The 576716-nt window shown below is 36.8% G+C and overlaps 6 protein-coding genes across 7 annotated transcripts; 4 read left to right on the top strand and 2 right to left on the bottom strand.

Moving 5' to 3' along the window:
- Positions 1–124737: 124737 nt before the first annotated feature.
- Positions 124738–130969, top strand: KATNBL1 (katanin regulatory subunit B1 like 1; the record flags this gene model as incomplete). Its single annotated transcript, XM_084262789.1, has 9 exons — positions 124738–124851; positions 126342–126382; positions 126718–126997; positions 128349–128467; positions 128629–128679; positions 128762–128851; positions 129428–129517; positions 129917–130010; positions 130937–130969. The coding sequence occupies 9 exons, from the start codon at positions 124738–124740 to the stop codon at positions 130967–130969; spliced, it is 912 nt and encodes a 303-aa protein (XP_084118915.1).
- Positions 130970–147863: 16894 nt separating this feature from the next.
- Positions 147864–156887, top strand: EMC7 (ER membrane protein complex subunit 7). Its single transcript, XM_084262857.1, has 5 exons — positions 147864–148113; positions 150288–150407; positions 152175–152313; positions 152793–152873; positions 154967–156887. Exons 1-5 carry the CDS (start codon positions 147878–147880, stop codon positions 155117–155119), a joined length of 729 nt encoding a protein of 242 aa, XP_084118983.1. The 5' UTR covers positions 147864–147877; the 3' UTR covers positions 155120–156887.
- Positions 156888–171107: 14220 nt separating this feature from the next.
- On the top strand, positions 171108–175388 carry LOC311191622 (fibrinogen-like protein 1-like protein; the record flags this gene model as incomplete). The annotated part of the gene is made up of 2 exons (XM_084263847.1): positions 171108–171255; positions 174691–175388. The coding sequence occupies 2 exons, from the start codon at positions 171108–171110 to the stop codon at positions 175386–175388; spliced, it is 846 nt and encodes a 281-aa protein (XP_084119973.1).
- Positions 175389–186681: 11293 nt separating this feature from the next.
- Positions 186682–188268, bottom strand: CHRM5 (cholinergic receptor muscarinic 5; the record flags this gene model as incomplete). The annotated part of the gene is made up of 1 exon (XM_084263424.1): positions 186682–188268. One exon carries the CDS (start codon positions 188266–188268, stop codon positions 186682–186684), a length of 1587 nt encoding a protein of 528 aa, XP_084119550.1.
- Positions 188269–192995: 4727 nt separating this feature from the next.
- AVEN (apoptosis and caspase activation inhibitor) lies at positions 192996–285246 on the top strand. 2 transcript variants are annotated; one of them, XM_084263536.1, is made up of 6 exons: positions 192996–193344; positions 216208–216388; positions 280246–280316; positions 282490–282585; positions 283911–284271; positions 284805–285246. In XM_084263536.1, exons 1-6 carry the CDS (start codon positions 193105–193107, stop codon positions 284921–284923), a joined length of 1068 nt encoding a protein of 355 aa, XP_084119662.1. In that variant the 5' UTR covers positions 192996–193104; the 3' UTR covers positions 284924–285246. The 2 variants fall into 2 exon arrangements, with proteins under 2 accessions (XP_084119662.1, XP_084119663.1); XM_084263537.1 differs by lacking the exon at positions 192996–193344 and adding an exon at positions 196489–196520.
- Positions 285247–285341: 95 nt separating this feature from the next.
- Positions 285342–504986, bottom strand: RYR3 (ryanodine receptor 3; the record flags this gene model as incomplete). Its single annotated transcript, XM_084263759.1, has 104 exons — positions 285342–286285; positions 287079–287130; positions 287779–287879; positions 287981–288045; positions 289118–289274; positions 290878–291012; positions 293280–293426; positions 294278–294338; positions 295278–295405; positions 295985–296027; positions 298939–299069; positions 299564–299761; positions 302053–302139; positions 302772–302940; positions 304916–304974; positions 308197–309521; positions 309867–309948; positions 310833–310937; positions 311223–311351; positions 311735–311823; positions 312235–312315; positions 312784–312801; positions 313033–313106; positions 313600–313676; positions 313898–313977; positions 314214–314313; positions 314582–314638; positions 316032–316083; positions 316911–317020; positions 318579–318675; positions 322468–322580; positions 323389–323520; positions 324598–324657; positions 325118–325288; positions 328503–328517; positions 332619–332711; positions 332818–332905; positions 334382–334622; positions 335999–336319; positions 337293–337423; positions 340461–340542; positions 341411–341649; positions 341941–342001; positions 342699–342748; positions 344967–345088; positions 345895–345962; positions 346248–346363; positions 349636–349759; positions 349924–349999; positions 350423–350485; positions 352001–352150; positions 353473–353562; positions 354332–354410; positions 355325–355488; positions 357211–357351; positions 358705–358795; positions 359961–360181; positions 360783–360952; positions 362910–363030; positions 364238–364343; positions 364807–364987; positions 368741–368876; positions 370098–370201; positions 371213–371342; positions 375948–376062; positions 377897–378170; positions 387294–387431; positions 392504–392606; positions 393145–393345; positions 393829–394630; positions 395860–396086; positions 396482–396568; positions 398710–398875; positions 399392–399552; positions 399910–399946; positions 400665–400849; positions 403164–403372; positions 405229–405403; positions 406142–406347; positions 406616–406763; positions 407127–407286; positions 408589–408672; positions 409098–409201; positions 410311–410415; positions 410621–410837; positions 412846–413038; positions 416532–416773; positions 417399–417532; positions 419997–420115; positions 420763–420858; positions 421604–421739; positions 422759–422927; positions 424641–424762; positions 427430–427603; positions 433211–433367; positions 434416–434490; positions 438166–438259; positions 441288–441387; positions 441844–441956; positions 444330–444408; positions 445041–445115; positions 451607–451714; positions 455489–455608; positions 504936–504986. The coding sequence occupies 104 exons, from the start codon at positions 504984–504986 to the stop codon at positions 286190–286192; spliced, it is 14616 nt and encodes a 4871-aa protein (XP_084119885.1). The 3' UTR covers positions 285342–286189.
- Between the last annotated feature and the right edge of the window lie 71730 nt (positions 504987–576716).

Raw genomic sequence — 576716 nt, 5'->3', positions numbered from 1 at the left:
GACTAAACTCACCACATAGACACTTGATGTTTTTCATTCACTTTTATAAATGTACCTGAACCAATGTGAAGATGTTCAGAACACCGAGAATAATATCAGGACCAACTACACTTTTATGGTAGAACTTCCCCTGACTTCAGTGGGATGAAAATTTTCCCCTATCTCTAAACATAATGGACAGGTAGCATCCTGACACCTGCTCCAGAATAAAACTGACAAGGCAAAAATGGTGACCTCAACCATGGGTAAAATGAGGCATGAAGAATATTGCATTTATTCCACTGCAGTTTATTAAACCTGGAGAGGCAGTTTATGAACACAGAATTACTTTTCCTAGATTAGCTTTCAGACAGTTTATTGAGGTTAGGACTCAATTATTTTCAAAAAAACTAACCACCAGATATTTGCTTTTTCCTACTGATAACAATATTCACTGATAGCTCTATCTAAAAAGCAGTCCTGCCTGTAGATCCTTCTCCTGGTATGCTTTGCTGGGATATTGGCTTATACCTATTTAGAAGAAAGAGTCCTTGATGCAAATCACCCAAACTCTTAGGACCTTAGTGTTCAATGGAGGTCCTTCATCTACCTCTTGTTATATCTCCAGAGATTATAAAACCACATCTCTCAACTTCACCATTTCACAAAGACCACAAGGAATGGAGTGAAACATTGCTGGTGCAGACACTGTTGATCTTCAGAGGTGCAAAGCACCTGCGTAGAAAACACAACTTTACTTTCGATTAACTTCTCTTGGGGAAGAAGATACATGAAACATTTGGGACATGCTAGGACCAAGACCTAAATTCTCCTGAACCTTTCACTTCTCTCCTAACAACCTTTCAGGGGATGATAAAAACAAGCTGAGAGACAGAGTCTAATAATCACATAAAGTTACATGGAATTTCCTCTTGGACAACCACAAGGTTATACTAGCCAGTGACCTAGCTGTATTTATGGAATACAGGAAACCTTTACCTCCTTTCCTTTAGGCTTTAAAAATAAACAGTCTTACATAAAAATACACAACTGCTACACTGTGTCTCACACCCTTTTAAGGCATCTTACCAAGCAGTGTCTGCAGCAAAACATGTTAGAGATGAGGAAGGGAGCCTTCTGTTTCCCTCACTGTACCTCCTCAGGCACTGTCACCTCTGTATGAAAGGCTCTGTATGAATAAAGCGTTGTTTGAGTGCTGAATTGTGAGACTTTTGGCAGTGTACAGTGGCTGATTGATCACCTCACAGATTTGTATAAAAAAAGAAATTTGCAAACCACACACAACTTTTCAATAACAAGTTTGTGCTTTTCTTTCTAACAGAAATGAAAGGTGTAGGAGCTAATCTTGATACAGGTGACAGGCAGGCAAGACACATGAAATATCCAATTTCTGTAAAGAAAAAAAGGATCCTAGAAGTCTTACTTTTCTAGGGGAAAATGTTCCAAAGTAACTGCTTACTCCAATTGTTTAAATCCTATTGGGATTATCCAGGAGATAAGAGGTTAAGAGAGAAGCATAGCAGGACTGTGTTGCTAACACCTGTGGATGGGAAATAGATGATGCCTAACTTTATGTGTATGCCACCAAAACAGTCTGAATTTTTAATGCAAACCCCAATTAATTAATGCATTATTCCAACATCATGTTTGATTACTTTCTTCATGAAAATTGCAAACGGATCACACGCAATGTAAAAATGGCAAGTGTGAAAGCACAGCTACAAGCTATTTAATCACGGGATGAAATAATTTGAAAAAACACACCATAATTCCAGATTTCAAATAGTCATGATCTAAGGTGGGATCTAAACAGATGTTTCTAAAAATAATGCTAATAATAAGGAAGAATGTGTCCGTTAGGAAACAGGCTACAATTGCCCTGCAGTTTAATGGGCTGCTAAACAACCGAAGCGACAATAATGCTAAATGTTTTGCCCCCAACGAGACTTCTACCCACAGTGTTCAGGAAGCAGTACAACATCTCCTAACAGTATAACTGCAGCAATGAACTTTTTTTTTCCTTTCCTGATGTTTAAAGAAAACAATGTCCTCATAGTTCAGGGACACAAATGAAAACCACAGCCTAAATTCAGGCTGCATTTTTAGCACCACCCTGACCAGTATGTGGTTCTTTCAAATCCTTTAACTCACAGAAGACCACATGATCCCGGGTAGGATTTAGCTTCCAAGAGGTAGTAGTTGGTTTTAATAATGGGAGCAATTTTAGAAAGCAAAAATTATTGACATTCATTGAAAACTATGCTGACTTTTCCAAAAACAAACACCATTGCTTGGCATTCTTAAGCCAAAATAGTAAACCTGAAACATCATGACAAACCTGAGAATGATGGATAGTGTACTTTCAACCACGATGGCAATAGAGAGGCCACATCTTCATTACCTTCTCCTTTCCATAACAAGGCAGGAAGGTGTCGGCAACAGGATTACTTTACTAGTTTTCCTAGGAGGATTCTCTCTGTGACATTACACTGTCTTTTAGACTGCTGATGGCCACCAGCTGACCCATGGACCAAGCTGTGAATCACAGAATTTAGAAGCAGATCTGAAAGACCTGCCCAGAGCCTGAATAAAGATAGGGTCACTGTTTCACTCCATCTCTTCTTATATAGCTAAATGATTTTCTCTGTCAGCATAACTTATTTCCTTTTTTTTTAAACTGAGCTCACACAAAGATACGTTCCATATCCTAAACAGTTTACAGCAAACTTCTACCTCGGATGCAACAAGCCCACATAACAAGAAACATAAAGGAAAGGAGTATAGGAATATACACAGAGCATAAAACATCCCTCCACTGCTCAGAACAGTCCTTGGCTTCCTTTGAGTTCCTAGATGATCATGTTTCAGTAGCATTCTGCAGAGCTATGTTGCTGTCCCTCTGTTCTCCATTCCTTTTTTCCTAGGATTTTGTGCAAAACAAAGTTCACAGTAGTATCGAAACGTTGGTGATAGATTAACCAAACATTATCACTTGACAGAATCAATAAGAAAAAATCACAGAATCATAGACTGTACTGAGTTGGAAGGGACCCATAAGGGCCGTCAAGTCAAACTCCTGAAACAAATTATCATTTTATGACTCAGCACTCTAAAGACATTCCAAAATACTGTTTAGTGTTAGTATGTAAAGACAGTAACAGACCATGCAGGAAAAGTCAGTATCAAACTCAGTATTGCATGTACACAGTGTCAAATGTAGCAGGGACAGTGTACTATCTTGGAAAAGGAACACCAGGGCAGGGAAATGAATAGTCAGTCCAAATTCCAGGTGTGCTATGGTGAACAAGCATGTTCTGACTATTCTGCCTGGCTCACTCTGTATTTTGTCATGCCTTGATATTTCTACACTTACAGTCTCCAAATCCCAGAGCTGACTGTTGGCCTGTAAAAGAAGTTTTTTGTTTTCTGTTTGTAAAAATGAATGAAATGCACTGAAACATATGGCTAAGCTGTTCAGTATGTTTTTGAAATGTGTTCTGGTTTTTCTTCCCTCAGTCATGGTTAGAGAGGTGTCCTTTCAGCCTAATCCCTCTCCTCCAACCAGATGTGCAAACATGCCTCTCAGAAAGCAAAACCGCTGGAATGGAAGGGAATGGGAGAAGGTTAAAAACACACATCAGTTTTCAGTATCTCATCATTCTCCCCTCAATGGCATACATTTGTGGATGTATTTGGGCATACAGTCTGTGTATTTATTAAACTCCAATCCTTCCACTTTCTGAAATTCCCTTTTCACGTTAGTCCCCAGAAGAAATCACTTCCTCAGTTGTTCAGCATTTGACCCAACTTACAAATTGCAGTTCCCGCAATATTTTAGGGTTTTATGGTCATTCTTGAGCACATGCACAATGTAGTAATGAATATACAGGTAATCAGACCGGTTTCTTTCCTCATTGTTTTCAAGGGAAGAGACAATTTAGTATTTTCTTTTCAAGCTGCACAAACAATGTTTGGCAGCACATTGATTTTTCTTACTATTATGTTTTCAGTTTTAATATCTCATTTAATATTTATTTTCTTCATCAAAATCAAAGTGAAATGGAAGACTAAAACTGTCACTGCTCAAAATATTTAAAACATTAGTCCAGTAAACCTGGCATGCTGAGAGCCATACCTACTGCTGACGTCTAGGTGCATCTGCATCAAAAGTTACATGCATCAATGGCTGCAGTCTGTAATATTTGCAATGCTTTTATCCATCCATTTTCCCAGTGGAAGCTCCTGAGAACCTAAGACTCTGCAGTGCTGGAATCAACCTGCTAGTCATTGGGACATTTTTCAGTTGAACTTGGATATCTTACTGTTCATGAAGTAAAAAATTTCTCCTCCTTTTCACCTGTGCAACCCCAGCAAAGTCATTTCTACTAGTTGAAATAGTTATCAAGAATGCAACGAAGGGCAAGTCCTTGGTTCACAACACACCAACATAAACTTGTCAAGGTTTAAAATGGAAAACAGAGCACTAACTATTTGAAGTCAGTTTAGGCATTTATTAGATTTATACTTTCAAATGCCTCTTTGGCCAGTATTTTATACCACTTCCTCACAATTACCAGAGATATTGGGTTAGCATCAACCTCTAGAAAAATGGGAGGAATATGTAGTAGGTGTAACATTTTATATCCATGCAATAATTTTTCTGGTTTATGATAAATATAACAATTATTTTGATTCATCTAAGCATTAAGAACTGTGTTTTACCTTTCAGAATATTACATTATCTGTAACTTGGATATATAAACTGTAGTTAGTAAGAAAAAATGTTTCCCTATTTCGTAATAGCCCAAGACTGTTTGTAGCATATCTAGAAACTGACTCTGAACTCAAAAAGGTGCTTTGCTTGTCTGTTCTTTTTTTTTCCAGCATTGCTTTTAAGTTGTTTAAATTAATATAGAAATTAAATAAACACTGTATGAAGGAGGACTTTGTTGTAAAAGGAAAAAAAACTTTGAACAAAGGCAGTAAGAATTAGAAATCTTATTCCAAGGCTCCAAATCAGTGGGAATGTTGCCACTGGAATGGATGGAGCCCCTACACTCTTGAATGGCAAAGGGTATTTTACAGATTTAAATTAATTCGTATGAAAGTAATTATATTTTGCAAATAATCTACATGTTTTACATTTATTATGAAGTCCCTTTTATCAGGGTTCCAACATGAGAGAAGCGGAGGCAAATGCTGAAGCAGATTTAACAATATTAAAGGTTGTTTGCTGAAACTTTAATCTTTTCCCCCTGCTTCTATTTGAGCAATATCAACAATGAGCAAGTTCATTATAGATAATTTCTGGCTGCAGATCCCACCTCCCCAGATCTAGAAGTCAGTAACTACCCATGGATCATATTCGGCCTGCATTTGGCCTCTCCTGAGACAAGAAACAAGGATGCCAGTTCTGCAACTGGTGATTGTCCTTTCTGCATTACAGTCATCTGAACTTGAGTTCATGTATCATTACATTTTTTATTGCTTCCATGCTGTGCTAACTTTGGACTGTGACATGGAGGGTAGAGGCTTCACATTCCCCTAAGAAACACCAACCACTGACCCTTTGGAACCTAAAACCCTCAGAATTAATAGTGCTGTCTCCACTCAAGAAAAATGTCAAATGAAAACTCAAGTCCTTCTGAGGACCACTCAGCAGCTTTGTCACTGAATAAGACTGTCACTGGAATGGATTAAAAATATAATTTAACATGCAAAAGATAATTTTTTTAAAAAATGAAGGAACAGAATTATTCCATTGAATTGGCTAGGCAATGGTCATGTGCTTTTTTCATCCTTTGCAACTTAACTGAGTCTATCAAGAATGTGAATTTATTGAACTTCACTGCAGGTCAGATGTGGGTACTAAATTAGTAAAAATCATCACAACAGTGGTACAGCCAGGATGAAACATGCTACAGTGCTTGGTTTTCCAGATAACCCAATGTTTCATGCCGGCCAAATCTTCATGTACACTTTTCTGATACAAACAAAACACACAAGTTGCCTTCCTTTGCTAGTTCTAACAATCTTCACGTCAAAAATGACTGCTGCAGATCACAGAACATGAGGAAAAAATCTTGGAGTTTATATCTGGATTTGATTTTCTGTCAACTAGAAGGACTGGAAAAATGTACTAAGACTGACCTGACATAAAAAGAGCTTTTTGAGTGTGAAACACATACATGAAAACTTAATTTCATTCACTGTTATGAAGACAGATAATTTGGCTGAAAGTAACTGGACATAATCATCTTGATTTTTAACAGAAACAAAAATATGAAGCAAAGGGAAGACTGAATTTAAAGTACTCAATATCTCTTTCTGTCTTCCATGATCTGTGCTGTGAATTCTGGCAATCTGCCTTTAGTTACTGCTTTTTGATGTGATGCAGAGTGCCATTTTTAATACATTGTACATGCCATATGGTTTGAAACAGCAGTGAATAAAATTGCTTCCTGGATTCTATTTCCATGTGCTGAAGGCTATTAGTTGTTTAACGTAAATAAGTAGGTCTTAATTAGAACAAATTATTTGGGATCATAATAAGGTGTGATTTGTGGTGCTTGCTTAGCTTTACTTACCATGAGTGGCTAGATTTGCTAAAGCCTGTGAGGCCACAATGGAGGTATTTTTCTCAGTAAACTTCCTAATAGTTTTTCTAATAGCTTGTACAGTGCTGTGTTTAGTCTTTTCGTATGGGAAAGGATTTGGATTTCACACTAATGTCTTGGTACTGTTTATCCAAGTCTGGGACTCTTCAGTTCTCCATCTACCCCCAGCAAGGGCAGGTGTTCAAGGAGTGTAAATCAGAAGATAAAGAAGCTCTAACCTTTGGTGAAAAATTTGCAGAAATTTCAAGTCAACAAGACAGCAAGCTGCCTGCCTGGACACAGAAGAAGAATCCAATTAGATGGTAGAAGACCCCAGACCAAAAATCACAATTGGACTAAAGGGAGTGTGGACAGCCATCTGAAGGGCACATGACGAGCTGGGTGTATGGGTCCCATAAGTATAATTGCCTTGGGATATCTTTGTTGTGGGTCCTCTCTTTGGAGGCACCCAGCCTGGGCTGATCCTGCTGTCGCACCTTTTACTTAAATTCATTATAAAATGGATGCCTGAGACACTGCTGCAGGAAACCTAGGGTCAAACCTGAAGAAGGAGGAAGCACAGTGCCTAAAAATATGTGTGCATGTGTGCGCGACACTGTACAGTGTGTGAATCCTCAGGCAGCTTCTTTACCACCATAATTAGGTGAAGTTGCCTGTATACACATAGCCAGCATGTATAGTCTTAGTATCATACCTTGTTTAAATACTCTGCCTGTTCAGAATGTAAGTGTAGATAGTATAAGCAACAATGTTGGACCCTCTTCCCAGAGAGCCAACTGAAGGTCTCAATCTTAGCCTGAAATACCAAATTAAATCTCTAAGACTCATACCAGCAAGCCATCCAAAAAGGTATAAGTCTTTAGTCTAGTTTCTGAAATTAAGAGTTCCTTTCAAATATGAAAGGAACGAGCAAAAAATTAAATAGGTTATAGTTAAATGCTCACTTCAGAGCAAAGTTGTGTTTCTTCCAGATTCACATTGTGTTGTTTTAAGAATGCAAAAGAGGTTAAATCCAAGGACTTTAGTTTGCAAGACTTTGAATTGGTACTTTGTGGGAACTGGCTAGGCACCATGAACTTGCACCTTGAAAAACTAGGAAATCCACCTACAGAACTCGTGCCCTCACACCCTGTAGATCTTGTGATATCAAACTGGTTCAAGTTTAAGGCAGTGCTCACAAGGGACTGCTCACAGGAGATGTTGTCTCTGTGCTGTGCACTCCCCCTGGTTTCCATGAGACAATCTCTTATTTCACAGAATTCTCTTAATGATTTATGCAGTTCATGTAATTTGTAACTTCTATGTAATTTCTAACACTTTAAATGTTGTAAATGCATTCATTTATTTGCCGTAGCAGGAGTTTCACTGAAGCAGTACAGACATGCATATATTAAATGTTATAAACCGAGGTTTATATAAAAGGAAAAAGCAGTTACCTAGGGAGTTCAAACTACGTCTGTACAGTCCAGCAACCCTGCTTGTCTGATATGAAAGTGCAAATTATAAATGAGAAAACATAAAATGTGTTACCACTAACGTGATATATAAAAAACCAGTGATATTCTGTTCAGTGATGAACTCAAAATGTTCCAGTGAGGCAAATGGTGGGATCACTTACTTATTGGCTGGGAACAGGTAAATCATTTTGGACAGTATTTCCAAGCATGTAAATTGGAATCCATTTTTAGCTGGTATTTTGACGTACCTAGAAGCATTGTTATGCCCTCTCTTCTTGTCAGCTAGCACTAAAATACACATTCATTATCTGCTATGCAGCAATAATCCTTCTTGTTTCATTCTTTATACTCTGGTGGGTCTTCAGGAAAGCGTACAGGTAAACTCCATCATTATTTGAAAAAAAAAAAGTAATTTAATAAAATACAAATTTTTCTTTTATATTTTAAAATATTTTGTATCTTCCATCTGTATTTTCGATATTTTCTATATTTACCTTATTATCATTGGTAAGATAATATGATGCTTTCTTTTATTTCAGAGATACTGGCATGGCTGGAAAAGCATACAAGATAAATATTTTTGCTTTATTACCTAGTCTAACAAAAGCTATGACCTCTCCCTACAGATCTAGATTTATTTGTATAAATGGACCCTCACAGTTAGAGCAACAGTTTGATTTTAAAATAAGTGCATATGATTTATTTAAAAGAAATTAAAATCTAATTAAACAAGTGAATTTATTTCTGTAGTTCATCGTGGAACATCCTTTCTAATGTTTGCCTGATGATTAGGCCATCCTTTTTGAAAAGGATCAAGGTTTCTGCACGCAGAAAAAATTTTCTGAGATGAAACAAGTATAAATAGGAGGATTCTGCAATAAATGCCTGTTATGCTGATATAAACATTAATATTCATGCAAATCAGCTGTACATGCAACAGTAGACCAGGAAAACACAGACAAATTCAGGGGAAGCTTCCTTGTCTCAGACTGCACATCATTAAAGATGCAGAACTGAGAGATGCCAGCCTAAGATATCTCAGGCATTTATCTTTAACCGCTGAGATGCAAAACCTTTTCCAAGACATAACCACAAGACTCAATACTCATAACATGACATAGGGAAAACACTAACTACAGCATTTCCTGTTGGTTATAAGTCCACTTTCAGACCTTCTATGCTATATAGACCACTCAAAATACTCAGCAGGTCAAGCAGAAGCATCATCAACTGGTTCAAGAGTGACATGATTTGCCTGTGATGATAGCATCACTGACACCTCACAGCCCCAGCCAAAGGCACAGGCAATCCACCTGCTCAGAGTCCTCAACATTTTTAACAGGAGGAACCCACAGCTCAAGAATTCATGAAACCAAGTAAAATATTTGTACAAAATGTTCTTACACATAAAATGGGCAGATCTGGGTCACCGTTGAAATTAGTGACTCATCTGGGTTTCTAATTTGCTGTGAAATATTCTTGGATAATATCACATACTCAGAAAAGAGATGATAGATTGGAGCATGTGTACTTTTCTGTAAATATGAATCAGGAAACCAGGACATAGTTGAGGAATTTGCTGGCTAGTAACTCCAAATTGAAAGAGAAGGAAAGACAGAGGTCACGCTTTTTGCCTCGTTAAAAAAAAATTAGTAAATGTTTGCCTAGTACTAGGAAGAAGCAATTTAGTGATTATGGTCGTACAGCAGTTGTATTATTCTCACAGACTCCAAAAAATATCAGACTTCATTTGTGTCCTCAGAGAGGGACAGAAGAGTCATAAAGACTCATCCTTCTTTCTTGAGTACTTCAGATTTCATTGCATGGATTGATGCTGGCTGAGAGGTGAACAGTGTAGCACTGCGAAAGGTTTCCACTCATTGTTTGGTAATATCACAACATATGAAATACTTTTCACTCACCCATGCTTGTCTTTCCACTTGGCAGAGTTTATATACCCAAGCAGGATGCCTGCATGGAGCTGTGGGAGAAAAGGGTGCCTAGGGCTGGCGCACGGGAAGGCAGAATGCTGGGAAGACCTCACTGGGAGATAAACAGTCTTACTCTGCAGAGGGGCTGAAGTCCCTGATGCAGCTACATGGCATATACGCCAGTGCTGCCAGGGCTTATGTGCTTCTGCAGTGGATGTAGCCACAGGAAATACTTTATTGGTGAAATGTATGTGTTGGAGAAATTTATGCTCTTAGAGTTTTAAGCAGCAGCTGCATGGTATTTTTCTGACTAATCGAGGTTCCTTACAATTTACACTCATAATTGCACTTGGGAGTCCAGCTCCTGCTGGTTAAACTTCAGGCATTTTGGCCTTGAAATAATTTATTAATATCAGCGTTGCCAACACAATCCTTCTGGAACCACTGAATTTTACCTTATAAGTAAATTCAATTAAACTAAAGACCCTTTATTCTTGAACAACTGACCGAAGCAGATACCAAAAATAATCATTCTCCCAGTCAGGAGGATCATGAGTATATTCCACTTCACACAATCCACTTTGTCTTCCAAGAAAAGAAAAACTTTACATGGTAAGAAATCCCTTAATTAGGTTAGTGATAGAGAAAGCAACCCCAGTGCATTGCTGTAAGCAGCAATGTGTGAATTTTCTATTCAACACAGTAACAGTGGTCTATTTCTTCAGCTTACATGCATAATTAGTTGTAAAATTACACAGCTTTTTCTTTAACATACAGTAGTTATTCTTTATGTGTCTGGATTCTGAACAAAAATATTTCCTTTTGACTTTATTTGAGTAATGCTTTCTTCAGGTGAGCTCTGGCAAATGCCATAAAAAATTATAAATCTGGAAACCTGGGAAGCATAGAAAGGGGAAGGAAATGACCTCAGTTTGGCATGAGGTACAATGTGACTTTCTTTAAATAAAATGTATCCTCTGTCCTTAGGAACCCCTTACAGGCTAATTTAACTTTTCATTGTACTCTGTCACTTACCCTTGGTGTTGTCAGACACACCAGGGCAGCTGATGCTATGGTATCTGGAGTTACAAGGGGCCTATGTTTACATATGCTATTTATCACTTCTTCCAGAATACATGGTAGACCAGCACCTTTTCCATTTATTTGTAAGTACTTTCTTACTTAGAAAAGCAATCCAGCACATAATGGAACATACATCGGTAACAAGACTGCAGGTAAATACAGAGGATATCATACGCTTGTCACAACAACAGCAATTTAACTGGTTGCATTGCCACATTACTTTTCCTCCCTCAGCTATTCTTACCTAAGCATGCAGAAACCCCAGTTTTAGAAAAAAACCTGCTTGTGAACTGAAGCCCTGGGAGGAAAAGTATGTGTGATACAGGTGTTATTCCTAATAGTGTATTTAATATTTGATAGAAACCATATAAGTAAAAAGTGCAAGAGGTACGAATGCCAGTTACTGTAACTACATAAAGCAGAACATGCAATCTCATCTGAGATTACAAACATAGTGTTAGAGACCAACTAGTCTGAACTTTAAGATTTCTAAGAGGAATTAAGATTCCGCAAAGTATTTGTAAAAGTTAGTTAAAAATTGATAGACCACAAATTGTACTCAACCTCCAGTGTAGATATTTCTAAGAAGGTTTTGAATGGGGATAGATCATTGCCAAATACTGTTCAATATCTTTCATAAATTATCTGAACAAAAGACAAAATTATATCTAGTGAAGTTCAGGAAAGAAAGATACAAAGCCCAAAGAAGTGGTATGTGCAGAAGATAACAAGACACTTGCATGGGGTAATCTACGGCTTTCTCAACCTGCTTTATGGGAACTGTGTGTTTAAAAACACAGCCAAAGGGAAATGTGTTGCAATAGTAAAAAGGGAAGGTACTGTCACCTGAAATGTACACTGAAATAGTCATGGTAGATAGCTAAAGGTCCATGGACTTCCACTTGTGCTTTTCACATTTAAAAATTTACGATGGAAGAAGACAAGCTCTTTCAGAAGACTACGTGTAAGACCTCAATATCATATCTTTTAACAAAAGACTTTAGAAGTTACATCTTTAAATTACACAAAGGAAGATTAAAGACAATTCTGGTATTTATGCTAACAGGAAGGGAAGAATTAGAGTCCTTTAAATAAATACAGAGGAAGAAATTATCCAGTAGCTGAAAGATTAAAAATGCATTCAAATGAAAAACAAAGCAAGAATTTCAATTTCTTTGTGTTTAGTTTCAACAGACTCTTACATTTGTATCCTCTTGAGGCCAATAACGACCTTTCAATGTTTGGAGTAAAGACAAGGTGATGCTGCCCCAGATCATGTCAGACAAACCTAGAGAGACTGCTTATCTATCCTTTTTCCATTAAACCGTCACAGGCTACAATGTACAGACAGCACAGGGAATGCAGTGTATACTCAGGAATACTGAGATGTATATTCTCAGAAGTTCGAGATGGGGTCCTGAATTATTGTGGAGCTTGAATTAATTTCTGTAGACTACTTTTATATAAGGACCCAACATTGCTTCACCTGCTTAAGTGACTATGGAGTGTTTGAAATACTGAGTGTAAATGCTTTGTTTACCAGGATTTTATTAAAAAGTCTCTTCCTTAAATCTTTGCCTTCTTATTTGTGAAATCTCAGAGTCCACCATGCATTTCCAAAGAACAGTAGAGTCAAGAAGAAGGATTTGGGCTGCGAACACCAGGTTCAGGAGACACCTAACACAGGACCAAATGTATAGAAAAAAGTTTCTTCTTTATTTCGCACTGATTGATTAAAACTGCCATCAAATGCACACGTGTGACAAATTTGCTCAACCCTGTCCTCTCTGATTCAGGCACTTCCACAGCTTGACCTAGTGTCTCTATAGCCCTCAGTAGCTTTTCATTGACCAAGATTTGCCCAAAGTATCTGATGGTAGGATCACTGCAGAATTCCTGCATTAGCAATTCTGAATAAATCTTCCCCAAAGACCTTGATCCAGACAGCTTTCTTCTGAAGCAGTCTGAAAGAAAAGGCAGGCAAGTAAGGGAGGCAGGAATTCCAATGCTGCCCAGAATTCCGACTCTAGAGATACTGTAGGGCACCACTTTTAATGTCATCCCTCTGCCCAGATTGAAAAGGGGCATGAACTTAGCACATTTAGCCATTCAGACAGGACCCTTAGCTACAAAATATTCCAGGGATATAGCTGTTAGAAGCCCTCAAGTCAAAGCTGTCATATTTTTGCATAAATAATGAAATATATATAGTGATTGAAGAATGACTTTAAAGTTTGTTAACTAGGACTCTCCTGGCTTTTCCAAGCAGATAATTGAGCTGACTCCCCATGCCTATGCACCTAAAACCTCACACACTGTGAAATGCCCTGGACATCTAAGACTTTTTTTATGGACCTCTCCTTTACTGGCAATATGCAACACATTGATCTGATATTAAGTATATTGGATCTAGAACTCTACGAGAAGATCCAGAAGTTAACTTTCAATTAGGGTTGAGGCAAATTAACAAATCCCATTCTTCAATTTACAATCTTTCTCCCTACTAATACTTCTTATGCTTAACTTTCCTGAGAAGAAAAAGTCACCTTTCTCTGAACTCCACTTGTCTATGCGGGTAATTAATCAGTCAAAAACACTCAAGTGTAAAGTTGATCTGACAAACTCCGTTGAGAACATGAGTGCTGTAATTTCACTGAATCCCTAGTGCTGGTCAGAGTCCTGGCTAAACCCAAAGGTTTATCAAAACACAGTGATAAATCCCAGATGTGATCTCAGCTTTTCATGCTTTCTATTTTTTTGTTAATGTCTCCAAAACCACTCATGGGACTTTTGTTGGGTGTTTTCTTTCTTCCTCCCCCTTCCACAAATTCAAAGTAAATTGGTCTGGCTTCTGGTACCTGGCGCAGTGGCACGCTTCCTCTCAACAACTGTAAGCCTGTCTGAAAAACAGAACAACATCTTTGAGATGGGGTGTTTATATGGGCAACATTCAGCCACTGTAGTGAACGTGGCCCCACCTTCAAAGAGACTCCAGAGCACTGCTGACTTGATGAAAGCTTTAACTGTTTTTGGTTGACTTGATTTACATGGAAGCAGCCAGCTCATTAGCTGAGCTGAACCCAAAGAAGTATATGTAATGCACATGCAGATGTTTTCCTAGCTACTTGATGTCAATGTTGCTGCAGCTTTCCTCAGGGTTGAGAGTACAAAGACAGCAGTGATAAGGCTTTGCAGAATCCCCAAGAAGCTAAAGGAGAGCAAGCTGTTGAAAAGATTTACATCACGGCTACTTAGGTCAAAGAAGTTGAATTAATGTAACCAAATCTTAGTGGTTATTATATAGGATTGCAACATGCACTGTATATAGGACTGCACTATATCTATATTTCACAGAAGTAATAATTTAACATGACCAAGGAGTAAATGGAAGGCTTGGCATTCACATACTGTTCCCTAAGAAATCCATACTTTTTTTAAAGTTCTTTAAATCTCTAAGCTTTAAGTGAAGTTATACCTAATTATTTGTATAAATAACTAAGGCATCTTATCTTGGATTAGTCTTTCAAATGTTAACCTCAGATAATGTTAGATTGTTCTGGTCACTGGAAAAAAAAGTTCTTCCTTCTCAGTTCCTTTTCAGACACTGCTCTTTCAGTAATAAGATTTAAAATAATAGTCTAATGAATATTTTAAAACTGTGCAAAGAAATTAACACAGCAACAAAATTAAAATGGACAAACTTTAATGAATGTAACATTAGATGCTGTTCCTAACTAATACGGAAAATGTTTCATACTTGTCACTTAAATGTGAAAGCTACTTTCTGCTGTCTTTCACTCACAGTCCTAATTATAATTGCACCTCAACACCATCCTCAGCTAGAAAGCTCCCTATTATTGTTGTTTTTCTTGGCTTATCAAATCCTCACCACAGTCATAATAGGTAAAGATTAATCAACCTGCTTTTCCTCAGTTCATCAATTTAGCTACTTGGCTCCTATAATCTGTCTGTGTAATCTGAGGGTCTTTTATTTCTATTGTGAAAGATCATATAATTTGATCTTTAGCTAAGCATATGTTAAGAGTATAACATCTTCATTAGTCTATAACAGAATGCCTCACTACTCTCTTGCTTCTTATATTCTTTTTGAGATTTTACCACTTTTCTAATCCTTGTCTCATGCATTTGGACACTGGAAACACCCATCTTTCCTATCTTTTTGTCATCTATTTGTACATCTTTGTATCTTCCAGTCTCCTACATTACTATTATGTTTATCTTAGATTTGTAAAACAATTTTTCCCACTATTGTCTTTTTATTGATTTAGAAGACAATATAGTGAACAAGAAACAACATGAAAAGGGCAATATGAATGGTGTTTGTGCATTCATATATTTAAGTATATTTAGTTATAGCTATGCACTAAAAGCAATGGCTTCTGCTTCTGTCTTGAGATACTTATGAGCTTGTTTTCTTAAGAAGTTGGACAATGAATGAGAATTTGATTTGCAAAATTCATCATTTGCAGACAAATTTCTATCCATCATTAATAAAAGAGAAATCAGAATGGGTAGATGGTCAAAGGAGGAGATGGCAAGCTTGAGAAAATAAAGAACAGAGCACACCTATGACTTGCGGTAAGCACTGAATATCCAAAGGTCTTGTTTTCCCACTTTAGAGACAAGCAGTTTTTAAAAAGTCAATGACAGTTATTCATTTCCAGTGTCAGGAGAATATGGTGTCCAGATAAAAAACATTTTAGAACCTAAATTTCAATCCCCAAATTGGCTGTTCAACTGTAGTCTTATACTACCTTTTAACATTCACTGCCTTTAGTCAGTGGTCTGATGGTCATAACAGGCTACTGTGCAGTCTTGTGTGAGAAACCTTATGTTTTTCCCTGACAAATTCTCTTCCAGTCCTGAATGCTCGATGTAAGAATTTCATATTATCAAATTCCAAGAAAGGAAATGTAATTTTCCAGTTCTGATACACAATAACTGTGGTATGTCTCTTATCACAGTGCAGACTTTTTCATTTTTGGAAGACAGTTTATTCAGGATCTAACCCCATGTAGATATATTCCTTGATTTTAGAAAAATAAGTATATATAATAAGGTGGTTAATTTTGCCACTAGGTGCTTACACCAGGCAGTAGTAAGAAATAACCCATGTCTTCACCTTCACGCTGCAGCTTCAGATTTTAAGTACATGATTTGCCAGCCTGTTTCAGTGTGTCAAGGAATCTTCACAAGTCATTTTTATCCTTAAGGTAAAGCCAAAAATAAACTCTTCACTCAGCTTACAGTGATTATTATGCCAGTAGTAAGTGTAATAGCAGAGAGCCCTGAGCACACTTCATAGCATATAAACTGAGCAGAGGGCATGGACAACACTCTAGAAACAATATCAGGTCAGTCATGGTGCAGATTCCTCTGAAAACTTAAAGTTCATTTTTCTACCTAGATTTTACTGTCTATGATAGCTTTAATTTAAAGTTCCTTTTACCAGCTAATAAAGAAAAGAAAATGTGCACTGAATTTTCTGGTAATTTTATAGAAATAGTTGTCAGTGCTATAGGTCTGATACCAGAAGGATCAGAGCTACTGTCTGTGCACAGCAGACACGCCTTGCAGGTGTGTAGAGGATGCCTATATTGCATGTACATTTGCTGCAGAGACACTCTAAGCTGCCTCCCATGGCATTGCACAAGCCATCAGTTACTATCTTACATTTTTTGGCAAGGCCAATACAAAGTCTTTGTGGATGAGTACTGACCAAAAAAGCCTTCTGTTTCTCAGCATCTGCTTTCCTTCTTACCCATTTTACTGTGATGTAACAGTACCACTGACCTCTCCTGATTTAAAATTCTCTGCCTTGTAGGAATATGAGGGTTGAGAAAAAGAGGCACTGAGTAAAGGTGAGATGGCTTTCAAAGTTCAAAAGAAAAAGGAAAGGAAAATCTTCATGTCTAATGTAAAGGAAAAGTACATTTAAATATGATCAGCAATGAAGCAGCAGGAGGAGTGCCAGACTATCCTTCTGCCCACCCCTTAGCCAACTACCTAGACTTCTTCAGCTCTCACCCATGCTGCCTCTCTGTCCAATTGCCTTTTGACTACACGTTAGTTATGGTTGTCTTGCTGTTGGATAACTTTCAGAAGACGTCAAGCCTGTGTGGAGACTCTGTGACTACAGTTTGTCAGAGAACCTACCTTTTGCCACAAAGTCCAGCTCCAAAAAGTAAGTTCTTACATATGTGCCACACGCATGTTCATAGTCTTTCTCTCTTCTTCTCCGACTAATCCTTCTTTCCCATATAGCTGTGGAGAAAAAAATATTAAAAAAAATGAAAAAAGTATCCTGATAAAATAGTATGTTCAAATATTTAAAATGCTATCTGAAAAATCTATTTTTAAAAAATCATGATGGAAAATATTTTTCATGGGAAAGAAAATCAGATTAACAACTGTGCTAATATTGAAACACCAAAACTGTTCTAATTCTGCTTCCCTGTATATTTCCATTTATGTTATCCATTCACAGGGTTGGGCTAGCATTCATTCATTATGCCTCACAACAAGGAAAACCCTTGCATTAGTTAGAAACCTCCATATGCACCTAACTGATGAATGTATTTCTTATCTCTCTATAACAACTCTGAGGTGGCCATGCTGGTGAGATTATAAATTTTCATATTTAAATGAACAAATAAACTTTTTTTTTTTCTCATTTGAAAGATGACAAAATGTCCTGGCTACTAAATGCCACAGAAAATTAATATACAACTTAACATAGAGCCCATAGTCACTCCTACCCTTGCCCCTGACTTCATTTCACCCTTGTTAAGTCCTTTCTCCTTCATTTCTTGTCACCGTACTCTAACGGTTTTCTTGTCTTTAACCTTTCACCCTCACCTTTTATTCCTCCTTGAATTTGGACTGGGATCTTGGTTAAAACATGTAAGTAGTTTGTAATTTCCTTTTTTTTTGTTTAAATTTTCAACATCATGTTCCACCTTTAGAAGCACTACTCTCAATGAAGTTATTCATAAAGCATTCTGTGTTTAGATTTGCAGTCACAGAGCTGGCTGCCTCTCTGTCTCAGAAACAGTGTGAAGAAGTTGATCTTAATAAAATTTCCAACCGTAGATTGTAAAGTCTTTGATGGAAGAGCTGTCTCTTACCATGTGTTTGTACACACCTAACAAAATTGTACTTAAACTCAAGTTAGAACCTTCTTGCTGCTTCAATAGTTAGTATTATCAATAGTAACATAAAACCCAATTTCAGGAGGTATCCTTTATTTTTTCTAAGTGTATGAGCTGTGGAATAGATTGTGTATTTCATTTACCTGCTTCCAGTACAGAAGGTCAGCTTCATGTCTTAGAGCATCCAGTGGAAAAGCCAATATACAGAATTTATGGTCGTTGATATCACCGTTATCAAAAATTAATTTTATTTCTTTGCATACTTAATGTAGATAAAAGATGCTGTAGTGATAACGTAAAGAACAGAATGTCTTCTAGTTGTAAAATGCAGAATGAGGTTCCTACTGTATTTAAGTCCGTAAAGGTTAGCCAGACTTAGGGTTTAGTTTAATTATGATACATGCACTACATATATTGGGACTGCACCTATGTATAACAACTCTCAATACATTTAAATCCACAGGTTTCAGAGCAGTGTCAGTGGGATAATGAAAGGCGTGAAGGGCCATTCTGCACCTCTGGTGTAGGCAGACCTGAGCTCGCTCAGTGTGCACTGAGCCCAGGAGTGGAAGTCAGAGGATCACAGTGACAAGACACCTGCTCCTGCAGGACAAGAACCACCACAAGCCAGACCCTCGAGCCAGGCTGCCCCTGATCTGCACCCATTTTAATAACCCTACCTGAGATCTGAGTCATGTGAGCATGGGCCCAACAGCAGACTAACTCAGGAAGACAATGCCCAGACTCCTGCAACTCTGTGTTCTTAGCATGCTGGATTTCTGGTATCTTGAGCCCATTATAGCTATGTCTGTCCCATGGTAGCCATGCAACGCTCTGTGGCAGAGCTGAGATTAGAATCCAACAGTCCTGGGTTGGTTGTCTCCATAGGTTATTTCTAAAACTTCCCTTAATATCCAGTCTTCCAAAGCCAATAAAACAAACTCTGACGTCTTAATTCTCCGCAAGGTGTACCAACATTATCACTGCAACATGAAAGACATTCTTAAGCAAAGAAAATTACTTGACCTCTAAACTATGCTTTCAGATAGTAGGAGCTACTGTTGTTATCCTTGGCCTGGGCATTCGGTTTTCACATCTTGCAGCAGACACTTAATGAGAGTCATCATCTCTTGCTCCCATACTGTAGCAGCAGGCCCAGGGTAAAAACAACATTACACTTCACTGATCAGAATTTCAGAAAAAAAATACAAATTTACATGCATGGAAAAATATTTTTTTCAATGTTATATGGCATTTCCTGGTATCACACTCTTGTTCTAGAGATGCTCTCTGAAATTATGGCATCTTGATCATCTTAAGGGTCTTTTCCAACCTAGTAATTCTGTGATTCTCTAATATACTTTATCCACAGCAAGATACCCCTCTATTACCATTTTACTACATCAGTAAAAGAATACAAAGCAAATAAACAAACTTTTTCCAAATCTGTTTCCTCTATTTTTTCTTTAGATTTCTCAAATTTCTTTATTTATCATTGTCACCTGTATTGACTCATCAGTTCTTTCCAGGCTGAAAAAGCAGAACTGTGATTATAGCTTTAAAACAAAACTCTTTTATACGGGCATTTCAGCCTATGAAATATTGCTTTAATTTGTGCACCAAATGGAACTAAAATGCATTAACCAAGCTGTGATTGTTTCCTCCATGTGTTAACTTCCTGTCATATTTCCATTCCAATTATCTGCAGCAGACTTTCAGAATTTGATAGATAATATAATTACCACAGGAGCCTGCACCTCCGTGAATACAAAGGAGTAGAAAGACACAACAGTAGATGGGCAAACTCCAATAACCTACTCAGAGATGAATGCTGTCACAGGGCAGCCTCAGCCAGAAGTGAGCCCCATCCATCAGTCTATGGAAGAAGTTATCCATGGGATGAAGGACATGAAAATCATGGGATTATACAGGATTTATGAGAACTTTAGGGTAAATACCAAAGATAGCCAGAGGAAGAGTTCCAGGAGGAACAAGTCCAGGAAACTAGAGGAAAACAGGGATAAAAACCGTCTATAAACTAGCATTTGGTCAGTACATTAGGCTGTGCATGGCTAGGCAATCTCAACTTCTTATTAAACTCAATTTCCAACTTCTTTTTGTGGGCAAGAGGCTCTCTACTCCATGGACTTTGCATGTTCAGATGTCTAGGTGCAGTAACTGGATTCAGACTGCGTGCATCAAAGCCCATGCGTGAGGGGTGGCAATGACAGGAGAGACCAGAGAGCGTACATTTGTGTTGGTTTGTATGCCTGTGTGCAACCACCACTGAGCAAGCCAGTTCAGCCAGCCAGTAGGATAAAATGCTTAGAAGGCAAGTAATGGTGCAGCTGTAAGTCTGGGCCAGATACCAAGGGAGATGAGAGGGCTCTGATGGTTGGATACTGGTTGACCAGGAGGTCCAGCTACTGGAGAGACCTTGGGGTGTGGGTGTCAGCTGCTGGTAAGGTCATAGTTCTGGGTGTGGTAGCTCAGCCCCAAGCAGTGGCTGAGCACTGCATACTACTGACTTACTCTCAGGGGAGAAACAGACAGAGCCTCTGTGGGTTGGGATAAGGGGCATTTACTGACAAAATCACCCACTGTGGAAGAGGAACAATAACAGCCCATGCAAATCACACTCACCCCTAGTGATAACACAGAGTACAGCATGATACAAGGACCAACCTGATACTCCAGCTGCATTCAGACTGCTCTGGAGGTATCCAGGACTACTTCTCCCCACCAGCCCCTTTTATGGGGAAGGGATATCAGGTGGTGTGGGAAACAGGCTGGGCTAACTCAGGTCACCTGGGCTAGCTGCTGGAGAAGTTAGCTTTGGCCTGGCTGGAACCAGGACACTGGAGAGATGTGTTTGCATATGTGTGGGACATCTTGGAAACCAGGGCATTCTGGGTCATTTACTAGGTAGACTAACTGTCTAAGACTAGCTACTATGGAGGGATCAAAATTAGCTTGTAAATTGATATACTTATATATTTTATACTAATGGGTTTTCATCCTGAGGAGGAAGAGGCCATTGGTGCTGCTTGTGTGAGTGCTGTGTTTTCTGTCTCTGTTGATCTGTGTGACCAACTGTGTGCACCTGTGTATTTGTATATGTGTTTGTGTTTCTAGTGTCAGTACACGTTCAGTATTGCTACTGGCTGGACCTGGGAACACAGAGCTGTGGCAGACGCCTCTGTTGGGAGATTTGCAATCTCCTAAAGTATTTGACATGATACCTCTAGGAAACCTCAGAAGTTGCAGAATTACAGGACAATAATTCTCAATATTGGCAGCTTCTACCAAAACATTTAGGAGGCTGTGAAAATGCAGGTGGGGATTCTAAAAGTGCTTTTGTAATTCTTATAACCTTCAGCTGGAAGCTAGTGTCCTTCCTGGAAGGTAAAGCAAAAATAGGCTCACTAGAGCAACTTAACTATGGAATTACTCGTCTGTCAATATGTTTGTGATAGACACTGAAATGCTCAGATAACTAAAACTGAAATGCTTCCGTCCACGCCCAGAAGCAAAATTTTAGTTACCTGGGATTTAGAAAATTTCATGGGTAGCTTAAGAATCATACAAGCAGCGACTAAGTGGAGACTTGGAAACCGCTGTTTTGATTCTTGAATTCTTCTTAAATTCCAATTCCAGTGCCTAAGCTTTGGTATTTACTAAAATGTACTGAGATTAAGCACACCATTAAGAATGACAGATTAAACATAACAAAGTATCTTAAGGAGAAAAAAAACCCAAACAACATGATTTGACCATTCTTAAAGCAGAAATTGGTCAAAATAAGTTCTCAATTGGCTACATAGTTAGGGTACTTGATTCTGAATCTTCTTTTGAAACTGGGTGGCCTATGCTTAACACTATCTTTTGTGTTTTGGCCTGGCATTTCAATGATTTTTATATACACAATATATTATTGCAAGTTAGAAAGTTAGCAAGTTAGCAACTTATTCAAAAGGAGAAATACATCCCAATTCCTTCTTTTCTTAGCCTATAGTCTCCTACTGTGCCACTTGTTTTTGCTCATAAGAAACCAAAATATGCCTGGAATTGCAATTCGGAAAAATTTTGTAGACTTGTGGTAGTAGTGGCATGACTACATGCCATAAAGCTCTTTAATGAGCTTCACCATCTCCATATCAAGTTCTGCAATGAATGCAATTTGATCCCAAAAGAGCCCTTTTCAAAACCCATGTAGCCTTTAAAGAACCACATATAATATATTAACTCTATTTTTATGAAAAACAAATCTGCTAGATACTTAACAGACTTCACCCTGATGTAAAAGCTGGTATACAGTGTTGTTCTTGGCAAAAATAGCCACAAGTTGTGATTTTGGATTGCCACCCCTTTTCATTAATAATGAACATAGGGTAATCAAAAATGTTATATGCAGGAAAATATAGTATATGCAGGAGATATGTTATTCTTCTCATGCAAAGCAATTGGGACCAGGTCTCTATTGCTGTAAATCAAAGCAGCACCACTTAAATTCATGGAACTATCACAAGTTACATCAAATCAGGTCTAGAAACTTCAGTTTACTTACTAGAGCTAGAGGCTATTGTGACTGGTAACAGCACATGTTGTACCTGCCATATGAACTTCTATTTTTTGAAGAAGACTTTTGTTCAAATTTGCTTCCATAATGACCTATGTTTTTAGAAAAGGATAAGCTGTCATTAACAATGTTGAAAGTAACATAAATTGAAGGCTCTTCTACATTTCAAAGATGGTGTAAGAGTCAGGACCGAAGAGTAACGGGAAAAAATCCCTGCCACAAAAGCAGAAGGCAGTTCTAGATTTCCAGTACTAACATTTAAAAGTTCAGACGCATTCAGTTCTTGTTTCAGGGAAAGGTCATTTGCAAAATGTGGCTGTGGATCTAGTTTTAGTTCATGATCTCCACCCAGTTCATTTCCCCATTGAGGGTGGGATAGTCAGGTTGAGACTCAGGGCCATCTTTAGTAGAAACCATCCTCTTCTGTATTCCTGCAGAAACTACTACACACACTGCACTAAGAATGATTCAGATAGAAGTTAGTAATGACAATAAAAATCCTATTTTTCAGATTCATTGTTTGGGCCATAGGAAAGAGCTTTGTGAGCACTATTGATCCTTTATATAACACATTTGTTTCTCTCTCTGCCATTTCTTAATGAAAGACCAGATTGGTATTGCATGGGATAAATAGTGTTATTAAAGAGAGGCAACTTGCCATCCCCATTTTTCAAGTGGGTGTGCTGTGTGTATGTATGATCACATGCACTATAGTTATTTAGTTGTCCATTGTGTGCAGGAAGAGGCTCAGGCAGAGCCACTTTGACAGTTGTTCCATGAAGAGATTTTGTGCCCTGGTACTGCTCTGGTGGCAGATGATATAGCAGCATGTGTCACTCCAAAGAAAGTATAGTAATCCAAGATCCTCTTTCTGTACCAGAGCAAGTGCTTGAAGATGACTGATTCTGGATCCTGATTCCATAGTGCACCGGGAGGTGCTGGGACACAGTATCAGTGCCCACATTGTCAGTGGCCTTGTGTTCCTTACGATTCTACTCAACATATGTTACAGTGACAGAAACTTTTCTAGCCTTGAGACAGTCAACAGAATGAGTCTTAGAGAGAAGTAGTGCAAAGTCCTCACAGCAGCTGAGGCAGCAGGAATGCCCATCAGATGAAGGGAAGTAATTGTTGAAATCGCTATGTCTCTTGAAGTCAGACAGAAAAAACTTGACTGTTCTACCAAAATATTTATAGACTTGCTAAGGGAAATGCAATATGTCCCCTCCTGAAGCTAAGAACATGATAAGAAAAAAAAAAAAACCAACAGAAAAAGGGTGGCAGAAGAGACTCCACATTTAGGTAAATTTGTCAACACAAGGTAGTCTAGTGTCCATACAAAAAAATCTGTGTTGCTTGGTCTGTCAGAAACCAGGGAAATTTACAAATCAACACAACTTGCCTTTAGCATAAATCTAAAGGCATGACTGTTACTATACTGCAAAAGCATTTTTCTAGGGCTTTCAGGAAAAGAAAATATTGGCTCATAATCTGTATCTGTGGGAACTGAATCAAATGCCACATCCCCATGAAATACATTTGTAGCCTATTGTATTTGGAAGCTGATAATTCATTTCCTACATCCCTTTCTAAGAATAAAGCAATGGTAGGCATTCTCTAAAAATTCTCATACAACAAAAACCCTAAAGAAGAACAGGTTCTACAAACTATGTATTTTACTAATTTTGCACATTCATCAATGTAGTTGTATGCTCTCAACATGTGCCTACATAAATATATCGTTTCAATGGTGTCTAGTGAACCCAGCTTAAGAAGAAATTCTGAGCAGTATCTTTGGTCTCAGAGACGAGAGAGAAAAGGGAGGAGACAGGAAATTCATTATGTTTCCCACAGGAACATCTGCACTTTTACAATAAGGTTCTGCCTCTCAGTGAGATTGCTTCTGCTCCATTGAAGGGTGAATTCCAGAAACAGTCTATGCAGTTTTTCTGTCCATCAAACTCAGTGACATTTAATAAAACTGTTTGGAATATAATTTCCTGTAAAAAAATTTTCAGTTGCCATACCACAGATCGAAGTCAGCATTCACATGCAATCTACTCAAAATATTGTGTGCCTGAGAAACTGGTAACATGCTTCTGAAAGTAAATAACCTCTGGTCTGAATACGTAGGCCAGCAGCTGCAGTAAAAGAAAGGCAATTTTTTCCCATTAACAAAGGAAGAAAGACTCTCCCTAAGGTACATCCATATTCTCTTGTCCCTAGCTCTAGGTTTATCTCCTCTTAATATAGAAGAGCTTTCATGGCATTACTGCTGTTACAGAAATGGAAAAGTAAAAAGAAAAATAATATTTTCTTTTGTACAACTACACGGACTGAGCAGGATCCAAAATCCCAGGACTGGATTGTTAAATTCACAGTGATTTAATGTAAACATTTTGCCTTTAGAACTCATGAGAGACTTCATAGTATCAGATACAGTTCAGATGTTTTGGAATAATTTTTTACCCTCTCTGCTGTTAGTTTCCCCTCTCAGACAAGTCTTAAGCTTGATGCCAAGAAGACACAAACTGCCCTGGGTAATCCCTTCCTCTTTTAGATCAGCAGCAGTTCCCATATCCCTCTCAGATTTGGAGCAATTTTTTGATCCTTCTATGTTAATTTTGTCCCTCAAGCTTCTAGGAATCTGTCTTCTCATCTGGAAGACATGACTACTACTGCCTCCGGAATCTCATTGCTATTCCTGTAGCAAAGGCAGGCCTGGCTGAGGGACTTTTTTGAAGTTTTTAGTGGTTTTTCTCCTTTACACCACTTCTATCTCTACCCCTGTCAAGTAGTTTGCTGCCTTGCTTTTCGTAAGTAGAAATCCTACTGCAGATTCTGCCATGAATTTTACACACACCTCCTTTTCTCCTTTCCCTGGCATCTTTCATTCTTGGACTGTGTTGCGCCCAGCTCCCCTTCTGGGCTTTTCCTCTCCCCCTCTCTTCACACTGTCCCTCCTGTCTTTCATCTGACACATTCCTTTTCCCATCAGTTTTCTAGATGACTCAAGCTCTCTCTCTGTTCATGCGACCAAAACCTTTTGCACATTTTTGTTGACTTACAGGGGCCACCTCAGGTCACTACCTCTTATGCCCATGAAAACATTTCTCTTTCTTGCACCCCTGGTTTGAGTGTAGATCTCAACACATCCCCTGAGGGCCACCTGAGCATCTGCAAAGGACCAAACTGCTAGAAGGGATCCCAGAAAAACTCTCTCTCCTGGGTTCATGTCTCTGGCAAATACCTCACTGTATTTCTAAAGTTTAGTTTTTATATGGAATTTATAATAACAGGAAAGAGAAATATACAGTCTTTCAGTACTTGGAATGGCAACATGTCATGTGGCTAGGAAAGGTATGTCTGGGAGTATCATATAGCTGTTACTCAACCTAGAGACAGAGGATCTTTGTGCGGTGTGCTGAGGCTTCTAGAGCAAGTCAGACCAAAATACAGACGCACTAGACTGACACAGACAAGTTTCACACCCAAGAATAAGTAGCTATTTTTTTCTTATGACAACAAAATTCTGTGAAGGTATAAAATTAATTCCCACTATTAGACCCATCTGACTCCATGTTCAGTGCAGGGAAGGCTTTCTCCACAATCCTCATTCAGGCAAAGACCAGGATTGTTTTGTAACACAGCAAACTACAGAGGAGTTGTAAAAATCACACTCTGGCTATCGAAGTCAGTTGCAATCTCTCTGGAGACCTGACAAAAGAGATGCTTGCTTCTTTATCCTAAAATTTGCCACTCTTAATGACTCAGGATAATTCCAACTTTTATTAGCTTTCTAGTCACAAATAATTAGATTTAAAAAGATACAACTGCTCATGTTTCCAGCAGTAACACCGGAATAAAAATATTGTGAATAAGCAAAGCTTGTTTCCTAAAGCTTTCTGAGGCTTCAGCTTTCAATTTTCTAAAAGCTAAAAAAGGAAAATGTTTTTTTCTCTTAAGTTACAAGTAGCAATGGGACACTATAAGTTACAGAGGTCTATTTGGAGTAGGATACTCAAAGGTTTGTCCATGCTTAAAGAAATAAAAAGAATCGAGAGGGTTGAGGGAGGGGGATTTTGTACCTGCATGTTGAATAAAATGCATTCAGTAATGTTAGATTGAGGAATCTCAATCATAAAGACTAACATAGGACTTCCTGTAAGTTGTCTTCGTAGAAGTTAGACATTGTCAAAGCCAACTCGTCAATAGTGTGCTTATTTGGTGGAAGTATGGTAAGAAAACAGCACGCTGAAGGAAGGAAGTTGGCCAGTTTCTTCTCTCCATGCAGTACACGGAAGTCCCATGAGTCATGCATGAGTGGCATAGGTCCCTTCAATGTATATTTAGGGAAAAACAACATTTGCAATTGGATATGCAAGTAGCATATACAACATATTTCTAGCAGGAGAAAAGAGTGTCTTAGAGAAACTGCGTGCAAGTCAAAGAGTTTGAGAGAGAGATTTTTACAAAAATGAAAATGTATCCCACACAATAACCAGTAACAGTCTCTTCATGTTGCACATGTGAAGTTAAAGCAAAAAAATGTACCATGGCCATTGAAATTGCACACTAGAGAATCTAGATGTCATTGGAGGAGTTGCAAATAGTATCTATGCTGCACAAAATTACAGGGAACAGTACAGAACAAGCAAAGATATGTAAATAAAAGAAAAATCCACTAAGACTTGGTTGCCATGAAATATTAGCAGGACCAGATTTTCTATTTCTCCTTGCCCAGTTATCCTCTATTTTATCCAAGTTTTGTACTGTTACACATTCTTTCCAAATTAACCTTCTGCTGTCATTGCTATACAACAACCAAATTGATTCAAATACAATAACAACTTTCTAAGAACAGACATTGAAAGGCAATTGAACCGCAATCATCCACTAATTTTACAGTGGCCAACCAGCAATATTGCATGTAACAATTTTGTAAGAGAAGATAAAGACCTGGAAAGTCCGTATCCTAATACCTTGTGCATAAGCATTATGTGTTCTTTAGCTGGACATGGTGTACAAATTGTTTTGTCTAAGCTATCCTCCACTTTTGTTATTATTGTATCCATATTTTCCTCTATTAGCATGGTACTAATAAATTATCCTCTGCTCTGTTTTTCCTAGAATAAATTCAGCAACAAATTACAGAAACACACATTCAAAGAGGAATGTAATCCAAGTGCATCTAAATATTTTCAGGAAAAAATCAGTTTGATCTGGAGTAAATAAGTCATAACTCATTAAAAAGCCTGTAAACATCTTTAGTCTAATTCCTGTGAGAAAATTGTTCTCATAACTTGCAGTTTCCTGCAGACTCAGAGCTCCATCAAGAGAGTTTTCTGTTTATGTAAAATCATAACTATCTCTGTACTGACTTCCTCTTAGCTAGCACAATAATTCAGACTATGGTGATGTAACATTTTTAAATGCTGGTACATGGAGTGGATCTGAATCCCATTGTCAATAGCAATTCCCGTGTCCCATGTTTAGAGCAGCAGCCAATTAAAGTTTTTTAGAAAAACTAAAAAGTTCCCACTGGGAGATGAAACTGAGTCCTTTTGAGCCAAAGATACAAATCTGCTGGCTCCCTAACACGTGAAACTTTGCTCAGTTTTTACCGCTTCTTTTTAAATTATGTGTACATATGTACCCACCCACCTTTAAAAGCAACACTTACTCTTACTCACTAGGCACCCCTGATATAAACAACCAACCAACAAACAAACAAGAACCACATGGACTACAGAAACCTTTTTAATCTACTGATTAAAGCTGACACATCTTAAATACTCTGCAAACTTTAAGAAATACATGCTTAGGGAACCTGAAGCACAGGTGACAGAGCTGTCTGCAGGGCATGTACTTTGTTTTCACAGCAATTTTCAGGCTTTCAACTTCTTTTTTTTTTTTTTTTTTTCCCTGGAAATATTGCCAGAAAGGAATTGGGTGTCAAGAGCCAAACTTCCCCATTCAAAAAGCATCCTGGTGACTGGGTGATGAAACTATGGGCCTGGGAGTCAGAATACAATTTGTCGTCCCAGAGTATTCTGAAACAGGTTTAAGACAACCTGAATAGGATCTGTCATCATTCCAGCCCCATTCCCTACTTATCGCTCTGCTGAAAGAGATGTCATGTGTAACCGCAAACTTTTCCCAAAGAAAGGCTTATTTACACTAAAGGAAACAGCCAAAAGTATCCTGAACAATGGCAAAAGGAAGTACTTAGGAAGATAAGGGCAATAACTAGCCATTTTGTGTGAGATCAAAAGTCTATCTAGTCATGCCTCTTCCAAAGGTCTGTAGCAGAAAGTAAAGGAAGTGGGTAATAATAACAGAGAATGTATAGAATCATGTACCCACTCCTTTATATGTCTCCCAACTTTCATTATAAAAAAAAATAAATAAATTTTTAAGGTCTTTTTGCAGAAAGGTCTACTGATAAATACTGCAGACTTCTGCAACAGTTAGAAAAGTAAATTTATTTATGCTTCCAGGAAAAATACCAGCCAGTTTCAAAGAAAGGGACAACAGCATGGTTTGGACTTCTTTTCAGCAGGACATGGTACAGATTTTCCAAGGTCTGGATCAGAGTTCTCACTTCCAAATACTAAATTCATGGTGTTAATTTTTGTCCCAATTACTTCACTGTAACTCTGCTGCAACTACTATGAGAGCACAGCAAGATGCTATCGTTATTTATCCCTAGCTAGTCTCATTTATGCAGAAGAGTGATTATAGTGAATTTTTAAATCCTGCAGCACTCAGCTCTGCTGTGAACTGCTCAGCTACAGTCAGTGTCTGGCTTCGTTACTGCTGCATTTCCTGGCTCCTGCTCCCCACAGCTCCAACTGCAGGTCAGTGGGTGTAGAGTGAAATGCTGCTATTTTGTCATAATTCCAAAACAGTGTTTTCCCAGCTCACCTATCCTTAATACTTTGGTCAAGGTTCTCATTGGAACTTCTCTGGCCTTATGAAAATGACAGAAGATATATAAATAAATAGCTCTTCGACATTAATATTTTTCTTCTTGAGACTTACATTTTGCAATTTTAACTGATTATGATGAGTCTTACTTAGGCCTGTAGTTGAATTTGGCACATGACCTGAAAAGACCACAAGAAGAATTAAATTTCAAGGCTGCTGTTTTTCATCAGCTCCTTTTTCTTAACTAGCAAAACCTTCAGAGAATCTGATCCATAACCACATTTTTCAAAGACAGGTCCCTGCAACTAGTCATTCAGAGGTTCATTGTGTAGGCATCAATGTCTTCCAACTGCAGCATACCTCATTCAAACTTCACCTGTGACAATATGCAGCAACTGGAGGAAATGCACTTAAGCACCTTAAAAAACTAGATAGTAACTTCAAAGACAGCAAAAGAATTATTAACAGATTTCTCTGGAGGAGCACAAAAATAATATGATTTTAGCAGAGAGCTTGATCCCAAGTACCTTCGGTCAGTGAAGTGAATAACACTGGCTATAAACTAGACACCTAAAAGTGCAGACAAAATTACTGGAATTGTGTATGGAAACCAATATTCTTCACATTTAACATACATTATTTGACAATCAGGTGAAGTATTATGGCATCTGTCATGCAGGAGGCCTAAATACCAGCTTATCTCATTGCAAATATATTTATTTATTTTAAAATATATTTAACACTGACAAATGAATATGCAGATGAAGTATATAAAGCAGGCAGTTAACATTCGTATTTACAAGTCTTGTTGCTTTGCACTGTTGATACCTTCATTCATTTACTTTAATTGCTTGCTGGCACATCACTTACGTAGTCTCCAGGGAACATAATTGACCTCAAGTCATTACCATTCAAATACAGATTTGACAAAAACAATCCACTAGACCAGCAGGCACTAGTTACTTATGAAGGAGTCTATCAAAGTCAAAACAAAAATACTTTTGTCATATTTGATTCCATGATCTCAAATGACAGGAAAGTCCCTGGCTTGGGTTTCTATTTAATTCCTCCAGATAGAAGACAAAACCAATAAAATTAAAATTCAAATCTAAATGCCTCCATAGCTTGGTGAATATCTTCTCAGAACCCCATCATATTTATTACATCCTTATCATCTAAGAGTGAAACAAGCTCTGAGAAGCTTCTCTATGACAATTCTGCAAAATGTCAGTAGCTTCACGTTTCCATTGACAAAGGAACAATAAGTGTTCACTTCCCCCTTCCAAATAAAAGCTTCATGATTTTACTTGCAGTTATGTTTACTTTTCTAGTGATCAAAACTGTCATTCTTTGTCTGCCTTTCCCAGCTGGCTTCAGTTTGGAAATTTTTAAAAGAAAATGTCAGCATAATTTATTGGCCAAAATCCAATAAATCTTAGTAAAAATAAAATTTCCCACTTTTCCCAAATATATTCCAAGAAAATAACGAATAAGAAGAGTGGTAGGCATGGCTGAGGGAATAAGTGATCTGCCTGAACAATGCTTAACCCTTGCAGCAAAGAAAGAATGGTTCTGAATGATGAGAAATGTTTCTGGACATAATTATGTAGGCAGTTTTTATCAGTTACTCTATGCGAGAAATAATTTCGTAGTATTTTCACTCCTATTTTACTCTTCACTTATCCTCATGTCTTCAAGTACTCTAAATAATATTGCTTGCAAAGCCAGCTCAAAAAGTGGCTCTTAGCTCCAAAGAACTCTGAAGAATTTATAAGCTGTTTTTTCTTCTGTCCTTGGAGCTATTGCCAGTAGAAGCCAGATCCAGACATTTGCAACTCAACACCACGTATGACAAGCTAATCTCATCAGTTTTGTCAAGGCCTAAGCCAATGACCTCAGGCATAGGACATCTGACAGATGCTGAGCCACAATAGCTAGTTTTATTTTATTTTATATGAAAGCCCTTTTAGATTATTATTTTCTTATGTATTTCTGTACTGAGAAGCAGCTCAAAAAACACAGTGAGTATTTTCGGTCCTGACTAAAATTTCAGTCCCTGCAGAGCCCCTGAGAAGCATCATAGCTTAAACTAAAATGTAGTAGGCAAGTCTATAGAGATGCATAAATTTTCCTCAGATAATCAGATTCCAAAAGTTGAGAAGCTGATGCAATCTGCAAATGCACTCTCTAAATTTCCCAATTTCAGACACCACTACACAGTATCACACGTTTTCAGAAATTTGTTCTTCTGAGGCTAAGAACTACAAAGGATCAGTGTCTCATGTAATGCATCAGTGCCTCTGCTTCTGGGCAGAAACAGGAAATACCACAGCAAAATGAAATATAAAAGTCAGAAAGCAAACCTCCATACACTTGCAAACCTTGCTGGAGGTTCAAGTCACTTGCAATGCAATTGCCCAATCTTGATTAAAAGGGTTCATGTATTTCTGCCTAAAATACAGAAGGCAAATAGGTTCTCAGTAGCATTAAGAAGATGAATGTTTGGTCTCCGGTACATGTGTTCTCAGATATCTTGTTTCCTAGATCGTGTGAAGTAGAAGGAAAAGCTCAAGCTCAGATCAACCACCGTGGAAGCAAAACAAGACTTTCTTTTTGCAGTGGTGCTGTCTGGAAGAGATTTCTACTATAAAATGAGTTTCAGATTTATGAGCTGATCTGCTCAAATTAAATGTGTAACATCTACTGAATTTAATAAAGCCAACATTTTATCTGTGGAGAGCTGAGAAAGCTGGTGGACCTGGTAGGAGGAACTGACCAGGCTCTCAGCCCACCCAGCAGGTATCTGTCCCACATCCAAAATATGTCTGTGGATCCTTGCTTCTTATAAAAGAAAGGTGGCAATGGCCTTCTTGCCCCTAAAGGAATTTAATTTGCTGTTTTGAAAATTGTATCTATACAGAGAATCATGATCCTTATTGGTTTGGGTTTGCATGGAAATGTCTTTGTCATAAAGACAATAGAAACAGCAGAGAATCAACTGTAGCTGATGAACAGAATTCAGAACTCAACTTTCTTTTTATTTAAACCCACCTGTTTATCCGATAAGCCCACATTCAAAATTGGTTTTAACTTTTAATTGCTGTTTTCGCTTTCAGTTTTAAAGGCAACAATAATTTTCAATTACACTAACTTTAGTTTCTAGATACACTGAATCAAAAGATTCCAACAAACAATGTCACTTTCCCAGAAAATATACAAAATAACTTGGAAAAATAAAGTTTCGTGTCTTTATATCTGATTTGTAGTGTAATGCTATATAGAGAGCTACTTCTGTAGCTCTTAAAGGAGGATAAATATGTGCATTTGGTGTAATACTTAAGAAGTATAAGAAATACTTATTTTGATATAATAAACAGTTACAATTCTAGATTTCATAGTGATAGAAAGTGTGGCACAGACCATTCTATATTCCAGATATGCAGACACTGTTGAAGACTCATGCAGGATTGTTTCAGTCTTCAAATCTAAACGTGATACGTATGGGAGAACACGTTTTAAGCGTGTAATCTAGGTATCTGAATTATAGATTCCTGGGAAGGACAATAGGGAATATATATGAAGAAGGGGAAAATTCTGAGATTTCCACTGAATACAGAAATTTACAAAAAGGTCAGTATAATTTTGATCTCATATACAAATATCCATATAAAACTTCCATCATAAAACTAATCAAAGTAGCAATCATCATAGCTGCAAAATTAAAAATCCTTTTGCTTAATTTAGACAAATGTTTTTAGTTTTTATCCAAGCAATAAATCCTAACAGCTTATCTCTCCAAGCCACCATCTTGACAGAGGCTTGTTTCAATCACTCAAGAATAATTCCTTTAAAGCACAAGCTTGTCATACTATAGACATACACAGAGCATGGAACTATCTCTATTTGAGTTTTGTATATATGAATGCATTGCAAGCGAGCATTGTTAAAGAAAGACTTCATTTTGTACATATTAAATTACAATTGCTTTGAATTCTGTAAGTGGTTAACATTGGGCAGTGTTTCAGGTAACATTTTGTAACAAAGAATATCTAATGGTTATACTTACTTGGGAAATTAAAATTCATATCCTTTGATGCAAATATTCAGCTTACATAAAAATTTTTGCATGATTCCTTTTTTAGAAAAGTAAATTCTCAGGTTTATATATCAAAGAATTAATTATTTGTATCCCTAGGACAACCAAGATATACAAGAATTACATTGTGCACGAGTCCTGGAATTTAAGTCATGTTGGGAATTAGTGTAAACAAAAGGCAATCTTGGAGACAGCCAAGATGAGTGATGAAGCTAAAAAATATGGAGAAATGCTTATTTTGTAATTGTTCACACTGTTGATTTCTCTCTGTTTTGTTAGTTGCTTGAGAAACATCAGAAATGAGTAAGGTAAGGAGGATTTTTTTGCCTTGCATCAGTATTTGCTGGACATATTTCATAAACAAGTCAACAAAGCCAATTTCAATGAGAAATGTTTGGTGTGTATGGTAAGAATTGACTCCTGCTAAGCGACCTCCAAGGCAATTGTGCTAGATGGGCTGGCTTCTGGTGATAAAATTTATATGCACTATAGCTACTTACAGCGTCTGTTTTTCTGTTATTCTGTTATAGCAGTTTCTAAACCAACATAATTTGGTATCTACTTTATGCAATCCCTCCAGCTAAACTACAGAAACAAAATGGAGGCTTCCTTTAGTTTGGGGGGTGGGGATGAGGAGTGGGAGGTGAAATTTCATCTGTAATTAAAGCATGACTTGGGGTGATAAAACACCTGCCAGATACTGAAATTGCCTACCTATACATAGGTCACATTTTGTGCTAGGACCTGCAGAGTAAATTCTCTCTCACCAGTATGGCAATGACTGCAGCCTCTTTCACCAAAAACAGTATTCCTCTTAGTAACAACATCAAGTGCGGGACAGAATTCAGGGACAGACCTGCAAGAAAACTTCAGAAACAGTCTTCAGACAATGAGAACACTGAATTTGCTAGCAGGTCCATGCACCATAGATTACTAAAATGTTATAATTATATAAGAATTTCTAATGCAGATTAAGGTAGTTAAGTGTTACAGAGGTTTACAGCATGTAAAATTGTGACGTTTTCTTTGTGTATTTTCCAAAGGCTGCCATGTTTATTAAAAAAATAAAAGTAATAAAACAAGTAAGAACTCAACATGTAGCTCAGTGAAACAGGTTTCTAGGGTAACAACTGCATTGCACATAGCCCCAGAAGCATTTTTGTGACCCTAATCTTCTTTGGGTAACACTAGGCAGTAAAAGTAAGCAGCTACAGACAGCAGTCAACTTCTTATCAAACTTTTCAATTGTTTTTGATTCAAGAAGAATATATATGCATATCCACTGTTTGGATCCTAGTGGAATAGAGTTTCAAATATACTAAAATGCCATTGAAGTTGGTTCCCAATGTGGGATTTCAACACACAGTTTGAGGGCCACACACTGCTCTCAAGAAGTAAAACAAATATTCAAACATGTCTAACACTGAAAACTCAGCTGAGCAATGTAACTGAATGTAAATATTCAGAAAGGAGAACAAAACCATGATTCAGCCCTCTAAAACAGGTGTTGCTTACACAATGCCCTCACAGTGTGTATCAAATGGAAAAACTGAACCTAAATCCTCTCCTGAAGAAAGATTTAGAACAAAGTGATTGAAAAGCTGCTTCTTGACCAAAACATAAGTGATGTGTTTTGTGTTCCCACAAGTAGTGAATTTTATCAAACATAATTTCCTCAGAACACTTTAAAAGCACCTACAGTGCTTTAAATATGCATATGAAGTCAAAAGGACTATTAATTTATATTTACCTAAGACCTGTTAAATTTTAGCGTGTCTTTATTTATAAAAGTTTTAAGAAGGTATGAGTAACTTTGATGTATTACACAAGACATCTCACAGCATGAACAATAGATTTACAAATGTATCTGTTGATCCTATTCTGGTCTCATTGACTGGACTAGAAAGGTTTGAAGAACCTTGAGGTCCTAATTCATTTACCTTGACATGGGAACTTGCCTAGAGTGCATTTAAGAAACCACTGAGGAACTGAGGAGAGAAGATTGTTTCTTCCCACCAGAGAGCATTAGCGACTGTGCTGCCTTCAAAGTGAAGTAATTTACATTGGGTTTTCCAGAAGAAACACGAAAATGACATCTAAATGATTCTTTCCTCTCACCTCAGCTCCTTATTCCTAACTATATGAGAAATGCTGTGGAAGAAAAAAACATTAAGGTAGTATTTGCACTTGTCAATCCCTTTGTGGAAACCAGAACCTAAGGTGTCAGTTTAATGCAGTATTCTATTTCAATACAAAATTGTATCTCAGGTACAAGAAAAAAAAAATCAGGAAAAAAGCAATGCTTTTTAATTGGAGAATGCAAGGGAAAGGTTGAACAATGGTGGATCAACTTCCTCTGAGTGGAGAGACAGGCTAAATGCTCAGTAAAACGAGAGCAATATGTTCAGCAGAAGCAGTGGGATGTGGAACAGAACTGAAAGAAAATGGAAAAATGTTTTTTAAAAGTCTTGCTGCATTTGCACACCACAGTCTGTCCTGTCTGACAATTCCTGCATTATCAGTGTGCGTCAGAATACACTTTCTGGGTGAGGGTGCTGTGGTGTTATGTTTATCCAGTGGAAAGCTGAACTTCTGAAGTTATCCTGCAAGCCAGCCAAAAAAGTTACCATTGCACTTATTTTTAGCATTTTTGGTTTTCCATATGACAGGGAAAAAAATGTCCATGGTGGATAAACAACTCTTTATCAGTCATCTGCATTGGTGAAAAAATCCACGACCCAGGCAGCCAGAAACTTTCAATGTCAATTCCAGCTCATGTGCTGTTGTTCTACCTAAATTTTCTTCCTTCATACTACCACAGTGTACATGGTACAACAGAAAGACTATACCTTATCTCCTGCTCCAATAGTAAGGAGTCACCAAAAAAAATCACTTTTGTTTAATGCTAAGCAAGAACTTTGGTATCAGGTTCAGAAAAATAATTTTATCCCTAAATTTAGGCCATATCTTTCTCTGTTTCCTCCAGCACTTCCAGTTTCTCCAGCTGTAGCCAATAGCCATCTCCAGTTTTGAATAAGTAGATAAACAGCTGTCACACACCCTTCTGCCATTCACAAAAAAACAGGTGCATCCAGAACTGAACCAGAATCTAAGTGTCAAGTTTTATCTTCCCCTTTGGGTACATATTCATTGTAAAAATGCCACATGCCACTACTGACTGAGTTTATTTCAGTAACATGTCTTGACCCACCAAGAGAAGCCTCATTGTGCTAAGCCAGGAGTCTGCCGATCCAACTTTCCACTTGCTACACGTGAGAATTTTATCAACCTTTTACTGTGATCCCTTGATTCTATGTTATTAACAGGAATCAACAAGTAATGGAAAACTATTATGATCATTAAAGTATGCAGAGAAAAAGTAGCCAACTTATGCATGTGCCAGAAACCAGAATACACATTTTTTCCAGTTCACAAACACTTGGGGAAGGAATTTTGGTCCTGGCATTCTTGGGAAAAATCAAATGCGTAAAGGACATTTAGTTCCAGCAATGGTGAGGTTTTTTCTTGGTTTGGGGAGTGTTGACAAAGTTCTTGAATTATGTCCTTTTAAAAGTAAATAAAATCAACACATTTTATTAATGTTTTTTAAAAGACAGACACTTCAGGTAGCTTATTTCCAGCCAAATATTGAAGCCATTTTCCAAAACTTACTCAGGAAAGCTTATTGAAGTCAACAGGAGTTTTGCTGAGTGAGGATTGCAGGATTTGTTTCTAGGAGTCATCAAAATAGTGTGTTTATTACTGAAGCAGTAGCAAAAAAAAGCAACCACTGTGAATCATCCAAAATAATGGAGCCTTCCTTTAAAGGCTGACATTTGGATAATTCTGTCAGATCTTTGTGGACTGAGATGGACCGGTATTCAGCAGACATTTGGATCACATGCAAGAAGTATATGGGCCCACCAGAGTAAGACCACAGGTCTTGCGTCAAACTTGATAATTATTCTTTACTTTGTCTTTTTATAAGTTTAAAGGGGATATTATTGACAGCGGGAAATTTCTGCCAGGATGAAGGCAGAGTGGATTTCTGGAAGGAAACATGTTTTCACCAAACAAGGTGGAAAAAGAACTCAACACTTTCCACTGAAAGAAAGAAAAAGCTATTAAAGGGAAAGAAGACCTATAAGTAAGAATAGCTCCTTTGCAGACTTGTCACTTCCTATTGCTCTTTTTGTTTGATAGAGTTGAAATAATAAATTTATTATTATAAATCTGTATTTATAATACCGTATCACTTTGCTCTTCTTTTATTCATGTTTGCCTTTAAAGTCTGCTTGCTTTCATGTTTCCATTGCCTCTCCTCCTATAAAAAAAAGCAGTTATGAATATGTATTTCCTACTGAAGTGATGTTAATGCCGTTCTCTTACTCTACAGCCTTCTCAAGAGACTGGGGATAAGGGTGAGTTTTAGAAACAAACTGTATTTCAGCAGTCTACATTGTCTGATACCTGCTGTTTGATATCAGGCAGTTTCAAGGTGCATTTGAGGAAAGCACTGAATCTCCCATTCCTTGACAACCTGCCCAGAGGGAAATACATTTTCTAATATTTGTTTATTTACTGAAGTTGTTCTTTCCTCCAATTCAATGCTTACATGGGCATGTGTTAACTTTTCCTCTTTATATGCTGAGTACCTGATTTATGATTGGGCCTCCTAGGCTTCATCACAATACAGTACTGGTAATCTGGTAACAATTTTCCCTGTTTTTCGAGTCTCCCACATCCCTTGTTTATGTAAGCATCAAAACAGAAGCCCATATGTGTCCTTTTGTAAATGGATAATATTCAAAGACATTCCTTTTCAAACTTCATTTAAAAAATAAAATATAACGATTGCAAAAATCACCCAATTTCTAGGACCCAAAATGGCTACTACTAATAATCTTTTTTTTTCATATTTTGGCATTTTGAGCTATTATTAATTTTTAAATCTTAAGATCACCACATATGGTTCCTTCAAAACCTGTCATGTGATCTTTAAGATAAATCACTCTAAATCCTAAATTCAGCAAAATTAAAACTCTCCACTGCTTTCCCATGAAGAAAGACTCATCAAGTTTCATATGCAGAGTATATCAACCTATTTTCAGTCACTGACATCCAAATGATAGGTCTGACACATTTAGAGGAGATTTCATCTAATGAAGTATTTCTAGAGCTGAGTCAAATGAAGAACCAAGAACGCTTAAGTCAAATCCCCTCTGTTTGAGGACCCATCTATTCTTTAAAAGATTTATTAGCAGGGTGCATGATCATTGAAGCAACGCCTAGATAGAAGATCTCAAAATATGGAATATTAGACTTCAGGCTCTCTTGGCAGCATGATGGTAGTCAGCTTCAGTTACGTAGTCCTTCACTGATAAATTACTGCAATTATTTTGGTTTGTTTTTAAGAGGTGCACAGTGTGTTCCCTTGGAAGCACCACTCTCAGAAATAGGTTGTTTTTGGAACTTTTCCTACCTGAGGTGCAATTATCAGTCACAGATAGCAAGTTCTTGCACTTAGGCACTTAGCTAAACTCAAGTATCTATGGAGCTACTTAAGATTTGTGACAACTGTGCTTATTATGTGGATTAATATGGGCATATTCTTGACCAAATGGAATCTGTGGAAATTCAGTGGTGCCGGGAAATGTTTCTTTGATGCAGGATGTAAATCAGACAGAGTCCTCATGCTAAAAGTCCAGTTGTTCTTTGGCTGAAGCATTCATCTAACACTAGAGTGTTCTGTCCTTGCATCAAAACAGGCAAACAAGGACTCCACTTGTATTTCCCACTTCCTAGTATTGTCTGTTGAGTTATTGACTAATGCAGATAAGTTATGTCTCTCCTTGGAGCAGTTATACTCCTTCACGGAATTTCCTTCTCTCAAAACACATAAAAATATGTCTAAATAAGAGAAAAACTTAAAAATATTTGTCCCAGAAAGACTAGAAAGATTTGGAAAAGCTTGGTAGTTTCCATTACAGACATTTCCTGGTCAGCTCTTTTCAGAGCACAATACCCACCTTCAATAAGACATAGCTTAAGGCAAAGTAAGTAAGAATTGTTAGTCTGTTCTACTAGCTTCTCTACAGTGCCACCATCATATCTTCAATATAAAATAAATGCAAGTGGATCCAGAAGGGATGTCAGACCTGCTGTAAAACAGAGGACGCGGAGTCAAGCGGCATCCATCCCATAGCTATAGCTTGGGGGATTGAGCACAAAAGTCCAAAGAGATACCAAACTGTTCCAAGTCCAAAGAACAAAAATAGGAGTCCTCCCCTGGCCTTGGCACTACAAACTTGCTTTGAAGAGCTGAGAAGATGGAGGAGATTCTCACCTGGTACTTTTCTGATTATATGTTTCCAACATCTTTGTTACAGTTGTAAATTTTGTCATCTGGTAAAATTGCAACTGCAGAAAAGCTGCTGGGCAGGAAAACGTAAGGCAAATGTTTCACAGCTTTATTCCTGATGTGAATTGTCATAACCATACTCTCAAATAATAGTTTCAAATTATTCACAAATTTATTTCTTATATAATCATGAAAATACTGATTCCTTTTGAGCCAGTCCCGGGGAATCATAACCAATTGTTATTAAAGGCAAGCTATATTCCTTGGACACCACTGGAAGCGTACATCACAGGATTCTTTGACTGAAAGACTGCAGACTGATAATAAGTATACTAAAAATTCATCATTCCAAATTAGTTATTTGCTTTAAATTTACTTAACTTGCAAATATTACTGTGATGTTTCAATTAGCAGACATTTCAGTGCAAAGGGAACACAAAACATTGATTTAAAATGTAAGTTAACTATGACAGCACTAAGTTACTTCTACAATCGGAGCTGAGCTACCACTTCCATACTCAGATGAGAATTTGTAACATTCCAGCATCTAGGATTTTTGTAGCAAGGATTTTGGAGATGGTATGTTTTAAAGATTTGGTTCAGTCACTACATAACAATCTGAATGAGGTTTTTTAAACTCTTTCACCAAAAATGCAAATCAACCAAATAAAATCTTGGAGGTCTAGGTATTTTGGTTTCACCTGCATTTCAAATTAAAGCAGTACTTTTTACAGAAAATCTTATGTATGCTCCCTTTGGCATCACAATGTGACATCCATTAGCAGCACTATATCAATAAAAATCTTTCCTTACACCACACAGTCCCACTGAAATGATAAGCAGTGGCCTGGACACCACTTCCCCAAGGAATGTGAAAAAATTTCCTATCATGAAATCCTGTGACAGCTTTTCAATACATTTTCAAAATAAATAAATAAAACCCAATTGATGATCACTTCAATTCTGCACCATTAATGTGCTTTGTTGCATTTCTGACCTGCAAACAGAGAAACAATTCTGGAATCCATTAAGAGAATAACTGCATAACATCAAATGCACGGAGTATTACTCCGTGCTTCTTCAATATGAGTGTGGTGGATCACTGGAACAGGTTGCCCAGAGTGGTAGTGGAGGCCCCATCCCTGGAGGTATTCAAGGTCAACCTTGATGGGACTCAGAGCAACCTGATCTGGTGAAGATGTCCCTGCTTACTGCAGGGGGGGTTGGACTAGACAACCTCTACAGGTCCCTTCCAACCTTACACATTCTGTGATTCTATGATTTCAGGGCAAAGGCTGTTTGCTGCTTAGATGTTTCTCTGGAGAGGTAATGGCCAATAGGAAGAACGTTCAGCATCGTTACTGTCTATTTTGATTTGAGCACATAAAAGCTGTACAATGAGACACCCTCTCCTAACCACTGTTGGGATATATGTATTTACAGCTGGAATGATAATAACATGGATGGTTCTTTTAAGCTGAAGTATGGTTTCTCCTTTTTGCTTTAAAGTAAGGGTGATCATACTAAATCTGTTATTACAAGTGGTGTTTTCTTTTTCCTGATACTATATAAGACTGCCAGCTTGCCAGCTCAGCAAAGATATCAACAAGCACTTGTTTTGTTGAGCAGATGAAAACAAGTGTATTTCAGTTTAAAAACTTCAGCATTTGAAAAAACATCATTTTCAAGAAAAAAAATATATAATCTTCAAGAAAAAAATAATGCATCGGTATCCAGCAATTCCTAAAACCAAACAGTTCTCTGGTGTGATGACAACGGCTTGCAACAAAGTTTCCAAGGCTTACTGCAACAGTATATTAAGGAGGGATGTATAAATCCGTCCCTGTGGTTGGTATCCAAAGAGAGTGCTCCACAATTCCTGGCTCGCCTTTCGCAACTTTCTCTCTCCAAACACAGTTAAATTCTGCCATAGTTCATTTCCACCTACAGACTTGATTTGAATATTGATTTCTTCCGAGAACTCAAACAAGAAGAGCAGAAAAAGAATACAGCAGGCAGCTCATGTTACTCAAAGTAGATGAAAGGTGTCTTACTCCCACGCTGTTCCAGAGGCACAAGCAGGACAGGGCATCGCCCTCTCTCAGGGAAGGAAACCTGCTCAACTGAGTTCTCTGGTACCTTCCTCAGCTCCAGAGGATGATGGACCTATCTCAGAGGAACGGCCCATTGTGGCAGTATCCTGTTCATTGTGTCCACGTACTGCAGTGAAGGGGCAGGTGACTCTAAACAAAACAGAAGTGTTTTCTACAGCTGAATGTGTCACACTCATTTTTAATTACGACTATAAGGTTTTAGACATCAGTACACACAAATGCTTGCTGGATGCAAGCTTTCAAAGTCTCAGCATATGCTCAGATTGTGACATTTGTTACCTTGTAAAGTAGCTTTAAAACCTATTCTATAATTTACTACATACTGTTGGTGCTATAGACCTATATGCATTCTATACATAGATTGGTCTGAGTAGAAAAGGTATTTCAGCAGTTTTGCCACATCTATAAGAAAAAAATAACAATATCTAAATAAGAAGAATTATATTATCTGATCTTCGGTACTAGCCTGGCTGAAAGACCTATCTTCACTATCTGGCTTTCCATCAATTATAGCATTACATATTTTCATACATTAAAACCAGATCCATTAATACAAACCAGAAATTACTTCCATGTGTTTCCATATAAAATACTCCCTCTCCTCATGTTCAATAAATTTCCTGTTTGAAGTGATGTAAAGTGATATCCTCATCCAGCAAAGCACTTAAGTACATGTTTAAACTCATGTACATTAGTAGTCTTCTCAAACAAGGTCTAAATGAGGCTGCCATCATTCCTCTCTGCTGGATGGTTTCCACTACACTGAAGTGATGTAAAGCTCTGTTGAACGAAGACAAAGGAAGTGTATTGCCACCATTTCATGTGGCAGCTTGAAGACATTACCATGCCACAAGAATGGTTCCATCTTGGGCCCTGGATACCCAGAGATAAAATATGAAAAAGGAGGTCATCCAGGATGGGCTATCATATCAGCCTTCCAATTTCAGTTTCACCAGAGATCGCAAATACTGAGATTTCATGCAGGGGAAGTTGGTTATGCCTTTTACAGTAATTAATCTCATACGTGTCTTGGCTTTTTTGCCAAAACCTTGTTCTGAAAAAACAATTTGATTTACATTAATCATTAAGTTCATATTCATAATTTTAATATTTAATTTTTCCAGGAGAATTGATTGAATATATGCATCTTCTTTTATTAATTTTTTATCATCTAACACATTATTTTATAAATAATAAGTTCTTTTTCAATATTCTTCTGTTTTTTTCTTTCCTTGACTTCTTTCTTCCTTCCTCCTTTTTCTTTTTTCATTTCTTTCTTTCCTTTCACTTCCTCTTCCTTTCTTCTTTTTATAATTTCCCCTTTCCCTTTTTTCCTTTTTTCTTTTTTCTTTTACTTTTCCTTTTTTTCTTTTCTACTTTTACCATCCACATCTCATTTTGTTCATTTTACTCTCTTTACAATAATAACACACAAGAGCACAGGTACATGTATAAATTAAAAATAAATCATTAACTGAGATAATTTCTAAGGGGTTCATCCTTTTAGAATTTCTTCTTTTAGAAAATGACTGTCACTGTTCACAATGATTTAAGAAAGCTGAGAAGCAAAGATAGAAAGACTATATTAGAAAAATATGTGGACATGAAGGCTTAAGTTAACATCCAAACACACACACTCCCCAAATAAAACCTGGTCTACATAACTGTAAGTGCAATATAAATGTTTGTACACTCTTTCTGGAGAGTAAAGAAAACAAAAGTTGACATTCAGCAGTGCTGAATCCCCATGCTTTTTTAAATTTGGGCCTTGAAGATACTGTTATGTAAGAGTCAGCTTGTAAAATATTCTTTATGTCTTGCACATGTCACAATAGCATGGGGAAACGTGGAAGTCAGTTGCTAGAGCATACACAGCAAAGCTAAAAGCTTGGCTACTGAAAAAGTACTTCAGTCCTTATGGTTTTGATATAGAAAAATGACAAAAAAGAAGACGAAACTCCTTGTAATAAATGTTTTGTGTAAGTGTATAAAATAATCCTCATGCAGAATTGACTTAAATCTCAGGACACCTGATGTTGATTCTGGTGAATTAGACAGTGGGACACTAGATTTTGCAGATCCCCAGTCATACTTGTTTTAGTTTCAGATACAATATCCATACAAGCAATCCTCCAGGTTCTCAGTCCATCTTGAAGAAAAACACATCATGCAGTTGTATTTTTAAGTAAACAAGGCATTTTGGTTTCTTTGTATGACTGAAAATTCTGAAACTTGAGGAGAAAATAAACCAGCATTTAGTTTTCGTGTTATGGAGCCACTGTTATTTAGATGCTTAAATAGCATCCTGTGGTGGTGCTGGTCAGTGGCAGCCTGCTGAAACCCTGCGTTGAACCAAGGTGCCCTCCAAAAGGGAAGCATTGTAAGGAGGCACCACCTGTAAAGAAAAATGGTACACAAAGACATAAAATTCAGCCTAATTTTCCCAGTAAAAAAGGGTTCTGTCTGTACAAGAGCACTGCTCACTTGTAAACTTCTATAAACCTTATGGTGAATATCGTCACATTTAACTCGGTGCCCTAAGAAATGCAGGAGCAAGCTAACTTAGCTACTCAGTTAAAACAAAAATAACATAATACTCAATGTGAGGTTGAGACACTGCATGAGATGGCTTCATATTCCAGGACCCTTTAAAGTATATTATACATATTGCTATTGTTCAACATAACCCATCTGTCACTTTATTCAAGCATGTTTTTCTACAAACTATCTATAATTATATGTCTATAATTAATGAAAACAAAATCCCATCCAATAGCTAGATAATATCCCAAGAGCAAATTTTTCAGTACAAATTTTAACATCCTAAAGGCTGCTCTAATTTGTACAGTTGGCAAGGTTCCACAGGAGCTGTCTTTGTGGCTGTAGCTGACAGGGGCTCAGGAAGGCATCAGTCATGACTCCATGCTGACACTGGCACAGAGACAGAATACAGCTTTTTCTGGCATTCCACCCACCATCAGAGTGGTGCAAAGTATTCTTGATGGCATTATTTCTGGAATTTGCTATTTTAACTTGTTTACAAACCTATACAAGTGACTACAGCTAGCATTTACTCTGCATTACATTAATATGCAGATAGCTAAAATCTACATTGTTAGAAAGGGAAGGGCTGGATCCTGAGGCAGGAGACACGTAGGGAGAGTTTAATTTCTTTTTATTTTTCTTTCACAATGTGCAATATCGAAACATCAGCTTCCTATTTATTTTATATTTATTTATTTCTCTTCATATTTCTTTGTTTTATGAAAGCAATGTCTGTGTATCATTAAACTGATCTTCCTTTTTTCTATAGACATGTAAATATAAGATATAATTATAGGGCTGCTTCTGTTGAAAACAGCCATATTTTACACCTTTCTTCTTCCTACCCACTAGGTAGTGATTTTCTTTCTTAGGTACCGATTACTCTCTTTCAAATCCATCATTCCAAACCACTCATTTGGTGGAGCACAGCAAGCTTTTTCAATCACGCCTTCTTGCTGACCATGCATGTGCATAACTCAGTCTTGTCCTCACAATAGAACTGGTCTGGTACAGTTTTGTTGTAAAGTTGAAGTAATATAGTCACAATCTTACATGAAGTTGTTTAAATTCCAATACCACAAAACTTTTTAAAGTTTGTTTGCATCACATGGAAAGAGTTCTAAGCTAAAGTAAGCAAGCACTTCTCCTCTAATAGAAGTGTTCATGTAGGAGATTATACCCATGTAACTGTTCAAATGATTTGTCTCCTGTCGAGACAAAGTCCTAGACAATGACGTACTCCATTCAGACACAGAAGCAGCATCCAGATGATAGGTCTCCTTTCTGTCTTAAGTGGTTCAGATAACATGGTTTTCTTTTATAATAGCATGTCTCTAATTTTTGTCAAATTTTAAAAGGAGGAATATCCTTTTGGATGAAATCTTGCTATAAGTCATTAAGTTTCTAAGACTTTCAAAATCTTGTTACAAGAGCCTGGTAAGCCCCAGCCTCTCATAAAATTTCTGTAGTAAATAAATTCTTATATCATATTTTCCATAAAAAATACATATTATTTGTATTTTTAGCCATCTAAGGTACAATAACATTACATGCCCTGACAGTCAGATGAGGCAACAGCCCAGGCAACAGCCAAAACAACAGCCCAAAAAGCTACTCCTGCATAGGCTGTTGCTGCATAAATAGGTTCTTTGAGAGGAGATTTACATGATAGAAAATTTAATAAATACAATTTTCCTATGGGATAATTCAGGTTAGAAAAATATGGTTTTTTCCCATCCAACGGGGAAAAGAACCCATTATCAGGAAAGGCTGCAAATGAAATTTTTTATCTGAAAGAATGAGTTTTCTTAGTAATTCAGCAACAGAATTAGAATTTGGTGACATATTCCTATAATGATTTCCCCAAGGGTAGATTATTTTCATGTACATTGAGGCAGTTTTGATTAAAAAAACCCTTAAAATAACAAATTAGATCTGCCAAAATGTATACTACATTTGCCAGGTTCATCTAATCTTTTGTACCATCTTCTTGCAAGTTTAGTCTGTCCTGACTGTAATATGCGGGGAGTAGAATAGTATTTCTATAAACTGCCTTGATTGCTGAGAACTTCCACCTATACCTGGAATTTCATTCAAGTTTAGGATAAATATCAGATGTTTTTGCCAGCATTAGCAAATGGATAACTTGTTCACAGCTGGTGTGACCAATGCTTCTAACTGAAGAAACACTGAATTTCCACCTTTTCCCCAAAGAAGGAAAAAAGTATGCTCCTGGAAATAGGTCTGTTTTTCAACATTGCACCTTCTCCTTCTCAAAACAATAAAGAAAAAGCCAGTCTTCTCTGTTTGCATAAGCAGAATATCTCTTTTAGCAGCTGCTCTTTCCTTGCATGGGGTGCCTTCAAGCAAAAATGATAACTAAATAAACTGTGCCTCTCTCCCTTCATCTGCCTCTTGCTCCTAAAATGTCAGGGGTTTGGGTTGTTTTTTTTTTTTTACATAATTGATCAGCGTTATTTGGATGAATGTGTTTGCACAGCTTTGGCAAGCAAATGTGTGTTTTTTCCTTCTCATGCTGGAAGGAACAGTTTATTTCAAAGAGTTAAACAGCCGCAGGGACCCTTGAGATGTTCTACATCCTCTAGCTGTGGTATGCACTCTGCTAAGCTTTGAACGATACACTATGCAGCAGCCCCTTTGAGGATATGGCTATGTAAACCATCTTACAGACTCTTTTCCTACCTATACTAAAGGCCTACTGTCTCCAGGAAAAAAAAACCTAACGATTCCTGTAATTGGAAAAAATTACTGCTAGAAAGAATCAACAACAGGAAAGGATTGAAATGAATAGGTAATCCAAACACGTGCCTGAAATTCCATCATTAAAAATGTAATTGGCACAAACGTTCTCAACAATGCTCCACTGTTACTTACACATACCATTGTTTACATTGATGTGATGCTTAGATAAATACAGATATAACTGTACGTTAAGTCTGGGACTTTTGTGGCATGACATAAGTCAACCTCCTGTCACACATCCGTTTATTTTGATGTTCTTCTAAAACAGAAGAGGGAGTCAGCAACAAAGATGCAGATCCCATATGTGCTGAAGTCCCAGAGCCACATGGGTTTCTTTTAGAAACTGGGATGGTAAAGTGAAAAAAGCTATAAAATAAGCTATGAAATGGCCAAATTCTTTTCTCAGTCACTAAGCATAGCTCAGGAATTTTGATTCTTTTTTTTCAGATGCCAAATGAAGTCACAGTAGGAGTACCTGGTTGGTCTTAAGAAAATACAAACACATCTGTACTGATGCAAGTCTTGAATTCACTGGGGAAAAAATATTTAGTGAAATATTTCCTTTCTCTTAAAGAAATTACTAATATCCCCTGTATCACCATGTGTGATGGCCTTGTGTAACTTAATCCTGTGCTCTCTCCCATTCAGTTTATACATGTGGCCACTTAGAAATAGCAGCAAAGATCTAATCTAGACAAGGTCTATTAAGCCCCACATTTCCATAATTAATTTACATAGGATTTCACTTCTGAACGTTAACATTTCACAACCACACTTCACTAGCTACAACATATCAGGAACACTTTTTCACACTTCTAAAAGGCTGCAGAAGTTGTAAGCTTTATCTTGAGAGACAAAGGGTAATTTTACATCTGCCAGTCCAGACCCCTCTCTTCACAGTTAGTTGGTTCTCTGTTATTATAAATTTTGGTATCCTTTTTTTGTTGTTCACATTAGTATTATATCACTGTAACAGAGGGGAAACACACAAAAAAAATTGAGACAAAAATGGAAAATTAATCAAGGGTGAAGGTAAACAGCATGGGGAAAAAAAAGATTCCTAAAAGGTTATTCCCTGACGGGGAAGACAGGCATACATTGTACGAAGGGTATGGGAGATCAAGGAATTAAAGGGTCTACCTGCATCAACTGAAGAAAGGATTTCTGGATATAAGTTGTTTGATATTATTGGAAGACGAACAGAAGGGACAGAATACAGAACCACTGTAAAATGAATAGACCCAAAGGAAACTGAAATGCAGCATTCCAAATAATTTAGGAAAAACAACACTGAGGGCAAACATTTCCTTTATATAACTTGGCAGACCAGTGCTAAAAAATGAAATGCAGATCTCTAGCACTCGGTAACAGCAGATGACCAGAAAAGGTCTTGTGTGAATAAACATGCAAAGCAACTATGAGTTTTAATTCAATTTATCACAAAAAATTAGGAAAATATTTTCTATTTTTCCAGATTTAAAACTATTTTTCCCACCTACTTTTTTGTTGTTGTTGTTGTTGTTACTGAAGTCAAGTCCTTTTAACTGTAATAAATATTGCATACCAAGCACTAACAATTATTTTTTTATTTCAAAATGTCTTTCAAGCAACATAGAATTGATAACACAATGCTGAGAATGTTCCCAAATGCCTCTTATCTATTCTGTTAGAAATATGTTATTGACTGCAGGACAGCCCAAGAACAGGAGGACTAGGACAAAGTAGCCTATCCATCCATAATCAATAGATGACCATTCCTTGTCACACAGGCAACGTTCAGTCAAATGGTCTTACTATTTACCAGTCCAATTAATTCATCACACCCTTTTTTTCTAATCTAGAAATCCGGTCAGAGTGCATTAGCTCACCCCCAGCTCTGGAGTAACAACTGAATAAAACACTGGATCAGATAAACAGGAACTGGCCTAATTCACCTGAAAAAGCAAAACAAAACCATGTCTAGAAATTGTAGAGGAGAAGTCTAGGTGGAGCAGACTAAGTCTGTGACACAGATCCTGTTAACAACTAGACAACGCTACCTATCTGGAGACTTTAGTCCAGGCCTGGACCTTAGAAATGTTTCATTTCCTAACTTGTGAGGTATCAGTAATGATCTACATATGACCTTCAAACAACCTCTTGGACATGAACATTCATGGCAAGATTATGGGGTTTTGTGGAGAGAGTACATTGTTCTTTTCCTTGAAGCACATCATGTAATGCACTAAAAAAAACATGGGGAAAAAACAAACAAACAAAACCCATAGCAAATGCAAAAGGTTAGTATTAAGTTTTAATAAAGAAACTTAAAAGCATATCTTTAAGGAAATACTTCAGTGTCCAGCAGACTTCAGTGTCCACCAAAGAGCAACCTCTTATTCTTTTTGGGACTCCCTCTTTCACATGTGCTCATTAGAAAAAGTCCGAAACATTGCTAAGCTCTTTTGCCTAAACTAAAAACTGATTGAAATGTGTATTTCTGCTTCTGTTTGTTTTGAATGGCCATTTCTTTAAAATACTGATTTTCAGCTGCAAGAATTATTCAATTATAAAAGCAAAAAGCAAAAAGCCCACACAGATTTCAATAGAGGAAGAAGCTGGCAGTGTGCTATGATCTCAAACATGAAATTTTCTGAATAAGAATCAATTTTCATTACAAGATCTAGAAACCTGTCAAGTCCTACTTGGCATAATTGCTTGGCATCATCCAATGAAAAAAACATTTGTTTATTTCCTTTGTCTTCCATTTGCCATTTCATAGGCCCTGATTGTTGCAGTGAAGCTCTTACAATTTATCAGTTACAGCTTGCAAACCCTAGTTATAGCTAGTTAACCCTACAGAAGATGTGACAGGAAATGATATTTTTTCCACTCAAAGAAAAGAAACTCAAATAACAGAGACTGAAACAAACTGAAAGTCTGCCAAGCCACCAAAATAAAGCCATTTGAGGACTTATTGATCAGGAAATTATATAGTTTCTTCTTTATTTTCTTTTTTTTTTTAATTTTCTTATTTCTGAAGCTTTGCATTGGTTGTGGGGAAAGCCTTGGAAATGTTTGTTAAAGAGCAAATGGAAGAACAGTCAGTAAACCACATCTTGAATCAAGGATAGCCAACATAGTCTCAGGAAGGGAAGGGCATGCCTCGCTTACTTGCTGGAATTGTTTGAGCCTCTGGCTGCCAATACAAACAAGGGGAATGCTGTGGGTACTGTGAACTTGGATTTTCAGAAAACACTTGCCAGAGTTCCTAACTGAGATTACTGTCTAATGTGCAAAGCCAAAGCCTAATTCAAAAAGGGCAAAAGAGCCCTCACAGAAGCAAAATGCTACCCCTTTGGGCAGGAAACAAGGCAAGCCCCTTTAAGTTGCCGGGAGGTTTCTGGGGTTAAGAATTGGCCTTACTCTTACTAATAAGATTATAAATGCTCTGTGAGATGGAATTGATTGATATGTACTTACACTTGGAGAGAATGAGTTATGATACATCCAGTAGAACAAATAGAACACTGTGTTATTTAACATGAAGGGTAATTAATATCAAATGGTAGTCTTGCTAGTTCTATAATAATAAAAGTAAATTTCAAGATTAAAGAAAATCAAAGCAAGGGGCACAGCTGTAAGCTCACTCACCAAGCCCCTACAAAGCATATTAGAAATACAGGCTTGAAACACAGCAACACCTCTGAGAAAAAACAAGGAGTAACTGTGAAAACTGTAAATAACTAAATTGTCAATTTAGCTACAGAGCTGAACTGAAAAATCAAAACTTTGATCAGAAATGAAAGTTTAAAAAAGCAACAAATTAAGGTGAAAAAAATATTGAGTACAAAGAAAACCAAACTGATTCAACCCTTCCATAATGCTGTGCTTCCAAATACTAGTGAAAAAAGCAAGACAACATATGTATGCAATAAGAAACAGGTAAGAATTCTTTTACCCACTGTGCAACTGGAACACTCATTGAGAATTAAGAAAACACATACCCTCTGCCATTTTCCTAGTCCCCAGGAGCCTGACTTTAATAAATGCAGTATAAGAGGGGTTTTTTATCCCATTGGATTTATTTGTTCTTCTGTTGATACTGTTCTTACTAAAAAAAGTATTTACATATTCATTTAATTGGAGGAGAAAAAGAAGTACTTAATAACCAGCAAGGAAACAGCCCAGTCCCTGATTTAATTATTATTTTACACAAAGCAAATTTAGATAATTTAATGCTGCTGCCTCCAAATGGGACTAGATGTCTTCCTTCCAACCAGAAATATGTGAGGGTTCTCTGCAAACCTCCTCAACAGAGAGGACACTGTGATCTGGTGAACAAGAAGCTTGGAAGCCCACAGCATTTTAAGTATCATAACCACCACTGAATTAAGACCGCTGTCCACTTCATCTCCAGGCAAACTTGGTGAATCATTTCAAAAATTTCATCTGTAAATTTCATGTATCTGTTTAGCATAAAAATCTATTTTTGTTCTACAGCAGAGAATATGAAATACAATGTGTAAAGTTGTTTGGTCTATGTGTAAAGATTTGTCTATAGGTATGCATTTTAAAGATTAATCATAGAAGTCAGAGCTTGTGCTTAATTTCTGTGAAATCACCTAAACTTTCACTTTCTTAACCTCTAAAATGAAAAAAGGCTAGTCATGATAATTGCCAGGGATACTTGTAATGATGAATGAAAAAAAAATTCATTCTGCAATACTTTAAATCAATACCATTAATTGAATTGCCTTATACTCATTTTTGCAGGTTAAAACATGTTAAAAACAAACAAACAAACAAACAAACAAATGTAAGGCTTGATCCTTATTTATAAAATAAGAGGTAACACAGAGGAAGACACCGCCCCCCACTGGTTTAGGAGTATTATACTGCTGTCCATTGTGACTTCTCTACAAGGTGGGAACACCTCCACTTCAGCTGGCATTACTACTAAGAGCAGAAAGTATCCAGTTTTCACAAAATCTGCAGTTTGATAGTAAATGACTGCAAAATAACAGACAGAGGAAGGACCTCTGGGGCAGCTGATTCCGTGTGTTGAGAGTGCCATTCAGGAGCAACTCAGTTCTTCCTATTTACATAACAGGACTAAAATAAACAGGAGTTACATCAGATATTAATTTGCACCTTGAAGATTTCCTTGAAACCCTCATCTCTCCTGGTCACACCCAGCCCTCCTATTTCTATGACCCTATGAAGAAACAAGGCTACTGCCACAAGAGTTTGGCTCATTTCTCAATGCATCTTGTGCCAATTCAGTACAACTTTTATCATGCCAAAACCACAAAACTAGGTTTGGGGTAAATGAGCAATAGGTATTAAGGAACCAAAAGCAAACATCATGTCTTGCATGTTTATTCTACTGCTTTTTCTCACATGCAATCAACTCCATGGGAATGAAACCTCACAGTAAGACAACTTTTTGCAACACCAATTTTGTTTTTAGATTGGGACTTCTGCCTCAAATTACAGTGAAGGGATTAGCTGAAGGACAAGTTCACTTTCTCTGCACTGTAGAAAATACCAGTAACAAAAGAACAGTATTTTGCAGAACTGAAATGTGCAGTTACACATGCATCATAAAATGATTTTGTGTTTACTATTTGTTCACTGAAAGTTTGTCAGAGGTCATGGATGAATGTAATTGCAGTACTGTAATTACAGTACTGCACTTTAGAAAGTCATGGTGCTGTCATAGTTTAGAGATTACCATGGCAAGCTATATCATAGTAGAACATCAGGTCATCAAATGCAAAAATGGCAAAAAATTATTTTAAGATTTCTAAAACCTCAGTGGGACAGCTGTGAATCAAGATTTTATTTAGCAGAAACCACTAAAGCCTGGGAAGAGAAGGGAGTTCCTCAGGACGACCCTGGGTTTGGCGCGGTGCTTGCCGTTTGAACAAGACACAAGGAATATGTTTTCCTACAACAAAAACTAAGTTGGCAAATATTTTTTTTTTTTTCCAAAAACAGGAGAGAAAAAGATACGACATTCAGGGCCTCTATCTCAACAGCTGGGATAATGGAATCAGAGAGCTGAACATCGAATCAATCTTTACAGCACACTGCAAACAGTAAGACCCACACAAATGGCAAGGTAGGGGCAAATCACCAGATGACCCCTCCATTCAGGAGAATTAGCTTAGTGTATTGCATGGTTCTTCTCATTTCTACACAGACACAGAGACAGCCTAACCTATATGTTAAGTGTCACATACACATTACAGCCATGGGTATTACAATTTAAAACATAAGGCTGTAATTGGATATGCTACACTATCTCATGCAAGATAAAACTAATATTCAAAACTGGCTCCTACATTGTTTTCTTAGCCCTGTTAAATTGTTACACAGAATGATGGTAAGTACCCTCAAAGAAAAGGGTTACTATTTAATTGTAATTAAACAAGCACGATTAACAGCCTTTTCTGACCTTCACTAAATTGTAGCCAGATTCTCATAGTGCAGCATCTCTACAGGACTTGCAGATGTTAGTTCTTGCCACCCATGACAGCTCAGCACGCCTGCACAGAAACCAATGCTGGCACAGCTCCATCAGTGTCTCAGTCATGGCTGCGCACCATGCCACAGGTAGGGCCTTACAGAACGAAGCCATCACCATGCTTCTTGCAATTGCTTCATACTCCACCCCTCCTTCCCACTGGAAGCACCGATAATACAGCCACACCCATCTTCAGAGGGATAGGTTGAATGTACCCATAAAAAATAATTTGGTCTAGACCTGTTTGTTTGATATGAATTGTTGGAATTTGGGGCTTGTTTCAATCAGTCCAGCTTCTCTCCTTATGGGACTAGGATGCCTCCACCTGTTGGTATAAGCTCTCTTTGAAGGCAAACCTTCCACTTCTCATGTTGTTTTAGACATGATAACCAGGACCTGAAGGGTAGGTTCGAGTGTTAATACAAAGAAACTGCAAGTTCGAAACCCTACGAAATTGTTTCCAATGCACCCTGCGTTTCATTAGTGTTTGCTGTAATGATGACCAGATCACGCCACTTCTCTATTCCTGGCTGCTGAGAATCCAGGCTGGCCAAGCAACTGCCTCCGGCATGAAGCCCTGCAGGGCTCCAGGGGTCCTCTGAGCCTTGTGACAGTGACAGCTAAGCTGTTCCTTGGCAGGGAAGGTCCAAGTGCTCTCACCGCCTATTACACACTGGGAAGCCTCCATCTGTTTTGACAGGGCCACTCGCAGCTTTGTTCGGTGGGATGATTTTCTTTCCATCCCCCTTTTCACATGAATCACAATACAGATGACAAAGGATGTGTGGTGATAATTAGTTAGACTGACGGGTAGTTTTGTGTGCCTGTGTGTGAGTAAATGAAGCAGGGCTAATACAAAAACTCCACTCGCTAAAATCTTGGGATTTTTGTTCTTACTTTTAGATGTATTTACCATTCAAAATGTTTCTTTTTGTGTTCCTGATGTAGATATAGATGGAGGAGGAAAACAAAGATGCTTAAATTTATTGAGGTAAAACAACTCTAAGAGTGTGTCTGCTTAAAATGTTAATGTCTCTGTAAGATCAGTAATTATGTAGATGTACCTTGGATTTAAATGAGGAATACAGCACTGAAATCAGTAGTATTTCCAAAAGTACATACTTACTTTTAGATATGCTGCAGGCAAGTCCAGTTCAAAAAAGTACTGGATTACAAACCGTAATTTTTCACTATTTGGGGGGGATTTAAGTGCTCTAAATGCAAGTTTCTTGAGAAGATATGGTGTTATGATTGCTCACAGATAGTGTTGCTGAGAGCTTTTAAAAACTTTGTAATGACTCAATAATACCACTGCAGAAAGTTCAGCATGTATCTAGTAGTTTGACATGATAAAAATTGGGAAAAAAAATTTGTACAAAGTTCTCTCTAAAATGAGTAACTTCAGTTGGAAGCACAGATCAAAGGGCTCATTTATAAGGCGGCACAAAACAGCTAAAAGTCATCACAAGTGCAGATGTTTAGATGTGCTTCTTAAAGTCCAGATGCAGGGAGCCAGCAAGAGAAGTGCTCCAAGAGGTCTTTCCTAACTCTTCCACCTCAGCACATCCACCATCACGGCTATGTCCCATCCCTCTTTCCCATTTTATGCAGCAAAGGTACCTAGGTCTTACTGTGTGGAAGGCAGGGAGTGTACCACGCCCTGAAATCCCTTCCAAACACAGCCATTGCTTTGCAAAGAGAACCATTCAACTTCTGAGACAACTAAAACACCCTAAATTGCCTTCCCTACCCACCCTTGACTTCTGTGTAAGAAGGAGAGGTGGGTTTGGCAAAAAAAACTCTGCTGAGCATTAATCCCCTGTTGACAGAATTGTCACATTCAGTCAAGTACGTTTATGCTGATAACGACTTAGGCTCTGTAAAATACCAGTGTTGATAGTTACGAGTTTTAGCTGTCAGATTACACTCCTCTACCAGCGACCTCTTTTCTACTAAAAACGCTAATGGGTTCTCTGAATTATAAAGGGGAAAAAGTGAAACGGAAAGATACCCTGGGCAAACCTGCAATTACAGAAGGTTCTGGTGACAGCAGGAAGCTCTGGAGTTTTGCTCAATTATGATGTCACCATCCCTCCTCAATGCACAATGTTTATAGATAGACTTTACTTCAGGACCTGTAGAATATATTTATTCTGCACACTAACATCTAGAACTATAGTCATGATACAGCCTAGTCACCTGGAAGGCCACAAGCCCTGCTATGGAATGTCTTGATGCCAGTGCTGCTGTTTTATTGAGACAGAACCACAGAAAGCACGTGGCTTTTACAACTGGCTGCTGAGGGGAGTCCAAAGAGCACCGCTAATTGGAGGTGCATTTGGAACTGATAGCTCTCTACTTTCTGGCCCTATGCATTTTAAAAGCACCAGCAAAGGATGTTAATTAATTAACATGTATCACCTCCAAAGTGAAGTCATATGTCCCACTGGACATATGTCTCTGTTAAGGTATTAGAACGTATGGACTGAAGCTTAGATGCTAGGTTTCAGTTCCAAGCTATTTTTCCCATGTGGAAAACCAGAAACAGATGTGGAGTATCTGTTTCTGATTTCTACTGCAGCATATAGATCAGGATGAACTCCACTGAGTAAAGCCAGATTACATCTAAGCGAATTGCCTTATAAATATTGCGGAGGATGTGGAATTAGAGCCCTGAAACTTGTTTCAGACCACAACATCTCCCTCTCTCTCTCTCTAATGTCTCAATAACAAACCTCTCGTATCAGTATTTCCAAGACAGAAGATGGCATTCCCAGTCAGAACTCACTCTTGCCCAGAAGCAAACCATTTTTTAAGGATTAAAATAAAAAGGGAATTTTTCTCCAAAGCCTCCCATGTCTGTGCATCAATTATCTGGCATATTGCTAAAGAAAACGACATTTTAAAAAAAAGCATTGGAAAGTCAAGCTTCTGCATTTGACAGTGGATTTGCTATTGCCCTTGAGATTCTTACACTTTAGATTCAAGGTACTGGAAATGCCGTATTGTGACTCGCTCCACATTAAAATCTAGCAGCACTTCTAAATAAAACGACATTTAAAACTCTGCAGCACTAGAAAATGCATAGGAAAACCTCTCCACAACAACAGAAACGGTGTTCCCACAGAGGCTTGAATGAATACCATATTTAACGGTCTGGATTGACACTTAAAATGACTACATCCCAGCGCTGGGACCTGCCTGTGCCGAGGCAGAGCTCTGCGGCCTTTCTCCTAACTTCTGAAATCTAAACTTGAAGGATTTAAAAACTCTTGTCCCGGGAGCCCAGGCCCGGTAAGTTTCCTCCGGGCGAGCTGCCCGCGCCGCGTCAGACGCGGGTCCCGGGCTGCCCAGGGGACGCAGGAGCAGCAGCAGCCCTGGCTGAGCGGGGCGGCGGTGAGGGCTGTGACCGGGGAGCGCGGGGCTCTGCTGGCAGGGGGAGCGCGGGCCGCTGCCTCAGCCGCTTTGCCTTCAGGTGACGGCGAAGCGAAAGGCAAGGCGCTCACAGCAACTGCGCTACCCAGCTCGTCTTCATGCTGTGGACGCTGGCGACTACCTCCTGTGACTCCCGCGGGCAGGGGGGCTGTAGGCAGATTCGGGCCTCGGTGCGGCCGGTACCCGCCGCCCGCGGGGTCTTTCGGAGGCGGCGGCTCCCGCAGCACGCGGGATGGGATGGGAAACGGCGCGCGGCCTCCACGCGTGCCCCGTGGTGCGGCGGTGCGCGGGCGCCCCCTGCTGTCCGCCTCTGGCGACGCCCGCTCCGTGCCCACGCGCGTGGGTGGCTGCCGGCGCGGGAGGATGCGCGGGGAGGGGGACGAGGGGGGGAGATATGCACGGCATGGGCGAGCCGGGGGCTGGCAGCTGTTTGGGGCCACCGGGTAGGCGGGAGTCGGTAGAGAAAGGCAGCCCGGAGTCACCGGTGGGGTAAAAGACAAGCGCGCACAGTTTCCCCTCTAAATCACGCGTGAATCAGTTGGAAATGAGAGGCGAGCGTGCCCCTGCGTCAGGCGGTGCAGCGACGCGCAGCGCCTCCGTCCCGACACCTCATCGGTGCCGACTGGGCAGGCACCGCGGGGAAATGGGGCAGAGAAACGTTCCTCCCGCTTCAGCAACGGGGGCTGCAAAAGGAGTCAGAGCGGTCGGGCTGACGTCACTCCAGCCCAGGGACAAAGGCCAGATTTGGTCTCTGGTCTCTTAACTTGCAGGTGAGTGCATCAGCCACAAAAAAAAAAAAACCAAAACCCCAGAAAATCCCACCCAAAAGGCCCCCAAAATGAAGAAACAAACCAAAACGTCAAGTTGTAAAAATATTGAAGCCATCACGTGGTCTAGATCTGCTTTCTCCACAGGGGAGACCTGCCCTGGCGGCACAGGAGCTATGACGTTTCATACTCGTCAGATCGAACCCCATCAGGACTAAGCAACCCAGCTCAGCCCACCAGGGCCTTGTCAAGGAAACGCTGTTTCTCGCCGCCATAGGTTCAGCAAAACATCCAGGGCAACTGACAGCATGCCACCGCGCATAGGGTTTTTGTAGCTGTTGTCTTAATCTTGATAAAGGGACCGGGGAAGGGGAATGGCGATGGGAAATAAAGTCTCTGTCTGCTTCAGTGAGGCAGAGATAGTGGGCGGGCGGCATCCTACACTAAATGAGTGTGGAATGAGAACAAACAGGCAGTGTCAGCCCACAGCGTTTAACCCAGTCTCATGAACAAGTCTTCAAGCAAATTTTTGAAAGGATTTATGACGTTAACCAAAATAGACTAACGGGTCACTTTAGGCAGGCTATATCTGGACGGTGAAAATACTGGAGCCTTTGAAAAAGAGACCCAAATTCTTTCATTCACATCAATTGTCTTAAATAAACAGTGTGCTGAGATGAGGCTTCATATTAAATATCAGCATTTTAATGGTTTTCAACAGAGGGAAATGGAAAACATTGGTGAAATTAACCTGACAAATGAGGTAGCAGAGCTGCAATTTTAAAAGTAATATCCTTCCACGGGATCCAAGAAAAACGGAATAGTCTTGTGTTTTTCTGTAGGCTCCTTATTTTATTTTCTGTTGCTTTGACTGGCAAGCCCAAATATTTTAGCATGAATTTTATTGCTGGGGAAAAAAACATGATTATTTCATGAAGATTACATTGGAGGTGCATCTCATACCTCTAATAGCAGATTATTAACTTCAGAAAAAAATGTTTATCCAGCTGTTCTTCTTACTAAAATCTCAGTAGATCAACATGACAATTACAGCCAGGCTTTTTTTCTTCCCAGTGTTTTTTGAAATGAACATTCAGAGAAATTAGCATTTCTGCAAAATATTTGCTAAATCTACAATTTCTGATAAAGATTCCGGTGAAAAAAATGTGGAGTGGACGTCAGAAAGACATTCTAGTTCTGCTATATCTTTATGACTATTTTATCATTTCCACCTTGATGTTACTGTGACCTGAAATGGGATTGGACCCCATGAACTAAACACTAGGGAGAAAAGAAAATTATGGAAATGGGTATTTCTGGTTTACTTGGGGTTTTGAAAATATCTTCTTCGCAAATTTATAGTATGAATTCACATGCAGGTATTTACACCCCAAGACTTACATTTCAGTCTACCAGAAGGACTGAATTGCAAAGCTAGTTGCAACCTTTCCATGACCCATTTTAAGATATTAATCATATTTGCTAAACAGACTTGCCTGGAGGTTGCCACCAAAGATAGCAAATCTCTTGACAAGCCTGAAACTCAGGACACTCGCCAAAATAAATACTATTTAAAGATCCTTCTGATTTGTGTAAATGTACTGATCATTAGAGCAGTTTCAGAGGTAGCTATTCAAGAGGAAAGAGTGAACATTACGTGGACCCTGCTCAATCCCTGATAGCATTACCCGGAGTTCCCTAAATGCCAGAGTATGGCTGCATCAATTACTTGATTGTTATGGGGGGTGGGGAGGAGTTTGTTTTTCTTTCCTATATAGTTATAGCATAGAAAGGAATGTAATTATTTCTCTGTAGCTGATGCAATCCTTTTCCCTGGCTACAACCAGCAATGTGTGCTGTAGTAGGAAACATGTTTACACGTTTACTCAACAATAGTTTTCCACTTCTAACTGCACTGAAATAGATTTATTATAATCCACGTAAACAGCCTTTCTGTGGTATTCTTGTTACGTCTGACTAGTACAGAATTTGTTCTGTTAACTAGAACAGTTAGATGTTAACTAGTATAATTGTCCCAAGAATAACCAATAAGGATTTATGATGGAAAAAAAAAAGGGGTGGATGTCTTCTGCCTGGGAAAGACAACTGAGAGAAGGTAAGAGGAACATGAAACACCTGAAATACAGGTCCCTTGTAACAAAAGGGCAACCAAATGTTTTTCTTGGCCTTCACTAAACAGATGATGTTCCTTAATTAAAAGGAAAAGAAAATAAATTGCCAGTGTTCCCCTGATTAAAAAAACGAAACCAATTTTCATAACCAATACACTGAAGACCATTTGTTTTCAGGTTTGAATTATCTATTTCTCACACGCAAACAATGGCATCCTCTTACTGGTTACTGTAAAGCTCCTTAGCACAGGAGAGAATGGCATCAAAAAGCAACTTCAGCAACTTCGGGCTTTTTGGTCCAAGATTCTGATTGAGGCTGAAGCTGTTTAGTGAAGACTGAAATTTTGTGGGCTCTGCACAAAGGGAACATACATTTTGCATCCCACACACAAGGATTCCTGTAAAAATAGTTACGGTTACTTCAGACAGCAAAAGGTACAAATGCTTAAAGTCTGAGCATTAGAGAACAGAATGAAATACTTGTGCTCACACTGAGCTTATCCTTTCAACAGGAAAAGAAGTAGTAATCACAGTTTTGAGGAGGGCTCCTCTCTGCACCTGTAGTTTAGTTGCTGCGGTCCATCTCCATTACCTCTGGAAGTAGGCTATTTAAAAACGTTGAGCCACGCTTATGAAGAACTCTGGATGCTTCCTGTGCCGTCTCCTTGCCTCAGTCTCAGTCAAGGCTGGTATCTAATAACTCGGAACTAGTGATTTCCTGGCAGAATATTATGTTTCTGCTTATAATCATACTTTCTGGGAATTGAGGTAGTGGTGTGGAGAGTGCTGAATCCCTAACTGTGCAGACTGGATTAGATTTACTCTAATCCAATGTTTTAAAACAATATTTACCTTGCTTTAGGGAAGTTTTGACCATTTCCTTTATTACTTTGATAATACTTCAGAGATAGTTCTAAACCCGGACAGGAAGAAATTAAAAAATGGTCCAGGGAAAATTGCAAAAGTCTACATAAACATGACCTTTTCCCAGCATTTTGAGATATGCATGTGCATACCTATATACACTTTATACATGCATATAATGTAAAATCTATTATGAAGAAATCTTTTTTAAATACAACATGTTGGAACCAGGCATTGAACATTATTTGGCATATTCTGTTCTCATCAAATGAATATCGAGGCTTTTCTAATGTACTGATGTAACTAAGGCAACCGCAGGGTTAATCTTCCAGGTTTCTAACACTCCAAATCTCTTTAACAAGAAACAACACAATTTGCATTGAATTTTTTATATTCTTATTATAGATCTATGTTGGTCTAAAAAGGAACAGCTTATTTTAACCAGTCCTGAAATTATTTGACTGGTATCAACCCAGATGCAACTTCTAGATTTATAAATACCGCTGTAAGGAGCAAAGTTCCTTGTCACCATGTCTGGCTAACACAGGCAATTACCAAAATGAAGGAGAAAGCTATTTGTGCCAGAACTTGCACCCCTTAATAATTCAAAATTCTATGTTTAGAACAGAACAAGGAGTTACAATAAACAATGTTTTGAGGCTTTATTTCCATTGACTTTATTCCATTCAGGATTTCAAATAGAAATCCTAAGCTGCCACAGGTTTTGTTTTTGTGTGCACAGTTCTTCCACAAACAGGGCAGAAATTACTTTCAGACAGGAGTCATTATTTAAATAACACATGATTCCACCCAGTTACAAATATACTGGCTGAGCAAGAAAATTGAATTAAGGGGGAAAAAATTGGCACATTTCAGCAGTTTAAAGGATTATGAAATGCAGAAAAAGTTTTAGAGGATCTGCAAACCCAAAACACCACAGAGGTCTCTTATCCATAGCTATTTATGCTGCTATGTTTAATGACAAGTTTTGCAAGCAAACCATTTGCTAAGTTTCACCCTGAAGAAATGAAAATAGTAACAGTAAAACACAGTAGTTTTATAAAATCATATATGTTTGAAGAGACATAAAAATGAAGTGATGAGGTTTTTTTCTCAAAAAATTCTTTCTAATTGATACCAAGTGGAAATGAGAGGCCGCTCAAAGGGCTGGGTGAATCAAGTTCCCACCTTTCTCAGAGGGAACAAAGAGTTCACAGTCATTCCTTGAAATCCAGAGGATCATAGAATCAGTCTTGGGTCTTTGTCCAACCTGGGATTCATTTGTTCTTGGCTCCTTGTCTTCAGGAAGATCACTTCTCTTCTGCAGAAACAGGGAAAATTAGATCCACCTTCATCCCTGTAATGCTTGCTGGCCTGAATCCCCACCTTGTCCTTTGATCTCACATGTAAAGACTCTTTGAGGCAGTTCCCAGCCTGTCCGTGTGTTTCCATGTGTAGTATTCTCTCATAAGCACCTGTTTTTAGCAATCTCCTTGAGTAAAGCTGAGGACATAACTAGGTCCTCCATGGACCCTGATATGCAGGAGATCTGCAAGTCCCCTTACCAGGATGGAAGAGTAAACTAAAATATTCTCAGTCTCTGGGATGTTGTAAAATGTGGGTTTTTTTCCCTAAATTTTCCATTTGGTCACAATCTTCAAAAGAGATTAAACAGCAATGGGTCTATTAAAAGCATATTTATGCCATCTATGTAAAGAAGTGAAGACCTTCAGAAGACCTCTGAAGTGAAAGTAGGAAGACGTAACTCATCAAAATTCTTTCCAGTTCGTTGGGAAGTTTATTTTTTTGCACAGACTTTAGCATTACCAACACTAGAGAGCTCCAGAAGATACAGGAATTAAGGAATACCATCAAAGGAGTAAAGGCATATTTCTCAGCTCTTGCTGATTTGTAATAAATCTTACCAGTAATAAAGCTTGGGGAAATTATATTTCATTTCCTTTTGTTCACTATCTTAATTTTAAAATCTCATAGAAAGTTATGAGAGATTCATTCTGCCTTTTGGAGACCCAGTCTATCATAAATCCTTAAACAGACACTTTGGTCTATTAACAGACTCCACTGCTTTCATTTTTCTTGTGCTTCTGCATTTCCTGATATCATCTGGGACCACAGGTGGAGTGTTGAAATAAAGCAAGAAAGAGTTTTCTGCTGATGAGATGGCCAGACAGATATGGTCAGGGAGAGGTGCCAGCTGCCCATTTCCTAGCTCTGAGGTTCCACTGTTATATTACCCAGAACTGGAGGTTCCATCCAGTTTGTTTAATTCATTTTAATACTTACATTCCATGCTGATTATATTTCTCCACCTCAATGTATTGCACCCTGGGGACTTTTGTCTTTTAAGAGACAAAAAATCCTTAGAGTGCTCTCATATTCTGTAAAGAAATTTAAAACCCCACCAAAAACAAACCAAAAGAATTGTTTCACAATACCTCAACAACATTCCTTTTTTTCTTTAACCTTTTGGACATGAAGCACTGTGTTTGTTTTAAATTAGTTCCTTTTAACTAAGCAGCTAACAGTAGTTGTAGCTACATTGTGATCTTCTGTAGTAATTGCCCATAAGACAGTGGAACAACAGGGTGAAGGAATAGGTCACCTAGCCTTCTTTGATCAAAAGATGTATCCAAATATTAAAACTAGCCCTAGTCACAAGTCATTTCATGAAAGACGAAGGAACTTGTAACACTTCTGGCAAATATTAAGATACCCTTAGGGAGATTTAAAGCATTTCTTTCATTTTTCAATTTTAATTTGCTTACAAAAATGGACCTGTCCAGAAAAGAAATAGATAGATAGATAGATAGATAGATAGATAGATAGATAGATAGATAGACAGATAGATAGACAGACAGACAAAAATCTCTAAGCACAACTGCTTCATAACAACATCATCAGCTACAGAAAATCTTACCATGTACTTTTTTTTGTCTTGCTCACAGGTTAATTCATTTTCTGAAAATGAACAGGGCAAATAAAAGCAGATCCTAAACTGGAGTCTATCACAGCAAGACCAAATGAATTAACAATTGAGAATCCACAGAATATAACAATCAAGATCCGCATGAGGGGACCAGAGTTAACGTGTCCCTTATGACAGGGAAGACACAGGAGAATCCCAGAATAAAATTTCTCTATTAATATACTTTGGGATGTTTACTCTTGAAGTTCAGGAAGAGAAAACTGATCGGTTAGGAGAGACTTCAATCTTGATCACAGATTTTCATAAAGACATATTTTAATATCTAAAATGCAAGCGTATTTTTTCCATCTCACAGGTTTTTCTCTCTAAGTTCCAGTACAAATTATCTGGAAAGCTAAGGAACAGCAGTAACTTTTCTTTCGTGTATATATAAAGCATTTTTAAAAACCTCATTTAGCCTCCATTTTCTTTCTTCACAAAAAGTGAAGGCAGATAACCAGCCTCCAGGTACAATTTGGGTCATTGAAAAATTCCAGCTGTGTTAGTTTGAAGGTCATCCTTTGAAAACTATGCATAGTATGTGTCTTGTATGCTTCTATACACAATTATTACTTTCCTTGGATTTGTTAGCATGTCCTAACTATCAACCGCAACTCCTGTTTTGCTTGGCAAGCATCCCAACAGTCAACAGATGTTTTCTCCCTCCTATCTCTTCAGCAAGCAAATTACTTCCAAATGATATCCATCTCTCCTTGAACATAGTATGACTCCTTTTGTCCTGGGGTTCTCTTCTTAGCCCTAGTGTTTGGAAACTTGTAAACAAAAAGGATCCCTTTCAGATACCATGCACACTCTAATTTTGTGTTTACAAACTTACATTCTGGACCACCAAGGCTAATAGATGGTATCACCGACCAACCTTACCTCTAAAATGTTGGAAGACAAGTGTTTTAGAGATGAAAATCTGTAAATCAAAACAGGTTTGTGTGGCATGGTTCTCTATCCGATAAAAGCTATTCAGTTTACCTGCTTGAAAGCTTTCCATTTGGTAAGTGATTTGGTGCTTGCTCGATACTGTCTGATGACTGCCAACACAACTGCTAAGATTCAAGGAGCGCCCATAGATTGTCTGATGCTGCTTCCTTTTGTGCTTTCATAACTGGAGGCAACACAGGAGATGAGAAGAAAATCAAAACTTCGCAACTTTGTGCTGAGTTGAAATATTACAGTTAAATTAAGTCATCTAGCTTTCTCATGCTAAAAGTCTAAAAATAAACCAGACATTTTTCAGAGTGAACACTTTAGACCAGACACAACAGTCCCCAGAAGTAAAACCAAAAGAGTATTTTTCAATTAGCGCTTGTTACAGTTGAGGATCCCTGACATCTTTTAAGATTCAGCTGAGCTCTCTTTATTCATACAGAAATCTCAATTAGCTGAAAATATGATTTTTCAATGTCTACTTTTAAAATTTGTGTTCAATAAAGTACAGTAGGTTTGCTTTCAGAAAAGGATGTATTTGTTAGCACTTGAAAACATATTTCAATGCCTATTTGAAAGAAAAGTTCTCCCAAGTACTTCTCTCTCCAAGCAATTTGCAATTCTGAAAATGTTATCTGCAAAGTAAGCACACACGATGAAGGAATTTGTGAAGAAAGAAGGATACTCTGTATCTTACTGCCTTAGTTTTCAGGACAGAGAGTTAGAACTGTTCAAAGCACAATACTCCATTCTCTGACATAGTCAATTACTCTTCCAGTCACTCTGGTGTTAGCAGGACTTTTTACAACCCTTCTCAGAATAGGCTTTACCAGTGTGTTATCCAAAACACTAGACCCACAAACCCTAATAACTGCAAAGTGCAGTTGCAGTAAATTAAATACCATTAGGCACACACACAGAGCATAGAATATAGTGTAGGAAAAACACAGGCAGCTTGCTTGTCCTGGCTGAATGTTGAGCATTTGCCTTGGAGATGCCTTCTCTGTCAACCCAATGGTTGTCCATGGCCTCTCCCCATACAGCATACATCTGGCCTGGAGGTCCCAGTGTTCAAAAAAAAAGCTTTGTACACCGTAGACCTTGGTGAAAAATCCTCCTTCAAGGATTCTGCTTTGCCTAACACTCTCTACAACGGTTACAATATTATCATTTCAACTGAGCTGGTGGGCTATTTCTGTCTCAGAAGTGTTGCTGTTCAGAGAATATTCTCCAAAAATAATGGTGTCATGAGAGAAGAAAAGAGATAATCACCATGATAATCACATGAACAACGCCATTCAGCACAAAACACAACCCCATTTCCAACTAGTACACCCTGTGACTAAAATTTAACAATGATATTAGCCTTTGGAACTACATGATATTTAAGGTTCCTTCCAGCCCAAAGCAGTCTATGATAACATTGGCAGATCCTAGCCACAGCCTTGTGAGTGATTGACATATTGTGAAACTAGAAAAAGGTGGAGAAAAATTAAAAACCTACTTATCCAGACCACAGAGACAGACAGTGTTTCCAGCTCAAAATAAGCAACAGCAGAAATTTCTGGATCTCAACTGCAAAATCGACCACAGATTCTCCTTGCACACATACAACCAAAATACACAGGCAAATGTAAACTTTACAAAACATGTGGTGTTATTATTAATGTTCCCAATGTATTGGTCATGCATATGTTTCAATTTTTTTACTGGGTGATTTTTGGTGTTGGTAAAAATTCAGACCACTGTTGATACAGATGAAATCCTGTATATGCAGGAGCAAGTTTAAAAATATATGTCACCTGTCAGAGAATCATTTGCTCTTTGATTATTTTTGACCTGCAGAAACGTAGTCATTTCTGAAAACAGGTAAGTATGTCCAATGAGAATCTGGTATGAAAGTAAGCTTCTTATAGGAAATAATCTATCATCAGCAAGTGGAGGGCTGAGAAGCTATTAAAGAAATAATAACTGACCATATCAGGCCAAAACAGGTTTGCTGTAAGCTCAGGCAAAGTTAAAGGTTTTCTAAGGGAGCACACTCTGGATTGTTAGCAATAATCTTGGCTTAGTTGCATCCTTTGCCCACACCTGAGGCCTGGAAAGCCAGTCTGGCTGCTTCCGAACTGGTGTGGGTTTGGCATAACCTCATTCTGTGGTGTGGAGAGGTCCCTTCAAAGAGCAGCTGTCAGACCATCCTTCCCATGGCAGTGGGAGCAGCAATCCTTACCCTCCAAGGTCCTTCCCTATACCCGGCTCCCTGGTTGTAGGGTAGGAACAGGGTCTTCCCCGTGCCTTTGCCTGTGGTAGGATCCTCTGGGACAGCAAAATTCATGTTTTTCTACATTGCTGAGAAGCACTGGGCCAGCTCTGGTTCAGTATCACTTTTTTTAACGACCAGTAAGTGGTTAGTTATAAAATCATTACTCTTACAAAAGGCCTATGTTTTTAATCCTAAAGATGGACTGGCACCAATGCAAGGAAAACCACCAGGTGCCAAGGCTCAGTAGCTCATAAGCTGATCTGCTTCACTGCCTGCCTCCTCCTTCCACTAAGTTGGCTGCAATCTTAGACTCTGGCTTTACTGCTATTCAGGGATGTCTGACACATCTTTGACACCTACATCAAAATTAAAACAATTTATGAGCATGGACCACCTACACAGAGTTAAACCATTTGAAACTCTGTACTGCTCTTATGATGCAGTGTTAAAATACTTACTGTTAGTACCTTAAGCTTTTTCCAGATTACAAATTCACAATTTTACTTTGCATGTAAAGCCTGGAATCAGGGAAGCCATTTTTTCACCAGAAGCAATATTTCTTTCATTTGATATATACTAGGAATCACCACTGAGCAAGATTTTCCCCCATCATTACTTTTTTTCTCATAACAGAGCTGTTGGATTTGAAACAAAAATGTGGTTCTCTAACCACAAAAATCCAACAAGGAGCACAAAGCAACAGAATCCTTAAAAGGCTCCTGTTTTTGGTTTTGATTTTAAATATGGTATTAGTAAAACACTTTTAAAATTATATATGGCAGAAAACTACAAGCAGAGTGCCTAATGTAAACTGAATGGAACCTGAAGTCACAAGTCTTCATATGCCAGCTCCATATGCAGCTACTTTAAAAGTATCATTTTGAACACCAGAAGTACAGGCATGAAGAAAAAGATGTAATGTGTTCCCTTTCCATCCCATCCCATCTCCTCTCTGCAGAAAGTACTGGCATAACTCTTCGAAGCTTTGGTGTATTCTGAAGAATTTATTACCTTCATATCCATTAAATGAGCTGTAAATTTTACTATGGTTTTGAGCTAATGCCTTTAATAAAGTCATGGTTTTCAATAAAATTAAATTACTATCCTTCTCAGCATATATTATATATTTTATTGACATTGAGACATAATTAAAATATAAAAGCCTTACACAGTAGTTTTTAAATACGAGTTTAATGCTCATGAAGTGCTTCCTTAACTGTTTGTTTTGGACATGAAAGGCAACATTTTTCTGAATCATAGTGTCACATTTAAATTGTTCTTGATCTATTCACATGTGTTTCATTATAATATAATTTAGAAGAAAATATATTACTGAGAAAGACAATGTTTTCTAAAAATCTATGTTTGTTGAATGTTATTTTGAAAAAAAAACCAAAATCCAGGAATTTTGTTGACTCTTTTTCACACAATGATGTTCAAAGATTGTTTTCCAATAATCTAACACATTTCAAAAAGTTCATTGTCACAGAAGTCCATAATTCTGAGTTCACTGACTTTAACAGAACTACACAAAAGAAACATTTGTCCTAATTTGCTAATAAAATGCTAGCAGAGAAAAGAAGGGGTCATGTCTATCATGTTCTGTGATTCTGTATGAAGACAAAAAGAATCACCAATTCAAACTGTACCCCACAATCTGAGTTTGTCTTCTGTATTAATGATGATTTGCTGAACTGCTAAAGCATGAAATAGTGAAAGACCCATGGGACAATCATGGCTACATCTCAACAGCCTCATCCAGCCAGAAAACGCATCTCAGTCGTATAAATGCAGAATTTGCTTTGTATAATATTCACAAATGGTCCTGACTCAAAGGCTTGATAATTGTGACCAAAAAATGAATATATCATTGATGTTGTGTCAGATACATGCCCCATTTATTTTTTTCTTAGACAGAGGTCTTCTCAGTTGCAAGACTTCATTGCCTAGATAAGTGCTTTATTCCAATTTCTGCCTCTCATATCTAAAATGCAGAGCAATAGCACTCATCTCAGAACTTCCCCAGCTGTCAAAATCAGGTACCTGTCCAGACTGAAACAATGCTTTTCTCTGTTGCACATCTAGATTTAATTCTGAAGGAAATCCATGGCTGTGAATGATGGGATGTGCACCTGCATCTGGCCCCAACACAGAATCAAAATGCTGGGTGGGCACATGTCCATCACCAGCTCCATACGCAGGAAGCCCTGGATCTCTTTCATAGTGCCTCTGTGGCTGCTGTCTCTTACAGATGCCTCTTACAGAGGTCAATCAGATTTTATGTTGGCAAACATCTCCACGTTCCTCTAAAGTCTCATCAGCAATACAAATTTAATTACCACTCCTGGTGCCCTTATCGGTTCTGTTTTATGAAAACTAAGCATTAAGCATTCCCTCTAGTAGGTAGTCTTAGGTAGTCTTGGCCACTGGATCAATTTCACCATGAGTAAATCAGTTCTGAGTATTCTTCTACCGTGTTCTCACTGCAGACAAATTCTATTCCACGTCTGATTAAGATGCCTAAATAGAACGTTGCCTTTGCTAACTTGACTAGAATTTTTGTAGTGTTTAGTATCAGCTATTAGAAATGAATAGCTGGATCTAGAATAGTTCTGCCTACAAAGTATTAATAAATTCCATAATTTAATTATTATCTGAAAAAAATATTTTTTGCTTGATCACAAAGGTACTGACAATTTCATTGTGTGCCCTAACTAGTTCTCATATTGCGATATTTTATTAAGTATCATTCAACCAAACAGCAGCACTCCTGGAATGTCCTAGCATTCTTTAATGAGAAATTATGTTTTTGTCAATGATAGTTCATTTTTGTGTCCAGTCGCTTCTTGAATCTTGCATTGGTTACATATGGACTTTGAAATCTCACAAAAGGTATTTTGTTTCTGATGTCATGCTCAATCTTTTTCATAATAATTTTCCATTTGATGTCACCAATTATGCTGGAGAAACAATTAAGCAAATTTAGAAGACATGTACACAAACAGTCCAACACTTTAACTAGCCACTCTACCCCAGGTAAGGAAGCAACAGTGGAAAATTATGCCTATACAGCTCAGCAAAATTAGGAACGCCAAAGGATGTCAATGACAGTTAGACTTATGCACAACTTTCTGTGTCTTCTCTTGTGGTGAGTGCACATTCATGAGCACTGACAAAACTGCCAGAAACTGCAGATTTTAAAATATCCAATGATACCCTGCAACCAACTCACATGTGTAAAGTTCAGGATCAAACAGCTCAGTGCATAGTCAGTCCAAAATTAAATTGGCCTCTATGGAATACACAACAGCAAGATAATGAACTTACCATAAATACATTCTTTTTTTAGGCATCTTTGGCCCTGTCCACACAAATATACAACTATTCAGCTCTTCAGATCACTATCTAGTCTCTGTACCTTTCTATATTTTACAGTACTATAACACATTAGAATTCTTGGCAAGCATCTCACTAAATCATAAACAATCTTGAAGAAAATGTAAGGCTTAATTTTATTATTAGGGATAGCCAATAGAAAGCATCCAAATATGCTTCCTTCCATAGTTAGACTCATGTCTAAATTCATGGAATAAAAAGTTTGAGACATTTTCCTGATGGACCAAAACACCCTACTACATGCTTAGAGTCCAACAACACACTGAAGGCTGAATAGCTGCCAGGATGTGCATGTGGAGAGGGACACGCATATGTGTGTGTGTGTATCTCTTTTGCTCTCTTATTTTCTATTTTCATAGAATCCTTGCTCTGGCTTTCTTTTTCAGCAGTTTTTGCCAATCCAAAATATGTAGACACTAAGTTAAATCACTCATTTTGTTTATGTGGCAACAAGTTCATACTTCTTTCCGAAAAAATGTTCTTGGCTTTGGACAAAGCAGGCTTTGAGAGGCTTCCATCTGTTTTAAATACACCACAAATCGTAGTATGGAAACCATTGCCCTCAACTGGTAGCCAATTTGCTGAATAAACCTATATCAAAACAAAAAAAAAATTCAATTGCAGACTGTTTTCATATTTTTATATCATTTAATTTCAAAGGAATTCAATCCTTGTATGGAAGAACTTTAAATACTTGTGAATTTGTCTTACTGGGTACAGGGTCAAGTAAGTAAATTAACAAAACCCAGTTCTTTTAAATACATTAATTGCTATTATCAGTGTGAGAAAAAAGTTTAAACCCTTTATATTCTTATATAGTACCTTCATAATGGGCCTTGAGCACTGTTGTAAAGGTAATATTTTGATCTATCAGGATCTTCTTTTTAAGTGCTACTTCTGCTTGAAAGAAGGCATTTGAAAGAATTTGTGAGTTAACAATAACGAGAGACTTGGAAAAAGCAAGGTATTCTCTGCCAAAGAGCAGAGCACCTTCAACTTTTATGTCTACATGAATATATATATGTGTATATATATGTATTGCTTATCCCATTATATTAGGCCTAAAAAACCCAAGGCAAACAAATGGTATTCACAATTGTTTTCAAACATAGCTCCTTTGGACTCCAGAAAATTAGAATCATAGAGTTATAGAATATCACAAGTTGGAAGGGACCCATAAGGATTATCAAGTCCAACTCCCTGCTCCACAGAGGGAGTTTCATCTTTCAAGATGAGTAAAATGTGTTATGTATAGAGTTGCGTATAATTTACATGAAAACTAATTACAGGCTTCACTGAAAAGATCATAGCAGATGCTGGAGTAAAACCTTCAACAACCTATTCAAATATATCTTGCAGCCCACACAGTACAGGTGTCTACATTATGTTTCTGAGATCAAGCATACTCCCATTCATCCTACATTATGCAAAACTAAATCTTTCTGTGATACGTTTCTGTCTTGTTTTTTCTTCCAGACACGGCCTGTTTTCAGACATACAGCAACCTAAAAATGTACAAGGTCCAGAAGCCAAGAGTCAGAAGCAAGGGGCTCCATTACTGTTGTGGTAAATTGCCTGGGATCAAATCTGGTGGCTCATGGCTAAGCTCTAAACTTGTTTAGAAGAACTTGGCCAACGATGGCAGGAGGCACCTCACACTGCAGCATCCAGCCACATTCCCTAGTTCTAAACCAAGACAGATGTGATATGAATGATTTAGCTGAGCTTGAGAATGACCTGAAATACTGGAAGAAGGAACTTCACTGTAGGCTGGTAGTCAGTATCCTTGCACTGTCAGATTTAATGCCATACTATTCTTTTACACATAGCCAAAATTTAGAATAATATCAGGGCTGTGTGACTCAGTAAACAGAAAATAAAATCTGAAATGTCCTAACTCACATAAAGATTCTCTCTTACTCTATCCGCATACTTGTTATGGTTGCAGATGTTGTGGAGTAAAATTTACAGGTAATCCAGAAGTAGTATCTAAACGTATGCAAAATCAAATCAAAACTATGGCATACTAATGCCAATGGTTGACCTGTGATGCTAGTTTTCCACCCCTTTCTACATTATTATTCTACTTTATCAAGTCTCCTACTGCTGCCTGCATGAAAAGGATGAGAAGCAAGAGGCAGCTTCTGCACTGAGTAGAGGTGCTCCTCCCTTCATCAGAGTGCAAGGGAGGATGATTTTGTGCACGTGTGGAACTACCAGCAATCTGTGGGTGCTGTGAGGAGCACAGGATAGGTGGGATGAAGATACAATGGTATATTTCCTCTACCATGTGGGTGCCAAGATACCCCTGAAAGCACAGACCCATGAAAGCTTGAATAAAGAATTAATTTCCATTCACAGGCCTCCATCACATATCTAACCCTTTGGCCAAAATATTTATTAGTATTGCAATGCTACTTATCTGCCAGTGCTATTACTTATTATTATTTGCTACCTGGGTTGGTTCTTAACCCTGCTTTTCCCTTCCCCCCCCCCCCCCCCCCCCCCCCCCAGTTTATTATATTTTCTTTATCTGTTCCTAGTAAATATTTACTGGAATTTCTTCTGATGACAACACTTCATACCTTAATAGCACCAAAAACATGAAGAAAGGCATTAGTAGTTAAGCCATGTCTCTACTCTCACCTCTCTAAATTTGTGTAAATGGGTTAAGGACAACTGGAAAGTATTGCTGTACAACAATTAATTGATTCATTTACTCGTTTCGGACCCTGAACACCATATATATAAACTTTGTACCAATTTAAGCATAGCTTAAACCCTTTTTCCCAACTTACAAAATAACCTCACATCAGTGACTTCTCAGCATAGTAAAATCTCGCATACCATGAAGAGAGACCTTCGAATGACTTCTGCGCTGCAATTTTCACTTCATCACCTCTGACTAGTTCTCAGCAGATATCACTGCTTCAATCTCCAATTAGATATATCAAAGAAGCCATCTTTCTGCTATATTCCTAACTTTTTATTAGCTTGATGAAATCCGTGGAATTTGTGGCTTTACTGAGTCATTGCTGCAGTTTGGCAGAGGGATCTAGACAGAGGGATCTAGTACTCTGGCCTGGGAGTGGGCTGAGGCTCTGGTGCTCACAATTATGTCCTTATAAGGCACCTCAGTTCATTTCTAGAAAGCTTTCATACTGCAGTGAACTATTTATGCTGATAGTATTACAATGTTGTTAAGTAAGAATACCTGAGATCCTGATTTCTATATGTCTCCACAGACAACGTGAGAAATGATGAAGCTCTCAGTCCTGTTAGCATACAGCTGGAATACTAATGACACTATAAACCAAGCACAAATACAAGGAAAACCCAGCCCCTGGGATTTCAGCAAATTGTCACCTTATGTTCATTCATGCAGCACTCCTCTACAGACCTGTTAGATACCACATACCTTTCACCCCAATCCTGCCGAACATCTGAAAGCAACAGGTTTTCTCCTTCAAATTTCCGAACTATAATTTAAGTGATGGAGGGGAAAAAAAATTGAAAGAAAAAGCCCATATTAAAAGAGGGGCTGTCCTTCCACCATAAACACTGGCTGGAGTGGATCCTGCTCTTACCCCAGATGACATCTGGCACCAGCATGGCTGTACCTTCTGTCCATACTTTCTCCAAGCAAGCTGCTTCCACCAGCCTCCTAGCAAACTTTCCAGCCACTTGCTCCCAGATCCCAAATTTAACAGACTTACTTCTTCTTCTTCTGTGCTGTGCTGCTCCTCTGGCACTGCAGTGTTTATCTCAACACCTCAATATTAACAGGGAGGCTTACAGGACAGACGTCACCTTTTGCTGTGCATACAGCATCTGCACACTGAGTTCTCTCTGATCAGGGTCCGGCATTGGGGCAACACCAATGAAAAAATGATACCAGCATCCTGGAAAATGCTGGCATCGTCCAGCCATATCCAACTACTAATCCAGCATGCCAAACGGGTACCTAAAGGCACTTTCTGAGCTTTGCCAGCAGTATCTACTAGCTAGACAGAAGGGTAAGCAGTGCACCATAAATGTTTAATATAAATCCTGTCCTTTGATCTGCCTACATCATCAGGTCAAAATACCAGCCAGTGCAGCAGGAGAAGTGCATATGTCTGTGATTCAGTTTTCATGCAGACAGAGTCTTAATGTAAATTATAGTGAGAGGAAGGTTTAATTCTTACTGGTAATTCTATAATCAGACCAAAAAAAATCGAAATGCAAAATTTTTTCAGTATTTATAACAAGCAATTAGTCAGAACTAACTGGAAAAGGGGCATAATCTCAGTTTTTAGGTCAGGAAAAGTGTAATCAGTCCTTTTTAAAGTCGTTCTAAGTAAAGCATTCTGGCTGCCCTTTCACTTCACTAATCTGCTGTTCCCGTGAATTCAGTTTGCTTTGTGTACTGTGTTCTCTTTTCCTGCAGCAACCCCTACTGTTAAAAATAAAACTGGAATTTTCAATTCCAAGCCCACAAGGTTATTTTTAAGTAACTACTAACTAATAGTTCAAACTTTCAAAGTGATCCTAATCCTGTTATACAACGTGTTTTGTTTCCCCAACAACATTTTAGGGAGCAATCTCCTATCTAAATTGATCTCTGGAAGCAAAAGACATGAATTAGAGATTGTAAGATAACTCCCTGAATTTAACTAGGGGAACCTGATTGAAGTATCTGAACTGACATTCCACCCTGTGCTAGGTCAGTGACAAAACTCAGATGTGGACCAAAACTTTTTAAATCCAGCACCCAACCTCCTTTCTGACTCAAAATAAAAATAATTGAGTAAAAAAAAAAGATATTCAAAACAAATTTAAGGAAAAAGAAAGTCATCTTAGAAAATTGGATTTCAGTTTCAGGGGACCATAAGCCCAGGTTTTAGGTTCAGTTCTATCTTGAATTATATCTAAGCTGTGGGATAGAAGCTTAGATTTATAATTGTCTTCATGCTTTGAGGAAAAGTGATATAGAACAGAAAATAAAGGCCTACAGAAAGTCAAAGTACACAAAGTACTGTGTCAAGTTTGGTAGGCTAAAAAGTTAAGTGAATATTTAAAATGGAAAAACAAATACCATGCACTTTGCAGCTTATTAGGAGATTGTTTTGACAGAAGGTTGGTTCACAGCTTCTGTTCCTAGATTTATAGAACCTGACAGCAGAGCTACCACTATTTCTTGTTTTGAAAAAACGTATTCTATGTTTTTCCGTGACTAAGGTCACTGCGTGTCATCATGTTCCCTAGAGCATGCTGCGAGCAGAGCTCAATCCCAAGTCGCCTGTTAGCAGACTGTTTCTGAAGTCATGTTCTATGTCTGTCTTTTACACCTACAAGGACTCAGAACACTTTTATAGATAGAAACACTGTGTGGCTATGTTATACGTTGGCTGAATTCAAATTAGTCATATATTCAAAAGATAAGCTGTTTAAATGGAACACCTTCTTTCACTTGAGCCAGCTATGAAATGATGTGATTTTTTTTTATTTTCAAAAGTTCTCCCAATGGACTTTTCTAACCTTGAAGGATGAAAAAATATCTTTTAAAATCTCAAAAATTCTTAGGAAAAGTAAAGCCTTTTCCATTGCCCTACTCAGTCTTCCCTGATTCAGTCCTTTGGATATGAACCCTTTTTTTTATGTGATGCCCTGACATGTTATTTCACACATGCATGAATGTGAGAATTTCCTACAGAGAGACACAGTCAGAAAGTTTGAATAACAGTGTCAGTGAAGCCCAGGAACACCACTAACTGCATGGGTCAGCCAGCAGCTCTCTGCAGTTTCTGTTGATTTCCCCTGAAGTCTGCACTGCCACAGATTAACTAATTTTGGTATCCAAGCAATCTCTGTTTACCATTCAGTCATCAGAGAGAAGGATAAGTATTACATACACTGGCACAGGCTGCCCAGAGAAGCTGTGGCTGCCCCTTTATCCCTGGCTGTGTTCAAGGCCAGGTTGGATGGGGCTTTGGGCAAACTGGGCTAGTGGAAGCTGTCTTGCTCATGGCAGGGGGGTTGGAACTGGATGGTTTGTCAGGTCCATTCCAGCCCAAAGCATTCTATGAGTCTATGATTTGTTGACTTACAATGTCAGTTTTAGGTAATCCCATCTACCAATAAAGTACTCACTACCGGAACTTGTTTTTTGTCATTTTCATGTAGTAAAATACTTATGGCTCAAACTGAAAAATAAAGCTTCCAAGATCACTACACCAAAAGGCAAGAAATACATGTCACAGAAACTCAACATAGGACTGTACAGAGACTGTTTTTCACTATAAGTTGAAGTAATTTTCTTGTTCAAATTGTCAACCCAAACCAGACCCCCAAAAAAATATACAGAGGATGCCATACCCAACCCATTTACATTTCTCTCCCTCCTATAGTAGAGCTCCAAAAATATCTTTATGAAATAAATTGGCACAGTCCTGGTTATTAATTTTTATGTCATTTGAGGCCAAATCAAACCATCCTTTCTAAACAGGGCAGTTCATACATATTGAGAGGACCCTTCATTTCTATGGAGTAGTGTATATATGCATCATCATCTTCTACAGTGAATGTAGTCATAAGACTTTATCAGCAGAAAATATGTAATATTCACCATTGTTCTACTGCAGCATGATAATGGATAATTATGTCCTGAGGCTGAGTCTGGCACTGATGGCAATCTGCTTATAGCCTACAGAGTGACTTCTTTAACTTTACTGGTAAAGGTGAAGCTAGAACTTCCATGTAAAGAAAGTCTGCTGCAATCCATGTGAAAATTTCCACTGACTTCAATATGTTTTAGTTCAAGCCTTTTCAGCTGAGTGTCTTCAGTGGAGTTCAGCTGATGAAAGCAGCTTTTATATGTGGACGTGATTTGCTATGTAAACTTTTGATGGAATATGCTTTCTATGGATTATTTGGCTGATAAAGAATCTGGTAAACATTCACCCCCTTCAGACTCAGTTTCAGCGGCTGGAAGTTTTGTTTTTTCTGAGAACTGTGTGAACAGAAGCTACATTTCATAATAGCTTTCTAAACGCTGCTGTCTGGTTTCTGTTAACATTTCCATTGCCACAGCTTCTCGGATGGATTCACAACAATGCCAAATTCTCAAGGTTGCAGTAGGGAAATAAATAATTTCCTGGTGCATGTTTTTTGCTACACAGCTCAAGTGTTGCAGTGGAGATTGATTTTTACAAAGATACTCACCTAGGGAGAGCTGAATCACCCAGGGACAGAAGTCTGGCCAATAATAAGCATGTGATAAACTTGAAAGCAGAATGAAAGCTGAATGCCTATTTATTGTTGTAAAGAAATGGTCTAGAGAGGGTGTTGCATGGCTTACCAGAAATGAATGTTATGAGAACTGGTTGTAGTCTTGCCTACTTGATTTGTACAGATAAATCTTTGTACCTTGTAAGACTTTACCTTGGTAGACACCAGTAAACTGTCTAGTGTCTTATCTTTTTTATTTTATACATATAGAATATTTTTAATGCTTCTAATTAGAAAAAACTCACCACACCATTATTTTCAGCCAATCACTTCAGCAAGCTATTACATCTGGTGTGTTCTGTAAAAGAATTTCTCATACATTTTGGCCAAGATCATCTGGTAAAGCCTGTTTACACTCAGGGAAGACATAACACAAAGGGCTGGGGTAGCATTAAGCTTTATCTCAATGACAACTTGAAACTGACCTATTTTTTCTCTTTTGCTAGTAGCCAGAGTAAAGAGGCATTTCTAACAATAATAATTTCACTTATTTTGTGGATGCATTGCCCTTGTACAAGTGAATTGACTTGGATAAAAATTATCTTGTTCATAATTCAGGCTGCAAGATGCAACCTGGAGAAGGTCTCTTTTGTTTACACCTGGATAAAGCCAATTAAACAGAGAAAACTGTTCTCCTTCACTTCACTGACAAATTCTTCAGCTGAGGCAAAATTCTCCTTTCAGGGCCAGCAACAGATTACAGTTTCAGTATTTTGCCTCTCCAGTACGCACAGACTTGATCTCACCACCTGACAGAAGCACTAAAATCAATCTCTGAAGGAATCAAAAAAGCAGAATCTTACAAGTAAATGTACCTGAACTAGAGATCATAAATAACATTGTCCTAAAGAAAAGAAGAATCTTCAAGAACTTCGAGACATACCTGCTCCACGGATGTAAAACTGCCAAATGATTTGCACTGCGGTGAGATGTGAAGTGCATATGCATTCAGGTACTGTATAAAAGCTACGTGCTATGCCAATGCACGGTCTTGTGGTATTCTCAAGCCTGTCTGCTCTGCCTTATTCCTATAAATACTGTTAAATGTTTTAGCAATTAAATATTTTAGTGAGACAGTGATTTCAGCAGAAAAGGAGGGGATCTATGGTTTGTAATGCACTTTGAGATCTACCATAAGGAGAGAAGGCAAATATATCAGTATTACTTATACAGATACAAAGATAAAAGCACACATGTATGTGCACACACATACATATGCACACATGTATATTAAAAATACACTATATATAAAACTGACAAACAGGCAATAATAAATTATCTGTATCAATGATGACTGAATAATTTGAATATGACGGTAACATGCTATGTAAAAAAATAAAGTAGCACCATAAATGCTATGCAGTGATTTGCTGTCAGCAACCACTATGATATGCTAGACTCTTTCCAGAAATTCACAAATGGCCAGTCCCTGTCCTTAGGTGACCACGTGGCAAACTGACAAGTACACAAAGGTTAGGAAAAGTATATAAGTATTTTTTCCTATAGTCTGTCAGAGAGAAATATTTTTGCATATTTGAAACATTTCCTATAAAGATAGGAGTATTAAGATATTTAATATTAATCAAAAATTCATAAATTAATCCTTGTGATCTCACTGCCAGGGACACCTGAGTGAAGCTTTGAAGGCAGTTTCAAGCTCTAGGAAGTGAAAAATTCTGCTGCCCAAAAGACACATAAAAATGCCAGTTTTCACAAAATGAACTCTGCTAAAGTGATCAGACTGCAGACTGAAAAATCTAGTTCAGAAGTCAAAAATGTAACACCAAACCGGGGCAGTGCAGACTGGATATAAAAACATTTTCAGCACCAGACAAAAAGGACAAATTAGCTCAGCGGCTGGCTTGAAGGAAATTCTTGACTGCTCTGGATATCTCTGAGCAAAAGGACAAATGCTGGAAAGTGACAAGAGCTTCAGCTGCCTTCCAAAGGTGTGTTCAGAAGGCCTTACGCCCGGTGAAATCTGCACACAGAGTGCTGCCAGGGCTATTCTGAGCTTTGCCTTCTTTTCAAATCTCTCTACTTTTTGTTTCTTCCAAACCTATGGTTAAGTTCTCTTCCAGTTGAGGATACGCCGGAAGTCCAGTTTTAAGATATTATGCTTTTAAAATTTCAGTATTTAAGAAATATAATAAAGTTATATGCTTCCTCTAGTTTCTTCTAAAATAAGCATAATTTCTCACATATTTCCTTTAAAACATTCTATGCCAAAATAGTGACCTTGAGGGCATGAGTCTCATCTATTCATGGAAATTTTTTCTTAACAGAAAACAAGGGTCCTATTTCATCCTGTATTGCAACCTTCCAGTCTAAGGCCATCTAGGAGAAAGCAAAAGAAAGCCTCATTCACCTAGGGCAGCAACTGCTTGTAGGTGAAAAATGAAGGTGATATCTCCACTCCATTACAGTGGCATGTCTTGTCACATATTGGACAAAATATTAAAAAAAAAAAAATGCACAGTTACTTTTGTTTGTAAAGACAAGCAAAAAATGCCAAAAGCATAGTGTCCTCAGTTGGCACTACTTGTAGACTAGCTGGCAGCCTCTGCAGAGAGAACAAGGAATACTAGCATACACTCAAAGGAGCTATTTCCTAGTCACCACATAGACATGCTGTCCATGCAGTGTGCGGAATGGGCCTTCCACTTGTCTGTGACACCACTATCAGATTGTTGTGGCTTAACCCCAGCTGGCAACTTAAGGACCACTCAGCCACTTGCTCACTTCTCCCCTGCTAAGGGCATGGGGAGGAGAATGAAACAGAAAAACCGTCCTGGGTTGAGACCATTTAATAAGGTAACAAAGGAAGATAACAACAACCACCAAATGTAGAAATAAATAAACAAACGAACAGCAAGTGATGCACAACTGCAATTGCTCACCACCTGCAAAAAAAGTCTGTTTCTGAGCAGCAATCCCACCCACCTGACATCTTGCTTCCCCAGTTACATACAGGAAATGACGTTCTGTGGTAGGGAACATCCCTTTGGCCAGACTGGTCATCTGTTCTGGCTCTGCTCTCCCAGTTTCTTGTGCACCTGGAAGGAGGTGGAAAGCTGAAAAGTCCTTGACTTTGTGTAGGGACTACAACAACTCTGAGAGGAAATGAATCAACATTGTGACCGGTGACTATTTACCTAATATAATGAATGCTTCTAACAGATTTGTTCTAATGTACTCTGGTCAGATTTGTTGTTATCTCAAGCCATTGGGCCCATTGTTGGGTAACAAAAAGGACTGTTGTGGTTTAACCCCAGCGTCCAACTAAGCTCCATGCAGCCACTTGCTCACTCCTCCCCACTGGTGGGATGGAAAAGAAAAATTGAAGAGCAAAAGTATCTTAACCCACAAGTTTTCTCAGAGACGTTTATAGGTAAAGCAAAAGCAAACCAAGGAATTCATTCACCACTTCCCATGGGCAGGTGGGTGTTCAGCCATCCCCAGGACAGCAGAGCTCCATGATGCATAACCTCTACTTGGGACGACAGACACCATCACTGTGAACATTTCCCCCTTCCTTCTTCATCCCCATGCATGCCATTGCTACTGCCAGTAGAACTGCACTGGAGACATCAAAGGCTCTGAATTTAGTCAGCCTTGATGCTATCATAGAAGCTACGGTCTTGCAATTCATCTTTAATGAGTTGTTTACATGGAAATCAAACAGCCATGGAATTTCTTGAAAATAGCTGAGGATCATTCCTAGCTCCTGTCCAGCATTCTCTTAAAAACAACTTCTGTGGCCATACATCAACTATCAGTGAGTGACACTCAGAGATGTAATAAAGTTGTTTACTGTTTAACTCTGGACACACTTTTCTTCTTACTATTCATTTGCCCTAGCCCATAACTGCTAAAATATATACTATCACTTTTGGCTGTGGCATGGAACTTAATAACAGTATGCAAGAATAATTTACAAGGAACTCCTCTCACTTTTATTCCTCTCACAGGAATAGGCTGGGAACCTTGATACACAGCTGTCTGAACTTGAATCATTTTCAGCTAAAAATATTATTTATGCTCTAAAGTGTCCTAGAAGCCTCCTAGACAGAGTTGTGCACAGATAGGAACTGCCCAATTTCACATGTGGGGAAACCAGGCAAGATTCAATGGAAAATTTCAGCCCAGATCTTCATTTGGGTGAATCTGGACCATGCAGATGTACACACTAAGTTTCGCTAACATCCTGGATGGTCATTGGACTTTCAGCATGCTCACTTCAAGAAAATCCTGAACTTTCCTATTGGTTTTGCAAAATCTGTTTATTCCTGTCTTCCAGTTTGTTCCTTTTTCAAACATCCCTTCTTACTCTTTTTTTTTTTTCCCCAAAACTGTGTATCCTTGATTTGTACTTTGGTCATCAAGAGGTTTAGCTCAGTTATAAGATACACCATTTCAAGTAATTGCACAGTGGACACAATCCAGGATGGAATATATGAAACCCGAGCAGACACATCAAAGGATACTCAGTAAATTCAGTGCTTTAACCTTATGGCTTTCAGCATGTTTAATTATATATTAGATATTAGGATCTTTGTGCATTCAGTCTGTAAAGTGATGCTGTATTTGGTGTAAGAGCTAATCCTAGTCCTTTAACAGCACTCACACGCCACTACCAAAGCTCTCAGCAGCAGCTGCTAAATTCAAGAGCTTGCTGTGTGTATTCATCCAGTTCTTTCAAGGTCTCTCTGATGAGAGACACTCCAGACATGCAAAACCCTATCACTATTTATTTATTACCAAGACAGAAAGGCTAGCAGGACTCACATAAGGTTTAAATTTAACAATGATACTATTTTGTCCTGCTTAGGTTTGAACTAATGTGTCTGCAGAACTTAAGAAATTACCTTTAAATTGCCAATTTATGTGTAAAAAGACCCAACTAGATAAAAATTTCTTCTTAATTTTTTTTAAGTTTTTCTAAATTTTCTCTAGCTCTTTAAAACAAAGAAATACCACAAAATCTAAAACTTAAGACTTTTTTCTGTGCTGTAGGAGAAAGTAGAGACATGCAATTGGAACAAGATTGAATGGTATTGAATTACAGTCATACTATGTGGTAATGTAGTCAGAATAAACATGAAGCTTCTATCACAGGCAGACTGGTGTTTTACTGGCACTTAAATGCAAACCTTGTATGGCAATAAAAAAAGATAAGTTTGGAATGTAGGTTGTAAGTAGTCAGGTAACAGCAAGAGACCCATATAGAAAGAGGTGGATTATTTCTTAGAGCAGAAAGGTAACTGGAAGATGAGCTCCATGTGAGATCTTGTACCATATTCCCGTTATGTTTTTTAAATGTCTCATTTTGAAAAACTCTAAGGCTCAGGTGAGAAATATCAAGTGATACCTACTGATTGTTCACCAGTGAAATGAAGCTATCATGGAAGAAAACACGCCATTCTATGGCCTTGGTGATAAGTTAATTTAATGAATGTGAATGGTCAGGGTGACATTTTTAGATACAGAGTTGCCAAACTAAAATTAAATCTTTTTCTAGGATAATGGACAGATTGGATTTGAAATGTCATATAGCTAAATGAAGCTATTTCACTCTGACAGATAAACAATTCAGAGAATAAAGAGGCAGAAGCCAGGCAGACCTTTTTTTTTTTTTTTTTTCTGGGAAAACTACCAGAAGACGACAAAGCTGTTATGAGTTACTCTGTTTACTTTCAGTAGTAGGAGTTGACAAGACTCAGCTACAAAGCAAAAAAGGATAGATCTGCTTCATGAATCAGAAGATTCCTTTGAAACATTTTCTATTTTTCTAAAGAAAGGTTGTCAAAACATAATGGTTTTAATTACTTTGAGATATTTTTTTGTGTTTCCCTTAAGTGTCTACAGCTGTCCCTTGCTCAATCATTTAAAAAAAAACCCACAAAACATATGAACTCTCCTAAAAATCATTCTGCTCAGAGACAGTTTCTATTTTTCACATATTCTCCATATTTTTACTCCTTGACAGTTTCAGTCCTTTGGAATGAAAATACGATGACTGCTTCATAAAGCAGGTTTGTGTTTCTGCCACTTACTTTCCCATTTGCATAATAATTCCTTAGATTTGGGAACATGATAAAGCTTCAGATACCACTTAAATATACTTAATAAAGCACTAACATGCCAAAAACATACAACATTTTCAACTGTAAGTGTTTCATTCCCAAAACAGGCAGCATGGGGTAAACTGAACCAAAGGAAGAGCTCTCTTGTGCTCTTTGTACCGATATGTATCAACATAACATACCATCACAGAAGACAGAATATAAAACCTTCTACCAGCTTCTAACAGGAGCTTGAAGAATCAGTATCAAGTATCTCATATTCTTTAAAAAACCTTCTTTGTGCATTCTTCAAGAATCATGCCAGAGAGCATCCTACGGGCAAAAGAGCTAAAAGTACTCAAGAAGCTACACTGTTCCTCAGGTGCTGTAAGACATGTAGCACAGCCACCTGTACTGCAACATTGTCCTGGGTTCAAACAGGCACTCAGCTGCCAGATGGGGCTAAACCACAGCAAATATATACATAGAACCATCAGTAGTTCAGTAGCGTGTAATGGGAGCTGAAGTATTAATATTTGCACCATCTCAGTTGAAGTGTTTAGCTGAAGTACTTCCTGGCTTCTGACTGTAAGTAGAAAATGGGTATCAGGGATATATATTATTAGCTCTAATCCTAAATATGTGTTTACAGATGTGGTGGTTCAGCCCCAGACAGTGGCTGAGCACCACATGCCGCTCACTCACTCCCACAGGGGAAACAGACAAAGCCTCCATGGGCTGGGATAAGGACAGTGTACTGACAAAAATCACCACGAAAGTAAAACAATAACAGCCAGTTACACTCACACCCAGTGCTAACACAGAGTACCTTATTAACCCAGTGATTAGAGTGCTGCCCAACAGCAAGAACTAGCTGGCCCAACAGCAAGAACTAGCTGGCCCAACAGCCCAGCCACAATCAAGACTATCCCAGAGGCAACAAGCACCTGCCCTTCCCCAGCCAGCTGCTTTTATGGGGAAGTGATGTCAGGTGGTTTGGAAAACAGCCCAGGCTAAACTCAGCTCACCTGGGCTTGCTGTTTGGGGAGGTTAACTCTGGCCTGGCAGGAACCAGGACAACAGAAGAGTGAAAAAGACAGCAGGTTATATAGTCTGCAAATACTACTTTCAGCTGGCAGAACCCTCTGTTTCTAATATTCACATTAATAGAATGCAATACAATCCCAACATGAACCAAGCACACATCATGCAAGGCCTTGAAAAGTAAATAAATAGGTACATAAATAAATAAAAATGGACAATTCTTTATAAATGGATATGAGAAAATTTAGTGGTGTTTAAGAGGTGTCACAGTACAATAATAAGTGCATGGACCATCCATGTGTACAGTGATACCTAGAAATTACAGCTGCTTAATCAAGCCTTAAAAGGTATGTAAAAGCCATGCCTGTAAAGGTCAATATGGCATTCCATGACTTTCTTCTTCACTTCTGCAGACGTTACACCAGGCTTTATCTCTAGTTATATTGCCCACTTTTAGGCAGAACTCTATCTGGTCAATAAACAGGAGTAGGACTGTACATAGAATGAACAAAGACTTTGCTTGTTCCTCTCCTTGGTGCATAGACTACCAGAGCAATGCCAGAAATCACAGTCTGCAACAGATAGGGCCAGTACAGTTCCGAAGGAAACCAAAAGAAAAGTCACAGTCTTGTTGCTGTCTGGTCCTAGAGGAAATGTGTTTGTGGAGTTGAAAATAACACAGTGATAGCTGAACAACCACTTATCTTCCTATATAAAAATTGTAATGCATTGGTCATCTGTTTTTAAACTAATTTTATTTAGTTCAAATGCCCAGAGTAGATATTCTAGAAGTACAATTTCACATAATTTTGGATCAGTTTTACATGCTTCTTAGAAACTGTCATGTAAAAGTACCAACTATTTGGAAATTATATTATCCAGAATTTTTGTCAAGAAAATAAGATCATGTCTAATTATCAAAAAGCTTGTTTTCTGTCTAATAATTCTCAAGAGGCTTTTTGCTGATCTCTAGAGATTCCTCCCCATTACTCTGCAGGCCAGCATAAAAATGAGGTTTTAATCTATTGATTCTAATTAATAGAGACAACAATAGCATTTTACAATACAGACTTTGTTTCTGTCATTCCCTCATAATATAAGTTGTGCCTCAAATTGAGCTATGGAACCTGGGGCCACATTCTGCAGGAGCCTTATTCATCCTTGGAGCATATTTCAAGTCACAGAGATGGATTACTGAGAAAAAAAACCCAAAAAGCCACTGAAATGTGAGATCAGTAGCAGAAAAGAACCAGAACACTGCACATAAGTCTGTAATTAGGGGCCAAGTCTGTAATTAGGAGCCTGATGCTGCAATAGTCTGAGTATTTCCTGGACAGTTGAGATGAGTACCTTTAACTCATCAAGTGGTGTCATCAGCTTATTCAATAACACAGCACTACAGTAAAAGGAATGAACAGAAGGTTACTTAATAGATGCAGTTCAAATGGTATTGAAAGGCAAAAAATCAAATGTGAGATACCTGGAATATTTCAGTTGGAACTGCACACACCCTATGCCAACCAAGGCATTACAGCTCCTCACCTGAAGCAGAGGGAAGGACACTTCATGAAATAAGTGGCTGCACAGAAGCCCAGCAGCAATAGACTGACTTTCACACTGAAACCACCCTCACAGCATTAAAATACATTGCTGTCCAGTCCACTGTGCCACTTTTTAAATAATTATTTTTGATAATTTGCAACTACGTTGGTTAGGCTTGAAAAGTTTCCAGACGGGCTCAGAGTTTGTTTTTCTTCAGCTATCTAATATGAAAAAAATTCTTCCCTCATAAATCCACATCTTCAAGTGTGCTGCCTTATCAAGTATTACGTGTTTACCCTGGAGGATGAATAAGATTATGTTATGTCCTAGAAAGTCCAGATTAACAAATTCATATGAACATTGGAACACGTTGGTGTGATCATCTAGTTGTACATGAAGGAGAACAAAACCTAAGAAATTGTAGGGTACAAATTACATTTTTTTATTATTTAAATAGGATTAGTATGGAAAAAAGAGCTTCTACTTTTAAACTAAACCTGTGAATTCTATTAAGAAATTTCCAACTTTCACACCATCTCCTTGTGTCAGGATAGGATTTTGGATTCAGTGGATCTTTGTTAAAAATACCAAAATAGAAGGTAATAAATGCTTCTTTGTTTTGGAAAGGTCCAAGGTTTTAACTAGAAAGGAGGACAGAATTAGTTTTGAAGTCTAAAAGCTCTGAGTATTAGGCTTATTTTATGATATCTAATTATAATAGGAAATAATTTCCTAGTATTAAAAGCTACTCATAATCCCATAATGACAAATACAGAGTAGTAAACAAATAATGGTCATATGATTAATAATAACAACAACATTGATAAATCAAATGTTGTTATATGAAGAAAAATAAAAAATATAATATGAGTCTCCATTACTTTTCACCCATCATTTTTATTTTGAATGAATAGTGGGGTTGAGCATGTGCCTCTTTTATGAGGTTGTCTACTTGGCACATTTTCTAAGTAAATACAAATACTACTCACAGACCAGGCAAAAAAATCTGTCTAGCCTCGATTTTTTACTTTCTTTGTTACAAGCCTGAGAATACTGGAAATTACTTTTGTGAGGCTGTGTGAAAAATCCTCATAACCTCATATGAAATTCTCTTTGGTCCTTTAATTCCAAAGTTTTTATTGCTCTGTGTTAGAAGGTTATAAAAAATTGTGGATGAAGTACTGTTGACTTCTTTAAGAATGATATGCCCCCCCCCTATAATTTATTATTAAGAAGAAAAAAATTATATTTATCTTCTGGCTTAGAAGGTTGATGCTCATTCAAATTCTTATGGAATAAGCCCCAAGGCTAACTAGTTTTGATAGGATAAAACTACAGGTTTTTTTTTAATTAAACCTGACACTTGATTGTGTGGCTGAGTTAGAATCCCAACATTTTGTCCATTCCTTTTGCTGAAGTGTGAATTATAATTACACTCAGTTCATATTATCTATGAAGGCTTTTATACCCAAACAAATTGAATCCAAAAAACCCTTTCTCTTCACTAACGAGTGACATTTTATACTTCCTTGCTCCATATGAATTACTTTCATAGGAAATAATATATTTCTGCACTTTCATACAAAAAATATAAAAATATAAATCATTAAAAACTACCGATCTGGGAATCAATTATGTTTTCTTGGTTGTATGTTGAATGATTTGATGACTGGTAGACTCAGAACACAAATGATTGTAATATAAAGGGCACAGCACACATCCAAAAGGCAAATAAATTATACTGAGGCATTTAATGGCATTCTAATTGTTGTCATGTTCAATATATATCAAATGCTGTGAGAGAGTTCTCACAATTAAAAGACTCTAGGTAAATCTTGAGGTTTATTAAATAATATAGGAACAGAATGCTACACATTCCTTACTTGGAACCAAATTTTCTGTATACTACTTTATTTTGTGTGACTCAATTTTTTTTAACACTTTCTTAAAATGTTAAGTCAAGTCATGTCATGTCATGTTACATAACATTATGTTATAGCAAAATATTTGTTTATGTGACCTATGAATGCTGATTTCATCTTATTTTCACATTTTTACCACAACTATTTGGTGAATGGAAACATTAAAAGTTATAAAAACTCCACTAAAGAAGAGGAAAAATGGGTAAAAGATGGAGTTTTTACTCTAAGGCTGGTTTGTTTGGATATGTAATATTCCACTATCCTAAGAATAGGTCTGCAATTTTCAGACAAATCAAGCACAGAGATTTGACCAAACCAGAAACACAGATGTATATACCAGAAGTTTACAACTTTCCTAACAATTAAGAAATGTTATAACAGCTGGGCCTGGATGTTTGCACTTTTCTAACATTTTAGTTCAGAAATATACTTGTCAGTCTGAAATAGACTTTCCTTGCACATGCCAGGATACCAATGATTCCAGTCCTGATGAATGTTCACTGACAAGATCTAAGGATTTTAGTTGAAGTTACTCCGAGTATACAAAAGAAGACAAGTGGCCGTATCCAACTTTGTTAACACTGTCCACATGTATGTGAACAAGTGTAAACATTTATGAATCCACACTAAGCCTTATTAAAAGACAACATGTAAAACCAGGATGCAGTCTCCCAATACACTCTTCTAACCACTGCATTGGCTTCAAGCAATATAAGTTGTGGAGTCAAAGTCTATCCTTTGTCTATGTCGTACCCTTGAGACATAAAGGAATCTTGCCATAAGGGAATACTCCAGAAGACCTTGGTTTCCTTGCAGTCAATTACATGGAGAAGTTACTTGCAAAAGTACTGAATTGCTTGTTATTTCTCAAATACCTATTTCAAGTGAAGCTGCCAAGCCCTTAACACTTCAAACATTAAATGTACGTTATAGCCATGACTATGGATGAGACTAATGTTTACTCAAAAGAATGCCATGGCAATACACTGTTATGGACCTAAATCAAATAGTTGAACCAATAGTTTAAAAAGGAGTTAAATCCAATTGTTTGCTTGGATTTGATACATATTCTTGCCGCTATTATGCTATCACTGTAATATTTCAGTTATCACAGGTTTGTTCCACATTCAATCTATACCACTTGAGTAATCTAATCTTTTCAAATCCAATGTTTTCAAATTACAACAAACAGAAGAGAAACTTCGTTTCATCTCACAAACCTTCTCTACTTCAGATTATACCACCTTCACAAGCTTAAAAATGAAAGCAGAAACAAATTGTAAACACAATTTGAAGCCATCCTGTAACACAAATTCTTAAGATATGTAGACAATTTAGTACAATGCACATGTATCAATACATGATATGCCACATAGTGTCAGACAAATAATGTATGTGGCTTCTCTTTAATGATGTCTAGGAAGGGACAAACCTCTACATTTTCTAATAAATGCATTAAATATTATCATAAAATAAATAGCAAATATTTAGCATGGCCAAAAAGGAACTTCCTTCTAGATCTCTACATTAAATTGTTTTATAAACACCAGTATTTATTTCCTTGTATTTTCCCTTATTTTCTGTCAAGCTCCATATTCTTGTTGGTTTTTCAGCCTTCTATCAATTTATGAGTGTCCATGACAAACCCTGGCAGTCAGTTTTAGATGCTACATCTGCCTTTACTTTTTCATTTTCTAATGATCTAATTTGTGAGTTGGACTCGATCTCTGGAGGTCCCTACAATTTTGTAATTTTTGGTTTAAACAAATGTGGGTTCTTGCTGTTACTAAAAAAAGAGTACAATTGGGATAGCTCAATGGATTTTTCCATATTTCTCATTTCAGATTTTTACAACACCCCTTATTCATCTGTTTTTAAACATGAATCTTTTACATATCTCTCTATGTTATAAGTCTGCATGTTATGGTTATTTACTGTCTTTTGGCCTTTTCTTTCTCATCATAAGTAAAAACCTATGCTCTGAAAATGTTTGGTCATTTTCACTGCCTGCTTCCTCACAGAACTCTTCTTGTACCCTGTGTAAGGCTTACACTGCACTTTGAGCCACCTCACATTTGTATGTACTTCTGCATTAGCAAGTTACATGATACATCTGATCTATGTATTGGTGTGAGGAGGAAGGACAAAGGAAGCCATACACTGAGCTACAACGAGGTTGATAAAATTGTTAATGTATTAGACAAGGTACAAGTCTTTTTGATTTGCTCAAAGTTCCAAGACCCCTCATTTTGCCTAAAGTTAAATTCTATTTAGTCTTAATCCATCACAGCTATGCTAATTGACACAAATAGATCACTACTGCACTTTTAGGGAAACCCAGTTCCAAAGTCAACAATTAGAAGAATTGGCATAAGAAGTCATTAGGGAGGAAAGAAAACACTGTATTCAGCTCATGTCTGTGATTAAGGCTAGTTTATTCCTACCTAGCTGGTATTTGGATACATGCAAATGAATTTGAAGATGATAAATAGGAATTCATTAGTAACAGATGCTACAGTCAAGAAAGAAACAAAAAGTTGGTGAAAGCATTCAGACACAATTTTTTTCATTAAATTTAAATTAAATTGCTGTAGTGGAAAACTATATATTTCTGTAAATTGCTAGAGTAATAGTTTTATACAGAGCAAAATATGTCATTCATAGTGCATCCAAACTAAGTCTTACTCAAATGTTCCTGATATTTTCCCATTTGAGACGTACTCAGAAAAGGGCAAAAAGTTTTCATAAGTTTAGCTATCACCAGGAGGATCAGAATTTGGCAAGGATCACAGTGGGAAGAAAACACAACAGTCAGACACCTCACATATCTTTCTTTTGAACCTGAGCCCTTTCCTGTGGTAAATAACATTTCTTTGAGTAACCAGATGTCCAGGAACACTAACTGTGATGTTGGTCAGGATGCCTCAATGGAGGAAGACCATCTGATGTAATAAGGAGGAGATAGTTGACAAGAAAAAAGTAGAAGCTAGAAAGCTCTTTGTTAGGCTATGATCTACAAGGCAATAATTGATGATATTTCGATTGATGAAGACAATAGGTATGCTCCTTCCAAGGAAGTAGAAAAAAGCTCAAGAAATGATCAGCAGAAAAAAGATTTTTGCAGGAGTTAGAAGTGATAATTTTGTTAGCAAGTGTTCTGCAAAAAGAAACAGAATGTGTATAAATATATAATTCACCAGGAGTTAAAGTGAATAGATGTGGAGAGACGCCTGTATTCTCAGGGTCTCAGCACTCATGGGGTGTTGCTTGAAAGGGACTTCTGCTAATGTTTACTGCTTTCATGCAAGGGATAACACACTCTCCTACCTGCCCTAACTGGACACAGTAAACATTCTGTGACTGTTTTTCAAAATGTTAGTGCAAGTGACATCCAGCATCAGTTTCTTTCTACTTCTGTGTGTATTGAATAAATACAAACAGCCTAAGCTTGGCTCCATACAGAAGCAGGGGAGTTCTATAACTAGACATGCAATTCAAGTGACTTGTCAACTTCAAGTATGTCTAAAGCTTCCACATAGTAAGTCAGACATTGCATTTAGAAATTAAACTCAGGTGTCTGATATTTAAAGGATAAAAAATACTAGCTTGAATTCCTACCTGAACTGTTTCCCCTTACACTAATGGAACCAAATAGTTATTGAAAAGTTCATTATCCAGATATCTATGGACTTAATTTCAGGAAAAGCTAACTTTTAAATGTGAGTAGTTTGACTCCACCACCCTCTTACTCTTCACACACAAATCTAAAGGCAAACACAGACTATTCAGAGACTGAACTTTAGCTGACTCTTTTTTTCTGTCATCATCCTCCAACCGCTTTGATGTTACTGGAGCTTACATTGAGGTATGATTAGAAGGGATGCTGGAAGTGTGCCCACCTCTCCTCCCAGGATCTTTAAAAGAGATGTGAGTAGAAGTTTCAGATTTTGGCTACAGATGAAAGACACTAAAAATACAAATTGTGGAAATGTGAAGGGCTCACCACACTCTCTGTAATAAGTAGAGCCCTCACAATTTTCTTCATCGGAATACCTCACATGAGAATCTCCTCAAAGTAAACACAATAATTAAAAAATACACGTTTAGTATCAGCTATCTAGATCAATTTTGCAAAGAATCCTGATAGTGAATGTTTTTACCCACTTCCTCAATTGGGGTTAAAAAACAAAAATAAAGGCAAGAACATGTTATTGTAAGGGGGAAATACCTTGAAAAGATATGTAAGGAAAACTTTCTAATAGAAAAACAGACCCTTCCTTGTAAAGATTAGTAGGATGCATATATTCATAAAGGAAACTACTTGCATTTTTCTTAATCTCCATTGCTTCACATGGCAAATGAAGTCTCTTTTGGGATGACTTTTAACAGTCTCCATCTGAACATCTTACATGTTACACCAAACTCAGTACACATTTAATTATATGAGCAGATTGACTTCCTCTTCCTACTCCATCAAAGACTACCTGCATTATCACTAGAACACAAACAAAAAATTAATTCCACTTACCTTTTTCAAGTCATTCAAAACTTCATACTTCACCAGCTCCTCTCTTTCCTACCTTTGTGAACTGGGAAATTTAACTGAAACTAAGGATAGGGTTGTGTTTGGCACACATCCTATGAAACAAGCATAGAGAAAGCAAAACCCCGCTACGGAAGGAGCAAGATAGCCAAAAGAAGTAAAGCCTCCAATTCAAACACAACAGCATTTCAACAGATGGTAACTATACTGTGAAGGCTTAAGGATCTAGCGAAGCAAAGCAGACAGCCTTGAAAGCAGAAATAGCAAGGCAGCCCAAGAGCAAGCACTTTTAGTAAGGTGTCAAGAAAAAAGATGGAAAGTTTGTTACATCTCAGGATGTTTGAAAAGGTTATAGAGCTTTTGGTAACTTACTCATTATCTTTCTCTTATCTATTACTGCCTACATAAGTGAAATAAAAGTTTTTACTGTTTTCCAACCTTCTTTCAATTGTTGACTACACCACTAGTTTCTCCTCCTGGAATAGCGTCATACCAGTTTTCAGCCATTACTGGGATGCCATTCACATCAAAAGGTGACAGAAATCAAAAGTTGCAATGCTACCTCCTTTTATCCCGAATCCTACTACTGTGTACCCCACAATCAGGTGAGGAACACATTTAAAACAGCCTTTTCTTTCATGGAACATGTATTGTCATCCCTGTTTATAAACACTGTAAAATTTTGTGCTGCATAAAGTTTACATAAAAACAGTAATTTGCACAGTAGAATAGTAGCTTGGCTTTTGCTAGCAAACATCCTCTCACAATAAGGACAAAGTGCTGTCAGAAAGGACAGAACCACAAATGCAGTACCTTCAGTGTGATGGTATGCATTATTCCTGAGGACTAAATAAACCACACTGGTTGACAGCTCCTCCAGTGCAACGCAGGAACTGGAACAGAACCTTTGTAAGCTGCAGGTACCACAACCCCATCAAAAGTCTTTGCAGAAAGCTGCTGCTCACTTTTATCCATGCCCATATCTCATCTCTTACGTTCTACAGAGTCAACAGGAAAAAAAACCCACCACATCTGAATGGACTTTCTTTAGGAGATGCATTGTGACCTAACATTACAATAAAACTGCTGAACTAACCACTTGCTAAAAACCTATTAAGTGCAGCAGTTCAGATTTATTTTTTTATATAATGAAAGTGCTAAAAGTGACCTTTCCTCAGTCTATCAGAAAACAATATTTTATCCAATTACCACATGATAAAACTAATTCTAACTAAAACCTGTTGGGTGAGCAGTGTTAATCCCCCATTTTGACCATCTGCCAATGTAAAACTTTTCTCAGATTAACATTTATTAATACTGTGGGCCCTGTGTTGGGAACAAAATCAAAAAAGAGTATCTGAATGTGATTGCCTATTTTTTCTTTGACTTCATTTTTTCCAGATCACTGACAATGGCAGGATGACAATAGAAAATAGCTCTTCTTCACATTTTATGAATGCTACAGGTAAGTGAAGAGCTGAACATATTGATGAGTATGGTGCAGCACCATCATGCAGCAATTACTTACATGATATGCAGTTTTTCTGGTTCAATGCTTCAGCATAAATCTCAGACACAAATACATATGGATCTTCTCAGATAAGGATTTCAAAGCAGTACAGAGAGAGTAAGGTTTGAATGAAGGAATTACAGTCAGCTTTCTGAATCTTATATGAAGCTTAACTGGTTGATTTCTGCATGATTTTGATCAAGATCACAGGTACGCATCAGGTTACTCACCAGAGCTTCAAAGGACCATGCAAACTAGAGAAGCAAAAGCTAATTAAAGAACAAATGTGCTCTTCTTATTCCCAAGACAGTGGTGTCCTCACTGTGGCTCACAAGTAACACTTTACACACAAAAACCTCCACCACTTCTCATACCACAAACAATAAGAGAGGTAAAGCCAAGGACATTAGAGAGGCTTTGAGCAGGAGACTAGACAAGATGACCTCCAGAAGTCTTTTCCAACTCACATGATAGTATAAAAAAACGTCGTGTTCCAACTGAGTGATACTTGTTTAGTATTGCTACTTATAATCCAGAATTAATCATAACAATAGTTAAAAAAACTGATACAACTACTTAATCTTCACAATGTCTGTGAGTTGTATACAACATGTGATAAAACATTTGTGAGCCTGAGACAGACATTGTAAAGCAAAATACTCGAAAAGATCTAAGTTTTTGCGTTTCATTATTACAGTGAGAAATGTCAAAACAAAAGCATTTTGAAGAAAGAACTACATTGGCTTCCTCAGATATCTTGACAGAGTCACGTGCGTATGAATTTTGGTGCCTTCAACTGTAAATTAAATAATCTAACATTTATTTCAGAAGCACATAGGAAGGTATGGAAAATCAAGTATTTTGCTCTTGACTTCAAGTAAAGAATGACAGAACTTGATTTACCTGAAGTATGAAAACAACCTCAGGTTTATCACAAATCAAAGGGTTGGCTAACATTGTATTGTTATTCTCACAACTCTTGACCTTACTCACTAAGTCACTAGCCCAAAATTTGTTCTTTGTAACAGCAGTGAAAATCCAGCCTTCCCTGAATCCATGGAATCAAAGTAGATCTGCACCTGTGAAATTTCCAGGAGGATCTAGCAAAAAACATCCATAGATCACTCCTTCACATCTGCATCTGAGCAGAGACTGAATCATCACAATAGGTCTGGCTCCTGACAGCAAGCACTGACTTTGCAGATGGACAACACTTTTCTAAGTTCCCAGAATTAGGTTTTCTGAGAAAGACTGTGTCAGTTGGAATCACAAAGTATTGTTGGAGAATCTTTAATGGGGAGTAAGAAAAATATACCTTCACACTCCATATGTCTTTGACCTATTATGGCTCTACCTCTTCTGCCAAAATGGTACCTGAACCACAGAAAATCTTAAAACCTAATGCGCTTAATCCTTCAAAGTGACAGTGTTGCATGACCAGTGTTGCGTATCCAGATAGAAATAAATTACTATAAGTACTTTAGTGATTCTCTCAGTCTTGTCTGTTTCTATATTCTCTGTCACGCTACAACAGAAAGCATGCTTTCAAACAGAAACTCAGCAATCACTCATCTCTCACCTGGGTGGCACTGACTAACCTCAGATCATATTTTTCACAGATTCTTCAGGAAAGGCGGCAAGTGCCCAAGCAGAAATCTCTAGCCTACTGATCAGGATATTCTGTTGGATGTAAGTGTGAACACCTTCCAGAAAAGTTGAGTATTGAATTCAAAATATGTTCCTGCTACCATTCTCTATTCACAAAAACAAAAATATGCCTAACTTCATTTTGAGCAAAATAAGAACATCAGTTACTACCTCCAGGAGGTGATTTAGTGCTGGAGATCCTGGGTAAGTGTAGACTGGAGAAAATAGTCTGAGGGATTTCAGATTGCCCTCACCACAGTTTAGGTACATAGATTCCTTCTTAGCAGTTATCTTACAAATCTTTTACTTCAAACCCACAGTTGAGAATGCATAATAATAAAAACAGTTCTGAAGTGTAATCCAACAGCCAAGTGTTAAAAAACCTAAAAAACCTGAGTGTTATGGTGTCAAACCTTACTGAATCTGGCCTTTAAGTTCTTTTTTGTTCTCATTACCAAATAAAAACATCAAATGCCAGCATAGAAATAAAGCTGTATTAATTATTAATAAATAATTGCTTAAATCAGCTAGGGCAAATTCAGGTATACTTTCCTTCCTAAGGTCAGTCTTGATTTCTTTAAATAAAAGAAAGACATGAGATGAACGGAATATTTGGAACAAATTTTTTTTATAATATTGTTTTAAAGCTTTGTTTATTTTACAGGTGTAAATTTTGGATTAAAAACATGTAAAATGACATAGAAGTCCAGCAATAGAAAAGATTTGACAGCGAAAATTCTGTGGCTGCTCCACCCTGTCCTACATAAATGTTAAAATTAAGAGTAGCAGGAAGGCATGTGTGTTCTTAGAACAATTTCTTCTTGTTTACAATTGCAGTAGGCTAAAATGACTCATCGTTCTGTACAAAATGAGAACTGTGTGCTCACAAAAGATGTTTTGGTACTATCTGAAAAGTGTCAGTAAAGTAGAACATCAAAATGATATATGCAATTTCTTTGAATATAAATTTGAAAATCATGGTGCCTACGAGAATGTGAAAAGTTATACAGTTTGTTAGAATTCTCATTCATGCTGATAAGCTAGGGGACAACATCTGTTTTACTTCATAACTGTTCAAAGGGCAGGTGTTATAAAACAAAATTAAGACCATTGCAATACTTGTCTCTCAGGAATTTCTAAAACAGAACATTTTCCAGACTTATAAAAACTATATGTAGCATTTTGGAAAATGTTAAGAACTCTTTACACCACAAGTTTCTCCTCATACACGTAATAAATATAGTTTTTATGAAAGGCTCCTATATTGAAACATAAACTGTAAAGATGTCATTTTCATAAGGTTTCTGTACTAGCTGTGTATGTGACAGTTTTACTGATAATTTCAAAGGCAGTAGAATAAGACAAGCACTTTGTGCCTGAAAATTATGCCAAAAACGAATTCTAAAGTGTAATTCTGCTCAAATTACTTTTTGGCAACTATTGTAATGTCTATATTAAGTTTATTATAATGTCTACCTCGGTTTAAAAAAAATTTTGCTTTTCTAGTGTAGAATAATGCATACAAAACACAAATACTAATTCCAATATGTATTGCAAAATATGTACATACACCCTGAAGGATTTAATCTGTTCTTCAGCCTCAGTGCTGAAACACAAGGTGACTTCACTTGAAAAAAAACAAGGTTAAAGGGTCGTAGACAAAGAATGAACCATTCTGCTTGTCTGAAAATGCAGTGAAGTAGATAAAGAGGCTAAAATCTTTGCTTCAGGAATGGAAAGAAGACATGTTCCTTCCTGTAAGTATTCTCCATAAAACAAACTACTAGAAAGGAAAGTCTAGCCCTCTCAGCTACTTAGAAGGAAACAGTCCAGGAAAGATTATTTGTGTTTTGTGGTTGAGGAGGATACCAGCATAGAAGAGGGCTCTTGACTTTCTTTGAAAGTCACAAATGGGTCAGAGCAACAAGGATTTTTAAAGGACAATATCCTTTCATACTAAAATCGAGTATCAAAACACACCACAAAATATACAGACAAAAGCATTCACAACTTTACCAGTGGTTTCTGCATAGACCCAAAATTTCCACATAAATGAAGACCTAACTGAATGACCTTATCAGACCCATCATGAGAGGCATTTAGAATGAATGAAAAATCTAAGCTATATCTGTATGCAAGCACTGTGGTGATGTTAAAGCAGCTCTTGTTTTGCTGTGTTTCACACAAGAGGAAAATACACAGGGAAGGAAACAGTCTTCACCATTGTAAAAATCAAAAGTCAATGTATCCAGTAGTTGTGAGATAGTCCCTTTATTCCTCACTGTATATGGACCTACACACAGGTATAATATAGAGAAATTAACATTATAGTGAAAAGCCTGAATAGACAGTTATCACAGCTTCGTATTTTCACTAAGATTTATTTAATGAGTAGAAATACAAATAAGCCCATAAAACTTGTGTGGAATATCAATTTTAAGAAATTGAATGGGGTCAGAAGTATTCGCTCTTTCCCTGTGTTTGCTGTCTTTTCTCTATGGACTTGGCAAAGAAGTTCATTAAGTTCATAATAGAAATTTTTGCTACTTCACAACACACCTCATTATGAAAGGGATTTATAAATCCCATGCTGATTATAGCCATGGGGGCTTTCTTACAGAAAAAGCAGTAGCTGGACAGGTAAGATTCCTAGAATTTCAGGCAGAGTGTAAATGAGAGCAGAATGGGAAAAGACTCGTTAACTTCTCAGAAGAAAGCCCCCTTTTGTCACTTAGACCTGTCACTGCTTGAAAAATCACTTACATCAAAGAATATTTCAAGGGAGTTGCTACAACTTTAACCTTAAAAGAGGTGTTCAATCTTTTTAATGGAAGTCACTAGAGTTTATTTGAACTACAAAACATCACTGAAAATAGCCAGCTACTTGACAGACAAAACAAACTTATAATCAACTTGCATTTTTATTAAAACAAAGCTATTTTGGCCACATGGAATCCAAATGAAATCCCATGTGAATTAATGTCTTAAAGCAGCCAAGCTTAACAACAGTGTTTATGACTTCATTTCCAAAGTAAATATCATCAAAAAAGGCATTATCTTTGCTTTGATTTCTGTTCAGCACAGAAAAAATCCATACGAACTTTGCAGACTTAACAATGAGAAAAGATGCAGAATTTATACAAATTTTAAAATGCCAACTAAAGTCCAAATTAATTTCTCACAATACAGAGAAATACTGTTATTCAAAGAGGTATCCATCATATGGGTTGGTCAGGTAACCTATAAAACACAAAATTATAAGGAAATGCCAAAGTGACTACAAGCATTTCATGACTCCTTGGAATTTTCCAACCAAAAAGAAAAGGAAAAAGCAGCAGACCTAAGAGACTGTTGCCCTGTGGTGTTTTATATCATTTGAACAATCGTTCGTCTCTAATAATCATTAGGAATGCTAATTCCTCCTATCGCTCAAAAGTGAGACCTTCTCCAAGATGTTGTGCTTACTTAAAGCCAGCAGGAATCTAAACTAATGGGGGACAGAGATAATGTAACTGCAATGACCAGTCTCATGTTTCTAATGCTATTGGACATGCCACTGAGCATAAGAAATTCCATTGTGTGCTTTATGCTGGCATTGTGGTGGATCTATGCTGGCATTCTAAGAAAACCACATTATATATATATTATGTATATACACATATATATATATGTGTGATTTGTAAAAGTCACAAAGGCAGAAATGTTAGTGTCTGTAAAGAATGGATAAGATTGGGTTAGTAAAAATAAAGATGGGATTACATATAAGATTCAAGCAGTAAAAAAAAAAATTGGATTAGCAAATCTGATTGCATAGTTAGAGGAACTGTTAAAAACAACAATTTACCAGCAATTGTTTGGATTTATTTTTATTACCTGGCAGATAGATTTCATTCTGATAAGCATGTGGGGAACAGGGCAAGCCAAGAGTTTCTGATCTACCATATTTCTGTAGTAGCACTGATGTGGGTCATTTTTCTCTGTTTTGCTGCAAATTTTCACAATATTTGAAAAATACAGTATCTTTAAGACTTCTACACCTGTGGGAAATGTCCCTGAAATTTACCAAGGAATTCAAGTATTACCTGGAGAGAAACAGAAAAAGGGACTTACAGATGAAAAAGATACTTTACCTAGTCCTGCAAATTGAACATAGACAGACTGTATTTTCTATAAAATAAATTCTGCTAATTCCGAAGAATTAGAGATGTAAGCTCTTTTTAAAAATCTACATTTCTGTATTTTAATTTACGTATGACAATGTGCTACTATTAAGATTAATAAATACTCCTGATCTTTAGAAACATGTTTACTTTAAGTTCTGCCCAATTTTGGACAATTAAGCTCAAATTTTCCATGTTGACTCTTTTTGTATTTCAACCACTGTATTTCCTCAATTCTCAGAAAAAGCTAAGCAGAAAGGCATGACTTTCAGTTTTAAATGCTCATCACCTTTATTCTCCCATGCTTTATAAAAAGGAAAGAAGCAAAACACTGGTCTTTCTCTCAGTAAGACAACTTCAGTGTTCTGGGAAAATTTGCTCAAATTTAGCCACTCTGTTAAAACAGTTTAAAAAAAAATCAAACAAAATTGTGTATGTTGACAAAATAAATGCTCCCCAGAACTTGGAATTAAGTAGAAGTGCCCAAATTTGTCTATGCATGTGCTGCCAATACATATCTGTGAAATATGGCTGCATATCTCATTCTCTCCTAGATTTTCTATTGTTTATTTGCAGGGTTTCTATTCCTTGATCTGTGCTTCTCTGTGATGCTGCACTAGTGAGTTTCTGGGGTCTTTGAATTCTCTTTTTTAAGCCAAGAAATTATCCAAACAAAAGCACCTTAAGAAAATATTATGAGTTGGGAATTGCTTAAATTATCATTCTTTCTGACTTCATTCTGATACAGATTTTAATTAGTCTTTTTTCCACAGCTCCTCCTTGTTCAGCATCACACTTAATATGAATTCTTGTGCAATGTTGACAAATCATTTAAACTGAACGTTTTACAGACTGCCAGTAGAGCATGCTTATGGATGACAAACTTATTAACTTCAGCCTGGTGTGCAAAAATGCCAATCAGTCACAGATGTACCTAAAATGTTTTGAAATCATGTCTAAGCATAGGAAGTTTAAGGCAAAGTTCAGTGAAGAAATCAAACCATGAATGTCCCAAACTAGACAGTCGAAATATATGTTTATTTTTACCTGATTTTTCTGAACAGCACTCCAACTTCTTAATACAGAGTAAATTCCCCAGATTGCTAAGCAATTCATAATACCAAATAGAGAGTTTTAGCTTCCCTTTGATAACAAAATTGGCAGCCAGGGTCTAGCAGGCCTGAAGAGTGATTGACTTAAACCACTAGCTGTTATCTTGAGCTGAGATCACAGTAGATAATGTGAATACAGCCCTTTAAATCTTTGTTTCCCCTTTGTTAAAGGTTAATAAGGTCTCCTCCTTTTGCAGAGTTGTGAGGAAAATGAGTAATGACTGTACACTTTTGAGATATGATTGAAGGATACAATAGAAAGGTGAATAGGGAATTAATGACTTTCTCTGAAAAGTAAAATTTGAATAATGTGCTGGACTTTTTTATTCTCACTGAATTATGATTTTTTTTTATCAAGGACTACAGTGAAATGGGCATTATTTTACACTATGTTTAACAAGAAATTGTCTTTAGTGAAAATTCTCTTAAAGACTGACCAACATTTGTGATTTACTAAAATGTAAATTGACTACTATAGGAATTATATCCCTTACTCATTCCTCATTTACTTTCTTTACTTACTCTTTTAACAGAGTATGAGATTTAGCTTCTTTTTCTGATAATGTTGAAGTGGAGCTTTTGAAGAATAAACTTGTTTTGGTGACTGAGATCTCACCACAAAAAGGGTGGCTCTAGGAGTATCTGAAAACTTGTTTTCTTAAACATAATGGCTATCAAGCAGTGGCACCAAGCTCGTGTCTTTTACACCTTATTGCTATATTACCAAGGCTGACCTGGGAATTCTCAAAACCATGGGAAAAAAGGGAGTCTCAACTCCAAATCTTCCTTCACTCAAATGATACTATAGATCCTCAAGCACTTTAATTGAAGCGGAACAAAAGTCTGCTCATGTGATAAAGAAATAATAAGAGGAAAAAAATATATAAATTGCCAAGTAATATTTTAGAGGTTTACACATTGACATAGAACATCTAAATTTATGAAGCAAAAGGAACGAGAGATGTCTGTACACAGACTTTTGTACCAGCTGATGAACAAGCTTCAAAAACATAATATGAAAGATGCCAAGCATGAAATCCTACTAACCTACTATTGAACAATAACAACAAAAGGTTTTTGATTTATTTCAGTGTGGACAGTGTTTCATTCAAACTTCTAGTGGGATTTAAGATCTTGATGGACAAAATTACTGTTTCATTTGCTGTGAGTTTATCACACAAGTACCTGGAGAGGAGGAAGTGTGGGTAAGAGTCTTGAATGACTGTTGGTTTCTTTTCCTAAAGAAACTGTAAGATTGTCATTATAAGCAGCAGGATCTAGTTTTGCATCCCGACAGAGACCTCAAGAGAGAAATCTCTCCTTCTCTAAATGTTGCTGTCTCACATGTAAGGTAATTTATACTTTATTATACTAAAACTATTTACAAGCCTAATGAGAATATTTACAAGCTTTGACTCAGAGTTCTGCCTCCTCTATTAGACACTACCACGTCCTCCCTTCCTGCTGGAGCTGTGGCATGATTCCATGCAGGAAGGAATGTAAGACTTGTAGCGTGGGAGTTCAGCTGGGGGGGGGGGGAAATTCTATGCTTTCGTCCCTAATCTTTTTATTTGCATTTTAAATGTCAATGTATGCTTAATAGAAAAAGCAGAAACATTGATGTAAACAGGGACCAACACCTTGCTAGTGCCAGAATACTCCCTAAATAATCTTATTTCCTTCTGAGCTTTCTCATTCTATAACAGACCCTGAAATTTCTCTTTTTTCTTTACAGTCTGAGTTTCAGAGGAGCAAGAAAGAGCCCTCCAACCAGCATAGAAAATAATTTGATTACTAAAGAAATTTTCCAGGAAAGAAGTAAAGTGGGTTTCAATGCCATTCAGTTAAGAAGTGCATCAAATCTATGTCTACCACTTTCTGGGTTGAAAAAATGGTCTGAACTATAGTAGCTACTATAGGCGCTACTTGAAATAGGGTTTTGAAATAAAACAGTGCAGGCTGTCTTCTTATTTAATATCTACATGCAGGTAGGGCAAACACTGGGGGAATGTGGAGACAGCTAACAGAGCTTTAATCCCTAACCAGCCTACCTACTGGGACCTGCAGCCCAATCACAGCAGGGAAGCCTCTGTAGTACCAATCTACTATCACCATTACACTCACAGTACTCATAGCAACAGACACAAACTGGAGATAAACATACGAAGAACCTGCCTGCCACGTATGTGAAGTATTCTTCCTTCACTAAGGCACGGCACATTCATCCATTTAGTTTCAGTTGGTTTCCTATGCAGAGTGAAAAATGTTCAAATAATCTTTTAAAGGTTCTGATGTTCCCATATATCAGAGGTATGTAAGACACAGTTCTGGATCTGGAACCAGACACAGCATAAAAGGCATTGTGACACCTGCTTTTTGTGGCTTCCAAGTCTTTCATTGTCCTTTGTAATTTGCTGTGATGTACTTTCCTAAGTCTATCCATTTCCCTTTAACTTACAATTTTGTGCTTTATGCTTCATGCATGTAGAGACTTTTCTACACCAAATAAAGACTGTTGGCATTTCTCTTTACTTACCATTAATGAATATTAATTCAGTAAAACCTTTCATTTACATTCACCTTGATCTTTTAAAATACTGTCATTATATCCTGATTTTTTGGCGACTCCCAGTTTTTCTTCTACTGGTTTATTAATTTCCATGTACACAAAGAATAGAATATACTAGCTGTCATTCTTGGAGCTACCTATTTTTAAAATGTTCTCTCTTGTTTGTGTTTTATTTTGTTTTGTTTCCATCCTTAAGCTCTTTGGTGGAATTAAAAAAAAATATTAAAAAACCCAACCACAAAACTATCAAAATAATTTTTACCTTGCATAATAACTGACCAGGTCTCCAGCAGTTCTTATTTCTGAAAATCAAACTTTTATTTTTGATAAAGCAAATGCAAAATATCTCACTGCTTTACAAACAGTAAATATTTGAATTATAAGATTTGGTGGGAAGACACAGCTTTCTCAGTAGAATAGATGACCCATGCACTCTGACACTTTCTCCAATACCAGTAGCTAGTCTGGCTTTCTGAAGGCCTGGAAGTGTCTAAGGAGCTTATTTCCATCCTACCACAGTCTCAGTAATTAAGACATTCACTGCAATTGATTCTGTTCCAAAAAGAGAGAAGGAGCCTATGAAGGATTGTGCCTTACCAGATGACTTTTAACATGTCATTTTCTTTTTGTATGTCTTACATCGTATTGTATATCCTCCTGTATGTCTCTTTCTTTCTATATATTGTATACTACTCTGCTTTAGATCCTCACCACAGTAACTCACCAGGACACTAAAAGTAATATGTGATTTTTCTCCCAAAAGACACAGTATTTCAGACCTTTGAATTTACAGGTTACATAACAAGAACTATGCAACCATAAGAGAGTACAGGCTCTCGAGCTGATCTGGTCTAAACTTCTCCAGAAAGCAGGGATTTAGATTAGGTTATCCAGGACTCTACCAAGTCAAGTCCTGAGTAATTCCTGTGAGTGACATTCCACCGCTTCTCTGAGCTACCTGTTCCAGTGTTTAGTTGCCTCTTGTCCTGTCACTGTGCATGCCTGATAAGAAAGCACCACATTCTCCACCATAGGAACACTTTCAGAATTCCCCCCAAGCTTTGTTATCTCAAAGCTGAACAAACTCCATTCCTCTGACCTTTCTTCTAGGGAAATTCTTTACCTGCTGCCTTTTACTACCTTACTCAGGAAGCTCACCTACAGTAACATATTGAACAGAAACATACTGCTTCTGAAAGTATATATTTGGAAAGTAAAGAAGAATCCCTTCAAAGCCTTCAAAAATAAAATCACTTCTCCTAACAGTCTTGATTCCTTAAAGCAATTTCAAATTACTCATTTACTAGGTCATCTTCCTTCAGAAAAAAACCTAAAACCCTAACCTTGAAAGTAAACAGCTTTAAATCTTGTAAAGTGCACAAGTGGGTCAGACATGAGCCGTGTGTTGATATGAACAGTCACGGGAGAGAAGGAAAGAAGAATGAAAGGCTGGATTTGAAGAGAGCTGGCTTCTGAATTGTTTTTAAGGATTTACAGTCCATGAAGACACCATGTGGAGTGATGAAGAATAACAGGCTTAGAAGTAAAACTATCTTCTTTTTGGTATGTCTGAGAGCATTTGGGCCCAGAATTAAACTTTCTATACTTTGAAGGAAGAGAGAAACAGACAGTACAGGCACAGGAGAACAGACAGATATAAAATGATATTATTAGGATATGGTACTGCAATACTGCAGTTTAAATGACTTTTCCTCACCTTGTTCCTTGCAGGCCTGGATACACATTTATGGCCTGACAGCTGCGTACTATTTTTACACACTGCTGGATGGGGACTGTGTCAAACACAGCGTTTTAGGTTGTATTTCATATTTTAATTCCAAGTCAGCCTGAAAACAGCTTATGTAGTCTATTCAAATCTGATTTATAGGGAAGTTACAACAAATTGTTTTGTATGGACACCAGGGCATCAAGTAGATAACTCTGAATGGAATATATATGTGTATGTATATATATATATATACATATACCTTTATTGGCAGAAACTACATGCTTTGAATCCTTATTTTTTTTAATAAACCAGCAAATAACAGAAAAAGTTCTAGAAGTCTCCCCAAAGCTTCCCTTCAATCAATAGCAACAGAATTTATGCTTGAAAAACTCTGTAACAATGACAGCATTGCAAAATAAAATAAAAAACGGAGGTATTGTCTGAGATCCAGCAATGTGACACTGTAAGAATGTCCTTGTCATTAAATACACCATAAAAAATATTATTAAAATGTGAATGAGGAGGAGGCATCTCACCATATTACATGTAGAGAGGTGCAAAGAACCCCACAGTAGCAGACCAAAATAGACAGATCCTACCAGAAGCAGACAATGTCTGGAAGTTTCCACACAGCCCCTTAGTAGCTCTCCCTCCCCTTTTAAGGGGACAACCTGGACAGCAGATACACTGGAGCAGGTACACAGAAAAAAATATATATAAAAGAGACAGGAGAAAAAATAATTTATGGACCTTCCAAATCTATATCTCATGGAAGTGAATCATGTAAAGAAGAGAGTACGTAGCCTGCAATGCAGAAATACTAAATAAGATTGCTTAAAGACTTATTTCCGATACTTAAACGAAATATCTCCACCTGCAAGTTATCTATAATATTTCTTAAACCCACATTAGAAAACCTTTAGCCAAGAAAGGAAATATTGCAAAATATAGATACAGAAGACTAAACTGGTACAAAAAGGATAAAAGTGGAGCCAGACTTAAAAGAATAAAAATATAATCTAATAATTTGTTACCATTTAGGAAAGTGGCAAGCCAACTGTTAAACATACCATAGTCAACTCCTGGAGAAACCAAGTAAAAGTTCAAAAACTAGTCAAATCAAAATTCCCTTAAGTTTTTGTTGTTGTTGTTGTTGTTGGGTTTTTTTCTTGATAGGCTTTCAAAAAGTTTATAAGAAGATGTTAACTAACCAAGAAAAAGGTGTGAGGACAGGGCTAGGATCTGTACAAGATTAAGCTGTATATCACATCATATTGTGCTGTTTTTCCAAGCAACATCCTGCAGAGGTGAACTCAACTGCATGGTTAATCTGTGCTGGTAGAGGTATTTGTTTGGTTCACATGCATATATGCTTCATGTGTCCCAAAAGGTCTCCGTTTTTTCAACAGTATCATATTGGTCTAAAAAACTCTATTGTCTCTACTTACACATTTCTTTAATCTTCTCATTGTGTTTATGAATACAAAAAATGTATGCTGGACATTGTATCTTTCTCAATGTTCTTCATTAATTAGTAAGATTTTTGTGAGATAGCTCTGCTCTCATTGACTTCACTGGGAGGAAATCTGAGCTCCTATGTCTCTGCAAATTGTATCGTGCAGGTGTTTCTAATGTCTCTTCCCTGGAAATGCCCTTCTCCTATCTCTTATCATGTTTGTTCCCCCTTCTGGTACCTACATTTATGTCCTTTTCAGGACAGGATAGGAAAATTAATTTAGGAGTCTATTTGGTTATTCTAAATACAAACCAAACCAAAAAAAAAAAAAAAAAGATAAAAAAGGAACAGCTGGTTTGCATACCTTTCATTTTCAATAGCTTAGGTTGAGTTACTCAAGTACAGAAAAATATTCTCCCAAGAAATCAGATTGAGAAAATAGTTCCAGGCATTCTGTTGTTTCCAGCTGGGCTTAGTGTGCCTTATAAAGAGAACTCGTGGCTTTTTAGGCAGAACCTCTCTCAAAGACATATTGGAAAAGGTAAGGCCATCAATCTCTGTCAGGTCCAGATGTGCAAGTCTCTGGACCCAACTTATTTTTATAAATGCTTCCATAGTATGTTTAGGCAGTTTAAAGTAATGTGTGTACATTAGAAAAAAATAATTCAATGTACATCTGATAAATATATGATGTATAAACTGTATATAAAAGGCACAGAGTTAAGGACCAGAAGCTGTGGCTCAAACATTTGTTAGAGAATTTTGCTCACAGGTCATAAAAAAAGTAACAAGCAGGATGTCTTGGTATTTGAGCTTGTAGGATTCAAGCTATCTATGTACACCTCTATATAAACATGTGTACTCAGGAGAGTTTCTGAACAACTGAACACTGAATACATATTTGTTCAGCTTTCTGTTTATTGTTACCCCAAAGAAACAGATCCTTACCACTACACAAGCTATTCAGAGCAGTTTAGATTTTTAGATGCTTAATGTTGATGATATTACTTATTTATTTATAATAATGAAATTTAACAGAGGATTTTCAACTACATACAAAATTTACAGACACACACATATATATATACATATTCTTTATTCCTTCTGGTCAATTTCTTTCTATTACTCATATTCCAGGTATTTGTTTTCCTGTACTTTCACATGTTTAATTTGATAGCCCTCTTCTTGGTATTTCTGATATCTGTACAGTCTCTTTCTGTCTCTACATTCTTTTCTACTCTGCACCTTTTACACATTACTGTCAACCAATCCCTTAAAATATTAACATTTTCTTTCACTACCAGCAACAAGTCATTTTCTTTCAGTACCATATATTATTAAAGTTTGTAATCTTTTTTCTAAAATTCCTGCTATACTATTATTTCCTTTTCCCTCTTGATAGCAATATATCAAATTGTTCTTCATCATCTTTTAAAATCGCACTCCTTTTAACAAAAACACTGATTCATTTTAGTCCAAGCCTGGCCTTACTCATTACTCTTTCAAAAATAAGATAATACAGATAAGACTTTCGACTACTTCTTTAAAAGCACAACTTGCATGACAAATTGTAACTACCATAAATCAGCGTCCCCACCTTAGTGTTCAGAATTTCCGAGAGGGAAATTAATACAATGTGTTTATGAAATGTTTGGAAAAATATTGAGGCAACAGGTATCATGAAGAGCTGTCATTCTTAGATGCCTGAATTAAACTGGCTATACACCTTTGTGTGTAAAAAAGTACTTGTTGAAGAAACACAAGGAACTTAGGAATAGTTACTTGAAATTGAAGTCTAACCTTTGGACTTCTATTATTCAAGATTACATCAAGGTCAACTAGAAGTTCTGACTAAAAGGAGCAGTTGTACAAATAGCAGAAAGTGGAAACTACAATTTTTACAACACTCGTAGTAACATTGCGACACTGAGCCCTGCTATAAATGGGAGCTATGTGGCATGAAATTTTCCATGAGTATCCTAGGAAGGAAAACGCAGCAGTAAACATCATTAGTCAAGCAAGACCTACATGTCATAAGCAATAGGCAAAAGTCCAGGAAGGCCACAAGGTTAAAATGCTTTGTTTGAGTAATTATAGGATTTGAAGGATTAGGTTGAACCAAAAGATTTAAGGACATGGAAAGATTAAGGGGAGAAATAAATAAATTTAATAGAATGAAGGTATAGAAGGCAGCACTATAAATATATTACATTTAGTAAAGGTTTTTGAAAAAAGAATTTTTCAATTAATGGAAGGCAACATAATTTTATTCTATTTGTTTGCTATTCAGTAATTGAACATGCAGGGACAATTAAAAAAAATAAAATAAAACTGTATGTTTCTGAGATTTAAGACCTTAAAAAAGCACATAATAGAGGTTAAAAGTCTTAGCCAATTTCTTTGTATCCCAGAACGTAAATTCACTGTGTACTCTGTGGCTGCTATGAAAGTGAAATCCCAGTATACAGACCACAGGTGAAATTTCACCCCACCACATCCTGTTACTGAAATCTTACACACAGAAAATTAATTCCAATCTTTACCTTTATGTCACCCTGGATTACATTTTACAAAGGTTGATAAACTTGTTTATTTTAAAAGCCTACTACCCTTGTAAGCTGTAAATAGTGAGAATTAAATCACCACATTTGTTCTAAAGAAAATCTACAGGTTCTGTCTCTCAAATATAGTACATGAGAGTAATTAAAGGGTTATGATGCCTGGGTGATCCATAGCTCATCACATAAGCAGTTGCCAGAAGGTATTATGAAGCTATTAGATAATACTAAGCTATAAGATAATATAAAGCTATAGGATAATATTAAGCTATTAGAAGATAGTATTAACCTATAAGATAATGTTAAGCTATCAGAAGATAGCATTAAGCTTTTATCAGTTGAAAATTAATTAAGTGCATTTTTTCCACAGAAAATCTAAAGGCTCTGTTTCTTAAATATTGTGGATGAGAAAGATTATTCAAGGGTTAGAGTCACTTGGGTGATTAATAGCTCCTCCAGTAAGAAGTTGCCAAAAGATAAAACACCCACAAGATAACCATAAGTGTACAGCTAAACATGAATTAAAAGTGGAGGTTTTTAATGAAATAGTCACAATTGTCAGCGAATATCAATTTCAGCAAAGCTATGCAAAGAGGATAAGGTTTGGAAGATAGATACCAGATTTTTTTTAGTTACTTCAGCATATTTTTATGACACCTCTCTTCTTTTTTTTTTTTAATTTTTTTACTTATCTTTAAAAAGAAACAACATCTGGGCAATTGTGTCTGAGAAGTTCAAGAGACAATAAAAATGATGAAACGGTAAAGGGGGAGCAGGCAGAAGAGAACACAATGGAAGAAAGTATTAAGAATTAAATGCATGAAGAAACCAGACAAAGTACTCCAAACACAAAGCTAAGACCAGAGAGAACACATGGGCAAATTTTTTTCTGTAGGTATATCTCTTCCTATACCATCTTTATTTAAAGACATACACCACACCAGCTAACCCAGTCCTATTGAACTGCGCGGCTTGGCCTGAAGAAAGCCTTGGGAGCCGGTGTGCTTGCACCACCGCCTGGTCAGCGGCGACAAAGCAGGAAAAAATAACTATAAACCTCATTTTTAATTTATTTTTACTGGGCATTGAATTTAACAGCCTTCAAACAAAAATTGTTAGCAACCCAGATATTCAGATGTGAAATTGTTCATCTGTTTACTTTAATCTCTCTATTGAGGCCTGTCTGTAGAGTTTCTTTGAAAATTATTGCCTGACAAGCAAAATTTTGCTTCAGGAAAAGTAAGAAAAGCCCTAAAGACATTAGTATAGGTTTATGATTTCCATATTGCAATAAAAGTTTATAGGTTAAAATAATATTGTCCAATATAATCTTTTTTAAATACTACAGTACTTTCTCTCTTAAGTGGTGATTTAACTTGACGTTTTTTTCAAATAGCAAATTTCTTCAGAGGATTACAGAATTTCAGACACTGGCCCAATTCACAGATTCTGTTACTACATCTGGCTGTTGATACAGTGGTCAGCTGTGCTGTCACAAAGAATTCCAGCATGGTGTAGTGATTCCTAACTTACTATTCGTTAAGTCAGCCTGAGATAACCTGTCTCGGATTGCAATAAGGCAAAAGCTCAATACATTCAAATAGGGAATCTCTTTCAGCTGAACTGAAAATGTGTCCTATTTGAGTGTTGCTAGAGAGCTGGGCAGACAGGAACCTAATGAAATTTGACAAGGACAAGCGTAGGGTCCTGCACCTATGGAGGAATAACCCCAGGCACCAGTACAGGTTAGGAGTTGACCTGATGGTGGACAACAAGCTCTCCATGAGCCAGCAGTATGCCCCCCTTGGGGCCAAGGAGGCCAATGTATCCTGGGGTGCATTGAGAAGAATGCGGCCAGCAGGCCAAGGGACGTTCTCCTCCCCCTCTTCTCTGCCCTGGTGAGGCCACATGTGGAATACTGTGTCCAGTTCTGGGCTCCCCAGTTCAAGACAGGGAGCTACTGGAGAGAGTCCAGCAGAGGCCTACAAGGATGATGAAGGGGATGGCGCATCTCTCATATGAGGAGAGGCTGAGAAAGCTGTGGCTGTTTAGCCTGGAGAAGACAAGACTCAGAGGGGATCTCATACATACCTAAAAGGGTGGATGTCAGGAAGATGGGGTCAGACTCTTCTCAGTGGTGCACAGTGACAGGGCAAGGGGCAACGGGCACAAACTGAAACACGGGTAGTTCCATGTCAGTATGAGGAAAAACTTCTTCAATGCAAGAGTGACAGAGCACTGGGACAGACTGCCAAGAGTGGTTGTGAAATCTCCTCTGAAGATACTCCAAACCTGCTTGGATACTGTCCTGTGCAACCTGCTCTAGATGATCCTGCTTTAGCAGGATCACTGTTCTGTGATTGCCACCATATTGAAGACTAGTAAGACTGGCTTTTCCACATCACAGAAAAATTATCACTTTTCTCACAAGCTGCTGTCATTTTCATCCAAGAGTTATCAGATGTTTGCTTTTTAAAAAGACTTGCTTTCTATAAACTGAACATGCCCAGTAAAACATCATCTCCTGACAGCCCACACTGACAAACTTTCCTATGCCCTTCAGCGTGCTGCGGCCTGACCATAATGTTTCTAGTGAGATTTTCAGTCCTCATGTTCATTTTGAGTTATCTGTGGTGTAATTATTCTCACAGTGGGTTTGCTGGTTATTTTTTCTGAAATTATAAACCTGCTGACCAATAGCAGGGATGAATACTGATTTTTCTCATATGGGTCACTGACCAGACACCAGATGGTGGCAATATTCTGTTCCACTAATCTGGCCCAGAGTTGGCATTTCAGAGGTGAATAGCTTTATCCCATTAGCAACTGCCTGAGTCATCCTGTCTCCAACCCAATGCCTAAAGATTAAACTCCTAATAGTCTTGAAATAACTACCACCCCCTCAAATATCCCATCTACTACACTTCCCAAACAATCTACTGGGTAGATCGAAAAGGAGATCCATAAATGTCACATTATTGAATTTCAATTCTACCTAAGGAGTGATAAAAACCAATCCAGGCTGGTAAAGTAACAGCATTAATTGGGATTGTACTGCTTACACAACAGCTGGAAGGAAGTGTTTACTGCAGATAAGATGTCAGGAAAAATAGACAAGTTTGTGAGAAATGTAATCTAAAAAAAAGGGGGGGGAAGGGCATCAAAACAAGGTAACGCGAACACAAATGAAAGGCAGAAAATATTAAGATACAACTCCCCTTTGCAGGTTTCAGGGAAAAAAAAATCACTATGTATAGCACTACACAGCCTTAACATCTTCATCAGTTCTGAACAGCAGAACTAGTTTTTTTCGGTGAACTTACCTATCCTGCCCTTATAATTTATTTTGCCTCTGCACAAGTACTTTGCTTGGCTGCACTTCCAAGCTTTTAATTTTTATACACTAGATTTCTGTGTTGCATCCAAGATCACTACGAAAATTTCTCTTTTCCACCATAAATCACCAGAGGAAACAGTGTTACATTGGTGGACACGACACCAAATGTACAATTTGGAGGTCAAGATAACTGTAACGGAAACAAATCAAAGAATTCCTGAGCTTGTCTATATCACTGAACTACTTTAAAAATGCAAATGTGCTTAACATCAATATAAATTTTGGAAACATGAGAACAGAAGAGGAAGGAGTTAGGAGGTTATTTTCATGTTCAGGTATGTTTACATGTTTGTATGTTAGGTCTGCATATATTTGGGTATAGATTCTTTCATTCCTACAGAAAAACACGATTCAGATTACATATCATGAGCTTATAAAATCCTCTTACACCATAATTACCTTATCTAGTTAGACTCCTTTACAACCTTCTGGCAGATTTGACTATCCAAACCTGTTAAGCAGTGCTCTGAGAACTCATTTACAAGGGAACCATGAAATAACTGTACAAGATCTGCCGTTGAGAGAGGGGAAAGGGTAGGCATAGCTCCTTGGTGCTATCTTAGATGTCTTAGTGTTCATTCCTTACTCATGTTTCCCATGGCTTCACTTATGGCAGGCACAAAAAGTTGTGCAGTCTATATGTAAATGTCCAGTTGGTTTTATTTATGATAACCTGCTTAATTAATTTACAACTATGATGTTTCTAAGGTCAAAAAATAACCTATGTTTTGTCCATTAAGCTGTCCTATCATATCATGCCATATTTCATAGTAATAGTAGTAAAACCCAGCATTCTAAGGTATATTACATAAACTGGAGTCTCTCATATTTAATTCTTTTCCTTGAAAAATACATAATTAGGCATTGCAAAAAAAAATTAAAAATTCCTCAAGTATACATTTGTCTCTATTAGAACTGCAGCTAAAATTTTTTGAGGTTTGAATTCGTTACAAATAATTTAAAAAGCATTAAATTATCTTTCTGCAGCTTCAATAAGATTGAAGTAGCTCTTCTGCCAAGATCCTATTTGTAGCACTGTAGCAAACTTAGTCCAAGAGGATTAAAATAACCAGAGTTAAAGAAGAAACATTCTCTTAATGGAAATTTAAAACACATAACAGGTGTCCTACAAGGGTGGTATACTGGTGCTCCTCTATTAGCACTTTTCAGAAGTGGTACAAAAACTAAAAAAAAACCCCAAAATACCAACCAAACACCAACACCATCCCCACCCCTACCCCCCATAAAAAGGAATCTGGATCTAGAAAAGAGAGTTTTTAAAAAGAGTATGAATTTTCAGTACCTTGCAATTAATACAAGAAACTCTGATTTATTTTGTTTTCATTAATTTAAAGAAGATGGGAGCAAAAAATAGTTAAAAGAAGTTGGGCTAAAGAAGATGTTTAGAATGCTTAGCTAAGAGGAGTGTTTTTCTAGGCCGGGATAGCAAAGTAAAACAGGGAAATATGCATATCAAAAACAGAATCAAAGAATGATATATAAAAGTGGGAATTCTTAACAGAAAGTACTGCAGCTGAGCTTTGGGATGGTTAACCAGTCAATATCAGCACCTAAGTGGTCCATGCACATTGTCAGTATTCAGAGTATGGCTTATGTGCTTCTGAAAACAGAACCGGGCCCTTGACAGAAATTACATTACTATTACAAAATTTGACCCCTGTGTGGACTTGCAAAACACCTTCTTTTCAGAAGAAGTATTTAATAACCAGGCCCAGTAACAAAAATACTAGTCTGTTTGGCAACCTTGACTGAACAAACCAGTTGCTCTACCCTTTAAAAGCTAAACATGTGATCACATCATGTAAGAAGGCACTTCTGCCATTTCTGCCACTGTCTAGCATCACATTTAGCTTGCAATCTTCTAAAATCCACTTGGTATCTAACTATGTGCTCCTGTCAGACTTCACAAGAAAGGGCTGTTTTGGAAAGCCCATACATTTTTGTGTGGGCATCACCTGGCAATTGTCATGTTCTGGTATCATCAGTTTCCTTTGGTAAATTTGTCAGTACACACAGCTGTTTAAAAACCCTTAGTGACCGTATGTACCTGGATATCCACGGCTGAAGCGCTCAGTTGAGTAGAAGAACCGTGTATATTTTAAACACTGTGCACACAGGACAGATTGAATTGAAACTGCGACATCTGCAAAATGAAGGTAAAAGTGACATTAGGTTGATAAAGCAAACTATCAGCCTATGCTGCAATGGGAGACTGACACTGTTAGGCTAGCAAAATGAAATTGTTGAGGATAAATTTATTCTTGTATAACAAACAGGATAGAAGATGAGAGTTGTTTAAACTGTAGAGTAATATTGGCACTAGAAGGATAAACAGGACATAAATAAATTTAGACTGGAAATTACAATGGATTCCTAAGCACACAGTATTTTGGGTCAAAAGGAGAATGATGATGATGAAAGGCTGTAACAACTTTTAATATCAATACAGTTATGAAACTTTTAAGTTGAAACATTGCCTTGACTTGGTTATACATTTGCAGCTCCTTTTTACTGCTATCAAATGCCTTCTTTGTATAGCAATTTTGTGTCATAATCTGGTATTTTATGGATCACCTTGTTCTAAAGTCTCATGAAAATATAACATAAAAAACAGTTAACAAAAAGTAATAGCGTAGTCTGTGATTAAATCCAGATAGTCTTGGAGTTGTTCAGAAACTGAGGAAAGGCTTTAATAACCAAAGTACAATTTAAATTGTCATCACCGGTTAATTTACTGTAATTGTCAAAGCCTGCCTTCTTCTCCCCCCCCAAACTAAGGCTAGCATACACTAGGTGAAAGAGTTTCAGCTGAGCCAAAACTTACATGCCTGTAACAGGGACAGATTAAGTCTCTATTTTACAGGGATGCTATGAGGTTGCACGAGAAAATACACTTCAGGTCAGAATTTATGATGGGAAGGAGGAACAAAGCAAGAGAAGATGTAGAGTAAATCTCACCTTTCCCTATATTTATGACTATAAAAAGCCATTTTTCTCACTGGCCTTAGGTATATTCCAAGATGTTCAGATCAAAGAAAGAATCTTAATGATATCCAAGCCTCAGAAATACTAAAATTACTCATACTCTGCCATAATACAGAGCTAGCACAAATTTCTCACCCAGTTTAGGAATTGCACACTCACACCCACGCTTTGCTACTAGCAGCTTGGAGCTGTAGGAAGCGAGGGCTGCAGGGTTCCTGATACAATACGAATATTCAGGGGTAATTAAACATCAGCAAGGTTTCTTTACACTGTGGAGCACTGAGCCGCAATGCAACGCGGCGGTAGGAACAGCTACAGTTCTGGGTGACGCCTGTTGAGCCGGCTGAAGAGGTGGCCTGCCTTTGCTCCTCCATGGCCTGGGAGACCGGGCACAGCCCGGGAAGGGAGGAAGCCGCCTGAACCCAGCCGAGGAAGCTCCACTCTGGGCAGGGAGGTGGTGGCGAACGAGGAGCTTTTTCCAACAAGAAGTCGGACCCGACCGGCACAGGTGAGGCACAGTCTGACCGAGGGGGCTGGCACTCGGCCCAGCAAACGGCCGCAGCACACCGCCGGGCGGGAAGCAGGGGGGAAAACCTGAGGCACAGCGGCTGCGGCAGCCCGGGCGCCAGTGCGGCGGCAGACGCGCTCGGACGAGCTCCCTCGCTTCTCAGGCAGCCAACAGCCGCCTCGCCGCAGGAGGCGGGCGGGGCGGGGCGGGGCGGAGCGAGAGGCAGAAGCAGCCACCGCCGCAGAGGACTCTCCCTCAGTGGTGCTGCCCGCCTTCCCTCCCTCCTCCCGCAGCCACCAGAGGGCGCTGCGTGTCCGCACCACGCGGCGCGGCCCGTGGGGCGTGGCGCGGCCCAGCATGCCGCGCGGCGCCGTTTGAATGGCGCAGGCTCCGGGCGCTGAGCCCCGTCGGTAGGTCTCTGGCTTCTCGTGCTCCCCTCGCCGTGGCTGAGCCCGGTACCATGAGCAGCGGGTGAGTGAGCGAGGGAGGGAGAGAGGCGGGGGAAAGGGCTCCCTGGGCAGCGGCCGAGAAGTTGGTATTCCAGGCCGGCTGCGGGCGAGGTCCGCGCTTATCTGGGGAGTGGGGAGGGAGGCCCTCGTGGTTCGGGGCGCGTCCTCGGTCCCTGATAAACCGGGGGCGGGACGGGTCTTCGGTGAGGCCTTCCACCTTGCTGCCGGCCCTGAGGAGCGCAGCGGGCGGCGCCGTCCGGGCCGCGTCCTTCCTTGCCAGGGCCAGGTGCAGCTCCGGGGCGCCCCGCCCGGCGCGCTGGCTAGGGCCGTGTGCTGGGAGCGCGGGGACTGTGGGCGGGCTGCCGCCGCCGGTGGGGGAGCGAGGCTGCCTCCTTCCCGCTCGCCGGCGGCCCCCGCCAAGCCTCTCCCGCCCGGCACCCTCGCCTGCGCCTCCCGGCGCTGCGGGGACTTCGGTGGCGCCGGTGCGGGGGCACCCATCTGCCGGCCTGTGGCGCGGCAGCCTTCGGCGCTGGCGGCCTGCAGCGAGGGAGTTCCGGCAGGTCTGTGTTTTCGTGGAGCGGTGACATCAGCCACAGCTCAAAGCGAGCGAGTGCAGTGGTAGGTAAGCGCTAGGAGGGTAGGGAAGGCTTTAGTGCTACCGAAAGGGAGGATAATAAGCAGGGTGTGAGGCCTGCTGATGGATTTTATTTCCTGGGTGTGACGGATTCCAGCGGGGGGGAAGAAGGGGGGTGGGAAATCTTCAGATGCTTGAAGATCAGATCCTGCATTAATTACTTTGTTAACAAGCCTCAAAATTCCCCCCACACACACACACATGCACCCATTGTTGTGCTGGAATAATTTTGCATGTTGAATTTAAAATAAAGAAATTCTGGGTAGTGAGGTCTGCTAAGGAGTGGTTAGAAGGTGGTTTTAGAAACTTGCTGTTTCTGTGACATGCTGTGCTTTGGAGCAAGGTAAAGTCCTTTTCTTAAAACTAGCTTTCTTTATCTCTTCTTGGAACGAAGCCTGCTTCTCTCCCTCCCCTAGTTTTTTGTTCGTTTTGCTCACTGACTGTAATGAGGGAGGGAAAAATAAGGATAGCTGCCTATGTTTAGCAGAATTAAAGCACAACAGAAGGTAGACTGGTGCCTCTTTGGCCTTGGTGATTGGAAAGAATGTCTTGTTCTAGTCAAAAACTGTTTCCTTAATTACTCCTTAGTACGTAAAACTGCAATTAAAAAGTCTAATATTTCATTGAATTCAAACTACGATGGGTTTGCACTGATAAATTGTATAACTCAGAACTTCATTATAGTACCTTACCTATAAAGCATGTTAATGCTATTTCTGAGATACAGAAAAAGTTGTTTCTGCAACTATTGTTGCAGTAGTGTGTATATATTTGCTCTTTCTTACCCAGTTTTGAAGCTTCTCTTTTCAATATAGTTCCACTGAAATCATTTTACTACCTTTTTTTTTATTAAAAAAAGCTTTGTATGCTTGTCCCAGGGTAAGGAGCCAGAGTATGAATTATGTTTACAGTATTTTAAAAGTCTTCTTATCACATTCAGTAATAGAAGTGTGCTTAAGGGTAAAACAAGTCATGGGATCCCAAGCGATGTGAAATGTAGTCATAGGCTATGCTCAGCCAAGTGGGGATGAGGGGATGTCTCCACTGCATCTTGAGCTTGAGGGGTTTTTCCAATATGTCTTTCTCTTGGTTTAAATTTTAAATTCTTGTTGAAGGTTTTTTGAAGCTCTTTGGTTTGAACGATGAGTAGAAAAAAATTATGGTAATTTTATGAGTAGCTTCTTAACACCTGTTTAAAATAATGTGTGAGCTTCAGTGTATTGGAACTTTATGGACTATATAAGAACTCCAAAATGTGAACACTCCAGGAATAACAAGATTGTAGAAGTTCTAAGTAAAAATCAACAGGTACAAGAGTGTTTTGATTAGTGGTGGATGACTATAGAAAGGACTAAAACATTGAGAAATTATATTACTTGGACAGCTTAATGTACCTGTAAATGGTACCTCCAGATGAAAAAAAAAATCCACAACTTGAGTACTTCTTTATTTTAACTTTTCATGAATTTTTTTTAGAATGTGACTAATGCTCAGCTATTAAACTCTTAGACAAGCTCCACAAAGAAAGGTAATTCACACCTGGTTTCATCCTCAGTAAACTTAGCCAAACAACCAAACTCTGACCTGCGGTCATTTCTTGAGGCTTGTAGTGACTGTTTGTTCCAGTGGGACAAATAAATTCCATATATAGAAGTAATAGAAAAATGAGCTGAAGTTACAGGAATAAATTAGCTATTCAAAAATATTTGCTTTTACTGCAAAATTTAATCTAATTCCTATAACTTTTGTCTGTACATGAAACTTCGAACCGGAACAAATGTCCAGACAGATACAGCAGGTTAAAAAACTGTGTCTTGCTGGCATGTAAGGCATACTTTTTATAGTGTTACAGGAAAAAGTTAATTAATGCACTCATTAAAACCTTGAACTCTACTTTTTTTACTAAGGTGTATAACACCTGGTGAACTGTCAGGGCATAAATTACTAAAAAAAGAGGGGTTTTTTACAAGTGTTTCATATTCAAAGGATGTGGAAGTCTTCTAAAACTGAGAAACAGATGGGTTCTATAAAATTTGTCAGTTGAAAGGAAAGTATGCCAAGCTTACAGAATCACTTCTACATCATATAATGCAAACTTATTTTTGTAGGCAAAACGCCCTTTTGGAAACCAATTTGGAATAGCCATTTGTGGAAGTGTCTCATAAGCATTTAAAATGTATTAATAATTAGTGAAATCCGTTGACTGTTGCTAGCTTCCTGATGTATATCAATTTTGAATGTTTTCAAGGCATGAATTCCCCTCCTTGGGGAGTAGCAATCAATTAACTCTTTCAACTGAGTTTAGTATTTTTTCATGTTTTAACGTGAAGTTGGGGAGAGTCACAAAAATATCTGTGATGGATGGGATGCCTGGAATATGACAGGATAAAACAGCTGATAAGAATTGGCAAAGAGTAGAAGAGGGAGAATGTTTTAAAGGGTATTTACTGATGACTGGAGAATCTAGCTATTTTACGGTTGGTGTGCTATCATGCAAAGTACTGAAGTCTGTGTTCTGTATGAAATTAATGTTATGTTAATACATTTATAGGTTACATAACGTGAAAAAAAGAGTTTGTCCCTCTCAAGGGGCCGTGCCCAGAATACAGGATGATGGGAGGGAGTGGTAGAGTTTGTTACTACTTGCCTTTGGTAGGTACAGAGTTGAAAGTTTAGAGTTGTCTTTGCTTGATTCTGATGACTTGGAGCTGTATTGCATCCAGGAGAAATCAGAGAAAATAGCAGTTGAGCCATCAAGAAGACTTCACACAGGTACTGTCGATTGACTGTGGGGACAAATGCACTGACTTACCAGGGCAAATAGCTGCTACTCTAGTCTTTCTGTTCCCTAAAAATTGGGGGGAGTGCAATCTGGATTGAATTTCTGTATTTAATCCCATTCATTGTATTTTTTCTGAATTGGCCCAGTCTGTGCTGCAACCCATGTCAATGTTTGGGTCAACAACATCCTGTGACAAGTTCAGCTTGATTAAAACTTGCACAAAGAGCCACCCCATTTTGTCAGTTTTGAGCCTGCCTTCAGCTAGTGTCTTTTGCCCCTTCCTGCTTATATGGGGCAAGGCAGTGAACAATCTCTATGCAATTGCTCTAAGCCATTCATTTTATCAACCTATGTTTAATTTCCCCTCTCTGCTGTAAATAGCCTCTTTTTCAGACTGAAAAAGCCTGATCTGTTCAGTAGTTGACTGTAGGGAGGGTATTCCATACTGAAGTAAAAGCTCAAAAGCAAATTTAGGAGTCTTTTGAAGTTGTTTTTTGTGTGTTTTGAGTTCTGGTTTGGCTTTTGAAAGGAACTATACCTGCACTCATTGTGTGGCACAGATTAGCCCTAGATTCTGCCCACAGCTATATTCTGTTTATTTTTCTTACTATTTCTTGATCCATATGGAGCACTGAGCAATCCAAATTATCTTAAGTAAATTGTCATACATTCAGATCTTGTTGTGGGTGGCAATTATTAGCTCCGAGCCTGTGATTCTGTATGGGAACCCAAAATTTCTTCGTGCCTGCAGACACACAGGCTTTGTGTTAATCTGTAATTATTGTTTCTGCTTATTGCAGATCACAGTCCTTCTCTAATTAGTCCTCATCTTCGGTCTCTGGCATAACTTTGTGTTGTCAACAGTCTTCGTTGTTTCACTACTCTATCTTTGAGGTAATTCAGGAATATATCGAATAGCATAAACCAATGCAGATTGTCTGTGGGATTCCTGTGGTTGGTGGCCACCTTCAGCGTGGGAACTGCTTAGACAGTTTATCACTGTTTCTTTGCTATTTCTCTATGCAAAAACTTTCCCTCATCTTTTGGTTGCTTAGTTTTCTTGGCTTTTTCGAGTCTCAGGTAGACCCTATCATTTAGCTGTACTTTATTAATGTTATACTATTTCATGCTCTCAAAAAATTCCATTTGTTTTGCAGGGCAGGACTTGCCTTCACAAGAGCCAGGTTGAATCTTTCCTGACATATGATTAGTTTGTGTTCACTAATTCTATTCTTGACTGCATTGTTTACTAATTTGCACAACAGAGATGCCTGTCTGGATTTTCCTTGAGGCTATCTTTAAATACTGACTGTATTTTCCACAGGTGATTTTTTTTGTTTAGGTGCTTTGTCAGCTCTAAGGGGGAGGCACTGCACCTTGGTTAACACCACAGCTATTTTATTTCTGCTTATGTGTTTGCTGCTGCTTGTACATCATCAGTGACCCCCATAAAGCAGGTTAAACTATGGAAAGATCTCTATAAACTGTTATAGACAGAAGGATTTTACTTCGCTTCATCAGATGTTCCTTTATATCTGATCAGCTGTTGGCCTTCTGGGTTTCTGTTTGCAGTTTAAAGACAGAATTGATAGTTTGGTTGCCTTCTCCTGCTCGAGCTGGGTGGCTAGGGGACATTATGTGGCTATACTGAATTTATCAAAGTGTGTAATTCACTTCATTTTTCTCTTGAACATGTTCAACATTTTGTAGGGAATGTCTTTCCCTCTGAGATAATCTCTCTCTAGTACAGATATCTTCAGGTATTTTGAGATGTTGTATTAAGCACTTTAGAGTGCAGTATTAAAGCACTGCTGTACTAATTGAGTTTCCTTGATAAGTCATTGCTTTCTAGCCTGGAATTTTACACTTCTAATAAGTAAAAAAACATTCTAGTTTAACAGTGCTGTCTTAGACGTTGGAGATCAGATGTTCCTTTATGTAGTGTGGAAGAGGAGGGTAGGTTGAAATTATTTTTTAAGCAACTATGGAACCATCACTCTTCTGCATGTAGAGTTAGAAGGTGTCAGTGTGTCGTGGGAGGAACCTCCAAAATGATTCTTCAGGAAGAGATTGTGGATTTTTTTAGCATCTGTCAGGATGATTCTGTGGGGTTTAGTTCTGGTGGTTGCAGGTTGGCTTCTCTATTTTGGAGTCTTCGCCTTAGCAGTGTTCTTAAATGGGACTTGCAAAAAAATGAAGGCATTTCCAAGTCTTCCTAGCTTTCTGCCTTCATCATTAGCCTGCATATAAGTCTGGGTTTGTTTGTATTTTAGGATTGTTGGTTTGGGCTTTTCACAAGTTGAGTTGTTTGCCTTTGTATTGTGCTCCAAATTCAGATTTTGATATGCTTTGAGTCCAAATAGTGGTTTCAACCACGCCGATAAGCAGAGAAGTTGGTTGTTGCTCTTGCAGCTGCTTCTAAACTTCCAACTTATAAACTATTTGTTTATAAGCCTGGTGGCTGGAAGCCTTGTAAGGTTAGAGAGGTTATAGTGTGGTGATTATTCTGTCACCATTCCATAGTATGCAGAAGAGAGTCAAGTTAACGAACCCAAGTCTTAAGGCAGCCTTGTATCTGGAAACATATGGGCCACCAACTGTTGAAGAACTTGACCTAAACAATGCTGTGGTTTGTGGTCATTGATCTGAGGGCTCTGTGTTCCAGTCCTACAGGTTGAGGGTTTCTGCGAGTAAATACTCTTTTGGAGGGGCAGGGGGGAAGATGCCTCAATTGAGATTCTTTAGTACTGATCCTGTTCTGAAGAAAACTGAAGCATTTTATTTGCTTTCACTGTATCTTACCATGTGGAATTTTAATACATGTTATGTGGAGAATATACCTTCTACTGTTTTGAGCCTGCCACCTGTTTGGCCTTTAGCTACTGCATTGAAAGATCTTCTGTGGCTGATAAGCTGTTTGCCATCTGGCTCTGAGTGCTCAGTGTCTTAGTGCGTTGTCTGCTACATAGAGGAAAAAGGATAGAACCCTTGGTACTAAAGAGGGAAGGAAGAGATTGGGGCATTCATGTTGGGACCAGAGTTTTGCTGTTTAGAGGAAAAAAATAAAATAGGAGCAAATGGTTGATTTTGGAAAGTGAGGTAGGATGTCTTGCTCAAACATTTAAGCGTTCCATAATGATGTAGTTTGTGAATCCAGTCTCAAGCAATGGATTTCCTGAATCACACAGAATGCAAAGATGTGTACAGCTATCTCTATCTTGGACTAGATTCTTGTGGAAATACTTGCATACTTCAAGACAAAATACTTCAGATATCATTTTCCTGGTTAACTGTGGAATAAAGATTTGTCTTTTTAAATAGGTAAATCAGCCAGAAGTAAATGCTGAGAAAAAAGGATTGAGTGTAGATTTGCCAGTAAATTAAGGGGAGAGATTTCACTTCTGATTCTTTACCTGTGGTGCTGTGATGAAGCTTGCTGCCTTACTGAAAAACAGGGATTATTTTTATTTATCTACTTTTACTCACTTGAAAACAGTGATGGGCCCAATTATTTTTCCTTAGGTGGTAGATGAAATTCATAGGGAGATGTACAGTCTCATAAGTTGCCTTACTCTTGTCTGTATGACACTGCTCAGTGCAAGTGTACTAAGCTGTTCTGAAAGCAAGATCTATGCCTCTGTTGGAGGGGATTGGTTTTCCCTTTTTTTTTTTTGAAGAAAACTAATTGGGAATTTTGAAGTGCTCATCAGCATGTTACTAAGGATAAGGCCTCACTTGCTACAGGATTATATATGTGATGGAAGATCTTACAAATGGTTAAACTGTTTTTTGTTTTAACTGTTTTTCCAGCTACATTTGAAGAAAGTTGACTTCATGTTTTAGAAAATATAACTAAATGTCTTCCCCTTATAAAACAGGGATTTGAGAGATTATGGCCTCTGAAGCCCACAATGTTAGAAAACAGAAAGTATTGCATATTGAAGGTTGTTCTATTGATCTCCCCAGAAAAAGAATCTCTTCTTCCACTAAAAAGATCATGAAGGAGGTAAGTTGTTTGGTGTGTGTTTGTCTGCTGATCAAACTGAAGTAAAAACTGAAACAAGTTCATAGTTCTGAGCAGTCTAAATCCAGAAGCACAGCACTGTTGGGTGCTTCATGTTTAGATATGCAGTAGGACTTTAGCTTGAACAGTGATTATATTGAAGTTATGCCTTCTGATAGGCACAGGCAGTGACTACACAGATATGTGCATCTTACTGTCCACGTGAGTAGTAGGTACTGATAAGGTTTTACTCACACCTACTTTTCTGCAGTTGAGCCAAGACCTGTTTTCAGTAGAATTCTATAATCAAAAATGCTCTTTCTTGCCAAGAGAGCTGCACAGTGCAAGCGAGGGGTGGGGTAGGTGAAATGTCTGCATTGAAATGGGTCTGTTGTCATCACACAGCTTGATCTACCACACTGTCTGTTAGCCTGTGCTTTCACTGGATTCTTGCAGTCAGACATTCTTGTAACCTCTTACCTGTGTAAGAGTAAATAAGGCAGTGGAGTACAGAAGAAGTGCTAGGGAGGTAAACTTACTGTAAGATCACTTCAAACAGTGGTGAAGATGTCACTATCTTCTTTGTTGGTTTATTGATGCTGTGTGTTAAAATCCAGATGATTTTATGACTTTGCATAAAAACAACCAGCATTCTTTTGTGTGCACAATGTAAGTCTAGTATGAACTTTCAAGTGAAATGCCTGCGATATAAGTATAATACCTGTTCAGGTACTATAGGTATTTCTAACTTCACCATCTTGGTGCTCTTATTTTTAATAACTTATTTTCTAATTTAAAGGTTGGTGTAAAACATTGATGATAACTGTATAAAAGTCTTTGGAAAATAATCTTCAAATTGTGTTGCTTAATTTTTAATAGCTCTTCTAATCTGTATGGCACAACCCTGAATTAATTTTGTGATTCTGCTGGGATATCACTATTCTATATAGCCTAATAGGTGTAAGGGTGCTAATCTGTTTCATATAAGTAATTTCAGGATAATCAAATTGCTATTGTCTCCAGTAGTCTTGATCAGTTTGTTGTTGTTGTTGTCCTTTGGTAGGAAAATGTTCTGCTGGCATCCTTCCCAATAGTAGCATTTGCTGTATTATGGGCACTTAAATGTATGTGTGAGAGAAGTAATTCAATTTTGCCATCAGATGCTACTTGGCTTTTTATATTAGCCACAGTTTTTAGTTTGGTACACAATCTGTCTCTGAGGTCACAGTTCTGTCTGTTGCCAAGGATACCCTGAACTTATTACTGACTGGAGTGTTCAAGGACAGCTGTGGCAGAGCTAGTCCATCTATAGGTCACTGAAATACTTTATAGGAATGTTAGTGTAGCTGTGCTTTAGTTGCAAAATAGGAAGAGTGGGTGGAAGGTAGGGAATTTGGTAAATTTAGACCACAGTGAAGTGGGGCTTTTTTGTCGAACTGAAGGAGTGTCTTAGTCTTTGTAGTAACACAGCTTTTCTATTCCCTTTATCCCAGGGTAAGAAATCTCCAAAACAGCTGGCTTCATACACAAACAGGTAGGAGGGCTGTATTGTATAGAATCTGAGTTTCAAGTGAAAGGGAGATGGGGAGGAAGGAACAGATTATATTCAGTACAACACCCAAGTAGGTGTGTCTTAATTTTACTGATGGTACTTGGTTCTCTTGTCTAATTCAATAATAATGTCTTCATTAATAAAAGCAGAAGAAAAATATTGGTAGTAGATTTTACACCTTTGTGGTTATCTGAGGTATCTTAGGGATAGAAGGTTTTAAGTAACGTGCAAGCTGACCACACAATTCATAGTATTTTAAGATAAGTTTTGCTTAGGTTCAGAGCAACACTCACTAAAATCTTGCTTTATTGTTGCAGAATAACAGTTGGAAAAACAGTGACCAGTTCCCTTTCTCTCTTCAAAGTAGTATATTGTAAAAGAAAAGTTCATTGTTATACTCCAAAGCCTTGTTACAGAAAGAAACAGTTCCCTAAATCTAGGGGCTGTGACATGGCAAATAAAGAAAATGAACTGGCATGTGCAGGGAATCTGCCAGCAAAACTGCATGACAGTCGTACACACTTGCTGAATTCTAGTGACTCTGGCTCATCTCAAACAGAAGGCCCTTCATCCAAGTATAGTGGATTTTTTTCAGAGGTAAGTAGAGTTTAAAGTTTACTGGTAGTCTCTTTGGTAGTCTCTTTATGTGGTTAGCTTAAAATTTTCAGAGACAAATATTCTGAACACACAGATTGACTTGGTTCTTGTGATTTACAATCATTAACTGTCAGTTTACAGGGATCCAGTTGCCAGCAGTAGTAGTCCTGCTAGTTTTGCTCTGTCTGTATTATCACAGAAGCGCGGATCTTCCAGGCTCCTCTGGGCTAGAATTGTAGCAGCACCAAAGGAAAATGTTGGTTTCACCTGGCTAGGTTTTATGATCTGGCATGATGCATGGCCACTTGTGTTTGTGTTAGTGTATGGATGGGAAGAAGCTGCTAGGGCAGAATAGGACTGTTTACAATAGCAGTATCAGTGTGCATGAAATTTGTATGAAAAGAAGTGTTTGCATAAGACTGTATTTCTTGTTAATATTGATTGGTCAAACCCAGTGAATGCTTGCAGGCTAAAAGGTCAGATATTTAAATGAAACAACTAATGTGACAGTGAAGGACCTTTAAGTCCCTTAATGTTAAAGTTTCTGTGACCATAGATATATGTTGCCCTTTGAGGCTTGTGGGTGTTTAAAGTGAGGCATAGTGGGGAAGGCAAGATTGAAAACTGTCACCATGCTCTTTTCATGGCACTTTAAGTGTGAGCTGCCATGAAGAGAGCCCTCAGAGTCCAGTCAGCTGGAAGTACAAATCTGTGGCACTCTTGCACTCCATTGAATTTGATGGTTTCAAGGAATGAGCCGCAGAAGAGCTAGAGTAACATGCTTATGGAAAGAAGGGTAAAGAAATGAAGACTGGGGAAGATTCACCCTCTGAGAAATTGAACACCAGGTGACTGTTCAACTGGTTTGAGAGATGTGGGTGATTCTGCAGTGTTTGTTCCAATACAAAATTTTAATAAAGTACCTGAACTTCATTCTAAGAACAAGTTTTTTTTCAGAAACCACCATTTTCTTTATAGAATAAGACACGTAATTACTTGTCTAAATTGTTAAAATTCTCAAAATTAACAAGCATCTAAAATTCTCAGAGTTGGTAAGTAGTGTAGGTTGATGCTCAGGAACACTTTCTTTAATTGTTAGAAGGAATGCTCTTTTTTAATTATTTGATACCTGTCTTTAGGTGTCTAAAGACAGACACCTTATTCTTGTAACTTTGGGGCAAAGTAATCTATTTGTGCTCCCTTCTCTAAGGGAAGCTTTATGGTTTTAAGGCCATTGTTAGCTGAATTTCTAAAGCAAAAGTATGTTTTCATATTCTAAACTATTAGAGCAGTCTATTGTGTTGTTGCTGGCTATTTAACTTGTAAACTTCTTTTACATTTTCAAATACAGGTTTCTCAGGATCATGAAACTATGGCTCAAGTTCTTTTCAGCAGGAATCTGAGGCTGAATGTAGCTTTAACCTTTTGGAGAAGGAGAAGTATAAGTGAACTGGTAGCCTACTTAGTGAGGTAAACAAAGTGTCTCCCTTGTATTCTTAAAATGATAGCAATCAAATATTCTCCAGCATTTTTAGGGGTTTCTTAAATGTTTGCTATTCTTTAAGTCATAGTGGAAGCATATACTTCAGCTTATGTTCCACTAGTTACATTTCTGTTTTTAATGTTTCTAGGATACAGGATCTTGGAGTAGTAGTAGACTGCCTTCCTGTGCTTACAAACAGGTACAGACAAAAAAAAGGGGGGGTATAACCTGCTATAACTGTGCTGAAGTTCAATCACTTCTGAAACATCTTGGGTTTTAAGTTTACAGGAAGAAAAACCATATATTTCAGTTGGCTGCTGCGTAGATCTTTTGCCTTTAGTGAAATTGCTGCTTAAAAGCAAATATGAAGAGTAAGTATCAGTTTTGGATGTGCTCAACACTACTATTTCCTGGCTATGCAGTTCCCTATAAATTAATGGTGTTTGGTCTTCTGACTTGTTCCCTCTGCCCCTTCTCCCAACCCTGTCTCTCTTGGGGAATGCTTACCTGAAGGGGAGTTTTCCTGTAAGCATTTCTCCTTTAACAAACTAGTGGTGCAAAAACTCTTCTCTGCAAGGTTTGGGGGGAGAGGGGAAGGAGGCTGGCTTTGCCATTATTATTAATAAATAATGCAGATATTTATTATTCTTTTAATCCTGATCAGTAAACCAGAGTAACACAAAGGCTTTAGTATGCTTTTTAACATAAAGTGATGCTTTCAGGCAAAATACCTGAAGAATATCTACTTTTTTCACTTGAGTTTACCACTTTAAATATTTACCTGTTTTAATTTTCTAACTTGCCAATCTGTCTAGGTCTTTTTTCCTCTCAGAATAGAAAATGTTTTGCTCAAAGTTGCTTACAAATTTGTTTTGATACTTTAGCTAACCTGTAGATACTGGAAAGGGGGACAAAAAAAGCATAATTTGTGAAATGTGTTGTTACAGATATGTGATAGTTGGTTTAAACTGGCTTCAGGCAGTCCTTAAAAGATGGTGGTCAGAACTATCTGCACATACAGAAAAAGCAGAGGATGGGTAAGTATAGTATTGGGAAGTATTTAAATGTTTCTATAGCTTATTCCATCTCAGTCTGTCTTGTCTTTGATCAGTAGGAGCATACCTTATCTACAAGAGGGGTGGAAAAACCTCATTTGAAAGTAAAAGCTCAAAAGTATTTAAAAGAAGTTTTTCTGTTAAAGACAAATGGTGTTTGGAAACCTACACTATGGATTGTCATGTTTTGGGGTGTTTTGTTGGAGTTTTACACGTGTAGAATGCTGCCTTACCAGGGCTTATACAAATGCTGTAGCTATTGAATCAAAATTCTTCTGATACTGTGGCAATATCTATCATAGACTAAGTCTATATGCAGTATTACCAAGTGTTTCAATCAATGTCTACTGAAATGTAGTGTTCATGTTCATTCTCTTTCAGAAATATTAATATTTTAAAACAACAATTAAGTGGATTATGGGAACAGGAGAATCATCTTACTCTCGTTCCAGGATATACTGGTAATATAGCTAAGGTAATACAGTTCCATTTGTGTTTAGTAATGAACATAGCTGTATCACAGCATTCCTCTCATTTGGTATTATTTATGCTTAACTATTGATGGATAGAAACACCTTTATCTTCCCCTAATGCTCCCCTGCTTGATGTTAGTACATTGTATGGTGGGGCCTGATGAGGGTAGACAGATTACATGCAGGATTTGAGAGGACTTGAAAAGAACTTGGAGATTGCATGCTTTACTTCTATCTGAAGGATCTTTGTGGAACCTGAAATTCTGTGGTGACAGAATTTGTTACTCTTGTATCAAACAAGTTATTTCTTGATCTGAGATTGCTGTGTGTCTCTGACTTCAAGTTTGACAGACGTCTTGCAGCAGGGATGCAAAACTGAGTTTTAATTCCCGACTGGTAGAGCAATGGGAGCTTGTAATACAGACTACCTAGTTCTGGCAGAGCAGCATAGCAGCTATATCCAGTGTCAGTCTGTTTCTCCAGGATTCAAGTTCCATTCCTGTTCATTTTCCCATTACTTAATGTTATATCAGGATAGACTCTGACCAAGGCCACTTGAGCAAAAGCAGTAGTACAAGAACATTGAAGGGATAGGGTGAAGGAATGTCCCTCTTAGCAAAAATGTCTCAAATACATGATCTCATGATGATGACTTGCTTTCCTGTGTATGCAGGGAACAGAGGAAAACCAGGCTAAATTGATGGCTTTGGAAACCAATTCCACTGTCTTGCAGGCTTTTAGAGCATTAAAAATGCCATTGAAATAATTAACTGGAAGTAGTCTTGGAGTTGAAGATAACTTGTTGTGAAACTTGGTTTAAACATTCTTGTATTGTGGTCCTGATTGGTTACCCTGCCTCACATGTGGTCAGTGTTTCAGCTGTAAGTAATGTGACAAATGCTTTCTCTCTTTTTTTTTTCCCTTCTAGGATGTAAATGCTTATTTATTACAGCTACACTGACATGATTGGGAAACAATCCCCTAAAGTATCCCTGAAATACATACTATTTCTGAAAGCCTTTTGAGAAATACTGGCAGAAGAAAACTGAACTGTCAAGCTGTTTAATGCAACCACTAACAAAATCCTAACAATCTACTTCACATTGAAGTGGAAAAGTGTCTAGTAGGAGCAACTTTTACTTCAGTGATGTGAAAGTGCACTATGAAAACTGTATGCCTTTGCTGCATTTGGGATTCACTCAGTTACTAGGTATTCATTTAAATGCTACTGTGTTTTACTACAACATTGCATAAAAATGAATTATACTGTCATGAAGACAAGACAGCAGAACCAGTTATAAGGAACCAACAGAAGCAATCAGAGTTAAGAGCTTTGTAACTGATTCTTTCAGAAAAGGACTCCAAAATGCACGACTATCTTCCAGTTACACTAAAACACATTTGAAATACTCAGTTCCTTCTGTTTTAATCAAATTAAAGACAGTTTTTGTTTGCACTATTGAGAGACTATACAGCAAAGATGCCTTAATTACTAGTCTTTCTGAAAGCCAATGTGATAAAATGCAAATAGCTATTATATTCAGATTGATGAAAAACTACAAAAATCAGGGTTTCACGTTGTGTAGTTGATGAAACATTGCACATATACAGAAACTTGTGTGTGAAAAACATAAATACCCGATGTTAAGTGTGGATAAACAGCTATTGCAAATGTCAGCAGAATGGTGAATTTATGTCTAACAAATGTTTTTATATTGTATGTGGATTTCTAACACAGTAATCTTCTGTATCATTTAAACTATATGCAAATAAGTAAATATATTAAATGTATCTACTGTTTTCTTTTCACGTTCATAAAAACAATTTATAGAGTGATTTGTTCAACAGGACTTTTTATCCTAGATATTTGTCTAAAATGTTTACAGCCAGATGAGGCCATGTTACTCAACTCCCTTTTTATACTACCTCCTTTAAGAAACTGACAAAGAGCTTTTGCAAAACCAGTTCTAGCCTGATCAATGGCAGCAAATTCACACCAACAATAGCATTGAAAATACAGCTAGAGAAACTCTTTTACTGTCCTATTGCTAACCTGTACTTGCTTAATTTAAAAGCTATAGCTTAATAGGTCTGAGGGAATTTTGATTTTTTTAGGCTTGCTATTTTCTCTTTTTATTTTGTGTTCAGGAAGTGTGCTTTTCAAATTAAAATTTATGAAGTGCCAGCTGTTCACTTAAAACACAAATATACATGCACAGCATGTATCACTAAATAGATTAATTTCCTTTAAAAGCTGAGTATGTACAAGGGTTTTTATACTTAGCATTAAGCATATGCACTTTTATTGTTGTATAGGAAAAAAGTCTTTTGGTAGTCCCACGTGGTTTTTGCTTTACAGATGAAATTAATTTTATACTTTTGCAGTGGTCAACAGCTTTAGGCCTCCTGTTGCTTCATTTTGTATTTATATATCATTATTGCTGACTTCTGAAGGCCAACTAGAAATCTGTCATTGGAACTTGGTGCTTTCAGTTATTTGAATGTTCTTTAAGCCACCAAAGGTTTTGTGCTTCCCAAGGTGGTCAGCTACAGGGAACAACCTGAGAGCTGTGGGACAATCTTGACACATGGGCAAAGCCAATTTCTTTTTGATAGAACTGTTATGTACCATCATTGGAGGTATTTCTCACTCGAAAGAGTTTGAGAGAACACAACTTCTCAAATGTTTTTGTTGTCAAGTAAAACTTATAAGGAACTACAGTATGATGATGATCTTTTATTACTTTATTCTGTAGAGCACTTAAAGGAACATAAAGATTAGCCTCATAATTTGGATAGCAGTTGCTGAAACTTCAATTATTCCTCAAGGACAATACTGTAAAGATGATGGAACCTCTGATCTTGTTTCCTCCTGGTTTTTGAGTAGACAAAATGAAGTAACTTATGGCCATTTATTTCTGATAATGCAAAAAGTAATAATGGAAACTGATTATGCGAAATACTCTAGTATTAAAAAATCCTGATTGACTGTAGATGTAACTACATGGGCTTATAATGAATTCTGCACGTGGCCATGGTTCTACCAGATCATAACTGTGGATGGTGCTTTTGTTCTAGTGGCAAGGTAAGATTGACTTGAGAGCTGTTATTAAGAAATATCTAATAAAACAATGTTAACTTTTAATTGCCAAATGTTGTATTTTGACAGTATTAAACGTTAAGTGATTAGTACCAGTGCCTTACTTCAAATTACTTTTCTTCTACTGTTTCCAGGAAGCTACTAGACTGTAAGAACAGGATTCTGGACACCATTATGAAATTATTTTTGTGTCATAATCTTGGGCTCATTTAAACTAGTCATGCTGACATTCAGGCTCAGCTTGTTGTGTGCTCTTTAGTTCTCAAATGGCTTGGAATCACTTTTTTGTAATAGAATGTGTATGTGTAATATTTGCTCAAAGATGGCATGAGTAAAATGTCTTAATAGCTGTGGAACTCCTTGAAATCGATGTAGTTGTCCTGGTGAATCTTACTAAGCTTGTGAACAATCACGTACATAAATGCTAATCTTCATGTGATTCTTTCCAGAAATCCTGTTTCTAAGATGTGTCAGGATCCAGGCAGAATTAATCCTTTGGCTTCTACATTCTTGTGATGCAGAAGTGTGTATATACTTGAAGATGAAGGATGCCTCTGCAGAGCTGTTCTTCACGTTATACCACTTGATATGAAATTAATGTCTTTGAAAAACAGTATGTCTTTTGCTTCAGTGTTCCCTGGAAGTACTAGAGGCTGTCTTGCTGAAAGTGTGAACTAGGATTTACCCATCCCCTCAACTGAAGTTATAGAAGCCCCCTGGCAAACTGCCTCTTTCTGGAGAGCTAACCCCCCCCAACATTATGTTAATCTAAGAATCAAAGTGTAATGATTGCTGAAAGCTTGCTGAAGAGTGAAGGTGGAAAAAGGTACCCCATTAATTTGCTGGGGACAAAGAAGCTAGCATGATTATGTATAGCTCCATTTGGGAGGAGTTCCACCTGTTTCTTGGTAAAGAGTACTCTGCAGTAGAAAACCCTTGCATTGCACAGTTCTACTGATCCAGGCTACTTAATAGCACTTAACAAATTGCTAACAAAAATTAGCATCAGACCTCTGGGAGCTTATCTGTAGTGAGTTATAATTACCTTTCCTATTCTGTAGGCTGCCTTACTGCCATCAGAGGCTGTGGTTTGTACACTTGGAGTTCAGGAGTGGAGGGAGAATAGAAAGGCCAAGAGAAGTACAGTGTCCTGTGTGGAGTGGTGTCAACCCCTCTGCATTACATGTGTGTCTGTTAAAGCAGGTTGTATTTTCACATTCTGGTATCTGAAGTAGGCACACTTGGAGTCATGGGTCCTTATGCATTTTGCATGGAAGAGATAAAAGGTTTGAAGACAGGTGCTACAGTGCTGATTTGTGGTGTGTGTGTTGTGGGTTTTTTCTGGAAGGGGTGGACACTTGTGTGTAAGATACTTTCCAGTTTCTATGCAAGCTTACATTTTGAAACTACCAAGTAGTTGGATTTACCAGTTCATCTTGCCAAATCATCCAGTTCTACAGAAGACTGAATGTCTCCCTTAATGTGGAGATTTGCAGCTATATTTTGTGCCCAGCTTTCTGGTACAAAGGGAAACAAGGCAATTCAGTCAACTATTTCAGAATACGAAACCATGCAAATCATGCCACTGGTGTGAAGTTATTCCAACTTTGTACAATGCAAATTCTTTATGAAAGCAGTTGGCTCTTGGGTGAGGGAACTGATGCTTCATTAGAGAAGGAAAAAAGTTAATCTCTAATAGCCTTGGTGTAAGCCAGACAGGGCTTAATCTTTCTTCAGTCTACCTTCCTACACACAGATAAAGATTCACTGAGATGAACTAAGCATGCTTGTATTGTTAGTGCTTAAATTAGACCTTGTTAAGCAATTTATTCTTATTCTGTATTGAAGTGTCTTGATTCCTGTTTCAGAATGTGACTAAATGCAAGTCTTCTCTTACCCCTCCTGCTGCCACATTCATTTTTCAGCGCTTAATTTTGCTACTCCTTCCTCTTCTAGTTTAAATATATTGTGAATGTGTTAGAAGTGGGGAGGAGAGGATAAAAACTCTAGACAAAAACACAGACACAGTTGTGAAAATTTCCCCTTTTAAAACTTTTTGCACAATTTTTTTTATCTGTTAATTGAAGTGGGTACTCAAAGTTTCAAGTTTAACTTTGTTGGAAAAATGAAGTGTGTACAGGCTAAATAACTACAACTGCAGTACTAAGCTGGACTCTGAAACTGACCTGCTCTGTGGGAGCAGGAGGCGTGGCACTGGCCCTTAATGGATTGGGATAGAAATACTCACACAGACTTCAGCTGTTGCTGCTAAAATACTTGTTTCCATGCTGACTGGACTTTATTAGTATATATCTTTATACTTTGTAGCTGCTGATCATATTGCTGTAAAGTGAAATCTGCTGCTTTTGCATTGGATATGGTATGTAGTTTTCTATATGTACAGATCACTGCTTCAGTAGGGTGTTACTTGAGCACTAGAATATAGATGAACAGCTATTGAGGTCTCAAACATCTGCACTTTGCTGTAAGAAAATAGAAAGATGGTATATTTGTGTGTTCTACTTTTTTTCCTTATTCCTTAATATCAGTAAAGCCATTTCAGTTCCCTTTGGGAAGTGATAGCTGCTAAAACATGCTAAAAATGCTTTTACAGATATGCTTGTGATCTGCCTTAGTACACTTCTGTAAATAGTAGTGTTTGAATTTGGGAAGGAGGCTCTCTTCTATTTGCATAGGCCTGAAAGAAACAGAACTACTGAGACTGCAACCATTTTTTTAGGTAAGCGCTTTGTACTGTGAAACTAAATGAAATTTAAATATCAAGATAATGTTACATTACAAGGCTGCATGCCCTTGTGGGTTTCAGGATTGGAATACATACACACCACTAGCATCATACTTTAAAGTGACCTGCAGTTTCAAATAGCTCTGGTACTTTAGGTTGATGGCTCTTTATCAAGGTATATTAAATCACCTGAGCTGCACTTGCAAAGAGCCTGATTTATGTGGCAACTGCAAGATTTTCAGATGCTCCATGGATTGAAAGAAAATACAGCTTCAGAAGAAGTCTTTTTGTCTGTTGTGACAGTGGACTTTCATTACACTCTCTGCTTTGTGTAAGACAAGCTTGCTGTCTGCAAGAGCTAAACGGCTTTTAGAGACACTATTTCAGAGGATTGCCACATCCAACAAGCCTGTGGCATGTTTGGTTCTAAATGGAGAAGTTGCACAAATCGTTAGGCAAATGCATATTTCATTAGTGTTGAGCTGTCTTATCACATGTGAATCAGCTGTGCAATTATCTACTTAGTCTAGATAAAAGTGGAATGATGGATTATTGGGGGGTTGAAGTCTTAACAACTTCTGGCAGTAAGAAACCAAAAATGCTGTTTCCATGCTGCTGATGCTGCTCCAAGTGAATGCATAAAGGAACTGTGTGTTGTGTGCTGGGTTTGGAGAGCAGACATCTCTTGCTTCTTTCTGCATCTGCTACTTTGTCTTGAAGCTAAAAGGCATAGGTTTTTGTGTGCTTGGTTATAGCAGCATTGTAGTTTCTGACTGAAATGGGAAAAAAAACCTGGCTGCATTAGTTTATTTCTAGATGACTCTGGCACCCAATCTTCCAGATGCAGAAAAAAGTGAATGAAATAATAAAGATATAATTGCCCATTATTATACAAGTAGTAGTAAAATTTCAACATCCTAAGGTTCTGGCTGCTATTAGTGAAGTAGTAAAGTAAGGCAGGACTAAAGTGTATTTGGCAGGTTCTGTTCTCCCATTTGTGTTCTGGTAAGCAGAAGTTTGACCTTTTCTAATCAACCAAAATGGGTGATTGTCAACAGAAGAGCTAATTTTGGAGTAATTCTTCCCTAAGAGCACATATTAGTATAAGATTAAGCTGTGTTGCTGGTGGTGAAGTGAAACCTGCTTCCCAGAGAGAACGTCTTCTGTAATTTTCTTAGGAAGAACTTTTTGCTATGTAAGTGAAACTGAATTTGCTTTTTTTTTTGCAAGATGGTACTGTTGATGTGTTTCTGCTAGAGGGGAGGTTCTGAAGATTTAAATCTTGCAGTGCTACCCCATCATCCAAATAGGGGTTCTTCAGAGTATTTACTGCCCTCTGAGGGGTGGAAATCTTTGAAGGGGGTTGAGGGCTTGAACACAGGGAAACTCATCAGGACTGTAGGTGATGTGTGCCTCCTAGTTCTCTGTTGGTGTAGGGAGTTGGCTTGTATAGAATTAAAACTAGGGAAGGGGGCGTGTTTTTCAGATACAGTACAAAAATTGCTACAGAGGGTGCCTGTGATAGGAGATTCAGGTTTGATGCAGGGAGCCTTTCCAGTCCTGTGCACCTAATTCCACAACAGTGAGGTTGGTAGGTTGGAGACTCAGTGCTTGCAGAGCAGTCACGTTTCTTCCCAGTTGCTGCTTCTCCACCCCTCTGACATGTTGGAGCACATCTGCTTGGCTGGGTTCCTAGCTTCACATCAACCTTCCCACTCAGCCAAGTGAGAATGAAATGCCTTCATATTTGGCACACCTAGTCTCCCAGGCAATGTCTTGTATCTCAAGTCTTCCAGCTTCTCTCTACAAACAAAATTTATAGCTTACTGTCACCGAACTGTGAAAAATGAAAGGCTTATCCTCTGAATAATGCAGCTGTGGGTGCCACCACTTCTTTTACCCCTTCTATGGGAAGGAGAATGAGGCACATTAACGTTATGGCTACTTCAGTTACCATGTTAAGATGAAGCTATTAGGTATATATGTAGATAAATGGCTCTTAGATATTCTACCATTAATAAGTGCCCACAGTTCTGAACATTTTTAAATGGTGGGCTGGTGATGAGTTAGGGAGAAATTGCGCTGCTTAGAGCTGGGTGGTTTCTTGGTTTGAGATCTACTTGGATTTGTTTAGTCTTTACCCACCTGGCCTATCTCACAGTACAGGTCTTTAAACTTGGTGCATCCTTGAATTCTTGTTTTTGCAAGTTTAGCTTTTTAGGGTGCTTTTCTGACCCCCAAAAAAATGATCAGGGAGTGGGGTAGTGAGGACATGTTCACCCAAGGCCATGCAAGCATACATATACACTCATTGCTGTGCAGAAGTAGCACTTTCACGTTTCCTTTTGCACCCCAGGGTACTTACACTTCTGTTGGTGGCAAGTCTCTTTAACACCTGTAGAGGTATTTGCATCTTGTAACTGTTGATTCAAAAAGCAGTATTAGCTGCTTCCCAGCTTTAAAAAAAAAAAAAAGCCAAAAAGGAAACAAATAAAACCCCAGAAACCCACAGATCTTTAAACAAAAAAAAAAAAACCAAACTCCCCCATCCAAACAAAAAATAGAATTTGCTTGTGACCAGCTTAAAGTGGTGCTGTGGCAAGACATTTTTTCCACTAAAAAGAGTATGTAAGAATGCTTCTCTGAATGAGAAGTCCCCATTACAGATTTTTAGGATTAGCACATTGTGTTTTAGCAGTTTATTTTCCAGACTGAATATTTGGTACGTGACCTCAGTCACCTCACTCTGAAGGGCTGTAAATAGGAGAACGCCCTTGGAGCTGTTGTCTGAGCTGGCAGCTTGCTAACATCAGCTTTTACCATGGGGACTCGGGAGGCGTTTTTCAGCACTTCTGTATGCAGGCTGTGGTGTACATACTTGTGATACGTGCTTCCTCATTTAATAGCTCTCTGAGCTCTGGAAAATGGGAATTTAGCCTCTCGTGACTCTTGAGTCTGGTTTGGATGAAAGTTTTTGTACCAAGAGTTCTGCTTATGTGAAAGGAACTGCAAGACCTTCTCTCTTCTTCAGTAACCTTAACAAATCTAAACCTGATCGCAGTAGACTTCTGTATTGAGAAACCTGTTTATCCACGGTTCTTGATGTTCTCATAAACACTTTTTCTGACAAAATGGGATTGGTCTCTGGTTCCTTTGTAGTATTTGATTATCATTAATCTTATGCTATTTCTCATACCTTAGAACAGGTGCTCTCTGTTACCTTTGAGGTTTCTCTCAGACACTGCTGCCTGCATGTTTCTGGTGTTCAGCATAACTGTCAGATTTTTTCAGGCACTTACTTGAAGTCCTTGGGCTGGGAAACTGTCCTGATTTCAGTCAGGATGGAGTTAACTTCTTTTGTAGCAGCGGATGGAATGCTGTGTTTGGGAGTTAAAATGAAAGCAGTGCTGATAACACCCTGATGTTTTTAGTTGCTGTCAGACAGTCAAGGACTTTCTCAGCTCTTCATATTTCTCTATTAATGAGAAAGGAGGGGACGAAGCCAGGACAGGTGACCCAAACTGGCCAAAGAGAGTATTCCATGCCAATTACGTCCTGCTCAGTATAAAGGGGGGCTGATGGGAGGAGGAGCAGGGGTAGCTCCAGGATGCACGGTTTTGGGGGATGGTTGGGTTCCTGGACGGCTCTGGGTGGCACGGCCTGAGCTGTGGGTTCGGTGAGAAACTGCATTGTGTATCAACAGCTTCATAGATTTTTTGCTCTAAAGTCCTGTTAGCATTGTTATATTTTATCTTTCTGCTATTTTAGTAAACTATCCTTATCCCAACCCACGGGCTTTTGGTTTCTTGGTTTTGGGGTTATTTGCCCCTTTTTTCCCTTCCCTTCCCTCACACCCTGCCTCTCGGCTCTCAGCTGTGGTAAAACCATGACAGAAACATATTCAGAACTTGAACTGTATGTTCACAGGTGTTTAGGAACATTGTGCTTTTTGATGTCAGTATCATTTGTGGTGGCTTTGCAGCAGTGCAATTGAATTTTACCACCACAACAATGAGAGACTTGAGTGGAACTAATTTGAGGCAGATGGCTCCAGCAAGCCCTGTCTCTTGCTCCTACATCCAGTGGTGAGATAAAAGGACTATAAGCAGTAATTACTACTTTTGGGAGTATCTCAACCCACCCTTAACTGCAGCTACTTTCTCATAAGTATCGCTTTTTCTCCTCATAGCACCACTAGCAGCGTGGAGCAGCTGCAGCACTGATCCCTTGTCTGCTGCTTTATGAGACACAGTATCACCTCTGCTGAGATAGTAGGAGACCCTTTTGCTGAACTCAGTAATGTTCCTTCCTAGCAGAACTTCCCTCAGAAGATGTTCCAAACATCTAAAGTTACATCCACGATTCAATTATAAATGTATCTGGTTTTCCTTTCTGTTTGTGCGTCTTCTAGGTCAAGATGCTACTGCTCACAGGAGAATCTTAAGTACACAATTTAATCTCCCTGTGTTTTGTCTGCCACGGAGACTGTCCAGCCAGATAATCAGCTGTGTAAAATCCTGAAATGGGACTTGCTGGTAGTCTGCTTGAGCTCTCTGGCCTTGCTAAAGAATGCTTCTAGTCCAGATATCTATGTTGTGGCCATTAAAAGGTCTGGTCACTTTTTCACTGAGCATCACACTATTTTATGGAGAAAGGGATGTAATTGCATAATGAGATTATCGGTTTTGGATGTGAGCAGGTTCTATTTATTTTGTGCAGTTTGATTTCTTGATGCTTTCCTTCTCTACACGGTATTACCCTGGGCTCTCTGATGTATATTTTGGTTATGAGCTGATGTGCTATATTTCTCCCTGTCCCCCAACTCCTGCAGGATTGCATGTTAGCCCTGGCAGTTACTTGACTTGGCTTCCTCTTTCCAGTGCTTCCTATTTTGACATGTTAGTGTCTCAAGCACATTCTTACCCTTGCACAAAGTAATTCTAAACTAGACAGTAGAGTCTGTCAGCTGGATTGAATACTACTTTGAAGATGCTTTGCTGACTTGCTTAGGCTTGCAGGAGACTAAGAGCTTATGAATCAAATCCTGCAGTAATTTTTCTGTGGAGTGTTGTTTTCTATTTGCCTGAAACAAGTTCCGAAAGCAAATTATAAAATGAGATTCAGGACCCCTGCTGTCCATGGCAAAGCTACTCCTTCCAGTGGGCCCTCGGTTTCACCAGGTATTAGATGCAACTTCCCAGAGGCGCCTGCTATCAAATATATTTATAGGTAATGAAAGCAAGTAGCTAGAGGAGGAGCCTTTGAAGCTGACTTCGGCTACTACTCTTTTTTTCATAAACTTGGCAAACTGTTATATTAGAAAAATAAACATTACCTGTTCTTGCATAAATAAATGAGGGAAAAGATATAGTCTTCCAAACCAATTTAGTATACAGCAAGTACAAGACTTAATGCTGCAACTGGGAAGACTTTGTATGATAATGCTTGTATTGTGAATCTAAGAATTACTTAACCCCACAGTGCTGATCTGAGAAAAGGCAATTCCTGCTTCAGGCTGAAGTATTAAAGTAAAAGAAGTATGGATGCAATATCAGAAGGATCACTGTACTCCCACAGGACTAATTTACCTCTAGTCTAATGTTGACAGATACATTTGAGTCAAACAGGAAATACTACTACTTATTGCAAAGCTGCTAATCATGTTGCTATAATTAAGCTGTTTAACACACTGAATAGCAATGTAACAGCACATAGGAAACTAGCTTGTTTGCCATTGATTAATGATAGGTAATGTGTGCAATTCACCACGGTGGTTCATTTGAGTGGTTCTCTGATGTACTAATTCAGGCTCATCAAGGGAATTTGGTCTTTACTTGCACAGCCTGATTCAGCATAAAAGCCCACACACATAGGAATGTACATTAAACAAAAATAGGATTCATATTTATCTTTCTTACAGTGTAATCGAGGTGTTTGGCACCTTCAAATAATTTAGATAAGGCAAAGGTCTAAGGGTAGAAGAACAAATGTTGTTTATTTCGATAATAGCTTGAAAAGTGACAGAAGGATCACAAACCAATACAGTGAAACAATAGGAAAAAAGCTATCAGCAGTCACTCTTCTAAATACTGAATTTCAACAGCAGCAGCTGGTAAACTCCCTCAGGTATCCGCTGTATATAAGAAAGGTACATATATAGGAACATAAAGCAAGTGAGAAATAAGTTGCCAGCTTCTCAAGACAAACCAGAGTCTGTTCATTTAAAAAAAGCAAGTTTCTGCAGCAACTGTTGCTGCTGACAAGCAGTAGGAGTACCTAAAACTGCAGAGAAAACAAGCACTGCAGAGAAAATAAGAGCGCTGCAGAAACACTTTGTTTCAAAGATCAAGAAATGCCATAGTGAGTCTCTATAAGAGAATGAATTGAAGACCCAGCTTTGTTTCTCTTCCTTTGTCAAATAATACAAGTATATACTTTCAAAGTTAGTTTGAATCCAGATTTGCTATCAGTATGCACTGTAATTTTGTAACAACATATTTAATACACCAAAAAGAATGCTTATCATACAGAAAATACTTCTCTTATTACAATTGTGGTGTTATAATTCTAAGTACCACTATAAACTGTGTAAAATAGAGACCAAAAAAATCAAGGAAAGGTGGGAAGTCTTTAATGGCCTTTGGACCAAAGTTTCATGATAGGCCAAAAATGCCTAAAATTCCAGCCAGGAGATGGCTTTTTGCCACTTTTGGCCTTCCTTTAGTTCCTCCTAATGCAGAAGCAACTGTAGCATAATTTAAGCAACTGCTTCAGGCTGTCTGAATTACAACAGCCCTTTGTGGGTCAGACCCAAGCTTTCCCAGGCTCCAACTGGCAGACCTGCTCTGACTCTGAACATGTCACTGTTCCTGAACAGGTTTGTCTCTGGTAGAATATCCTAGCAAAGCTCTTGTAGCTGCTTTGTGTTGCTCTGACCTCCTGTCTGATGTGAACCGATTCTATTCAGGATGTGAACTCTCTGAGCTTGGAATACAAAGAAAGGAAGGTTATGTTGTTGTGGTCTATTGCCAATACTGCAGTAAAGCAAAAAACATTAGTCATATGTACTTCTGTAAAGGATGCAGTAATGCTGTATTATGTGGAGGCCACCTTGTGGCACTATGGAAGTAGAATCTGGATGTGAAAAACCACAGCATTTAGACTGCCTACTAAGAAATAAGGATTTTTAAGCTGATTATATTTTTGGAAATCAACTGTTAGTGATGAGTCATTCTAGCCTTATGTGAATGGTTACCAGTGGTGTTTGTGCAGGCAACAGCAGAGGAATCTGAGTGCCATTGTGTGGTATTGCTGCTTAGCTTAATGGATGCTGTAGTTCTTAAACATGCTGCTTGCACGGTTTATATGTAATTGCTGCTTAATAGAGATGTAGGGAGAAGTTTTATGGTGAACAGGAGCCGATGAGGGCTGCAGTCAAAGTCCAGTAAAAGGAGCTTCAGTGTTACCTCTGTGTTACATTCATATTTGGTCTGCTTGCAAGAGGTGGGTCTAGAAACTTCTACAGCAGGAAAATTATTCTCATTTTCCCTGCACTGAAACAAATAGTTAAATTTCTTCCACCAAAGAATAAATTGTGAGTTCAGTAAAGATCAATTAATTTAGTTGCAACCAGACATAACTGGCTGTTGCTTGGCAATCTCGGTACCAGCAGTTGCTGACTCCTATGGAGAATACACCAAAGGAATGTATCCTTTTTATAATTTGGGACATGGATTATCAGAAAGGTGGAAACAATTCATTCCTAACAAAAAACAAAAAAAAACCAAAACCCACAAACCTCAAAATCTTGAACTTGAAGGTGAAAAGTAGAGGTGAGGTAGGCCTGAAATAGGAGTATCAAGAATGTTTGCTATTGGAAAAGGAAGGTAGGACAATCCTGAGTACTGTAAGACCAGGTTTTCCAGTGCCTGTGTGGCTGGTAGCATCCTGAAGGAAAAAGCAAAGAGGGTTTTTTCTTTTTTTGCAAAACTCTACAGAGTATGAATTCGTAATGCAGGCTGTCAAGGTACAAGAAACCTGTTTCACAACTTGGCTTTTGCTGGATGCTCTTCAGCATGCAGCAAAACCGTGGGGAAAGCTTTAATTTTAATGGCATAAAACTACACCAGGGGCGATTTAGGTTGGATATCGGGAAGAATTTCTTTACTGAAAGGGTTGTCAGTCATTGTAAAAGGCTGAACAGGTAAGTGGTGGAGTCACCATCCCTGGAGGTATTTAAAAGGCATGTAGATGAATACCTTAATGACATGATCCAGAGGTGGACTAGTCAGGGTTAGGCTGTGGTTGGACTTGATCTGAAGGGTCTCTTCCAACCCAGGTGATTCTTTGATTCTGTGAAAGCATCTGAATCTCAACAATTCCCAGTGAAGTTTGTCCATTCAATTTGAGGTGAAAGCAAACAAGGGGGTAGATGAGGGTTAGCTCTGAGCTAGAGAAATCTTCAATTATTGATGCTGAATCCACACTGTGGGGATGGATGTGTTTGGGAGGCAGAGACTATTCTGACACCTACTGAATTTACAGGAGACCAGGAGATTTTATGTCTGAACATGCAACAGTCTGCCAGAGATGGAGTGTAGGACAGTATTGAGAGCACTGATATGCAATCTTTGAAGCAGACTAGTATTCTGGAGCAAGTAAATATGGTGGCCTGTGTACCTTTCTGCCCCAAGTCAGAAGTAGAACCCTCTCAGGGCATCTTGTATTCAGGACAGCACAAGGACTGTCACTGGATCCAGGATGCAATCCTGACTACTTGTGTCTGTGTTCTTATGTTAAACCGTGAATGTTTCTGGTGGCGCACTGTAAATTGCCAGTAGATGGCACAACGATTCCACACTGCAATACATTTATGGAAAAAAGGTATTGAAGGACTTGAGCTTCACTATGATTAAATATAGAATTTTTATTTAAAAGTGTGCAGCAGCCTGTAGAGCTGAATGAGTTAAGTGTGTGTGGCCTTTCACAGTACCTTCCCTCTACCTTCAGTTTCTGTATTCTCATAGACCTCCTTGCTTAGGTGGTATTTTAAATCTTTTCACTTCTAATTACTTAAGATTAGGTATGAGTATTCTGATCCACATCTAATTCTTAATTATTCTAAATATCATCTGTGTCTGGGTCTCTGCATTTACTGAACACTTGTGACCCAGCATTGCTCAGCTGGTGCACTGGGAGTTACATGTGTACCTATCGTGGGGGTCTGACTCAAAGACTTCAGTAAGATTAGATGCTGCTTTTTGCTTCTCTGTTGAGAGTCAACAGCTCTATCCCTGCCTGAGCTGCACACAAAATAGACTTGGTGCTACTGCTGCTTGTGGCCCAGAGTATTACAGTAAGCTGGTATTGATGACAGGATCACGTACGTTTTCAGAAGCCAGGTATTGAATACTGGCTGGAGTGCTGTCAGCTCTATGGGGCGAGAAGGTTTCAGAGCAAAGCTCAAAGGTGAATTCAAGTTCATGAAAATGCGTTGCTAGTGGTGAACTATAAGCCAAAGCTGTATGTAGCAAGTTTGGCTAGTGTTCAGACTGTGGAAAGGATTCAGCACAAAAATAAGTTGCTCTACATTTCTGTAAATCCTTTTACCCCTTGGGGAAGAAAAAAATCCCTCTTACTACTTAAAGAGTGTTCACCAGTATCCCAGATTACATGAGTCTCTGTAAACGCCTGTGGTGCTTATGGATTTTTTTTTATGGTGCCCTCAGAGGGGTTTAATGGGTCTCCTCTGCTTTCCCAGCTTGTATGTGAAACCAGAAGTGACAAGAATCTAGTGATAGGGATTTCTGTGCTACCAGTGTGATGGCATTGCATTAGTCTAGACCTCCTCTTTGTTCAACCCGTTAGGGACTGTCAGCTCTCATCCATCTGGCTGACAGTTCTGCAGCATTAGTGACAGTCAGTTGAAGTAACTCAGACAAACCTGAGAATTTGCTTGTGAGCAGGGGAGAACTTTTCAGAAGCTCCCTGGTTTCTCCATAGCTGTTCCTTGGGGAGTGAATCCATCAATGGAGAGACAGATAAAAACCGTACAGGTCATCCTTGGTTGAACTTTCAGGAGGTTGATGGAATTGTTTGGTTGTTTCAATTGAACTAAAACCGTTGCTTGGAAGTTTTATCTGTCTCTCCTGATCAGGGATTCGCTTGACATCAAGCTGCAGACAGCAGACACAACTTTGCTTATAGTGAAATTACTTCTAGAAGAAAGCAGGTACTACCTCTCCTAGATGATACACTAGTTGGTTATATTTGGTTATTTGGATAAATTTATACCTGGACACTTTTATTTCTTTATTTCTATTTGTCGTCTACTGTTCCCTTCACCTAGAAAGCAATTGGGCACTGCATGGTATCAAAACTTGCAAATAGCATTCTGCAATCCATTCAAATGACACTGTTATAGCTAGTCTTAATTGAAAAGGCAGTAATCAACCAAAGCTTCTGTTGTGTACCACTTAATGTGGTAACCCATTTATCTGTTTGCATGAAATAGAGCTATTATCTCAGTGTACTTTTTTTAACATGATGAGAAGGAACTGTTTACCTGGCATGGCAGTGGTTGCATGCCAGTACAGGTATTGGAACCTCTGCATATAGAAGAACAAAGATCTGCTGCTGCAATGACAGCTGCACCCACAGCCAGGGTTTCTAGGTGAGGATGGGATTCCAGCCAAGAGGCTGCGTAAGTAACTTGTCAGTCTGTTAGAAGGATGATAGAAGCTCTTTTGAATTAGAGGATGAAAGAACCAACAAGGTTTTCTTTTGAGATCACAAAATCTTAGATCATGTCACTATGTCATCTAGGTTACAAAAATAAAACCATTGGCTGATGTAATCCTTAAAACTGGCGGGCATGACCTATGCTGTGTGTCATCTAACAGCATCCTAATGTAGTTCCTTCAGGATACTTTGTTTTCCTATATACTCTTTTAATGTGAGCTGTCACTATGAAGACTCTATTTCTCTGGTGTTATACTGGAATATACTGGAACCAGCATTGTCTCTGGCTATAACATCAATCATACTATTTAGTTATCTTGTTGCTAAATACTTGTTGACAAGAACTGAGAAGAAGTGATGCTCAGAATTATTTAGCTTAGAGAAACTATTGCCTACTGCTTTTCTGCTGCTCCCTGCTGCCCTCCACACACCCACACACACACCCCCAAAGCTGCTGGGGCTTCTTGCTTTTCAGAGTTTGTGGTAGAGACATCTCAGGAGCAGCGCTCGTGTGATCCAGCTGCCCGGGCGTGACACGCGCTTTCAGAAGCGTGCCTCCTGTAACAGGGCTGTATTACCAGCTGATGACCCCGAACGCAATCATGCATAGTCATTAAATGCCTTCGAGGCATTCAGTGATTAACTGACACGGGTGGTGGAGAAGACGCAAATGCAGCTCCAACGTGACAGTGACTCGGTGTGACGTAAGAGGAGGCGCTTCGCCGGTACCTCAGTGGCAGCTGTCACCCCCTTCTAGTTACTCGTCAGCAGCGCCGGGCTGCGCTCTGCATCCGTGCGCGGGAGGCGACGCTTTAGGCCCCGATTTAATCGCCGCTTTTAGCTTTTCTCTCCTGTGTCCCTGTTCCCCGCAAAGCGCTGTTGCACTCTGCGCGGCGGCTGCCTGTGGAATCAGGGCCCCGCCGGCTCAGGACAGACCCCGGCCAGCCGCTCCCCTCCGCCTCCTCCACCCGCGCGGCCCCCGCCGCCCCCCGGCGCTCGCGCCCTGCGCTGCCTCCTCCCCCGAGCGGAACCGCCCCGCCACTTCCGCCCCACCTTACGTCACGGCCGAACGCCCCCTTCGCGCCCATTCGCCGTTGCTCCTAACGTCACTTCCAGGCGCGGCGCGCCCTTCCGTCAGCATGCGCACCGCACCGATGCGCGCACGCGCAGCGAGCCTGTGACGCCTCTCTCCGCGCGGGCGGTGTTTCGGGCCGCGGCGGCTCGCGGCCCGCGCGTGCGCGGCAGCAGCAGCTGCCCCGTCCCGCGGAGGAGGCGGGTGCGCGATGGCGGCGCGGAGCGGGGCGGCGGGCCTGCTGCTGCTCTGCCTTCTCGCGTCGCCGCTGCCCCGGGGCGCCTGCGGCTCGGAGGCAGCTGGGCCGGGGGAGTCGCCTGGCGCCGCGGGCTCCGGAGAGCGGTTTAAGATCGAGGGCCGGGCCGTGGTGCCCGGGGTGAAGCCGCAGGACTGGATCGCGGGGGCCCGGGTGCTGGTGGACGGGGAGGAGCACGTCGGCTTCCTGAAGTGAGCGGCTGGCGGGGCGGGGGGCTTGGTCCCGGCGGGGAAGTGAGCGTCCCTCGCCGGGCTGGGGCCGGCGTTGCCCTGCGCCGCGGGTGCCGCTCGGAGATCGGCGGCACCTCCGCGGCCGTAAGATGGCGGCCAGCTGCGGCGGAGCGGAGCTGCTCCCCGGCAGTTAGCGGCCTTGTCCCAGTTCGGAGCCGCCGCTGCGGACCGGAACGTCTCGCGTCCCGCTTGGGCTTTCCTGCCGCTCTGGGACCTGGTACCGCGTTGCAAAAGGCCTGGCCCGCAGTGGGAGCCTGGTGTGCTGTACGTGCTGCTGTGCTCAGCCTCCTGCAGATATAACCACATCGGCGACTGAGGTTACTGCCCTTTGAGCCGCCCTGAGCTTTGATTTTAAAAAAACCCAAACAACAGAAGCACCTTTGTATTAAATTCTGACGTACAGTGTTTATTCTTCACTTCTGAGGGTGTCACTTCTCTTTTAAGATCCTCTTCTCAGCTAATCATTTAGTCCTTCTGGAGAAATGTTTGATGGTGGCAGAGCTGCAGTTGCCAGTAACAGTACCTGCGGAAAAACCTCTTTTTGCTGTATCAGCAAAAGCTGTTTGAAGGGACGTGGCTTTATTTCTCCACACAAAATCATGCCGGTGTATTTGGGGGCTGTCAAGAATTACATTAGCTTACTTTGTCCCAGATGGTGGGTATATTCATATATTCAGATCTAGATTTTAGTACCTAGAGATACTAAGAAGATGCCCTCAGAATTAAAAGTCTTAGCTAATCTCATAGCTTCAGGACTGGACTAGAAGCTAATTCTAAAATACCTTTTATTATTTTAACACTGGATAATGCATTACTTTCATGTATTAAAATTAGGAGGCTTATATAGAGTTTTGGAGTATTTCAAGAATCATTCCCTAGTACAAGCATTTTTACAAATCTGATTAGTTTCCCCACTCTCAAAAAAACCCCTTTTCTTTTCTTTTAAAGAGGCAATATTGGATACCAGTACATGAAGCAAGAGTCTGTTTTGTCGTATGTATAATTTGTGCTGTCATAGAAACAAATCTTCAGTTTAAAAAAACATAATTGAGTTTTAATAAAACAGTACTGTAGAGAATGAAAAATTAAAGGGAGAATCCTGATCGCAGTTTCAGTATAAGATAGTGTAAGTACTCTTAGGGAGTATTAGTGAAACCTATGTACACAGCCCTGTGCAATATATATATACGCTTCTGTCTTTGTAGTAGGAAGGTCCTTAAGTCATGTCTTTGAGAGAGCTTGTGTGAAGGACATAAGGACAAAATTCTTTCTCCAGGGTTCACTTGTAAGATGGTTCACTTATTTGTTTGTTTTCTGGTGCAAGTTTCTTATGTATTGGATTTTATTACACACACACACACACAAACCTCCCTCCACCCAAACCCCTTTTTCGGTCTTAACTTTGAGAACACCAGTTTCCTGGAAACTTCTGGAAGCATGTAAAAGTTTTACAAGCTGAAAAAGCTTTAACTGGTGCTGAAGCTTTCAAGTGTACTTTTACTAACATTTTCACCAAATATTAAAATGTCATACTTTAAAATGAAAGCAGTCTCTCTAAAAATCACTTCTGTGTATGTAGTCAGAGCTCTTAGTTTCTTTACTGTTGCGATAGAGCCTTTCAGCTGGTCTAGTACTAAATTAAAAGTAAAAATCTATTTTGGGATAAAAGCACAAACTACAATTATTGTGCATTGCTGGTCATCTAATACCTACCCATGCTACATAGGGTATCAATTTTGGGGCTTTTTGCTTCCAGCACAAGTACTAAAGCAAAGTAAAGTTCATTGTATGTATTTCAGAAGGAGAAAGGAAGGTGTAAGTTGATTCTGTCATCATCTGAACACATGAAATCTAATGGTTTCAAATCTTACTTAGGCTGTTAGATTTTTCTTCCATCAGGACAATAGCGCGAGGACATGAGAAAATCTTCAATGCAACTGGTAATTTCTGCTACTAATTGTGGCACACCTTGGTGACCTTAAGGGGCTTACTATGAGTACTGAGGGGTTTAAGTTTTGCTTTTGGTCATTGTTATATTAAAACTTGTAATGTAGAACAATACTGTTACAGTTTCTTCACTTAAAAAAATTAAGTATCCTGGAGCATATTGAAATGTAGTGGAACTTTCTTTTCAGGACAGATGGAAGTTTTGTGGTTCATGATGTACCTTCAGGATCTTACGTAGTGGAAGTTATATCTCCTGCTCATAAATTTGAGCCCGTGCGAGTTGACATAACTTCAAAAGGCAAAATGAGGTGAGCCTTTCCTGGTGTACTTCCATACTGACCTGTCAAGCATGCCTGACAGTACAGTATAAAAAGTGATGTTAACATCATTTGTAGGAGCGCGTTCCTTAAAATCCAAAGTCTGATTTCTGTCTTCCTTTCATATTTGTGGGCTTAAATAAGAGGAAATGGATTATTTGTTCACTTCTATTATTTCCTTCTGCAGCTTTCCTGAAATAAGATCTAGGTATATATTAGTTAAGTGCTTTATGTTTTGCCAATACATTTTTTTTTCCTTCCCTTTTTCTTTTCTTTTTTGATAAATGTTCTGTCAAGACTTGGCACAATGAAATGAATAGTGAAATCTGAAGTATTTCTATTAGACCTCTGTAAGATCCTCTGTACAGTTACTGACAAGTGCTAGTAGTTGCCAGCCTGCAATATTTCTGTAGCATCGTTAGCTTATTTTTTATATACAGCTGTAACTGCACATTATTCAGTAAGTAATATAGAAAAATGGCTGTCCTATCTAATGAGATTATTTTTGTTTAAATGAACATTTGTAGTTCGTTTTTATTTGTGCAGGCACCTGTGTGGTATCTTAAATTCCAAGTTGTCTTTTACAGTGTCTAATTAAAGATGCTGTTATGTTTTAGGAGTGCAAACACAAGCATTGCAGCAGTATTTTTAGGGGAGGTTCAAAAATTGCAATCTCTAAAGCTAAAGGTGGGAGGGTTTAATTAGGTATTAGGGGGAAGCTTTTTACAGAGAGAGTGGTGAGGGGCTGGAACAGGCTGCCCAGAGAGGTGGTGGATGCCCTGTCCCTGTTCAAGGCCAGGTTGGATGGTGCCCTGGGCAACCTTGTGTAGATCCAGGCCTGGAGGTTGGTGGCGAAGAACACTAGTGAAGATCTATGGAAAGACCTTGTGAAGTAATGACGACTGAGATTTGGTATTGATGAATGCAAAGTAATGCACTTTGGGAAAAGGGTATTGTTAACCTCATACATCAATTATTGTTGCACTGAGCAAACTGTTTAAGCTGCAGCTGCACTGTGCTGTTCAAAGCTGTAGGTTCTCTTTAAACATTGTGGCTTTTCTTGCTCATTGCTAAGGTGAGTGTCATGGTTTAACCCCAGCTGGCACCTGAGCACCACGCAGCCCCTCCCTACCCCCCAGCCCAGTGGGATGGGGAAGAGAATTGGAAGAAAAAGGTAAAACCCATGGGTTGGGATAAGGACAGTTTACTAGGACAGCAAGGAAAGCGGAAAATAACAATAGAATATACAAAATAGGTGATACACAATGCAATTCAGTCTTTACCTAAACCCAATGACCAGCCCATCTCCAGGCAGTGATGACTCCTCCCTGGAGAGCAGCCACACGCTCCCTGCTGTGTATATGCTGTCCGTGACATTTATATGGTGTGGAATACCTTTTTGGCTAGTTTGTGTCAGCTGTCCTGGCTGTGTCCTCTCCCAGCTTCTGACAATAATTATTGCAGCTGAAAACCAGGACAATGAGAAAAAATATTTTGCAGAAGTCATATTTGAACAAGTAGTTCTGGTGCTTCTCATGTGTAGGTCTATTTTCCATATCAAGCTTTTAAGCTTGTTTAGATAGGTAGCATGGAAAAAAAGGGTAAGGTATCATTTGATTTCATAAGTTACACTGCTGAGAGAAATTAGTTTCTGAAAAGTGAAGCCTAGTTGATACTGCCTAGCAGATAGCTTTGTTTTGTAGTCTGTTATTAAAACTTTGGAGTATTATTGAATAATTTTTACCTTTTGTTCGTTAGAGCAAGATATGTAAATTACATCAAGACCTCTGAAGTTGTCCGTCTGCCATACCCGCTCCAGATGAAGTCTTCTGGACCTCCTTCATACTTCATAAAGAGAGAATCTTGGGGATGGACCGATTTCCTCATGAACCCCATGGTAGGTACCAGCAACTCCCAAAGGTTAAAAGTATGCTAAGGATCTGAATATAGCTGTTCTTCAGAATACTGAGAATAAAATGCTTGAATGATGATGTGCACACTCTGCCATGCTGAGAGGATTGTTCTGTTTCTTTGGTTTTACTTGTTTTCAAATAGAAAGTTTTTCTGTGACATTTCCTGCCACATATACCCTCTCTGTTCATGTACCTCCTCTGAAAATAGCCCATAGTCTGGTTTCTTTGTCAACATGATGTGGTTCTAGCAATGTGGAGATCAACACGTTCCAAGATTGTAGTTACAGCATTTGAAAGAGATAACGAGGATTTACTTTAATGGTCCAACAGACCACTGTTATTTAAAATACAGTACTTCCTTATGAGGTTTCTTCCCTGTCAAGTGGATTACTGACTGAGAATGCAGTAGTTGTAAAATTCAGCAACATACAATCTGAAGAAACATTTGCTCTTTTCTGTGTAGGTGATGATGATGGTTCTTCCATTGCTGATATTTGTGCTTTTGCCTAAAGTTGTCAACACCAGTGATCCTGACATGAGGCGGGTAAGTATGCTCAATTGATGCAGATGTAGAGAGCAAAGATAATGAGAATTTAATGTATAGAAAAGCAATAAAACCAAACCCAGACTTTTAAAGAAGACTTAGCAGGCATCAGCGTTACTGTTCTAACAATGAGTTCTAACATTTCCAGCTCATGAATTTGTTGTTAAACAGTACAACACAGAATTGAATTGTTTGGCAGAACTTTGAAAGCATTATAGTATGTAAGAATGTTTTTTTCTAGAACTTGTTTTGACTGATAAATATAATTTCTCAAAGGCTATTTTTTCCTCTAAATTTCCAGTGTATTTCTGTGTCTTGCCTAAGTCTGGCACTACATTTTTGGACATTATTTAATAAATGTCAAGTGTGTTGAGTATGACGTGGGGTTGTCTTACCCCCACAGTCGAGACCACATAGTTTACAAAACTGTTAAATCCACGTGTTACAGTAGTATGAATGATATGGAGTCTTAATGTAGTTGTTAAATGATCTGATTTATTGTCCTTTCATCATGCGAAATGCCGACTAGCAGAAGGCTAGGACAAAATGGAGACTCAAGGTGTTTGCTAATTTTTTTCTTATTTTTAGAAGTATTCCTTGTCTGTCTTGGGTGGCTGCTTTTTGAGACTTTGGTTAATTTAAACTCCTTTTCCTCTATATGACCACTGTCTTCAGTAGTACTTTATAGGTGTCTGAGCCTTTTAAACTTAATACCTATAAAAAACATATCAGAGCTGTGCAATGCTCTTTTGGCTTTAATTCGGATTAAAAACAGGGTACAAAGATATGCTAGATATCTCTATCATGTTCTTCAAATGAAGCTGAACTTTGGAAGTGGATTTTAAAAGTATTTTCTTATTCCTTTTTTCACCCGTCTGACACTGCTTACAGAGAGGCTGTTTGGATGGTAAACCATTAGAACTGCTGATTCAGTTCATATTAGCTGATACAACTTGTTGAGGGGAACTTTTAAGTGGAAGGAATCTTGCTTGTCACTTAAATTATCTGTAAATAAAAGGAAAAGGTAGTGTTTAAAAGCTCAATTGGAATGTCATTCTCTAGATGACCATGTATTAAATTCTAAGTGTATATTCAGTTTGATTGTGAGGGTGTGAAGCTTGTAGTACGTTTTTCAAGTTAGCTTGTTTTTTCTATATGGAATCAGCACAGTACTAGTTTATATAGAAAGCAAACGATTTTGTAACTGTTCTTGTTGTAGAAGCATTAAGTACAGATAGATGCAATAGTTAACCAAGGCTACCCTAACAGCTTTTGCTTCCTTTGTACCGTGAAAACAGTGAAAGCTGTGTCATTCTAAGTGGTAACTAGAAGAGCAAGGTGACAATGCCACATTAAATTGGCAATTACTCCTAAGCATTATCACACTGTGGATGTGCAGTCCAGCTGTTGTATACATTAGAAGTACTTTGTTTGGTTTTGTTTGTTAAAACAAAAGCAATTGTTTGTTTTAAACCATACTAATTAATCACATACAGCCACTATGATGAACTCTAAAGTTCCATTAAGCTTAGCTAGATACATAGTTTCATATTATAGTTCTCCTTTTCTTGAAACAAAGAATACTTAGCTGATCTGACTTAATAGCGTGATATTAAAAAGTAGGGCAATAAAAATACCACATCCCTTCAAACACCATCAAAAATTTGTTAGATTTAGCATAAACAATACTAATTTGAAAACAAACGTATGTGCAATCTATGAGAATACAGATCTGAAAGTCTAAACAGAAGCTTAAATTTTAAAGTGGAGGAGAGTAATGCTGAAAATAAGAAATGGCATTTTTTTCTTTTAGATTTTTTTTTAATCAGGTGTTTGCCCTGTAAGACTGCTTAAGACATGGTTATCTTTTTCCATACACCAGTGCTTTTAGTTTTGGGGTTTTATGTTTCTGTGTGTAGCTGGGCGTTTGGCTGTGGTTGCATAAAAATATGTAGCAATATGTACCCTGGAGGACTACAAATAGTAAAACTGTATCTGGGAAAATTTGACATCTTCCTGATACGATCTTTCAACTGATGGCTTAGAAACAATGTTGCTACTAGCTACTAAGGTTATCTCATCTCTACATGCAGGAAATGGAGCAGTCAATGAACATGCTGAATTCCAACCATGAGCTGCCAGATGTCTCTGAATTCATGACAAGACTTTTCTCTTCAAAATCTTCCAGCAAGTCTGGTAGTAGCAGCAGTAAAGCAGGGAAGAGTAGTTCTGGAAAAAGGAGGTAGTTAAGTCTTCCTCCTAGGTCTGAGTTTGCACAACTGTTTGTTATGTGGTATCATGTTTATTTGTCTTGAAAGATTTAAAAAGCCACTACTGTAAACTTTAATCAGGCACAAAATATGATATGCTACAACTGTGGTGTGTAGCTTTTTTTTTTTAGTCTATATAAGCTGTTTTGTACTTGACAGTAAGCAAAAGAGGACATGGCTTCAATACTGTATCTGTATAAAGTTATTGATGATACTGAATTAACTATTGTTCTATAGAGAATTGTTATAAATTATATGATGTGCTAAACAGTAATGTCTTAACCATAAGACATAACCATTAAAACAAAAATCAAAGCTAATAGAAGTGGAATTCAGTCTTAAGATGGCTATAATGTTTTATACTTGCTGTTGAGTTCTGAAATGAACAAATCCTCCTTTCAAAATTGAGTTGTGGGTTTACTAAGTAATTTACTGTATCAGCTTGTCATATGTGCTGCATATAAAATAATTTTATTTTACATTGTTTGCTTCCTGTACACTTTAGTTCAAGGATTTCACACTTTTTATTGCCCAGTTTTATTCTGATCTAGTTTTGGCTAAAAACTTGAGGGCGGGGGCGAGGGGAGAGCAAAGCATCCTGCATCAGAAAGTCTTGTAAGCTCTGTCAAGTGAATTATGAATCCCAGTTATTTATGTAACATGAGGAATGTTTATCTTGGATCTTTCCTTTCTAAATCACATGTATCACTTCTGCAGCACTTTTGGTTCTCACTGTTTTCTGTGTTGTGTGCACTTAGCAGTAGTATGGTTTGAAGCCAAATACAGAACAACATTTTTAAATGGAAGAAAAAAGCCTAGAAGTGGAGTAGGAATGTAAATCCCACTCATCTTTTAAATTATGTTCCAAAATATGTGTCTTTCTCTAGGTATGCTAAGTCACTGGCAAAGCTTTGTTCTCTGGGCATGCCTGAGTGTTTGTACTGCAGTATCTTTTCAAGATACCCAGTTACTTCAGAGAAGAGTTGAAAAAATTGGTTGTTTTCCACCAAGTGAACGTTCTCAAAATGACAGCAATACTTCCCAAAGCCCATTAACAACTGCCTGTAAATACATTTTTTTTTCTTGCAGAAATGCTTTTCTTATTTTAACAATTGCTAATCTCTTAGGTAACAGTATCCATATAGTGTGGCTAATGTGTACCTATCTGATTCCAAAAATTGTATTTAACATTCACCAAAGGTGTATACCTGAAGCAAAATAATTTCTAATGCAGTTATTTGTTCTGGGAGAGGCTTAGGTGGCCTATAAATCATCTTTGAATACATAAACACAGGTATGTTGGGAAGCATAAAAGCTGCAAAAGAATAAGTAATTGTCCATAGGATTAAGTCAACTTCTAAGATGTTAGAGAAAAAAATAAACCAGTGTGTTCTGGACAATGGAAGATTTCAGTCTTTGAAATGTAAGCTGCACGTTTTTGGTCTTGTCTTTGTTTTGCTTCAGTGGTCTTTGTTTTGTATACTGAGTAGGCTATAGCCAATAGAGACAACGGAATATTTGGATATTCCTGCTGGAAGGACTCACTGAAGTGAGTGTCATTTTGCCTTTGTAAAAAATCCCCCAAAAATTCTTTTTCAGCAGTATCTTCACTGAAAAATTCGTAGAAAAAAACAGGTAGCAGTTCTGTGAAGATGGAGCAGTTAGTTTTGTTACTGTGCTCTCCTGGAGTTACTTTAACAGTAAATGGAATGACAATTAAATGGCATTAACTGTTATAATCACAGTTTGTTCAGAAATTAATTGTACTGTATTTTTCCTTGTTACAAAGTTAAGAACAGCAGTATTTCTGCTTCTTGCATTGTGTCTGTTCGCAGTCTTGATCTGTCTTTAAGAGGGAATAGAGAATTCAAACTATGAAGAGGTGAAAGTCTTTGTTAAGAGTTCAGGGTAAGAAAAACAACAGGAGTTCCAAGGATCTTAATACCACTTTGGAAGGAGTGTATGGAATATTCAACACTTCTCTATTTCTTAGAACTGATATATCAAGGTCCAAGCAATTTCTTTGCTTGCAATCCACACCCAAAAGTCTTGATACCTAATGTTATTCCCTCAGTTATGTGCATTATTCCTCTCTGATTTGCAGAATTGTACTGGTCTGCTGCTGATTGAATGTCAGTTACAGTGGTACCAAGTTGGGTTTTGAGGGGCGAGGAGGTTATTTGTTTCAGTGGGGTTTTTTGTTTGGTTGGGGTTTTTGGGGCGTGGGTTTGTTTTTTTTTTTTTGGGGGGGGGGGTTGTTGGGGTTTTTTTAATTAAATTTGGAATTGAAATGTGAGTGTCAAGTGAGGAAAGAGGTTCTAGCCAGAGTGCCTCAGTCACAAAATCACCTGGTCACCTAAAGCTGTAACATGGTCTTGGGTTGTCATAAACAGTACTAGGCAAAGCTTATTTGATAGCTTTCCTGTTGCAGTTAACTAGTATAATGAGGGTTGTCTTTCTGCAGCAGGTCAATGTTTGCTATGGTTAAGTTTTAATTCCTTGTCCTTATTTATGGATTTTTAGAAGTCTTTCTCCTGAGTTAAGTCTGACATCTCTCTCTTTCAAAAAACCAACAACCATAGCTGTCTTAGAGAGGCTACTTGAGATAACATAAAGCAGATGGCAAGCTAAAGCAGCTGATACCTCAGAACAGAAATTAATGATGTACAGAATCTGCTGGAACTATAAACAAGCTGATTTCCTCATTGCCAAAAGGAAGACTGGCTCTCTTGGCTTTGACTGGGTCATCCTCCTGCCTTCTGCCTACAAGTTCTGGTACTTCTTAGGCTTTGTCATTCATTGACTTAACAAGAGAAATTGGTCCATCTGTCTGCTGGATTTCAGTTTTCTTTTAGAGAGTTAGATTGCAAAGGGATCAAAGAAAGCAGAAAGGAAGCACCAAGGGCATGCAGTCAGAAGCAGGCACTGTTCCTGGCAGTGAGTACGAGTAATACAGTTGGCTCACTGGGTTTTAAGGATTTGTAGGCTAGGAGCTCATTTAGCTGTGGTCTGAATGAGTGGGCAGCTCAGCTTATGACAGGCTGTGGAGAAGGGAGAGGAGACTTACTCAACTGAGTCTGTTTCAGCCATTAGTCATGTAAGATGGCCTTGAAGGTGTTATAGAATAGTTTGAAGTAAGTTCTATCAACTACCTCATTAAATATGTTTCCCCTCTTCACAATGTAAGGAAGATAATTAATGTGTAGATTTCTTGCCTCACTGTTATAAAGAAAGAAAATACTTGTTGGTGCTTTTTGTGCTTCTGGTGAAGGAGGGTGATAAATAGCTCTCTGTAAATGAGGTACAGATTGCTCCAAAGAGAAAGGCTGGCTTGTGGTTTAGATTTATATTTGTCAAGAGAGCTTATTAACACCAGGAATCAAGTGCTTTGGGTTCTGATGCAACTGTCAGCTTGCCTGTGACAGCTTCTGCATGCTGTACTCTCCAGAACTAACTGCAGAGAGACTGCGTCTCAGGAGTTGTTTCCTACCCCTGCTAACTTCCCTACCATGTCCAGGAGTTGTTGGGAGTGCAGGGAGCCTGAGGTTATTTGCCATATCCAAAAGCCTATCAGCAGCTATTGCACAGGCTTCGTGCTGCGGATCCACCGATTCTTGTGTCGAGGGAAGTTCTCTGACAGGGTTTCCTTTAGTAAGGTACTTGCAGCTGGACAGGACTGAAAGGAGACAAACTGGGAGAAAGCCCCCGAAGGTAAAGCAAAGGCATGACAGAGACTGACAAAACTGCTGTCATGGTGGGTTTGACCCAAGTACTAAAATTTGTAAAAAGCAACTAGTAGGTGAAAAATGCTTTCATGAGGTCCTGTTGACTTTCCTCTAGGTGACTGTAGTATTGGCGGTAGTGCAGGCATGTGTGGACAAGTGTTTGTAAGGGTAATGAAGACGTCTGTCCATTCCATGAACCCTGTTTATCTGTATCTCATAGCTGCGGTCACAGCTTTTAGGAGCACACAGACTTCTGTATTTGCCTACTACTCATGTGAATGAAGAAGCAGCAGCCATCCCATGTTTCTTTCCAACTGAGTAAGACTGCTGTACCATTCAAGCAGTGGAGAAGCTCACAAGTCTTTTCCTTGATCACTGCATAAAAAGCGGACACCCGTTTTTTAAGGCTCCTCCCTGAGTGGAGTGATCTTGGTGTGATGCAGCCACCAAGCAATCTGCCTTTCCCCTGCTACTGGTGTCGGCTTCATTCTGTGTGACAGTCTGCCAGCAAACTGACTAAACACAAAACACATGACACTTTAGAGTGCCAAAAAGGCAGCAGTATCAGTTGTGGGGGAAAAATACAGGATTTCAAAACTTTGAACTGCTCTCGTCATTTCAGTGTCTATGAAGGCAGGACCTTAGATCTTAATGACTGTTTTGAACTTGACACTGCATGTAAAGTCTGGTGATTCAGACATAAACTAACACAACATTCAGGGAGCTTTTAGTCACAAAATTGTCTGTAGGAACAGTACTGAGTTTTTGTCTATTTTCAGGTTAAGCTACTGAAAGCTGCTTGAGGTCACAAATACTTTGTGTGGGGTTTCTTTTTTTATTTCGGTTGTTTCAAAATCCATAAAGGATTATGAATCCTCTGTCATAATAAATATTGATTCTTCAGGAAAACCTGTCTACTGTTGAAATTACAAGGATATTCCTTCAAATTATCCTGGCAGTGATCCTTGTGTAATACTTTGTTTCCAGGAAGGTTATGAAGATTTAACGACAATGTAATTTTCTGTGCAAGTGGAACTTAGCTAGTTAGCTCTTTTATTGATGAGGCACAAAACCAGATTACAGATGAGCTCATTTTTATTATGTGTTTGGTTCTGCATGGCTGGTAGGAATAAAAATTAATTAGAGACTGTCATTCAGTCAAGGGCAAATGGTAGTGAATATAGAACAGGAAGAAAACCTTTCATGGCATTTTTCAACCAGAACTGGATTTTGAACTAATTCTTTAAAGCTGAATTCTAATATAAAAAAGTAATATAAAAGGTGGTAAAACTCATTTGAAAACAGAACAACTAAAAAAGTTAAAACTTTTAATGGAGTATTTTGAGTTTGAAATTAGAGTGTTCTTCTCAGAAGCTCTCTAGATCCTGTAATGATCTTCTCGCTGTCTAGTACCCACAGCTATACCATTTCCCTTTGTGTTTTGGAACAGAAAACAGGACACACAAGCTCATAGTCTGGTCTGCAGGGCACAGCATGGCTGTTTATCATGCAGATGCAAGGAGGATCCTGTTTAATACTTGGAGTAATACTTTCCATTCCTGGGATCAGAACAGAGTAAGTCTTTTATTTTGGAGAATGGGGAGGAGTGTTCCTTTTCCTGCCAGTTCATTTTCTCAGCCATCCATAGATGTAGTTGGAAGGTGGGAAATATATGAGCTGTATTAATGAAGATTTAATTTCTCAACTGTGGTAGTGGCACACCCTGAGGGGAAAGAGTATTTAAAGACAGTTGAGATCAAGATTAGGCTTCCCAATGAGGTTGTATTTTTGCAATGCTAGACATGATCTATTAGAACATGGAGGAGCTCAGATGAGAGGTGGAGTGGTTACTACAGTTACTGAAAGACAGGCTTATAATGGAGTAAGTGTAGCACACATCATCATATTTACCTGAAGTGATGATAATTGAACCGTGGTGGTGTTACTGAGAATGTGATTGAAGGATCCGGGTAGTCCTTTCAGAAAAATAGTATTTCCACTTGTAGCTTTGTAAGGGTCCCCCACACTTTGGTAGAGATTCTTTAGCACCTTTACCTTGCAATCCTCTCATTTTTGGATTTGAATTAGTGTTGATACTCCCTTTCTTGTTTTGCTTTGTTTTCCTGCTAATTTTATTCACATGTTGTTTACACAGAGGTTTTTTCACTTCTATTTGCCCTTAGTTTTTATGAAGAGTACAAGGGTATTGTTGAAATTGCTGTAGAAAAATCTATTCAGCTTGTACTGGCAGTGATAATTGTATATATCACTTGTGCTTTCAAGTGTTTCAGTGGTAACAACCAATTATTTTTGTTGCTGGGTAGCTAGCTAATGGTGAAGAGGTCATTTGTCCTGGAAAGATCTGATCGAATTGCTGTGCTCTCTTTGTGGTATGCTCAAGCCTTAATTTATTGTAGAATTTTTTTCAAACAAAAGAGAGTATCAGAAAGATGTTAGAGAGTCAGACAGAGTTTGCTGAAAATACAAGAGTTTAACAAAATAACATTGTTGAAAGTTTTTCCTTTTTGAGGTGAAGATGATGTCCAGATGGGCTGGGTAGCTCCTCATGACAAATGTCACTGTAAATCCCCTTACCTAACACAGTCACCTGCTGCTTTCATCCCACTTCACGAGTATCACATAGGAAACAAAAAGACTTGAAGACTTCTGCCTCTTTCAATCTTAAACCTGTATTCCAAAAAAGCTGCAGGCTGGCCTTCCTACACTGTAGCTGTTTTTGCACCTTTTACATGTGATGGACTAAACTTGCCCTCTGCGGCTCCTCACGTGCCTTCATAGCTTTCCACTGTCTTGTTAGTATTTTTAGATCTTTTGTACATTGTTCAAATTTAACTAGATAAACTTCCACCTTCTCAGGTGTGCTTCTTTGTAAAAGTGATCACAGCTCTAAAGACTTAAATTTCTAACTTTGGCACTGCTTCTGTTTTTCTTTAGATGGTGCTCACGTTGTCTACTGTTTCGTCATGTATTTTTAATACTTTACAAATTATTTGTGCTTGTGTATTTTTACTACCTAATAATACTTCTGGCTTTCAAATTAAATGAGTGAGAATTTGTGCAATAATAACATGTGTTACTGAGAAAATTAATACAATTTATCAACAGAAGTTCAAACTGTGAGACGGGCTCTGCTGTGTTTGCTATTTTTAGCACCACTTATTTGCTTCATTTAGCTCCTTTGTGAGCAAAATAGGGACCAAAATTACCAGTGCAGCCAAATTATATAAATACCTGTGGGAAAATCTGTAAACACATCTGAAGATGTTGTTCTGCTACACAGTGCTCCTTTCGAAGGGGAGTTTAGTGTTGTTCCTCCAGTCAGTGCAAGGGGTATTGGTGTCAGCTGTTGAACACAGCATGACAGCCATTCCACATGATGGCTGAAGATAGAGGATGATGGAAAAACTCCTGGCCTACACCATAGGAATGTACTTACCGCATTTGTGTGGCCTTGTACTGCTGTAGCACTGCCAGATAGTCTCCTGGAGGGACCATCCTCTGCAGCCCAAGAATGCCACAGCCAGGAATGCTTAAAATGTGGTAGCCAGGATGAGTCATTAAGCCAACCAAACTGAAGCAAGGGCAAACGAGAATTTAAACCAGAACCCTGAGACCTGCATGCCAGCATCCCTTATCTAAATTCTCTAGGTTTAAGAATTGGTGTGTTAACAAGGTATTGCAGTTTTTATAGTCTGGATAGCTTCTTAGACTATAGGTTCTTAACACAACAGTTCCTTAAAATGTTAATTTCCTTTGGTCGGTAGTCATTGAGCAATCTGACTAATTCTTATCATGTGATCTCAGCCTCTCCTGGGGAGCACTGTGGGCAGTGAAATGTATTGTTTTTGGTAGAAATTTTTCTGCTTGCACCTTCTCCACCCCTGTGCATTATTTATAATGCTATCCATTTTCCTTAAACAGCAGCAGGATCAAGAAAGTAAGTCATGGAGTTAGTGTGAGACAGTGAGACCTGTGATAACCAGCATTTCCAGGAGAGATTGATTCATACCAGCTGTACAGACAAGTTTGTGTGGCAAGATACATATGTGACTTTGGTGGTTGCTTTGAGGGAAGAGGGGGACTTTTTGGGGGGATTTTTTGGTGTTGATTGGTTGGGGTTCTTTTTTCCCCTGGGCTGACCTTCAAACTGAGAATTAACTTGTTTATTTAAAGCCTGCCTTATGTTCTGAAGCATCTCTTGTGATGGTATATTGCTCTGCATGAAAGTCCCTCTGTTTTTCTTAGTTTTCTTAGCAATGCTACTTCAGCTGTGAGGTTGCTAGAGAGCAAGGGAAGTGACAGAATCTCTCTTTGGAAATGAGGTGGTTGCCATGACAATGCTCCCAGCTGCTTCTTGTCCCAGATGAGAAAATCATTTTTAGATTCCTATATTACAAGGTTAGGCTACAATGTTTTAAGCTAAACCGTGTAGCAAATTTGATTTAAATTGAAGATCCAACATGTTGCTTGTTAAAAATCTTTGGGCTGATAATCAGCTAAATTGTTTAATCAAATATTTGTGCAGGTACTTACCAAATATTTGCTATTTGTTTTTGATCAGATACTTGAGGTAAAACTGGTGTATTGAGGTAGAAAATATTTTACTCTTGCTGATTTTATGAGATGTCTTTTCTAGTACAAATTATCCTGAAAGATGACTGAATCCCAGGTAAGTAGTGCTTGTAAGTTTGAATCATATTTTGCAATATGCCAAATCTGGATCAAACCTGAAATGCTAGATATTTTAATTATCTTTGAAGACCAGACAATTGATGACAAAAGTGCTGGTTGTTTTGTTGGTCTCTAGTCAACCTCGCTTTGAGTGGGATTAGCACCAGCACTAATTCAGTTCAGTTCACCATGCTGTGTCTAACCAGTACTAAAATCCTCCAAGCACGGAGGTTTCACAGCCCAGCTGACAAAGCTGTTCCCGTGCCGCACTGCTCCCGGTGAACAAGCTTTCCCAAATGTCCAGTTTAACCTCCCAAGTCACAGGCTGTGGTCACTGCACCATGTTACTGTTTTGTTATGTGATTAATCATGGTAAACACAAAAGCCGGGTGAGGCTCAGATGAATAGTGACCATCAGAGGAATCCTAGTTAACCTAGGAATAATGTCTTGACTGCTCCTAAAACTACCAAAGGAAAATTGTGATTCTGTGGAGAATGATTAGACCATTGTCTCTGCCCGTGAAACCCTAAGAAACAATCCCAGAACTCCTTGCAGAGTGAAGTATTGCCTACAGGGAGCATGCTGTAGGAATACTTTGGAATTCTTTAAAGCTTATTATATGATGCTTTTAATGGGACTGTAGGAACATGTGGGACTTTCTATGGGATGTTTAGATGAAGGACCAAAGGTTGAGGAAGGGAGATATCAGTGTGGTAGGGAGGAACAAGCATGGTTTGGTTTCTTTCTTGACCAGTTTACGCTGGCTGCTTTTCATCACTTTATCATCCCCTGTTCTTTTCAGTTATCTTTTTTTCTGAGTTTTGAAATATAGCTCAGTGTTCTTTATTTCTTTTAGGTTTTCCCCTTTTTAAAAGATAGGCCTCTACTATGCTCACTGAGGTCCTCTGGGACCTCCATGTCTTCTAAAAAGTAATTGTGAATTCAAAGACATCTGCTGGCTCGTAAGCTGCCTGTAGAATTTCCTCTGTCTTGCCACTTTGAAAGCACCTAGCTGCTTCAGTGTCTTTGAGATGGTTTTCACCTACTCACCTCCAATCCAACTCCTTCGTTAAAATGGATTTTATTAAGTATCTGATCACTGATTAAGAAGTTTGCAGCAGGAAAAGAAGTATCAATTCTTTGCCATTTGCCCTTCTGTCTCATTAAGTAATGGATCTTCAGTTTTGACTTCTTTTTATTTCCAATGCATTTACAGAATGCTCCTGCTAACTGTAACCTTTTTAATCTTCACCTTGAATTTTATCCTTGCCTCTTAGTGTGTTATCCTATATAGTCACACTTAGGATTTTGTCTTTTTATTCCACTCATTTGCACAACTTCATTCTGATTTTCAAATCTTTAAAGAACTCTTGAACCACACCTTTTGAGCTCTTGGTGTGGTTCCTTCATGAGAGGGATGTTTTTCTTCATGAGAAATAGTTTGTCATTTCTCCTCCATTATGGTACCATTTATTAAAAACCACCCCCCCTCAAAGAGCCTTTCTCTCTCAGGTTCTTAGCAGGAGAGGATAGAAAACGGTTACCTAAGTTTCTTGTTCTGCTTTTTTTCTTTTTTTTTTTTCTTTTTTTTTTTTAAAAAAAAGTCTTTACAATGCTGGATATACTTTTCCTTTTCTCAGAATCACTAATTATACCATATCAAGATAGATGTCATCTAAATTGCATTCCACACGAGTACTCGACCAACAGTTTTCACCTTCAATGATTGTATCTGTCAATTTATGCCAGCTTTACAACAAAAGTTATTTACAAGATATGTCTTATTGTCATACTCTTTTCCAAAGCTGCCTATAAGTTTTTTCATTACCAGTGGTAATGTCAGCTAAGGAAACAGTTCAGTTGTATTGTCTTCCATGATAACGGATTCAAATGTATTTTTCAAGTTAGGTCCTACTTGAGTCTTTTTGTTGGAAGTGAACCCTTCTCAATTGAGGTAAGTTTCTACCCCTTTAGATTGTAGTCTATGGTTTGACATAGACTGAAGAACAGGGTTTTAGTGTTTACTTCAGACCTAGGAATATTTTCATAAAGACATCTGGAAAAAAAATGTTGCTGAACAATTTTGCTGAACAAAAGGCAAATGTTTTAAGAGGGGAAACATTTATTTCGTTTTACATCCAGTCAAAAATACACACCTGAGTTCATTCCCCAAATAATAGTTCATCTTGCAAATAATGAATGTGAAAAAAGGTATTTAGAAGCTGCATTGAAAGTAGTCTAACGTGCAATGTGTTTCAGCAGTTACTAACTGCTGTCTGCCTTGTCAGACAAAACACACACTTAATGTACCATTGGCAGCTCAGAAGTTCAAGAACAAGTGAAAACTATTACAAACATTTTTTTGTCACTGATCCAGTACAAAAGATACAAAAGTGCATTTAGCCAAGGCTGCAAAGCAATCCAAAGGCACTCGAAGTTGCAGAAGTATTTCTGTGGCCTGGTTTGGTTTTGTTGGTTTGGGTATTTTGTTTGTTTTGGGGTTTATTGTGGGTTTTTTGGTTCTTTCCCCTGCAAAGCAATCACTTGGGTTGTGCACCTGTAAAACTTGTCAGGAAAGATACTCAGTGAGCTGAAATATGTTCTATGTGTTTTGCCTTGTTAGAATTTTGTCTCTTGAGTTCCTGCATATGCTGAACAAGATTATTGCACAAAAGTTAGCATTTTTACATGTTTTGGCAAAAATACAAAGCCATAAATCCCATAGACGAGGTGCTGAGGGATATGGTTTAGTAGAGGACAGGTACAGTTGTGCACCCATACTTGTGATCCTGTGGTAAATCATCCATCTCAAGCATGCAAGTTGCTAGCCTGTATCAAAGCCTTTCCCTGGCACTCACTGACCAAAAGTCATCATAAGAATGCATTATTTTGAAATCTGTGTGTGACCAAACCAGACCAATGTTAAGTGGTCCTACCATAAGATTGTTATGTAATTTTCAGTGTGGAAAAGTCGTTCTCAAAATACTTGATCAAGAGCAGAGAGGTATGTAATGATTTTTGTTGTTTTTCAAAGTTATGATCTACAGAAATAGACGCCTTTCGGAGCATGAGTGAAAAAATTGTTGTTGCCCTTTCTTCTTTCTTCTAATTAAATGCTTCCCACTTCACTGCTGCTCTGCCAGCTCAGATGAAACTTTAGAAATCAACAGAGAAAAGCAAACAGCAAGAAAGTAAAGGAAAATGGAACGAGAGGAGAGGAGATAAACAGTGTTCGAAAATGAAGGAACCAAAGGTGGGAAACAAATGTACCCCACTTTCTATTAGGGTGACATGAGGCCTATCAATACATACCACTAAAGTCAGTGGTGGTTTATAGATTTTATCAGCAGGGGGGAGTGGAAAGGCCTTCTCCTGCCCTTTCTTGGCGCACTATTTCACAGAGTGGCTGGGTTTGGAAGTAACCTCTGAAGATTATCTAGTGCAGCTGCCCTGCCAGAGACGGATTACCTAGAGCAGGCTGCACAGGACAGTGTCCAGACCGGTCTTGGATACCTCTGGAGGAGGCTACACAACCTATTTGGGCAGCCTGTCCCAGTGCTCTGCCACCCTCAGAGTGAAAAAGCTTTTCCTCATATTGAGATGGAACTCCATGTGTTCCAGTTGGTGCCTGCTGTTCCTGGTCCTGTCACTGGGCACCACTGAGAAGAGTCTGACCCCATCCTCTTGACATCCACCCTTTAGGTATTTATAAGTATCGATGGGATCCCCTCTGAGTCTTGTCTTCTCCAGGCTAAACAGCCACAGCAATCTCAGCCAGAACTGGTCACAGTCCTGCAGATGTGTCCTCACCAGGGCAGAACAAAGAGGGGGGATAACCTCCCTCAACCTGCAGGCCACACTCTTCTGAATGCACCCCAGGATACACTGGCCAATTTCAGCATGATCTCTGTCTGTTCAAAGCACTTTTATTGTTTCATAAGCTACAGTACAGCATTTTCACACCTTAGCCAAGGTTTATAAAGCTTGGTACTAAAAAGAAATTAGATATGTCAAACATATGGACATCAGAAATTCCCTGAGCTGCGTAGTGTTAGAAATAGAGAGGATGTGTTCTTAAACTTATCCATGTAGCTCCGACACAGCAGTGATGAGGATACTGTTCTGACTCCCTCTGGCCATCGTTGTGTACAACAAAGCATTGCTTGTACTTTAAAAATGAAGAGAAATATCACTGATTTTTAAATGTTATGAACAAATGTTCCCCAAAACATTCATTATGTGTATTCATTTAGTTGTGCATGAAATATAAATCCTCACATTTTGTGCTTTCACTGAGGATGAGTTACTGAAGACAGAAATTATGCATAGTACAAATCCTCAAGTAGAGCTTGCACAGGACTTAAATGCTCCAATAGTTGTAAGTGTGGCTTGTTTCAGGGATGGGACCTGGTCAAAGTGGGTTGCAGGCTCGATCGTCTTGGCTCATCTTGAAAAGGGTAAATGCCTCATAAGACATTATCTAAAGGCCATGCAGATAGAAAGTAGGACTTTCAGATACATAGCAACAATTAATTAATTCATTACAGTTTTGACCTGAAATAATGTTAATTTTCTCTTGTTAATCCAAATAAACTGAAACTGAAACCTATTGATCAGCCTGTTTTGGTTTTGGTTGGGGTTTTTTTCCATTTTTATTACTTGAGATACTGCTTTTGGTTCATTAACATTAAAACACAAAGTAACAACAAGGTTTATGGTTGGTTTCTTCCTAATACTTAAATTTCAGGTTGTCTCTATGCAGTTTTCAATGTGACTGGCGGTACAGCATCTGGGTAATCCACCTACGCAAAATTACGTAGTAAATTTGGGCATGTGCCTGTGTGCATTTAAGCAACGTAAGTAATTTCTTGAACTATAGCCTCTTCATGGTTCTTCAATCTCTGTGTCTATGAAGGAAATTTAATTTAGTTAGGCTGTTGCTTTAACCCTCATGGAAGAACTTTGTACTTCATAATTCATACATATTTACCTGCAAGTGTAATATGTCAGAGCAAAGTCTACCACAGTAAGCACACGGTGTGAAATAATGAAGATGCAATTTTGCTGCGTTTGAGATAGTGTGTTGGACCTGATTTATTCACCTGGACTTAAGTAGCAGCCAAAGTACAACTGTAGAGAATGAGCTCATTCATTTGCATGCCTTTTTCTTCTCCAAGCTTCACTTGAAAGAGGTAAGTTGCCTGCCTGATGCTGTTTTCCTCACTTGCTTTTTTTAATAATTTATAATAGCAAGCTCTGTTCCAGAACTAAATGGATCTGTAAATCATTTCAATGCTTAAATATGGGGGTAGAAAAAAGATTGACTCACTCAAAAATACTAAAAGAAAACCAAAAAGCTAAATAATAAATAAATAACTCCAGATCCAAGTACAGATTTCCTGGAGGTTGGTGATACTGGTTGGTTAGGTTTTGATTTTAAGCCATTTATAATATAATAATCAACAATAGCAACAATAACAGAAGCTTTCAAGGAAAAGACAGTGGGTAATGCAGGCAAATCAGAAATTAACTGTTTTAAGGGAACCCCTGTGCCAAATTTCATGGAAGGTAATTTTCCAGTTTATCACAATCCCAATCTCAGATAACCACCTTTGGATATAATAACAAATTTTATGTTAGTAGTAAATCAGAATTATTACTGAATAGTTTTAGGTAGGGTAGAAAATTCTGGTTTGTTAAGTTTTCTGTATAGTAGGTATAGAAATTAATTCTCAAACCTGAACTTTACTACAGTGATTTGTATTGGAGGTTTTTTTTAAAAAAATGTGCTGAATACCTTTTCTCTCTGGAAAACTGTTTGCTGAATCTGCTGCTAAGTCATTATATTTATAAGGAATGTAGCTCTGTTGCAACATAGTCCACTGTGGAGAAGGGTACTTGCCTCTCTAGAGTCTGTGCTGACGCTGGCAGGAAATAAACTCTGACTCAAGAGCTGCTTGCTAGATCTGTTTTCTGCCTTTGTCAAAGCCACTGTGGGGAGCTCAGGCCTTAAAAAAAAAAAAGAAAAGAATTTTGCTGGTGTCTCGGTAAATGAGTCCACTGATAATATGGGAAACATCTGTAATCCTGATTCAGTCTAAACTGTCATAGATACAGAAATCCCTCTTCAGTCAAGCTGGGATTTGCCTAAGTGAAGACACCAGGATTCAATCCAGCAATAGCCTCAGCCTTCTGCCTACGTTGGATGGAGGGTATTACTCACGTAATCCCAAAAAGAATGCAAAATTAGGCTCAAAACTGGTTTGATTTGATATATTGAATGCTTGTGAGTTTTGGAGAGGTTGGGGGAAAGTCCTTTTTGCTTTGTTCATTGAGCTTTTTTTATTATTATTTTATTTTTTTAATCTAATTTAAACCCATGACTTATTTAAAGCTGGAGATAGAAATTCCTGTAAAACGTAGTCCAAATGTGCTGAAGTGAGTTCTCCAGCACACACAAATATTCCCAGCACTGAGAAAGCTCCTGTTTGAGCTACAGACAGTCAGCAGAGCCAGTGTTACTGTTTCTGCCAGTTTGACCATTGGTGTCTCTATTTCATTGTGGTCTGGGAATAAGCACAATCCAATTTGGCTAAATACGTGTTTACTTTTGTAATTACATGATTTCACAGAATCACAAGGTTGGAAAAGACCTTTAAGATCAAGTCCAACCACTCCCGTCCTATGCTAAACCATATCCCTAAGTACCTCATCTACCCTTTTTTTGAACACATCCAGGGAAGGTGACTCAACCCCCTCCCTGGGCAGCCTGTTCCAGGCCCTGACAACTCTTTCAGTGAAAATATTTTTCCTAACATCTACTCTGAACCTGCCCTGATGCAGCTTTGTGCCATTTCCCCCTGTCCTATCTCCTGTCACCTGGATGAAGACACCCTTGCCCACCTCTCCACAACTGCCTTTCAGGTAGTTGTAGGTGGTGATAAGGTCTCCCCTCAGCCTCCTCTTCTCCAGACTAAACATCCCCAGCTCCCTCAGCAACTCCTCATAGGATTTGCCCTCTATCCCCATCACCAGCCTGGTTGCCCTTCTCTGCACTCACTCCAGGACCTCAATGTCCTTCTTATGGTGAGGAGCCCAGAACTGGACACAGTACTCAAGATGCGGCCTCACCAAGGCTGAGTACAGGGGCACAATCACCTCCCCAGACCTACTGGCCACACTGTTTTTGATAAAAGCCAGGATGCCATTGGCTTTCCTGGCCACCAATGTCTTTCCTGTTACTGTTTGTCACATGTGAAATTACATTTCATTGCCCAGCATGGCACAAGGTGACAGAGGTGAGACGCAGGCTAAGTGTAACAGCAGTGCTCTGTGTCAGAGGAAGGACCAGTCAGAAATAGAATGTGAGGCATCAGGAAAAGGCAATGTTCTTGAAAGATGGGAAAAATCAATTTTGGTAGGGGCCCGCTATATTGAAGCTTTCTGCTTTAGGCCTTTCATACTGAAGGTCATAAATCTTTCCATTTTCAATTCCAGCCTGTGTTACAGCTCCATATTGCTGCAGGGAAACCAGCTTGGAAGGAAGATGCTGTTGACGAGTTCAGCGGGATTTATTCTGTTCTTGCTGTCTCATTGCTCTGTGTCAATGAGCACCAGAGAGGCAGTGGTCTTGGCTAATGCCCACCTTCTCCCCCAAAGAGCCTATGAGAGACTGGGTAACATCAATGAAAAAGGTACTCATGAAGTGAGTGAGTGATCTGGATGTATGCTGTCACTTGCTTTGCTATAACATATTCATGCAACATATTTGAAAGCCCTGCAAAAATAATCATAGAATCGCTTAGGTTGGAAGAGACCTTTAAGATCATCAAGTCCAACCGCATTGTCGAGTCCAACCACAAATAATTTGCAACATGAACATGTCCTCCCCTGAAATCCAAACTCTTTGAAACCCTTGCTCAGCTGCCACCTAATTTAAGATAAATTAACACTTTTAAAAAATATATTTTTGTCAAAAATCACCCAAATAAACAAACAAAAAGTTTTGTGGCCTTTGAAGACTTACTCTTAGGACAATCCTACCTAGATTGCATCTGACACCTCAGCACCTCTGAATCTTATTGATATCTATAGCTGAGCAATTCCTCTGCCTATCTAGATGGCAAGGTCTGACTTGGTAGGTTTTCTAACATGCACCACATCAGACCCCACATAAAATGTACGCAAGAAGAGTAGTGGAATTGATTAGTTTCCTTCTTCTGACTGATGACACTTGAGGCTTCATAAAACTCACTTTCCAAGTGAATCCTGTAATAACCAGCCTAAATGATTTTCTCATTATCTGTCTATAGAAATTGTTGTATTTTGCATGAATAGTATTCAGAGAAAAGCAAATACAAGGGTCACTGTATGTATCGTTGGCTTTGACATCACCATATACTTAAACAATCATTCTATAAGATCACAGGATCTGGTATGCAGTCAGGCTGTGTGTACCAGGTGAATGTTCTAGCAGCAAGGGTACAGTATCATGTATGCTCTTCCAGGGTATTTAATAATGTTCTGCCCACAGTATTGCAATTTGAAGTATTCTGTTCATGGCTTTAGATTCTCTTAGGCAATGAAATGCCTAAAAATAAATCTTGGAAAACCTATATACTTCCATAATCTGTCCTGAGTGGCTTGGAAGTACTAATAAACTTCTGAATATCAAATATAAAAGACTATATTTAACACAATACTGATACTGTGAAAAATGCTATTTAACAGGTTTAGTCCAGCTGCACTTGTACAAAGCCTGTGATACAATACTTCATGCAGTATTAAATCAATTACATTGCCATTTCAGCAGAGACTGAAAAGAAAGTCACCGTGACTTGAATAGAAAAGTGAACCATAAAGTCAAGGGGAGACTGGAAATATCTTCTTTAAAAGTGATCTTTACAGTATTCTTATTAAGTATACTGATGCAAAGGCAGGAATGTGCTGATAAAATTCAATGATACCATAAAGTAGGAAATGTGAATATAAAGAATCAGAATATTAAACAGAAAAAAGCAAAAATAATATCATTGGGATTCAAAAAGTACAAAATTCTAGGATTTACTGCAAGTTGAGGGCCTTACCAGTTACAAAGACCCAAAGACCAAATTCTAGATTAAAGGAAACTAGGCAACACAAATGCAATCCTAGAATATATCAACAGATACCTTCCTAACAAGATTTGGGAAGAATCAGTGTCACTATATAAGGCCATCTGCAATACTGTATGCGAATTTTAACCACATTCTAGGATATTAATGTGCAGTGAAGATGTGCAGAAAAGCTACTAAGATAATTAAGTCTTAGACTACTTTAAAAAAATAACTTGTTTACCCTAACAAAATGAAGGCTGATTAAAAATATACTCGTCCTCATGGTAAGTTGGGGCTCATTGCCAAAGAAGCACTATTTAACTAAAAGACAGCATGACACAAGAAAGAAAAAGATGGAAAGTGGACACTAATAAATTAGATGGGAACCAGATTAGTATTTCTACTGAAGTCCACAATGCTTTCCAGTCAGAAAAGAAACTGAATATTCCTGTGAAGAATACTGCATGATGTAGGTCCCTACAGGACCACTAGTAGATAAAATAGTTATACATGGTCCTGCCCTCTTCCCAGAAAGTTAAGGGTGCTTTTGTTGTTGTTATTGTTAGTGTATCTCTTGGTCATCAGACCATGCAATGAGATTGACTCTTTTTACACTTTTTTCTTCTGTTCAGCAAAAGAAAAAAATGTGTTTGGTAAAAGGATCAGCAGGTACTCTCTTGTCAATGATTTGGGCAGAGCAGAGTATTTTTCTGAGCAGTTATTTTAAATTTCTATCTTTGGAAATATTTCTTCTTAGCTGTTTCTTAGACAAAATTTTTAAAAAAAAAAAGAAAAAAAAAGACACCTTACCATACTTTCCTTGAATTACTTGAATTGAAGAAAAATAAAAGTTCTAAATACAGTACCTAAATTTCTATCAGTCATTGTTGGAACAGAACACAGAATTTCATAGGCCTGAAGAACTGTCATTTTATAGCACAGGTTGTGTGCAGGATTTTTTCTCACAGAGGTATTAAAATTGTCAAGTTTTTATCAAATATAAATTACAAATATTCCGTAGTATAATGAGATAATGACATGCCTTTCAACTCCATGGAGAAGCGAGTGATTTCAATTCATAAACATGTTTCTGAGTAATCGAACAGACATTGAATAACATCCTTCTCTAGAAAAGGAACTCCTAATATATGAATTTATACATATATAAATATGTATTTAAATAAATCCTCTTCTGGCACTTAGAAATCTCACAGCCAATTGTAAGAAGTGGAGCATAGTGCCTTAGTCTCGAAGCTGTTTGACACTATGGTATAGCAAGAAGTTACCTTATAAGCAAGTTACATTTAAAAACCACGGTGTATATATTTCAGCCCAACAGGATGGTCATCCCAAGCCTGTTATGCCACTTTTATTACCCCTAATATTGGTGTTCAGCACTGCACAGCATTGTAGTTCTATCTGCAAATCAGTGGCAAGATTTAGCCTGGGGTTTGCAGGCAACTAGAACTTTTCCTAAGAAAATCCTCCGACATTTATTAAGTTTTGTATTAGAAGAAGTAGGCTTTAATATCTCTTTTTTATCAAGGAACATGACAGACTTACTGGAATTTAATGCAAAGATGTTACAGATGCCTGAAGTATAAACTGGTTGAAGAAATTAGATTTATTTGTTAGGTATAAGGCTAGCTCTAGTAATGGTCCAACACACGGCACAGGGAACTGCAACCGTATGACTACTCAAACTAGAAGAACACAGGAGAAGAAGGAATCATTTGTACATAAATTTTGGCTTTTCAACCATATTTCTAAGTGCAACATAATGCACATTTCTGTTGCATGACAGAGTAACAACCCCTTTTTTTAAATTTATTAACATCTCCTGCATGTTCTGCCCTGCTATCTTCCTCCTGTTGGTGGGCTGAGTAGGTCCCCACCAGCTGGGGTGAAGTCAGACAAATCTTCCAGTCAGAAAGCAATAGTTCACTTACTGTAAAGGACAGAGTTCAATATCTAAAATTTACTATTTAAACAGAAGTTTACTTTAAAACTTTTTTTTTCTTTTTTCCTACTCAGACTATCCAAGGGATTGTTTTGAGATTTTTCAGCGCTCCAAAGGGAATTCCAGAGATGGTCTTTACATCATCCAACCAAAGGAAGAGCCAATTGTTGTCTCTTGTAACATGCAGGATGGTGGCTGGACAGTAATCCAGCACATTACAGCCAATAGTACTGTTGACTTTGATAGGACCTGGCAGGATTATAAATATGGATTTGGCTCTGTTCATGACAACCATTGGTTAGGAAATGAATACATGCACCAGTTAACTAGCAGCTCGGTGCGATACATACTTGGAGTTAAGCTTGTAAACCTAAATGCTGAAATCAAATGGGGACAGTACGAACCGTTCCTAATTGAAGGTGAAGATTCCCAATACCGAATCAGGGTAGGTCTATACAAAGGCAACGCCACTGATGCACTGACCCTGGACACAGAAGCTTATCTCCATGACAACCAGAAGTTCACCACCAAGGACAGAGACAATGACAATTACTTTCAGAATTGTGCGAAATTGGAACACAACGGCGTTCCCGGGGGAGGCTGGTGGTACGATGCGTGTGCTGGAGCAAATTTAAACCGTAGGAATGTGATATACTGGCAAAAGGACTGCAACAAGCAACGTGTGTGCAAGTTTGCATGGATGATGATCAAACCCGTTGACCACTTGTCATATCCAACCAAATCCTGTCCATGTCAGAAAGTAGAGCTGTAGATAAGCCGTGTGTACTTTGAAAGGGACACGGATTCTTTGTCCAATGATTGAAATGAACTCACACTGACTGAATAATCACTCTAAGTAATCATGACCAACAATTTAATTTGGGCCTCTGCAAGTGCTTTATGACAGCATATTGTCCAGGACTGACCTAGGACATAGACATCTGCCAACCACACAAGTGAGAAGTCACTGTCAGAAACTGAGACTTCTACTAGAACATTTAAATTATTAACTTCATAGTCTTCTAACCTAAAAGGAGCCAGGTACAAAATCCAGGATATGAAGTCTTATACCAGCTATAGATGAATATACACGCATTTCAGTAGGTTTTGTTCCAGTATGAATATTCACAGTTGATCTCCTATAATTGCACATATTCACATATGCAGGGAGGAAATTTCCAGTGAAGTACTTACATTTACAAAATACATATTGGAGAGTATTGTGTATCATAGGGCAGCATCAAGCCTTTCCATTCTTATCTTTAGTGCAAGGTACTTTAATATATAAAATTGGAATTATCCTCATTTCCCATGGTTTCTTTTCCCCTTCACTGACTCTTCTTTTTATCTCTACTTTTTAATGATCCCATACACAGTGTGAAGTATTCAGTGCAGGCTTTTCTTCCTTCTTTTTAGAGCACCCAGAGTTAATGGGATCATCGGCTTTGCCAGTAAAAGCTACTGCTCCAATGCTTACAACTTCTCTGAATTTTTCCCCAAGAAGCTGAGTGAACAGATTTTTTAAAAGATCAAATTGATTTTGCAGTTGTTTACTGATTGCTCTATTTGTTTCAGAATATTACTCCACTTTGTTTACCATGTTTTGATTTTTGCTTCTCCCTGTTCCATGAAAAAGAGAGGGTTGGCTTTATTTCACATTTTCTAGCTTCAGTTGTTTTGGCACTCAACCTTGACATTATTTAAATAGTGCCTTTTTTTTCCTGATTATAAAATAAAGAAACTTTGAATTTAATGATAAATAAATCTGTTTTAATTAAATATATAAAAGAGTTTCAGTTTTTATAACCTTGAAGACTTTGTTTTCTTTTACAGCTGTTTGGGTTACCTCACACATTTCTGTGTCATTGGAATAGCTGAATGACAACTGAAGAGTTTTCACTGTTGCATTAGGCAAAGTGTTGGGATAGTAATTGCAGTACCTTGTATGTTCAGGATAGTAATTACAGTATCTTGTATGTTTTCTTAGAGGTTTTGATTACATAAACTCACTGTCCTGGATTTTGAGTTAATTTTCACAAGAAACTGGGAGAGAACACAGTCAGAACAGCTGAGCTGAACTGGCCAAAGGGGTATTTCACACCATTCCAAGTCATGCTCAGAGTACAAGGGGAGGGGCTGGCTGGGGAGGAGGAGTCACTGCTGGGTGTGGGAGAGTGAGTAAGCAGCTGCATGGCGCCCAGCTTCCAGCTGGGGCTAAACTGACATCTTGGTAATGAATAAAAAAAAGCTGCAATACTTGAAGAGAAGGTACAGCTTCAAACTGTGGTGGGTGCCTTTCTTATATTAGGTAAATCCTCACTGGTCACAACGGTGCTTTGCTTTCGTGGCTGTGGTAAGTAAATCCTTACTTGCAGTGTGCATTCACTGCAGTGCTGTTTGTCACCTTCTGGGAGAGAGGTCAGGATCTTCGTTTTGCTGTACGGTGTGATGTGGACATAACATTGCTGGTCGTGAGGTTAAGCTGGGACTTCATGGAATATCAGGAGTTGGAAGGGACCCATAAGGATCATCGAATCCAACTTCTGGGTCCACCCAGGGCCAGACAAGTCAGAGCATGTGACTGAGCACATTGTCCAGATGCTTCTTGAATTCAGTCAAGCTGAGTGCTGTGGCCTTGCTGTCATGCCCATCCTCAGAATTGTTGTGTAATCACACCCAGTCTATGGGGAGGACATGGAGGGATCCTTTCTCCTGCTTTTTCACCTCAGGTGAGTCACAATGACTTTTGAGAATTTTGAATGCCCTTGGGATGTTTAAGCCATCTTGCTCCTATTGCTGAGTGTTTCAGGTCTTGTTTAGGGTTATAAAAAGTGTTTTAAGAATCTGCCCACAGGCTGGATGGTCATGGGTGCCATGGTGTGTGGGAGACTATGGGCAGGTTTCCAGGGAGCGTCTCACCTCAGTGGTTTGGGACTTCACTCCTGAACAAGCACAGAACCCTGATAAAGTGACAGAACATTTGAAAGGCAGATTCTGTGGCTATTCCAAGGAAGTACAACTTACTGTGCTGGTATCTACCAAACACTGCTTTATAGCAGGCAGTGCTGTCAGTGGAAAGAGAGGTAAAGCAGCCCCACAGGCACTGTGACTATCCTACCTTTGGTTACAGTCACTACAGCTGAACCAAGAAAACAACCTGTGCTGTATCAGACACCTCCAGACAGAAGGAATACAGACAAAAAAATCAGTTCATTTAGTAAGGGATGACAATGAACCAGGACTGTCACAAGAACAGAAGGAAAAGGCAGACCCAGAGATAATCACCAGATCCCTGTCCCTCAGTGAGCTGCCAGATATTCAAAAATATTTCAGCTGCCATCCAGGCAGGCACATTGTTACCTGGCTGCTGTGATGCTGGGATAACCTTGGAATTGAAGGGTAGGGCAGCCAAGCAGCTGGGATCTCTGTCTAAGGAAGTGGGCATCAACAAGGTGATTGAGAAAAAGAAGTTGCTGCTGGAGGCTACTTCTGTCAGGCATGAGGAAAAAGTATCCCTTCGATGAAGATGATGCCTGTCATCCAGGCAAGTGGAGCACCATGAAGAGAGGTATCTAGTACCTGAGGGAATTAGCTGTGTGGGAGATGGTTTATTGTGACCCAGACAACATGCAGTTACCCACAGATCCTAATGAAATCCAACCATGTGGCAGAAGTTTGTACAGAGTGCATCACCGTCATATACCAACTCACTGGCAGTAATGGACTGGAAGGTGGAAAGACGAAGTGGCACCAATGATGTTTGAAGTAGCTGGCTGGCTCTGGCAATATGAAGAAAGTGTCTCTTCCTCCCTCATCTCAGCTGTGGATAAACTGTCCTGGAAGGTCCAGCAACACAAAGAGAACATGTCCTACCTGAATGACCATAGAGAGAAAAAGCGGGATGAAAAATCTACCTGAACCCTAGGGGCACAAATATGCGAGCTGGAAGGAAAAGAGTCACAAAAGGAGATTCTTCCAGGAAAAACATTGCTCCAATTTCCAGTAGGCAGTCCCCCAGAGGAAGCAGAAGGCCTGATTGTACTTAGGATTCTCTGAAAGGGGCTTCTAAGTAATTTTTGCAAGTGAGTAACAAATACAATGACCAGGATTAGAGGGGCCCTGCCTCCAGCCAGGTGGAGAAGGACAACTGGCTTTATTGGACTGTGTGGATCTGACAGCCTGGCATGTCAGACCCACAACAGTACAAGGCTCTAGTGGACAGTGGTGCACAGTGTACCCTAATGCCATCAAGCCATGAAGCTGCAGAACCCATCTGTATTTCTGGAGTGACAGAGGATCCCAACAGGTGACTGTATTGGAAGCTGAAGTGAGCCTAATTTGGAATGAATGAGAAAAGCACCCTTTTGCAACTGGCCCAGAGGCTCTGTGCATCCTTGGTATAGACTACCTCAGGAGAGGGTATTTCAAAGACCTGAAAGGGTACTGGTGGGCTTTTGGCATAGCTCTCTTGGAGATGGAGGAAACTGAACAGCTGTCTACCTTGCCCAGTCTCTCAGAAGACCCTTTTGTTTTGGGGTTGCTGAGGGCTGAAGAGCAACGAAGGCCAATTGCTCTTCACTATGACTGCACCAGTGACAATACTACACCAGGACTCCCTGACTCCCATCCATAGGCTGATTAATTGACTGGAAAGCCAAGGAGTGATTAGCAGAACCTGCTCACCCTTCAACAGTCTCTATATGACCACTGCAAAAGTCTAATGGAGAGTAGAGACTGACAGTGGCAGAGTGCAGGCCACAGTTCGCTTTCCCGTGGAGAGATGTCCAGTACACCTGCCCCAGGGGTGGAAACAGCCCCACCATTTGCCGTGGACTGATCCCGGCTGTACTGGACCATGGGGACCATGGGAAAGCTCCAGAGAAACTGCAATACATTAACAGCATCATCATATGGGGCAACACAGCAGAAGTTTCTAAAAAAAGGAAGAAAACAGTCCATAGTATGGCATAGTATAATGAATAATTACATGATTTTCAGCTGGGTTAGTTAATTGTCACAAGAAGCTGTGAGGGGACACAGCCAGGACAGCTGACCCAAACATGCCAAAGGGATATTCCATACTCTATGACCTCTGTATACAAGCAGGAGGAGTTGGCCAGGGAGGAGGACTTGCTGCTTGGGGATGGACTGGGCATGGGTTACAGACAGTGAGCAAATTGCATTGTATATCACCTGCTATCTATATTCTGTTATAAATGTTATTGTTATTTTCCTCTTTGTTTGCTGTTCTATTAAACTATCCTTTTCCTAATCCATGAGTTACCTTTTTTTCTTCCATTTCTCTTCTCAAACCCACAGGGGAGGGAGGGGTAAGCAAGTGGCCAAGCAGTGCTTAGCTGCTGGCTAGAGTTACACCGTAACAGTCAACCAACAATTACCGGTAACCTTCTGCTTTTTAATTTATAAATGGACTCACAATTGCCATGAAAATTATATCATAGAAAATAAATTATACTGTGCTTTGAGAAGACCAAGACTACCAGGATTACTCTAAGAAGAGAAATTAATTGGTAAGTAGAAAAGCCAAGAAAGCAACTTGTATTTTTTACAGTGCACTGCAACATTTTCAGAAAGAGATACAGATCTATTACATGGGTGAGGCCCATGTCAGCATACATGTCTATTTTGCAGCATCTGATTTTTTTCCCCCTGAAATTGAGTTTAAAGACAGAAGTATGATAAGGGAAGAAATCGAGAGCAGCTGAGCTGAGTTTATTTGAGTGAATTTAATGTGGGTTCTGCTGTAACTCCATCAACCCCTCCAAAGTTGTAATAATAACAAAAAAATCATCTTGGTGCTGCCAGTCTCCCATAACTTTTATTGAAATTCCTCCCATATAGTCAGATCTTCACACATCTTCCAAAAATGTGTTTTGAATAATCCTGACACACAATTGAAAGACAGCAGAGTGTACGTGATCCTCAAAGGCAAGTTACCCACTCTTCAGCCCACCCTTGGCCTGTTTGGGAGAGTTTTGGAGGAAAGGAGAGTGCAAATAATCTGTATGAATGGCTTGGGTACCAGCAGCATAAATCCAGTTGCTCAGTTTTGGAGGCACTCTCTTAACATTAACTGGAGCCCTACAAACCTATGCTGACACTTAATTCCTGTATGGGAACTTAATTTAAATGTAATAATAACTAGTGACAAAAAGTCTCCAAGCAAAAACAGGACAAAAAGATTGATCCAGTTCAAACAACGACATTTAATGGAACTCAGGGACTGAGGTATCATCCATGCTTTTAAACTAAATATGCATGGATATGACTACTGGGGCTGGATTTGGGACTGAGCAGTGGATGAAACTGCAGAAAAGGCAAGGCTGTTCTTACATACAGTACCACCTTAATCAACTCAGAATTTAGCAGAAGGAAAAATTAATTCTAAAAAAAGTATCAACTGACAAAATAAGAGAGACTGGTGACCCATTTGTAGCAAAAAACACTGATTTATTACTATTTGTCTTAAAAATCATTCAACTTTAACATGAGAAAGTGCTTGGTTTTGGGTTTTTTTTCTGATTTTCATACGTGTAACCAAAACAGCACATTTTGAGACTTCCACGTGGCCTTTTCTTACATGTTAAGCATAGATTTAAAAGTACGATGTGGTTTTAGGACTAAGCATCGAATACTGTGCATCAGTAAGTTAGCAACATTAACTGCCTGGTCTCATTTTTACCTCCTATAACTGAAAAAAACCACAGAGTCCATCCTTCAGTCACTCTCACATCTTCTGCATTTCAGAAGGCATCAGGACCCAGGCAGAGTGGTGGGGCACAGAGCTGAATCCAGTCACACTCCGCAGCTGGTATCCTCCACCATACTCTCTCTCCACTCTTCCTCCTGCATGAATTGCACATCTAAGGAGAACCTACGTATGGCACATAGTAAAAACAACTGTCTGACCTCCACTGTGTGAGGAATAAAAGATATTCCACCTTATATATTGGCATTTTAATCCAGGTATTCTGTAAAAATCACCAAACTTCAGAGGTCCACCAAAAAAGGAGTCATTGGTGACCAGAGTTTAAAGAAGTACTTGTTGAGAAGAACATTTTTGAAGGATTTTAAATGTCAAGTTGTTTGAGGAAGACTGACTTGTTTGATATATCAGCAGATACATGAAAAGACTAATGGCATTTAATAGCTAATGGCGTAAGTATTGAGTAAAAGGCAGCAATTTTACTGACTGTAATGGACACTGAAGTTCCTTATCAGATACAAAGCCCAGCCATACCTATTAAACGTGAAGAAATACTTTTACCATGATGGGAAAAACAGCTGCAACACCATCCCTTCCTGAAACCACCAATAGTCATCTCTTGTTTTACAGTATAGTGCTTTCAATTTTATTTTATTTTTAACTAGATATAAACATGGGTAACTATTAATAAAATCATACACAAGAAGTTTATTTAACTGATCAAGTTTATTACCCTTTTAATGTTTTATGAAACCCACCTGTCAACTGCAAATGGAGTAAAACTCCTTAGTGGGTACAAAAGACAGCAATGGACATTTGGGATGACCACATAAGAAATAAATGGCTTCTCTCTGATTTGGTAGAAGGAAAGCCAAGTATTTAAGTGAAAAGACATAGTATCTATGTTTGGAGTTCAATTTTGGAAAGGCATTTCAAGATGGAAAAGCCGCTGACTACCCACTGACTGGTGGAGCATTTCAGGAGGTGCCCTTCGAGTCCCCACAGGAAAATACTTTGGGGACCCTCAGAAGGAAGTTCTGACCTGTAATGGCCTGTAGCTCATAAAAGTAATGAATGTGCCGTGTTGTTAGTTTGGGCTTGGGTTTGTTTGGTTTTGGTTTTGTTTCTTTTCAAACAAACCCTTCTGCATTATCAAAAAGGAGGAAACAGTATAGAGTTTTCTGGGGAGAGTCCATTCCAGCAGAGATGCACCTAAATGTACAGGTCACAGCAAAGAGTAACTCCAGTTTGATAGTTAAGTACAAAGGAGGAAAAAGGTATTTGATCCTCCCTATGTCCAAGTGATTCCTTTGTATTTTTTCTGCCTCTATAGAAAGCAAAGAAAACTAAATTCAGAGGAAAGTTACGCCCTTCCATTTGTTTTCTGAGATCAAACAATCCAGAGAAGGGAAATGTATACCCCCTAAAAATTGCAGAGGAACTGTAAAAAAAAGCAGTCAAAAATTCTCCTTTGGTATGAAGATTTTGGGAACCCCAGGCTATGAAGAGGTGAGTTGGAAGCTGCTTCATATCATGAGTAAAGATGCATCTTAGAGAATTCTATTTAAAATCTTGAATCTGAAAAAAAGTCCACAGATATTAAATTCAGTTTCAAACTGGATAATCTGTTTCATAACAACTGTGTTCTAAGAGAAAGCAGCATCTTCCAGATTGATACAGTTGTTGAAATGACTTATTTAAATTTAACATACTTACCACATCCCGATGACTTTTTTATTCCTTCAGGTATGTGACTATCCTTGGTACATTTGCATTAATTTTTTTATCTTTTTAAATCAGTTAGACCTGTTCAGGTCATTTATCAAATATAATGAGGAGGCAATGTCACAGGTTTCTGAGAAAAGTAATATCTGGGAGATAAAATGGTCAGAATTAAGTTAGAGATGGGGAATTTTCATGAGTCTCAGCCCTAAAACTGGAATGATAACTGAATGGTGACAAGGAAGTACAACAAAAGATTTTTCCTTGAGGTGCATCACTGTCTTTGGATCTAGATTCCTCAAGTCCATATATCCAAGTGCCAGTTTCATTGCGACTATAACAGAGATGAGGCGTGAAAGTCAACATGTAAAAATAACTTTGAACATATAACAGCAGTTACCTATTGACATGCATAGTTAAGTAGGATAAACATGATTAGCAATTAAATTATATTATTAATGGCAAAATATGCTCTGTCCTATTTTACAGGTTCCTATAATATTTTCTCTGTAACTCCTTTGATTTCATGCTTTCTCAATTTAACAGTACTTTTCTATGAAGGAAACCCCTGCATTTATGTTCTACCTTGACTTTCCATCCTTTGCAAAGCTCTTCACTCTGTGCTACTGGAAGTGCACAACTGTAACTAGGTGTTCTATACCCATATGAGAATTCTGGGAACTCTTCCAAGTATTTATCTACAAACAGAAATTATATTTGCATAAAATGAATGCTACTGAAAAGGGAAAGGCTAAAATGATACAAATGATACACCCCAGTTTGTTGAAAATTCAATATTAAAAAATATTAAAGTTGTGCTGGGTCTCTGAAAAACTTAGGTAGATGTAGATTTATGAATCTATATTGATAACACATACATATTCATACATGTAATTATGTATGAATATAATGCAGTCTCACTAAAAAAGATCATTTCATCAGTTCATGACCATAACCATAATCAACATTAGGACCAGTAAAAGGTTCATTAAAAGGACAGAAGTACAGATAACAAGATTGTTTTACACTGCAGAAGTCTCACAACACTTTTTAAATCTACAAAATATAAGTTGAAATCAAAATATAATTAAGTACTAACTGATACTCTGATCAAGTTTTTCTTTTTGTGGTTTTGATTTTTTTAAAGAATAAACAACAGAGCAACACACACCTCTGTATATAATTCTAGGTATTTACAATGTACCCATGTTTGGCCATGTAACATCTCACATTGTGAAGTGCTAGCAGCATAGTTTGAGCACATATTTCACAATTACACTGAACCGACATTGTTGCATCCATCACTGTGTATTCGAATACATTTACTGAGCACAGAGTCCATAAACATTTATAGAACAGTCTAGTTCAACAGAAGCCAAACCCAACAAAAAATATCTCATTTATTTTCCATAGAAGCCAAGGCTTTGCTTTAGCAACAACACCGTAGCTGGCAGCAACTGTTACTACCTCATAAATTTTGCCTTTAACTACAGCTTGTACCGCAGAGGGACATACTTGTTTGCTAAAAATCAAACACAGTTCACTCAATGTTTGATCCAATGCAATATAAAATAAACCCACTATAATAACCAACTTGTACACAATTACTGTACACAGGAAAGGCTTTGGATAGTGGCAGAGAAAAGCTGGGGAAAGGGTTTTATAAAAACCCATACTTTCCTTTAATAAACAATTATATTCTAATGTACAAAAAAGCTTCGTAACTGTGTTACAAAATCAATCATGTGAATTTAGAAAACAGTTTTACATTACTACACTGCTAATCTTTCACTGCCACAATTTTCCCCTCCAGAGATCTGGGATAAAAAAAAATTAATTACTTTTATTCTGGCTGCTGACATGGAGGAATTATATATCTAAAGGGACCCATTTTGATGGTATAATTATTTAATAAATTATATGAACAATACAAATCCGACTGCAATGGTACATTCAAGATGACACATCCCTGAAATGTGCAACTGGGTCATGTCACCACTGCAACGTCCAACTAGTGCATATCAGTAGATATAGTATAAAAATTGTCCCAAACTAATATTCCAAAGCACCTCACCCTGATTTTTATACAAAAGCTAGAGCTGAATCTGAACTTTGCTCACATGGAGTTCTGTCTCATTTACTTATAAACATTTGTTTACTTTAGGACTTGAATCATCAGTCCTGTCGCCATTAACTTTGTTTTCTTGTGGCCTTTTTCTGTGGCTTCACATTTGTTCCCACCACAAGAGAACTCCCACAGAGTCCTCACCAGCGCTGTGTCAGTGAACACAGTTCAGCCCTCACCATGCACCCAAACCCCCAACAAACCTCAGCTTGTCTCCGGAGCCTCACTCGGCTCATTGTAATTAGGTCAGTACACACCAGTCCCAGAAGCCACAGCTGTCACAGGGGTTGACTCTGGCCCCCAGTCCTGTGGCAGACATGGTTCTTTTGGACCAGAAGATATAGACCAGAGATAGCCTGTATTTCCAAACTTAATGTTAATTAGCATTTGTAAAGTTATTTAAAGATAAATGCTATGGAAGTGCAAAGTACTCTTAATAATTTTATAGAAATATTGACAAAAAAATTACTTTAAAAATCTTTCTTCTTTATGAGAAGCCAATTCTGTCACTTTTTTAATAATTTCATAACATATAGGTAAAGGCACAGGGCATCAATATGTATTTTTCTCTTGTGCTGCATCATTCTGTAATCAATGAAAGGTTTGGGGGCAAGGGGAAGTGCAACAAAGGAGATTGCAAAAAATACTTTCCTTGTGTTATAAAGAAGATAGACTATGTCCACTATGCTTTGCAGACAGTTCTGATTTGTACCATTGTCGCCATTGCATCAAATTTTAAAATTTCCTTCACAGGCTTCGGGAAATGGAGCAATTCAGAGGTATTTGGTAACTATTGCCATTTTTTTACAGATTGTAGTGATTTGCATGATGGAACTGAGATAAGGACTGGCAGCTTCACACACAAAAATACATTACCTACTTCGTCCACTATGAGCCCTTCCTATGCCTCCACAAAAGTAATCCTTAAAGTAGAAATTTTCTCACTATTACGTTCTCCTGTATGTGTTCATTTGCAACATTACTATTAACTGTTTAGTACTGGTGATGACAGCATTTCCCCCTTTAAATAGTCTTTGTTTCATTCCAACAGCAGGTGGAGAAGTCTCAAAACAGAAGTAGTACAAGCTCCATTGCTTAGCACACTATAAATAAACAGAATATACTCTAGCGAGGAAGAAAAGAATTATAGGAAGAAACAGTTCTGTACTACAGGGAGATAGACTGGATAATATGACCTGATGATTGGATGACTATCCCACTCTAATTTCTAGTAGTTTATAATGCTGAAAGATAGGACAGAAGACCCCAAACAGAATAACTGTAATTCAGATCTACTGCACAATCACAAGCACCCTGTGCCACTGACTTCTTTATCCCAAGCACACGACTTTCATGCAAGATTTTACTTCTCTGCAGATTTTTTTAAAACAGTAGACATATAAAGCAACAGCTTTGAAAAGACAGAATTGCAGTCAATTTACTAGTTTACATCAATGTCTATTTTCCCCCTCATCCCTCACATCAGAACAATTATGGCAGTCTAGTATTTCCCTGCCAGTATAGTTTTTCTTCCACTTTTTTCTTTTTCCACTGGCAGAAAAGCAGCATCTTAAAAGTCTTCCTGAAAGTTTTGTTACAGAGGGCGTAACAAATAGGGTTAACAGTGCTGTTCACATAGCATAGCCAATAACCAAGGTGCCACAGTGTCAGGGGAATGCAGTCAGAGCAGAATGTGGAGATCAAAACCATGATATTGTAGGGAGTCCATGTGATGATAAAAGCCAAAAGGATGGCACTTAAAGTCTGTGCTGCTTTGCGCTCCTTTATAAGAACCATCCGTTTCCTTTTGGTGATTTGGTTATTTATGTTTGGATCCATGCTTTTGATGGAAGGATCCTTTGGCAGAGCAGCAGAACAAGGAGTTATTTTTACTTTTCGGCAGCCATTGTTGGCTTCCTGGGTGCCATCAGCCTTCACCACCAGCCGGAATTTATAGGCCACGCATTTTTTACTTCTTTGTCCATGGCCTTTGGCAGGTGACAAAAAGTATTTCTGGTTCTCAAAATCATTTTCTTCAGGTTGGTCTTTGATAACAACATCCATACCCTCATTAAATTCTTCTGCCTTACCTTTAGATGGACTGTTGTAAGTTACTTGGAAAACTGAATCAGTGGCGAGTTTATCATCCTCTTCTGAAGATGCGTAGCTGCTGCAGGTGGTTAACTGGTCAGCCTTTGCCCAGTCATTACAAGTACTCGCTACCTGAGAGGCTTTCACTGTAGCTGACGTGCTTCGACTAGATGAAGACCAGGAAGCCTGACATCTCTCTCTTTTGACTAAGTTCTGTTGCTTGCAACTGAAGCAGGACTTCAGAAGAGCTTTCTGAGGCTTTATCATCTCGAATTCTGCCACAGACTCCGAACCCTGCAGTTCAGCAAGGTCCTTGGTACGTTTCTCTGTCTCTTTATAAATGCGGCAATACAGAATGGTCATCACTGACACTGGAATGTAAAAAGCAGCAATTGCAGTACCAAAGGTGATAATTGGCTCATATAAAAATTGTATCTGGCACTCTTCGGGAGGTACTGTTCGTTCACCCACAAAATACTGCCAGCACAAGATTACGGGTGCCCACAACACAAAGGAAATGAGCCAAGCCAGACCAATCATGATACCAGCTCTTTTGGGCGTGCGTTTGGCCCTATAAGTTAAAGGCCTTGTGATGGAAAAATATCTGTCAAAACTGATGACTAGGAGGTTCATTACTGAGGCATTGCTAGCTACATAGTCCAGTGCTAGCCACAGGTCACAGGCAAGGCTTCCAAGAGACCAGTGGCCTATGAGTATGTAGGATGTATAAAGGTTCATAGAAAATATTCCAATGATGAGATCTGCACAGGCGAGGCTGAGCAAGTAATAATTGTTGACAGTTTTGAGCTGACTGTTAACCTTGAAGGATATCATTACAAGAATATTTCCCACTATGGTTATTAAGCTTACAATTGCTGTTACAGTAGCAATAGTAATGACTTCCCAGAGGCTATGCCCTTCTAGCTGCTTATGGTTGATGGATGAACTGTTTACAACAGTAGAATTGCTGAATAAATTTACTTCCATTCTTGTTCTTGTGGTATTGTCATCAGGATCTTAGCACTGTTGCATATTGCTTTTTGTATTCAAAAATACTCTTTTAGAGACAGCTGTAAAGATCAAGGAGAAAAAAAACACAGAAAAAGAAAGCATCTGATTAAATATCACAGTCTTCCATTAGAGTTATCCTAAAACACTTGCCAAACAATCTATCAAATCAGTTGTCCTCCCTTTTTGCATTTTGATTATTGTTTCTACCAGTGTGAATGTAACACAGAAATGAACGTTCTAGGACAACATACTCCAGCATCTTCTGACATCTCTAAATGCAATCAAAACAACTACCATTTCTTAAGAATCACACCAGTTCTTATATTTTGAGTATCTTAGGAGACACTCTATATATTCTTAAAGACAGACATTTAAAGTTTTGCAGTGCAGTAAGGCAATGAGTCACTGTATTGTTTCCTTTGTTACTACATAGAAGACATGTCAAGATTTCAGAAATTGTCTTTGGAAAATCTGGGGAAGTAACCATCAGCAGAAATAGAGGAAAGTGAGGTTGCATGAGGAGACAGGAACTGTGCTGGCATGGTGGCAGCAGGAAACAACTAGGTGTTAGAAGTGCTTGGGGGAATTGGGGAGGAATGTTTGAGTAAGTAAGCCTATGAAGACATTTTTGAAAAAATGTTAGGCAGGAAAGACTTTTTCTCTATTGAGAGATCTAGGGACAAAGGAGTCTTACAGGGCAAGGCATGCAAGTAAACTTCGGGTAGACCAGGTGAGAGAATGGTAGGGTTGAGGATAGAAAGGTGTAAACTGAAGAGGAATCATCAATGGATTACCACAGTGACAAACAATGCCAAAAAAAAATACTTAATACTGTAGATAAGCAGCAAAAGGTGGAAATGGTACAATTGTCACTCTGCTAATTTTTATGTCTCTGACATCCATCCCTTTCTACATTCTCTCTAATGTGGTGTAACACTTTGCTGTTTTCTTGTCCCAGTGAATGCATGCCTGAATTTGGCAACTTGGCTTTTTCACAGATCTATGTTGGCTTTTGAATCATTCTATCATGTCAATGATGCTAATCACTTGACTGATGCTTAATCCTACTATACTGTGTAAGTTTGGAATAATCAAATAGAAGTAAGTCTTTAAAATGAAAATAAAAGAGAAATTATTAAGTTTGTTTGTTGGGTATCTAGCCAATACAAAACAGGTAAGACAATCTTTTTTCACAGAGACATCTATATATGCACAGAATTCTACCATTCTTCAAACCCTCCCTAGTAACTATCTCTTGGGGTGAAATTTGAGAAGGGTGAATTTGCTGTTGTACTGAGACTACTGTCTATCTTACTAACCAAACTGTTTCTTCTCCGTCTGTCTGCACCTGTCATGTCCTGTCTTTTATTTTGATGCCTGTACATCTGCATTCTGTTTATACACAATGTATATTGAACCTAACTCAACAGGATTCTAGCTTGTGCATAGGCCTTGCAGCTTAGTAATAATCATAATATATGCATGCTGACCATCTGCACACTTGGCTCTCTACACCATCCAGAGCCAGTCTAGCAGCCAAGAATAGCTGAAATGCCACAGCAGTCCTAATGAGTCCCATGCGAGGAAAGAAATCTCCTCCTGCTTCTGCCTTCTGCAGAGACTTCCCCCAAGTCAGAGCTGCCCTCATGGCTGGGTGTGCTGGCTTTACAAATCTTCACACACCCTTCAAGTGTAGGAATTCATTTAATGTGAAACAAAGGTGTGCAGCGCAGCTGCGTGGCTGTCATAAGTAGCAGAGTTGTGAGAGATCAGTCTCTGTGTCTCTGCTACCTCATGTGGCTTGTACTTCTTTTTCTGTGGACACCCAGCACAGTTGCTCTGTGTGTCAACAACCCTGTGTACCACCAGCTGTATAGCCTTAGCTTAAAAGCAGTTCCCAAGGGAAAGGAGTAGGAGAACCTCACTGCTAACTTTCTTCACAATAACTTTTATCAGCAGAGGAGGTAAACTTTGACTCAGGATAAATTCCTAACATAGCCAGCAGAGCTCCTACAAGGGGTTGCAAAGATAATGTACCTGAAACTGCCAAGGCTCATGACTTTTCTGCAAGATTTCAAGACTACAGAGATAGTCTTAAAAAGGCATCACCAGTGAATGCCAGGCACATGGATAAACCTGTACTAATTGGCTGAATTCTACATTTGCCTAACACCTGGGTTTGAGCAGTTTCTCTGGATGATTATGGGAGTTTGTCTGAACTTTTTGCCCTTTTTTTGCTGGAGATGACACTTCTCTTAGAGGAGGGGAGTCTAGAAATTGCCTAAATGCTGTGGCTTGTAATGATTCATCTTTTATCACAGGTAGCATGTGTCTCCCCCTCTTAGCTCACTTACCCTCCCTCATATTAAGATATAGGAGGAAAGACTGCTGAAGCTACCCAATGTAGGTTGCAGGCTTCAGGGCAACAGGAGAAGCAGAATTTGTTGTCCTGTCACAATTGTTCTTGGTTTGAACTGATGTAGGTGGGAGGAACACTGGTAATATGGTATAGAAAATAAAATTAATTTCTAAATAAAAAGGACTCTCATTATCATCATGCGAAGCCTTACCCCCCCCCCCCAACAGAATGTTTTACTGTAATTCCTATAAAAATTGACAGTAGCTAAGCTGCTAGAATGCAAAGGTCTCTTTTTGACATGGTGACCATTCTTGGCATCTCTTTATACTCATCATCATCTTTTCTCTGATAGGTCTGTTAATACTTTGTAGTTACCTTTTGTTCTCTTTTTGTGTATCACTCAAGGCAATACTGCCTGTGAGTGGGACTCTTGTGTGCTATGGTAACAAAATTTATGTTAATTGTCTATCATAACAGATGATAATAATAGGGAGATCAAAATTAAATTACAAAATCAAAATGCACATGTACAGTATCATGACTTTGCTATCTGTCTCATAATTATTGATGCATGAACTCCACACTTGTGAGTTGTAATGATATGTGCTATTTGTTGCCAAATATTAGTGATTTTTTTTTCAATCTAACTGTAAGTATTAATTAATGTGAGTTGCTAAATTTGTACATATAGTCAGCTTACAGTTATCTGCAGGCAGATTGTTCATGTCACAGATTAATTGCACCACAGATGCAGGCACAGCTTGGGTTTGCCAGGTTTTATTAGCTCTATCTCAGCACTGGGTCTGCCAGACCTGTGCTGGCTGCACAAGGAATCGTTTAGATATCTTCACAGTGTGCTTGCCAGTGCTGCTCCCTGTTACTTGATTTATCTGCTTGTGTTGCACTCGAGTCATGCTAAGTTAGTGCACTGATTTGCTGCAGCCTTTAACTACAGGTAGTATGACAGATACGACAGCCCATGATTTCACAGAACACTTTTGGTCACATCTTGCTGTAAGGACTACTATGTTTAAAACCCCTTCAAAACCAGATTGTTGTTTGAATGTGTGTTGTCACATGACAGCCTGTGTGCTCAAGACCGATTGGGCAAGCCTACTGTTGGGCAACTGGTGAACTTTCCTGAGGACAACATGGGTGCCCACCTGGTTTGAGCAAAGCAGGACAAACCAGCCTAGCTTTATGGCATAAAGCTGTTCCCATCACCCTGCCGTGTGTTCTCAGAGCAAGATGCTCCTCAAGAGGCTGCAGAGTCACTTCATGTGCTCCATGTAGCACAGACTGGTGTGCAACACCCCATCAGCTGGGGTCTGTTGTTTTCCCCCCTCATTTGCTACAGAAAGCTAATTTTTGGTCCTGCACTTGGGTCACAACAACCCCATGCAGTGCTACAGGCTTTGGGAAGGGTGGCTGGAAAGTAGCCCAGTGGAAAAGCACCTAGGGGTTTTGGTTAACAGCCATCTGAGTATGAGCCAGCAGTGTGCCCAGGTGGCCAAGAAGGCCAACAGCAACCTGGCTTTTATTAGAAATAGTATGTCCAGCAGGACTGGGGAAGTGATAGTGCCCCTGCGGCACTGGTGAGGCTGCATCTTGAGTCTTGTGTTCAGTTTTGGGCCCCTCGCTACCAGAAAGACATTGAGGTGTTGGAGCATGTCCAAAGAAGTCTCAGGAGCAGCTGAGGGAGCTGGGGTTGTTTAGCCTGGAGAAATTGAGGCTTTTTACAGCTACCTGAAAAGTGGTTGCGGTGAGGAGGGGGTTGGTCTCTTCTCCCAAATAACAAGCAATAGGGTAAGAGGAAATGGCTCCAGTTGCACCAGGGGAGATTTAAATTGGGTATTAGGAAAAATTTCTTCACTGCAAGGGCTGTCAAACACTGGCTGCCCAGGGAAATGGTTGGGCCATGTAGATGTGGTACTTAGGGACACAGGTGTGGTTGGGCTTGGCAGTGCTAGGTTTATGGCTTGCCTCAACATTAAGTATCTTTTCAACCTAAATGATTCTGATTCATGGCTTCAGTTTCAGCCTAATTGATTCTATGATTCATGGCTTTAGCTGAGAGTGCTGTTTTCTGAACATTATATGCATTTGTGTATAAAATACTTATAGAAAGCTGCTTGTTTTTCACTCCTTCCCCGTTTAGCTTTGCAGAGGGTACACATACGAATGATCCCGCGGAACCTGCCAAGAGCTCGCCTCAGGAAGCGCGAGAGGCCGAGCCCGGTGCTGAGGCCCGTAGTTGTGCCTGGTGCCCGCGCTGCGCGGTCGTGCAGTAGCCGCGGACAGCAATGCCAGGGGGAGCTGGTGAGGGATCGGGCGCCGCCGCCATTTCCCTCTCTCGCCCTCCACGGGCGGCCTCTTTCCGGGAGTAGGCGGGGACCGGCGCGGCACAGGCCGGCCTGGCCACAGGCGGCGCAGCGGAAGGGTGCAGCCCGGCCATGCAGCCTGAGCGGGGCGGCAGCCGGCCGCGCAGGGAAGGCGGCCGGCATGGCCGCCGGCGGCCCGGCGGCGCGGAGAGCGCGGCCGCGGCGGCCCCCGAAGGAAGCAGCAGGGACGGCCACGGCGGTGGCCGGGGACGAGGCGGCGCTCACGGGTACCGAGGAGGCGGGGGCCGGGGCAGGAGAGAACATCGGGGTCGCGGGGCAGCGCCACCGCCCGCCGCCCACCGCCACCGGCGGGTAAGGAGGAGCAGAGCCCGCCCTACGCGGGAGCGGGGGGAGGCGGGGCTGAGCGCAGCGGGGACCCGGTACGGCCGCCGGGGTAGAGTTGCAACCCTTCCCTCTCCTCCCCTTACCGAGGTGGAGCTGGGTTGGCAGTTGGATCCCCGCCGCCTCTCCCGGGGGTTTGAGGTGGTGGGGGAGGAGAGTGGGACCGTGGTGTGCAAACGTGACGGTGCCGGTTCTGCTGGCGGTGCCTCCCTGGTCAGCTCGGCACCTGCACCCGCCCTCTGCCCACTTTTTCCTCCCCTGAAATAGCAGCAGCCAGCACCTGCGTGCTACAGTGAAACAGAGATGGGGGTTTCCTGACTGACATGTGTTTATATTTGCGCTGAAAAATACAAATCTCCTTTGAAAAATGGACATGAAAGCTCTCTGTTTGCAAATAGAACTGAAGAATTGCTGAATATTTTTTTGCACCCTTGATCAGAAGTTGAAATGAGCGTGTCTTGCCCGGTCTCTGGTACTAGCAATGAAGGCACGGTAATATAGTCCGTCTTACAGAATCGGTATCTGTGATTCACTGGAACACATTTTTTTAATTAATCCAAGCTGATGTTTTTGCTTTGGCCAATTATAAAGTGTTCTAGCAGAACAAAAGTAGCACAGACATGCCTAAATGTGCCATAACTACACCTTCAGTTTCCTGTGGCGATGTTAAAATGCTTTCCACAACCCACTGTGGTATGAGATCCAACGCTGTGCCTTTAAGAAAAGTTTCCATTTATAAATTCTTTGACAATACTATGTTCAGGTTATCTTGCTTTTTTTTTTTTTTAGTGCTGTTGCCACATAGGAATTATGTTTGGCCCTGCATTGGCAAAAAGATTTAAATGATGACCTAATACTGATTAGTGTTAGCAGCACTGGGAGTCGTAATGTAGATGGACCAGCTGCTACCTCATTCTCAGCATCATATGGGTTAGATTCCCTTTGACTTTTATAATGCTGTGAGTTCAATCGAACCCAGTCAGGGTTTTATCTGTATTAGAGCTCTCATGGTAACTGTTGGTTTTAAAAAATGTAAAATAGTAGTCTCTCTTGTCATTGTATTGAGATACATTTTAGCAGCGTGATTCTGTAATAACTTGTGTTATGGGAGATAAATGTTGCAGCTGGATTGGTACTCTAACCTAGAGCGCTGTTTGGTAATTTCACTTGTAAATGATATAAATTGCTGAGTTCATACTGCAGCGTGCAGGCAGTTTTGGAGTCTGGATGTGAAACAGTAGTTCTCCCTATGAGCCCCAAAGGCATGGGGGGAAATTCAGCACCTGTATGAGCTGAGGAACCTTCTACCCTGGACTAGTTTTTTTCCCAGATAATTCAACCATTTCTTACTAAGTTGAAATAGATTTATACCTCTGTTCTCTCTGTTACTGTTGACCCAGCAGGACTCATTTCATAATTAAAAGGTGCAGTCAGAAAGGGAATCATGTAAGATATATGTGGTTTTGACTGGATAGTTGTTTGAAGTATTTCAGGAAGCAATTAAAAAATTTTCTATGGGGACAGTTTCTGATATATTTTACCCGATCACTGTGTTATTTTGACTTGGACATGCTTTTCATCTGAGTTTAGCATAGTGACTTTATTTTTAGCCAGGGTTGGATCTTTAAAAGTGAAGCAATAGCGAAGATTTTCCCAGAACTTTGTATTTAAGAGTAACACCCTTCCTGCAGTGGAGGCTTTTGATATTAAGCACTATATGGTCTGTTAGCATGCCTGCCACAAATCTTGTGTTCAGCAGCTTGGCCAGGACTGGCTTCCAGCAATCCTGCCATAGTGTCAGCAGCTTTGCCAGCCCTCAGCTGCTGAAGTCTAGTGTTGCCTCTGAGCCAATCTCATCATTTACCACTTCTGAAGCAAGGAGGACCTTCTTCCATCTGCGTGGTCAGGCAAGCTCCCTGTGCTGCCTTTGATGTGTGCGAGTCCATGTTTGCTGAACAGATTCAAGTTTCACCTGGAGGAAATCGGCTCTGTTATTCCCAGTCCCTTAGTGTTCTCTTTGAGCAAAGTGGCTTGTTTTACACAAATGCACCAGCTCTGTGAGAGAGTGGTTGGCCTGGAGTAAGCAGTTGGTGTGAGGGGAGGCCCTGCTATCTTTCAGCAGCAAGGGTCAGATCTTCTCAACTGATGGTAATGTGTAAACTGCAAACCTGGAGAGCCAGGTCATAATAAGGAGGATGTAAGTGGTCTTATCACAGCACATTTCTTACTGTGCTGAGAAACTGGAATCTCTGACAATCACTTCTTTTTTTCAAATGGGCCTTAAAATTCCCTAGAGAAGGAGGCTAAGAACACAGTAATTTTGTAATATATTGGATTTCCAAGGGCTTTCTAGGGTAAAAATTATGAAGGATTACATTCTGCTTTTCCACGCTGCTGGTGTCAACTTGGCATTCTGGAGGCATTTTCAGTTTGGGATTATTCTATCGTTGTGTAATCAGGATTTAGATGGCCTGGTAGTATTTCTGGAAATATTTTTAAATTTAGGTGGTTCTTTAGTTTTCAAGATATGCTAAATTTATAATTTGATTTGTTTATATCCCATTAGTTTATAAAACTATTGCTGCTAAGATCAATGCTGAAGTAATTTTTTATTGCTGGGGCTTTAGCTGTTGCCTGAGAAGTTCCTTTATTGTTTCTTTGGTTATGAAGAGCTTTATGACAAAGTCTAGATCAAATTGTATTAAAGTAACTGGATTTGGATTTGTTGAGCCTGTTATGGATAAAGCAGTAAAATGCAAGTAAAATTATAGGTGAATGGATTGAGTAAAATGTAATAGGAGTGTTAATAAAACCAAACTTAATTAAAAACGCTTCAAAATGCTTAACAATTTTTACAGTGAAATAGAAATTGACATTAAATTGCATAATGTTTTGCCAGCAATATTTCTTAGTCACTTGCATTCATTTAAAATGACTACTCATCTTCAAATTTTGTGTTTCGGATGGTTTAATTTAATGGTTCTTAAGTTTCTAAGTTTGTGTTTGAAGGTACAGAAGGACATAATTTCTGATCTGTACAACAGGGAGAAGAAAGTCTAGTGGTGGTGGCAGCACATCTTGTTCTCTTTTTTTTCGTTTTGTGGACCAGTGAAGGCTGGGCACCGCTTCCCATGTTTTACACTACTGTGAGTGTCATGTAATTCTGTTTTAAGGAATGGGTGATGAGCTTTACTACTTGCAGAGCCTGTTCCCAGTACTTGCTGAGTCAGTTCTCTCCTCCTCTGCTGGTTGCTTATGTGGAAGGAGATCAGGGTGTTATTTGTCTATAAATAAATGACTTACTCGTCTGGATCAACCCTGCATGGTAAGATCCAGCTGTGGATCAGAGTCTTCAGGATGAAAGCTTTTATGATTTCTGTCAGCTCTTGAGGAGACATCTCTCTGAGGAACTCCCATCTTAAAACAAGATGCTGCCTCTCTCAAACAAATTGGTTTAGAAACCATGAGGGAAGCATTCTTCCTTGTGAAGAGGAAAAAGGATCTTACGCTTGTCCTGTCTTTTTGCAACCAGTGTGCATGTTGATTTAACAGGCTTGATTATTGAAGATTTTGTGTGTCATCCCTTCAAAAATGTATCCAAGTCTAATTATAACCAGCTGGTTTACCAAATGGCAGGTTTCTTTGCAGATCTCTCATCTCAAATGATTTTTCACTGTTTCTGTCTGCTTTAACTCAACTATTCTGTGTTAAATAAATAGAACGCATTTGCAAGTATTCATTTTTAGTAAAATAATGTGAAATTGTAATGCCTATAGGAAAAGGTCTGATTGACATTGGTCCAATATTATCTCCCACTTTTATTCTAACTCTTCTGACTTGGTTGGAATTCACATATTATATATTGTCAGAATTTGAAAATTGTTCTCTCCGTGAAATATAACCTATTCAACAAAAAACAAGTTTCTATATGACAGTGGGTTTTATTTGGATAGTCCACGAGCACATCCTGTTGCAGGGTGGTTCAAGAAGGCTTTTTCTCCTTTATGTTCGTCACATTTGCAATTTACAAAGTATACTTTTAACTTTACAAAGATTCCCTAAGCATGTGATGCACGCTGTTACTTCAGTGCAGTTGGAACTGGCAGGTCTGTTTCAGTGTTCCTTTTCTGGCTTTGGGCATTCATTGCAGTAAACCCTTTCCTGTTGAAGAACGGAGGTTAACAGGCTTATTTTAGTGCAGTCTTTCTGAGGGGGAGTTTAAAGATGACATCAGATGACATCTCATTTAGTCTTTATTATCCGTTCTTGTGGTGCATGCACATGTAGAACTGATTCAAGAGAACATCTAATGCTGTCAGCATCAAATATTTTTTTCGTAGTTAGCATGAGGGAAATCTTTACGGTCTAAGGAATTGCAAATAGCAATCTGTTCACAAGCACAGGAACAAAAGCTGGGGTTTTTCACATACCGATAAATTTGATTGCCTCTGGAGCACTGTAACAGAGCTTGTGCAGACTGGAGAATTGATATCTGCATCTTGAACACAATAAGTCTTTTGACGTTTTACGTTAATGTTCTCAAAGGCAACTAGGAAGAAAGATTAATGTACATCAGTTTGTGAGCTCTACTTAATTACTAATGAGGTGCGAAGAGCTTCCATTCTCTGGAGTTTCTCTACTGTGATGAGGTGTGAAGAGGCACTAACTGATTGTGAATGAAGTGTGGATTTTCTTTTGAGTGTATTGATTTAGATTAAGTCTCTTAAAGTGTGAGAACAAATCCTTGAAAACTTCAGAGTTGTTTCAGCGTTAAACTGGTGTGTGTTAAATTGGATTCTGCAAGGCTTCGTTCTGTGTCCATGTTCAGTGTTTCTATTAATTCTGATAAAGGAGTAAAATATACAGTGTTAAAATTTGCAGACAGAGCTAAACTGTAAGGGTAGACTGGAGGGTGGAGCACAGAACAGTCTCAACAAATGGGAGAAAGAACGTGTAAATTCAAGGTCAAATATAACACAGCAGCGTTTACGTAGGAAAAATCTGCAGAGGTGTGTGTGGCTGGTTAAATGGCAATTTTATAGAAGGGAACTGGCAGCTCAATGGATGAGAAAGTATCAATTAGCAATGCAGTCACACTGAAGGACTGGTTCTATTTCTGCAAGATTTATACCAGCTGGGGAAAGTTCAGGGGGAAGGAATGAAGAAAGATGTGAAGTCTAGACGATATGGCCAAGGAGGAAAGGTTGAAGGACCTGGCTTTTTTTGGTTTGTTTTCTTGTTGTTTGGCAAATGGGGCGCTTTTGGGGAAGCCTGGATAGCAATGTTCTATTAAGGAGAAAGGTTATTGCCAACAGATCCATTTTAGGCAGGATGAGAAGAAAAAAAAGTTATTAGGAAGGAGGAAGTTCAATTTGAACATTGAGAATAAAAAATGAGACTGAAGGGATAGATAGATTATGACTGCATTTTGTAAGAAGGCTATGGACATCAGTACAGAAGAATATTGTCAGACATTTTAAAAGTATGAGAAGGTTACTGTGCCTGCTCAGAAGAGCTGCTGTGTAACTACTTCTCACAGCTCTATTTTTTAAATTTTATTTTTTCAAGGCTGACTTTGCAATGGGGAAAAGATAAACGTTTTTTTTATCCAGCAAACGTTAATTTATTCTTTTCAGTTTCTAGACAATAGAGAAACCTGCTTTTCACAGCACTGGGGTTTAAGATATTTCATAATAATCCCTGATTGTTTAGCGTGGAATGATTTAGTGATATTTGTTCCTCACTGTATCTTACCAACTACCCTGCTGATTTAGCTTGAGACACTTGTATTGAAGGCATCCATTACACATGTGAATGTGCAGTATTGTTGCTGCATAACTACTTCATAAGTGACTTTTTTTCCCCCTTGGAAAGAGCTCAGATTTTTTATAGTTTGGATGGCAGTGCTTTTCTGGCCTCACCTACTTAAAAGTTTTTATTCCTTCCCCCTACCGCCTCCCTCTCAATCCTCTGGGGTAGTAATTTATTAATTTTCAAAATGGTTGAAACTTTCCTAGCCTAAGCAGATAATTTTATCAGCTCCATATTTTGTTAATTGTATAAAACGCCACATTCAACCTTATTTAGATTTAACTATCCCATATAGTGGAGTGGATTTTATTCAGAGGAAATATAAAATGGTAATAGCTTGAATATTGGAGAAGGTGTCCCAAGAACTTTCCATTGTATTCAACAAAAGTTTTTTGAATTTAGGGAAGAACTGAAACTATGGATTTAACAATCTGAGCTGCCCATCTTAAAATATATTTGAACTGATGCTTATAGCAAGCAGTAGGTGGGGCAGGCAGCCTGCCCAGGGCGTGTGTCCTCTGGGCACAGAAACTGTTGGGATGAAGTGAGGAAAAGTAAGGATGGGCACACATCCTGGGGTGGGAACATTTTTCTTATCTCAGGGTGATGTTGTGTAAAAGTACAGTGGAATGTATGAAAATTGCTCCTATGTATGAATTATTAGGACTTGTTACTAGGTATTTTTTCCAAACACAACTCTGAAAGAAAGTTATTTGTAGGAAGGGAACACTTAGCAAATCTGATATGAAAATCTTGTTGTGGTATTGGGATGGGTCATTGATTTCTGACAACATCATACAAGGTTTTGTGTGGTTAGATCAATTGGGAGATAGTAGGTATATATGCTAAAGAAAATTTGTAGAAGTGATGAAAATTGATTAAAAATTATTCCATGCAGTACTGCTTCTATTTTCTTCAGAAAGTAACTGGGTAGTTTCTGGAGCCCTGTTACTGGTTTCCAGCCAGTCTAATGGTGCTGCACAGCCTTTTGTAGCTATCAGGAGGTTTCACTGTATTGTAAAGAAACAAAAAATTGTTGATTGTTGATTTGGTGGTGATTTAGAGCCTTGTAACAAGTACAGAGGAATATTTCTTAAAGGTTTTCATAATCAAAGGATTTGAAGCCTGTGTGATTTGGTGTTCCAGGGTAAGGCACAGAGGGGATCCATTTCCCATTGTTCTCTTTCATGTATGTGATTCCTGGGTTTATGTGCATGTACCTTTTTTTTTCTCTTTTTTTCTTTTTTTGTCTTTTTTTTTTTCCTTCCTGTTTGTTTTGTTTAATTTAAATAAGGCTCTTAACTCTTCTGCAGGTAGACTTTGTAATATCTTCTGCTGCTAAAACCCATAAATCCACTGGAGTGTGTGAGAACCTTGCCTCAAGGTCTTGTTTCTATTCCTGCTTCTCTTTTCCCAGAGGATAACCATATAGTTATGGACTGTACAGACTCTCTCTTTAACCCTGGAATAGCCAGGACCTGTGTCATGTGGAGAACAGTGATAAGTCTGGGCCGTAGCTCTTCCTAGGCTACTGCTCTGTCACTGACGTGTTGTGAGGCCTTGAGTTTTCTCTGATTGCCTGAGAAACTAAGGGGGATTTGTTGGCTTTTTTTTTTTTTTTCTACTTTATGCTGCTTTACTGACTTCACTGCCTTGTTATGTTCCTGTTAATTTGTAACACCAGGTGGCATGCTCATGGAAGCAACAGAAGTTTAAGTGATCCCATTGTCTTGTTTTTTTGCCTTTCACTTCACCCTTCTTGTTATCAGAGGTCTTAAAAGATTATGTCTTGGAGTAAAATTTTTTTGTGGAGGTAGAATTACAAAAATGAATTGTACTAATGCTATAAATTAGTTTCCTCAGTATTTTAGGCATGGCTCTTCATACTGTCACGGATGGACACATTACTGTCACAGATGGCGTTTTGGGTGCAAATTTGCCTGGTGGGATATTCTTGAGTGTAATACTGGTGGACTCTGTGTGATTTCCCTCATGATGGGAGCCACAGTTGAAGTTGTCCACCACTTGTCTAGACGGTTGAGGGCTGTATAGAGCTCACCACTGCAAAATGGACACAAAGTTCTCCTGCAGTTAGTGTTCTGTATGCACCTAAGGCTGGAGACTGGTGCAGACTGTTGCAGGTAAAGATGTATAGCTCAGTCCTCCTTTACCTTGTTGGTAATGTGGATGTGTTTGTACTTTCAATAAGTTCTAAATTGTTTTTAGAGTGGCTTCACGGTAGTGTTAACTGCAGGATTGGAGCACCATTGGGCAGTAGCTCTTATTTTTTAGAATCAGACCCTGGACCAATGGCAAAATGAAATGACATTTTAATCTCTTGCATGTATAAGTATGGCATGAGGATGTTGAGAACTTTGGACAATCGTTCTTTACTACTTTATCTCATGTTTCATATTGGGTTTAGGAAAGCACATTTTATATGGCTACTTGGAACAATATATCTCAGAGGATTTCCCTTCCACCCCCTCCAGAAAAAAAAAGTTGGAGGTCAGTGAGGAAGGGGTGTTTGAGGTTTGAGTGGGGAATCTCTAAAGTGTCTGCAGAAAGTTCCATTCAGATTGAAGGTGGAGGTTTTGGGTGGGTTTTTTGAGTTAATGCAAAGACAGGTACTAAAAACCATCCATGGTACTATACCACCCTGGTGTAGTTATCAAGCAGTTTCATAAAGATGATTTAAAAGTCAAACATTACTGCTTCTTGAGCCTCTCAAGAGGCTGATAGTTGGAGAATAAACATGGAGATACAATACACAGTGGAGTTTTTCATAAGCACCTGATAAGTTTACATCTGTTTGTATGGAATTTTGAGTCTTGCATAATGATAGGCATTTTGTAGATGTTCTGTCTAGATAAGAATAAAGTTTTTCTTTTCAGCTGTAAATAGGTTTGAACATAAGACCTTGTCAGATTTTTTTTTCTTTTTTCAGGTTGGTTTTCTGCTAACTACAATGCTATTTTTTGGGACAGAAGTGGTTACGCTCTACCTACAAGTTACATGTTATAGAGGACTATAGTTCACACTGGTCATAGTCACAAGACTAATCTGTTTGAATTACCCACAAAACACTTTAAAAATCAAGGGGAGAAAAGTATTTTTTGCTACTGAAATCAGTAAGGTAGCTTTTAGAATCATACCTTCTGAGCATTGGAATAGTAACAGCTTTATGTAGGAACTTCAAGAACATATCTCATGTATGCTTCGTGAGATGTTTTTCCCTTTAACTGGAGCGTTGCTGCTGTTATACAAAATTTAGGTTTCAGGATAGAACGTCTGTCTTATCTAATCCTATCTTCAGTTAACACAAGGTGATGAGTTCCTGTATCCAGCATTTATGAAGTAGCTTTAGGATTTCATTCCTCTTTCAAAAATTCTCATCATGTACAGCAAAGACCAAAAGCTTTTTTCTTCATGCCACCTGTTCTCCAGGCTGCCCTTTCTGCTAATTAAGCTTCTTTTTAGCTTTGGTATATCTCTCTAAAGGTCACCAGTAGAGCAAACTAGTGAAGAGGATTACTCTTTGCAGGGATATTCTTTCTCTTTACATGAAAGACCCTTTCTCAAGGCTCTTCCTTCTTTAGTCTAAAGGGGGAACACACACACACCCCTCCCCACACAACCCATAAGCTTTTTGCTCTTTCCCTCAAGTTGAAAATACAGTTTATAATAGCAACTTGAACTTGTACTGGAAGAGCAATGATGTCTAGGTGAGCAGTAAGAAAGCAAATTGTTTTTGTTAATGGGAGACAATGCTTAAAAATCACTGGAGGCCCACTACAAATTAATCTAATGGTAAATATACCAATATGAAAAGATTGTGAACATACAAATAAATGCACATGACAGAATCCCCATTAATAATTTTGAAGAAATAGTTTTTAATATTGTCATGTGTGTCACGATGGAATAGATTTAACGTTTGGCAATACTGTTTAAACTTATTAATAATCATAAAGTGTAGTGCATAAAATATTAAATACCAAGGGTATTTTTGTTTTTGCATTTCAGTAGGTGTAGTCTGGAAATAAAAAGCATAAAAGCAAAAGGATTTGTAAATCCCTATACTGACTTGTCTAAGCTGGCTGCCAAAAGTTGCAGTTAAGTGACTTTTGCAAATGCTTGTTTTCCGTTGAATAATTGGAAGGGGAAAAAAATCTAAATTATGTGAAACCCTGAAGGAGGAAGTATAATGAAAATTGGTTTAATTATTTTCAGTGATGCAGCAGAGCAGATTGATGTGCTTATCAATAATAATTGGTTATTTTCTTGCCTTATTGTATCCTTTGTTAGCCACTGAAATGTTTATGATGCAGAAGAAAAAAAGTCTCTTAATGAAGTAACGTATTATTTCCAGCTTGTTCTCAGATATATAGCAAAATCATCCTGGTGGCTGCCAGTTTACATTAGAAGCAGTTTGAGCATAAGGTTACAGAGCCATTAGCAGTGATGTATTTCTGTGAAACGGCAGGCAGCGGCCGCACAGAGCCCGCTTTAGATACAGAGAGTGCTGGATGAAAAGGTTTCAATCTGCAGTGAGTAATGAAGTGAAAAATTTGGAGAATGCAGAGAAGAGGATCAAGTTCAAACTGTTGTCTGTTTTCTGCCCAGTTTCACATACAAAGTACAGTGAAGTTTTTTTTTTTCAGTTCTCAGATAAGCGTCCTGCCAGTGGACTTTCAATACCTCTCGAATACTTTGTTCCCTCAATTCCTTTTTTTCAGCATCTTTGTTCTTTATGTAGATGTTGTCATAAAGATAGAAGAAGAATTAAAGAACAAAACAACATGAAATGTTTGGGGGGTTTATGTGGTTTTTTTCTTTTGTATGTGTGTGGTGGTTGGGCATCCACATGGCACATAGACCACCATAACTTCTCAAGTTCTCCTGCAGGGAGTGTCCAGTTGCTGTTCAAAGTAGGATAGGTCTAGCTGAGAAAACAGGCTAGATCATCCATTTCAGTCACTTTATTCTCATGAGATCTGGGAGATGTGACTTGAAATGCATTTGTGCAGAGAAGGAAATAAAATTTATTTCCACTTTCTGGATAAAATGCTATAGTTCTGCAGTAGCTGAATAAACATGGGTTGTATTTATTTGCACTGTCTCTTTAGGATGCTCTGTTTAGGCACTCCCCTGTCTTATGCTTCAGTCCCCATCTATTCTCAGGTCACTTTAGGACAAACAGAATTTTGCTGGAGAAAGTTTTATGCTTCTGTCAAAAGTGTATGGTGGTATTGTAGTTTCTGGAGGTTTTTGATAAATTCTCATATTTCTGTTGCCTTCCTTGCGTAATTGCTTTGAGACCAAGTGCATGCCACACTTTGGTGGCATAAAATCTGCTTCTGAATTAGATGAGGCAGGACAGTGTAATGGCCTGACACCTATTTTTAATTGATCTTATGTTGATATTTTGATATATGGACAGAATCCTGAAACATGTTCAGCATTGATTCTCAAACTGTAGTATAGAAGTTGGAAAACATGCTGCTCTGTAAGCTGTACAACTACTAAATCTTTGAGCTCTGCTACTAAAACAACTTGAAAATGGGGGGTGTGGTGTGTTGCTGCTTTTTGTTTTGGAGGAGTATCATAGAGACACATTATCCATCATATAGCTGTATTTTGAATTACAGTGCATGTGGATTCAATATAAGCGTATGTCTCTTGGAGTCAAACCCATCAGGAATCAGATGTGTGGCAGTAATTTGCTGCTATGGGACAGCACATCCCAAGGTGCCTGAGGGAACTCCAGCTGAGTACTTTCTCTTTTTTGCTGAGTTTGTGCTGGAAAGGTGGCTACTGAGTTGCACAAGGAAAATTGATCACGGAGGGTGTGCATGGCCGCTTTTTTGCACTGCTTGGAAATACTCTTGGATAGTCTCTTAAGTTTGGAAGCATATCCTTGATGAATTAATTTTTGTTGATTTCTCTTTCCTTGAATCACTATGTTGACTCTGTGATTTGCTGACATCTATGAAAATATAAAGGAGAAAAACTGGTCTTCCTCACTGACCAGCCTGTGTATTTCTTACATTATTGAAAAGACAAGGAAGAAGAAGAGGCTTGGTGTTTATCAAGTTGGTAGCTCGCACTCCTTGGGTCTTTTCTGGTTTTCCACTGACCGAAGAAAGAAATTAATTTTACTGTTTGTCTCAGAAATGCTGTTTAAACCACTGGGAGTTGAGGATAGTATTGCTTGTGGTTATTTTGTCTAGTGACTAAATTATTTTTTTAATCAGTGCCATTCAATATATATATCTTGCTTGCTTGTTCCTTGATATGTGGTTTTGCATTCAGTTTTTTGGTTGTGCATTTTGTTTGCATGTTAGGCAATCTGGTTTTTATCCTTAGTATCTTCTATATGGTTTATTGTTCATCCATTTACTATGTGTCTGTGTATTGGTCCTAAAAATTAGCCCTTTTTGAACCACCCCTTCTGAAATATCCTCAAATGAGGTTATTTGTAGCTAAAATCTTAGTGCTTCATCAATAAATGGAATAATGCAACTTAATTTGAAAAAATGTATGGTGGCTGGATCTGCCAGTTTGTTAATAGAATGGTAGTACAGATGTGAGGTTTCCCAGTAACATGTGAAGTTATAATTAGGAAGTGGCAGTGTATTAGTAATGACAGATTAAAAACTTGGGGACAGTGTTGCAGACATAGTGTGAGGAGGAATGAAAGCAGAATGCTGGCCTTTTGAATTTCTTTTTTAGTACCCTTTTAGGGTTTCAAATTGGAGCATCTCATTCTACAGCTTTAGTTTCCGTTATGTGAATATTTTTGTATTTGCAATATGCTTTTATTATGTGATAGTAGATCTGAAAAACTGACAGATGTTTTAGTTTTAGTTTAAATTCAAGATAGAATTTCCCAGTGAATCAAACATCAGTACTTTTATACTGAACCTCTAAAGTGATGCATTTCACATGTCTCTGTGACTATATAAAAACAGTAACTGAAAAAAGAACTAAAAAGTCTCAGATGTTCTAAAATTCATGTTGAAAATTTGTAGCAAAGTATCTTTTTTAAATTTTTATTTTAATAATATGTGAATTTGACAAAGGACATCCATGTGTCCTTGTGTATTGTGTGGAACAGGAATAGAAATAGGCCTTTAATAAAAAGGTAAAACAAAATTTGCTGTAGAAAAACAAGTTTAACATTGCAAGGAATTAAAGCCAAGGATATGGCTTACCAGTATGCTTAGTCAATCTAGCTGCCAGGTACAAAGGAAGGACCTGCTTCCCAGATCCCATGTTTCATGGCATACATCCAGCCTATCCATTATTTGTCCTTGTTTGCTTCTGCTGTGAACTGATACAAGGTATTTAAGATGGCAGAAGGGTAATAGTAGGAAAGAGAGGAAAACTATTGATTATTTTTCTGCCAGTTTTGGTGTACAGTTTCAAAGAGTACTGTTCTGCTTGGTGTCTTTCAGAATTTTTTATATGCTGTTTCAATTGAAAATATAAAAGTGTGGGTGAATATCACTTGTTATTTTCATAGTATTAAATATAAAATATTGTTTTAATTTAAAGTTAGGAAATAGTTATCTTGTTATGCAATTGTAACACGTTTTGGAGAACTCTTCACTTTCAATATAGCACAGCTGAAATTGTTCAGGAGGTTTTCGTATTTTTCTTTGTTGCATAAAAATCATCAATCTATTGAGAAACACACATTTTTCTTTGCATGAGAAACCCTGAAACTTCTTCAATATATTGGTTTTGATCCTCGTAGAGAGTTGCTGGATTTGTTTTGGCTTTGTTCTGAAACTGCACATGTAGGGGGTAGTAAATAAATATTAGGCTTGGCTCTCCAACTGAGGTGTTCTCTAAATTTTTGAGTATAAATTGTTAAGTTTATGAAATAACTTTTGTGGTTTAGGATCAAGACAGTTTTGTCTTTATTCTGCAGGTGGATGCTGCTTTGAGTGAGCTATTTTGCATAATTTGTCATACTTCTACTTCATTGATATGGTTGTAGAAGTACAAAGCTTTTCAATACATATCAGTTTATAACAGCTATGTTTATGGAGAGAGGCTTATTGACTCATGAAGACTGGCAAAATTCCAATATCCTTTAAAAAGGCTGGTCTTGAACTGCTGAGACAAATATATATCCTCAGTAAACTTAAATTCCTTAATGTTCCTGAACTCCTCATGTTTGTACTTCACAAGTTATTGTTAAAGCTGTTAATACAACTGTCTTTTAAATTTTATAAATGTTAGAATAAAAACCCAATAATGAAACACTAAGAATTAGGTGTACTGTTGGAGGTTTTCAAGCTTGGTCAGATTTCAGTTTTGACCTTTTTTGAGTAAGTGGTCGGACAAGATGAGCTCTTGCAATTCCTTTTAGCTTGGATTAGTCTATAATACTGTGACATTAATGGGTAAGAATTGAATTGATTTCTGGATACTTTCGATCTCTAATGCAGGATACTTCTATTTAGGAACAGGAGATGTAGTAAGAACAAATAACTTACTGTGGCAATTTTTCTTAACCTATCCAGAACTCTTAAGTATAATTGGTTTTGCAATGTGACATACAGCATTCCCATATGTGGATCCATATGTGTGCAATATATAAACCCCCTGACTTCGGCAAATTCATCCTATACATAGGAACAATCAGGAATTTAACTGAAAATGTTATAACCTTTTTGCCAGTATTGTTTCTTTATAAGGTTTTCCTGAAGCCTGTTATTTCTGTCAAGACAAAGGCTCCTATTTCATGTTTGCACTCATATTTTTGACTGAACATTTGTAAGAAAAAACATTCAGTTTTCTTAAGTTTCTGTCAGTGTGAAAGTGATAGAGCTGCCAGGTTTTGTGCAGGCCCATGTGACAATTTTGTATGAAGTGCTTGATGAGTTTGTGTAGATGCCAGTAACTTTCATACAATCGTTTCCACTCAATTAAAGAAAAAAATGCAGTTGACTTCCTGTTGGTGGAAATGTGGCTTGGCAAGTTTAGAAAATCAAAAGTCTCTTTATCTATAGACAGCAGCTGGACAAGCATCCTACAGGCACTTTGCTCACAGCATGGCTCAGCCATGGGGAAGGGAGGCAAAGGACTACTTCTGCAGTTAATGCAGCTTGCAGAGTTCCCAAATTAGTGCAGAATGAGTGCTGAATTTATAATGATACCGTTGTCGTGACATACCCCATCAAATATCCTTCAGTTTGGAGTTTTAATCTAAATGAGCAGAGCTAAATTTTGACTGGTGGCTTTGTGGTTTTATAAATTCTGTCTCTAATGAGTGAAAACTTGAATGACACCATTTCCGAAAGAGATGCTTACTTGAGAGGCTTTACCAAGTGCCCAAGTCTACTTCAAGTGTTAGAGAATAGAGATTTTGAGACTTTCTTCCTGTGAATGTACATTGCGTGGTTATTTATTTTATCTGTGAGCCAACAGTTTTCAAACTGGGTCTTTAGAAGCTGTAGTACCAAACTTCAGCAACGTGTGGGAGAGATTGGTTCATTTTACCCCTGTTATGCCTCCCATGTGAAGGACTGTGCAGCTAATCGTGTCCTTGCAGGTTACAGAGGTGTTTCTGAGATAGCAGTGGACAGTGAATGTCAGAATTCATGGATTCTTTTAGTTTGTTGAAGGGCAAGATGATCAGTCCTTTATATCAGTAGTTAAGAAACGAAATAACCAAGCTGTTTGCCTGTGGGGGACTGTTTTTTTTCCCTGGCTTCACTAGTGACTCTAAGGGAGAGCTTTTGCTCCTAATAGAAGCTGTTGTTCTAATTCAGTGATGCATAAGATTTGGCTATAGCTTGTGGGAATATTAATAATGATCTGTGAGAAAGATGAAGTATGAGTTATAGCCTCCTGGCACTTGATCATGTTATAACTTTACTGAGTGTAAAGAATATTTTTGGAGGTGTTTTTTCAGCTAAACAGTAATGAGAGATCAGACTCTTTTGAAGTGTTTAATCAGTTCCAACTATTTGCAACTCAGAGAGAGAATAAGCATGAACTTTGAAGCAAAATAATTTGCTGGACAAGATTATTGTATTTACTTTTTCATTGGTATTGTGGTCAGAAGTGTGAATATGACATGTAATGAAAACAATTCAGTATACATAAGCTAACAGCTCACAGCTTTTGGTAGGTGTTGCTGAGTATTATTACAAAATATTTTCTGTCCCTGAAAGAAGCTATTGTATCTTCCTAATGCAGTGGTACCATAAGATGTTAATTTTCAGGGAAATTTACAAATTGTATATTTCATTTACTTTTATAAAGTCTGTGTTAGTACAAAACAAGAATACATTGAAGGATCGCATTCTACTCTTGCTTCGAACTGACCTTTTTTATATTCTTCTAACTTGCTCTTTTTCCACTGTACAGAAATTTATTGTTCCCAGGTAGACAGAACAGTATGTTGGCATGTTTCATGAGATTTTCCCAGATAGTAGAGTATATATATATAGAGTATACTGACAGACATGTTTACCTTGTTAATTCACTGTTGGTATTTTTATTTTTTAAAAGACTAAATTTCTGTTTGTCTATATCATTGTGAATTTCAGTTCAAATTTTGTCATTGAATTTTAGCCATCCATTTAGGTAACTTTATAAAGGTATTGTTCTGTAGTGTTTCTTGTAGGCAAGGGCATCTTGATTCTAAACAGCTATAAACTTTCATCGGTATTGATAAAATTGCACTAGTACTTTGTACTAGCTCAGCCCTAGCTGAACCTGCTTGGCAGGGGGTTTGGACTAGATGATCTCTAAAGGTCCCTTCCAACCCTGAAGATTCTGTGATTCTGTGATTTTGTAAAATAATAGCATTAATCTAAGAAATGCATTTAAAAATTCTGCTTTTATTTGCCGTAATTGTGAATATAAATTGTTTTTCTTTAATATACTGTACAGTTCATATTTTAGGTAGACCATGAAATTTCCACTGTAATAAATGAGATATTGTATTCCTTTGCCAACTTTAGTTTCAATGCTAATAAATCTCTAATTACTTACAAGACAGAGAAGAGGGGCATATGTCTAGGGGTTGTAATTAGGTAAATGTGGGAAATCAGAATAACTTTTCTGAAGATTATTATGCTATATATAACTATCATAAGGTATAAGCCTATCAGTCATTGTGATAGAGAAAATTAAGCTGTCAGGGCATTCTCCTGTACCTTTCTGGATTTAAGGTTAAAAAAAGTTCATTTAATGAGCACTGTTAAAAAAAAATCTCTTCGAGATTGTGTTGTATCCATACTGTGCTAAAATAATTCCTGGTGTAATCTCCCTGCTCCTGTTTGGTTGCACCAGAGTAACTTTGAACCATTAAATTAAAAGCAGTTATGTCTTTCCAAGAGCAATTTAAGTCATTAAAGCATGACTGCAAGTCTTTCACATTTCCACTTATGTCTGCCCAGAGGAACCACTCTTTAGTTAACATCAGCCAAGGCACATTACTTACTGTCACTCATACAAGCCTCTGTGTACAGACTTTTGTTCTTCAAAACAATTTAAAGCATTGAGATTATGAAGCGCTTTTGGCTTAAGTATATGTGGGGTTTTGACCCTTTGACTTAAAGTTTCATCTGTGAGAATTTAACTGTAACGCATGCTGCTCAGATTGGGATGAGGAGCAGAGAATCTGGTGTGTGCTGTTGCTGGTTGGGAGAGTTGCAGATTAGGTAGTTGACAGTGGTTATCATTGTCCATGAACATGCAAGTGTCTATGTATGGCAGTGGCTAAGTATTGTGGGCTCTGTGTGGATATATAAAATGTCTGGGGAATTGTAGGTAAGTGTCCCTAATACAGAATGGAAAAGATTAAGGAAATGTGTATATTTTGTGAGTTGTAACTTCTGTATTAGTTTTGAATGTTACACTGACAAAGGGAAAAAGTAACATTTGATCAGTATAAACAGTTTCTAAAGATAAAATGAAAAGGTTATTGTATAAATTTGGGGAGAAGGTGAAGGAGAGAAGTAGCTATGCTCTTTCTAATGAAAAAGCTCAGTTTTCACACATTCTGTAAAATCACAATCTCAGGAAGAGAATTGGGAGAAATAATACAAAATAAATAAGAACTGAAATCTAATAATGCATGATACGCATGTAGCGGGCTTGGGCAATTGCCCAAAGAAAGGCAAGCTGAATGTAAGGTTTTTCTGTGTTCCTCCCAGTCACTGTTCCAGTCACTGACAAGGATTAAGTGTTTTAAACTTTTCTCACAGTTAATAGAATACATGGCAAAGTGTTGGTCCTGTACTTTGGTCATAACCCCAGGCAATGCTACAGCAGATCTCTTGTTGCTCTCCACAACTACCTGAAAGGAGGTTGTGGTGAGCTGGCGGTCAGCCCTCTTCTCACAGATGAGTAGTGATAGGACAAGAGGGGATGGCTGCAAGTTGCACCAGGGGAGGTACAGGTTAGAAATTAGGAGAAATTTCTTCTCAGAAAGAGTGGTTAGACATTGGAATGGGTTGCCCAGGGAGGTGGTGGAGTCACCGTCCCTTGGGGTGTTCCAGGAAAGGTTGGATTAGGTACTTAGGGACATGGTTTAGTGACTAATACAGATGTTAGGGGATGGTTGGACTAGATGATCTTGGAGGTCTTTACTAATCCTAATGATTCTGTGAAGAGAAAGAAGGCTATAAGCCTTAATTCCAGTGACTTCCTGAGGATAGTACGTACAGTTTTAGAAAGCCTTAATGGAAGCTCTGACTTTTAGTGCACTTTTAGGTTTTTTTTGAAGGGCTACAAGTTCAACAATTCTTATTGAGTGTTTGCACACATGTACTTAGGTGCTAGGACTAACTGCACTTATGCTGAAGAGAGGTTGAGTAATTGAAGCAGAAAGTAAGAGGTCGCCCCTTCACTTTCTCTATTGTGTACTTCAGCCTTGGTTTGGTCCAGACCACTCTGGGTTCCAGGGAAGTGCAGGAGGATGACCCCATGGGAATTTGCCTGTTCAGAGCAATGCTTACTTCCTTTTGACACCTTTATTCCTGAACTCTGTGCATCAACATTTTCTTGACTGTTAAGAAAAGTCAAACAGAAAGCCTGCTATCCTATTTTTTTTTCCAAAACTCTAACTGTCCCCAATCCTGTATGCCAAATAAGCATAAAAAGGAGGGGGGTACGAAAATGTTCTTTCGCTGTGGTAGAGACTGTAGGTTGGGGTCATATGTGCTATGCATTTTTCTTTCCTTCAGAAGGAAAGAAGAGTCAGTCATAGGTTTTGGTAAAGGATGAAAATACATTCCTTCATGTAAGACCCATAATCGTGCCAACTCTTCTGCAGGGGACCTTGTTGAACATGTTCAACATTTCACTTTTGAAATGACTTTGATGAAGTTAGTGTTTAGGCAGAGCCATTGTGTTTTTCTGTTGGTTTATTTCTGTTTTGGTGTGGGGTTTGGTTTTTTTTTTTCCTTCTATATGCAAAGCAGTCTGATGGTTTCCCGGTTTTCTTCAACTGGGCTTTTGCAAACTTACCCCACTTCCAAAATTTCAGTGAAATGGGCAAATGTTCAAGCAGCTAATACTAGCTGAAACAGAGGCACAGCAGATAAATATTATGCCTCCTGTGCTGTCATGGTGCATTACTGCACTAAGCAATAATGTGTAGATGTAGTTCAATACTGTTTAAAGGCACAAGCTTTTCTCCTTCCCTAATACTGTTTTAAAGGTTATATTTGAGTTGGCTTCTAGAATTTGTTTCAGCTTGTATCTTTTGTTATTTGAAGACGGGGTAGGAGGGAAGTTATTTTATTACACATAGGGCAGATGTTTGTACTGATTAAGACTCATTTTTGGTCAGGTATGATGACACTGGTAGCAGCATATAGTCTAGTTAAATAGACAACTGAGAGGAAAGTAATGAAGATTTATGTTTATGTGTTCTGAGGCTGTTACTTTAGACAGTAGCTCTCATGAGATGGTAGAAAGAGATTATTTTCTGAAGCTTTGCTGTAGGAGGTTTTTTATGCATTTGATAATTGTAATGGTGAAGACATTTTTGAGTTGTTTGTCGAATATTCAAATGTAATTATTTGCAGTTTTATTTTCTAGTGTGACAGAACATCATGTAAAATTATCTGTTAAATATTTATTGGAAATGTAAGCAGTTTTGTATTTAAGTTTACATATTTCACAAGCAAACCTCTCAGGAAAGTGCTCGGGGAACTAGGCTGTGCAACTGCTATTAACACTCCTGGGAATTTGTGATTTATTTCTTAAAGTTCAGGCTAACAGTTTTAGTTGTAAGAAACGAAATTGTGTAGCATAGCTAATAATAGAATGTGCAAAAAAATTTAGTTCAGTTTGAGAAACATTTGAATCCATATTAGTTTACTAGAAGCTTGTTAAAATATGAAGATAATACTCTTGGGTTTTTTATGTTTAGAGCTGAAAGGAGTGGATTCTTTAAACAGGTCTATAGTAAGTAGTTACTATCGTAGTTGCCTAGGTTGATTTTGATCTTTTATTAAAAACAAAACCAAAGTACAACACAGATCTGTCTGTGTAGCACTACTCTTGCTTTGACTTGTGAATTGTATCAACTGCCCAGTTATTTTGGCACTGAAGTTCACTAGGCTTGCTGGATTAGGGCAAATCTTTCCATTTTTAGGAGCAGAGTAGAAATAAGATGATTCTTATCTTGATATGCATGGATTTGTCCTTTTCTCTGCGGAAACTGTAGCTCAAGATCATTCTTCAATAATACAAGCTTGTGACTTTATCACCTTGCTCATGCAAACAACTGTTTCTCTGCAACAATCATTTTAGTGTATTTATCTGGTGAATAAAAAGAATATAGAATTTACCTAAAAATTTCACAGAACTTGTGTGAAGGCACAGAACATTTTCTGTCTTGTCAGCAGTTTGGCAACTGGCAGTATATTTGTATGACAGTTTTTAATCTGTTTTTAATCTGTTTGATTATTTTACCATTCCTTCATGCTGTTCCTAACCAGATTTCAAACAGTGCTGAAAGAAACTTGTTTTGAAGTTGGGTGGATTATTCTTCTTGGGAAGTCATCAATCTAGTTTTTGATTTTGCTACTTGTATGATATGCTGGGCAGTCATTTTTAAGACATCAAATTTGGGAGAATCTGAACTCTTAGAGTCATGTTTGAAGATGCTTTGCCTTTCAGTGGACATGTGTGTAAAAGCCATGAAACAGGCTTTACTGCTACTTTTGCTGTTTTAAATATGTTTTCAGAACTAAGGAGTAGTAATGCTCCGCTATCCACGATCTGCTCCTACTTTCTTTTTCATCTGTGTCAGTCTTATTTTTACAGTGATGTACTTGCATATAAATCTAGTCTTTGGTGTGCAACAGGGATTTATTTGGCATTGATAGAGGCTTTTCTGTTGTGTAATTGGATACTAAAGGAACATGAAAATCTCAGTCTGTCTGGCTGAGCCGAAATGTAACTAAAAAATTTTCTATGGAGTGGTTAAGCCTTCTTCACAATGGATTTCTAAAATCAATCTAAAATGTGTTTCATTGCTCTATGTCCTTTCCTGAGCTATGAAAGTAACTCATTGATTATAGAAAAAGTTTGTGACGTGATGGTTGTTCCTGATAGTGGCTATGTGTAGTTTTTTTACTAGGTGGTCCAATGTTATACCAGTTTGTAAGTCCACAGTATGAGCTTAAAACACTAGAGATTTTAGTAGTCTTTCTGCACGAGACGTTGCAGCTCTTCAATTATAAGGGCTTTTTTTAAACATAAATAATTGTTCTTCACACTTATTTCAGGATTACAATTGATTTAAACTATCAAAGCCAAGGTCCTCCTTAAACCCAGTGTCTGATGGTGAGCTGTAAGCGTGTTTTGGCTTCTGGATAGATAATGTCTTACCAAAAAAAAGTTATTTTGTACTGAATGGAGATGGCTTTAAGCTTTACAGCAATTTAGATAAGCTTGAATTTCACTGCTGTGATGATGAAGAATGTACTTATTGTTGGGACAGCAAAATTTAATCTTATGGTAGCAGCATACTGTGGTTTGTGAGAGATGGAGTAAAGGAGAAAAGAGAGATTGGAGCTGTCAGCAGTAATGTTTGGGAGCACTCATGGTGGGAATCTCTTCATTCTTGCCCCCCTTACTCCATCTCTTCAGAACTTTGGATCTCTGCAGAAAGTGTCTTGTCCAGAACTTTTCTGGTTGCACTCAATCTCCTCTTGCCTGTTGAGTGCCTCTTCCTCCAGGAAGTACATCTTCTGAACTGATTGTTGTTCCAGCTGAACCCCAAGCTCTGGGAGAGGAGAGCTCTTTTAATATGGAGGATTCAAGGAAGGGGAGAGTTTTCCACAGCTGTTGGTTGAGTACTTGTTGAAAATGACTGTCTTGCTGGCATCTTAAACTGGATTGGCAATGAATTCTCCTTTTTACCCTAGAGCTCTTTTAGAGTTTAGGCAAGTAGATTGACTGCCTGCAGTGTATTTAATTTTTCCACGTGTATTTCTGTAAAGTGGCTTTTGTGAAGAGAATTAGTTTGATTAATTATTCCATTTAAGACCTTGTAGTTATATATAATGGAAATTCTTCTGTAGATCACCAATTCCAGATGCTTTTCTGCAGTATTTATGTTACCTTTTTTCCTATTCTGGTCTACAAACATCAGTTCTTTCAGCTATATCTGTGTCACTGCAACACTTGGACTGTGATCAAACTCTTAGTTCAGGTGCCTACACATTGAGCTCAGTTTCAGGAAGGAAGCTCTTCGTTATAGGCTTCCAGAATAGGAGGGAAACTAACGGGACTTGCATCAGTGTCACCGCTTGACCTCTGTAAGAACTGAAGCTTCACTAGGTGCTTTTAATTATACTCTTGCTGAATTACATACAGTGCAGGAAGTCAGTAACATCTGATCTAAAATTCTGATGGGCAGCCGGGTTGATTTGTCTTTCTGGGGTTTAGTTCTGGGTTTGGAGTTGATTGTTTAAATACAGAACAAAAGGCAATTGAATTGCAATGGCTTAACTGTCCATTTGAATGTGACAGGTAGAAGAGGATGATGATACTGAATCACAAGAGGAAGAAGGGAAGGAAGAATTAAAAAGCTTTTCAAGAAGAAAGATTTCTTCCAACTGGAGCCGCTATGAAGAAACAGAAAAAGAGGGGCAGGCTGAATGTGGGGAATCACAGAGAGGAACAGACTTCAGTGTCTTGATTAGCTCAGCAGGTAAGCATTTTCCAATCTATAGATTTTTTTTTTTAAATTTTTGATTTTGAAACATTACTACTTTTCTGGCTGTTATCCTTGATGATGAAACAGAACCCTAGAATACCATTCCTATCTGCCTTAGTAACTCTACCATGGATTTCTTTAAGTGTGTTCAAAGTCTCCATGGGAGTGGGCTTTATAGCATACAGGCTGCACTGAGCTGGGGCAGATGGGACAGTATGAGGGCTGCTGCATTTATATACTATATATGGGTCTGAGTGTGTGTAGCATACAGTTACATTCTTGCTAACAGTGAATGTCTTACCAATCTTGGTCATTGGGTTACTTTCCAGAAAACAAGAAAGGTTGTTAGTATGACTAAACACAGCAAAGCAGTCAGGCAGCTGCTTGCTGCTCTTTGTTTCGACGGATTCGTAATCAGTACAGTACAAATGTGTCCATGAATACCAAGTGTTACTGCTGTCCTTGAAAATAAAGATAAGTGTTTTTCCATCTTTAAAGGAGATAATAGGATGAGGAGGTGGAGGGACAAGTCCCACTAGATTCTTTTGGGTTTGTTATTTAGCTGTACATGAGTAGCATGGGCACTTGCAGGAAAGAAAAGTTACCTAAAATTGTTTTAGAAGCTCTTGGTGTCCCATTGTGTTGGGATACCATTCAGTGAAAGCTGCAAGCAATGTAATATGGTTTTGGGATTGGTTTGTGTGGTTTTTTGGTTTACTGGTTTGTTGCTTTGGGCGCTTTTTTTTTTTTTTTTGAAAGCAACTTGGAAGCTCTGTAATCTCTTGAGTCTAATTGGATTTTTCAGATACAAATGGAGTGGTAGTTTAGAAATTACCTGTGGTGAAGAAACAAGGGCCAGAGCTTTTCTTCTTTGTGCTAGAATCACTTCTGAAGTAGTTTTGCATGACCTTTGCAGAATTTGGCCTAAATTCCCAGTTTTAATCATAGGATTGTGAGATATGTATTGACTTCTGTGAATGGTATGTTGCATGGTAAACAGTATTGGAGTCAAGATACCTGGTATGAACCTCAGAGCTGGGTAGGTAGCATAGTCTGGGGAACAAAGTAGGTATCAGAACTGCTGCATGTTGCCATCATTCCTCTTTGTAAAACAACCTTTAATATCTATCTCTGACTTTATACTTAGCTTCAGAATGTCTTTGGTTATACTCCAATACACTTATTACCAACTCATTTATTTTACTCTGTAGAGTCTCTTAATGCCTAATATTAAAATCCTGTTAGTTAGCATCTTTACTAGTTATTAATTCCATATCTTTCATTTAAGGATGGCTGTACTTTAGGATATATTGTGAATCTTCTTGACAGCAAATTAATTGACAAGAAGCAGCAATGAAATAAAAGTACTTTCTTTCAGAAGAAGAAAACGTACTGTATAAACAATAATGTGGATTTCTTGGAGTCACAGGAAGAATCAGTATGTGTTGGGGGGTTTCTTTGTATGGTTTCTTTAATTTATGTGAAAAAGCTGAGAATGAAGTTATCTTTATTTCTAGTGGCATAAGAAGAAGCTTGCACCTCTGCTTCATTTGAGAACTTTGATTTCTATTACTATTTTGCTGCTTAGCATTCTGAAATTGTGAACCCCATTCAATTGCAACAGTTAGGGCAGTACTGGAGAAGGAGTGGATTTAAAGTGCTGTTCTTCATGAATGCAAAATCTTAGAAAGGTCTTGCAATTTGCTGTTAATATACAACTATGTAATTAATGTAGCCAGTTAATCTGAGATTTTGCCAAAGTATTCTTAAAAATATGTTCTCCTATGTAGCATTTAGGTTCCCTGATATTGAAAGCAGAATGCTGTCCTTCAAGATACAACTTGGTTTTATTCCCAGAAAATATCCTGTTAATTGAATGAGGTAGGGTAGAAAAAATAGTTTGGGATAATGTAGTGATAAAGACAGAATTAGTGTGAGTAGACAAACTTAAATGGAGGAATTTTTGTCATCCAAGGAATTAAATTTCCAAGCTTGGCATTTGTTTAGCATTTTGTAAACGTGCTTCTACATGTAATGTTCCAGTTAATATCACCCAAAAATAGCAAAATGAGAAGACTAGTAATCTGTGCTAGGTGTGTTATGTTGATAATTAGTGAGATTGGAGCTTTTAAATCTAGTACATGAACAATACTGTTGCTTGAATTAAGACAGTAAAGAGGATAAGACTTTAGGGTATTTTATTTTACATTTTCAATAGCTTCTGAAGGTACACACTTTTTAAGTTTTTTGCCTCTACTTCCAGCTTGTCCCTGCCTGAAGCCGATCAGCAGCACAGCACTGATTCTGTCTTTTCAGTCAGATATTTAGGCCTGACTAGTCTCGGACTGTCTCTGGCTGCACCTTGTCTCTCTGCTGTCAGCCTTTGCCTGCCTACCAATTCTTCTCACTCTCCCTTGCTTCTGTTGATTTTTGCTTTTTGTCTATATTTCTGGTGCCTGGTGGTGGGTCTTTTCTCAGTCTTTTGTTGTAAACCAGCTCCCTTCCTTATATATCCACTAAAATCCAGCTCAGTCAGATATGTTCTGTCCCTTGCTCTATCCAGTCCCAGTGATCCCCAGCTCTGAGTTTTCTGCCTGGGACTGCTCATTTGGTTTAATTTTTCCTTCATCCACTACCACATCATCTTCTTATGCTCCTCTTTGTTTCTTTCCTTGTCAGTTTATTTCTCCAAGTTTCCACATCTAGTCCACACTACAAAGCTATTTTCTCCATCTTCCCTCCACACGCTCCATACCCTAAATCCTATTCGGTTACCCAACAGTATGAAGGAACAAACCAGTTTTCATCTATGAAAGGGATAACTGCATAGGTGAGATTGCAGAAATATGCAAGATGACACTTTTTTTTCTCAGTGTACCCAGTGCCTGTTAAACACAGTGAAAATCTGGCTCTTCACTCATAACTAGGGGTAGAGGAAATTTAATTCTGTTGCCTTGCCCATTGAGATGGCATACAGAAAGTCATAGAGGTGACTGATTTTTAAGTTGCAGCAGATCTTGGAAAAAACTCCCCACAAACCCTAATTTCTAGAAGTTGTATCTTGGCTAAATCAGGTCAGATTTTTCACAGAATGAACAGAGTGTGCATCTCATAAAAAAACATTGTCCAGCCTGATTTCGAGTTACTGATTCAGGGCAGGAAAGTAGTTTACAGTTTTTCAAAAGAGTTTGCAAGGGCTTTTTTTCACAGGTCCTTTCATGGTAGAAAAATGTTCCAGCCATTCTCTGACTTTTTATAAAAAGATGGTAGTGACGGAGGGTGAGGGAAAGCTACCTGAAGCAGACAACTGATGTGGAAAAGTTCAGACTGAATAGTTAAGCAGCTGAAAATAGTCTTAAGGAAGAACTGCTGGGTAGCTTCCATAACAGCTGATATCATTAGTCTGATGGAGATTCTGTGTTCAGGCTTCTTACATTTCTGTGTCAAGTTGATAATTTATTTTTAAGCCTGTTTCCTTTGTTTTTTTAACACTTTGTAATTTTATTTATTTTAATTTACCTTGAATATAGCAAAGCAAACTTTTCTTTATTGCTTTTGATGTGTAGCTGATGTAAACTACAAGTCCATTGTGAAGCCTTCAGGGAATATGTCTTGAATCAATTTAGTAAAAATGCTGTTCAAGCGTAAAGAACAAGAGAAGTGGAAGTGATAGGATAACCTTACTTTGGCTAAAAGAATCTTGCCATGTTTGAAGAGCTGCCCTCTTTTTTTTGACTGCTGAAGTCCCAAAATAGATTTACGTCCTTCATTAGGTTTTTAGCTCTGTAGAGATGGTTTAGATTTAAAAATATGCTTTTAAATTTTCATTACAGAGCTGATCTTAAAAATGTCTCAGGGACCTGGTCACTTTGCTTTAAACATGGGAAGCATTACCAGTACGGCAGCCAGAAGCTGCCAGCATACATGCCTCAGTGTTGCAGGATGTGACGATCGTCAAGATGAAAAAATACAATTTTGCACATGAATTTTTCCTTTGTTTTTTAGGCATGGTTGAATAATTCTGGTGGCCTTAAAGGGTAAGATAGAGGAATCCTGTGTGGCTCAAAAAAACCTGATAGAGTAGTTTTAATATTGTAAGAATACATATATTTCTGTAGGTACATAGTACTTGGATACAGTAGGAAATGTAGAACAAAAATCAAAAGAGAAGTCACTAGAGCATAGGCAAAAGGAACAGTAAGTGTAGGTATTCTAAGGTAGCAGCTACTGTCTGTTCTCTAGAACCCTGTTTTGTTTTAACCTATTGCTTCTGGGTGCCTCCTTTTAATTTAGTTGAGTCTATTGCAATATATTGCTTCATTTTTACTGTTTTCATGGTTGATACTCATATAAGAATTGGCAGTATGCAGAAGACCACTGGATGTCTTGGAAAAGCTGAACAGATAAACTTACAGAGGAAGGCTTGTGTTAGAAACTTTTCTATCTTAAAGATGCACTGACAGATTTGGGAAAATGAGTGAACAGTAAATGGGTTTTTATATTTTCAATGCTAATTCTGCTGAAAATAATGCAATGAGATGGCATGGTTCAGGTGCTAAAAAAGAATCCCTTGAGTTTTATAATTCTAGAGAATAGCTGAAAATCAGTTTTTGTTACCAAACTGCTTAACTCATTGTTGATTTGGTTTACTGCAAATGTATGCCAGGGGTCCCACTTTCCAGTGGTATTCAGTTGCCAACTTTTACTTTTGTTTTGTATGTCTGTTCTGTGCAATTGTGTCTGTATGTATCCATCAAACTCTGTTACTGCATCTCCTGTTTCTTGTACCATTGAGATCTATAAACTAATGAACAATAATTGTTGTTTATCACCCCCCAGAGCATTATTGCTCTGTGGGAAAAGTAGTGAAAGAGTTAAAAACCTCTTTTTTGCATGTCTTTATGATTGTGAGTGGAACAGATTTATCTTCAACTAGTGCATCTTATTTGGTCAGAAATTCTGTAAATATAAACCGTCACATCCTTGCTGTTCACCAGGTGATATAAGCTGTGGAGAACATAGGTATATTGGTTACTACTTACTATTTATCACCAGCTTTAAGGCATTATTACCAGGTTACTGGTCTTAAAAGAAAATGTACTTAACGCGCATCTTTCCTCAAGTTCTACCTTTTTTGCTGCCTCATTCAATAAACATTCCCTGATATGCTTTCCTCTCATGCTTTTCTTTCTAGCCTCATGCCAGCACATCACAACTTTCATTTCCTTTTTGATGGTCACATGGTAGATACCAGTTCCCATATGTGGAGGCTCTTTATCCAAGTGGTGTCTTTTCCCCATGCAAAGGTTTTAATTTTGCCAGTTATGCCCTGGGCAGTCTGCAGCTTTGAATTTGTTGATAGGTGTGTGAGATACCTACAGGTATATCAAACAGCAGTATCTGAAATCAACAAAAATGCAGCCTCTCCCTCTCTCCACCCTAGCCAAAGCAACTTTCTTAAACAAACAGAAAAAAACCCTTCCACAATAAAGATTTGCAGTAAAATCACAGGACTTGGCATCAGTTGAAGCTGGTTCTCCATCTGCTCAGTGCTTCCTCCTGAACCATTCCTAACATTACAGAAATTCATCTTTTTTGTTCTAATCAGACAAGCTGTCCCTATTTTTAGTTCAGACAAAAAAAAAAGTGCCAGATTCTTAGCATTAATTACATTTTCTTGATAAATGTGTTTTCCTCTAATAGATGATCTGTGCTCATTATATATGCTTTTGTATCTGTACTTATTTTTCCCCTGAAGTTTTATTTAAAATGTAACCAAAACTGTGATTGAAGTATAATGTGATTCCATGACTTGAATGTGTATAAATATAGGATAATAATTCTTACTTTCATTTCAACATTCTGATATCTGAGAACTGTGTGACCATATATGTGTCAGTGATAGTGCTGCAAAGCTAATGCTTAGTATTGAAAGAAAAATCTGAAGGCTTCCATGTTTCAGAGAGATTTATATGCTTTATGATTTAGAATTGAATAAGATTCACAGACTAAAGGGGTTAAATTTTGTTCCCAGTAAAATCAGTGTGGTAAGCTTTTTCCCATTATATTTTTCACACATTTATTGCACTTATTTATTTGTTAAGTTCCTGATTTCTGGATTTAAAAAGTTTTCTGACCAACATCCTTCTCTAATCTTGGGCCTTAATCTTTTGCTGCTACTATATATTGACATGTTTAAACACATTTTGGTTGTGAAAGCACAAATCAGCAAGCTTAAATGTGGAACAATTTGTCCTTATTCCTGTCTTCCTGTTGTGTTCACTACTTGCCTTTGTAGGCTTGAGAGCTAGATAAAAATGTCTACTCACCTGATTCACTGTTTCTCTCGTTTAATCATGTCCTTTGGTTTTATTAATATCCCTGAAACTAGTTCTGTCTGACTGGGACTCATGCTGGTCATCATGGTTTCTGCCACATTATCATCTCTGACTTACTTGCCAGTGAAATCCCCTAAACAAAAATGAATTACTCTGACTCTTGTGCTCATTCGCTACCTTTTGAAAATTTAGTATCCTATTGCCACTTCATTCCTGTTCCCTTTTTCTGAATGTTACTTACTTTACTTGTTTCTGCCTTCCCCCTTCCTTTGAACTTTCCTTTTACTCCATGAACATTGTGATTTCCCTTCTTGATGTATATTACTTGTGATCAATTTCCATTTTTTTCTTTTAAATTCCTTTTTACACTTCTGATCCTGAACCACTGTTAAACCACCTCAATTAGACTTTTAAAGCTTTTTAGAGCAAATACTCTCTTTTGCTTGCCCACGAAGTATTGATAATGATGTTAGTAGATATTACTTCTTTGGGATCATTCAAAGATTTAGAGGAGCTGTGTTTGTTTTAATTGTAATACTCTTGTTCCATCTCTCAGAAGGCCACATTAGGGAAGGAAATAAAAAATAGAAATTTTTATAAAATTCTATAAAACTGGAATTTCTTGCTTAAGGTAATGATAAGAGTATCAGATGTAGCAGATTGGTTTAATTGCAGAAGCCAGGCTTCATTTGCTGTTCATTCAGTTTTTCATAAGGATAAGTTTATTCCTAATGCCTGTTTACAAACAAAATAAGTCTGATAGGAACTTCAGTTTATTCCTTGATGGATACTCCAAAGCAGTGTTATGATCAGACTGCTTATGAACCACCATTGGAAGAGAGTGACAGACTTACTCTTCTAGCAAGATTCTCAGAAATTTGTTTTCAGGGATCAGTGCCATTTCTACATACAGGTTTTGGAGCACAGGAAGTCCTGTGAAGCATCCAGTGCTCTAAAGGACACTGAATGCCTACTTCTTTCCTAATCTCAGTTGCAGTTCCTCTTTTCTTCTTATCCCACTTATGGTCCCAAAATTCCCCCTCATGTTTGGTACTGATGGCTTGCTACTCCTTCTCTTCTACTTTTGATGCTTTCTGAATTGCACCTATTAATTATTCTTTCCCTGATATCCTATTGCTCAAAGTTCCCAGTTCTTACATCCAACTTGTGGTCTATACTTTCTCATGATCCTGTGCAAGTCACGTGTCAGCTCCTCATCTGTTCGGTGTTCCCTTCCCTGTTGTTCACTCTCACTCTCCTGGGAGTGGCAGCTTTGCATTTCTGGCTGTTATATATGAAGATGGCTCTTCTGAGCACTTAAGATTTAGTTTTTGTCCTCAAAATGCTTACTTTTTGTCTCATTCCTGTAATTTTCTTGAAGAATGTCAAGGGCATATTGAGCCTTGCCAAAGTCTTTGTTTCAAAATGGGAGTTGTATTAAACTGTCTGTTCCACACTCAAGGAACTCTCTTATACTGTTGTTGTCCTTGCAAGCCAACCCCTCTGCATTTGTAAAATTGTGAACTAGCAACTCTCTTACTAAAAATCATGTTTGAGGGACAGAATAGGGTGTGAGTGGGGAGGAATTATGTTTTCTTTGGTTCTGACTCATTTTCAACCTTTACTGGAATGTGAATCAGATGACCTTCCTTTGACAGTACACACTCATCATCTCATTTTATAAAGCGTGGTATTTCTGAATCTGCTGCAGATAATTTGGATTGTGAAACTGATCATACTCTCTCTATTTCTTTTTAAGCTCTTGATTGAAAACACCCTGTGGTAATGTGGTATTTTCTTTTTGAGTATGTGTGTGTGCTTCAACATGCAGAAAATGTGTCACTGAAAAAGTGTGTATCAGCTAACTACAAAATATAAGGAGGTGAGGTGGAAGAACTAATTCAAGATGGGAGTGCTTTAATAGCATGATATCATTCTCCTGATTTTTTTGTCACAAAAGTTTTGTATCCTAATGCCTCAAGGCTGTAACTGCAGATATTTATAGCAAAGAAATTCTCACTTGGCTAAATTTCTGCTAGGAAAATGCTGGCAGAATGGAAGTATTGGAAAGCTTGGTGTTTTAAATTGACAGGTCAGTTTTAATAGGAGGTATGCAGGGTTAGATTTTTCTGAGTAAATAAAGTGCTAGGGGTGTAATAGTTCCAGAGAGAAAGTCTGTACAATTTATACTCTTTCAGGAAAAGATACTCTGTTTGCAGTTTTCATCATCACCTTTCTGATGCCCAAGGAAGTGTACCAAGGTGGTTTTAATAGAAAATGGCACTTTTACCCTGCTGTCTTTACTGACCTAGTCTTGTTAGAGTTATTTTTTTCCTCTAGGTATACTTTATGTTTCTGAAGTTTTTAGACTTCAGCACGACAGATGACAAATGTTGATTGGCTTTTACAACATAAGATTTGCTTTGGGCTAACCCACTTCTTGAGTGAAATCCTTAGACACAGAAATGAGTGACATGAGCAAGACACTGAAGAGGCAAACAGCCTTCAAAGGCAAACATTCAAAAAAATGTTTTGAATTGCTTATATAGATGTAGTTCTTAATGCATGTTGCTACGCTATCTGACTGACTGGGACGTGGACTTATTCTGAAATACAGTAACTCCATCTCACCTGACTTATCTTGTCTGCCCAGGGCTTTGTCACAATGTGTCTGTGGTGCAGGGGTCAGGGGGTGGGGGGAGCAATTAGCTTGAATTTGATTCAGCTTACCCAGCCCAATAGTGTTAGGTCAGTATGAATACATTGTTTGTGTCCATTCTTCATTATCCAGACTTTCCCTGTAATACTATGCTTCACTTTGGGGCATAAGTCATCTAGCAACACGGGGGAAAAAAGCTAAAATGCAAATAGGATCCTTTGAGAAAGTCCTTATAGTCTGGGACCTTCAGCATTGCCAACTGTCATAGGTCTTTGCATGTTACTCCAGAGAATACTGACTTGATCTGTCTCCTGAAAAAATCAACAAACCCTGCTTCTTGTCATGTCACCTTATGCTGTACGTGGGAGCAAGTCATAGGTGCTGGTTAAGTATTCCAGAAGTCTTTAAGGGCTGAAGCATTTGCTTTCTCTCCATCTCTCTCTCTCTCTCGTGTTCTCTCTCTTCTGTCTTGGACATGGTGAATTTTTGTACACTATCCTTTTACCTTCTTATCTTGAAAAACATGCTTTTCCTTTTGAGAAAAACAACAGTATTTTTACTGCACCTTTCAGGTGTCCTATTCAGGACCACGTTACCCCTAAGACAACACATGACAAGGAATTGTATCCAAGCTTACTAGTGGTTTTGTCTAATTTGTGTTGAGGCCACTGGCACAACAGTGAGACTGGCAGGTGTTTGCATGTTTCCTTTCATCTTATGCTGTCACCTGTCACTTTGGATGGGAGTGGGTGCAAAAATAACTTCTGTGTAAGTGGAGAAACTGACTTTTACCCCAAGTAAAAATCCACTTTCATTTGCTCAAAAACATGCTGGCCAGGAGTGCTTGTTCTAGCTGCAAAAGGTGGCTTTCCCTGTTCCGAGACATTAAATACCAAAGGAAAAAACCTTTACCTGTTACCAGTCACATTTGTGAATAGTCTTCATTTGATGATGTTTATAATCTCTAAGTAACTGTATACGTAATTATTGCTTTAGTCATCACATCAGTCACTACTAAAACATTGAATTCTGATGAAAGCGACTGTAGTTTATTTTGGATTTTTTCTTCCTTTTATATGTTCTCAGGAAGAACCTAGTGGATGTCCATGGTTTATTTCTTGAAAGTCTCTGCTTCTCTTGCTTTTATGGAGTGTTGGGTTTTGTGCTGTTTATTATGCAGCTCTGCAATACTTATCAATAGAAATGTAGTTAATTTGAAGTTGTTTTATATTTTGCTTCTGCTCTTGATAATAAATTAAGATCACCTCCCTTCTTCTGAAGAAATAAGATTGAAAGATGTTTCCATAATATGGATTTGGCCCATCACCAGATATGGATCTAGTTGCCTGATTTGACTGCATGAATGGTGCAAGAGAGTTGGCAGGAACATGAAATGGAACAGCTGGTGAGAAGAGAAAGATCTTGGGGAATTGGGGAAATTCTAGGATTGATATTGGTAGTAGTAAGGGCAGAAGCAAGAGCTCCTTCTTTGGTGGCAGCATGTGTGTCTATGGGATTAAATTGTACGAAGTCCAGGCACCTGCTTCTCATTTATCTTAAAATACATTTGCAGTTAGAATATTGACAGCAAGTAAATTTTCTAATGCAAATAAGAGACTATGGTCTCTTGCTTTAAATTTTCTATTCTGTAACTCCACAAGATTCTGTCTGCCCCTTCTTTATTCTGTTGTTCATTTTATGCTGCCTTATTAAGTGTTCACTTAGTTATATTTTTATATATCCTCTTTCTATCCCTCAGACAACTTTATTTCTGAGTTGTATCTGAATATGAAAAAAGAGGAGGAGGTAGAGAAAGAAGGAGGAGTAGAAATCTCAGAGAACAATTTAGTCACTTAGAGGAAAATTGCCTACAAGTATGAGATGACTAAATTAACTTGTAGAACTGTAATCTGAAAGCATCAGGTCTCATACCTGTAACTTACAAGCACACTTTAGCTTGTCAAAGAAAATTGATCTTTATAAATATCTCTGTGTAAAGTAACATTTAACTAAAGACAAAGCATTTTAAAGTCTCCAAAGTGTTTTATTTGGTCATGTTATATTTGTGTTAAAAAAAATTCAATAACAAAACAAGAAGAAAAAAAAACCCTAGCGATTATTTGTGTGTAGTTCCTGTACTTCAAAATGGTTTATCTGTACTGGATCACCCAAACTTTAAGAATTTCCTTTTGGCTGTTCATTTATTAACAGTATAGTCCTATAACAGTTCTTGGGATTTGTCTTTTTGCAAACCTTTCTGCTGTAAATATTTTAATACACTATCATTTTCTATTGCTCTTCTGTTTCTGTTGTTTGTACTGTGTATACAAACTTGCTCAGTAGAGGGAAAGAGTATGGTCTAAATTTTAGCATGAATAAGAGGATAGTCTTCAATTTAAATACTGCAGGGAGCTGTAATAATTTTTACCTTGCAATTGCAAATGCTTTACAGTGGTGACAGATGCTGTAGACAATGGGGTTCTTTTCTAAGTATCTAGAATAAAATAATTTGAGCTATATTCCTGAATTCTGTCAATCTCCCAGACTGGTTGTAAATTGAAATTACATCATTCAGAAAAGACTAGTGAAATAAGTTTCTTCTGTTATAAAAATAACTCACGGGACAAGCTGTACTATATGATGAAAAGCTACTCTAATGCATTTTTGAAAACTGAGGCATTGAACAACTACACTGAAAATGTAATTTCATGTGACTAGAATTCATTTAATCATGAAAGGAACGCACAGAGATTAACCCATGGCAAATATAACATGGAATAGTTATATTTTGGTGACAGCAGTAGTGTACTGTGATGTCAGGAAGAGCTGATGTCCACATAAGGATATTGGCATTAAGGATATTTTCTCTAATTTACATTACAATCGATAAAAAAATTATTGAACAGCCCATGAAAGAGCATGTGTAGGTGTTTAAGACAATGACTTTTTCTAGAGTAATTTTTTTTCTGTATCTGAGTTCTGACAACTTGGCACTGCTAAACTTATGGTTCCATTTCCTCTTCTCCTTGCAATACTTTTATAAACACTTTTAATAGGTGACACCGTCTTTTACATTGTTTTCTTTTAGATGCTATAGGTAAAACACTACCAACAAACATTTGAATTACTGTTCCTTCACTTCTTAACTTCCAAAATATGTGAAATAGCAAGTGTAATCAAAAATCAGTTTCAGTAAGGTTTGGGGCAAATTTAAGGAAATTAAACCTTTTGTTTCTTTCCCTACTTCAGATTCCATACTGACTTGAACAGTGGGCCAGGTTCTCTCTGGTAATTGTATGTGGAAGGCTAACCCCAGCATAGCCAGGAAAATTAATATATTATAAAGCCCAGTAAACTGTGATCAGGTGAACTTACTTGGATTAACATGAGTAGTCATAACAAAGTAAGTTATGAACTAGTTATTGGTTGAATTAGGAGATGTCTCAGCATAGCTACTGTCAGAAGCTACTGTCAGCCTTGATTTAAACTATTTCAGTGACAGAGAATCCCCAAGAGCTCTTGGAGGGTTGTCTCACTGGGATCTTGGCTTGATCCAATGTGCCATGTTATCTTCACTGTTAAATGGGTGCACTTTAATTCTATATGTCCTGAGAACAACAGAAAATTGCAGAAAAAACATACAAATGACAAATTAAACTCAGTGCAGGTGAAGATTGTGATGTACATGGTGTGTGTCTGGGTAACGGTCCCGTCTTGCACGTAAACATCTGAGGTGATTGTTACCACTCACTCATTTGAAAGCAAATGAACCCTAGAAATTGGGAAAAGAGAACAAATAAGAAAACATATCTTGTTTTCACTACATAAAACAGTGACACTGGCATGTCGTGTAACCTTCCAGTTTGGATCCCAGAGGCACCACAAGGAAACAGTAGTACTGAAAAGGTACAGCAAAGGGATGAAGGATGACTAACAGGATGGATTTACATATGAGGCCTGCCTGAGGATGGTGTGAGTAGAGGTCTTCAGCCTCAAAGACAGATGATTGAGAATGGTATGGTGTAGTGGTCTGTAAAATATGATGAAAAAGAAATTATTAGTGTCTCTTCAAGTGTAACAAGCAGGGAGGATTGAATGGACCTGGATGGCAGAAAATTCAAAACAAAGAATGTATTTTTTTAATGGAAGTCATAATTAAATATGGAAGCTTATCACAGGTTCTTGTGGAGGCTTACATTTTATGCAGGTTCAAAAAAACAACTGCAGAAATACTTTGAAGTTTATCTTATAAATAAGACATCATCTCTGGCTTAAGAAATCCCTGAACTACAAATAGCTAGAGGCTGACAGGGTATTTCTGAGGAAGTGTCCTTCTGTCTGTGCCTTGTTCTCAGACTTCCCTAGATTAATTGGGCAGAATTCGGGGCTATATAGAGTTTCTGATTTGATATGATGTGACCTTTCCCAAGTGATGTGCTACTTTCTTCCCTGTTTGCAGTCTCCAAAATTGTTACGTTAATACTTGAAGTCTGACATGGTCAGTTAAAAACTGTTGGAAGGTATTGAGGTCCTGTAAAGGATTCATTTATCTGTAATTTCAATATTTCCAACAAGCTTGCTGACTTTACAACTGTTTGATAGAGTATACTAGGTAGGTAGCAACTTGAATTCCTTGTAAAGCATCAATAGTGCTCGAAGGGGGCAGACTGTACAAATGGGTATTTTTAATGTCTTGTAGTTGGAGGAATATTGAAGAACGCCAAGGTATGTCTGTCCTGAATACTGAAAAAAAATGCTATCAATTGGTACAAGAAAAGTAAATGTAGGACCATGGGTGAACTGGACAGATGTAAGTCAAGGCTGTAGGTTGTGAGTTACCAGGAGCATGGAGTTACATCTGCTGTAACAAACTTCCTTCTATACAGGTGCTGCTTTGCCCTGTCAGGCCCCTTCACAAAGTAGTTTATATCTGCCTTAAAGATGTATATGTCCTTAAGTGAGGGTTTGTGATAGAGCGCTTAACAGCTGTCACTCCACATTCGATCCTGTAGCTGTAAACTGGTTTTGCCTGACCTGACTCTACAGAATATATTCTAGTATTGGTCAATTTCACTTTCTGAAAGATGTCTCTTTACATGTGGTTGGAAAGAATGAATAATACTACTTGCACCTATTTGCAGTGCAAATGGCCCAGAAGTCTTTTAGAGCCTTTTTCCTCATCGCAGTAACTCTTGGAGGTGGGGGATTATTTAACACAGGGGCTTGAGAGAGATGAAAACATCTGTGGTGAATTTTGTGTTTATCTGTAATTCAAGATAAAATGGTCATTTTGGGCCAGTGATTTAACTATAGAAACAATTCTGGAGTTCACTCCTTGCTTTCTATTAGTTTATGTAAGTTACATCTCTTACCAAAAGCTGGAAGTGTAAGAGTATCTCATGTTTTGCCTGTAACATAGTAGTCGTAAGTGGACTTGGAAGTGAATGCAACAGATAGGCCAACAGTTTGGGAATATGTATAGCTATGAGTTTGGGCTGCTACTTGTTGATTTCTTCCAGCTGATAACTGCCCAGAAGAGGGGCAGTTCAGATTTTTGTTCTGTGCCCCATTCACATAACTTCTGAAATCTTCATTAAACTATACTAAACAACTTTAATGTTTGTGTTTTGTTGAATTAGATGGGAAGGGGTTCCCACTTGTGTGCACCGTGTGCGCTGTTTTGCGAAGCACACCTACTCTCTGTGGGCAATTGACTAGCTATTTTGTTGTGTGGGTTGCTCACTTCATGTAGATGAGCAACTTGATAGAGAGAGGAAACAAAGATATATTCTTGTCAGATCCTTAGTGATCCTTGAACGACTTCTTATGATAAAGGTGCAAAATAAATATTGACTCACTGCTTTCAGGTGAGGTGATTTTACGTAATTACACATTTTGGAAAACGTTCTGTGGTATGTTTATTCTGGTTGTGCAGAGGTTTAGGTTTTACAACTTGATAACTAATTGTTCTTTTAAGTTAATACAACTGAATTCTGTCTGCTTTGAAGATAAGTGTGAGGAATAATGCACTTAAAATAACATTTATCTTGATGACTTAAAAATTATAAATGAATACATCTGAAAAAAATTTCTATCTTTTCCTTTAAAAATACTACATAGTTACACCCAGTCTTAAAAAATACTAGTTGTATCCAATTCTGCTTCCTTAAAAGCAAGCTTTCTGCTTGTTCTCCACCTTCTCATATTTTCAACAGAGAGCTTAAGAAGTCTTAACTGCAACTTTCAGTGTAGAAGTTTGAAATACTAAGTTTTGAGTGAACCTTTTTGAGATCTTCATTGAATAAGAGCCTGACTTTTCTTAAATAGGCATGCTTGGATAGCTGTAATGTTTGGGGGGTTTTATTTATTTTTAAGCTGTGATAAACAATACTTTTTACAAAAGAGGAGGCAAAAAACTCACACATAGGGGCCAAGGTGAGAAAAGTTTTCTATTATGAGTGCAGACTCAAAAAACCTAAATTACAATTCTTGCTTTTCCCTCTTACTTCCAAATCCAAACCAGGTTCAAAAGATACAAAGCTGTTTTCTGAAATCAGCTGACAAAAGCTGTGTTACATCTGCTACTTGTTAAAAGTGTTACCAAGCTGTAGTAGGATTTGCCGGTTCAAGTTGTGGAAATCTTGAACTGATGCCAATGAAAATTAGAGCCATATTAGATAGTTTTTTAATTTACAGAACCTACTTCTTAACTGGTATTTTAGATGAGAGGCAGAGTATCAGTGCATGTTGTATAGGAGCACTGAGGAGGCAAGAATAATTCTTTCTGTATCAGAAGAATGTATCACATGCGAAGTGAGGCATAGGAAAAAATAGAGAGATGTTTGATTGAGCAGTTGTGAAGAGACCAGTTGGAGCTAGTTATAAAAGAAAAGGACAGAAATTGAAGAAATTTTGAGTGTGCTGGAACCTGTCAGCAACAAAATGGCTGAGTGATAGCTGCACTAACATAAATCCCCATCCAATTCTCATCAAATATAGCAAATGGGAAAGTGGAAAAGGGTTAGAATAATGGAAACTTCTTTGCCTGTATTGAGTAGAAGAATTAATTATGACTGTTTGGAGAAGATGATATGGTTTTTTTTCCCCAGCATATAAATCAAGACTAGAATCTTTCAGGAGAGATTTCAAGAATGTAAAATATTCTACAGTAAATATTCATTGGATGACCCCTCTCCTGCAGAAGTTTTTTCCTCTATCTTTCCTGGTAGGAATGCCATTGTTTTGAGAGCATGTTATTGACTCTTGATATGAGACAAGGCTCATCATAGTATCAACTTCTGGTTTTTAGTCTCATTGAATGCTACCAGGCTTTGGCAAGTACATTTAGTCTTCTAGCTCTGGGTAGAATTCATAAGCCCTTTCTGAACAAGTGAAGGGTTCAAAAGAGTTGTTTCTGAATGGTGACATAGTCTGTCTCTAGCAAGCATCAAGAAAGAGGGAGATTATTTTAGTAAATTAGCAAAACATTAAAAGAGAAAGAAACCAGGAAAAGTAATGATGGATACATATATTAGAAAGACTTCTAAATAGAAATGAGGGAAGTGATAGAGAGAGGTAGAGGAAAGATATTTAAAAGAATGCTGAAAAAAATACTGCATCTGAATAAATAGAAAAAATTGTGTGAAATCAGTAAATGACAGTAGGAGCAAAGATGTAGATTTTCAAAGCTAATATTACATACAAATTGACCAATGTGATACTAAAAATGGTGTGTAAACAGTATATGACTATTTATGCTTCTTCAGTTTCAAGGGGTGTGGTATTTTTTGTGTGTGTGAGCATAGATGCCTTTCTCCATGACTTTGAAGTGTAGGGTTTTTTGATTAACAGATGCTGTGTTTGTTTGTCAAGCCCTATTGGTTGTTAGAATCTCATTCTTAAATGTTTTGCATGTTATTTCCATGTAGAATTTGTATCTGTGTGGCTTATGTACTGGCTGCTCCAAATGAATGGAATAACTGAGGTGATCTGCACCTTCTTTTTTGTAGTTTGGACGTCACTGCCCCTGTAAATCTTCGTATTGCAACTCTGTACATAGTACCTTGGGGTCTATTAACATGGTGCTGTTTCCTTACTGTGCTGTAGTTTACCTTTCATAAATAACTAATCAATGCTTCTAGCTTTATTTAATATCCGTTTATATAAACAAAGATTCATTATCCTATAATAAAAGATACCCTTTTACATTTACTGGCACAGTGAAAATGGTGTTTGCTTTGCCAGATTAAATAGATAATGAAGTACAGTAAATGTTTGTGCTAATGTTAACAGAAGCATGGGTTTTTGTTAATTTCTTATTTCTTAAACAGCCATGCATGAAGGTCTATATTAAAACATTTTAAAGGATTTAAATCTTAGGAAATATTTCACTCTAGTGTAAGTCAAAAGAGAAAGCATTTAATAGTTTTCCTTTGAATAACCTTAATATCAAAACAGAGCTGTTATTTGAGCAGTATAGGAGATGTAAGAACATCAAATATTTGTCACAGAAGGACTTAAACTTCAGTGTCAGGATAAAGAAATTAAAATTCATTGAGTTATTGTACATAATTAAAGTCTACATTAATCTGTTAAACAACTAAAGCAGTATATGAAAGAAAAAACTTACCTAGGAGATACTTGATTGAAGCTTTATCTGTGCTCTGTCAGAATATACTGAGACTCACTCAGCAGATAGGAAGCTTTTTTCTATTTGAAATGCATTGTGCACTCTCGTCTTGTGATTTCTTTTTCCACAGTGTCTTATTGTTCACTGCTGTTTCATCTTGTGTTATTGGTTGTTTCCAGTTTATTTCCAGGTATCTCCAATATCTGATTTCTTCCACATCCAGCATTTTTGTTTATTCTGCCCTAATCAGGTAACAGAAAAGAACCTGTGAACTTTGCATCTTCCTCCTCCCCCCTCTACCCCCCCAAAAAAAAAGGAGAAAAAAGAAAAAAGAAAAAAAAAAAAGGCAAATGCACTGACCCCAGTTAGCTCAAGCATTCAGCACCCATTTAAAAATTCATTTAAAGATTTAGGATCCAGTAAATTCCATCTGTTTTCTGAAGATGATTCCGACACTGGAAAGTTATTTCCCTACATATTTTGGTAGCCTCCGCATTTTAGATTTTTGTAGGAAAAATGCAGGATCAGTAGACATCAGGTGTTAACTTTTAACCCATGCAACATTATTTTGTGAGGAATGATGAAGGTCTGCCTCTCTCAGCTCCTTATGCTTCTGTCAGACACAGATGTGAAATGCTGCTTTAGAACAGAGGGAGAAAAAAATCCCAAAGGGTGTAGTGTTTTGTCATCTCTCAGGACAGTAAGCACGCATGGCATCAATGAGTAGCAGATATGAGCTATTCAAACCAGTCACTGAACTGACAGGATGACGCTTTCATACATAATAGAACCATTAATTATTTCTTCTGATGGACAGCAGTGTCTACTAGAAGAAAAAAGCAGCAGATGATAATACTAGGTTTGATAGGTGCTTTGTGTTTGAACAGCTTGTCATCAAGAAATGAATCCAGGAAAAAACTGCTGTTTTGGGATATGATCAGGTAAAATGGACCAGAATTGTTTTGACAGGTTAGATGTCATGTATAGGGTTAAAAACTCCATTCAGGTTAAGGTCTATTCTATTCATAGCTAGGCTTTTATCAAAAAGATGTTCCGAAAGATTGGCTTTAAAAATTGTGGCTTGTGTTTTGCTGCATGTAGCCTTAATTTTGGAAACCTGGCTGTAGTCTTATGGCTTTTTATTTATAACTTAATGTGCAGATTGAGCGTACACATTCATGGGGGCTTATCTTTTTTTCTTCTATCTGTTTTTTTTTTCCCCCTGTAAAAAGAAACCTTAATGTTTCAAAAATGTTTTTCAAAGGGCTGTGTGTGTGAAGATGATATTCAAACTCGTTGCACTCCTTATGTCAAACAAAGGCTTTCTGTCTCACAAATCCATTTCTAATTAAATTAGAAATTTAAATAGTGTGATTTAATGTTAATTAACCACTCTCTTGAGGTTAGTCTGTTAGAAATAACATATAGTGAAAAACTCACTTTAATGTAGCATAAGCCTTTCGTAAGTCTGTCCTAAAATATGATAGGCAAAATTTTCATTCACTGCACCGGTGTTGTTAGGGGCAACGTATGCTGATTGTGGGGAAAATTAGAACTTTTCCATGGAATATAGTTTCTTTTTTTCTGGGAACCAACCTTATTTACTGTAACTTAATTTACTGACAAGAAAATGTTTACAATCAATTTATTTCTTTTTTTTTTTGCCTTCTATATGTTGAAGGTGAAGAAGAGATAAAATGATGAGAGAAAGAAAATAGACTATTTACTTTAGAACTGGGGTGAAACATGAACCATACAAAAAAGACGGAGGGAGAAGGGGCTACTTCTACAGGTTTGTGTTTGTTTGCTATCAGTATGAAGAACCTCTCTCATAATTTCCCCTAGTCTTGTTTCATTCTAACAACAAAGTTATCTTCATCATCTTTGTTATGAAATGATGGAGAGCATCCGGATAAAGCTTTTTTTGTTTGTTTATCCAGTCAATTATGATGAGCACGGTTATGTCCTTGTATCACATCAAATTACTTTTGGAATACCTTTAGCCTCTAGCTTGCATCCTATCTAGCTTCAGACCAAATCCAAGCCTAGAAGCATACGATGGCTATAACTTTAAATCTAAGTTGTCAATCTTGTCTCTTTAGATAAGAAGATGAGTTGCCAAGGATACAATGGGTACATGATGTAAAGTCCATGCTGAAAGTACTGGCATGAGACATACTTTCTGAAATATTAACACTTTCTGTCTCATGACTTCTGTCCTCAAGCATACAATGTATATCTTGAGTTGATAGCCTAACCTGAAATGAAATTGTCCTAAATGTATTAGGGAATTTTATAAAGGTGCTGATTTTTATGGAACCTTTCCAAATAATTGGAATCTGGCAAGTCACAGTCATTGTGTGTGTAGCAATAAGATAACATTATACAGTTTGTATTTACAGATAATTTTTCAGGACACAAGGAACAAGTGCTAGTCCCAGTCTATTTCCCCCTTGCAAATCTCAAGTCAGGGCATTCTAATATCTACTTTGTGATTAACCCCAAAAGATGATCCGAAGTGCAAAATACTTGAATTTTTTTTTTTTTAATACACAAATGTGCATGAGTGCACATGTATATAGATGTATAAAACCCACTTCCGCACCTCACCCTCCCGCCCCCCTTCTGAACTAGGTAAACTGAGCTATTTCCATGTTGATATCAAGAATATTCCTCTGTCTCAAGCATGGGGATGTGGGTAAACTTGGATAACGCAGTATGCTAAAGTTTAGGGGATAATAATGATCTTGACATCTTAGTGTACAACCTAAGTCTAAGGTAAAGAAGTGACTGGTGTTAAGAAGTAAAACTCCGAAGACCAAGCTGGTTAAACTTTTCAACGTTGAATACAGCACAAAAAGGAATTGTATTTTTAGCATAATATTCCGAAAATGTTTTTGGTTTGGTCAAGCTACAACAGAAATAAGCTGTATATAAGCTGCATAACTAAAAGGGATAAATAACATCTCCAGTGGAGATTGTTGCTGGTATATCTGGAGTTACAAAATCTTCAAGCATGCACAACTATGAATTGCAGGACTTACAGTGTGTTTTGTGACTGCATGTCTACTGCATGACATTAGCACTGCAGTAGTACATCATTAATTCTTGCAGAGTTTGTTTTTCTTGCATTCAAAGCATGGCAGGATAAGCGATTCCGTGTCCATAAATAACATCAGTTGACATGAAGTTCTCATACCTCTAAACCAGGAGGAAAGAATGACACCGGACTGACTACATCCTTCTAGTTAATTTCATTTTGTTCACAGTCATGTTTTCTGCCTTACTTTCTGATAACAGAAAGTAAATGCTAATTTCAGCGAGGAAAAAGTCCTTTACCTCTTGGACTGACACCTGTTTCAGTTCCCTCTGCTCTTTGAGTGTTGTTATGCATGTACGCGTTACAGCCAAACACTTCAAAATACCTCCTGTGTATCTTTGGTTAAGAGTGTTTTGAAACTCTCTACCTGAAAATCAGATCAAAGACAAATAATGCTCTTAACTTTAAAGGAAATTGCTTTTTAAAAGTTGCATTAGAAGTGAGCACAGAAGTCAGCTTTCTTTAAAAATGTTTTACATTTTAAGTGTGTGAGCATATGAGGTGGAAGCTTACTGAAATTTCATTGTGATCTCAGGGAGATTAGATATTTACAGTATTGAAGCTGATAGCTTTGCAAATAGTATTAAACCATGCACTATTGTCTGTGTTTAGTCCATTCATGATTAATAATTATAGATTCTTCAAGTACAAAAGGCCAAGTGTTACTCCTACTGTATGAAAGTAATTTATCAAACATGTCAGAGAAAAGCATTCTAATGAACTGAGTGATCAGTAAAGGCATATCTCAATGAAATGTTTCTACAGATTATAAATGTGTGCAGTAGCACCTAATGTTAGTACTGCAAGTAAATTTGAACAAAAATGAAAAGGTTAGTGTTAGAGAAAACTTTTAAGCTCTATCCTTTTGGAAAATTTTATCAAGTATTTGCCATTTATCTAACAAACAGGTATGCACATGGAAATCCCATTTTTACCTTTTCTAATGTTGTCATTCAGCTTTTCTAGATCTGTCTGATTGCCTGCTTCAAGTGAGTTGATAACTGTAGTGGTTGCTTTTCAGAGAAAAGTGGTGTATTTATGAAAATTTTTAAATTGCTGAAGAACTAATGTTCTGAAGAAAATGTCATTATTGCCACTTCTTTTGTTGCCCGCATGTAGTTCTTGCTTTTGAGAACAAAATTATTTTCCTACATATTCTTCAGCCTTATTCTTTTTTTCACTTCTTTAGGGGGGGATGGGGAGGTTTTTGCTGTGACCTCCTATCAATAATTATTTGTTATAACAGATTCAATAATTCTGTTTTGTCAGTGAAATACGTGATTATCTTCCAGGTAATTTAAGCTCATCTGCAAAACTGTAATTTTCAGTGATCACTATAGAATACATTATACATGTCCTAAGTCAGTACATGTCTATATAAAAGAAAACAGTCTTAAAAAATTTAAAATTTTGCAATCAGGTAATTAACACTGAGTCATTTTTGAATGAAACATAAAAACATAATGAGCTAAATCTTAAAATTATTTCTAATTTTACAGGAATATCTGCTAGGTCTCAGTGAAAATATATGCTTCTGCATTTCTTAGAATGAGACTACTCCTTATAAACTGAGCTTTTCCTGTAGTCTGAAAACTGGTTTAGAACAACAAACTCAAAAGAGAAATGGATTGAGATAGCTTAGAAGAAAAGGAGGTTTTGTTACCTAGGAAATGAGTGAGTATAAGTACTTAACACAACTCTTATCATGTCAGACATCTGAGGGCTTTTGTGTTTCCTAGATTTTGGTTAGGGCATTCAAGTTTAGACATGAGGTAAAGTGGCTTTGAAATCCTTGGAGAGACAAATAATTTGTTTTTCCCCTTTTCTAGCGGAAGCGTTGCTAGTAGATGTATTTAGACAGAATGCTTTAATAAAAATGTATAATAAATTCAACATTATTTCTAGGACTGTTTGTAGTTACTAATGTTGTGTTGGAAATGTTTAGTGAAATTTAACTAGATTAATAATTTACAATTAAACCATAAAATGCATTTTTAGAAAGCTAACTAGCACACTGGCACATATTAAAATGTTTTATAAATTATACTTTGTGCATTTTGTGTATTAAAATGTGACTGCCTTGATTTGTTTTTTTCCCCTGTTATTTTGATATTAGAAGCACCCAAAGATTTCTGCTCTTGTCTATTACAGTATTAGGAAGAATAAGTAGTGACTTTCACAAATATAAGAGTTTTAATTTTGTTTTTAATCACTTTTGAATTAATGGATCCTTATTTGTGAATGTGCTGTCCATTTGATTTAGTCAAATTTTGTCAGGGTGCTGTTATTAAACTATTCAGGTTGGTAACCAATATGGAACTGGTTTGAAGATGGAACAATTCTGCATAATTGTGGTTTTTAAGTTGTGATACCTATTGAATATGTGTTTAGCAGACGATGACCAAATATCTTTCAATCAAAGAAATTTTTGTAGATTCTTGATAAAATCATATGTCCATGCACTGGATGGATTTAATTTGTCTTCAGTTTTGCACTAATGTGAAACCTCTCCAGCCTCACCTGTCAAAGGGGAGTTTTGCAGTTAATTTTTTCTGTGTAAGAATAAGAAGTGGTAACACTGTGACCACAAATTTTGGACGGGTTTGTGGGGAGGTGGTGTCAAAGGTTTTTAAGTTTTGCTTATGCGCTGTCTTCCTCTTTCTTTCTCAACTTGATCATTCTAGTTGCCATAACAACTTCATAATAGCAGAGCATTTGCTGCTGTAGTTAAGGTTGTGTCAGCACTTCCATTATAAGCTACTGTTTTCAGGAATTTGTAATTTATCCACAGGCTTAAAAATGACATACAGTAAGCCTATGTAATTGGTTTTAATATGCGGTACAAACTTTTTGAAAGCTGCTGTTGTTTGATGGCTGATGGCATGTATAAAATAGCATATTGTTTCGAGTGTTTTTTCTTTTTTACTGAGAGGTAGCAAAATATTTTTAGTCTAAAACTAATCTTGACTGGTTCCCATCTGCTAGAGGTATGAGAATCAACATGTTCTTTTGCTCTACCACAATGCTCCGTCACGCCTGTATCCAGTTAGGCCCATCTGTTCCTGTTAGCTAAAAGGTTAGTGTGAACATGGTGCTTTTCTGGGAAGTAAGAAAAATGTAACCTTTTTTAATAACAGGATTTCATATCTCATTAGGAATAAGAGTTTGACATCTTCAATACTTTTATAATTAATTTTCTGTTAAATAAAGACTGGCTATATGAGATGGTGGATGATTTTTGAAAAGCAGGAAGTCGAGGGGGAGTCTATGAACAAAGGCTAGTATTGAAAGAAATGGGTTATTCATTGCAGATACATTTCCCATTGCAGTTTTAGCAAGGAATTGTGACTAACTTTAATGCAGCTTTCCAAATTCTGGAGGTTGTTTAACCTGCAAACCCCATCTAAGCAGTTACATAATTTGCCAAAGATCCACTGCATGATCTGTAACAAGTGATTCCCATAGGAGCTTGATAAAGGGATTCAAGGACTTTCCTCCGCCCAAATGGATCCTGTTAGGGTTTTTTTCAATACATTTGATTTAGGCAAATTTACAAGGCACAACACCAACTTGCTGCCCTGAATAATTAGGAATCATATTCTTATGAGGATTCCTGGAGTTTTCCTTTCCTTTTGTTTTTAAATGTACTGCAAAACGCTTGCTCCCAAAATATAATGATGACTTGTGGGAAACAATGCTGTGACAGTAAGTTATACAATTTTAAAAACAGCTCTGTAGTATTGTTACTCATAAATTAGAAGGGAACAAACTTTCTTCTACTTTTTATCCCTTATTGTTTTTATTTTCCTTTGAATTGAAGTCTGCATTACAGAAAATTACATTAACGCAAAGTAAGTATGTTCTTTTTTAGTTCATCCAAGTAACCCCTTCACTGTAATCACATCTAATTGCAGGTTTTCAGACGTTTGTATCATTTCAGTTGATTGATGTTGGAAAAACTTCAGCAACATGTAACTTTAAAAAGACAGACACTTATTTAATTTGATTTTAATGGTCCATAGTTAAGTGTCACTATTAATTTCAAAGGCAAATTTAATTTATTTTACTTTTAAAGGAAAATCTAGTTTAAACCTTGAATGTATTAAAAATAATTTACTCATCCTATTTAGGCAGCCTTTGTTTAATTACACTGAGAAAATACTTTGGGTGCTTTTCAACTGAAAAATACAAACAGTTTTTTAAAAGCTTGTTGATGTCTTTGGCACAGACTTTCTGTTTGATTCTAGACACCTGAATATCCTATGTCCAAACACCTTACTATCCTCTTATTGTTTCACTTACTAATATATTTTCTACTTCACTCCCAGAATCTGATTAATTTATGGCCATTTTTTATTATGCTTTGGAAATCATATTCACAAAATGTATTTTGGAGTGTTTTGTTTCCAACTGATTATTAGATTTTACAGCCAAATCCCTATAAATATTGCAAGAAAAAACACTTAACTCCCAAGTACAGAAATTACCTTTTAAAAGCTATATCATGATGGTAGTTGCAAATTACATCTCTTTTTTCCTAGATTTTACAGAAGCTTGCATTTGTTGTCCTATCATCTTTTGTTAGCTTCTATCTATACTCCCTCTTCACCCTCTGAATTTATGGAGCTTTGAATTTCAGAGCCTTCTTTTACCTGGAGGACTAATTTAGCAAGAATGGTTAATTGTTTTCTAGGTTGTGTGTTCTCTTTAGATTTTAATTTTAAAAGATTTTGTCTTATTTCTGATAAGAAATAATGGAAACATTTCCGTCCTTTGCAGATCTGATAGCTTTCAGAAGCGATAGTGTCTCATCTCTGCTCCTTCCTTCTTTTGAGTCAATATCCAAAGAGAATCCTCATTTTATATTAGCTTGGTACTTTTCTTCATAGTACACTTCAGATGAGAGTTTAATGTTGCAGGCTATGGGTAAACTATAGTCCATCTGCATTGATTTTGAAATTTGTAATGCAACTCTGTGGAGTTATTAATGGTATTAGTTAAAAATTTTGTTTGTTAGAAAATCTTTGTATGAAAGACCAACCTCTCTTGATGAAAACTGGGGTAAAAGATGAGGTGCATTTTTGAACAGTGGTATAGAACTAATAAAGTCTGGGCTTCTAGGCTTTATCTGAAAGACCATTAGCCTGTATTTTTTTTTTCTATCGTGAAGATTGTTTTCTATGAGCTGTGTGTGTAGGTTTGACCCCGCAGATAGTCAGTCGCACATCTGAAAAACACAAGTCCATAAGTGAGGTGGTTTTGTAGTGGTGTTGCATGGCTCTCGTTCTCTTTTTTGTGATGTGACAAATGAGCTAGACATTTTAATTCTGCAAATGAGCAGGGCTATCCATCCAAAATTTTTTTTTAAAAAAATTACTAGTTTCTTAGTGTATGAGGAATGATTACTTGAAGTCTTCAGGAGGGGTAGAAAAACAGGTCTCTTTCAAGAACCTCTATGAACTTCCTGCTGTACATGTATTGTGTGGGAAAAGAAATCTTCCTGCTTTCAGGCTTTATGCAGGATTTTCTAAAGATTTGTTTTTAAACATGGCAATTTTGAAGAGAAATTGACACACAAAATAAGTAACTTGCGCTGCCTTATAATTAAGACAAACTATAGGGACTACTGCAGCAATAAAGTTTAAAATCTAGGTTATTATGCAATTAATCCATAAATATTAAAAAATACTGGAATTTTAGATTACTCTTGCTAATCATATATGATACTGTCCAATATATTGATTAACCTTTTTTGGTTTATGCATTTTAATCCTATAGTTATGCCAGTTTAAGAATATCTACTAGAGTTTTTGCAAGAAATATTTTGAATGAAGTAATATATTCACTTTCATAGGCTAGTTAAGAAACAGTTCTACCAATAGATCAGGAAACTCTAAAGGAAAAAGGACTCCAGTGCTACTCTGATTTGACAGGGGAATATCAGTGAATAAAGCACCAGTGAGAGTGCATAATGAAAGGTTAAAAAATCAGAAAAGATTTCCACCTTTTATGTATCTTGCCTCATGATACACGTTGTCTGGCAGTTTTATATAGATGGAGGGTGTGTTCTTACTTGATGATATGTTTCTTTTGCATTTTAGTCAACACTTTAGTATTGAGTAGTGTATCCTGGGAGCTGGGCTTTAACACCTTTGCCCACTTGTGGAGGATAAAAAACCCACATTGAAGAGATGTCTCTTCTGAGGTAGTCTATGAATAAAGGCTTTGTCAAGGTTTTGTTTTGGGTTTTTTTTAAGTTATGGGGGGTTTTGTGGGGTTTTTGTTAGTGTGTATTTGTGCATGTTTTGATTGTTGAGGGGTTTTTTTTTTTTTGATTGGTTGGTTTTGTTTTGTTTTTCCTGGGGTTTTATTGATACAGATTTGGAAACTGGAAAAAACACAAACGGTAGAACACCTTTATAACCGTTTATAGCAGAACCCACATTGAAACACACGAGCAGTTTTAAGATTATTTTAGAATTTTGAGACAGATTGTACATTGGTCCCAGATGTATCCTTATCATTTTAAGGATGCTGTGATATGTAGGAAGTAAGGGAGGGAGGGAAAAATAGATTATAATGATATCGTTTGCAATATAGCCCATCAAGTAACTGTTTGCATTTCAACATTTGAGTAAGCAAAAAGAGAACAAACTAACGTATATGTAATGTATTATTTATCTGTTTACATGTTGGGTGTTTTAATTATGCTCAGTTACAAATCTTTGAATTGCCTTTTATGTCAGTAAAGAGGTCCCTAGGGGAGAATTATCCTCTTGGTGAGTAGTGCTGGGGTAATAGCATTTTCGAACATCTGTTTGGGCGTGCCACTGGTTTTGTCATTGAAAAACTACAAGTCAAAAAGTGTTCCTTATACCTCTAGCTGCTGAAAAGTGACCATCAATTTGATCCTGCATCTGGGCTGGAATGGACAGTAGGAAAGACCCAATCACATCTAATAATTATCTGTATATAATAATTATCTAGCCATTTAAATGCTACTTAACAGTAATTCTCTTGCATTTCCAATCAACTGGGGAATTATGAAAATATTAGACTGTTTTTTTCATTTTTGCTTTTTTGAGTCTCTCAATTAATGAATGCATTTGTCAGTTGGATTATGAATATCATGCTTCATGCCTTGTCTCAGCCTTATTTTTAAGGAATCTTTGTATTTTCTTTCAATTACACAAGTGTCAAGTCTCAGAAGGGAGCACAAGACTCACACTTACGTTATTCATCACATGATCTCCTGGCACACTGAAAGCATCCTGCATACTGGCAGCAAAAGACTGCTATCTCAGTACACTTCTGTCAGCCAACGCGTGAAGCATGCTTGGGTAGCAAATGAAAGATTTGCAGCCTAAAGAGGCATGGGCATCAAGAGCTGGCTGAGAGGCAGTAGGGCTGTGCAGAAGCAGAGAGAGCCTCAGGCCACAGCATCCTGCAGCCACAGAACCTGTAGGACAGAGGCATACGTCTTTCTTACATGAGCAGATACAGATACATGCCTGCATTATCACTGAACTGGATTGCCCATTTCTGTTGTTCTGCTTAATGAATGCACCTCCTACTTTTGACTTTAGCATGCTTCAGAGAACTGGTTTTTGCAAAAGCCCATCTTGTTGATAACCACTTTAAAATAGAGCTGAAAGTTAAATTTCAATGCTTGCAAAAGAATACATCTATTCAGGCAAAATGTCCATGATGGAGATATGGCCAATTGTGTGATGAGAAGAAACAGAAAGTTAAGCTGTGATTCTTTTTGTTCATCCTGAGCCTTCAAGTACCTTTGGGGTTATTGGGCTTTTCTTCCTGCTGGTATTTGAATGGAGAAGGACTCCTTGAAGTTCTGCCCTCAGATGGAATTGGCTGTGTACACAGGTGACATTTGGTAGTTTGGTTGTTCCATCCTTTGTAAGCAGTTTCTTTGACCTGCCTTTTCAGGATGATGCATCATCCCGGTCATCTAATTTGAGAATTTGAATTAGGTTTTTTGAGGTAGCTAGCCAAAAGGCTTTTTTTTTTTTATTTTTTCCTCTCCTTGCATGTTGTGGGGGGGATGGGAAATATATTACAGTATTGTAAGGTACAGTTTAACAGAAAGACCTGAAAATAAATCACAGAATATAGTTGATCATTACTTGTGTGATTCAGCTTTTATTTGGCTGGTCCAGAAAATGTAGAACCATCACATTACAGAAGCATATAGGACCTATGAAACAGCAGTATGCTCTTTTGGTACCTTTAGGAACAGATTAGAGGAAGGAGAGCAATTTCATACACTTTATAAATCAGTGAGATACCAAGAATATTTTCGGACTGTTTTGTGGATTAGTTGAGAAATTTAAAAGATGTTTGACTGCCTTTTTATTTCTTTTTAATACCTTCTGTTGGCTCTGTGGAGAGAGATTCATGCTTCAGAGACTTCCTTCTCCATCCACTTTCCTGTTATCTAACTAACAAAACCTTCAGAAACCATCTTAAATATATTGTGGCTGAGAGTGTTTTCTGCCTAGGAGAAAAGAAGTGCTGCTTGTTTAACTAATTAAAGACAACATTTAGCTTCAGCAGCATAAGAGATACTGCTATCTGAAGAAACACCTTGGTGAGCAATCTCAGCTTTGAAGCTAGTCCAAATGAGGATAGCAGAGCACAAAACATACCTTCTGTTATAAAGCATGGTTCCTTTTGATAGGGCAATCTACTTCTGGAAAAAACCCAACCCAAAACCCAATTGTGTTGGTATAACAGAATGTAGTTGTATAATTGGAAGGAGAGTCATTAAAAATGTATGTTGAGCATGTTGATTTATACATTTGATGTCCTATGTGTGTTCCAAACCACTGTAATCTATGCAGATCAAGAATGACAACTTCAACATTTATTGTAACCTTTTGAGATAATCAAAGTGATCTGCATTCAAAAATATAAAATTAAACCTCAGTTAAAGAATGGAAACAAAATCTTCTGGTCATTCAGAAGTACTTTATTGGATGTTCTTAGAGTAAGCAAGCACTATCTTTGGTGATATTGATGTTCAGAAAAATGACATTGGAGTAATCAAATGGAAGACTTGTGTCAGGTAAGCCTTAATTTTATGTTGTCCATAGTAACTTTGTAAAAAACAATAATCTGAAATGGAAATTTCTCATAAAGTTTATAATTTATACTTGAAGGTAAACTTGTAGAAGAACTATAACCTTGTAATGGATGTGATGGCTGCTTCTTTAGTGAATAGTGATGAGTGATGATATGTTTTTAATGGAATCTAAAGAAGTATCTTGAAAGCTGAACACAAATGCTAACATTTAGTTCGTGTCTTGAAGCTGTAAAGTTTGTTTTTTAATCAAATTAAGATTTTTAGTCAGGCTTTGTTTTATGGCAATCAGTAAGAAAAGCTTTAGATAGGCAGAAGTTTGTGGGGCTTGCTGCTGGGAATTTTGTGAATATGATTGTTACTCAGATATTGGTTATTTATTTTTATGATCGTGTTCCTAAATGGAAATAAGTGATGCTACTGGTGGAATCTTCCAAGAAAAACAAATTTTAAAAAATTAAGTTAATTTGAGCTTTTTCTTAATAAAATTAAGAGATTAAACAATAGGAAGCTGAAATATTAAACATATATTCTGTAAGTATAACAGACTCAGTTTTTTCTTGGTGTAATTGGTTGCATTTTATCAGCAGTAATGCCCATCTGCTTCGCAGGGTTTTTTGGCAACTTCAGTGCACTAAAAGTTCTAAATGCTTCAAATGATACTGCAAGTTGTATCATTTTGATTTACTGAAGCCCATATTGGAACACACTGTTCTAACAAACTGTAACTAGTTATAAGATGTATTTATATTTTTTATAATGAGTTTGGCTCTGAGTTTTCTCAACATTTATGATTAAATAATAAATCTCTTACTTAGAAACTTTGGCACTCATTGCAGAAAAGTGGGCTATTCTAGAATGCATGTATTAAATTGTAAAATATTATTGCATTTGGGTTGTGTCTATTTTTTTATCGTCCAGTTAGCCACATATTGTAATTCTGTTTATCATGATGAAAAATCAGATGATAGGAGGGGTTTTGCCATAAGTGCGTTCATCTTCCTGTATTTTCACTACTGATCCATAACTGTCATTTTGGTAGAAAACCCAGAAAAATTTGAGACAGAAAACTGGAGAAAAAGACAAAAAAGAAAATGGACATTTTAAAACCAAAACGAAGCCTAAACAACAGAAACTCAAAATTTGGCCTGGTAAAAAGAGATTACTCAGCAGTTTGTAAACCATGTACATCTATTTTTGATACTTTTGATAGGGGTAGAAGAAAGGAGGTGATCCTGGTGTCAGGGAACAGAACAAGAGTCTCCTGTGGCAAAACAAAAGTGGAAGCGTGCAAGGGTCGTAGGGTTAAAAGCAATTAAAGATGCCATTCTTTTCTAATTATCTCTGCTAATAGTTGTGCAACAAACATTTCTTTATGAAAAAACATAATCAAAGAAAATAAGAAAAGAATTTTCCTGCAGCTGAGCAGCGAAGAAAGTGGACAACAAATGAAAAGAAGAAAATGGGAGCTTTGAATGCCATTTGTGTATAAGCTACACTAGCTAGGTCTCCTTTGACTGGATAGCTAACAGATTTGACAACACTTGAAGCAGGATGTATTAGAGTTCTGGAAATTTCACCTTCAAAATTCGACTTGGTTGAAGTATTAGGGAGAAGATAGTGTCATTTATCTGTTGCTTTACTTTGCCCTAGGCAGCTACTTGTGAGCATTCAAGGAGGTGAAGTACTGTGTGATGGACCATCAGTCTGAATAGTGCAACCATTCTTGTGTTGCAAAGGAGAACTAGATGAACTAGATGGGAATTTAGCCTTTGCACATTTTGTGATAGAAGCTGTATGGGTGTTATAGGATGACAGCATAATTCAGGTTGGTGGAGTCCTCAGGAGGTCTCTAGTCCATCCCCTTGAACAAAGCCAGATCAGCTGTGGTCAGACCTGGTTACTCAGGGCTTCATCCAGGAGGAATGTTAAAGGTTAGCAACGGTACAACCTGCTCCTCAGCCTGAGTGTTCTCATGTTAAGAGGGTTTTCTTTATATTCAATCTGAACCTCTCTTAGTTCAATTTATTCCTCTTGTTTCTTCTCCACCATCCATGCACCATTGCAGCAGCCTGGCTCCCTCACTGTGATAGCCTTCCTGTAGGAAGCTGCTGTTAGGTCTGTCCCAAAGCCATCTCCTGTGTGAGCTGAACAAGCCTGGTTCCCTCAGCCTCTCCTCAAGTGATCCAGCCCCCGACCGTCTTGGTGGCTCTTTGCTGAACTTGATGCAGTTTATCGCTGCCTGTACTGGGATCCTTAAACAGGGTGCAAGCTCTGCAGGAGCACCGGTGACAACCCCCCATGTGTTCTTTCTAAATGTTAGTAGCTCTTTAAGCTCACATGCCATGAAATAGTTTTGTTTATGTGAGTGAATGTAGCCCTACATACCATAAGCTGTAGAAATTAAAACAGAGGAAAATATGTGAGTATATGTGTCACCATTACTTGTCTGTGTTCCGTTTCGCTTTATGTTTTTTTCAAAGTGATGAAGAAATGAATTTCAGTTCTCTTGCAGGGTTTATTTAGCAGTACCCTTTTATATTTCTCATGGTTAATATTGTTTCCATCTTTTCTTTGATTTTTATATTGGTTTTGATTATGGTGTCACCATATCACAGACAGTTCAAAGAAGAAACAGCTGATGTCACTGATGGTCCTAGAAATGACCACTTTTACGTCTTTGCTGTTTCTCTTCATGATCTGCCTCTTAAAGATTTATTTCAGAATCAGATTGGTTATATTGTCATCTTATTAAATCATCTTTGAGTTAATAACCTGTAATGCAGTGAGCATGATTTAAATTGTACACATGATTATAATGAAGAGTACAAGTATCGTGGTGATCAAATAAAATTAAATTATATACTGGGCTTCTAGATGACTTTGTAATTACCATATTTTTAAATTTTTATTACAAAGCAATAAATAATCTTTATTAGAAATCTTTTTTAGAAATTAAGAGTAATCCCTCTTGTCATTTGTGTCCATTTAAGTGATAGACTTTAGATTATTTAGCACTGATATTTGTAGGAAAAACAGAAATATGTATGCTATGTAGCAGTGATACTTCAGCATGGTGTTTGTCTGCAAGGAAGCTGAAATCGGCCCTGGAAAAACATTTTTCTCTTCCCCCTATAGCTCCAACCCAACTCCAAATCAAAAGATGTGTCCCGAGTGTGTATGTTACGGGTGTTTGGCAAGTATGTGTTAGGTGTGGTGAGGAACAGGCTCTCTACTGCTTTCACTGCTTGAGCAACATAACATGTATCAATGGCTGTGTTTAGGTAAACACTAGGTGGCAATACCAAAATAATAAAACCGGAACATAATAATAAAACTGTTTAACACCTCATTCTTTCCTCTGTTGCCAGAGTAAAGAAATCAAGTTAATTTCTTTTTTCAAAGTCTTGAGGATCCTTTGACTTGAAGCAACATTAATAGACATTACTTTTGCTGTAGTTGTCTTCTTAGAAACCCTTTAATATAAATATATCTGGAAACCTTCCTATTTTCTATTTCTACAATTAAAAGTGACAACTATACAAAAAATTACAATTCCTGTTTTCAAGGATTTCATAAACTTCTGTAATTTGCACTAAATCTTAAGAACTTTAAGGCTAAAGGTCTAAATGTACATTATCTATGTATGTGAATAATAGTCTTTACATGGATATTCTTGCTGAAGATTATATATTTATTTAATATTATGTATTTACTGGAGTATTTTGTTGCTGTTACAGAAAAAGGCAATAATTCACATCTAATACAGAATTTTACTGCAATAAAAATCCAAAGAAGTAGGAAGTAAGCAAGTAAGAATGCATTCTGTATTTGTGCCTCTATTGCAGAATTCAGGCTTATTACTTGTTTTATTAGGTTAAAATGTGGAACTAAGGCAGCTATTGTGATGCAAGATTAATCTGATTAGGACAAGAGGAGATGCAATGACTGCTTTCTGATCCTCTCGGCTTGCAACTGGTATATGTTGCAGTGTATAAATGGGAGACTGTTAGGACTGTAAATAGGCTTTTTCTCTCTGACATGTTTTCTGCCAGTTGCTTGGTTACCGGTACTTTGCCACGCATGTATGCAAGATATTAGCTTATTCTTCTATCCTCACACTTTGAGCTTTAATGAGACAATAAATGGTCAAAATTCATGGGTTTATTTCTCTGCATCTACTTATTAAGGGTGAAATGGCTTCTTGTCCTAGATGATTTAAATGTAACTGTGCATAATTTATTTACTTCGTATGGAAGAATAGGGTGTTCCACTATATGTGTATGAGTTTCTCAATTTGTTTTGGTCATTTTTAAATATTAAAAAAAAAAAAACAAACTTAGAAATGTTGATTTTTGCATATTACAACTTCAGTAGTATTTTTGTTCTGAAAAAGAAAATGCATTTGAGATGATGAAAGAGCAAAACTCAAGTTGTAAAATTACCAGGGTGGGGTTTTTTTTCCCCACACACTTGAAAAGTTGAAAGGGAATTATTTTCTACCTTTAATCTCACACAACATTATACTTTCAGGATAGTTGCTTTCATTTGTCTAGATACCATTTCAATGCACAACCTAGTCTTGCATATAATTTAATGAAGTTGCCACAATTTTTTGAGAAGCTTTGTTGACAAAGGTATCACTGTTAAGTTTTATCAATTTAACAGTGTTACCATACTCTAAAATGTTTCCTTTCCCTTTCAAAATGTGGTTATGTGTGTAAATTTGTGTTCAGACCTACACACCAACTGGAACAATGAATTGCCTCCCTCTGTGTTTTTATATCATGCCCTTGCCATCCCCTTTGTGTGCGTGTATGTTAGTTCTAGATGTGGTTAAATGAATGAAGGCAATTGGTGTTGCCCTCCAAAAGATAAATGTTTATTCATGTTTGTTTCTTCTCTGCTTGTTGCACAAGGTATTTTCATGTTCAGTTGAATCCATACAAGACGGCTAGATAATGCATTACTTCGCTAGTTAGGAATTTTTGTGGCGTGATGGGTCGCACCAGGAAGGTGTGCATCCATACTGGATGGAATTCCCATATGCAAGAGCCCTCAAAAGCTATGTCGAGAATGCATTGAGATTTTCTGTATTTGGGAATTCCATCCTTTGTAAAGATTTAACTATGTTTCTTGTAACTGTCCTTACGCAGCCTCTGCACCCCTCTTATTTCACCTGCATGCACTTTACACTAGTTGCAGTGAAAGAAATGAATGTCTTCCTGTAAACTGTCATCATTACCTTTCCCAATGACAGTAGTCTTTGCCATTCTTCCTCTAATATATCCAAAGTATACTGTTAGTGTCAGGATCACTACAGAATGACCTGTACTATTTTAGGTATTTATATCATGTCTGTCACCATGGTACCTAGTAGCTGTCTAACTGTCAAAGAAGTGGAGTAAAGGGTTAAATAATGCAGGTTAATGTCCTTTATATTTATTTATGTATTTAACTGCCTGTTTTTAATTTTCCCAAAATATTTTCCATTGATAACCATGGAAGTAGGAAACTGAATTAATGGATCTTTATTGAATAAATGAAGACAATGATTGGTAAATAGTGTACCTGAGTCAAAAAGGCAAAGTTGTAAACAAATTGAGACATTTTCTTAGTGTCCATTGAAGGCATGTTAATAGAATGGTTATAACTTGAGAAGTCTGGACTTCGAAAATCAGTCTTCAATACATTGAATCGTTGTTTCTTAAAACATTTTTTCTGCTAGTTTTGGTAGCTATTTTTAATTTCATTAATGTTAATTGATACATGTTACAAAAGTGCCATTTTACAATCACTTTTGTAGTAAGTATGGGTTGAGCTATCATGTTAAAGAATAATGCCATTTTTCATTAGTTTCAGTTGCATATTTAGAGTACAAACTTCTTAAAGCCATTTTAAAACACAGTATCAAAGTGTATTTTGGTATAAAGGAAAACGTACTAGATCTTAATATTCCAGCCTGTTTTGACAAGTCCATGAATATTAGTGCATCTCTTACAACTTGGAATAAATGGTTAAATTAGGTACATACATATGCACATATGTAAAAAATATTTAGAATTTGAACTATGCTTTACTTGCCAGCAGTTAATAGATTCTTTTTTTTCCTAATTGGTAAACTTTGAGTTCCCTTATTTCATACCTATCTTCTGAAGGCTTTAAAGCAGATGTGTTTATGATGCTCTGCTTTCAAAAATTAGTCCCATCTTGAGACTTAAAAAACTTACTGTTCTTTTCTCAGTTCCATTTTCAAAGGTATGCTCCCCCTCATCTTTCATCCCCTAAATACTTACACTGAATTAATGCCAGTAGAAGAGTGAATGCAGGAAAAACAACTTTTCAGAGGCTCAAAATATCTTCTTAAAAGGTACACTTCTTGCTAAATCTGCCAAGTGCTTTAATGTATACTACACAGTAAAAAATTTGCATTTGTAAAGTGCTTGAGAAAATGTACCCAAAAGGTCACTTATTGTCTTAAGAGAAACAGAATATAATAAACTTTTAAGTGCATTTTCTTCTGTTTTCCTTAATTTTTCATCTTCTTTCTCCTTTTTTTAAAACAAACGTTTCTTAAACAGCTAAACAATTTGAACTTTTCTTAGGCTAAACCTTATACTGTTGCTTTTCTACTTTTATTATGGTTGCACGCTTTAGCCTAGGACCAAGAATCCCTACCTAGGGCTTCCAGAGGGGAAGACAATTTTTAGTATGAAACAATATTTGCATAGTTGATAAACATATTTTCTTGGGCTTTTTCTGCTTGTCTTTAGTGAAATACGGTACATGTTCAAGAACATTCACAGAATGCATGAGGAGATTAGGATTATGAAGTTTCATTGCCATGTGGCATAAAAAGGGAAATCTCTAAAATAAAATGAAATAATGCTTAAACTCCCTTCTAGATTCTTTCTGGGATAAAATAAGGCAAGATGATTTCTGGATAAAATGGAAGATGGCTTCTACAAAAATACAAAAAATACTAATCATATCATGAATTCCTACCACAACTTGTTTAAACTTTAAATTGAATGAAAACATACTACCTCTTTGATGTTCTTAGCTATGGATAATATTTTCAGAGAGACAATAAATCTGCTAAGTGAGTTTAGGTACTCAATGTAACGTAGGTCAAGTCTGTTTCTTATTCCTTCTTCCTTTCCCCCGTGTTTTAGGGATCTGCTTTAATGCTAGCACTGAAAAGGTTAGAACTGAAAAATCTAATGTAGAGCAAATTTACAGTCAAAAGTTTAAAATACTTCTTTGTGAGTTAGTTTACTATGTGACATCTTTCTTTCTGGAAGATTATGCTCAAAGATTATAATCTGGAAGATTATATAAACTGTGCCTGTAATCTGATAAATTTTTAGGAGCTACCAGCATCTTTCTGACTATCACAATTAATTGTCTTAATAAAGGGAGAAAAAAATGCTTAAATTGAACTACACAAATCCCAATTTTTAATTCTTAATGAAGTCCAGTTCTTTCTCTGTTTCAGTTCAAACTCTTTACATTCTAAAATTAACATCAGTAGTAAAACTGAAATTATTTAGTTCACCCAGTAGACTTGTTGTATACCAATTTGATTAAACCATCTACAAACACATGTGAAATGTGTATACTTACTGTGTTTTAGGAAGCTGTCCAAAGTGTCAAATAGTGTGAAGTGGGTTTAGGATGTGTGAAAGTGAAAGGCACAGAAAAAAAATCTGTTGCTTTATTTTTGTGGTGTGCAAAACCACACAGAGATAACTGACCTGTGGAAGGAAGTAGCTTGTATTAAAATGAAAAGGGACTAACTGAACTGTATTGAAAATTGAGAGGGTATATAATAGTACTATTCGTTAGGTTATTTGGTCCCTTCCCAACACAATTGAGTTTAGGTATATTTCTTTGCTCAGCGTCTGTGTAAATCAAGACTTCAATAGTTACTGCTTGGTGGTTGGTATGTTGAAGTTTAGAAGTTTACCTGTCTTTTGGTTGGTTGGTTTTGGGTTTTTTTTTTTTTTTTGGTCTTTTTGTGAATTGGCCTTAGACCTTCAAGCTTATTTATGTTTGTATTCTTGTACAGATCAGGTAGTGACAGTTGTGAGATGTTTGGTCTTGCATAGGGAGTCATAACAGATCTGGAAATCACCTGCAAGTTTTAATCCTCTCCTCTGCCTGGCGTCTCCACATCAGAAAGTTCCAGCTTTATTACCAGCTTCTGATGGTTTCTACATTACTCTAAATAAGAAGCTTCCAAACCATGATGTATGTTTGTATGCATGTCAGGTGACACAGAAACTGCTTCAAGATGATGTTTAAAAACTAAAAATTGTTTAACTTGCATGTTTTTCCGGAGGAAGTTGGAAGCAGTTCAGATAGTGTGTGCCCCATCCCCATATCTGTGCAGGCCTGGAGAGAAGCCATGGACCACCACTGCTTGCTACCCCAATGGGAGAAGGAGCAGCAGGGAAACCACATTCTTTCCCCAGGATCATGGGCTAGTTAATAATAGTGCTTGAAAGTCTATGTAACTTTCAATCTTAAAACATAAATAATATGTTGTTATTCTTTTTGAGTTCTTTTCCTTCATAAAGTAGTTTGGTACTGAAATGTCAAATAGTAAAAACCTTCTATAAAAGTTGCTTTTGCCTTTATGGCACTTTCTGTAGCCCTTAGGGAGTAGGAACGTGTCTTCTTTAATGGAGCTGGAGGCAGGTATTGATTTGGAGCTTTAAAGCTGTCTATACACGTATTGATATCTGCTGGCTTTTAATTGCTGTTGTTTATTCAATTAAAAACAACATTATTGCTTACGACTAATCCTATCCAAGATACTATTGGGATCATATTAAATTTTGAGGGTAATTTGTTCAAGAAAATTGTGCAGATTTTCTAAATGAACTAAGTTAAGCCTATATCTAATGAGAGCTGTAAGATAAAACCCTCTTGGAAATAGTAGTTTGGGATGAATTAAGCTTTTATTTAGGGTTCCTTACTTTGCAGTTCTTAGAGGTCTCAAAATGCTGCCTCAGGTGATTTTTGACGGGCAGAATGTTGCTTTAAAAAACACTAGCTCAGCAGAGAGCAGTTAGCCTGAAGGCAAGGGGAGGCTGAACTGAACAGAGAGTTCTTTCTTTCCTCGAGTTCCTCAGTTTAGTTTCAGTGTTGCCATCTGTGTTTAGGTGAATAGATGACTGAGTTTGATCTTAATGAAAATGGAGAAATAGGAAATTCACATTGTACTTCTAGAATTCATTTTTAATGCTGGCTTTGTGTTGAGGTTTTTGAATGTTTGTATGGCTGATCATGCTTATGAGTGACTGTATCCTACAGATGCACACAGAAGAATCCTTGTCTATGCTACTCTGTTGTTTTATGAATGTTTCCTGGTGAGTCCAAATCTGTATTACCCGTGCTTGGTATTTTGTATGTGTTTAACCAGGTATCAATGACATTCCCCTGGTATACATTTAGTTTTCCATTTCTGAGATGTTTTATATATAATGTGCTCCTTTTAAAGACTGAAGTAGAGAGATATAAAATTAAATGCTCCCTTCTGCAGCCCTTAATTTCAACGTTAATGATGGTAATAGCGGAAATAACCAGTGCCATTTCCTCTGTCCCCTTTACAAGCTTAAGAAAAATCTATGTCACTAATTTGTTTATATAATGCATTTTGCAAACTAATTTACTAGATGTGGGAGTACAAATAATCCTTTAAATAGCATTATAGATTAAAGGACAGATTCTGCCACCTTCATTCATATTAAGTTATGCCTTATTTTGCAAGCAATTCTTTTGGCTTTAATAGGACAACTGTAAGGGTAGAATTCCACTGAAGTAGAACCTGATTGTTTTCCTTGGGATTTAGTTATAAATTCATTGTACCGTTTTATGCACTCTCATATAGGTAGCTGTGTATAATTAGAAGTATGAGTTTCTTAGAAAATATTATAATTTCATTTTCTAATATTGCCTTTCAGTTTGCTTCTGTCCTTTGTCTTTCTCCCCAGTAGATACTTTTTTTTCTTCATGTACATGTAAAGGGATAGAATATGTGTGTCAAAAAGCCTTGACAGTGAAAGACTCTGAAAGAGGTGAAACTTAAAATCAGTCTAGTAAGGCAGGAACAGCACTTTTTCCAGCCCTCCTCCTCCCCATGCTTTATTCATTATTTGTTTTATAAGAACATGTGTATACTTCACAGTGAATTCACAGGAAGATAACTTTTCTGAAGACCTTATAAACCAGGTATTATAAAATGTAATGTATTTAAGTTCCTACTAAACTCAGCCAGTAACCAGGAAACATAATATATAAAAATTAGATTAGAAAGTAAATGGACATTAAGATGTTAGAAAAAATCAGTTGGTTTTCTATGAGTTAAATGAAAATTTTTGTGAGGGTTATAGCCTTCTGTCTGTCATATCTTAATGATTTCATTTCAGAAAGTCATTAACATGAATCAGAGTAAGCAGAAGACTCTCTAGTCAGCCCAAGATTTGACAGTGACAAAAATATTTGTAATAATGCCATGAGATAATACCCTGACAACAAAAAGGGTCTTTACTAAAAGCTCTTCTTAAAAACAGTTTTCCCATGGCCAAGAGAACCAGTAAGTTTAATTTCTTTGTAATTTGTTTCTACATGGTCTTTTTTCTGTTCATAGCTGCTTTTGATTTTGGACAGTTGTCAGTCCACACTGTTACTGGTTTAGATATAAAGGGTTGCTTGTTGCTGCATTTTTTTGAATGAGGATGGGTTTTAATTGTAATTTCTTTGATAAACACAGTCAAGGACTTTTCTTTACCTGATGAGCATTGGTCACAATGCTTGGACCTTCCAAATGTTCAAAAGCTTTTATATATAATAGAAATTTGCCAAATAAATCAAAAGTTGCAGGTAGGTACACAAATGATATATCTCACAAACCATTCTTTCTTAATAATCTTTTAACTACATGTGCCCCAAAATGAAATAAATGTATGTTCTTTATGCATTTGGTGTTTTTTTATTGTTATATTTTTGTGTAGTCATTAAACATGTTGCATGTACACTTTTAATATTATATTTGTTTTTTCATTTAAAATAATTTCTGGCTGAAAGTTTAATCTTCTCAGAAAACAAGTCTTTCTATAAGTTGGGTATTGCTTATTGAAAGAAGTGTAAATTACTTTAGGTACTTAAGCTATCCTAAAGTATGTAAGGAAGAAATAGCTCACAAGTATTTTAGGAATAGTAGGAACCGTGGTCCTAATTATATCATTAGTACAGCAAGCTATTCCAGCCATGAATGCAGTAAATTGCAGCAAAAATACTTTAATTTTATCAGAGATTGGTAGAAAATACTCCCTGTCTTTCATCTCTCAGATCAGTCATGTAATAATTTCAACTCTTCTGTTTGTTTATAAATTCCAAGTTTTTCCATTCTTGTGTAAGATAAGAATAAATTTAGGAGAATTCAGTCAGAATGCTGATAACTAAGAAGGATATAACAAGGATTGCACAACAGTGCAAAATGAAAACTGTCCACATTCATGATCCTGATTTTTATTTTTCCTTCAATATAGAGCAATCTTGTTGTCAAGTCCAATTACAATTTGCTGGTTGACTGTCCCCCCCGTCAGCCATCATATCACTCATGAAAACAGCAGCACTTAGTTACTTTCACTAATTGCTGTCCCCTTTTTTGATAGAATGCTGTTGAGCTCGATTTCCGATTAGCAGTGCAAGAAATAGCAAGGCTGAGGGCTCTTCAATTCAGATGTAGAAAACTATGACGTTTGCTGCTGTATACTAAAAATCCCAAGGACTTGTTTTAGTTTATGTTTTTTGTTTGTTTATTAGGCATAGAATTTTAGTCCTTTTCTCCTAGCCAGGTTTTGTAGGATTTTTGGTGGCTTTTTAAAACATTGGGATGTGTTTATACATGTGTGTATATATATACATATTTCTTAATGGGTGGTGTTTTTTTTAGTAGATTTATTTTAGAGAGGAGTATTTCCCCCTCTACTTTGCCCTGGCCAGGCGCCACCTGGAGTATTGTGTCCAGTTCTGGACTCCCTGGTATAAAAAAGACAGGGATCTCCTAGAGAGAGTCCAGAGAAGGGCTACGAAGATGATTAAAGGCCTGGAGCATCTCCCCTATGAGGAAAGGCTGAATAAGCTGGGGCTATTCAGCCTAGAGGAAAAAAGGCTAAGAGGGGATCTTATTAGTGTTTATACATATCTTAAGTGTGGGACACAGGGAAAATGTCCAGCCCCTTTTCAGTGGTCTGTGGAGACAGGACAAGGGGCAATGGCTGTAAGTTGGAGCACAGGAAGTTCCACACCAACATGCAGAAGAACTTTTTCACAGTGTGAGTGACAGAGCCCTGGGACAGGCTGCCCAGGGAGGTGGTGGAGTCTCCATCTCTGGAGATGTTCAAGACCCATCTGGATGCCTACCTGTGCAATATGAGCTAGGGAGCTGCTTTGGCAGGAGGGTTGTACCTGATGATCTCTTGAGGTCCCTTCCAACCCCTTTGATTCTATGATTCTGTGATATATATAGGGATATGTAAATATACTACTGTCAAATCATAGATTTCTGTTAATATTGTTTAAAGAATTAATTTAAGATATGTTCTTTAGTAAATGATCTTTTAACATTCCATTTTTTTCTCTGTGTTGGTGAGTTCAATCTCCCAGAGAATAGAGACACATTTTTAACCTTAGCTCATACCATCTTAATGTATGAGCACATTTGAAAGCACACATTTCACTCTCTTTCAAGTGGTAAAACAGGATTTTGTGTGGTGTCTCCCTCTCTCAAGGAAATGAACTTTACATCCTTGGTTTGGTTTGGTTTGGTTCTGGGTTTTTTTTGACAAATTTAACTTCAGAGACAATTACTCCCCTCGAACTTTTCTTTTGCATGGCTTAGAACTTAAAATTATTCCAATGCTGTGTAGCCAGCCAGTTATGACTGATTTCCTTGCTACTGAATCTGAAGATACTCCATCTCTCCAGAGATTTTGTTTTGGATTTCAGAGTCAGTGAATACCTGCTTAGTTAATGAAATAATATCTTTGAAGACCTAGCTAGAGTTAATACGACAATTGGACCTTTAGACAAGGAACAAGCTAGAAGAAGGATACCATTCTGTTTAATTGTCTTAAAACTGTACATGTATATGCACATCTCATTCATTTTGAGGAGAGGAATTACAGATGGTGTGGAGAATGAAAACTACAAAATGCTAAAAATTAAGGATAAAAGTTAATTTAAAGAGAGAGTCCTGCTACATTTACAGAAAGGCTGATGCTTCTGGTATTTTAAGAAATGGTAGGGTTTGTAATAGAGACTTTCTTAATTAGGCTTTGAAAGTGTTAGGGCAAGACTACTGTGTGACAGCACAAGCACTTTACAGTAGTCACAGTTATAAATAGTTTTATCTATGTATAGCCATGTAATTTCTGCAGCACCATAGCTGATAGTGTGAAATTTAATTTGCCTACTAAAGAACATATTATTTTAATAAGGATTTTTATTTTCCAGGTGTGGAATAGTTGTACTATAGAAGTGGAATACTTCAGGGTAAATTGGGTTGGTTCGGGTCTGTTTTGGAACGTGTCTTCCTTTAACAACAGGTATCTGTGCCAGCCTACACACTGTTACCTAGAGCTGTTTAATAATTGCTTTCTTTTGCAAGGCTCCTTGGCACTGAAATAGGAGCCAGCATGGTTAACCCTCATTAAACAAGTAGATTAATTTCTTACTAAAATGAAAGACCTCTTTTTAATAATTTGGCTTCATGCTATTTAAAAAAGTGTTCAATTATTTAAAGGCTGCTGTAATTTAATGGGCTTGAAAGACTATGTGCTTCATTAAATTGTATGAAATGCCATGTTTTTTTCTTGATACACGAATTATTCTCCTTATTTCTCAAGCTAAGTTTTCATCTTATTGGATGTCAATTTAAATCTTAAATTTTGAAAATTAAAATACGTTCTCTTACTTATAAGAATAACAATGAGTGCTTTCACGAGTCTTGTAGCTTCCATGAGCAGCACTGCTTGTGAAGAAGTGCAGTCTACTTCCTCATTTATAGAGAGTAGGAAACATCTAAACTCTAGGCATCTCAGTAAAGCCACAGAACAGGTGTTGGAGATGGTTACATCTATGCATGTGGTTGCCCATGGACAGGCTCTGAGTGCTCCAGGTGTGGGCCAGCTGCATTCTGGAAGTGATGTAAGCAAATGAAATGTGTTGACTCTAAATTAATTGTGAGTGTTGTTACTGCTTTGTTGTCAAATTTGACTGCTTCACCTGAAGTTTAACTTTAAACCATGCTGAATCTAATTGATCATTTATTTTAGGCTCAAGCTTAAATAAAAGGGATATCAGAGAAATAAATCTAAAAAAAAATATTAACAGTAAACAAAGCCAGATTAAATTAATGTTTGATTATGAGTTTTATTTACATGGTTTCAGTAATAGGATAAACCTGTTCTTTCATTCTGTGGACAGAGTTTGTATGCTCACACTATGCTTACTGCAGATATGTTTAGAAAAAGATCTCTGAGCTGTCCTGTATGCTGTGTATGCATCTGGTGTTTTAGTTTGAGTAAAGAAGCGCAGTTTCAAAGTGAATCTCACAGTCATTCCACCTTACTCTGCTTTGGTTCATAACACACATGATTATTTGGTTAATACAGACTTTTTTCCCTTTTGAAATATTCCCCTATTCATAGAAAGCCCTTTGCTGTAGACTTTTGAAGACAACTTAGTCAAGTTGTTTTTAAAGTTATCAAGCTTTTATTCCCAATGTGTTTATCTTAAGAGATAGAAACTATTTCTAAGAAAAATTGGTTTAGGCACAGTGTTCTCAAATCCCAAACCTAAAATCTTGTTTTTAGGTTTCAGGGTGAATTTCATCAGGTTTACTGTATTTGTTTACATATCACTGGAAGTTTGTGCTTTGTTTTGATTTTGTATGAGACTTACAGAGTTGTGGAACTTGAGTGTGAAGCTGCTAAGGCCATGGCACAGGCTGCCCAGAGAACTGTGTCTGCCCTGGATCCCTGGCAGTGTTCAAGGCCAGGCTGGATGGAGCTTTGGGCAACGTGGGCTAGTGGAGGGTGTCCCTGACCATGTCAGGGGCGTTAGAACTAGATGGTCTTTGAGGTCCCTTCCAACACAACCCATTCTGTGATTCGGTGATGTTTACTTTATTCAGCTGCATCTTTTTTTTTTTTTTTAACCAAAGCTGCTTGACTCTTCCACATGTAGAGTCTACTTAAATCTATCTTTACTATAGCAGAATGTCTGCTAGTATGATTTTGTTTATTATTTAATTTCAGGGTGACTGACTGCTAGTTTATTAGTGTTACTTTATGATGGAAAACTCTTACAAAGAAAACAAATATTAAGCAGCTTGGCATCACAGAAACATACAAGGCATCATAAAGATAATTTCAGGAATATAGACTGATTAGTGAAGGATATTTTAAATGATTTTTACATGCTATCATAAAGTTCCAAGCTTCTTGGTAAACTGTTGTTGTTGTATGTTTCGTTTCATCTCTGAACTGTGTAGTGACTGCTGACTTTCTGTGCAAGTTCCAGTAATTTTTGTATAATCATCTTTACTGTACTTTGAAAAGATAAAGGCTACTTCAACAATGTTTATTTTAATAGGATAATAGTGATAACACTAAGAATTTGGGGGTTTTCTACATTAATTAAGAAAAGGTTTGAGATTTTTTTTTTAAAAAAAAATTCAGTGTTTTGGCTGAACCATGGAGCTTCTTAAGTTATTTGTGGGGCCAGAAAGCTGTTGAGAAATGAAGGAGCATTGACAAGCAAAAGAGGTTCTCATTCCAGATGTTAACCCGCTTACAAATGAGTTTGTGCATTTATCTGCAATTTTTGCATGGATATAAGTGTTTTATCATTTAATTGGAAAATACCACTAGTTGAGAGCAAGATAGAGGTTGTTTTTTTTTTTTCCCCCTTTCTACAGGATAAATCCCCATAGTAACAAATTGATACCATAGATATGTGTGTATCTTTTTTAAATACTGTGATTTAGCTTGCAAAGAAATTAAGTGGTTCTTCCTAGGTGGATGCTTCCTAAGAAGTCTGTTAGTAAAGAATTACTACAGTCTCACACTAAAATCTGTGAGTTTTCTATAAACAAATGTGATTGTCATCTGAAGACTTCACCTTGCTTAACTTTACTGAAACTGACGCCAGATAAATTCTTTTCGTTAAAATTACTGGGTATGTGCTTTTAATGTGGCCACCATTTGATATTTTTGTTCTGATTACAGAAGAAAAAAAGTCATTATTTAGTTTGAATGTAGTAAAAAAGCTTTGCATAAGCCTTTGCCAATAAAACTTAGTAGCTCCTCTTCTTAAAGGTCTTTAACAGTTACTGTGTAATGTTTTTTCTTTCCTCCTTCCTCCTTTTCAAGCCTGAACATCATCAAGAAATTCTATTTAATGGTTCAAGTTTCGGTCCATGACTACCCTGCCCCAATTTTGCCAGAAAAATATGTTCTGAAATATTTATCTCTCCCTCAGTGTGGATTCACAAAGGAATGCTTTTCTCTAACTAAGGCTGAGGAAAAAGCATTAGCGAGAGAGAAGTGATTGCCAGTAGTTCTACTCTTGCGTTATGCTGACTTCATCACATGCAGGATACATGCAAGCTTCTTTCTTTTATATTACATCTTCAGCTTTGTGAACATCATGACATCTTATTGGGAAAATATTTTCATTCTAAATAATATGCTCAGTTTCAAACCTAATGTATTCTTCAATATTAGCAATTAATGTTATTTTGAGACATTCATTTCTAAGTAATTGAGCTTGTTGCAATTTTATTTCTTCAGTCACAACAGATTGGCTGACCGAATGCTTACCAAATAAGAGCAGTTTCTGACTGGTTGTTTGATCTTGATTGTATCTGTGCTTCATAATCCTCTACTCATAAGAAAAGTGCCTCTCTTAATTTTTCATATCCTAAAGAACACTGATGAAGATCAAAGAGGTAAACAATCCTCAAAATGCACGCGGTCTCTGTTTCTTGCTGTCCTTTTTCCGGTCTCAGCAATGTTTCTCATTGAAAAACTGTTCAAAGCCCTTATCATCTCTGGAGGCATGGGATTTCTATCTTATCTAAGAGGAGGAGACGTTATTACTTCCTGCTTCCGAAGAAGAAAGGAGGTGAATTCAGTTGAGGGAATTGAATACTTTCAGCTACTGTGTTCTATCCACATTGGTCACTTTTTCAATTTTATTTCCACTACCAGATTAAAAGGAATAGCAAAGGTACTTGCTTTCATAAGTATCCAACCAGCCAACATAAAGCTGCTGAGATCCTCATTTGGGATATACTGTGGCCCTGTTTAAGCACCTGTACAGGATGCTGCTGTGACCTCTCAGTAGCAGTGAGACCTTTTAGGAAAACATGATAGGGTAATGGCCTGTGTATGGCACCAGGCTGCACAGTTGTTCACATGTGAAGATGTCTAGTTTATGAAAGAATTCCTGTGAACAATTCAGAGACTACCAAATACAGTCATCTCTCTGGTACTGGAATGTAAAAGGTATCAAAAGAAGCCTGCAAAAATATATATAGCAAAAGGAGAGGGCTTGATTATTTTTCTTTTGAGTGGCCTCCTAAGAAGGGTACCCATGAAAAAGTACACAGTAGACCTTTTTACTATGTCTTCCCTGTAAAATTTATGGTCACAGTTCTGGGTTCAGAGAAGCATGAGTAAATGCACTGTTAATGGATGCCAGGCTGTACTGTGAAATCAAGTTTGCAGTTTACAGTATGAACTTGGTCACCTTTTAGGTCATGTGACCTCTTACAGACACGTAGCACCTCATACGATAGCTTTTTTTCATTATTTATTTATAGACATGGAAGAAGCAAAATTCATCTACAGTTCAGATAACTGAATTGTAGAGAAACAGCATAGAAGTTTTCTTTGAGACTGCAAAACTTTCTGGAATTTTGGAAGATAGGCTTTGTATGGAGTTGTGTTTTTATGACTGAATCAGCTGATGCATGCTTTTCTACCTTAAGCTGTTACTGTTAAGGAACCCAGAATTATAATTCAAAGTAGGATGAGCAATTTTGTTTCTCCTAATTATTTGAAACATATACAATGGGCACATTGGATAACAAAAGCTGGAGGAAGTAATTTGTTTTACTATACCCAAAAAAATTGTATCAGATATCTGAATTAGAAAGGTGTTGTTACACCTTTTAAACTCATCTTCTCTAATTGTAGAAAGAAATCATACAAGGAGACAGTTTCATATGAAAAAGCTTTAAATGCTAATGAAATCAGTGTCATGTTTCTCTTTGTACATGATGTTATCAAATACATTTGATTTATGCTTTGTCCATGTTGTCAGCAAAACTGTTATGAGTCATGAATCTAGCTCTTCTCTAATGATGTCTCATTCATCTGGTAGCCATGTCCACTTCTACAGCTTTTCATGAAGTATGCTTTCCTTGTAGCCATGGGGAAAAATCTACTGCAAGAAATTAATTGAATTGAGATGTACTTTAGGTTTTCTTCTGTGTTCTGTGCAGAAGAAACCTTTACAAAGAGGTTTTCCATCTTTATTGAGAACAAGCATTTTAGAGGAAGTTCCTTGATTGTTTTTTTCTTAAGGAGCGTTATAAGCAGCCACCACCTCCAGCAATTCCTGGGGATTCCTTCTGCTCAGCCCAGAGACCCTCGGGTCTCTCCAGTTCAGGATAATGGATGTGGTTGCTGCTTCTACCAATAGTAAGTCTGGCCTTACACGGGGCTGATGACTTCTGTCTCCTTTTTGTTACTGTGCTTGGAAAGTATCACGGTGAAATGCAGACACCATAAACAGAAAGATTGCTCATAAATTCAGTAGGTGTCATTTTTCAAAATCTCCTGGCGTGCATTTTGACAGTCATAGAAAGAGATCTTATTTCTAAGATTATCAATTGCCAAACTGTTTTTTATTCCTCTGAACTTAATAAATTCATTTGAGGCTGACAATATTTTTCATAAGTATATTTTGAATGTGAGTCATTTTCAGCTGTTGTATCTTCATTTTTGTAGAACCAGAGATGCATGACTCTTCAGAGTTTTTAAGGGTGTTTATGTTTGCACTTAGTTACCTTTTTTTTTTACATGCAGTACCGATAAATTATTAATCTTGGATGTTGTACCAACTAAACAATGTAATAAGAAAACATTTCTAGAAAACATCTCTGTACTTCTGTACAGCAGTCTATTTTTTATCACTGAGTACAATAGGATGACAACCTGTTGTATTTCCTCCTGACTTTAATCCAGGGGTTCTGTCAGTTTCCCCATCACCACTTTTGAGGGCATAGGTATAGTTGAGTTTGTTTGACATGTTTATTTGACTAGAAATATGTGATCTTCCCAAATTCTCCATGTTTTTGCTTTTTCTTCCAATAGTTGCTAATTCCTAGTTCTGAGTCACCCGTCAAGACTGGCCTTGCAGTAGGTACGTTTAGCTTCTGCAGTGACTCATCATTGATTTGATGTAGGTAAGGAAACTGCAGCTGGCAGGTTAGAGCAGTTCATGTCACAAAGCCATATATTAATAAAGTGCAAGTAAGCTTTGACAGTTCAAGTGTATTTTTAATTTGACTTTCAGAGAACCCTAGATGCCCCTATATGTAATATAGAATGGAATTATTGCAGTATTTAAACTGACCTGAATAGGTTTTTTATATATATATACATATATATAAAACTATATACATATATATATGAAAGTTATTATATATATATATATATATACACACACACACCCCCCTTTATTGGCTTGTTTGTCTTTTCTTGCTTGCTTTTCTTGCTTTTCTTTCTTTTCTTTTTTCCCCAGTGGAGTGTGGAATCCTGTGGTGCAAGTATCAGTCTCATGTTGCTTTGGTCACTTTCTGCAGATCCCCTGAAGGGTGGTCCCAAGGAGCCATGGTTGAAAACCACTGATAGGGTTCTCGGAGTAGAGAAATCACGAATGAATAATGATGTGTTTAGTTGAATTGAAACATGGCCTTGAGGTTTCTTTTTTGCTTTCTTAAGCTTAAACCCTCATACTTTTAATGTATGTAGTTTGATTGAGATATCATTCTAACCTTTGTTTTATCACTAATGAAATGAGTGAATTTCTGCTGCATTCTGAATATTTTGTAGTTAGTGTGACAAAGTGCTGTCTCCTGCAAAGGCTCAAGCACCAAACTGCAGTTTCCTGCCTGTGCTGTTTTGTATCCTCAAACTGAAGTTTGTATGGGAAGTACTTATTTCACTATCACTTTTGTGATGTCAAAAAAACCTCAAAACCAAAGTATTGTGGCAGGAAAATACCCGTCAGGTGACTGGTTCTCCTGTAAATCTCTGCATGGTGTTACTGGACAGTGATGTTGAACCTCTGAATACTTTGAAGCCTCTCCTTTGTGAACTGAAAGGTACTCAATGGGTGTGTGTACTTGGGAAGAATTTGTGGTTAGTCATTTATCTAAAGATATGGCTGATCTCTTAATTTACTTATAGAAGAGTTAAAAGCCCAGCTTTACTGCTCAAATGCATTTTGAAAGAACTGGGAACTATTAGTAGAATGCTTGCATTGTGGATTTGCACTTCAGAAATGCAAGCCTTGGGATGTGAAAAAACCCAAGCAAGACTGACTTCTTCCCTTTGAGAACTATGGGTTGTAGTAAAGCGGGTTTAAATTTGAACTCAGATGCTTGATTTGTTAGAATTTGGGTAATTCATTAATCATACTGTTATTCATCCAAGCGTTTAATCTCTTTTTGCTTCTGCAGTAGCCAGATTCTTCAGCGATTTTGAAAAGGTTACTTAAGTATAGTGCTTCTGCAGGAAGCAACTGTTTTGGTGGAAGTAGGTCTAGCAACAAATACCAGTATTAGAACATAGCACTTGTGTGTAGATCTTAAGGTGCTTTCCAGAGAAAGTTGTAAGTCTGTATAAACCAGCTGTATTGTACAAATGTGAGAACTGGCCCTGTAGTAACATGTGTAGTTTTCTTGGTAACAGTGGGAGAAGGTTTTTTCCCTTCCATCCTCTCCCAGTAGCTGCATCCCCAGCTGAAAATATTATTCTGGTGTTTGGATTGACCTTCAAATTTGCAACAAAATTGTTTGCTAACTGAAACCTGTGGAAAAAGTCCTCTGGCCCAGAAAAAAGATATCCCTGAGGTTGTATATTGATATATTGAGTCTATCAGCAAACTCATGAGTAACCTTGTTATCCTAAAACTTTTGGTAGATTTGATTCTTTTCTAGTCTCTGAAACTTAAAACAAAGTGAAGAAATGTACTTTTACGAATGTTACTTAAAACACAAACCAACAAAACTGGGAGAGTTATTAAGAAAAAAAAAAAAGAAAAAAGAAAAAAGAATGTGTGTTTAGAGAAAAGGTCATTAATTTTTCATCTGCAGGGAAGCACATGCATGAGAGCAGCATCTTGGTGAAAGCTTTTTTCTCTTACGCTGTGAAGACTATTTTTCCATATATATGGCTATGGTGTATAACTTAACTCAAGCAACTTGTTCCAAGCACATTTTCATTGTTTGCTTATCCTTGTTCTTCGATTGCTGAATGAGCTTTGGCTCTGTGTTACTGTACATTTGTTTTGATTCCATGGGAAAGGTGTGTGAAACCTTTGCCTATGTGATTGCTGATGGAAAGTGAGACTCAGTTGATTGTCTTGTGAAGGAAAGTAACAATAATGCAAAAACTTGCTACAAATCTTAGTGTCCCTGACATTGCTTTTAAAAATCCTTTTTAATAGTTTAAGAATTCAACGATTTAAGTGCTCAGAAAAATTCTGCCCAAATTATTTTTTCCAATGAAGAATGCAGTTTCTAAAAAATTGAAATGTTTCACTGAGTGCTGTGCCTTCATTGCTTAGATGCTAAACCTCATTCAAGGTCTATACAGACTTGGTATGTACTACACAGTGACTGCACTTTTGACATGCTAAATGAGAAATTAAATTAATATGCCTAATAAGGCAAACTGAAACAAATTTAACGATGGTTAAATAAAATATTTCAACTCAATAGCAGAAATAGATACTCTGTACTGATACTTTTTAAAAAAAAAACACCAAAAAACAAAACAAAGAAACATTTTGAAGCTCCTGTACACAAAAGAAAAAAGTTGTAACTTTTTGTCTTGAAATACTATTTTCTCACACATTTATGACGAAGACAAGCAATGAGAATAATGTTTGATAGATGCCATGCATATTTCTGTGCACAGTGAAATGTTTACCATAAAGCAATGCAATTTGAAAAGGCAGAGCAGAGTGAATACTTAGTGCTTTCTACCTGATGCACAGGTCATTTCCTGCTAGAGTAAAGAATTCATCGATCAGCACCTGCTTATTATGTTCCAAGTAAGCTAAAGGGACTTAAAGTACCATAATCATAGTCAGAAATCTGAAAGAATTGATTTAAACAAGGTAAAAAGTTAAAATAAACCTAATAAACAAGGCTTGAACGAGCAGAGTGATGGATGAATCACTAGGGAAGGCTTTAGCACAGTATTAAAATACATCATGAAGTAATGTCTTTGGAGGGCAGAGTTGTTTGAGACATTTTTCTATTTATTTTTTGCTATATAGAACTAGAAAAACCTACAAGTAAACAACAACAGAAAATGAACATGTCTAGTAAATAGCTATGATACAGATTTTCATTTTAGCCTTAGTGTTATTACCAGATACTGTCATTATCTTCAGTATCTTAAAACCTGAATATGATGCTATTTATTAGTATGCCAATATTGTGATAGAAAATAAATTCTGTAAATGAATATTTAGAAATTAATACTGGAGTGCACATTTCAATTCTGTGCTGTTTGAATACAAAATGTGAAATCAATACTTTCACATTATTCAGACCTGCAAAACGCTGTGCATCAGGGGTAAATACATAGCCCAGATGGTGTTTGTCATCCACAATACTGTAATTCTCCATTCTGTATTATCTCTTCGTGTTTCTTGGAAGACCTGTAGTTCTTGTCTCTACTGTACAAGGAGAACTTGCATAAGAAGGTTATGGGATGTGTTCAGCAAAAAGAGTAAGTTCAGGGGTCAACATGGGGTTACTGATGTTTTCATTTGAGCTAACATGAGCTTTATTTCCTTAAGATACATTTTTCAGAAAAACCCGCAAGATAACTGATGCAAAAGATGTGCAGAAGCTACAATTTTCTTTTTTGACAGGACCCAAAAAACTCTAGATACTATTTTTATTCCTTTTCACTTTTCCAGAAGAATTCAACACTTCTATTAATACAGGTTTTTAAACACTGCGTTGACCAAATAATCTGTAACAGTGGGGAAACTCTGCTGTAGAAAATCATAACTTGTTAAAATGTACATCTCCTGAAAAATAAGCATTTTGATAAGTCAAATCCAGTATACTGCTTGCATGTAGATTTGATCTGGAACAAATGCTTACCAGTCTGCTGTTAATTTTAAATTGATTTTCAGAAATCTTTGAATTACGTTTCTATCTCTCTGAATTACATTGCTATCTTTATGAGTAACTTGCACATGCAAAGAATTACTTTCCAGGCTTTTGAGTGCTTATAGAACTTGCTAGATTTACAAGAAATATTCTTTGTTAATTGTAATTATTTTATTATTATTATTTTTATTATCATAACAAAAAAGTCCCCCTATTTTCTGGTTACTTCTCTTGTTCCATTACATTAAACAAAAATCTTGTAAGCTTGTGTTAGTACTGTGACTTTTCATATCTTGCAGAACCCTTCATAAATGCAAGAAAGCCAAGCCTCGTACTTGCTATATCAAACCACTTGAATATTTTTAGGTCTGCACCTTTATGTATAATTTATTAATACTTTTGAAAGATCGACCCATAGACATGGTGTGCCGTGCTGCTTGCATGAATAGTGAATTCTGCTTTAGGCGAGAATGGGACTAGTTTGGATGTGATGATATTAAAATGATCCAGCACAGCAGAATAAAGAATATTTATTGATTATATAATTACATTCTTTGATGTAAATGTTCTGTCAAGTATGAAGTAAGGAATTAAACTGTATCGCTAAGAAAAACTTAGAATAGGTTTGAGGGGTTTTTTGGGGGGGTTGGAATTCTAATAATGCCAGGGCTGTCAGATAATCTGTGTACTATTATCAAAAACTAAGACTGTCTGTAAATGGATAAAATGGAAGCTTGAATAGTCAACTGTCAAAACTATTGTAAACTTTCATGACTTGTCTGGTATAAAAATTGGAAGGAAGGGGGAGACAGAAATGTAAATTTTCCAGCGCTTGTGAGGCATGTAAGAACTACAGATCACAGACTCTCTAATTGTGTCATTAGTAGCTATTATTGGAATACAAATAGCAAGCTGCTTAAAATAAAGTATTTAAGTTTGTTCCTTTGCTCTAAGATTGCCATCGTCTGGTGTTTTTAGGGGGGTGTTTTGTTTACTGGGGGTTTTTTTAATAGAAATTTTTGGATGGAGGTAGTACGTGGAATATAGGAGGTTTATTTTGTACACTCCTGCTGTTTGTGGATAAGAGAGACATTTAATCAATTTTGAGTTTCAGACCAAATACTCTGCCAGTCTACTTAGAGAAAACAGCAGTTATCCTAGCGTAAATTTATGCAATGCAACTGCTCTTAGATAAGCATGCCAGTTTAGATATAAAGTTCTCTTAAATGGAAGGGTGCAAGAATAAATGTAACCTAATGAATTTTGTGACATTCTCACCTCCCAGATACAAACCAGCAATATATTTTCACGCACTATTCATACAGGAAGTAGAATGAACAATAATCTAAATAATGAATACTTAAGAGGAACTTTCCTTAAATAGTGACTTACCAAAATATATTAACGTGCCATTTCTGATGATGTTCTTTTAGCTTGCATGACATGAAGTATCTAAATAACAGCAGAAGTTTTATTGTGTTCTGGAAATACGTATGTTTTACTTTAACTGGACAGAACTTACAGGTTCCTATAAAATTGAGAAGTAGTAATTCGCAAAAAAGTGGTAGTTTAATGGGTAAAGCAGTCTGCCAAGTTTCTATAAATCCAACTGAGGTTGATAGATTCCTAATAACAAGAGATCTAGCTAGTATTTACAAAGTTTGAAATCTCATTTGGATTTATACTTTCTATTTGGATTTAGAAACATTATAAAAGTTGGTCTTTTTATGTAATTTAGAAAATATGAAAAATTCCAAGTAAGTAAGCGGAAGTTACATTATCCTTCATGGATTTTTTTTTTAACTTTTCATAGTATCAAAGCTCAGAACTGTAGCATGTTGAATTACATACAAGCTGAAGGGTGCTATTTAAGGTTTAACCTCAGAGTTATTTGTCTCTCTTCTTTATAAAACTAAACTGTTAATCAGAGCTCTCATTTCTGCTTCAGAGTAGTTGTGTGAGCTTGGAGGTACCATCTGCCCTAAGGCCTTCAGAGGCAGTATTTTTGCTTAATAGCATCCACAGCAACTAATACTTCTCCCCTCTCCCTGGTCCTCTGTTTCCCACTCACTGTGGCTGTCTCACAGCAGTTCCTATCAACAGTTAAGGCAAATCAGGGATCTTTGTGGATAACCATCTTCTGCATGAACCTCATTCCACATGTTTCAGATTGTCGTCTTTTCATTCCATCTCTTCTTTCCTCACTTCCAAGCCAGAATCTGAGTACTTTGTGCCAGCACATGTAAACAGATTCCTCTTTTGAGTCCTGCAGTTTGGCGTTATGCAAATGTTGCTTTGTAGGTGGGATCCTTGCCATTTCTACATTTCTTCCAGTTTTGGATTTCAGCTCTGTGTCCTGCTATGGACACATGCTGTATTGATACTAGCTGCTTACATAGTCTTGGAGAGAACAGGTTCTTCACAGAAGGCCAGATCATTAGGTTCCTTAACATTTGGTCTGCAGCAATCAAACCCAGTACTATTAGCCTACTTTTTCCTCTACTTGTTCAAGGTTTATGGAAAGACACAAGTCCCCTTTCACCCAAAGGAGAGTTGTTGGCTACTGTCCCTGGGGAGAATCACTAATTTCACTTACTGCTCTGTCATACTGATGCTACCAAAAAAAAAAAAAAGCTTTGGTCTTGAGTATTTGGCATTAAGTTACATGGCAATCTTTGCCTCTTCTCTCAGCCTTTCTCTTGAATGATACTGCTCAAAACCAGTATGCTCAATGGATATTTATACCTTCCCTAATCTAGCAAGCTAGTTGCACTGACATTTAAAAATTTGTAAGTATGTTATAAATTAGTGACCTGAAAAAAAAGAAAAATGACACTAGAAAATGTCATAAAGCATTAGGAAAAATGTAAATATTTAAGGTGACTAGCTTAAACTTAATGAAAGGTTTAAGCTTAACCTATGGGGAAATAAGTATCTTCACACTTAAATATCCTTTTATTGTTTACTCAGTAAAAAAGTGAATGATGGGGAAGATGGGATTGGTATCATGAATAACCACATCAGGTTATTGTATCTGGGTGAAATTTTAAATATACTTTTTTGTTTAATATGTTTTGGTTTAATATTTTATGTTTATACTGCATTCTAAGAGCTGTAATTATAAAATATTTAATTAAAAAATATAAAAATAGTAATACATTTAGGAAAATGTGGAAAATAGAAAGCAGAGTTAATTTTTTCGATGTTTTTCATACAGTTTCTCATGTGGTAGCGTGTCTGGTGTCTCCTTCCTTATACACCCTGCAGATATAAAATATACATTGACTTGAAAGAACTCTTGGCTTCAGATTAAAAATAAATTTGTGGATTTACCTACTTATCCTTGCTTTTTTTCTTTTTTTTGCAGATAGATAACTAATTAAGAGAAAGGTAGATCTCTAAAGTTAAAAAAAAAAAAAGATTAAAAAAATGCTGTTTGCTTTCATTTAAGGTTGGTTCTATTGAGTTAGACCTGAGATGCACCTGGAGACACCTGAGCTAGGGCACCTGCATGTGCTATATGATAAGCTACTTTCCCAAATGCGTTCTTGACCCGAAACAATTTATGTCCCAGGGATTTCCTGAGCCAGATGTGGAATTGTTGTATTTTAAAGTATGTTATACCTCCTCGCATCTGTGGAAACCTGTGGCATCTGCACCGTCTGATGGCATTGGAATCCCACAACCTAGTGTCACCCTATAATGATTTACCAATTTCTGTGAACATTCCTTCTTGGCTTCATTTGATGCTTCTAGGTCTTCTGTGAGAAGATGCTATGGACATTAAGTCCCTACCTGCCCCTGTTTACACCTTTCATGGTTTTTACATCATTGTCATGTTCCCTTGATTCTTCTCCCTTGTCTTAAGTTACTAAATTGTTGCTCATACAGGAATTGTTTCCATGCCTTTTCTAATGATGTTACATTTTTTGAGATTAGGCTTGGGAAACCACTGTTCAAAGTATTTAAGGTAATGATAGCGGTGATAATGATACATGATAGGAGTCTAATGATGTTCTCTGTGTTGTTCACTATTACTTTTTTAGTAATTCCAAAGAGTTTGTTTCTCTAAGCACTGCAGAGCACTGAGATGCCGATTCAGAATGGTGTTGGTCAGCTCTGAATTTATTTTGTACGTGAAGTTGGAGTGGCAGTGTTTTGCACTTTTGGTATTGAGTTTCATCTGCCATTTTAAGATCTGTTTTCTCAGTCTTGTGATGTTCTTACATCATTCTCCACAGCCTACTTTCATCTGTGCTGCCATGAGAAGCTTAGTATCATCACCAAATTTTGTTAGTCCATTTTTCTCATCTTTATTTCCCCCCTCTTCTGTTCTAATTGCATGAAGAAATTAAACAGATATGACCCCAGAGAACTGTACTGGTGATGTATTTCAATGTGAAAATTACCGACTTTTTTTCTTCCTACTTTTAGGCAATTATATATTCATACAAAGCCTCCTTTCTGCTGCTCTGAAGTCTTGGGTGGGAAAGGGAGTGGGATGTCAGTGAGAACTTCTGGAGGCACATGTAAATCATATGAACTAGATCCTGCTTATGTGCGTGATTTTTTGCTTCTTTCAAGAAATCGTCTTAGATCACGAAGCAGAAGTTTCATTTTCAAATGCTGTGTTGATTCTTTCCCCCAAATATTATGTTTTTCCACACATCTGTCCAATTTCTTATAGTTTCTACTAATTTGTCCATCAGATGCATCCAGCTGGTATTGCACTGTCCTCAGTCTTCCTTTCACCGTTCCCAGTATTACCATGCTGTCACTTAGCTTTTTTAAGATTTAAAGGCTTAAAGGCATTTCTTCTGTTTCATTTCTTAGTCACCTGGTGTTCATGCAGAAGCATGCGTGCTACTGTTTGTTTTTCTGAACCTCTTAAAATATAATTTTATTCTGTTTTTCTGCTTTGACTCTTGTTAACCTCTGCTTTAGCTTTGAATAAAAAAAGGTTTTGTTTTGGTTTGTTTTTTTAACTTTTGTGTTCTTTGGCACTTGCTTCACTCTGCACCTCATTTCACAAACTGGCATCTGACCTTGATTTCAATAGGCTGCAGTTACTCTATATGTTAAATTTCTGTTCTCCCTGAATAGACACTGAAGCAGCACTAGTTTCCAAAGACCCTTCTTTCTTACTCCTTTGTGTGATGTGTTTTGAATTTTGGGGACATCATTTAGCCTTGAACCAGCTGTTTGGTCAAATTCACGTATTTATTTTTTAAATTGTGACTTGTAGTACTGTGTACTTGTGCCAGGGAAGTAATTTAGAGTACTGTTCCTTTTGAATCTGGTTACAACTGTGCTTTATATTTTGCAGAGTGGGCTACAAATATCCTTGAAATCAGTATGTTTGCAAAGAGCTCAAGAATTTCCACTGGTATTGAAAATATGAGCTATGTGTTCTGCTGTTAGTTTGAATTTTTATTCTAAGCCATTGCATAAGCCTTCTGGAGTTGGTAGTAATCCATGGCTGTGCAACGCACTGGTGAGCAGCAGAACCAGGGAAAAATGTGGGTTGTGCTAAAGTATTTGTGGTGAAGGAATGTCGTTTGGAAATACCTGTCATGTTCTTCATAAAATACATGCTTTGCAATAGTACCGATCTGAATCGTATCTGAAGAAAATTAATAGATGTTGAGTTCTTACAACGTCGTTATCTGTTGGTTTTGTATTCTCACATTCTGAAAATCGCTATTACTCAATCTATGCTCATGGCAAATTGCATAAGTAGCACATTGCAGCCTTAGTCATAGTAAAAGATAATAGTTACAGTGTGTACTCTACCAGAGCGGAGACATTAAAAAAGCAGAAATAGAAATTAGTGATGTTATGAAGAGTATTTGGAAGCTTGGTGGCTTCCAGAAGTGTCTCAGTGCTACCTCACTGTGGGAAAATTATTCTATCTTTATGACTTTCTGTTTATGATGTATGTAAAATTATTCATATAAAGCCTTTGCAGAGCATACATTTCCTACTGTTAGAAGAATACGATGAGTTTGTATATGTGTAAGTCTCCTTTTGTAGGAGAAAAAAAGGAAAACCATTAGGTGTTCTATAAAAGGACAACTGTGGTAGTATTTATCCAAAGATATTTTTTATATAAAATGAGCCGTAATTGCACATAGACAATATATCATGCTATGTGAAAACACTGTGTAAGGAGAAAAGACCATTTCATTCCAAAGGTGTTCCAAAACACCCAGTCTGTGGTTCTTGCTGTTTCCACACTTTTTTCAAAATGTTCTAGTTAGAGCAAGCCATGGCATAGATGGATGGGAGTTCTTCCTCATGCTTTTACTGCCAGTTCAAGAACGATTCATTCACACCTAATTCATTGCAAAAGGCTGGTTAGCTTTAGTTTTCTTTTCATGCCTGCAAGCACAAAATTCATGACTTGGTAGTTGCCCACCTTTTCTTGATCTGTAGATTTCTGTCTTCTCTTGGACCTTCTACATGAAATCTTGCAATTATTAAAAGGTCAAAAATATGTTGCTTACCTTCTCCTCCACCATTCCTAAAGATAGTGAGTCTTATACAAACCATTGATGTTGGGTAAGATTTCAAGCATCACTCACTTATAATATCTGCAATTGAGACCTTTTTTTCCCTGCAGATGAGTGTTGGAATGGAGGATCTGGTTCATTTTTTTCACCTTAAAAATGTTTCCTCCTGCGTTATTGCAAACTATGAAGAAGACTGATGGAACAGGCAGGTGTCTTGTTTTGATGTTATGTTCTTCCAAAATAGTGATGAACTGGGGATCAATATGGAAAGGGACCTCTTGCAACTTAAACGGGTGAAATTGCTTAAAATCTCAAGATGGTCTTTCGTTGGAGAGAATCTTCTCAGTTTAGTAACTCAGAGCTTTAGCAAGTGTATATAGGGGGTGTTTTTTTAGATATTTTAGTTCTCATTACTAATGTTAATTTTCCAAATGTGGCTAGGTTTTAGTCTTCTGTTGTGGTTAATTTGGTTCAGCTGTATAGTGTCGTCATAAATTTATTGCATGTTAGCTGACTAAACAGGCTTGAATTCCCAAATAAAATAAACAGGAGACGAACAAAGGTTAGAAGACCCCAATAAGCTTCTCAAAATCATTGATGTTTGTTTAGGAGAAGGAAAATGCTGATTTAAAAGAAGTGTTTACAGTTTTGTATTTTCCCTTGCAATGTTTATTTACAGTCACAGAGGTCTTAGAAGGATCCTGTTATATTGTTTGTTCTCCCATATAATTTTGAAAATCTTTAAGACTAGAAAATATTTTTCCTCTGTCTTCCGTAATGTTTTATGTCTTTTGTTTCTAGTGAATTAGTGTTGACCAAAATCTGATATTTCTGTTTTCCTGCTGAAAACCATTTTTCCCTAATCATAATTTCCCAAACTGAAAAATATTTATTGCAGATAGGATTTTTTTTTATTCTGCTATTCAATTAATATTTGTGTGAAGAGATGATTGAGCTAATGAAACTACGAAACGTGTGTTCTGTTTAAATCAATTTTAAAATATATTCGAGTCTTAGGAAGGCACAGTGGTTTAGATCTGCTATTCTTTCATAATACAGTTCCATTTCTACAATAAAGAATATTAATTCTTATGAATGTTACCAAAGATGGAGCGTGAGCTTTACTTGAATGCATTATTTTTAGCTGCTCTGTATGTGAAGGCCAGGTGATATTTGTAAGTAGCACAAAACCCTATTCACATGAAGAAAAAGTGTTTTTTCATGTTGGAAGGAACTTGGAGTCATTGGAAGAAGATGTTTGATTAGTATTCATGGCATAAAAGGAAGTTATTTTCAGGGTAAAGGAATTTGTGAAAAGATAATTGGTTAGACCAACATTCTCATTAACCTAATTTGCATTAAATGCGCTACTGTGAATTGTAGTTATTGCTTTTTCTTTTGAAAGGCATGCTTTGTTAACTTATTTAAAGAGCCTAGTTAAACTACAGTTTAAGTCATACCCTTTAATTCAGCAGTACAATATCAAACTGAGGATCTGTTATTACCGACTTTGTGAGTGTGGAGAATCATAAGGCAGTTCTTGATCCCACTGGATTTTCCTGATGAAGTAGGTTTGTTTAGCACCTTCACATCTGGTCATTTGCAGGTACTGGAAGCATTCTACTAATCCTTTAATTTAATTTTACTCCTTTGTAGGAGCAGAGGCGACTTTTTCCTTTGTGACACGATATGAGAAATAACTGAAGGAGTCTTGGGGATATTGAAAGAAAATACTTATGCCTTTGTTCTAATAGTCTGAAGACTTTGAGGGTATCTTGGTTTAATCATTTTTCAATGAAACTTCTTAACGTATGTAACTAAATTGAGCTGTTAAAGTAATGTGCACATTTTTGTTCTCGTTTTAAAATCATGAGACTGAAGAATGAATTTGGATTTCTTTAATTTTTCAGCATTAGGTATTCCTTATTAGCAGTATTCTAGATATTTTGAAACAGAGGGATTTATTTACTGTTGTGTGCAATGAAGAGGAAGGCACCTTTGTCAGCAGTAAATCAACCATGAGTGCTCAAGTCATGTATTTGCATCTGCAGACAGATAAATAAAGACAGAACGTATTTTTCCATACTCCTGAGCATAGCCAGCCATCATGGAACCTTGTGCTTGTGTATTACAGGAATATCTATAAAATTAGGCTTCGTCTTATGTGTATATTTATGTTTGTTCATTTCTTAATTATTTGCCCTGGTACTTTTTGACACTGGTTGTCTTCAGAATAGCAACATCTGGAGGCTTTGAATATAAACCAAAGCCTGGCCGATTGGGCAAGGTTGTGTATCAGCCCGGTAGTGCTGAGCAGCGTTGGATAAACCTAATGAAAACAGGGATATGCACATTCAAGCTGTTCATGGTAATGGTAAAAAATACCTATATAAATACTTGTCTGAGGAGGTCACTTTCTTCCTGGAATGGTTCTAAAGATGATGATGATGGACACTCCAGGTACACAGTGCTTAATATACTAGTACATTGCATACCCAATGAGAATACATGAAATGAATTATAAATGCACTTTAGATATATTAGAAAAAAATCATGGCCAATAAATTTTACATTCCATCTGGGAGATGGTTAGGTCTCCCTTTTTATTGTTAGGCAAAGAAATATGCCAGTTACTACGTCATTTTGCTGCTTATTCATTGTTTGCAAAACAGAAGCTGGTTGCACTATGGAGTAAAATTGCTGAAAGCAAGGCTGAACTCCGCTGCGTTTTGGGACAGGCAGGTGATGGAAAAGCAGCCACTTTTGCAGGCAGCACGTTACATGTTCAGATTTGTGGGCAAGGTTCAGGCAGCAATTCAGGAATTGTCAAAAGTTTGAATGTCAGTTGGGCTACGGAGAGCCAAATGGAAGGTATGTGCTGGGCTGTTGGTAAAGCCACTGAAAACTTCCTCCAGTGCATTCATTCTCTGGGGAAAGAAAACTGCTGTGTCTCAGCTAACTGCTGGACTAAATCCCAGGGATTTACAGGTGATCTGCAGTTCATCTCCTTCATGCAATAATTCAACAGTTGTTGGTTTGGTTCTTTTCCAGTAGAGCTCCTGAGACAGCTATTTATTTTCAAAGCACATGGTCTAAGAAGGCGTATGGGCCATACTCTGCATCAGCAACATTTGCTTTGTTACTCCAGACCTTTGGCTATTGTTTAGCCACCCTAAACTTTCATGTTTCCTCTGTCACAGACCATGCTATTTTTTTCTGAAATTGTTGTGTGCTCTGTTTCAGTGAATAAATTTATAGAGCCACCTCTCGCAACTCAGCGTGGTTCTGCAATGGAAATATCAAAACCAAAGTAATGACCCAAGCACCCTTATATGGAGAGGAAGTTTTACTCTCTTGTAAGAATGTGGTAGGAGGTTAGAAGATTCTGTAACTAGGGTTACATAAGTAGCCTAATTAGCCCTATTTAAAGTTTCTTTTAATTTGGTGCTGTAAGTATATGAATTGGAGCTTGGGGTTCAGTGCCTTTTTTGGACATGCTGGAGTAGGGACTAGTTCAAGGACAAGAGGGTCTGGAAAATTTAGCTACCATACAACAAGAATTGTTTACTTGGCCTGTGCAAATAGATATATAGGATGTTTGTAATCCATTTGGAGAGAGGTTTGTGGTTTTTTTAAGAGAAGTTCTATCTACAGCACATTTAGAGCTGTTCATAAAAATGCACTCTCCAGATGATGTACGTATTCCTAGTATGTTGTCCAAATCTCACTTTTCAATGAAATTTTAGCTTGTTGACATAGCACCTAGCGCTCCCTCCTTCAGTCTTGAATTTATTGTATCTTTTTCAGTACTGTTGGACAAATGTTTAAAATATCTTTCTATAGAAGTTTGGCTTAAAGAAATATAATAGTGTGAATGCAAGAAACATGAATATTAAATGCAAATTTATTGAAGGCATGACATTTATTGGCTGAATTTATATCTGTAGCTTTGGGATCTTTGGAGAGAGCTGTTACTTAAAATATTATTTTTTATTTCTTTTCTGTAGGAGATTCCTTTACACAGTTCCGATTTGCTGATGAGAAAGAATGGGAAAGAGAAAGTGTGTGCCATAAACAGGTAACAAAATTGTCATTCCAATGAGATTTTATGGATAATGGCCTGGCACAGAATACCTAGGCAGTTGTGATGTCAGCAATAAATTGTTTAGTATAACGATAACACCCTTTATTCTGTGTATTTTTATTAATTTGTCTCTGGTGCTGGAGGCTCTTGGGTATTATCTGTTGGCTTTTTGGTGTCATTTTTTTTTCTTCCTATTGAAGACTAATCAAAGTGGCAGTCTGGGTTTTTTAGTAAGACTGGAAGAAAAAGAAACACCAAATCCGTCCAGTGAAGGGAAAATAAGGGGCTGTTTCTTTACTGACATATTAAGTCAGGCTTTCTTTTTTCAGCTGTATTCAGAAGATAGTTTAGTAAAATGACTTCAAGAACTTATATGAGTATATTCATATATTTGACTGTGATGCTTGTTCTAGTTCTCTCAAATTAACAGTTCATATTCTCTGGTTGAATTTCATCTACAAAATGACTAGGGGGCTGACTAATTTCTAGGTTATTTGTATATGGATTCTTTATGCTGGAATAAAAAAGGGGCAAAGCAATAGGAGTGAGCCGTTTTGCATATCAGGATCCTGGGAAGTGTCTTAATCTCTTCAGATGTCTTCCTCACTTAAGTTATCTAAATTAATTAAAGATAAATGCCTTTGTCTTCCAAGCATTTCTTAAAATTGCTTTGAAACTCTGCTTAAGTATTACTTGAAACACACATATGTATTCAAATTTTAAAAGTTTGCTACTTATTTTCTAAATTACTAACAAGAATTATGCCCTGGGGAGTGATGTTTGAAGGTGCAAAGTCAAATTAAAATGAGGAAATAAAACCAAACATATCATTTGTTGAAACCATCATACGTTTGTTCAGTGGGATGTAGTCAATGTGTGTTTTTGTCTTATTGCTTCCTCTTGCACCTAGTGTTTAGGATGCCAGTATCCAGAACGTGAGTTTCTTCATAATTGCCTTGTAAGCTTGTCATTATAGCACTTAGATGATTTGAACACATTAATTTCTGAATGGCTAAAGCCACTGTGAGCAGAGTGAAGGTGCACATTGCCAGTGGATTTCCCAAATACCCTTCTGGCTGCCAATTATGGGATTGCTCACTTCTGGAGCTGGTCCCATGCTCTCACTTATTGGGAAGGGTGCTCTGCCCCTACCAATCAGTAGTCAGTCATCCTACCTCATCCAAATTTGTTGTTTCAAACTATTTCCCCTCTTTCACTGGTCTTATGTCAGTTTGAAATAGTTTACTACACTTTTCACCATTGCCCTTCCTTTGATTTCTGATTTTAGTCGAGTCCTGGCTGAGGTGGTTTCATAGCACTATGTAATTTTTCATGTTGTGTCTGGTCTTCAGCCATTATCTCTTTTTTGTTTCACTAATTAGTTTTCACTAGTCCAGTGTAAAACAGTAAAGTTTGTGTCTTTAAGCTAGATTTAGAAGCAGCTACATTATATCAAAGATACTCAAGAAAGATGGAAAGGTGAAACTGTCACTTATTAAGATGACAGGTACTGAGGTTTCTTTTTCTCATGACTCCTTTTTTTTTTTTTGGCAGTACACTTTCTGGTCCATTTATTTTTGTAAATTTGTTTTTAATAGTGTTAGAAGTGTATGTAATTATGTTTTGTTGCTTTTGTAAGCATCAGAACGTTTTAAAGGATGGGAAAGCATAAAAAGGGACGTGTTGTTTAGGCACTAAAACCAGTAGAGCTACACACAAGCTGCAGGGTTTGATGGATTAGAAAATAGTAGCAACTTGTGAAAGAACAGCAATTCCCTCTGCACAGAAAGCCTCATGGATTAAAAGATGCTTGACCTGGAAAAGGATCGTATGAAATTGTCAACCTGCAGAACTATTTCTCACTTGGGATTTTCAAGGCTTTGCCTCAGGAGCATTCCGTTTATACCTTGATTTTAAACCTCTGACTGATCATTTGCATCATAGGTTTTTACGTGGTAGTTGAGCCAAACTGCTTTGCACATGTATAATGAATACTATAAATTCCTGTATTTCATTAGATTGTTCTACACATTCCTTAATTCCTTGGAACAGGGGAATATAATAGATTAAAGTAATTACTGGTTCTTTTTTGGTTTGAGGGTGGGTTTTTTTGGTTGGTTGGTTGTTTTTTTGATACAAGCCTACTGTGTTTTGAATTACATTTCAGTTACCTGCACTTTCTGTTGACTGCCAGTCTTTGGTCCTGGCCCTTCAGGAATTGCCTATGCACCTGAGGCTGAACATAGCTGCTGAACTTGTGCAGGTAATATAGTGAATTTTCACAAGAAAGGGCAAAATACTGTGAGTGAAACACTCTGTGCAATAATGATTACTTTAAATGTGGTCTTCAAATGTAAGTAGAATGTATTTTATAAATAAATAGATCTCTTGAGATCTATTTATTCACCAGCATGTTGCATGGTGTGTAATACAGGAGACCAATCTATCAGCGCTTCCTGTGCCTTGTGGGCTGTACACAAAATGCTTTGGTATGCAGGTATTGAAGTGTTTGACATGGAATGATCACACTGCTTTTGTGTCTGCTTCTCATGGTGTAGCAGCTGTTAAAAGTTTGCACCAAAATGTTGAATGTGCTCTCACATTCTTTCCTGTAAATAATTTGGATTGTGATTAATTCTTTTATAGATAGCTAATATCAATTTACATGTTTATTCCATGAATTACATCTGTGTTAGAGCAAAATTAAATTCTTTAAAAAAAATCCATCTGCTGAAGTGAGGAAATGTAAAACAAACACGAGCCTTACAGAAGAAGTTTTATTTCTGCATGGAGTTGTGTGAAGTGCTTCTCTGGCTGACACAGTGATGCCCTTTAAGGGGGCTCAAATATGTCTGCAGATGTGATGCCTGAGGGAACCTGCAAATGAACGTTGCTTTCAAATAAAATTTTCTTAGGAGTTGTAGTCACAGTCTTTAGCTTTTATCAGGGATAAAAAGTGTGTTATGGCATTTAATCTTTGTCTTGTCATCCTGACTGGTGATGTGGTAATCACGTACACTGTGGCGCTACTAATGCCAGGGCATCCTGATGAAAGTGGAATCTGTGTTCCATGGTTAAGTAATGAGTTGTCAGTTCTTGTTTCCCTGTTTGATAAAGGTGTGTAATTTGTTTTCTTTTTTCAAAATATAGAGCTCTATGCTATAACTTTTGCTGAATGGTTTTCAGCAGTCTGTGGCATGATTTGCTTCCAAGACTGAAATTTTGGAGGGAAGGCCTAATATGGGATAATGTTTTTAGCCACATTCTGACTTCAGTCATTCCAAAATTCAGAGTATTGATGTTAATAATTATGGAAGAAAAGTAACTCTTCAGGACGTATTTGTGGAACAATGGAACTTGGTGACTTGGCATAGAGTCTCACATTATGTAATAAGGCATTAAAGGAGCTTGTGTTTTGTGGTTGCTTCTGTAAAAATTATAAATGAGATAACTTTAGTTTACGTCTCAATTCAAGTCTGCTGAAATTCACTGAACCTCCTTAAGTGATCATATGTAAGAAATACAGTCCAAACAGAATAGTAAAAGTCAAGTTAATTGTTAGAAAGAACTATGTCCTTGCACTTCCAGGCATCGACACCCGTAGAGCTCCCACAGATGAAACCTAAGATGATTGAAGATGGCAAGAGGAGAGAGCTTCTGTTCCGACAGTCTCTGGCTCAGAGCGAAACGGCATTGGGCTCCCACCCTGTTGGTGATTCTGTTGCTCCATCAGAGCCTGGAAGTAAAAATGGTCCTAGAGCAAGTGCAGCAGAACCATTTCGGACAGCACATCCACTATCAAAGCAAGAGACTGACCATTTGGATGAAGAACTAGATCTTCTTTTAAATCTGGATGCTCCCATTGGTACAGAAGAGAGACCTGTGTCAGGTGCATTATCCCACAACATACTAGCCGAAAAAGAGTTGGAAACAGGTTGTAAGGAAAAGGGTAAGATTTCTCTTCTCTCCAGCATGCTGTTATTTAAGTTCCATTGGTCTATTTGGTGACGTTTTTGAATTCTTGGTTTGCCACTCAACAGTACTCTGCTGTCATCATCTCCATCAGAATGCACTTTGTTCATCTGGGCCTGTGTTCTGACCCATTGGTTCCTTTACAATTTTAACTCCCTGCTGAACTCAAGTTTCACCAGTGTCAGTTCATTTTAAGCAGTAAGAGAAATTCTGCAGAACAGCATTGGTCTTACAATTCTGCAAACTTTTAAAGTAAAAAAATAAATAAATGTACTGCTATTTTAGTGAGAGGAAGGTAAAATTAAGCTCTTATGGAACATAATCAGCCCTTAGTATACCATGCTAGTAGCATGCAGAAGAATTGACAGGCATTTCTGATTTCTTCTTGTAAATGCTATTGTCAAACCTTTCTTGCACCAATTTTACAAAATGAAGCTTATTATGGAAGCAAAACATACACAAAAATTTGTGTATTTCAGATTTTCGTGTCTGTTCTTTTCCCTTTTCTAGACCCTTTAAAACTAGATGTGCCTGAAGAGAAGAGTACAGCATCACAGGAGCAGCAAAGCACACCTAAAAATGTTACCGAGGAAGAGCTTGAAGATTGGCTGGACAGCATGATTTCCTGAAGCTCAAGTTTTCTTATCTGAATAATGGAATATAGCAAACATTAATTAACAAGCTGAATCTTCCTTTATATCTCATTATTTCCTTTATCCCTTCTGGTTTGTGCAGGATGCCAAATACCCGGCTTTCTCAACGGGCACCTAAATTCTGTGCCAACCAAAAATTTAGATGTGATTGAAAATTGTCTATGACTAATGTCCTTAGAAAGGTCCAACGTTTGTGATGTAATTAGGATTTTGTTTTTGCTAAAGATGCAGGCTACAACACGCCAAGAGACCAGTTACTATATTTGCTCTATGTTGTCCTTAAAAATAAAGCTACAAAAGAACAATGAGTCTGTGTGGGTTTTGTCACCATCCCCAAGCCACAGCTCCACATTGTAGAGGACTGTGAAAGAAGATAGCAAAGGTAACATCTGGTTTATAATGCTTTATTGCAGTGGGCACTTTTCATTAGAAGGAAAAAAAAAAGAAAAAGCATAATCCTAGCGCTTCTACTTGCAGGTGACCACAGAGCATTGTTTTATTTTGGCCTAAGGTTTAAATTGTATTCATTTTGATACAGTGCACGTCTTTTAACAGCAGCATCTAGTAAGCTGTTATTGAAGGTAGGATATAAACAAACTTCAAGTGCAATTTCATACAGAAGGACAGAAAAGCCATACAGTTAATGGATCTGTTCATCTAGAACACTAACATAAATAAAAAGTTTGCATAGCTATGTCTACAGAGGTTTTAAGGCACTTAATGTTTCAAGGTTGACGAAGTGTTTGAAAATGTTTTCTTTTTACCTGCTTGAAGCTTTTCAAGCTGTATCTTAATACATTCACTAGCAAATACTGGAGGGAAATCTGGGCAGCAGTTAGTTAAAATGTATTTTGTGAGGTGAGGCCTCTGATGTTCAAGTTCTTCAATGTTAAACATTGTGCAATTAAGACACCTTTTAGCCCTTTCGACGCTACTGCCAAACTCTAGGGTGTAATAATGTGGTTAAGAAGTTGCTATAATTTCAGACCATGTGGGAACTGGAAGGCATAAGTTAATCTGGCATCATTTTCTTTTTTCTAATTAAACTTCCAGCAAAAGACCTGTTCCATATGCAGGAGGTACAAAAAGCCTATGAAATAGTGTCAAGTTCTGTGTACGTTTCAGAGTTTAAAGACATTTAAAGCAAATACAAGCTGTGAAATTACACCATGAAATGAAGGTGAGTTGTTTTTTGTATACTGGATCTTAACAGTTCATGAATAAATAATTTATCTTGTGGTATTAGCCAAGTTGATCCTCATACTGTTTCCGGAAGCAGTCCCCAGCTGGGAAAAAATCCCAACATCTTTCTTGGTACATCTTCCACACAAATGACTCCTGAAATGACAATGAGTATTTATCTTAACAGACAACGTTGCAGTTAGTTAGTGCTCCAGAACCACTTTTAACAATACCCAGTACTGTGCCTTTTCTGGTGAAGACACTGAAACTCAAAGATCCTAACTCAAGACCATTTGCCCAAGTATTGTTCTGCACTCCAATCGACTGCAGGCTACTGACCTTTAAGCCCTGTTAGAAGAGCTGTGTAAGTGTAAATGTATCTGCCTAGTTCTGTCAGAGCAAACCTGCACAGGTCTGATTTTGTCTGGAAAACACTGAAGTGTGAGGGACTGTGTAGCATTAGCGTGACAGCTGCCTATTTGAGATAAGGTGTAATTAATTCCTACTTATTTTCTTATTTATTTTCACGTAGTGCCTAACACTATGAAACACACGTACATGCATCCATATACTATCTATATATACATGTATGTATCAATTTAGGCTATAAATTTAGTAGCTTAACTATTTTACTATCTTTTGGGAATGAACTGCAACTAAGTATATTTTAGGGTTTTGTTTCTGAGATAAGATGACAGTAAGATTGCTGGCAAGTGACTTCTGGCAGAGTTCAGCACTAGGCAGAATAGCACATTGCTGCAGCACACTCCCTCCCCTTTTTTTTAACATTTTCTTTCACTGGCAGAAGACTCTGGGGGAGGGTGGCATCATCGCCACTCCTCAGTGGTACATCAGTTCCACCTGGTGGCACACAGCTACAGGCTGAAGAAAGTAAAAACATTGAAAGAAAATTTTAAGGAAAAAAAAAAAAGTTTTATTTTCTACTCACCTGGCCAGTATGCTCAGTTTCATCCTTGTTAATGAGATACATTAAAAAGAACCTGAAACAAGCACATGGAGCAGGTGTTAATGCAGAAAAAGTAACATCTCTGACCTTTCCCAGGCTCAGGAATGTGTTGGACGTTGTGCCAACCAGCAGAATAATGACAGTGTTAGGCATCTAAAGTGCTATTCTGTCCTTCAACTCTTCTCCCATGAAAGTGCTATCAGATGTAAGAGCTGTAGCAGTGGAACAATATGATGTTGCACTTTCTTTGTGTCAGTGCTAGGAGCAATACCTGACTTAGGCATATGCCAAGCCCTATACGAATCGATCCAACTGCTCACCTGGGAGGAAGTTACTATGGCTACTATGCAAGAAGTTAGAGGAGTGGCAGATACTCAGGTGCAGCAAAGTTTCCAGAGGCCCATGCCATAGACCTCGTCAGCTGAGCCTGTCTCTCTCAGGTACCTGTGCTCACTGAAATGCAGAGGGCCTGAACTGGTGTGGAAGGCTGTGCACAGGGTCAGTTCATAAGTAACACAACTCTTGTTTAGTGACTTAGGAGAAGAGAGGTGACCAGAAAGGAATTAAGATGTTCCTCAGTTCTGTGGAAAGCTGTTTCAGGGTTGTCAGCTTTGTGTACACCTAAATAACCCCGGAGCTGAAAGGTTCAGGTTCTCATAATTCCAGCAGTAAATATACTTACAGATAGTTTGCCAAATTGTGTTCTTGCAAAGTATGAGTTTCAAAGCCATGTGGGGTCGTGTCAAAATAGTCATTGCCAATTCCACAAATAAAACATTTGGTCTGGAAAGACAAGTTGTGGTTACAAATGACTTTTAACTCAAAGACATTGTAGTGATCTAGATGACCAAGAGTAATGAAAACTATAGTGTGCTTACTCATACCTCCATATCTTCTCGAACTTGTTCTTGCTGGTCTCTTAATTCACCAAAAGCATCAATAATCAGACCTATTTCCAAGGGAAAAGTAGCAACACTTCAGTACTTAGCAAAGTATTTGTATTTCAAGTGGTGTCTGTCACACATCCTTCACTGTCTTTGGAGTGTAGCATATTTACTGCCTAGGTTGAATGATTCGAGTTGCAATCTATCAATTTTCAGACGTGTTTAGACTGCATTCCTAGCAGTATGAAGTTCTCTTACGTAAAAGCACGGTCTTGAGAGGGGAAAAAGGCTTTTCTGTACTTACATTTTGGTCAGTTTAAGCTTCCATAATCTCATCTGTTTTGTCGCCTTGAAAGGATTTAGTTTTAAATCTTCTCATGGAACACTCGTATCTGAACTTTTGTCTGACAAAGACAATTCTGCTAGCACTGGCTCTCCCCAGCCAGTTTGTCATACCGCTTCACATGTGAAGCATTTATTCCTCACTTCCAACATATAAATGACATGGATCATTATTGCTACTGTGGCATTCATAACTTTTTCTCAGTGTAGATGTGTTACATTTCTTTGCCACCAGATTGCCATAAACCTGTGCTTGTCCAAACGGCCTCAGGCCAGGTGCTGAACAGTGGCAGACATTGAAGAGAGGTCTCATTCTCTGTAAATCACAACTGCAAACTACCCTCTAGAGGAAGGAGGAACTGGGTATTTGGCTATGGTGACTGCCTCCATGTCATGTCCCCTTTCCGAGGGGAAAGTCTCTATTCCCCAGCCAGCTGTGGTGGTTCCACCCTAAAGGTGTGGAGAGCATCTACAGTGTTTGAATGGCTATTACGGGAAGAACAGCCATCCTGCACAGGCTGTGTCCCTGCTGGACAGCTGTCACAGTATTCATAAACACTGTAACCCTGGTACATTCTGTTTTATGTGCTTTGGTTTGCAGACTAAGGCCTGATGCATTATCTATGCATTGTTTGCATAAAATTACTACCTGCAGAATCAATGTTTGTACCAGCTCGGAAATCTGTCTTCATAGCAACACTGGTCAATTTGCCTCTAACACCAATATAGGTTAAACACCTTGCTGAACGGAAGTAAACTAAATTGTATCTGTCTCTACAAGTTAAGGGATGGTACCTTGAATTATGGCCAGTAGGATAACAATGACAAAGAAGAAAAATGTGATGTCAAAGACAATTCGATACATTTCATACGGGTCTCCAGCAGGATCCTCAATTTCATCTCCAATGCCACCCCCAGCTCTTACACCCACATACATATGGAACAGGTAACACTAAAAAAAAGGAGAGAGGAAAATTACAGATACATTTACTGTCAGTGATTCTGTTCGCTGATTTGTTTTCCTTTTTTGAAAAATTATTTTGCTCCACTAATCCCCTTCACAAGTTACAGTTACAAAGAACAGTCCGTGTCATTCCTCAGGTATCACACACTGCACCAAAGCCCCATTACTGTCTTACTGAGATTACAGCTTCCAGTACACTTACTTACTAAGAGGGGAAGTCAGCATCAGCTGTTAACCTCCCCTCATGCCCTATGTTGTACTTACAGACTGACTCTTTGGAGGCATTATTCTTCTGTTTGTTACTGTGTTCAACTATATTCTCCCCTATAGAATATCTGTATTACCTCCCAAGGTTCTAGCTTTCTCTGAGTAAGGAGAGGATATCTTTTAAATTGTTGTAATGGAGTTTAGAAGCATTGGCAAATATTGCCATGAAATAAACAGTGTGGCATATATTTACAACAGGTAGATCTGTCTGTGTTTGTTTAGGTGAATGCTTGGTTTCATGTACTGTGAATTATTCATACAGCCTGTGTTCAGTTCAATGCAGAAGAAATCATTTTACGAAAACATTGCTGTGTGCTATGCTTTTTGAACATCGAAGTTTTCCTGGAAAAATCTTTAAAAACCTGGCTAATTAAGCTATGTAAGTGTATGAGAACAGAATCTTCTGGTGGAGTGATGTGCTACCAATGTTCCTGCATGAATCAGCTACAGAATCTTGCAAACCACCTTCAGTCACATGATGTAGGTTAAAACCAATGGAAGTCCCCTGAGCCCAGCCAGTGCTCTGAAGTCACATTAGACAGCAATACTGGTGTTAAATAATCATCATTAGACCTGAAAAATCTGGTCATTCCTAAGCAAACACTAACCAGAACTATAAATCCATTTTTCTGATGCAACTTTCCTGTTGACATAAGACATTGGTACCAGTTTAATCGTATTAAAAAATGTAACTTGGAATTGATTTACCTTACTTAGTAGAGGGTTTAAAATGTTCTTCATTTTTCCAATTCCTCCTACACCTAGTGTATGACCAGACCACTGTATCCAGCTTGAATAAGTTTTCATTTTCATCTGCTCACCCTTGACTTCTTCATGACTAAATTACTGACTGCAAGCATTTTGGAGCACTGTTTTATGACTGGTGCTAATAACACCATATACATCATACTGTCCAAGTAAGGATAGGGGGAGCTTGCACGCCTGCAAATGTTGGGAACACGTTGGTCTTTTTTGTGCTGCAACAACAAACACAGCTACTTTTTGCAGGGCTGGCCAGTTTGTCATGAGATGTCTTCCATATACATTAAGGAACTCCAGCAAATCACAACCACAGTATTCTGGAGAAAAATCTAGAATACCTTCCTATACTGGCTAGTGTCATCTGTCTACTGTTGAGTTTAGAGCGCTGGCGAATCCGGAGGGGATTCCATGACCACTCATTCTTTCAAAATGACATGCAGCAAGTGGACTTAACCCAAGGATTTAACAACAGAAACATCCCCCCTTCCTTCTCATTTTATCTTAAGTATCCATTTGAAAATTCAGGGTGAAATTTGAAGCTTGCTAGTGATGTTTTACTTACTGTCATCATATCATCACATTTCATGTCTGGTTCATCTTCATCTTCGCTTTTGTTGTAGAATTTGCGGAAGAAGTTGAACGCCACAACTGTGTAAAGATACACCACTACAGCAAGGAGTCCCACAGTAAGCACAAGCTGTATATGGAGACATGACATGAAAGGGGGTTTCAATTTCATTCTGTCAGAAGAGATATGCTAGCTCAGAGCATTGCCTCAAGTACTGCAAAGCTGTCATACCTATCCCAGCAAGGGAACTAAAGATAGCAGTTACAATAGCTTTAAGGTATGCCTGTTGCTTGGATCAGCGTAGATGTCTTTTACTGGATATATATTGAAAAATAAATGTTAAAAACCAAAACCTTTTAGTTAATTTGATAAATAATTTCAACTGGGGCTTACTATAACTTCTTAGCAGAGTCTATTTTCTGTTCCAAAGCTGCTTAGCGAAGCCACCTATAAAGTGGTGTCCTGGTTTCAGCTGAGATAGAGTTGTGGCATATGTTTTGGGTTTTTTTCACACTAGCCAGTGTAGTGCTGTGTTTTGGATTTAGTATGAGAATAATATTGACAACACACTGATGTTTTCAGTTGTTGCTATGTAGGTGTAGTCCTTACACAAAGTCAAGGACTTTTCAGCTTCCCACTCCATGCCAGGTACACAAGAAGCTGGGAGAGCACAGCCAGGACAGCTGACCAGCCTGGCCAAAGGCATGTGCCCTACCATGTAATGTCATGCTCTGGATATAAGTGGGGAAGCGAGCTGGGAGGGGGGATTGCTGCTCAGAAAGAGACAACTGGGTGTTGGATTCTTCTATTTTCATTTTGCATGTGGCAAACAATTGTATTTGTGCATCACATGCATTATTACTGTTACTGTTATTATTATCATTATTATTCTTACTAATATGACTATTATTAATTTCCCTTGTTATCCTAATAAACTGTCTTTATCTCAACCCATGAGTTTGTGTTTCCATTCTCCTCCCCATCCCCTTGAAGGGAGAGGGGTGAGCAAGCAGCTGTGTGGTGCTCAGTCAACCACAACAAGTGGATAGAAAATTTTTTAGATAACCAAAAAGTAATTTACAGGTCCTGCATCTACGCAAATAAAATCCATGTTTAGCATTTGGTGAGACTAGGTTATGTTGTTGTTTCTGGCATTTGAAGATGCAGCTCTGGGGAGGAGTTCCTTAAAGTTACGTATTTTAAAAAGTGCAATGATTGGTATTAGTCTTAAAGAAACGTAGGAGTATTGAACAATGAGCAGACTGGCAGTTTATCACCTCCTGCAGATTTGTAAAGCTCTCAAAGCAAACATTTAGATTGAAAAATCTGTAGCTGTCTTTCAGTGTTCAAATGTACTAGCAAGAAAAGCAGCAGGATTAGAAAAACTAATCTTTGCTGTTAAGAATGTATACTAAAAGCTGTGGTCTTGACACGGTTTTGCCAATTATGCTGAGTTTTGAGTATTACATTTAGGGAAAAACCTCATAAAGAATATTTACTGATCGTTAAATTACAAGTAAATATGCTTCAGTTATCCCAGAGGAAAAGGAAGGGCATAAACCCAGAGATTGCATTTGTTTGTGCAATGATACTGAAACTTTCTCCTATGTACTGTTCTAGAAGATTCCTTTCTTGATAAGGGAAGAAACTTCCATTGGCCAATTTCTGCTGAAAGAAAGGATTAAGCAAACACAAAAGATGTATCAGAGTTAAGCTAAGGGGATACTCTTTTCCTTCTTCCAAAGCGTTACGTGGTTTAAATATTTTGACATGTCTAACAGGGTGCACAAGAGGGTTTAGACTATTGCTTACTGCTTATTGTGTGTTGGTGGAAGGCTTGTTTTTGTTGGTGTGACAGCGAGGGACACAGAACTCCAGAGATCAGAGAATGATTCCCTGCATAAGTTTCAATAATTCGTTTTGGAAGTAGACTTTATTAATCTAATTTTTTTCAGATTATATAAATATGGGGTGCAGAATGCCCACATCTGCAACCACCTTCTAACTAGCCAGGTATTGAAATCTCCACACCCCGCTCATTCTCACTGCTGTCGCAAAGGAGAGGTTGTGAATTCTTATCAGTTATCACCCATCAGTTCATCACAAAGCACAGAGAAGGAGCTGGTTGGGTGATAATTTGTATTCTTGTATTTTTCTAAAGCGATGCCTTTTTTCCTTGTGTACAAAACTATCAGCACTCTGTGGGCATAGATTATTATAATTTCATAGGATTCAACACGTAACGCGTGCTGCAGAGGACACAATAGGCTCTATTCTTTAGTCCAGTCATGATCAAAACAGATCCTACATGCCACTATTTCCTCAGTACCACAAGGTTTTTTTCCAGCACTCTTACAGAACACATTTGCTTCTACACCGTTGTATGCAGCACTCACCTGTTTGCCGTTGTGAGTGACTGAAGACAGAATGGTTCTCAGTGTTTTGAAACCCATAGCAATATCCAGCAGATGGGCAGCAAAGAAGAAGTTGTTGTAGTGCCCCAGGATAGACATAGTCGTGTACCAAGCCAAGTACAGAAAGGACTGCGGAGGAAGTGGCAGAACATTAGCAGGTGCTCATACCCATTACTGGACACTGAATACAGCTTGCTTTTAGTCACTCAAATGATGAGGTAAAGTAATGCTCTCATGACCTGATTTGATTGCAGTCTGAATGCAGTACCTCTATTTAACATGTTCAAGAAACTGTCTTACTTGGCCTCTTACCATCTCTGCTGCTAAACTCCTGTTTAAGGACCATTTATTGCTTAGTTATGTTAATGAGACCCCTACCTTTACATATTTAAATGCAGTCTTTAGCATATATGCATCAAAATCCCCATCCATAAAACTGATTTGGTTGGGGAGCTTATTACACAGCACTTTAAATATTAATACTGATTCTGGAGGGGAGAAGATGCATCGTATTATTCCTGAGACACCGCTCTGTTTAACCAAGACAAGCAGAAAACCTAAGAACACAGCTTATTCTTTAACAAGTGGTGAACCCGAAGCCACTTTGACATGAAAGCTGTTAGTGCCCAATGAATTTAGACAACTTCAGTTGATTCCTTGGCTGCCTTGTTTGTTTGGGAATGCTCAAAAGGACACATACAGAGGATTCATAAAAAAAAGGAATTTTAATATAGGCATGGTCCTTTCGAAGAGAGAAAAGAATTAACCAACTATGTCAAACAGATGATTCAAGACTAAAACAAGGATAACTTTCCATAGACTGTCCATAGACATTTTCTACAAGACAAGACAGAAACCTCATTTTAAAATTACCCTGTAATGCAATATGTGTGTTTTTTTAAAAGAAAAGCAAATAGTGGAAAACATACAATCATGTTTAGAGCAAATCGAAGCATGTTCTTCTAGACTACGATACTCACATTATCAGTGAAGACAACTCCAAGCTTCCAAATGTGGTACTTTGTGTCAATGGAGCTTAACCTAGGGCATACAAAATTTTTGAAAGGCATTAATGTCAAAATGAAGCATTAATTCTGTATGTATAAACAACAAGCTAGGTCGGGCACTTCACACCTGTTTGCTGAAAGTGGTGATACACATTAGCTGTTTGAGTAATGTAGGTGCTTCATTTTTCAGAGAGTACTAATCAACTCCAAGCACCTTCATACATAGTTCATAATCCATTGAAACCTGTGGAACAGTTTCAGCAGGAGAGATGCTGTGGCCCTTCCAGGCTTAAAAATATTAAAGTGTGTCTTAAAATAGTGAAGCGTGGAACTGGTATTCTCGAGTTCTATAGAGGAATCTTGTGTCCAGGGTAAAATGTTGCCAAAATTGCCAGGAGAAAAGGTAATGCCTTCTGCAATGTTCTAAATATTTTATTAGCCATTAGATGACAAAAATAGAAATTCTTTTTTGTAGTGTGCCCTAAGTATTGAGGAGGCCAAACTATTGTGGGGGCCGAAATCATCTGGGACTTGGATACTTTGAAAATCTCATTTTCACGGACGGATTTCACTGTTTGTCAAAAAATCTTTGATTTTTTCCAGATACCTGGCAATTATCTAGATATTTGTTATTAATACCTTTCCTCTCCTTTGGTTTATAAACTAATTCTGTTGCAATATCTAAAGAACCTTTAAGTGCTGCACTGATGATTGTTTAAAATGAGAGAGTAGAGCACTGTATCAGTCAGCATCAACTCGTGATTATTTTTTCCCTTGCTTTTATAACGCAGGTATGAGCATGTTTTAGAAGAAGCAAAAAGCTTTTCTTTTACTTCCATGCTAGAACGACTTCTCCATTTGTATTCCCCATGCTGAGGAAAACATGGCTACCATTCAATATTAAATCACATGTTATCTTTGATTGTGAAGTTATGCCAACACATAATTTGTCTGTGAAGTTCAGAAGACATACCACGACACAAGAGATGCCTCTTCTGGTTTGCTTTCTTCCACTGGACTAAAATCAAGGGCACTTTTGTCCAAACCCAAAAGTTCTGCTATACGCTCTGCTCCATATAAGTCTCCGTACTTGTTAATAACCTAAAAAAGGAAGAAGAGAAGCTTTTTCTCAGAGAAAGACCTGGGTGACATTCACCCTACTTTAAACCAATAGATTGCAGATATTTAAAAAAAAATAAATAGATCTTTCACAATTAACACCACCAGAACAGTCAGAACTCCCAGGAAGCCAGGCGGGGGAAGCATAAAAAAAGAAAACCAGAAGCATTAAAGGCTATTATCTGCAAGCTTATGTATAATTTGCCGTCATTTAAGCTGGCATGTTTTTCTTGTTTTAGGGGGATGAGGGGGCTTTGTATCCTAAAGATGACAATGACTGTAAATTAGACCTGCGTGGCTGATTGACAGCACAAAGTTACTTCCAAAGCCGGAGTCTGGGAAGGAAATCACAGCCTTCTGTCTCCCTCCCTCCTCACACCTACGCTGCAGCTGCCTGCTCACCGAGACATTTACCACAACAATGAGTTCTATAAAACAAGTTTTAGTTCTCGATTATTCGTATATTTATGTGTACAGAAGTGTATTACACGTAGATATCCAAATTAAGTGACTACTAGACTGTTGTTATGACTAGCATAGTAAAAATCTAAAAACCCCTACCTTCCTTTTTACAAATTTGTCCCAGTAATTGTTCGGAAAGGACCTAAAGGCAAAGATATTTCAAGTTATTTAACTTGTTAGAGCAGTGACAAAACAACCAGAAAACAGAACATACCATGCCCCAAATCCCTGCAGACTCTGGTACAACTTCATTCACTCACACGCTGGACTTAGAAAGGCAAGAACAATTCCTTTTCAGCAGCTCTTACTAATCACCATTCACTGCAATATACTTTTCTCCCCTCTTCTTTTCCACATCCACACCTCCCATTGGCTAACTATTATTATCTAATGAGCTTAACAACTCCCTAATAGCAGAGTAGTCACTGTAATATCATTCATCTCCTAAATAAATACTTTATTGCTCCTAGCCATAAAATTAATACAATAATTTTCAGAGGAAAATACCTGAGCTCCCTGGATTACATTTCAAATAAAGGCTGGACATTTGGGAACCAGTGGAAAGTTTGCCAACATAATATGTTTGCCAACATATTATTATTTTTTTTTTCTTTTTTTTAGTATTTTAAAACCCCAGAAAGCTTTAAAGTTCATTTTGCAAAGACAGAGCTTAGTGGCACTCTTGTTGTCAGGTGTCTCACATAGGTGTTACCAGATCTGGCATCCCAGAAAAAGACAAGGTAAAAAACATCGATAATTCTAAAGCTGCCCAACAGTTCAGCTAAAGAGCATTTTGCATCATCTGCGCCTGGGCCACTGTGACCACACTGCAATTGAAAGAAAAGCTCTTGTATGTACAAAAGAGAAAGAAATGAAGCAGTAAATCTTAAATGTCAGAGTATCTTTACTGAGAATTCCCTGCTTTTTTTCCAGAGTAGTGAGCAACCATGATAAGTAACCAGTTTTATCCAGGGGAGATCTTACAATGGACACTACAGCTTTGGCCTGCAAGAGAAAAGATAGTGTCCTCTCTTATGAGTGAAATTTCCCTGTTACTGATGATAAAAATACTGCTCTTGAACTGTCTGATGACTAGCAATGCCCAAGATTTCCTCATTCTGAGTTTTGAAGAATGCCACTTAGGAGGAAACCATGTGAAATCTAAACTTTTCATTTCCCCATTTCCTGGATGTAACATTGTATTAAGAAAATATGCAGGAAGATAAAAATTAAAACTGCTTAAATGAAAGGATAGTGCTGGTAAAATAAAGCAAGTGCTAGCATTGAAAGAATGAGATTCCAAAACACTCTTCTGTTGGGATGTGAACCGACTCTCCCAACTACTATTAAGTGCTTGGTTCTATATATATTTTTTGAATCAAAGTTCTGAATGAAATTACCCCAGATAAATGCAAATGGTTCCAGGGACTCAGGCGGTATATTGTGGTCCAGTGCTCTATATTACGTCTTTCCTTGATTACTGAGATGTTGTTAAGCAAAGTATGTCTCTAATGTAGCCAGCTTCCATCTAACTCTTTTACCACACACGTGTTGCATTTGTCAGGGTACCTCTTTTGCCCCCTCCCCCCACCCCCATATATAGAGATCATAATTCAGCATATAAACAGCACTGCATTTATCCTGATTGGTGCAATACCTGCACTAAACCTTGAGAGTCAGTTCGCATCAGAGGGAAGGATTAGTCTGCTTAAATTAGCCTTAATCTTTTATTTGACTTCAGTAGATAGTGCAAGATTCTGAGACCAGGCTGTACAGCATGTCTTAGGGGATAAGCTGTCAATATCTGTCATTAATTCATGCTTGCTTTTGCTAAGGATAAACTTCCTGGATGTCTAGATAGCTTGCTATCGATAGTTAAAGAATCAGGCTGGAAATTAAGCAAGCTCTCCACTTTCCCAATTACCTTCTATTGTAACTTTAATAATATGTGCTAGTCTATATTTCTAACTGATATTGAAGAAAGATGTCTTAAAATTCAGGTGTAGGAAAAGAAAGCAGTCAAGATTTTCTCATATTTCAAGCATTCTAAATTTAATGAAAGTATTCAGGGCATTATGATTATTTATAATGTACAAAAACTGAATATGACCAATAATACGTGTTTTGGCTATTTGCTAGCATACTGTTGATTATTTTTGCTGGCTTTTTTTAAAATCAAGTACTTACTTATGCCTGCAAATGTTAGCCACAACTACTTTGTGACTCATAAATAACTTGATATGTCTGTGTTCTTTTCTAACTTTCTGTTACTGTTCTTAAACTATTTTACTATTAGGGAAAGACAGGAATAAGCCTAGATATATTAGTATGAAAATGTGATTCTAATGGTTTTGCAAGAGTAAATTCTGAAAAAGAGCTTGTAGACAAGGCGTTATTTTAAGAGAATTGACTTGCTGTATTTCTCCATGTCACTCCTACAGACTGCTGCAGCTTACCAATAGGTTTCTTTTACTTGCCCACATTTGTACCATTCACATATAGAAGAGCTGGTGAGTCTCCTAGAATCAGTATGTGACTGGTACAGTATTTGCTAATACATACAACATGACAGTAATTCCTGTTAGACTTGCTCACCCTCTGGGATTGCTATTTTACACTAGATCTGCTTCTCTTGTCCTATACAAATTTCACTGGCAAGAAGTGGGAAAGAAAGGCAGGAGAATACGGCTGTACAATATGAATGTGAAATTGAGTCACTGAAAAGGATGGAAGTTATCCTTTTAAAACTTTGTCAGTAGTGACTGATACATGTGAAATGTCTCAGAGAGAGCTTGTGAGGTAAGATGCAGAAACCTTACAAACCTTAGAAAAATTAAAAGGGGGAAAATACGTTACGACCATTTTAATTAAATAAAGAGATAATACAGGATTTGACAATAGAATCTACTACTGTAGCATCCAATCTAAGGTGAAAAATGCCTTTCTTTTAGATCAGCTAGTTGTGCTGTAGATACAGAAAGTTCTAGATAAATGGCTTAATGAGCTATAATGTTTATAAACCATTCAGCTATAACCATTATAATTTTACATACGGAGTGTTTATAACCAGGCGATCCCATTGTCCTTTAATATCATCTTCAGATGGCTGCTCAGTTATGTATAGTCCATCAAATTCCAGCTTCCTAGCTACCTCCTTTTCTCTCTTGAATACAACCAGGGGGACCTATGAAATGACAGTGGATATCTTTGTCATTGCTTTCATAGAAACCATGATATCCACCTACAGTGTTAAATACCCTTTAGAATACTATGTAAGACCAAACATCACAGTAGCACCTCCCACAAGCAGATCAATACGTAGCTAGTCTCCAAGCAGTGGCCACCTTGGAAGACAAGCTTCCCCCTCCCAGCTTTTACTGATGAGCATAATGTTATATGGTATGGAATATTCCTTTGGTCTGTTCAGGTCCCAGATGTGCCCCCTTATAACTTCTTGCCAGCTCACAGCCTGCTTGCTGGGGGATGCACAGAGTGGGTAAAGCGAAGGGAAGCTCTGCCAGACTGAGAACATGAGGAAAACACCTACGTATTGAATAGTGAGAATTTGTAACCCACTAAGTAAAAGTAAGTATTCCAATATTAGCTCCAAAAGTCACTTTGGGATGTGGCCAAAGTTCTTTAACACATAATAGATTAGTAATAAGATTCAGAACTTGCCTTTAAGCAATAGTATCCAATCACACAGACAAAAGAGATGATAGTATGAATAACTGCCAGTGCTCTGAGAGCAGGTGCCATGTAACCTGTACTTTCCTCTAAAACAAAAAACACCATGCCCTCCTCTTCTTCCTCTTCGTCAAAAGAGTTCCACAGATTAGAGTCTTCCTCTACTTCATCAAGTGGCTCTTCTGTCACCTGGGAGAAATTTAAGCACATTCAAAATACACAAGAAACTTAAAAGATTTTCCTTTACTATAATAAGAATCTAGATTTGCAAAGCCTGCTAATGGGAAGATGATGGGGCATTAGCTTTGAACAGTAACATCCTTCATTTTCATGGTATAAGTCTCCACATTATCTCATGTCACTGAAAAGAATCCAGAAAAAGCAGGTACAGACACATGGCAGTTTACAAATGCTCCTTTAAAAATGCCAAAGCAAACCCAAGACAAACAAAGAAAAAGTTATGTAGAAATGTTTGCTTGGAAGAACCAAGCAATGACATGGTTCCATAATATGTCTGAATTTAGGGTTTGTTTTGTAGCCTACATTTCTCCTGATTACTAGAGTCTAGAAAGAAACAAAGTTCTCATATTCTCAACTTGTACATTGTCCATAATTTTTTATTTCATGGCTTAGTTTAGAGCTTACAAATTAATACAGTATTTAATTAGTATTTTATAAATACCCCAAAGCCATAAAGCTGACATCCTGCCCAAAATTCTTCCAGTGACATTAAAAACCTGACCTTTAAAAGTAAAAGCTCTAAGTACCCTTCTTTTGACAGCTTTATCAGAAAGCTGAAGTCCTGTTCAGTCCTGTTCAGCTCCCACTGACCCTTTCCTATCTATGACAGATGGACTTGTACTGATAAAGACAATCTTTTGTCCTTGCTCTGCAACAGAAAGGGTTGTTGGCTGACCCACAGGCCCATGGCAGAAGAGAGCGGGGAGAAAAGGGCTGGCATAGACAGAAGCAGACTTCTGCATACACCTTTGACATCCATCTTCTGTGACCTCATGGGATGGAAAGAGAGAGGCAGGAAGCAAACCTGAAATAACCCTGATGGTCCTTCTCCTGGAATGGTACACAAAAAATCTACCCAGATTCTGAGAGTCTTTTGTGTCTTCACATTCCTTATTTTCAAGGCTATGGCTTTGCTCTAAGATCTGCTTTACAAGATGATACTTGAGATCAGGGTTCAGTTACTTCTACAGCTGCTTTTGTCTTCTCTGAAGTCTTTGGTTGTGAAAAACAGAATTAGAAAATGTAATATGAGATTCATCAGCTTCTTGCAGCTTGCACCCTATGGCTAGAAGGGGAAAATCAAAACATGCCAGATTCCAGGATAAATATAAATAAGGACTTTTCTTACAGGCTTAAAGTCTGCAGGAAATGGGGAAAAAAACTGAGGCTTCTATGGATGGGAGTTCTCTATAGTGAATTCTACTCTTTTTCATGGACAACGTTTGTGAAGATACAGGAATAAAATTAGCGAAGGCTGCTGAAGATGTTCTATTTCATTTCATTGGGTTACACACCAGAATCTGATTCAGGTAAAACCCTAAGATCAATTTTAAAGTATGGATGTATAACCTTTTTCATCAGTGACAGAAAAAAAGAGCTGTAGCCTACTATCAAAAGGTTTCTCTTGCTTTATATTTCTTCTGTCCATATCAATCAACTAAAGTTCCAATGCCAGTATAGAAGTATTTTCATTTCATCACAACCACCGATATGGTAGTTGTGATGAAAATGACAACTGGAGCAAGTATGAAAACTGCTTTATATTCTCACATTTGAACACAGAATGGGGAAAAAAATATATTTTATGTTCATTAGAGATTAGTAAATAAATGAAAAAATAGGAAGACAGAAATCAAGTAAAGCAAGCACTCCCTCCAAAATGCTAAACCCTAGACCTGAAAGGCATGAAAAAAATTATGAACAAATTTAGTGTAAGTGAAATATATGAGCTCCTCTAGTTAAATTAAGACATTAATCTGATTCTGTAATTGAGTATAAACTATTCCCCAGTCAAAAATGAACTTAGTCAGTATTGTTCTTCTTCAGTCAGGTGAACTGAAGTCTCTCAGTATCTTTAAAACAAATGAGAGAAAAAAATACTACGTTTTTGGCATTCGAGTCATTTTAGTTGGATTTCAAATTTCTCATGACAAGATTAACAATCCAAGCAATAACAGTCTTATGTGAGTAAATTTAAAAATGCCTAGAAACACAAGCTCAACTATACAGGATGAATGAAATAAATCTCTTCATTCAGCTTGAGGAAAATAAAAACACTATGTTTAGTATCACAAATTTTAGTTCCAAATTTTAAAATATTAACTACTTCATATCTAAAAACTTTAGTTTGTTTTTTAAGGGCTTGTAATAATGGTTTTACTAAACAAGCCTTGAAACTATCATTAAATATTCTTCTGGAGGTAACACAAAAACATTTAAAGAACACTGCATAATCTTACCTTGTAAAATAGAAGAATAAAGTTGATGGCAAATGCAACAAATAGAGCAAGAAACCTTAAGTTATAAAAATTTCTTGCCAGATAGTGCTGAAAGTAAAAAAAATAAAAATTAGAAGTAGCCTGTATCTGATATCAAGATAAGGAAAAGCAAGCAGCAAGGTTTCTACAGAAGTAAGTACATAACTGCGTTTCCTTCATACAGCAGGTAAAATGAGCAAGGGCATTTCTTGGCAGAATATATTACATTTCATGGTAAGTAGCTTGAAAAATAAGGGGCTTAAAATTGCAACAGGGAAGACTGAAATAGAGTATTAAGTAAAAGTTTCTAGAAAGAAGCCTGGAAAAGGAAGCTGGAATACTGGAATAAACCTTTGAGAATTTTTCAGAGTGTCCATAATTTGATGTTTTTAAGACTCAAGAAAAATCTTACAGAAAACAGAATTATAGGTTCTAGAAATAAGATTATGAAATACAGGGAGCTCCTAAGAAGCAACTCAAAAGGTTAATCTGTCGTGTTACACCAAGATACGAAAAATTACATGCACAAACACTTCATTTATATAACTTTATGAAGTATCACAAGACTCCATACAGCCAGTCATTTGGAAACTCATGGTGATGGTCCTTTTATGATAACATTTCCTCCTTCAGTATCAAACAAGCGTTCTATATTGCATAAATAAAAATTCAACAACTAAAAGTATATAAGAAAAACTCACAAGCATTTTTGTTTGATAAATTTCCAAAGCTTTGAAGAAGTTGGCCATAACAGCTTCTGGTTTCTCAATTTTTTGTCCATGCCTTCGCTTCTTTTTCTTCATTTTTCCCTCTTCTAGCTGCTCGGATTGTACTTCTTTTGCTTTATCTTGTTTCTCACCATCTTCCATGCTAGAAGAAAGGTTATCTAAACAAAAATACCCAGCCAAACTTCTGTATGGTAAATGCATTCATTTAGAAGGAATTCTAAATCAGAAAGTTTGGCTTTGAAAAAGAAAAAATATTGCAAGTATAAAACTTGAGGTAGACACTAAACCCAGTGTAAAAAAAAAAAAAGTGACCTTCGTTTCAAATGATAAGTAAGAATAGAGTTGTTGAGAGGAGATCAAAAGAGTAAAAACCCAAAAACCTGGCAGACGTCACTGCACCAAGTGTGGATAATGTTTCCCAAAACCAGTGCCGTACATATATACTCAATACAAGCAACATCAAAATTTTAAGAGTTCATGTGTACTTTCTTGGGCCTGGGGTTGAAGAAGACAAATAAAGCTTTATGGGATTTGATTCACAATACCATAATTAATCATAAAATTAATTCTTTTCAGTCAAAACAATCACTTTTTATGGGAATGAATGAATGAATAAGCAATAACAAGGAAGGAAGGCTGCTTCAGAAGATCACACCTGACAAGTTATGTAGAAGATGACAATCATTCCTTCTGCACCACTGAATTGCCTTGATGAAAATTATCAACATTGTGTGTAGCAACAGGGGAATATAGTTACTAAACTTTAAAAAAAAAAGGGAGGCAAACAAATATTAGACAAATCTAATATTAGCCAACTTAATACTACATTGTAAATATGGTCTAGATAATAAAAGTTTCTGGAACTGCTTATTTTGAAGTTACTGTCTTCATACCAAGTAACATTCATCAACAGGTTCTTTGGATACATTATACCAATAGAACCTCCAAAAAAACCACAGAAGAGTTTAAGCGAGATTTTTAATTACCAGATGTGTTCTAAACAATGAAAAAAATATGCTTAACATCCCAACAGGGACTGATGAGCAAGACAAATCATATCAAAACAATTCTGTGACAATAAAATGCAAGGAGGGTACTTTGTAATTGAAAAGGTATGTTTGAGGAAAGGTTGCAGACAGGAAATTATGAACCTCTATATATAGTGGCTATGGCATACTTTTGTGAGGTAACAGAAAACACTGAAAGAACCCCCAACCAAACAGAGAAGAAAACCTTTAAATGGGTGAGCACATATAAACATACATAAACATTTGTATACACACACATATAAACATATATATACTGAAGTGGAAAAAGGGAAAGTTTCAGACAAGCTCTGCAAAATATATCCACTCCTTAAATATTGACTCTGATGGTACACTTGAAAAAAATTAACTTTAGCAGATAAATGAGACTGAAATAAACATTTTAAACATGGAGAAAACCAGAAAACAAACAAAAAGATGCATGGCTTTTGAATATGTAAGAATCTCTAGGAGATCTTTTGTTTGTGTATATTAATATTTTAAGTGTATTCATCATATTGCAAACCTACACTGTGTCTGCAGGTCCAGAAAGACAGTATGACTCTTAAAAGTGGGATACAGGTAAAGCAAGGTAAGCAGTTTCAAAGTTGTTTATAAGGCAGTCCTATCTAGGATGACTGGACGAAGGACTGTATCTGCTGTCAAGTTTACAACTTGAGAACAGATAAAACAGCAATAATGAAAATTTTTGGGTTAGTCAAATCTTGTGTTTCAATTATCAACTCTTGTTGCCTGAAAATTATAAGTGTAAGTGTAGGGAAAGTGTAAGTAGCATAATGACCAGTTGCAGGTGTTTTTTCCAGACTGGTTCTCCTTTTTAAAGATAGCCGCGGGAATTTTTTAAAAGACAATGGCCACAGATTTATATTGCCAAGGGCCACAAAAATTAAATTACTATTTTGTTGCTCAATGAGACGGTCTGCCACCTCCTAGGGACTGTGCTGCTTTTTCAAAATACTGCTGAGACAAAGTGCTTTGAATACTGAGCATTGCTTAGATTCTTTCTGGCCAAACGACTTGGCATTACAAAATAACAAGGAATTAAACAGGAATTGTGTAAAAATAACTTACTCAGCCTTCTCAGCTTCTGCTTTTCTTTCTGTTTCAGCTTCTTTTGCAATGTCTGATATCTGCAAAAAGTATTTTAACTGTCAAAATTGATCCATTGAAATAAAACTTTGTTAACTTCAGCTACTGTTTTTCTAAGAAATTACCCACTATACTTTTTGCCATTTTGCACTTTTAAATTGCTAGATTTTTTAAAATAGATACCTCAGACTAGTTTTTAGCAGTAAGAAATGAAGAAATTCTTCTTTTTTGGTATAGTATTATTAATACTGTAACTAGCCCAGTTGACAGAACAACTGAAAGTAGTTCTAGATGATTATCAGACAAATTATGTTACTAGTTGAGAAGGAAGATAATTACATCCAGATCATACCCCAATACACAGATCATTCACAAAGATTTAATGCAGTTAGTGGAAAATGAGCATCAGTTCGTCCCATTCCAAGTATGAAATGAGGAAAAATAGATCAAAAATCTGAAAAAGATATATGTATTTATCATATATTACAAAATCCAATTACTTCGTCAAGATGAACTGATGCAGTTGAAATCAGACAAATATTTAAATGACTTTTCCACCTGCAATGTTTTCGTCAAACTATCTCAGGTGGGTTGATGTTTCATTAAACCTTTACTGGCACAACTCACAACCATCTAAGTATGTGTTTACAGCATTCCTTTGAGATAAGGAAAAACCAATATACAATTTCACAGCTGGATAACTGCAGCAACAAAGCTGGGGCCTGGATTTCAAACACCTTTAGGCTCAGTGTTGCAAGAGCAAAGTAAACTTATTTCAAATGCAGTTTGAGTATCTAAGCTTCACTGGAAATCAAAACAGGCTCTCAAGTCTCAGATTGACAAAGGAATCCAAAGTGACTAAATTTGTTAAGATTTACATTACCCTTTTCTATAGTCTCTCAAAGTGCTTTAGACACCAGTTGTTAACTGCTGTATTCTCCTTCATTTCTGGTTAATACATAAATAGTTACCTAAATTTTTCCCCTGCTACACATAAGCAGTGGAAGTGTTTATGAAAGAATTTACTAAATAGAGCTTGGCATACTTATATCTTATCTATGAAGCCTCATCTTCCATGTGATGGAAGTGTGTGTAAATCTTCCACACAATTTCCCCTAAGACCTCAAGTTGGTGGAGAGATCATTTGATGATGGTCTTCTAAAGGTTGGGGTGGGGGAAGAAGAAAGAAATCCCCATCCATCCTCTCTATCTCTATCATATGGTCCCACAGATGTCTCCTTTCCAGGCTGAAGAGCTTTTAGCCTACTTAATTCCATACATAAGATCTGTTTCCATATCAAGTTTTTATAACTTTTTGATCCTCATAGAACCTTTTCCAGTTTTGTCACTTTATTTTTGAAATGGGGCAACCAGTATCCAAGACATATCCATGTTCATGAAGCATAGTAATATTCTGGGTTTTCCTCTCTATATTCGTTTCTTAACAAATTAAAATTTCAGTTTGCTTTTTTCATCTCTGTAACGGACATTTTTGTTGAACTCATACTTCTGTACAACTCTTATTACAGTCTCAAGATTTCATACCCAATGAGATACAATGAGCTCAAAATCCAGCATTTTACATATAGAATTATAACATTTTCTCCCCTATGTATCACTTCAATGATTTTTATCTGCTGTTTTAAGGCTTTTCTGCAACTTTGCAGGTAGCTCTTGATTTTACTCCTACAAACAACTTAGATTTATCAGCAAACTCTGTTAGCTCACTGTTTACCTCCTTTCTTATTTGTGCAACTTCATGGCTCTCAGAGTTCCTGTGGAACTTCATAGTTAAAACTAAGTTCTAACCATCTTCATCATATACAATTCCATAGGTTATTTTGCAGTTTCTCTTGCTATACAGTAATATCATTGACCTTATCACTACATAACTGCTCCTCTAGTATATAGGAGGAAATTTCTGTTTCTCTTTTTGTAAGTTTTATTATTGTAAATGCTTATGAAAGACACAGATCCTTCCTGAAGGGAATTTTTGATTCTTAGACTGCTGTTTCTTCCTTAGGTAACGCTTAAAAGTTACATCACATCATTAGTGCTCTTAACTGGATTACTTGAGTCATTCATATACATAATGTGAATTGCAATTTCTGTAATATTGAATTACTGGAAACATTATTTGGGTAAGTTTCACTAAATAACATCTTAGAGGTTAAAGCTGGATAAGGATAAATTGTATAGCTGGCTTCACATTAATGACTCAAAAGGACTTACATGAATTACTAAGCATTTTTATCAATAGTTACAAACAAATCTGAGAGAAATGTAAAAATCAAAGTAAAACAAAAAGAAAATGTTAAGATATTTTGTAGACCTTAAGTTAAAATAGCATTTTAAATACCAGCCACATGCGATTTATGATAAATGTGACAGGTTTTCAAAAGAATGTAATTTTTTAAGTACACATACACACACAAATTTAATAAATAAAGATATAAAAAAAAATATAGTTTGATCTAGGCAATAAACAAGTCTTCATACAAATGAAGAGGAAATAATGAACTAAAGCCATACAACAGAGGTTTGTCTTGAAAATATCTGGAAAGGTGGATTAATGATGAAAGATATATCTGAATAACAATTAGAAATAGATCTGAAGTATAAACTGAAACACAATGCCCTCCAAATACAATAATTTCATTTGGGTTTTGATATTTAGCTCAATTCATTTTTAAACAGAATGTGAGATTATATCTATCTCATCTGAGTGGGACAAAATAGGTTGTTCATAACAGAAAAAAAAAGAATAATTCTATGATAAACATTAAAGTAACAATTACTTCCTGCAAAATTATTTCACACAAAAGGAAAGGAGGAAATTTTATTGTATGATGTTCAGTAAAGGTTGTAGAAGAAAGATGATAATGACAAGGCATTATTATAGAGAAAGTAGCTTGTAAATGTAATAGAAATATACTGTGGAAAAAATGGGACGTGCAGAATAAACAAGACTGTAAACCATTTCAAGCAAAAACTCTGCCTAAAAGATGCTAGAAATTTTTGTTTTGTATAAAGTGCAAATGAATAACAACAATTTACTGCAGTGAAATATCAACATACTGGTATAATGTTTCTGCCACGGTATCTCTCCTGTTTTTTTTTTTTTACTAGTACAGATTATAAAGCATGTTCTCATTGAGAACATTTCTTAATCAGTTAACTGCAAATAATTCAGTTACTAAATAGGAAAATATATTTTATTACTATTACTTTCTGCAAAGAAATACAAATTCTCTTTAACATACCTGTAATCCTTTTTTCTTACGAACTGTGTTTTCCAGAGATGACTGGATATCAGTACCAAGCATTTCTGCAATATCTCCAAGGCCAGCATCATGTCCATGTTTTGAGCCACCATCTTTCTTTGTATGAATGCCAAAAATGTCTGATATGATGTCAGTTTCTCCCTTTTCACCCTTCACAAACTGCACAAGTTCAGCTCTGATGCCATGCTCAGCACCTTCAGCTTTTTCTGCTTCCATAACATCATCGTGGATTCCAAACTGTGTTGGGTCAGGCATGTCACCTAATATTTTAGTAACTTTAATATTTTTGGCTCCTTCAACGAGGCCACCCCCAAATACAGTGCTCCAAAGAATCTGGAAAATTCCCCACACTATAGTAAAGAACAGTTGGAACATCCCCACAAATAGGATCCAGAAAAAGGAAAAAAACACTTTCACCATCTCTTTTACTGACATTTTTCTAACTTTCCTGTATTGTTTCCTTAAATTCTTCACAGTGAGCATTTTAAAAAAGTTGGCAACGTTCTTCTTCACTGCAACGCAGGCCATTGCAAAAGCTGATGCAGATTCCAGGGACTTTTCTTCTTCCTCATCATCACCAATATCCACTACATAACAAGGCTCTGCCTCTTCCTCTTCCTCGGGCCTCTCAGATGAATCTGTTTCAGAGATCTGAGATGCTAACTGCATTTCAAAGATAGTGTCTTCACAGAAATTCACAAAGAGTTCCATTTTTTCTTGCTCCCCCCCTTCATTTACAACATCAAATATGAACTGCCTTTTGGATTCCTTCACCTGTGGCTTCTCCCACTGCATTCGACTGGATTCACTGATTTCAAAGTAAACTCTTTCTATTTTTTTGGCTCCGCCCATTATCTCAATACGGCCAAGGTATGGTTCAAAGTAATTAAGAACACTTTCTGCAGGTTCAAGTAAGCTCTGAAGGCGTGAATCATTAGGCATGTGCTCTGAAAGGTTTGTTAGCAATACTGCTACATTAAATCCAATGTCTTTGGCTGGTTCATGGAATCTTTCCACAAAATCAACATAGTTAAACATATCGTTTTCATCAGCTTCTGCACAGGACAGCAGGAATTCAATCTCTGACTGTATGTATTGTTTCTGAGCCTCCATTGATTTCTGGAATTCCTTCTTTGAAATTATGCCCTTACCATCTGGATCATGCTCTTTGAAAGCATCTGAGTTAGTCAGATCTTTTAACTTGAGGAACATGTCAAAGAACTTCAAAATCATTTCCACGTTGCTAGATGATTCTACAAGTGTGTCTACCATTTGTTTTCCAATAGTTCCGTTTACAACGTTACCTAAGAAGTGTGTTAAAGAGGAAGTTATTTGGCTTTCCTACATTTAAAATAAATATTAATTCTAAGAACAGAATAAAAATGTTCTTAAATCTTTGCAATTTGTCTTTCAACATGCTTTTCATAGACTTATAGAATATGTACGTTTGGAAGGGACGAAGGGACCTTTAGAGGTCATCTAGGTCATGACTGTACATATTCCAGAATAATTGTTAAAGAGATATGAAATAGGGTTTTGGGTTTTTTCCCTGGTATTGCATAAAGGCAAGAAAGATTAATGTAATTATTGTACTTCACATTATAAAGCCAAGGTAATCATATTTGACCATAAAGAAAAACAGGTCCAACCTTCAAGCAGTGACAAGAGCATCACTACCATATCCTTTAGCAGATCTAGAAGTTCTTTAAGCAATTCAATTTGCGCAGAGTCCTGTAAAAAATTGAGTATAAGGTCATTTTTTTTTCACTGTATTTATCTGGAAAACTAAATACATTTGCAGTATGCAGGATGGTCATCTAAATGCAGTTCACATTCCTCAGCAATGTTTCATTGTCATTTTATGATGATTTATGATGATCAGAAGTCTTGCAAAACATGAGGGTAATTTACTCCAGCAGAGATGTTGAAACCACAAAGATAAGCATTAATAAAGTTTTAAGGAATGCAGATAAGGGATAGCAGAATCTCACAAAATTGGTAACTCCACAGATCTGGCAGTATCCATCTCAGAAAAAATCCATCCTTTTTCACTTCACAGGGAATATTTAATGGCAGAATGCATTACCACTCAAACAGAACTAGAACTGTTTAGCTTAACTACGGAATAATATACATCTAACATGGATTTGTGACTAACATTAAGGACCTAAAAACACTCCTGCTCAGTGTCTGTGACGAATAAACACAAACTGACTGTCACATTCACTTCTTTGAATCTCCCAGATTTTCTCTTGCCCTACACAGCTGTATCACAAGACCTATGCTTTTAATGGTGCTTCTGCTCTGACAGATCATGAGGGTTTGGCAACAGGGAGGACAGGACCAGACAGACACCTTCATTATCCAAAAAGTATCACTGAGTCGGAAGCAGTGAGTTTGATATTAGAAAAGGTGAGTGCACAATGATGATTATGCTAAAAGGAGTGATATAAAAATGCTAAACCTGAGATTCAGTCTTGTACCTCTACGTTACAATAGGGTCATGCACATCTAGTGAGTATCAGCACATTTTAACTGCTTTACAGCTTTCAATATTTGCTTGACTGTCATTTATAAATATATGCAAAGAGGGATTGTTTGACCACTGAAAATACCTGTGAAAGTTTCATCTGCATATTGGCGAAGACATGAAGAAAGCCAACAACTGCATCCCACAGCCTACTATGAGCCAGACTCTGTTGATTACCTATGCAAGGGCCCTAAAAATCAAGAAAAAATATTTATATATGTGTATATAACATAAACAACCCCAAGAAAATAAAACAATTTTCTTTCCTAATATGTCTCACTACATTAGAAAGGTTCCCAAGGTTTCTTTGGTGCAGTCATTCACATGTTTTAGTATTAAGTTTACACTGGGCCAGCGATTCAAAATTAAGAAGAATAATCCCAATAAAGTATTTACAAATTTATGATAGGACCTAATCAGGTCACGTAATCACAGAACTTCACGGTTAGTACCTTGAGCAAAACATTCTGCTTACCTGGATATATTCTGTAAGGGAATTGAATATTTGTTTGGTGACAGCCAAAGCTTTAGAGAAGTTACGTTGTCCTGATTCATCAATGACATCCTTTCCTGAATAGTACCAATAGAAGTCACTGATTGATTCCTAAGGGAAAAAAAAAAATCTAATTTTGGGTCTGTATGCAGTATTTACTGCATTTTTTTCACCAGAAGATGAATTATCAGCAAATGAAATTTTGTATTTCTGTGTCAATCTCTTTCTCATGACAATAACTTTTTGCAATTTTATCTAACTATGCTCCCTGCAGAAGTAAACAATAAAATAAATTAACAAACATCTGGTTTCACACAGAATTCTGAAATATCATCTATCTTAAAAGGAAAGAAAAGATGAAAGAAATTACCTCAGAATTATTTATTTTAGATATCTCTGAAGAGAGGATTTTCACATTTAATTCCAATAAAACGTGAATTTATAAAAATTAAAGAAAGGCAAATATGTTATACTCCACTTTCATTTCTCCTCACCTGAAGCCGCAAGAGATAGTCAACTGTACTAATGATAATATTCACTGTTGTGGTGTTGCCCATCTGAGTACGCAGGTAATTTTGAAAATCTGAAATAAGTAATTTGTGTTTGGTTAGTATATAAAGGAATAAAAATGACAAGGTTATTTTCATATGTTCATAGAGACACAGAGAGTACATTCTTTTTAAGTACCTTGTTGAGTACAGATTGTTATGTGGTGGAAACTGAACTACAGTAGATCACAATGTAAATACAACTGAAGAATTATTATCCAACATGACTTGCAATAGGCTTTACTATTAACAATTGGCATAAAAATGAGAATTACATTAAGACTTAAAAATTCAAATTGAACTCCACAATTCAAATTGTTGGCATGGCAGTTTCCCCTCAGAAAACTAAACAAATTAGAGAAAAAATCTCACTAGAATCAGTTTTACTCAACTCTGTTTAACAATAGGCTCATCACACCCTTAACCCTGAAATTCAGGTGACTTACCATTGTTATGCCCTTCACAGAGCAGTTGTAAAAATCTAAATAGGTCTCGAGTGAATTCGTCATGTTGCAACACTTTTTCACCTTTAAAATACATACATAAAATGATTATGAGACAATAATTATGATCAAATACGCAGAACACATACTCTTACAGCAACCTTTAAAATAGGAATTCTAATAAAAAACAGTATTATAGAAGCGTTAAAGCAATTTAAAAGAAACAGACTGATACTAATGAAAATAAAAACTGAGACAGAAAAAGCAAAGCCAAAATATTTAGCACTCCAATGCATCCATGGTTTAAAAAAAAAAAAGCAACAGGATATATATCTAATAAGTAAATGGTTAGTCATAACTAAAATCATGCCTTAAATACGAATTATACTCTTTAATAAGCATCAAACTGTTTATCCAAGCGGAACACACAACCTGCTGCAGACCATAAAGCTAAACCTAAAGATAACTGGGAAGATGCAATTAAAGATTTCTCTCTGTATTTGCAACACATTTTTGCAACAATAGTATCGAAAACTGTAAACCCAAACATACCACGCTCACGAACGATGACTGTGGATCAAAGAAAAATAACAAGAATACAGGATAAGAATATTGGAAGTTGCAATGTTTTTCTTAAAAATTATTGCTAAAGATTTTGTAAATATAAAGCATATTCAGAACTCAATGCCTAGATTTATTTATAGTAAGTTTATCAACAAAACCTCAAGCTACAGTTCCAGTTAAAAAAGGAAGCACAAATAATGCTTTACGCACTAGTGGAATCAATTCCATTCTACTTACGGGTTCCTTCTTCAGTAACCATTCCCAGGCCTTCTGCTTTATTTTGTCTCTCAAAAGCATTCAAGTCAAGAACACTTGTATTGAGGAAAAAAAGAAAGGAAAAATACTATAGTACACAATAAAAAAATTTCCTCTAGAAAATCTCTGGAGACCTTCAACAACTAGTTTTGACCCACTGTGACATGCATTGCCTCATATCTTATTTGATATTAATATTAAATAAAAGAGCTTAGGATGAAAACAAGGATGCCATGTCCATTTCTGAAAAGGAACGAGTCTCAGACCAGGTCTCTCCCCTTACCTAACTTCACTTCCAGTAATGTCATTCATGGTTTCATGTATAATGGAAAGTGTAAAAAGAACACGAAATATTACTCTCTCTATTGACTTAAACCTGCCTGCCAAAGGACATCACTGCAGTGTCTCTCTGGTTCACAAAAAAATTCCCACAAGAGTTCTATAATCTGTAACTTCTCTAATTTAAAACTGTCAAAACCACCTGCACTGACCAATAAGCCACCAACATGCATAAAACTGAAACTGTAATAATGCAATTTATGCTTTTACCTGCAGGACTGCATCAAGCCAGAGAGACTTTGAAAAAACCCAGCATCCTTTTTCTCCTTCAGGTAGTCTAGCATTTTCTAGAGGGGAAAAAAATATTAAAATTATATGATTTAAAAACTCCCTGAATTGCCATTTGAAATACAGATCACTGGCATGCAACATCACCGTTGCTGTACCAAAAATACCCTGACATTTCTTTACTGTTTAGCTTAAAATTAAATGCACTGAAATAAAACCACAGCAGAACACTGAAATTATCAAAATTACTTGCCTCTTTTACATAAGCAAGACTCATTACCTGTTGAACTATGGTATTTCCACCATTTAGAATAGCAATACCAAGTTTTAATGTTTCAACAACCATGGGTCCTGTGTGACCTGTCAAAACAAAGGTAAAGTTAGTAAAACTTGCAATTATGAACTATGCAATGAGGAAAGCAGTCTGGAAATTTTATCTAGTATAGTTGTAGCTGACATTTATTTTTGTCTCATCACATACAAGTTCTGTATGGTATATATATCATAGGTATAGTGACATAATACATTATATATGTATAGGATTAGATCTATGATATGTGGATCATGTATATTTTTAATACATCACAGCATATTACCTTTGCTTGCACTAATCATCTGAAGAACCATCTCAGCAGCTCCACGATCATGTAAGCGAGCTTGCTGATATAGAGTTCTCTGTTTTTCCATTTCTTTCTCCTGGGTTTGGGAACAAAAATGAGAACAGAACACAGAGTGGAACTGATTCAGGAAAAATAGGAGATCTGAAGGTATTGAAGGCCACCTGCCTCCACAATCCACAGTGTGTTTGATTCCAAAGCTTCAGAACACACTGTCTTTCTTTTATATGAATAACAATATAAACCAGCCCAATACACACTGTATTATTTTTGCATTTATTTTAGTTGACATATTTAAAATACACGCACATTAGACAGTGAATAAGAAATGGTATTTAAACTCTCACCTCAAATGTCTTTTCTTTTTCTTCTTCTTCCTCTTCTTCTTCTTCTTCCTGACAGCTCTTTTCATGTTGGAAATAGAAATCACAACATCTTGCTTATTATGAAACATAATGCCTTTTTTTCCTGTAGAATTTCTACCAAAATCATAGAATCATAGAATGCGTAAGGTTGGAAGGGACCTTTAGAAGTCATCTAGTCCAACCCCCCTGTATTAAGCAGGGACATCTTCACTAGATCAGGTCACTCAGAGCCTCATCAAGCCTGACCTTGAATATCTTCAGGGATGGGGCCTCCACCATGTCTCTGGGCAACCTGTTCCAGAGATCCGTCATCCCTCATACTGAAAAACTTTTTCCTAATATCCAACCTAAATCTCCTCTTTTTGAGTTTAAAACCATTACCCCTTGTCCTCCTGCTGCATGCCCTTGTGAACAGTTCTTCCCCAGCTTTCTTATAGGCAGCTTTCAGGTACGGTAAGGCCGCTATAAGGTCACCCCAGAACCTTCTCTTCTCCAAGCTGAACAAGCCCAACTCTCTTAGCCTGTTTTCATAGGAAAGGTGCTCCAGCCCTTTGATCATTTTTTGTGGCACTCCTCTGGACATGCTCCAACACGTCCATGCTCTTCTTGTGCTGAAGGCACCAAAGCTGGACAGAGTATTCCAGGTGAGGTCTCACCAGAGCAGAGTAGGAGGCAGAATCACCTCTCTTGATCTGCTGGCCATGCTTCTTTTGATGCAGCCCAGGATGTGGTCGGGCTGCAGATGCACATTGATGGCTCATGTCCAGCTTCGCATCCACAAGTACTCCCAAGTACTTCTCCTCAAGGCTGCTTTCAAGCAGCCAAAATGATGAAAGAAATTTTTAAAGCCATTTTTAGGCATTAAGATTTGAAATCCTTGCAATGCTAAGTATTTGTACTCATCCACATTAAGAAGCTGATACTCCCTAATGTGTGAGAACTTCAGGATATTCAGCCAACTACATACACACCCTGTATAACCACAGGCTGTGTGTTCTTCTGTCATAACTCTATTTATATCCATAATAATTATCTTTACAGTCCAACTCTCCTCACATGTGCCTGTTGTAATCAATGTAGCAAAAAATGATTTTCAACTTATTTTTTGTAGACTTAAAAGATTAATTCCAAAATAATTACCAGAAAAATAAAGAAAGCTAACATTGTTAAGACTACTCATGTGTTAATTGTGTACAAAGTGCCAAGTGGTATCAACAGGATTGCACCTACTTGAATTTTATAATTTTATTTTAATGTAGGAAATTTCTCATTATATATATAATTCTGACAGCATTTGCTTCATTAAAAATATAAATTACTAGTGTCAAGCAGTCCATATAAGACAACAGAAAGAAACGGTTTATAAAGCATCTCAAAGTAGTAGGAAATACCTGAGTGGATTAAGGGATGGAGCTTGAAATGGTATATTTACCTTTGCCATCATGGCAGAATAGGCAATATATAAAGGATCATCTTCTAGTTTGCTGTAAAGAGTAAAAACATTTGTAATGTAGTAATAAAGAGATGTCACACTACCAATAATATGTAAGTAACATTTTTATTATAGGGTATTTTTTTAGTTAGATATTTACTTGGAATGTTATTACACATTATTATTATTATTATAAATGTATTTTTTTCTCAAATCAAGTCTCTGTAACTTTTAAAATAAACAATTCAGAGACATATTTGAACATTAAACTTAGTCATGTTGGATAAGGATGTAAAGATAACTGGCTGTGCAGGCGCAGAAAAGTAGTATAGAGTATAGAATAATTATAACTGTCAGATGGCAGGAATATGTTAGTCATACATAATAAGTGTACGAAGCACTGGGTACTCTACTGATACATGAAAGACACATTCTAATCAACAGTCTAAATTCAAAACAGAAACTGGCACTGAGATTCATGTTAATCATCAACGAAACCTTTACTGACATACTAAATAAAATGTAATAGATACCAACAAGTAGAGCACACATCTGTTACTGGCAGAGACCAGGGGAGGGTACTCTGAATGAACGAGCAGTTCCTGTAGACTTGATGTTTCTATGAGAATTCATGCTCAGTTATTTCTGCATTGGCTATTTGCCAAGCTTTTAGAACGCCAAAACCAGTCAGTATTTGTCTCAATATAAAGGTTATACCGAGTTTAAATACATAAAAACTCTAATGAAACTGAGAGGCAAAAAGGTATTCACCATGTACAATAATGAACTGCAGTTGTGTTAAATTATTTCTGTAATGTTATTAGAAATTCAATTACTGTGTGCTTTGACTCAATGTCCTTTTCAACACAGCTCTTTTACCTTCTCTCTGTGAGAGCACTGCGACTAAAATAGAGGATAATCTGATGAAGTGGATCAGGCTGTTTTTTCTCGGTCTCTTCCTCTTCCTCCTCATCTTTCTTTGGAGGTGTCTGTCTCAAGATTTAGCAGAATATACAAATTAAGCTTTGTGAGTAAGAAAAATATTAATTAATCCTAGGAAGGATTTCAGTAATTTTTTTCTGTCCAATTTGTATTAACTTCCAGTATTCATTTTTTTCATCAGTTTACGGCACAACCTGCCAGATTATGTGCCTGTATGACTCAGAAGTTAGAGTAGCTGATTGTTATTCATATTTGATAGTAACATTAGAAGTTTCTCATTTGCAAGGTACTGAAAATGAGACAGTGAAAATCTTAGGGAAGCCTTATTCAGCATAAATTATGTTTCCAGTGGATCAGAACTGAAAGTCCCAGCTCATTTTTTAACAGGAGAATTATTGGTAAATGGAACTATTTTTAATAATATCATCAGAGACATTCTATTCAGACTACTGTTCACTACAATACTTTCATATGTCATTTCTAGGTAACTTTGAACAAGGTAAGGACTGCTCTTATTGCCAACTTCAAACTTTTTTTGCAGTTTGAAATATAACGCAACCATCACTGCCAAAGGAGCAGGGTATCATCTTTACCTCACTTGTGTTATCACCCCTTTGTAGGGTTTGTAATTACTGTAGAATTACCTAATTATAGAAATAATTGTAATTGCAGAAGTTCAATTTACTTCTCCAATAAATCTGAAAGAATTTTAATCACTGCTTTGATTAATGGCCTCGTTCTTGCCTTTTAGAAAGAAGCAACAGAATCAAACAGACTGTGGCCCTAAAATTGTCCAGAGTATGAGAAGAATATAGTAGCTGCAATTTGGAAAAATCATGCAAACTTCTATAGCAGTGGGTCTCTACAAAGCACAATATGGCTGCTTTTGCTATACACTGAAACATCTCCTGATACATCTTCATAACATCCATGAAGCTATATATTAATTTTCATGGTGTTTAGATACTATGGAGATAGGCCCCTTTGAAGTATCTTAGGCAAACTACAGAGAAGGAAGAGAAAAAGCAGTAGGCTTTCTAAATCAATATTCAGTAACGAAATGTCAATACTTATAAAACATCTTTGTCAAGTGCATATGTAAATGACATTTTTGCTGAATATGGCTGTGCATTATTTGCTTCTCCTTATGATGTATCAACGAGAAAACAGCAAAATTAATTTGCATCAAAGCTGAAAATGTTAAAATTAAATATTATGCATCAACAAAAATTTTAAAAAGGGGAAAAGGATCAATTGTGTCAAGCTTTAAAAAGCCAGTAAATATAATATAGGAACATAGGAATTACCATAATCTCAAAAATAGTCTGACTATTCATCTAATCCATTTCTTTTCCCAAGAATGAGTATCACATAGTTTGTCTGAAGGCGTAAACCACCTTAATGCACTTCAGTGTGCATCACAGGACAAATGTCTTTTTGACCACTGCAGAAAACCACCTTATGCCCAGAAGCATAAGGATTAGTATTTTATAAGCTTATGCATATGCATACAGTACACAAAAATTAAATATAGGCTATAATAGATACATTAAATATACACTGAAGTGGGCACTGAAAAATGCGCCCAATTATGTCAGTACTTACAGCCAAATCCTGAACTAGTTTCTCCTCAAATGAATATTCCTCTGTTTCTATCCAATAGTTCTGATAGCCATGGAGGAAGAGGTTAATAGAACGGTGCCTGGGGGGTTGTGAAAGTGAGATCAAGAGGGGTAACATAACATAGTATAACAGCTCAGGTGGTTAATGATTAGTAAGGATACGTATTTGTACAATTCTGATCCTCTGATTGGTCAGTGAAACAAAATGCAAAACATAGCTAACATCCAGTGACAAATCTGCTGGTACTTTTGAACATTCTTACTTTTTTTAATACACAGATGAACACATAACTTTTTGTTTTGAAGGCTTTGGGAGTGCTAAAACACATTATACATGAAACTGCAGGACTGGAGCCTTAATGCAAGCATGGGAAAAATACACACTCGAACAGACTGAGAATGAATGGGTGGGATTTACACCTGTGAGATGTAAATCTACTGTACTAGACTTAGGACATTGAGACAGCAGAAGTTGGCCATCAACACCAAAATAATTATCAAGTGCTTTCCAGCATGTTATCTGCAGACAGTCATTGCCTTCTTCCACATTGACAGAAGCCTAACTTCTTTGTTTTCAGTTCCAAATCAGGACAGTTTTAACCTATTCTCAAAGAAGCTGAATTAGAAATGCACAAAACCTGCTCTAGAAAGTGACTGATTTTAGAAAACTCCTAGATATATTAATAACTATTATACAGTATTAATTTAACTTTCCACAGAAAATACAGGTCATGGTAGTAAGACTACACATAATAATGGCCAAACCATTCCATCTTTACACTACATTTGGAGGAATATTTTGTTTTGAGGTGCACTACATGACTCTACAAAGGTTGCTCCAAAGAGTCTTTATTTGCTTTTATCCTGCACCACTAACAAAAACTATGCATATTGTTTTTATATACTATGACTTGTTTAAATATACTACATACATGAATTATTATTTTGTAATGTCATAGCTATTGAGCCAACCTTCTGGGCTTTCCTGCTGGCACTGCTGCCATTTTATTATTATCAAATTTCAAAAACTGACCAATCAGAATCCCCTCTGAAAATTGCACAAATCCATGTTTTATGACAACATCAAATCATGGCTGGGAAGGAGTAAGTGTGCGCATAAGGAAGAGGCTCTCTACAAGTTACATTACCGTTAACTTGAGTATAAGCCTGTCATACTGAGTTTTTTCATGTACTTTTTCCAGCCAAACACGTTGAAAGGTGCTCAGGAAGAAATTGCTAATTTTGTGTCTGAAGAAAAGCATATAGGTTTTCATTGAAGAAAGGCACAAATGAAATTCAATAAAGTAGTCAGAAAGAATGTATTCATAAATTGTGTATGAAAAATTGCCATGTACAACTTCGCTGTATCTATGTGCATATACAGATGACAGACAACAAGATGACTTTTTTTACAAATTGATTTCCCTAAAACATCAAACAAATACACACATCTAGGAGAAAACATTTACTACATAAGACATTTTTTCAAAGCCATGTACATTCATTAAACACAGAACATGAAGAATTAGTAGTTCCTAACTTAACTAATGTTTGTTTCCTTGGAAAAAAAAAATCCTTTTCTAGGATAAATGAAAAGGTACCACCATAATGTTTGATTACTGCCCTGTAAATTTATTGATTCTAGCAGCAACTCTGGTATTTCAATTAGATAATTTAGACTAAATTGGCTCCTAGTATAAAGCTGCAAATAAAATGAGAAATTATATGAGGAGAGCTGCATTTGAAACTCTAGTTCAAAGGGATTTATATGGCTCCTAGAATTAATCATACCTCACCTGAAATAATCTTCCTAGGGTTCAGAGATGTCTTAACAACACAATCAATTTAAATGATGGAGATAGTTATGAGTGCATAATAGTGTGATAGCCTTATTTTCCTGTCAGAGTCCTATGATTTATCTAAAATAATGATGTGTCTATAAACTAACGAATTTTCATTTTTTTTTTATACACCTATCAATTGAGCAATATACCTAGAAGTCCTTGCTCATTGCAGAGGGGTTGAACTAGATGACCTTTAAAAGGTCCCTTCCAACCCAATACAATATATGATTTTGTGACTCTAAGCCCAAAGTGCTTTTTCACTCTTTCCTGTTTTGAAGTGCAAACACTACAATAAATTGGCTAATTACAGAACGTTAGGAGTTGGAAGGGACCTCAAAAGATCATCCAGTCCAACTCCCCTGACAGAGCAGGATCACCTAGATTAAATCACACAAGAATGTATCCAGGTCAATTTTGAATGTCTCCAGGGAAGGAGACTGCACAACCTCTCTGGGAAGTCTGTTCCAACACTCCATCACCGTCACAGTGAAAAATTTCTCCTTACATTCACATGGAACTTCCTGTGCTGCAGCTTGCACCTGTTGCCCCCTATACTACCACTGGCTATCACTGAGCCTGACTCTGTCACCCTGACTCCAACCCTTTACATAGTTACAAACATTGATAAGGTCATCCCTCAGTCTCCTCTTCTCCAGGCTAAAGAGACCCAGTTCCCTTAGCCTATATTGGTATCTGGCATTGTTCTTCCCTAGATGCAAGACCCCACACTTCTCCTTGTTACATCTCATTAAGCTTCTCCCCACCCAATGCTCCAGCCTAAGTCTTGCTGAATGTCAGCACAGCCCTTTGGTGTGTCAGCCCCCCTCCCAAACATCTAAAGAGTTTATGAACCCAGAATATGGTTTAAAAAAAAAGTCACAAAAATTTTATAATGGAACGAGTGCTCTTCATACCACTTCCTCTTGTTTCTCCAAACACAGTTCTTGAAGATGAAATGCTTGATACTAGCTAATTTTCTTTTTCTTTGTACTTAAATTCTTGTCCTTTAGCTTTTAATTTTCTTTAAAAATTGTCTTGTGGTAGAGTGTGACAACTTAGGTTGTTATAGTCTGAAACTACTATTTTTTTATGACAGAAGGATGTGCTTTTACACTATAACTGGCATTTTATTTGTCTTGTGTAAACCTAATACTCTTCCAACATGTTAGTGGTATAGCTACAAATCTTTTGCCAACACCAAGCATGTAAATTTGCTTTAATAAAGGCTTTTAAAACTGCAATGCAACTCTTCTGTTAACTACTTTCCTCAAACAAAAATATTAGGTGAAGAAATGCAGAAGGAGGTGAGAAGCGAAGTTAAAGATGTGCTTAGGCTGTATCTGAATAAAAAGCATATTTGTTGAGAAGGAATGGGGTGAAAAAAATTATCCCATGGTAATGGTCTTAATATTCTGTTTAAAGCAGTAGATGGATCAAGGCACTGGATGGACTTTATGTCAGACTTTGTGGTATCTACAGTCAACTGGAGTAAGAAGAACAGCACACAAGTTCAAAATATAATTCTGTACTGCTCTGCCCCAACAGCTGCTTTAATGCATGGGACATTCTGAGGCAGTAGGTAAAGATTGCCTCACACAAGCTAAAGAGCATGAAGGGTTCATGCAATAGGAGAGGAATAGCCATATAAAGTTAAAAAAAGAAAAGAATACAAACAGGAGACTAAAAAGAACAACTAATCAGAGGCAAAAGAAAAGGGACAGAAACAGCAACATCTTAACAATTTTCACAGATAGCTTGAGGAACTATACAGAGTCACAGCTGACAAAAATGAAGCATTTTGGTTTGGAAGCAGTGTAATTCCTATGGTCTTTTCCCCCTCTGGTTATTTGTCGAGAGACAAGTGGTTTGCTACTGTGAGGAATTAGCTGATAACTAACCAATTCTTGTCTTTTCAACAAACTTACACAGGCCTAACAATCAACAAACTTGTAGGTATACACACAAGCAACACTTGCATTCAAAGCTGTTAAAAAAGTTACAGGAAAAATGAACCTTTAAGTGCTTTACCTTGGCAGGTTGTATAATGGTGCCATTCTGAAACAGGCAACAACAGCCCTTTTACGTTGTTTTGACAGGAGTTTGTGCCAAACAGCTTTCTTTGATCTCAGTGGTTGTTCGACCTACAGATAAATATCTTCTAGTACATTCAATGGAAAAATCAGCTTTTATCTTGAATTTTCTTCTCAGCTAGTGGCTAATGTAGTCAGCAAATTAGAAGATGTTAAAAATGCATATCATCTGAAAAAGCCCATGCTCCTTTTTTTGTTTGTTTTTACATTTATAAGAAAAATCCTGAAAGCATTATATATACTACTTCTTGTTTTATACAGAAAAGCTTGAGGTGCCAGAGTATGTCATGTGTTGGACTCCTTGGTACAATTCAAAAACAGTTATTTTGTCTCATTACCCATATTCAGCTGTCCATGTGAATGAATTCCTGTGTTGTATCACTTGTGAATGGCATGGATTCCCTTTATGTGGGAAGAGTATAAATGCTTTTGTTTTTATTTAAATTGTATCATTTGAATGAAAAGGCAACTGATTCAAAAGTTGCTACAGCATCCTCAGGTGCAGAAATAGGAGACAGGCTAAAACCAATATATAAAAAATAAGTGCATATGCAGACATTTCTTTTAATGAATGGTGGTGGATTTGTATACGATACTTCTTGTGACTGCTCACAAAGATTTGCAGAAGAAAGTACATCCTGAGTTTTCCCTGAAGCTAAAGTGAGGCATTTTGGCAGATTACATTAAAAACTTTGCATATATACACATCTGTATGTGCATATATGTGCACACACACTCAAAAATATTTTTTATCTGGAAACACTATTAATGACATTCCCTGAAAGTGAAATAATCTCTACAAGGAAAAAAGCCACATGCTACTTCAAAACAAACACAGTATAGGCTTTTAACATTTTACCTGTTCCAGATGATACAGAGCAGCAGATATCCGCTGTACACGTTCCACATTTCTCTCAGGGTCAGTAGGTTCATCACTCTTCAAAATGTCTTTGTACAGATTTAACTGCCATTTTACAGCTGGATCATCAGACTGAAAAACAATGTATTTTATAAACTGAGGAATCAAAATGCTGAATTTGACTACCACCACTGTTATTCTCACAGTATAATAATGATATAGATTCTCCCACTTCATCTGTCCTCTTTTAGTTAAAATAAACATCTACTAGTGACTCAGAAAAGTGGCATTAGATTCCATATGCTATTGGGTAATTTAACTCTTAAGCAAGATTCTATATTTTTATTTCATGAAACCAAATCAAGCATCCTGAGACTTCCATATCCTACTTAACTGCATTTAAAATAAAGCAGCACATTTAGTACTGGGATTGATTTTAAACTCCTTGCAGTTCTTCTCTACTGACATGGAGAACTATTTCATGGAGTCTATAAAACACAGCTGGAACTTCAGTAGATTAAGAGTTATAGGCAAAAGTTTTTGCAAGGCAGAAATAGGAAAAACACTTTAGAATTACTTAGTGTGTCCAATTTAGATTTACGTAAGCACAAATTTATAGCATGCAGACAGTTATCTCCCATGACAGATGAGTTGCTCATATTATGCTCAAAGGCAATGATCTAAATTATTTATTATTTACAGAAGGATGAGGTATCATCTTTGATACTGTATTCAGCATATAAGTAGAAGGAACAAGAATGTGGTTGTAAAACTCTTAAATGCCAAGATGACACAAGATTTTCTTATTTTATCACAGTCACTTTATAATGCATGTATTCTTTGAAATACTATTTAATCATTAGTGCAAAATTCTATTTAATCGTTAGTGCAAGTTGAGTCCAAGAAAACAAGCTGCCATGCTAGTTTTAATTTAACTTTCTTCTTGGATCAATCTGATTCTAAGCTTTACAAGCACCAATATCTCAATTCTTGTCTCATTCTACAGGACAAAGCTACAAATAAACTAATTATTATAATTAAAAAATTATGAGGAAAAAAATTTAAATTGTAATTTTATTAATAGCTTTTCCTATTATTATTGTTTTATTATTGCTGTTGCTGTTTTATATATCATGATAAAACAATTGAGACTTCTATTTTTAAAAACTGCATATCAGCATCTTTATAACAGATTTTTTTTAATATTACCTTTTCCTGCAAGTGTAAGTTGTTACGCAAATGTTCTTTGACTTCATCATCAGTGTCCCTCTGTAGAAATGTAGAAGTGTTTTTCAATTCAGGTTATGAGTCAAGTGATAAGAACATGTACAACGCAAAACAGCTATTATTTTAATATCAAAAATTAACCCCTTTTGTTTTCAAAGTACCTAAGTTACTAGAAGGGCATGGTATGAAAGCTTGCTTTATTTTGCCCACAAGGATTAAACTTTGAAGGGACTTAAAGTTAACTAATGGTATTTCAGTATTTGGTCAAAATGAACATGCATATGTAAAAATGTATGTTGTGTACAACTAGAAAATGACGTGGAAATGATGGCAGCTCTGTACACAACATTTTTTCTTGTGAAAGCACAATTAGCAGCTATAACTGCTTACAGTACATAGATATAATTAATAATACTGACTGCTTAGTTATCCATGCCTCAAAATTCAGTTTATAGAGTTCCGCTTATTTTATATTAAAAACTATTGCAAATTATACACTTACATAGCTGTATCTAGTCTTAGCCAAAGAGATGAGCTCTTGATCTCCAGGAGTACACATATTCAAACCAATAGGAAGCATCTTTTTAAGTGCAGCTACAATCAAGGATGTTTGTATGGAGTACAAATCCCCTCTCCGTTTTGATTTCTTCCTCTCTTGATCTTGTCCTCCAGACTATAATTAAAAAAATAGAAAAGTAAATGACTATAATTCTCTGATCACACACGTTTCCAACACGCTCTTCCCCTAATGGTCCAAGGAAACTATGTTCATGTACATGACCTAGTACAATTGATTAAAAATGCTGCATTAGAGGAAGGGTGTACAATATTGAGCGGGAAATGTAAAGGAATAGATTTTTGTGCAGCAATGCAAAAATTGCAATAGCAGGAATATTTTAATAGCAGAAACATACTTTTGTGTGCATTCATACATATGAATCTAACTATATATTCTGGATCTTATCCCTCAAAACAGAAACAACCCTAAAATTAAAAGCTGAGTCAGTCCGTTACAGAGACGAATTCAGGATGTTTACATTTTTGTTAGAAGCTTACATATACCTATCCAGGGTTTGAATGAATAGATATTGTCTTATTTGTCTCAACTGAAAAATACCAGTATCTGAAGGGCTTTGAATCAATGCAATAAAATACCAGTCAAGTAGTGCCTCTGGGTAAAGCACTGCCCTTTGGCTTTTGCTAATATAAGTAAGTCTGACATGAAAAATTATATATCTCTTGCATCTTTGGACATCATGAGTAATAGGAAGAGGAAAAAAAAAGAAAAGAGAGAAGTAAACAGCATGATAGAATAACATCTGCACTGTCTTCTTATAAGATACACTGTACAACAGCATTTCACACGCAACTTTTCATTTATGAGATGGAGAACCAAAATCTTTAGAATAGACCTGTATATTGAATGAACATATGGTAAACAACAACATAAAACCAGCCCAGTTCTGAATTCTATACCTAGATTAAACTCCTACTACACTCAAGGGGAGTTTTGCCTAAGATAAGATTTCAGGACTAGGCGTCCAGTTTTATACAACAGTACAAAATAGCAAATGCTTGCATTTAACCCTCCACATCCTTTTCCCTCTGTCAATTAAGTTTGACTGACTACTGGCATGTAGTTCCACATAAGGATACAGCAGAATCCATTGCAATTCAGTATTTACCAATTATTACCACACTATTAGCACTGTAATCACTAGAGGTAAAAAAGGCAGCCATACATATTCTACTCAGTGGTACGTTTTGACAAACTCTGTCTTGTAGATGATGAATCTCTGTATCTAGCTGGTGGTGAGTACTTTACAGGTCAGAGGGAACACACAATGGATGTGGCTTCCTTTCTTAAGGAACTAACAATTGCAAGAGAGTACTTTGCCTCAAAGCTTTGCTTTTGGAAGTGCCTTAGAAATAGCAGTGATGTAATGACATTATTTGTACTCTACATTGACAGCAGACAAACAAATCCCACAATGCATCACTGTATTCCAGTGGCGTCACTATGCATCTTAAATATGGAATAACAAAATATCTATTGTATATATAATTTATAAAAAAAGGGAAAGAGAGATACTGGTTTGCTTTTCTGCAACTTTATGTTTGAGGGCATATTACAAATCCAATTTTTAAATTTTTCATTTGGTATTAATGACGAGGTATGAACAAGATAGGTGAACCATTAAACCTGAACATTATTAAAACATGAAAAGAAGATCCATTCTGCCTTTGCCATCAAATTCTGCTGTCTGTGAATTCACAACTCCTGTTGGTAAATGGATAAGTAGAGGCACAGACAGAAACTTAAATGACAATACAATTACATCTTTCTCAGTTCTAATATGCACCTATATGAATAAACACAGTGCCTTCATTTTAAATGTAAAGAGCATTAAATTGCATGTATTTTGCCTAAATAATTAACTGCACTAAAAGGACCTCAACAAGAAGAATGATATCTGGTTGGCTAACAGCAGAATTTAAGTGCATAAATGGAAATTTCTACAATAAACCACCAGATTCCTAATTAAATATATATTCGGAAACAATTCAAAAAGAAAAAATTAATAAGATAAAGCTGATTAAAATGATATTTTGTAGTATTTCCAATCCTGTTTAAACCTTAAATTCTCCAAGATTATCAATCAAACATTCATTAAAGAAATCCTGCTCTATATGCCTAGGGAAGTTTGACCCCCATTCCCTGTTCCCCTGTGCTGCTTGGGGAATGGGAAGGAGAAAAAAATGTAAATAAAATTGAGCCTGGGTAGATAGGAGGGGTGAGGGGAGGTTTTCTAAGATTTGGTTTTATTTCTTATTCTCATACTCTGTTTTATTGGGAAATAAATTAGATGCATTTTATTCTGTATTGACTCTGTTTTGCTCATGACATATGATATCTCCTTGTCCTTAACTTAACACATAAGCCTCTCATTACGTATTTTCTCCCATGTCTAGCTGAGGAGGGGAGTGATAGAAAAGCTTTGATGTGCATCTAGCCTCCAGCCAGGGTCAACCCATCACAGACAACAGCAAAAACCTGAAGTCAGGTCTATTACTTTAGCACAACTGTTCACTTTTAACTTATGCCTCTATTTTAATTCACTGAAAATTCTACATAGCATGATGTGTGTTTCTCAGCACACGGTGTGAAGGGAAACATGGAACGGATTTATGCTTCATTTTGCTGTTAGTTCTACTTCACCAATGAAGAATACACCATAGGTTGAAAAGAACTCATCTATATAAGAAATCCATATTAAAAAAGGTAACATCAATGATGTAAAGGAGGTTGAACTATGGTTCACTGTAGATAATGAAGGCTTTGAATACATTAAATAGATAAAAGAAACAAGAATGGTTCAAAAGCTTTGTTGCACTTCACAGCTTTACTAAAGATAATTTTAATTAAAAAAAATAGGATTTGAACTCTTATCTCTTATTTAAATTTATTGGTTCTAATGCAGTCTTCTACTAAACCACAGAACGTAGTTTATAGCACATATCTCCCATGTATTTTCTTGAGTATCATCAGCCAAGTATGTGTTTCTGATGACTCTACTTAGGCATTGTTTTTGCAATGTCTGCTTCAATATGTCAGAATGCAGAAAGACAGCAGAGGCAGAATGTACATCTAAAACAATTACAAGAGGTAACTTCACTACATTTTTGCATTAAGCAACTTGTGTGAGTGCCAAAGAGAATTTCAGCTGCTCTGGTCAAACAATGACATTTTAACTCAGAAAATTGGAAGTAGGTTGGACCTGGGCCTTCACTTTGTGACGCCACTGCTATGATCAATGGAAGGAATGCTTGGAGCCTGATCATCACTAAATCTAAAACAAAGACACATCATGCACTTTGACCTGTACCTTTACTTGCATGGCCTGTATGAAAGAAAAATAAAGGGAAAAAACCATAAGTAAAATAGATGAAAAGATGGTAATTTTACAAGTTAGTAATAAACTTACTCAGCTTTAGCATGACAATAAAAATATTATACATTTGTAGTTAAAACAATGACTGCAAGTGTATAATCAAATGAGATCTTAGTGACGTTTTTTAATCACCTTAATCCTTATTTAATGATTGAACTTCTGAATTTATCTGTCACCAGTGCTACTATTTGCTGCTTCAGTAGATAATGAAGTCCATTGAGTAACTAAGTACATCAGTATTCTAATTACTGCATATTTTCCCAATATTTTTAAAAGTAGGAACCCTGGATAGTCCAGTAATTATTTTCTTTTTCACCAAAATTGCTTTCTACCCATTTTCCCCAGTAAAATATGACTGAGGAAAACTGTGTTTAGAAAGAGAAATCAAATTATCACTGTGAAGATGCAGCATTTCATTTATAGATGTTTTTTCCCATTGCATAACTCAGAATCTGAGGCATCCTGAGAGAGAACTTACGCTCATGTCTCTCATTTTGAGAGCATTATTATAAACTCAGTTGTTACACTCCTAAGCACAGCTTTTATTTCTGGTTATTATGTTAATCCCATAAATATACTTAAAACCTGAAGTGTTCCACGGTCAACAATATATTATATTTGTGTCAGGCAATCTAAAGAATACAATAACAATAAAATGACAAAAAAATCAACTGTTATTCCAAAGAATCATTGACCAGGCATGGGAAAATATTATAAAAACCCTGTTGGCTAAAAACAAATAGAAAAAACATAAACATGAACAAGCCCCCCCATCCCCTTCTGCGATAACACTAACAGTGACTTTGATTTCTTGTGATACTTGAATAAGCTTCAAAATGTTGAAGTCATGCTATTATTGAAATATCTTTTTATCTTACTATATTTATATCATGTAGTGAAGAAAAAAATCTAGAAGACAAAAAAGACTAAAAGATTAATCATCAACTTCAGTGTTAAGCTTCTTAAAATCATTAATACCTTACTCAAAAAGCAAATTTTGACTGAAAATTTCATTTGCATGAAATAGGTAAATGCTGCACAGACATGGCTTAGCAGGTATACACTGAAGGTAAGTAAATGTAAGATATTAATTATATATAATTTATTAGAGATGACCATAAAAGTAATTCACTCGTGATTTACTATTTACTACAGCATATCTAAAGGAAATGTGTTCTATGCAACTAAAATAGTCTCAAAGAAGAGATCTAAAACTCTTGCAGAAAACACTAACATGAAATCCTGTAATTATCTTAAATTGGCAAATAATAGGTACTACATATTGGAAATGGGCACAAACCACAATGTTGTTTTATTACAAAACCTTGGAGTATATGACTACCTCAAACTTCTATAATAGGCCTATCCAAATGCTTTAACAGATGCAAAAATATAATAATGTGGGCCAGTCAAATAAAAGTTCAGTAGGATGTGTTTAGTAACTGAGGCTATATATCCAGCCACTCATTAATTTAGATTCAAAAACTTACAGAGAAGGATTTCCCACATATGTATTACATATTTATTACATACATGTGAGTGTATACATTTAGTATTTTATATAAATTAAATGTAAAACACAATAGAATCTCGTATCTTAATCAAAACGCTATTTTATCAACATGTCTATGAAGGGTTCAAAAATAACAGATTAGTAGAATTGAATAGGTTTAAATTCTCCATTTCAACAATTCTACCATAAATCTGTTATTTCAATGTGATCTAGGTTACCAGTCTCTCTCAGACTGAAAATTCTCTAACTTACCATTCCCCTCCGAGCAATCTGCTGCCATTTTTTTAGAAAAGAAAAATTAAAAAACTTGCTCAGCTGTACATACATTTATTTGAGAAAATATTTTAAATAGTTAATATTGTATAATCAAAATACAATGGGTACTTAATCAAATTATTGATTGTAAGGATGAATTTTTTTCTTACCACTGCTATTAGCTACCGATAAATATTGTAAACCTCACCCTTCATCTTCTGCATGTGGCATGTAAAGGTATAGAACCTTATACACATGACACCTTACACACTAGTACTATCACCGTATAGAGACCCCAAACAGTTCTGTGTTGGATCATCTTTTAATAGTCAGTGTTCATATTCACATATATCTATATATTCTCATGCTTGGTAAATACTCAATAAGATTGCTTCCACTGAAAATAATGCATATAAAGAGGAACTGGAGTTAAAGAGGAAAGTGCTAATTATTCTGTTAGCATACTATTTCCTGAACTGAATATTAATATTTAAACAAGAAATTATAAAAATAAAGTTCCTTAATGTAATAGCCTCTATTGATTATTCTCTGAGGATATAAATATCAAACCTTGTAAGAAATACTGAAATTCAGTTACTTAGAGAGCTTCTTGTTTATTCTTAACTATGCAGTCTTAAAGAAAAACAAAACAGATGTAAATGGATACTTTAATGAGTGAGCTGTTATGTAATGTTATCTATTTCCTGCTTAGAATCCATACAAAGAAAACCAATACATTGTATTGCATCATGGTATTTAATTCATAATGATACAAACACTTATCTAAATGATCAGTGGTTCTGCAATCACTCCTGCTGTTACTAATGAAATGGTCATGACAAATACAATCTTTTATTTCTTCCCATATTAGCACACAGTGTCCTTGAACATTATGATTTGATATTAATATGCTTACAAAAAACTGTATGCATATAAAAAAACCTCCCTATACTGTACACCCATATGAAAAATATACCTTTATATATGCATCTTCGTTCTTGGCTTGTCAGGCTGATTCTCTTGTATAAATGTTGAAGTATATGTATTAAATGTATGCATAGTGATTGCCATATGATAAGTACAGAGCTATGTGTCAGACTAAGTGTGCAATTGATTATCACATAGCCTGAACTGTGCTGACTACTCATCTTGCTAATGAGGATAATATAAACGTTTGAATTCTGTCACATAATCTCAAGAAGTTGCATCTTGAAAAACAGTGAACACATTAAAAATTTCCTTTTCTCCAAATACGGAATTCTCTGTAGAGTTCGATTTGCTGTTCAGTGGAAGTCATGAACTAATAAGCAGAAAATGTGTTATTTTTGCTTGTAAATTTTCTAATCCTGGGGTTTGCCTAACCAAGTTTCTGACCTTAAAAAAAACCCATAATGCAAAAGAAGCAAATATCTGGAATGAAGAAAGCCAATGACATTTTCTATCTGACTTTCTATTGTGTAAAGTGGGATTTACAGTAGCTAGGTTAGAGACAAACAAAATATAGTGAAATACAAAACAATAAAACCACCATTTCCCTGGAAAGCTTTCAAAAAAGGATTACTCCAAACACACTATACATATAAATAAATCAAATGGTTCTTTGCTGCATTTATCAAAATTGATTTGGAATTAAGACTTCGACTGACTTTAGTTGAGCAAGGGAATGTTCCGCAAAACGGCATTTTCTACCTTGACATGTATTTTCTCTACTATACAGGTAACACGAGTACTTTTCAGCTATCATGTCATCTTGAAAATATTGAAAATGAGCAAAAAAAAGAAATTAATGTGGTCATTAATAAGATACAAGAACAGTGCGCCCGTGGCATGCTATAGGTATGAATAAAGAGGTATATGTGAAGACAGCATTCCTCCATAGAAGCTGACAAAATATTGAATGGAGGTTTACAAGAAAAAGATCAAGCAAACAAGGTTTCTTTACCTGCTTTTACAAAATAGTCTACCTTTTTGTTTTTTTTCGGTAAGATCAACAACCCATATTATATACTACAACTCACACTTTCTTACACCTGTAGCTTTTTCAAATGAAGACTTCTTTTTAAATCATTTCTCCTTGATTACTTAAGAAATTCTAGAAACTCACTCTATGGTACATAGTCTATATTTTGTATAGTAGTTGTCATGTTTATCATCAAGAAACAAAAACATTATTTGTGTCTTCTAACAGCATAGCAGCTGCAATCTCAGTAGATTTTCAATGCCTTCTCAAAGCATGCTAAACAGCTGAAGGTTTAACTGATCCACAATTTTCATTAACTTACTTTAGACATCTTGCTCTTGGTGTCTCCTGTTAAAAATGCCAAATTGTTGATTTCATTCTGAATCACAAAATTTTGTTCTTCTCTTTTGAAATTCTAAAGATGAAAAAAAGAATCACCAGAAATTTAATACATCTGCATGAAACACATTTATATTTAAATATAGAATGAAATGGAAGAAAAAGAATACATCTTAGCTTACATGTGATTTACACCACAGGATAAAAACTTCAGCTACCATTCGAAAGAGTTCATCAGAATCTCCATCTGGTTTCTTTAACCAATTGGCTCTAATTACAAAACCAAGAGAAATATTTAAAAAGGACATTTAAAATAAGACAATTGAACACAACAATCTCTTTTTAATAGATGGGGTTACATTTGTATATTTAATCCTTGAATTTAACAAGAATCACTTCAATATTCCATCACCCTGTTATAGAAACTGCTTTTCATGGTAGTTTAACTAATCGCCAACAACACTAATTCATTGCTACTTATTTGTCTTTGCTTCCTATGGTGCTAGTATGTGTTCTTGTGCCTATTCTGTGAATCAAACTAGAAAACAGACCTGGCTGAAAAGTGAAACTCTTTCTCCGAGTATTTCTCTATTCATTTTTTTCCCATAAGAAAACTTTGTTATCGAAACTTTCATGTTGATCTGAGAGAGAGCACTGTAACTGGGAGCGGAGGAAGATTAAAGGGAAATGAATGAGTGGGTAGAGCTGTAAGGACTGATTGCTTCAATTTGTTTATTTTTATAATCCAGGCAACTAATACAACTTCAATCTGTCTGCACAAGGATGCTGAGAAAACTTGGGCAAATGAACAAACAGATGCAGCTCTCAAATATATCTAAACTAAAATGGATTATTATGACCATACATAAAGTGGGCATTTGACAGCAGACATGGAAGTTATGTTATAACTTATGTTCATTAACTCTAACTTTCTGGTTGGAATTCTCCACAGCACAGTTAAACCTATGCTTTTTACAAATCTAAACTGTTTTCTTGTCAACAAGATCTGACATAGCAAAGCCTTGAGTTCCTCTAGAAAAAATAAACTGCTTCACAGCATGAACAATCATGCATGCAATAAAAATGATCCTACCTATCCCAATATGTATTAACACCTAAAAAAATATAAGTGGACAATTACTATATACAGAACAAGTGTTAAGAATAGGATTAAGATACTGTAGATACTGGAATACTATAGATACTTAAGATAGTCTTCTGAAGAAAATTTTGGGGTCATGTTCTGGGGCAAAGGAAAGTTCAGGAACAGAATAATCCTTCAGTAAATTTTTGAAGAGAGAACCTTCTAATCATTCCATGTTGCCCAAACACTTTTTATTTCCATCTTTAAAAAAATGCAAAATATTAATATCTTTGTGCTATTATATACAAATAGAATGATTCAATTGAGAAAAAACAGTTTTTCACCCCTTCGTTAATAGTAAAGGGGTTTAGCTAGTTTTTAAATTTTGGAATGGTGTATTCATTTGTAATATGATTGGCAGCATATATAAGGTCTGGTCAGGATCTGCATTCACAATGATAACAGCGCAGCTGCAGTTCAACACAGTAAGTCAAACATGTGAGAAAGTGGTGTGAATTCACAAATCACCCTTCAATAAGTTAAGAAAAAATACTCAGGATTTGATTCTCAGCATAACATTAAACACATTGTGTTCTTTCTGTTCTCGTGGAGTCCAGTATGTTAACTAATAAATATGAGTTTAATTATTAGTTTTTATTTACCTGTTGTTGTCTACATAACGTATCAACATTGGGTAGAAGGCATAAAGGTCTCTGCAAAGAACAGCAAATTCATCAAGGATGAGTAGCTCAGCTTCTTGGGTGTCACTTTTACTATCTGCTCTCAGTTGCTCTTCTTCCATCACGATCTTTATAGCTTTCTTCTTCAATTTCTCCAGGGTTGGAATAAAATGAGTTTTGAGCAGATCAGGCCTGGCTTTGCTGATGATGGGTTGAGCATAAACTATATGTAAAAATATAGATAATCCTATGATTAATGCACAATTGATGTTTTCGATCATAGTAATATGAACTCTGCAGTTGTAGAAAACATAAAGGTCTTAGGGCTTCATGTATTTCTGGACCATCATAACATTATTAAAAAAAATTATGAATATAGCTTTATAACAACTGTGCATATTGAGAGATTAAAAGCCCTGGGAATTCAGATTATAAATATTTCAGTCTTCATGTCAGTTAAACTACAGGGTTTTGGGAAGTCACATGTCTTTAACCTAGAACCTAAGCAAAGCAGGGATTAAGACAAAAAGTGCTCCCAAAAATACTTCTGGGTTTTTTGTGTGTGGGGTGTTTTGTACACAATGTCAGAAAATAGAAGATAGTGCTCCAGATGAAGATTTACCCCTTTTGCCTTGGGTAAACTAAAATGCAGGGAATTACTAATTCAAGTTCACAGGTTTATTTTGTACAAGCATTAGTAATAAAATGAGTCACATGAGTCAAAAATCCTTGCAAGAACCACACAAGTACATTATCTCCTTCTGTCACTACAAAAATGCAAGCAGTGGCCTCTACAATTAAGCAGCAAACTACATACTAGTCCTTATTATTAGATAAAACCTCCCAGTATTTAAAATAATGAAGACACAGTATCAATGGGGCATTAAAATTTATCAGGAAATTATTACCTTTACATGGATTTTCTTGAATTACCTTATTGCATATTGTATTCTTTCGCTATTTAAGATGAATGACAAAGTTTGGACACAGTAAATTTCCTTAGTAAGCTAGCAACTACATGTTACAGGACATTTTGAGAAATCTTACTGCTCATTTACTGGCTAGCACAGTTACACAGGCAAAGCAACTAGTTCTGAACTTCAGTTAATCCTGGATGTTAGGAAGAGATTCTTTACTGAGAGGGTGGTTGGGGACTGGGCTCCCCATGGAAGGGGTCACAGCACCGAGCATGGCTGAGTTCAAGAAGCATATGGGTGATGCGGTCAGTCCCATGCTCTGACTTGGTTGGCACTGGGTGGAGCTAGGAGTTGGACTTGATGATCCTTATAGGTCCCTTCCAACTCATGATATTCTATGATTCTGTGATTTCACCATATACAGAGGAGGTAAGATTTTAAAAATCCATTATGCTGTATAGAAAGGTCTCTGCTTACAGTGATGGTACAATGCATGTATTAAAAAACAAAACAAACCATCATCAACAAAATCTTTCTTTAATGTTACATATCTGCTCTTTATCTTTCTTTTCTGCTATTTTTTATTCCAATTTATTATTGTATTATTTGGTATAATGATAAAGTGTAGCAAAATATTTAAATATTATTAGGTACAATTGCTGCTTAGAAATATTTACAGTACCTGCAATTCTTTTCATCCAGGATGCTTCATCTATTCCCAAGTTGTTGTTAATGATTTTCAGAATGTTTCCAAGAATGATGCTCAGATGCTCAGACGTTATCATTGTACAGCAAGGCCCAGCACTTTGAGGAACACTCTCAGACCCTCTTTCCCACCAATAGGATAAATAGTTGCATAGCATGGGTAAGATAACCTCAATTACATGAGGCATTTCAGTATACCTTGCTCCAGACTCTGCTAAATCATTAATTTCCTTTATTAGTCCATCCAACTGAGGGATCTCTGGACACATCTCTTCTACTCTATCAGGCATACCTAAAACTGCAAGTAAACTAAAGATTAACAAAATAAAAGAGAACATCTACATTCATCAACATTTAAACCCTCAATGCAAATAATATTGCCACTCTATTTTGTTCTGCCACCATCTTGTGCAGACATAACTGGAGTAAGACTTTGGGATATATACAGATCTCTCATCTCATAAATTATGTCTTTCTGATGATGTACATATAGCACTGATGTAGACAATAGCTGCCATAAAACTATGGCTTTACCATAGGTTGTCCTGCAATTATCTGGTGAGCAGCCCAGCTATGTAAACATGCAAAACTGAGAGCTTATATCAATATTGGATAAACTTTGGCTATTGTTTCCATAATCATTCACAACTTCCATGTCAATTTGCAAAAGATTAAATCCACCTCAAGGAAAAGGAAACAAACAACTCAGAAGTTGTCACTAGTTCATGAACTCTGCACATCTATCTCCCAACAAAATGCAAGGAAAGAATCCTGGCAGTCTTCAAGACCAGCTTGGATGGGGCTTTGAGCAACTTTGTCTAGTGGAGGTTATCGCTGCCCATGGCAGGGGGGTTGGAACTAGATCTTTGAGGTCCCTTCCAACTCAAACCAGACTGTGATTCTATGATATAATTTTTCTGTTCACATAAGCATTATGTTTCTTGCATGTTGCTATTAAGAAAACAACTATACAATTTGCTAAACATTTTCTAATGTGAATATGATCTTTGACTAAGCTTCAAATATTACAGTATGAAGTTTCTGAAAAGAATTCAAACATCATCTTCAGAAAAATATCCAAATGTAGTAGGAGGAAGAGGTTAATGTTAACACAGTCTCTTTAAAGCAAAGCAAGACTAAAATGACAAATGAAAGAGCAATAGTAGGAATTCTCAACTGAGGCACACATTAATTACTATCATTTCTATCTAGTAATATTAGTTGTAGAGGTGCAACCTTTCTTTTTTTTTTTAATGAGGAACAGTACTTACTTGCTCTTTCTCTTGCACTTTTTGTGTTGAAGACAGACAGTGGGTTGTAATGGTTGAGAGAAGGTTCAAGGAATGCAACTGGAATGGCTGCTGCAAGAGAAGCTAAGCATTCACCAAGTGCGGGACGCTGTCTGTATAGGAGAGACACCAAGTTACCCAAGAGGAGATGTCTTTCAGTCAGCTTTCAAACTTTAGCATGCATTATAAAACATCAGCAACATTTATCGCTGATGTAGCTTAACTTTTTATTACATTAGAAGCTATTTGACAATTCTGAAAAATGGTACTTCTCACACCGACAAAATTCCAGGAAATTACTGTGGTATAAGAAATGCAGTTTAAAAAAATAAAAAAAACCCAAAAAACAACCCCTATCAAGTATTATGTACTAAAGGTGAACTGCTCCACAGTGCAAATATGTGACTAAAACCTATAGAACAAACGTTTAGAATACGCAAAAAAAAATAGATTAGTAATTGCATATTATTATACCTTTGGTTTGCTTAAACAAGGAGCAAATGCACATAATCAATAGGAGTTTGTTTTGGCAGTCATATTTTTTTTTCCAAGCTTTCACTTCTGTGTGCGTGTGTTTATAGTGATTCAACAGAATTAACGGAATAAAAGGTACTTAAAGAAAAGCCAAATTAACCCTTTAGACAACCCTTTATGTTAAGACAACTAACTGGAGACATTCTATCCAAAGAATAACAAACTATCAGAGGCTGATGTGCAGGTCTTGGAGGAAGTGGAAAACTGTTAAAATGTAACCAAATGAATCTAGACTTTGAAAAACAAAGCAAGATAAAAGACCACCAGCTGATGCTATGCATGAAGAAGCATTTCCTATTACAGCACTGTTAGACTTGCGTCTTTGGCAGTTCTCATTTTGAGAAGCCTCAAATAGTTCAAATCTAAGCCTTAAACTGAACAATCTGGATATGCATGTATGACTGAATACAGCAGCTAATTTTTTCATATTTAACTATATACATGAAAAAAAGTTACAGTTTCTTAACTTCTGCAGATGTTTCTATTTGTTATTGTTGATACACATCGTCAATAATTTGTGCTAATAATCCTTTGGAAACATGTTTGTATAAACTAACCAGGAAAAGACCAAGACACCATAAACAATCACACAAATTTTGGGTGCTTTTGAGTATAAAAGGGACCTAAATTTCTGATGCAGTGAATGAAGAGAAATGGGTACCTGGGTATAGAACTCATGGTTAGAACACCTAGAGCAGTGCTATACTTGCCAGCAGAGCATTAAGGCTCAAAGTAGTCAAGGACTATTACGTTTTGCATCCAGTCCTTAACATTAATGAACCACAGACACAGAGAAGAAAGGTTCACAAAGAAATTGGAAACATTGCCAACATCCTGAACAACCTAAACAGTCTTTGTACAAAGGATGAAACCCTTGACAATGAAAGTTTGTCACAAGACAGCAGCAGCAATCCTACTTAGTATTATGCCTGATGCCCAGCACACAGGAGTCTTGTAGAATCAGCTGAACTATTTCAGCCTGAAATGTGATAATCACCTATGAAAAGGGAACTATGACTTATCCTGCGATGGAAGGTAAAGATCCTTCTTTATATCCCTGCCAGAATTCACTAGAAGAAAAACTGCATTTTGATCTTAATTCTGAGCATTGTTTAACTTGAATAACTGTTCAAGTCAGCTCAATCACTCACTTCTAAGTTTTGCTGAAATATTGAGCAGCATGTTTGAAATCCTGCCTCCCACCTAGACACTGATGTCTGCCTACAGCCTTAATTTAAGAGCCTGAGTAAGTCTTGTGAAAACCAAACTAAATGACATTCACAGTTGGAAACCTCTCACACAGCCTTAGGGGACTAATTCACTTCCTCAGCTATGATCACTTCCTCAGGTCTGATCACCCTTCTAAGAAGACAATTACAGTAGGAAAAGGGGATGCTGCTAACATTAAGTTTAGTGTAACTTTCCAGTGCTTATAGCTCTTGCCAATCAAGCAGAGGCCTGGGCTCTTCTAATTGAAAGGCAACTAAAAAACAATCACCTTTTACTTCCTGTGAGAAGACCCTAACTGCTAGTTAGAGTAGAGGTAAAGTACTTCATATTTTGCCTATCAGATCTGTGTCAAGGAGCATTTAACATTTTTCAAGCCCAGAAAGAGAAGAAAGAGTATAGGTTTGTAATGCAGCGATAGATGTATAAATGACCAAATGTGGACATGGTAACTGAGAATGATCTTGGATACATATGTACATGCATAGAGAGGGAGGAAAGAGACAGTCTGTCCACCAGGTTGCTCTTGGATTGTGCGTAGAAGAATTACCAAATAAACTCTGGAAGGAAGTGGAGACCAGCATTCCTCATACTAGGCAAAACCTCCTGTAACCAGGCTACAGAATTATATTTCATCCAGTTTAGACTCCCACTCAGGCCCTGTGAATATTTTAAGAAGGATCATGCAAAATGCCCAACCTAAAGCTGTCAGAAGCATAAAGAAGGATTATTACTGCCTCTGCTCCTGTGTTGTGATAGATCAACAATTAGGGTTCTCTTTTTTGAAGTGACAGATATGGACTTGAGCATCTTTTAATGGAAGAGATTCTAAAATCCAGAGCTTGGAACATATCATAGCCCCTAGATGACTAAAGGAATTGAAGACCATATTCTTTTTTAAAATGCAAGTAGCAGCTAAAGTGGTTTCCTTTGTACAGTTAAAGTGACAGAATGCTCTACATATGCGCAGGATTTTATGTGCAGGACAACTATTTTGAGAACTTTGTATAGGCTTAGGTGTGAGACTGACACAGCCTCCTTAGTATTCATCCTACTTACCACAGTAGTGAGTCTGGTAACATGCAGTAGCCAAACTTTGGAAATATTAATGGCAACCCACTGTAAAATTTAGCTTTCTGTATGGGAAAATAACTTCCTGCAGATAGACTGCCAAAATGAGTTGTTTGCTTTTGTTAGTTTTAGGCTGGGTTGTTAGGTTTCGTTTGTGTGGAATCGAACGCTTAAGATATAGGAACTACCTGCCAGATAAAGTGTATTTTAAACGTGCTCACACTGTTTCAAATTCATCTTTCATTCAAACTGCGTTATTACCTAAACAGCACACTCCAAATGTAAAGAAAATCTAACACACTGTTTTTCACTCAGTACCTTTCAACATAGATATTCTTCCCAGTCCCAAGGGAATAGAGGCTACAGAGAATTCTGTAACATGAAACTTGTACATCACCCACTAGAGAAAATAAGAAGCAGATTATTAGTATTTATTAAACTTAAGGCTATTTTCCAAATATTAAGCATCTGTTTTATACAATCTGATAAATGGTGCCTAAAACTTTTAGCATTTGTGTCACATTCTAGGCAGTTAATACTCCACACAGGCACCATTTATCATCAATTTCTCCTATAACTGGTCTGCCATCTACATTCATTCCAAGAGGCCGGAAGATACTTGTTAATGAGACATTGCAGATTATCACACTTGCAGAACACAAATCTGCAAGTGTCTGTGTGTCTAACTTCTAGGAGCATGATCTAAAGTGTTCCCAGGTATTTAAAGAAATTCTCTTAATAGCTATCATTCTTTTAATCATCTTCTGCTTAGGAACTGTGTCCACCCAAATGTATACAAAAGTTTGGAAGACCTCAAAGAGGCATTTCAGTAATTTTGAACTAAATGATCCTAAAAATATAGAAAATTAAAAGTAAAAGAACTAAAGTGGTTTTCAAATGTCAGAGAAAAAAAACACAAGGAAATAATGAGTTGTCTTCTTTAATCTAATAAGTAAAAATACAGAATAAAGCCAAGCAAAATTTAATTTTCTATACAAAAATAGTCTTATCCACACAGTTGGTAAAAGAGCACATATGGGGAAATTTTAATTTCTCCTCTCAATGTTTGGAGAAATACTGTACATATTTAACTTGAAACTTACTGAGGAATAATTTTAAACTTGCAATAGAAATAAAATAATATGCAGCTAATTTCAGATTTAATGTTGGAAATGCACGTTACGGAAAACAGAATTTCAACCTTTCGCTCATTACTAAAAAGTATTTGTATTACTGCAACACAATAACCTTAAAAATAAAGTACTTACAAAGTAAATCAATTCCAAACTGATATTGTGAAATATGTTCAAAAATTGATGTCAAGATTGGTAGCAATGCTACTGTAGTATAATTTATATTCTGTGAAACACCCTTGATTTGAGTTCGTGAATGGGTGAATTTTCCAAGTTTAAGATTTTCTGAAGTTTTTTCCAGGTCTTCAGCTGCATTTTCAAAAAAGGCACGCAATCCAGCTTTCACAAGCTCAGATCCTGATTTCATAACAGTTCTGAAAAATTGTAAGGGAAAAATATTGATTTTTGCACCGATCTTTGATAGTTGTATGGGTTGACAGAAGTTTTCAATGTTTTAATAGCAGACATTGAATACAGAAGTGCAGATTAAACTTTTCAGATGATGTCTGCCAATATGGAGTCCTATATCTAAATTATCGATGCTACTAATATTATTAATTACAAATAAGGAATAAAAAAATTGCAGAAACAATAGAACAGCTCCTGAAAAACTCTGCAGCCCCTATGTAGTTTGTAGTTGATACTACAAAATGTTTCAAACTTACCTTGTGTCAAGAGACTGAGCTAAGATGTGCAGGCAGTTTACCATTGTAGCAGAATCACTACCTAGTTAGAAAGAGATACTGTGAGAGCACAGAAGTGTAGAAAATGTAAGATAATCCAGTGATTCAACATGTGATTATGAAGATGCACAGGTTAAAGAAGACATGACACAATTGTCTCATCTAAGGTTGGTCACTGGATGGAGAGTTAGCTCTGGTTCTAGAACTAACTTTCAAAACCTCAAGTCCATTTCCATACAAAAATTAAAAAGAACAACTAGTGTCTACTGCTGGCTCATTTTCAACACTTGACCTTGCAACATTCTGAACATTATATCTTGCAGTAGCTGCTTTTATTACATAATTTTTTTAGCAATACATTAGAAAAAAAAGTGTGTTATTTTCCCCTGCAAACCCCTAGCCTATTAAGAAATATTCTTCTATTAAATTCAACAATTAGATGACAGAAATCACAACAATTAGTGTAAGATAGTTTTGAAAAGCTAGCAGGCATGAGATCTTTTAAAGGAGACTGAAAATCCTAGAAGCTGCTATTTCTTTCTGCTCCAAAACTTTAAATATTCTATTAACTGTTGCCTTCAGAGCCATATTCAACGCACTCACTGACTGGACTGGAAGCTTATGCATAATTTAACAGAATTTTTGCCTACAGCTTGTGAAAAGCTTCATGTAAGGTAAAAGCAATGGCTATAACATGCTTTATATTTTTAGCTTTATCAAGGTCCTTCTTAACAACTTACCAAAAAGTGAGATCCTATGTCTAACAAGAGCAGCTAGTTTGCAGAACAGGCTAAAGTAGAAAAGAACAGAAAGAGCAAGAAAAGACAAGACAAATATAAAGATTTATTTAGAATCTAAGGTAAAGTGTAGTAGGAATATGAAAGAGAAAGCACAACTATAGTTACTGTGTTTCAAATCATACATGATGACAACCTTCAGTCAACTGCATTAAACAGAGTAACTGAAGATTTTGAGTTCTCTCATGTCTAAGCTTCACTACTTCAGAGATGACTCAAACTGTGAAACTTTCTTTTCCTTGCAGTGTTTTCCAACAATTGGATATTACAGGGTTGAGTTATTCTTTATGGCTAATATTTCTGAATAAGAACTCTTTTTTGTAAGAACAAGAAAAAGTGAGTAATATTTCTGTGTTTTACTTAACATTGTGCAGAAAGTGAACATCACAAATCTTCATGCTATTCAAAACAATGTGTGAAGATATCCTTCGTAAATAAATAAATCCATTCTTAGCCACCGCTGACAATAAGATGAACCTTGACATATATACAAACTAGAAGAATTTCTGGCAAGTGTCAGAAATTTGCATATCTAACTTGTTAAAATAATAGGATAATTCAGAGAAAGGAAAAATCACCATCGCTCTAAAGATTAAAGGGGCTACTTTAACATCTAAAAACAAGGACTGCTAAGCAGACCTGTTTATCATCTGTGCTATACTTTACAAATTAAATTAGGACATAACAAAATGAAGCAAATATGCCTTATGAATTAGTACGGTCTCTTGCACAGAGCAGATTGTCATTATCTTCACAATAATAAGGAAATAGTATACTTCCTATAAGAAAAAAACCTGATATTCAATTTTCTCATTGAAGAAAGGACAAAGAATTACAAGATATTTCTGAATTTATAAGAGCAGATACACAGGCTAGACATCTAACCTCCTTCACGTAATTTTGTAAAGGCCTTTTGTAAAACCCTAAAAATCATCTTTCTAGCTTTATAAAGCTGACCTGAATGACTTTAGGGGAGTAATAGGAATACTTAAGAGAAAAAGCATGAAACTGAAATGAAATTAAATTAAACTTCCATTCTCCTGAACCTGAGCTGACTTCCTCAGCTACTAAAGGTCTGTCTCACACATTTGTAAATAATGTATCTGAAAGCTCAGTAAAGCAGAATCTCAGGGACCAAACACTCAGTCTTACAGGCAACTGCTACATAAAGACTACAACCTCACCTAGACAATGGAAATAAAAGTGTAATAATAATTTAGAGAAATGCAAAAATACATTGAAGATGGAATCTAGGAAATTCAGTGCCAGGGCTGGTCTTACATAATAACGAGTAAGTAACCTTTACTTTTGTATTTTATATCCACTCTTCTCTTTGGAAAAAGTGATCAAGTCCGGTCAATATAGTGAAGGAAAGCAAAAGAAATTTGAGAAAATTATAGTTAAAGTAAGAAAGTAGTAGAGTAGAATACAGTTTGAAAAATTATGATACAAAATTTCCCAAAGAAATAACTGGCTGCATACCTTACAGGGGGAGGAAAAAAATCAGCAACAAAAATATTTGATCACAGTCATAGCTAAAACCACGTTAATTTAAAGTTAATTGCAAAAAAATGAATTTTTTTTTTTTGTAAAGGCAACACGTTATAAATTAAAAGGCAACTGTCTCTTTTTAATTGAGTATTCTAGAATAACTTTGAGTCAAATGACTGATTCCAACCAAATCTGAAACAGTACAGATGATTGAAAATTATTAAATTCTAGCAATTTTTGTTTGTGGGCAGAAATAATTTTGTAGAGAAGGGAGAATCCATATTTACCCTTAAAAACCCACATCAAAGTATTTTCACTGTTTTTGATATCTGAAAATTCAAATGTGAGACAATTTAAATGACCCAGCAGTCGGATAAACGTCAACCAGAAATTGCCATCAACAAAGAAACACAAACCAGAAGCTAAGTTTTATTAGTTCCTCTTCTTACTGAATTATTTATTAATGTTTTGATATCATCCACACTTATATGTTGTAATAAATATAATTTATATATATACTTAATATATACACTTAATCCTTCACTTATATTAAGGAATACTAAAATGAGAAATTCTATTCACTCACTGCCATTCTGATACAGAATAAGCTATCTACTTTCTATCCGAAGAAACTGAGTTCTTGAAGTGTCTTTTTCTTTAATGTGAGACCTTTAATTACCTATATAGAACCCTCCTGGTATATCTTAATTTTCTACTTACCTTGCTACCATTTCCTTTTCCTTATTTGATGCATATCCACTGCTACTGAGTGTTTTTGTTGGAGAAGACAGGAAGTAGAGGCAGTGATTTGTAAAGTACTGATCAACTAATGGTAAAAGAACCTATGAAATACAGATACAAAATGTATTTTTCACAGAGCACAATGGTAAATGTAGCAACAATGCTCTGATTGGTCAAAGTTCATTCAAATAATTTTAGAAGTTCTGTAACAGTGGTATTTTCTCATTCCAGACACAGTCATGTAGATTAAAACCTTAAGTCTTAAAATTTTACTTAAAAGTTACATAAATAATAAACAATGATGCAGATCTATTTTAGATCTAATACATAAGGCTTACTCTTATGACATTCAACAGTGATAAATATCACTGAATCAAGAGGACCCTTCCTCTCCACTATTTACATAACTGTCCAGTACAGTTATAAAGGGAGAGGTTTGGGGGTTGGTTTTTTTTGAAGGTTCTAAATTAAAATCTGAACGTTCCTTACTTCAAATCTGGTTTCTGACAACATTTTTCTCATTAGACACATAAATGTGTATGACATTACTATGTATAGGAATACTTCTTCCTGCTAATTAAATGATAATATACACTTTAGTGATGTACCGAGGCAAATATTTTCAGAAATAATTTATATGTTCAGCAAGAGTATTTATTTTCATGTGATAAATAAGCTGCCTTTTAATTTCTATGTTCCTTCCATGTAGAATATTGAAATATTTGAATCCAGAATACATGTTTATATGAATATATGAATATTTTTAACAACATTTAATGTATTACTTACCATTAAAAAATGCAAATGATATATTTCTATTACCTGAAATGCAGTCTAACATTACAAATGTCCATGTTCGGTATAAAGGAATGTATAAGCAAATTACATGAAATAATAAATCACTCACTTTGGCAAAGAATTTTATTTCTTGCTCATGTGGAGATTTTTCAGTTTTTCCACTGGTTACAATGGCCTCTGCAAAGATACAATCAAGGCAGACACAAATAAGAATTTGTCTAATAATAGACACAACAGCTCTTTGATATAGCATTGAAAACATAGCTTTGCTGAAATACAAATAACACATCAGAAATAACTTAGCCAGTTACAGATGTCCAAGAATTACATCTGCAAATTAAAATACAGAATTTAAGTTTCTTAAATGCAATAGATAGTGGTGTCTACAATTTTAAACATAGTAGTCCAAATACTTGAATATCAACAATTTTAATTATTCTAAAAATAAAATCTGCAGCTTACCCAAATGTGCAATAAACTCTTGAGCAGAATCAACGTATTTTAAAATTTTCTTCAGAAACTTAAAGGCAAACCTCTTCTCCATGGATGAAGCATCTAATTCCATGTCATTCAAACCCCTGTTTTAGAAAGTATTAAGATAAATAGTGTTGATGGTGACAGCAGTACAAATAATGACAGTTCCACACAGCATTCCATTCCTTATTATCTTGTAATTATGGTAAATTTTCATAAGAGGGAGAAAATTAGCTTCCATGGAAACTCCTAGTTATCAATTACCTTACAAGAAATCATAGAATCATACAATAGCTTGGGTTGGAAGGGACCACAAAGATCATCTAGTTCTACCCCCTGTCACAAAATATGGGGGAGGCGGTGGAAAAATCACCTCCATCATCCTGTAGACACACAGTCTGGTACACAGTCAGCCTTCATCATCACAAGGACACACACCTGATTCACATTCAATTTGCAGAACAGAAGTGCATTTTCTTCATAAACTCAATTTTCCTGCTCCAGGTGTTATTCCATCCAAGGTATAGCACTTAGCACTTATATTTGTTCAACCTCACAAGAGTTCTGTCAGGCCATTCCTCTGGCCCACCAAAGTTCTGAACGGCAGCCATACTCTCCAGTTCATTACTAAAGATTCATTCCACATAATTGCTAAGGATGCATTCCGTCTCATCATCTGAGATGTGCACAGGGATTTTATTTTTTTTTTAAGTCACATAAATATAAAGTTTTATTTTATTCTGTTTTCAAACATACTTGTTCAAACAAATAATTAATTCATTTTCATTTCCTTCAGATTTTCTTGTACATTTTTTTAGTTTGTGACTTCTTCGTAGCCTCTTTATTCCAACATTAAGAGGACTAAATGACACGAGATTTTCAGTTGATTGATGTCCTGGGTGTAGGCTACCATCTAACTGGCTGGTCAAGTGAGGAAGTAACAAAGCAATATTAAGGGAAATCCCTGGTTACCCATAATAGTTACTTCCTTTGCTTCTGTACAGACTGTTCAAACAGCAGTAGATAAAAGGGAGATTCTTCCTATCAATTAGAGAAAAATACCTTGCTAAAGGACATGCAGACTACAGAGGTGTGGAACAGCATGTCACAAGTAGGAAGAAACGAGGAACTGGTAGTTTGTGGCACTGAGGCAAAAGCAAGACAGGAACAAGAGAGCAGGAAAGTTGCTGGACTTACTGTTGTGGTATGGAGGAAATGATAATTTCTCCTGAGATCTCCTAGCATTGGTGTAGGAATAAATTAGGGAGAATAAATGGAAGACTGTACTAACAGTTGAAAAATAGCTATGAGGTGAATCTCAGGAAAAAAGAATTCTGTGGGAGGAGCCTGATGCAGCAGAAATTTAACAACAAAAACATCTAAGTTTATGTTCTTGACCATGTCAGACCATGGGTAAGAGGATAGGAATGGTAATAGTCAGGGAACCAAGGAATACGTTCCAATCCCATTTTGCTAACCTCCCATTTTACAGATTAATTTTTGGGGAAAAAAAATCTATTTGAAGAGTCCTAGTTTATATGCTTTTATGAGTTCCTCTTAATTAATATATCACATGTGTAATATTATTTGGTATGTATTAGCAGCTGTGCATGGTTGACAGGCATCTCCTGCTGCCTCATTCTCACAGAGCATAATGCAACTAAGTATTTATCTGTATTTTCAGTGAGCTTACTGCAAATATTCTTTTTTGTGTTTTTATTAAGTCATGGTTGATATACTGTCCGATATATTGAAAGGCATCAGCAATTCTGCTAAATAACAAAGGTGACACCAAAAGAACTTGTAGTTTTAAAGATGCTTAGCAAAATAACATCTTGTTTCTAACATATACTTGAGTAAGGCCTGAGAGATTTCTCTGTATGAAATAAACACCCAAAGTGCTTCAAAAGTGTTCTCAATAAAGAAAGAGGAGCAAAAATCAAAACAGAAGCAGATGGTATATATAAATTACACACACTGTGCCGCCTATACATTTCCAATTATAAAGAATTTCCATGTTTTAATTAGTCCAATGTTTTTAAGAACGACATTCTAGAAATGTTATAATTGCAATCAGTATTTCAAAAGATTTTATTGATACTTAAAATATGCACATATTCATCTGAAAAAAAAACGCTGAGAAGAGGATAAACTTGATTCACCCTGATATAGACAACTGCAAACTCTTTGTTCATACCCTATAAAGAGTTTGAAGAGACTTTTTCAAGTTGGCTTGTCCTATTTGGTAACACTGGAAACATTTTCTTCCTATCCTAAATAGATGCAGCTGCAAAGAAATATTAAAATCAGTATTTGAGCAATTCCATTGGTGCTTCAAAGGACCCTTCATTGGCAGGAACTCAACCTGTGTTTCTTATTCAATAGCTCTAAAGCAATTATGGATGATATAAAAATGTTTGGGGGCATACCTACAACGTGGATTCAGGCTAAGAGCCTACATAATTGTCAGGAGGGATTTTTTTTGTTTGTAGTAATGCAGAAATGTGCATTTAGAGCTGTCTTTTAGTATCTTAAGAAATGTTATTGATTGTTGAAGCCAACAAAGTTACATTTTGCAGAACCTAATAATCAATTTGATTCAATTTCTGAGTGTATAATTTCACTAGAGACACAGACTTGAAAGCAGAACTGAATGAAAACATGTCTGTCTCCATGCATGTGCAGAAATAACGCTCGTGAGTACATTTTAGTTTGCAAAAATGCTTAACACCAGCAAGACTCCAGCTTCCTATGTGCTTGAGTTTTACATACAATAAAAGATCATAGTTACAGTATAGTAACTTGCAATTCATCATACAAAGCAAAAAATACAGTACGTTATTTTCATTTCACTAACAGTGTAAGTCCCTGCAGACCAGCTTCCTTCCAGATACAGCAATTCAAGTTAGAGTACAACGGATGAAGTCTGCACTTATGCTTGAGCAGAAGTTAAGGATGCAATGCCAACAAAATAGCCACTTTTGTCTTTTGCTTTGCAGAACTCAAACTGACATATTTCTTAAAAGTTGGATTAAAAAGCACTTTTACACAGACGTGTTTCGGTATCAGACCTCAGATTATTCTTTTTTCCCCTGTGATCTTTACTGGCAATGCTGGCTGCTAATTTAGAAGTTTTGAATCATCTGCTTGTTTAATTACACTACTGTTTCATTTTGTATTTACTATTATCATATAGATTAAAAATCTTACATGTCTAGACTATTTCAGAACATTAAAAAACCAAGGACTCTGATTTGCAGAAGACATGTCAAATGGTAATTATGTTAATAACTAACAGACTGCAGGGAGATAAGGACAATTATCATGGTTTGTGCATTGAATGTAAGCAAGTATCTCAAAAAAATGTGCAACTTACCGAGATATGATAATACCAGTGACCTGAAGGAATTTAAACAGTTCTTGTGCCTTTTCACGGTCCCGTGATTTCTCCTTGGCTGTCAATGTGTCATAAGGCACCAGTAAAGGATGACTACCTCCACCTTTATTAAGTTGAAAAAACTGTGAGTTTTTCTACTGTAAGATTTATTTTGCTTCAAATACAAAAAGGAACAATTTGATTTTGATTGTCTTGACTTCTTTGAGACTGTTTCTTCTCCCTCGTTTTCCTTGTCTATTCTGTGTGGTTCACACAATCCTGACTTACCTTTACTTTCCAGCTCCATTTTCTTCTTTTTGGCCCATATATTATGGTAGTTTTCTGCCATTACCTCAACCATTCCCTACATTAGCATCAGAGAAAAAACAAAATTCAAAATTAAAAGGTGACAACTAAAAATTCTGTAATTCTACATAATTCTGCAGTCTTTAGTAAAATCTACACTTGTGGTAAAAAAAAAAAAAAGCACAGTTAAGTGTCAGTTCTGCATTCAATTTTGATGTCAAGAGAGGCAGAGGATACACATATATCACATGCTGTTTACAGTCACTTCATGATAACTTTTCCCAGGAACTCAGGAAGCACCAGTGAGTTTAATAGTGGAAATCTCTTCCTTACATATGTAAATAGTATGGCATGCACCTTTCTACAATATCATAGCACAACCACAGTCACAAACTACAGTAATAAAGCTGACAAAATCCATTAAAAGCAAAACCCAAATCTATTCTTTTCAGCACAACATATGAAAAACACAAACACAAACCTGAAGCTCCCTGGAAAGCACCACATTAGAGAGATCAAGAGGTGCTGGGCTATACCCATTTCCCTGTGGGAATAAAAAGAGGATTATTTTTGGATAAAAGTATTTCTAATAAAGGAATTAAATATTCAGCTACAACATCTTTGTTGCTGGTCTGATTGGAGTAATACCATTTAAATTTTAAAACTTGCTTGTGGAAACTTGCAATGTGCTGAAGACACACAGGGTGAATGCATCTGCTGATGTGGAAATAAAAAGGTTGCTGCAGATCTCGCTATTCACAGCAGATGGCAAGTGGCTATCTATGCTTTTCAGCCTAAGAGAGGAGACCAATCATGAAGCATAGAAGATGCCTTCAAAACATGACAGGACAGTATGGCAATGTCCTGAATGAACCATATACTAAACACAAGACATCACCACAAGAAATTATTGTCTCACAGAATTTACAGACTAAGAAAAAGAGGAGTGTGATACATTTACAGTCTGTAAATGTTTCAATTGTGAAAGCTCCAGTACAACCAACCTATTAGGCACATCTTAAATATGAACAGTCACATAAATCAATGATGTCAATCATGTACTGAAGTTAAACACCTGCTGAAAAACTCTACTCTGACAAGTTTTTATCATGCATCTTCTTGGGCAAGAAGGCCCAACTGCAGAACTGGTTCAACTGGCTAGAAGCAGAGGTGCCAGAGCCAGAAGGACTCCCTGTAAAGGAGTGAAGTTTGCGGAAGAGATAAGAAACACTGCAGTATTGCTTTGTAAAAGAGTGCTTACTTTTGGTAAGCAAAACTGGTGCTGGGGAACGAACCTAACACAGGCTTAAGGTTCCTGATGCTGATGGACACAGGGTCAACACTGATGCAAGCAAATCAGCTCATGACACATCTTTGCACATTCCTTGCAGAACTGCTTATGGTGGTATTTAAGCAGTTAAGGTATTTAAACATGTGTTTAATTCACCTCAAAGGGTACAATAAAATTCACCAACACTTGTCATAGTTTTAAACAGCTTTCCCTCCTGTAAGATGCAAACATACTGTGCTGCAGTCTCAACGTTTATTACAAAAAAATACAAATGAATAAAATAGATGATATCACATCAAAATGCTAGGTACTATATAATTAACTGCAAATTTTGCCTACAGATTTAACAGAAAGTATTAAGTCTTATTTATTGATCTTAATCATAATCTTGACAAGAGTTTTCATGCTCTTTGGTTTGGCCAAAAAAGAAAATTACTAGATTTACTTATTATAAAATAAAAAGCTCTCAGTTCTTTGCCATATAATCTTTGAATGACTGTAGGAAAACTCTCTTCAGGTCTTCTGGGAAAATGAATAGATATGGTCGCTCACAGCCTCATTATCTTAAAAGCTGTTGCCTTTTTGTAATCTCCTCTTTAGTGTTACCTGCACAGTTTTTATTATAGTGACATGACTTCCAATATCAGAATGCTAGCATTAAAAATTTCTTTTCAAGAAGAATATGACGTTAACATAATTACAAATAATTTTATTTATAAATTAACAAACAAGCCTTTTGTTTTCAAAATTTCAGCAACTCCACCTTACCTGGCTAGACTGAGATATGCTGCGGAGCTTTTCATTTTCACGCTGATGCATTAGTGCTTCTCCTCCTTCCTTGGTCCTTTCTAGGCTCCATCCCATGGCCAACATGGTTTTCAGTGATTCTCTGGCAGGCCAACGATAAATTTCCTTTTCCTTTGAAGAAAATAACATTAATTTTCTCTGTATTCAGCAAGTAGCAAAAACTCAATAAAATAATCTGGCCTTTATATATTGTAACATGCCATAAAAATAAACAAAAATGTGTGTATTTTATCTAAGATATATTACAGTTCTCTTTGCACTAGCAGCACTCAAGTTACCTCTGGATCGATGATGTAGTTTATATCTGGAATCTTATTTATGTATTCATCTAGCCCAAAATAATAAACAAATGATGGCACTACAAGTGCTGTGAAACTAATTAGGTGTGTATATTTGAATGCATTAGCATACAAAGCCTTTTTTTATCTTCCTATATTTATAGTCATTCATGTATACAGAACATTACTGATCTACCTCTTCATATAAATATAGCCATTGATAAAAAACTGGGGAACAGCCGTATTCCAACAGTCCTTTGAAAAATAAAGGTGTTATAGAAAAAATGAAAAGTTGTGGCAAAGAATATTCTCACTGTCATGTTAAGATGTCTTAAATCAACCTCATAAAAGTAATTCAGTTCTTTACATAAATAAGAAATTTTATGATGGCTACCTAACATGACAGTTTTTGTGGAAAGACCTGATTTCCAGATTCAAAAAACTTCTAATCCGTGACAGTTTAGAAAATTCTCTTTAAATGGCTTTGATAGCAACTCAAACAACAGTTCTTCAGCTCCTCCTCAAAGATTTCAAAGCAATTTACAAAACTTAGGAAATTAAACCTTTTGAATCCCTCTCAATTTTTGTCATCTCCATTTTCTGAACAGGAGAAACGTGGTAAAGAGGGACAAATTGACTTATTTGAGTCACCCAATGAATCATTGTAAAAATATGTAGTAGAATTCAAAATCAGTTCACTGTTCTGACAACTGGAAAGAAATTAAAATGAAAAATACATTCAGATAGTTTAAATGTTTTTCTCCGTTTTCAACTGAAGCATCTCCTACACTTCCTTTAAATTTTTATACCATCTTCCTTGGAAAAAAAAATGCCTTTAGAAATGTTAAATTAACTTTCAACTAAAACCCAGGAGATGCTGCTGGTTATCCCTCATCCATGAAGACAAGAAAAGCCCATGCTATTGAGACTTTGGATACAAATTGGCCCAGACCTATGAAAATGCATACCAGAAGCAAATTATGCAAGACACTCTGCAAGATTAACTAAATAATCACTTTAGCATGTAGATGTTGCTATTCTTAACTGTAAGAATTCTAGTTTTTCTCCCTTTTATAGCATATATATGAAATGGATTTTTAAAAGTACACAAATCAATCTACTTTGTATTAATGTAGGTGTAATTTCCTCTATTACCTTTTCAGTTAAAGTTTTGAAAGGCCTTATTAATGGGTGAGTCTTCATATTTTCATCCAGTGAAACACCATATTTCCATCCACTATTAGTCTGAAAAAAAATCCCCAAAATAAGTGAGAACAACAAAGATAAGCAAATGGTAAATTGGCCAGTTTAGTTAGTTTATTGAACTGCTAGTCTACTCCCATAGCCACTCACTGTCTCTGAAATTTCTGTTGAAAGATCATGCATCCATCTGTGGATACACCAGAAGAGAACATGGCCCAGAGATTAAACACAATCTGTGAGTAGTATGTCTCAAGCAACAAGTTCTGAGCCTAATATATATTGCCCCCTTTCAAACATACTCATACATTAAGATGGTATGAGCTAAGGTTAAAAATGTGTCTCTTTTTTCTGGGAGACTGAACTCATCAACACAGCCTGGTTGCCCTTCTCTGGACTCGCTCGAGAATGTCAATGTCCTTCTTATGGTGGGGAGCCCAGAACTGAACACAGTACTCAAGGTGATGTCTCACCAATGCCAAGTACAGGGGCACAATCACCTCCCTAGACTTACTGGCCACTGCAAGTTCTTACTTTTAAAAAAAAACAAACCCAAACAAAAAAAAAAGCCAAACTGGTTGCCACTTTTTCATTCTCCTCAATCTGATAAATTTCGTCAACTTTGAATGTCAAATTTCAATGCATTCTCTTGACCAAAAGACTTATTCCACATATCCCTAAAGAAATATGCAGACATTAATGGACTCCAAGCAAGGTCTAATCAGTTAAACTGTTCAGTTTTTCTTTCAATATCCACCAAGGTATTATTTGCAAGTTCTTTTCTGATAGTTGCCCGTATTGAAATTTTTCCCACCTTATCGAAGGCCCATTTATCATGGGAATGTTCGGCATACTTGCTGACAATATACTCCAACTTCTCAGGAAGTACAAGGCTGCAAAGAAAGGGGATTGTGATGATTCAGTCATAAGTTACTGCTGTCTAATTTATGAAGAAAAAGTCAGAATAATATAGCACTAATCAAAATGTTTCACCTCCACATAAAGGCAATATATTTGGCTTTGCAATATATTTTCTTTAGAAGAAATGCCACAAAACTAAGCAGAGCTATAATGGCATTTACAGGCAATCTTCAGATACATAACAGTTGCACTTGTTAGTGAGTGAAATCACAAGAAAAAACAACCCTGCTTCACCATAACCTAGACGAATTTTTCTTGGTAATTCTTAACAGGGGATAATATTGGTGTGGATGTTTTCACACTGGAGGTACATGACTTAAATAGCAAGAATCAACTAGTGATCTTTACTTGCATTAGCAATCCGAAGGCCAAATCTCTATTAAAATCACCAGATGTAGTCTGCTTATTTTATTGTATCAGTTTGCTACAGAAAAATTCTCAAAACTAAATGCAGATTTTACAAAAATTGGGCAATGGGCTAATTGAATGACTTACCAGATTTTGATGATGTACCATTTGTCATAAGCACAGTAAATAATGACAGTAGCAAACTTATTACAAGTGTATATATTCCAAATATTTGAACTATCAGGTAATAGCATTCATATTAAGTATAGAATTTACTAAGTACTCTGCAGATATAATGTGGAAATATTTAACATCTGTACAGTGCTGAGAAGAATGTGCTTTATATCTGATAAGCAGGATATGTTGCAGTGAAGTATGTAGCAGGAGGAAGCAAAAATCCTTATACTACTTCTGAAAGGCACAAATGTAATGAAAAAGTCAGTAACCAGCCAACCCTTCCATTCAGAGTAGAAAAAAATATTAAGAAGGAAGAGCACAAAAATAAGTAAAGGAAATCAGTATCATCTATATGACTCACTTTGCTGTGCTGACAGGTTTGGGATCAAAATTTCCTTCTGGATCCACCGAAGTCTGCTTTTCCAAAGTTGACCTAATTCGTGTATCTAAATAATCAGGGGGCAAGGCACCAGCTATAGCACTTAGACAAGGCAAAGCCATTCGAAAGAGCTCTGGATCATACTTCTGCAGGAGAGATAGGAACTGGTTGGAAAATCCAATAGAAAAACAAGCAAAATGTTAGTGAAAACCAAGCAGCCATAGGTATGCATATTAGAAGATGCAAACAAACAGTAAAGCACATTAAAACATTAAACATAGAGCAAAAATATTGCTGCATGACATCTATTTTTCTTGATATCAAATTGATACATTTTTAAGACTATTCAAATAACACAAGAGTATGCTCACACTTGTATAAGTATATAGAATTATGACTCAAGATTTCTTTGGCCATTAAGGCCTACACAGGAAGGGTCAAGGGTTGTTTGCCTGGTTATAGAAGTATGATCATCTATAAAATATGACACAGGCACCAATCAAGTAGTGATAGGAAAAACTTTTACACTGCAGAAATGTTTCTTTTCCTTCAATATTAGAAATAGACTATATTATTCTATAAAACTGAGCAACCACTTTGTGTCAAAGAAAATGCTGAAGAACATTTACACTTAAAATTCTTGCTGATAGAATTATATGCTTATATCACGGAAGGAGAATTCCTTAAAATTTTAAGGCTTTTAATTCTTCTAGTTTTGCAAAATTCTTTAGAGTGTACAGCACAAAAAAAAGAACCAAGATCACAGGGTAAATTGCTTCACTAAACAGCTGGAAGCCATGAAAATGCCAAACCTGTAAATATCTCAGTACAAAACACAACAACAGAGAACACTAGCTCAGCACATTTACACAGCTCTCCTTTCATTGGACTAACAATCCTTAAAAGAAAAATGAAAATTCTATTATAGAGTCCACCAATATTGGGAGAAACATATCATCTTCATTTAGCTACAAAAAGCTCTGATGCACTAATTGGAAACATTTAATTTTGTCAAGCTCTCCTGACACTCTTTCAACTTCTGGCAGCAGTAAGAGAGAGGTAAATGTCACTAAAATCAAATAAAAATAAGGCTTAAAAAGCCATTTTAGAATAATACAAAGACCATGTTAATGTCCATTCTATAAATCAGAATGCCTATAAGTAATCATCTAAAACTGTTGATTAGAACTGGAATATAAATTCAGTGAGATGCAATGAAAAATTACATTCATGTCCCATAGTGAGAACCTGATTTTTGAGTCCAATCATGTACAAAATGTGTTAACTCATTAAAACATTTCTATATCAGAAATGTAACTTTTTCTTACACGGAGAAAGGATGAATAAGTGAAACAATCCCAAGATCACACTTTGGAACAGGAAAAAGGAAAAATGTTTATTTCTAAGAATGTTGCATCATATTTCTTAACCTGGGCAACAACCAGGAAACTCACAAAATACAAGTGTATGTTTGAAAACAGTGTAAATCTACAGCGCGGACACCATCAATTTGACAAGCATATGCGTTTTAAAATTAATTTTACGTCAGTAAAAATTATTTTTAGAAGTTTAGTAAAGCTAAGGTAAGACAGGAGACAACACTGAATTAGTGCATCAAGCAATTCCGCCTCATTACAAGTGTAAGGTTAAATGGGTATATCAAGATTGGACATTTCATTAGTTTGGAGCAAATTTTTCAAGATTCAGCATTTGATTTTTTGTTAGGTAGTTACTTCATTAATAGCATTTGTTGCCTCTCTAGGTGAAAGAATTTTTTAAAATAGCAACTTTCTGCACTTTGCATGGCAAATTATCATCATAACATTTTTATAGTCAACCCATACAGTATTGTGAATTACAGTCATTACCTTATGTGACAAGGAATCAAATATTCCCCAAAAAAGTTTCTCAGTTAAATGTAATTCTTCTTCTGCTGCAATTCCATAGTTTCCCATTCCTGAAGGCAGACAATAATATTTCCAGCACTGCTCATAGTGATTTGTCAGAAGCTAGATTTTCAAGGAAAAAAAAGCACATAAAACATTGGTATTTAACAAAATAGCATACTGGTCATGAAGTCTGAATTGTCAGTATCTGTTTAAACAGTTACATGAGTATTATTATCTATTCCTGCCTCTCCATTTCTAATGCCTCACTAAAATGGTCTTTTTTTCCTCTTTTTCGGACACCAGTAGAGCCCATGCCATGAAAGGGTAAACCCTATATTATCACCAGCTTCTGCTGTGGGATTCTCAGTTATGACAGTTAGCAGCAAAATTACAAAAATCTGGCACTGTCACCATTTGAGTACAGATTAGCTCACAGGATAAAAGCAGAGACAATGAAATGGACATAAATCAGGACATGACAGACTCTGTTAAAAGTTTTACAAATTCAGATCGATTTTTCTTCTGTCATTTGCAGTTGATGGTCTCGAAACAACTGTTATACAGGCAATCTGTAACATTCCAGTTAAAAAGCTAGCATGTATGATTATTGGTGTACTTTCCACATAATTTCAATTTTTTACTCATCTCTTCTCTAGAAATAAAAATTTATATTCCTTGTGAAATTTTAAAATTACTTTTAGCATTGGACTAGAATCTTGATATTTATTTTTCTTCTGCAATTTTGTTTAGGGATGGAAAATAATAGTAATTTAAACCCCCCAAATCAAACACTCCGTCTTCACCATACTTTTACTCCAGAATTACTGATAGTCCAGGCTACGTCTGTGAATCTGGCAGTTTTGCTTTAAATATTGACAGAATTTCAATTCTGCCATAAAAACACCTGCAGACCTTATTCCAACAGGAACAGAATGCAAACCTGACTGAAAAATTCTAAACAATTTTTGGTTTTCATTTCACAACTGTAATTCTTTATTTACAGAACAAGAAGATGGATAAGGCTTCATTTAAAGATTGCTAAGTAATAAAAGATGACTTCTGTTCCCTGTTTATTATTCCCTGTAGACTACATTCAAAATTTATTCCTGGAATATGCATCCTACCAAGAGTTATTATACTTCATATAGCTGAATAAGAAATATCAAGATAACACGTATAATTTGATACTTTTCAAATAGTCTTCTGCTGAAGCAGCAAAAAAATCAACAGCTCACTAAAACAGAATTGCATAATCAACTTCCTATATACTGTTTGTATCAGGCAAGACTTCACAAAAACTTTATTCATTATATTTAATTCAAAAGGCTTTATAAAACAATAACATGATTTCAGTCTAGAAGTCATTTCACATTGCTTCAGCCTTCCCTGTCAGATTTTTAAAATCACAACAATGACAGATAATTGTGAAGTAAATTTTACACCGAATGCATGTATAGAAAATAAAGTGTTTACCTTGAGAGGCATTTTACAGTATTCATTGAGTAGGGGCACATCAAAAACTAGCCTTCTCAACAGCTGTTGTAGCATAGAGGGACGTAAGTGGCTGCAATTTAACAGAAAAAACAGTTCTTAGTAAAATGAATTCAGTCCCATGAATATGAAATAAAAACTGAAATCAGTTTATATATTGGAATCCAAATCACTCATTTTGAAAAATTGATGGTAAGTGCTTAAGTAATCTCACTATGCCTCATCTATATGAGGAAGAATATAGCACAGAAAGATGCGCTAGATCTGGACAACATCTGTGATTGTGCCACATGACCGTAGAGGGAAGGGTGCTAGATTTTTGTCTGAATACACAGAAAAGACAATCTAAACAAAAGAAACAAAAGACTATCTTAACAGAATGTTTTCAGATATGACATTAAAAATCAACAAAACACTCATAATAAACTTATTTGAGAAATAAATTATTATTATTATTACAATAAGTAAATCACAACTGTAAGACTGATTAAATTACCCAGTGTTTCTTTTCTAGCTATTTAATTTCAGTAAGGTATAGAGTAAAAATCAGTTTAAAAATGCTTCTTGCATATCTTCCCCTCAGTCATCACTTTTACAGGCTGAAGTTTCCTGGCCTACTAATCTGTTTCAAGGAGTGAAATTTTCAGTCTTTTCCAAATCTTTTCCAATTCTACCGTATCCTCTTTTTGGCAGAGGTTCAGAGCTATGCACAAACTGAAAATGCACACTGCATGACTAATTTCACAGTCCACTGCACAGACAAGTAGCACTACAGTTAATAACAAAGATCCAGAATTATGATTCAGCTGGCAAAGATACATTTCAATTCCTGATATAATTTCAGTGCTCAGTTTAGTTTAAGTTTAGGATCAGTTTTAGGATTTGGATAGTGAGGCACAATTTTTCTCTCTATTTTTTTTTTTTCCAAACAATAGCCAAAGTTCTCCAAAACCACAGACATGTCAATCCCTTAAATCCCTGATACACACACACTGTCAGGTTTTCAAGAACATTTTTGATAACTACTGGGGTTTTGTTTATAAAAATAATTAGAATTTATCCTGTATCACCATAAAACCCATATCAACATGACAGCTTGTATTATATAGTACCCATCATGGAAAAATCATATCTATTTTCTCTGATGAAAAATAAAAATACTATCATACACTCTGGTCATCTATTTCATACATATACTGCACAAAACAAATCAAGTTGTACACAGGTTTCATACATACTGGCAAATAGCAAGCAGGCATTCTTCAATAGTGTCTCTCTGTGCTTTTGTAAGGGAACGTCCTTTGGATAACCTATATATTGTATGAAGCATGGAGTCAACCAGAGACGCGTGATGCTCTGTTCCAGAAAAGAGGGGGGCACATCTTTTGAGTAATGGAAACACAGCTGAGCAAATATATCTATTTAGGGCGAGAGCTGCTTCTGTGGTACTTAGGGAAACCTGTATGAAGTAGTAAATGATTGTTAGCATTATATGGAACAAAGGTTACTAAAGCCTATAAGGTAATGAAGTCTATAGGACAAAATGATGAAAAACTCCATAAGTACCTTTACAAAGCATTAAATAGCACTTTTCATCTCAATCTCTGCCTACCTACACATGGATGAAATCCTTGTAAGTCAAGGAGACTATGATGTGATGGCCATCATAGAAACATGGTGGGACAATTCACATGACTGGAGTGCTGCAATGGCTGGTTATAAACAATACAGGCGTGACAGGCTGGGTAGGAGAGAAGGTGGGGTAGCCCTGTATGTCAGAGAATGCTTTGTCAGCCTGGAGCTGGAGTATGGTGAAGACAGGGTTGAGTGTCTCTGGGTAAAAATCAGAGGAGCACGAAATCAAGGAGATATAGTGATGGGAGTCTACTGTAGGCCACCTAGCCAGGATGAGGAAGCTGATGACTTGTTTTTCACTGTCTATCTATAGCGAGCCTATATTACCCTTGTTTAAAAAGCTGTTTTGATTTGAAACTGTTTCTTACACTTACAGAGCTACTATATCCAGCCACTGCATCTAAATCCCATAGTAAAATACTTACTGTATCCAAAGAGGCAGAGGCTCTTAAATCTGGTAAAAATCCAACTTCCAGTAGGTGAAGGAGGAAACTTTGGTCCTTAATACCATAGACACGGTCCAAGAAGAGTACCATGGGTGCTTTATGATCAGGACAGAAATTTGCAGACATGTCTGGCTCATTTACTGTGCCATCTACACAAATATATAATGAAATTTTTAATAATAGATAACTGATATAAAAAGAAACATCAAGACAATGAAAGATGTTACAATTACATTTAATGTATAAAATCACATGTTCAATAGAAATGATATTCCTTTGATTTTCTTGTATGCTGAAAAAGAATACTAAACTTTTATTATTTCAAAGTCCCTATGATTTTGAAATGTATTTATCTTCCACTCTTAAAAGAAAGCTTAAGAACGAATGGTAAAGTGTTCTATTTGCTTCATTTCTGTTATGGAGGATGTTTATATGGGGAAATTAAAGATAAATATTACTACAAATATTAAAATACGTAGTAACTGTGAAGCCAAAAAAGATTGGGAATTTTCATTTTTGTCTCATGTAAACTCAACTAGAAAGAACATGGAATCCAAAGGGAAGACAACAATAACTGTATCAGATAAAAAAAATCTCTGTACAGGGGAACAGACAAATCTCATGAAACAGAAAGAGCAACAAGAGGGGAAGGGTAGAAGGTCTCCAAGGGTATGAAGAAGGAGGCAGTGGAAATGGGAGATCACCGTATCAAGCACTAAGCTGGGTGGCTTCATGATGTGTGAGAGGATTCCATGACAGCTTGCTTAATACCTTAAGGACCTTGTGGGAGGCAGGCAGAGAACTCAAGTGTCAAAGGATGGGTGCAGTAGTGTGGTAGAGAAAAGGAATTTAATTAGATTGTACAGAAATAGCCTTATAGCAAGGACTAACTTTTTAATCAAGAAAGGACTAATAGGACTCTATACTGTCATCAGTGACCTGGAGTAGGATGCAAATAAAAGAGCTTAAAAGTCTGTATGGTTAAATCATTTGCAAAATTGAGTGAGCAAAGTAGATATGGCTGCACTTCAATGAAGACAGCTCTAAGCTGAGGCATCTGTAGAATGATAATACAAGCCTACGTGAAGTGAAGCTTGGAACTGACATTACAAGGAGATCCTGAGGTCATCACTGAATGCCTTTGAAACAGTCAGATCGACGTATAGCAGAGACCACATAAGTCAACAAGATATGTTAGAAAGGGGTGTTCAGAACATGAAAGAGGGTATAATTTTGCTGCAATGTAAACCAGAAAATTAGTATGTAAACTAAACTATTTTATTCCCACATTATCAGTACAAACTGCTCATGCCTTGTGTACATCCTGCAGCTGTTTTCTGCATGTCAGGACTTCAGAACAAATATAGTAAAGGTACAATGAAGGGCAACTAAAATGATTCAGGCAACAGAGTCGTTATCCTATGATGAGAGACTAAGAAAAGTTGAGATACTTCAATTTGGTAAAATAAGGCCTGAGAAAGTATGTAATTGAGATATAGGAAATAATTAATGTAGCTAGCAAGGTGAATGAAGAACTGCTATACACCAAATCACAAAATACTACAATTCAAGGGTGCTAATTAAAATTAGTAGAGTATAAATTTAAATAAACAAATACATTAAAAAAATGTGCTTGAAATGCTTCTTTATGGAGCAAATGTCAAAGTTTTGGAACTTACTGCCACGGGAATATGTGGGTACAGATATTACTCCAAAGGGATTAGATATGCTCTTGGACACTGGGTCCGGAAATAGATACTAATGATCAGGGTGGTACCCTCTCAGGTTTTGAAACAAATGGCTGGATGATGTGGAAGTACAAAGGGATGAAGTCCAAGCTTACACATTCTACCTAAAGAGACAAAACCTCTACGGCCACTGCTGGAGACAAAGTATTGGGATGGACAGCCTGTAATCCTGTGAAGTATTTCTTATGTTCTTACATTCTCTGCTCCACAGGAGTAAATATCTTTAGGAGCAAATTTGAAAAACAGGTGTCGTCTTGTACTCAACTCTTAACAAGTCTGTTCTATTTTACTCCTTGGCTTGTGTGCCAAAAGATTTTTATAAAACGATTAACTGGTCTAATAAAAGTTGTGAAGTTACCTTTGTTAACTGTTGACAGCTTTAGTGGTATACTTATAATCCCAACCAAATCTTCAGTTGGCACTAGAGATCGAAGGATTGACCTGATTCGAATAGCTTCCCCTTTTCCACTTTGAATAAGCTGTTAGAAAAAAATTATCAATTAATAATTTTAGTACCAGGGACATAAGAAAAATTTCCTTAGAATTCTGATATCAATTTTTTTTTCAAACACTGGAAAAAAAATGCACAGAAATTCTATTTATCCCAGCACTCTAAGGAAATTACTGATTTTCACCTGATCCTACCTTTGAATCTGTCCTAATTTTGATATCATATAAATAATTTCACAATATTATAAATTCTCCATAATGCAAAGATCTCCACATGTGATATGATTCTTAAACTAAACAGATAAAGTGATTAAACTGAAAATTTCGGAAAGGGTCATGTTACTCACCGAACCTGCAGTGCTAGGCTATGAGCTTGCTGCTTTATACTATGAACAGATGCATAACTGTCTGATGTATCTACACATTTTTCTATTATTTCTATGTGGTAAATATTTCAAAAGGCATTAATGACACTGAGGGGAACAGTTCCTTTCAACTCCTAGAAGTAGTTAGGTATTCACAGCCTGTTTCTCAGAAAAGCTCTTCCAGTCATTTTCTTAATGTGAAACTACTATCTCTGGCAACAAAAAGCTGCATACACGTTTACAGCTAGTAGAGGTAATAGCTTTGATAACAGTAAGTAGGGAACCTACAAGCCAAATTTCTTCCTTCTTGTTGTACTGAGAAAATACTGCGTTCTCAGCTTGATTTATGCTACTACAAGGTTTTAAATACTGACAAGCAAAAGTCAATCCCCAACTAAAACCAAGTATTGCATGTGTCTGTTACAGGCATTACAGTCAAAAGAGTTATTTTACATATTTTTCCATGTATTTATGTGGTATAGGTGACCATAATTGACAGGTTCACACAAAAGCAGCACTGTATCACATTCTTATGAAAATTATTTTTATGGCTTTATTTGGAACAGTAAAGGGCCAGTTTCAGAAAATGGTAGTATAAATGTGGAACACTAGTAGTTCACCTTTTCTGTAATTCCATAGTCATATAAAAATTCTCAAAATCTTAAATAAATAAAAAAGTATAAGGAATCAATAGAGCATGATACTTTATAAACAGCTTGCAGGGAAAATATTTGTCCAGATACAGCGGAGAAGTGCAAGAGTCCACCTTCTGAAGGAAAGAAGCCTTAGAATAGAGGACAGTTTAATTAGACATGTACCTTTCTCTTTGTAAATCTCCTACATTTTCTGAGCAAGTGACAAATGAACTTACGTGCATTTCTGGTGCACAGCGTCCAAGTAAATCTATGAGAGCTGAGTAAAATGACATGATTGCATTGCCCATGTGCACAATCTCCTCCTCATCTTCATAATCATCACTAAAAGGTAAACAATACCAGTGAATATTTTTGCTACTGTAAGTTTATAGCTCCTCTCTGGAGCCAGATCCATGATCCGGAGCCTAATAATCAGACATATTCATTTCCTCTGGCTCTGGATTTCAGGGTTTTTATCTCTAGAGTAAGCATGCAACAGTAATAACTGACTTCACATGAGCCTTATATCTTCCTCTTTCACTTCAGCTTTACCTTAGCTTCATTCTACAGCAGCCTCCTTCCTTCTTCACTTTGTCCTTCAGGCTTCTTCTCTTAACTCTTATTCTGCTTTTATCTAGCTCATGCTTTATGAATTCCATATGACAACTGCTTGTGGGTGTGAATTTCTAATGCTCTGTATTTGTACAACGCATTACACACCAGGACCTATTATCCACATATTACAAGCACGATTAAACTAGCTATTAAAACATCATTTACCAAACAAGCATTTGCATTTACTTACCCTTCTCTTTTATATGCCTGGGAGGGAAGGTCACGAGTAGGATTCTCTGAGATCCGGATAGCCTCCTGCATAGCTGCCAGCAAACCATTTCCCCCCTCTCCCCTAAGATCTGGTCCAAAGCACTCTGGACGTCGAATAAGGAGCTTGACAACAACACTTGCATTTTCCTCAACACTTTCACCTGAGGATCAAAAAGAGATCTTAGAAGAATACATGCTTCCTTCTTAAAGGTATCCTTAAGTTAGAAGCCAAGTGCATTTTATTCTAAATTTTACAAAATAGAAACGAAATCCTCATCCTTCTTTTTTAAAACAAAAATGTGTTGAGTTGGCAATGTTGGATGTGCATTATCAAAAACATACCAAGGTTTAAAAGTGACTGTGTAGACCTGCCTTGCAAAGGTTTTGCTACACTCGTTATCGAAAGGTTCAATTTAGAAGGTTAATTTGGTTTTTATGACACAGTATTCCCTTTGATATAAAGGCCGAGTCCCAAGAAGTCTGCTATTGAGAAGAGGGGGTGGGGGGCTGGGGGGAAGTAAGTTTTGTCTCCAGCCAACACTCCCCTCCACCTCTAGCCTTGTGCTCTCTCCCCTTTTCTGTGAGACAGGGAGAAAATAGAAGGAAAGCATGACAACTCATGGATTGAGATAATGACAGCCTAGCAGAGAATGCAAAAGCTACACAAGCAAAGCAAAAGGAAAACCTGCTTCCCAGGGTGGTGTTTAGCCAGTTTCTAGCAGGGTGTCAACACACGTAACGGTGATTTGGGGAGACAAGCACCATAACCACAATTGTCCTCCTTTTCCTCCCCCTTTTTCTTGAGCTTTTATTGCTGTCCACATCATGGTATGCAACATCCCTTTGGTCAGCCTGGGACAGCTGTCCCAGCTGTGTCCCCTCCCAATCTCCCCACCTTGAACCTGTGTACTGGGGCTGGGGAAGACAGGAAAGGGCTGAGTGGGAAAAATAGACAGTCTTCACACTGCACAAGCACCACTCAGCAACAGTCAAAACATTGACATGGTATGAACACTGATTTAGCCATAAATAAAAAACACATTACTATACAGGTTGCTATGGAGAAAGTCAACTCCATCCCATTCCAGACCTACTACAGGGTGTGAGAGTTATTTGATTTTTAGTGGGGCAACTGAAACAAGGGATGCTGCTTAACATTATGCCCATAGCACTTCATCAGTGGAAAACTCATTTTGGAGTTTAATCTTCCTAGTACAACCAAAGAATAACAAATTGTATTTCTTCAGGTTAAACATACCTAGAGTAAAATCTGATTCTTTCTACTGCATATTTTAATATATGTAAAATATGCCTCTTGCAATTTAAAGCCTGAAATTGAATATTCCATATTTCATATATACAAAAGTCACATTAAAATCAGTTTTAAAGGTCATAGCTTGATGGAAACACCTCAATTTACAACAGCTTCACGTGGGAAAAATATATGTATATTTCAAAAGGGAAAAGAATGAGTCCAATTACTGTATAAATTTAGTACAGGTAAAAAGGTTGCGATTTAGATGCTTGCTGAACAAAAGTTATCAGAAAAAGAAGTCTTTGTATAAATTAACTCATGGTATGTAACTAACTGCTTTGTGGACTGCAGTCAGTGGCATGATAGGAATAATAATTAGGTCAAAAGCTCAGCTAATGGTTAAACACAACTGTTTAGAAATTCTCAGTGGCTACCTTGTAAGAATACTGATATTCTGTAGGAAGATAGGAAATTAATGAGGCATGTAGAGAGAAAACAAATGACAGGAAAAGAAACAATTCAGTCACTGAACTTGTGATATCAGTAGCTTGGGTCATCAGGATCTATATTTTACAGATAAGCAAGAATATTAAACCAGTACAGAAGCTGAAGTAGCTTTTTTATATTAAATTGAATTTTTCAGCTTCAGCAGCCACAAAAAGAAGGATTAGAAATTGTGGTTTAGTTGAAGGCAGCAGTGATGATACCAGGAAATCAAACTCAATGGAAGGCAACGGTAGGTGAGATAACTGGGAGTCACTGGCTCTTGGAGCAGCAGGTTATCAATTAAAAAAATTCAATCTTGTATTTTTCCTACTTGAAACTCCAGTGTGATCTTTACATGGAACATAGCATGAGAGGAAACAGCCTCAAGTTGCACCAGGGGAGGTTTAGATTGGATATTAAGAAAAAATTCTTCACAGAACAAACATTGGAACAGGCTGCCCAGGAAGGTTGTTGAGTCACCATTCCTGGAGGTATTTAAAAGACATATAGATGTGTTGCTTGAGTACATGGCTAGTGGTGGATTTGGTTGTGCTATGTTAATGGTTGGACTTGATAATCTTAAGGGTCTTTTCCAACCTATATGATTGTGTGATTCTCTACTTTCACTAATGACTTTGCACAGACTCTATCTTTTCTTTTTCACTCTCTCTTTCTCCTTTTCACTCATCTTATTTGCATACTGCAGGGAAAAAGCAGGATTTTAAATATTAATGTAAAAAATTTAGTTTCATTTGGTTAAAACCTTCTAAGTGAAGACTTAAAATGCTAAAGTAAAATCAAATCTCTCAAAAAAATCACTGCATAACTCTCTAGTTATGAAGTCATCAAAATCTACCACATTCATGTACTGTTATTAAATACTCCTGTTATATCATGTTATCTTTTGAGGAGGAAATACAAAGCCCCCTTAAAAATGGTAAGCTTCTGTTTGAATCCATATTGCAGATTAAAATAGCAAACTAATAAAATAATTAGAATATGCAAATAATTTATTTTAATAAAAGTACTACCAGTATTCAGTGGTTGATTTCAGTGGTTCATTTCCAATACAGATTAGATCTAGATGTTAAAAAATTATCTTAATTCGGGCAGTTTTCAACACACTAGTGATAGATATGTGAGGAGTAAAATTTAGAATAAAAGCAAGTAAATATCCACAAAAGACCTTTACAGGGAGTTTTGATTTAGAATGGCCAGGGATGAAACTTACTTTGAGCTCAGATCAAAGTAACCTTTAAAGTTGCTTTACTGAAGTCAATAAAAGTTTATAAAGAATTAATTAGTCTACATTTTCAATTTATAATCTTTTGTAGAAGCATTTGCTACTAGAATCTTATTCTGATTTTCTCTGTATATATATTTCTTATGCATATCCCTTCTGATGGGATACCACACTGATGAAAATAACTTTGATATCTTGCAGCCTGCTCCAATTTACCTCACAGACCAAGTTAATGAAGAATTTTGCTTGACAAAAGTAGTTTTGTTTCTTGTTTACTGAACTGAAGAGTAAATACTTTCAGTGTTTCTGTTTCAGGTATTTTTTGCTAATTACAGACCAGTGGCATGTGACTAGAACAGCCAAAATCTAAAAATTAGACTTTGAAATTATTCCCCTTCTGGCTGTCTCCAGTGGCAAACAGACAAATCTTTTGATCTCATTTTATCCCTAATCTAAATTACTAGTTTCCAGAAAAAAATCCACATGAACTGGAGGATGTATCATTCAGATAATCTAAATTGGATTTTTTGCTTCATAAATTTCAAAAGGAAATTGCCCACAGAAGGAAGTACAAGATCGTTACCAAAGGTGAAGGCTTTTTTATTTTTTAATAAAATATCAGATATGAGGTATAAACCTTTAAATCTTCTAGTGGTATAGTGGCAAAGAAAGGTCTAACATAATTACCAACTGGTTATGTTTCTAATCAGTATATGTGGTATAGATCTAAAGGCCACAGTTAATTTATTGAAAGAATGTCTAAACATGATTTTCTGCCTTAACAGGTAGCACCATATACTAATAAACTTGTATTTCTTATGAGAACAGCATGCATTAATGTCTCTTCAGGCATTAGCACATTTTATGGGGATAAAAGTAGTTTTGAGGAAAACTTTAGATGGAATTTGGATGCCAAGAAATTACACTTACTGTTAACAAAAACTGCAAATCTTAAGAATGACAGGTAACGTTCACCCTCTATAGGATTCCATCCAATGTCCGGATATCCTTTAGCCAGCAATACTGGACAACTCTGCAGGCCACAACCTGCCAGGTAGGTAACGACCTGAAATACACAAGCAATAATTTATTCGTGTATTTAGAGATAAATTTCTAAAAATAAATATGAAAAAAAAAAGCACTGGGATGTTCCTTTTTAATAACAATGGTTTTATGTACTAGATGTTTCCAGAAAAAAATGAGCTGATGTGAAAAATGTGCTTATTACAGTATACAGAATGGAATTACTTGGTGCACTTGGAGGACAAATTATGGAATTTCTATCAGCATTCGACAGTTTTCTAGTATCCATTCAGAACATATTAGTGAATATGCACTTGTAGGAGTCTAGAGATGCAGCTCTCACAGAATGTCAGGAAACTGGAGGAATAAATCTCTTCACCATCTCTTTTCAGATTTTATATTGCTATCACCAAAAATGGTAATTTTAATCTATTCAGTTTACTACAGTATGTCATCAGGCTGACATCAATGTTGCCTTTATCTAATTAGTAAATTTCTGTGCTCTCTCATACCTTTCCCACTCATATTATTGTCTCTGTCTTCTAGCTATGAATTATACATTCATTTATTTCCGTTTCCCAACTTCTCTCCTACAGCCTATGCTGATCACAAATATCCCTACAAAAAGTTCTACACTCATGACAGGATACTGTACAGAGGCTTTCCCCTGTGTTAAGCTAAGATTTAGGTGCTTAATTGTTCTCTTCCATCTATATTAAACCCTGCCTTCTCTTTTCTGTTCCCCAATGCTGTGCTAGCACATGTTACTTCCTCTCCCTACTTTCCTGCTCTTCTGATTGTGCGCCCATCTTTCATCTCTTAATCTGTTTTCCTTCCTGGATGTACAAAGAGCTTCTTTGCCATTTATTGTATCATTTTAGCCATCATTTCTAGTTTATCCTGTGTCTCCTCACATTTCCCTTTATTCCTGACCACTGCAAATGAGTCCTGGATTCAGTTTCCAACTGCCTTAAAATCCTGTTCCAGCTTCACTTCTTCAAATACTTGCCCTTCCATTCTCTTAGCTCTTACCTCCATCCCCATCAATCTCTATGATTTACTCAAGCAAAAAGACCTGCTTCCTTTCTTCATATTAATACTGAAATTTGGTCCTCCACAAACAATGTTTCATGATATGCTTTTCTCCTGTTTCAGACATTTCTCTTATCATCATTTCTATCTCCTAACAATAGTGAAAAAAAAGTGAAACAAATTATTATTTATTATTTAATAAATAGGTAAACAGGTGAGAATGATCATTTACCTTATCGAGATCTGGCTCCTCCAATGCTAGTGCGAGCTCATTATTGTCCATTACAGAGGCTGCTGCAACATCTAGTGGGGTTGAACCTCTCATTGAAGGAAATGCTGCAGAAGAAACAATAATTAAATTAAATTTGCAGTAATCATACTCATGCAGCAGAGGGCAGCAATCACACTGAAATCTAGAATATATATTAATAGTATGTCCTATGGCTGTTCTTCAATCAAGAACACTGAGTTGAATGATGTCAAAATAAATGCTGGGTTGTTTTTTGGGGTTTTTTTTCTGACTTGAGATCTGTATCTATAAGCATAGTCAACCACACTGGTTCTAAATGCAGATGAAGAAATCAGTACTAACAATACAGTAAATCAAAAGAATATTATATGATCTCTTCATAAGAGCCACATGGTAACTATGTCATTGTGCACAACCCTATCAATTTATGATTTTAAAATATTCTTATATTCAACTAAAAGAGACACTTTCAAACTTCAGTGTTAACTGTTTTCTTTTAAGTTTATTCCATTTTCTGTGTTTAACGTAGGCAAATGCAGGCACTGAAATAGTCACCATGAACATCGAAAGCACTGTGAAATCACACGCTTTCTTGCTTTGCTAGAGTTTGTTAATGTAGCCACGTATCTAACCAAGCCAATTTTCCTTGTGTTACAAAATCTCATATGCATATATTAAAAAGCATATATTTGGTGTTCCAAAGGAAAAATAGGAAATTCACATCAGTGGCCTAAGCTTGAGAGAGAAGTGAAATGAAACCAGATGAAACAAGCAAGTGACACAAATGGTTAATTTAATCTTAGATTTCCAATCACAACTATATGAATGGAAAAAACACCAAACTGCAAGGATTTAATCCTGAATTTTTAAAGGTATTTAAAACCACTGATTTAGACAACTCTGTTTTTAGCACAATTCACAGAAACATAAGGATGAAAGTAAATGGGGGAAAAAAACCCAAACATGTGAAAAGATGTGTTTAAGTGTCACAGAGGTTTCATTGCATGCTTCAAGTTGCTTTACAAATTAGGCACTAGTCTTGTGATATCACCGCTCCTCCTGGTCTTGCTTGTAGCTGTTACAGCTACGTGACGTACCCAGTCCAACACTGCTGTTTTCCAGCAAGTAACTAAGATGCTCAAACATGGCCTTTTGGTTTTGACGGCTAATTCGACAGAAGTAGCACAGGAATCGACAACAGCTTGCCACCATCTTAGGAAAAACGATGTGCTGAAGAAGAAAGTTGACAAAGCAGTGAAATATGTTAATTACCGTCTGTTCCAATTCCTCTTCCTGCACTCCTAACAAGGAAAGTACAGCGAAGTTACCAAGGTGATAAGCAGCTGACAGTTATTTTGCTTCTAACTTAAGAAAGGACCTGTGTTTCCTTTTAACTTCTGTATTCATCAGACAATTAGATTTAAAACATTGAAAAATCATTATGCAGAGGACTGTAGGGGACATGTAAGGGTAAAAACCAGAGAAATATCTGTCATTGAAGCAATTTTCAGACTAGCAAATGCAGTTATAAAAATACCTGTATCTTAACAGCATTACGATAACAATTTCAACCTCCAATATTAGATCATAGTAGAATAAAGAACATCGAGAACCTTAATTTATTCTCCCATATTACAGGAAGAATATATAGTCTTCATATAAAACATTTCTAAAGACCCCTATGCTGTTCAGTGATAAGGTTAAATGAAACATTGAATTGCATTAACCATCCAGTGCTTTTAAAACAAAACACACACACACAAAACCCACAACACTTTACTCGCTGCACAGTATGTTCAAGGATTCCTCTGAAAATAAAATAATTTCATCTGCAGCACTCATGAAATAATGTTTCACAAGTAGGAATTAGTCATCTGAGATGAGCAAATGATGTAATTCTCACATTTTACTGAAAGGAACTGAAACACCAAGATCAAAAATCATGGGACAGATCTTTGACACTTGCTTAAAGGCTTTTCTATCTGATTTGTTACATTTACCATTATATAGCAATTTTTAAAAACTGTCAAGTTCAGTTGCAGCTCTATGTCCTAAATATTCTCATAAAATTAATGAGAAAATTCATGACCCTCAAAACCTATAGGAATTCTTTTTTAAATGTTACCCTCTTTACAACACACATCTAATTAATTCTGAGAAGTGCAACCTTTTAACTTGCACAATCTCGCAGAAAAGTTTATTCATTATGTAATCAAAAACTATATGGTATGTATAATCTTTTCAAGAAACCAGGGGTACTTCCTAGCTTCCAGAGACTTGATTAGGTGCAGTTTTACTTCTACAGGTTTATTGCAAATATATTTAGTTGATTTGCCTATTTCAGGCAGGATGGAGCCATTATGTACAAGCAGCATTATATATGATTTCTGGGTTTTAAATGTAGAATGAAAATTAATTAAAAACATTAATTAATTCATTAAAACATTCAACAAAGATTCTAGCCCCCAAATTTACAGGGATTTTTACAGAATGTGTGGTATAACTTTGTTTAGAAAATTATGGTAACAGCAATACTGTTAAAAATTGTCATTTCAGAAATTTCTGCTTTGTCCTACATTTTCTTTCTAGTAGCTGGTATAGTGCTGTGATTTGGATTCTCTGTAAGAATAATGTTGATAACACTGATGTTTTTAGTTGTCACAAGTGACAACTGTATGCCTTGTGACAACTAAAAAATCAGTGTTGTTATTATTGTGTATTGTTTACACCCTGTCAAGGATGTTTCAGCTTTTCTTGCCCTGCTGGATGCATAAGAAGCTGGGAGAGCACAGCAGGGACAGCTGACCAGCCTGGCCAAAGGGGTGTTCCCTGCCATGTAATGTCATGTTCTGGATATAGCCGGGGAAGCAAGCCCGGAAGCACAATCATTGGTCCGAAACAGACTGGGCATTGAGTGGTTTTCTTTTCCTTCCACATGTGGTAAGCAATTGCATTTGTGCATCACTATTAATATTTTTGTTGTTATTAATATTACTACTATTACTATTCTCTTCCTTTGTTATCCTATTAATTTATCTTTATCTCAACTCCCAAATTTTTTGTTTTTATTCTTCTTCCCATCTTGTTGAAGGCGGGAGGGGTGAGCAAGCAGCTGTGTTGTGTTAATCTGCCAGCTGAGGCAAACCATCAGCATTATTGACAGGAATTCATATGAAGAAGGAATTTTAAATCTTTCAATCAGTAAGAAATAATTTTGTAGTAAAACAATTAAATTCTGACAGCAGCGTGCTGCTCAAGATTCTCTGAAAATGCATGAACAGGCAACACCAGAAGCCAACATCACGAGATTCCAAAATTTTAAGATCTAAAGGTACAGTCTCTAAAATAATTATTTTAGGCATTAAGATACACATTAAAACCTAACTGTGATGGAAACATTGAAAGCTTGCACAAGTATTTTCTGGGATATAAATTTCACCAACAAAATATCTTTCCAGAGTTTTGTTAGCCATTACTAGCAAAACACTTCCAAGGTACTGAGATACCTTCAGCTACAGCATATTCTGACTCATTTATTAATAACACAGCTGGAAAGAAACATTTTCTTCAGTTTGAACTGACAAGTTTTTACCTTCTCACCATTCCTTCAGAGAAGTGTGAACTGTAACACTGTCACTGTATGCCTCAATACAGCCTTGTGATAAACTCACTAATTCAAGAAGCTGGAGATCTATCTTACATCATCTGCTGCCACAACACAGGAAAATAATACCCAGTACCTAAAGCACAGACTACATTGCATGGTACTTCATTCCATCTCTTGAAGCTGAACAGAAAGTGGGAAAGAGAAAAGAAAGGGGAATATACTAGCAATCTAGCCACGAGGAGCTTGCTTGAGAGCAGGAAAAGCACTGTTCTGGTGCCTGATACCAGCACTATACTTGAACTGTGTAGAAGTGACTCACTGGACAAAAAGTAGTATAAAAACCTTAGCCATGTTCACTGTTTCTTGGCCCCACTACTTTTTATTCAGAATACCTTACCTGGCAGAGTGAAGCATTTGCAGCATGTACGAACATGTACCTTTCTCAGATTACAGCACAGTGGTTCTACTCAGGGTTGACAACCTTTCAAGTGAGACTTCTCTGCCAGGTTAGAGGCATGCCAGAAGAAGATCAACACAGAGGTGACGATAATCGTTTTAAAAGCCATACTGTTCTTTTCCTGCAAGGCTGCATTTCTCATGCAGAAAACGTCAGGCTTGGAACTGAGAAGACACTCTGCCTGTACAGTTCACAGCCCAATGGTTTGTTCTGAGAAATCTCTACAGTGCAATATCTAAAACCTGTGCTAAAGGTGTGCAAAACTCTTTGTTAGTAAGTCTTGCTCTGTTATTTCACAACACAACTGTTGCTGTTCGACTCTATAAAAAAATTAGGGGTTCTGAATTTTGAGTATTTGGAGGTGTTCACACATGAGAAAATGAGGCACCAGAGATTGGAATAGATCAGATTCCAAATGCACCCTATTTTTTGTCCATACTTCATATGATCCCTAATCCTATCCCAGTTCCCATTCAGTAGGTGAAACATAAAGTAGGCCATTTTGGGTTGCTAGACACATTAACTGCTGCAACACCAAGTTATCAAGTTATTTTCTAGGTCTGCATAGCCTTTGAAGGATATTATGGTAACTTCTGTAAAATATTTTTGTAGATCTATATTACTAAAATTTCATATGAAAACATTTTTAATAGAATTAGAAGGCTTTGTGGGGTTGTTGTTGGTTGTTTGGTTGTGGAGATTTTTTGTTTATGTTCAGGGTGTAGCAAAACCAGAGGGTTGTGACATCTATAAATTAGCAAAGTATCAATCATAATTAATTATAGCTTGCTTTGAACCCAAATGTGAAACTATTAAAGCAAAATAACTACAAGCATTACGTGAATGCTTTGTAACATCATGATGGCATACCAAATATAGGCACAATGTAGAAGCATTTTAAAGAGGTGTATGAGCGATGTGAGCACAGAGGCAAAGAAAAAGGGGTGTGAGTGCACACAGAAGGCATTCAAGTAAAGAGAAATTGCCAAAAAGATAGACTAAATAAGTACAAGGTAGCAAAATGGGCTAAAAATCGTTCCAAATATGTAAGGAAAATGAATGGCCAGGTAAAAGAAAACAAGATAAGCAGTACTGGGAGCAGAGCAGACCCTCTCTTTTTGTGAGAGAGGTAATAGCATAAAAAATATCAGGCATAAACAAAGAGAAGAAGCCCGTTCCACTTCTGACTCTTCAGTACTCTAAATGTCCAGTTAGGTTTCTCAAAATTTGTACCACTCTGCCTTTGAATTAACAGATATATATTCAAGCATTACTCTGAGAAGTGGAAATATACAAAACTGAAAGAAAATTGCTGTTCAATTCAAGTACTTGCATTCATGCATTCAAAGGCAAGTTGGTGTTAATCTTTCATTACAGTTTACTACTATGTCATGGTTTTACCCCAGCTGAGAGCCAAGATCTAGCTGACATGAAGAGGTATATTCTCCTAGCAGAGCTATACCCCTCACAAATGCAGCTAGCATATATTTAATTTAAAATAAGAACAGAACCTTGCAAAATCCTATTAAAGGATAAATGAAACAAACCTGTCTCACACATTTTAAAAGTCAAGTCCTAGAATGCTGGGGTCCCTTTTATTACTATAAAAACTGTTCTATTTTAACATTAATTACTATTTCAATTTGGACAAGAAAAATGTCTTACATAAGAGAGATTTGGTTTTCTTTGGATACTTCTTAAATATCCTAGTATACTGTTGGAGAGGTTCAAAATGGAAAACACACAATAAAATGAATGGTGAAATTACCTGAGACTTGTCTCCTCCAAGGACATTCACCATCACATCCATAACAGTCTCATGCATTCCTAAGACTCGCATCAGGTTAGGATGTTGATAAAATACTTTGTTGTTCATGATATCCCTAGAAGTGGAAGAAAAAGCAACAGTGTGTTTTTATCTTAATTTAAATATGTATTCACTGTAATAACATCATTTTAAATTCTTGGATTCCAGCATAATACAAAACTATCTGACAAGTAAATGCTTTACTTTCAATATGCTGTCATTCCTCTAATTTTCATGAAGTCTATTTAACAGGAATCTAATCTTTTAAATTATTTCAAAATGGTATTCCTTCATCTTTAAATTGCTCTTCCCACCAGTTCTGTTTAAAGAAAAATATATTCTGTCATGATCTAAATGGAAAAGAATAAAATCTGTTATGTTTAAGTAGAGAACAGGGAACAAGAAATCCAAATCTAATCTTGCCTCTGCAAGATAATTTTCTTGGTTCACAAAGTAGGAGACAATAAATAGACTTAATATTCAAGGCTATCTGTTAAATGTGTTTCATCAATATTTCCAAAATTAAGACCATCTGTCAGAAGATGTAAAATGGCATGCAGTCATACAGTCCCCTTAAATAGGAATATTTTAACATTTTCACTCTGCCCACCATCCTCTCAACATGTTCTAGAATTCACTGCATTGGTTTCATAATCCAGAAGACAATTTATGTGTTTTTATAGGGAATCCAGGGACTTTTAACATTTTAGTTCAACCTGTTAAAAACAAAAGGCAAGTAACAAATATCATACCTGCTTTAAAGAAATACAGAAAACTGGAAATGGATTATGACTCATAGTACAACACCTCTGGGAAGAGGGCTACCCACATGCTGAGTTTAGACAAAACTTGCCCTTTATCCCTCCTAGTATTTTGAGCAACTTTATAAACTCAGCATCCAGGACAAATCAGGTAATACTGTTACATACCAAATAATGAGTTGTTACCATGACTTTCCTGACTGAACTGAACAGATAAATCTGAAATTTTTACAAAAACAATACAACTTTTATAGGGAAATAGTAAAAATAAATTAAAGTTTCTTACAACTGTTGTAAAGGACAGAAATAGTCCAATGTTCTTAATGAAGAAGAAATAATTGTAGTTCTCGGGCAATCTTACTATTATTTTCTCTCTCTCTGTATGCACCATTTTTAACTGAAGCAATTAATTTTTTTGTCAATAATGTTTCCCCTTTCTAACATTAAACGGTCTAATCCAGCAATTATTTACATAAGAGGAGTAAGAGACATGCAGATATGCACCATAACACCACTGCTTAACAGAAGCAATTTCATAGAAAAGATGGAGAAAGAATTTTCACATCCGTAGGTATTAAATAAAGACTATTTCTTATCACTCTAATGTTATAAAGGATAAAATAAGCAGTATTCTATGTTCAAATACTTTAAGCTGCCTCCAATAGTGACATCATAAATACTAACCAGTTTGAAATATTGCTGATCACAACCCCAGTTTGTTGGGTATACCTAACTGCTTGCACAAACTTGTTAATTAAAAAGACACCAGCAAGTTTATTCACTCATACATAAAATAGACCACGAGCTTTAAATTTGTGAAAGGTGTAGTACTAACACCAATAAAAATTTAAGCTATGTCTTTTCTCCAGAGCAGCTAAAACATGTACTTTGATGAAGCCTTAAGCATTAGGCTTAACTATAGTAAAAAGAGTAACAAAATACCTTCATTCACAGAAAGGTTTTTTTGACACATTTGATACTGGTAGAAAGAGCCATTTTGGAAAATCATCTGTGAAAATTAAAATTTCTGGTACATATCTGCATTTTAGTACAGCAGTAATTTTCATCCAGGATCTAAATATATATGATTTAGTAACATAACAAAAAGCTTTACACAAACTTCAAAATAAAATTATGTTGATTCCATACCCTAATCCATTAATCATTAGCAATTCCTCCTCTTTTCCCATCCTGACACTGAGAAGTGAGCGAATCTGACCCAGGGCTGCAAGCAGATTAATGGTATCCTTCACAGAGACAGCGCTAATTGTGTATGCTTTCCTCAGAGCTTGCAGTAGCTCACCAATGCTGTCATACTGCCTGCGAAGCAGGGTGTACATAATCCGAACCAATTCTGGATCTTGAATCTGATCTTCCTGGGACCAGCGCACCATAGTCTGAGATATGAGTTCTTTCAGGGTAGCTATAATAATAAAACACATAAAATGTTACTAGCTGTTGCAACAACAACAAAATCAAAAATGTGTTATAGTAAAATATTAGATAAGAGTAGACAATGAGGCACTTGTAGGAGACCAAAAGAACAGAAGTAGACTGAACAGGATTTTTCAAATGGAAAAATGATTTTTAGAACTTTCAAAATAAATGTTATGATCTTGAGAGAGAGAGAAAGCAAGAAACATTCAAGTCAATGCCAGCATTGTTGGCAATGTAAACTTCTTAGTTGATCATGACTCTAAGAATCTTCAGTGTAAGTTAAATGCTATATTTAATTTTTAATTCATTCTTCATTTTTATATTAAGATTTATAAAATAGCAATAAATGAAGCACAAACACCTTTTCATTAGGAATGACAGAAATCTAATTTTATAATGTCAAAGAAACGTCATGTTTTTGATGATCATCATCCTAGGCTTGGAATACAGAAATTGGTAATTAATTTTTCAGCAAACAGTTTATTGGCTGACAAAAGCAATTTCAATTCCAGCAGAAATATTTATGAATGTGAGCTCAGCTTGCCAGTCAATTTTTTCCATGGGGGAGAAGGAAATAAAATCTATTTTAAACTTACAAAAGTGCCAGAAAGGAAGATGAGATAGTCACCTTCTTAAATTAAATATCCAATTCAAGCCCTAGCCTGGGTGGCTTGAGGAGCTTTTGCTACTCATTCAACTTGATGAATATTTAGGTATTTTGTTGTTCAAACAAAGGATCTACATTGAATGGAGGAATTTAATTTGTATTTCCCATCTGTTTGGGGAAAGTGACTGTCACCTGGGAATACACTTTCTAAAAAAAATTTTTTGGAACTGCACAATCCATATTGCTTGAAACATTTCTGTTACATGTTCAATGACCCTGAAAAGAGTTTTTCTGAGCCAACTGGAATTTGACTGGAAACTACACACATGTATTTCTATGTTCTGGTCCTTGTGGCAAGAAATTTCCAGTGTTGATATCAAGTAGAACATGAATAATCACCTTCCCTCATAAAAACAATGCAAATTTCTTTCCTCTATTTCCAGTAAGGTTACATCTTAATTTTCCCAAAGTTCTTCCCACTGCCCCCTCACAATTTCCATCACAAATGTGTTTATAGTTAGTGTATACACATTTATTTCTGTGTCTACACTACCCTTTCATTACTAATTCTTTTCCATTACAGTTTACTTAACAATGCATTTATAGAAAACCACCATAAATTCTCAGATTTTTTTCAATAAACAGGCTTTTTTCTATAGGGACAGATTCTGTATTTCATCAGGACAGCCCTATTCCTAGACTCATGTTATGAATGAAAACATTAAAAAATTTTTGTTCGTAAACACTGTATAACTTTCTTTAATCAAAACAATTTCTTCTTCCAGTGCAAGACCATCTCCTCTTCTTTGATTCTCATACTAAACTCTTCTTTCCTAGAATAACGAGTAATTTCCCACAACTTGCCCACTCTTTGATTGTCACTGATTGCTTGTTACATGAATATAACACACTTTTTCAAGCAGAAAGCGATATTATTAATTAACATTATTACTTTGACTTTCTGATTGCAGGAGAATGGAATAAACATGGGATACAGAGCAACCTGAAGTGATAAACTCAGGGAGGAGTGTAGGTAGTTAGGGTCTGGCGGTCGGAAGATGTCGTGCTGTACGGAAAGGTAGGACCCTTCTAGGGCCTTCTAGGATTCTTCTAGGACCCTTCCAGGACCTTTTCAGGACTTTCTCAGGTAGTCAATAGCGTTAAGCCTATGATGTAAGCTGGTGGAAGTGATGTCATGAATGTAAGTTATATAAGGCTGTTGTAACGACCATTAAACGCCATTTTGCAGTCCACCACATTGGTGTCTGCGTGCTGATGGCCCGAGTGGCCAGAGGATGGCTGCTGTGCCGTTACTGAACCAGGTCGCCACACTGTGAACGGCGACAGAGGAGTTAAGGTTTCCTCCTGTAAAATTATGTTAGGTCTTTGTTAGCTCAGAGCTCACAAGGCTAAAGCACAAAATGCACCACATTTTTTGTTTGTTTTTTGTTTTACAAATATAGTTCCTCATTTCCTTAGTACTGTCAGAAATGTAAGGGTTTTGTTACATTGAGAGGAATATTACCTTCAAAATAATGTGATTTTAAATTTTTGTTTGGTGAGGGAAAATACAACATGGTTAATTCCAAGTAGATATTTTCTGCTTCAGCAATAAAAATATTGTTTGCACTGACTTGTTTATGAGTGTGATTTTATATACTTGAGTTAACCACCAAATATTTTTGCATATAAACAAAACAATATTATTTTTATTACAAACAATATTCCATAAGAAACATATTCTTATGAAATGAGCAAATGCAAAACAAATCGTTTCCTTGATAGTTAGCTCTCTATGCAGAGGTTCCCATGTGTAATTGCAACAAAACTGTTTTGTGCTTAAGATCTTCTCTCTGCAGTTTCAAAAAGGTTCCTCCATAACAAGTGTTACTGTTTCTTAGCTTTTAGAATCTTTGAAGGTTTTGATCTTTTTTTTTTTCCTTCTCTTTTTTCTTCTGATAAGCCTTTAAGTGGCATATTGCTATATGTAATTACTTTTAGCCAGTATACCAATTAGCCATGTCCTTGCATGGATGCATTTTTGGTTGAAAATAAGAAATGGAAGGTAGAACTAGATGGCAGTTGTCACAAAAGGGAGAAAAAGCTGTGCTGTGTTCTGTGATGTTCAGTATTTTCCTTCACTAAAAGACCTGAGAATGAGATAAGTGGATGGAAACATATTTGATGATAGAAAGGATAGCAAGTATGAGTGTAGCAGAAAAAGAAAAAATAAAAGCAAAAAAGAGCAGAATTTAAAAGGAGAAAACTGGGCAATAAAATAGCAATGAAATTTTCTTTAAATAAAGTTACCTTAAGTAAAATAAAGCAGGAAAATACAGTCTTCATTTATAAATAGAACAGTGAAATGTTAACAGAGATAATGTCTAGCAGATAGATGAAAATCAGAAAATAGTTGCGTTCATATGGGACCTCTGAAAGTCACCTGGTCTAACCCCGTGTTCAAGCAGAGCTACCTAGAACCATTTGTCCATGACTCTGTCTAGATGGTTTTGGATATCTCTAAGAGGGTGACTTTGCTGATCAACTCATAAAAGTCTCAGCTCAGTTATAAGTATCAACTTAAATTGATTGGCAGTCAAAAAGATCAAATCAAAAGCCAGGATTTAATAAGAAAGGAATGGTTACAGCAAAGTACATACAGCCGTTATGGTAATCCATAGCTCAATCACACCTTTTCATCCAATACAAGAAGATGCCATGAAATTAAGCCTATTCACAGTGCAGGAGCTAAGCCCAAACCAAAGGTGTTTCTTCACAGAACCCTGACACTCCCTGACAAGAACATGGCAGATGCTAAAAACTCACTTTTGCTCAAGCAGGGAATACATCAACATCTGTCAGAAAGATACAATGGGGACATTATTCTGGTTTCAGCTAGGATAGAGTTAATTTTCTTTCTAGTAGCTGGCGTAGTGTTGTGTTTGTGATTTAGGATGAGAGCAATGTTGATAACACACTGATGTTTTTAGTTGTTGCCAAGCACTCAAGGACTTTCCAGCTTTTCATGCTGCCCTGCTAACATGAAGGCATAGAGCACCCAGGAAGCTGAGAGGGGACACAGCCAGAAGAGGTGACTGCCTCAAACTAGAGACTTCTCAAGCAGCCAGTCTTAGCCACTTGTATGTATTTCCCCACATCTAAGTACAGCAGTACACTATCAGGACTTCTAGCTGAACTCCTGCAAAGAGGAAAGCCAGAAACACTTGCAAAATTCTTAATGCCATGACTGCAGTGGATATAATTCAACAGACACTTAACCTTATCACAAAAAAAGCGAAACCATCTTGGCTGTTACCATTCAAGTCCTAATTTTCCATGTGCTTGAGCACAGTTTCCAGAAGGGAAACTCAGAGGTGAAGCTGACCGGCCTGGAGTTCCCTGGGTCATCCATTTTTCCCCTCTTTTAAAAATGGGGGTTATGTTTCTCATTTTCCAGTCAGTGGGAACTTCACTGGACTGCCACAACTTCTCAAATATGATGGAGAGTGGCTTAGCCACTTCATCTATGAGTTCCCACAGAACCCACAGATGCATATTGAGAGTTCTCATGGACTTGTGTACATTCAAGTTCCTTAGATGCTCTTGAGCCTGATCTTCCTCTAGAGTGAAGTGATAATCACACCCTGAGTATTTCTGACCAGACTCTCAAGTCCAGACACTTTTAGTGTTGGCAACAGGTGCAGGTCATGCACACCACCAACCCTCTTCATCCATATAAAAAACTGGGGTACCTCAAGTACTCAATTCCTTTTGCACTCTGCATTCCAAATTTCTGGGGGCTAGGCAAAGTGCACACATGAACTACATATCTCTCAGGCTCCAGCTACAGTCAAGTATATAATAAAACATAATATAAATATAATTTTTCATTGCCCTTGGAATTACTTAATCTGTATACATATTTGTCCTATGCATCACTCTAATGAGAAACCGAAGCCTGAATTATCTGAAATTTCTAGAATCATAGAACTTTTAAGGTTGGAAAAGACCTGTGAGTTCATCAAGTCCAAACATCAACCCAAGATGGCCATGTCTACTAAATAATGTTCCAAAGTGCCTCATCTAGACATTGTTTTAACACCTCCAGGAATGGTGACTCCACCACCTCTCTCGGCAGTCTGCTCCTATGCCTGACCTCTCTTTCAGTGAAGAAATATTTTCCTAATATCTAATTTAAACCTCCCCTGGCCTAACTTGAGGCCATTTCCTCTTTTCCTTTCACCTGGGAGAAAAAAAAGAGAACCTTTCATTTGGCAGAAGAGATCAACACCTACCTCACTACAATCTCCTTTGAGGTAGCTGTAGAGAGCTATAAGCCTCCACCAGACTAAACAATCCCAGTTTCCTCAGACGCTCCTTGTAAGAATTGTGCTCCAGGCTCTTTATCAGCTTTGTTGCCCTTCTCTGGGCACACACCAGCAGCTCAATGTCCTCTTTGTACTGAGAGACCCAAAACTGAACACAGCACTCAACTTGTAGCCTCACCAGAACAGAGTACAGGGGGACAATCGCTTTCCTACTCCTGCTGGCCACACTATTCCCAATGCAAGACAGAATGCTGTTGTCCTTCTTGGCCACCTGGGAACACTGTGGAATCATTTGTCCAACCTGCATTTTTTGCAGCCCACAGCTTGAGTATATGACATATGTAAACTTCTCTCTGTTCCAAGTACCAAACACCATGTGCCCTGTGGCCTTAAGACTGAGTGCTTCCTGATTCTTGACAACAGAATCCACATGAAGCCTGAAGAAATTATACTTCCCAGATATAATGTAGTTCCTGCTGCCATTAAAGAGGAAACAGATGCTAACAGATGAGTCACTGGAGAATAAAACCCATTTTCATGTAGCACATGAGATTATTATAAATTATAATGTATTTACAACCTAATATTAAGATCAACAGACCAAAATACACTTCCAGGACAAGATAAACCCTCTCCAGCACTTTACACAACAGGCAGATCATGTAAGAAGTGTCCTGAGTCATAAATTACCCTTGCTCTTTAATATCACACAACTCTTGATGAAATGATTAAGTTTGAAATCAAATTAACTGTTCTGGGATTACTGTACAAAGATCTATTGCTGAATTGAGCAAAGTGGAAACAAAAGATGAGCTCTTACTTTCATTGTTAGTTCTAGTCACTTGGACAGCTATCCACATGATATTTAGAGGGTGTTATAGTAATGTAGAACTGGTAAATTCAAATCTTGATTTAAAAAGGCAATGAGAAACCTCAGTAAAGATTCATGTGCTGAAGAAAGACCTGGAGGAATTTGGTTTTTTGCCTTATTCCTCACCATCCATAATCACTACTACTAGGATTGAAATGTCAAAAATATGTGACAGCAAAGACAAAATTTCTGAGATTCACACTACACATCAACGTCCCTGGGGGTAATACATGCAATGAAAACCAGGTGAATTGCTCAAAGAGGCTCAGCAAAATGCTCATGTAGATGGCAACGGAATTGCAAGCTCAGAACCCAGCTTACCTATGTAGACCACAAACGGTCCTCCTGTATTAGGGATTAGGGTGTGACAATATACGTGTACAGAAATACTGCTATGAATAAAAAGTCTGTGATTTGAAGGTTTTCAGGGGTTTTATGTGCCTGCATGTACATTTGTATGTATATGTACTCTAAGAAAAAATTAGGAAGGAATATGAAAGTCTTGTTTTTCTACTAGTCCTTCCCTGCCAGTAACAGAACCAGCTACAATAAATAATTTATTAGAGGAAGTAGATCCAAAAGAACAACATACCTTCAAAATGCAATATGAAATATTGCAGAGATGATATAATAATGGCAAATTGCTACTCAATGGAAGGCCGAAATTGAGATAACTTCAGGATGTAGGACTTTCCTGTCGTCCAAGTACAAACAAGCTCTTTTGCTCTCAAGTAGCAAAGAGGTTGGACTAAGCTCTGTAACAAACATTACAGGGAGGTATCTGTAACATTTTTTATTTTGGTGCCTCCTTTTTAATTAAAGTAGTGTATCTCTTAGACACCAGTAATACATGCAATTAGACTGTATTCAGCTTTCCATTGCTAAAATGGCTGTGTGCAGTTATCAATTACTTGCATGTATATTATTTCTTAAATTGCTTAACTGACTAAATAATATCCTTCAAAGCATTATAAAAAATGACCAGCTGCTATATGTGACATCCCTCTGGGGTTATTAACATGCTTGATTTCTCTGAAAATCCAGTATTTCAGAGAATCAAACCTGATTTACATAAAGCATAGTATTTATTATAAACTGTGGCAGCATTTACAAGTAAAAATTGATAGAATGCAGTAAAAGAAAATTTTAAAATTTCCTCTGTATGAAGATATATAATAAAACATATTACACCCTGCACATGCTCAATTATTTGCTGGATAATACTACTGACTATAATGGTAGCGATATGAAGAAAACTTACTGGAACAAATTCTTAGTCTTGTTTTCTGCTTGCTTTATGCTAATAAACACGGTAACGTAATAAGAAGACAGATATGAAATATGGCAAGCATATGGCATTTGCATATAAATAACAAAAATGCCATTTTAATTTACATTTCTATAGAAAAGAAACTTTCCATCTTTTTGTATTACAAACCCCATTATATTTTCTCTATCATTCCTCTGTGTGTAGAATAACCTTAAGCTAACTTTATGTTTCATACAAGAACTAACTTTAATTCAAAAGTAAAATCTGTTGATTGACATCTGTCAAACTTTGCACAGCTTTCTCTTACTGCAATGTACAAAAGTGATGTATATGTTATCAACAGATGCATACATCATATTAGTCAAGTCCAACCAACCTCCCCAGTGCCTTGCAACATGTACTGTCAGGCTTTTTTAAGTAGAAAGCTCATCAACCTGTCTGCTCAGCATCAACCAAGAGAAGGCTCAGGGGCAATCTCATCACTGTATACAAATACCCAAAGGGAGGATGTACAGTAGAGGCAGGCTCTTTTCAGAGTCCAATGACAGGACAAGAGGCAGTGGATACACATTGAAACACAGGATAGCCCGATCTGAAGAAAAGGAAACACTTTTACTGTGAGGGCAATTGAGCACTGGCACACATTGACAAAGGAGGTTGTGGAGTCTCCATCTTTGGGGACATTCTAAAGCCTTCTGGACATGATCCTGGGCGATTTGTTTCAGGGGGCCCTGCTTGAGCAGAGGGTTGGACCACATGACTTTGAGAGGTCCCTTCCAGCCTCAACTGCTCTGTAGTTCTGTGAGTCACTGCCACAGGCATTACAGATTTAAACACAGAGGAATGAAGACTTCCTCATCCACACCACTGAACTAAATAATACAATAATTTATTTAAAGTTATTTCAACAGTTACTGTCAGTTCTTTGTTGTGCCAGGAACAAGGATTTTTTTCAGTGATGTAATATATTCTTCCACATATATTATTCTTATGCCTGTGGATTAAATTTTATCTCATCCTATTAGTTTTGAAACATATACACAGATTTTTCAAGTGTTTAGACCTAAATATTTATATTTTTGAGAAATCTTAATAGCTTAATATTACTCAGTAAACACACAGGGATAACCAGTCCTCCTCCTCTACAACATTCTGCTGCAGAAAGAAAGTTTAAAATAATTTCTTCTAAATTGGGTCTGCTATTCTCATGTATATTTAAGCAACATGAAAGCTAACTGTAAAGAGCAATAAGATTTATAAACAATAGAGAAAAGTTTTCAATATTTTTCTCTTGCATCTGATTTTAAAGAATGTTAAACAGCTATAGAAGCAAAGAGTAGAACAAAAAATAGCAATATTAAATTCTGGAAAATTCTGTTAACTCAAGCATTTATGAATACAGAATTTGTACTTGTGAAAATAAAGACATTCTTTCTGTTTAATTAGTCAAATAATGTGAATATTTCTTTAAATTCAGAAAGGATATGGTCAGAAAGGCTATGGTATGGATATATACATGCAGGTTGTGTGATAAATCTGGAGATAAATCTGAAAAAGTTATTATTTTTTAATGAATGTATATATTTTTATAAAGAAAAACAAGAACTGTAAAATCATTTTGTCACATTTATCTTGTTATGGAGATATATACAGCTTCTTATACAGCAAAGAAAAAAGAAGTTTTTGCTTTTAAAAAACCCAACATATAGACGAATGTTTCTCAAGTTTGGAATGTTTGAGTCTTGATTATTGTGCCATAATTAACATTTCTTTATAAACAATATGCAAATTTTCAACCCCCAAATTAATGATCTGGATTCAAAAATCTTTCACTCATTTTAACTTCTTGCTTAAGAATGCAACTAAGATATTCAATATGTAGGATAATCGTTCTAAGAGGCAGAAGTAACTTAAACAGGTAGACTCCTTCAGTCCACTATAAAGTTTGGTTAGAAAAATACACTCTTGTTGATTGCAAACACCTTTAACACTTGCATCATGGAAATATTTATGTAGAAAAAAAAAAAACTTACTAGGAGATTTCTCCTCTTCCTCCTTAGGTTCAATTTTTTCTGCTTTTGGTGGACCTTTGATTTTATACATTAATGAACGGAGTTTGCCAGTCAATGAAGAATCTTCATCTTCCTCTTCTTCTTCTTCTAGTGGAATACCTTAGTAGATATTAAAATAGTTAGAAACAAAACTTAGCCATTGTAGATTAGCTTCTTCAATGTTTAAACAATACCAAAACATCTACAGGGTTTTTATTTCTTTAACCATCAACTTTCTACAGGAAAATAAATGTAGTAATACCAGTCTCTCTAACACATTAGCTAGAGTAGTAAGCCTCAAATTGTTTATTTCTGTACACATACTTCTTATATCCAGATTTATAGTATTTTTTTCAATATTGTGACCAAAAAGGTGGGATTTTTTTAAGATTCTACTATGGCAATTAATTTTGACTTGGAGTCATATTTGATCAAGTATGTGATTTTTTTTTTCATATTGCAGAATATGGACTAAAGAAAGAAATTCATGGCTGTATCTCATAATATAGTAACATTTTTTCAGTTGAGATGTTTGCCAGTCAAAAATAAACATATTAACTGAGTTTAAAACTGCAAGAAGGCAGATGTTCAGAGATTATACTGGTGATAAATGCTTTTTCATGAAAATGCATACAATAGGCTGTCATTTAACAAGGAAGTTTAATAGAGTTCAGTACACTACATTACTTTGCAACCATGCAAAGCATTTTCAAGTATTTCACACCTCTTAGTCATGATCAGATACCACGTGTCATGCGAAGCACAGAACGTCTAAGCAGGTTCCTTTCAGAGCTAATTGTGCTGACCTGAAATGTAAGCTTTAGCTGTTTTGCTGCTGGTCAGACTGAAATTGAGAAAAGGAAAAGATTTCCAGACAGAATACTAAGGAGATACAAGTTGGAGCAAAGGGAACAGAATAAATTGCATAGGCTAAAGCTGGTATTAAAAAAAAAAGAAAATTATGAAAGTACAAGATTTGAAATGTGTATCGGGTTGGAGAAACTTTGCTTCTGGCAGCAAAAAGGAGGAGTTAAATTTATGGCTAGGAAGAAAAAAATGTGGAAGCAGTGGGAGACAATGAGAGAACTATAAATTGAAGTTGGATATTACATATGGTATTTGAGGTATTAGAAAAGCAAAATTGCAGAGGCAAAATTAAAAGCTATGAATGAAGGAAGGCTACAGTCACTGTCTGGAAAGAAATAAGAATGGGACATGTAGCCAATAAGGAGAGGAAAGAGAAAGCAGACAAGGATGTTAAAGAAAGCAAGAAACTATCTGGCAATGAAAAAAGAGGTACGCTCTGGAAGCAAGAGACACTGGAAGGGGAATTGTTGAAAAGCTGAAATATACAATCAAGAAGAAATACACTGGGATGATGAGTTAAGATGATATTGGACTGGAGGAGGTGAGATCTGTGACTGCTTTAGACAGGGTCTCATTCAGTGTTCCATATGATACATTATTCATTCCGTATCCTCTTAAGAACTGCAATTGATTCAGAAGCTGACCATCTCATGTTGCTACTGGCTAAGCACTTATTTCAAGTAGCAGAGGTGTGAGCACTGGAACAGATGGTTCCATCCCTGACAAGTGTCAATTTGATATTATACATTAAGATCTGTTGTAATTTTGTTTGTTTATAACCAAGAAATCACATACAAAAATTATGACAGAGAACTATTATTTTGCTGGCACAATTAGCCACTCACAGTTAGGACATGCTAAGATTAAGACTGCCTGAGTAACTTTAATTCAGATTATTTGCATATATTCATTATGAAGCAGCCTTTAATTACTTGATTGCATACATATTTTTCCACTTAGGCCGCAAAGTATACTTAGAATTAAAAAGCTGATTAAATATTCCAATCACAACTCCTATTCATTTTCTCTGCAGCTGTGACTGCTTAGTCCTGATTCTCAGGACTAAGACAGGGCACAGATAGTGAAAACTTATTCACAGCAACCACCTATGATAAATCTGTACAAAGTAATAAATATGTTTTTGTTTTGAATCCACAGGATCACTAAACTACTTTAATCATGAGACTGTGCTTTCTTTATCATTCAACATACACATTTTTAAGAGAGCCAATGGGATCCTGGGGTGTAGCAGGAGGAGTGTGGCCAGCAGGTCAAAGGAGGTGATCCTTCCCCTCTACTCTGCCCTGGTCAGGCCCCACCTGGAGTATTGTGTCCAGTTCTGGGCTCCCTGGTATAAAAAGGACAGGGATCTCCTGGAGAGAGTCCAAAGAAGGGCCACGAAGATCATTAAGGGCCTGGAGCATCTCCCCTATGAGGAGAGGATGAATAAGCTGGGGCTGTTCAGTCTTGAGAAGAGAAGACTAAGGGGGAATCTAATTAATGTCTATAAGTATCTTAAGCATGGAATGCAGGGGGAATTAGCCAGCCCCTTTTCAGTGGTCTGTGGAGGCAGGACAATGGGCAATGGCTGCAAGTTGGAGCACAGGAAGTTCCGCACCAACATGCGGAAGAACTTTTTCACAGTGAGGGTGACAGAGCCCTGGGACAGGCTGCCCAGGGAGGTGGTGGAGTCTCCTTCTCTGGAGATATTCAGGACTCATCTGGACGCCTATCTGGGTGATATGAGCTAGGGAGCCTGCTCTGGCAGGGGTGTTGGACCTGATGATCTCTCAAGGTCCCTTCCAGCCCCTACAACTCTGTGATTCTGTGATTTATTATGTAGTAGACAATGATAAAAGTACACCCACTTCCATAGGGTTTCACCTCATGAAAAGACAATGATCTGAAGCTATGCTAACCCGATACCAGCAGCAAAAAATCAGGGGGGGAGAGGTTCTTCTATAATCTCCACCCCGGAGTCTCAGAGAACTCTCTGAAGCCAAACATGTATTATCTTTGAAAACCAGAGGTCATATCAAGTGCTAAATGGCTGAGCAATGGAGATGACGGTATCACAAAAATGGGGCAAGTATTGCTGGGTTGGAGGAATTTGCTGGTCTGTGTTTTCTGGGGCAAGTGGGAATAACTATGAGGGTATTAAATACTCTCTTCAACACTTGGAAGAAAAATGATGGAATGAAAGAAACAGTTTTCTGGTAAGCACTTAGAAGCAAGGATGAATAGCAATCAACACAGAATTGTCAAAGCCAACTTATGTTAAGCAACCTGTATTTCCACCTATAATGTAGCAAACCTAACAAAGACAAATCTTAATTTTAAGACCTTAATACAGTTTTATACGATATGCTCATAAATAAGCTAATCAAATTCAACTTAGATACCCACTGACCAACTGATCTTTGGTTGCGGGTAAGACTGAGATAGTTAAAAAATGGTAATTGATTATTAGAAAAATCACAGCTTGATGGTTACTGGAGATCCTAATAGGGTATGCAGAAATAGCAGCACAAAGTGATAGCAGAAGCCTTAAAAATGCAAGCACAGAATGGTATGGAAGACACCATAACTATAAACAGAAATCACAAACTGGTTTTAAGTATACCAATGAAGAAAGAACTAGAGGGCTGTATTAGTAAAAATTTAAATGTGAACTCAAGCAAACAGAAGGAGGAGAAGGAAGAAACTAGTAACCTTACTGGGCTCTTCCCAGGGAAGAATTTAGGATACTGTCAATTTATTGTAACGACCCTGTGCCTTTATTGAACAAGAGTCAATCGTGCCATCAATCATAGGATCAAGAAATGTACTGGAAGAGTAATTCCCAATATCTCTATCAAATAGGTTGATACGAAAAAGCTAGTGTATATCAGATTTAACTATGCAAGTATTGGAAATGAACAGTAATATCTGGATGACTCAGACTATAAATGTTAGTATCATTGTAAATGGACTAATAATTTCATTATTGTCTTGATTAGATTAAGATTAGATTGACTAGATTATCATCTCAATAGACTAATGAAAGATTTTTGGCATTGCATATAAAATGTGATTCCTTAATCCAAATAAATTGCACAGGGTATCTGATATAGCTCATCCTTGAGGATACCCTAAGAAAATTCAAATTCAATGAGTGGGGCAACTCAAGCTGTAATCGGCAGTGCAACACAGTGTTTTACAATGTTTGACTCTCAGAGTTATATATATACCAGGGAAATAAACTAAAGCAGCAGCACCCTTAACCTAGGGGGGGTTATTGAATTTTCTACTGCTCAACTTCACAACAGTAATGTTTTCTCAATAGCCTTTATCTGCTTGTACATACTCATATGCTTTATATAAACCTTTTTTGAAAACGACCTGTGAGTCCTGCTGGACATTAGATTAGCCATGAGCCATCAATGTGACCTTGTGGCCAAGAAAGCCAATAGCATCCAGAATTGTATCAAGAAGAGCGTTGCCAGCAGGTCAAGGGAGGTTATTCTCCTCTCTGCTCTGCCCTGGTGAGGCTTCATCTGGAATCTAGTGTGCAGTTCTGGGCTCCCCAGTTCAAGAAGGACAGGGGGCTACTGGAAAGCGTCCAAAAAAGGGCTATGGAGATGATTAGGGGATTAGAGCATCTCTCTTTCAAAGAGAGGCTCGAGGACTCGGGACTTTTTAGCCCAGAGAAGCTTGATCAGTGCTTATAAATATTAGAGAGGTGGGTGTCAGGAGGATGGAGCAGTCTTTTTTCAGTGGTGCCCAGTGGCAGGACAAGAAGCAATGGATGTAAACTTGAATACAGGGAGTTCCACCTAAACATGAGCAGGAACTTCTTTACTGTGAGAGTGGCAGAGCACTGGAACAGACTGCCCAGAGACGTTGTGGAGTCTCCATCTCTGGAGATATTCAAAACCTGCCTGGACACTGTCCTTTGTGTTGCCTGCTTTAGGTGATCCTGCTCTGGCAGGGGAGGGTTGGACTAGAAGATCTCCAGAGGTCCCTTCCAACCCCTGTGATTCTGTGATTTTAAAGTAATTCAACTTTCTCGCTAGGATAATTTTTATTTTTTCTAATTAAGTCTAAAATTGATATATAAAGAGAACACTACCAGACAACATTTAACAGATATATAACAATGAATCTTAAAACCATGCACAGGTTTCCCATGTTTTTGAAATATGCACCAAAGTCTGTCAGTAAAATCACCATGTAGACAGTAATACATCTCATACCTCAAAATAGTATTTTTTTTTAGCTGATCTGTTATTCATGTAAAGTGTCAAAAAGACAAAGAAAAAATATAACAAAACCTTGCCACTCACCACAGTGAATTAGAAGATCGTCATGAAATTCATACAACTCATCCCGAATCTCCTCTGGACAGGGACAATCCTCTCCCAGTTGAAAATTCAGCAACATATTAATCTTTAGGGGAATTAAAGTTAAAACACTGAGATAGTCTAGGACTTATTCTAACATATAGCCAGACTTTATATGTTTATACTCAAATTAACATAAAAAAGAGATTTCTAATATAGGGTAAAGGAAATACTAAAATGATGGTACTTTGTTAGTATGAAGTATGATTAACATCAAAATACAGCTACATTTCATAATAAAGCTATTTCCTGAATGTAGAAAATATGATTTCCAACATACAGATGTCAGCACAACAAACTTTTAACAACTAAAATTATCAAACTATTATCATCTTGCAGAACTGGATGAATCGCAGCTTTCCTATACTGTTGAGAAATGCTAAGTCAAATTTGGTTTAGAGCTTGAATTCTGGACTACAGATTCATTCCATTTTGATATTCAGTCTTTTGTAGCATCTTAACAAATTTTATTTCAAATTCAATTTTTGTTTTCTAGCAGTCCAAATGGTAGTTTAGATGTCAGAACTCTTTCATCATCACAAAGAATTTTTTATCTTTAGATTCAACCTTTTATTTAGTATTACCTGTTCTTGAGGAGGAGAACGAAATTCTTTAGTTTTCTTGGCAGTCAGAGCAGCAGACATGTTCAAGGCTTGCATGAGTTCATTGTACCTGTATTTCTGGTTATATTGCAGTTTTGATACATAACGGTCTGCAAATGATACAATTGCTTCCACTCTATGTTGTAGCTCACAGTCACAGAAATAATTGAGTAAATGACACATCTAAGATAGAAAAGAACAGACTTAAATTCAACAGTTTGACAAACTAATTCAAGAAGAACTGCAGTGGATAATATACACTGCAGCAGATTATAAAAATCGAGTCACTTTTTTCCAGTATTTGTCACCTTGTAAAGGTGAAAAATATTTACAGTTTTATTATCTGTTTAATAATACTCTATCATATTCACAGCTTTTCACTCCATGCATTCAAAACATGTAGGAATCATAGAATAGTTTGGGTGGGAAAGTTTCAACCTTCCCCTCTTTTAAAATTAAGTATTTCCATATCTATCTTGAGTTTGAAGATACATGTAGAAGGAATTACATCATCATCAAATTTGGTTAATAACTTGAGGTCATAAGGCGAAGTGGAATAAAGATCTTGAGGATTTCAAATCTTATGAACTAGAGAATGGACAAAAAGCACTACCTTTCTCTCATCAATAGCAGAACATATGTAACACATCTATATTAAATGGTCACCTGAAGCTTAACAGATTCTGGTAATCTTGTCTGCAATAAGCCCTTTGCGGGAGCTTTCGTGTCCTTTATTGCTTTCTCCCCAGCTTCTACAGCCTTTTCTTCAACTTGTGTAACTTCTTCCTTCTCTGACCTCTCTTCCATTTCTTCCTTGTGATCTCCAAACACATTCGGATCAATGAGGAGTAACACTTGTTTCACATCATCATCATCAAAAACCCCCATTATGAGCAACGTTGCTATCAGTTTAAGAACAGGAACGAACTGGAACGCAACCTGCCCTCCAACAGGGTCTCGTATATGAGTACCACTACACTGTACTGCCTCTGTTAGCATACTTATGGCCTTGGATTTCAGTGTATCAAGGGGTATCTCTGGGCTGGATGTCTGACGTTCTTCACTGGTCACAATAAAGCACGGAGTAGAAAAATTAAAGCCTGGTTTCAAACAAGTGCTAAGCCCTACTCCAGGTAAACCATGCTTCTTTGTTTCATCAGGATATAATTTAATAGTTCGAGTTTCATCTGTTACTGGAATGATAAATTCATTGTTCATCATGAGTTTGGCTTGCTTGGCATGTTCCAAATGAATACTAATGAGCAAGTCATAGAATCCAGAACGTAGGAGTCCAGGTAAGTATTGATTATCTATCGTAAAAAATAGCTGAGATATGTCTACATGGCTACAAAGTGCATAAGCAACTCTAGTGTTACCTAGAGCACTAACTGAGCTATAGAGTTTTAAAGTGTGATAGTGAAACTTCATCAAATCTTCTTGTTCACATAGTTCCAAAATATCAACACATCTGTTAAGAAATAAAGAGAGGGAACACCAGTCAATGTAATGAATAGTAAGTTTGTAAAGTGAAATTTTTATAATGTCTTCTGATTTTGGTCAGTTTTATTTTAAACCGTTAATATTAAGGTTGATATTCCCTAATCGTAGAATCATACATTAGTTTGGGTTGAAAGGGACTTCCAAAAACCATTTAATCCAGCTCATTTGCCATAGACAGTGAAAACTTCTACTGGATCAGGTTGCTCAAAGCCCCATTCAACTTGACCATGAATGTTTCCAGGGATGGGGCATCTACCACCTCTCTGGACAACCTGTTCCAGTGTTCTACCAGCCCCTGCATAGGCATCATTAAATCACAGTAAACTATGGAAATAATCTCATTGATTTATTTACAATTAGTACTCCACAGAGAAGAAAAGGAAAACTGTAAGATAGAGAAAATTCTTTGGAAGACGTGGTAAATTAGAGCTTGTTTTTTTTAAAAAAATAATGTGGAGTTCTGAAACATTGGTGTAGTACTGTCATTAGACAGTGTCTTCATAATTTATTGAGGTTTAGTGCCTCGTTTCTTCCAGCAAAAAGATTATTTTTTTACTCTGTTCTTGAATTCAGTTTACTAATAATAAATAAAATTGGTTGCAAAATTATTAAAGGAACCTGTAAATCAACTGATAAAAGCACAGCACAGAATTAACCTTTTTGCTGTGCTTTTGTTTATAGTTTGATTTGTCGCTGGCTATGGTATATAGATGCATCTTTAGTATCTCTACTCTAAAGATAAAATCTAATAAAAATCTAAGAAAGTCAGGATTTGTCAATAAGAACATAAGAGCTGAATTAATTCAGAGCAGATGAAACAGTAACAGATTGCATGGTTTTATTACAGAAAAAAAATCAACAAAATAGTACTTGTATGTTCTTTATATTTGGGTTTTTCTCAAGCTGAGAAAACCTCAATGTTTAAAGATCTAGAGATTTAAGAGATATTCTTTTATAATTCAAATAAAATCAAATAGGTGTGTTTTCTCTTATATATGCAAATGTCATCATATAACATTACATTTATCACCCACTACTGTCTATTTAAATTTTATTAATATTAATATAGCAGATAAATCAGAAATTCTGAACTACTGTAGTGTAAATATTCTCCAAGTCGAGTTTAACCAACACCCAGGTATCAACTTTTAATACTTTTTATCCACATCAAATCACAGTAGGGCCTTCCAAATATACCTGTTTTCTTCTGGTATATGAAGCGCCATCATTTGCAGAGGTTCCAAACATTGCACAACCCATCCATGACGTTCACTGACACGCTCAGTTTCTACTTTTAGAAAGCTGTTTGGCATCCTGCTCCATAAAACAGGTGTAATTGTTTGCACATCAAGGCGAGGGGGACACTGAGGAACAGGATTTCTTTCTTCACTTTTAAAAATTGCTGCTGATAAAGGCATGGTATTCTGAAACAAAGAAGTGTATTAAAATTAAACCTAGAATAGAAATGGAAGTATAATATCTTGATAACAAAGAAGTCCTAGAAATATGTAAGTTGTTGTAATAAACAAAATCTATTTAAAAAACTCCAGCATTAAGGGTGTTCTCTCCAAATAACTTTAGTTTAACAAATGCTGTTCAGATTTGTTGAATAATTAATTATCTATAATAATTATTAATATAACTTCATGTAATAATTATTGATGTAATAATTATTAATATTAATTTTTTTACACAAATAAATGTAGAAATCAAAAAGTCAGATCATTTATTCAATCTTCCTAAACAAATTCAACTGAGGAGAAATTTCTGTGGAAATAAAGAGATTTAAAAGAGCACCTTTGTAAAAATTATTTTGTACCTTCAATTTACCAAGTTCAAACTGAACCAAATTAGTGCTTGTAGGCTGTACAAAAGTTGCTGGGAAAAGCTTTGTATTTGGTTCAACCTAGAAGAGAAATGAATATTAAATTTTTTTTAAAAATTAACAAACAAGAATCTCAGCCCAGAATATAGCATTATGATAGAAAATAGATACTTAATAGCTTGCAATGCATTATCAAATAACTGCAAACAAAGTGTTAATTAGTGTCTACCTGTACATCTAGTAAATTATTTGCTAAGTTATCTTTACAGACCCACCAAACTTTCAGACAAATGTGTCTGCTGCCTTACATGCTGTCAGCACCTTTAACAAGGACTTTGGAAACATGTCATATTGATTCTTCTCAAAAAATCCAAAGCCAACACCATATTCTAGAGCAGCTCCTTAAAATTCCAGCCACTTTACAGATACATACTTTGGCTCTTGCTCTAGGAAAAGCACCCCCAACACAGACTGAAGGTAGAATACAGCTTTTAAGGCCACCTCAAAACTTTTAGGGTTCTTTTGTAATTTCTTCTGGACAAAATTCCCTACAAAAAAAAGCTAAAAACAAATTTGTAAGACAAGGAACCAGATGGGAATCCAAGAGGGTGAGAGCACATCATTTGATCAGGATAGTGCAAATCTTTATTTCTGGTGCAGTTTTGCTGTGTCTGGCTGGGGTTGGGTTTTTTTGACAACTGCATTATCCTCATTTACCCATTATAACTGCACTCAAAGTACATATCAGAGTAGTAATACCAGTTTATTCTGAAGAATTATTTATAAGATCACACACTACTAATGCCATGGAAAAAAATTAAAAGATACTTATATTAATAAAGTATCTTTTAATAGGTATATTAATAAAAATACTTCAGTGTTCCGCGGTGTCTGAGAAAGGTGAAGGAGTGCAGTGCCTAGCTTTGTGGTTAAAAAACTATCAAAAATTGTAAAATAATAAACCAAGAGAACAACAACAAAAAATGTGTATACTTTTAGATGAGAAAACAGCTCCAAAATATAATATAATTTAAATGAAATGAAATGAATAATCTCAAGGTGGTATTGGGTCTAAAGCTGTAACAGGCATCTTCATAGAATCATGGAATGGTTAGGGTTGGAAGGGACCTTAACAAAATCAGAAAAACAGGTAAAGGGCTGTTCCATGAGAAAAACTCAAAAACCCACCCAACAACAAACCTCCATGGTTTTGTTCAGAAGCTCTCATACTGACTTGTATTTAGCTTAAAAAGCCCAGCAAAGCATGGGGCATAAACACCTTCATCTCCTGTTTTATTTTTGCAGGATGACAACATTTAATATTGTCCTAGCATGGCACCGAAGTCTCTGACCACTCTTACAAAACCCACCAAAATGACAGCTGCTAGATTCTGTTCCACACCCATTTTACAGGCTGCATGCAGCCCCGCTGTATGATTTTTCAATGGGGCCGGTATACAAAGTTCCATTAATATTAGTAGAAGAGCACTTCAGTTTTATCTGTAGTACAGATCTGTGGGGGGGGTTGTTGATACAGAAGAAAATGTTGAATTGCTCCTAATACTAGATAATTGCTTCCACATTGGATGCTCTACTACGGAAAACTACTCTTACTGAGACAAAATCTTTTCAATTTTGTGCTGAAAATTTCTGTGGACAACTGATCCATTTGCCTAATGACTCCACATTTTGAGAACCTTTACAGCATTTAGGGCCCATCCCATTTATTTTGGGTTTGCACATGAATGCGCATTTGAATTTCGGGGTTTGAAACTTCTGAAGTCACAAAATCTCAAATTTATAGGTATCTGCACAAGGCATAAACCCTTGTAAAAATATTTTTTTTCTCAATCTGTACCAAAAGTTACTATGTATAAAGTCTAATTTTCATCTTATGCTATTTCTCCTACATGGTATAATATATATAGTTGACAAAAAAATATTTTAAAGAATAATTAACATTATAAATCAAGATTCTGAACTACAAGAATGGAGCGGTAAAACAGTATTTTTCTGAACATACCCACCAATAGTCTTTCTTCAACATCTGAAATAACTGTAAGAAGCTGGAAAAATGTAGGCTTACAAAAGGAGGGATAAACAGAACGTAGGAAAACATGTTATCACCTCACAAATAATGTTCTGTTAGATTTCTGAACAAGAAAAAACTATTTTACAATACCACCAAATGGTCAGCTTACTAGATAGCTTCCTGATAATACCTGATAACAAGTGCCAAGCTCTTTTCCGTTGGCTGTGAATGACAACATTCCAGTAGCCAGGTCAACGAAGCATCCAATTTCCAAATCAACATTACTGCGACCTGATCTCTGGGAATTAGCAATCACATCTCCTCCCCAAACCATATAGCAATTGCTGCGCTTCACACTGAAAGAACAGCAAGAACAAAGAAAACAAATTATAGGTCACACTGAACTTGACTAAGTATTGAGTGAAGATGTACTTTTCAGTGGAGTAGTAGTTAGAGATCATCAAATTACTTGTTCTGCTGTTAGTTTTGTTTTATTATTAACAAACTTCCCCCCTTTTTTCCCCTTTTTATAATTTTGAAACAATTTCACATGCCTCTGCATATTTATGTAAAATAGATTAAAGCAAATAGCAAGTTCATCCACAGTGACCACATATGGATATTAAAAGTAACAAACATCAGAAAAAGTTCTTTCAGAGCGTTCATGACAAATATACTCACTTTAACAAGTCTTTTAAAAATACATTCATATATAAATACACACAAAACACTCCTACTCCATAATCAATTTTCTCATTAGCTTAAATTACTGTTTAAATTACTGTTTAAAATATCATTGAGCTCGTGAATAATTCACTTTGAACAACACCATTAAAACTATAATCTTTAATGAGTGATAAATAGATCCATACCTTTCATGAACCCTGCCTCTCTCATCACCTAAAGTAACTGTCACTGTACAATTTTTATTTAGGTCAAAATTCTCACTGTAAAAATGATAGTCTGGTGTTACCCAGCCAACCCAGACAAAGGATGGGTCTTGGCCAGCAAATATTCGTAGTGAATAAAAATACTGAAAAGAAGAAAAGAAGACATTAGTAATAGAAATTACATTATTTTATCAAGGAATACTCAAATAGTGATTTAAAACCCCTCCTATATATCAAGTTTTAGTAATAGCAATTATTTTAATGGCACTTTAAATGCTCATATATTTAAAAAAAAAACCAGAAAAGCGACATACTAGTAGTTTAAGATAGTGAGGTTTACACTTCAAGTCATAAAACTCTGGACGTTATTATATACACACAGTGTCATATCATAGGAAGTGATTGAAAAGGCAATTTGATTCAACAGATCAGTTTCTAAAGAACATGCTGCCACAACTAAATCTACTTCAAGAACTAAGTATCTCAACTTATTTACTTACTGTAGTAGAAGGAGCAGCAATTTCTTGGCTGTACTTTCTAAAGATAAAGGAAAATTAGATTTTAAAAAAGCGTAGTAAAAATTTACTCATTATTAAACTAAGCGTACTAACAAGTTAGCTCATGTTTGCTGGGTACTGAGTATGCATGAGTAACTTAAGTATGCAAAGATTTTACAGGATATAAAGATATACCCAAAGTAAATACTTGAAGTTAAGGCGTAAAGGTGGGGAAAAGAGGTGTTCACAGCAATTAACTAAAGGTGAAGGCAATGCTGCGAGGTCCTGAGCTCAGTAGTAATTACTATCTTTAAAAATCTGTCCCACAATCTTTTTTCTCTTTACATGGGTTAGTCATTTTTCCAATAACATTAAGCACAGAACAATAGCATAATGAGCATTAATCCAATGGGCAAAAGATTCTGAGCTGGTCTTCCAGTCTGAACATCTTTGCAAATCCCAATAATTTGAAAAGATGGCAGGTCCTTAGGCATGAATAACTATAAACCTTGTGAATGCACATCTTTAAAAATGGTTCTTTCTCAATACTGCATTCTGCAGCAAAGATGTGGTATAAATTTATTAAAACCATCAAAACAAACAAAAAATCTCAGTAATATGCATCTTATGCATCTTAGCACATATGTGCTTAGTGCTAAAATAAGTATGAAATCTTGAGTGTAAAATGATAAAGAATAACAGAACATATTTTGTTAACATTTAGAGCATGAAATAGGATATCTATAACCAAGTCTAACCGTTTTTGGAAAACATCAGATGACGCATTTTCCACACCCATGTTGAAGTTGAATGATGAGCGGAACTCAATGGGCATACTCAAGCGACAATATATCATGTCTGAATTGCTGTTCTGTGTGCCAAACGTTTTGTGAGTGACTTTTAACCGAGGTGGACTCTCAATAGTTCCGTCAATTCTCCATATCTAAAAATAAATAGACATAATTTAGAGAATAAGATAACTGAAAGAGTCAACATAAATTTTCAAAGTGAACTCATCTTAACACTACGCAACTTTCTTCTTTGACAGGAAATCTAGCCTGACAAGCGTGGGAAGCAAGATTCAGTACATTATGTGTACAGTAAATATTTTTAAGTTTTTCCATGCAGCATTTTCAAAAACTTTTAGTGCACAAATCATTGAAAACTGGCTTCACAAGAATCAGTACTTTTCTACCACAACAAGAAGTATCAATTAGAATCCTGCAGATGATCATTATGGACTCTGAGTCTGATGATAGTACTTTCCCTTGTATTGAAAAAGTAAATATGATTTTAAACCCAGTAGTAGGCCATTTCAAAAACTTTTAAAGACAGGAATACAGTTGACATTATCTTGATAAACTGAAAAAAAAAGAAACCTGACATAATTTACTTGGAATTCAGCTAAGTGTATTTTGTTTAGGAAGGAAATGTTTAAAGAGAAGTACAAGGGAATAATTGGTTGTCACAGTTTTGCATAGCTGAGTACTGGCAGAGAATGGGGGCTGCAGAGAATGGCTGCCGTAAGAAGCAGCTAGAAGCTCTCTGCAGGCTCTGGAGAGAATGAGCTGTTTCAAGGCCAGAGCTGCTGCTGACCAGGGGCAAGCCAATCGGAGATGGTCACAGCACCTCTGGGAATCACATATAAGAGAGAAAAAAACCTGCAGGCAGGTGCATTTTGCCACCAGAGAAGGGAGTGAGAAGATGTAATGAGCTGTGCAGACACCAAGGCTGGGGAGGGCAGGGGAGGAGGCGCCCCAGGTGCTGGAGAGAATGATGACTCTGCAGCCCCTGGAGAAACCCATGGTGGAACGGGTGTCCCCCCACAGCCCATGGAAAAGGCTGAGGCCCCAGCTGCAGCCCATGGAGAGGCTCCAATCTGAATGGAGCAGGTGGAGACATACAGGAGACACTGTGACCAACATTGGAGCAAGCCCCTGCAGGCACTTGCAGCCCATGGAGAGAGATAGAGACACAGAGATGAGTAAGAGAGAGATTTGTGCTGGAACAGGTTTGCTGGGGGGAGGCTTGTGACCCCATGGAGGGCTGGAACTGAGAGACACTGTGATTTATTACTGCCTGCCATAGCAGTGACCCACGCCAAGGCAACTGGTGAAGAGCTAGAGGCATGTGGGAAAGGACTTAGGTTGGAGAAGTTAGTGAAGGACTGTCTCCCATGGGTGGGACCCCACGGTGCAGGAGGGGATGGGTGTGTGGAATGAATGCCCACCCTGGCCCAGAAGGAAACCAACTTGCAAGGAACTGACTGAACCCCCTGTTTTCCCAGTCCCTACCCCTCCCTGTGCCACAAGGGGAAGAACAGAGTGAAATCATGACTGAAGTCTGGTAAGAAGGGAGGGGCAGGGGAAGCTGCTATAAGGTCTGGTTGCGCTTCTCATTATCCGCCTCTGGTTTCACTGTGTGTGCAGTGTAGTGTAATAAATTAGATAGTTTCCTTTCCTTCACTCTATGTTGAGTCTCTTTTGCCCCTGTCATTGATAACAGGATGATCTTTCCCTGTCCTTATCTTGATTCCTAAGCCTCTCAATGTATATTTTCTCCTTTGTCCAACTAAAAAGGGGAGTGATAGACTGAATTTGGTGAGTGTCTGGCCTCCAGCCAGGCCTAAACCACCACACTGGTTAATATCTAAATTAATGTAAATGTCTCAGGGATTATCATAAAAAAAATACTAGGAATTCAAACATATTGTGGGATATACTACAATGGAATATATTGTACAAAACATAGGATATATTATTATTATAAACAGTTATCACTCAGTTACATGGAAACTTAATTCAGATTATGGAAATTGACTAAATCAGTCTCTGTGTAGCTCATAATTCCATTACCTTAAGTGATGCTGAATTCACTTGAATAATTTTTAGATATTTAAGAAAAATAAATAGTCGTGAAGGTTTAAAAAAAAACCAAAAAACAAAACTGAAATAGAATGTGAGATAGAATATTAAAAAGGGTTCTGAGAAATTACAGCTGACATAGTTTGAGTAGCTATCCACAAATCCAAAAATTAGGAAGACAAATAATAAAACTGATAGGTATATTTATACGCATGGTAGCAATACCATAAATGAAGTTCAGGATAGACACAATGATCTGGAATTATCTAAGAGTGACTTAATAGACTTATATGACAAAGTATCTGATGACAGTAAGTATTAGTAAGGATTTAATGTCTCAGCTTGCTAAACAAACAGTTGATAAACAGGTGTCTCCCTAACATGTAACGTTACCTCGATGTGAGGATGATTTTTTGGCACATTGACAAATGTTGGTAAGCGTTTACTAAACCACATAGCAACATCTCTGTTCATGTTGACAGCAAAAGGTTCAAAACCTTCTTGAAGGCCACACATTGTATAGTACTTGAATGTACTGGCATCCATTCCAAGGTTCATACGACCAATCTGAGATAGACCCAGTGCACAAATTGGAACAAAACCTAAGGAGACAGTACAACAACAACAAAACCAACAGTAATTTATTTGGAGAATACAAGCCTTCTATTTTATATCCATATAATGTAAACTAAACTTTAGCTCATACAAGTAATACACATGAAGTGATGACAGCACCAAGGATTTAAAGCCACCTTCAATACTAATGCCTAAATAGAATAGAATTGTTACCAAAATGCCCTGAGGATTTAAGCAATTAATGAATATTACACAGACTATCCCATGTGTTTAAACATTGAACCAGTTGAAAAACTGTTATTATTAAGTAGTAGTAGGTTTGTGTGAAAACCAAAAAATGTCAAGAGGTAGTTTGATGGACAGTAAAATTTGAAAAACAAGAATTTTCTCAAGTCAGTTATAAATTTATTAGAAGAATCAGTTATCTTCATCATTTTTTGACTAATAAATATGTCTTAATAGAATGAGTGGGACAATGGAAGGCAACCTTGGCTAGAAAAAAGTTATTAACAGATGTTAAGCATGCTCCCTGAAGTTTCAAAAGATCTTTGAGATGAGGTTCAGGTACCTCAGTATGTCTGTTTAAAATTTAGTTTCTCATCAGTAGCTATAAATTTGTTGCCAACCCTCATCCCTCCATCATTCATAATGGACAAATGCACACTGTCTTTAATGCTGGATTTTTTATGACCGAAGTTTTTGGTCTCCATATACTTGTAGTAGCCAATAGACAAGGATGAGAGGCTATTGGACTATTTCTCCATCTCTCAAGAAACAGAACTTGGAACAATTTTATGGAAAAGCCTACAGTTCAACATCTAAAGGAGAAATTTTCTCTCCTACATTTCAACTTTCAGCCTTCAGAAAACCACTATTAAAGCAGTCCCTCATTCTTTACCATTAGAAAAGATATATCAATAGTCAGACCAAAGACAGTGATCAATTGCAGTCTTCTGGCAATTACAGACAGACATGCAGTACTACTTGTTAGAGGAGATATGCTTCCAAATGGAATGTCTGCTAAAAAATAAAGCAACCTGAAAATATTCTCTGTGTCTTTCAATGCAGTCATGTAGATGCTACTGTTCAAAAAAGCAAAGCTAAAAGGAAAAATAGCCCAGAAAGAGGAGAAATACTGATAAGCTATGAATAGGATGGAGGAAAAAAATTACAAATCAGACTCAATCTAAGTTGCTAAGATTTGCACTTTTGGTGTGGCCTCTCACCATATAGTACTTATTTTGTCCTCCACAGATAAGAATATAATATGTGTATGTTCCAGTGAGATAACCAGAGACTACATTCCCAGCTCTTGGAAATTTTTCAAAGTGTTTATTATTTCCACTTCTTTGTAACACTGAAGTTCAGTCCTGTCAGTAAGCCTAGCAAGGCCTGAAGAAAATTTACCCATTCTGATTACTGAAATCCCATTAATATCTACTTGTGGATAAAGGAAAAAAAAGAAAACCGATTTGTGCCATATAAGCACTCTTAAATTATTTTCAAGCTAACGTGAAGCACAATCTGAAGGCTCACATCAGTGAAACATGATGTAAAAACACTGATGGAAATATTGGGTAGGAACAGACTAGCATCTGGTGAAACTGAGAACTGGAACTGGTTAGGCTTGTAGTAGCCAATAAGGTCAACAGGAAATAGAATATTGGTAGGGTGATACTATTTAACATCAGGGTGCAACAAGTTCAAAATCAAGAGTACAAATAACTTCATGAATTAACTGAGGAAAAAGAATAAAAATCACTGATGAGCAACTGTAATAATCCTCATTTCTCAGCTCACTAAATCATTATGAGAGATTAGTTTTTCTGAATTTTGTGTTGTTTTGTTCCTCGTAGCCATGTAACTATAAAAAGAAAATTACCACTTTCTATTCCAAAGTCAGCAAATGCAAGTTCTGAACCTTTACTGGTTATAAGCAACTCTCCATTCAGAGTAAAGATAATGGATTTGTCATCCAAGTTTATCATACAGCCAACCACATCTCCTGGTTGCCAGCTTCGTCCAAAGAATCCACTGCCTTGATGCCAACGCTGGCCCTAAACAAAACAAAACAAAACAAAACAAAAAACAAACAAGTAAATATATACAATGCTAAAAGTAAAAATAATAAAATAAAAATACCCAAACAACCCAAAAATTAACCCCCTACAAAATAAAATAAACAAATAATTCTGCTTCCAGGATCAGTACTGCGAAGAGTACTGCTCACGGCTTTCAAGTAATTAATTAGTTATTTTACATAGTGGAATTGAGGCACCCTAAATTCAGTAATATGGAAAAAGCAATTCAGAACCTGGGTGATAACCACTGTTCTCTCCATTCCACTTCTCACATACAGTGCTATATAGTCCTTACGGTCCTTTAGGAGTCAAGTTTGAGGAGAAAGAACGTGCAGAGAAGACAGAACAAGCAAAACAGAACTCTGGTTCTCTCTTCTACTCACTCATTGGAGAAACTATTTTTGTAAAACACTGCTTATAAAAAAAAAAAAAAGGAAGTGAATGCTGTATTTCATTTATATTTGTCAGAGTTCTTTCTTCTTTATTCAATTGGATAAATACTAGGAAGATGGATAGAAAGTAACACACCTTTGTTAGCATAACTACAGTGACCAGCACTGAAAAACAGATACTATTCAAGATGAAACAGAGCTCAGATATATTTTATATGAATAAAATATGTTCCAGTAGATGTTCTGCCATACACAAAGGAATCTATTCTGTACTTCTTTGCCTAGTTTGTTCATAGGCCAGAAAAGATAAAGATGTACTGACTTTGCTTCCTTCAAATACAAATGCTTGGTCATCAGCTCCCAACTCTATGTCAGGTCGACAGGCTGGCCTGGCCCAGCCAACTCGCATATCTCCACCTGTCACAGCTTCGAATTCAAAGTACCACTTTCCAGTCTTCACTGCGTAAGATTGTTCTACTCTGAAAAAACGTATCTTGTCAATGCTGACTTTTTCCACTGTTTGGTCAGCTGTAAAAAACCAGAAAAACACACCACCTTTTATATTAAGATGATATTATAAATACCACTGCTTAGCTTTCCTTCTATTCCCAGTATTTTGTATCTCTGTACTATACATGTAATTTACAAAGTATATTGGCACTTTTCATTGAAGTTCACTGCAAAAGTACACTACTATTAATTAATAACTTAGGTTTTCCCTGTCTATTTCAGTGTTTATGTTTTTTCCTGGCAATGAGGGAAAGAAAGGTCATGATTCTTAATTGAAAGTACATACCTATCTCTTGGTCAGGTGGCTCAATACTGTAGCCATAGCCTGCAAATGTTCTAACAGCTTCACGGAGGCTATCTCTGTTTGATTTTTTAGTACGTTCATCTAATAATGCGTATGGCACTAGTCGAGGATTACGTTTGTTCTTAAGGTCCTAAAAGGGGTTATAAAGAAGAACATGAAGAAAACTGTGCTTAAATATCATAAATATTTTATATAACAAGACAGAGTATATTCTGAAATAATGTTAAGGCTACGGGAGAGAAACACTAGTGATGAAAAACAGTTCTATGAACGCAAGCCCGTTGCTAAAAATATTATAACCCTAAAGACAAGAAAGAGAAGTATAGAAATATATTTTCATACATCCTGCAACTGTGGCCATGCAGGTCTAACTTTTCCAGGCCTTACACAACATTCAGTATTTATACTCTTATTTAGCACCCTCATCTGATGTTGTTGAAAACAAAATCTCATGTTATTTACATACTCCAAATGCATCAAAAGAAGTGCTTACCTGCTGAATGCCATAGGTCCACCCTTGCTTTATTCTATCTTTTGCCCAGACATTATGTGCATTTTCTGCTAGTTTGTCAACTAGAAATTCTTGTGAAGGTAACAATTTCACTTCAGAAAGATCAAGAGGAGCGGGTTTATATCCATTTGACATCATGTAACTGTAAGTCAATGAAAGAAAACAGAGAGTCATCTTACCCCACTGATGGTATTTAGTTTTCTACATGGCATTCACAGATTGGGGTTTACTTTTGCTCTCTCCACTTTTCAATCTCTTTCTCCACAATTTCTTTGCAAAAGCTCTGCATTAGATTTGGCCAGTGACTAGGATATAAATTGTATTGCAGTATAGTCTCATTTTCTATCTACCATTTATTAGGATGATTCATGTAAGCAGCAAGTATCAGAAACTGACTATTTTTTTTTGTACTGTTGATGAAGATAGTACGAAAAGAGTATTATGGCAGACTGCCTGCAGTCTGAACCTCAGGAAAGGTCCTTTTCTCACTTTCTTTTAATTAATGCCATCAACTGGATCAATATTACCATCTCCCATATCACAAAACTATTTATTTTACAGCTCTCTTCAAAAACCTAACTTTGTTTCTCATGTATAAAGCTATTTCAGGAAAAAAAGACATCTTTTGAGTTGATAAATAGATGTGAAATGGCAAGTATCCAAGTCACTGTTTATGGCTTCAACTTCTGTTGCAGGACACAGCTTTAATCTGTCGCTGGAGGACTACAGAATTCCCACAGACAAAACCGAAATACAGATTTAATCCTTTATTAATTTTCACCACTTTTTGGGTGATTACTACTGACGACCTCAAGATGTCTAAGGAAGAGAGACCATGCAACTATTTTAGTTCTGACTGACATTGTTTAACTCCCAAATAAAAATCAGAGGAAAAAACTATGCTATTTTATATGATAATCTACATATGTACATTTGCTAGACATGTGCAACTTTATAAGAACAGTAATTTTCTTTTTATTTGACTCTTCTTTAAAGACATGCATTAATAATGCCTATGAAAATGTCTGTTGAACTATTTTTTCTTGGAGGGGAGTGAAGAAGTACAAATTGAAATGGGAGTTATGGGAAAATAGTATACCCTCTTTCCAGTCAATCAGTTTACCTTCATATATTACACATACTGTTCGTTGCTGTGTGACAGAAAAGCACTGATATGTTGCTCTTAACTTTGTAGTATCTATGTAAAAAAGATCATGTAATACTTAAGCCAATGCAATTGTATCTTTATCTGACTATTTGTGTGTCTCTGAATCACTCCACAAGGTAATGTCATGCAGCAGCATTCATAGTCAAGCATCATCACAGGCCAGGTAATGGACCAACCATACCGTATTGGGTATGGAGTTCATATTAAGAATTTTTTTTAGTGACCTTACAATAGGTTACTACAAATAGTATATAATACTTATCCTAAGATACATACTTTTTAGGAAGTTTGACTTTTTTGAGATCTTCCTCAGCTGCTGGATGAGCATGAACAATGTGACATCCGAGGGCCAAAAGGGTTCTGCCAACACAACAGAATGGCAGTTGTGAAACATTACATTATAGTGCTCACCCATTTTATAAATTTCCTTTCTTTTTAGTATAAATCACAGGGAAATAATTCAAAATAATGGAATTTCAAAATACATTCTGAATTATCAAAAATAATGAATAAAACCAGTCTAAAAAGGTACAAGTGTCTGGCTTGAAAGTTATACCACTTTATTAAAAACAACAGGAGTTGGTGTTGTTTTCTTCATTGTATATCTGTAGAGACAGATTTTTCTAAATCACTCTGAATGTGTTCCTAGAATTTCTAGCAAAGTTAGCAGAGAACACTTTGAAAGAGTATTCTAATGTTTTTATATCTTACACCAGTATGAAGTTTTTGAATTAAAGCCGAAAAACCTAAAAAAACCACCACTTCCTTTTAAATTTAAAGCTCACTTGAGGGTTTCAGTTGACATTTGTAGATTATAATTCTTCTCTGTCTCAGGTAATTTTGAGAATTCCACAAGACAAGGATGATGTCTTTTATTATCATCCCGTATCTGTAACAAAGCAACAGAAGACAATACTGTCTTGATACCAGATTCATGCCGGAATCAGATTAAAAAACTTCGCGATAATGAAGACATAGTAAATAATACCATTTATCTTTGCTCAACGACAGTTATCCACGATTACGTAAATGAACTTTCCCATGGTTCATTTGTAATGCACACTATAAATACTCCTCCATAACCAATAAAATCAGAAAAAAACCCAGCTATTTCATGTGCACTGTAAATGTACATGAAACACAAAAAAAGCGAGTCTGTAAACCAATGAACATTTCTCCTGAATGGTTAAGCAATATATACTCGATAAAGGATAATCTGATCTATTACACAAATTCTGATTCAAAAAACTTAAAGAATCATTTGGTAATGTTTTCCAAATTGTACTAAAATAAAGCAGAGCATTCATTTTCTGATACCAAAATAAGTATTTGAATACTTATCTGCCTCTTAATTACACAAACTCTTTCACTCAATGCCAAGCACTTCTATCCAGATAGCAACTAGAGCCATGATATTTCAATTATCAAAGCTCAGAAAAATAAAAAAAAAGTTTAGCAACGCTCAGAATTTCAATAACAATGACATGTTAGCAGATAGCATGGTAGAATTCTTGAAGCAAAAGATTAATCAAATCCATAAGTAAAACCAGCAGGAGAGAAGGAAGAAGTGTGTTCTGAGGTAGGATGCAGTTGTGATGGGCCCTCTTTCTCCATTATCAACAGAACGACTTTTCCAGGATGGACTTTTTGCTTGTTATCTCTTTGCTTACTCTAGTACTGGGGATCAAAGAATTAGTTGAGGGGTTGGTTACTCATTATTGGTATGGCTTTCAGTAGAATTCCATCTTTGTACAGCTAGTATGCTTCTCAATTAAGATTTTTTTTTTTAAATGGTTGATTACTTACAGTGCTACAATATGTGCCTTATTATATTCCAAATTTGCATTCTAATCACTAGTTAATATCACTGTTCTCTGCCAGCTCGCATATTCATCTATTATTAGTAATGTATAGACTACCATTAAGTACTCCAACTTCCAAGTCCAGGATTTCTGGTAGGAGACAACTTAATATAGACGATTGTCATTCAAAATGTACCTTGCCGTATGTCCAGCCGAGTTCTATTTTATTCATTCCCCACAGTTCATGGATATTTTCAGCTAGTTTGTCCCTGATCTTTTCAAGATGAAAAGGAAGAGCAATCTAAGAAAAGAACATAACAGTTCCACAAATAAGAAGATGTTCCATTTAACACACTTTGCAGATCCAAGATCTAGGTTGGTTAAATACACCACAACACACAAATGATGAGTTGCTAAGAAAGGGGTCAAGCTAGCTTAGCTTTTAAAATGTGAATTTAAATTTTGTTAAAACATTTCACAAACCCGTTACTGCATACTTCACATACCTGACTGGTGTCTATTGGACAAGGGATAAAGGAAGCTTGGGAGAGGAACTGTGTTGTACCCAGCAAATCCCTCACTCCATCAGAATCTCTCTTATATTCTTTCACTGGTTCAAGTTTCATCTTCTCTTTTGGAAGCAATGCTTCATAACAGGGAGCATAGCCAGCAGGAGGCAGAAATTTAAACTCTCCGTGACGTCCACCCAATAAGAAACGAACTCTGTGCAATTTTCAATGAAAAAATTATAGGTTTACATAGTCAGCATATACTAACGTGTGTCAATAATTTAGAAATGTAAACTTTTATTTGAACAACATTTATAAAACTGCTGGTGCATTTTATGCTTTGATAAACACCAAACAGTTACCAGTCAGTCATACTAGCAGATACTGTCAATATCACTTACTCACCAGTTTTTAAAATTCTTTTGGCTGAAACAAAACTGATTATTTAGAAATCAGAGAAAAAAGCAGGTAAGCATAACAGTAGAAACATGAGTTTGTGCCCAGTGCAAAACACTCTTTTCCACACATAAACTCATGATTCCCATATAATATTTGTCTGATACAACAGACACAGATGACATGTGACCCCTGCTGCCATCAGCTACTATTAGTTACAAGGGAAAGGGCTACCACAGAATACACAAACAAGATCACATAAAAATGAAGAAAAATAATGACACTGGTTTAGGCAGATTTCTTACAGAACAAAGCAAAAAAAAATTTCAAAGTTCTTGTACTAATGCAGATAGTAGGGTTACTCACAGAGGGTAAATGAAAATTGATTTATTAAGCCCTTACCAGGTCTCCTTTATTCTGTTCATTTTCTTTAGTATTCTCACCTAGGAGGTTCTCCTAAGCATGAGATACTCATAGTATTTATGTATTGATCGCAGACAGAAAAGCCCACAGAGAACTAGCTGCCTGATTTACTTCACCTCAGAGAAACAAAGATTTCCTTTTTTCTTAATTGCTAAATGTGTGAACCATTTATAACCTGAGCTTTATTTCACTTTCCAATGCCAGCACAATCTGCAGTATAGCGCTTCAGCACAGCACACAGTGGAGTTCCCAAACCCCGAGGGAACTGCCAAGAGTCCACAGCTCACACGACAGCAGCTCATGAGACCCAGGCAGGGCCAGGAGCCACATCAACCTGCAGAAAGGGCACTGAAGTTATGCAAGCCCAGGCAGGAAGCAATGGTACCTACCCAGCAGAAAGCCAGGTCCTCTCTAAGCTCTAAGCACACCATGACACAGCTTCTCAGACAGAGCTCCCATCCAGGTATCAGGCTGCAGATTGTGCCCTACTCCTAATGTTACTCCGGTACAGGACAGCAGCAGTGAGCACACCTGTGAAGGTGTGCACAGCGGGAGGAACTCCTCAGCTTAGTGGAAGTGCTCCAGGAGGAGTTGAGTAGGTTGAGAGTCATCAGGAAGAGTGTGAGTGCTAGACTACTGAAAATGCACCCTATCGTCCGGTGGAGAAGCCTAACAGACAGGCAGGCAGGCAAGCCACATGATATGGAAGATACCCTAACATCTCTCTGCCTGGCAGTGACAAGTAACTATAGTTGTTCTGTAGGTACTCAGTCCCCAGTGCTGGAAAATAGAGATAGGGAACAGAACAAAGCCCCCATAATCCAAGGGGAAATGATTAGTGACCTGCTACACCACTTTGACACACACAAGTCTACAGAACTGGATGGCATCCTCCCAAGGATATTGAGGGAGCTGGCAGAAGTGCTCACCAAGACACTTTCCATCACTTAGTAGCGGAAATGGGCAATATTTGTAACAAGATTCCAAAACTGCTTCCCATCAGGTCTTTCTGTTTCCTACTGTGAATATAGTATTGGTTTTCCTGATATTTAGGGGGTTTTGCTTCCTACTAAGAAAACCAGTGAGGATTATAATTAGTGCCAAATATGGTGCTGTGCTTCTAATGTGTTTTTTCACTAATAATTGGAAAGAGGCAAAATTAATTTCCCCTAGGTCACCAAACAACCATAAAATACTTTTCAGATTCTGTGACTTGGTCAAATTGCCAACAGGCTCACATTTCACCCTTAAGTGAAATCATTACTAAACAAGACAGTACTTTCCCACCTCCCACCTTCCCAGATGCTGGTTGGACAGCATTGAAAAAGCAAGGCCATACATGAATTTGTACAATATTTTGTGTGATAGGACAGCAAAGAAAACAACAATTAAGTTATACTTACTTTACACCTGCTGATAAGCTTACAACAGGGAAGAAAAACCCTTCTGTACTGAAGTTCTCAAACATTCCTTGTACAGGCTGTCCATTAATGCGGAATGAAATGCTGGGTACTCCTAAATCTAAGCAGCAGCTAACAACATCATCAGATGCTAATAAATGCTGATTGACAGATGCTACAGCTCTGGGTACTCGACCTAGAATAAAAATGTTCAATAATCAGAAGCCTTAAGCAGACACTCACAGGTTTAACAATTAAATTATTTCCTCAAAACCACCATCAAGATCTTTTTTGTAATCATGAATGGTTCTGCTTTTAAAGACAGATAGTAAGTCAACCTTCTTCAAACTAATATATGGCAGAAAAGTCCATAAACTGAGTAAATCATTTGAGACCTCTGATGTAGTTTGTGAGACAGAACATGCTCAGCTAAAATGATACAACTTCACACTGTAGCCTGATGGAAGTGTACTGAGGCACAGTAAGTAATGTCCTATTTAGAAAGGTAACACTGACGTAACCAATTATTATTATTTAGTTATTTGTGAAATACCTGATTTACATATCTGTGAATATTCAGTGGTGAGGAACTGGAACAGAGTGCCCAGGAAAGTTGTGGATGCCCCATCCCTGGGCAGGTTGGATGGGGCTTTGGGCAACCTGGACTAGTGGAGGGTGTCCCTGCCGATGGCAAAGGAGCTGGAATTAGATGGCCTGTGAGGTCCCTTCCAACCCAACCATTCTACATTTCTGCTAGAGTTGTTATTTTGACTAATATCCAGTTTTACAGTATCAAGAAGCAGAATGGTATGAGTTATCAAAAAATGGGTCAAGAATTTAATGAGATGAGATTTCTGTATCAACTATAGCCATAGACTAAACAGAACAAGCTTCATTTTCTCTATCAAGTAAGGTGGAACCTTATATCCATGTACAGGACACAGCAATTATAATAACAACTAACCAGATATAAAATATCTTAAGTGATCGTAATTATACACATTTACAGATAAATGCAGGTTTTCAATTGCGCTAGAGTATCTAAGTACCTGTTTAGCCAAGGAGTATCTCTTCAGAATTTCTTTCAAAACAATCCCCTTAAAAACATGGTATTTTAACTATAAAACAAGTCTCATTAAGCAATCAAACACTATTCCAAATTCCAATTTACTGCGTTTGGAACTTCTTAAGAACAAGTCAAGTCAACGTACTCTGAGTTTTTCCTTACTGCAGGAAATGAGATTTAAGAGACTTTCCAGCACAGTATTACCGAGGTTCAATTAGTCTTTAATGTTGTGTTAATGATTTATTCAGCCATTTCTAATGGAGTATGTTACACATGCTTCCCAGCCTACCCCCAAAAAATCATTATTTTCATCTGAGAATTGCTCAGTAGTGCTGAAAAAAAGCCATGGAATTATGTGTGCACACAAATACACAGATATTTTATATGCAAAATCCTATGCTAGAACAATGCTAATACAATTGAAAAGTCAAATACACACAAATTAAGAAATGTTACTCAAATAAAATCAAATTCATTGTATTTATGTATGTTGTATTTATAATACACCTTTTAATTGCATGGCCCCACACTATTCTTTTATGAGTAATTAAAGAACACTTGGCTGTGTATGGAATTTCAAGGCACCCAGAAAAGGAGGAAAACATAATCCATTTATTTTATGCATGATAGATATGGAAGGAAAAAAAAACCATGCTAATTCATAATTAAAGATTGTACATACAAGGACTTACATAATGCCTATATTTTTCTCCAGACTTCTGAAAGCTCATGGATAGCTGCACACTTGAAAGCAAAGCTGTTAAATTAAGACATATCTATAGAGTGTGCTGATACTGAAGTATTTTCCTAAATCTTTTAAACACATCTAAAAAGACTTTTACAGGACACATAGAAAGATAAATTCCTGGTGAAGTAAACTGTAAGAAAATGTCTTTTACAACAAAACATTATATGGAGTACCAGATGGTTAAACGTTTCAGAGAAAAGATGGCGGAAAAAATTGTCCACATCTCATCCCAGAAAATGAACTCAGTTTTCAACTTGATTCTATCTTGAGGCAGCAACTCAGGGTCACACAGGTAGGCATCCAGACAGGTCTTGAATATCTCCAGAGATGGAGACTCCACAACCCCCCTGGGCAGCCTGTCCCAGTGCTCTGTCACCCTCACTGTGTAAAAGTTCTGCGTGTCGTTGCAGAATTTCCTGTGCTCCAGCTTGAAGCCACTGCCCCTTGTCCTGTCTCCACAGACCATTGAAAGATGCTGGGTATTTCCCCCTGTGTCCTAAATATGTTCTTATTTTACAGTCATATGCATTATTTCTTCTCTGCTATGTTCCTTATTTAGAGAGTATTTAGGAACTTTAAGAAAGCAAAAACAACCATCACCATTTCCTATGTGGCCATTTGATTATTATAACTAGCCAATAGCTCTTTGCTGCTTGTTTCTATAAGAAACATTGGAACAGTCAAAAGGTACTCTGATGTGACAAACCTTTTTACAAAAGGTATATGCTGGTTACTTTTCCTTGCATATAGTATTGGGGGAGGGAGAACCACCAAAAAAAAAAAAAGGGATCTGTGAACTCCAAAGTCACTTTTTAGCTAACTGTGCCCCAAAGGTCTCTGACTAACACCTCTCCAAAGTATCCTAAAGAGTGTCTTCTGTTTTCTTTTTCCTTAGTGGTTATCCTTTATAACATATTCATTATTCCAAAAAAAAAAGTAAGTTTAAAAGTTTAAACTGCAACACTTCAGATGGACCTTCTTCATTTTACTCTTCTTTCTTACTTCTTTCACTCCTATTCCAGCTTGATTGTATAGGTGACTTCCACTTCTTCCTTAACTCAGCCCATTAATATCTTTAATTTGCTTGAACAAAGAATGGTTAATAAGACCACAAGCCTACCATCACTGATCCTTAAGTGACCACAAAATAGCATTTGCTGGCATTCATTAACTCTCTTCTTTGTAAACTGCAAGTGTAACCACTTCACTGCCTTCCTAATTGAGAGTCTGTTAGATTACTACACACATTAAGAAGCATTTCTGGAAAAAACTTGATTTGTTTTTGCTAAACCTATTTTACATAACATATGAAAACTTTTTTTTTAAACCGCATAAAAACTACAGGTTTTCAGCTTGATATTACTCCTAAGAAATTTATCTTCTAAAAACAACTGAAGTTGGTATAGTATAGCAACTCTTATTTATAATTGCAAAAGATCTGTTATGAAACTATCAAAATTTAAATTCAATTTATGAAACATCTCAAGAGCTTTGAGGATAACATTATTTTACTTCCACTGTTGATACAAACTGAAAGAATACTGTAAATATAGATGTATATACAATGAAATTATTTGAGATCATTAAATTTATTCATTTTGAGAAAATGAACTTAGATAAGTGTTAATCTCAATATGCAAAATGCCATTTTTTGATCAACATAACAAAAACTTTAAAAAGCCTAATTGGTATAATTTGATATTGGCTAAAATCTCAGACAAGAAGTCTAATCTGAAATTCTAAATAACTTTACAGTATCCTGGGGTTCAAAATGTAGCTTGCTATAAAATAGCATGTTATAAACACACAGGTACTGAAGGTAGAGTTAGATAATTCCTAAATGTAAGAATAAGTGGAAGTGAATAAAGTACTTACCGGACCACAGATGAAGGCCATCAAAACCGTAAGAGTACAGATCATCACCAACACCATTGCCTCCCCATCCTTCTCCACCTCCAGGATAGGGGGCATAACCTGAAGTAGAGGCCCATCCAACTCGTAAATGGGTGGGTTCTGCCGTCAAAAATGGATCAACCTGATCAATTATTAACTCAAAGTACCACTTCTTATATTGTGCAGAGCCTTCAGCAACACCCAAAAATATGTTTGGCCTTATGCTAAGAAAGAACATGTAAGCCAGTTAGTGCAAACATAAAACATGATGTATCAATGACAACAAAATCAATTTGCAAATCCAGTAAGAGTACAGATGTCCACATTTGGCTTGTAATATTTAAAAGAGCAACCCATTGTATGACTTTATAAAGCTGCTAATCATATTTTACGGTTCCATGTTTGAAAAACTTATTGTCTTATAGCCAAAAGAGGAGTAACAATATTGTTTCCCAAAATCAAACAAAACGTGAGTGAGAATGTGAGGAAATCAAATCCTTCATAGAGTGCAGAATGCACAAGTACTCCACAGTATGTTTACATATGCTGTAGTAATTATTAGGTAAAACCATGCTCTGTTTTAAATGAGAAAGCAACAACATTAATTTTTCCATTTCACAGATTGCACTATTAATTAACAATTTCTGTTTGAATGGTTTCTATTACAGTTGCCGTATCGTTAGTAAAAATGTTTTTTTTCTAGAAGTTAAAACATAAACACTTGCTAAATTGTGTGTCAATATTGAAAGCTGTGGGGCATCTCTTTGGTTAGAGTATTTTCTTCAATTCATTACTGAAGACATAGAAGTACCAATTTTTCTAATATAACAACAAAATGTGTCATTATACCTTGTCACATCATTAATCAAACGTGTTTGCAAGAGTAAGTCTCTTCTAGGCAGTAGATTGTCACAGATCAAATTTTGATTGGCACGAACTGCAACTCCATTACAGACACAGAGAGAGCAAAGCACATCGAGAACCTTAAACAGAAAAAAACAAAACAAACAAAAAAAACCCAAACAAAAAACCACCAGAAGGAAATGGGGTAAAGACAGCTGCAAATACTATTGCTGTTAGCTTAATTTACATTCAGAACAGACCTAAAGGAAGGATTATAATATATGTTATCAGTATTGTTTTCTAAATACTTTTCACAAATATGGACTGAGTGTAGTCTGTACTACTGATAGAGGAAATCAAACAGTTGTGGAATACAAATTCAGAACACAGGGTTGAACAATGCCTCAAAAAACCTTCCTTTGAGATTCCTTATCCTAATTTTATTAGAAAAAAAATCAAAGCTATAACAGCTCTATGTCAACTCTTTACATTTTTTTAAAAAGTAAATCTCATGAAAAATTTGAAATGCAAAATTAATTTTTTTGAGAAATTTACTGAAGCCATAAAAAGCTTTTTGTGCAACAGTAATGAACAATTCGGAATTTTCAGAATGCTTATGAATTTGTTCTGAACATGTTTTCAATATGAGAAGTAATAAATTTGTTTTTAAATGAAAAATATTTAAAATAATTCACTACAAAGCAAAACAGAGTTTCAGGAAGAAGTTATTCTAAAATTTCAGCTTGCTTCTTTTTTGACAACGGTCTAAAAAAATCAGGGATTAACATGATTCTCACATATAACTAGAACAAAAGGTTTTGGAAGAGAAACATAGTAACATACTGTTGTTTAATGTTGAGGGACAAAGTGGCACAGTTGAGCAAAAACCAGAGAAGTTTAAAGATGCACTTGAGCTCTGACAAGCAATCATTGAGCCAAAAAGGTCTGAACTCTTACAAGCCACTTCCAAGACAAAGAAACATCTTCAGGCTGTTGATTACCATTTTGGTAACTGTTGCACAACAGGAGGAGCAGCAGAACATAACATTTTAGCCACTCCTATTCTCTGTCTGGGGAATTAGCACAAAACCATCCTTAACAGTAGTTTCATCTAATATGTTGTGAATTTTGCTATGTCCCAGCCCAGGCGTTTTCCTTTCTACTTTTCCTATCTCTTATTGGGCAGAAACCTCTAGCATAAGGATAGAGGTAGTAACTTAAATAACCTCAGAAACTCTAACGAGTATTCAGCTGTAAAGTGTTTTAATAGCATTACTGAAAAACAATGACTAAGAATTTACATATAAACTGTTTAAATAACCTCATCTTTCTGACACAGGGCTTTTCATTTAAAAAATCCTTCACATCAATAATTGCCAAGATAATTTTGGTTTTGGACAATTACTGTTTCTTATTTCCTAAATGACAATTTCTCATTTAGCAGGAGAATAAGATATACTGATTCCAGAGTAACAAATGAATTTGTTACTGCACATTACTTCAGTGCTTATTGATTCTTAGTAAAAGACATTACAACTGTGAATACATAAAATCATTACCCAGTCTAATTCTTCTCCTATATACTTTTTCCTTTTCTGCTTTAAGTCCTCACTGTGAGGTCTACGTTAAGATGCTCCAGCTGAAAGGCTCTCTTTGTGACACAGCACAGTAATTTTTTTAACAGCTAAAAATAGTAAGCTAAACTTACAACTGTAATTTAAACTTTTTTCTTATGTCAACTCATATCACTTCATGCTCCTTAACCAAGCTTAAAAATACTTCCCTCTTCCATATCTGTAGGTGGTTAGGGTCTCCATATTACCTTCCCCTTAAATCAGTAACTTCATCTCACTAAAACTTTAGCTGTTCTTCCTCCAGGCTATCAGTCTTTCAAATAAAATTTTAATTGAGGAAGGAAACTCACATCAGAAAAATCACACATATAACTATATCCTCCTCTGTGTTGTGATGTCATCCTGATCGCAGCAAAGAACTGTGTTCACCTTCTTCTGTCATAATAAATTGCACATTGTTGTCTAAATTAATTTCCACCATTATTTCTTCTGGTATAACCCAGGGATTTTTTTCTTTCTTCTGAACACCTGTGTTTTCAGATATTTGGATTATTTTTCTGATTTCTCATTTTATTTTGTTCTTTTCTGCTGTTATTCTTATTACTTGAGTTAGGAATGACTTTGCAGGAATCAGTTCTGTCTTTCTGCAGATACAGTGGTAGTTCACTGCTGCTGCAGAGCCCTGCATCACAAAGCAAGGTACTCTATCCACGTGCTTACAGACACCAGAATGCTTCATTATCTCAGCAAAACCAAAGTTCTGACCGGTTATCAAAGTTTCTTAACTCTTTGCTTGTCATATATATTTGCTGTATATGAAACTGAAAAGCAATTATATATTACACTTTTTTTTTTAATTTCAGCAAAGCAATTTTGCAGATGTACTTCAATGTTATTTGATTCTTTTAAAGGTACTAGAATAATGTATTTCTGTTAGATTTTTATCTGTATTGTTTGTTCATTGTTTTTTGGTTTCCCCCCACAAATCATTGTAAGATTATCAATATATCCTTAGTTTTGCTAAACATACCTTATAATTGCGTCCATGTTTATCCAGCAATGAAATAATGGATTTTATGTGCTCCTCAGCTATTAAATTTAAAGCTTCTGGGCTTTCAATCAAAATGCAATGCAACACTTCCAAAATACCTGTATGAAGGCCATGGAAATAATGTTGTCATTAAATCACCTGTGCAACTGAAGACACTCTAAAAGCTCAGTAAATTACAGAGTATCTTAAGAGATGCTATTTTTCCCCAGCCTAAAAAGAGAATGAAAACACTTCTAGGGTATTGATATGACTATGATCAAAACCACAGAAGACATAAATGCATTATGGAGCTGTTAATTTCTGTTTTCTTCTGAAAACAGCCAGAATTTTAAAACCCCTTTTTAAAAAAGCAAGTTCTTTGCAAGGAGAGATAAAGGTTTTAATAGGGAGCGTTGTATAGGAATTTTACATTTTGTTAAATACCACATAGTGGGGGGTGTGTGGTGTGGAAAATGTATTATTTGTACTTGTGTCCACAAAAAATTCTGGTGGTATTCAACAGTCTAGATACTGACACAATCAATTAATTCAATTTGCATTCAACACACATTGGAGGAGATATGTGTGGAACAAAAAATTGCCCCAATTTTTAATGTAATAAGTTGCTTGGTTAAAAAAAAAAAAACAAACCAAAAAAAAAGTTATTAATTTCTTTTCGAAGGCAGGTTGTTCTGGCATTTATACTGTAAGGAAGTCATGTATGGTGTATTGATAGCTGATTTACATTGATAAAATTGAGTCTCACCTGAGGAAGATTCTAATCTGTCCAATTTACTTATTAGCCAATCAAGGTTACTGGAAAACTGAGTACAGTTGTTTCTGTTGCCACGAATGAGAGCAGCTGGAAAAAAACCCACAAGGTATATAGATATTTTATTTTTAAAACACCAATATTAATAATATATATATTAACACAAATTGTTAACAACTTCACAAAATAGTTAACAGAAAATTCCTAAATAAAGATATATAACAGTAATAAGGAATTTAGATTTGCTTTAATTTTAATATCAGCTGAAATAACTTCTAAAAAGCATAGTTTTTGAAGTTGACAGAGGTCTACTGGATGAAGAAGAAATCAAGCAAATTATATGTGTTTATTTATTGCAAAATTTAAGTATTATTATCCAGCACCCTTGTCTGATGCAAATGTCAAGTGTGGTCATCATTTATTAACATTTAAGTGTAAGCCTCAAGTGACAATCATGGATTCAGTACACCTGTGAGTTCTGAATATTACTTTTAGGCTTCTCTTCATGTATAAAAAATACTTCTCAATTTTTCTATCTTTTCAAATAACAACTCACACCTATTTGCATACCACAGGTACATTTAGAAAAAAAATTAAAACCAGATTTGGCATACTGCGCCAGTTTTTTCCTAGATGAGATTTATTTTCCTGCTGCATCATTGTTCTATTCTTTGCAATAAATATCAGTAAGTACATGGAAAAAATTCCTGTAATTTACATGATAGAATGTAAAGCGTCTTCATTGGTGATGTAGCAGCAAAAAGAATACAAAGAATAGATATCCGGTGTGGGGCGGGGGGTGTCAGGTACCTTAGTAGGTTTTTGAAGAACTTACCTAACAATTTGTAAAGGAGATTCAAAATTTCTTTCCATGCAGTACCATGTTCTTCTCTTGCAAGTCCTGCAAAATGAGCTGCGCTGTTGTAGTCATTTAAGCGATCAATGCAATTTAAAACTAGTGCCAGCATTCCCTAAACACGTGACAAGAGAGGAAAACAAACTGTACATGAAAAAGAATTTGTTGTTGTCCTTTTAAAAGACTTTTTCCTGTACACATTCAAAATTTGCCTCATCTTAGATTAAAAAAGAACAAGCATTCGTGCTTAGAAGTTTTGAATATATATTTTTCTACATCAAAATCATGCATTCTAGAGAATGATTCTATATTCTTCCTTACTTAGCCAAGTATTGCAAAAGGTAAGGAATAAACAAAGCTGATAATAAAAGCTTTGCTGATGATATTTTTTGTGAATAGTCTCTTCCTTACATAACTAAAAAGCCACTTTAAACTTAAATGAAAAAATATTTTTATTGTTTAAAAAATGTAGAAATTTTGCTATCCAATAAAATACTTACAAAACAAATACTTTCAAACACTAGAAGTTCTTTTTAACTTCAGTCTAACTGGAGCAATTGCAAGAAATCCAAACATATCTTAAACAATTGTAAAATATATTTCCTATATATATGGAATATTCCATTTTCAGACAGTAGCAATTTTACAAATATCTAACATATATCGTACACTAAAACTAGCATTTTTCAGGGGTTTAGAGGTTAAAAGTTCCTGTTTCATACTCTGGATAGAGAAGGCATCAGAAATTATGTCTATTATTTATCCAATTTTTATCATTGGTTGCAGGTATCCACCAGAATGTATAAATTCATAGAAAAAGCAATTCCTTATCACAATTGTTTCTTACATCTGTTTAAAGATGCTCAGAACTATTAAGGCCAATTTTTATGAGAAAGTGCTTTCGGTCTGTGACAAATGTGGGAATGAAAAATATGTAACAGCAAGTTATCATATGATATTACGGTCTATTATGTGTATATATTTAGTTATATATACACACACATATAAGTCAGCTATGGTACTTCACGTTGTATATCATATGTATTTATCTAGATAACAGTGTTTAAGTACTTTTCTGTGTTTTGGACACAATACATTTTAATTAAAATAATGCAACAATTCTTCTCTCTGTACCTCTTCTTTAAATAGATTTTGTCTGTTTTTGAGTGACCGAAGCTTGCTTTGCTTATCTTCATGTTCCAGGTCTTCTTCAGGAAGCTGGAAGTAAGTAATCAGATCTTGTAGAGTCTGAGCCATCTCCTCAATAGGCAGGGCAGTGGGTGATAGTGTTCTGTTGTTTCCACTAAGAAAAAGAATGAGAAAGACTGGCAGCAACATTCATTTTTTGCACATTAATTTACAGTATTATATAGCAGCCTATTTTCTGTTGGCGTCTAAATCAAATCTTGTTATACATATGACACATGTATGAGCGACAGCTGATCTGAACTGCAAATCATTCAAACATCTATTGTTTTGGTGTCCAGTGCTCAGAGCTTCCTGAAGTAAATAATTTCCCTTTCTGTACTGATCTAAAGAGAAAGATTAGAAAAAAACAAAAAAGCAAAACAAAAAATAACTGGAAAAAAATGAGCAGAAGAAATTATGTCAGCAAAAAGAAAAACAGTACCAAAGTCCTTTCTTACTAACTGATTTTTTTTCAGGTACTTTAAATCCTACTTAAGATAAAAGTGTAATGTGCAGATGGTCTAAAATAGTTGTGACATTGGTCAAGCAATATTCACCCTCTATCACAGCAAAGATTTGGAAGATATGTTTTAAATAGAATGTCATTCTATTTATTCCACTCTAAAGTCTTAGAATCACAGCTTGAGTTATTCCTTAAAATCACCCCAAGATACATCTAACAGATCCTTCTGAAAACTATGCTAAGGCATGTGGAAAATAAGGAAGTGAATTGTGACAGCCCACATGGAAACACTAAGGGAAACTGAGCCAGCAATGAGTGCTCGCAGCCCAGAAAGCCAACCATGTCCTGAACTGCATCAAAACCAGAGTGACCAGCAAGTTGAGGGAGGTGATTATGCCACTCTACTCTGTCCTGATGAGACCCTACCTGGAGTACTGTGACCAACTCTGGGGTCCCCAGTACAAGGCAGATGTTGAGCTGTTGGACTGAGTCCAGAGTAGGGCCACAAAGAGGTGGAGCACCTGTCCTATGAAGACAGGCTGAGACAGTTGGACTAGCTCAATGTGGAGAAAAGGCTGCTCTGGGGAGACCATACAGCAGCCTTCCGGAACCTAAAGCTGGAGAGGGACTTTTTACAAGGGAATTGTAGTGACAGGACAAGAGGCAATGGCATTAAATTGAAAGAAGGCAGATTTAGATCAGATAACAATCAGAACCTCAAGAGGTTCACATAGGCCCACTTCTCAAGTGTCCAGGTCTCTTTGCCTGGCATCCCATCCCTCAGATGTTTCAATCACTCAACTGGTATGCTGCATAGAGTTCCTCTGATCTTTAAATCTTCCAGATGTGATCAGAGCAGTGCTAGAGCAGGATGGGTGATTTAACAAGCCCAGGTAAAATGCCGCATTCCGGAATTTAAAGGCAATAAATGGGCATTCTCCTCCCAGACATGCAGAGATTTATTCTGTTCTTCCTTATATTGTTTATTTGTGTGGACTGTTATGGTTTCAATTATCTTTACAAATTTGAATAGAATTAAGCATAATATTTGGTCTACCAAGAGAAATAGAAAAAAAACCCCTTTTATGAATATTATGAAATTCTAGCTACTGCAGAATACTTAAGAATGAAGTTACGCTGAGATAATTCAGCATGTTTTCTTCAACCTAGATTATGATCCAGTTTGCTTCTTGCTTCAAGGTATTAGATTTACAAACTTTAGTCTGTAACCATGTATTGTTAATAGCTTCTACCTACAAATACTCAAAAGCAGGAAATAAGGACTTTGTTACAGAAATTCTTCTAATTTCAGAATAATTTAGAAAACAAATGAAAAACTATTTTATCTAAGATGATGACAACTACCTTGTAAACTGGCTGAATAAGCTTGTAGTATTGCGGATGATTCGAGCAGCCTGTGATTCCTCATTCTGACATCTTTGTAAGGTTAGACCATCATCCATATGTCCTTCTTGGTGTAATATAACCTATTGAAAGTCATCATTTATCACAATAATTACTTTTTAAGAAACTTTGTACTTGTATATATTTCATAACTTACTTCGACACTGCTCTGAAAACAGTAATTGCATATAAACCAAGCTACCACTATTGAACTGTTTATTCATTACAAATTTGTCAATCTCACATAAAAATTAAGTGAAAATATTTTCATGCACCTTTATTCCCCTGCAATTCATGAAACATATATACTTAGCAAATATTTTCTAACTGAAACAAAAAGTTTCATTCTTTCTATATCGTGGCTGTACGGGAAAGATACTGTTCACTATTTTATGCACCATGTATTAAAGTATTCACATGTGAAAATGCTACTGACAAGACTACAATCGAGCTGGAGAGAAAAACATCATAAAAATGACAGTGGGGCTAAAGGAGCTACAACATTTATGAGTAGCTTCTGATTCATTTCTCTGTTCTCTACAAATTTGTTTCGATTCTTATCAGAACCACAGGTGAACATCATAGGAATTCCAAGCAGTAACTGAAATCTTTTGGTGGGTTTTTAATTTTCCCTTTAAATAAATACCCAATTTCATGAAAAGACAGCATTATGTTTAGGTATCATAACAAACAAGTCTTGATCATTTTGAGTCATTAAAAACCCGCAGCAATTTCGTAAGAATTAAACATGAGTTATCCTGCTGTTTTGCCTAAGATGTAACCTATTGAATTCTCAGCTGCAAAAATATGTTTGTTTAGTTATGAATAGTAAAAAATTTCTGACTTCCCACTTAGTTGGGTAATTGTGTAGGAACTGAACAGTTAACAAAGAAAATAATCATGTTATACAAGTGGTTACTGCCACAAATGGGAAGATTGTTTACTGTCATATAGGTATACAGAAGTATTGTAAAGTATTTTATACATGTCCTATGTTCCTTCCAAGATAATAAGGGAGTGCTTTAAAAGAGGCATACAACACACTATAAATTTATCTGGACTCCAGAATCCATGGAAATTGGAAGGAGAATACTAAGAAGACACTTTTGAAATAGTCTATTGATGGTGTTGTCTTAAAGGAGATATTGGTTATCTTTCCTCTTTATAAGTACTTCTTTATAGAAAGTCATACTTGGGTGACTGATAGCTGAAATATTGTTTCCATGAAGAAAGGTGTCTCTCACCTGAACAATAAGTTCAGTTCCACATACTGTTTGACAGTCAGATAATGTTTCCTCAGGCCATTGCATGTAGCTCCAGATTTTGGAGCAACAGGATTGGTACAGGAATTACAGTTTTTGACAGACAGGATATCAAAGCAGCCATGCCTTGTAAAATAATTGCACTTTCACCATTGTGCAGCAGATATGCATTATTCTCCCTAAGTATGCAGTAGATCAAGAAAGAGAGAAGTCTTTTAAGAAGGACCTATTCTTCCTTATTTCTCTGGCCAAAAAAATCCCCTCAACTAAATAATCCAGAAACACCACAATGACAGAAAATTACTGTTTAGAAGTCCATTAATCATGTCCAGAAGCACACAGCCTTTCCTTACTCCAGTTCTTCAGAGAATCCTTTTCCCTGCATATAAAGAGGCATTTGGTACTGAAGTGCTGAAGCACAACAGGGAACTGGTATTAACCAACACCTTGGGTAGTGGTCCAGAACACCACTGCTAAATAGGCAGCATATATTTCTCATCACCACTACAAGACAGAGTCTTGAACCTTGGTTATCAAGATCTCACAGAAAGAGAGAGCAACAACAGATCAAAATTCTGGCAAAAATCTTTCAACAGAAGCCTCATAAATGATGCCAGAATTTCTTACATATTTATGTCTTGCAAAGAGAGCATGACAACTAGATACATGAAACTACCTCAAAGCCAAACAATAGACATTTTTACTTGGCATTTAGAATATTTTATAGCAGAACTAGCCTGCACCATAGCTGTTTTCTTCTCTCTAGATTTACAGCAGATATCAGTGATAATAGCTAAGTTATGGGAACAGAATCCCCCCTATTCCTCTTTCAAAAATAAAGTATTTCTCAATCCTCCCTACTGAAGTTATTAGAGAAAGTACTGGTCAACTTGAGAAGGATTAGAGTGTCTGAAAATCCCATGAAAAAATGACATTCAAAAATCTTGAAGCCACATCACAATTATACCTAACATTTTGGCAGGATATTTTTCTTTGATATCCCTTAAACTCTTGAGCAGTTTCTAGGGCTGTTTCTTAAGTAATGTATTTAATTGCTATGTCATGCAATATAATAAAAAAAAAAATCTAAGCCAACAGTCAATGTAAGATGACCTACGACTTTACACCTGCAAGCTGTTAAATGTGGATTTTCAAAAAAGTTATTTGACCATCCAAATCAGGAATTTCCATAGATTACCATGTCCAAGATAAAAATTGAGCCCAAAGTAATAATTTCTTCTGGGTAGAAAAGTAGGTAAATACATTTCTTAACGGCAAAGCTTTTCTTCATTAACAGAATTAATGTTCACTGCTGTTTTCACTTTTAGAATGAAACATTCACACCATTTACAATCAAACAGCACGAAACAATTTAGCCCACGTTGCCACATTGGTAGGATATTAAAATACAGGACAGGTCAAAATTATTATGCAATTAACATTATTTTTCCAAGTAAAAAAAAAAAAAAGCCAAATATTACATATTACCTTTCTTTTCAAGGGACCTAAACGTGCTGATTTAGCATCTTGTGCTTTGTAAGTCAACCATAAGGCACTAGCCACATGTTGAACAAAACAGATTGAATCACCATACTTTATTTCTGGGACTCCCATTCCATCAATGTCACGTTTAAGACTAGAATCCTGCTTTTCTTTTAGCTCCTAAGAAGATAAAATATAAATTGACATTTAAATTCCATACTGAAACTCGACAAATCATTTAATTCTATACTGAAACACATTCCAATATTGAGCAATATTTGTGCTACTCCTTTTGTTAAGATTCAGCTAAAATTTAACTTTTCTGTTTCTAAGAAATTAATTAGTCAGTTTCTGATTAAAACCATTCAAAATTTGAAGCATCATTTTCACCAAAGCAAGAAAAATCAAGTAAAATCCATTACCATGTAAAGATATTTTTTTAAAATCTTTAAATAATGGACCTAACAATGAGTTACTGATGTAATTAAAGTCTCAGTTTATTAGTCTGTAGAGTTCTGTATTTGAAATGTTTTCTGATTATAGCTTAGATATGAAAAAGAAAAATAAGCAGATATTTTACACGTAAGACTTTTTTCTATTATTCTATATAGTATATGCAGATAAAAACTTCAATTGGAATGATGCCTCTGTATTGCAGCATCCAGCAAAGAAAATCTTGCTTTTTTTTAAAGTACAATTTTATTTTTACTTTTTTTTATTGTGCATTTTTGCTTTTTAAAATATTTATTTTGTTTTTACACTTATTTGTAAAAGGGATTGGATTACTTCAAATCTCTTTTAAGGACATTGCTCAATGCTTGGCTAGAATACTCAGTACAATTTTTAAGTTTAAACTTTCTTAAACCCATTGTTTTTCATTCAAAACTAGATAATTTTAAGGCCCCTGCACAAAAAGAATTATCTTCTTTAAAATAAAATAGTTTTCCTTTCAAAATAAATTCAGGAATAAGAACAAAATTATCCAGCAAATTCCATGATGGACTTAACCTTTAACATAGGTAGTTGTTCATTTGTTGCTCATGTTAGGCCATTGAGTCAGACATTACACCATTATATGTATAACACATTTCCTAATTTCATTTCAGTTTAGTGAATGTTCATCATCTGTGGAGTAAAAAGTTGTTCTATTTTAACTATTCTAATCTACTTTCATTTAAATGGAATTTAGCTCTCAAATTTCAGCAATAATTTAAGTTGAAACAGACAGTATTATAATGCCAAGATTAATTGCAATGAAATTACAAGACATTCCTTGAGATACCATTACAATATCAAGACTATGGAGAAATAACATCACATCACATTTCTGCATCACATACATATAAAGATGAACTCTTTCAATACACATTTACAGTGAGGCCATTAAATGAAAAATGCAGTTAAAGTGCACAAGTTCAGTAACTTTCAGCAATTAATTATTGGTATTTACATAGGGCCTTGAAGATGAAAACATTTTTCCTCAATTATTACATTTGCATTAAGAGTGAAACATCAATGAAATTTTCAATGAAACAAATCGTAATATGGTAACAAGTGATCCTAATTATGTTATTGTTTTAAAAAATTGAGTAATACTGATCATTTTTGATGATACTAAACAAAGAAAACCCAAGATTTTTAATTTCAGAAATAAAGCTTTAGAATTATTTTGTGGGTTTGAAGGCTGTTTTCACTTTAAGAAATACACTGTAAGTTCCTCTTCGTGATATTTTGCTCTTTGTGCCCTGTCCAGTTTCTCTAGGATTTCAGCCAAGTCATCTGATAGCAGTGTGCAAAGAGAGGGTGTATTTTCTAACAGCTGAAAAGTATAGTCAGATAAAGATTATCAGCTGAGGAGGGGAAAAAAATCGCTCTTATCTAGATATTTGACATATCTCAACAACAAATAGCCAAACACTTTCTCCTTCAAAACTCTCTTTTCACAACCTATCCTCAGTTTAACTTCCTCAGGCCATGAATTAATCAAGTTGATGAAAAACAAATCACATAATGGGTCTGGAAGATGGCAAAGGCAAAATAACAGCAACCAAAAATAAATTTAAAAAAAAAAAAAAGGAAAAGAAAGAAACTCGAGGGCAAAGCTGTCAAAGATGCTATTTTCACAAGTTATTTAATACACTAGAAGGACAAGATTCAGAAAATGAGAGAATTCATAGAATCATAGATTCCTAAGTAACAGAAGGACAGTAAGGAATGGCAGTGTGAACAGGAGAAATAAACCCAACTGTCTTTAAAATTATTTTTCAACAGTGCTGTAAATACACAATAGGGAAAAAAACCTTGATACTTTAAGGACTTGTTTACATGCCACTAAGAATTTTAAGGCAACCTCACTGCTGAACTTTTATTAAATCTCATCTACACAGCTAATTAAAATTGTATTTTTTGGTGTTGCATCTGTTACTGCATTGCCATAGGCCACAAAATTTAACACAAGAAAATGATTAAAAGTCTACAAATATAAGAGTAGAGAACGGATACACTAACCTTACCTAACTTGCAACAGGGCTTATCATAAAAAGAATTCTCCACATACGTTTCAGTATGCTTTTCTACACCCCAGTAGGCAATGGAAAAAAAACTCCCTCTAATTTTACTTTCAATTTTCTCTTCCCATATAAAATAAGTAGAAAAAACCAGCTTAATATTTCATTTCAAATGTAGTGATTACTGTGAAATTACAATTCTAAAATATGAACTTAAAAATGCAGGTAGGGGACTCCGTAATATCTTATTCCAAAACTTTATGATTACTACTAAACTATTACGACATCCTAATGCCATGTTGAGCCCCTAAGATAGCTACATGCTGGCAGTAATATTAAAATATCAAATCCTTCTGCATGAGTCATCTGTGACTTTTGAATGTGTCAGAATGTTACTTACTCAGACTACACCAATAATTTCTTCATTGTCAATTGCATATATCATCTTGAAAATAAAATACAAAATCTCAAGTATTAATTCTGGACTATAACAAGTATTAAAGAAACAATCATTTTTAAATATGCTCTTTTTCTTCACTGTGTTTAATCTCAAAGAAATTTCTAAGCAGAATTAAGGTTCTGCTCAGCGAGTATACTGAGCCAAGTACTTTGCTGGAATGAGAACATCCCATTTCAAAACAGGATTCCATCTGCTGTAGGGAAACTGCTGTATCTGTGGTCACAAGCCATTAATGAACTGTTGACTTAAAATATAAAAGTTGACATTTTAAAACTTTGTCAGAAATTTTGCTCCATATTAAATGCAATGAAAGGCATAATTTTGGGGAGCTTCTGTCAATTTCTGATGCTTGTAAACTTAGTTTGCTGTGATTGCAGTAAACAGACACATATTGCATACGTTGTTTTCACTGCAATCAGCACCATAATGTTCTTCAGCATATTTTTTCACTTAAAAAATCCCACCAAACCAAACCAAAACAAAACCCCAGAAAAAAACCTTATTTACATAAGGACACATAAAGGAAAATTCTAATTTTAATTTTAAAATTTAAAATATCTATTTCAATTTCCAGTGTCACCCAGCAAAAGGAAACAAAACGGCAAATCAATACACTATAAATACAGTTACAGGCTTGGAAAGCATAGAGCACACAAGACTGCTGAAGTGGTGTGTAACAATACTGAGGATGAAGGTGTGCTTTTCCAGCAAAAGGGTATCCACAACAACTGTTGGGAAAAGTAGACTTAAAAGTCATGTGTTACAGACTCTGCCATACTCCACATATCTCTGGCTACTGGCAAAGATAGAATCTTTTTGCTGGCTTCCAAAATGGGAAATATATCTCAATGGAGAGATACTTTATTTCCTTTTGGATACTCCACTCCAGGTATTGCAGTACTCTGTTTTTAAGGAGCCGTCAATAAGCGCATAGGAAGGTATTAGACACTTATCTTGAAATTTCCCTTTATTCATGACAAATAAAGGTCAAGGCAAGTGAAAATATTTCTTCATTGAGAAATTGAAGAAGAGAAATCAAAGGTTAATATGTATGTGCTGAAATTAATATAATCACGCTTGCATATATGTAGTCTAACTGTTACTTCTGCAGTTATTTTTGCCCTCAATCTCTATGAAATCAGCACTTGACTTTAAGAGTCCTTTCCTTCTTACAGTTCAGATCAATCTTTGGGGTTTATTCTCTTCCGAAACCTCACTTCATTCAGGAGGAGTTATCACTGTTTGCTCCCCTCACCTAATATCTCTACCCATGGGTCAGTGAAGCTCTCATCTGCTCAGACAATGAACAACTATTCCTGTTCTTGGCACAGGCAGAAGTAAATTTATAACCTATTGTGAGATAAAAATATTCTTTTCTATATAGGACAGCACAAATCCTAGAACAATGAGACACTGAACTTGTATTTCATATAAAAATATACAAACACAGTAGAAGAGATGAATGCATTTTTGTTACAAGTTTCATTAATGTGCTTTTGAGGCACACCTCTATAATAAAAGAGTAAGAAAATCGGGTATGCTTATTCAAAGTAACAGAAACTATTTATGAGTATGCATACATTAAAAAAATTATGTACTTAAATTTTAAACTTTTATATATGTAGTTTAGAATATTAATAGTGTCCAGTTAGGCACTGAGGATGCTATGGGAATTTGAGCACAATGTTGAACTAGTAACTGCACACTTCTGGTCTACTCACCAGCCTTACCAGGGTGCCATGATGTGCCAAAAATGGGAAAGAAAATACAGCTATAATAATGCCACTGCACAAAGCCACATATATAATCTACACTGCATATCCTACAAAGAACTGTCCAGTAAGCATCTAGCAACTTAAAGAAATTTCCTGGTAGTTTTTCAGTTATTTTGATTGCTTAAAATAAAAATCTTGGCACACCGTATGTAGTGACACTAATAAAATAAATTGTTATTTTAAACATTCTAAAATAAGTATTTGCTTTACTGTATTTTAAAAAATCTAGCATCTGTCAAGACCCTTAATGCTAGCATTGATCTAGGATATATCTAACTTTAAATATTCTTTTTCATGGCCCTGCATGGACCATAAAGCACTCAGAATTATATGGAACATTTAACTTCTCATACCCAATAAAAAACTCTAATTTAGCAGCTATGACAACTATTTATAAGTAATATCTTGAAAGCACATAAAAACTTTTCATCATCTTCAGTGTAAAAACCTTTCACTTTCTCAAAAAAAGAATTCTGTCTACCTCCATAATCATTCTTCATTCTTACTCGTACTATTTTCTCAGCTGGAAATGATGAAAAAGCTAGTAACATGCAATTAAAAGCTCACTAAAGAGCACAGTTGGAAAACATGGTTTAGAAATCACTGACTTAATTTCCCTTGTAATCCAACTATCAACAAAGTATGACAAGGGCTGAATTTTGCCCAACTGAACTGAATTACATTAAATTCAATTATGACAGATTGAGTTAGAATTACTAACATTCTAATGAGATTCTGTTCAACTAAAATGATTCTATGAGAATTAAAGCATTTAAACCACTGTATTTTGGGTTGTATTAGTTCTCAATCTTTTTTTTTTTTTTCCTAACCTGTTAACATTTTTTTTACTCAAAAATTTATTCAACATCCATGTTTTACCTCAAGGAAACCTTTGTACCTCTCACCTCAGGTTGTTTATCTTTGTGTTTAAATGCATAATCATAGTAATTAGCCTAAATTTAGAAATTAAAACTAATTTATGAAGTCACTGAATCGGCTCAAACCTTGTAATTCAGAGATCCATTGATGCATTGATGTTATTTACCTTTGATGCTCTAAAACAAAAGGCAGTAGATGTTGTGTCTGACTTCTCTCTGTCTAACATTGCAAGTCCTTCATCTTCATTCAGAGCCAAGTACATTCCTGTTGTAATATGTCGAAGACGGAAAGGCTGTCCCCATCTGATGTTACTTCCACTCCAGCTAAATATATGAGAGATCAAAAAAAAAAATTATGAAGTAAGAAAAATCAGTATTTCTCTTTTGGGTTTTAAAGCATGTTCAGAAAATACACTGCACTATATACACTCCTTTTTGCTTTTGATTTCAATATTTGCATCAAGACAGACACAAAACTGTTAATACAAACAATTAATTAAACCTAAACGAGGACTCAACATTCCAAAGAGCTATCTTGCGTCTCCATTAGTGATGAGGATATATAATTTGCAATCACAAGCACAAGAGTAAAACAAACATACAGTACAGAAGGCCATCAAAGTTAAAGCATGTATACCCTTACGGTATATATGGAAATCTCACTTCAAAAAGCAAGAGATAAGAAATCACCAAGGAGGGAGATAGTGACTAAGAAAAGGAGACATGACACCTATGAGTGGTATTATTGTTCTGATGTCCACCCATGTTTCTAAAATTGCAAGTGAAAACTAGGAAGGCATTTTACTATTGGATGGAAACAATGTCTCAGGCAGGCACATCTCATAGGCAACATTGCTTTTGCTATTGGACACAGACACGCAGACAAGTCATAAAATCTTCACTAGATCAGGTCGCTCAGAGCCTCATCAAGCCTGACCTTCAGGGTCATGGGCCTCCACTATGTCCCTGGGCAACCTGTTCCAGTGGTCTATCACCCTCATATTGAAGAGCTTTTTCCTAATATCCAACCTAAATCTCTCCTTTTCTAGTTTAAAACCATTACCCCTTGTCCTACTGCTGCACGCCCTCGTGAACAATTCTTCCCCAGCTTTCTTATATGCACCTTTCAGGTATGGTAAGGCCACTATAAGGTCACCCCAGAACCTTCTCTTCTCCAAGCTGAACAAGCCCAAATCTCTCAGCCTACCACTATATCATGGTAGATTACTTTTTATAATTGACAATGAACATAGCAACATATATCACCTAGAAAGACAAATGTATTTCTCATGTACTGCTTTAAGGGTCTGTAACAAATGAATGGCTGTTAACGTACTGAGTTGCTAACAAAAAGCTCAAAAAATATCAGTACCTTATTCGAAGGGGTTCTACTCTCCACAAAGACCTTGCTCGGACACCAGCTCCTCCAGTTTCATACAGTACTTTCCTACAAAAAAAACGTAGAAGATCATCCTCTTGTACTTATTTGTGCTACATAGTATTTATAACCTTACTCCTCTTTTAGCTGTTCAGGAATCAATTCTCCCCAGCTAAATGGCTGGAATTGAATTGACAGAAGATTCCTACTCATTGGTGACCACAATACACAATTTGCATGTCCCAGGTAAATTAAGCTACTTCCATTAAGCTATTTTCTCTCAGGATTTGATAAAATATTTTTCCTTCAAAGTAACTGAGAAATTTTTGCTATTACTTAATCAGTCATAAAAATATGCAATTCATATTGTTCCCAAGAAGTTAATAATAATTACTACCATTAGACACATAAGCACAATATTAAAATAAACACAAAAATTTTCATACATTAATGATTATTTTCATGAATACAACATAAGAGACTTCATTCTTTCATTCTTACTAAGAGACAAAAATGCTGGTGATAAATGAAAAAAATTCTATTAACATCCTGACAAAACAGATAATACAAATAAATATATATATTAGTTTTAGGAAACTCAGAGAAATGAAAAACAGGAAGTGAATGCATTTAGCCTTTAATATAACCTACTTTTCTTGAATTACTGGCCAGGGGTTAGTGATATGTTTTAGTGCTGAAACAGACATAAACTTAATAACCAAATACAAACAGATACAAAGTATGGTGGAATAATCCCATTTACAGGGATACATGTAAAAATGTTTTACATCTTTCAGTAATCGATCTTCTTGTCATCCAAACACCACAATTTGTATAACCCTTCTCATATATAATGTATATAGGAAATTTTTAAAATAATAACAAAAGAAATTGCATTTTTTATATTCTGCAACAGTAAAAATGTAGGAAATAAGCATCTAATCAAATTACGTATTCATAATAATTTGGGAAGTCTGATGTGCGCTGTACCTATTTTAAAATATTTTAATAATCTCTTCACTAAGTAAAACAAATAACCTTGTAATACAGAGGAAAAGGCTTTTATCATTTAAAAAAAAGTTTATATGTATCCTGATTTTCAGATCAAGACCTTTCCTATTATGTGTTCTATTTCCTGTATCCATTAATGTGGGAACTGTACCTACAAGATTAAAAGTACAGTTGTCTGCTTATCTCTTATGCAAATATTCTTGATGGTGATGCGCAATCTTGGTGTGAGAATCAGCCAAAGAAGGGAGACTTACGGCAGCAGAGCAACCCTGTTTTGGCCCTATGATGTAGAATAAACAGATCGACAGTTTCTACACAGAATTTTGAAGGCCACGATTCCTGGAATGAGACCTTTTGCTTCATTAACTGCAAAATTTATATTAAAGTAAACACCTCTAAATATGCTAATGAGCAAAAAAGCAGTACAACTATGGTACTTGACTCACTACCCAAATCATGTTATCACCCCAGGGAGCCAATGGCTAAGATTAGGGTACAAAGGGTATTGAGGAAGCTACTCCTGAGGAAGAAGAGAAGAAATTGAAGACCCTGTACAGGTAGTTGATGAGCTGTGCTCCTTCTCCACCCCAAACAGGGACACCCTCCCAGTAAATGACTGCAATTTCACCCTTTTGGTGAGAATACCCAGGACAGTATTTTGCTAGCATTTTATTATAATCATAGCAGTTTAATTATCATCGTAGTCATATATTGGAGCTATTGCAGTAAGTGCATTTATCAACAGCAATCATGAACTTTTATATCAGTCACTTTAATAAACTTTCTGTTACTTTCAACTTTGTGAAACTGTTTCAGGGAAAGTCTTTTGCAGGCTCTGATGGGTAGATGTTGAGATTGGTATGTGGTTTTATATATAATCTTTTAGATATAAACCGCTGACCAAGTCTGGGACTAAAACTGGACCTAGCCACAGGCTACTCCCTGAGGGGTTTAGAAAGTCTTTTCTGCACGTCTTGACTGAGTGGGAGGGCCTCCCTCCTCAGCCACACATCATACTCATACCCTTTATGTGACTATTTATATCTGAGAATGTTTATACAAATTCTGGTGTTTGGATGACATGAATGATTACTGATAGATGAAAAACTATCTTACACATATTCATGTGAACAAGACAAATCCTCCCTAGCATGCACAGAAGCTTACTTTCTATTGTACTTCAGTATCTGTAAAAATATGCAGCAATGGATTTTAAAATCTGCCTTCCTGCTCTGGCAAACTTGTGTGAATACTGCAGATACATACATAAACATGTCACAACCTAGCTGTTAGACAGCCGGTTCTGAATGAAAGTAGCATTTTGAAATGCAGAATTTTAACCAGCTTTTCAGATTGTCAAATTCTTTTCCCTCTTCAACAGTTAACAGGAAAAAATAAAATATCTGTTTAGTGCTTTTCTTGCGCAACTACAGGACCTGGAACTCGTGAAATTAAAGTTGTGCTGTTCTCATCCAAGACAAAGTGTTTCAACAACTTCTATTGAGAACTCTTAAGGTTTTAATTTATCTGATATTCTGCTTCTTGATCAATACTAATACATTCCAGGAAGAACCAATATATTAACATATATACTGGAGGAATGTGAAAAACCATTTACATCCAGTATCTTTATAAGATGATAGCCTTGCAGATCTACATCTGTACATTATTTAGGAGTCACACTTAAGAAAACACATGCATTTTTAAAAATATTGAAACAATAGTGCACTACAAGAGTAAGAACTTATATTCCTCATAATAAAGTTAGAAGCATTTCCTACATATCTTGTCTTCTATAATCTCCATTCTGAAAAAGTAACAAAACTGTAAAAGAGAAATCATGCTTTTTCAGAATAACATCTACATAATACGTTCTTCATATTTTCAGTGATTCCATCCATCCATCTTATTCTAAGTTATTGCCAATCCTTTCTTTTGGATTTTCAGTAAAAACATCCCCTATATTTTCATTTTTTTTGTAATACAAGACCTTAAGGGCCTTGGCGGACACTAATAATTGTTTCAAGTGTTACGTAGCATTCTCTACAGAAAGCTTTGGAAAATTAAATGTCTGTTCTATGAAAAGAGAAATTATGACTCTTGTGTAACAGTTTATTTAATAGTCCTAATGGAATGTGCATCACTGAATAAACAAAGAGATGGAAATAATTACAATCATTTTCTACAGCTCTTTCTCCTTTTCCTACTATTTGGGTTTTTTTGTGAAAACATTTCTTTTTATAGTGTAAATATGACTCCTACAATTATGGCACCGTACAAACTTGGCCTTATGTAGTTCACAAATCCAAAAGATAGGATAACTCCAAATCATCAGTCTTAACACATTGTATCACTATCACATATTTGAAAGTGTTCTATATACCATTCACATTATTCTCCTATTTCAGGAATATAATTACATAGCTTTCAGAGATCTTTTAGGATTTTTAAAAGCAAGTGTTCCCTGCCAACACTTGCTTACGTCCGCAAGTAATAGTAACACACTTTAAAGACAAATAACATAGCTGGCTGAAATCTTAGTGGAAATCAACTGATTGAACTTCAGCAATAAAAGAACTCATGACTGACTGCCAGCTTAGTAGGTCCCAACTTCTTGTAGCAATGCCACTGCCTACCTAAAAATTGCTACGAAGAGTGTTTAACCTATCTAACCTCAAATTCAACTGACAATCAATGATTTAATTTTTGAGAGAAAAATGCACCACCACTCACTTGTGCTGTAAATCATTCTGATCTGTAGATGGAATTGTCAAACACTCATCATGGCCATGGAAAAAACGTACTACGTGCCCACCAAGAAGATATCCTGTAAAAGAAGCACATTTAGTCATTAAGTTAAACATTGAGAATCTGAAAATAACACCATTAAAAAAAAATTTTAAAAATTCAAAAGACCTAGGTAAAATCTGTTTTTCCAGTTTTCACTAATAACCGAAATTAAGCAAGAAGAATAAAATTAATATGAAAACATGTATTGTTTGTTAGTATCTTTTTCAGTTAAAACTATTTTTTCTTAAAATGAAGACAGAACCAAAGCAATCTCTTAACATTTAAAAATTAAAGTAGCATTCTGGGGCAGAGAAGGAAAACAAAAACTTCTGCAACAATTACTGTTTTGAAAACTGAGTGCTTTAAGTAAAAGCCAAATCAAATCTATAATACCACAGCTTCCTCTCCCTTAATGCCATTTACATATTCTCAATACAAAACAATTTGGTGTGCTCATCAGTTTGTTCTGACATTTATAATTTGTGTCAAAATCAAAACTGCACTGCAGCAGCAGGAGACAGAGGACAGAAAAACACTTAGCAGTTCTGAAGATTAAGCTTAATGGAAGCTAACTTTCCAACCCATTTAACACAAAGACTACAGGTCAAAACCAGGCACTTTGCCTTACAGACTAAAAGAAAAGAGAAAAATGGTGTAGGAGGAGAGTGATTCATCAGACCCTCAGTCCAAACTGTTCTGACCTTGTAAGTGAAATTAATGCCTTCTAAAAGAACAAACACACATAAAGGAGGTAGGGTAGAAGGAAATTTTCATAGTGTGCAGTTGATTTAATATAAATTTGTAAATTAGGAAAACGGTAACTGACAATTATCCTTTTGCCAATTAATACAAAGGTCAAAGCAAACAAAGAATGAAAAAAACCCAACAAACTTGCCTGATATTCATGTTCAATCAAAAATACTTCAAACAGCACAAAAAGTCTGTTGTGAGACTTCCAGTCCAATTTTAGACTCAGGAAATCGCACTTTCTCAGTCTGTCCATCCAACTTGAGCTAGGCTGCTAAGTCTTTTGACGTATGATCATCGCTCATGTAAACCATTCTGAGAAGTGTATATACAGCTAAACCTAAGTGGTTGGAAAAAAACTGAAACAGAAAAAGATGTACCTCTCTGCTTATCACACCCTCTACCTTTTTTTTACAATTATTATTACTATGCAATTTTGGATTATGTATTCAATTCTGAGCTACACAGTAGAAAGTTTCAAAGTACAACACATGGCCACTAAAATGATTAAGAGACTGATGCATCTCACATGTGAGGAAAGGCTGAGACAAGTGGGACTGTTTGACCTAGAGAGGAGAATGCTCTGGGGGATCTCATCAGTGCAAGAGGACAGAGCCAGGTTCCTTCAGCAGTGCCCAGTGACAGGACCAGAAGCAGTGGGCAAAAACTGAAACGTGGGAGGGTCTATGTGAACATCAGGAAACATGTTTTTACTCTGAGGGTGCCTGAGCACTGGCACAGATTGCCCAGAGAGGTTGTGAAGTCCTCATCCTTGGAGATATTCAAAAGCTGTCTATACATAGTCCTGGGCAACCTATTCTACGTAGCCCTGCTTCAGGAGGGTGTTTGGACCAGATCCTTTTCAATGTCAAATATTCCGTGATTCTGTAAGCACTTAGGAAATTTAGTTGCCAAATCCCTGCTGTTACAGAAATTTAAAAGATACCACTGATCTTCTATGATCTCTCTGCATAGCTCATTATGTTTGTCATCAGTTAAAAGTTTTTAACTTTACTATAGAATGGCTTTTCTGTTGGCTTAGTTTTGTTTTACTTGAGAAACCTGCAAACATGAGGATGTTTCTAGAGTTAACCTCTATTCTCTTTATGACCCATGATTGCAAGGGACCAGACAGTCATTTAGAAATATACGGCTCCAGCATAATACATGTCTGGCAACAGAAAGCAATCAGAAACTATTGCAATGAAAATCCATATCCCATATGCTCTTAAAATGAAAACCTACAAACACTGAGACAAGTCACTTATGGGCCAGTGCACAGGGACACTGTGGGATGCTGATTTAAACCGCTGGGGGTTAAAAGGGCCTGACCACAGTTCAGATATGTGTAGTTACTGTTAGTATTTAGCACCAGGGAAATCTACTTCTGTCAAGACTTAGTACAGCTGATCCCAGGAAAATGCAATATCTTTCATGTTCCTTGTAGCTCTATTTTTAACAATGATCCTGTATATTATTGTATCATAAGTGATTCATTTTAGGCCCAAGTGATACAAAATGTTCCTGACTTAAAGCCATTTACCATGTATGAATGTGATAGGCTGATGCTTCAAACAGAAAACAGCAGAGGTAAAGTACAATGTTTGTTAGGACAGTGTTAATGACAGAGTATGGCACTGAAATAAGGAGGGCTATTGAGTGGATGAGTCTTTCATTACAGAACATTTCTCAAACAGAATAAGGTGATGCTTCTCCAAAAAGTGCAGTCAAGTACCTAAAAAGAAATCCTGACCCTGTGGGTGGGATTTAAGGCTGATTAAGAGGATGCATTTAGAGAGCTCATTTTCATTCAGAAAGACTATAAGGAAGCATGGCTGTGAGACCCAGAAAGGATATTGAGCAAATACCCTTAAAAAACACAACTAAGAGACTGAAATAGACACTATGAGAAACCTGCTTCCCATTTTGCATGTTTCTTTATCTCTCTTCTGTTATCTCTGTCACAGGGTGATTGAAAATCCTATACAAATTTACATTTACTGGGTTGTTTATTCTGTAGCTGCTGATGTCCAAAATTAAATTGCAGACAATTAACTCATCTTTTATTCTTCCAGACTTCATTTCTTATGTAGCCATTTATGCTTTGCTCTTTTAAAGTTCCAGCACTCATTCAGTTAATCTGGCTGATGTATCTGTATTTCTCCATTTTCCCTTTCATTACTCTTCTCTCCTATACTAATTTCCTTCATTTACATTAAGTTCTATGGTTTGATGTTCTGATGGAGGGATTTTTTTCTTTGACTTCCACTTTTTGTGAAAAGGAATACAAAGCCATTTTAAAAATAAATAAAACATACCTTCGGTAATATTGCTTCCTGAACATGTAGGATGTACATTCCACAGCGTCTGCATAAAGGAAGCATCCACCTGAATACTTCCATTTGATATGGAGAGATGCTGAAACAAGATGATAATAACAAAAAACAGTGACGTTTATGTTTAAAAATACTGTATTAATTCGCATATTAATCTCTCAACGAAATAGAAATATGTAATAAAAATACAAATATTTTCATGTTTTAAAATTAGTCACTTGCTTTTAAAACAAACTCTTTTCTAAATCTCAGCAGCAGCCTCCAGCTGCAGCTAAGAAATCTTTCACAGATACAGAAGTAGAAACTCCCCAAGAAAGACAATTCTGAAGTACACCTGGAGATAAAGGCATGTGAACAGTCTTGTTCTAAGGGGAGAAAACTTTCACTGAGGAAAAAAAAAAAGTGCATTACAAGCAAGTATTATTTCTAAAATTAGAAAAATTTAATTCGTAAGAACCCCAACCATTTTCCCCAACTCCAAAAATGAAATTTTTGTATTTTCCCTCCATATGTCCAGTTGCTAAACAAACCAACCTACCAGGTATCTTTCAGAGGACACACTGACCAGGATAAGATCATCACCTATTCGAACTTTTTCTCCTTCTGACCTTTGTTTAGAAGCAGGGTGTATTGTCCACCAGCATGCCTCACCTAAAGGACAGAGATACTTATCAAGGATATACAAAACAGACAACTCCCAAGAAATTTAAGGATGTCTTTATACAATATTGAAATAAAGAATGAAGACGTGTGTCTTATAAAACCACCTCATTCCTTTTTTCAATCTGTTTGATTCTTTTGTGAAACTTTTATCAACTAATCTTCCTCAGCACTGAAGCTGATATTTCTCTTTTCATGTTCTTTTTAAAAACAACCACTTACAAAACACTGCTCAGTAAAAGGCTGACAGCTACCTCTGGCTTAATTACCACCTTTTGTGTCTTCTTTTGCTTAATGTTCATATTTAATTCACTATCTTCTATATTATTTCCACTCTAAGCTACATTTATGTTTAAACAGCATGTTTAAACAAATACTCCATAATTTTACAATATTGCTACACTACTAATACAGTTCTGGGAGACCGTATGACCACAGGATATCTAAGCCTGAGGGTGGCAACCAGAGAACATTTCCTAGACATTGAATATAAGATTCCAGATTACTTTGCAAACACAAACACCCTGATTCTGGGAATATTATCCCATTCATTCCAGAGTTTTACACCCTTCAAAGCTTAGTTAAGACCTTGAAGAAAACAAGTTGAATACAACTTTCTAACTGGGTGATGCAAAGTGGGAGAAAATTGAATAAAGGCAAAAATGATAGCATAAAACAAAGCTAAAAATCTGTCTGACCAACTCAGAAGTTGCATGTATAAACTGCTTAAAAGAGAATTTGAAGGTTATGAAACTAGTTATAAAGATGACAATAAATAAAAGTTACATCCCTAAAAATGTGAAGTGCTAAATCTTTAAAAGAGAATGATTTTAAAAAATAAGTGTCTTTTCACTCAGTGCTTGCTAAGTGAAGAATACTTCCTACAGCCAAAATTGATTCAGTAAGACAGTTTCATGGCTAGGGAAGTAGGGCAAGGGGAAGTGATGTTATTAAGGTATTCAGTTTATGAGGCTATTAAAATCCTCTGAGCACAAACACAACTAAGCACTCCTTTTATATGTTGCTTTTTATATCTTATCTATGTGTACAAGGGTCTTTTTGCATGTGTACAGTTAAGTAATAACAACATGAGACAACTACAGATATTTGTTACAAAATTTCAAGGTACAAGCAGACACAGGCACAAAAATAAGTGAAGAAACCCTATAAAATTATAAAGACAGAATTCACTGAAACAGTTTTCAGAGACACAGAACACATCCATTCCTTCTGTCTACACCCCTAAAGAAAATTGTCTCCAAGGCAGCAACCAAAAATAAAAACAAGAAATAGGCTGCTAATATCTGAGACCATCTCCTTTATGGCTACAAACAACTGAAAGACAAACTTCACTCATTCAAACCAGAAAGTTATGTAGATCATCAGAGTCGCTTGGAAAGGAAGTTTCAAAGACCATGTTCCACAAACAGTTTTAACACCTACTTCTGTGGTGCCTCTCCATCACCAAATAGTCTATTTTGATTTCAATTTATTTTCAATATAATGAAAAAACCAATAGAAAGCACAGGTTGATAGCAATACAGCTGGCATTTCTTTACTTGAAGCTTCACCTTAATGAGGCACGTATACAGGCACTTAGATATTCTGTTCTATGTATATGTCTGGGCCTGGGTACTGCAGGGCCACCTTATGAGTACTCCTCACTTTCAGTAACTATAACCACTATGTATACTGGAGCAGATAAACCTATTTGTTGCTCTTTGTGACTGAGTTGTTTTTATATTGATTTAACATAGGTCACGGTGGCATCACAAAATTTAGATGTGACTTTGTAGAAGCACATTTTTTTTTAATTTTTTACTAAATTTCTGTCAACAGCACTCTTACTGGCAGTAGTCCAAGAAATCTACTAATTAGATTTTAAAGCTTTCTTGTCACTTCTTGTATTGTATCATTTCCACACTATCTTATTAGTATTTTGATCTATTTTATACTTTTACTTTTCTTCAGCACTTTTAGCAGTGTATTTATATTTTCGTGTTTTCTTGCATTACAATTTGCATAATTTTTTTGTTGCATGGTTACAGTATATATTGTGAATGCACCAATACATGGCTTTTCTGTACTCTAATTCTCTTGAAAGTGCCAAACCACACAAATATAAAGCAAATGACCACTACCACCAGTGTTACTGCAGTTGTGGTAACTCAGTTTAATGGCAAGTCACTCTCACACTCTAACATAAAGTCAGTGAATTTACTGAAAGTCATCACTATTGACAGTCATCATTTACTTTCAGATATCTTATTTCTAATGAACAGATAAATATGACATAAGATGTCAGTGCCTCTTCTAAAAACAGAAATGCGTGATACATTTTCCTTCAAAAATAACTTGCTATACCTGCTGCATTTTCTCGTAGTCCCACATCAAATGCAAGTTTATCCGTCTGAGACCTTGATGATGTTAAACAAGTCAAATACTGCAAAACAGTAAAGTTATTGAAAGCAAAACCGCAATAGTACCCATTAACACATATGTCAAATTAATACTGCATCTCACTATCAGCCTGCACTTAATTGTTTAAAATTAGTTAAGAATTATGTGGTTTGTACACAAGCTCTTCCTGACCTTAAAACATCCAAATCTTTTTCCACTTCAGCACATATTTCTCTGAGCAATTTAGCTCCTTCTTTCCAAAGTTTCACTTAACTTCATCAGATAGGAACAGCAAACATCTTGTTAATAACTTTACTGTAGTATGTTTGCTTCATGAAAGGATAGTAAACATACCAAAAAGCATTAATGACTGCAACTCAGGTATATCAAGGCACATACAATTTCTATGGTCCATAAACATAAGCAACAGAGTTTAAAGGCTGTTGTGGAGTATTCTAGTACAGGATAAAGGAGTGAAGAAATTTTCTTGACTTCTCATTTATTCAACCTCCTATTATGTATACTTGCATGGACCCTAGTAAGTCAAAGATCCAGAACTATTAAAATTTTTTTTGGAAAGAATATCCTTCTGAATGTATGTAGTTTTAATTTTGATAAAAAGAAGCTTATTTGACTCTCATGCTATTCATTCTATGCAAGTGCTGTTTCACTTACCATTTCACTAAACGAATGGCGAAGTAGTATAGCATGGCCGTATAGCAGGGTTCTGTGACCACCCCCTTGAGCTGCCTACAGAACATGACACAGAAGGTCAGAACTCCATTGCACTGCAGGGACTACAATCAAAATTATTTAACAACATGAAAAGCTACTGCAGTTCAATTAGTAAGTGAAAAAATTCAAGAAAATTATGAAATTTATATGTTGGGCAAAAATTGTAATAATAACAGCTACAGCAACAGACAAATACCTGACATGGGAACAAATGTTGCTCCCGGTCAACACCATATTCAAAAAAGGATTTAAATTTAGTAAGATACTACTTACCTTTCTTATAAACTTCTCAGATGCATTAAAAAAAAAAAAATAAAATAAGTATATATACACATACACAAACTTAAATCTGAAACAGGCAAAACTCACCCAGAATAGTTTAAGCACATATTAAGGATATCCACTTGCTAGGATTAATGTTACCTTAAGCATTTAGTAAATTCATTAAAGCAACTGCATCCATAATTTCAACCAAGCACAGTTATTAATTTCACATATGGAGTTTTGCGCCAAGATCAGAGAGAGGCAAAACTGGATTTTCCACATGCTTCCTTTAAAGATGTTTACACAAATCTTTTGAACTCCTTTTGGAGACCAGAAGAAAACAAATTTTCTTAACAAAATTCTTAACAAAATTTTGCTTATGGAACAAAAGAATACAAGGTTTATAGGTTTTCAAGTCAGTCTACCTCAGTCTTTTTCTGCATCTTTCAACTTATTTCCTAATTATTTATAAATAACAAACCTAATCAAACTTAAATAATATGATAAAGAAATTAGTATTGATTTATTATGGTGCTTTCCACTGAAAAAAAGATTTTTATTTTTATTTTTAAATTCTTGATCCCAGATTGTATGAAGAACAGGGAGGTGATCTCCATATTTTGCAGAATTAAGGATATCGTGATTAATGTTAATACTAATTATATCCTACACTTTACAATATTTTTTGTTGTACAAAAAACATTGTACTTCATCTTTTTTCTTTCAGTACAGGTCATAACTTTTACAACTGGTAAGTCCTGAGTAATAATAAAAAGTCTAACATCACGATCCTGATAAGAAGTTAAAAATTGTTGATGTAAGAATATTCAACTTCTCATGTAACTGTTTGAAACTGTTCTCACACAAGCACACAGGTGGGTTTTTTTCAATTAAAAAAAAATCTACTTTATAATCTTGTTTCAGGTATATTTAGGCCATTGTTAAATATGAAAGATGATTGCCCGAAGTACAACTTCAGATAAGGTCCTGTCTCATACATTGCATATTTCTAGAAATGACTGCCTTTCAAGGTCAGTTCTTTCTGTTGGATTCATGTGGAAGGGACCAAGATAATTAAAGGTAGTTCCAGGAACTATACATGTGGTTATATATGTGTAGGCAAATTATTTTACAGTCCATGAACAATACATTATTTAAATTACCAATTAGATCAACAGATTTATAAACTGAGTATGACCCCAACTTTAAGCTGAGGAAACTGTTGTATTTTCTATCTCAACATGTAGAATACTTAATATTAATTCAAAGGATTAAAAGAGATATATTATTTGTCAGACCAGAAGCAATACAAAACCTAAGCACTTTCAAGCAAGTATTTTTTTTACAACTGCAACCAAATAAAAATCCCACTTCTCCTTTTCTAGCTAGTAACAAAGACATTAACACATAGAGAGTTGTGTTCTGGTTATGTTGGAACTTAATGCTATTAACAGATAGTAGACAGTTTTATGTAATTTTATGTGGTACATTTTATTGAGAAAATTCTCAGAATTATATGGATGCTATGCATAATCTCTTTCAAAATACATTCCATATAATTATGTAAAATTTCTCAGTACACCCAGTAGTAAACTAAAAAATACTAAACTCCTGGATAAAGATTTTTGGATCCACATAGAAAATGTATTACTTTATTGGAAGAAATTGGAGACAAATAAGAGATAATTATTGCTGGTCATTCAGAGAAGACAGCATACTTTCAGATATCACTATAAAAGGCTAATCAGAAACAATAAATAAGAATTTCCAAGAACTCTTCCATAACATGTCATCCTTGAAAAGGATTTATAGTCATATATCCTGCAGGAACCTATCACTGCTTGGGGAAAAAGAAAACGAGAAAAACGTCATGTAACCGTGTATATAATACCTCTTTTATAAATTACAACTTTTTTGAATCAATAAGGAAAACCTTAACAGCAAAATCAACTGTAATTACAGACATGCTGTCAGAAGAAAATTACATGTCAATTTTTAACAAATATACGCATACTGAGCACAAGCAATAAAACATTTCATGCTATTTTTACAAAAAGCTTTTAGGTGAATCACTTGTAATTTTAAAGCTGACTCATTTAAAAAAGAAAAAAAAAAAAAATAAATACAACAAACCAACAAAACCCCCCAATCAGATAAAGTATGTCCTTCCTCTAGAAAAATAGGAAACTAACAGGACAACTCTATTCCAAACTAAATTTAATATGGGAAACAAACCATTCAATGGAATGATTGACTGGTGGAATCAATAAAAGATTAATGTTAATAAAGTGAGGCCAAATTCTATTGTTACCAATGCTGCAGTGTTGAGAACAGAATGTAAAGGAACATTTTAACATGTAAATTCCTACATTTCCCACTATCATTTTTCTTCTACATATAAAACAATTAAAATACGTTTTGTATTATTCATCTCAAAATTAGCTTTTTTTTCTGAAATCTAGTTTAGAAATTACTTATCTTTTTTTCATCATGCTAAAGATAGCGCCTGATAATACAAAATATTTATCTTGATTGGTAGTTACGGCACATCTCAAAACAGAATCAGTTAATTGTAACTTAAAAAATAACCTATCCATTCTACCAACAGCTAGTCGACAGAAACTAATTAAGAGTGCACCTCCTCTGAGTATAACAAATCCTTGTGGTCCAGAAAGAAAGTTTCTTGCATTATTGTTCAGGCTTTCATTTTTAATCTCATCTTTCTATTACATCTCTGCCAACTCTGCTGTGCTCCTATTACAGTTTCCCAAATGGATGGTACCCAGCTTCAAAACACATGCAGGGCAAGCTGGTATCAAAATAAAAAAAGCACAACAGACTGCATTTTCTTTTCTATTGCCCACTGCCCCCAAAGCAGTATGGTTGTTATTACTGTTGAGATTATTTGTCCTCTACTGCCAATCCCAAATACAAACATTCATATATTACTAGTAATGAGAGATTAAATATTTTGGCTAAATTTATGGGTGAATAATTTGGAAATACTAAAAATTTTGTTAATGCTTAGAACTCATAAAGTATTTAAATCAAACTTACTTTCCCTAATCAAATGCTTTTTTCACCAAAAGTTCCATTTTCTAGGAAGCAATGTAATTGCATAATATCAAAAAATACACTTTAAACCAGACAAAACAGTTGAAAGCAAAAGGTTAATAACAATGAGGTCTAAAAACTGTGTGCACAAAGGCTGACACTACAAGATTGGAAGTGATGCAGCAGAACTCCAGCTTTCCTGAGCTGTGCCATGACATGGGCCAGTTAAAGATCTGTGGGAAGTGCAGAATAAGCCAGTAGGTTGTGGTTATCCTGCCAATAAATTACAGTGAAAAAACACAGGTTCTTCCACTCCTCAAAATGTAAAAATGTAGGAAAAACTTCACACCTGTGAATCAAACAGAACCATAGGACATTTATCCTAACCTGCATTCCTATAGACTGGTGAATAGTTGCACAACAAAGAAAAGACCATAGAATGAATGGTGACTTATAATTGAACAGAAAAAATTTTGAAAAATTATTCTGTAGCCATTTTCATCTTTCAAAAAATAATACACATTTCTGTAGATGGATATGACATTCAAAAATTAGTCAGAAGTAAATAAAGCATTCTTTTGATTCTCCCTTCTAGGATATTTACTTAAATAATAAAATTCTTGTCCTCCTACATATCATTCAATATTATTTTCTAAGCTTCTATTAATAAAAGAAAACACTAAAGCTGCATGCACAATATATGGATCTCAGAAAAAAATCAAAAGAGATCTTGCAACATGAAACAACTTCAGCATAAATTTCTGTTTGACAAAAAAAAAAGTAGAGAAACATTATCTTTAAGCAAATTTCTTTTTATAATGCTGAATTTACTTGTACTTTTATGCTTGGTTTCTTCCTCAAGCATCTCTTTCCTTAATGTCACAGTCTCTTAGCTCTGTGTGTAAGTACAATAACACCCCCCCCCATAACTCAAAGAAATTATGATTTCTCTTGTTCTACATAAAATAAAAAAGACACAGTATCCAGATTATCTGCATCATAATTAGTTGCCATTTAGTCTCATAAAAGAGTAAACCCATAGAGTCTTTTTCTCATAAAAAGCAAACCCACAGAATTTTATCATGTTCGTAAGAGAATGAAAGCTCAATTCAATTAAGATTAAATGGGAGAATAAGGGTCAAAGCAATCAAATTAAGACGACTCTTCCAGCCAGGCTTTTGGACTGTGCTGGGAAATCAATTAAAGCACAGCATCACAGACGACAAGAGCAAGCTGATCTAATCAGTCAGCAGAAATCTGAGAGGTATGGTAAACATCAATGTATGAAGTCACCCACAAAAAAAGCAAGAATTTTGTCAACTTTAAGAGACAGGTGTGTACTACCAAATGTAACTCTAAGAGTGAAATATAAAATATTATTTACAGTAGTTTTGTGGGTTTCATGGTACCAGAGAGCAATTACAGAGTTTGCCATAACAAATAAACATTGTAAAGTCTTATTTAATATTTATTTGCTAATAATACTTCACCTTATACATTAAGAAGTGGTATTTTGAAGGTTTTTAGATTTCAGTTGTTCACTGAGTAGAAGAAAAAGGTGATGTCACATTATATTTTAAATTCTTAAGGCTTAGAGAGTTGGTTGGTTGGGTTCATCCTGGGGAAGAGAGGACTCTGGTGAGACCTTATTGCAACCTTTCAGTACCTAAAGGGGCCCTACAGGGAACATGGAGAAGGACTCTTTATCAGGGAATGCAGTGATAGGACAAGGTGTAGAGGTTTTAAACTAAAAGAAGATAGATTTAGATTATATATAAGGAAAAAATTCTTTAATATGACGGTGGTAAGGCACTGGAACAGGTTGCCCAGAGAAGCTACAGATGCCCTTTCCCCAGAATTGTTCAAGGCCAGGTTGGATGGAGCTTTGGGCAACCTGGTCTAGTGAAGGGTCCCTGTCCGTGGCAACAAGCATGGAACTAGTTGATCTTTGTGGACTCTTCTAACCCAGGTCCATATGATTCTATAACCTAAATTTGCCTACTTATAAACAATTCACCAATGCAACCGCAAGAGTAACATTTAAAACTTCACAAAGTGTTAGTGTGTAGATAAGAAGTAAATCTGTCTCATCTCAAAAAGTGGCATTGAGGTTCAGCTAATCAATGAAAAATTATAATTGTTCATGTAGGTTATTGTAAATACAGGAAAATCTGTATCTGGTGTTTGGATTAGGCTTAATTTTTGTTTATAACACCATCTCCTTTTGCAAAACAAATGGTTTAGAGGTTCTGTGCAAAATACTGTTCTTGACAGTGATGAATAATTTACACTAAATTGCATGTGGCTTTTTTGGCATCCTGACTGCTCTGGTGTGGAAGTCCTGTTTCAGTCAGTCTTAGCATATTTTAGATTTGAACTAATAATGCAATTGAAACTTTAGTAATATGAAATGCAAGCATAGCTACAACATTTTACTTTACTGCAGTCACTTTACACTATACAGTAAGCATACAAGTAAGTATTCTTGTGCTAATTAAGTAAAAGATTAAGAAAGATTTTTGAAATAACTGTTTCTATCAACAGTTACTGCATTTTACCACAGATGAAATAACTCGAAATTATATGAAACAGTTTAGTTACAGAATTACACAGAAAAATATCTTATTTTTATATCTGAACTAAAAGGGACTTAAATTTGTCACTTAGTTTCATTTGTAGGACTTCATTTCTAGCTGTTAATTTCATGTGAGGATAGAGAAAATTACATCCAAATACCTGAAATACTTTCTTAGCTCAGTGAAATGAGGTAGAATATTTACATGATGAGAAAATTATTTTGATTTTACCATAAATAAATAGAACTATAATACAATCATGTTTTTTTGAGAATGATTTATGTTTCAGACAAAACCTGTCTCATATACTTTCTTCAAGTTCATAAAAGCCAAGCTCAGTCCAAGGGTCCTTTTACAGTATCCAGTTCTGGAATGACAGTAATAGATGATCTCTGAAGATGATGTTTCTGTAAACTTTAGTTTTGTAAATATTTCGAAAGAGCAACTGTACTTGCTTCTCAATGCTAAAGAGAAACAAATATGATTATAGTAGTGGAGGAAAAATGTCCCACAAAAAACTGGGACCCTCTCCTAGAATATCCTGGAGCAAGGAAAGAACTAAGAACAATCCCTATTCAGATATTCAATCTTCTTTAATGTCAATTTACTTACCCCTTCACTAGCATTATCCCCTGTGTTGGCCAGCATTTCTTGAAGGGCTCTGACAGACAGGGACTGTTCAAGGACAAAATTGCAGATGCAAAGGTCTGGAGGAACATACTGCAAAAATAAATGAAACAATGAAAGAACAAATCAGCAGGGTACGTGAAGCACTATCAAAAGTGTGTTTGAATACACATGTATTGTAATTTCAAAATCCATACTTAATGGTTACTCATTTGGTTTGGGATATAACATTTCCCTGTATGAAAATAATATAAATCTATTCTTCATAATTTGTCAGTGCAGTAACTGAGCTGGATTCTTCACAGTAAAATGAAACAAAAGCAAACAGCTTTTCTGTAAATATTATTGCTTTCCTGTCATTTAGAATTACACCATGAACACTCTATTTTTTCCTCTAACACAATTGACAAAACAGAAGGGAACTTGTATGATCTTCCTTGATATGTAAGGTTGAAGCTCTGAACATATTTATAGCTGTCCTTAAATGGCAAAGATTCAGAATCTTCTGATATGAACTACTGTCGGAGATCTTCTCCATTATTGGATCAATATGTCTTCTGGGTTTGAAACATGAAACATTCATTTCAAGAACAGCCGATTATTTTCTTTTTCACTGTATTTGCATTTGTGTGCCCCAAGAAAAGAGTCTCAAGGGGAAACATCAATGCATATGAATATGTGACAGGAAAGTACGAAGAAGACAGAGCCAGACTGTGCAGTGGTACTAACTGAAAGGATGAGGATATTGATAAAACCTGAAATACAGGAAATTTACAAAAACATGAGGAAAAAAAACCCCTTTTTTACTGTGAGTATTGAAAACACAGGGAGAGGTGCCCCAGAGAGGAAGTGAAGTTTCCATTCTTGGAAACATGCAAACCTTGACTGAACGGTGTGCTGAGCAATCTGCTCTTGTTGAATCTACTCTGAGCAGAGGGGTGAACCTGACGACCTCCACAGCTCTTTTCCAAACTCAATAATTCAATATTCTATGATTTATGATCCTGGCTAAGAACGATATAAGTTGATATACACTCCTTTTTCAAATCTGTGTGACAGATTTTCTGTGGTAAAATTATTGATAATGCTGAGCTTTTTTCTGTTGCCATCCTGTGACAGCTTTCAGACTATGCAGCATCCACTTTATTAAGACATTTTCAGTACCATACTGTCCTTGAAGTATATTTGAATTAAAAAAAAATTAAAAAACCAAACCAAAAAACCACAAAACAAAACAATCAAAAAACCCCAAAGAAACACCACCAAAAGTCAGATCAATCTTTAGAAATTCTTTCTCTATTTCAACAATGGAACTTAGCTTCAGAAACAAAACTGGAAGTTTATCTGGCAACAAAATAAAACATCTGGTGATAAAATAATTCAGGCACTTAATCCCACTCCAAACTGAGTATGGCATAATCAGCATGATCCAACACCTACTGACTGAACAAAAGAATACCCATCTCTTTCACTGGCCACGGGCTTTTGACCCACAGAGGCAGCATTTTGATTTGAAAATAGTTTCAGCCTTTACTTCAGTGTTGTATTAATAAAAGACATGTTCTAAAATAATGTACTGCTAGTCACAGTTTGCATAAAGTGTACATCTTAGGTTAATGCAATTTTTCACTTCTTATTCTTTTCCATAGCCTATGGAGCATTCAGTTTTATTTAAGAACACTGACATGAAGAACTATGAAATTCATTTTTCTACCCATGACTTAGACTAGCTAAACCCTCCTTCAAATTTACAGTGCAACACAGTAAGATAACACGTGCATGTTATCAGATATCCCATTTCTGTGGTTAGATGGCAACAGATTCTTTTTAAAATTCTACTGACCTGAGAAATAACAGGTAATTTATGTGCGTGGTACATGACTTATGTAGCTACTGTCCTCCTTAGTTAATTGAGATTGCTTCTTTAAAAAAAAAATTAAAAAATTAAAAGTCATTATTGAGTCTGTCGAAACTCATTTCTTTCCTGGTCTTTTTGCAAATGGTGCTAGTTCATAAGTTTGATATTCAACAATCTCTGTGGCAGACCATTTTATACTCTTGATAACCACAAAGCTAAAAAAAGTTTAATAAAATCTCAACCATCTGCTAATCTATGCTTTTCCCCAACTCTGAGCAATGTTGTATTATAAAGGAATACCACAAAAAAGAAAAAGTGCCAATATGTCATGTTCAGTGAAATGAAAATACTGAGAGGTGAGAGCTACGGGTAGAAGATGGGGAAATATTAATTTCAGGAATCTTTATGATGAAATGAAAACCAAAATTTGTTCATGTACTAGAGAAAGCATTTTAGAATTTGCTATAAAATAATACACATTAGTAATCGTCCTCCTTCTGGCTATGGGAAGTTGAAATGAATATACAGAAGTAAGACAACTCGTTTTTAAGAACCATAAATAAAGAAAAAAATTCAATGGGAGTAAAAAGTGTTTTATTTTACAGTCATTTAAAGATACAGAATAAGTAGACTGATGAGGTATAGGACAAAAGAGAGCAGGAATTTAGAATAAATAGTTTTTCAAAGTCAGTGAGAGTTTTTGGGAGTTCTTCCAGCACACCTCTGTGCAGTCTTGTCCATACAGATGGGAAGATAAACAAAAAGACAAATTTCATATAGGAAAATGACACAAATTTGCAAAGTGAATCTGTGAAACAATCAACGGTTCTACTCTGACAGATGCTCTTTTTCTAGAAAATATTTATTTCTGAGATTATTTCCAAATGTGTCTTTCACATAGGGTTATCAGTTTTACATCAACACACTCATAACACTGAATGTACCTCTTTTTTCTGAATGAGGTGTTGAGATAAATAATACTAGCTGCTGAACTACAAATGTTCAATCTACAAAAACTGAGTCTTAAAATAACGGCTTTCTCATAGAAATGAAACAGAGCTCAGGTCAAATTATTTTCATCTAAATTGATTTCTGAAGGAAGAGCAGAGAGCAAATAAAGTATATTAATAGGTCAAATCTGATAGGAGACGTCATGAAAAAGCAGATACAAGCTACACAGTAGCTAGAGAGGAGCAATGCAAGCAGTTATAGAAAAAATGAAGACCTACAGCAATGAAAAGGGGCCACACTTTACAATAAATAAAAAAGAAGAATCTCAAGCAGTTCAAAATGCTTCATAGAAAATACAGAATAGAAGAGCAAGCTGCCATTGTCACAGACTTCTGATACATCGACCACAGATGCACTCATCTGCCTTAGATTTCCAGTTAAAAAGGAGAGACAAGAGAAAAGTTTCCTCATATAAGGCGCACCATGACTAACCGATATAAAATTGTATTTTCTCAATTTCACATTATTTATTAACATTGTAAAGGTATGTTCATACCTGACCATCATTAGTGAAGGAGACCTACCCATCCTAAGCCAGTCAATATCACGTACTGGTTTAATTTTCACTTGCAGTTTCTTAGAATAGACAGCAAAATGCAGCGAGACACACACACACACACACACACACACACTGGTAGGCCACACCTGGAGTACTGTGTCCAAATCTACACAAATAGATACTGCAGATATAACATGCTCATAATGTCTAGAGTAAAAAACCAGGAAACATTACGAAGTATTGAATGTTACAGAAAAACATGAAGTGTCTCAGTTACAGGAATCTAGATAGTTAAACGATAGCAACTTTTGACTGTTAACGGGTATGCCTCAAAGTAGACCTAAAATCTCTAAGAGCTCTCAAGTTGCAGTCACAGAAAGAAAAGCATACAAAAGGAGCACCTAGCGTCACATTAAAGAAACCACAATTAAATGTATTTGTGATAAGTAGGTTATCATTCACTGATCAGTTACACCAGTTGAGAGGATCGACTTCTTACTTTAGCTTCTGATGTTGGTTCCAAAAAGCACAGGCGATTCCCAAGTCCCTCAGCTGCCAAGCAAAACTTCCTTTGTTCCTTATGAATACTGGCAACACACTGAAGTACTACTTCGTCATCCTGTCACAAAACAAGATACGAGAACAAAGGTAAGTATCAGGAAGTTACATACACACTGTAATACTAGTAAATTCTGGAACACAGTTTTTGTGGAAAATGAATGTATACTCCTGTAAGTGATGTCACGTACATACACAGAGTTTCTTTTGATGCATTCGTAAATAGATGTTTATGTATAGATTTATACTCAAGATTGTATCAAAGTGAAAAAGACTACAGGGTTTTCTCAAGTGGCATTTTCTTCTGCTCCTTTAGGAGTGGTTTGCAATGGTGCCATAGAAACCTATAAGTACACTGTTACTCAGCTTTACTCAATAAAACATGTTAAAACATGTTTAATGTTTACAGTAAAAAACAGTTATAGGAATTGTGCAAACAACAGTAGCCTACATGTAAAACATTTATTATTTTAGCACAGTAAACCCTCAACACAAGTCCTCTGAATGCACAGTCTTACCTTTTAAGGTCTCATTTAACTTAGAAATCTCTGAGTACAAAGATCTAAGGAGGCATTTTTCAAGTAATGATTCAAATAATTCATAAGAACTTGCTTCTCAAGACATATTCCAAGAATAAGAACACTCTGGAAAAGTGACGGGAAACAGCCCCATTATTAGTTATCCTAATTATTCTAAAAGCTCTTTTACGAATTGTTATATAACTCAATGCGAAAGACACACTTACTTGAAAAGTGCCAAGCCCTTATTCACCTTTTAACATGTGATACTTAAGTGAGCCATAACAGACTATTTTTAGTGTTCATCTGTGTGAAAAGTATATACAGAATTAAAAATATTTTTATTTTCCAAAGCTTGTCCTCTAACCATGAAAAACACCACTTGTAGACATAGAAGGACTTATTTTTATACAGGCATGTAACTGTTCACCAAAAGACACTCCCTTAGAAGTTTTTAAGGGGGTGGAAGCTGATAAAACAAGAGCGATATGATATGTCAGTGTCCCATCCAGCTATGAAGCTATACTAGTGTCAATTATTATTGTCAAAGCAGATACACAACAGCCGCCTGTACTGAAATCAGAGATCACTTGAACAATTATGTTCTAAAAGCAGCACTGCTTTTTCCAGTCCCATTATGCAACTGCAATACTATGACAGTAGCACAGCTACACTTGAAATAAAAGCTCGGAGTGACAAAGTGATTTTCACCAAAGGAATTAAGTGACACACTCTTTAAAGAGGGAATTCAAAAGCAGGTGTTTCATTTGTGTGATTTTGCAAGTGTGTGCAAGTTATATGGCTTTCTTGTATATGGGGACACTTCACCACCTACTTGCTACTACTAAAATGGACAGCTATTATATTTCAGACTAATCAGCAGTTACAGATAGTGTTCTTTATCTAACTTTGCATAACAAACAATAGTGCTTTTAGCAGCACAGAATGGGAATGGAAGAAACTTTTATAAACCATTTGAAGATGTGTAGTCAAGTCAGAGGTAGACAGAATTAACTAATTAATGCTAAATAAATTCATTTTCTTTTTCCCCTTCTGCTTCCATTTCTGAAAAATGTTCTCGGAAGTTGTCAGCTTTCAAACTCATTAGTAAAAACATCTCTGTTTTCAATCATCAGTCCAATAAGTTGCAAAATATAAACAATACAATTAAGTACTCATTACTGTATCCCTCTGTTCATGAATTTTTAACAATTTACATCAGAAGCATGTATATTGAGGGAAAAAATCGGAATATGTGTAAGATACAAAAAGATATCTGAAACTTTTTCATCATTTTCTTCCTGCATCAATCTCAGAACATACATATTTCAGAGATTTAATAGAATAACATACTAAAACATTAATTTATAAATTACAAGATTTAGAATAAAATTGAGATTTGCCATTTAACTTGCACTTACCAGTGGATTACATTAAATTTCTTCTATATATATTGCTGAAGTTGTGTTTATAATTATTATAATTCCACAGAGGCATATACATAGTATCTATTGAAATTCATAGTTTTCTAAATCATAAAATTATGCCTTCATACAATGCACATAACTTAAACCGAGAATTACATAAATTAACTATTTTCTTTTTAAATCCATATGCATATAAAGGCAAGAGTTTCTAGCAAAATAAAATTAATATTTTAATCTTCTAGAATTAAAACCCCAAGCATTTCATTTCTGAATTTACACTAGCTTCACAAAATCTTTTATCAGTCATTAAAAGCCATAATCCCAAAATACAAACACCGAGAATGTCTCAAGAAGAGTAAACTTCATTCAACATTACTCCCCTAATTTTCCAATGTATCCTTTAATTTCTGCTGCAACATTTTACAAACTATGTATTTGCTACATAGGGGGAACAACTTTATTAGAGTTTGTAAAAAATGGCAAAACTGGAGTATTACAAAATGATTTGGAGCAGAGTTTTATAGAGTTTATCATTCAGAGGCAGGTGAACTGAGCATAAGGAATTACTGGAATCTATATAATGTGCAAATAAGAAAATGACTCGCTGTTAAAATGACTCAATAGCATAGTACACTTACCGAAGATCATTCTAGCTGAGGTCTGAAATTGCTTTTCTGGCCTGAAAATGCTAATAGTAATTAGTTTTATGGCGTTCCTATCCTATAATGAAATTGCTGACCACATCTCAGCAGTATCATGTTTTGTTGAGTCTTCTCTCACACAAATTCTGATATTATAAATTCTTTTCTGGTAAACTTTCTTCTTCCCCTTAGTTTTTAAATGCCCACATTGCCAGAGCCATTTAGCCTTGATATTCTCTTCTCTTACATAGAATTACATCCAATATGCCTTTTTGATATGACAAGGAGAAGCCTGCAAACAAAATGAGATGTCGAGATTCATGCAATAAGAAGTGACAAGTTGTAAGTTAAGCCATATACAGCCAATTCTCAAAGCAAAACAAAGCTCTGACTTTTACATATTTAGAAGATTTTTCTAGTTCTTTTAATTTTGTGTGTGTATGCAGGGGACGGTTTAAATAAAAGAGGCTGAGAGTTCATGGAATCACAGGCTGGAAAGAACTTCCATAAGCAGTGGCCCAACAGCTTCACTAGGGAAGGGGTAATTTCTACGAAATTTCCCAGATGATGGAAGAAAATAATAGAGGAAAAAAGTCCACTTCAAAGTTCTGATCAGCATGAAGTACTGTCACAGATTCACCCTCTCTTTCCACTACACATTACACCTCTTCAGATAGAAAATCGTAACATGCAAGAATTACATCAATGTTCGCTAAATTTCAGCAGGTTTTGCTTCAGGGAGCAAACAAGGGGAAGAAGTTCACATTGATCAAAACGCTTCTACGATTTACTGAACACACAGAAAACTAATAGATTTGCAGATCACTGTACCTCGCACCAGAACTGCCTTTGCTATTGCTCCTCGAGTACACATATTCTAAGTGTGAATTACTAATTCCTGGAAATTACTTTCCACCAATAACATCATAAATAATTACATAAAGTAAACTATGAGATCCATTTTGTATTACCATAATTAATATCTATTGACAAGAACAGATGAATAGCAATTTTTAGAGTTTGGGGTTTTTTTCTGAACAAAGACAAGTGAAAATTTTCACCTTCTCCTGTCCAGAAATCACTTAACTGGTTAAGATTCATCAGTTAGTGGTTTAGCAAAAGGACACAGACCAGGTAAATCCAACTTTATACAGACAAGCACTACTAAAATATATTTCAGGTGGTCTGCAATCCAAGTGTTGTATAGCTAATGTGTCATAATTCTGTCCAGTTTTATTATCTATTCACACAAATGCATGACTTCTGTCAAAAGAAAAAAGATCGCTTTGGAGATTGTCTTTCATTATTTGGAAGTAGGTAACTGCATAACTGTGTGTACCAAAACTATACATTCCTATTTCATTTGGTCAGAGCTGACGCTGCAGTCTGAGCTTGCACTACATAGCGGTATCTGCATAGGCTGAGAAACAAAGGTATTTCTACATGACAGCAAATCACTCAGTATCTTCTGCTTTAAAGATAGAACAGGTTACCAAAGTAAAATTTGGCTCTTTGCAAAAGTACACCTAATGTTAAACAGTTTCTTTAACAGAAAACTGTGGTTCCTAGCCTGCATCATTAAGCAGCATACTATCTAATTTTAAAGAAAGAGTTTTTAATGAACTGCAGTCCAGTAGTTCATTATCAGACAGTATTTTGTCTTAGTCTTCAGGCTGGTTTCCTCTTCAGGTTTCCCTATAAAACGATGATTAACTTAAACTGACATTCTTGTGATGAAGTAATAAACCAAACCATTAGCAGAATCTAATTTAATTAATCAATGACTTGACTTGCTACAAAAGTGAGTTAGTGACCAAAGTAGGTATGACCTTGCTTCAGCTCAGGTCACTAGTTTTTCAGAATTTCAGAATAAAAAAATTTCAACAGCTAATAAAATTCGTTCTTAATTTATGTTGCATTTATATCCCAAAATTATAGTGATTGATACATTTAAGTCTATATAGAGGTTTTATTCAAAAGTAGACACACTTCTGTATGTTTTATATTGAGGCACAAAATCATCAGTACACTAAATACATATATACACATTGATATATATATATATAAGTTCTGCTGGAAAATGACACTGTGATTCAACACGTACCAAATCTCTATGTGCTACATTTAGTACTGAAAATGAACCGATAAAATAAAATTTACATGCAATTGGAAACTAAACAGCTTTAGAAAATAAATCAGCTTTGTTATTAAACCTGTAGAGAGTAACAAGGAGAAGCTATTTCCTCAGAAAAGCATACACAATTTGTTTATATTTTATTCACTGCTGCACATAAACATGCAATGGCTGCTTGCACGTGAATGACTTACTTTGACGTAAACTGATATGGAACTTTTTTGAAAGTACAGTCTTTATTTGATAATATATCCTTACCATGAAGAAATGCCTATTACTTAAAAAAACCCTCAAAACATATCTGTTAAACAAAGAAACTCATAGCTCCTGCTTTCTATGGTAAAACAAGCAGGCCTATCAATTTCATGATCTTCACAGGCCTGATTAACGCAACACTTTCTGATTATAAATCAATGTGAAAAAGAAATGTATGAAGTAAAAATCTACAGCTGCCTTCACTCTGACAGACAACATCCTACTCGTATACCTTACTGTATCTCTAAACATAGGATATAAGCAAACAAACATTTTGATTTGTATTTCCACACTAGCTACAAACTGATTCCTCCATAGCACTGCACTCCTTGAAACTTTTCTTGAATAATCTAGAAGAACAAGTAAAGTTTTCCAGATATTGCAATTGACGCTGGCTGCATTATTCTTAACAAAATAATAAATATAGATAAGAGTTTACAATGCTCGAACCAAAGATGGATTTGGTAAATCTGTGGGTGCCCAACACTTCCTTTCACACTTCCTTTCACCGCAAAGCTCTTTAAAAACAAATTAACATCTATGGGTACGCTGTTGCATAGTATAGTCATTCTTTTCTTAGGTAAATGAACATATACACCATGAGGTCTCTTAAAGCTGTGTTTTCTCAAGGTAATTAATAAGTAATCCTTCATGGCTAGTGTATGCTAGAAAATCATTTATAATATATATTGGAGTATCTACAAGTTAATTCTGCAATAGACCTAGACCTTTATGCTCAGTTGATTGTCACTCAAAAAAGTAATGTTGCCCTCTCTTTTGTGTGTATATACGTTTTCATCTTGTCTCATTAGAAGGAGCGCACGACCTGAAGGAGAACATTAGAATAGGAAATATACTTCATTATTCTGCCTTCTCCCCATTGGAATATGTTTAATCTGATTTTAATCCCATGATACTTGACCAGACAAGAAACAAGGCACTCAAAATTTCTAAATGCTAACCTCATTTGTGCTCGTATTCTCTATGAACCAACATTTGACAACTGTTTTATAAATCAAATTATGATATATATTCTCAAAAAGATTACAGGCACATCTCACAATTGGATTCTCTGCCAAATGTAGCATTAGTCAGGATGCAATCAAAAAAGCCAGGTTGTTTGTTTGCATGGACTTAAATTGTGCATATAGAATTTATGTTTTTCTTTAAAAAATTGTACATGCTAGTGTTTTAATATCTTGATAATAGAAGTCCTTTTTTTTTTTTTCTTTCTTTTTCTTTCTTCTTTCCCTGTTACTCATAGGGGAGCTCTCGCGGCAAAAACCTAGACCTAATCTGACCAGGACTTTTCTTTGAACGGATAAAACAAGACAAATCCTGGGAGAATAAACCAAGACAACTGTTCATTTCAACAAGGGAATAAAATGCAACACTAAATTTTTTTGAAAAGTAAAATCAATATGCATTTAAACACAATTGTGTTCACAGAAAGATTCCATATCAAAATATTTGCTGATGACAGTCCTGATGCTCTCAGTTACAATTACTTTGTACTTGCCCTTTTGCAATTCTGTTTCTGATTATAGATTTCAAGATTTATAGGGCAAAATATATAGGTTTTTTACCCAGCACTATACCAAAATGCTATATAACAATCAATAACTGTGATTAAAGGATACAGTTTATTCCAAACTTATTATGACCGAAAAAGTTGGGAAACCAGAAATTGAGTCTAACTATGTTTTCATGTATAGTAGGAGTATAAGAAATGCTAAAATTCATGTGAGAAGTCAGATTTTTTCTTTTAGAAGATGAATTGCAGATTCAATTAAATATACAAAATAATTGTTGAAAATTGTAGGAATTATTTCCATTAAAATTATATCAAACATTTAAGTATTAAAAAACTACAAAAAATAAAAAAAAAACCAAAAACCAAAACCCAAAGCAGCATAGCCAGTTTTTTATAAAAAAGGAAGATCATATAGCTTAACAGATATAGTCGATATACATTTTCATCATGGGTAATACATCAGCTTTAAGAAAACCTTTAGGTTAGACCTTTGAACTTCTAAACAGCCTCTTGCAGAGAAGAGCTCTAAATCACCAGATGATAGTGAAAAGCACAGAATTAAATGAATAGTCAAAGTGCTTTTTCACTTGATCTGACAGTTGGAGTTGTTTTTCTTAGAGTGATAAATCAGTATCCTGTAGTTGAATTTCACACCTTCTAGTATAAGGTTAACAGCGTATATGAAACTGTGTCTATGAAACTGTGACACATCCCTCAGCTACTACATTAAAGAAGAAATATTAAGAAAGGTGACTCAAGTTAGCAAATTGACAAAGCATACCATGAGTTCCTAAATACCAGTATATAAAAAAAAAAAATCAGTGTTTCTGTTGAATAAATGATCCACTTTTTAAATAAAGAATATCATAATTTACTTTGTTTCCAACTTTTTAATGGACATAATCATTTTATTCGTTCAGAAACAGAAGCTTTATATAGAATCACTGAATTGTAGGGGTTGGAAGGGACCAATACCATCAGGTCCAACCCCCCTGTCAAAGCAGGTTCCTTAGGACACATCAGACAGGTAGGCCTCCAGAAGGGTTTTGAATATCACCAGAGAAGGAGATTCCACAACTTCCCTGGACAGCCTGTCCCAGTGCTCTGTCACTCTCACTGTGAAAAAGTTCTTCCACATATCGGTGTGGAACTTCCTATACTCCAGCTTGAAGCCTGTGCCCCTTGTCCTGTCTCCACAGACAACTAAAAGAGGCTGGACATGTCTTCCATGTCCCACACTTAAGATATGTATAAACATTAATAAGATCCCCTTTTAACCTTCTTTTCTCAAGGCTGAACAGTTCATTCAGCCTTTCCTCATATTGGAGATGCTCCAGGCCCTTAATCATCTTCGTAGCCCTTCTCTGGACTCTTTCTAGGAGATCCCTGTCTTTTTTATACCAGGGACCCCAGAACTGGACACAATACTCAGGTGGGGCCTGACCAGGGCAGAGAAGAGGAGGAGGATCACCTCCTTTGACCTGCTGGCAATGCTCCTTTTGATGCACCCCAGGATCCCATTGGCCCTCTTAGCCACTAGGACACACTACTGGCTCATGGCCAACCCATCATCCATCAGGACCCCCAGGTTCTTCTCTGCAGTGTTCCACTCCAACAGCTCATTCCCTACCTGTACTGATACAAGCAGTTATTCCTTCCCAGGTGCAAGACTCTACACTTGCTTTTGTTGAATTTCATCCGGTTTCTCCCTGCCCAGGTCTCCAGCCTGTCCAGGTCTCTCTGGATGGCAGCGCAGTGTTCCTGCGTGTCAGTCACTCCTCCCAGCTTTGTATCATCAGCGTACTTGCTGAGGGTGGATGCTATTCCCTCATCAAGGTTGTCAATGAAGATATTAAACAGGACTGGACCCAACACTGACCCCTGGGGAACACCGCTAGTTACAGGTCTCCAATCAGATTCTGCTCCACTGATCACCACCCTCTGAGCTTGGCCCGACAGCCAATTCTCAACCCACCTCACTGTCCTCTCATCTATCCCATACTTTCTCAGCTTTGCTATCAGGATGTCATGGGAGACAGTATCAAAAGCCTTGCTGAAGTCAAGGTAGATGACATCCACTGCTCTCCCTCCATCTACCCAGCCGGTGATGACATCATAGACATCTACAAGATTGATTGAGCATGATCTCCACTTGGTGAATCCATGCTGACTACTCCTCATAACCTTCTTTTCTTCCAATTGCTTGGAGATGGCATCCAAAACAAGCTGTTCCATCACCTTTCCAGAGACAGAGGTGAGACTGACTGGTTCAGATCCTCCAGCTCACATGGATGCATCCCATCAGGACCCATGGATTTGTGTACGTTAATCCTTCTGAGATGCTCCTCGACCACGCCCACCTCAACCAGAGGAAAGCTCATTTCCCAGACTCTCTTTCTTCCAGGGTCCGGGAGTGCCAAGGGGAAGTCTTTGTAGTGAAGACTGAAGCAAGGAAGGCATTTAGTATCTCCACCTTCTCGGCATCCCCCATTACAAGAACAACCTCCCCATTCAATAGAGGACACACATTATCGTTAGTCATGCTCTTACTGTTCACATACCTAAAAAAACCCTTTTTATTATCCTTTATATTCCTCACCAGCTTTATTTTCCAGGTAGGCTTTAGCCTTCCTAGTCACATCCCTGCAGGCCCTGACAACATTCCTATATTCTTCCCAAGTACTCAGAATCCTTTTTCCGCAATTCATAGGCCTTCTACTTCCCTTTGAGTTTACTCATGAACTCCCTGCTCCTCCACACAGGTCTTCTGCTACCCTTTCCTGAATTCTTGCTCAAAGGGATGGACCAATCCTGGGATTGGAAGAAGCACTGTTTAAATGCTAGCCAGCTCTCACAGGCTCCCTTACTTTCTAACAGCATAGTTAGTTTGCTCTTTTAAAGTTCAGGGTAGCAATCCTTGGTTTGCTTCTTCCACTCAAAATCTTGAACTCCACTATCTCGTGGTCACTATATCCCAAGCTGCTGCCTTAAAGGATTTCACTACTTCCACATTTGAAAAGAACAGTACTTTTAAAACCTATAAACTTATAAATTACTGTAAAGATTTCTTACTTCAGAAATAATTATTCCAACATTGAGTAAGTCAAGATTTTATACTTTCTCTCTCATACATTGTGAAAAATTTGATACAGAAAACAGTTCTGGCATGGCTTTTTATTTCTGCTACTACTTTTCTACTTCAGATGAAGGATATGGAAAATTCTAGCTTTCAAATTTATTATTTACCAAGCCAACACTGTCCTATTTAGGCTTCCTAATCAATTAGTTTATAAAAATCAATAGTTTCTTTGGTTAAGTTTTACTTGAATTGTTTCAGTTTTGAGGCTATGATCTAGGAAAATAATGTATTCAACTGCCATCTAAAACAATTCAGATTGTTTACGTCTGCACTCAGAAAACAGTGTAATTTTCTGGTGATTAATGACAATAGTTTAGTAATTGTGTATCACATGTCCATACAGTTGGATACAGAGTAAATATATGTCTGCAGAAGTCTTGCACTTTTTGTTTGCCAAATTCCCCTGAGGTGGGACTCTCACAAAAAAATCTTTAGGGGAAATTTTTTTACAAACTCAGCTGTATTTATTTATCTATTCATTTATTTATTGTGCAAAGGGCAATGCCATTCTTAATAAATATTGTAACATTATGACTGAAACTGACATATGGTATGCAGTATACAACTGACTAATTGCAGTTTTGGATATTGTTTTTGTTGAAAGACAGAGTATTCCTAAAAACATTTGCTAATTATAGATACAAAACTAGTGACTGACATGGACTTTTTTACTTCAACTTCTCTTTCTCAATTAAAAAGAAAATAAAGGCTTTTTTGACTACTCATGAAAAGAAGAATCAGGAAAGCAAGTAAAACCTGAAAAAAAGTTTTTAAGCTTCAAAAATCCCCAAACATACATACAAAACCAACCAACCAACCAAAATCACACTCTACTAAGCTTACAGAATTAGCTGTATTTACTCTAAATTCAACATATTGATGTGGCATAGTATATTCTTACCGATGAATCCACATCGATCAGCAATCTCCAAAAATTACTACAGATGCCCATGGGATTCTGAGATTCACTGAATACTGATTTTTTATTCAAAGAAGCTTTCCCATACAAGCATGAGCAAACACATGTTGCTGAAACAGTTATGGTAAAGAGGAGTAACCATTACCCTTAGTCTGTCAATTTTGAAATGTAGGACAACACCTGAATCTCCTCTTTGGACATGATCTAAGAATGTATATAGGGAACAAAAGAGATAGATTCTTTTGTATATTCTTCTATTCGGTTTTCTTCTTCAGACAAAAACAATGACAAGATTGAAAAGTCAAGCCTCTCTTTTTTTTTTTCTCTTCTTTTTTCTCTGCCTCTTCTCCTCCAATGTACTAAAGGTTCAAATCCCAATTTCATTTGCAGATACATTTTCATGTAAAGTTCCTTTTTCATGTAAAGAAAGCGTAAGTTTATGTTTATCTTCCCTAGTTTGCATGTGTGTGTGTGTGCAGGATGTGGGCGTGTTGGTTGGTTGTAATTTAAACTGATAATATGACCTCAGACCTTGTTTTTAAATTAGGGTTGCCACTTCTTTGCCCCTTTGGCCAATATATCTTACAGAGGCTATAACTGGACAGAACTGAATTCAACAGAAGTCTAAACTGAACAAAAACATTTCCAAATTCAAAACATTACTGAAAACTAGATTGGCAGAAAGAGATTTTGGATTAACTTGCGTAAAGGAATCTCAGTTCAATTAATACAAAGAACATTAAGTAACTTCTCATGAGAACAAAGCATAAAATAGGATAACTGATGGTGAAGATGAATGTGAATTATCCTTCTTGTTCGTCTCAGGAATGAGTTAATACTGACCCGTTCCTGCCTCATTTGCATTGCTGAAACAAAACACTTATTTAAGTAAATTAATTCAAGTAATAGGAACTTCAATCCCATTCTTACTCATAAAAACAGAAGCAGAGCAAGGCAGCAATATGTAATACATATGCTCTATACTGAAGCTGTATGAACATTCAAAAAGTTCAGAAATTTTTATAATTAATATTTTTAACGTTAGGTAAAGTACATATTTCATTGTCCTAATTAAAGTTAACTTTACAATTCTATTCAACTACAAAGGTTGTGTAACAGGTACACATACTACTGTATTTTATTCAGTATTTCCATGTTAGTTTCAGTCCTATTGCTAGGCAACAGGGGGAAAAAACAAACTACTGGAAAAAAAATAAGCTCCACTCATAAATCTCTAAGAAATATAAACAAGTTATTAGGATAAATTAAATTATTACCAATTTTTAAAAAAATCTACATTAGTCATGAAAATATTTGCATTGGTTTCTATCACATACATGCCAGTAAAATGGACATTTCCTGTGTACACAACTCCCTATTTTGTGTAAGAGCAGTTGCAATCTACTATTCTGCCAAAAGGATGTGACTTCTGTACATTTCTCAAGAGCACATTTTCCTCATGCTATCCACTTACAGTATTTAAGATCCAATTTTTCACTAAATTCTAATTTAATTGATACATAAATTAATACTAGGAATATTGTTTACTAAAGCATGTATATAGGCACCTAAGTTCATTATCAGAGTAAGTTTATGAATGAAAATGGTTCATAAAAGATTCAAGATCTGTTTTCATTCCTGTAAAATGAAAACTTTATACAGCCCTCCTGCAATACGATAAATCTTTATTGTAGGACCTCCACACAGAATCACAGAATCACAGGGGTTGGAAGGGACTTCCAGAGATCATGGGGTCAAACCCCCTAATAAGAAGTGCATACTACAAAAATATATTGGTCCCAAAATACAGACATCACAGTAATGCAATTGAATTAGGAAGAGGTCACATGAATAGATCTTAGGCTCTCTTTTGCTTTAAATGTCTATAAATAAATCTCCTGGCAAGCAGTATGTGTTAATTTCTAAAACAAAAGTGTGCTTAGACACAAATGTCATGTTGTAAATCATCACAAAATCCACAAACAAATGAAGGAAACAGATATCCAGAGCAGATCCTTAAATCAGAAGTGTGGGGAGGTGGACTATCAGAAGATATAGCTTTACCTTTATACCTGTTGTCAGTTGGTTTTAAGATCCTTTTATAAATTAAATAATTTATTTGGTAGTAACATAGCAAGTCCTTTCTTATCCCAGTAAGTATATTAATTTCTCCCAATAAACACAGCCAGTTCACTGCAAATGGATCCATACGATGACAGCAGAGTTATTTGCTGGAAATTTACACACCACCATCTGACCGTTCTCAGAAGATTTTATAAATAGAGTCGGGGTTTCCGTTGTCAGTCTGCTCCTTGAGCAGTGGTTGGATTGAAGCCTAATCTCAACTCTGGAACATATTTCCATATCTTATATCAGGACATCAGCAAGGCAGAATAAGCAACTCATTAGACAGCAATAAAATGTAGTCAGTTTTTTTCACATGAACTAATACTCCTGAATGAAAAATTACTTCAGAATGTTAAGTGTTTCAATACTGACCATTTTGTTTCTTTTTTCAAGACAATAACCAGGTTGAGACTTGCCATTGAAGCATTTACAGTTTCCAGTTTTTTGTATCACAGCTTTTCCCAATTCTTTATGGAAGTGAGATAGCATGAGATAGGGACTATAAATGGAAAACCACACCAAATACCAAGACCAAAACTAGCATCCAAAATATTTATTCATTATCGGTCATAAAAGCTGAGTACTAAATATTTTCTAGAGTCACTCATTTAATTTCAAACTGCAAGGCAGGAAAAAAAGAAACCCTACTAACAGAGTTGGTGTTCACTAGCCATGCAGACCAGCTTGATGCAAATCAGTGTCAAAATAAGTATGTCTTCTCCTATCAGGCGGAGTCCTGTCTTGCTCTAAGAAAAAAAGTGACTTCAGGTACACATGCTAATTCTCAGAATGGCAGACTGACTAAAAGCATCAAGATATATTTGACTGGATGTGGTATCAGTCAAGAAAGCTGTGTGCTGCATAAGTACCTTACCATTACTTGGTGAATGGACCTGTTAGAGGGGGTCCCAAGGACAACCACAGAACTTTTCAGACGATTAGACCACCTCTCCTATCAAGAAAAGCTATGGAATTTGGGGTTGTTCAGCCTGAAGAGAAGGCTCCTGAGAGACTATATTGCACCCTTTTCAAGACTTAAAGGAGGTTTATAAGAAAGATGGAGAAACACTTTTTACTAGGGCCTGTAGCAACAGGATAAGAGGTAATGGTTTTAACCTGAAAGAGGGTAGACTTAGATTGGATATAAGGAAGAATTTTTTAGAATGAAGGTGGTAAGACACTAGAACATGTTGTCCAGAGAATTTGTGGATGCCTGATCGTTGGAAGTGTTCAAAGTTGGGTTGGACAGGGCTCTGAGCAACCTGATCTAGTGAAAAATGTCCCTGCCTGCTGGAAGGGGTCGGACTAGATGATCTTTAAAGGTTCCTTCGAACCCAAACCATTCTATGATTCTATGAATTGTGGTGTCAGTATTGGCATGCTTTACACCTCTGGCGTTCGTGACCTGTGGCATAATATTCTATGAGCAAATTAAGAAATGACAAGATTTATTAGGATAGGAGGGTATTATAGTTCATCTTAATGGAGCATCCTTTTGGAGAGAGAAATAAATGCAAGAAACATTACTGGATATGTATACACTTGCATATATTTTGTTTGTTTTCCCCATTTTTTTACATTCGGTGCAAGAGATATACCAAAATACCAAATAGTTAACAACAGAATGATATAACATTGGTCGTCCATAACAACATTTTCATTTCAGCAATTAAGTGATAACTGTAGTTCACAAATATGAGAGAAAAAAATTGGCATAATAAACTCAACCAGCAGGGTATAATTAATAATTTTTTACTGTTTAACAGATGATCAGAAATATTAATGGAATAGCCAGACTCTTGTCTCGATTACAGATGAACTAATTTAAAAACTTGGCACCTGACACCAAGAAGGAATCCAAATAGAAGCTGTCAGCCCTTTGGAATCTTAGTGCATGACCACTACCAGGATTAGTAAAGATACCAATAGGAGCAGACATTCAGGCCATATCTATTTCAAATGAGAATAGGTGTGCAGAGTATTTAGCATATTCTTTAAACCATATATTCTGTATATAAGATCACTGTTATGTCTACACTATCAACTATAAAGAAGTCAGTTGATTTAACATCACATTTTGTAAAGGATTGTAAGGTTTCCCTTTTGGATTAATGGATTTCACTAGGAAATGAAATTGTGACTTTGAGGCAAAAATCCTCTGGATCTTTTTAAAGAACCCAATACCATTCAGGGATTTTATGGACTGTCTGTACCAACTACTGTCAAAAGGGATATTTAGGGTACAGCTTTGAAAATTTGGGACCTACAAGGGGACAAACCATTGTCTTTCTCAAATTTTAGGATCTCAAAACAAATTGGAAAAGGTTCTAGAAAAAGATGAAACAAACCAGACATTTTCTCAGTCAGCATATGAAGTTATAGGCCAGCTGGTTCTTTCTACATGAAGATACAAGAGACCTCTTTTTAAAAAAAGTATTCTGATAGGATGATTTCCAGTGTCATGGTTACCTCAATTTAAGTCCTGTCCTTGTCAGGTCTCAACAGCAGAACCACAGCAAATTAGTCAGTAACATTTAAATACATACAGAGCGTTGGCAACACCCAGGTCTGTGTACCAGGTCTCAGAACTAAAGCAAGCTTGTGAATAGCCAATAAATAGTTAAAGACTACTTAACCAGTTTTTAGAAGCAAGAAAAAAAAAAACCAACAGGTCATGCAGGCTGGAAAACTACTTTATAAATAAAAATGTTTTGTCAGTGATCAAAAAATGGAATAACGTCAACAATGAAACAAAATAGGTCTGAAGTAGAAATACAGGAGACCATGTTTTCTATTTAAGGAAAAACAATGACACATTTTAAAGGAGTTTTCAATCATGAAAACAGAAATTTAGACTAAAATCCCAGGCTTCTACCCCACACTTACTAAGGAGAAGAATGAAACCTGTCTGTGAATAAGCTGCCAGGTTTGCATCAGTTGGTAAGGATGGGAGAGGTATGAATCAGATTCAAATGCTTATGTGTACACGGAGAGGACCATAACTTATACAGAGAGACTTCTAAAGAAACAACAATACCTAGTTTTATTCTATACTTGTGAATATGCAGACATATTAAGGTACAGGAATACATGTTCAGTCACTGTACAGAAATATTAATGGATGTAAAGAACATTAAAGCACATTTACATGCAGTACTCCAAACAATTCATTAAACTTCTCTGACAATAACCTTGTCCAGTGGATATCAGAGCACAAAATGTCACCATATATATAAGAGTACATGCTACCTAGCAAAAAAAAAAAAAAAAAAATTCAGGGCAAAGCTTAAAAACTACAAGAAAGTCAATACATTTCAATGGCACATTTCATTCTGTGGACCTACAGGCTATATACATACATGATTCATCATCAACAGTGTGCTTTTCCCCAGTGTCAAACTGCAGAATTAAAAGAATCTTTTTAGAGAGAGCTATAGCGCCTACAAATTATTTTAAAATATACTGAATATGATGATATGATATGCCTTTGAAAAATCCAGCAACATATTCCATTTCTTGGTCCAAACTCCACTATGCTGATACTGCACTATGTATTTGCACATACCTGTTGGTTTACCATGTTCAGTATCAGTAAAACTTTTCAAACGAGTCTGCTAAGATGAATTACTCTATTTCAGTAAAAAATTCTGAAAACCCTGAATTACTGTCATGTATATTTAAACTTAACTATCTGTTACAATCCTGAATTATGACTTGCTGGAAATTTATTTCAGAAGTGAGCTCTGATATTTTTGGCAATTCTTTAAAACAAAAAACCTCACTATACTCAGTAATCATCGACATCTGTTTCAGTTTAAAAGGCATCAGGTGCTACCAAATTCTAATATAAATCTTTCAAATAGGAGTTGAAAAACACAGCAGATATTTTAACTGTCTTCTTAGAAAATTTATTAAAAAGGACAGAATAGACTAGGCAAGATGGCACAGAAATAAAATGTGAAAATCGAAGTACATTTAAGTGCTGTCCATCCCTTGTCAAGTATTTATACATATGACTCAAGCTGGACTATAGAAAGTGGAATACTCAGGCTTTAGACAAAAACTGGCAGGGACAGGGTATTGAAAGAGCATAAATGAATCATATCCATCATACATATCCTCAAAAATAAAAAATTCAAACCACCAAACAGCTGCATGGCAGTTCTTCCTGCATAGTGATTTTATAGATGTCTTACTGGTTTTGCTACCCTGGTAGGAGATACCCACAAATCTTTTTTAAACACTGCTACTGCTAGAAAAATGACAAATCAATCAGTACCCCCTAACAAACTGAGTGTAAGTATGTGAGCTAACTACATGTTCAGCCACAGATGTCTTATGCATTATACTGGATCTATAATTCAGAACAACTACAATTAATGGGACTAAGAGGATTTTCCATAAAATTAAGACAAATATTTCTCAGTATCTAATTGATGATACAAAGCATAATACAGACATGTTAATTTTGCTTTGTTTTTTTCATAAATTAGATAGTGCATCCTGCCAAGGGAAAGTGAACATAATTTTGTAATTGAGTTGATTTCTATAGAAAAGTCAGCATCACTGTATTTCACGCAGCTGTTAGTAGTGTATAAATAACAAGGTTTTGTCAGTTACCAAAAAATGGAATGACATCAACAACCATGGATCACAGAATCATTAGGCTTGGAAAAAACCTCTAAGACCATCAAGCCCAACCACCAACCAGCACCAACATGCCCACTAAACCATGTCCTGAAGTGCCGCATCAAAACATTTTTACACCACCTCCAGGTTACATGATCACTTCCCTGGACAGCCTGTTTTGCTTACTTGCAAATTGCTTCACAGGGTTTACTTATGAAGTCTGTAGTATCTATTCTGACCAAATATCAGTCACCACATTCACCAGCAAATTAGAGAGCAAAATCTTGGTAAGTTTTCAGCACAGAAGTTCATCAGGTTTTACTCCTGTTTAATAATCTCTTACATCTTTTGCACTTTACATATTTTAACCACACAAGCAAATGACGTTGAGTTGGAAGTGACCTTTAGACATTATTTAGTCCTATCCCTGTGCTCAGAGTCAACAACTGTGATGTGATTAGGACCATATCCATTCAAGTTTTGAACACCTCCCAAGAGAGAAGCCCCATAGCCTTTCTGGACAGCCTGCTCCACTGTTTGGCCATCCCCACAGCAGAAAAAAAAATATTTTCTTGTCAGGACCAGGATTTAAGTTTTTTAGTGAAACTCCTCAGACTCACAAGCACATGAAAATATACATTTCCCTCAGCTGCCAGCACAAGACCTCTGCCTGTCTCATACCTAGGCCTCATACTTGCCAGCTAGTTCAGTTTGTAGGTTGCTAGGCAAAATACACACATATACCCATACACTCCAGGTTAGGGTAAAATATGAACCCCTGCCCCATCCCCTGCCCTAGCAGTTGGTGTTTAGGCACATAGGCCCTGTGATGCATAGTTCCCTCTCTGGCTGCTCATGCTAAGACACCAAATTCAGTTACCCCAGATCCCTGCAGCTTGCACTTACCACACACAGGACCTATGACCCATGGTCCTCTGCCAGTAGCTGACAGTGAAACTCTTGCTTGCTCCAACTGCTGGTACATACACAAGTATCCCTTCACCCAAAGTCTGATTCCAGTTGCTGGCTCAAATTCACTTACTCCAGTCTTTCCAATAGCTGTCAATCCTCCTAAGATTCACGGCCCTTCCAGCTCCTGATGGAGATACTCTTACTTGCTTCAGTTGCTGACACCACAAACACAGGGGCCGCTTTTCCTAAGGTTTGATTCCAGTTGCTGGCTCCAAATTCACTCCCTCTAGTTTCTCCAGTTGCTAATATTTATTCCTTACAGCACTCATGCACAGAATGGAAAACATGATTAAACACGAGACAGTAAAGAAAGTACTAAAAAGGAAGATGAACTGCAGTGCTTGGGCACACTACTATCAGGCAAGTATGCTGACTGGACACAGTTTACACACAACCAGCCTATTTTATATTTCCTCCCCTCCAACCCCTAGAACCACCTTGCTCTTCTCCAATTCCCTTCCTCTAAATGTGTATCTATTGCAGAGTCCTACAGACCCCCTCAAATATTCAGAATCTTTATGTTTGCTTTCTTATCAGTTACTAAATCGAGACTGGGCCTCTCCAAAGTTCAAGCTGTATTTTCTTAATGGAACATTGACAGCTGAAGACCTTTGGTCTTTGCTATTGTCTCCATTTTCCCACATCTACTAGGTTTTTATTTTTGTGTAGTTTTGGTTATCTACCAATCCCTCCCTCTACTCCTTCTTCCCAACTTAGTCCTTTGTCTTAAGAATGAAAAAAAAGGATTCAGCAAAGATTCTAATGCTACTTGGAGAAGTAAATGAGGTGGGAAAGACCCTGCAGAATACTGGAAGATTTTTGTTTCAATGGATACATTCCTTGATAAGCATTTGACATAGCAGAAAAGTCTAAAGGGTTCACAGTATGAAAGGTCTCCACATGATCAAAATATGTGACCCAAGATTTAGTGGGTTTTTAATGCTAAACAATTTGTTCAGCTGATTGCTGAAGCAGATACAATGCAGCACACAGTTATAAGTAGTAAAACAGAACACTTTACTTTTGATATCTTATGCAGACCCTCTTCTGTTACAGAAAATTACAAATTTTCTTCCTCAAGTTTACGAACTACTGCGTGCCTCAACTGAATTCATGATCGTAGTGCCTGCTTCCATGAATGTTCAGTTACCACTGGGGAGCTAAATTAGATTTTCTAATCAGGAATACTGAGGCTGATTTTATGCTTGTATGTGCTAAGTTGGACTCATATCTTTCTTAACACTTGAAGAAAAAGGAAATTACAAAATCTACCAGCACTTCAAGCTGTCTTACAAGGGAACTGTTGTATTCCCACTATGGGTTTCTGCCACAGAAACTACTGCTTGATACACATGCTTGCAAAATGTTAATGTATACAAAACTCATCTGGGCTAAAAAAATTAAACTTATGAATCTTCAGCTATTCCATAGCACACTCTATTTTTTTTTTTTCAAATCTAGATCCACATGTTGCTCCATATAGAATCCATAACTTTTTTTTTTTAAACTACACCTGCAATAGATAAGCAAAACCTCTTGTTCTGATTTTATTACTATTGGGTAGAAGAGTGAGTAAAAGCACTGTAACAGTGCCACACATACTTCAACACACAGAAGTGATGGTGCGATAGCCAGAGATTTGGAATGCATCTGCTAGACCTACTTTTAGTAGCGACTTTCACTATAATGACTGCGTTGTTATTCATCTTGTAAGGCTCACATCAGGGAAGCTACTGAAGAAACATGTGACAGAACATTTATTAGAATTATTTTACCCAGATTAGGTTGAAAAATAATTCAGTTACAAATCAGGTGTCTGAAGTTAGAGTGGATGAAGACCAGCTTTTGTATAGTTAAGTCTAGGAAAGATGAAAAGCTTGGAAATAAACTTCTAGAGCAACTAGTGTGACTCTCAAGAGTCATATTTCATTTGTGACTCACCTTTACAGTACTGAGATGTTACTAAATCTAAGACCAGAAATCCGTAAAAATCACTGTTGCTACAGCCTCAAGTGTTTCTATAGCTACTTGGGTACTATATTTTCTATTTCTGTGCCTTCTATTTCATGTAAAGATTAGCGTGCTTTAAAATATCAGTCACAGAGATTTCAATGGGAGTGAACTGAGGGCATATGAGTATAAACAAATCATCTGTTTGTTGAGAAATTATATGGAAAGAACACAGCAGTGATTTCCTAAACACAAACATGTTAGTAGGAATTCAAGCTGATTTAAATGATGAAGACAATAGGAATACAGAGAAAAATATTTTCAAATTAATATACCTGGCACTACCTGTAAAACCTGGTAGCCACTTCCTTTCACACCATCCCATGGATTAACAAATATTCTGGTTCTATTACAAACTCCATATTCTCTACATATAAACATAATCTCAAACTATCATCCTAGAGCCATAAAAAAAGCCAGGAGGTTGAAGAAGACCAAAAATGGTTTATCAGAATGTCCTGGTTTCGGCTAGGATACAGTTAATTACTTTTCTAGCAGTGTATGGAATGCCATGTTTGGGAGTTAGGATGAGAGCAGTGCTGAAAACACACGGATGTTTCTAGTTGTTGCTAGCAATCAAGGACTTTCCAGTTGTTTGTATTTCCCCGCTAACAAGAAGGGAGGGGACACAGCAAGGACAGGTGACCTGAACTCGCCAAAGGGGATATTCCACGCTAATTATGTCATGCTCAGCAAAAAAGGGTTGCTGGTAGGGGGAAGAGCAGGCAGCTCCAGGATGCATGGTTTTTGGGAGAGCTCTGAGCTGTATGGCCTGAGTTTCTGCGGTTTGGTGAGAAACTGCATTGTGTATCACCAGTTTCAAATATTTTGCTCAAATCCATTTTTTTCTTCACTGTTCTTTGTAGTTGTAGTGTAGTATAGTAGAGTAGTTTCTCTCTTCTTCACCTTCTGTTGAGTCTGTTTTGCCCACGTGGATGACAGAGTGATCTCTCCCTATCCTTATCTTGACTCCTAAGCCTCTTAATATATATTTTCTCCCCTGTCCAACTAAGAAGGGGAGTAATAGACTGATTTTGGTGGGCGTCTGGCCTCCAGCCAGGGTGAAACCACCGCAGTGAACTATAAAGTTGCCACTCAGAGAGCAAGTGCAAAGGGCAACTTCTGTATTTATCAAATTCACTAGAAGTTACAGGATTCGGTTTACATCATATCCCTTGGAAAACAAAAGGTAAACATTTACTGCTCCCAGTGCAAGCAGTTCAGCTAACTGCTCTGTATAATTCTAATGGGAAAAGCTTTGGCTGATACCCAAAAATCTAGTCAGAGGAAAGTTGCTAAATGTCAGTGGTACTTTCAGAAATGCACAGCTCATTCATACTTTTCATTTCACTGAATCATAGGGGTTGGAAGGGACCTCAACAAATCGTTGGGTCTAACCCCCCTGCCAAAGCAGGTTCCTTAGGACAGATCACACAGATTCGCATTAGATTATTCCACTATTATCTTACAATATAGAGGACATTACACAAAATTTACAGTATCACCAGTAACCAGCAGGAGATACTGGCCAGTGGCAACAGCCCTGTCATTCTTGGCAGCCAAAATTACAACCAACACTGAAAAATGCCTGGGTATTAAAAATGTTAAAAAAGCAAACGAAGAAAAAAATCCAAAAGCCCACACACACACCAAAATTATGGTAAAGCATATTCTGCCTACAGTCACAGAAGGTATATTGATGGGGTAGAAATTGTGTGACATAATGCCAGCAAGCCACATTTCCCTTACATTATTCTTAATTCTCTGCAGTCAGTAATGCACCTTACCTTAAAGTATATTTCAACATCAGGAGCTGTTTTAAATCTATGATAAAAGGACAGAGTTAAACCTCTATGTCTTCATAGAAATTCAAGATATGCTTTACTTGTATACATGGTGGTGAAAATTTGCTGTATGTTTGGATCCTTAGAGATCTTTTGGAACTTCTCTTTCTCCCCAGACAATATTTTTAAACAGAAACAGAGAACAGTACCATAACCAGATACAGAAAAGCTTCTAACCTTATTTGACTGTTTAGTAATTAATTGAATATGTAAAATGCATATTCTCTTTAAATGACTGACTGCACCAAGGTAATTATATACAAGCACAAGGCAGTTTATCGCCAACATACACACCTTTTGTTAAATTAAGTGTACAGTGCTGAAGCATGTTGTTGCTGAACATACTATTGTACACAGACACAGTCTTTTCACTTTTCAGTTATTTACTAAATGATGATTGTTCATGCTGTCAGCTCGAAGAGTTCAGACGAGAAAAATCTACCAATAAAATTGAAGTTTCAGATAATCGTAGTAGGCTACAGGGTATCTTTAGTCACCTACAGAAGCATGAAACCCCATGAGTATGGCTGTTACAATAAAGCCCTAAGGATAAGCCTGAGTTAATTTCTAGGAAAAATATTTCCTTCACAGGGACAAAAAGCCCAATAATAATTGAATCATAGAGCACAGCAGAGAAATGTGTAATAAATATATGGTTGACTGCTACAATCAGAAGACCTCAGAAGACAGACACTTTTCACACTTAAAAGAACAAAACAAATTAGCCTTTCTGTCTTTCCATTCATGAAAAAGATTAGAAACATATTAACTACTCTTAATGATTACTCCTCTGCAGTTTTGTAAGAAAACTCAAAAAAGGACTGTATATGATAAAAAATAACCTTTTTTTTTTTTAAGCATCTTTTCCAAATACTGTTACCTAAAAAAATCAGATTTTATAGTGAGGCAGTGAGTTTTTTAATTTACTGCAAAGTTAAATGAGACCTAACAGTTCTTTTAAACAAGGCAGGAATTACAAGACTTCATTCCTCATGCTTCATGGGCATCTACAGTTTATGAATGCAGTTAGACAATCTATTATTTGTAGACATACATATACACACTGTGGAAAAAGTCATTGCATTGTAAAGACAAAGACATCAATCACTATCTCTTTTTAAAATCTACAGTTGAGACTTTTGACATGATTTTAATTATAGTAAGAGAGAAAAAGCTATTTCAAATAAGACCATGTCACATACAGACAGATATATCAGACCTCTAAATCTTAACTTTTTTGGTCCCCTAAAAAGCTGATATGCTGAAGTATGAAAAGAGTTATATGCTTACAGAAAGGCAGGTATGAACATAATGATGTTAATTATCAAGTGAATTTTAATCATGGTGTAACTATAAATTTCACTAATGTTCTCAGTTACTGCAGTCTTTGACATTTAAATCCTCTGGAAACCCAATAATCACTAGAACAGAATTATCAAATACTTTAGTGATAAATTAATTTATTTCTATGCCACTGGATCCTTACACTCCCAAAGGTAAAATAGGATTCTTTCCAAATAAAATACTATTTCTTCCAGAGAGACAACTTAGAGTTATTTTAAACACTAAATAGCTGCCAAAAATACGTATCTACTGCAGATGTTACAGGCAAATCCCATTCAGTAAAAAACATAAACCAAATGAAAATCCCTCAAGTGAAACATAACCTATAAAAAAAACCAACCCACCTTAAAATGCATCAAGATTAAACAAAATGCATTTTAAACTCTCCAACATTAGCAGATAAATAAGAACACTTAAATAATGCATCATGTTCAAGCTTTCTCTTTAAATCATTCTCTGTTTAATCTGTGGCCCATCTAATAACTTCTAACTTTTGTGTGAACAGTACTGGTCAAGAACAACAGGTAAGCTTAACATTCTCTGTTTAGCTACTCATTTTGTGATGAAACAAACTTCTAAAAAACCTGATTCTTGACTTCTGAAAGCCTGCTTTTAAAAACAAATATTTTGGCAAGAAACTAGCTACACACCAAAGTGTAGATTGATACAAATGGGGCATATGCATATACTGACAAAAAATCCATCCTTCATACATCTAAAATATTTTAGTTAGGAACAAGGCATGAGATGACTGAGATTGGTAAAGGCTGACAAAACAATAGCATTCAATACAGGAGTTTTAAAGGAAGAAAAAGAAATACCTTCACTACCTGTTACAGCTTCCTAAGAAAGTTCATTAGTACAAGGCTCAAAAACACCTGAAGCCCCACACAATTATTTAGTCTTGCATTTTCAACCACATTCACTAAAGGAAAGTATGCTTATGTGAACAATAAAACTCCTGAAATACTCTCCCATTTCTAGGCAAAGTTTTTTGAATCACTACTAACTTCAGCCATTCTTTCTCCTTCAAGTTTACATAACTAGATACAAAGTTCATAGAACACCAACATAAGACCTACACCAAACATTTTACATGGTTTTTGGAACAGGAACTCAAAAGGTGCCTCCAAATATTCACAGCAACCTACCTGACACTATATTATTGTAAATTATTCTTTATACAGCATCAGCAAAATCTTAACAAATTTAGACATGCTTTAAGTGCTTCTCTTTGTGTATTCTCTGCCATATCCCACAAACACCTTATGTTTCTACCTCACTTAAAGGAGAGCTCTTGCTATTTTTGATGTGCCCAGGCATACAAAATGTTCAACTACTGTTTATAGAACTTCAATTCTCTTTCACAAAGCAGACACCTCTTTGTTAATTTTGTCCCCAGTTAAAAAAAATTTCAAAAAAAAATTGTTTAAAAGTATGTAATCAAGTAAGATGCTGTAAACTCTAAATCACTGTTAATTTGGTTGCCAAATCAGCTAGACCCCATAGAGCATATAAACAAATATGCACAGTTTAATACACAATAGAGCTATAAATATTTTTAAGCATGAGAAAAATTAGATCCATTTTTTATGAGTCTCTACTGAAAAACGTGAAAATTTAGATCCATTTGTTATGAGTCTCTACTGAAAAACGTGCAGCAATGTGCTGTACTGAGTAGTGCCAATAGGGCTTCACTACTTTCGTCTCTTCTTGAAATTGTAAATAGTCTCAAATGTAAGACAAAGTTCTCTTTATCCCTACACTAAGACTGTTCTCTGAGGTGTACCATTGTATATACTCCACTCAAAACACCCTTCATGTATGTTAAAGACAGTTGTTTGATCACCAATTGCCACAATTTGCAAAATAAAGAGCGTTAGGGACTTATCTACAACAAACATCTCAGCTCATCTATAAGAGTCTGGGAGCACCTGCTTAGGAGGCAGATACCAATCAGATCTCCATTCCATACAAACAGATCTAAACACAAACAGTCTTATATATTCTCATGGTCACTAGTGACAAAGAAGGTCAGGACAGTGGTTTTTACCACCTCTTCCATGCCCCCTCTTCCAGCAAAATACCAAGAGGGACGAAATGTGCCAGTTTTCTCTACTGCTACTCTGTCACTGTGCCTCCTTCTACCTTAGCACATAGTCCCTTACTTCTTAGCAATATCTTTATTTCTACACTTCCTATCTCCACAGTTCTGTATGGGAAGGACAAATGGGTGAAGACAGGCTATTTGTGAGAGAACAGAACCCTTATTTTCTGTATATCAGGAGCTACATATCTATCTCCTTCCCCACTGAGTCATTTCTCACACTGGCACTTCTTACCCTACTATTATCTCACATTCTTTACAAAGATATTAGCTCCTGTCTCAACACAGTCTGTGATTCTAATTTCTTCCATCTAAATAAAATTGAAGAAAAAGATAAAATTCCATCTCAATTTATCAGAAATAAAGAAGAAACAGAAAGCAGATAACTAAACCTGACAGGCAGCAAAGCACAATGTAATCAAACAGAAGTATTAAGTATTAATTTCACTAAATGTATGGGACAAGCAATGGGTTCAACTAAATTTGAAGGGCTTGAGTCACAGATCTTTTTCACTCTGCACATTTCCAGTGCACAAGTAATTGAGATCAAATTGAGATCTCCAGTCTAAGTATAACAGAACTTGTAAGCACTCACACCTTTACAATAATTTTTAATATGTGAAAACTTAAGCCTGAGAAAATTTCTGGCATATTTGCAAAGCACTTACATTAATTCCAGAGGTAGAAAAACTACCATCTCTTCCATCCCTTCCTAATATCTTCTTGTCCACACAGCATAAAATGCTTCTTCTCTATCATATGCAATACCTTGCTAACTGAAAAGACTACTTAGATAGGGCAGAAAACCACTGTTGGGGCAGTCTCAAAATTCTGCCTCTAAAACATTAGATCAACTTACTGAAAAACCTGAATTAAACTGCAAAAATACAATTTACTTTTTTCCCCAAAACACATAAAACTGTGAAGTATAGAATTTTATACGGTATTAGAGTGTTCCACTGCATATCAACAGTTTCATTTAAAATTTAAATAATAATTTATTATTAATTAAAAAAATAATAAGAATAATATGATATACATAGCATTATAATAAATTCAATATTATATACAATTGTACAAACAGGTTGTATTGAACTATTAATCTTTGAAATTGTTAACAAATCCAGCTCTCTAAAAAAAAAAAATTTGATTCATATCCACCAATAGAAACAAGGAATACTTTAAAGAGTTTAATATCTTAGAACATCCTAGTTTTCTCCACTGCTGAGTTGAGGCATTATGAAACAATACGGTATCTGACAACTTTGAATCATCTACCACACAATCATCAAACATTAAGGTATATGATGTGAAGTCATTATGTACCTTCTCCATATGCTGGAGAAAAGGTATTCCTCAATCAAAGAGAAACCAATCAAAGCTTTGATAATCATCATTTGGGGGAAAACTGAGACTTTCCCCTACCATTAGTGGAAATCCAATACAGCATATGTATGCAAAACCTTCAAGACTTTCTGATTCTACTGCAAAAACAACTAGGATATCCATTAGCTGATACACGGTTACATTATTTTCATATAAAAATAATTTTATTAGCAATAGCTTTTTATAAACCACCAAGAGAAATCAAGACAAAGTTCAGAAAGCTGCAGTTATTTGCATGAAGCTCTAGATTATGTAGTAAACCAGGAATAAAATCTTTTTACTGCAGAAGAAAAAAGACCACTAACATAAAATTGCTGCTAAATCTTTTCAGCCAACTGCAATTCAAAATGCAGTATACTTTATTAAGTGAATTATATAAATTAATTTTTACACAGAAAAATTTCAAAAGGGTTACATGGTTACTCAGACAAAAAGGATGTGTAAATACTTCTGTAAGATCCATTAAGGCTGAACATGGATTAACATGTAAAATCAGCATAAACGAAACACAGCTGTAAATGTTGGAAAGATGTGGACTAATCTTCTATTGCAAGCCTGAGAAAACTGCTTTACAGAGACCTGCTGAACTTTCCAATTCCATGTCATGGTAGTAGGGACATCAGATTTCCTTTCACATGACTGGCTTGTCACTTTTTCAACACCAAGTGTAAAAAACATTTGATGGTTCTATTGCATGCTAGAAGAGTTGTGAGAGGTTATTTTCTGGATAGAATAATTTCAGAACTATTTAATAACTCCAAATGAAACTTATTTTAAGTTAAAGGAATAACTGTCATCACTGGTAAAAGACAAAATTATTTATGAGTTACTACTACAGAGTTACTTAAGTTACTTAACACTATCATTTCATGGTGATTATATGTCATTTATATAAATACCAACTAATATCTCTAAATAGATTTTATTTTGAAATATATTGCATTAACTGGACATGAATCACAGTTTAAGAGTATAACAAAAAAAAAAGGCATTTAGGTTTTCTAAGCCTGCAATTGCTTAAGAGATGTTTAAACACCTGGAGTAGTGTAGCATGCTTCAGGGAGATTACACCATTAGTAAAACTACAATCTGCTGTTCAAATATTACATATATATCTCTTGTGAACATTATATGATTATTAAGATAAAGATTCACAACTAAATTGTTCACATAACACAATATCTGAAAAATCATATATTTCTCAAATATGTACACATGCAGATCAATCAGTCATATATGACTTCAGCAGTTTTCATGGGACAGCCTTCATGTTAATCCTTTTCTATTTTAAAAAAAGTGTAAAAAGCCTTCTCCCAAGGTTGATTTCCCCCTGTACTGGGTAAAATATGCTGAGAATTTAAAATAAAGTCTATCTCCCAAATGAAGTCCTCCCCCTCAGAGTTTGACTAAACATCTCAACCTCAGCACCTCAGAACTGAATTGACTGTTCTCAGTATGACTAAACTTCACTTGAGTATTTTATTTTATTCAAAGCTCTTTTTTTTTTATATTGAAACTGGTCAAGCAAGTTAAAGTCATACACTTTCCTGCTTCCTACCTTTCAAGTAATATATTTCTTAGACCTCAGTTTCCTCCTGGCTTTGATAAACAATTTTTAAAAATGAATGAAGCACAGAACTGGTAAATATTCAAGACAATAAATTTAAGAATTAAACAGTAATGGTATTTAAATTATATTAAATTTTATCATATAATAATTGATTCATATCACAAGAGCTATTTGCCAAACAGATGAGAAAGATTATTGACTTTTAAATTATGTCCAACTTTGTTGTCTGAAATTCTAGCTCACCAAACATAATCAAATGTTGGTCCAAGGCTCTTCGATATCTACATGGAAAAACAAAAAATACCAACAAAACAAAACCAAAAAAAGAAGCAGTTGAAAAACACATACAGATAATTGAACTGAACTTCCCATTCTGAATTAGGAAACTGATAAATTGAGATCAAGGCATGAAGTGATGTGACTTGCAATCAGTTGTGGATTATGGGTCACCTGGGATAGAATCATAGAATCATAGAATTGTAGGGGTTGGAAGGGACCTCAAGAGATCATCGGGTCCAACCCCCCTGCCAAAGCAGCTCCCTAGGACATACCACTCAGATAGGCGTCCAGGCGGGTCTTGAATATCTCCAGAGAAGGAGACTCCACCACCTCCCTGGGCAGCCTGTCCCAGGGCTCTGTCACCCTCACTGTGAAAAAGTTCTTCCGCATGTTGGTGCGGAACTTCCTATGCTCCAACTTGCAGCCATTGCCCCTTGTCCTATCCCTACAGACCACTGAAAAGGGGCTGGCTGATTCCCCCTGCATCCCCTGCTTCAGATAATTATAAACTTTAATTAGGTCCCCCCTTAGTCTTCTCTTCTCAAGGCTGAACAGTCCCAGCTTACTCAGCCTATCCTCGTAGGGAAGATGTTCCAGGCCCCTAATCATCTTCGTGGCCCTTAGAAGAAGAAACTATCTAATTCCACTCCTTTCTATACAAATAGAGATGCAACTAGGTAGAACATTTACTTAGTGCCTCAATTACTGTAAAAGAAATAAATTGAGAACACTGTCTTATTTAAGCAGAATCTCTTAGAGACATTTTTGTTGGGGTTTTCTTTAAGGAAATTAAAAAAAATACTTAAAAGATGTAACATGCTCCTTTTCTACCCCTTCTTCTTTGACACTTAAGAAAATATTGCAATAAATCAGATATTAATTTATCATTTCTTTTGCTATGCTAGTGGAATAGATACCAAATTTGGGGATACAAAGAACAAGTTGATTTGTTAGTAATCCAAGAAAATGGAGGCAATAAAACTGCAGTTTGGAATTTTCCCACTGTATGCCTGAAAATATTTACAAAATATAATCTTTCTCACTAACAGTAGTAGTATGTTGTCACACACTTTAAGACATCAAGAACTCATCACAGTCTCAGTTAAAAGACTAGATAAAGACTAAACACAGTGGCACAGAGGAAGTTTCTGATTACGCTCATTTTTTAGCTAATGAGGCCCGCTTAGCAGAAGTTTACACCAAAAATACAAAAAAAGCAAACCAATTTCAGCTGTAATAAAACGTGTATGGTTTTCAAGCTGTGCTAATTTTTTATAGGTATGTCTTCCACTAAGAAGAAAAAAATGTAATTCTGAATAACAACTTTAAAAAGGAGTCAAAAGCAAAAATCCATCTATTGTGACTCCTATTAGCATAACAACATATAGATTAATTTCAACACAGAATGATGTGAAAGGTCTCAGGTATGTCATCACTATTTCAGTATGGCTTTATTACAGTAAGTTAGAAATAGTACAACAGTAAAATGGAAGTGTAGGCAGAAGTACTGACAACAGTTGAATTAAATGCCCTTGAAGACTACCAGTATGGTATCTGCTAACAGAGAACATATATGTAGAAAAAAAAAATAATTAAAAATATCTATGTTCAATCTGCACCAGGCATCTGACTTCAAGATGAGACAGAACTTTTGTTCTGTGGTTATATACAGACAATTGACTGAAAATAAATAAAATCCACAAAAATATATATCATTACCTTTTGGATCAAATCACTTCAGAAGCAGTCAGATCAATGGTGCAGCTACTGACATGTCACTCTGATTTATAGTGAACAATTGTATTGGGGAAAGTAGAAAATATTCACAAACAACCTTCCCCTTCCTTGTAAACTGCAGATTACCATGAAAATCTCAAAAAAATGCTTCTCTGAAAACATTCTTCTGGAAACTTCTTCCTAAATCTTTGAATGTACTCAGGTTACTTTATTTCCTATGTACTTAGGTGTAAAGCTCCCTGCAAAGCCATGGTACATTTCTTAATATAACAGTTATATCTTCTATTTTTTCTAAATGTGAGAATACAATTCAATACAACTCTTTATAAAGGAATTTGTCATCTTTCACCTCTGTAATTAATCTTATGCTGTGAAACAGAAAGAGAGGCATGCCTATATAATTTACAGATTACCTCTGTCACAGCACTATTTCTTCTCTAAAGGTCTCAATTATTTCATGCAAGAATATTTCCATACTCATCATACTTCGTTTCCCGTGTCCTGGATGTCACAGGTGGCCACAGTATTATTTCTGCAAATTGTGACAGTAAAGTCTGACTCATCATCTTTCCCTTCCTTTGTCCTTACCATGTTTTTCTCTGCTTGTTCAGGAGGAAAACACAAATAATTATTCTGAAGTGATGATATCCTGAACCAGAGGATCAATTGCATTCACACTTGACAAAATATTGCTTATGGGAAGAGGTGGGAAGGAAAGGCAGACTGTTAAAATGGTGCTGAAGTAGATTTTATCATTAGATAAGAGGGTTTCTCCACAGTGCCAAGATTCCTTAAGAGTTAAACCCGATACGGTTACCATGGAGCTAAGACTCCCACAGAAAAAAAAATTACAGCATTTTGAAACATTTGTTGGAAGCACACAGGCAGCCAAATAAATGACACTGCACCAATTTCAGGCTTTATTAGGTCACTTAAATTCTACCTGCAAGTGGAAGCTCTGGGGAAGGGTTTTTTACAGGCTTTTATAGAATATTTCAGCCATACCCTTTCTGATTTAGAAATCTTTGCCTGAAAACTGCAGGTAAGTTTCTTGTGCAATGCAAGACTTAACCATATTAATATAGTTATTAGCAACAATGGTTCCAGGTAAATGAAGGGCTATGGCTTAACTGTGAATGTAAACAAAAAACCCCAAACAAGCAAACAAAAATTAAAAAAAAAACAAAACAAAACAAAAAAATCCAGCCGAATACAGACTTCAATCCTTCCTTTCTGGTTAGGAACTGAATGTCTACTGTTGAATTTGATAATAAAAATGAAAGAATAACAGCTATAAAAATTACCTCTCAGTAGGTGGACAAGACACTTTCTTTCAGGAAATTTGTTTGTCATTTTTCTCAGACCAAGTTAATGCATGATCAAAGACAAGAGGATTAGCCAGATCTAAAGCAATGAAGGTAAGGGCATCATCAAGTTTTCTGGGATTTTTTTTTTTTTTTTGCATTAACTATCATACAATTTGCAGAAGTAAACTATCACACACTCATGGAGAAGAATAGTATAGCAGTTAGTTGTAGTTCTGCCCTCATGGCACCTGATTGCCTTTAGTAGTTTGGGTACAAGTTTTCACTATGCACACAGTGAGCACAAACATTTTAACCTCCATTATACACTCCATTATACACATTCAAAAATATCTCACATATTAAGGATAAGCATATTAAAAGACTGACATCCCTATAGGTCAGAAACTTCTTTATATTTTCTTTTAACGCTGTATTCTTCGTAACATCCAGAGTAACTTTTTCACACTAAGGGTGACGGCACTGGAATAGGCTGTATGGAAATTCTATTGTGGAATCTCCTTCTCTGGAGATATTCAAGGCCCATCTGGATGTCTACCTGTGCAATTTGTCCTAAGGAACCTGCTTTGGCAGGGGGGTTGGACCCGATGATCTCTGGAGGTCCCTTCCAACCTCTACAACTCTGTAATTCTCAATGGTCAGGAATGTCCTTCCTGCTACTTGAGGACAGAAATACAATTAAGACTGTAAGCCTGATTTGGAAACGTTTGACCAAGAGAAAAGCTTCAGTGTTGTTCCTAAATTCTTCCTTCTGACTTGGCACTAAAGACTTTGTTTCTGGCTGATTTGTCTCACTTCCAGAAAAGTCCAGTGCCACATACAATATAAAGCTGGGTGAGAACCAGATCAGTCAGTGATACCACAATCTGCTAACAGACTCTTCCCTCCAAGTTAACTTACCTTTGCCTCTCATGTCATTCATCTCAATTTCCATCACAATGAGAAAGGAAGCAGTAGGATACTATACTGAAAACATGAGATTTTAGAATTACTTATATTGCATATTGTAATATGTATCAGAGTTATGAAGCACCTCAGCAGTTCCAGAGAATAATTTGCCAGAGTTTTCATTTTCTCTTAAGTAAAACTCCTTACACCTCCAGGATCAGGAACCAGGATTGTTTGTATAAAGAATTAGAAAAACAATGAAGACAAAACACATACTTTCTCAAACCAGCAATAAATTTCAATAATTTCAAACTTTCTACTCGTTTTAACAAGTTCTCATGAGAAACATCTCCCAATAGGGTGCTCTAAAGACAGCCAGAAACAGCAGAACATACCTCACCTCAAAGTATTTCAGAATCTGATAGACTGCAGAATCTCTATCCACATCTTTAAAAAAAAAGTTTATAACTAATGGTGAAAAATTAGTTTACATCTCAAGAATGTGATTTCGGGAATTTCTCAACAGAATTATGAAAGTGGTTGTCCTAAAATGGATTCCTATCAGACAGCATATGAAACATCAGAGATTTTGATCCACAGAATTCTTCACTTTGATATTATAAGAAAAGATATTCCTGGAACTACTTCTTTCTGACTTAAAATTAAATTTCCTTCAAAACTAAAATGCAATACTGAACAGAAACATAACCATCAAATAGGAATACCCTTAAGAATATCAAAAGCAGTATAAAGCTCCTCTTTACCTGATGTCAATATATAGATTTGTTACTAACTTGAGTAAATGACATTTCACTACCTTTCCTAGAACTTTGTAAGGACTGACTGCACTAGCAGAAGACCACATATTAAAGTCAGCATAAGCCTGAGAAACACCCTGGCCTGTACTTACCAAAGCTTTGCCAGAAAATATGTCAGCATGACTCAGGATACCAAACAGGCCAGGGACTCTTCCCAGTATGCAGCACAGATGAGGTCACCCTTGGTAATTAGTTTAGCTGTGTGCACATAAACTGTGGTCTTCCACTTTACCTCAAGGCTAGAGTACTGACTGTGGCCATTTCACTTGACAGCATAGCCCCAGCCTTTGCAGCCTTCAGAAAGGTGTTAGAAGTTTAGCTTGCTGCTTCTTAGACTGGTCTCTGGGTTGAATTTCTATTTTTTGAAATGTGTCAATATAGCCTTGCTATGAAAGATGAGCAAGTCCTGGCCAAGGAAAGTATTACGTCACTGTCCAAGAAGTGATTGCCATCTATGTTTAAGGGAGACTTAGCCAGCAGGAGTATAAACAAGACAAAACAAAACTGAGGAAACCAGAGATCTAGTCATAGAAAAATAAGCTAAACAAACTCACATTACCTATTCCAGAAAACTCAAACTGGAGAGGGATTGTTCACGGAATTCTTTATAAATATATTAATAGGTGACACTGTTAGCACACATGAAAAAAAAATGCTCAAGAAATATATAAATATATTTAAGATGAAAAAATGAAGGTAGAATAATAGATTAATGGATTGATACCATGATAAAAGCAATAGGTGAAAAGATATAATTAGCTTTAAAATGGAACTTCGGCTCAAAAATTCAGTGACTCAAACAGTTCTTTCCAGTTCTACTTTCATGTGATACATAAATAAATGTTTCCACATTAAAGAAAAACAAATGCAAGACTAATCTAAGCAAAGATATTACAGATGGATGCTGTGTGGTAAAAATAAGACAGAGGAAGTAAACAAACAGAAAGACTGGAAACTGTTAGTGACTTTAGAAGTCTGATAACAAAGCTATGAAAATGAACTTTAAGGATTAATGACAGGTTTTCAGTCTTCTCAGCAAAGTAGCTTTATCTGCTTGTATTCCTTCTGCATTCAAGAAGATGGAGCCTTTCTCCTTTTTGACTGTACAATGCACTTTGCAGTTTTTCCTTTCCACAAAAATACCTACTTATTTGTAATTTTCCATCAAGCCCAAGCAGGCTCTTTTAAAGACTCCCAATTTTGACAAGCCATGCATGTCAAAATGAATAAAAAACCTAACACTTCTTACAGTTTCTTGAATATTTTATGGCCTCAAGCAACAGGAGGAGGACAGTTGTTCTCACCATGGATTTTACAGCCTCAGGTAAAGCTAGGGGGTAAATGTGCATGAACTGGTGTCTCAATCTCCTTTCCAAACTCTCCTTGCAAATATTCACTATTAACACATGCTCACTGTGACTGAATGTAGGTTACTTGTCTCCCTAGACAAGCCTACCCCCATACTTCCTTTTTTTTTTATCACTACAGTATTACTATCCTCCTTGTCACACCAAAACCCTCCATCTCTGTGGGATAATTGCACCTTAGTCTTTTTCCTTTTCCTTTGTATCACTTTGAATAGTCTTTTACAACTCATCCCTCCTTTAGCTGCCATCCCTCAATCAAGAAAATTCCCGCTTCTGATGAATATTTTGTAGATTGGCAATTGTGATTAGTACACAAATTTAACTTTGGGCTTGCTTTTTTGTTTTGGTTAGATGTCATCTACTACCTCGCACATACAAAATGTCCCTGCAGACATAACCCTCTACCTCTTTTCTTTCTTTTATGTATTTTCTTCTATCTTATTTTATTTACACCTTCATTTTGCAGTGTACAACTGTGTTATGATTTACTCCTTTTCATACTGACCAAAGTCTCATTTTCCTTTTGCCTGTCCATCCACAGATCAAGGTAAGCTCTATGTACCAGAGAAGGTACTGTTTACCTGTTTTTGTACAGCACCTACTGACCCTACCCTTTGTCTGAATGAAACAGTATTCCAATTTTTTAAACCAAATATACTTAAATATTAAAAAAAAAAAATTGCTTGCCAAGATAATCTATATATTTGTATTTGGGTACGAGACATTATTTTGCTTACTTACATTAACACCACAGCTTGAAGAAGAACAGCTGCAAACATTAATAGAGTCCTTCAAAGCATATTAATTAGCCTAAACCCCAGGTTTTAATCACATTTCGCTTGAGATGGTTTAAGATAATTCTCTCAAGTTTGGCCATCATTAGATCCCTGGCCTGAAATTACTACTGCTCAATGTAACATAAGGAGTACTCATTCTACTTATTTAATGTTGAATCATTTTTCTCAAGCAAATATTTATATAAACACAGAAATGAAATTTCTGATTAGTTTTGGTTGTTCAGCATATGCTTTAGCTCTTCCTTTTTTGAATCTGCAAACTTCCATGTTTAGCACATTTACCTGCCAACTAATTACTATTTAACAACAGTACACTTTCGTCACGTGTAACTACCAAGGACTGACTCTTAGGCACAGCTGTAACATTTCATCAAGTTCTACCTATGAACATTACATTATCTTGCACATAACTGAAGTCAAGGCATGGAGCCAGTGACCCAAACACAGCTAGTAGTCACAAGGGCTATGTAAACTATGTGTGTACTAGACAGATAGTAAGCAGAGTGAACAGCGACTGCTATACATACATAATATTGTAACAGGAGAAGAGATACTTGGGAAGAAGCAGGTGTTGCCATTGCTTCAGACCGCTATTTTAGGACAGAAACACATCGTCCAACATTGTCTAAGGCAACACTTCTGCAAACATTGTCACCTTGTGCATGCTTCTGAAATGCTTACCTGATCCATGCACAGTTATCCTATAATTAAAACACTAATGTGGCATCTAATCAGTATGAAAAAGTACAAAACTCACAACCATTTAAAGAAACTGAACAGCAGTCATGCATGTCAAGAACCCTGACTACATAAATCTCTGCATGAATAAAAGGAGATAGAGATTGCTCTTGAGATGCCACCTTACCCACCAAAGAAAACAGCACCTGGACACATCCAATGAGGGCTATCTCAGCACTGCTAAAAGCTCACTACTTTGTCCATCTTTATAAAATATTTTTCAGTAAATAATAACTGTGTCTTTGCCTCTGTCCTCTGCAGCTGCCCTTGAGAGGAATAGCTCAGTGACTCCTATTATAACTGCAAGCTCCTGTTTACTGTGAAAACACCTGGCTCAAGAAGTGATAGGAAGAAAAAACAGAGTACACAGAAAATGGTATCTGAATCTGGTATTCTGACATAGCTAAATTACACGGGTAGCCGACAGAGGGTTACTCTGTGGCAATAGGTGCTGAAGGTTTAAGGAAAGAACAAAAATAAAGAGACTGGATATTGTTAACTGATGTTGCCTAGAAATAGCTTGAGGCCAGGATAATCTGCCGTCAATTCCCATGTTAGTACTGTTTTTTGTTACTGCTGCTGGGTTTTTTAGATAAACAAAGAAAGGAAACAGAGATGTGAAAGATAAAAGTAGTAAATGGATTAGGATAAAGTTAGATTGTATGAACACATGACAGAGGTATGCAATTACGTGTTTAATTGTCTAGAAACGTTCTACTGATGTAACTGATTACCTGTAACAGAATATCACCACTATCATCTTTTGGTCATCTTTTTTTTTTTTTTTCTTGAAGATTTTGGTCCCAATTTTCTATGCTGTGATGAGTACATTTCACCCTTTAGAATGCTGTGATATATGATTTTAAATGGTCTTGGTAGTGGCAAGGATAGGAAAGGTCATGTTAGTGCTCTAATTGGCAAGTTAAGCCTTATATACAGGCCCTTATTTAGTCAATGATGTTATTTAAGCCCCAGCTCAACCTTTAGAGAAGCTGACTTAGGAAGATCCCTGGCAAATAAAGATGGTCATGTCTTTCTAACAAAAGCAAACTTCTCTCATGAAATGAAAGTTACATGCCCAGAATGAATCTAGAATCTTCCACACCATCAAGCTTCCTGAGTTTCAAATTAATCATGAAGCGACTATACTTCCTGATTCAACTTCTCTCAAAGTTAGCATTTCTTAAATAAAAAGACACCAGTGGATACAGCTTTACAGCTTATTGTTTGTGCAGCTGTACACTAAGAAATAGGTACTATGGTTTATCAGTAAAAGGTCATTAACAACAGCTTCTGTAAACTTATCTGCAGTTAGGATCGCTACTATGAGTCATTGAACTGTGCCATTTCAAAGCAAAAATGGGCAAAAACCTGAGCAATAAAAACATTTTCTTTTCTGATAAAATTATCTTCTTTAATAAAGTACATTATTTAACATTATCAATGTATTTTCATAAGTCAAAGGTTTAAATGCAAGTGACAACCTACTTTTTCCCCCCCTGAGGAAACTCATGATTGCATACAAAAATAGTAATTCAAATGTATTTTATACTGGAAGAACAATCTGGTTGTTTAAACAATGTTTACAAGAAATGATACACAATACCAAGTTCTTCTGTTAGACCTCACCATTTGTTTATGTCTAGCTTGTTTAGTAGCTGCTATATGCTGCTCATAACTTTCACAATCATATGAGCATACCACACAGCGTAGTTAATTTTGTGAATAAAGATCAGGTGCAAAATATGCAATTGAAAGGATTCTGAAACCAACTTGTACGAGTAAAGCAAAACAGTTCTTCACCAAGCCAACTTTGATATACTGTTTTTACTATTTCACACATTAAACTGAAGCAGCAATGAGCAAATGCTTACAACAATGGTGGAGAATATAATCCCATATCGTGTAACCTTCTCCGGTAACATCATTATGTTCGCTTCTATAAAACAAACTGTGGCCAGTAATTCTGTCTTTTCAGTGCTACATAAAATAGTTGCTTCAAAACCATAAAGGGGAGTGAGGGGAAGTCCTATAGTAGTTGCCGAATTTCCCTTCCCCTTGTAAAATATAAATTTATACTAAAATGCTACTATTACTATTTTTTTTGCTGGTAAGTGCCATTATGGTTGATTCAATTATATATGCACAAAGCAGCCTTTTCTTCTATCTTCATAAAAATCATAAAAATAAAATGAAAACACTACCAAATATATCAACTTCATTACTATGAAAAAATATATCCACCTTTATTAAGATAAAGCAAAACATGAGGAAAAATGTTACCAGTTTCTTTAGACACAAGTTCAAAGGCAATTTTAAGGTACATTCCCAGACACTGATGAAAGAGATTTATATTAACAGAATTTCTTTAAAGCGTTCTAACAGCAGAATATTCACCAAAATTGCTAGATTTCAGTTTAACGAGGCTTAATTGGAACTTAAAAAAATTGGAATAATCATGGATGATCACTGATTACAGTGAGAACACCTATTCATATAAAATCAAGCTTCTGTTTCAGTGTTACTATTGATGTACTAACTACTTTACCTACTCACAAGATCCAGTAGAGTATGTAGAGAAAATCTGACATTTCTGAAAGCTCTGAGCACTGATTTTTTGTTACATTGCGTTAAAAAAAAGTTTAAAAAATACATCCAACTTCTGTGTTGAAACATCTGGGTATTCAGCCATCAAAAGTGCTGGTGACCATCAGCCATTTCCTGTAACTTCACCTAAACCTGATTACCTACAACTATTTTCAGGCACGTTAATAAAGTAGATAATAAAATAAATTGAGATAATGAAGGTTGAATACCACATTATTCAAGCAGGACTGTTTCCAAGAGACCTGCAAAGCAAGTATGCCTAGAGCAAGACTAAAAATTGAGTCTAAAGCAACTCACAGCTCTTACAGGAAAAGTTTAGAGTCTGCAGATTAGAAAGTTAATATTGTTCTATTCATTTTAAAAACCTCACTCATTAAGTCTGGTATATGTATAAATAGCACATAAAAGAAAGGAAAAAAATGCAAAGTTTTAAGTAAGGGTTTAGCACATATTATTCATGCTACCACTATTTACTTCCCACAGATAGTGACATCAGGAGATCAAATCTTATTAACCCTTATTTGCACTTTTTCCTGCGATGGACTTCATCAACATTTTGATGCCAGTCTTCTTTAATATATTTACCTATGACCTAGACAAGGGTATTGAAAGCACATTCAGTAAGTTTGTAGATGACACCAACTTGGGGGGGATGAGTGTTGATCTGCTTGAGGGTAGGCAGGCTCTACAGAGGGATCTGGAGAGGCTGGATCAATGGGCTGAGGGCAACTCTATGAGATTCAACAAGGCTTAGTGCTGGGTCCTGCACTTGGGTCACAACAACCCCATGCAATGTTGCAGGCCTGGGGAAGAGTGTCGGAAAAGCTTCCTGGCAGAAAAGGACTTGGGGCTGTTGGTTAACAACAGGGTAAATATGAGCCGACAGTGTGCCCAGGTAGCCAAGATGGCCAACAGCATACTGGCTTGAATGAGAAATAGTATGGTCAGCAGGACTAGCGAAACAATCATGCCCCTGTACTCAGCAGTAGAGAAGCTGTACCTTGAGTCCTGTGTTCAGTTTTTGGCACCTCACTATAAAAAAAGACACTGAAGTGAAGACACTGGAGTGTATCCCAAGAGCTGGTGAAGTTTCTAAAGCACAAGTCATATGAGGAGGGGCTGAGGGAGCTGGGGTTGTTCAGCCTGGAGAAAAGGAGAATAAAGGGAGACCTTATCACTCTCTACAGCTACCTGAAAGGAGTCTGTAGCCAGGCAGGTGTTCATCTCTTCTCCCAAATAACTAGCAATAGGACAGGAAAAAATGGCATCAAATTTTTCCAAGTGAGGTTTACCTCAGACATTAGGAAAAATTTCTTCATTGAAAGGGTTGTCAATCATTGGAACAAGCTGCCCTGGGAAGTGGTTGAGTCACCAACCTTGGAGGTATGTAAAATACATGTAGATATAGTGCTTAGGGACATGGTTTACTGGTGGATTTCACAGTGCTAGGTTGATGTTGGACTTGATGATCTTAAAGGTATTTTCCAATCAAAAAAATTCTATGATTTTTTGATTCTATGTGTGTAACAAAGAATTTTTTCTTCTGTGAATGTTCTTCACAAAAACGCTACCTGGTTGAAACAAATGCAGACATGACACGATCAGATTCAGGTCTTCCAAATTCTGAAGTCTAACTTTTCTCAGTTTTGGTTCCATAGGAACTACAAAATCTAATGATTTTGATCTTTTAGAGAGTGCAACAGAAAAAAAAATGCATTTTAGAATCAGGTTAAGCTTGTAGCTTGGAGTATAATACTGACAGTTTTGGGGTTTTATTAATCAAAATGTTAACTGACTCTGCACTGATTGTACATTATCAAACAGCTTCTGAATTCTACAAACTATTGACATTAAGTATCTTTAATATGTACAAGGTGTATAGATCTTCTGGGCATTTTCCATATACAGAAAAGATGAGACAGTGCAGACAATGAACTTCAGAGGGAGTCTTGGGAAATGGCCTTAAGCATTTAAGTGAATCATCTGAGACATTTTAGTATATATTCTAAGCCTGATGATCCTTGTACTCTCATTTCTACATGGTACTGCTGATGCAATTTGAAAGCATGTTAAATCTTCAGTGTTTTAAATTAGTTCTGCATCTGTTGCTAAACAGCTGTTTCATCTCCAATTTGAAATTCTATTGTTTGTACAAATAATTTGTAAAGGATTTTATTTAAGTTGCAGCTCTTCTGTGTTATATTATTTTTGGAGAGAATTCAAGTTGTTGCAATGGGGACAAGGGAAGTTTTCTGCTACAAGGTACTGGAGTACTTGGTTGAGTGCTGAAGCTGAAATGCTGAAGATTGACAGAGATGTTTGTGGTAGACTAAAAAAAGCTCAGGCGTGTGCTGACTACTCATCTTACTGAGGAACTAGCACTTGCTTATTTGGATAAAAGCCCAGTAAAAGGAACCAACCTGATGTTACTACTGAATTTTTCACCTTATGTTGCTTTTCTCTCTGCCATAGCTTCTACTGACTGAAGCTTCAACTCGTCACCATAGCCATGAGGTACTAGAAGAGGGAACTGGAAAAGAGAGGTTTCCTGATCAACAGTCTGGCCAGTAGCTCCCATATACAGCTGTGAAGACTGAAAGTTGATTGACAGCAGGTGCACAATGGCTGACAAACACATCTATGAATATATCAAACTGCAGGTGAGACACCAACAAAAGCAGGTCTAGGAGGAACCGGGGGGGGTGGGGGGGGGGGGGGTGGGGGGGGGGTGGGGGTGGGGGGGGGGGGTGGGGTGGGGGGGGGTGGGGTGGGGGTGTGGGTAGAAATCCATTTCCTTGTAGATTTTTAGAACTCCTATGCATATCCCATTCTTGAAGTACTTCAGACACACTCTGAGGATGTCACATATTTGCCAATTGTGCTTCTGAATGTTACTTTAATTTTCAGGAAAGAAGTTTCAGGAAAGAAGTCACCCAAGCAAATTAAGTATTTAGGAGGAAAACATCTTTTGCAATCAGGACAACATACATTCTTTTTATGTAATTTTAAATCTTCCAGCATCAAAACCACATCTTAATAACTCACAGGCATATCGATGAATCTGGTAACATTAAAGATGGAACATTAAATTTAAAATGTCTACATTGAGGAAATAAATCAAAATATTCATTGAAGCATATATTAATGCTTCATGTTTTCTTTCTGAGTCTTTTAAACTTTATGTTAGCAATTATTTTCTTAAACTGAGATGATAATTTTACTGTGTTTAGAGGTCTCTACTTAGTAGATACCTGCACTGGTTTTATGTGCCATTTAGGAAAATATGTTTTTCACGAATTAAGTCAAGAAATACATGACTTCAAACTTACATCCTCTGATTGAATTCAATATATTATAAATAATTGTCTGTCAAATTTATTTTTCTTCTCCTTTCTGCCCACAATTCTGCTTTAATTTTTGGAATCTGTATCTAATGCACCTGGCAGCATTTGTCTGTATGGTCACAGCACTGCCATGGGAACTGAGAAAGAAGCAATATTCACAGCTGGATTTCAATATGAATCATACCCAGTTAGCATGGCAGGGGATTAGAAAAAAAGACACAGAGATCAGGCAACCCGCTTGCTGCATTCTATAAAAATGTGGGAACATTACTAGCGAGCTCACTGTTTATCACCAAAGATATTAAGTCCCCCTCAGCCCCAAAAAAGCAGATCCTGAGCTGAAGCCAAATTCCCACAACAGGCACCCGTGGGGGTAGGGAGAAATATGGGAAAGTATGCTTGGAGTATTAATTTAGGATTACTGCATGTTCACAAATCCTATCAAAAAGACTTTCAACTCACTAATGTTCTAGGGTGAGATTAGAAGAGTTTTGCTTGATTGTAATAATATTTATGTGACTTCAATAGATCTACATTGACAGTGATACACACCCTCCAAAAAAAAAAATTTAAAAAAGGAAAAGAAACTGACAATGAGTGAGTTCAATCTATCCTATGACTTAAATTGATTATGACTATATTCAGTCTTGCAATTATTTAGTAACAATGCACATATTTAGAATATTGTAGTACACTGCTGGTTTTTTTGAAATAGCAATTTTTAAATTTAAGCTGTAGAAAGAAACAGTAGTAAAGCATGATGCTCAGTTCATGTAATGCAATGTTGCTGTGTTTTTAGCTGGTGTAGACTGGGACAATATGAAGCAGCTTGCAAAAGTGAAACTCTACGTATAGTTGTATATATCCCACATATAGCTATTTATTATCTATATATCAGATGACAGATGTATACATACATATATCATGTATGCATGTAGTATCATTATATATAACACAACATTCATTGTTATACAACAAATCTCTGAACATCACTAGTCTGTGTCCTTATAGGGAAAAAGAGTCTATTCTGTAGATCCATTTTAAACAAAATATATGAAAGGTGCCAGAGAAAGAGACCAAACACTGTACCATCTCCAACAGCAACCTGTGACTCCATCCTTAACTGACCTAACTTCAAATTGATAGAGAGAAATCAGTCTTATCTTTGACTAATCATGATGATAGTCTTCATTGTTCACCTCGTATGCCTTCAAAAACTCTATTTGCCTTTTCCTCTTTCTGCCCTCACTCTGTACCCGAATGAGTTTTCAATACAGTCTTTCAATACACTATCACCTAACAAATGCATTTTCCACAGAATATTTAATAAAGGGCAATTTTTTTCCCTTATGACACCAGTAAAACTACTTTGTAATTGTTTCTGTAGCTATGATGTAAAAACTACTGTCTAACAACATGATGGATATCATTTCACTGCCTTCTCATATTGCCTTGCTCTGTTACCTCTTCTCGTTTCAATTGCAAGCTTTTGGCGGCATAAACATTCCACTTGTCCTTCATTTGTACCAAAAATTGGGAACAGACCTCAAGACCCCTACTCAGAGGATGGGAAGGACCCACATGTATCAAGACAAATCACATGAAGTCCTAATATAACCCCAGTTGGGGTTATATTACCTACCCCTCTTTTCCTCAGTAGCATTTACAAAATTAAAATGATTAAATAAGCTTCAAATATTTTCCATTATACTAAACATACCAAAGTATTTGTTTCCCTTTTCATCTAAACACAGTGCAGTTTTCCCAAAGAACTGTTCCTTAGCAGAAACTTGAAATACCAACTTAAATGAGATGATTTCACTCCAAATGTGCATACACTAGTTGATTGAAAGTAGATATGCTAGTGATAGTCCAAAGTTTAAGAACCAAAATAAATAAATCTATTTGAAAGACTTTTAAAACAGAATGGAAGAGACATGGAGTTTGTGTTTGTTGTACAATTTTTGTTCTTCTTAGAAGACTTGGATTTATTCACTCTTATATAATTGTTAAAAATTTTGGCAATAGAGAAATAAATAGATATGCAGATACGTAAACATTTAGTTAAAAAATCACTTAAGTTCCTAATACACATTGGTTCTAAGATGCAACTCAAGTTTTACACAATATTCTTTTCTTTCTTTTTACACTGTCCCTAAAAGAAATTGGCTGACTAATGGACAACTACTGTATCATGAATTACAGTACGTTTCAGTGACAACAGACAAAATGTCCTAATTAATTTGAAAACAATACCACAAAACACACTCAGCTGTTCAAGCAGCACACAGAACCTGCGCCAGCTCCCCTGAAAGGGACTTCAGGAAAATTCCAATTATTTGATCTTAAGGTGTTCCTTATTCTTAGTGACATTTACTGTATATAAATTTCTATACTGCTTTTATATAATCTCATATACCACTCACTGAGAACAATTTCCATACTTTTATTTAACCACTGCTAAAAACTTCTCCCTAGAAATATCTTCCATTATTGCCCAACATTCATCCAATATATTTGCTTACAAGTATTTACCTGGTGAGCATTATATAGTAGATATTTATACTTTACTGAATCACAGAGATCTGTGCTACAGAATATCAGCATGTGTAACTATTAGATATTAAGTTGGAATATTATGGATGAACTATTTCAATGTTAACACTTCACACATTCTTTGTTGTATCACTAGGATTACACCACTATGTACACGGATTAGATAAAACGTATTAAAAGCATCTAAAGAAGAACTGGTTTTATACCACATTAGCCCCGGGTAAAATTAAGTGCTTTAGTGCAACTCCTAAAATAATAAAAAGGCACATTATAAATATTTTTTATATTTATATTAGGCAACAGCGAAAGTGATTGAAATAAAGAAAATCTAACTCATACTACACATGACAGTTCATATTGCAAAACTGAGATACATTTCCCATCTCACCTGTAATATCTGAACAGTAGAAGAGCTTATTCTCAAACTATATAGATATGGAAGTGTATCCACATATAAATGGGCATGAACCACCCAATTGTCTTGACTCTGAGCAGTAATTTAACACACATCAAAAATGTACCTGACAAAAAAAAAATGTAAACTCATTATGTAAATCTACATATATGAACTAGATCTCAAAAAAAAATTAAATCCAGATATTCTATTCTATGTCTTTGTAGTAACCGTTCTTTGCTACTTAAGTATAGGAGATCACCACACTCAGTCTATAATAGAAAATAATTCCCCACTCCTACCTCTAAATGTTTAGACAGTGATTGGAGACTTTTATCATAACACTTAAAATATTGTCATTGAGACAAGCTTTTAAAAGAAGAATCAATTGTTAAGGCCTTTGTCACTCAGAGAAATGAAGAATTTGTAACCAGCTAGGGAACAAAGGCATGCACACACTAATACCCATACACACCAACACACAGTTCCATGAAAAACGAGGGAACACTTTCTTGAAAGAAAAGCAGATTTGTGTTAAAATTAAGTGGAAACACTTCCCATTACAACGAATTTCAGGAAAAGTAAGAAAGCAATACACCTACTAACTAATGTTACCGCCCTAATTCAGTTTCTAAGATGGCAAACATCTTTCATACACTTCATTACAAGTAGATTTGAACTGCTCCTGTGCTTTGGGTGAGGGTGTGACTTCCCCCTCCCCTCTCCAATAATATTTTCTGTTAGCCAATGACCATATAGGTATTTCTGATGGAAGAAGATGAAGTCTATCTGCTCCAAGCCATCACCTCCTATTTGATTAATTTGGTAGCAGTGGGGATGACACAGAGTTTGGGAATAATTTCCAGAGAAGAGAGGATTTTGTCTATTTGTCACAGTAGTAAAGTCCCAACAGGAAAGGCTCAAATGAGAATGCTTTTACACTCATTCATCCACATTGCCAAGGGCAACAGCGTTCCCTCTACATCCCTCAGCAAGTGATCTCAAAACAGCACAAGTTAAGATACATATCTGCACCTAAAGCTGCATAAATGTTACCTTCATTAATTTCTCATGTATTCATACCTTAGGAAGGAGTGGCAAAAAAAAACATAGGGGGAGGACACCTAAAGAAAAAGCACTACCAACTCAAGACACTACGACGTAGCAGTATTGAATATTACACACATGTAACAAGTGCTTTGCTTTTCCCTTCCCTACACAACACACAAGCAGGAAACACACTCGTTGAATATCCAGAGTAAAATCCAAATGAAAGCCACCAACTAGGAAACTAAAGAAACAATTCCAAACTTTATTACAGAAACAAAACTCCAAATATTTCCTAAAAAAATGACAGCAGTGGATAACACTAGAAGAAAAACTGCCTGCATTTATATGGTTATCTATATTCTGAATTTACAAGTCAGGGAAAAATTAAGAAAGGAAGTTACCCTGCATCAGTGACACCTTCCTTTAAATTCTATCATTACACACAAACATCTCACACAAGAACTTGAACAGAGCCCTGAAGACATACTACTACTACTACTACAATGATGACAATAGAAGCCTTCTGGTCCTCTCCTCTCCAGAATTTTTTCTTAAGGCTTTTGTCATTCCTGTGGCTGCCAAATAAATCAAGTATGAGGAACGTCTTGCAACAGATACTGACAGTGAAAAACTTTCCATCAAAGATTATAAATATGCCCAAATGTCTGCAACTCCTTAGAATCAAATACAGGTATTATCTTCATGTACTACTGAGCTTTTATACCATCTATATAAACAGAGAGCCTAAAAATTATGCAAAAAACTGTACAACTTAGATCCATAAGAAAACAACAACATCATAACCAATAAACAAATGGGGACAAATGGAAAGTTTCCCTTTAAGGAAACAAAATTAATTTTACTAGACTTTTAAGAGTTAATTCTCTTGCTCTTTCAAAAATTATTGTAAGATATTTTATATCAAAAGAGATCTAATCTTATTTTATACCTCATCAAGAAATAGTTATCTCTGAGAGCCTAAAACATTCTAGACCACTTCTGTCTATTGACTCACAAATAAGAAAATGGAGATCAACAGTGCCAAAGGAAGATTCAGCTACAGAAACTTGGGAAGCATTCACTAGAAATACAAATCCCCAGAAAGCATTCTGATCTGGAGATGATCTTGATTGATTGACGGTTTCACTGGAAGAGTTCTAAGGGGCTACTGTGCTTCATGTTTCTATGTACAATGTTTAGGCAGCAATAAAGCTGTAACTAATAAGTACTGAAGGATCATTGTAGCACCCAGTACCTAATTAACAGTTCCTGTCTTAGCATATTGCAAAACAGTTGATCCTTTCTCCATAAAGGTGAAAGAAATTATAATGGTGACACGAGTGACTGAGATGAATGTTCACAGCAAGGAGAAACCAGGACAAAAAACTAGTCCATATCTTCCCCCCTGTAAAATATTTTCTCACACCAACTAGAAGAAACAGTTTTGCATAGTCTTACTTTTGCTGTTTCCATTTTTGGCCTCCATCTCTATGTAGGGCTTTATTTTACTCACTGGAAAGAAGTAAAGTAAGAGTTCTACTAATGTGAGAATGGGTCACAGCAGCAGAAATTGCCGTCTCATGTAGCACACACAGGCTGTCTATGAATAGGCAAAGCTTCTCAATCACTGAGGAAAACTCCTCAGTCTAGACAACATCTTAGAAAGTGAAAGGATGAAGGACATTCAAAAGCTCTGGTCTTGGATAAAAGCACCCTCCCCTAAAGGCTGAGTAATCTAGGTAAAATAGACACCTTTAAGAAGTGGAGTGGAGGGAAGGGATGCTGGAAAGGGATACTTGTTTGTGCTTATCCATTTTCATCCCCCCATGGAATTCTCCCAGGTTTAAAAGTGCTAATGATACTTCATCACACCTAAACAATTTACATAAGCAGCAGTGGCAGCCGTCACCACTCTCCAACATTTAATTCCCAGAAATAAATATTACCAGCTTCACAGAAATCAGCTCTGTAATTTCCACTTTGGGCACTTAGCATGTTTTAATTTAGAGACTTATCCTTTTAAAGTTGAATCAACTCTACAGAGAATGATTCTGGATCATTATTTGTGATAAATGCAAAGTAAGGTAGCATGGAAAGAGGAGGGAATACACACACCAATAGCATTTTTTTCCTGCTAGTTACACAACAACACACTCTTAGTGATGCAGGGTAAAAATGATGAGAGACACAAGATGACACATGAAAAGGATATTATCCTCTTCCCAAAATTTAATGCATTAACATTACTTGCTTAAAAGTCCAAATTGGTTGTCATACTAGATTTGTGTAAAGCTTTAGGAAAGAATGGTGTGAGGGCTCTTTATAGAAAATTACACCAAGTGAAGGCTATTTCACTAATTAACACCCCTTCCCAAAGACATCCTTATCTCCTGTTAAAATAAGCTGCTTTTAAGCAGAGAGAAGACTCCAAACATTTGCAGAGCCCTGACTTCAACATCTGTTGGTATTCCCTACACACAAGTGTGCTTCTGTGTGCATGTTTATCAGAAGAGGTCATCAAGGGCTTGCTTGGTTTATTCATCATTTTAAGGCTCTCCTATTTGCAAAGCTTCTGTTAATGTCAGTGAAATCTAACCCAGACAGAAGTTTCAGAGGTCAGATATTTGGCATGCTACATTTAGAAACCCAAGTACAAAGTTGACGAGGACGCTTCAAACACAGGGGATTACAGCGGAAATAGGTCTCCTTATACCAAACTGGCTATTGAGCAGATTCAAGGAAGAACACACTGAGACCGCCTGATGCTATTAAAGCTCATATTCTTGCTTTATTTTTTCTACTGTCTAAATCAATTCTCCCATTTGGCAAAGCGCAGCACAGAAATAACACTTTATTTTTAATACAAGAGAGAAGGAATAGACATGAGACATAAAATCACGTACTACATGACCTATAAAAAGCAGATACTTACAGTTCGTAGGAACTGTATTTCATCTTCCCCTCCTTCACCCCCTTCAGCCATGGCTCTTGAGGAGTCAGCTCTGCTGAGACTCTGATCGCCTCCACCGGCAGCTCACTGCGCTCCGTACAGCTCCTCTTCTCCTATCAGTATTAGCATATAGCTAATCCACAGCCATATAGGGAGCTCAGCTAACTCCACTGCACTGCAGACTGTCAGTCAACCCCCTCACTGCCAGAGCCAACTGCGCTGCTTTTCCAGCTCATAGCAAGCAATTCTTTTCCTTTTCTCTCTACCCTAGAGGCACAGAAACCCTACTGCTAAGGTATTGCAGGAAGCACGCTATGTATCACTAAGTGTTGATTTTTTTTTCTCCAGATACTGTCTGGTCATAACAGCAATAATGGTGAAGTGTTAATGAAAGCAGAGCTTGTGCTTCCATCTTCACAGATCAGGGTACCCAAATTTGCACTGTATCAAATTCAGCAACTCTGATCCTACTGATTTCTGCAGCAGAATGATGTAAATCAGATGATCACAGGACAAGCCGATTTTGACAGCAGATATTTTCAGCTCCCTTACAATAACTTCCGTTTCTTGCCTCTCTGCATAAGCAGCTGCAAATCTGATTTCAAAGATGACTTGATGATCTGAACCTATTATGTGTAGTTATTTGTGCTGTCCTTTTAAATGGTGTTTATACCTATATCCTAAGGACTGCAAGGTTTTTATTTGTACCTTTTCAGAATCATGCCTGAATATGTATAGAGGATCTTACAAATTTACCTCAAAAACCTATAAAACACAGTTATGTTAAGATAAAACTTAAAATTACTTTAAATTCTAGTTAAATAATACGTAATGAATGAAAATTGCTAGGTATTACTTCAATATTAGCAAATGAGAAAAAAAAAAATTTAGATCTACTCTAGACAAAATTTGCTTAAGGGAGGAAAAGAAAAAGGACAAAGAAAATAGAAGAGAGTGCCTAGGAGGTTCTAGCCAGGCATTTCACTATATCAGCTTGCATTTGTGGTAAGGCTGCACCTACAACCTACCCAAACATTCCACCCCTAAGAAGCATTACCCAAACTTTGCACTGTCCATGTATGTCGATGCATACCCTCCCAGAGTACCATATGTGTATGGTGTTTTTCTCAGTAAAAGCAAGCTTTTGTTTTACAAATAGGAAACACAGGCTTCAGGGCAAGGGAAGAATAACTTTCTTGGGGTCACAAGGACAAGTGTACCACAGTGAAAACTGAAACTACATTCTCCATGTTCACAAGCTAATATTTTAATACACAACTGTCCTCTGGTCATGGAACCCAATGCAAACTGCTCTTCCCCCGACCCCCCCAAAAGTCAGTGTTCTGATTTTTCAGTAATTAAACATAAGCAGAAGGCAAACAATAAGATGCCAAATAGTTTCTCTCCTTAAAGGGCAAAATGTTTTGAAAAATATGTTATTTCACTCCCTCTTACTACACTGAGAAACTCTGTCCAAAAAATAATGACAATCCCATTATTCAGCAACAGGGAATTTCGGGCCAAAAGCAGCTCAGAAACCTCCAGATGACACAGGCCCACGGGCTGGCCCTGACAAGCCACCCGCTCCCCTTCACCCATCCTGTAGTTTTTGTCTGTTGCTATAAGCAAGAGAAAGATAGATTTGTGTGAGACAGAGGCAATGCGGCAGAAAATTTTTTCTCTGAAGTGCCAGAAATCTGATTTGATTGGTGTCACGAACATCCAGGTTTGTATTTGATTTTCATGGTGTTTGAGTTGAGTTTTTTTAATACTCCATCTGTATTTGAACGAATGCCTAATCTTTTCATCATTAATACAAAGACCAACATTTAACACACCTTCCTTACAGAATATAGTTATTCCAGGGAAAAAAGAAAAACAAACATACAAAAAAATCAGAGCAAGGAAAACTTGCCTGAAGTCAAAGTATGCCAATGTGTTTTTACTGAAAAACAGATCAGGTAGAGAGGCCTACTGATGACACATGCTTATCCATACATTTATATTGCTTATCCATACATTTATATTGCTTACCCATCCATACATTTATATTTAGAATAGATTTGATACATGTAATTGCATGGCAAAACCTGGAGACAGCTTTTTCTGTAGTGTTCTGTATGAAACAACCTTTGACGCATTCTACTTCACTCTGAAAGATTATAAACAAGAAATACCTAAAAGCCTGAGGAAATAAGCACAAGGCATGAAATTAGTACCCCTAGCATTGTAATAGAGATCATGTAAAAAATCTAAAATTCTGACTCATCAAATTTCACCGTCATGGGTTTTTTTTCTCTTTGTAAGTTCCTCTATTTTTCTTTGTTTGATATTCACCTTTACAAAATAGCCTGGGCATTGTTTTGGAAAACAAATTCCTGCCTCAATAAGCAAAACATTTTTGTTAGAGTTCATCTTTTTAAAATTGTTGAGTGAACTGCAAAACTATTTCATATTCCTCAGAGTTTTGTTCTGCTTGGTATTATGCCTATGAATACCACGTGTAAAATATTCAGCTGCTACAGCATGGTGAAATGTACATCTCCTCAAAGCATAGCTAGTTTTTTTTCAAGGATTTCTCCCTTGCTCTGAAATTGAGATTTGGCTGGTTATGGACCCACACTAAATCAGAAGTCTCATTTATGCCAAATATTGTCTTGCATTTCTAATTTCTTAACACTATCTTGTGTCAAAAAATCTTTTTAATGTAATTATTAAATTTACTGAAGTTATGATTGAAAGAAAACGGTATCAGATCACTACAGTAAATCATTCAAAAATGATCACGTATCACACACAGTGTGTAAATATGGACAGTGACTGTTACCAGATATGATTGTAAGGTGCAGCATTCCACTGTGTAAGCCACACAAGTCAAATAATTTGAATTAGGTCTGCTGTGTATTTTACTATATCCTATTCATGTCAGTCAAATGCAAATCTGTATTTTCACACTTTTGCTGCTAAACACGTTCTAGACAGACTCTATGGTATTTTAAAGCTATCAAAAGGACTTGTCTACAAAACAAGTTTAAGGATTTAAGGAAAACTTCCTTTCTGCTTTCAGCACAAATGTGCAGCCTGCTCATTCTCCTACATAAGCTCTTCCCTTTTCCTAAGGGATTCAGGCTGACTGACTGTTCATATGAGTTCTTGATTCTAGGTTAGCTTTTGGCAGGCTTCATTGCTGCTGCTGCCACACAATAACTCAGAATTTTTATGGTGGCAGTAGCCTGGCAATAAAATAGTAACAAGAATTTTACAAAAGGAACTAAACAATCATCCTGCTGTAGAAAAGGAATATCTGACTCTAAGTCACTTTTTGTGGTGTGCATTTTAACTTTCTCAAGATTGACTCAGATCACCAAAGACAGATCAAACACCTAGTAGAAAATATTTACAAAACCTGTAATGATTAAGGACACGCACGCAGGCATTTTCAAAAGCATAGGTATCGTAGGTATTATCAGTTACCTAGGTTTCTGTTGGGCAAGGAGTCAAAAACTTGTTCTCCACTGATAATTACAGGCCTAAGTGCTAAAATTTAGATGCTGCTTAAAAGACCAATGTGTATTTGCAATTTTATGCTTCACTTAAGTACAAAAATGTAAAATACAGTTTCTAAAATGCCATTAAAAGAAACATATTTTCCTTTGCAGAAACTTCACAAAAGTATTCAAATTCATTATGATGGCTGTTTTCAGTCCATGCATTAAGGCAGTCAACTACCTGTCTAGGCACTTAGTACAAGTTAATACTCCGTTCACAAAAGGGAAAAAAGTTTGTTTTCTTGGTGGGTTTTTTCCCCATTTATTCTAGAGGAATTACAATTTACAGTGGAAAATGCTGGATCTTAGTCTAACTGAAGATTACTAGTCTGAGTAATCTAAAGATACAATTGTTTTATTAATTTACACATATTACCAAACTGCATGCACATTTTTTTCTTTTCCTTTTAAAAATTACTGTTGTTGGGGCTTTACACATATCCTATGCTTTATTATATAGCACAAAGTTTCATTTGGTTTTTAAAAGCTGAGACAATCTTGAATATCATTCTTTACGAATGCAGAAAGAATAATGTGTATTACAGTGTTACAGAACCTGCAGCATAGTGCCAGTACTGTTTGTAAGGCTTAATTCAGTGGCTTTCCAAATAACTTCAACACTACTTCACTCAAAATGAGGAAAGGACAGTATGTGCTCAAAACTCTCTCCTTCTCAAATGATCAAAAGTTTTGTTAGGTTGCCATCTGGCGGTATAAATGTTTAAGAAAAAAAAACCCTGTGATTTCAGTTAAGGTAAGCATAACCTTTCACATTACTTTAACCTAAGACATTGGGGGTGTAGTTTCCAGTTTTATTGTAGATTACGCAAAATGGTTTTTACTATATTCTATGACATTGCACCTTCATTTTTCTTCAAAAGAAAAAAACAAAACACAACACAAAGAAAAAGCATGCTCACAAGTTTCTTCCTAAAGCTAAAATGACAATATACAAGTAGGACTTTCTCTTGTTTCCAAAACCACAGTGATTTAAATCCCAACTGACTTAAATTTACCAAAACAAAGATTTTCTACATGTGTCCAAAATCACCCATTCCACACAAGCAGAGCTCACTAACACTAGCAGATGTATTTCATCATTTGCCATAATTTTCACCTCGGTTCCCTATCATAATGCAGTCATAACATATTCTTGTACACCAGGCACTATTCCCACAGCAAACAGCAAGAGTTTAAAAAAAAATCACCACAGTGTATTTCCCCTTAAACAAAAAAATATATTTCAATTCAACTTCACAGATGGATTTCATTCAGAACAGATCCTTAAAGCCAACAATTGGAATAGCAAATAAATTAGTGTAAAATACTAAGACTGTGAATTTTGGATAGGCAGAATAAGTATTTAATTAGAGTGAGTAAGTACAAATGCTGTTTTTGTGTCTTACAAATAGTAAAAAGTTACGAGACATTATGAAATTGTATCTGGGAAAAGAAAAAACATCCCTTGTATCAATATTCCACCAAGACTGAATTTCAGGTTTCTGCTCCAAACTACCAAGTTTTCTGTGTATACAACGTGGACAAACCTGCATTTTAAAACTTGCTTTATTCTTTAAATGCCTATATTTTCCTGTCATATATTCCTGAAATCTTATCTGACATAGAAGATATGAAAGACATGATGACAAGGGACAGTTTCAGCCCTAGTATTCTATAAGCATATGAATATAGACTGTTTCAATGACAAAATAGGAAATTCTAACGTGATTTTCAATATTTTGAACAAAATTCACTGAAACTACATGATGATTTTACAGAAGTGCTTATAGAAACACATCATGAACAACATGAAGTTTTTGCAAAACTTTTTCAGCCCATCAGCCCACAGAGAATGACACTAATTCAGTTCAGCTGCAATAAAAGCACAACCAACCGTTTCCAAAAAACTGAGACACAAAACAGTTCTGAAGCACCGATGTGGAGCTGCTGACTGTCCTAAACATGGAGTACTGACATAAGTCAAGCAATGTTATCAAACTACAACATGACAGAATTGTATCTATCATGTAGTTAAAGTACTGCCACTGTAAAACGCCAAGACTGTATCAGCTAATTTTAGAGCTGCAGCTATAAAAATAACTAATTTCTCTACAAATCTCACTGTTTTGTAGTTCCTAATTACCTGCAAGACTATTGTGATTGCTGCCAATACATTTACTGTAACTCTTCTGAATCTAAGTGGCTAAATATGAATAGATTGTATATTTACAGTGTTTTGTATTCAGCTGCATTGTTTAGTTGTGACCGCTAAAATGAGTCTCCCAATATTGTGTTTTAGGCTTCCTCTGGGAAAATTGTACAAGCATTCTCCATTGGATTTACAGTGGTTTCTAATTTACCTTATTTATCTCAGAGCTTGGAAGTTGAATGTATCCTACTCCTCAACACTAACACTTACTGTAGTATTTTGTTTTGTGGTATTATGTTCTAACCCCTTACAGTCCTGTGTCTTCTGCTTATTTCACGTATCTCCCTTTTCATTAACTTGTGTCTGTATTCATGGCCAGGCTGCTCTCTTACAAATTGTTTATTGTATAATAGCTGGCAATGCAGTTCTGTTTTGCTTTTTCAAGAAGTTTCAGAAAATGTATTTTCAGTTCCACTTTCAAATGCTCCAACTTTAAATAATAAACTTTTAACAATCTTGAAGTATTTCAATTATTAAGAATTGAGCAGCGCTTTGTGTCATGCTGGGTTGGTTCTGCCCAATGACCAAAATTACACAATATCACTTCCTTATCATATATACATTACTAATACGACAAAGTGAGCTTTAGAATACACAATATGAATGCCCTCTTGATTCCCTGGCAGCTTTCTTCATGGCCAACCCTTGGTAGCTTTGCTGGCTTGCCTAGTTTCACTTGTCTCAGAACAAATGCCAGCCATGAGTGTTGTATGTCAGCGTATATAGTTGGACATTATGGGGTACAATTTGATGAGCTGCGACTACTGAGATGGATGTGGATAATTCATGAAAGCAGATGTGTGTACTATTATTTCAACCGTCTCTCAATTGTCACTTATCTCTTATGTAGCACCAAAAATTTCACATGACAAAGCTTACCAACTGTGTGGAGAATCTGCACGCTTGGGAAAGTGCTTAGCATAACAGATGCTAATAATGAAATAAATCTATTAGATTTTAGAAAAATAGAATTATATTTCTGTTCGCAAAAAGTACATGTTAATTCAATCTTTGAAACTACACAGAAAAGCCTCTATGCATAAGTGTGGTTACAGATTGTAATTTCCATGTGCACAAGGAGGTCTGGTTTTTTGAGTTGACTTAAATTCAATACACAGCTGAGTTTCTAACCTCTTTAATCCAGATCTGGTTTATGCTATGTCAGCCTTCTATAAGGGACAAGACAAACTAACACCATGGCGAAACGAATTCTCCTAGATATATTTTACTACTACACAAAGTGCAGAGTTCTAAATCAGCAAGAGTTAAAGGGCAAAGTAAAAGGAATGAAAAAATCCCCCATTAGTTATGAAACCCAAAAAAAGTGCAAGATGTTTCACTTTTTTAAAAATAGTAATACACACTAAAGAAGCCATTTGTAAAGCATCAAGCTTTTTCCGGTTTAGTTTTCCAGGAATTGCAAGCAGCAATAGCTCCAAAGAGTTTATTCCTTATGCACATTATCTTATTTTACAAAAAATTTAAGATAATTCACAGAAAAGAAGTATCTTCATTTTAAAAAGCACAGTACCTGGAAGGAGTACATGATTTTATATTGAAAATACCAACCCTACCTTTAAAGTCTTTAAAATGAGGAGAATATGAATTATACAGCTCATCATCAGTAGCATTCATCAGATTATTTTACAACCTTCCACCACAGAAAAATTATATGAATGTTTTTTCTGCAGCACATAAAAAAAAAAACCCACAACAACCCCACACATCTACCCACCCACACATAAGATCCTGGAACCATATGTGACAGCAGGTGAGCAACTGCTCATAAAAAGGGTTCTCTCTGGAAGACTGGGCAAAGTAGACAACTCTCCAGAGTCCTCCATCTTCAAGGAATCTATTCCAAAAGCCAACCCATACACAGTTGGGTCTTTGAAATGCCCTCTTCTGAGGCAGTCTTTGCCAAGGATGCATGGAGCTTCTGGGCCAGTCACAGTGGGGTGCTTTTCCCAGTTAGACTCATTTTGGCCTGTTCCCTGGGCTGCTGAGAGTTGAACAGTGGTGCCAATCACCACCACAAGAGTGCATTGATGGCAATATTGCACCAAGGCTCCCTGACTCCCATCCATAAATTGATTCATCAACTGAACAGCCAAGGAGAGGCTCACCCTTTAACAATCCAATATGACCAGTGTGAGAGTCTACTGGAAAGTGGAAAATAACATTTGACTGACACTGTGCACTGGTGTCCACTAGAGCTTTATACTACTGCTGGTCTGACATTCCAGTCCATCAGATCCACACAGTCCAATAAACCCAGCTGTCCCTTTCCTCCACCTGGCTGGAGGCAGGGCCTAAAACTGGCATAGGTTGGGTTTTTTTGGTTCAGCAGCAATGCCTGCTGCCAGGGTGGGTGCCTGTGGGGCTGTTTTCCCCCCTCTTCCCCCTGACAGCACTGCCTACTACTATAGAGTGTTTGGTAGATACTGGTAGGGCCCAGCACAGCACAGCAAGTTGTAGCTCCTTGGAACAGCCACAGCATCTGCCTTTCAAATGTTCTGTCACTTTATCAGGGACCTGTACTTGTTCGGGAGTGAAGTCCCAAATCACTGAGGTTACCTGCCCATTGTCTCCCACACACCATGGCACCCATGACCATCCAGCCTGTGGCCAGATTTGTAAAACATCAAAAAACACTTTTTGTAACCCTAAACAAAACCTGAACACTCAGGAGACAAAGCAATAGGAGCAAGCTGGTTTAAACATCCCAAGGGCATTCAAAAGTCTCAAATGACATTGTAACTCACCTGAAGGAAAAGGAGGAGGTGAAAGAGCAAGAGAAAGGATCCCTCCCTATGACACCATAGATCAGGTGTGATTACAAATCAGTTGTGAGAGGTATCACCCAAGGGACGAGCATGACAGCAAGGCCATATACAAATACCAGCTTAACCTCATGACCAGCAATGTTATTGTACATCCATATTGCACAGTACAGCAAAATGAAGATCCTGACCCCTCTCCCAGAGGTGACAAACAGTGCTGCAGTGAATGCACACTGCAAGTAAGGGTTTACATACCACAGCCACGAAAGCAAACAAAATGCCATTGTAACCAGTAACTATTTACCTAATATAATAATTGTATGTAACAGATTTTTTTTAACACATTCTGGTCAGATCTGTCATTGTGCCCCATGTTGGGTGCCAAAAGGGACTGTTGTGGCTTTGTCGCAGCTGGCAAAACCATGGTCATGGTTTTGCAACCACGCAGTTGCTCACTCACCCCTCCCTCCCTCATGAGATGAGGAGGAGAATCAAAAGAAAAAGGTTAAACTCATAGTTTAGGTTAAGGACAGTTTACTAGGACAGCAAAGGGAGAGGAAACAACTGTACATACAAAGCAGGTGATACACAATGCATTTTGGTCACTGACCAGACACTCATCTGTTCTGGAGCTACCAATCCTCCCTGGCCAGCTACCACCCTTGTATACTGAGCACAACGCCATATGATATGGAATAGCCCTTTGGTCAGTTTGTGTCACCTGTTCTGGCTGTGCCCCCTCCCAGCTTCTTATTGAAATTAACTCTATACCAGCCAAAAACCAGGACATAGTCAAAACCAATTCTGAATATACTGTGTATCGGACTCCATTCATGGTAGAAGGATCCTGAGTATTACTATACAGTCAAAATTGCCTTATACATCATGCTGACAGTACAATCTTACAAATTTTAAGTGTCTATAACCTTACTCTAGTTTATGAGACATATAGCAATTAGACTGTGTATGACATAAATCATTTCTGGGTACACCAAATAGCAACAGAATCTCCTTCAACCCCCTGCTAACCTACAAATACAGGATTTCAAAACCTGAAAGTTGTATTTGAACAGCTGTATGTGGTAGCTATGATTCAGTTGTAGAAAACAGCATTTATAATAATATGAAGACATTAAAAAAAACAAATCAATTAATCAAGACTTGCATTTCATTCAATAAAAAATTCCAAATTCTACATTTTAAGATACCAAATGAATACACATATTTTTCCTTACTAGTAAAATAGTCTGTCATAAATGAAATTTTGTACATAGTGCTACCTACAAAACAACTAAAAGGTTATGCAACACCACTGTGAAATAAAAAAAAAATACAAGGGGCACTACAGAAGTGCAATTTGAAATTTAGTGTAGCAAATGTTTTCCTCTAAAACCACAGTACAGTATTTTTAATCTGTACTGTGATTAGATCCACAACTAAATTCAAGTATTATGGAAGACATGCTAAGGGAATGGTGTAAAGTACTATACATAGTAATACAGTACATATACAACCTTTATATAAGCAGGTCTTCAACATCATCCACACGGAAGCTTCCTGTAATTTTTTTGAAATATCGTTCACTCCCATATTTGACCTAACATAAATACTGGATTCTCCTGCTGACTTTCTTTTTCCAGTTGAACTTCCCATGATCAACAAGGGCTTTTAGCCCCTGTTAACTCACATCCCTTGTTGATTCAGCCTTGTTCGAACAACTTTCTTTTTCTCACCTCTTTGTTCTCACAAGGGAGTACTATATAGCCTGTCCACACTTGCACCACTCCAGTGTTACAAGTAGCATGAAGCTCATTTGAGGTGTAATACCCACAACTCCTCTCCCTATTTAATCAAATACCCTATTTGGTTTTCTGCTTGCTACCTAATCTGGCTAACCTAAAACCTCAGAAATTCAATCCCAAATCTCATTTTTGCTCCTTATTTATTTCCACATGGCCTTGTTTTCTAGGTCCTGAATCATCTCAGAGGATGCGCTGAATTATTAGCTGTTACCTGACAGGAGAGGGAAGGAAAGTCTGGCTATCTTTTCTGAGGCATTATTAACTCACACTTCTTAAAGCCTCCTCTTGCTGTTTCTTTTTCTTTTCCAAAACTGAAAGCTTGCAGCACCTGTGAACCTGCATTACACTTCCCTTCTGTTCCACACTTCATCTTTGTTATGGTGACTTTCATGGGGCAAGCCTGTCTTTCTGCATAACTCCCCTCTGCCATTTGCCCTTGCCACCCCCACCCTTCCTCCCCACCTCTGCTGCAGCAGCCACCTCCCCTCCCTTCCTTTGCTTTATATTTCCTCTCCCTTTTTATGTGCCTCAGCAGTCACCCCATCTCTCATCTTCCTTGTTGGAGCGCCTTCCCTCTCTTTTCTTCTTCAGTTTTCATGTTTGAAGACTTCTCAGGACTCTCCATAATGACTAAAAATGTTACATTTGGATATAATTTTTACATAGACCTTTGTATTTCTTTATAAACCTTGTATAAATATGGAAGCTATTTATTTTTATAAGTTAGAGACCAGTTTCCATCACAGAAGTTATAGCCCATCGCCTTTGCTCATGAGATAAAGTGTCTGTAATAAATTCTGAAAGTGCAGTCAGGGAGTGGAAGCCTGTTTGCAACCACCAGTTGTCATGATCATGATCATTCAACAGAATTATGTTTCTTTCTGCAAGCTATTTTCTAACACTAGGAATGCACACAACAGTATTTGTGAGGCAGTAGCAGAGACTGGAAATCCAGCTAAAAATACTAAGCATTCTGCACAACACTTCTTCCATCTTTTCTAAACAGCAGGCTTGTTTTTATTAGTATATTAACAAGGAAGATCTTAATTAAAGAATCTGGATGCAGTGACCATTCAGGCATAAGGTTTAAAATTACTATATGTGAATCAATAATTTCACAGCAAACTATCATTCGGGAGTCGGACCAACTTCAGTGTTTCTACAGGTAGTGTTTCATAAAGCTTTAGTAATGAATTTGGTTATGACACACATAATTTTTGAATCATTGCTTATTCTTTCCATGTTTCTGCTAATGCATTGAATTTGTTTTCCTCATGGAAAAAAATGTGTAACAATATTCAGTGCAAACTTTTACTTAGTACTGTTAGTCACAGAAATCTCTAAAGTTTATTTTATAAACTCACACTTTTTCTCTCACAGATTTCCTTCACTCACATACAAGCTCCAAGATATGCGTGCCCAAGCAGCCTAGCCAGAATCACTTACGTACACTGCTGCGTACAAGGGATGCCAGCTATTGAGTGCCTGAACTTCTTAATCAGCAGCAGTGCATTAGGTTATGAACAGGCCTTTTAAGCAAGATTGTTGTTCATTGTGTGCTTTCTTCTGTTTGTCTGAAATGTAGGTTTGAGTATCTTGCCCCTCTTGTTAGACTGCAAGGTCTGCTGACAAGCACACTCCTCTTGGGAAAGAGTGGCTGTTCTGTCCTCGATGTAAAATTCTGTTCTGAAGTCACAGGGAACAGTGCTCCTTATTATTGGTGGTATTATTATTATTATTATTGTTGTTGGTTTTATTGTTATTTCAGGGCATTGTTTTAACCCTTATTTTGCCATTTCTTCTGGTGCCTTCAAACATTTTCATTTATTTCAGTTACTGATGAAACATACTGATGAAATCATCATCTGTCCATGTAACAACCTATCTAACCTGGCATTTGCAGAAAAAGAATTGAACCAGTACAATTCTGGCACAGAAATTTTAGAGAATTCCTATTTGGGTCTCAGAATTATAAAGCCTTATAGTAACATTATCCAAACCAAATTTGTGCCCGAGGAATGTTTCTCATTCCATGTCTCAACTTATTCTGGACTTTGAACATCTGAAATCTTGACACCCTTATTTCAAGACAGCAACAAAAATGGATAAGCTTAATGGTAGTCCAAGGATTGCTAATGGAAGCTAAGATTTATTTTGAAATAAGCCTACCTAAGGCTTGTAAAATACCCAGTTTCTCCTGCATTATTGTTATTTATCTCCTACTATTCTAATTCAACAAATCTGTTCTTTGTTATTTTTCCTCCACCAGAGGTCTCCTCCTCTACCTGTCTTTAATTGGGTTTCCATAATTGCATATGAAGAGATCTGTCTGCTGGCAACACTTGTTCAACAAGTGCATTCATGCAAGCCTTGAACTGCCTGCACAGAGTCTTCTTACTTCAGGTCTATAAAAAAATCACAGTTGTGTTATTTGATCTGTACAAATCTCACAGATTCTGCTACTAAATACCAAAAAAATGAAAACATTGTGTAGGGAAACAATTTGCCAATGAATGTGAAAACCTGATAGAGATAAAAACAAACCAAATGCTGCATGTGACATATTGTGAGAAAAGGCCTAAGTAGCCTTTGCTTGACTATTTGCTAATGGCCCTTTTTTCATCAGTATATTTGTTACATTAATATACCAACTGGTGGCTTCTCAACAATTTTTCTAAACTACTAAACTCCTTTCTAAATAATTGTAGTGGTGTAGTCCCAGCTGCCAAATAAACACACATAGCTGCTCTCTCACTCTTTCTCCAACACCCACCTCCCCCTGCCCTGGTGGGATTGGAAGAAAGATAAACTTGTGGGTTGGAGTAAGGACAGCAAAGGAAAATAACACCACCACTAATAAAAGAACATACAAAGTGAACGATACACAATGCAGTTTGCCTACTGCCTGGAGTTTGATGTCTTAGGGATTAAAACCCAAGAATCCTAAAAAAGTTTCTCCTACAGAGAAAGTAACTTGTTCTGCATTGAATGCCTTTTTGGCTTACTGATAAGTAACTGCTGTGAACCTTGGAAAAAAGTAGCCTTTCTTACTTCTGCTTTACCCACACCCCAATTAATGTCACCCCTTTTGTTTACATGGGCTTATTTTCAAGTTCTGTTGTTAATTTTCCACAGCTTTAAATATGTCATTTAGCATCCAAACTTAAGGCTTTTGTCACAAATTGTTATTTGATCCTTTTTCTCAACTGTAACTTAGACATTTTAAATTTAGTAATCTTACTTGTGTTGCAGCTAATGAAAATGTGATGGAGATGTTTTAATTAACTTTTGTAACAAGCTTCTGACAGTATTAGATATGACCTCTTGGGAAAACACAGAAACCAATTATGCAATTAATTCTTCCAAGTATTCCCAAGATACAGGAGTCCAAATCTGAAAACGGGTGCTAAAAAACAAAATAAAACTTTAAAAAAAAATATCTATTTTCATCTACTAGTTTGGATTAATTTACATTCAAGAGTTCTCATAAAAATGCATAATTTAATCATTTGCACTCATATATTTGATATGCAAAGAGGAACACAGTCAATAACAAAGAGACATTGCACTCTAGACAAAGTGCCTAGGTAAAACCAGAGCTTAGGTAAAAACAGGTATTAGCCCAGCTATAGAAGACCACCAGCACCATTCAGATTAGTAGACAACCAAGTTTCAACAGAGAAAAATTATATCAAGGCATCGAATAAAGAGACAAAATAAAAAAAATAAGTCAAGGAAACATTGTGAAATACTTCCATTAGTGCCCTATTCTACCAAGTCAAGTTAATTTCTTGGGTTTAGTGGATCTCAACTTGACCACAGAATGTTTTGAGATCCATTTTGTCCATAATACAGTCATTAAAAAGAACATCAAATTAAGAGGTCATAAAATAAGATTTTTGTACATCAGATTAAACAATAAACAGGCAAAGGGGAGGGAGAGATCTCCAGATTCTTTTATTGCTTAATAGATAGAACCAAAACAGCCTGAGCAACACCTATCATATCATCCCTAGCAAAACTTGCTGTCTGATCTGCTTTTGTTTTAAAACAGGTATTCTAATATTCTCATTTTGGTTTGGGTCTTGCTCCCATTGCAGTCCAGCCTCGTACAGGGCTTCACAAAATTCCACCAGCCCATAATTATGCCAGCCATTCAACATGTTCAAAGTGTCTCTAAAGATCATCGCTATTTCTAAATTCTTAGTTGAAATTGATATATCTCAAAACTGATTACAAATAACTTGATAATTATTTAGAAGTTAAATACTATCACCTAACCTTACAGCATAATTAAGTTGATCTAGTGAATCCAAGAAAAAGAAAAAAACCCAAAAACTGAAACCCCACAAGCAAAAATTTATTTTCTGAACAGTACAGGCAAACTTTGCTTGCTCACCCTGCCCCCCCTCTTTACTCATTGCATTTCTGGAGCATCTAAACTCTGCTCAACCCTGCAGCTACTGTTTCATGACTGCACATTTGTTTCCTCTGTGACATTTCCTAGTTAATTCTTGTTGTTTTTATGAAACCATATAGTGCTCTTACCTGACCCTTGAGAAAGGTTGTTCTAAGGAGCTTAGCTATGTGAGTACTTACTTGTTCTAAGAAACCACTAAAAAGTGCAGACAGCAGCCTTCCAACACACCACCTGCCCTTTAACTCCCTTAGCTTCAACAGCTGGACCTTGTTTTGCTTTCTGAAGGCCAGTCTCACCTTCTAAATATCCTATGGTGAGTTACAAGCAAACGTAACTGCTTTTGCAGTGGTTGTGTAGAGGGAAGCTGCGTACTCTTGTGATCTGAACTGAGACTTATGGCATGGATGAGAGGAACTTCCTATTTTCTTCCCTCTCTTCTACTTATTTGTGGGAAAGCAGAATCATTTTGGTCCTGGATCATGCATGCAGAGTTCTAATCCCAGCCCCCCAGCAGAGTTTCAGGGGATGGACTTGGCAGTGGGGAGCACAACACTTTCCAGGCAGAGTGGTAAGGGCCTGCAGCAATGCCACAACGATGCCACAGTGCCAGCTCTGCCGCCCGTGGAGCACTTGGGCAGGCCAGGGGAGAGGAGGCAGCCCAGGGATGCTGGTGGTGGCTGCACTGGCCACGGGCAGGGCCAAACACATCCCCAAAGAAAGGCCTAAGGAGTCTATGCTTAATTAGATTTATTGTGAAGTCTTTGGCCTATTGGACAGTGTTAGTCCTCAGTGCACAGAGAGATCCTAAACATGTAAATGTTTACAGGGCAGGAAGTACACATTATATTTGCAAGACGATTTAATTGTTTAAAATAGTGCCTAGGATAACTATGCCTCTGTAAAATACTTCCACTTGCTGTATAATAGGAGGAGAAATATAAAATTTCATTGCAAGACAGAAGAGTATTATAAATATCAACAATATTAAGTTCCCGGTCCAACAAGTTGAAGTAAGAGGCAGTATAAATTATTGCTGGTTATCTCAGAAACATTTATAATAAGTTGTAGGTCTCTGGCAACACGTTATTGATCATTAACAAGTATTAAGAGTCATAAAGAGTCAAAGCAGAAGCTTTTTATCTTTTATGTGCTTGTTTGGATTTTTTTCACCCCAAATCACTGTGTTTTAAATGCACCACATGATTTGCCTAATTGCTCTTTGCTTTGGATACAAACAAAAATTCTCAGTCACCTGGTTTTGAAACCTTCTATTTAATATGTAATTGTGTATGAACTGTTTTTAGAAAGAGTCTTTTTACCTAATTGTTCTTGTTCAGTCTTGCCCTGCCAAGAACCCTGTTATAAAACATGCGCTGTTACTGAGAAATACATAATAATTTTCTATGTGAACTTATTGTAGGAAACAGAAGCAAAACACAGACACATTTCTGTTGTGAAGTCCTTGATTATATGCCAAAGGTGTCTGGACACTAGGAAATCTCTAGCAAAGGTACCATTTCCTTCTGCTAGCATAAAACCTTCATGTCCACTATGTTTTGTGTTTGCTTGGCAAGAGTTTGGTAGCAGGGGGGTGGAAAGAGAGGGGGGGTGGCCACAGGAGTGGGTTCTGCAAGAAACTGCTAGAAGCTTCCCTAGGTCTGACAGAGACAATGGCATCTGTCTCCAGGATGGACCCATGACTGGCCTATCAGCAATGGTGGTAGTGCCTCAGTGATAACATATTTAAGAAGGAAATATAAAACAAAACAAAGCATCAGGTTTTTTTGCAGCCAGAGAGAGGATTGAGAAGATGGGAGGAGACCAACTCTGTAAACACCAAAGTCAGCGAAGAAAGAGGGGGAGGAGGTGGTCCAGATACCAGAGCTAAGATTCTCCTGCAGCCTGTGGAGAAGACTGTGGTAAGGCAGGCTGTCCCATTACACCCCATAGAGGATGATGGGGAGAAGAGATCCTGCCCTTAGAGGACCCCACAATGGATTAGGTGTTTGCACCTAAAGGAGGTTGTGAGTCCATGGGAAACCTGTGCTGGAGCAGGCTCCTGGCAGGACCTTTGAAAAGAAGAGCCCACAGTGGAGTGGGTTTGCTGGCAGCACTTGTGACACCATGGGGGACCCACACTGGAGTTATCCATTCCTGAAGGTCTGCAGTCTGTTCCTGAAGATCAGCACCCTGTGGAAGGGACTCACACCAGAGCAGTTCATGAAAAACTGCAAGTCATGGGAAGGACCCATGTTGGAGAAGCTCATGCAATACTGTCTCCTGTGGGAGGGACCCCAGGCTGAAGCAGGCTAAGAGCATGGGGAGTCCTTCTCCTGAGGAAGGAGTGGCAGAGACAGCAAGGGATGAACTGACCATACCCCCATTCCCTGTCCCCTGTGCCTCTGCAGGGGAAGAAGAACAGAATTCTGCAGTGAAGTTAAGCCTGGGAAGAAGGGAAGGTTCAGGGGAGGTGTTATAAGACTTGGCTTTATTTCTCATTACTCTTTGCTTGGTAATAAACTGGATTATTTCTTCCACAGGTTCAGTCTGGTTTGCCTGTGACAGTAACTGGTGAGTGATCTCTCCTTGTCCTTACCTTGACCTCAGAGACTTTTGTTATATTTTCTTCCCATGTGCAGCTGAGGAAGGGGGAGGGAGAAAGTGGATTTGGTGAGCACCTGGCCTTCAGCCAGGGTCAACCCACCAAAATTGATATAGACATTCATGTCTGGAAAATTGTCATAGTAAGGTGTGACTCTAGGAAGTAAACCTTGTTAGTAGAGTGTCTTCTTACTAGGAAAGTGAAAAACAGAAACCCAGAGATGACGAGCTCTTGCAGACCTGTCTTGGATCTTCAAAGTTCCAATAAACCGAACAAATATTTATTGTTATTATATCAAAATACATCAGGAGGATGATGGAGGCATAAGAATCTATTTTGCACTGCTAAATAACCTATTTATATAGGAGGACCTTCGGGAGAAAGATCTACCACTTTTGAGAGAACTTCGGAAAGGCTGTGTCTATCAGGAAGGCTACTGGCATGTCTTCAAAGCAGTCTTTGTAAAGGATTACATAGCAGATAACAGCAGTCATTATTTTATAACTTCTTTTGCTGAAAAAGTGGTAAATATTACCATAATTTAAACTGAGAGATGAGACTGATTCTGAATTTTCATTGAACTTGGTTTGCATTTTCTAAAGTTATTATGGTCTCCTTCATCTGTAAAATAAAGTGTTTAAATTGATTGATTGAGGGATTTGGATTTAGGAATTGCTTTTCTAACTTTGTTTTTGTATTTATAGCTTCTCAGTAACTTAACTAGCAGGTACTGAAGATTCATGGAGTTCTGAAAACAAAAACTGAGTTAATTTTGTGTTGTTTTTTTTTTAACGAATTGTGTGTGAGTTGTGATGCTGTATATTGTGGGTGGAATGTTACAAAGCATATATTTTATTCCCTAGACAGCGTTTCCAAGAAATACTTCTAATAAAAATAGAAATAAAGTATCCCAAGTATAAGTAAAGTATGGTTTCACAAAGGAAGGGTATTACAAGGAAATTCATGAAACATTTGATTAATCTTATCAATACTGTTTAAAAATGCTATTGTTTGCAGCTGTCATTGCAAGTTCTAAAAAAAAAAAAATTCATCCCAACTGTGAATCAGTTCCAAAGCAATTAGCACTTTAATGAGTCATAAAGCAGTAACAAGCAAGAATCCTGTTTTCTGGTGGAAGTTAACAAGGAAAATAAATTAGTTAGATCTATTATTAAAAATTACTTATGTCATAAATATTGGTAAAAGATGTTCTAGTGCTCTTGCCTTCCCCTCCCCCAGTTATAGACAGGGAAGAAGGATGATAATTCAGTCAGGTTGGATCATTTTGTGATACCATTTAAAGTATGTTGGTCATTTAAAAGCATGCTGTGAAAGAGGGATGAAAGTTGAGAAAGAAGAATCACTAGCAGATTTCTTCATGAGTGAAAATAATCAGTAGTAAAAAGGGTAATGTTTCACCTAGACATTGAAAATTAATCACATTCTTGAGATAATGAAAGTCATGGCTAAATACTGTAAGCTGGCATATAGAATATGCTTATGTCCTCAGTCCAAAGAAAGAGCCACACCAAATTCCTCCTAATGTTTTTAGATATTCCTTTTTCAATAATATGTGTTCAAGAGACTTGAATTTGCAAAAATGTGGACATTGTCTTTTTGCTACTTGGCCTGAACGTGTATATCTCTTCATGTTTACATACCTATTGGGAACATTTGGCATGTTCTCATAGTTTACATATGCAAGGTCATGTGCAACTGACCCTGTGAATTTGGACATGAAGATCTCTACAATATTTATATCAGTTTTGTCTTTGTCTAGTATACCCTAATCTTAATATTTGCTGATTTTATTGATTACATTTGTGGTAGACTTATACCTATTTCAGTTTTAGCATTATCATATTTTAATCAAGGGACTAAGATTGATTTGCTTTCATGTCCTCATTTCTAGATTGATATCTCTGTTTCTGGATATCTGATTCATATTCTATGAATCTAGATTCATATTGTATTAATATGTTTCTAGATTCATATTGTATGAGAATTTCCACTTTATAGGAGATTGAAATTTTTAGTCCATTTTACAGTATAAATTTCCTTCACCCTGTCCTGGTTTTGGCCAGCCCAGGTGAGTTGAGTTAGCTTGGGCTGTTTTCCATACCACCTGACATCACTCCCCCATAAAGAGTCATACTCTAGGGACCGAGCAAACCAGGCTTTAAACATTGGGAGTTCAAAGGGCTGGGATAGTAGTAGAGCATAGGACTCTTAATTTTGAGTCCCAAGTTGGGCACTGAGAAGAGAGTGCTGTCCTGGATCTGCTCCAAATGCCTCTCTCCAACAAGACCCTTTTATGGGAATGTGATGTCAGGTGGTGTGGAAAACAGCCCGGGCTAACTTAGCTCACCTGGGCTAGCTGCTGGGGGGGGTTAATTCTGGCATGGCCAGAACCAGGACAACCCCAATTTAAAAACAACCCAAAAAAGCTACTGAGGCCCCATCAAACTACACTTTAAACATGAAATATTTTTAAAATATTATCAATTACTTCAAAATTCTTAGGGTTGATACCCATGTTTGTCATTGGGTATGAATTGGGTATGTCACTGGGAATCTGCATTCCACAGTTACCTATTGAAAAAATACCTATTAGGAAATTCCATATTATATTAACAACTTGGGAAAAAGGTAGATGGCTGTGTTAGATGTGAATCTATCATGGTTGTTTCTCTATTTCTTTTGTTTTATCTCATATTTTACACCTGCCTCACTTTACAGATTTGTTAATTTATCTTGACTCCTAGATGCTGATTTATAGCAGTAATTTGCAAAACATCACTAGAGCAGAATTACTTTTCTATACCTTCATGACAACACTGGAGATAAAGCGAGATACTGACCATATGTAATTCTCTGCAGCCCTGAGGAGAAGGACTGGTGGGTGTTGGTTGATGAAAAGTTCAACATGGGTAGCTTACTTTCTAAGTGGTTTGCTTACTGCAATGTCCAAAGCCTGCAAAATGTAATTCATCAGAAAATACTTGATAGCCAAATCGGTACCTGCTTTCTTTGGATGATGCCCAACTAACTTTCAGGAAATGCCTAACTAGCAGTAGAACATGGAAGCAGTGAATGGCATGTTGGCAATCTTCTTTGCATGCCCTCCTGCCACATGCTGTTATCAAAGTCAATAGTAAGTGAACTTCCTTGTAGTAAAGATCATTCTCTTGCAGACTGCAGTATCTTATCTATATAAATGTGCTTACAGAAAGAACCTTCTTTGGCATCTTGCTTCTTCTATGACAATTTACGTATTTTTGTCCTGGTGGCAAATTTGTGCAATTTTCTAGATCATGAAAAAGCTACTATGCAATTAATACATTAAACCAGTTTGAAACATACTTGTTTGTTTGTTTGTTTATTGCGTGGATGTGTTTTAGAGCAAAAAAAAAAAAAATCAATAGCTTATTCTATTCTCCTAAAACTTTCTGACACATTTTTTTGGGACATATTCCAAGATATTTCTTAAGTTAGGAAGCTTGTCCATAGCTAACCCTGGCATCCCCGGAAAGCTGACTTTAGTGAAACAAGTTACCATGTAGCAGACTTTAATGACTGTAGATGTGTTCTGTCACTTATAAGTAGTATATGGTCTGTCTTCTGGTGATTGTATGACATTCACAGTTCTGATATGTTTGTTCTTTATGTTGGAAAGTGACTTCAGATAGGAAGTTAGATTGCTGGTTTTACTCAGGCTAGTTTTAAATCCAAATTTCAGGGGCCAATTTAGATGTTATGGCCATTAAGTTGAACACCGCAAATTTTATCATCCTATTTTTACATGATTAAACTACTGCTGAGTAAATGTGATATATATAATGACCAATACTTCATTGTGATATGCTTTGAAGTGAATATACATTACACTGTGAACTTTGAGGAAATAATTGGCTTGTGTAAGTAAAATAGGTCCCTTCTCCATTTCAGTGTGTGCCTGGTACGCATATTTACATCTATTTATTTACACTTTTTAACAAAGTCAGGCTGACGACTGATCAGCTGATTATCCTATTTAACATTACATTCAAATCTGTTAGGATCAATGTTAGGATTGCAAACTTCCAACTGCTTAGAATTTGGAGGCAAAATAAGCAGTATTTCCAGTTCTGGTACCACTGCTACACATCAGTCCTTTTCATAGAAAAATTGAGAGTATTAATTGCTCTCCTCTCTGTTGCCTTAGATTTGGCATGCTCTTCTTTTTTGTAGACAGTGTACATGCCAAGTCTGGCCAGCATGACAGTTACAGGAAGTTCAAAACAGAGAGCGCAACAGAATTAGAAGAAATATAGATATTAAATGTCTGAAGCATTTAATCTCAGTTGGATTTTGTTTTGATGCAATTACATAAAGGTGTGCTGTAAATAGAATATTTTTGGTGACTTTCAGTAAATAAAGCTACTTTTGTTCTAAACAGAATGTTCATTCAGAAATATGTCAAACTCACATGATCAATTTATGAAGCAGCTCATGTGATTAAAACATGCAAGGTTATCTGTGTTTTTCTCCTTCTAAATATTTATAGTGCCTGCAGAGCAGCTGAATGTGATTTTTTGGGTTTTTTTGTTTGGTATCTGAATAAATTGAGCAAAACAAGATACTTAGGGCGAAGTTTATTTGGAATAAAGGGTTTTTTCATAAAGAATATAATTTCTAGACTTTGTAGCTGATTGTGGTCTGGAAATACTATATTGTGATGTACTGTCACTGGTTGGACCAACATTTTTTTCTGCATCATGTAAGAAGAAGCAACATTCCATCTTTATGAACTATGCATAGAATTGGAAATTTTTCACCTTGGTCACTTATTTTTGGTGACCCTACACATGCAACTTTCCCTTAGTGTGTTCCTTGATTTTCCAAAGTGTGAAACTGCATTCAACTGAATTTCGTAAAACGCCTTCAGATTACCAAAGTAGTTTGAATTATGTTCTGTTATTTTCAGAGCAGTTGCAAGAGCCATTGTATGGTTCTGAATTTATTTCCTATTTTCATACAACTCTGCTAAAGATACATGTTTTAGAAAAGATACAACTGTGTTTCGTTCTCCCATCTATTATTTTCCTTTCAGAATACTAGCCCTGAGAAATTCTAATTTTGCAACTATTCTATTTAATTGTTACTGTTGCTAAACTGCATCTGGTTAAAATGTTTTTAAAGCCTTTGATATAGGTAGAAAGAATACAACTTGTTTCCCCCCTTTTTTTTTCAGAACCAGCTGCTGTTTTATATTAAAAACATTGGTTCATTTTGTTTTGTATTGTTTTTTTTCTTAAGTCAGTGTTTGTATGAGACAGTGTATTTGTTGAATAAGCTTTTGTTATCATGTAAGTCTATTTTCTCTCCCAACTTTTAAAATAGTGAACATTAGCATATACACCAAGTACAAAAACTTTGCAGTGGCATACTGTATCTGGAAGAGAGGAAAGGGTAGGAATAGAGATGAGTTTCAGCTGTCCTAAGACTTTTTTTTCTTGAGAGCATTTCTGAGGGCAGTTTTTCTCCCCAGTCTTTCAGGCAGTATAAATGTTACGTACATCACATAGTTACATGCTACCTTCCTTTTTTGGTACAGCATTCCACCGCTAGCCAAACTTAAATGGTTGCATCTACAGCTGCTGTTAGTCTTTCCCAGAAGTATTTAATATCATACATGCACTCACTTTTCTCACAATCTGAGTGTTTAGTTTGCGTGAGTAGTAGTCATTACAATGTTACTGAATTCAATGGTGCAATAGCATCACGTAAATCTGTCAGTATGTGATGTATGCCAAACAGTAAAATCCTTTCATAACAGACAAATTGTCTGTATTTATAATCACTACGAAATGTTTGAAATCTCCATGCATGTGTTTTCAGACTACAGCATGTGAACCAAGTGGGAGCTTTTTCTTGGTGTTACTCCTTTATTTTCAAATGTTAATTGCCACAGTTTCTTTAATATCCTTCTTGTACTCAAGCCTGGCAGAGAATGCCTTGGTATCAAAGTACTGACAAAACTGGTCCTACTAACAGTCTTACCATTAGCAATGTTTTAGTCACTAAACACCAGCTCATTTCCAGAGAGATCTTCCGATCTTCTGCATTGTTTTCTGTAACATCTTCTCTGTTTTCTGTGGCAGACCTGATCAAGTTCCTTTCCCCTAAAGATAAGTAATTTTTCACCCTGCTCTCAGAAATTTGCAAACACACATTCACTTTTTTCTGTAAGACTGGCTTCTCTCCTGTCCAAATTCAGGATGTTTAATAGTAAGAGTTGGCAGCACTGCAAAATCTTACACTTTCAAAGTGTGAAAATTATGAAGATTCTCCTCTGCTGTCTTTGGAAGTTCCATATTTATTAATCAGACAGAAAGCCATTTTGGCCAAAGTTACTTCATTATTTAGGTGAATTGAAAAATTAGATTTGGTATAATCTGAAATGGGCAAATCTGTATTTCTCATTAGGATAAAATCTTTGATATTGACAAATGGACTGCTAATGTAAACTGCAATATTTCTGTATCAGCTGTTTTGGTGCCAAGAATTTATGAACAAGCAAAATCAACACAATGCAGTATAATATATGTTATGGGGGCAAAAAACTCTGCTCAAAAAAATCCTGCTCAAAAAAACCCCAAACCCACCACAAATATAAATGCATTCCAATACGATTGCATTTATGTTGTCCATATAAATAGTGTAAATGCCTTTTGTTTTCTGTATGAAGATACAGATTAATCTAGGTCCTACAAGTGAAATTTTATTTATTTTAATATTTTTTAAGAAAACCGATGTGTCTTGCCCTTAACTAGGTTATTTCTTTTTTTGTCTATCAATAATGCCAGAATTGTAATTGATCCTGCTAATGACAATTTACTCTCAGACTTATCAAGCAGAATCTCTACTGAGTTTTAGACATGAGAAGGAAACTGACAGTGGGGGACAGAAAAGGGATCACAATTTGTGGTAGTAGTTGGTGCACAGAATCCCTGTGATGATGAAGGAAATGAGCACAGCTTATACTACAGTCCCAAGGCATGGGATAGTGTGGATAAAAGAACATGGGATAATGAAACAGGGGGGAGGAGAAACTGAAGAATACAGAGTTCTAGGCTTATATACTATGCCATAAACACATTAAATCCACATATCTGAACAAGTCCAGGGGAAAAAAAATAATTCTTTTGGGTTCAAAACCAGCCATGCAAATATTAGTAGACAATGAATTGTTGAATTATGGATCTGAATTTGTTGAGAATTCAAAGTCTTGCTTTCAAGTTGAAAATAAGAAATCTTATATTCCTGCTATACTGAAGTGTCAGCTCTGATGTGCAATGTTAAAAGAAAAAAATATAGACATTAGAAGATAGAAAAACCTGTTCAGGGATGAGAATTTGCTGTAGGCATTAAAAAAAAAAGTAAAATGGAGCTGGTTTATACATGATGGCTTTTTGCTTTTTACTTCTTCAAGATCAAATAGACTGGTAGCTGGCACTTTGTTAGCAAGACGCAATACCTTTCCTACTCCCATTTTTGCATCATAGAGTTCATGTTTTCCTCATGTACCTCTAGAAGATTGCTCATACATGAAATGAATATTTTTCTTGCAATAGTAAATAAAAATATTCATCCTTTGAGGGAGGAGCATGAGGAGTCATATAACCTTCAGTTGGCTAGTCTGTATCCTCAATTGTTAGCCCTTAGAACTTAGTTTAGACTTAGGTTACCTGACATCAAAGTCAGTCACTAATTTTCCAATTCAGATACTGTTTTTGAGACTGCTTTTGTTAAGAGTGTTTCCTTTGATGATTAACTGCGATTTCTGGCAATAGTTTTCCAAATACAGGAGCAGCCCAAACAGGAGGTTCCATGAAGGTCTTCACTTGTGCGAGCCTTTGAACTGGGACTAAAACAGGTGATAATCATACTCACTCCATTCAACAGCTTGGGTTATTAACTGGAATTTAGCAGTTTGTGAAAGCTCCTGAAAGGTTTAAGCAGCGGCTATCATTGCTTACCATCCACAAAGTCACAGATTAAGATATTACATGGTAGCTGAAAGTAAAGAGTGTTTCATCTAAAGCGGGGGGCAGGGTCAGTTGGCATTCTAGGTGTAGTGAATAGCTTTCAACTCTAATTAGTGTATCAAGTTAGCAAATATCTGACTCTCAACCTCTAATGTTCCTTTAAAAACTGAACGGTTTCAAGTTCCTTTCCAAACACATTTCTACATAAGCCCTTACTGCTTGCTTCATACACATCTATACTGGTGTTCTATATAGGGTAAATGAAGCAGAAGGCAGGTTGCATTTATCCTATGACAAGATGAAAAGCTGATTACGCAGATGAGTGCAGATGAAGTGGAAACCTCTCAGAGATTAGGTTTTGCTCTCAGTGTGCCCTACATTGCAGCCTGACATAATAGTTTCATGTTGGTTGCTTTTTTGAACTCTGCATATAAACCACATGCTTGTTAAAAGGGAAGTTACTAAGAAAGTAATTGTTAATCTTTGTTTGAAAATACTAAAGATCAGAAGAGAAAGCCTTACTGCCAGCTGGGGCTTTTTCCACTCCCTGGTCTGCAGCTATGTCACAATATGCAGAGTGTGAGCTCGTATTTATGCATAGGTGGTTGTCTGGCAGTCAGAAAAATTCAGGTAAAAACCAGAAAAGATTTCAAAAGGAAACGATGCTGCTGTGACTGGCCAAAAGTGATAGGAGTCTGATGATCCCCAGTGTTTCAAATAGATGATTTCTGTTAAGATCTCATTTATGAAAAATCTTCACAGTGAGCTAATAAACAATTTAATAAATCTACCCAAATGTGACATTTTTAGAAGGTTGTAAATTGAAATGAGAAAAGGTGTTTCATTGCAACTTTTCAATATTGGGATGGGTTTTGAACACCAAGGGTAATCACAAGACGATTTCTTTCTCCCAACTCTGTCTCTTACTAGCAATATTTTAGCCTTAACTCTGTGACTTCTGAATTGTCTCTATTGTTTTCCTGTAAGTTGCTCCAAAAGACTTGTTTCCTTTGTGGTGGGTGCCTTCCAGAGCGGAGTACTTTCTTTCAATAGTAGCAGGAAGATTACTTGTAGAAAAATAATGTTCAGACCAATAAACTAGTTCTTTTTCTTGCTCTAAATTTTGTCCCTTGAGTTAGCTAGGTATTTTATGAGGTAGTTTAGGAAACCAGTTTGTATTGTGATTTATGTCTTCCAGTAGTGTTAGGAGTAAAGGATAGGATGAGGAATCCTCTAATGTTGCGGCTCGGAGTTAACGTCTGGTTTGCTCAAGGGCCGTACTGCAATTATTGGGGTAAGCAGTAGCTACATGCTTGGCAGGGATGCTCTTCCAGGAGAACAGATTTGATGGATTATGCAAAGGCAGTTTATGACAAAAATAATCGGGCTGAAGCCTCGAGGCGTTAGCTCCCCGGAAGCCCACACTTGGCTGGAGAATCTGTTTTCTGACCCATCAAGCGGCAAGAATAAACGGCACAGCGACAGCCAGAAAATACCTCCAGCCCACGGACACCCTTCCGGAGCAGAAGGCCGCAGCAACCCACAACCTCGACCGGCAGCGGACCCGAGGGTGCTGGGGGCTCCGTGCCCCCCTCCCCCCGCCCTCCTTCGATACCGGGCGACCGCGCACCCCGCTCCGCCGCCGCGGGGAAGCTGAGCAGCCTGAGGATTGGTCACTTGCCCTGTCAGTCCTTTCGTGCCACCTCCCCCGCCGGGAGGGACCGGTGAGGCGGGCGCACAGCGAGGGGCTCCTGTGCTGGGAACGAGCCGAGACGCGGCGGGCAGGCGGCATCGGCGGCCACCGAGGGGAGGCGGCGGAGGCGGCCGGGAATAGCACGGGGCAGCTGTAGTCGCACAGCCACTCAGTATCCCGTGTCCTCCCCTGCACCTGAAACGGCAGCAGGAGCATCTGAACCCCGGTCTCCGCTTCTCGCAAGGTAATACCCTCGCGTTCGCATGTCCGCCGCTCTGCCCATCTGCCCAGTCCCCTGCGGGGGCTTCTGGCGCAATCGCATGGATTAAAAAATAAAACCACTAACTCGAGACTGCAGAGAAGGGATCTGTTTAGCGCTCATTAGCATCTCGTCTGCTCGCTGTTTATTTATAAATAGCTTCTGCGGGATCACAAACGCTGGGATCTCTTAGTTTCCCTTGCAGTCCTAAGAAAGTCAGTAGCTTCCCTCCTCCTTTTCTGTCAGCGCTATTAATGTAAGTTGTTACTGGATTACTTGCCCCCCGCCCCTATATGACTCTTAAAACTGTGTGTTCTTGTAGTCTGATGTATGGGATAGGCACAGTGAAGTGGCCAATGTAGATTGTTGTGATTCTGTAGCATGTGATGGATGCACGTATCTTCATGCACTCAGGAGGGCAGATGAGTGGAAAACACGTGATTAATATTTACAGCGTTCAGACAGTCTGTTACTCTATAGCGTAAAGCTTATGGGAGTCACCATTGCAGATGGGGCTACTGAGCTGTTACCCTGAGTTAGAATACATTTATGTAACACCGTTTGCAAACATCCTTTACATGCAGGGAAAGGACACATTCTGACATCCTGGAGAAATCCTTCTCTGGCTGTCTTGCCCAGTCTCCTTTCTTCAGCTGCAGTTTTAAATCACATTATGGTACATCTGACAGACAGTGGGCCTGGGAACTGTACGTACTTAGTCCTTCTGGCTGTCCCACTGTCCTGTCTTTGATATTTGTTTTACCAAGAGCATAGCATGAATCATAATGGGTCCTTATTTTCTTGAAGCTTCACAGAAAATTAACATTTTAAAATTGCTGAGAGTTTTAGTTACGTTCCTAATTTCAGTTATTTCTGTCCATCCTTTTAATTTTTCTTGATGGTTTAACAATACTTTTACTCGTAGAAATGTCTTGTGCAAGTGTTATCATTAAACTGTTATGTATACATTAAATGGTATTGTTACAAGTATATCAGTAGTACTACTATGAAGTTCTGGTAAATCACTTGCATATAACATTGTGAAACTTTCACTTTTGCATGTGCTTTGCACAGGCTTTTGGCCTGTGCTTGCAGGTGATTTGCCTTGTTTTGGTTTCAGCAGAAACACTTTGGATTAAATGGGGAGTGGAAGAGAAAAAGAAGAAATGTTTGCTGTATCACTAAAAAAAGAAACTGTCAACCTGTGTCATCATTAACACAATTTGAAGGAGTGCAGACAGAATGTCTAGGGATAGACAGTTGCAGCTGGCTATGAAATCAAACTGTCTCATTAAACATCTTTTCAACAATGGGAATTAGTTTTGAATTGAGTGCAACCTACCCCATCAAAAGGCAAGTGCCATGAACATGCATGTTCCCTTGTGTTTTTTATAGACATATGTGTAAAGTACACAGCTACATGGGCATGGGTGACTTAATCCTGTAGTAAGTATTACTAGGGACATTTCCCTAGTATTTCACAACTTATCAGGGTAAGACTGAAGTAGAAGCATGGGTAAAAGCATGTTACCCCTGCAGAGGTTTTCTTACATAGCCAGGTATTTCCAGAAAATTTGAATTTTTTCTTTCAGTTTGTGTGTTCAGCTTTTTGTGCCTGTAGAGTGTATAGATCTGCCTATCAACCCTTGTTCACTTAACTTAAACTGTTAATATTCTTTAAAGAAGAAAATAATTTGTTACTAGAAAATGAAGTGAATTTGGAGAAAAATCTCACCCTAAGAAAGCTTAGCAACTAGAAGTGAAAAACCTTTTCCTTTTGTGGAAGCTATAGGCAAATATCAAATAGGAAATTGAGAAACGCCACCTTTTAAAAAAATGCCAAGGTAATAAATGTCAGCTTTATGCTGACATTTTTCAGGATATGAAAACACAGTGAAGAGTCAGATCTGTCTGGGTTTATTGTGGTGGTAGTGACATGCAGAAACAAATCTCTGAATCAGTAGTTTGATTTTTGTTTTATAGGTTTTTTAACTATGAAAAGCCTGATTAATGTCCTGCTTTTTCTCTGGCAGAAAAAAAATATTCTCATTTATTTAAGAACAGCTCATGATCATTTATCTTTGTAAAGAAGAATGTCAACTTGGGCCTTTACCACATAATTTATTAAGGTGATCCTTTCTGAAACTTTTATCCTGCATTTACTTGCACACATAAAACTTTTGCAAGTGGAACTAAAGTCAGAAGCAACCATTGTAAATGACCCCAAATGATACTCCCTAGAGAGTGGTCAAGAGTAGGAAAAGGAAAGCAAGAACACTCCTAGAAGGCTTCATTAAGGCTCTAGGTTAGGGTGGCCTTCTGTTTTTTGCTTTTTAAAATATTTAAGAACTGAATGAGAAAAAAACTTGCCATGTGCCTCTGTGTTACTGTTTTCAAAAACTAGTTTGCATCCCTTTTTACACCCAGTCTTCCTGGCACTGAGAACGTTTGCCAGCTTTTAATTTTGCTGTAGCTATTTTGGCATGAAATAAATTCTTTTTAGAGCTTTGATCTCATATGAATTTTAAAATACATAATCTGAATGTATATTCCATTAGTGTTTAGGTATCATAAAAAACAACAAAAAGGCAAGAAGCCCCATCATGGAGTGATCAAATAGATTTAACTCAGTGGAATCAGAGCCATAACTGAGAGTAAGTTGTTTCTACTGTTTCAGCATGTTTTATATATACATTACTCCTTTATAGCCACCACCCCTTTCTATGATTAACCATCATATCTCTCTGCTATCTTTGCTAGTTGTGACCATCCATGTTTATTTGCACATACTTGGGAGACAGTAGGAACAAAAAATTCATTAATATTTTAATGAACAAGCACAAATCAGTCCATGTGTTTTGGTTTTTTTTAATTTTTTTTGTCTGACTGCATGCCTAATGATCTGTTTTGTTGAACCTTCCTCCATGACAGTGGAATCTAAACCAACAGAGGATCTGAGGGAAGGTGTATTGTTTGTTTTTCTTTTACTGTTTAAAGTCCTATGGAATTTTGTAGCATCTTTCTAGAATAATATTTGTGATTTTGCTTTCCTGTAAGTGTTTCCTGTATGTATAGCAAGACTAAGCACTTCTGCTGAGAACAGGGGAAGAGCAAGCACAAATGAGCTGCATGAATTCTTACCCAAGTAACTGTCTCCTAATCATGCAGATACTGCTTTCCCTTTTCCATGGAAGGCTGAATCATTAGTTTGGACCTTCAGATTGATTTAAAATCTAGTTATACATGATGATAATGTAGGGCTCAGTATCTCCACAGGGCCATACATTGTTGAATTGGGCCCTTAGAAAATTAGGTAAGGCCTATAAAAAATTAATATTGAATTGCTTCTGTCCTCCATTTAAAGAGCCATCAAATGTTACAATTTTAAATTGTGTTATTGAAATCTTGAAGTAGAATCTGTATTTACTATGTCAGTAATTAAATTTACATTTTTCACAAAGCCATTCTTTTTATGCTGCTGTATTTTGAGTTTATTATACTGAAATACTGTGTCTTCATGGTTTAATCTTGCCTTTTTCCGATGACGGTTGTCTTGTTGCTAAAGTTAGAACCCCCATGGGGAATCTATGCAACCTGTTTAATTTTAAAACAATTAGAGTTTTACAAATATTTTTAAAGATTGTTATTGCTAGAGGTGCATTTGCTTGTTTACAGCCTTGCTGAAAGTAGTAAAAATTCCATGTACAGTCTTCCATGTCAGGCCACAGACCAAGAAAATCAGTGACATATAAGCAACTAACCATTTTCAAGACTTTTTTTAATGTTAATTGGTTTTCACTTAGGACAGATAACAGACTAAATGTATAAATAAAAGCCAATACTTAATGCACTTATTTGTTTTACAGGCATTTGGAAAAACCTGTAATCTCTCCTCTCGGATAGAGATTGTATCTATAATATTTTGTTAATTGTAGTCATATGTCAAAACCATTTAGCTGTGTATGAAACGCTGCTAGCAGAAAGTTGCACTGAAGAAATGCAACCATAGTTCTCTGGTTTAACACTTCCTCCTCTGCAGTGTTAATATGATCATCACAAGTCTTCACATCCAATTTTATCCAGTACAGCCAGGGCTTTCAAAACTTTAATGACACACATGATTTTTCAAGCAACCTGCTATTCCTTAAGGGTAAAATAATTCCAAGATCACTAAAGTTAGGGAAAGGGAAAAAGTTAGAAAGTGTTCTGAGTTTATAATCAAAGTTTGAATACTTTTAAAAAATATTTTAAAATGTGCATGGTTAAAATAGGTCTGTTAACTTGTCAATACATTATTTCAGAAAATTCTTCTTGATTTGTAAGAACTTAATTTGGTGCATCATCTTTGACCTTGGATTGCAGAAAGATACATTCAAAACTTGATGGATTTTATGGAGGGCTTCTTCCAAAGGTATAACATTTTCATATGAGAGGTTTTTTTAATTGTTATTCTTTTGAATTCCTTTTCTGTCTTCACTACTGAAGCTTCATTAGCATTTACACCTTCTTTTGGAGTTGGCACAAATTTTTGCAGGAGGAATTACTTTCTTTGCTCATGAAATAGGTCAAAGATTTGCTCTAACATAGCCTTCTAGTTTTCCTTTGTTTTCCTTAAATACTGTATTGTGTTAAAAGTTCAGAATACAGGGGTATTCCATATATGTCTCTGAAAGTGAAGTTTGGAGAAACACCTTTGATCTGAAAGGCTGTGTACTAATGCTTCATTTAAATATCATCTTGACACTAATAAGCATGGACATGCAATGATTAAATAAAATGTCTGATATCTTGGCTTAGCGTAAGATGTTAAACAATACAAAACAGTACAAGATGCAGCTCTTACCTGATGAATTTACTGTCTGGAGAAGAAAAATTAAAGCTTTTGGACAAAGATTAAAAAGATGACAATTTCTTTTTTTTAGAAAAAAAACCCAACAACTTAATTCATGGGGTTTTTTTTGCTGGAGAGATATCCAGTACTTGCCACCAGAAGTTGTACCAGGCTACCATGTATCCCGTAAAACATACCCATTGATGAAGTATTAAATAAAATTGTTGTATTTGATGGGGTTAAAACTGGAAAAAAAGTTATGTGTGTTTAAGGCCAAAGTATAAGATACAGAAATATGATCTTGAAAATTTACATTGTTTTGTTCACTACCAATGCTTGTTTTGTTTGTTTGTTTTACTTTTCCTGACAATATAGTATGTATCTAATGAAACATGCAAAGAGATTACATTGTATACAAAGGTCTGTACAAGCTATTTTGATCTAGTATAGTTTTGTTGTTCTTGTTGTTTATTATCTGAAAATCAGCTGATTATTAACTCTGTATCCTAAGGCAAGAGAACTTTCTTCATCGTGTAATTAATTTTTACATTGTTATATGAGTTCTGCTCAATATTAATAACATACCTGTGTACATACATCCAGGAACAGTTTACAATTTTGTTACAAGATTTTATTTTGAGTAATCATCTTAGGTACAAAAAATTGTAGAGGAGGGTTATTTATTTGAAAAAGGTGCATGCATGTTACATTATTGCATAATTAATAAAGTACGGAGTACCATGTGATGCTGTTGTTGAGGAATAAGCCCTGTCTTTAAAGATAGATTAAATATTCTAACATTAATTTTAATTTCTACCAAGGAGAATTAGGGGTGTTGTTTGGTTTTAAATATCTTTTGAATCCCTTTGAATCATAAGAGTTTGTGCATGTATCTTCCTGATACAGTGACAGCTAAGTCAGGTTTCTATGATGATACCATACCTGCTGTCTTTGCCCCTCTGAATTTTGGCTAAATAGATTTTCATTTTCCTTACGTGGTAAGAAATGAAGAAAACATGGTCTGGAGTATGGTGAAGATGTCTTTGGGTTTTGTGGAGGGAAGTGGAAATTAACTCTTGTTTTTGGATTGGACTGGCAGATGTAGGCTGGGAGGCCAGCCACATTCTGTGAAGTAATCCAATGTCCATGAGCATTAAAAGTTTCCTTTAGAGAAGATCTGAGAGTCAGTGTTGGGGCTGGAAGCAAAGGCTGGGTGGTGTTTCACATGTAATGGAAAACAGAGCTTTGTCCTCTTTCATGTTGTCATGTAAAATAAACTTGGCTTTCTGATAATTTAAAAAATAAACAAGACTGATTGCTACCATCAATGCTGAAGTTGTTTGTGCACTTTTCACTATAAGATTCTCTTTTAATTTATACCTTTGTGACACTTTAATTACTTCGGCTGCAGTTCTCCATGCCAAATGTTGCTTCCTGAAATGTTTTTCCTTCAGAAGATCTCAGTAAAAAACTAAGGCAGATGTTTTCAAGTAAAACTGGAGGAGTGGGGCGTTAAATGACAGATATCATTTTGATCATGTTATAATCTATTAAACTCATTTAATATCTTTGCATTTCAAATAAGTTGCTGTTGCCAACCCTTAGGAAAAACTCCCTTAATAATAAGGCTTTGTATCTTGGACATTTTGCTTCAGATCCTACATGTATTGAACATATCTTTATCAGGAAAGCAGTGTTTTTAGTGATACTTTCCTTGCAGTTTGCCTCTTCCAGCAGTGAGAAAACTGTTCTAGTCCAAAAAAAACCTGTAAGCGAGATGATTGACTCATTTGTTCTCTTGGTTATTTCCCTGCTGAGTGCCCAGGAGCAAGGTGGAGAATGTAGAAACCTGACTGAAGTGCAGAGTGATTTTGTTTGTTTGTTTGTTTACATGCTGTACTTCTGGAAATGCAGACTGTTACTGTGTCGAGTGAATTCTTCAGGATATGTGTACAGATCTCCTTTGCTCTTTCTCTCCTTTAATGTCTGCTGGTTTACTACTTACAACATTAAAGGCTTTTCATATTTATAATATCAATTGAAGATTTTATTAGCAACCTCTTAAACCATCAAATGGAAGAGTTTGTGATGGAAATCTCATTTGGTAACTTGTTGCAAGTTAGTCACCTTTCTCAAACAGATTTTTGGACAAATACATCTTGTGGTGTAGTTGGAGTCTGCCAACAGTGTTTCAGTAGCAATGAGGACATGATGTGTGTCATCTTTTTTCTTTTTTTAACTTGCTGACTCAGTTGTGTCAGAAAAAAGCAACATATTGCTTTACTAAATTGAAGTAGGCTGCAGAAGGATGAGAACTTTCATGTCAGTCTCCTTTATGGGGAAGAGGTCTAGTTGCTTTCTGTAACTAAAATTGCAAAAAGTGTATTAGGACAGAAAATATTAACAGAACCCCACCACCACTTTTGCAAATGATTTTGTGTATTTCCAAATTTTGCCAAGTTGTATTTGAAAAAGAAGATAGAAGAAACAAACATTACTTGCTATCAGAGTTTCCATTAGCATCTCCCTGTGATTCCAGTGCACTTCCGTTCCATTTTGCTTAGTATTAATACTGATTTGTTCTTCAAGAATCTACTCAAACCCCAACTAAGCTCTTTAAAAGCAGAATTATTTGTCTTCCTTGAATCAGTACTAGTTCTGTTCAGCTACTTCCTTCTTTGTACTCCAATTTCAAAACTAGAGCTAGCAGGAAATTATTTTCTTTTGCAAGTTATTTATAAAATAAATGAGATATTAGATTTCTTGTTCAGACTGTGGTATAATAATAAAACACCTTGATTTTTTAAAAATATAAATTTTAAGTATTGCGTCCTCTTTTCTCTTTTTTTCCCTTTTTCTTTTTTAAATCGTAAAGACAGGAATGTCATTTATGATCTATCTGTTTGATTTGATTGTTTATTTTCCATAAGTGTAATTTTTTTTTTCTAGTGTTGAAAAATCCAATGGCAAAAACATAATTCAGTGAAACTCTATCAGAATTTAATGTGACTATTTGGAACAATCACAGTGTAACACACACACACCACCCCACACCAGACCCCCCCCAAAATAAAAACCAAAAACCCCACCAAAACAGAACCCCAGCTCTCCATCCTGTTCTTAATTTTGTACCTAGCTATGTCAGAAAATGGGTTTGAGGAACTGAGGAAATAATTCTATAACATTTTGCATATATTTCATATCAGGTTTCAAGATCTGTTTCAGGCTTTTCTTTTTTTCCTTATTTTTCCTTATTCCTGCGCTCTCTTCTATAATGGTGCATTAACAAGCAAAATTCAGTTCAACTATTTGACTCTCTGATTTCTGTGAAATCATAAAGTTCTGTTTCATCTGTCACTGTCATCAGAAAATAGTGTTTTAAGAGAGATTTTGGTCCTGTGATCTTCATTCCAGCATCATCCTTAAAATGTTCATCACCTTTTAGGTAAAATATAGATATTATAAAGCCTGTAATTATCATGTTTTGCAATAATGGTTCACCATAATCTTGTGAATAATTTCTTATTTTATTAATAAATAGTGATGAGTTGTTGCTCATAGAATGTGAAGTAATTGTTAAAAATTATTTTATTAACAAAACTGTGAAAACCTCAATGCATGTTTATGGCACAGAGACTCTTTTTTCAGATAGTTACCCTACATCCATTTCTTTGATTCCTGTTGTGTAGTCCATTTCTGCTGCTAAGAAGTGATTTACCAAGGCTGTTTTGTGACTTCGGACAGACTTGTGAGAAACCAGGAGCATTGTGTTCTGGTGGTTCTTTGGATATACTGCTTTTATGAGTAAGCAGTGGAGTGAAAATGAGACTTTGTGATGGAGTAACAGAGCTTAAATGTCCTGGTCTGGTGATATGTTGATACTGTACTTTGGAAATCAGTAAGAAACTAAGAATGTGGCTTGATTAGTGATGATTAAGAGGACAATTTATCCTTCCATGGATTATTATTTTTTTTTTTGTTCCAAACACTATATAAGCTTCCTGGTTCATCTGTACCATGATAGTGGCCATTTAAGTATACCTTGGAAGGTGTGTTTGGCTCTAATGCATCAAGCATGGTAGGTAATGTGGAGTTTCTATTAGATAAACTAATGGTGCTCTTGCAACCCTAATTAGCTGTAGCTTGTTAATGGTTTGTAAATAAAAACATTCTGCCTTACATAATTTCCTACAGATCTGAAATGAAGTCTTATTTTTTCATACCTTTTAATAGTAAGCAATGGGAAAGTTTCTCACAAAACATTGCCCTTCCTGCCTACAGTCAAGGCTCATATAGCTAAAGGAAATTCTTATTGCTGGTCCTGCCTAAGCCAACACACGTTGCTAAGGAAGCATTAGTCTCAGAGCTATATTTGCTTATTTGTGACTGTAGGAAGAAAGATGAAGTAGGATGACACAATATTTTGCTGGAAGTAGGTTTGAAGATTGATAAGGTAACAGACGTACTCTTTAAAATTAGTTTCTGTTTGGGGGTTCTGGAGTTTGTTCAATTTGCTGAAAAGGTGGGCAAGCTAAGAGAGCGCTTACAGGAAAATGTCTCGCATTGTTTAGATGGAATATTGATTTGTCACTAGGCGTAGAAAACAGATAATGATTTGGCTGCTTAAAGTTTTGCACTTGAGAGGTTTGAAGCACCTATGTGTATCTTCAGAAATCTTTGATTAACTTCTGACATTTGAAGCTTGAAGGGTGTTTTTTTCTTTTCCTCATTCTGCAGCCCATTGAAACATCTCTCCTCTTTTTTCTGTTTTTCCTTTGAGTTTCTGTTTTCTGTCATCCTGTCTTTTAAATCATATAGAAGAGTCAGCAGGTATTTTGTTTGGTTTTGGGGGGGGAGCGGTTAGTAGTGTGGTTTTTCCACATCATGTGGCTTTTGGAAAGGGATCACTAGCAAGTTAGTGTAGATGGGTGGAACTAGTTGGAAGTAGATCTATGTGGTTCTAGCACGGAATAACTTCATTTATTTCTGGCACTTAACCTGGGTAAATTCTGCTAGAGGTCACTTGGCTCAAATCATAGTATCAAGAAGCTGAATAAAGAGGCTTTCTTGGTAAAAGTACAACTGAAAATATTTGTCAGGAATTGTGATGTTTTGTAGTGAGGGTCACTGCTTATAAAATGTGTTTATCACTTCAGAAACTAAGATACTAGTAAAGTCAGTTATTTCTGTATATTTTGTTTGCTGTGTAGGGTTTTTTTAAACCATTTTTGAGACCAGACAGTGTAATATATGTATTTTATGTTTTTTTCCCAACCCAATTAGTTAAATTTAATATAAATTTTAAGTATAAATGTTGAGCACTAGTTCTAAACCCCAAGGTATCATTATTGAGGTTTTTTTCCATCTCCTGTGTGCTAAAAAGGAATATACTTATTTACAGCTATTTCAAATGAGACAGTGGTCTATAAAGAACTAAGAATGAGCATGGAGCAGTTTGGCTTCTGAAAATGCATTTCTTTCATCATATTATTCACTCCATCCAGGAACATTTAAATACAATTTTCATTAACTTTACAATTCATGTGTAGATTACATTTTTGTTAACTTACAGGTTTAGATTTCAAGACATTTAGGTTTCCTTATCTTCAGATCACAAGGATAAGTATATTCAAAGCTGGGCTTCAGAGGCTTTATTCATTGGACTCTGTCCTGTGTTGGCTTAATTTGAACAGCATGACATAGTCAAAGATTGTAAAAAATCCGTGACATTTCTGCATGCTTTTCTGGTTATTTCCATTTTACTTATCTATTTGTTTGTATAGTTATTACATTTTACATTTATGCTTAAAAATTAGTTTTGGAATCCACAATGCAGCACATTTGTATAAACAATGACTTTAAATCTTATTTTCTGTGTTACCCCCTTATGTTTCATCTGAATTCATTGACAAGAGTCTAGTATGCTTTAATACTTCCTTTGTGCCATTGCATGAGATCTGAAATATAATAAAGCAGTTCTCTGTCTGGTATAGAAAGAGATTTTTATTCCTTAACAAATCTTTGGTAGTGTGGTTCAGTACTTGTAAAGTTAAGAGCAGTATTTTAAATTACCATCGCTGATGGATAGTATGCAGTATTATTGAAACTATTACACAAATAATTAAATATTCAACTATTTTTTTTGTCACAATACTGTAAATACAATGTGGATTTACAATTGACAAGTTCTTGTTGTTAAAAAATTTTTATTTATGTCTAAGTTCCTGCAAGGAGCTGTAACATTGTCTTTGACTTTTTTGTTGTTAGACTTAAAAAAATCCAGCAGCAGAGCAAGTTTGCTTCTCAACTGCCAATTTAACAATTTCAGTTGTTCTTTCCAGTTTTTAGCTAAATATCTCCAAGTGGCTGGTTTTCTCCTTAAAGTACTATTTCTCACAACCTGAATCCCACTGCCCTGCTACTATACTTTTGAAAGCTACATGACAGAAATGGTTAGAAATGGTGCTGAAGACCGATTTCATTGATCCACACTATATTGTCTGTAGTTAAAACTTTAAGTCTCCTTGGATTAATGTTCATATTACTCCCTGTAGATGGGTGTGAAAATGGAAGTAGGATTATAAACAGATTGCAAGGTGAACAGAAAAATTGGGGGAACTAGTGTTGTAATTAAGTTTGAAAACCCTTAACCAGTTCCTTCCTTATTATGATTCTCATAGTGTCTTATAATGCTTCTGCTTATAGATCAGGGAGTTCACTTACTTGTTTTCTAATGGAAGATTATAAAAGGGATGAATAAGGTCCTGAAAAGGTTTTCTTAGTAAAGTGCATCTATTAGTAGAATTAAGCTTCAAAATACCACTGAACAATGCAGCAGTCCATGGTATCACATTATCTTTTCAATCAATTAAAACTTTGATACAGAATCTTTTATTGGCCTAATAGTAACCAGATGTAATTTCTGATGTTACTATTGTTACTATTGCTGGTTTCTGCTAAAACTCGCTTTTAATTGATTGCAAAATATTTGTAGTTTATTTTTTATCATAAAGAAGGGGGGTACGTTCTATTCGAGGTGGTTCTAGATTTTTATGTGTCAATGGTTCTACATTTTAATGTGTCAATATGTGCACCAAACCTAAAGTTTAGTTTGGTGTAAGTAAGAAAAGATCATAGTAGGATGTAGCCTTTAAAGTAGGTCTAAACTGGCATAAAAGGTTGGTTTCAAAGATGCAAGATTAAAAGAAATCTTCAATAGTTTGGTTTTTTTTTTTAACTGAAAAAGAATTCTTAGTTGCAATGTGATTTAAGGGAGAGCTGTCAGTCTCATTTCCTTTGTGTAATGATGCAGAGCTCTGGTAAGATTAGGGAAGAGGAAAACTGCTTGTGTTTGCAGGGGGTATAGCATAGCAAATTTGTGTGGCAGAGGCAAGGGCAAGGTAGTTCTCTCCTTTGCACATTATTTTGTCAAAAAAAAATCATGTTACCATGAGTAGTGTATTCTTCAGAATTGAGCTGAATTGCACCTGATGATGTCATAGATATCATTTGAAGATATTAAATTTTATCGTGTCTATAGTTACTGAGTCTATAGTTTCCATGATGCTGTTTCCCTGTAGTCACTTAACTATACTTCAGTGAGAAAATGTCATGCAAGATGAGGTGAAACAGGAACACATGAAATAATTCAGACTAATTTATCACTAAGTTGTTTTCCCAGGTAAGACTGAAATATACATAATACAGACTGTCTTATTCCATGTAGTAGAAAAACCCAACCCTTTCTTCCTATTGCTTCATTTTTTTTCTTTCTAAATCAAATGCCTTGACAAGTACTTCGATGCAACGCATCATCTTCCTTAAGTTAATATTAAATATAGAATTAGTCTCCTTGGGACATCTACCTTCACTTTAGCTAGGCTATTCCCAGTACCTATTCTTTCTTCTTCCTAGTTGAAGTGGTGTGTTGCCAATGGACCAAATTATAGACTCTGCTCCTCATTCTCCTGACTCAGCGTGCAGTAGCTGGGACTGCTGAGCATCTATGGAAATGTCCACAAGTTAAATAGCTCAGATTTGACTGAGCTCACCCCAGCAGATCACTGAAAGGGTGATGTGGTGCTATGGCTAAGCAGATGTAGTGGCAAACTACCACAGTAAGGGGTATTCCCTCCTTCTTGAGAGAAAACTAAGTCTGTTCAAGACTGCTTCTGTGATGGAAAAATGTACTTGGATGGTTGTTATTTCTGTATGCAAAACCACTCTTGATTGCATCTGCCAGTGACATGCTGTGGCTGTACAATCACTCAGTCCTACACTAGAAAGGAGCAGACAAGCACAGCTGGAGACAAAGCAGACTGGAAATGCCCCTGCTTTTTTGGGCAATACTCAGCCTTGTCCATATTTCGAACTCCAAACTAAGCCAATGAGTTAAAACAAGAATACAAGAAGATCCGGTATGGCATAATTTTCTCAGAAATTCTTATAGATCTGTGAAACAACAAGCCAGTCTTTAAGAGAAGTATTGAATGAAGGTTTTGCACCTTTTTTACCCCTTTCTATGCTTGTGCATGATTCTGAATCATGCCACGTAACTGTTGACTGCTCATGAACAGAATTAAGAAGCTGATCTGGCTCTGATGGAAGATTGTTCTTGCTGGTAGCCTCTCTCTGTAGGGTGTCCCCTCTGTCTTCAAGGATTGTGTGTGTATATTAAAGGTTTTGCTGGTGTGAAGAGTTATACTGTTCAAAGTAAATGGAAAGTTCATAAACGATGCAATATTCTAACAAAATTTACTTCAAAATCACTGCAATATATGATTACTTTCTGGTATGATAAGATGTTTTGGGTAAATGCTGCTTGCTTTTTAGAGTTAGGATTCATGTTTTTATATCTGACTCCCTGCATAATAAAAACTTATACAAAACTTTTATATGGAGAAAATATGTAAAACTGAAATGTGTGACATGGTAATGTGACAACTTGCTTTTAAATTTTGTTGCCTGCGACTATGTTTGACTGTTTTGAAAGTATGGAAAGTTCTGCTGTATTTATGCTTGGAAAGTTGAAAACTAAAATTGTTCTTTTTTTTCAACAAAGAGAAGCCTTTGAGCAGGTGCTCTTTTCCTTTGCATGCTGCTGGATTAATTGCTGTGCTTTAGGTCTTTCCCTGAAGCTTATGCATTTCCTAGTGACCACAGACTTCTCCAGTTCTATTGTGGCAGCAGAGTTCCTTCTGGATGAAAAGCCCATTTCGAGCTGAAAAGGAGTAAACCAACTTCTGTCACAGTGTATCAAAAGAATGTAAATGTGTCCAATCTGTAACAAGAATGTGATGCAAAGAAAAGGAAACAGCAAAGCTCAATCAATCTGTCTGTAGTAGTATAATTGCATTGTTGCAGGTTGAATCAAAATAGATTTATACAGTACTTACATGCTATCCAAGTTAACAGAACATTTTTTGTCTTGTTAGTTTTCCTATGTCACAGTTGTTTCACAGATAAATAATAGAAAACATTCAGCCTTTTTTATTTTTCAAATGTGTACTTGGCAAAAAAACCAGTAAGGGCTAATTACGTTGTGATGGTGTTATTTTGCTGGTTGTGCTGAGTAAAGAGGCAACTTGCGTGCATGAACAGTTCCTTTGACTGAATGATCAACAGCAAGTTAATTTTTAACACAGAGAGGGCAAAAGGTTACAGCATTTAAAATATAAATTCTGTTTGAAATTGGTGTTTTAGTGAACATCTTGTGACCTTATGGAGCAGCATTGACTGAGAAACCTGGAGATACACAGAATGATGATGTATGAGGGAAGGATTATGCCTCTAACTATCAGTTTGAGGAATGTCATCCTTTTTGTGTCAGATTTTTCAAGGTAAAAGATTTGTATCAGAAAATACCAAGAGAAGATTGTGCTTCTGCAGGCTTGTTATTTGTCATATTAAATTTGCCATAATCAAGTTTGACAGGCTTCTCTTTATTTTTTCCAGCAGACAATATTATTGTTGAAGATTAGTCAGATGCCTTCCGTCCATTCCCTGCCTCACATGCTATGTCATGCAAGCTTTGAACATTTAGCACATAATTTAAACGAGTGACTAATCTGGCAAGCATAATGGAAGGCACGCATACTATCCTTCAATTGCACAAACCCATTATGGAGCTTTGTTACGTCAGCTTCTATCTGCCAGAGGGAAAAGTCAGAGGATTTACTTATAAAGGCTGCATGACTCTGGATAGAACCAGTAAACGTTTCTGTAGCTGCTATCAAGTAAGGGAGAGGTTAGAGATGGACCTGAGAGAACAGCCATATGAAAACTTTGGAGATATTATTTTCAAGCAAACTACCACAAAAGACATTCTCGTTGAACTGTACAAGCTGACTACTGAAAAGGAAAATCTGTTATCCAGTCTTTTGAGATCACATCATACTCTGGGCCTTAACACAGGACGTCAGGAGGGAATGCGACAGGGTATTTCTGGACTCCCAAAATCTAAAAGTGAAGATTATTCCAGTTTTACACATCAGCAGAAGTTCTTTCTGGATTCCACAAGTAGAGACCATTTGAATCACAAAAAACTGAGAAAGTGCAGAAGGAAAGAAAGCTGCGAGGACTTCAGATACCATAAAGGGGGAAGAAAGATACATGAACAACTGAGTGCACAGGACTTGCAACTGGAAAATAAGACGATGCTCCCCTCAAGATTTCATACCAGGAGTTTTTCCAGTTCCTTCTCTACCTCCAGTTGGATACCAGTAAAAGGTAAGGATGATTTACCAGTAGACAACAGTATACGACCAGAAAGGTGGATCGAAGAGGGGTATTTTCTCGAGAGCAACAAAGCTGTAAAACTGGATGCTGACTTACCAAGTTCCAGCTCAAAAGACAGCAATGCCATGGTTGCAGTTGAACTAGTGGATAATGGAGAATACATTCCTGAAGTTGCCAAGGTACAACAGGGTATCACTTTGGTAAAGTCATCTCGGGGCAGTCTGTCTAACAAACTTGAGACATTAAGTAAATCTGCAGCTGCAAAAAGCTTGAAAAGTAGCAAGTATACTGAGCGAATATGCAAAGAGAAACCAGGAATCACAGTTGTTGCTGAAGTACAGGATTCAGAAGCTTGCATTAAAAAAGTTGTTAAGCCCCCTGCAGAGTCTTTACCTGATTTTCACAGAGATAAAGAGACCACTTCTGCTGTTCTCACAACAGCACATAATGAGTTTATATCGAGAACTGATGTATACTCCGTAGATGAAGCTGCTGGAGACTCTAAAACCACTGAGCTGCAGGAAAAGGAGCAAGAGGGCTCTGGTTTGCAGTACAAAGCAGAGAGAGTGCACATTACTGATGAGTCATCCAACCTTGTGGGAGCAGTCAATAAAGCTCTTCTGAAAGTTAGACGGAGCGACAGTTTAGATGAAGCTGCAGAATGGAAGAGACTGCAACAAATTACAAGAGTAGACAGAAACCTGCCAAGCTCAATATACGAGAAAAGAACTGCGGTATCCTGGGGAAGCAGCAAGCATTTATTTTTGAACCTGCCTGTAAATGAAAGTCCTGATACTTCTCAGACGAGTAATGATCTTAAACTGGAAGAGAAAAGGCTGCCTTCACCCTCGTTAGTAGCAGTGAGTAATGTTTTTAGTAATTCATATATGCTATCTAATACACACAAACAAATGTCACCTATTCCTTCTCCGTTATCTTCGAGACTGCCCAGCCCACAGCTGCATCACCGGATTCTCCCATTGCCAACACAGAACACTGAGGATGAATTCAGCGACTATGGCAGTGGGAGACATGGTGCTTTAAACCTTTCCTTCAGTGATTTGGAGCCACAGTTTTATCTGAAGTTTTCTGAACCTGGAGAATTGGGATTTGCCACCAGACACCCAGGCCTACGTCAGAATGCAGTGGCAGGGCATTTTGAAAAGCACGCTGTACAGGAAAGATTAACTACTCAGACACACCACAATTTCTGTCCAGGTCAGTCCTGTTTCATACATTTTTAAAGTAACAGAATCGACCAAGCATGAAAGTATTGGAGTGGGGCTTTTTAATACTAGCCTTTGGTAATAAATAGTATGTTTACAATGAAAGTATTTTCACTATTTAAAGACTGAGTGAAGTTGCTGAAGTTTTAAAAAAAAAAAAAGTTACAGCTATATAAGACTTCTTTTCAGGCCCATTTTTTATGTCAGTTTATATTCATTCAGTCCTGTTGTTAATGACTTCTTAACCAAAGTTAATTAAATATTTTTCTATAGAAAATTTACATGCTTATTTTCCTGCTTTTCCTGTGTAGTGTTCTAGTGTGCCTAAATGTTATGATGGCATTTATTATCCAAAATATTCTCTTTAGTTTATTTGGCTTAACTGATAGAATATTGTCTGGGCAAGCTAATTGAGATTGCCTTAAGTATAGGACTGGTACTTTGCTGTTTAGCTACATGCTGTTGATGTGAATATGTAACAACAAAAGGCTTGCTTTTAAAAGGATTGCATGCAGGAGTCGTGTTACAATGTACTGGCATACAGTGCATGGGTATAGCTGTAAATACATGCTTTGAACATACAAATGTGTAGATAGATGCCATACTGAATAACTACCTCTGTTAAAGCATCAATATCAATATCCTTAGATTTTTATCTAAGAAACAGGAAGGCTGGAGGATGTAATTGTAGTGGTCTGGGTGTGGTTTGAAGTAGTCTCTCTGTTGACAGTGCAAAGTGACATGATTTCACTATAAAAGGGAAAGGTGCTAATTTCCAGTATTACCACTTTTCATGGAAAATTGGATAATTTTCTATCATCTCCGAAGGGAAACTAGAAAAAAAATTGAAAAAGCCCCATTGATATCTGTATTTCTTAGTATTTACTGGTGAGATACATCTTCCCAGTCCCACCCCTGCCTCCCACCCTGCTTTTGAGTCTCTTGCCATACTTTTGGCTGATTCAGATCACTAAAATGGCACCAAAATTTATGTATTTATTTTGGGGGGGGATAGGGGTGGGGTACAGGGAGGTGGCAGAGGGTAGTCTGCCAATTTAGTTATCTAAATTGCCTCCAGGGTGGCCCAATGAGTGAAAAACAGAGCTGGTGCAAGGTGAGTTAGACTATTCTGCAGTCTATACCAGCGAGGAAGACATGGGTGTAAGGAAGGGGGGTTTCCAAAATGGGAGGTATATAAGGATATGAAACTATTACCTTAGCCAAAGAGATTTGAATGCACCCTATGAGGCTTGCATTCATGCCTGCTACTTACAGAATTTGTTTTAACTCCACTCAAGACTAAATCAAATTTAGCATGTTGTTTGAGGAGTTGACAAAGCTGATGCAAATGCTCATGGGTGGCAAAAAAAGGTGGGTGCTATGCTCTTGTTCCTTCATTCCTTTCTGGGTTACTGTTGTGCTATGTTATCCTGCCTCTCTTATTACTGCTTGTACTCATCATACCTTTCGGTGAGCTGGTTTAGCTCATGAAATTTCACCCCTCTGTAAGACTAAAGCAGTACAGAACAGTACCTGTTGTGGTGCTTATCTGCCCACTGGGGTTAACCCACAACAGCTCTATGGGAAACAACACAAAACACATTCGCACAAATAGCATCTGTTGGCTGAACATCATGGCTATTAAGCAAAAACATCTTTGTGGAGAGAGCAAAGTAGAGGCAAAAGAAGATCTTAGTTCTTATTCACAGCTATCTTGCAGCATTAATACAGATAGAAAATATCACTGCAACTTTCTGAAAGCTGTAATGCAGTTCTGGGTGGGGTTTTTTTCGTTGGGTATGATTGCACACCAGCATTACTGGTAGATCAGAAAATCTGTAACTTCAAGGAAAAGTTTCTTACTTTGCCAGCATATGTAAACTGTAGGTATGTCTCTGGATCTGGGATAATATGACTTTCCATTTTGTTCTGAACCAGGGGTGGGTTCATTGTTACTGACAGAGCATTTGGTGTGCCACTCTGTAATAACTAACAAATGGCGTGTCTCCAAATTCAGGCAATGTGGATGGTATTAAGATTTACAGCTGTAAATTTGCAGTCCTGGTTTGATCCTTATCAGATTTCCCCCATGCACAAAGAGCAAAATTCAAAACTATGCCAGATTTGTCTTTAATGGAGTGCTGCTGTGAAATGATTTCTTTCAAATTGTCTGATATTAAATCGTGTAAGTGTTTATAGCAAATCTAAGAATTATGGAGAATATGAGTTGACTATCGGCTGGGTTGATTGAAGGATTTATTTCACATCAAAACCACTGGTTTTATGAATGGTTATTCAAAGTTCTATTACTATCACAGTTTTCACTACTTCACACTGCAAAACATTTGGAGCCTTTTATTACCCATTTAACTTTGCATTTGGAAATTTCATGAATAGGCTAAAATATTTTCATTTATTAGTTTAAATCATTAACTGGACTCGTCATATAGCTGTACACATAATTTTAATTCTCTTTTCTGATTGTTTTAATCATGATTCTTCATTCTGGATAATTGGACAATATTGCTGCAGTCAAAACTGAAACTTTCTGCTAAGGCAGAGTGCCTTTTTTCTATACTTCCACTTTTTCTGCAAGTTCAGTTTCTTTAGAGCAAATGTTTATGGCACAAATCTCATAGTTTCATTACACAAAGCTTTATCAGTAATTCACTTCAAAGTACAGCTTTCTGGATCTTCCTGTTGAAGTGCGACTGCTGACCATGGGAACAGGCAACAGCTTTTATCTTAGCAAGTTAATAGGTAACTGGGAAGAATTTATAATTCAACAATAATTATTTAGCAATTTTCTCTGTAATTAAAACTGGGAATTAGCATTCCTGTATTTGCATGTAATAGATACATTTGAATTATCAAAATTCTAAGTAAAAGCTTTAGAATAAATTATGGCTTGCAAAGAAATAAAGAGTTTGACTTCAAGGAGTGAAAACCTAAGTACAAACACTAAAATTTCTCCTGAAAAAATATTTAAGTTCTCAGAAACATACTTCACACATTTCCATAGGAAGTTCTTTCTATTATAACAGAAAATATTTTATGCTTTTATAGCCCTGGAGAAACCAAGCTTCTTTTTGAAATGATCCTCAATGTATCTGAATATCTGTCTCAGGGAAAGATTTTCTGAGACTTTTTAGTTCCTGACTCTGCTTCTCTCTTAAGTTGTTGACAGCAGTAGAAAAATCTAGGGAGAAAATTTTCAGAGCTGTTTTATGTATGGAATGACACCAATACACTGTTTTACTAAGTATTATCTGTAACAGGAGGAAGATCAATGATATTTTTAGCAGTTATTGAAGTGAAATTGAGTCAGAACAGGAAAAAGAAAAAAAATATTCTGGTTATGGTTTAGCCTCTATGACGTAGGGCAAGTCAGCCATGGCATCCTAATATTAGAGGACAGTGGTGACTGTGCTTTTAGTCTGGATTAGAGTGGGATGGGTCAATCACCACACTTTCTAGTTTATAGTGATGCTGTAGAAAAAGAATAAAAATCTAGCCAGGGCAAATGGTGAAAGCAAGAAAGAGAATAGATGAGAATAATGTTGTTACCCTACCTCTGTAGCCAATGAAGATTGCTCCTTTTTTGCTATCTAGTAGTTTTGAGAGAAGAACTTGTCCAACAAACACAGAAATCCAAAGTTCGTAGGACTGTAGAGAAAGTGACACTAATGTGGACTAGAGCTGAATGGGTAAGACTTGTGCCAGGTGAAGAGGCTGAGCCTGTGGCACTCAGAGGGACAGGTCCACTCTCTACTTATTACCTTCAATTCTCCTTTCTCATTATTCCTCCCCTTCTTTGGAACAACTGTGATGTTTTTCTTGCCTTTTGGTAATTTGAGTCAGATGACTGAGCTAGCAGGGAGAGAGCTTTTGCTGGTTTAGTGAGCAGAATGGTTCACTAGTGGTCTGAAAGTGTGATCCAGGAGGCAGAAAGAACAAGTGAGCAAGACCACCCACTCTGGCAGCAAGAAGTCATTAGATCTTCAAAACCTCAGCTGCATCCCAAAATTGGAAGCCAGGAAGCTGGCTGGGACTGACCAAAACAGTTGTTTGGAGTAGGAAATAAGAAGTGAATGAAATTGGATGAGGATATGGAGACACTGTGATCTTTTAAGTGAGAGGTATTAATAGTGAAGCAGGAAGAACAAGAAAGGGTGGACAATCAAGAAAGGGGAACTCCAATGGACTTGATAGGATGTATAGCCTTGGGAAGGATGGAGAGTAGGAATGGAGTACCACAAAACAAATGGAGCATGGCGGTTTAGAGTTGAGAATTTTTTTTTTTTATTATTGGCAAATGTGCAAAAGGATCTGTAACCATTAGAATGTACATTGTGGATGTAAACCTAACAGTCTTGCTGATTATCTGTGAAGTCAGTGTGTAATATCATATGGGATTTTGGAGATGCAGGGAAGAGGGAAGGGATGAAGAAAAAAAAAGATGTAGTAAAGCAGTTTGGGTTTAAAGACTTAGAAATTATAATGTTTATTGTGATGCAGTGAAGACAACTACTAGAAGGAGTTGATGAGTGCAGTTCAGTTTTTTTCCGAAATCATTTTGTTTAATTGACTAGTAAAATATATACCGAAGAGTTCCTTTTAATACATTCTGTACACAAGTCTAGCTGCATTTATCCCTTCTGACTATTCGATGGAGAATTCTGTGTTTGCTTGTTTTTTCCAATGAGGATTTCATGGCAGCAGATCATTTTCCATTAGAAAGAATTGGAAAGAACAATTTTGTGTGGTTCTCAAAAATTTTGAATTGCCATTTGAAAACATGCCAGCTGCTAATGACTGTCTCTTGAGTTTGTGGTGGGTTGACCCTGGCTGGACACCAGATGCCCACCAAAACCGCTTTGTCGCTCATCTCAGCTGCACAGGGAAGAGAAAATATAGCAAGAGTCTCTCAGATCAAGATAAAGACCAGGAGGAATCACTCACCAGTTACTGCCACAGGCAAACCAGACTCAACTTGTGGAAAAATTAATTTAATTTATTACCAATTAAATCAAAGTAGGATAAAGAGAAATAAAACCAAACCTTAAGAATACCTCCCTCAATCCTTCCTTCTTCCCAGGCTTAACCCCACTCCCAGTTTTCTTTCCCCCCTCGCCCGAGTGGCACAAGGGGAAGCAGAATGAGGGTTGTGGTCAGTTCATCACAAGTTGTCTCTGCTGCTCTGTCCTCCTCAAAAGGAGGACTCCTCACAGTCTTTCCCTGCTCCAGCCTGGGATTCTTCCCACAGGAGACAGTCCTCCACAAACTTCTCCAACATGAGTCCTTCCCACTGGCTGCAGTTCTTCATGAAGTGCTCCAGCATGGGTCCCTTTCATGGGGTGGTGCAGACATTCAGGACCACACTTCTCCAGAGTGCGTCCCCCTTGGGGTCACAAGTCCTGCTAATAAACCTGCCCAGCGTGGGCTCCTGTTTTACATGGGGCCACGGGTCCTACCAGGAGCCTGATGCAGCTTGGACTTCTCATGAAGTCACAGCTTCCTTCCTGTGCATTCACCTACTCCAGCATGGGATCCTCTACAGGCTGCTAGCGTAATCTCTGCTTCCCATCATCCTCTATGGGCTGCAGGGGGACAGCCTGCCTTCCCATGGTCTTCTCCATGGTCTACAAGGAAATCTCTGCTCCAATGCCTGGAGCACTTCCTCCCTTGCCTTCTTCACTGACCTTGATGTCTGCAGAATTGTTCCTCTCACATACTCTCACTCCTCTCTCCGCTGCTCTTTTCATAGGAGGCTTTCTTTCCTCTTCCTCACCATGTTATCCCAAAGGTGCTACCACTGTCACTGTTGTTCTTGGCCTTGGCCAGCTGTGGGTCCAACCTGGAGCAGTCTGGCATTAGGTCTGTTAGACCTAGGGGAAGTTTCTAGCAGTTTCTTACAGAAGCCACCCCTGTAGCCACCCCCCCCCCACACCCCCACACCCCCCCCCGGAAGCTGGCTACACAATCCCAAAACATGGATCATTTTAAGACATTTTACAGTCTTAAAATGTAATAAAGCTACTTAATCCTATAAAAAACTGTTTAGTATGGAGACACATTTGAATAGTGTTATTCTTAAGTTGGTCTAAGATTGTGAATCCTCATATTTTAGTCAAAGGTTTTTATGGGAATGAAAAGCACAAAATTGTACTTTTGTTACTATCATACATTTGCTGGTGGCTGGAGAAACAATTTTCCTCTCTGTGCTACTACTCCTTAATGCTTTTAACTGCCAGTTGAAACTGGGCTTTTCCAGTTTTTCTTGTGTTCATTTCTGTTTGCAGTGTAAACATAGCCTACTTTGACATGTCCAAGAAGACTCTGATTCTACAAATATAGCAGTTATATAGTCTTAGTTCTAAACATTTGCTTAAATTCCATCACTGAAGTAGTAGGTTCAAGTATCTGTGTAGGTAAGCCTCAGTTTTTAATTTGCTCGGGTGTATTATCACTAACCATTAAAAATTCATCGATTGCAGTGCCAGTACTAGAAGATGTAGCCAGTGCTAATTGAAATATGGGATACAGGCAACATTTTATCCCAGATATTAAATGATGGTACCAAGAATAATAAATAAAATGTTACTATTTTGTCTTTTCCAAATTTACCTAATTTTCTACACTGAAAAGTGACTGATAGTCAGTTAAGAGAAATTAATTAATAAGACCTTATAACCTGAGCCATGGTTTTGGAAAATGAAGTTTCATATAAACAAAACTCTGTTTGAAGGCTATTATAACAGGAGACAGGTGATATTATATTGTTTTTGATGTTCCTTTTTATAAGGAAGGAAAGACTTTATAAATATCTTCTCTAATTGAAGTGGTTCAGAGAATAGCTAATTAGCATTTTAAAAGTACTATAGCGTTCTGTCCATAACAAGTATGCACTTCATGAAGTAAGTTTGCATATAGATCACATGGAGACATGATGCATAGTTTCTCACAGGTAATTCACATGAAAGTAGTATAAAGTAGTGTGTTGCTTCACTAAACCTAGCTTACTCAGAGTGCATGTTCTTTGAAGATGCTATAAAGGAGTTATGAATTAAGAGACTGAGGTAAAAACAGAATTACTTTAAAAAAAAAAAAAAAGAAAGAAAAACCAAAGAAAAGATAACCATAGAATCTCAGAATCATTTAGGCTGAAGTGACCTCTTGAGATTATCTAGTCCAACCCCTCTGCTCAAGCAGGTCACCTGGAGCACATTGCCTAGGCCCACATCCAGTAGGGTTTTGAATTTCTTAAAGGATGTTAGCTGAGCAGCCTCTCTAGGGAACCTGTGTCAGCGCTTGGTCACTCTCACAGTAAGTGTTTTCTTACATTCAGGTGGAATTATGTACATTTTAATTTGTGTCCATGATACTGTTAGCTTTTTCCCTTGCTGCAGGGGTGCTGTGCTGGCTTGAAAGCAACCAGGACACCAAGGTCCATTTCTGCAAAGCTATTTTTCAGCTGACAGGCCCCCAGCATGTCCTGGTGCCTGGGATTGGTCCTTTCCAGGTGCAGGACTTTGCACTTCCCTTGGTTGAACTTCATGAGGTTCCTGTCAGCCAGTTTCTCCAACCTGTCAAGGACCCTCTGGATAGCAGCATGACCCTCTGGTGTATCGGCCACTCCTCTCAGTTTTATTTCATCAGCAGACTTGCTAAGGGTGCACCCTGTCCCACTGTCTAGATCAATAATGATGTTGAACAGTGTTGGTTCCAGTATTGAGTCCTGGGATAGACCACTAGTTTGTTGCATAGTTTTAACCACTAGTTTCCATAGGAATTAGTGCCACTGATCACAACCCTCCAGGCCTGGTCCTTCAGCCAGGTTTTTAATCCGTTTTAGTGTCCGTTTATCTAACCCATACTTTACTAGCTTATCTATGATAATGTTACAGGACGCAGTGTCAAAGGCTTTACTAAAGGTAAACATCATATACTGTTCTCACTTCATCCACCAAACTAACAACCTTACTGCAGAAGGCATGAATTTCCACATTGTAAATCCATGCTGACTACTGCCAATCACCTTCTTGTCCTTCATGTGATGGAAAATGCTTGTATGAAGGATTTTCTGTATGACTTTCCTAAGGACTGAGGTGAGATTGACTGGCCTGTAATTCCATGATTCTTCCTTCCTGAAGATAAGAGAGGTACTTGCTCTCTTCAAGTCTTCAGGAACCTCTGCCAATTGCTATGGCAATTTAAAGATAATACAGAGTGGTCTCATAATGATAATGGGCAGCTCCCACAGTGCTTGTAGGTGCAACCTGTTTGACCTCATGGATTTGTGTACACTTAGTTTGCTTAAATGCCCCCTAACTTAGTCCTCCATGAATGGTAAGTCTTCCTTGCTACTGAGTTTTCCTTTGCCCCCAGAAGCCTGAGGTTCCTGAGGCAGGTTTTATTGGTAAAGACTGAGGTGAAGAAGACATGGAGTACTTAAGACTCCTCCATGCCATTTATCACCAGTCCTGCTACTCCATTCATTAGTTATTTGATACTCTTTCATGGTTTACCAAACTTGAGTGGTCATCACAGTTTTTCAAAACGAAGTATGAGCTCATAAATGCATCCAATTTATTAGATTAATTATGATAGTGATGTTCAGAAGTTTGGAATCCAAACCTGGATCATATAAAACCCGTCAATCTCTCTGATTATTTAAAGTTATCGCCTTCCTTTTATGACTATGAAATTATTCTGCAGATTACAGTCTGGATCAACAATAATGAAATTTTATGTTAAATCTATTAGCGCCTTAATAGAACCAATATCATGCAGTGCTATACACACTTATGAGGTAGCAGTCTTTGGGTTCTATGTTCACACAGTGTTTTTCCTGCGGATTATTATCTCTGCAAAATTAAATTGCCCTCTCAATGTTGTGAATACCATTAACTTCTATTGCAAACTTGTTTCTCTTCACCCAGTCTAAAATCTTGCTGTGTATCTAATATCTTACAGGAATTGTGTTACCTAAAGACTCAGTATAGCTAAAATGTCGGTAATTGTTTCAGAGATCTTTCTAGATACTGACTTTCTGAATCACAGTAAGTAACGCAACTATCCTGACTGCCACTTAGGTCTGCAAGATAGATAACCTCTTTGATATGGGTATCTGTTGCTCCTGTAGACAATTGCAGGCTGTATCTAAAATTTTCAAGTTAAGTAAGTCTGCATGTCCTTGCTTGATTGTGCAAAGTTTGCTAATAGTATGTCCAACTAAAATCAGTCATTACATAGCTCTTCATTGGATCTTTGTTTTCCTGTTATATTCAGTGCAGTTACTCGCCATGCAGTCTGTTACGATTTCAGTCAAGGACATCATCATATGTTCTCTATTGAGTCTTATGACCCATGGCAATGATAAAAGTTCATTAATACTTCTTCCTAGCCAGTGAAGCCAAAATCTTTTTCATAGTAGCATAAACAGTATAAGGCAATGCTGCCCTGAAACAGTAGATTTATGGTGGTTTGAAATGAATGTAGATAGGACTGCAAGTTCAAGACAAAGTTTCAGAGTTAAGACAAAGTTTCAGAGTTAAAAAGACCCTCTGAAGACTGACCTTGATAGATGCTGTGAACAAATAGCTCCTGTTTCAGTTGAATGACTTCCCAGCACGACACACTTAAGCAAGTGTTATATTTTCATCTCTCTTTGTAACATGTGACTCTTCAGTCAAAGGCAATCAGTGAGGGGAAACCAAGTGAATTAAATTGGAGTGAAAAACCAGAGACTGCTTAATGTTTTATCCTGGTCATAGATTAACAATTTTCTGTTTCATGGGAGGGAGAAAAGGCCAAAACATGCACACTGGTTTACAGTTTGTGCACTCAGTTTAAAAGATTTACCATAATGAAATGGACTTCTTTTCTCATCAATATAAAAAAAATTTCTTGAAGTAAAATAGCAGCATAATGTGGAAGCTGTCAGTTATTACATCTGTATTATTTTGTTGGCCATTTAAAACAAGTCAATAGAAATGGTTTGGCTGTTAAGGTGACATTTTTCTAGATGGATCAAGATGATATATAAGCTGAGATCAAATTCAAGTATTTACATCTGTAAGTGCTGATTAATAATGTATATAGGATTTTTTTAAGCTATAATAGATACTTTTTGCATTTTGTCTCTGAGAAAGGGCATTGAACCAAATCCAACTTGTAAAAGTGGTTAAAAATTCTGCATATTCCCTGCTGAATATGTACTTTAAAATACATGCAATGAAAGATGTAATTTATGTGTTTGTGCTATATCATATCACTAAATAATTTATAGTACTTCATTATTTAGATGTGACATTGAATCTATAATGATACATTTAAATAATACTTTTAAGTAGTGAATATTACTGTGGAGTCATAGCATTAAAATACTGCACCTAGTGGTTTAATGATGTATTTAATTGTTTGTGTCAGAGGAATTTTTCTTTGGGATTAGATTATGACTACCCTTTCATTTAGGTTATGGAGGCCTCTCTCTCTCGCTCCAAGTGTTTAGGATTTTCCAGAGCATAGCCAAAGATCTCTTCAGGGTTGTGTGTTACAATTCCAGGATCAGTGAGGCGAAAACTGGACAGAAAAGAGTTGAGAACTGTGGGATGTGTTTTACAGGAGGAATTTTAAGGGCTGAACAAAATTACTCTTTACTATAACCAGAAGTAAGGAAGGATATACAAATAATTCATGGTCCTTCACCTGAGTCACATGGCCTGTGTACTGCCACTTGTAGTGTACTGTGTGGTAAAGATTTTGATGCTTTGTAATATTCTAGTTATTTTATCATATATGTTTTGGAAGTGTTAAAATTGCTATATTTTTCATAAGGTTTGCTATTACAATGAAGGGGGATATGGGCCATTTTTGTATTTTTGAGACAATTATTTTCTCTGGAATAGTCCTAAGCAATCACTTCGCATTTCTTTCCTACGAGTACACAATTTAATGGTTTTGACTTGGATAATTCAAAACTACAAAGATTAAGTATGAATGGTTTGGCTGATGTGTGACCATGTTTAATCTCATTTCTCCTGTGTATGTTGGAAAATTAAGCTGGAAAAACTTTGTGTGTACCCCCATTTATAGAGGAAGGTATTCTGAGCTTCTATTCTGTAACTTCTTTGGAGGCTTCTGTATTTATGTGTCTACCTTATGAGTAGAAAATATTTCCTGATTGTCAACCCATGTAAACAAGAACTTCTTACCTCACCAAAGACATTAAATATTTATAAGAATAAGCAACTTTTATTATGTACATAAACTGAAGTAGGTTGGTTCTTGCTCTTGAAATGTCTTTCAGTTACAGAAACATCAGTAAAAATAACAAAACTGTAGTACAGTGGAGTCTGGCTAATAACAAATTATTACTTCTCTGAATATATGAATTTATTATTTTTGAGGGAGAAGTTGCAGAAAGGCTAAAAGTGGTGGTTCCCATTCCTTTTACCCCCTAACACTTTTTCAACAGCTTGGCTAGCAGCCCTGACAGTCCCAGGAGGCCCTGCCAGCAGCAGGGGCACACCCTTTGTCCCCAAACTGCTCCCAACAGCTTCAGCTGTTATTACCTGCAAAATACCAGGTACTTCTGTGTGACCTAAGATGTTAATCATGCTTACCTCATATGCATAATTTGTATATGGGATCTAGTTCATATGATTAGTGTAGTTATAACGAATAGTTTTATTTCCATGTCCAGAGAAACTAAACACTACAGCCACTAAGGGTAGACTTGCCTAAAAGCTGCGGAATTTTCTTGAGCATATAATGGAAAATTAGGAGTATTAGTCAACAGAAGTTTTTATTTTTGCTTTCCTATATTAATTTTGTTTAACCTAAGACATATGTATAACCTGGAAAGCTGCTGGCATTAAGCCAGTTCATCTCACAATAATCAGTATCTAGAGATTATAATCTGTAAATTTCTTCTAAACGATCTATCTCCGTCAGTCATGTGGTCATACATATGTTGTAAATAGAGGAAACGTTCACCAGTTTCTGATTCTTCAAAATGAGATTTCGTTTGCATTAAAAAATTGAAGTAGTTAAGTAAGAAAAATTTATTGAAAAGATGTTACTAAAATAAAATCCATTCAATTTTGGAAAGTATATATTTATAAATAAGTGTATGTTATAGTTATGTATAAATTTTAAATAATCATTACAGTTTAAATTTGAGCATGTATTTAATAGCTATCCTAATTAATGCCAGTCATTTTTTTTCTTCTTTTTGGAAAAAGATGGCTTTTATATAATTAAAACTAAAAATACTATTTTTTAAAAAAGTATATTAAGAAAATGGTTTTTAATCATCCACATAGCAGTCTTCTGAAAATAATTTTGTAGGTGAATAATAAAACACAGGTAATATACCAAGAACAAAAGACCAGCTTTGTATGGTAATACATCTTTTTGCACAGGCAGAATAGTCTTATATAAGACCTAAGTATTTGTTTAGATTGCTTTTGTACCCTAACTTCCTCTCATATGTTGCTTTTGTGGGATATGGACCTAACAATTTTTGCACTAGTTTACTGTAGAGATAATTCTTTAATCTGACATACAGTGAAAGTATAGTTTTTAATACTATGAGTAAAATAAAAAACACCATATGAATTTCCATTATGGTTTGCAGCCTTTTTTCTCATGATTAATTTCTATTCCACTTTTATAATTATTTATGCAAGTTATGCTTATTTATGCAAAAAATGAAAGGTGTTTGTCATCCAGAGCTGTGAAGAAAACTGTTAGCACACACTTCTTCAGTTTTTCACTTTTTTTACGTTTTAGCCTACAGTTGGATCTTAGGAAGAGGTTCTTTACTGAGAGGGTGGTCAGGCACTGGAACAGGCTCCCCACGGAAGGGGTCACAGCACTGAATTTGGCTGAGTTCAGGAGGCGTCTGGATGGTGCACTCAGTCACGTGCTCTGACTTGGCTGGCCCTGTGTAAAGCCAGGAGTTAGACTGGATGATCCTTATGGGTTCCTTCCAACTCAGGAGGTCTATGATTCTATCCTGTCATCTAATTTATAATATGAGAGCCAGTGTTCCATTCTGATATTTTTCTTAGATTTTCCAAATCATGGAAAAAAAAAAAAACCCTCTTAATTTTGCTTGTTAGTTTGACAGTCTTAATCCATCCTGAGGGTTTTTTCCACAGTCTATGGATTAGCAAGAGGCCAAGCCTAATTAGCCCAAAGAACCGTATTTTTCATCTCTTTAGGCATTTAATGTTTGTCTGGTTCTTTTCATCAAGGTAGCTGGCTAACATTTAAACTGTTTCACATCAAAACCTAGACAAAAGATTTGTTTCCACTCTATTCAGATTTTTGTGGCATGTAAGAACTGTGAGTTTAAAGGCTTTGTTCAAAGGTGTAGATTGAAGCTATTTCAGATTTCCAGGATGACATGAATTTAGGGAGAGGATCTCTCTTGTTAAAGAGCTACCTTTGTAATAGTTAAATCCAGTGAGAGTACTTTCTTCTATAACAGCTGCAAAATAGAACATCTTTTATCCAGGCAGAAGTCTGTTGTGGTTTTTAAAAAAATTAAATAGTTTTTTTTTTTTTTCTCCTGTCTTCCATGATATTTCAGACCCTACTCATTTGCTTTCAAGTCTTACTTTTTTAACCCTCTGCGTAATTGTATTTCAGTTAGAGAAATGTAGGTGCTTTGAATGAGAGCAGTCATGTAGGGTGTGTTTGCATTGCATGTCTGGTCCCTGCTAGCAACCCATTGCTTTTCCAGTTTGGGCTTTAAAAGTCACTGGATGGATACTCAGGCAGTTCAAAGAGTAGCCTGAACTTGAAAGATTCTTGTGTAGTTATAGTTGCAAGGATATGTCTGCACAGACCTCATACATCTATCAAAATCTTCACAGCAGGGCTGGCATTCATTACACAGCTTCTCTCTCACCCCAGTGAGTTATAGTCATTCTACCCTTGTGGCACAGAGCAAGGACCTTAAGCTTTCTTCATGTGGGTTAGGTGTGACTGTAGACTCAAAGGGGATTTCAGGCTACAGACAAGGCTGTGACATAGCCTGAGCTTGAGGCATTAATAATGTGGATGGTCAATGAGACAGAGCATAAAAGTAGGTTGAATTAACTTTGTAAAGTCAGTTGCAGCTCTGTCATCAGAGGCTTGGGTTCTCTTATGTGTAACTCTCACCGAAACTGATGTTGAATGTGCAAATTGGGTTGACAGCAGGGTGTTCCAGTGGAACAAATGAAAGGTTTCTTGGAATTCAGGTCTGCTTTAGTTAGCAGCCTTGACTGCTAAAACCAACATCTAATGATACTAATATTTAAACAGTCATGGCATTGAATAGTTGTGGAAATATTTCCACCATCCTCTTGGTGATGAGTTCATGAACCAGCTGTATAGCATCCTGCTTCGCTTTCCTACTCAGCAATCTTCCTTACCACACTACCACAGCCTCTTCATTACCTCTGCTTTATTTCTGTTGCTTTTCTCCTTCATGTGACTTGTGCTTTCCTACCTGCACCTTTTGAAAGAAGAAAGCTCATACTTTCTTTGTTCACTAGAAATTATCTCTGCCACCTGTTTCACTTCACAAATGAAAGGAAGGAATTCTGAATTCATATTACCTCCTTATTCCACAAGATCTTTGGCATGGATGCAAAAGTGTGCAGAATGGAAAAGGAACAGTTTTAGATGCCCTAAGGTGTCTGTGTCTGAGGCACATAGAGCTGGTAAATCTGGCCCAGAATGATCCGCAACTTTGCTGACTGGGGTAAATTAATTTCAGGATCTAGCATGCATTTAGGCAACTGAATCCAAATTATTTTATTGTAAATGATATGAGAGGTTTTTATTGCAGCAATGTTGTTAACTTTCATCAAGCCAAATTCATCAAAATTGGTTTTATTCTTTCAGAAAAAAATATTTAAAAAAAAAAAATCTCAATTTTGGCCTAAAAATCTCATTATACAGTCTGGTACTTTGTAGTCTGTCTTTGTTCATTGTTCTAAAAATTCTGCACACTTTCTTCCAGGAACTACCTGTATTTCTATATTGCCTTTATAGCTAAGTATAATTTTTTCATTGTCTTTGTACCAGGGTAGTAAGGCACTTCATTTGACATTTAACCATAAAACTTCACAGATTCTGTCGGGACTTTCTGGAAAATTGTTTTATGGTCCTCAGTCCACTGAAATAGTATCCCCTATTTTTAATCCTAGTAGGAAATTTGATCAAGTGAAACTAATGGTTCTTCTTGGTGACACAGGTATAGAGCTCAGGAGGGCAGACCTTAGAGGTCTTTGACCAACGTGCAGAATTTGCATAACAGGTTTACTGTTACAGCAGAACTGTGAGCAAGAGAAATAAAAGGAAGTTATGCCTTTCATTTGGTTCCTTTGGCATCTACTTGTTGAAGATGAAAGAAATTTGAAGTATAAAGTATAGCTTCTGTATGAATCAGAAATATGACCAACAGTATTTTCTGCCACATTCATATAGTGGTATGCTTTAGCATGGCGTATGTTATCACTGTGCCTTGAAAGAGAAAGCCACCCTTTTCAAGAACAGTACTGAATGCATGCTTAACTTGAAGCAAGACTGAGAGCAAGCATGTGCTTATGATTGATTTAAATAGGAATGCTTTCCAAAACAAAATTATATGCTGGATGGCCAACAATAGCTAAGTTGTAATTATATTTTTAAAGTAAATGTAACACTGGTGGCCTCAAGTTTGCTGGATTGCAGTAGTGACTGGCATTTACATCTGGTTCATTAGCATGCCAGTGAAAACTTCCATGTGACAAAAATCCATTCGGCTAATGAACCACCTTTTAATTAGACCCTGAATTTTCAAAGGAATACAACATTTTGGGTTTTGGGGGTTTTTTTACCCCTTGGTTTTGTAATATAACTGCATGGAACAGTTGTAAAAATGAATTGAATGACAGAAATATTTTCAAGCAAATTAAGCAGAATACTTGTTATGTGCTTAGACATGTAAGCTTTGTTTTGCTTTGCCAGACCTGACTGAGGCCAATAGAAAGGGCCAGGTTACACAAGAAAGAGTGTTTTCCTCTGTTTCATAATAGAACCCTTTGGGTTCAAGAAAGCCTCAATAAAGCTAAGATACTTGTGGCTTCTTCGGGTGGTTTAAACTGTTATTTTGATGTGCAAGCTGTAATGAACATGCGTATATTATCTGGCAGACTTTATGCAATCAGTCAGCCACTAAGCCTGAAAAAAAATCTTTCCAAAAAAGCACTTTAAAAAAAATCAAAAGTTGTCCCCAAACTTAACTCCTTTTAATGTGGAGATGTGTCAGAGTTCAGACTGCGAAATACTGCTTGTCATTTCGGCAGACACTTGTTAAAATATGACTAAATACAGACTGGATGGAAAAGAAATGTAGGTGGTAACTAATGATGTAAAGTTGTAGATCTTTTTTGCATCATTTCTGATCAGTAGTTTTAAGGTTGCTATAATTAACCAGTCATTTAATGAATCGTACTTGAAAAACAAGGCAAAGGTATTCAAGGTTAGTATGTTTTCTCATGACTTCTGAAACCTCCTCTGTTGTACTGTTCTTTTTTCATTCCCCTCTTTTTCGCTACCCCAACTGTTCCTCCTGGTCAGTTTTCCTCACTAACTATAAAGTCAATGTTGCTGTGCCTACGGATGCATATCCCAATGTCTGACCTGACCTCTGTGAGGGGCAGGAATACTGCTTTAGCCAAGGCATATCATATCATGCTGATTCAGGAGAAGCACCGCGAACAGTTGGAGAAAGCACTTACTGAGCAGTAAAAAGGCAGGTGAAATTCAAGGAAACAAATGTGAAGCTATGCACACACACAAAAGAAATCCAGTTTCACTTCATATATACAATGAAGCTGACTGTTACATTCAGCAATGAGATTTTGAGCTGTGACAATTCCATGCAAATATTTGCTAGAAAATCAATTGTTTTTAAAAAAAACAGACTGAATGCTAGGAAGTCTTAGAAGTGAAATAAAATCCAAAAACATTATGCCACCTTACAAGATCTAGTGCTCTCAAGCTTGAAATATCTTGCATTTCTCATTTCTTCATCTCAAAAAGATTGGTAAAATTGAATCATGTACAGGGAAGGACAAGGATGTTTTAAAGCACAAAAAAAATGGTTGTGTGAGGAATTATGAAATAATTTCTTCAGCCTGGAAAAACAAAAGTGTGATAGAGATTGTAAAACAGAGTGGATTGACAGGTTGGCTAGGGCTGCATGTTTTGCTCACCACACACCAACTGAAGGGCACCAAAGCATGTCTGTAGGAGCCAGGTTCAGAAGAAACAACAGGACATAGTCCTTCCTGCATTGTGTAGCTGAGCTGTGGAAGGGTTTACCAAAGGATGCTGCAGAACCCAACATTTACATCAGCACAAGACAGAAGGAGTAGAAGTCTTTGGAGGATTACTGAACAGTTTGTGCAAAACTAGGTGTCTGAGTTGTACGTGGTGGGAGGACAGCAGAGTATATGGAGGAAGCATCATAGTACTTGCATGTTCTTACACACTGCCCTAGGCATAGGGGTTCTGTTAGCTGTAGGATGCAGAGCTAGTCAAGCATCTCACTTTCATTTTTGTTTCATTTTTGTATTATTTTATTGTGTAAAAAAAAGAGAGAAAATATTCTCAGTTAACAATGCTGATTATACTGTTGTTATCCACTGTCTTGTTGCAGTGATCTAGTACTGTTAGGAATGTTTTGCAGCACGTCCTTAATCTGAGAACTCTCTATCTCAGAAATGCAATCAGTTCCCAGAAATGCTGCTAGGGTTAAATTAAATGTTGCTGGCCAAATTATTTTGGGGAACTATTTAATTCTATGTAGTTACTTCATTTTATAGTTTTATGAGTGATCCTGGAGAGAAAGAAAAGGGAAAATCTGAGTCAGTGTAGTTTACCCTGCTGAGTATTTTACTCACGTTAGGTTGTTTCATATTGGATTGTTCTAATATCAGTCAATAAATAGAATTGAAAACTTTCCCTTGATAAGAAGCAACACTTATTTTTAAGGAACTATGTACACCTTTCTTATCACACAGAAGTAGTTTATAATTGTTTTCTAAAGGTTTTCTTCATGCTAATGAACCATTGATCTCTTTTTAATGCCTGACTAGATGATCATGTTTCAACTACAATGAAATTGCCACTTGAGTCTAGAAAAGATCTGATATTATAATACAAGCTTGTCTGCAGGTAAGACTTTCAGTCCTGTGGCAGGTCCTAGGTCAGTTAGAAATAAAGGAAGGAACCACTGGCTTTCCTACATTGTGCTTTGGTCTGGAATAACCTTATTCTACCATAGTTTTGTATTTTTTTTGTTTCATTTCATAAACTAAGGTATTTGATATCATATTATACCCACCTACTTCCCAAGTTCTGGACAAATATCTAGCTTGCAGGAGGCAAATATGATTAATAGTATTCTCTGAATATTCTGAATTTATCCACTGCTCCAGTTATAACAGGAAATTGTGAAGAACGGGTCTGCCAAGGCACAGATTGAAGCTGGAATTGAAGCTGGGATTGAAGCTCTTGAAAGGTTGTAATAAAACATATGTTTACTTTGGGTGAATGTATGTGATTGCTGTATCTTGACAATCACTATTAATCTAATAGGTCACTTAGATGTACCAAAATGTTGCTGGTAAAATATAATAACTGCAAAGCACCTTGTCTGAATGCAGAATTTTCAGTTGGCAACTGTTTTTTAACAGTTGAAGAGAAGCCTCTCATGGATGCCACTATAAATTAATCTTGAGCTCACAGATGTTATTTGTGTAAAGTACATCTCTACAAAAAACCCACAAACCAAACAAGATGACAAGAAAAGCTTAAATGTAAAGGAAATAATTTGAGCCTGAATTTATTCAAAGAAGGCTAAAATATTTTAAGCAATCAATTATCACTTCCACGCCTCCAGTTTTCACAGGTAGCGCTGTTCACATCTACCTGCTTGTGAAATCTATGAAAGCAGGGAATAATCAACAGCTATGACAGAAAAGGAAAAAAAAAGCCCAGTGGCTGTGTGTAATGATTGTCAGAAATGGTACCAAGGAAAAGGAATAAATAAATTAAGTATTTTTATGGAAATTGAGAAAGAAAACAGCCTATGGATTGTTTTTTAACTGCTTCATTGTGCTATGTTTAATGCAGCCAGTTTATGATTAGCTGAGGAAGTGGAGCTTTTGAATGCTTTAGATGAAATAAGCACATGGATAATAATAAAATAATGTAAAATGGGCCATTCAGTATTACTGTTGAAGTTTAGTGGAAAGAAGAATGCAAAGCAATGTCAGTGATGCAGCTACGAGTCTCATACAAGCACTGAGTGAAACTGAGAAAAAACACATCTCAGTGCCCCTCGAATATGGCTATATTGCTTTCCTGACATTTTGGGTGAATTGAAGCCCATTTGTGAATCATGGTGTTGGTGAAAGAAGCCCAAGAGGGTTGGATGCTCCTCGAGAAGGAAATCTTGGCGGCAGAGGAACAGGCTGTCCCAGTCTGTCGGAATAGGAGTCAGTGAGGAAGGAAGCCAGCTTGACTGAGTAGAGAGATCTGGGAAGATACTCGGAAAACCAGGGACAAATATGAGCTTTGGAAAAAGGGGCAGGTCTTGGGATGACTACAGGAATATAGTGAGATCATGTGGGGAGAAAGTCAGAAGGGCTAAAGCCGAACTGGAACTTAGACTGGCCAGTTCTGTAAAAGATAATACAAAGTCCTGCTATAGATATATTAACAGTAAAAGGAGGGACAAGGAGAATCTCCAGCCCTTATTGGACACAGAGGGAACATTAGTGACAAGGGATGAGGACAGGGCTGAGGTACTTAATTCCTTCTTTACCTCAATCTTTAATAGTAAAATTGGTCATTCCCTGAGTACTCATCCACAGAAACTGTCTGACAGGGAGGGGAAGCAGAACAAAGCTCCCATGATTCAGGAGGAAATGATTAGTGACCTACTTGGCCAGTTAGACACCTACAAATCAATGGGGCCAGATGGGATCCACCAGAGGATCCTGAGAGAACCGGCAGATGTGCTTGCCCTTTCCATGATCTATCAGCAATCCTGGCAGACTGGGAAAGTCCCACTTGTGTTTCAAACATCACAATGATTATATTTAGTTGATAACAATATAATACAGTTTGGGGGTTTCTGTAGGCTCACACTGCTCTAAAATGCTGCTCAGAGATACCTGCATTAAAAAAAAGTCAACAGAATCTTTTGAAGGTTTGTATGATGCTCACCAGCTTAGGCTCATTAGTCAGTAGTGATGCCATGTGTACTGATGTCAGAGTTACAAGAGTGTGAACCAAAGTAAACTTTATTAGCTACAGCCCTCATGCTGAGATGTCATTGTTGCATATCTGACCACTGCAGGGAGGTGTTCAGTGCTGGCTTTCTGTTCCTGCCTTGGCTAAGCAGAAAACGTAGTTATCACTTGTCACAGGACATGTGAAATAACATAGCTGTAGATCTTTAAGAGGTGAATTGTCAAATAATTTTAGGTGTCAGACTGGCTTGATTGCTCTTTTATAATTAGATGCAAATAATGATGTGCAGAAGAGGATGGAAGTTACTTAATGATTCTGTTACAGTTACAGAAATGTGGTTTTACCAGACTTGAACACAATTATTCACTTATCAATTTATTCATTTTCAATTTATATGGAGTGGTGATAGGCTTGTTTTTCCACTTTCACATATTCAGTACTCAAAGGGTTAAATGTGTTGACAGGCAAATTCTTACTATCAGGCTTATTTTTTTTATTGCTTTTATCCTAAGGAACCTGCCCTCCCAGATTAGTACAGCTGTTTAAGCTGTTTGATTATATACTTGGCTAAGCAAATCTTGGAGTGGTACTTGTGGTAGTTACAGTACACTAAAATCTTCTTAATTGGAATCCTTTCACAGTCTGCTGCTTCTCCTAAATCTCCATCACCTTAGTGTCTCACTGCCTTTTGTCTCATAGCTTTCCCTCTTTCTCTGATCCTAAACCTTGACCCTGGGAAACTTTCAGCCAACCCCTCCGTTTATTACTTCCTCCCCTTTGTCTCTGTTTAGCATCTTGGCTGGCTCAAACACTGTCTCCATTTCTTTCTGCCTTCTGTTCACTCACTTCTCTCATTCCTTGCACCTCAATTTTGAGAAGTTTCAATGTTGTTTAGATACAAATGTTGGTCCTTCCCCATTAAATTTACATTATTCTTCCCTTTCAGCCAGCAGCTGAGCCTGACCTGCTTTCTGTATTTTGAAATAATGTTGCCTCTTTTTAAAAACTCTCTGTTCTTATGCACTGTTATTTTGTCTGTTTAGCATTAAGCGCACTGCTGAGCACAAAATCTTAGTTCTTTCTCTAGGTCAAACCCTTTCACCTATACCTGTCTGGCATTGCTGTATGGGCTAAATTACAGGATTAGGATGTATGAAGATAGAACTTTTAAAAAAACCCAAAACAATAATGCTTATAACCTTCAAATGTTTTTCACCAACCTTTCTCTTTGACTTGGAAGTTCCTATGTCCTTGTTTTAATATTTACTACTGAACAGAAGCTTTTGTTTGTTATAATTAATTCTATCTTTCTTCATTGGAAAATACTTGTTATCATTTTCCAGGAAAGCATCAAGATAAAATACACAACATGTAGTACCTTTTCATTTCTTCAAGATAATTGTGTATTAATCATTGCTTCTGGGAGTATATACTGAGGACCATATCTGTAATTTAATAGTTAGCATTCCTGCAGATGTGAATTTGGGCCTCTCTGTAATAGGGATAGGACAAATGATACGTTTGGATGAAGACATGTAAGATGATACTTTGTCATTTAGTAAGTAGTAAGTATTGTTATAGATTACAGTTGGGGCTGTTGCTGCTGATTGTCACTTACGTTCTTATGTTATGAGTTCTTAGGAATTCATCAAACTTTAATAATTTCTGATAAAATTAAACAGCTTGTGTGTTTAACTGATTTTTTTTTATGGCAGATGAAATTGTTTATCTACATGTAAGAAACAGGTTGGAGGAAAATGTTGCTTTACAACAAACGAAGTTGGTGTATCAAAAAATATTTGAAGGAAGCTATTAGATTTTTATGGAAGATAATTTTTGTCAGGAATATGTTTTTATCTTTCTGTCAAATGTGGCTAAGTAACAGGACTTCAAAAAGAAAAAAAAAAATAACATATCATTGAGTTTTATGCTTAGCATTTTTTGCAAAATACTACATCTGCAGGGGACGTAGTCTGTCCAACCTGTGCTTTCTTCCTGTGCTGGAATAAAAGTAAGGAAAGGTAACCATGGAAAGGAGCCAGTGCTCAAGCTCATTCTTGAATTAACAGTTGGCAGTTAGCTCTCAGACAACAGACTGACACTGTGCAACAGTGTGGAAATATCCAACTGTTGTGGAGTTCAACTGGTACTCCCGCATGACGTAGGCCAAAATCAGGAAGATAGACTAATTTATGCCCAAAACTAGTATAGCTATGTAACCGTAGCTATGTACTACAGCACAGCTATGTAGGACTTCTTAAACTGAACGAAGGGCTGCACTGAGTATCTGTACTAGCTATTGGTACCATTATCTTTCAGATTAGTAGCTTTGATGCCACTGTTTCAGTCACCCTTCCAGTTGGATGTCAAAAAGGAGTATAACAAAACTTTTTGTGGGCCCTTAAAGATGAAAATGATCTCACAGATCTCTAAGTTCATTCTGTCCGTTCACAGCATGTGGTCACTCTCACTTAAGATAACACGTATGTTAAAGCAATCTGGCCAGTGTTACTAATGAGGTTATAGTGAACAAGAGACACCAGCTGTCAAATCCTCACTACATTTTCCCTAAGGGTCAACAGTTAGTATGGCATGATCCTTTTGCCCCAAAATTTTGTGTATTTTTTCTCTTGTGGGTGTTAGACAAGGTTGCCAGCATTGTCTTTGTTTACTGATTTTCAGTATCTTTTGGGCTATTGTGTGTCTTCCTGCTGGGTAGCAGGCAAAAAGATTGTTACGTGCAATGCAGTGCTATTCCAGGAGGAGCAGGAGGAACAACAGCACAGGCCATGTGGTGTCACCCTGTTGCCATCCTCTTCCTCTTATCAGAGTGCAGTTTTCCACTGATGAATCATATATACCATGGTCTAGATATAAATAACACTCTCGGTGTTAATTCATTTCGTTGCTGTCAGTAGTGTCCCTCGTTATCTATGCAAGCTATTCTTTTAATTGTTGCTTCTGGTGCTTTTGTACATTTCTATCCATACTTCATTTATTCCAATCTTAATACTTGTACCAAAAATCTTTATATAATAACATTTGTGCAATGTAGGAGTGACCTGAGTGACTGAAGTGACCTTTGTAAATAGATTTATCAATGTCAGAGCTTATTTTAGTAGTTCTCAACATTTTTAAGTATATTGTAAAAGATGTAGATTGATTAACGTCAATCTTACTAAATACATCATGCTTTTTCACTTATCTAATGCCCAAACCAATTGTTGTCTGTGGTGGCTTTGTCTTTCTGATTGTCAACAGAAGAATGAGAGCCAGTGAGTAAGGAGAAATGTTCTAAAAAGCACGAGGAAAGTAGTGTAAACACTTTAAGTCATTAAATAGCTTATTAAATTTACTTAACCTACTGACATTGTGGTCAAGGACTTGCAGCCTCTATTCCTAGCTTGCTGCCTAAAAGATGTTAGCTTCTAGCTGTGTAGCTTTTTGACTGGAGTTTCTATATACTTCTTTATTCTCCTTATTGTACTGGCCACAGGTTTCTAATCTTTTCAAAGACTATTGCTTGCAAGGTCAAATCTTGCTAAACAAATCAAGGTATAAATAATTTAAGCATCAGTCTCCTTCTCCACATTCTTTTAGGTCACTGGCTAAGGCCACATATGAGGAAACCCGTTGTAAAAAGATACAGTGAAACACTCCCCGAGTAGCAGACAAAAAATTATGGTCTCAGGAATGCTTCAGGTTTTGAGAGTTGATTTGAGTGTAGTCTACAATAAATATGGTATGTACTATGACTGTGTGGAAATGGCTTGAGGGAATGAAAAAAAGGTTATAAACTGGTTTTGGAAAATGGTCATTATCTATCTTAGAACCTCACGAGACATTACCGTATGCTTAATACCAAAAGCCTCTGTGACTTGTCAGATACTTCAAAGCCTTGTGTAGTATGTAGTTTTGTATGTACACAAATTGCTAACTTGGGAAATGTTGTATAATTAATATGTGCTGATTGGATATTTAACTAGATAACTTCGGGTATTATCCCAATCTGGAAGTTACTATGACCACTCAAATTTACTGGCATTAAAAATGAGCCTTTTGCTGCAATTTCCTGGCACTGCAGCCCAGAACCTCGGTCTGAATGATGATTGTTTGATTTGGCTGTGGACACATGACCTCCTTTGGGAATAGTAAGGGATTCAGAATTTGCACCGAAGGGCCAACTGCTTCCTGTGTTATGTGCCCTTGGGGTTTTTTGTGTCTTTGATTCTTTGCTTATGATGTCAATTGTGAACACTTGGAGAGCATCCCACTTGCATCTGAAAGCCAAATTTGGCTGGAAAGTGACAAGGCAGGTCCTCGTCCTTATATACTCAGTGTAAATAAACTGGTTACATTTGAGTAGGTGCTAAAGCATGATATTGAAAGGCCGCAAACTACTCAGTAGGTGCAGGACTGTACCCTAAGCCAGCAAATACATTCTGTATTGTTACTGGAGTTCCTGTTCCTTGGCTTTCTTGAACACTTATGGGATGATTGCACAGCACTGGAACTCGCATACGGTTCTCTCATCCTTTTGCTCATGATCTTCTGCTTCTTTTTCTTTTTCCTGTGCCAGTTCTTTTACTCTAAATTAGTGGTAGGTATTCTCATTTTTGCTACTCAGGTTTGTTTGCTCTATTAGGAGATGGAGTTGGTTTTTTTAGAATACATAGATGGAGGTGGGGGAAACAAGCAGTGTAAAGTCTATAAATGACTAAATGTAAAGCCTTAATTTAAAAAATAAATAAAATTCACTGTCTAAATGGGAAATTATTTTAACACAAAATGTATGCAAGTAATTTGTAAAATGTGATAGATGTTGCTAATCTTTCTTGGGTTTGTGAGGATTCTGAAGCATTTTTGAAAAAGCTTGGTGGTTTATCACATGCCCTTGCAGTTAATACTTTCTACATTGACAAGCTGCACAAGAAATTAAATGTTTTGGATTTCCTCCACATTCTTGTGTTTAGTAGTTTGATATTCAAACGTTCTAGGCCAAAGAGCTTTAACTTCACTGTTTTTTGTCATAGTTCTTTTTTTAATGTTAGAGGTTCTTGTCAAGGCTATGTACAATGTATCTCCTGTGATAAAACATCCTAACTTGAGTTAGCCCTTCAGAATTGCACACTGATCTTTCTTTGCTAGCCAGAGAGGGAGGTCTCTATTTTAATTGGTAATAGAAGTCTCTGTTAATAATTGGATGGATTTGAAGCCACTTAAACATCTTTCTCCATTATTAGAAGCACTAAAATGTATTTCTTATTTGCTGGGAGAAATAGGACATAGGCAAAAACAATAAATTGTTTGGATGTTGATAGTCCAGATTCTTCTAGGTCTCTGAGCATTATAAGGACCCCAGTCCTCAATTGCTATGGCAGGGTGTTGATGCTTCAGGGCTTTGTCCTTACACACAGTACTTCCAGGGATTTGGTTTAATAACTGTACTGTGCCATTCAGGCTTTTGTTAGAGCAGTATAGCAAGCAGAAGGCCTAAATTGTTGCTTGGTTGGTTGGTTGGTTTGGTTTGTTTCAAATCCACAAATTGTCATAATGCAAACAAACAAAAAAAAAAAAATCCTTAAATGTACTGTGGGAACAGGAAGTTTTTTTGTAAACTACTTGTAGTACGAACCACCTCATGCTGCAATGCAGAATAGAAATACAGGAAAAAAGGGGAAAGATGACAAAAAATCATGCGTGTCTTCATTTGCAAGAATGGCATTTAGCATCTTTTTCCAGTTTCACTAGTCTTACACTTAACAATGGATTTGCTTAAGAGGATTTATTAGTCTGCCTAGTGCACAATGATCACGATGTATGGCTTTACTTTCTATCCAACAGAATAGAAAGAACTGTACTGATGCTAAGATTTTGGTATCTTGAGTATCTAGCAGAGTATCTAGCAGAGCAAACAGGCTCCTTCTATCTCCTTCCTTCCTGTAAAGGAAATTTGGGAAATTTAAAGTGAAGGAAAATTGAAAGCTGAATTCCTTTTCAGCTTTTTTTTCCCTCCTTATTCATATTTCTTCAACTTCAAAAGAGAGTTTAACTCTTAAAAAGCAAATCTTACTCTCCCTTCTGTCAGATACATACATGAGTATATTTGGTACAGAAAATATGTTTGTACAGAACTAATGTCTTTATGTACTAACAGATCTGAATTAACACAGATGGCATGTGCATGGAACTGTGCAGTATCATCTACGTACAGAATCTGGAACTGCTGAGACAATGCTATTTTTAAATTGAAATTTATTTAATTGGTGTCTATAGCAACAAAAAAATTAGAAATTTTAGACAGGAAAAAATCAGGAAGCATTTACTGCTTGGTTCCTAATCTAGAAAAAGGTCAGGGCAGAGGGATCAATCATAAAATCTGAGGTGCACACAGCAAAAAACACTTCTGGTAGGATCTGCATATTTTGGATTTCCAAATTCTTAAAAACTATGTTGACTTTTCATCTGAGGTTACCCTTACATTCCACCAATGCTTTCAGCAACTGTGGTCAAGCTTAATCTATTTGTGCAAGGAAGTATACTGAAGATTGTTCAACTGTCTTGGGACTTGCTGATGTAAGATCTTGCAACAGCTAAATCCCTACAGTAGTATCATTGTCTTTAGCTAGTAGTACTGCAGTCACTCTAAATGTAGTTCTGATGTTCAGAGTGTTCAGTTCTGCAGTCAAAACAATGCCTTTAAATAAGCAACTTTGCTAGGCTGCTTCAGTTTTGTGGTCAACTTACTGAATAAATCTACTTTCCCACACGCACACACACACTAAGTTCTTCTTCTGAGACAGCTGAGAAAGTACAAACAGGCTTTCTGCGCAGAGAAAGCATCCTGTGTCCCACAGACACCATACTATGGCTCACAGAAACTGCAGAACAGTGGATCCACAATGGTAATTTAATAGAAATGTGTGACGTTATCTAATACTCCTGTTTGCTAATTTAAGAGGTTGTGTTTAAAAGACTTTGTATGACAAGAATGTATAATTTGTACAGAAAAATACATGTGTAATCATGTAGGTTTAGCATAGCACTAACGGGTTCAGGAGAACCTTTATTATCACAGTCTGATGATATGACCGTGCCTGTATCCCTGAGGTTTCAGTGCCTCATTTGTCTTACTTGTAAATATGACAAGATAAAAAAGTTGTTTACTTACACTTGCCAAGCCTGCAAGATAAAAATTGCTAAGGAAGCATTAAGTACTCAGTCTTCCTGCATTTACTTTGTGTGTCTTCTGTTCCCTTGGGACAATAGATGGCAGCAAATCTGCATCTGGGCACTACGTGTAGTGTTCA

This window comes from Gallinula chloropus, assembly GCF_964237585.1.
Source record: "Gallinula chloropus genome assembly, chromosome: 4".
In the NCBI taxonomy this organism is placed as follows: domain Eukaryota; kingdom Metazoa; phylum Chordata; class Aves; order Gruiformes; family Rallidae; genus Gallinula; species Gallinula chloropus.
The sequence above is the reverse complement of the archived record's forward strand: the minus strand, read 5'-3'. Positions and strand labels throughout refer to the sequence as shown.

Coding starts and splice junctions, on each gene's coding strand:
- AVEN (XM_084263536.1), top strand. CDS start 193,105: ATGCAGCCTGAGCGGGGCGGCAGCCGGCCGCGCAGGGAAGGCGGCCGG. Junction 280,317..282,489: donor AAAGTGTGTGCCATAAACAG/GTAACAAAATTG, acceptor ATTACATTTCAG/TTACCTGCACTTTCTGTTGA. Junction 282,586..283,910: donor TAGCTGCTGAACTTGTGCAG/GTAATATAGTGA, acceptor TTGCACTTCCAG/GCATCGACACCCGTAGAGCT.
- EMC7 (XM_084262857.1), top strand. CDS start 147,878: ATGGCGGCGCGGAGCGGGGCGGCGGGCCTGCTGCTGCTCTGCCTTCTC. Junction 148,114..150,287: donor GAGCACGTCGGCTTCCTGAA/GTGAGCGGCTGG, acceptor CTTTCTTTTCAG/GACAGATGGAAGTTTTGTGG. Junction 152,874..154,966: donor GTGATCCTGACATGAGGCGG/GTAAGTATGCTC, acceptor CTCTACATGCAG/GAAATGGAGCAGTCAATGAA.